This window comes from Bombina bombina, chromosome 4 (assembly GCF_027579735.1).
Source record: "Bombina bombina isolate aBomBom1 chromosome 4, aBomBom1.pri, whole genome shotgun sequence".
NCBI classification, from domain to species: domain Eukaryota; kingdom Metazoa; phylum Chordata; class Amphibia; order Anura; family Bombinatoridae; genus Bombina; species Bombina bombina.
In genome coordinates this window covers 1,129,684,973-1,130,261,688 of record NC_069502.1, presented here as the reverse complement: position 1 = coordinate 1,130,261,688, position 576,716 = coordinate 1,129,684,973, and the positions used below count along the sequence as shown (strand labels likewise).

At 36.9% G+C, this 576,716-nt stretch overlaps 1 protein-coding gene across 3 annotated transcripts; it reads left to right on the top strand.

The window, feature by feature from the left end:
- Positions 1 to 103,305: 103,305 nt before the first annotated feature.
- Positions 103,306 to 367,001, top strand: ESRRG (estrogen related receptor gamma). 3 transcript variants are annotated; one of them, XM_053712499.1, is made up of 8 exons: positions 103,306 to 103,526; positions 128,066 to 128,195; positions 178,620 to 179,035; positions 197,526 to 197,642; positions 284,468 to 284,578; positions 298,920 to 299,081; positions 358,033 to 358,302; positions 363,235 to 367,001. In XM_053712499.1, exons 2-8 carry the CDS (start codon positions 128,152 to 128,154, stop codon positions 363,477 to 363,479), a joined length of 1,365 nt encoding a protein of 454 aa, XP_053568474.1. In that variant the 5' UTR covers positions 103,306 to 103,526; positions 128,066 to 128,151; the 3' UTR covers positions 363,480 to 367,001. The 3 variants fall into 3 exon arrangements, with proteins under 3 accessions (XP_053568474.1, XP_053568472.1, XP_053568473.1); XM_053712497.1 differs by lacking the exon at positions 128,066 to 128,195 and adding an exon at positions 108,432 to 108,509; XM_053712498.1 differs by lacking the exon at positions 128,066 to 128,195.
- Positions 367,002 to 576,716: the final 209,715 nt, after the last annotated feature.

Sequence of the window (576,716 nt, the reverse complement as noted above, 5' to 3'; positions counted from 1 at the left end):
GTTTGGTCCGGAAATCACTAGGAATCAATGTTAGGATATTCTTAAATTTTGTAAGTTGGTTTTCTCTCTGAAATTTTATGGCATTGAATTCCTGTATTGGTAACAGGGACAATTGTAATGTTTCCTGTACCATTAAAACACTCTACAGTTTATAAGACTAAGTTTTGAGTGGACTAATAGGTTAAGGTGGGCACTATTCCTGAAAGTAACAGGATAACACTTTGAAAATAAGGAGAAGGAGGGTGCATGGGGGGAAATCTAAAAATGCTGGACTAAAACAATATGTATCTACAAAGGAAGTATCTTACTAATAAAAAAGGAAATATTTGTTAGATAAGACGTACAAAAATAAGAGGGAGGATAATAATAATAAATGGCCATATCTTTGTTACACTGGTAGGAAATTAGGCTAAGGGCTTGGGCAGGACCAATAGGGTTATTATTTCTACGTGCCCCTAGTGGCCGGACAAGTTTTCACAGTATATAGAGTAAATACCTAATTTTTGTGTCAGGACCATGGGGGGGAAACTGTACCTATTGGTCATTGGTTGCCCGCTCTATATAAGCTTAATCCAGATGACATGGATACCAGGTAAGGAAGTGAAGAAGTCAGATCAGAAAAAAATGCTAGATATTGAATAAAGGTAGTATGCAATTCTGAGATGGGAAATGGCCATGGAATAGTAGTAGAAGAAGCCTTTACTGAGACTGAGCCAATGTGTCCCAGGTGTGGGTTTGTTAGTGAAATGTTTCCTAACTCTATCCCCCACTGTGGGGGCCTTCTTGGCTACACATTTAATTTGTTGTTTGGTTATGTATTGTAGTTTGATGTCACTCTGGAGAATAGGAAGATATTTAAGTACTATTTTGCAGATTTCATCAAATTGTCTACTATATTGGGTGGAAAAAACAATTTCATCAATAAATGCATTTTTCTTTGTTGTATTGGTGGTATTTCTACCAGTGTAGCTTGAAAACAGAGTCTGCCTCTCTATTTTACTCACTTGCTTAGCTGTTTGTATGAGTAACTTCTTATTGTAGCCCCTTTCTAGGAGTCTCTGAGTGATGGCATCTGCTTGTATTCTGTACTGTTGAATAGTGGAACAGTTTATACGTGCCCTAATGTATTGGCCTTTAGGGATGCCTCTGATGGTATGTCTAATATGGCAAGAATCAGCTCTAAGTATGGTATTGCGTGCTAGGGTCTTCCTGTGAATTGTGGAAATAATGTTTGATCCTTCATCTATATAAAGATGTAAATCTAAGTAAGCTATGGAATTGGATGATAACGTATGTGTGAACTTTAGATTAAACAGGTTGTCATTGAGAAGGTCCATTAAGGTGTGTGCCTCTATCTGGTTATCAGAATTCCAAATGACTATAAGGTCATCGATGTAGCGGCCATACACAACTAGATTGTCCCTGAGGGGGAAGTCATCAGCATAAATGCTGTTAAGTTCCAGCCAGCCCATGTATAAATTGGCATATGCGGGGGCAAATTTTGCCCCCATGGCTGTGCCACAATTCTGCAAATAGAATTCCCCCCCAGAGACAAAGTAGTTGTGTGAGAGAAGGAATTTAGCAGTGGAAACTACAAATTGAATGTATTCGTCGGAAAATGAAGTATACCTCCTGATCATGTGACCCAGAGCCTCCAATCCTTTCTGGTGGGGTATGCTAGAGTAAAGGGCCGTTACATCTATGGTGACCCACTGAAAAGTTGGTTGCCATTTGATGTCATTAAGCTGGTAGAGGAGATGGGCACTGTCTCTAATGTAACCTGGCAATGTGGTGACTATGGGTTGTAAGACAGAGTCGAGCCAGGCCCCCAGTCTCTCACATAGGGACCCCATGCTAGCCACAATGGGTCTCCCTGGAGGTCTAGTCAGGGTTTTGTGTATCTTGGGCACGACCCTGAAGGTTGGAGTAAGAGGATTCTCTACAAATAAGTATTCCATGGTTTCCTTGGTAATGAAGCCATTCTCCAGGGCCGTGTCCAAGAACGAGAGTAATTCTTGGCTGAACCTAGAAGTGGGGTCATATCCTAAACGTGTGTAGGTAGAAGTGTCCCCAAGGTGCACATTGATTTCTTCCATATAATCAGGGGTGTTGAGGATCACTACTGCCCCACCCTTATCAGCCTGTGTTATTACAATGTCAAAAGTCAGTCCAAGTAAAGGGGTTTGGAAAGAAATTTGCAGGCTGTACCAATGTTAATTGTAAAATTAAATATTTATTGAAAATTTAGTTAAAAGTTTCAGTTATAGAAGGCACACTTTTGTTATGCATACAACCTCAGCACACAGGTGCTGCATCCGACGCGTTTCCTGCTTTACAACAAGCACTTCATCAGGGATACACAGCTGCTTTCCCTGTGAATATTTAAACCTCTCACATTTAACCCTTAACAATGCTGTTAGAAGTTTCAATGACCTTTACAAACTGCATTGATAATATGGTGTAATACACATGTATACTTTAAAAACATATATAATAGGCAACAAAGTTACAAATATTCTACACATATTAACATAGGATTTCTGACGTATCTCAAAGTTTTTTATTTCTTATTTTTATTATTTATTTCCTAATTTTTGGAGCGATTACTAACATAATAAATCTGTTGGATCTAAAAAATAATTTCTGATCCTGAATGTTTATTTTAACTCACTGTTGTAATTATGTTAGTCATTTCCGTTAAAGCATTAACATTATTACAATGTCAGGGTTGGTCTCTAGTTCAGCCAGTGCATTTTTTTCTTCATGGGTAATATTGTGTTTGACTGTTGAATGAGTATCTTTTATGGTCTCATTGAGTGATAAAATATCTCTGAATACTGTGTCTTGATACAGTTCAATGCTGGGGCTTCTAGCCTGAATAGGGTAAAAGAATGAACGGTCTTTGTGTGAGAACTTATGTGTGAGTGATGAAGGGCTGGAGGTGTTGTTTTGTAGTGATAGTACATTGGTCTCTAAATAGTAGACCTGAGTGGATGCTATCTGAAGGTGTTAAGGAAGGTTCTGGGGGGGGATCCTCCATATTAGTGTCTGAGAAGTGTTTCCTTAGTGTAAGTTTGCGGACTAATCTATTGATGTCTATGACAGTAGAAAAGACATCAAAATTCGTGCTGGGTGCAAAAGTGAGTCCTTTATTAAGTATGGAGATCTGTGCAGATGTGAGTTGAGTGTAAGACAGATTAATCACATTAATTATTTCTTTTTGTTTTTTGAGGCTGTCCTGCTGGGGTACCGGTGTGCCTGGCTTGAGGCTTTAGGAGTACTAGTTTGACTAGGTGATTTAACAAGAGTGGCCAGAGTTGTTCTAGTAGGGACACCAGTTCCTGCATTAGCTGAGGTGGAGGGTTCACTAGGCTCAGCAGTGGGAGTGCTGGGTGATTGTGGGAGAGATGTTTCTGAGTCAGTGGTTTCTATGCTAGAAAAAGTGACTTTTTTCCCATTTGTGTGACCCCTGCGTTTTTTATATATATATATAAAATATAAAATGTTTTTTATTTAAATAAATGTCTAAAAAGTCTATGGGGAAAGGGAGTTAGCACGGCAGCGCTATCCTACCTCAAGATGTTAGCGCACGTGCAAACTTTTCACTTTTTGCAATATGAGCGCAAGAAAAGGAGCTCTATTGATTTAACTTGAGCAGCGTTAACACTCAGTATTGCTAATATTTTTAAGCTCCACTTATATTCTAGGCCTGAGCCCTTCTAGATTATTATTAGTGGATATGGATTTAATGGCCGAGATTACAAGTTGTGTGGTAAATCCGTTGTGTACACAACATTGCGCCACCATTACAAGTGTCAATCAAACTTTATTTTGCGTACGTTATGGTGTGGTAACCTGCATACCACAGATAAACCAAGTTCCGACTTGGCGTGCTTGTGTACGTAATCCCCCATATAGATCTATGGAGAAATTTTTTTGGAAAAAAAACTGTGATTGCGTAATCGCTAACGCATTTTCGCATTCCCATTGAAGTCTTTGGAGAAAATAAAGATATAAAAAAAACTAACACCCTAACATAAACCCTTTGTCTAATAACCCCTAAACCACCACCCCCCCCCCACATCGCCAAAACTAAATAAAGATGTTAACCCTTAAACCTCCATTCCCTCACATCGCCGCCAGGATTAAGAACTGGATGAAGATGGATCGTTGCACTTCATCAATGGCGAGTACCAATTTTGGGGTTAGTGTTAGTTTTTTTTTATTTTTGGGGTGGGTTTTTATTTTAGATTAGGGCTTTTTTTATTTTTAATGACCAGAAAAAGAGCTGAATTCCCTTTTAAGGGCAATGTTCATACAAATGCCATTTTCGGGGAAATGGGTAGATTAGGGTTTTTTAACTTAGGTTTTTTTATTTTGGGTGGTTGAAAATGTTAGGGGGTAATTTCTTTATTTTATTTCTTCAAAAGAGCTGTTAACGTTAGGGCAATGCCCTACAAAAGGCCCTTTTTTTAGTTTATTTATAAACTTACTTGATGCATCAATACATATGCAATAACATTTGATCAATCGGAACTTAGAAGCTATTTATGACAGGAAGGCCTGTTTGGTTAAGGAAAATAAACTGGGACATACAACCTCTCAAATAAAACAGAATAGCACAAAGAGAAGTTAACCCCTTGCACCTAAAATCATGACATTTTCATGACAAGGAGTTAATAGGTTTATTTATTAGTTATGATGCAGGCAGATGGTGGTTTAGGGGTTAATAGTTTAGTTTATGGGTGTTAGTGTACTTTGTAACATATTTTTTATGTGTTTTGTGAAACTTTTTTTTTCTCGCAAAACACATAACTACAGATCTTTGAATGCGGAATGGATAATTGCGGTATAGGCCATAACGATTGCGGTAAAGCCATACCGCGCAACTTTTAATATCAAGGAGCTGACCATTCCGCACGCAAAGACCATTTTCCAAGCGGTAAAGCCATTCTGCACAATTTGTAATCCAGGCCATTGTGTGTAACTGATCCCATTGTTTGTCCTATGTTCATAATAGCATCTGATTGAAGTGCATTATATGACATTTAAACAAAGAATGTCACCTTTTCCAGCAGCCAATATTTTTTGGATGTAAACAAAACAATCCTTGGATAGGCCCAAGTGTAAAAATCTATGACAGTTTATTTGCAGGGAAATCCCAGGTTTTGTATAGCTGTTTAAACTTGTCTGCCCAGTGTGGCATTTTGCCAGTATGTTTCCCTCTGCAGACTCTATGGGACACATTCTGTAAACAATTGTTTGAGGTTTAAGTGATGCAACAAAACAATCATATACCACAAAAGTACAAAAAAATTTTTAAATTGTAAAATAAAAATATCTACTACAACAACATTCAAATGCAAACATGGGATGTTATAATTTGTAAGAGCGTGTCAATTTGCATTAGTGACCCTAGTTTACTTTGGGCCAGATTATGAGTGAAGCACAAATTAATGCCTCTGCCCGAACGTTAATTGCGCTAGAAGTAAGCTTTTTGTGCATGTCAGGTTGCGCTTATATTACGTTTTGAAAGTAAACTGTTTTCACTCTGGCGCTAACCCAACAGGCGCAAAAAGCTGAAGTTAGCATATCACGTGCGCGTTCTCATATTCCCCCATAGAAGTTATGTTTTTACACGTTTTCATCTTCTGAACTGCAAAGGACACCAATGCACTTCTTTATATGTCTATATATGTATACATACAGTATGTATTTATCTGTTTATATGTGTATAGATGTCTGTAAATATATATATAAATACATACATGCACATGTATGTATTTATATCCTATATAATAAATGGCCAAGTATGTTTGTCAGATGCAGTTATGCGCAGTAGAGACTGCACATGACAAACATACCTGGCCGTTTGGATCCTGACACTCAGCACAGAGCAAGGCTGAAGCGGAGTGTCAGGGGGTGTGGCCGACGGTAACAATGTGGTGGGGGCATGGCCGGGCGTGGTGAAGGGTGTGACCGGACGCGCCGAGGGACGTGGTCGGGGCTGTGATGGGCGTGGCTGTGCGTGGTGAGGGGCGTGGCCAGGGCAGGTGTCTCCACAATGGGGAGTAGCCGGATGGGGTGCCGCGATTGGGGCATGGCCAGAGAGTCAAAAGGGTTTGAAAGACAGAGCCAGAGAGGGGGGGAGAGCAAAAGAAAGGGGGAGAAGGGCCAAAGAGGGGGGGAGACAGGCCAAAGAGGGGGGGAGAAGGGCCAAAGAGAGGGGAGAGAGAGCCAAAGAGGGGGGAGAGAGCCAAATAGAGGGGGGATAGACAAAGAGGGGGGGAGAGGGCCAAAGAGGGGGGGGAGAAGGGCCAAAGAGGGGGGGAGAGGGCCAAAGAGGGGTGAGAGAGAGCCAAAGAGGGGGGAGAGAGCCAAATAGAGGGGGGAGAGAGCCAAAGCGGGGAGAGAGAGAGCCAAAGAGGGGGGAGAGAGCAAAAGAGGAAAGAGAGCCAAAGAGGAGAGAGAGCAAAATAGGGGAGAGATCCAAAGAGGGGGAAAGAGAGCAAAAAAGGGGGGAGAGAGAGAAAAAGAAAGGGGGAGAGAGAACAAAAGAGGGGGCAGAGAGAGCAAAATAAAGGGAGGAGAGAGCCAAAGAGGGGAGAGAGAGCAAAATAGAGGAGGGAGAGAGCCAAAGAGGGGAGAGAGAGAGCCAAAGAGGGGGAAGAGAGAGCGCAAAAGAGGAAAGAGAGCCAAAGAGGAGAGAGAGCAAAAGAGGGGAGAGAGCCAAAGAGGGGGGAGAGAGAGAGCAAAAGAGGAAAGAGAGCCAAAGAGGAGAGAGAGCAAAAGAGGGGAGAGAGCCAAAGAGGGGGGAAAGAGAGAAAAAGAAAGGGGGAAGAGAGCCAAAGAAGGGAGAGAGAGAGCAAAAGAGGGGGGAGAGAGCCAAAGAAGGGGGAGAGAGCCAAAGAGGGGGGAGAGAGCGCAAAGGAGACCGTCGAGAGAAAGCAAAAGAGAGGGGGAGAGAGAGCAAAAGAGAGGGGGGAGAGAGCAAGGGGTGGGACCGCTGTACTGCAAAAAATGGCCCATGTACACAGGCTTTAGTACTAGTATATATATATATATATATATATATATATATATATAAATATATATATAAATACATATACATCTTTAGACATGTATGTGTATGTAAGTCTATGTTAAAGCCCTTTTCCTGTCTGAGATCTATCTTTTATAACTTTTGTCTGCAATATTTTTTCTTAATAATTTTTATTAGTGTTATTATGAGTGTAACTATATTTTGTAATGTATTTTTGATGTGTTTTGTGCAACTTTTATGTTTCTCTAACTAAAGCTAGGACGTCACAGTAATCATTTTAGCGTACATCACGGTTGCACTCAAGCGATAGCGTTTACTTTCAACTCGTAATACCAGCAGTAAGCCTGATGAGCACAAAACCCTTGCGATAAACCCCTTATTACTCGGGAGCAAATGTTTGTGTTTTACTCCTTATCTCGCCCTATGTTTTTACATATTCTTCTATGCAAAGAATATTGGAATGTGAAATATTCATATTTCATGTAAAGTTCTTGAATAAACACGATTGAGTTAGTGGCTGTTTGGTTTAAACTTTTTACTTTCCACTTGAAATACAAGCGCAAACTGATGCTCGCAAAAAGCATCCATCTAATGTAATTTACTCTCGAGTGGGAGCACTAAATTGTGCTCCACTCATAATCGAGCCCTAAGTTGGTAAGTGAAAAATGTTAAACCCACTTTGTGACTTTTTTCAGAAGCCATAATTAAACTTGTGTACTGTCACCACAACAGCAGATACAGATTGATAATAGCTGGATTGAGATTCAATGTAAAAACTTTACTTTAAATTAGCTAATAACTGCTATCATTAATATCTAGTTTTTTTTCTTTGTTTTTTTAATTGCATAGAAGTCTCTATTGGAAGCAAAACAAGGTTTTTCCTATTTTAGCAGATGCAATCACATCAGTTATGGTTCAGTTATCATTGGGAAGTACTTTCTTTTTTGAGAGTATGTGCCAAGACTTCCAATAATCTTCAAAAACGATCAACTAATAAAGAAGTGTTGGGCATTGTGAAAGTAGCCCAAGGATAGCACTACATGCCAAATGCCAAGAAGATATGCGCCACACTGGGCAAGTATGCCAAGGTTTACCACCCATAATTCAGTTTCCAGTATACTCAGCTATGACTGATTGTTTTCCTTGATCCATGAGAATCCCCCTGTTTCTGTAGTAATAATAAATAAACATGATGCCGCAAGAGTCAGATGTCACTCTCATGTATTGCTGGCTTTGTTAACAAATGAGAAATACTATACACATAAGGATTAATAGTTATATTTGTCTAGGGGGGATTTTTGACTTATGTAAAACAAGATCATTTTCTCCAGTTAGTGGTAAGGATCATTGGCAATTTGGAAACAAAACATTTGTTATGTTGTGTTGTGTTGTAAGCACCTTGTAGCATACTTGGGTAACTTGACTTCTCAGTATGGAACATTTAGTATTGTGCCCAGTTAAAAGGACATGAAACCCAAAGTTTTTCTTTCATTATTCAGATAGAGCATGTCATTTTAAACAACTTTCCAATTTACTTCTGTTAACACATTTTCTTCATTCTATTGGTATCTTTTTTTTAAAAAAAACAGCAGGGATATAAGCTCAGGACCACTACATGGCAGCAGTTTTGCAATAATATTATCCATTTGCAAGAGGAGTAGATGTCAGCGTGTTTTTCCTGCCATGTAGTGCTCCATACATCTACCTAGGTATCTCTTCAACAAAGAACACCATGAGAACAAAGTAGATATGATAATAGAAGGAAATTGGAAACTTTTTAAAATTGTATGCTCTGTCTGAATAAAAAAAAAAAAAGTTTTTGGGTTTCATAAAAGTGAATAATTTGCAGAGATTTTATATACTTAGCATACCATATAAATAATCTTTCTGAATTTATTTTTGTATTTATTTGTTTTTTATTTCACCTTAAACTCAAAAAATAATTACCCATAAAATATTTAGTTATGCATAATAAAAAAAAAATTTAAAAAAAAATTAAAACACACTTATCGTTATTTATTTTGCCTTCTTTCCCTGTAATATAACTCTGAAAATAGCAGTGTTTCCACTCCCAACAGAAAGACTGGAATGCATTTTGTGGAATGCAGAATGCTGACACTCATACATGCTGCACAATGATTGCTTAATATGTGCAAGATCTTGTTTATATTTCTTCCTGATTGGCCAGAGTAAAAGTAAGATCAACAATATTTAAGGGGAGTTTCTAGGGGAATGTCCTGGGACTCCAAAACTATGGATATATTCCTAAAAAAATATACGCCTAGATTACGAGTTTTGCGTTAACAGGGGTTCAGTGCTAACAAGCAGTTTATGCTCACCGCTCACTGACAGACAGCGCTGGTATAACGGGTTTTTAGAAACCCGGCGTTAACCGCAAAAAAGTGAGAGAAGAGCAAAATTTTGCTCCACATCTCACCTCAATACCACCGCTGCTCACGTTAGCGGTGAGCTGGTAAAACGTGCTCGATTTCCCCATAGGAATTAATGGGGGAGAGCCGGCTGAAAAAAAAAAAATAACACCTGCAAAAAAGCAGCGTAAAGCTCCTAACGCAGCCCCATTGATTCCTATGGGGAAAATAAATTTATGTCTACACCTAACACCCTAACATGAACCTGAGTCTAAATACTCCTAATCTTACACTTATTAACCCCTAATCTGCTGCCCCCGACTTCGCCGACACCTACATTATATTATTAACCCCTAATCTGCCGCTCCGGACACCGCCGCCACCTACATTATACTTATGAACCCCTAATCTGCCGCCCCCAATGTCGCTGCAACCTAACTACATTTATTAACCCCTAATCTGCTGCCCACAACATCGCCACCACTATAATAAAGTTATTAACCCCTAAACCTAAGTCTAACCCTAACCCCCCTAACTTAAATATAATTTAAATAAATCTAAATAAAATTACTACAATTAACTAAATAATTCCTATTTAAAACTAAATACTTACCTATAAAATAAACCCTAAGCTAGCTACAATATAACTAATAGTTACATTGTAGCTATCTTAGGGTTTATTTTTATTTTACAGGCAAGTTTGTATTTTTTTAACTAGGTACAATAGTTATTAAATAGTTATTAACTATTTAATAAATACCTAGTTAAAATAAAGACAAATTTACCTGTAAAATAAAACCTAACCTAAGTTACAATTACACCTAACACTACACTATAATTAAATTAATTAACTAAATTAAATACAATTAAATAAAATTATCTAAAGTACGAAAAAAAAAACCCACTAAATTACAGAAAATAATAAAATAATTAAAAGATTTTAAAACTAATTACACCTACTCTAATCCCCCTAACAAAATAAAAAGCCCCCCAAAATAAAAAAAACCCTACCCTACACTAAATTACAAATAGCCCTTAAATGGGCCTTTTGCGGGGCATTGCCCCAAAGTAATCAGCTCTTTTACCTGTAAAAAAAAAAGTACAAATACCCCCCCAACATTAAAAGCCACCACCCACACAACCAACCCTACTCTAAAACCCACCCAATCCCCCCTTAAAAAAAACCTAACACTAACCCCTTGAAGATCACCTTACCGGGAGACGTCTTCAGTCCACCCAACCAGGCAGAAGTGGTCCTCCAGACGGGCAGAAGTCTTCATACAGACGGCATCTTCTATATTCATCCATTCGGTGCGGAGCGGGTCCATCTTCAAGACATCAGACGCAGAGCATCCTCTTCATCTGGAGTCTTCTTACTAAATGATGGTACCTTTAAGTGACGTCATCCAAGATGGTGTCCCTTCAATTCCGATTGGCTGATAGAATTCTATCAGCCAATCGGAATTAAGGTAGAAAAAATCCTATTGGCTGATGCAATCAGCCAATAGGATTGAGCTTGCATTCTATTGGCTGATTGGAACAGCCAATAGAATGCCAGCTCAATCCTATTGGCTGATTGGATCAGCCAATAGGATTGAACTTAAATCCTATTGGCTGATTGCATCAGCCAATAGGATTTTTCTACCTTAATTCCGATTGGCTGATAGAATTCTATCAGCCAATCGGAATTGAAGGGACGCCATCTTGGATGACGTCACTTAAAGGTACCGTCATTTAGTAAGAAGACTCCAGATGAAGAGGATGCTCCGCGTCGTATGTCTTGAAGATGGACCCGCTCCGTGCCGGATGGATGAAGATAGAAGATTCCGTCTGGATGAAGACTTCTGCCCATCTGGAGGAACACTTCTGCCCGGTTGGATGAAGACTTCTGCCTGTCTGGAGGACCACTTCTGCCTGGTTTGGTGAAGACGTCTCCCGGTAAGGTGATCTTCAAGGGGTTAGTGTTAGTTTTTTAAGGGGGATTGGGTGGGTTTTAGAGTAGGGTTGGTTGTGTGGGTGGTGGCTTTTAATGTTGGGGGGTATTTGTACTTTTTTTTTTACAGGTAAAAGAGCTGATTACTTTGGGGCAATGCCCCGCAAAAGGCCCTTTTAAAGGGCTATTTGTAATTTAGTGTAGGGTAGGGCTATTTTAATTTTAGGGGGCTTTTCGATTTTGTTAGGGGGATTAGAGTAGGTGTAATTAGTTTAAATATCTTGTAATTATTTTATTATTTTCTGTAATTTAGTGGGGGGGGGTTTCGTACTTTAGATAATTTTATTTAATTGTAATTAATTGAATTTAATTTAGTTAATTAATTTAATTGTAGTGTAGTGGTTTTAGTGTAACTTAGTGTAACTTAGGTTAGGTTTTATTTTACAGGTAAATTTGTCTTTATTTTAACTAGGTAGTTATTAAATAGTTAATAACTATTTAATAACTATTGTACCTTGTTAAAATAAATACAAAGTTGCCTGTAAAATAAAAATAAACCCTAAGCTAGATACAATGTAACTATTAGTTATATTGTAGCTAGTTTAGGGTTTATTTTACAGGTAAGTATTTAGTTTTAAATAGGAATAATTTAGTTAATTGTAGTAATTTTATTTAGATTTATTGTAATTGTATTTAAGTTAGGGGGGTTAGGGTTAGATTTAGGATTAGGGGTTAATACATTTAATATAGTGGCGGCGACGTTGGGGGAGGCAGATTTGGGGGTTAATAAATGTAGGTAGGTGTCGGCGATGTTAGGGCCGGCAGATTAGGGGTTAATAATATTTAACTAGTGTTTGCGATGCGGGAGTGCAGTGGTTTAGGGGTTAATATATTTATTATAGTAGCGGCGATGTCCAGTTCGGCAGATTAGGGGTTAAAATGTTTATTTTAGTGTTTGCGATGTGTGGGGGCCTTGGTTTAGGGGTTAATAGGTAGTTTATGGGTGTTAGTGTACTTTTTAGCACTTTAGTTAAGATTTTTATGCTACGGCGTTGTAGTGTAAAACTCTTAACTACTGACTTTTAAATGCGGTACCAGTCTTGACAGGAGAGGGTCTACCGCTTACTTTGGTCAGACTCGTAATACCGGTGCTATGCAAGTCCCATTGAAAATATAGGATACGCAATTGACGTAAGTGGATTTGCGGTATTTCCGAGTCTGGCCAAAAAAGTGAGCGGTACACCTGTACCTTCAAGACTCGTAATACCAGCGGGCGTTAAAAAGCAGCGTTGGGACCGCCAAAGCTGCTTTTTAACCCTAACGCACAACTCGTAATCTAGCCGATAGTTTTTTATTGGTTTTAAAATATTTTGTTTCCTTGGTAATGCAGTGAATCATTTCTGTTGCATGAATAAAAAATTTAATTGAATATCCCTTTAAAATCAGCACTTTGTGTACATTCTCAGTGCTGATGTCAGAGCCAAGGCATTCTCTGATTGGTGTATCTGCACTCGCTTTAATGTCAGTCAAGACCACGTATGCTCAGATACTAGCACTGGAGGTAAAAAATGTCAAAGAGCCACTAACCAACCACCAGGGAAATAAAAGAGCAGTCTATAAAATAGTTTTCACCTTTTAACTAAATAGGACATGTAAATTATTATGGGAGAATTATGTATGTGCAATTAAGCACTGCATTGAAAGTGAACTGCATAAAAAATAATTACATAATTTGTTGGATGTTTAAAATCATTGCTAGCCTAGGGAAACACCCTTTTAAATTAATGGTGATTATCTTGCACCATTTGATTGTGGCTGTTTAGGATCAGTGATAAATGAGCATGCACACTGCTCTAAGCAATCACTGTGTACTATGTTGTTGGGTCAGGTGAACTGCAGCATACTTAGTTGCACAGTATAAACTTCAGTCTCTGGTGGAAGTGGAACAAGAAGATTTTTCAGTTATTTTACAGCAAGAGCATGACAATAATGAAAGTATAGTTTGTTGTGATGTACAAAGTTCTCACATTAATTTGTTATCAATGATCCGTTTTAGAGTGTATTAAATTGTGTACAAATAGCTCTAGTTGTAGGTGTGAGTAAAGGTTTTATGGCTGTATAACTTACCTACATAACATTATTTGACCTAGATTGTATTGTATTTGGTAACATTTCTCTTTGATGAGGGGTTTTACTAACAGGTGCTTAAAGTGCATTTATATCAATACAATGATGTCTAATCTATGTGCTATTCAGTTGTCCACTGTTATTCAGTAATAATGAACCTTCAGTTTCAATTAAGCCTCTTAATTCATGTTACTATCCATTATCTACTGACATTGTCATCTTACTTTGGGTTAGTTAAAGGATATAAACACCATAGCTTCAATCTTTACTACAATTATGCATCCTGATGTGCTACTGAGTTGCTAAATTGCTGTCCTACCACTTTATTTATGACATCTGAAGTCTTTTCCATTGCAATATGTTGTTTGTATAGCTCTGTTAATTCTAGCTTCCACTTTTACCGTCTATCAGTAATTCTCTAGTAACATAAACACAAAGGCATCTATCTTTTTCATTCAATATTCTAAGTGATATCTGAGATCTGATCTATACAATGGCATTTGTACCAACATTTTCCACATCTAAAACTTCTTATACACATTTTCTGCTAAATTGCTACATTGCTTTCCTACTGTTAAACTGCTAAAATAATAGCTCTCAAGTATTTTCCCTCCTCATTTGCTGTTAGTATAGGCCTTTTAATTCTGCTGTTGCCCAATAACCTACATTATTTCAAGGTTTATAGAGGGACCAGTTACAATAAACATATTTTTCACATTTGAAATCTCAGTTGAAATGCCCCTGCAAATGTGTAGTGATACACTCCATGTAGGAAGTAATATTGTAAAATATTCTATGCCAATTTAAAACCTGATGTATATTTGATCTCCAAAATCCTCCGTTAACATTTGTTATGATTTTTGTAGATAAAATATTTTGTACTCGTTTAATCTGGATTAGAATGTGCCTCATTTACGGATGGGTGAATGTTTGTACAACATTCTAACATTCTTTTATTGTAATAGTATTTCTAATGTCATTTTCTATTAAAACATTTCTAATTATTTGATTTGAATTATGCAATATTCGAATAAAAAAAATTTGAAATGATATATTTGTAATAGTGTTTCTAATGCTCTCTTTAAATGTTAGATTTAAATTATGCAATATTCGAAAAAGAAAAATTTGAATCCATATATTTTTATCTATTATGCATCAATTTACTTAATTTCCTACCACATAAACTATAGAAATTCTGAATAGTATTTGTTAAATTGAATGTTACATTCAAAATTTTGAATGTGGATTTTCGATCTAATTATGAACATTCAAAAACTAAACAAACAATTAAAAAAACGGAAATACAATTTGATTACCGAATTTTAATGGATATTCCTTCTTGTCAACATTCAATTGTACAAAATTAATGTCCACAGGACTATTCATTCTACCAAACAAATTGCCCTTTCAGCACATTTGCCAATCCCTAGTCCCATTGCCACAAGGTACTTGCTATGAATGTCTCCCTGTGCTTTTAGGATTACCCAGCACATTTGCTATATCCTTTGACTCCCGTATTTTGGAGGTTTCCATAGCTTCTGTAATAAGCAATACCAGTTGAATTTGGGCATAATTTACAGGCAGGATACACTCTGTGCAAACATAAAGGCAGCTAATTATAATAAGTTATTACTAGTATGTCTCTGTGTAAAATTTGATTCAGTTACTACAGTATAATTAAACTTGTGTGATAATGTACACAGGATCTGCAAACCCTTCGCTCTTTATGATATGTTTAGTGCAGCTCCATTCAACTCTAAAATGAAGACATATTCATTCCGAGGGGATTAGTTTTCCTTTTACAAAATGAAATAGAAAAAGTTAGCAAGACTATCCACTGAAAGATATTAAATAGAAACTTGTGCGGTTTAGCAAATGTCATTTTTATGACAAATAGAACTCTCTAGATGAAGTCTTTTGTTAATTAACCCCTGGAGCACTTGAAGAAAGTTTTTTTTCTTGACAAGATATTCAATTTGGCATATGACTATGACCCTTATCACTATATTTATCCTCCTTTCCGCATGAGATGAACTGCAGGCTTCAAATTTAGGTAACACGTAAATCTTACCTGGCATGTGTACATATTTAACCATGTAGCTACCAGCAGGAAGCTGCAATGTATTGTGTGTGCAGTCTTCTGACAGCAAAGGGGCTAAAAGGGCTGTCTAAGAGTACAAAAGCCCTTTTTAAGTGGGCTAGGGGGTATATGGGTATTTTTTTTGCATTTCAGTATGGTGATTAGGTTATAGGTATTATGCACTATTAGCGCTATTTTAACGTGCGCCCGTAAAGGGACAAATTTGCCCCTTTACAGACACACATTAAATAACCAGCCATTACAAGCGGCTGGTTAATACTCCAAAGAGCTTGTGGTTTCACTTTGAGCTTAGACCTCTGGTTAATTAAAATAATGTGCCCCAATTGCCCCGCAAATAAAGTGGACAGTACTTTAATATGAATACAAAAAAACAAAAAACTGCACAAAGCAGTTATAAGTGGTTAAAGTGAGGGGATGTGGGGTATTTGAAAAAAAAAAACGGCACTAAAAGTGCCTTTACATTGAGGTGAATGGGGACTGTGTTTTTACTGTACATATACATGTATATGCTTATATACATATATATTAATGTGTTAATATGTGTATATGCACATTTAAACACATAAATATATATGTATATATTCATATACATATATATTTTTATTTTGCTGCCCAACGCTGTGCGATCGCCCCCTGGCCTGCGCTAGGTGCTTTGCCGTGTCTCACGGCATGAGAACAAGGCTCCCATTGGAGCCTATGGAAGCACGCCCTTGTGAGTGTGGGGGTTACTTGTATTATAGAGGGGGGTTTTATAATTGGTTTTTAATTGTAAAAAGAGCTAAAATTACTTTAGGGCAATGCCCTACAAAAGTCCCATTAAAGGGCTATTGTAATTTATTTTAGTGTTAGGGTTTAGGGTTTTTTTGGCTTTGGGTGGGGTTTTTTAGTTTGTGGGGCATGTAGATTAGTGTTAGGTATAATGGTTGGTTTTTTTGTTTGGATATTGTAGTTTATTATTTTTTGTAACTTAGTTTAGAGGGGGGTTAGGGGTTAGGTAGAGTAGGGTAAGATTGTCTTTGGGGTTGTGACGGTTTAGGTTTAATTTAAATTTTTTTGCAACTTAGGGGTTTAGTTAAGAGGGGGTTAGGTGTTAGGTCAGTTGGCGTTTGAGGTATGTGACACTATAGGGGTTAATAGTTTATTACTTGCGGTGGGTATGTGGCGGTATAGGGGTTAATAGTTTATAGTACTTGCAGTGGGTATGTGGCGGTATAGGGGTTAATAGTTTAGTACTTGTGGTGGGTCAGTGCCGATATAGGAGTTAATAGTTTAGTACTTGAGGTGGGTATGTGGCAGTATAGGGGTTAATAGTTTAGTACTTGAGGGGGGTATGTGGCTGTATTGGACTTAATAGTTTAGTACTTATGGTGGGTATGTGGCAGTATAGGGGTTAATAGTTTAGTACTTGTGGTGGGTATGTGGCGATATAGGGATTAATATTTCAGCGGATCCTGTGGAATATTTTGCCGCCTTGTAGCATTTTGGATCATCGGGCCTATGAGAGGTAATATGCCACTATGCTATGTATAACATTATTTTGTTCTACTCATATTCCACTACAACCATAATGCTTTTGACAGTTCAGAGCTCCATGTGGCTACAAAGGTTTGTAGGGTTTCTCCATGTGTGATAGAGGTATTTACTGGTATAGAAGCCAAAAAAAAAGAGAGACTATGAGAAAGTAGTTATCTTGCTTATATCAATATAGACAGGGATTTCCGCACTTCATCTCATATATTAAAGACACCACATTGTTATGCTCACATATATATTTATTTATAGCTAGCAACATCAGATGTGTGGACCACTACACATATGTCACCCCACAAATGAACATCAGCTTTACAAAATTATCAATAGAAAGCATTATTTTCAATGAATACACAATAATATAAAAGCATGGCCAGCTTGCTAAAAAACACATGTAAAGAGACAGAAGGCATATATTTAGCCCCTCCAACACCTCTGCCAGAGGGTGGCCCCACGGAAAGGTAGGAATCTGCCACCTTAGTAACTCATATGAGGATCTATGCAGGGCTATTAGGAAGTGTATAAAAGAGCCACACATTGTATACATTCAATCATATATACAAGAACATTATATGGCCAATAGGGATGAACAACACCTAAACCAGAATATTGTGTATTCATTAAAAAACAAAATTTATGCTTACCTGATAAATTTCTTTCTCTTGTGGTGTATCCAGTCCAAGAGTTCATCCATTACTTGTGGGATATTCTCCTTCCCAACAGGAAGTTGCAAGAGGACACCAACAGCAGAGCTGTCTATATAGCTCCTCCCCTAACTGCCACTCCCAGTCATTCGACCGAAGACAAGCAAGAAAAAAGGAGAAACTATAGGGTGCAGTGGTGACTGTAGTTTAAAAATAAAAAAACACCTGCCTTAAAGTGACAGGGCGGGCCGTGGACTGGATACACCACAAGAGAAAGAAATTTATCAGGTAAGCATAAATTTTGTTTTCTCTTGTAAGGTGTATCCAGTCCACGGGTTCATCCATTACTTGTGGGATACCAATACCAAAGCTTTAGGACATGGATGAAGGGAGGGACAAGGCAGGAACTTAAACAGAAGGCACCACTACCTGCAAGACCTTTCTCCCAAAAATAGCCTCCGAGGAAGCAAAAGTATCAAATTTGTAGAATTTAGAAAAAGTATGAAGCGAAGACCAAGTCGCCGCCTTAAAAATCTGTTCGACAGAGGCCTCATTTTTAAAAGCCCATGTGGAAGCTACCGCTCTAGTGGAATGAGCTGTAATTCTTTCAGGAGGCTGCTGGCCAGCAGTCTCATAAGCTAAACGGATTATGCTTCTCAGCCAAAAGGAAAGAGAAGATGCCGAAGCCTTTAGGCCTCTCCTCTGTTCAGAGTAGACAAAAAACAATGCAGATGTTTGACGAAAATCCTTAGTAGCTTGTAAATAAAACTTTAAAGCACGAACCACTTCAAGATTGTGTAATAGACGTTCCTTCTTTGAAGAAGGATTAGGACACAGTGACGGAATCAACAATCTCCTGATTGATATTCTTATTAGATACCACCTTAGGAAGAAACCCAGGTTTGGTACGCAAAACTACCTTATCTGCATGGAAGATCAAATAAGGGGAATCACACTGTAAGGCAGATAACTCTGAAACTCTTCGAGCCGAAGAGATAGCTACCAAAAACAGAACTTTCCAAGATAAAAGCTTGATATCTATGGAATGCAGAGGTTCAAACGGAACCCCTTGAAGAACTTTAAGAATTAAATTTAAACTCCATGGCGGAGCAACAGGTTTAAACACAGGCTTAATTCTAACTAAAGCCTGACAAAACGCCTGAACGTCTGGAACATCTGCCAGACGCTTGTGCAGAAGAATAGACAGAGCACAAATCTGTCCCTTTAAGGAACTAGCTGACAATCCCTTCTCCAATCCTTTTTGGAGAAAGGATAATATCCTAGGAATCCTGACTTTACTCCATGAGAAACCCTTGGATTCACACCAATGAAGATATTTACACCATATCTTATGATAGATTTTCCTGGTGACAGGCTTTCGAGCCTGAATTAAGGCTTCAATGACTGACTAGGAGAAACCACGTTTTGATAAAATCAAGCGTTCAATCTCCAAGCAGTCAGCCGCAGAGAAATTAGATTTAGATGTTTGAATGGACCTTGGAGTAGAAGGTCCTGCCTCAGCGGCAGAGTCCATGGTGGAAGGGATGACATGTCCACCAGATCTGCATACCAAGTCCTGCGTGGCCACGCAGGTGCTATCAAAATCACTGAAGCTCTCTCCTGCTTGATCTTGGCAATCAGACGAGGGAGGAGAGAAAATGGTGGGAACACATAAGCCAGGCTGAAGGACCAGGGCACTGCTAGAGCATCTATCAGCGCTGCCTGGGGATCCCTTGACCTGGACCCGTAACAAGGAAGCTTGGCATTCTGACGAGACGCCATCAGATCTAGTTCTGTTTTGCGCCATAGCTGAATCAGCTGGGCAAATACCCCGGATGAAAAGTCTGCCGACTTAGAAAATCCGCCTCCCAGTTCTCTACTCCTGGGATATGGATAGCTGAGAGATGGCAAGAGTGAATCTCTGCCCATAGAATTATCTTTGAAACCTCCAACATTGCCAGGGGGCTTCTTGTTCCCCCCTGATGGTTGTTATAGGCTACAGTCATGATATTGTCCGACTGAAATCTGATGAACCTGACTGCAGCTAGTTGAGGCCAAGCCTGAAGAGCATTGAATATCGCTCTCAGTTCCAGAATGTTTATCGGAAGGAGGGCTTCCTCCTGAGTCCACAAAGCCTGAGCCTTCAGGGAGTTCCAGACTGCGCCCCAGCCCAGAAGGCTGGCATCTGTCGTCACTATAGTCCACTCTGGCCTGCAGAAACTCATTCCCCTGGACAGATGGACCCGAGATACCCACCAGAGAAGAGAATCCCTGGTCTCTTGATCCAGATTTAGCAGAGGGGACAAATCTGTGTAGTCTCCATTCCACTGATTGAGCATGCAAAGTTGCAGTGGTCTGAGATGTAGGCGGGCAAACGGAACTATGTCCATTGCCGCTATCATTAGGCCGATTACTTCCATACACTGAGCCACTGACGGCCTAGAAGTGGAATGAAGAGCACGGCAGGAAGTTAGAAGCTTTGATAACCGGACCTCTGTCAGAAAAATATTCATTGCTACTGAATCTATCAGTGTTCCTAGGAAGGAATCTCTTGTGAGAGGCTAGAGAGAACTCTTTTCTTCGTTCACCTTCCACCCGTGAGACCTCAGAAAGGCCAGAACAATGTCCGTATGGGACTTGGCGATATGAAAAGTCGACGCCTGTATCAGAATGTCGTCTAGGTAAGGAGCCACCGCTATGCCCCGTGGCCTTAGAACCGCCAGTAGGGACCCTAGAACCTTCGTAAAGATTCTTGGTGTCGTGGCTAACCCGAAGGGAAGAGCCACCAACTGGTAATGCCTGTCTAAGAAGGCGAACCTGAGGAACTGATGATGATTTCTGTGAATCGGAATGTGGAGATAAGCATCCTTTAAGTCCACAGTAGTCATATATTGACCCTCCTGGATCATAGGGAGGATGGTCCGGATAGTCTCCATCTTGAAGGATGGGACCCTGAGAAATTTGTTTAGGATCTTGAGATCCAAGATTGGTCTGAAAGTTCCCTCTTTTTTGGGAACTATAAACAGATTTGAATAGAAGCCCTGCCCCTGTTCCTCCCTTGGAACTGGGTGGGCCATAACCAGTAGGTCTTGAACACAACGTAAGAATGCCTCTCTCTTTATCTGGTTTACAGATAATTGTGAGAGATTAAATCTCCCCTTTGGAGATGAAGCTTTGAAGTCCAGAAGATATCCCTGGGAAACAATCTCTAATGCCCATGGATCCTGGACGTCTCTTGCCCAAGCCTGGGCGAAGAGAGAAAGTCTGCCCCCTACTAGATCCGGTCCCGGATCGGGGGCTACTCCTTCATGCTGTCTTAGAGGCGGCAGCAGGTTTTTTGGCCTGCTTCCCCTTGTTCCAAGCCTGGTTCGGTCTCCAGACTGGTTTGGACTGGGCGAAATTTCCCTCTTGTTTTGCATTAGAGGAAGCTGAAGCTGCGCCACTTTTGAAGTTTTGAAATGAACGAAAATTATTCTGTTTGGTCCTTAATTTATTGGACCTATCCTGAGGAAGGGCGTGACCTTTTCCTCCAGTAATATCAGAAATTATCTCCTTCAGGCCCGGCCCAAAAAGGGTCTGTCCTTTGAAGGGGATGTTAAGAAGCTTAGACTTTGAAGTAACGTCTACTGACCAGGACTTAAGCCAGAATGGCAAAACCTGAATTCTTAGCCGTTAGTTTGGTTAGATGAAAAACGGCGTCTGAAATAAAGGAATTAGCTAACTTGAGAGCTTTAATCCTGTCTAAAATATCATCTAACGGGGTCTCCACCTGTAGAGCCTCCTCAAGAGACTCGAACTAAAAAGCCGCTGCAGCAGTAACTGGGGCAATGCATGCAAGAGGCTGGAGAATAAAACCTTGATGGATAAAAATTTTCTTAAGGAGACCCTTCAATTTTTTATCCATAGGATCTAAGAAAGCACAACTGTCCTCGACGGGGATAGTTGTATGCTTAGCTAGGGTAGAAACAGCACCCTCCATCTTAGGGACTGTCTGCCACGAGTCCCGTATAGCGACATCTATGGGAAACATCTTTTTAAAAGCAGGAGGGGGAGAGAACGGAACACCTGGTCTATCCCATTCCTTAGTAATAATTTCTGAAAGCCTCTTAGGGACTGGAAAGACATCAGTGTAAACAGGCACTGTAAAGTATTTGTCCATTTTACACAATTTCTCTGGAACTACAATGGGGTCACAGTCATCCAGAGTCGCTAAAACCTCCCTGAGCAATAAGCGGAGGTGTTCAAGCTTAAATTTAAAGGCTGTCATTTCAGAATCGGACTGAAGTAACGTCTTCCCTGAATCTGAAATCTCACCCTCAGATAGCAACTCCCTTGCCACGGCTTCGGAGCATTGTGAGGGTAAATCGGACATAGCTACTAAAGCGTCAGAGAGCTCTGTATTTGTTCTAGCCCCAGAGCTGTCTCGCTTTCCCTTTAACCCTGGCAGTTTGGACAATACCTCTGTGAGGGTATTAGTCATAACTGCCGCCATGTCTTGTAAGGTAAACGCATTGGACGCGCTAGATGTACTTGGTGTCACTTGAGCGGGAGTTATAGGTTCTGACACGTGGGGAGAGGTAGATGGCATAACCTCCCTTTTGTCAGTCTGAGAAACCTCTGGTGATAAATCTTTAAATGCCATAATATGGTCTTTATAATTTATAGAAATGTCAGTACATTTGGTACACATTCTAAGAGGGGGTTCCACAATGGCTTCTAAACATATTGAACAAGGAGTTTCCTCTATGTCAGACATGTTTAACAGACTAGTAATGAGACCAGCAACCTTGGAAAACACTTTAATAAATGTAAAACAGCAATTAAACAAAAAAGGTACTGTGCCTTTAAGAGAAAAAAACTATCACATAAACTGCAAAACAGTGTTAAAAAGTAGTAAACTCTTCGAAATGTTTACAGTGTGTATAAGGGACTAAAGCAGCATTGCACCCACTTGCAAATGGATGATTAACCCTTTAGGCCCCAAACCGGATTTGAAAAACGTTAAAAAACGTTAATAAACAGTTAAACACCTTGCCACAGCTCTGCTGTGGCTCCTACCTGCCTTCAAATACGATTTAGGGAAGAAATAAGCCCTCTATAGTGGTCCTCAGATGCTAGAGGACTCCTTTAGGGAAGCTGGATGTCTCAGTCTGAATAAGAACTGCGCATCTAGAGCGCGAAAATAGGCCCCTCCTACCATGCACTCGATGTCAGAGGGCCTTAAGAAAATACTCCTAGGAGTATCTGACTAGCCATGTGGAAACTAGGCCCCAAAAAACGATTTATCACCCTCAGAGAAAAAACGTTCTTTCTATATAACATGTAAACTTTTTGTCACTAAGAAATATGAGTATTAACATGAATATTACCCTTTTTTGTAAGCATGATCCCAGTCGTTGTTAAATCACTGCATCAGGCTTACCTCAATTATACAAGGCTCTGTCAGCATTTTCTAGATCTTATCATCTCTCTAGAAATAAATATACTGAACATACCTCAAGGCAGGTAATCTGCAAACCGTTCCCCCATCTGAAGTCTTTCCCATACTCTTCAGTTATGTGTGAGAACAGCAATGGACCTTAGTTACAAACCGCTAAGATCATCAACCTCCAGGCAGATTCTTCTTCTAATTTCTGCCTGCGAGTAAAACAGTACGACGCCGGTACCGTTTAAAAATAATAAACTCTTGATTGAAGGTAAAAACTACACTTGTCGAGAGTTGCAAGAGAATGACTGGGAGTGGCAGTTAGGGGAGGAGCTATATAGACAGCTCTGCTGTTGGTGTCCTCTTGCAACTTCCTGTTGGGAAGGAGAATATCCCACAAGTAATGGATGAACCCGTGGACTGGATACACCTTACAAGAGAAATAATGCTTTCTATTGATACTCTTGCATAACTGATGTTCATTTGTGGGGGTGGCATATGTGTAGTGGTCCACACATCTGATGTTGCTAGCTATAATTAAATATATATGCAAACATAACAATGTGATGTCTTTACTATATGAGAAGAAGTGCTGAAATCCCTGTCTATATTGAGATAAGCAATATCACTACTTTCTCATAGTCTCTCTTTTTCTGTTTTGCTTATATTTGTACTTTAAGGGTCTGCACATCTATTTAAGTATATATTACAAATTATTTACTTCTTTCTCCAAATACCCTCTGTAAATATATACTGGTATATACTGGTATATATATATTTATACTGTGTATAAATTTGTCTTAACATTTTGATTGATGTTTATCTAAGTTACAGTAATCAACAAACACAATCTGTTTTAACTATTAAAACACAAATTATTGTGTTGTTCTTGTACATATTGAATATATAATTTAAATATTCACAGTATGGGTTGGAAAAGGTATGTGAAACCATAGGCTAATGTTAATTATATTTAGAAATTGGCAAATCTGGTGTCCAATTAATGAAATGAGATTGGAGGTGTGGGTTAGAGCTACTTTAACTTATTACAAGGACTCTTTTTTATTAACGTTTATTTCAAGGCATACAAAAACAATATAGAGCAGTAGAACATTTCTATTGGATGATTAGAATTTAAACTAAAATACTTTCTTGCTATTTGGCTGATTAAAATCAGCCAATTAGGATTGACTGATTAAAAAGCAGCCAATAGGGATGAAGCGGTACCCCTATATAAAGAGGCTCCACGCTTCCAGAAATTCAGTGTGCGGAGGCAACCGCATTAAGACGAAGACTCTGGGAAGAGAGCTGAAGATTAGAAGAAAGAAGATGCGTAATGGAGGTGGCGGAAGAGGCCGCTGATGTCCCCCTCCGCAAAGATGGGTCCCCGGTGCCTGGAGCCTGGATGATGAGGGCCCCAGTGTGGAAGAAGATGCTGATTGTAAGGCTTTAGGTTTTTTATTTTATTTTGGGTGTATTTTTTATGGGGCATGTCGATTAGTGTAAGGTATAATGATGTTTTTGTTATTTGAATGCTGTCTTTTTTATTTTCTGTTACTTAATTATTATTTTTTTGTAACTTAGATTTTTTTTAAAATAACTTAGGGGGTTTATTTTAGAGGAGGTGTTAGGTGGTAGGTAGAGTAGGGTTAGTTTGCATTTGGGGTTGTGGTGATTTAGCGTTAATAGTGTAATGTATTTGGTGTGGGTATGTGGCGGTATAGGGGTTAATAACATAGATACTTGTGGTGGGTATATGGCAGTCTAGGGATTAATAGGACAGATACTTGCTGTTGGTTTCTGGCAGTTTAGGGGTTAATAGAATAGATACTTGTGGTAGATTAGGGGTTAATAGGAAAGATACTTGTGGTGAGTATGTGGCGGTTTCAATATTTATTAGTGTAGTGTTAGTTTTCGATCATGGGGTACTTCGGTTTAGGGATATTAGGATTATTAGTTAGGCACCACAGTTCTATTCCAAGGAATCCTTTACTATACATCGCCAATATGGGCATCGATGCTGGGTGTTGCCTATAGCCAGCATCGCCGACCAATGGCATGTATAGTTATAGCGCATCTTCACATCTGATGAATTAAACTACATCTAAAAAATTACTAACATTCTGGATCTGTTTTTATAAAGGGGAGAGTTTACCATAACTTTAAAAATTACAGACTTTTATAGGACCCTCTAAGGTGATTGTATTTCTTGTTTTTTCACATTGCTAAAAGTTCTCGTTTGTGTGAAATATTACAAATTTACCACAAATGTGTATGGCAGGAATACCCACTGGCCATTGATTAGAAAAGATAGGAAGTCAGCCTCAATTCATTTAAAACATGTTAGAGACAAGACCTCTCAGCAGTCTAAATAATCTCCATTAATCTATTGTATTTTACTGTACCCTTATGAATGTATTGTACCTTTGTATAGTGCTGTGTATACTGTTGGAGCTTTATAAGTAGCTAATAATAATAACAATAATACAAATCTAGCCCATGTGGTTGAATTACTATAAGGCAGACAAAATGTAAATAACAATACAATGATTATTTCAGTTTTCATAGAAAGAGTGATCTATAAAAAAAATTATCTGTTACAAACATCCGTAGTGAAGATTACAGTTCGCCTGTAGGTCCAAATTCTAGATGTTGTCTAACGTTATAGGAGGAACTAATGGTCTTACTGCATCCTTGCACATAATATAAATTATAGAAGAGATCACATTTATTTTTTTATGACTGGCTGCTTGAACTGTCCAAACGAAATTGACCAACAATCCCTCTCTGTTTCACAAATAGAATTTTTTTTTGTAAACCGATTCAGTTTTTTTGCTTGTTTGTATTTCATTATAGAGAAACAAGTTGGGTCACAAAATTGGTACGGCTTTCGAATGGGGAATTTAGACACAGCTAAAGCTATAGCAAGTGAAAAATGTATATACTGCACAGGTCATCTCTATTAGCTGCACAATAATAGTAAGTCAGTGATGCAAAGGTTAGTGTTTCTGCAGGGAAAGGCTAACACAGGAAAGGTCAGCAGTCAGACCTCAAGAAGCAGATGTGGGGACAGACAGGCTTAATAAATAAATCTTCAGGGAAAATGGTTTACTAGGGAATTGCTCCAGACCAGTTTTACAGTAAGGATGTGATTGAGGGTCATTTAATGATAGGAACTTTAACCCTTTGGCTGCCTGAAATTTGCTGTGCGTAACTATGTGTTGCAGCCATCTTTTGTAGATAATGAGTTAAAGGCATATTGTAGTTATATATTTCTTCTGTCTAAAAGTCTGTGCTCAAAACCTGTAGTGTTTTGTTTTCTTAAATGCTGAATAAATCTACTTTTTCTTCTAAGGATTTTGGACTTTACTAATACAGCTGTGGATGTTGTCCTCATAGCCTGTCAAACTAATTCAGCAGTAAATGTTGTACAAAAAGATACATTTCCTGCTATTTTCTATTTAAACCTCAACAGCAATACATATATTTTTTAGCATTTGAAATAATGCTATTTTATACACATTAGGCCAGATTACAATTTCAATGGATACCGCAACCACAACCGCGCTAATTTGCGCTGGTATTACAAGTTGAAAGTTAATACTGCACTAGAATATTTATCGCTACTTCAAACCTGAAGTAAACTATAAGGGTTAAAAAATTCACAAAACACATAAAAACACATTAAAATAAAGTATTATACACATAAAAAACAATTTTTTAAAAAAAAAATAATATATCATATTAATTTTAATAATAAAGGTATATGTTATATGGTAAAGTGGGTTTAAAGGGACACTGAACCCAAATGTTTTCTTTTGTGATCCAGATAGAGAATGCAATTTTAAGCAACCTTCTAATTTACTCCTATTATCAATTTTTATTCATTTTCTTGCTGTCTTTATTTGAAAAAGAAGGCTTCTAAGCTGTTTTTTTGTTCAGAACTCTGGACAGCACTTTTTTATTGGTGGATGAATTTATCCAACAATCAGCAAGAACAACCCAGGTTGTTCACCAAAAACGGGCCGGCATCTAAATTTACATTCTTGCATTTCAAATAAAGATACCAAGAGAATGAAGAACATTTGATAATAGGAGTAAATTAAAAAGTTGCTTAGAATTTCATGCTCTATCTGAATCACGAAAGAAAAAATTTGGGTTCAGTGTCCCTTTAATTTCCCTTTAAAGGGACAGTATACACCAATTCTCATTTAACTGCATGTAATAGACACTAATAAAATGCACAGATAATGATATAAAATTCCAGTATAAAACCTTTTAAAAATTTACCTAGAAGCTCCCAACTTAGCACTGTTGATAAGGTTAGGCTGGGACACCCACTGAAGCCCCCCTCTCCCCTGCATATGAAAAGACCCATTATAAAAACAGAAGCAATCTGAAGTCTGAATACATCAGTATACATCTAAAACTCTGGGGCTTGGTTAGGAGTCTGACAATCAGCACAATGTTATTTAAAATCAGCAAAGTTCTACTTTTTTATAAAAATACTACCAGGTGGGCAATATACATGGATCATCTACAAAACATTTATACAAATAAAAGCTAATGTACAATGTTCCTTTAAAGGGACACTGAACCCAAATTTTTTCTTTCATGATTCAGATAGAGCATGCAATTTTAAGCCACTTTCTAATTTATTCCTATTATCAATTTTTCTTCATTCTCTTGCTATCTTTATTTTAAAAAGAAGACATCTAAGTTTTTTTTTATTCAGAACTCTGGACAGCACTTTTTTATTGGTGGATGAGTTTATCCACCAATCAGCAAGAACAACCCAGGTTGATCACCAAAAATGGGCCGGCATCTAAACCTACTTTCTTGCATTTCAAATAAAGATACCAAGAGAATGAAGACAATTTGATAATAGGAGTAAATTAGAAAGTTGCTTAAAATGTCATCTATCTGAATCACGAAAGAAAAATTTGGGTACAGTGTCCCTTTAATTGCAATCATAAACAATCATTCTGATACTAGCTGTGTACAAGTTTCATATTCTAAAAATGTAATTTCAGCTATATATATTTTCAATGTTGCAAAACAGATAACTGGTTCAAGCCATTTGCAGCATTTTGAAAACCTAGGTTACAGATTTTACTTTTTGGCTTGTCTAGGGAGCATTATTTTTTAAACAAAAGCTAGAAATGTCTAATATGCCTTTAATCTTAATATCACAAAAAGATTCCTGAATTTACATCTCATATAAATAAGATTGCTAAAGAAATGTGAGAAAAGGAATTGCATGAAGTCAACAGAATTGTGAAACCAATACATCTTATCAATTTGAATTTTCATACGTTTTCATTATGTTAATTTATAGTTCAGATTAGACTAAATTAAGTATTGACATATGGGTAATGATGAAACATGGTTATTTTATCATGTTACTTAATCATTCTGCTACTCTGTCTATATAAGTTAATGCTTCCAAAAATAGCTTTTAAGAAAAACACTTTCACTGTTAAAATAATTAATTCAAGCTTTTTTTTTTTTTTTTGCTATAATTTCGAAGATAAAAGTTTAAGGGCAGAAAGACTCTAGTTATCATTTTCCTAAATAATTTTCCTCTGCTTTGCCACCATTCTGTCTGCAGTTGTAATTAGTAATTTTCATACTTGATACAATCATAAGTTTTCTAATTATAAATACACTATAACATTTGTGGCATGTCAGCCCCGACTCTTCACTATCTAAATACAAATAGTGATTCATTTATTGGTAATTCTATAAACCCTCATAGTTTAGCGGTGTTGTGTTAATGAGATTCTTTATAAACAAGATTCTATCTCCTTATATAACTTTAGAGAGCTATTCTAACGGAGTGATATTATTATTTGTACTTTTTTTAAATTAAAGGGACATTAAACAATTTAAGATTGTAATATAAAATGTGTATTTGTGTTTAGTAAAAAAATTGCAATATACATTTTTATTATTTATTTTTCCCCTTTATCTTTAATCTAACTAAATTTGGGGGGTTTCTAATTTCACTGTTTCTATAAAGTAATTAGTGTGGCCATGATGAAACCTGGGTTTCTCTTTATATCTTTGTCTTGTTTAGGACAATTAAGGACAGATATAAAACATGCAATAAAGCATTTAAACACTGAACTGTTTGTTCTTTTCTCCCCCACAATTTTATTAGAGAATTAGACAAAAGAATACTGACCATCTGCTACATAAAGATATTCTTCTGGATTGGAGGAAAGTTAACAGAATTATTCAATTGGACTATAGTTTCAGCAAATAATAAGAAACTTCATTTCCCAGAGGGAGATTTATACAATGTTTTGGAAATTTGGCGAATGAAACAAATTATAAACATTAGTAGTTGTTTGGTGCACCCTTTTCAAAATGTTATTGTAAGGAGCTTACCTGAGTGACTGCTTTGGTCTCGAGGTCCATCTTCAGCAGTGGCTGCTGCCTCTCCCTAGGCACTCATGGCCACGTTCTGCTCAGATTTAAAGGGACCACAACCTATCTACAGAAACTAACACCTAGACCGCCATGTACTAAAAGGCGAGCGGGTAAGTTTCTCAACTCAGGAAGTTGTCCACTCACCTTCGCCACATTCCGGCAGCAGACAAACAGGATCTGCTGCCCTTATGTATCATTAAACACTGAAGTGATCTTGTAAAGCCTGCCCCTTCTCTTGCGTGACCACTCGTGGGAGAGAAGGGACTGTCAGTGAGTGAGTGCTCAGTGATTTCTCCTTGCTATTTCAGAGGTGGCATAGAGTGTACATTCTGGGAAGCAGACTTAGTACATGGAACCTCTAATGACTACAGGTGTGAGAGTTCCTATATAAAGCAAGTCAGGCCATCAATCTGAGCTGAGTTATTGTGAATTGCAACCCATTCCTGTGCTCTATGTATGCATACCTTGTTCTCGTGCCCTGTGTATGCATACCTTGTTTTTGTGCCCGTTGTTTGTATACCTTGTTCTTGTGCCCAGTGTGTGCATACCTTGTTCTTGTGCCCTGTCTATGTTTCCTTGTTCCTGTGCCTGCTATACCAGTTTTATTTTTTGTAATGCTAGTATTTTGTTATTTTCTGCAGCTTAGGGGGTGTGAGGACAGGGTTCTTGGGAGGTTAGCTGTTTATAGGTTAAGGGTTGTTTGCAGTGGGCTTGTGGCTGTGTTGGAGTTAAGAAGAGTAGGGCTTAATAGGTTAGGGGGTGCTTGCAGTTGCCTTGTGGCATTGTAGGGGTTAAGTAGAGTAGGGGTGTTTGCTGTGGGCTTGTGGCGGTGTATAAATTAATAAGTTAGGGGGTGTTTGTAGTGGACTTGTGGCAGTGTAGGGGTTAAGTAAAGTAGGGGTGTTTTCGGTGGGCTTGTGGTGGTGTAGGGGTTAAGTAGAGTAAGGGTGATTGTGATGGGCCTGTGGTGGTGTAGGGGTTAAGTAGAGTGGGGTGTTTGCAGTGGGCTTCTGGCAGTGTAGGGGTTAAGTAGAACAAGGGTGTTTGCAGTGGGCTTGTGGCAGTGTAGGGGTTAAGTAGAGTAGGGGTGTTTGCCGTGGGCTTGTGGCAGCATAGGGGTTAAGTAGAGCAGGGGTGTTTGCAGTAAGCTTGTGGAAGTGTAGGAATTAAGTAGAGTAGAGGGTGGTTGTGGTAGGCCTGTGGTGGTGTAGGGGTTAAGTAGAGTAGGGGTGTTTGCAGTGGGCTTGTGGCAGTGTAGGGGTTAAGTAGGGGTGTACATTGTGTGTTACCTTGTTCTTGTGCCTGCTGAGTCTCCTGTGCTTGCTATACCAGTTTTATTTTTTGTAATGTTAGTATTTTATTATTTTCTGCAGCTTAGGGGGTGTTAGGATAAGGTTCTTGGGGGGGTCAGCTGTTTATAGGTTAAGGGTTGTTTGCAGTGGGGTTGTGGCTGTGTAGGGGTTAAGTAGAGTAAGGGTTAATAGGTTAGGGGGTGTTTGCAGTTGCCTTGTGGCGGTGTAGGGGTTAAGCAGAGTAGGGGTGTTTGCGGGGGCTTGTGGGGGTGTATAAATTAATAGGTTAGGGGGGTGTTTGTGGTGGGCTTGTGGTGGTGTAAGGGTTAAGTGCAGTAGGGGTGTTTTCGGTGGGCTTATGGTGGTGTAGGGGTTATGTAGAGTAAGGGTGATTGTGGTGGGCCTGTGGTGGTGAAGGGGTTAAGCAGAGTAGGGGTGTTTGCAGTGGGCTTGTGGCAGTGTAGGGGTTAAGTAGAGCAGGGGTGTTTGCCATGGGCTTGTGGCAGTGTAGGGATTAAGTAGAGTAGGCAGTGATTGTGGTGGGCCTGTGGTGGTGTAGGGGTTAGGTAGAGTAGGGGTGTTTGCAGTGGGCTTGTAGCAGTGTAGGGGTTAAGTAGAGTAGAGGGTGATTGTGGTGGACCTGTGGTGGTGTAGCGGTTAAGTAGAGTAAGGGTGTTTGCAGTAGGCTTGTGGCAGTGTAGGGATTAAGTAGAGTAGAGGGTAATTGTGGTGGGCCTGTGGTGCTGTAGCGGTTAAGTAGAGTAGGGGTGTTTGCAGTAGTCTTGTGGCAGTGTAGAGATTAAGTAGAGTAGAGGGTGATTGTGGTGGGCCTGTGGTGGTGAAGCGGTTAAGTAGAGTAGGGGTGTTTGCAGTGGTCTTGTGGCAGTGTAAGGGTTAAGTAGAGTAGGGGTGTTTGCAGTGGGCTTGTGGCAGTGTAGGGATTAAGTAGAGTAGAGGGGGATTGTGGTGGGCCTGTGGCAGTGTAGGGATTAAGTAGAGTAGAGGGTAATTGTGGTGGGCCTGTGGTGCTGTAGCGGTTAAGTAGAGTAGGGGTGTTTGCAGTAGTCTTGTGGCAGTGTAGAGATTAAGTAGAGTAGAGGGTGATTGTGGTGGGCCTGTGGTGGTGAAGCAGTTAAGTAGAGTAGGGGTGTTTGCAGTGGTCTTGTGGCAGTGTAAGGGTTAAGTAGAGTAGGGGTGTTTGCAGTGGGCTTGTGGCAGTGTAGGGGTTAGGTAGAGTAGGGGTGTCTGCATTGGGTTGTGGCAGTGTAGGGGTTAAGTAGAGTAGGGGTGTTTGCAGTGGGATTGTGGCAGTGTAGGGGTTAAGTAGAGCAGGGGTGTTTGCAGTGGGCTTGTGGCAGTGTAGGGATTAAGTAGAGTAGAGGGGGATTGTGGTGGGCCTGTGGTGGTGTAGGGGTTAGGTAGAGTAGTAGTGTTTGCAGTGGGCTTGTGGCAATGTAGGGGTTAAGTAGAGCAGGGGTGTTTGCAGTGGGCTTGTGGCAGTGTAGGCATTAAGTAGAGTAGAAGGTGATTGTGGTGGGCCTGTGGTGGCATAGGGGTTAAGTAGAGTAGGGGTGTTTGCAGTGGTTTTGTGGCAGTGTAGGGGTTAAGTAGAGCAGGGGTGTTTGCAGTAGGCTTGTGGCAGTGTAGGGATTAAAGAGAGTAGGTGGTAATTGTGATGGGCCTGTGGTGGTGCAGGGGTTAGGTAGAGTAGGGGTGTTTGCAGTGGACTTGTGGCAGTTTAGGGATTAAGTAGAGTAGAGGGTGATTGTGGTGGGCTGTGGTGGTGTAGGGGTTAAGTAGAGTAGGGGTGTTTGCAGTGGTCTTGTGGCAGTGTAGCGGTTAAAGGAGTAGGTGTAATTGTGATGAGCCTGTGGTGGTGTAGGGGTTAGATAGAGTAGGGGTGTTTGCAGTGGGTTGTGGCAGTGTAGGGGTTAAGTAGAGTAGGGGTGTTTGCAGTGGGCTTGTGGCAGTATAGGGGTTAAGTAGAGCAGTGGTGTTTGCAGTGGGCTTGTGTAGGGATTAAGTAGAGTAGAGGGTGATTGTGGTGGGCCTGTGGTGGCATAGGGGTTAAGTAGAGTAGGGGTGTTTGCAGTGGTCTTGTGGCAGTGTAGGGGTTAAATGAGTAGGTGGTAATTGTGATGGGCCTGTGGTGGTGTAGGGGTTAGGTAGAGTAGGGGTGTTTGCAGTGGGTTGTAGCAGTGTAGGGGTTAAGTAGAGCAGGGGTGTTTGCAGTGGGCTTGTGGCAGTGTAGGGATTAAGTAGAGTAGAGGGGGATTGTGGTGGGTCTGTGGTTGTGTAGGGGTTAGGTAGAGTAGTAGTGTTTGCAGTGGGCTTGTGGCAATGTAGGGGTTAAGTAGAGCAGGGGTGTTTGCAGTGGGCTTGTGGCAGTGTAGGGATTAAGTAGAGTAGAAGGTGATTGTGGTGGGCCTGTGGTGGCATAGGGGTTAAGTAGAGTAGGGGTGTTTGCAGTGGTTTTGTGGCAGTGTAGGGGTTAAGTAGAGCAGGGGTGTTTGCAGTAGGCTTGTGGCAGTTTAGGGATTAAAGAGAGTAGGTGGTAATTGTGATGGGCCTGTGGTGGTGCAGGGGTTAGGTAGAGTAGGGGTGTTTGCAGTGGACTTGTGGCAGTGTAGGGATTAAGTAGAGTAGAGGGTGATTGTGGTGGGCTGTGGTGGTGTAGGGGTTAAGTAGAGTAGGGGTGTTTGCAGTGGTCTTGTGGCAGTGTAGCGGTTAAAGGAGTAGGTGTAATTGTGATGAGCCTGTGGTGGTGTAGGGGTTAGATAGAGTAGGGGTGTTTGCAGTGGGTTGTGGCAGTGTAGGGGTTAAGTAGAGTAGGGGTGTTTGCAGTGGGCTTGTGGCAGTATAGGGGTTAAGTAGAGCAGTGGTGTTTGCAGTGGGCTTGTGTAGGGATTAAGTAGAGTAGAGGGTGATTGTGGTGGGCCTGTGGTGGCATAGGGGTTAAGTAGAGTAGGGGTGTTTGCAGTGGTCTTGTGGCAGTGTAGGGGTTAAATGAGTAGGTGGTAATTGTGATGGGCCTGTGGTGGTGTAGGGGTTAGGTAGAGTAGGGGTGTTTGCAGTGGGTTGTAGCAGTGTAGGGGTTAAGTAGAGCAGGGGTGTTTGCAGTGGGCTTGTGGCAGTGTAGGGATTAAGTAGAGTAGAGGGGGATTGTGGTGGGTCTGTGGTGGTGTAGGGGTTAGGTAGAGTAGTAGTGTTTGCAGTGGGCTTGTGGCAATGTAGGGGTTAAGTAGAGCAGGGGTGTTTGCAGTGGGCTTGTGGCAGTGTAGGGATTAAGTAGAGTAGAAGGTGATTGTGGTGGGCCTGTGGTGGCATAGGGGTTAAGTAGAGTAGGGGTGTTTGCAGTGGTTTTGTGGCAGTGTAGGGGTTAAGTAGAGCAGGGGTGTTTGCAGTAGGCTTGTGGCAGTGTAGGGATTAAAGAGAGTAGGTGGTAATTGTGATGGGCCTGTGGTGGTGCAGGGGTTAGGTAGAGTAGGGGTGTTTGCAGTGGACTTGTGGCAGTGTAGGGATTAAGTAGAGTAGAGGGTGATTGTGGTGGTGTAGGGGTTAAGTAGAGTAGGGGTGTTTGCAGTGGTCTTGTGGCAGTGTAGCGGTTAAAGGAGTAGGTGTAATTGTGATGAGCCTGTGGTGGTGTAGGGGTTAGGTAGAGTAGGGGTGTTTGCAGTGGGTTGTGGCAGTGTAGGGGTTAAGTAGAGTAGGGGTGTTTGCAGTGGGCTTGTGGCAGTATAGGGGTTAAGTAGAGCAGTGGTGTTTGCAGTGGGCTTGTGTAGGGATTAAGTAGAGTAGAGGGTGATTGTGGTGGGCCTGTGGTGGCATAGGGGTTAAGTAGAGTAGGGGTGTTTGCAGTGGTCTTGTGGCAGTGTAGGGGTTAAATGAGTAGGTGGTAATTGTGATGGGCCTGTGGTGGTGTAGGGGTTAGGTAGAGTAGGGGTGTTTGCAGTGGGTTGTAGCAGTGTAGGGGTTAAGTAGAGTAGGGGTGTTTGCAGTGGGCTTGTGGCAGTGTAGGGATTAAGTAGAGTAGAGGGTGATTGTGGTGGGCTGTGGTGGTGTAGGAGTTAAGTAGAGAAGGGGTGTTTGCAGTAGGCTTGTTGCAGTGTATAGGTTAATAGAGCAGTGGTGTTTGCAGTGGGCTTGTGGCAGTGTAGGGATTAAGTAGAGGGGGGGATTGTGGGTGACTTCTAGTGGTGTAGTGGATAAGTAGAGTTTGTGTCTTTGTGGTGGTCTTGTAGCGGTGTAGGGGTAAATAGGTATATTTATTAGACTCTGTGCTATATTTCAAAGGGATCCTTCACTATACATCATCAATGTCGGTGGCGATGCTGGTTCGAATATTTCGCCAGCATCGCCACCTATTGGGATGTATAGTAAACTGCCTCTCGGTGATGCTGCCTTTAAACAATTATGTCGGCAGCTTGCAGCAGATCCCTTTGGAATATAATGCCGCATTAGGGCCTTAGTAAACTAAATACATAACACTTTGAACTGTGCATAGTGCTTGTGTGATTTCTCTGGCATTTACACAGTAGATAATGATGTGTTTTAACTTGCAAATACTATATTAAATGATCATTAATAAATAATGATAATGTGATAAACTTTACAGTCTCAGTAAATGACTTTTAAAGAACTATTTTTTACTTATTAGATGCAGATTACAAATTAAAGATATATTATTATTATTATTATTATTATTATTATTATTTTTGTTGTTGCATCTAAATGATTGTTTTTCTGAAAAACAGATATGCCAGTACATTTTGTTTTTATGATTAAGGCATGTCCTACTGCCCACCATAAGAGATTGGAAATTGGTCCTTTTTAGCCTGTAAAGTTATTTTCATTAGCCAGTTGTGCATAAACATGATCTTCCTGTTCCAAAAGCAAAATAAACAGACTGAACTTAAAGGGACATTGTACTGCAAAATTGTCATCCCTTTAATGCAGGGGTTTTCAAACCTGTCCTCAGGCCTCCCTAACAGGCCTGATTTTCAGGATATCTGAACTGGAGCACAGGTGACAATCAGCTGATTAGCAAACATGGCTACTAACCTGCTCTTACTCAAAGTAATCCGGAAAATCTGCCCTGTTCGGGAATCCTGAGGGCAGGTTTGAAAACCCCTCTGAAACAGCTGTTTGTTCCATTGAAACTTCCACCTATACAGAAGTTTTCTAAACAAGAGGTAGCAACAGAAATTAACCTTCCAGTTGGGTGTGGGAGAGATAAGCAGAACCCAGCCCATTTGAAAGGTGTTATTGCAACTGATTTGAATGAAAATAACTCTTATCAGCTGCTCGCCTGAGTACATTGTCCTTTTATCTTTTTATTGTAAAGAAAAAATTTATTTTTATACGCATGAAAGTTTTTTTTAGTTAAAGTAATTCAGCGACAGTATTTTCATTTAACTTATAGTGACATTTTATTTAATCAAATACAATTTTTCCATTACTTTGTAATCCGTAAAACTAAGTAAACTACTGTTGTTGTTTTTTTTTTGGAATATGACTTTGTACGTAACTTTTATTGTAACCCCGTTTTTCATTGTTTACTCCTACCCTTTGCATATTCTTTTCTGTTGTGTAATGGTTTATTAAACAGGCCGACCCACTTTATATGTAATTCATGCACTGTGAAGCAAGAGTACATATTTAATGTTTACTATTAAGTCATTGGGACGCAACAATGAGCAGTGAGCCTTGTGGCACATCAACTGATTGGCTGATACACAGAAATATAGACAGGGCAAAAAAAATCTAACACAATGAGGGGGCAGGCGTTATATTTCCTGTAAATACACTGTCAAAAAAAGGGTATGGTTGGGGTCAGTTAGTGAACACTTAGGGTACAACTGCTGTGGTTGTACCCTCAATGGATCATAATTACACCTTAAGGAGCTAATATGTACCATTTAGGGGTAAATAAGGTACAAATATGTTTCCAACTGTCAAAGGATCCATGTCTGTACCATTAAATCCCACCAAAAAGGTACAATCACTTGATGAGGGGGATGGGTGGTTCAAGGCTACCAAATCCTGTAACTTCATATAATTTATGCACCTCAATTATTCAATGAACACATAACTGACAGTCACCAAAAATGAATTCAACATACATGTTGTACAGCAAAATAATTAATGTTCAATGGTTGTTAGTAATATGCAAGAAGTGGGCAAGGCAACAAAAAATACTTATGCAAGGCTTAACGTATGATCGGCAGGTCAGCAAACTTAAAATTTTAATATTATGTTAAGATGAATTGCTACCATTTTTAATTTCAAATTTATCTGAAAGCCGATGTGGCTTACGTCACACACACACCCCACCTATAGGACGAATGCGAATGGCCACCAACCAATTCCGTATTCGGCTTTCTGATTGGCCCCCTATAGGGGTGTGTGAGTGAGGTCAGCATTTGATAGGATATTAAATACTATAAGTAGAGCAAGTTGTGAGATAGGCAGTATCAGCCTGATGAAACGACCCATAGGTCGAGAAACGCGTTGCTGTATGCCAATTGTTTTTAACTAACTCAATAAATACGAGTTTTTTATTATCCATATCACTCCTTGCTCTTCATTATCCTGATCCACTATCCTGATTGGTTTGCTGACCTGCCGATCATACGTTAAGCCTTGCATAGGTTACTCCTTGAACAGCTGTGACGTTCGATGCTGGTTCTCCTTGGCCGCTGATTGGCTGAACGGACCCCGTGACCTGACGTCTCCACGCACTGCTGTGCACGTCTGTCGGGCGACTTGTAGTCCCGTCTCCCTCTACTAGGCATCTTTATATGCCGCTCTCCTTGTGAGTATACCCCATTACGGGCTGTCCCATTGTATACCTGATTTGGTTGTTCCGATACTGTCCCATGAGGCACCTCTCTCTTTCTCTTTGATTTACAGGTACCCATCCTCATTTTACAAGAGTGCTGCCCGCTTCTTCGGAAGACCTTGGGAACATCCTCATACTGAACATCCTTATGAACTTTGCGCACCTCCCATAGAGACTTGGTTTACTCTATTTCTCAACAAAAAATACTTAACAACCCATATTTTCAATGATACTGTGTTGCTGGTTCTAAATAGCACACAAGCACTTAACATTTTAATGCATTTAAACATAAAGGAAATATATTAACGTAAATTAAAAAGAAAAAAATTGTTTTACATTCAATAAAATAAACAAGAGCTGTTTAGGAACCTGTTTTTAAAAAATAAAATAAAATTGTAACCGTTCCCCAGTCACATAATGGACATTTTGTAACACGCCATAGCGCCATCTATTGGTTGAAAGTTCCTTGACATGTGTAACACAGCTCCATCTTCAAAATTTGAACTGGGGAAATAGACTAATTTGCATATATTTTGCATAGAGTGACAATTCAAATGTATGGTTACTGGGGAAATAGACTAATTTGCATATATTTTGCATAGAGTGACAATTCAATGTATGGTTGTAACTTTTATCGTTTATCCCTCCCCTGAATCCCCCTTCCTTTCGTTACAGTTATATTTATTACTATGTTGTTTTCTATATGTTTTCTATATAATTATGTTTTACGTGGCATGTCACCCTAAGTTAAATGAGCTGTTGTTAGAGTCTAGTACAGAGTGTAATTAAACATTTAAAGTAACTCCTTTTGGAACTGGTAGTTTAGCCTGGTTCTTTCAGGAATTCCATTAGTAGTTTCACTATCTAAACTTAAACTTATTTAACTTTATTGTGGATATTGTAATATTGTCTGATCAAAAACACAGTTGTTAAATGCATATTTGATTACAATAAAATATGATGGAACAGCATTTTTAATATTCTGTGTTGAGTACAAATTTGTCATCATGAGGTACAAAGGGCTTGTCACTGGGGCAGTACACTGAAAGGGCCAAATTCGCACCATTTTTAAGGGTACATTATTATACCATAGCATTGAGGTCTAATCTAGTCATCAAAGGTAAATATTTGCATTTGAAAGGTACAATCTGCAAGAGTACCAATATGTACCCGTGTTAAAGGGTACAGTGGGTGTACCTTTGAGGGTACTGCCCCAGTGACAAGCTGTTGTACACCTAAAGGTACAATTTTTGCACATTTTTCTAAAAGTGTAGAAAGGAGCAATATAATTAAATTATTTATGACGATCATTAAAAAAATGCATTAATAAGCATATTAATGCTCAATCTATGTGTAAATAATGTACAAGATTGCTGACTTTACCATCACTTTAAATAAAATATACAAATTTTTAAAGTATGCTTACAAATACAGAATAAATATAGTTGAAAATGTTTTTGTTTTTGTATCAGCAGTTTTCAATAATATTTATTTTAAAGGAGATAAATGGACCTAAATTAAAGGAAAAGTACTGATATCTAATACAGTAACATTAAATCCCTAAATATGTTGCCTTCCAGTCCTGTAATACACCAGTACTCAATGTGGTATGTATGTTTTTTTTGTCTCCTGTGAGGTAAATAAAACAACTTCCTGTGTCATGCTGCAGAGTTTATTGATTAATCTGTCTAAAATATCACACATTCAAAAAAAAAGATCTATACAATAACAAGAGAAGGTGTCTTATAATGTCAGAAGCGATAAGTAACAAACTTTGATAAATGTATCCCCTGGGGGGTCCGTGTAACCCAAATGGACTGTGATTAATCATAGCTCATATTTTTGCCTGATTCACAGAAAGGGATACATATTTGTGACTGCTAGCCTAAATATGATATAATTGTATGGCAAAAAATAGTGCCAATTGTATGAGCAATATGAGTCTTTGTAGTAGCTTTATAGTTAAGCATAAAAATGTACTATCTATAAAATTATCTTTATTGCATTTGGTTACTTACTGAAAGTGGTAAATATCGTTCTATGTAATTTAGATGACAGATAGATAGATAGATAGATAGATAGATAGATAGATAGATAGATAGATAGATAGATAGATAGATAGATAGATAGATAGATAGATGGATAAAAATATAGATAACCCCTTTATTACCCATTCCCTAGTTTTGCATAACCAACACAGTTATATTAATATACTTTTTACCTCTGGGATTATGTTTTATCTAGGCCTCTGCAGACTGCCCCCTTATTTCAGTTCTTTTGACAGACTTGCATTTTAGCCAATCAGAGCTGACTCATAAATAACTCCACAGGAGTGATCACAGTGTTATCTATATGGCAGAATGCACTGAGATAAGGTTTAGCTTTCAATAAAGAATACCAATAGAAGAAAGCAAATTTGGAAAGTTGTTTAAAATTGCATGCCCTATCTGAATCATGAAAGTTTAATTTTGACTAGACTGCCCACTTTAAGTGCCCAATGTATGCATGGTCTCTCTCTCCGCTGCGACAAAGGGCAGCTGGGAGTGTGCTCCTATTGAGTAACAAAGGATCAGCAGATACAGTTTCTGATTGGCTGTATTATCTGCAGCTTGCAGTAGCTGCACTAACTATACAAAGCAACTGTAATGTAAACTTAAGGGACAATAAACACATTTATATTTCAATATAAAATATTTAATTGAGCACAATCAAACAACTTTGGAAAATACTTTCATTATTTATTTTGCCTCTTTTTCCTATAATTAAAGTCTGACAATTGTGGGTTTTCCAGGTCTAAAAAAATCAAACTGCATATTGCAAGTTTCATAAACCAAACCCTGCCACTGCCTGTCTCTAATTGTCATCAGTGAAGATTATCATATAACAAACTGCAAAACTAAGCATTTTTTGCTAACATAATGATACAGGGGTGGAAAACTATCACTATGGTTTACTAGTCAGGCGTTAAAAGCTACTAGCTCAGAGGGAAAAAGTTAGTAGTCCGCTCAATGTTTAAGATAAGAAAAAGTCAATTTTCTAAGTGGTCTGCTGCAATTTCTATGTCGTCCGGGACCACTGGACCACTGGAAATTTCAAGTCCTGTATATATACATATATACTGTATATATACTGTATATATATTTATATATATATTTATTTATATACTGTATATATATATATATACATATATATATATATATACACATATATATATATATATATATATATATTTGCAGCAAACAAGGAGTTAATGCATTCAAACAATGTTAACAGTTACCAAATATGTCAATTTATTGCTTGATTGCAGAAATAAATATTTTAAATACTTGGGGGTAGATTTATTAATATTCGAGCGGACATGATTGGCGGTAGCAAATCATGTCCGCTCGACCTCGTGTGAAATGCTTGTGCAATGCCACCCCCTGCTCACTGGCGGCCTATCGGCCGCTAGCTGGGGCTGTCAATCATCCCGATCGGATGTCCGCTGCTTCTTAGCTGCTCCGAAGCAACATCCACTGCCTAATAAATGGAGCCTATGGTGTTTATTGACCCTTTAAAGAGATAGGAAACACCAACATTTTAGCATTGCACTACTGGCAGCTAGATGAATATATCTAATCGGCCAATCACAAGAGACAAATATGTGCAGGGACCAATCAGCAACTCGCTCCCACTTATGTGGGATATGTGCGTATTCTTTTTCAACATAGAATAACAAAAAAACGAAGCACATTTGAAAATAGAAGTGAATTTAAAAGTGTCTTAGAATAACATACTCTATCTGAATCATGCAAGTTTAAGGTAGACTTTCCTATCCCTTTATTGTAAGTTTTATAATATATTTTTTTGCCTACTCTTAAACTAACAATGTATCAAAGATGCTAAATAATACATGAAAATATTATGAGACTGTTATTGTGTGAAAGTTGATAAGATGGGCTGAAAGGGATGGGCACGCTGAGGTCTTTCTAGAACTGGCACATACCTTGGAGAGTTGGCTAGCTGCCCAAGTCTCTCATTGGTGATGAAGGTTGAAAAGATCAGAAGCTCCAAAGACCTCTAGAAATAGAAACAGGAATTGAGTAATCTCCTATACAATTGTAAAACACACCACAGATGTACTTTACTTGAAAAATCCACAGTAGTTAAATGATCTCCAGAAACCTTGTATTAATTATATGTACTGTTAATGTACTATTATATTATTCTATTGAGCTTCTTGTTTTTTAATGCAAAATCATATATCGAATATATTGATAAATGGACTAGTATGTGGCTGGTAAGGGGTAAACCACAAATATGATTTACCAAGTAAGGGCTAAATAACAGTGCACGATAAATAACCAGCCATTACTAGTGGCTGGTTATTTAATTTTTTTCTATTCAATTTTTCTTTATTGGGACACAACTCGGCCATTTATACAGTAGGTACGCAGCAAAAACAGAGCAAAAAAAAGCATAATACACAGGTGCAATATACAGTTTTTGTCTATATAGCTACCGACTTTACCTAAAAGGCAGAACATTCCAGAAAGAATCTTAATATGGAAACCCAAAACTGACTTATATCAAACAAAAATCTTCAGCTATCACATTATATTGTATACCCAATTTCTTTTATATAGTAAAAAGAGAGAAATAGTAATCTAAACATAAAATATGAGTATATTGACCCCCAATAACCTTCAAGATTGGATAAGAAAAGGAAAACGAAAAGCCAAAAAAGAAAAGGGGGAAAAAAGGGGGGGGGGAAAGGGACAAGTGGCTGGTTATTGCTACCGCAAGCTCGCAGTACCAATTAGCGCTAAGAAATTTAACCAGAGATTAGATATCTGGTTAATTCTCTAAAAGTGCCCCAAATGCCCTGAAAATATAGGGCATTATAGTTTTTTATTAAAAAAAAATGTACAAATATTTTAATAAAAAAACAACTGCACTGAGCAGTTTTGGGGCTTTAAAGTTGGTGGGAGTGGGGTGTTAAAAAAAAAACGGCATTGAAAAGTGCCTTTACATTGCAGTCTATTGTGACTGTGTTTCCTGTAAATATATATTTATATGCTTATATACATATATATTTATGTGTTAATATGTGTATATCCACATATACATATATATTTATGTGTTAATATGTGTATATCCACATATACATATATATTTATGTGTTAATATGTGTATATCCACATATACATATATAATTATGTGTTAATATGTGTATATCCACATATACATATATATTTAAAAATGCTGCAATTGTTGCGCGACTTACTCCCTTTGCTGCGCTTAGGTTCTGTGCCGACTCTGACGGCATCAGAACGAGGCTCCCATTGGAGCCTATGGAAGCATGCTCTTGTGAGCGTAATGCTTCTTAGCAATGCGAACGCGAAGTAGCGTTCTTATTGCGCTTTACTTGTAATACCAGCGCACATTAGCGTACACTGGTATTACAAAGTGGAGCACTAATATCGCTTGCGCCCTAACAAAATTTAATGTCCACTTGTAATCTAACCTTAAATGACTCAAACATTAATATTAATGCATATGGCTTTATAGGTACCAAAATAGAAGCGACGACAACAACAAAAAATCTAAAATAATATTATTTTTTATTATTATTTTTTTTTAAAAAAAGGTTTTATTGAAGAAAACATATACAATACAGAATGCCCAATATTAGTTAAATATATATAGGTATACAATCGTCTAGTAAAATCAACAAATCTAGTAAGTTGGTAAGTAGAGAGAAAACCAATATAGAGTTCTTCAGTACTCCAGAGGTGTAGAGATTTAGGTTGTCTTAAATAACTAACAATTGTCCAGGTACTGTATCCAGTTGAGATAGTTCATTAAGAGTAAAGGGATATACGCAACACTCTAAGGGTTCTCTCCACAATAAAACCCAAAATATATACCACAGGCTGATCTACTTATATAAAGAATAAAGTTCTTCATATATGGGCGTTGGCATTATGTTGTATAAAAAACAAATAGATTCCAACTATAAACCATTCCAATCAAAGGAGGAATAAGAAGGGTGGGAGAGGGGTGTAGCTATGCTGAGAGGGATGTTTTAGTCTCCACGTGTCTAGTAAAGCTAGGCGTTGGATGAGGGACATTGTGTCTGTCAGTGTTTTCGAGGGGATACTGCTGCGGCCAGTTAAACAGTCCAGAGTTGGGTCAAACGCCAAATTGAAGTCTCCTGCTAAAATTAGGGGGCCTTTCTGATGCGACAGTATATGTCGTTTTAGTGTATGTAAGAATTTGGTTTGCTTGGTATTGGGTACATAAACGTTGGTCAATGTGAGTGGTCGGTTGTGAGGGAGGCCTGTCACTATAATCCATCTACCCCCGGGGTCTGTTATAATCTTGTGTAATTGGAAAGGTACATTTCTGTGAAGTTAAATCCCGACACCCCCCACCTTCCTAACATTATGGGCAAAGTAACCAACTGGGTAATCTCTGTTAGAGAACAAGGGTGGGGAGTCCCTGGGGAAGTGAGTCTCCTGTACAAAAACGATATCCGCCTTTGATTTCTTAAACCATGCTAAGGCCACAGAGCGTTTGGTCGGTGAGTTCAACCCTTTAGCATTCTGTGTGACTATAGAAATTAGTTGGGAAGCCATAGGTTACTAGTGGTGTCATATCCTATAGTGCTGTTCTGGGTTAGCAGCCAATAAGTTCCAACACAATGACAAATTGGAATACAAGAGTTATGACTTAACTGAGAGTCCAGACCCCTGTGGTAAAAATTGTCCCAATCGGACCAGAAGAGGGGGGGAAGAGAAGAGTTAGATAGAAGGGGACAGAGGATAAAGACAACTCTGGAATGGCAAAATACATTTGTTAATATTTCAACTTCAAACAAAACATAAACAATAAAACATAAAACGTTAAGTAGAACGTAACTCATGGACTACTCCGCAGAGTAAGACAAAAAAAAAGGGGGGGAAAAGTGACTGCTACGACATTTTGGTAGCAGGTCGGCTATCTGGCATAACTATTTGATGGAAATGCGCATTGAAAAGTGTCGCCCCATTAAAACTAGCAGGTTTGAAAAAAAAATTGTGCTATATCATAGCTAGAGTGTTTAGGGTACTTTAATAATTATTTCTAAATCTAACGTTCTAACTGTAGAAACTAGGGTGGCTAACATACAAAGGGAATGGCCATTAAGACTGCTTATGAATCTAACATTTCAGGTAACATGGTAACGTAGTAAGTATCATGGTAGTCAAGTTCCTTGGAAACTACTACAGTCCCCTAGTACTAAATACAAGAGGAGAGGAGACAAACACCATCATGCAAGATGGCCCAAGGAATTATTTCATGTAATCCGGTCGTGACTCAAGGATGTGCTTTTGGTTGAAGCCTTGCTTTGTTTGTGATGGGTAACCTGACTCCATTCTTGGCGCTGTGTTCTTGGTTCCTGGGGTGGACGAGAGGTATCTTGGTTGGAGGGTAACACTGGAGGCTGGATACCCAACTGAGAACAGAATGTGTCTAAGTCCTCCAATGATTTGTAGGTTGCAGTAACATTGTCCTTTATAACCTTAAGACAAAAGGGGAAGCCCCAGCGGTGTGGTATTTTGAGCTCTCTTAGGTGTAATGTGAGAGGTCTAGCCTCTCTCCTCTTGGATAAAGTCATTTGACTAAGGTCTGCATAAAATTGTAAGGCATGACCCTGGAATGTTATAGGTGCCTGTTTCCTAGCGGCCGAGAGTATACTTTCTTTTTCTTTGAAACTTATGAACTTCAGGATAATGTCCCGTGGTGGCGCTGAGTCTTTGGGCAGAGGCCGTAGAGCTCGATGATATCTATCTAGTTGGTATTCGATAGGATTACCAACATGTTTTTCACTATTCATTAGCTTGTTAAATAATTTTTGGAGGAAAGGTAACAATTCAGCAGATTTGATAGATTCAGGAACTCCTCGAATTCTGATATTTTGGCGTCTGCCTCTATTATCCAGGTCCTCAACCTGATCGTGCAGTTGCTGGATAATGTTAGAGTTATAAGTAGTGTGGTGGATTTGTTGATCTAGAAGCCTGTCTGTGCTCTCTAGGCCTTCCTCCAGATGTGCTATTCTGTTACCTATCTCACTGATTTCCTTTTTTACCTCAGTGAGGCTTGATTTAATCATAGAGCTCACCTGTGATATAAAGTTAGAAAAATCCTCCTTTGATGGGAGAGCTAGGATATCTGCTTTAGTGAGAGTAGTGTCCTCCTATGTCAGTGCACCAGCCACGGGCTGTGCAGAGGGTGTTTTAGTTGGTGAGAGTGGCGCGCTTGTTGTAGGATTCTCCATAGTTTTGAAGAAAGAGTGGACTTTAGGTATAGCTGCAGTTGTTCCTTTACTAGATCTTTCAGTCCTGACCCCCTTCCTTGAAGCCATGTAAGAGCAGTGTGTGGTTGCAAGTGACAATATTATCCAGGTAATAAATTGGAAAACTGGCCACTACACTGTCTGGATACCAGGGTAGCTAATCCGTGGTTTATAGCAACTTCAGGGTAGTAAGCTTTATAGGAGAGACCGCTGCACTATTTTTCAGCTCTGTTAGGTAGCCACGTGGGAAGATGGTTGTGATGGCGCCTGCACATAAGTTAGAACTTGCCAAGATAATAAAGATCCCCTCTCTGTGGTCTCATGATAGACGTGATCGCTGGATGTGAGTGTGGATGCCTGTTCCCTGTAGTTACCCACTCATGTTTTAATTATTAAGGCTACCTTATATGAACCATGTCCCTGTTTAAAAGCCCTTATGGTGGGGCTGTGTAATGCTGCATAATTGTAGGTACTCACTTTGTCTAATTGCGCCACTACGATCGTTGATCCGGACAGCTCCTACCCCAACAGAGAGGCTCCTGTAAGTATATGCAATCAAAGGTCGAAGATCAGCTATACAACAGCTGAGAACACTGCACAAAAGATGAAGGTAGGAGCGTCTCCGGTCTCAGTCAATAGGCCTCGTGGTCAGCCGTGCTGCTCGGTAACAGCGAGTCTCTATCACATCCGGAAGCAGCCTGCTCTATCAGTGAGGTGATCTATGAGAGCCGTATAGGGTCTGCTGACAATTTTCACCCTCCCATCCACATTTCCTAATCGCTAGGTCACTTAAATAGCCGACCTCACTCCGGAGCTCAGCCTGCGTCCATCTTTGGAGCTTGCTAGCTCCGCCCCCCTCTAAAATAATATTTTATAGCATTGTAAATTTTATTGGCTTAAAGGGACACTGAACCCAAATTTTTTCTTTTGTGATTCAGATAGAGCATGCAATTTTAATCAACTTTCTAATTGACTCCTATTATCAAATTATCTTCATTCTCTTGGTATCTTTATTTGAAATGCAAGAATGTAAGTTTAGATGCCAGCCCATTTTTGGTGAACAAACTGGGTTGTTCTTGCTGATTGACGGGTAAATTCACCTACCAATAAACAAGTGATTTCCATGGTTCTGAACCCAAAAAATAGCTTAGATGCCTTCTTTTTCAAATAAAGAAAGCAAGAGAACAAAGAAAAATTGATAATAGGTGTAAATTATAAAGTTTCTTAAAATTTGCATGCTCTATCTGAATCACGAAAGAAAAAATTTGGGTACATTGTCCCTTTAAATTTTTTTCAAATATACTGGTGTATTTTACTTTGTGAAATTGTTAATGCAAATAATCGCTTTTAACCTAATCTATGAACAAATTGATTATGAACTGATTTGCTTATTTTCATTTATAATCAAGGTCTTTTTTTTTGCGTTAGCTTTTTTTGCAATCAATGTACTGTACGTATTATACATAGAATTGCATAGTAAATGTCACTCAAACAAATAAAGTAAAATAAGTGATTTTAAAAAAAAAATACAAATACAAATGCACACCATGTTGTTCCCACAGAAATATACTATTGCAAATAATTTCAAAGCATGTTAAAAAAAATTGTACCCATTTTACTTTGCTTTTCACCCTTACCTTGTATGTCTACACACCCTCCATCTGCTGCCTCTTCAAATTGACCTCCTTAGGGCTGGGCGTATTCATAAATTCTAGGGATGGGCAATATCCATCCATATGAAACAACAAAATTTGACCAAATTAGTTAATTTAATTCAATTTAGAATGTTTTTTGAAAATTTAGACTTTTATGAGAATAAACATCCAGAGGATAATTACACTGTTTGAAATTGGTTTTGTTTTTCGTTTTTTTTTTTCATTAATAAAATGTAATATGCCAAACAACCAAAGTGATACTCAATTTATTGAAACATTTAAAGGTTTCAATAAATGCCAAGGGTTTTGTTTACCATAAAAATATAATTTTTTTAGGGATCTGTCCATTCCTAAAAATTATGTATAGAAAGAAAGAATACAGTAAAGGGAAATGGTAAGCAAATGTGGGTTTTGTAATCTGAGAAACAGATCTGCTATGGATTGCAGTTAAAATAAGCCTTTTATTAAATTACAAAGGTGTCTTCAGGTGCAGCTTCAGGTTTTATCTGCACCTGAAGACACCTATGTGATGATTTTAATAAAAGGCTTATTTTAACTGCAATCTCGTGAGTATAACCAGTTTGTGCGCCTACCACATTGTCTGAAATCTGCTACACTATTGTGAGCTCTTTTATTTTGGAGGTGAAAGCAACAAGGTTGACTCAGAGGACGTGAGCAGCTTGGTTCCCTGGAGGTGACACAGCGCCGCCACTTTCAACACTTTTTTGATAAATGGAACTCTGTCTGTATCTCCTGGACTGAGGTTCACCTATAGAAATTCAGCTCTGTCTACTCTGGTGTATCGCCAGGACTGAGGTTCACCTATAGAGGTGCAGCTCCTTCTTCTCTGGTGCATCTCCAGGACTGAGGTTAACCTATAGAGATGTATGTCTACTCTGTATCTCCAGGACTAGGTTTCACCTATAGAGGTGCAGCTCTGTCTTCTCTGGTGCATCTCCAGGACTGAGGTTCACCTATAGAGATGTCTGTCTACTCTGTATCTCCAGGACTAGGTTTCACCTATAGAGGTGCAGCTTTGTCTTCTCTGGTGTATCTCCAGGACTGGGGTTCACCAATAGAGATGCAGCTCTGTCTACTCTGTATCTTTAGGACTGAGGTTCACCTACAGAAATGCAGCTCTGTCTACTCTATCTACTCTAGTGTATCTCCAGGACTGAGGTTCACCTGTATAGGTGCAGCTCTTTCTACGTTGGTATATCTCCAGGACTGAGGTTTATCCAAAGAGATGTAAATCTGTCTACTCTGTATCTCCAGGACTGAGTTTCACCTATAGAGCTGCAGCTCTGTATTCTCTGGTGTATCTCTAGGGCTAAGGTTCACCTGTAGAGAGTTAACCTATATAGATGTGGCTCTGTCTACTCTGTATCTCCAGGACTGAGGTTCACATATAGAGATGCAGCTCTGTCTACTCTGATGTATGTCCAAGACTGAGGTTCACCTATAGAGGTGCAGCTCTGTATTCTCTGGTGTATCTCTAGGGCTAAGGTTCACCTGTAGAGAGTTAACCTATATAGATGCAACTCTGTCTACTCTGTATCTCCAGGACGACTGAGGTTCACATATAGAGATGCAGCTCTGTCTACTCTGATGTATGTCCAAGACTGAGGTTCACCTATAGAGGTGCAGCTCTGTCTACACTGGTGTATCTACAGGACTGAGGTTTACCTATAGAGATGAAACTCTGTCTACTCTGTATCTCCAGGAATGAGGTTCACCTATAGAGATGCAACTCTGTATCTCCAGGACTGAGGTTCACCTATAGAGATGTGTTCTGTCTACTCTGGTGTATCTATTTCTACACTGGTGTATCTCCAAGACTGAGGTTTACTATAGAGATGCAGATTTGTCTACTGGCGTATCTCCAGAACTGGTAAAAGTAAATTCTACTATTTTTATCTGTGGCAATCCTGGAAAGGAACACTGTATGCACTGTAGTCAGCTGTTTTCTTTGTTTCTTCTAAAAGAATGCATTAAAGTTTTTTTTTACTTTTCGATAAATTTATGTTTGTGGCCTGAATAATCCAGATGTGTGTCCCTCTCCACCGATGAGCAAAGGCAGTTATTCGTATCAACCATTGAGAATTAGTAGGAAGAGCATAACCTATTCTTCAGTATTCAGTTAAATTCATAGTTAAATAGCTTATATTATATTTGGTTTTATGGGGGGTTTTTGCTTGTTTTTTTTATTTCAAAAAATCTCAATCATTGGGTTATACTTAAAGAAAAATTGCACAAAAAAGAATATGAAATTATTTGTTACTGCCCCCGCAGACCTAAACACCTCAATAGACAGACCTTCCCCCTTTTAACCCCTTCCAACCCAGTAAGGGCTGTAGCAGATTCAAATATCTTTAAATTCCTAATTTTTCTAGATATATTTCATCTTCTGTAATGTGCAGCTGGACTGTAACAGGCCATATCAGTATTGTATCCTTTATTTTGCCTTTTTGTTATGTGCATGTTTAAATAGCACTTCTCAAACCTTGTAATACTTAATCTGTAAAACAAGACTTCTGACTTGTAAAGAGAGATGCAGTGGGTTTGCATCTCATGCATCTAAATATACTGATCAGGATTGAATAATTGAATGGGACTAAATGCTGGATCAATAGAGAGGAGAATGATAGTGGGTTAGGGACTGAGACAAATAATGGAAAACTCAAGCTACAAAAAAAATCACATTAGGGTAATACTGTCTCATTTAATCATCTGTGCTAATGCAATAAAAAGCTCTATTACAGAACATGAACTTCTGTTGATAATGTTAGCTACAGCAAATGCAGTCAGGACACTTCATTTAACAACATGGGACTAATACATTTTTTTGTTAAATAGAAAGAAATCAGTTACTGATGACAGCTCAAAAGACTACTGCAAGCATTTGATTAGTGAGTACGGATGTCAAAAGTTGTGATGCTATAAGTTCATTCTATTTGAATATCTACTAAACATTCTGAGAGTCAATATTTGAATGCAGTTTTTGTCATTTGTAATGTTTTCTTTTTATTAAATTAAATGATGTGTTTAAATAGTAAATTTAACATTTTGTCTAGAGAAATATTCAATGGTAATAACTAATGTTATCTACTGTAAATATCCATTCCTATAAAAGAGTAACTGTATTTAAAAATGTGTCAAAATGGGTCTAGGTCAATACCATAGGTTGTCTACTTTAAATTATAGATATATAGTTTTCATAGGTAAATAGAGAAAACAAACAAACAAAGGCTCTATTTCTGTTTAAATGGAATGATAGCAAAAATGCTAAAAATTCTTCAGGCAAGTTTCTTTCTGAAATACCCAGTAACAAAGGGGCTAGCAAAGCAGTTAACTATTTTGTGTTGTTTTTGAAAGGTAACCAATCTGAGCTTGAGGGGCAAAAAAAACAACAATATCAGTCAACATTCAGAAACCATGTTCTGCAACAACAGCAAGATTATAATTAACCCATTATTTTTCTTTGAATTAAAAATTGTCTTTAACCACTTAACAACCTCGACGTACCCTGCTGGTCTCGCCGGCATTGAACCCCCCATAGAAAGACTAGCGATGTACAGGGTACATCACTGGTCATTAAGGTGTTAATGTTTAGTTTTACAAACTCAAAACATAAATTTTCACAATAATAATCTAAATAATTTGGATTGCTCTTTTCCTTTGTGTTTTGAAACTTAGCTTGATTGTACAACGTTTTCATCATGTAGAATTACTAAGTTGGTTATACAATTTTTTTTGTCAACTTTAGGTTTCTACCTGAAATTATTTACACACAACTACTGCAGTCATAAGAAAAATGTTTGTTAAAGCTTCTCTGGGGTGCCTTTTGTTTGGAAACAGCAGATATGCATGGCTTTGCAATTGTTTTTTGGCATTTAGTAGGCTGTTAAATGCAGCTGTGCATGATCACACTTGAAATTCCTGACAGTGAAGGGGTTAATCAGTTAGCATGTAAGGTTAATTTTTGCTGTAGTGTAGAGATTACCCTCACACCCCAAGAACCCTCCCAAGCAGCTCTCTTCCCTCCCCCCCTACTTGTCACCACCATCTTAGGTACTTGCAGACAGTCTACCAATATGCAGTTTAGTTGTTGTTGTTTTTTAATATATTTAGCTAGTCTGCTAGTAACAAATACAAAAATATTTTTGTTTAATTTAAATATTTTTTAATTAATTAATTTAATAAATAATAAACCTATTAACCCCTAAACCTAAGTCTAACCCTAAACCTAACACCCCCTAACTTAAATACAGGTATACCTCACTTTACAGCGCTTCACTTTACAGCGCTTCGCTAATACAGCACTTTGTGGAGCTGAAGTTCAACCTCCAAGGATTTTGAAACAGTGATGCAATCATTGTGAGATTGCGAGAAAAGTGACTGGCACCATTTTGTTATGCGCAGTTCACTCTGTTTACATCATTACAGTGCAATCTGTGTCTCAGTGTTATAGCCTGGCACATTTTACTACATTAATTGTCACTATTTTACAGGTACAGTATTTATTGAATACTGTGCTGTGCTAGTGTTAAACTAAACATAGCACTATTGCTCCCCTAATATATGTTAGTTCAAACATGTTTTCAAATTTTTAAACACACTGGCAAGTGAAAAGAAAGCTAAAACCCCCTTGTTTCACTTTAAGGCGGTTTTCACTTTACAGCGGGACTCCGGTCCCTAACCCGCTGTATGAGCGGGGTATACCTGTATAATTAAAAGAAGTCTAAATAAAATTACTATAATTAACTAAATAATTCCTATTTAAAACTAAATACTTACCTGTAAAATAAACCCTAAGCTAGCTACAATATGACTAATAGTTACATTGTATCTAGCTTAGGGTTTATTTTTATTTTACAAGCAAGTTTGTATTTATTTTAACTAAGTAGAATAGTTAGTAAATAGTTATTAACTATTTAATAACTACTTAGCTAAAATAAATACAAATTTACCTGTAAAATAAAACCTAACCTAAGTTACAATTACACCTAACTCTACACTATAATTAAATTAATTCCCTAAATTAAATACAATTAAATACATTTAAATAAAATTATCTAAAGTACAAAAAAACCCCACTAAATTACAGAAAATAATAAACAAATTACAATATTTTTAAACTAATTACACCTAATCTAATCCCCCTAACAAAATAAAAAAGCCTCCCAAAATAAAAAAGCCCTACCCTACACTAATTACAAATAGCCCTTAAAAGGGCCTTTTGCCGGGCATTGCCCCAAAATAATCAGCTCTCGTACCTGTAAAAAAAATTACAAATCCCCCCCAACATTAAAACCCACCACCCACGAAACGAACCCTACTCTAAAACCCACCCAATACCCCCTTAAAAAAAACCTAACACTAACCCCTTGAAGATCACATTACCGGGAGAAATCTTCACCCAACCGGGCCGAAGTCGTCAACGAAGCCGGGAGAAGTCTTCATCCAAGCTGGACGAAGTGGTCCTCCAGACGGGCAGAAGTCTTCATCCAGACGGCATCTTCTATCTTCATCCATCCGGCGCGGAGCGGGTCCATCTTCAAGACATCCGACGTGGAGCATCCTCTTCAATCGACGGCTAACACAGAATGAAGATACCTTTAAGTGACGTCATCCAAGATGGCGTCCCTTCAATTCTGATTGGCTGATAGAATTCTATCAGCCAATCGGAATTAAGGTATAAAAATCCTATTGGCTGATGCAATCAGCCAATAGGATTGAAGTTCAATTGAAGTTCAATCCTATTGGCTGATCCAATCAGTCAATAGGATTGAGCTCACATTCTATTGGCTGGTTGGTGTTAGGTGTAATTGTAACTTAGGTTAGGTTTTATTTTACAGGTAACTTTGTATTTATTTTAGCTAGATAGTTATTAAATAGTTAATAACTATTTAGTAACTATTCTACCTAGTTAAAATAAATACAAACTTGCCTGTAAAATAAAAATAAACCCTAAGCTAGATACAATGTAACTATTAGTTATATTGTAGCTAGCTAAGGGTTTATTTTACAGGTAAGTATTTAGTTTTAAATAGGAATTATTTAGTTAATGATAGTAATTTTATTTAGATTTATTTAAATTATATTTAAGTTAGGGGGTGTTAGGGTTAGGGTTAGACTTAGATTTAGGGGTTAATAACTTTAATATAGTGGCGGCGACGTTGGGGGCGGCAGATTAGGGGTTAATAAATGTAGGTAGGTGGCGTTGATGTTAGGGATGGCAGATTAGGGGTTAATAATATTTAACTAATGTTTGCGAGGCGGGAGTGCGGCGGTTTAGGGTTTAATATATTTATTATAGTGGCAGCGATGTCCGGTTCGGCAGATTAGGGGTTAAAAATGTATTTTAGTGTTTGCGATGTGGGGGGGGCCTCGGTTTAGGGGTTAATAGGTAGTTTATGGGTGTTAGTGTACTTTTTAGCACTTTAGTTAAGAGTTTTATGCTACGGTGTTGTAGTGTAAAACTCTTAACTACTGATTTTAAAATGCGGTACCAGTCTTGACAGGAGAGGGTGTACCGTTCACTTTTTGGCAGACTCATAATACCGGCGCTATGCAAGTCCCATTGAAAAAATAGGATACGCAATTGACGTAAGTGGATTTGCGGTATTTCCAAGTCTGGCCAAAAAAGTGAGCGGTACACCTGTACCTTCAAGACTCGTAATACCAGTGGGCGTTAAAAAGCAGAGTTGGGACCAGCCAACGCTGCTTTTTAAGCCTAAAGCAAGACTCGCAATCTAGCCGTAAATTATCCAAAATAAAAACAATTACACCTAATCTATCAGCCCTATAAAAATAAAAAAGCCACCCCAAAATAAAGGATGAGAGCTACTAAAATCCTATTGGCTGTTTAAATCAGCCAATAGAATTTCATTAGCTCTCATCCTATTGGCTGATTTGAACAGCCAAAAGGATTTCAGTAGCTCTCATCCTATTGGCTGATTTGAATTTCAAAAATCAAATCAGCCGATAGGAATGCAAGGGATGCCATTTTGAAATTTCTCCCTTGCATTGATGATTCAGTATACGGCGGCGACCATATGTCGGGATGAAGATAGAAGATGCAGCCTGGATGAAGATAGAAGACGCCGCCTGGATGAAGACTTCGCCGCCTGAATGTCCGGACTTCAGAAACTGTAAGTGGATTGTCGGGGGTTAGTGTTAGGTTTTTTTAAACTTTTGTGGGGTGTTTTTTTTTAGAGTAGGGTTTGGGCTTTTCTTAAAAGAGCTGAATGTCCTTTTCAGGTCAATGGGTAGCTTAGGTTTTTGTTAGAGTTAGTTTTTTTTGGGGGGGTGTTGGTTGAGTGGGTTTTACTGTTGGGGGTCTTTGTATTTTTTTTCAGGTAAAAGAGCTGATTTCTTTAGGGCAATGCCCTACAAAAGGCCCTTTTAAGGGCTATTGGTAGTTTATTGTAGGCTATGGCTTTTTTATTTTGGGGGGCTTTTTTATTTTTATAGGGCTATTAGATTAGGTGTAATTGTTTTTATTTTGGATAATTTTGTTTGTTATTTTTTGTAATTTAGTGTTTGTTATTATTTGTAATTTAGTATTTTTTATTTTTTGTAATTGTAGATTTAATTTTTTTAGTAGTGCTAGGTTTTTTAATGTCATTTAATTTATTTAAAGGGACAGTTTACTCAAAAATTTTCCCTTTAATTTGTTCCTTTTTTTTTTTTTTTTTTTTTTTTTAAAAAGGTTTATTAGTTTTATACATCAGTTACAAATCTTTAACAATCAATCTTTCCAGTTTTGACAAAATCATAGTATAACATTTTCATACTGTTTACTTCATGTTTTAACTACTATATAATGCAGTATATGTTTACCCAATCCTGGTCTCAAACATAGAAAATTAAATCTTTTAGGGAGGATACCTGTCCATGAAGCATAATAAACTTAAAGATATAAAGAGGTATTCCTTTTTCCCCCTTTCTATTATCATAAAGAAAGAAAGCATAAGAAGAGAAAAAAAAAAGACTAACAGACCTTTGTCCTTTCCCCTTTTCAACCACAGAAACAACACAAAGAAAAACAAAAAGAATCTTTCTGTCTATATTAGTACCTTTTCCCCCCCTGTGATCTGTATATACAATATTCAATTTAAAGTTATAACATCTTAAATCCCATAGAAATATTTACGTCTTATAAAACAACAAAAAAAAAAAAAAAAAAAAAAAATTTTTTTTTTTTCTCTCTCTCCTCTCTTCCCCCTCCCTCTGATATCTAGGCCTGATCGGGCATTTCAAAAAGCCATTCTCCTCTCAATCTGCAATTTTCCATATAGATTGTATTTTTGAAGTTTCCAATTATTTTCTTTTGCTCCTCGATCTCTCTAGATTTAATCCACTTCTCCCATTTGCTAAAGAAACGTGTTATGTTGTTGTCAATGTGGTATATAGTATCTTGTAATTCTATGAGAAATTGATGATGAATACTTTCCCCAAGATTCCCAAAGGAAGGTGGTTTGGCCTGTTTCCATCCTTTTAATATAAGATTTCTAGCTAATAAAATTATCATCGTTATAAATTTCCGGTTTTGTAGGTGTTCTTTTTTGTAGTGAAAAAAAAAGATCTGATCTGGTTGTAAGAGTATTTGAGTTTGATAAATTTTGCTCAGCCAGAAATCTATCTTTCCCCAAAAACCTTGTATTTTGGGACATAGCCAAAAGCTATGGATTAGGTTTGTCTTTGGTTGTCTGCATTTAATGCAGAGCACTCCTTCCCCTGTGCCACCCCATTTAGCAATCTTCTCGGGTGTGATATATACCATCCACATTAACTTTACGTGCTGTTCACGCATAGGGATAGCTAATGATGCTTCCTCCACTCTTTCCACGCTTTTTAATATTACTTGCGTAGTGAGATTCGGAAAGTAAGCTTCCCTCCATTTTACAGTTCCACTTTCAATATGTTGTTTGTAGTTTATATTATTTAATAGGTTATATAGCGGGGATATTGAATATTTACCGCTTTTGATGAGATTAATTACCGGAACTAGTGGTGCAAGATCCCAGTTATTCCCTTGTATTTGTATTAATTTAAGGCAATAATGCCTAATTTGTAAAAATGAAAAGTAATGTTTCTCAGAGAGGAAATATTTATTTTTAATTGTTTCGAAGTCTTCAACTTGAATTATTCCCTGATTATTTTTTGTTAGTTGAATAATGTTGGATAATCCCTTTTCTTGCCAGTCTGAAAATATTTTAGATGAATGGCCTTGTTTAAATTCTGAGTTTCCTTTGATAGTTAAGTATCGTGTTGCATAGGGGTGTATACCTAGATATTTACATGTTCTGTGCCAGGCTACAATTGTATCTCTAAGGAAATCTATTTTTTTAACATATGGTGGAAGGTTCTTAACCTCAAGATGGAGAATATTTTTTAAATAAAGAGGTTTTATCAAGCCACCCTCTATCTCTGGCAAAGTAAAATGGTTACTCTCTAGGAGCCAATCAAGGGCAATCTTGGTCACTGCCACCAGATTATATATTATTAAGTTAGGAAGACCCAGGCCCAAATATTCTTTTTTAAGTGTTAATTTTTGATAACTCAATCTAGGTCTGTTATTCATCCATAAGTATTCCTTAATTGCCTGACTAGAGGTTTTAATCTCCTGTTTCTTAATTAAGAAAGGAATATTCTGGAAAAGATACAATAACCTAGGGAGTGCAATCATCTTAAGTAAATTTATCTTACCAGAGAGAGAAAGTGGCAATGAAGTCCACCTTTTGAGAGTTTCGCAGAATTGTCTAATGCCATTACCAATGTTTAAAGCGTACCATTCTGAAGGGTCTCTGGATATTTTGACCCCCAGGTATGTCATATATTTAGTTACCTCTTTGAATATTTTAGTTTCTGAATCTTGTTTTTTTTGAAGCCATAATACTTCAGATTTAGACTGGTTAATATGATATCCTGAAAAAGAGCCGTAGTTTTTTATAATCTGGCACATTTTATTAAAATTTATCTTTGAATTTCTGGAAAATACCAGTAGGTCATCTGCATAGACCGCTAACTGTATTCTCTTGCCTCCTACCTCAATACCCTGTATATTATTTCTCAAAGCCATCAGTAAAGGTTCCAATGCAATATTAAAAATTAGGGGCGACAAAGGGCATCCCTGTCTTGTCCCTCTTAGGAGGGGGAAGTAGGGTGTTTTGTTACCATTGATAATTATCGCTGCCCTAGACTCAGTATAAAGTTTCTTAATTAGATTAAGACTATTTCCTGAATATCCAAAGTTTATAAGAGAGGCAACAAGGTGGTCCCATGTAACAGAATCAAAAGCTTTACTTGCATCCAGTGATACTATTGAACTATCATCTTTGTTAACTTTTTTGTTATATTTATCATTATACCACTGGTCTGAGATTGTTAAGAAAACTTTCCTTAGATTAACATTTGAGGACCTTCCTTTCATAAAGCCTGTTTGATCCGGATGAATTATTGTATCTAGTGAAACCTGAATCCTTTTAGCTAGAATGCTGGTCAGAATTTTATAATCAATGTTGAGTAATGAGATGGGCCTGTAAGAATCAATTAGTTGTGGATCTTTTCCAGGCTTAGGTATAACTATTATTATGGATTCATTAAAATCAGCTGATGGCTCCAACTGTCCATTCCAGAGCCCATTCAGCAGAGCATTTAATGTGGGGGTTATTTCCTCTATGAGGATCTTATAAAATTCGGATGGAAGGCCATCCGGCCCTGCCGCTTTATTATTTGCCATCATTTTAATTGTTTGTCTTATTTCATTTTCTGTAATGGGTTCATTAATTTTAGTTAAACAATTATTTTCTAGTTTTGGGACTGTCAAGGATTCCCAAAATGAGTCCTTGATATTATAATCAATGTGCTGTGCTGAATAAAGCTCCATGAAATAGTCAAGAAAGGCCTTTTGTATATCTTCTGTTTGAGTCCAGATCTGATCTTTATTTTTAATTTTTTTTATAAAGCTTTTGGATTTGTGATTTTTGTCAATTCTTGCTAGAAAGCTACCCACCTTGTTGCCATACCTATAAAACTGTGCGCAAGATTTTATATTTTCTCTAATCTCGTTTTGCATGAGGTAGGTGTCTCTGTCTTTTTTAGCCTGAATATATTGTTGCCAGCTATTTAGAGTTTTTGTCTGGATATATCTGGAATATTTATTGATCACGCAGTTGGTTATCTGCTTTTTATATGCGTGTGTTTTTTTATTTTGCTTTATTTGGTATGCCAAAATTTCGCCTCTTAATACGGCTTTTGCAGCGTTCCAGTATATATGAGTTTTGTCAAAAGAGCTGCTATTGAACTGTTTATATTCAGCCCATTTAGATCTTAAGAAGTTTATAAACTTACTATTTTTTGCTAGATATTTGGGAAAGAAGAACTGATTAGATTTCGGCATCTTTTGTTTGGGGTCTAATACAATTGAAATGGGGGCGTGGTCTGATATAGTTATTATATCAATAAGTGTCTCCTGAATACAATCTGTTAGCTTTTCTGAGATGAGAAAATAGTCTATTCTGGATAAAGTTTTTTTTGATTTCGAGAGGCATGTATATTCTCTCTCATCAGGGTGTCTAGATCTGTATATATCAATTAGTTTTAGATCTTGCTGAAACCTTTTTATAAGAAGAGACTCTCTTTTTCTTCTGGCTATTGTGGATTTATCTAGCGTTTTTTGTCTTATTGCTTGCTCACCGTTATCTCTACTTCTATCAACTGCATTATTGGGAGCAATATTGAAGTCTCCACCAATAATTATGGTATGCGTGGAGTACATTAACAACTTATCTCGCAGGCTTTGCCAGAAGTCAATATCCTCCTCATTTGGACCATATACGTTGCAAATTACAATCTTCCTATGTGCAATTTCAGCTTCTAGTATAATGTACCTTCCTTCCACGTCTCTCACTAGTTTGTCAATTTTATATTCTATTGTTTTACTAAACAGAATGGCCACTCCTTTTTTCCTTTGATGCCCTGTAGTATATATCACCTCTTTCACCCAGCCCCCTTTTAGTTTAATAGCCTCTTCCCCTTTTAGGTGTGTTTCCTGCAAAAGCAATATCTGAGCACCCAGCTTTTTCGCGTATCTCAAAATAGCTTTGCGTTTCATGGGTGATGTTATTCCCCCTATATTCCACGAAACTACTTTAAGACTCATTTTCACTAATCTATGGATTTAACTATTATTGAGAAGTCGTTTCTGACTGTAAAGTATTAACAGGATAGGGTGGTCATAGTAGCACATAGGGAAGAGTTGAAGAGTGGAGTGAGGGAGAGAGAAGAGAGGGAGAGAGAGAAAAAAAAAAAAAAAAAAAAAAAAAAAAAAAAAACCCAAAAAAAAGACCAAAAAACATTTATAAATTACCAAGACTTTATTAGTTCCCCTTACTTCGCTGGGGGTCTTCCTTTTCCCTTCCAGTTTTCCCTTGAAGGGGGGTTTTCCCCCATAACTAAATTTTATTCTATACATTTTTCTAAAATCAAAGTTAGTATACATTATATTCCTTTATGTGTTAACCTTAAAAGCTAAAACCAATATCAAGAGATTCAGAGAGAACAGGGGCACTGTTCATGTTACAGGGCCTTGTTGTCTTTCTAAGCTATCTTTATGCTCTTTAAGAAACTCGCTTACTTCCTCTGCATCTGTGAATATCCTGTTCCCTGCGGTGGTACTAATGCTAAGTCTGGCAGGGTACAAAAGCCTAACTCTCCACCCGTCTTGTATTAGTTTGGTACATATTGGCGCAAGAGAGCGTCGTTTGTTAGATGTCTCGTAAGAGAAGTCATTAAATAACAAAAGTTTTCTGCCTCTATAGATAATTTCTCCATTTACTTTCCTATAAGCATTCATAATTTTAATTTTTCCCTGAAAATTCAGCAATTTCATGATAACCGGTCTGCCTGCTTTGTTTCTTCCCTCCTCTTGTCTCTCTGAGCCTATTCTATGTATTCTCTCAATTATTATATTTTGAGTTTCGTCTCCAATATTTAATAGAGCCATTAGTTCTACCTCCACAAATCTCTTAAGATCTTTCTCCTGTATGTCCTCTGTTAGGCCAATAAGACGTAAATTATTTCTTCTGGCCCTATTTTCTAAGTCCTCAAGTTTATTTTTCATATTTTCAATCTGGGTGGACATAGTGCGTAGTGTTTGGTCCCTCTGTAGGGCCCCATCCTCAATATCAGATATTCTCTGTTCTGCATACGTGAGTCTGGTTGCAAATTGTTTTACTTCAAGTGTTAGTGAGGTGATATTATTTTGAATTAAGTCAAACTTGGGTGTAAATAATGCGTCAAGCTGCTTAATTAATTCTTCATTGTTGGAACTTTGTGGTAAATTTATTTCCCCCATTCCCCCCTGTGATTCTTGTGAAATTCTATTCCCTTTTTTTTCTTGATTTTTACTTCGGGAAGACATGCCTGGTGAAGTGATTTTGCTTTTGTTTAAGTATTTTTCCATAAATATATGTGACCTCCCCCTTTGCCCCTCAATTAGGTGATAACCCCTTGTGTTTAAAAAGTGGGACTATATATTGATAAATAGTGCCAGACTGTGTAAGTGATATTGAGGAGTTTTTAGGCCTACCTCTGTTAGTTAGAGGGTGCAGAATTTTTTTCCAAGTTAAATTAAATTGTAGACTGCCCCTTTAAGTAGATATAGACGTGCTTATTCGTGTTTGCTATTTTCTTTTCTAACTTGAGCTATCTGAGCTAGGTATATAATATTCAGATTTTATTTGTAGCTAGCAAGTATATTGATCTTCTCTAGGCTGCTTTGTACCTTATATTGTTTTATAAAATTACAACACACCAAAATAGCCTAAATATCTAAATATGAGACATGTATGGTATCACTTAAAAAGGAGACATTTGTGAATTTCTAATCCTTATAAAGTGTTAAGCAAGGCTAGCACCGGCTAGTTTGAGACCTGAGATGATTTTTTTTTTCTTTTTCTCCCTTCTCCTTCCCTTCCCTCTTCTCTTTTCCTTTTTTTTTTTCTCTTTTTCTTTCCTTCTTAGGGAATAAAGCTAGCTCACTTATCAATTATCACCTTTGCCTTAAATCTTATAATATTTTGCAAAGTACAACATACCAAGATATCCTAGATGTCTAACAAACATGTGGTATCACTTAATATTGCAAACATATACAGTTCTATCATAATTTTTAGCCCTGTACCGACATTATCAATCAGAAAGAGAGAGCACCAGATAACATGAATGATACAACTCTTTTAACCCTGGGTTACCCCCGGGGCATATTCAGTAAAAGTTTCTATAGCCGGTATCCTTCTGCAAGGAGGCTAATTGTTCCACTGCTGATATTATTATAGCAGATGCTGCTTGAGAGTTTTTATAAGTCCCACATCTTTTTGTAGTGAGTAAACAGTGGGAAGAGAAAGAAAGCAGTTCTCTGGGCTTTCTTTTTCCTTCTTCACTTCCTTTTCCCCTTCCTTCTCTCTCCTCCCCTTCTCTCACTTCTGCTCTCTTTCTTTCCAACAGCAGGCCCAGTTAGTAGACTATGCTTTTTTTCTTTTTTCTTTTCTTTCTTTGAAAAAAGTCTCCTTTTCTCTTTCCTCTCTCTTTCCCCTTTTAGACAAATTGCTTGCTTTACTTTCCTTTGTAAGTGCTCTCTTTACCCTGTTTTCCTACAGGGGAGACATTAAATGTTCATAATCTGGTACTCTTCATTCAGGACTTTTGCTCTTCAGGGGGTTACACTGCACTAGGAGGGTTGAGGGGGGGGGATGAATAACCTATGTCAGGCCCTACTCTCGCAGGAGCTCCAATATGTTCACAATCTGGCTCTACACCTGACACCCCCCCCCCTCTACCAATTGTATGCAGATATTGTTTCAGCAAAGTTATTAAAGAAAAGGACAAATCCAAACTTATCTTATTCTGTAGCGATGATTCTGGTATCTGTGGTTTCACCGCTCAGCAGGACTTTCTCTCCTGCTGATCTTCCAAGTATATGGACTTACTGGCAGGTCGAGGTGGTGTTGTGCTCAGGATCCCTTTAGCCTGTGTCCTGAGCTGGCCGACAAGGAACACTTGTCTCCTTTCCTCCTGGGGCAAGAAGTTGATATATGTGACACCTTTCCCACTGCTATATCCGCTCACCAACTGCTCCTTGGGTCCTGGCGGGCAGCGTGTGTCACTAGGGGCTCTTTAGGCAGCCACTGTAGATGGGCCTAGTAGGCCGGTGATAGTAGGCTCTGCAGGGCTGTCGGCCTCCTTAATGGCAGCTACGGGTCCTGGGCTGGGTGGTTACGGCCCGCCTATAGGCACTCGATGCCGCGGCTTCTTTCTTAGGCCTCTGGAAGCAGGCAGCGTACTACACACGCGTCTGCTTGCTTAGCCCCTCCTACCGGAAGTCTCCCAAATTTGTTCCTAATGATCCACTTTAACTGCTGGAGTGTATTAAATTGTTTACAAGTAGCTCCTTTACCCTTATATTGGCATTTGAAATTGTTAATTTAGCATGTGGTATCCCCACCTATTCTGAAAGTTTGTGGCCGCGCGTACCGGCTATAGATAAGCTTTGTAAACACAGCCAGCAGAAGAAATTACACTCCCAGTGTGATAAAGCAGAGATAAGGTAATAAAATGTTGATTTTCCATTGTTCTCTCAAAGTATTGGTGATTATTTTAAGGACAGATAAAAGATAAAGAAGCAGGTATATGTGCACAATGTGATACAGTAATGAGATCGGATTATACCTACAAACTCAACCTATTTTATTAGGCTGTGGCTTCAAAACACAAAATCAGAGCTTTAATATACAGAAATAAACCTTAAAAAGCTAATTTTCATAAATTTTTTACTCTGCAGTTGGTAAAAAAAGCAATTGTAAACACATTAAGGGAAAAACTATTTTACTGTATACTGTCCCTTTAATTAATATTTATTTTAATTGTAGTCTAATAGTAATGTTAGTTTAATTTATAGTTTAAAGTTAGGTTTTTTTAATTTCACAGGTAAGTTTTTATTTATTTTAAGATAGGGATCTTGTAATTTTAATATAAAGTTAGGGGGTTGTTAGGTTTAGAGGTTAATAGTTTAATTTAGTTTTTTTGTGATGTGGGGGGCTGGCGGTTTGGGGGATAATAGGTTTATTTTGCTGCAGTGATGTTGGAGGCCAGAGGTTTAGGGGTCACTTTATTTAGTGACAGCGATGTTGGGGAGCGGCAGAATAGGTGTTAATATCTTTATTATAGTGTGGGCGATGTTGGGGTGCAGGGGAATAGGGGTTAATAAATGTATTAAGTTGTGGCGATGTCGGGAGTGGCAGATTAGGGGTTAATAAGTTTAATTTAGTATTTGCGATGCGGGAGGGCCTCGGTTTAGGGGTTAATAGGTAGTTTATGGGTGTTAGTGTACTTTGTTATGAGTTTTGTGTAACAGTTTTGTTGCGTAAAACTCATAACTACTGGTCCCAGATTGCGGAACGGATCGTGTCGGTATAGGCTGTAACGCAAGCATTTTAGCCTCACCGCACAACTTGTAATGGCAGCGCTATGGAAATCCCACACAAAAACGTAATTTTTTTGAGTGCGAGACTGACGTTGCGTTACAGGCTAAAATGCTTGCGGTACAGCTATACCAACAAGACTCGTAAATGCTGCGGTCCGGTTTTAACCCTAAAAAAAGGCAATTTTTTCAGCGTTAAAACACGAACGCAAAACTTGTAATCTAGGTGAATGTTATTTATATTTTCACTCCTCCTGTATCATGTGACAGCCATCAGCCAATCACAAATACATAAACGTATATTCTGTGAATTCTTGCACATGCTCAGTAGGAGCTGGTGACTCAAAAAGTGTAAATATAAAAAAACTGTGCACATTTTGTTAATGAAAGTAAATTGGAAAGTTGTTTAAAATGCATGTTCTAGCTGAATCATAAAAGATTAATTTTTACTTGAGTGTCTCTTTAACGGGACAGTAAAGTCAAAATTAAACTTTCATTACTCAGATATGGCATGAAGTTTAAGAGACTTTACACATTTACTTCTATTTCTAAATTGTGTACAGTCTTTTTATATGCACACTTTATGAAGCACCAGCTACTCAGATGGTGTTATTATGAGTGTAAGTGTACTTTGTAATGTATTTTTGATGTGTTTTGTGAAACTTTTTTGTTTTGCGAAACAGTTAAAGAGATCTGAGGTTGCACTAACCCTGACGCACGTTAACTTTGTTGCACTCAAGCAATCATCTTGAAATACCAGCGAAAATCTCAATGCGTGCAAACAGCCACGATAAACCCTGATTCACTTGTGCACAACAGTTAGCACACCACTAATAATCTAGTCTTTTATGGGGAATTCAATTATAAATTTAATGTTCCAGCCAAAATTGTAATGGACATTGGTGCATTTCAGATTTTAATAGAAGCATTTTTGCAATATACATTTAATATAAAAAATGCTTCTATTAAAAGCTATAGCTGTTTCAAAAGTGTATTTAAGTATGCTTTGTGAACCAGCATTTTAAACACACCACTTGCTTAGAGAGCCTAAGGTGTTTCTACCATCTGGTAATGACTCAGTTTGTTAATTGCTAATGTGATTCAAGCCCCACTGGTGATATGAGCAGCTGCATTATTTAAAATGCTGGTGCACTGAGCGTATATAGCTATGCTTTACATGCACTTGCGATAACTTTTACTAGAAGCATTTTTGCCAATACATATATATTATACAGATGTTTCTATTCAAAGATGTAAATTATTTACGTGCATTTAAATTTTAAGTGGAATGCACTAAGATAAGAGGCGGCCTTCAAGGGCTTAGAAATAAGTATATGAGTCTGCCTAAGTTTAACTTTTAACAAAGAATAACAAGCGAACCAAGCAAATTTGATGACAAAAGTAATTTGGAAGGTTGTTTAAAATTGCATGCCCTATCTGAATCATAAAAGTTTAATTTTAACTAGCCTGTCCCTTTAAGTAAGTGACTAAGGATGGTAAAAACAACTCAGTAGAAGCACACTATGCGCCCAATAAAAGAAAATGCTATAAATGCAGAAAATGTGTATAAGATTTGTCAGCAACATGCAGAAGCTGTCCTTTACTCCTCTAGATGACTCTAGGGTCACATACATTTTAAAATCTCTATACTGTTTTTTGCTAGTTTTACAAAAGCATCACATTTTAAAAAATAATTGATGTCCTAGTGCTTTATTTTAGGTGAACAGGTATTTTTGGAAATTTTCTGACAAAAGACCACAGTTTTCTAAGAAAAGTTAAATTCACTTAAAGGGACATTATTCACTAGATTTTTCTTTACATAAATGTTTTGTAGATGATCCATTTATATAGCCTATACAGCTTTTTGTTTTTTTAAAAAAATGTGGTGTTGCTTTTTTTTTTAAATAACATTGCCCTGATTTTCTGACTCCTATCCAAGCCCCAAAGTTTTAGGAGAATACTGATGTATACCTACTCCAGCTTGTTTCTGTTTGTGTAAAGTGTCTTGAACCAGCTATCTGTTTTGCAGCATTGCAAGTTATAGAATTTGCTTTTTGGCTTCTCTGGAGGGGGGCACAATTTTTACACAAAAATTGTACAACTATGTGATAGCTTAATTTACATATAATGATTGTATTCATTTACTAATGTAATACAATTATAAGAATATATATATATATATATAGCTGAAATTACATTTTTAGAATATGAAACTTGTACACGGCTAGCATTCCATCAGAATGATTGTTTATGATTGCAATTAAAGGGACATTGTACACTAGCTTTTATTTGTATAAATGTTTTGTAGATGATCCATTTAAAAAAAGTACAAAAATATAAAGTACAATTATATACTTACAACTATACAAGTATCCAAGTAAATTTTCACAACTAAATATCTTCACAGTATTAAACAATAACGCTATACAAACTCACAGATTTTACTATCTGAGAAACTATCGGCCACAGCTTAGCATTCAAGCATTGCTTGTTTCTCCACTGGTATGCTATTACCCTTTATATGACTATATAATACACACGGTATTACTATTGCTGATATTGGCACACAATGTATATGTGCCACAACTAGTCGTGTTAATTTGAATTACTTCCACCACAATGGTATAGCACTGGTATATGTTAATCGCTTTTAATTAAAGCACACGGATACATTTTACATTAAACTACCAGCATTGCAAAATTGCCTACCGCATACCAGCAGCTAATAACCATTTACCTAGTCACCTATATTTTAGGCTGACTATTACTATATCACTGCAATCCAGGGGCGATTTAGCACAATATAGCACTAGTCACTAGTGGAGCTATCACTGGGCACAGGTGTAATAATAATTAAAGGGACACTCAAGTCAAAATTAAACTTCATGATTCAGAGACAGCATGCAATTTTAAACAACTTTCCAATTTACTTCCATTAACAAAATGTGCACAGTCTTTTTATATTTACACTTTTTGAGTCCATAACTCCTACTGAGCATGTGCAAGATTTCACAGCATATACGTATACGCATTTGTGATTGGCTGATGGCTGTCACATGATACAGGGGGAGTGGAAATACACATAACTTTGCAATTTATTTAACACAAATCTACTACTCATTTGAAGTTCAGACTAAGTGCTATTCCATTGTCTTCTTATCATGCATTTGTTGATTATGCAAATCTACAGTGTTGACTGGTCCTTTAAATAGTATAAGCTATATAAGCTAGATATGTCATATAACTCAGCCATCACGATCATCTAGCAGTTTTTTATTATATACCTGACCCACATTTATACCATTACGCTGCTAAGGTTCTAGTGCCACATATTACCAATTATCTCTAATTCTACCTTATTTGATTATCTTTGAATAATTAGCCACAACGCTTACTACTAATACCCCTAGAACACTACAGAGGACACCTTATCATTCTGACCTATAATCAGCATATCGCTGAATGAGTAGCATTTCTGAGATCTATATATTTAAATATTAGGCTATTTCTACCCCAGTCATAATTTTAAAGTCAAACCCTGTTTTAATTTGATCTTAATAAAAGTTATATTTTAATCCACACTGTAGTACCTGATCCCAGAGTTGGGAGATAGTTCCCTTTTGGGTTATATCTGTAATAAACTGATTCTTTTTGGAGTCTGGAGTGAGTGATATTAGTGTATACTAGGGAGGAATTTGTTCTTCTTTTCTATTGCTCTCTATTGTTTATATACACCGCACCATCCCATGAATCCACTGTAATTATATTGTGGAATTCATTCTACTGGCAGCAGGCCCCATATATATGCAGTAGTTTTTAAATGGTTTTATACTGGATTTTTAGATCAGTATCTGTGCATCTTATTCTTTATAGTAGTGTCTATTACATGCAGTTATATGAAAATTGGTGTATACTGTCCTTTTAAAGGAACATGATACTAACATATTTGCAATTGAAATTGATGCAGCAAAGCTGTAGAAAGTTAACTAGAAAATATCACCTGAACATCTCTAGGTAAAAAAGAAAGATATTTTACCTTGAAATTTCCTCAATAGCCACATCCCATTGTAAAGAAACTTTAAAGGGACAGTTTACTCAAAAATTTTCTCCCCTTTAATTTGTTCCCAATGATCCACTTTACCTGCTGGAGTGTATTAAATTATTTACAAGTAGCTCCTTTACCCTTATATTGGCATTTGAAATTGTTGATTTAGCATGTGGTATCCCCACCTATTCTGAAAGTTTGTGGCCGCGCGTACCAGCTATAGATAAGCTTTGTAAACACAGCCAGCAGAAGAAATGACACTCCCAGTCGGATATAGCAGAGATAAGGTAATACAATGTTGATTTTTCATTGTTCTCTCAAAGTACTGGTGATTGTTTTAAGGACAGATATAAGATAAAGTAGCAGGTATATGTGCACAATGTGATACAGTAATGAGATCTGATTATACCTACAAGCTCAACCCATTTTATTAGGTTGTGGCTTCAAAACACAAAATCAGAGCTTTTTCACACATTTTTTACTCTGCAGTTGGTAAAAAAGCAATTGTAAACACATTAAGGGAAAAACTATTTTACAGTATACTGTCCCTTTAAGCAGCTGATCAGGATTTGAACTGTTAATGAGTTTGTACACAATCACTTTGTAGTATGTAGCTGTGTCTGGCAATTTACAGCATTTCACAGCAGGCTTAGATTATATAACCATTTGCCTTTTAGCTTCCTTAGGGAATGTGTACTAAGCAATTACGTATATTTCAATCTTGTTTTATTTTTATTAGTTAAATTAATGCATTTATTAGAAATTTGATTTTGAGTTTAATTTCTCTTAAAATGGACATAATACCCAAAGATTGTTTTTGAGCTATTTAAAAGACCATTTTTAAAAATACATTACAGAGCTTCTTTAAAAAAATAATCTGTCATCTATTTATCCTTTTAACATATTTAACGGCTGCTCTTTTATACACATTATAGAAAGTATTTGAGTAATATGTCTCTTTAATGTAACCTTGGAATAATAATAATACTATTAAAGGGACAGTAAACACCAGATTTTTTGCTGTTTAAAAAGATAGATAATCCCTTTATTACCCATTCCCCAATTTTGCATAACCAACACAGTTATAATAATATACTTTTTACCTCTGTGATTACCTTGTATCTATGACTCTGCAAACTGCCCCCTTATTTCAGTTCTTTTGACAGACTTGCATTTTTAGCCAATCAGTGCTGGCTCCTAGGAGCTTCACGTGCCTGAGCTCAATGTTATCTATATGAAACACATGAACTAACGCCCTCTAGTGGTGAAAAACTGTAAAAATGCTTTCAAATTAGAGGCAGTCTTCAAGGTCTAAGAAATGAGCACATAAACCTCCTAGAATTATCTTTCAACTAACAATACCAAAAAGCAAAATTGGTAATAAAAGTAAATTGGAAAGTTGTTTTAAATTACATGCCCTATTTAAATCATGAATTTTTTTTTTACTTTACTGTCCCTTTAATAATAGTTTTTCTCTTGCCTCTCAGATTTATATATGAGAAATCTTACCTGCACATTTTCTATGACAAGGCATGCTTTAATCACTAGAAAAGAGTTTTGCCTACAAATTAGTGGTTGTTTCTAACAAATGTAGATTCTATCTTTCAAACGGTACTTCACAGCACCAGCATTCCTAGAAGAATTGATTACAAGTGTGTCCATCCAGTCAGGAAATTGAGAACTGAGGATATGTGACATGTTAGAAGTGTAGTCATCATTTTCATAGTTATTTCACTTTTTTTGTAGGTCTTAAAGGGGAATTGTGATCAAACATTTTCTATAATGTAGAAGAAAAATAATAAACAAACTTTTTGTTTACTTAATAGCCATTGAGTAATAGATACATACGTATCAGTTGTACAAACATGCACTTCCTATCACTTTCATCTTAAATTTATATTTTTCAATCTTTAGCTTGTTTGAAGAATGCACTTTCATTAATATTATAGCAACATTGTAAATAACTATGTCCCTTTATGTAATTATATTTATTTTATTCCAAAAAATATTTTTCTTCTAGAGGTTAAAATGACATTTACACTATTTGTATAACTAGGTTAGGAATATAACAGCATCCTGTATATATTTCTTGAACAGATTAGCAATACAGGATCCTGTTTAGTATGCAGTAATGCTGTTTTCACGTCTCTGGTTGCTATTCCGTCTATGTCGTAATAGATTAAGTTGGTGTGTGATGATATGTCACCCCCGTCACTCGTCCACCACTGATACTGCTAGCGGCAACAGCAAACCTGCTTCTGTGGCACATGTGAAGGAATTCAGTGCTCTGGGGGTTAAATTACCAAGTCATCCCTATGGATCACTTTGTATCAGGACACTAATAGTGACAGTAATATAAATGTGGATCCAAAAGCCAAATGATAGAATGCAAGGTTACAATAAGAGGCCTTATGCGCTTCTAATCTTACACATGTCAGCAGCATATACTTTACATATATAAAAGATAACACACGTTCTATAAACATACACACATGCACTTTACATTACAATAGCGGCAGACATTCAAGCATCTGTTACACCATGATATCCTAGGGCAATGTAACATGCAATTCCTCTTTACTCATAGTGAATATTATGGAGTTTTCACAAGGGAAATAGTTGTATTCCATCTTTTTTTTTCTTTTGTCTATTTTTAGATCCTTTTGACAGGTGAGCGATATCACACAATAATAGTAAAAATTGTCCTTGTTGTTTGTCCATTTAAGATTTTAATCAAACATTCCTACGGACAACTAAAGGGATGTTAAAACAGGCTGCATGAATTGCATAAATATAACTTTTTTAAAAGTCCATATTTGACTGCCAGAAAAATTTGCAACACATTTGATAGCAATGGATTGAAGACATGATCACTCTGTTAGCTAAAGGTTTCACTGACTAAGGGCTAGATTTATCAAGCTGAGACGGACAGGGGCACATATACGCGCCCCTGTCCCCCACAGCTCTCCTCTGGCGGGGCGAATTTCCCAGGAGGAATTTACCATTGCAGAGGAGTGCTATTTTGCGATTGCGGGCAATCCCGCCCCCTGCCCGCGCACAGCCAATCACGCGCGGGCAGGAGCTGTCAATCTCCCCGGTCGGACTAGACCGCAGAGATTGAGTTTTGCCACCTCTAAGGTTAGGTAAAGCAGTGGTCTGATGACCGCTGCTTGTTAAATACGGCGAGCAGCTTCTCTTGTGAGAACCTGCAGCCGTAGGGGCTCAAAGGCTGGTGAAAGCCTTTGATAAATTGACCCCTAAATGGAGCATTGTTCTCTGTGCAGAGAATGGGCAGGGGGTATTCTGTGCATTATCACATGGGATGCTTAAAATCCCAATGGAACGAGGTGACGGCTACATGCCCAGTATAGAATAAAGTCATCACTGCATAAATGGAGATGACATTCCTGATCTTAACATATCTTTTAGTATAATGAAAAGTTTATATATATAAAACAGGAAGTATGCAACAAAAATGAGTACAACAACCACTTACACTGTAATTGCATTACTTCTAAGTTGACAAGTAGAGTATTGTGTCGTATATTTAATAAAAAAACAAATAGTTTAGGAAGACTATATTAAAAATATAGTCCCCGAAGTAGAAAATGTTCTTACTGTGGGGCCTGTATTTTTAATATAATAAATTTAAACTGTTAGTTTTTAATTTTACATAAGAGCAAATATCATACTATTCAGCTTAGAAGTAATGGTGATACAATTTTGAATCATTTGACATTTAAGTAATATTGCACAGGGGTGTACTCACTTCTGTCATAAATTATATGTTTATATACACTAATGTTTTAAAAGTTTGGGGTCACTTAGAAATATCCTTGTTTTCAAAAGAAAAGCATTTTGTTCCATTAAAATAATATCAAATTGATCAGAAATACAGTGTAGACATGGTTAATATTGTAAATGACTACTGTAGCAGGAAACGGATGATTATCAGAAACCATCTGTCCTGTGTTTCAATGGCACGTTGTATTTGCTAATCCAAGTTTGATTATTAGAAAACCCTTTTGCAATTATGTTAGCACAGCTGAAAACTGTTGTGCTGATTAAAGACGCAATAAAACTAGCCTTCATTAGACTAGTTGAGTATCTGGAGCACCAGCAATTTTGGGTTCGATTACAGGCTCATGATGACCAGAAACAAAGAACTTTCTTCTGAAACTCATCAGTATATTCTTGTTCTGAGAAAAGAAAGCTATTCCATGCGAGAAATTGCAAAGAAACTGAAGATCTTGTACAACGTTTTTTACTACACATTTCACAGAACAGTGCAAAATGGCTCTAACCAAAATCAAAAGAGGAGTGGGAGGCCCCCCGGTGTACAACTGAGCGAGAGAACAAATACATTACAGTGTCTAGTTTGAGAAATAGATTCCTCACATGTCCTCAACTGGCAGCTTCATTAAATAGAACCCACAAAACACCAGTCTCAAAGTCAACAGTGAAGAGGGGACTCCGGGAAGCTGGCCTTCTAGGCAGAGTTGTAAACAAAAAGCTATATCTAAGATTGGCCAATAAAAATAAGAGATTACAGTTGGGCAAAAGAACACTGGATAGAGGAAGATTGGAAAAGAAGGGAAAAATCTACGATTGAGGTGTTCAGATAACAAAGAACATTTGTTAGACGCAAACCAAATGAAAAGATGGGGGTGCTTTGGTGGTGGGTAAAAGAGACCTTGATGAAGGAAGGCTATCACTCCATTTTGCCACCCCATGCCAATATTTTAAAAGTAAATAAATAAATAAACATAAACAAAATAAATCAAACAACAAAACAATCAATGGTACTATTGCTAGTGACTGTGGCACGCCTTGGTTTTAGTTCCATATCGGGACAGTTCTTTCACCTCTGGGACATAGGATGCATTATATTGTGTTCCTTTTGTATTGAAAAATGATGTACATACATAATTAGACACAACTGTTTGCTATAAAAATAGCCTTAAAAACATATGCAGCTGATCAGGGTTTGTAGGAACATGCATTGGTTACTGAGGTTTTATTTCCTTTATAACTTAGTCCCTTCAGTTGGTCTGCTGGCTATATTATTATCTGTTAGTGGCACAAGTGCATGCCAGGGGTTAACACATAGGCCCCAATGATCAACTTGCCAGCATGAAGCAAAATCTTTGGGTTTTTTCAGCATTAAATTGTAATGTTGGTGTTTGTCCCTCACATCCTTGCACAACCCTACTCTTATATTATTATTATATTAAATAAGCAGCTTGCAAGCTAAAATTTGCCTTTCTAAAGTTCCTTGAGGGACATGTAGGGGCCCATTTATCAAGCTCCGAACGGAGCTCGTGGGCCCGTGTTTCTGGTGAGTCTTCAGACTCGCCAGAAACAGCAGTTATGAAGCAGCGGTCTTAAGACCGCTGCTCCATAACCCTGTCCGCCTGCTCTGATGAGGCGGACAGGAATCGCTGGAAATCAACCCGATCGAGTACAATCGGGTTGATTGACACTTCCCTGCTGGCGGCTGATTGGCTGCGAGTCAGCAGGGGGGCGGTGTTGCACCAGAAGCTCTTGTGAGCTGCTGGTGCAATGTTAAATGCGGAGAGCGTATTGCTCTCCGCATTCAGCAATTATATAGAAAAGCATTAAAACTATCAAAAAAGGATTAATATGTCATATTGTTTTAAAAAAAACTTACCTTATCTAATCTGCTGAGGCCAAACAGCGGCAGATACAGTATGAATTAGTGAGAAATGTGGGTTGTGGGAAATAGAAACCCACAGAAAAGACTGCACCTCATATACTAAACAATTTGGGGAGATTGTCGTTGTGGTGCCGTTGTAATTTTGTGTACATATATTACAGTATAAATTAGCTACTACTCTGATCAGAAAGTCGCTGTGTAGAAGAATGTAGCAGGGTTAGGCTTCTAAAGTCTGTAGTAAGCACTTTCAATTCTTCTGGGAATTAGAAAGATCCCCATAAGATAGAAGGAGAGAAAAAAAGGCAAACTAAATGAAGAAAGTATATTGTGATTTTAGTTGGAAAACTAGTCTCATCTTTAGCCACAAATTATATTAAATTACTAAACAAAATATCAAATTATTTTATTGGGCAATATTTTTAAAAATCAAAAATTATAATATATAGATATAATATATATATATGGGTTAATGCCCTGTTTGTTTGCTGCTTGATGCTGATAAAGGCTTTTTTCCATTTGAATCCTGTGTTGCCTACTTTATTGGTATACCCTATATACTTAGGCCAGGTGTCGGTCTATTACAACTGTGAATATTCATTTTGTCAGCAGTGCACCCGGTGGTTGCTATAGATGGTGAGTACCACTTCCACACTGTTTTATATATATATAATATTTTTTTTTACCTTTATTTTGACAATTTGCTTTTTCAAGTTGCATCCTCGTCTAAATTAAAAATGCAATACTACAGTATAGGCTATAAAAAAACCTATGTAAACAACAGGAAGCAGCTGAAATCAATCTCTTAGCAATGGGTGGAAGGGAGAGAGACCAGCCCATTTGAAAGGGTATTCCTACAGCAGATTTGAATGTAATACATTTTATTTCAGTAGCCAGCCTAAGTTCACTGTCCCGTTCATGACACAACCTAGTATTGTATTTGCAACAGGAATAGTCTTTCGGTGGCAAAGTCCAGTGTACAGAACTGTTATAAAAGAGTTTCCTTGTATAACTGGGCAATAACCCTCTGGCTGTATCAGATTAAGATGAATTCTTCCCAGGTTCCAGGGTATCCTTTTTTTACCAGGTGCATATACCTTCCAAAATGTTTGGGGCTGGGAACTCAAAAAACCCATGAATGTCTCACAAAATGTGGAAGAGTTCAGAGCTCTGTGCTGACACCTAAATAGGCACAGTAGTGATCTGTAGTGGAAAGCTTTAATGTTGTTGCTTGCACAGTTTGTATTATCTACTGTGTTTCTTAATTACAAGCTTCAGAGGTTTATAACAAACAGCAGCTTTATTTACTGCAAACAGAGGCTTGACAATCATGTAGCAGGTGAACCAAATGCCTCCCTTGGAGTAACTGTGGCAAACTGATATAGCACTGGGAAAAGGTTTACTGCAAAAAAAAGTTCCTTTTCAATAAAAAAAATAAAAGCCAGGCTTATCTTGTTACATATCGCTCCTCATCTTCTGCACCTCTCTGCCAATCTCTTCACTGGCTTTCTCTAACCTCCAGAATAAAACGCAAAATCCTGACACTGACATTCAAGGCCCTCAATAACACTACTCCCCTATATCTCAGATCTCGTCTCCAGATATTCTCCCTCCCGCCCCCTTCACTCTGCTAATGACCTCCTTATCTCCTCCTCTCTTGTTACCTCTTCACATTCCCGTCTATAGGACTTCTCCAGAATGACACCTGTTTTATGGAACGCTCTGCCTCGCTCCCCAAGACTCTCCACTAGTTTTTAAAGTTTCAAAAGCTCCTTAAAGACTCTATTATTCCAGGATGCATACAATATACACTAACAGTTTGTTACCTCAGTTCTTTTACTCTTGTTGTCATCCCCTTGAACCCCCTTAGCATCTAAAAATACAAGTCCAGCTGTTCAGTAGATCACCTTCATGAGAGCTGATTTACAACAGTGCAACTCTTGGCAGGGCCCTCTATCGATTTGTCTCCCATAATTGTCATCTTGCATATTAGACCCATGTCTTTAGCAATGTCGCTCTACAAATAACTGATAATAATAATAATAATACTTGAGATATTTTATCACAACCTAAAGGAAAAATGGTGTCTTCTGAATGTAACAAAAATTGAATATCATGACAATCTTAAAGGGCATGTTAGTCTTTATTTACAATGGAAAAACTGCTTTAAGCCTTTATTTACACTAGATTGGCAACATGTGCCTAGTGCCAGTCTCTGACTGGTCAGGATAGTTTAATGATGGGTACGCTTTCTGTTTTTAATTCATAGTACTAAAAAAACTGCAGTGCAATAGCATGGTGGGAACATTAAAGCTATTTTGTTTCTTTTAATTTGGAGCATCTAAAAAGCCATAATTTGAATATGTATTTTTTGTGCTTTGTGTTATTGTGCTCTGATATAGCTGTGTAAATTGCCCCTATCATCCGGTGAGCGATCTGTTCTTACAGGATGGGTTGTGCATAAACCCAACATAACCTAAATGCTTACCCATGTTCTATCAGGGTGCAGAACCATGTAGAATAGATATTTGGAAATATCTTATGAAGTGAAACAAAAATGTGAAATTTTTATATAAATTATGCAGTTTATTAGAGTGACATTACAGGAAGCAATAGTTCCCTTCCTCAAACCCAACTCAGCTGTAACAAACTGTAGATATAAATAGAGCACTCACCTCCTTGTCTATGGTTCACCTGATGTCTTCAGCTAGCTCCCAGTAGTACATTACAGCTATGGAGCTGACTTTAACTATGTGTTTAATCCCTTTGCAGGGGTTAAATACATAGTTAGATGCAAGCAATAGTACAATAAAAATGTTTTAACATTAGAGTATTTTCTTTTTGCACTTTTATGTCCCTTAAAGGGACACTGTACCCAAAAATTTTCTTTTGTGATTCAGATTGAGCATGAAATTTTAAGCAACTTTCTAATTTACTCCTATTATCAAATTTACTTCATTCTCTTGGTATCTTTATTTGAAATGCAAGAATGTAAGTTTAGATGCCGGCCCATTTTTGGTGAACAACCTGGGTTATCCTTGCTGATTGGTGGATAAATCCATGCACCAATAAAAAAGTGCTGTCCAGAGTACTGAAACCAAAAAAAAGCTTAGATGCCTTCTTTTTCAAATAATGATAGCAAGAGAACGAAGAAAAATTGATAATAGGAGTAAATTAGAAAGTTGCTTAAAATTGCATGCTCTTTCTGAATTACAAAAGAAAAAATTTGGGTACAGTGTCCCTTTAATGAAATCCCAGTGCACTGTCTGAGGGCAATAGGTGAGACTACATAGGGTGATCTCTCTAACAGCACTGCAAGCACTAAGTCAGGTTGCACTGGAAGGGGCAGACTGGGCTGAAAATAATAATTATTAATATGTATCTTATGTAGCACAGAGCTGACTGAACAGTTTGGATGGGTTGCAGTCTGCGGGCCTCACTCTCTCTCAGTACTAGGACATTAAGAGGATAGCCCAATACACTGGACATCCTTCCAGATTCTAGACCAACCCTACATTACAATAGAGCAGCATATAGTGGGGGCTCCATCCATAATAATCACTGTGCACAGTATGCAGCAGTAGTCTATGCTTAAATGCATTTGCTCGATAAATTAATCAAATTTAGGGTCTAATAGTTAAATATGGTCTACGTGGGATGATTTTTGCCACTGCCTCGAGAAGCTGTATCTAAGCATCAAAGTAAACTCCTGTGAGCTGGTGATAAAAGACCTTTGGTGATTATTACAGGCTTTGCTGGTCTTTAGGACCAATCACCAGACACAAATCTGACAACACTTACACCCCAAGTTTCCTCGCTCAATTTGCCTGAAATTTCAATTTCCAAAAATAATTAAATTGATACAGTGATAGCCTTTACTAGAAGCATGTTTGCCAATAGAAATATATTGCTTAAAAAACAAACAAAAAAAACGTAAATGCATTTATGCACACTTCAAATTTGTCTCCCTAAGAAATGGTTTTGCTTCAATAATAAACGAAATATCTGCTGCATCTTAAGTAGTTACGAGTATGCCACATTTATTTTCCTGCTGTATGTTTTGTAACACTTTTATAGTAAATACTGTATGTGTATTAAGATGAGAAAGGGATCACCTCTTTGGGGCATTCAAATATTTGAATCACACTACAGAATATTCTTTATCCTGCAGAAAACTAAATTTATGAAGTCTAGAGCGCCTTCAGGGTGTGATTCTTAATTCTGTTATCTTGACCTTTAAAGTCGTCAATCTCCAGCCCCTTAAATTACCCACTTATAATCCCCACTTATCCTACTTAAATAAGACACATAACACATAACCATTGGTATAAAATTGGCCGCAGCCATTTTATTAAATAACAATAATCGTTAAAATATTAATAAATATTAAAACATTAAACATTAAAACATACTGAAAATTCCCCACAGCGGTGCTAGTTCCCAAACTAATAAGCAACATGGCCGTCATTCAAAAACTGGACTCAACTAGAAACTCGTTGAGTCCGTAACCAAGCACACCTCCACTTTAATAGGGAACCCCTTGTCCCTATAATAAACCAGTTGCCCGCTCACCCCATGGAGAGGCAACTTATTCACAACCCCCAATTCCCTTGGCCATATTCCTTATATTTTCTGTCTGAGAACTAGCACCCCCGCCTTGCTGCGACGAACCTAAAGAAAAGGAAAACACAAAACATAGGGAGGGTGAGAGGGATCTTCCACCAAAACAATTTCCTGTTAGGTTGTTGCCTGACTGTTCCCGCTCATTCTTTAAATAAGCACCAGCTCGCGCCAGCCCCTTCCTCTATTCCCACAAACCAATCCAAAGACGGGCCTATTCCTCCAAAGGTCAAGGCCCCTTCACGTTACTCCGCACTCCCAGGGGCTTCTTGACCTTTAAAGTCGTTAATCTCCGGCCCCTTAAATTACCCACTTATAATCCTCACTTATCCTACTTAAATAAGACACATAACACATAACCATTGGTATAAAATTGGCCGCAGCCATTTTATTAAATAACAATAATCTTTAAAATATTAATAAATATAACCTTTCAACCGAGCATACATAATGTTCTTAAATAACACAAACATTAAAACATACTGAAAATTCCCCACAGCGGTGCTAGTTCCCAAACTAATAAGCAACATGGCCGTCATTCAAAAACTGGACTCAACTAAATACTTGTTGAGTCCATAACCAAGCACACCTCCACTTTAATAGGGAACCCCTTGTCCCTATAATAAACCAGTTGCCCGCTCACCCCATGGAGAGGCAACTTATTCACAACCCCCAATTCACTTGGCCATATTCCTTATATTTTCTGTCTGCGAACTAAGCAGCCCAAGCAGCCCAGTCCCGCCAAACCCAAAGTTTTTCCCAAGGATTCCTTGAGATCAAACAAAAATAGCTGCAGGCCAAATTGATTGAAATGTACCCCATCCATTAAATAGAATTCTTCAGACCCCTCAACCTCAAAATCTGGATGGAAAGCCACCCCACCCCCAAGCCTCCTAACAAAAGAACTAATTATCTTATTAATCTTTTTGCGGCTCCTCTCAAGCCTCTCATAATCCCAGGCCGACCTCCAAACCAAACGTGGTGTAATTTGTGACCAGATAATTTTCAATTTAGGATGAAGATTGCTAATTCTACCCAAATCCCTCTTAATTCTTTTAACCAACTCCTTCTGAGAAATAAGACCCAAATCATTTCCCCCCAAATGCAAAATCAAAACCTCAGGGTGAGGAAAAATATTACAATAATCTATGAACAATGGAAACAAATGCTCCCAACACATACCCAGAATCCCAAACCATTTTACTTCCCATTGCCCAACTGGACACCCAAGCTGCAGGCCGCCCATTCTTTTACTGGCCTCAGCATTGGCCCAATAAATAAAGGAGTGCCCCATTACCCACTCTATCCTCACACCTGAAAATAAAAGAAAAAACACTCAGAATGTCAATTGATAGGACTACTCACCCTCAACCCTCCTTAAACTCTCAATTCAGGCCTCACATAAGACTTGTAACGATTGGATCCCCATCTCCCAATCCGCTTTACTACATCCTCCCTCAACCCTAATATAAAAGCCTCCGTTGCAGCCCCTATATGAAAGGAATGAGACCCAAACTCTGATGGAGTAAGACCTAACATCCCAACTGACCCTTTTAATATAGCCCGGAAATGATATTGGGACAAAAAGGACCCATCTGAATGGATTAGCAACGGGCCTCCTTGTAAAGGCTGTATAACCCCGTAATGTGACAATATCTGACAAGGACAAACTAATGACCCACTAAGGAATAACACGATATTCTTCCCTTTCCCATAAATATCAGTTTTACTGCCCCTCAATAAAATTTCAACCCTTTGCTCCCCCCATAGCACATCCTCCCTCTGCAAACCCCCAGGAACCCTTCTACTTGGGCTCACTAACTCAGATATTCGAAAGGCCCCGATAAAGGCTAAAACGAAGGCCGTGCGAAATAAGGTTACGTCAAATGTTGAGGAACAAATATTAGGCAGCACTCCCCAATTTTTTTCAAGTAATGCAAATGTAATGGGCCTCCTCTTATCTACATTCTTAATCTTCTTTTTTAAGCCCTTAAGAACCTAACGAACCCAGAAAACTTTCGTCACATCACACATACCTAACAATCTAAATCTAAAGGCTAAAGCAGCCAATCTTTTATCCATACTGTATGCTGACAAACCCAAAAAAAAACCCAATGCCACAACCATTCCAGCAAACAGCCGGTAACATAATCAATTCCCTCCCTAAGTTCAGCCTGTTTCAACCAATTTTCCCATTCCCTCCAAACTGTTACATAAGCAGACAAAGTACCTGGGGCCAAAGAACTCTTTACCAACTCAGCAAGTCCTCCTCCCCAAGCCTCCACAACTGATCTGGGCAACTCCTTCCCACTGCATCCGCCTGAGGTGCCAGCTCCCGAAAGCGGCTCCACTGTGAACGAGATAAAGCATCTGCTATCAGATTACACTTCCCAGGAATGTGTTTGTCCCTAACCAAAACAGTAATACGCAGACATTTTAAAACTAGAACCCTCAGTAAACGCAAAGCCGTCGGGGATGAAGTCGACAACGTGTTAACGGCAGCGACCACACCCATATTATACGTGTGGAATAATATAGATTTGTTCCCCAACTCCCCCTCCCATAGAATCAAGGCTACTAATATAGGGAACAACTCTAAAAATACCAGATTCCGAATTAAATCCAGACCAGCCCAGGCCCCAATGTCCCTGAAAATATGCTCCGAAACCAATACCCCCAGCCGCATCAGTCACCAGATCTAAATCGATGTTGGATACACGAGCTTCCATGAACATAGAAGCTCCATTAAAATCCTTCAGGAACCCCAACCATACACGCAAATTATCAATTGATGTCAATTGATAGGACTACTCACCCCCAACTCACCCCCAACCCTCCTTAAACTCTCAATTCAGGCCTCACATAAGACTTGTAACGATTGGATCCCCATCTCCCAATCCGCTTTACTACATCCTCCCTCAACCCTAATATAAAAGCCTCCGTTGCAGCCCCTATATGAAAGGAATGAGACCCAAACTCTGATGGAGTAAGACCTAACATCCCAACTGACCCTTTTAATATAGCCCGGAACTGATATTGGGACAAAAAGGACCCATCTGAATGGATTAGCAACGGGCCTCCTTGTAAAGGCTGTATAACCCCGTAATGTGACAATATCTGACAAGGACAAACTAATGACCCACTAAGGAATAACACGATATTCTTCCCTTTCCCATAAATATCAGTTTTACTGCCCCTCAATAAAATTTCAACCCTTTGCTCCCCCCATAGCACATCCTCCCTCTGCAAACCCCCAGGAACCCTTCTACTTGGGCTCACTAACTCAGATATTCGAAAGGCCCCGATAAAGGCTAAAACGAAGGCCGTGCGAAATAAGGTTACGTCAAATGTTGAGGAACAAATATTAGGCAGCACTCCCCAATTTTTTTCAAGTAATGCAAATGTAATGGGCCTCCTCTTATCTACATTCTTAATCTTCTTTTTTAAGCCCTTAAGAACCTAACGAACGCAGAAAACTTTCGTCACATCACACATACCTAACAATCTAAATCTAAAGGCTAAAGCAGCCAATCTTTTATCCATACTGTATGCTGACAAACCCAAAAAAAAAACAATGCCACAACCATTCCAGCAAACAGCCGGTAACATAATCAATTCCCTCCCTAAGTTCAGCCTGTTTCAACCAATTTTCCCATTCCCTCCAAACTGTTACATAAGCAGACAAAGTACCTGGGGCCAAAGAACTCTTTACCAACTCAGCAAGTCCTCCTCCCCAAGCCTCCACAACTGATCTGGGCAACTCCTTCCCACTGCATCCGCCTGAGGTGCCAGCTCCCGAAAGCGGCTCCACTGTGAACGAGATAAAGCATCTGCTATCAGATTACACTTCCCAGGAATGTGTTTGTCCCTAACCAAAACATTAATACGCATTTTAAAACTAGAACCCTCAGTAAACGCAAAGCCGTCGGGGATGAAGTCGACAACGTGTTAACGGCAGCGACCACACTCATATTATCCATGTGGAATAATATAGATTTGTTCCCCAACTCCCCCTCCCATAGAATCAAGGCTACTAATATAGGGAACAACTCTAAAAATAACTCTAAAAATACCAGATTCCGAATTAAATCCAGACCAGCCCAGGCCCCAATGTCCCTGAAAATATGCTCCGAAACCAATACCCCCAGCCGCATCAGTCACCAGATCTAAATCGATGTTGGATACACGAGCTTCCATAAACATAGAAGCTCCATTAAAATCCTTCAGGAACCCCAACCATACACGCAAATTATCTTTGTGCCCTTTCGTCACCCTCACAAAGTGATGGGGCTTAAGGACACCAGCTGTGGCCAAATACATTCTCCTGGAAAATACTCTTCCAATGGAAATGATTCTACAGGCAAAATTCAATTTCTCCAAAAGTGATTGCATCTCACGCAAAGTCACCTTGCATACTCCAAGAAACCGCTGAATCATTTCCACTAAATCCACAATCTTTTCCCTTGGCAACCTACATTCCATCTTGGCCGAGTTAATCGTAATCCCCAAAAATTTGCGGGCCGTGACTGGACCCTCAGATTTTTCCATTGCAATGGGAACCCCAAAATCAGACGCCACCAAATAAAAACAGTCCCTCAACTTTAAACAAACATCCGATTCAGCCGGCCCCACGAAAAGAAAGTCATCAAGATAATGTACTATAGACAAAAATCCAGACCTGACCTTCACTACCCACTCCAGAAAAGAGCTGAAACATTCAAACAAAGAGCAGGAGATGGAACACCCCATAGGGAGGCAAAGATCCACATAATAGGCTCCATCAAAACAACAACCCAACAAATAATGAGAAGAAGGATGGACTGGCAGCAATCGAAAAGCTGCTTCGATATCAACCTTTGCCAACCAGGCTAAATGACCCGCCTCCTTAACCATCTTGACAGCCAGGTCAAAAGATGTATAGGACACTGATGCTAAATTATCCGGAATGCCATCATTCACGGACCCCCCTTTTGGGAAAGACAGGTGATGTATCAGTCTGAACTTCCCCGGGTCCATCTTAGGCACCACACCCAAAGGAGAAATGCGCAAATGAGAAATTGTTGGGGCTCCAAAAGGACCAGCCATGCACCCCAACGAAACCTCCTTTTCTAGCTTACCCCGCACAACTTGAGGCCACTCCCTAGCTGACTTCAGGTTACCTCTATAATGGACTACACCCCCCGTGGATGGGATTTTAAAACCGTATTCGAACCTGTGCCACAACAACAACGCCTTTTCATTACAACCCTTCTGCTTAGCATAATGGGCGAGCCACCGCTCCATCCCGCTTACCCTCACCGGCGTTGTTCCCTTTGTCAGGCAATTCCGTAACTCCCCCCATTTTGTTCTTCCTGAAACACTTGGAGTACGAATGTGCTCCCCCACACCCCGAAGACTCATGTCTGAATTTACAAGTTGATCCCCATTTGCACACTTTCTCATTGAAAGCGAAGCAGAAACCCTTTTTTGACTGCTGCCGACGACCCACTCTGAAGCGACCCGCCGGCTCCCCCACGAAAAAGCTGCGATGATCGGAGCGGTGTCATGATCTTGAGCCATAGACCCATGTCCCGATCATCCCATTTCATCTCAGGCTTAACCGACAGTCATTGACGAAACTGCTCGTCATAAGCCCACCAAGCCATACCCCCATAAGTCCGTTGAGTATCCGCGACCTCATCTAAATAGCAAAATAACGCCGCTCCCTGTTCCGGAAACTTGGCAGCCAAAACACTGGCATAAATAACAAACGCTTGAAACCAATTGGTAAACGTTTTTGGTATATTCCTATACCGCTTTTTTCTCTCTTCCTCCTCCTTCTTGGACGCCTCCTTTTTTGAATCCTCAGGGATTTCAAAGGACTGGTCAAGCGGTAAGAGTGAAAATAATTCAATAAATTCCTATTTCCAGATCTTTTCCCTCAATTCCACCGTCAGGTGCATGCCTAAAGGACCAATAGAACACAGACAAGACCTGGACAAGGCCGTATCAGCAATCTTAAGTTCCAGTCCTCCCGACCCCTTACCCTCAATGTTAGCAGCCTTTGAATGAGGCACCTCGGCTGCCTGAGCCTGAATTGTCACCCCTTTACCTTGTCCAACCTCAACTGGCCCCCCCACTGTCACATTTGTCATCGAAATCCCAGGAGGAACCCAAGAACTGGCGACCCCTCCTGCTCCCTGAGCACTAGACCCTTCTATCTTAGCTAACAAATCCCTTAAACCCGCTACAACAGTAACTGCTATAGAATCCAAATCCCCCCCAACTTTCTCGACCCCAACATTCAAAACCCTTGTACCAGCCCATTCCGTACCTGCTCTAGGTTCCTGTGTAGCTGGGGACTGATCCTTTTGAGATGCAGCCGTAACCCTCTCCTTAATCTGGAACCCGGTAGACCTAGGTTCCGTATCAGCTGTCTCCTGTTGAATTCCCTCAGCCCGCAAAACAGAAACATGTGACAAACCCCCCAATGGCGCCCATAACCCCACACCCCTCTGAGCCGTAGAAATACCCAAAACACTATCAGCCACTACCCCTCTCCCCCTCTTAGGAGCTGTAGCCCCAGACCCTGCTACACTTGCATCCCCATATCTCCTGCACTGTCTACCCCTACTGTGCATTCTCCCACCTCCCAGCCTATTTGGCCGTTGTACAGATCCAACAGAACTTTTTAATACAGTACAGTGACCCCTTCCTACCTCCCCCCTATGGCCAGTATCAAAACCCCTGGCCATACTCACCGCTGTCCTTTCTTCCCTCAAATCAGCACGTCACAACATAGGAACACCGTCCTCCATACCCAGCATGATATTATCCGTCCAAGAATCTTGTAGGCCATAAGCTTCCCCGCTCAGACCGTCTTCTCCTACCACAAGCAAACCAGAAGTCATTTCTGGCCGTGACCCAATTATATTCCCTTCTGAAATATAAACATTATTAGAAACAAGCATATGTTCCCCCACAACATAATTCCCACCCCTCAAATCTCTTACCTCACCCCTCGAAACTGAATCACCCAATGACCTGACTGAGATCCTGGACCGGCAAGGAGGACCACCCATCTGAGGAGGAGGTATAATATCTTCCTCAGACGAATCCAAATATAAGGTTAAATCCTCCACACCAATATCAGTCTCCCCTTCAGGTTGATCCCCGGTTCTTTCCTCCCCCATCAATCTTTTATCAACAACATGTAATTGATGACCCCCCAAACTACTACTAGGCCTCACATCCTGGGCCGTCTTTTCCACAGTGTGCACTTGCGCTTCTACAAACTGTGTCATCCCCCAAGGGCCATGATCCCCTACTTCGCTTTCACCCCCAACTCTCGGTCTTTCAACTGGCCCCACAATCCTGTCACTTACCCCCTGCATATTTCTAACCATTATTTTTTCCGGCCTCAATGGACCGTCATCTTTATTAGCCTGCTTTGTATGCTTATTTGGCCCTTTAAGGCCGTAAACGGCCTCCTTACCTTGAACCATCATAACACCGGCCTGTCCAGGGTGGGGCTCCTGATCCGGTTCGATGACGTCACTACCGTCGGATATACAAGGCTGCCTAGTCCCCTCTGCAACTTGACGGCTCACAGAACTGGGACCTGCCTTCTTCTTCATCGCCGACTTGGCACCCGGACTTGGGCTCACTCTCCTGCGACCCCTGGAACTGCTCGCAACATCCGGATCCAACCTCACTGGCGGCCTGGAACGTCTTGCCGACCTGGGCATCGACGCCGCCTTCACCTCCACTTCACCGGCATCCGGGACCAGCAAAGAACGGAGACTCTCCTCCAACCAGGTAGGACCTCTTTTTTCAGCAGCCTCTTTAAGCTGCCCTAGCAGGGTATCCAACTGCGCCATCCTGAATAAGCGGGAAAAACCACGCACAACGACCAACAGAGCTGCTACCAAAACAATTTCCTGTCAGGTTGTTGCCTGACTGTTCCCGCTCATTCTTTAAATAAGCCCCAGCTCGCGCCAGCCCCTCCCTCTATTCCCACAAACCAATCCAAAGACGGGCCTATTCCTCCAGAGGTCAAAGCCCCTTCACGTTACTCCGCACTCCCAGGGGCTTCTAACTGGCTCTATCATGCTGCAAATCTATTTGGCCTTTCACTGGATTTAATTTAGGGAGTTGTAATCTTGATTTGTTTTCATGATTAACCATTTGTACCAGAAGAACTACAGCATCCAGAATCCCTCTTATTCCACTACAGTAAAGGAGATGAGCCAATAAAATGCCAAGCAGAAGCTAGACACTGCACTAATGTGGTATTTGTAGGTTAACTGTTTATAGCAAAGCAGACACAGTGTTAACATTCTTCTCTTCTGCAGTTAATAATTATTGTGTTTGCATCACACTTTTAATGAAATGTCTGATTAAAAATAGGAATGTTAAAAAGAACAAAAGCAGACACTTTCTTTTAAATTTGCCTTTTTGCGGGAAAAGGTTTACATACAACACCCAGTGCAATCTCAAAAGCCTAAATAGCAGGTCCTCTGTGTCTGCATCTGTTGACCCTCCATTCTCCTCCCAGCACTGCAAGCAAGTGGTACAGCTGCACCTTACACTTATCTCTATCTCCCCCGGCCCAGCAGACATATGGTGCAGCTGCACCTGCCGCACTCTCTTTTCCAAATGTTTGATTAGGACTGTGCTAGATAATCCATCTCTACTCTGCACCACCAGGACTCTGCAAACCACCTGATGATCTCTCGTTCACATCACTGCAGGCACTGGGGACGAATGACCTAATGGGATAGGAAGGTCAAAATTAAACTTTCATAAATCAGATAGATCCTGTAATATTAAGACACTTTTGAATCCACTTCAGTTATCTAATTCCCTTTTTCTCTTGGTGTCCTTTTTTGAAAAGCATATGTACATATAGCGGATGTTAACTACATGTTTAACACATCTGCAAGGGTTAAATACATAGTTATATACAGGCAATAGTACTTTAATAAGCATTACAGCATTTTCTTTTTGCCTTTTTGTTCTGGTTGATCTCTCTCACCAGCACTGCAGTCCATCATTTTTAGGTCTGGTTCAATAAAGACTTGCTTGCTACTACATTGGTGGTGCTACTATCATTTGGATTGGATGGTTTTCAGGAGTGGTGCTGCCCTACAACTGTGTTTTTCAATCGTGGTTCTCAAGTACCCCCAACAGGCCAGGTTTTCATTATAGCTGAACCAGTGCACAGGTGAAGTAATCAGCTGATCAGAAAAAACATGGTTAATAACTTGCTCTCTCCCATCACCTGAATATGTCACCTGTGCACTGGTTCAGCTTTAATGAAAATCTGGCTTGTTGGGGGTACTTGAGGACCGAGGTTCAGAAACAATGCCCTACCCCATTAGCCTGCACACCATTAACCCCTTCCTGACCTTATGACGTTCTATGCCATCCTAACCGCACTGTGCTTTAAAGCCCTTAGGACAGCATAGAAGGTCATCACCGTTTGGCTTTACTGAAGCCAAAGGGGCTTTCTGAATGGGATCTTGGGCTGGAGGGCTTGCCTAGCATCATAGGCACTGCCCCCAACACGATCCCATCATTGAAATCACGCGTTCGTATGAACGATCGCGTGATTTCATTTTCTATTTAATTCTGTTATCTAATTTGCTTCCTTCTCTTGGAAAACATTTGTTGAAAATGATACCTAGGTAGGCTCAAAAGTAGCAATGCACTACTGGGAGCTAGTTGCTGATAATTGGCTGCCCAAATATGACTGTTGTAATTGGCTAACCCAATGTGTTCAACTAGCTCCCAGTAGTGCATTGATGCTCCTTCAACAAAGGATACCAAGATAATTAAGCAAATTTGATAATAGAGGTATGCTGGAAAGTTGTTTAAAATTGTATGCTCTGTCTAAATAATAAAATAAAAATGAAGGGTTTAATGCCCTTTTAAGCGTCCAGGATTTTATATACAGTATGTATATTGTTTTATTGGATAACCATTTGAAATACCATCTGTCCCGTTTATCTGTCCTGTTAAATACAATAGTCTCACTATTGGAATTTGTGTCTCCAATTAGGCATTCTTGCACCTAAAACATTAATTTTAATTCACATACCATTTATTTTTGCACTGGCAGAAATATCTAAAATGCTTTGGGCCAGATTACAAGTGGAGTGCTAATTAACGCTCCCGCTCAAGCGTTAACTGCGCTAGAAGTAAGCTTTTTGCACCTTTTTTTTGGTTGGGCTCGTATAATGAGTTGAAAGTAAACTGTTTTTCGCTCGCGCTGTAACCCGACAAGCACTTAGAGTATTGCGTGTAAGTTTATATATTCCCCCATAGAAGTCAATAGCGGAAAAAAAAGAGGCAGAAAAACACCCCTCTCTCGCGCAAACCAGATCGCATATTCTCATGTGTACTAACCTGACATGAAAATATGAATAGTTCACATTCCAATGTTCGTCACATAGAAGAATAAGTTCTATTTATTCATAAATATTTATACATATATCTGATGGTATTTTGGCACAGTATATATCTATACCTATATGTATACATGATTATATATTGGTATAGATATAAACAAATATATATAGGATATTTATTTAAAAATACTTAGAACATATTCTGCTATGCACAAAACATTGGAATGTGAAATATTTACAGTAGATAAATAGTTAAAAACTTTATTAAAAATTAATATTGCAGCCCATTTTTGGTTCAAAACCCTGTATAGTACTTGCTGATTGGTGGCTACATTTAGTCACCAATCAGCAAACTGTACCCAGGTGCTGAACCTAAAATGAGTCAGCTCCTAAGCTTTCAATCCTGCTTTTCAAATAAAGATACCAAGAGAACAAAGAACAATTGATAGTAGGAGTAAATTAGAAAGTTGGTTAAAATTGCATGCTCTATCTGAATCATGAAAGAAAGAAATTTGTGTTTAGTATCCCTTTAACTTTTAATTTTGGACAGGAGCTTCAGTGCCATGGGTGATCTGTGATTTAAAGTGGGCTTCAGGTCCACAATCTGATTTCAGTTCTGATGTGGGAATATAACGTATAGGGGATACAGGGTCATGTGTGTGACTTGAGGTTCACTATGGGTATAAAGTTGATGGGAGTTGCAGGAAGTGAGATCTGATTTAAAACCACATATAGTTATTTGGTTCACAGGAACTGCAAGTTCATAAGGTCTGAACTGATGTTCAATACTAACAGTCCTATCCACCAAGAAGAATCATAGATCTAAAAGTATTTAAAAAAACCTCTTTGATGTTTAGTCTTTATTGTAATCACCAGCCTACAGAACACCTTAAAGGGACATTTTACACATTTCTTTCTATCAAATATATGAAAGAGCATTACATTTTTAAAATATTCATTTTATTTTTTCATGAAAAAAAATTGCATTAAAGTTTTTTCTTTTAATTTAAACTGAACAGGAAGTTAACTGGATACCTAGGTATATATTGCTCATTGGCTCACAGAAACAACTCATACAGAAGAAAAGTTGGTTTCCTCAGTTCCAAAACGCCTGTTTTTCAAGGGGGGAAGCACTTTAATACATTTTTAATTTTTTTATACAAAAATGTATTATGTTCTTTTTTTTCTGTATACAAAAGGTCCACTACCCTTAAAAGTATTCCACATTAAAAGAAAAGTTTACATTCAAAAAACAAGTGCCACATCTAACTAATGTCTGAGGTATAACGTTATTTTACACAAAAAGTGTCACAAATAAATGTATTAATGTGTCTGAAGTACAATGTTAACACAAAAATGCCCAACTGACTTTATTAATATGCCTGATGTACATTATTATTAACACTTTCAGCATAAATATTAAAAAAGCAAATGTTGATGGTTTTCTAATGTAACGTATGTAGTTTTCTGCCCACGTAAAATATTCTAAGACTGTCAGTTATTTCTGATGGGAATACTCCACAAGCACAGTAAATTCTCCCTTCGGTGGAACACAGAGTTATGATTTAATTTCTACTGACATTCTACCAGTCAGATTATTAGCTATACAAAATGAAAGTGAAATAATCCCACAGTAATTAAACAGGGCAAGAAATTCCCCTAGTTAACTTATCTTTCAGTGAAAAGACACAATGCTTTTCCTTATAAAACATGTGGTAAGGAAAGGCTCAATATGTCAGAATAAAACAGATGCAATTGACTGTCACCCAAAGTTGTATCAGTGTATTATTTCTTGAAGGTTAATTTAACCTCTTTGTTTGTAGACAATACATAAAATAGGAGGAGGAGAGCACCCAATATTCAGCATAAAATAAAATATAGGGAGCACTAATAATGGCTTAATGTCAAAGACCTTTAAATGATTAATTTACCTATAGATGTACATTAAAGGAACATGAAACCCAATATTTGACTTTCATTATTCAGACAAAGCATACAATTTTAAACAACATTCCAATTTACGTCTATTATAAATTTTGCTTCATTCTCTTGGTTTTCTTTATTGAAGGAGCAGCAATACACTATTAGGAGCTAGATGAACACATCAGTAAGCCAATTATAAGAGTTACACATTTGCAGCCATCAATCAGTTGCTAGCTCTAGCTACTGAGCCTATCTTTGTATGCTTTTCAACAATAAAGGATAGCCAGATAATTAAGCAAATTATATAATAGAAGTACATTGGAAGGTTATTTGAAATTGTATACTCTATCTGAATCATGATAGAAAATGTTTGGGTTTCATGTCCCTTTAATATATATAATGGTTGTGAAACATCACTATGGTGACTATCACTATAGGGACCAGCATTTTTTTAGAATCAGGCCCTAACAATCTATAGAACATTTTTAAAGGCTTCAGGCATGGTGTTATAATCTAAAGGTGCCGATATACATTTTTCTCAACAACGATTTCATATTTCTCTTCATATTTCTCTTCAATATAGGCTTTGTTTATCATCACTTTAAGGAAGCTAGGATTGGAAGGCAAGCTATTTACTGTTTTTTAGTTTCTTTAATTTATAATGATTCACAGTAATGATTCAGGGTTCTGAGTTCTGGCATCCAGCAGCGTTGTTTGTGCATGTGCAGTCAGTAATTGTTTACTAACACAAGTGGTAGAGAAGGATTTGAAAGGAGCTCAATAAACAAGAAGGAACTCCAGAATATTTTAGTAACATTATAGGAAAACTCATCCACCTAAGTTGCCGATCTCTATCAGCTGCTCCTCTATGCCAGTCTCTACACTGGCTCCCCATACACTCCAGAACACAATTTAAAGTATTAACCCTAAATTACAAAGCACTCAACAGCCTCACTCCTAACTGTATTTCCACACTCATCTCCAAATATTCCCTGTCTTGTCCTCTTTGATCAACCTGTGACCAATGTCTCTCCACTCCTATTATCTCTACGTCCCACTCCTGCCTCCAAGACTTCTCACGTGCTGCTCTTGTCCTCTGGAACTCTCTACCCTGCTCCATAAGACTATCTCCAACCTTGTTTAGCTTCAGACGCACCTTAAAAACACCCCTTTTTAGTGAGGCTTACCATATCTATGTTTTTTTCATCCTAAACAAAATAATTCTTGAACTGCCTTGACTTCCTGCTGCAACTACATTCCATGTGACAAGCTACCCCAAACCTTATGTCTCTTGTGCGCGGGTTTATCGCGCCTGTTTTTGAGCATCGGATGTAGCATGCGTATTACAAGTTAAAACTAAACACTATCGCTAAAGCGCAATTTAATTTAATGCACATTGGGTTAGATATTCCTATATATATATCTGTTTATATCTATACCTATATATAATCAGATATATGTAGAAATATGTATTTATGAATAAATAGATCATATTCTTTGATGCTAAGAACATTGGAATGTGAAATATTCATATTTTCATGTCGGGTTAGAGAACTTGAGAATATGTGATCAGGTTTGCATGCGAGTAGGGTGTTTTTCCACTTTTTTTGTTCCATTGACTTCTATGGGGGAATACGGTAAAGCATATTGTAATTTTGGCTTTTTGCGTGCATCGGGTTAGCCCATGAGAGTGAGAACTGTTTACTTTCAACTTGTAATACGCATTTAAAAAGCTTACTTCTAGCACAGTTTGCGCAGGAGTGAAGAAAGACACTAAATAGCACTCCACTCATAATCTAGCCCTCAATGGGCACACCTCCAAACTGATTTTACTGACCACTTGGCTCAAATTTAAGCCAAAATTAAGATACTGTAAAATTAGCTAATATTGCATTTCTCAACATGTGTTTGTTTATTTAGAACTTATAAATGTATATTACATTATGGAATACATGTGTATTTTTATATATCATTTATAAATAGCAGAAAATGTCATAATATTGCAAAGTATTACACTGCCCCTATATAGCTATTTCATAATGTCACCTGGCTGGCACATTTGTTGTGGAGAACACTGACCTACATATTTAACAATTCTCTCTCTCTTTTCATATGCATGACAGAAGATTTTTTAATTGAATGTACTTTTAAATGGATGTGAAACATATTTCTTTTTATTTACATATGCATCTAAAATAATATATGTATTTGTCCTGCTAACAATATCACTTCTGATTTGACTTATTTATGTATTTAATGTCTATTTTATTGGTTATGTATTATTTATGACTCTTATCTTATGTGCACCGTCTACTTGCAAGGAGATAATACCTCTTACATTTTGATTCTGGAGCTGTTTAATGGACCCTGTTAATGCTTGTCCCTTTATATAGTGCCATAGCTGAGGGGGTTGCATAGTCCTTACTACCATTAGTGTAGGACGTTAGGTTGCTTCTTTACCTACAGCTTTATTCTGGACCTGTATTTATTTGCGTGTAAACTTGATAAAACCCTCAGCAGTGGTCAACACATTGATATTGCATGTTATAAACAATCCAAGGTTAAACTACAAGTGGAGCGCTATTTAGTGCTCCCGTTTGGGTGTTAACTTCGCTTAACTGAGTCTTTTTTACGTGCGTTCGGCTGTGCTCGCATTACAAGTTGAAAGTAAAAAAACGGACATGTAAAAAGTGAACTTTGAATATAGCCACTGCGTTAACATATTCTCCCATAGAGGTCAACGGATCGCACAAACTATGAAACAAAACCTAATACCCGCTAACCCAATCGCATTTAGTGCAGTAAACCCGACATGAATTATGAATATTTCACATTCCAATGTTCTTTACATAGAAGAATATGTTCTATTTATCCTTAAAGGGACACTGAACCCAATTTTTTTTCTTTTGTGATTCAGATAGAGCATGCAATTTTAAGCAACTTTCTAATTTACTCCTATTATCAATTTTTCTTCGTTCTCTTGCTATCTTTATTTGAAATAAAAGCCATCTAAGCGTTTTTGGGTTAAGAACTCTGGACAGCAATTTTTGATTGGTGGATGGATTTTTTCCACCAATCAGCAAGGACAACCCAGGTTGTTCACCAAAATGGGCCGGCATCTAAACTTAGATTCTTGCATTTCAAATAAAGATACCAAGAGAATAAAGAAAATTTGATAATAGGAGTAAATTAGAAAGTTGTTTAAAAATTCATGCTCTATCTGAACATTTTGGGTTCAGTGTCCCTTTAAACAAATATATAGGTAAATAAATAGGTAATTTTGAGACTGCAGAATTCATTAAAAGTTGCATTTTCAGTTGAATTTAGGGAAACAACTTGAAGCATTTGTTGTGTTGAGCTATTTCAATTGCTTTTGTTTGATTTGTTCATTGCAAATGTTGACAATAAACCTGATTTGCAATGGGGGCTGAATAATTCTAATTACAACTGTATGTATATATTTATCAATATATATATACAGGTAGCCCTCAGTTTACGCCGGGGTTAGGTTCCAGAAGGAATGGTTTTAAATCGAAACCGTTGTAAATTGAAACCCAGTTTATAATGTAAGTCAATGGGAAGTGAGGGGGTTAGGTTCCAGGCCCCTCTCAAAATTGTCATAAGTAACACCTAATACATTATTTTAAAAGCTTTAGAATGAAGACGTTAAATTCTAGACAGCATTATAAACTTAATAAAATAATCACACAACACAGAATATATAATTAAACTAAGTTAAATGAACAAAAACATTTGCTAAACAACATTATAAACCTAATAAAATAATCACACAACACAGACTTCACTTGCATTTTTCTGCAAACAGTTCTTTCTATGCATTCCAATCTGGACTGATTTATAGACAGGAAGATCTTGTTCCTTTCAAATCTGCTCGATAGCTCAGGTCTGGTTAAACTGATTAATTTCAGCTTGCTTGGCTTTGCTGCAACACAAGCGGACAGCTCCACCTACTGGATATTTTAATACATGCACTGCTTCTCAATGCTTTTCAATAGCAGTCACATGACTGGAAAAAAAGGTTGTTATTCTGAAACGGTGTAAATTGAACCGTTGTAAAACGAGGGCCACCTGTATATACATGCACATGTACATATTTAGACATGTGTATGTATGTATCTCTATGTTAAAGCCATTGCATGCTTTTATTCTAACAGCTAAGACCTCATATATTTGAGCTCTTGTAACTTTTTAATGCATTTAAAAAAAAATAATAATAATTTTTATCAGACAGTGTTACTATGTGTATAGCTGTGCTGTTTTTTATGTGTTTTGGGACACTTTTTTGTCTTGCGTAACAGTTAACCTGAGCTCTGACTTTGCGCTAAACCGATGCGAGTTAAATTCGATTTTGCTAACGTGAACACATTTACTTTCAACTCGTAATACACGCGTTATTTCCATTGCGTGCAAAAAGATGAGAAATACCTCATATTGCTACAGTAAGCGCTGCATGCCATTCGTATTCTAGCCCCCAGTGGAGTGGAGTCAGGCAGTTTGTGAGTCATGTCACTTTAGGGGTGGAGTGGGTGGGAAGTAGGCACTGAGAGGGCAATAGGGGAGGATGGGGGCATGGCTAGAAGATTCTTGGCAAATTTCGAGTAAATCCGGGATTGCTGCGGAGGTGAGGAAGCCCATTGGGCAGAGTTCCCAAACTGTGACAATCCATCAAATTATTGGATGGTTGGGAGGAAATATAATATTATATAATATAATGGAATGCTGCTTGCTTTCTTTTTCATAGTTACACTAATGTTCTTCTTATGCGACCTGGTAATGAGAATAGTATAAAATGTTTTAGGAACAGAAATAAAATATTAAATGTTCCAGGATTTTCCAACCCCTATAGAAATGTGTGGAATAAGGTAAAAGGCATTGGGGCATATTAATCAAGCTCCATATGGAGTTTGATGCCCCGTGTTTCTGGCGAGCCTTCAGACCTGCCGGGAACACAAGTTATGAAGCAGCGATCTAAAGACCGCTGCTCCATAACCTGTCCGCCTGCTCGATCGGATTGATTGACACCCCCTGCTAGCGACCGATTGGCCGCGAATCTGCAGGGGGGGGGGCATTGCACCAACAGTTCACAATAACTGCTGGTGCAATGATAAATGCCGTCAGCATATGCTGTCGGCATTTATCGATGTGCAGCAGACATGATCCGCAATATCAGATCATGTCTGATAATTCGGCCCCATTGCGTGTAGAATAGATATGTGCATTTTCGCACATCATTCCTTAGCAAATCAGAGGAGGCTCTTTTCAGAGCAGCAGTTATTCTTGTAAAAGTACAACACACTGAGATCTGGATTTGCAAAAGAATAATTGCAGCTCTGAAAAGAGCCAAATGCCACTTGCGACCTCCTTCTCCTTGATTCGTTACAGAACAATGCGCACAAATGCACATTTCCAGTGTAGAAGGTATTTAAATTATATTTTTCTTTAATAACGGTTGTGTATCATTTCATTTAGATAGACAGTAAAGTCAGAATAAAATGTTTATGCTTCAAATAGAGGGGCCGAATTATCATTGTGCGAGCGGACATGATCCAATATTGCGAATCATGTCCGCTGCACATCGATAAATCATATGCTGTCGGCATTTATCATTGCACCAGCAGTTCTTGTGAACTGCTGGTGCAATGCCACCCCCTGCAGATTTGCGGCCAATCAGCTGCTAGCAGAAGTTGTGTCAATCAACTAGATCGTATTCGATCGGGTTGATTTCTGGTGATGTCTGCCCGCCGCCTCAGAGCAGGCGGACAGGTTATGGAGCAGCGGGCTTTAGACCGTTGCTTTATAACTTGTGTTCCCGGCGAGTCTGAAGGCTCGCCAGAAACACGGGGCATCAAGCTCCATAAGGAGCTTGATTAATATGCCCCAATGCCTTTTACCTTATTCCAAACATTTCTAAAGGGGTTGGAAAATCCTGGAACATTTAATATTTTATTTCTGTTCCTAAAACATTTTATACTATTCTCATTACCAGATCGCATAAGAAGAACATTGCGGAGCGTGATAAATATGCCCCAGAGTGTGCAATTTTCAACCATTTTCGTCTGGTATCTAATTTACTTCTTTCTCTTGATATCCTTTGTTGAAAATCATACCTTGGTAGGTTCAAGAGCAACACATATATTCCTCTTGCCACTAGGTCATCTGATGTATTCAGCAAGCTCCCAGTAGTGCATTGCTTCTCATTCAAAGGATGTCAAGAGAATGAAGTAAATTTGATAACATAAGTAAATTGGAGAGTAGTTAAAATTGCAAGCTCTGAAAGAAAACATTTGGGTTTTATGTCCCTTTAAAAAATAAAAAACATATTTGTTAAATAGCGATGGAAGGCAGAAAATAAACACTACAACAGCTTATTGTCTATTAAATGGCTAATCATGTCTAATCATGCATAAGATCCTTCTCATATGATAGACTGGGGTTGAGTGAGAGAGGTGTATGTTTAATTTCCACACTTAATGGGACATTAAATGGACAGTGTACTGTAAAATTGGTTCCCCCTTAATGTGTTCACAATGACTTGTTATATTAGCTGCTGGGTGTGTGGTAAATTGTCCCTTTCTGTATATTTTTGTATATGAAATAGCTGTCTGCTTATTGAAACAACCTAATCAAACAGGCTGAACTTGCAGGGACAGCAGACCTCATTATCTTATAGCTTATCTTTCTATATTTACACAAAAAACATATTTCTCTACACAGTGAGACTAATGAATAGGGCCTGATATTCAAAAGCTCATTGCTCAGGTGAAATTATCTACGACATCTCGTCAATATGGAGAGATCCCTAAATAAATGTTAGAAACACAAATTTTAATGTGAAAGATATTTATCTCACTATACAGGGTTTTGTATGTGAAGGAGAGACACCAACATTACAGTATAAGGTCTAAAACAATACCAAAGATTTTGCTTGATTTCTCTCCATGCTGGCGAAGTTTTGAATTTCAGGTCCATAGAGAGAACAATGAAAAATGAACTATGTATTATTACTCTGTCCCACTCAGACTGGAAGTGTAATTTCTTCTGAACCTTCTTGTATACATAGTTTTTCTATAACCAGTACTTAAAGGGACACTAAACCCATTTTTTTTTTTCTTTAATGATTCAGATAGAGCATGCAATTTTAAGCAACTTTCTAATTTACTCCTATTATCATTTTTTCTTTTTTCTCTTGGTATCTTTATTTAAAAAGCAGCAATATAAAGCTTAAGAGTCGGCCCAGTTTTGGGTAAGAACATGGGTTATGTTTGCTTATTGGTTTGCTAAATGTAGCCACCAATAAGCAAGAGCTATCTAGGGTGCTGAACCTAAATTGGGCTGGCTCCTAAGCTTTAAATTCCTGCTTTTTAAATAAAGATAGCAAGAGAGTGAAGAAAAATTGATAATAGGAGTAAATTAGAAAGTTGCTTAAAATTGCATGCTCTATCTAAATCATGAAATTTGGGTTTAGTGTCCTATATTCTGTATAGGTGGGGATACAACTTGCAAAGGCAGCTGTTTGAAATATTATATCATGCGTCTGAAAAAAGTACCAACTAAATAAATTAAACATGTTTTTGCATGAAAATATTAATTTGAAATCTGTTTATATTGATTGTGAAAATAACCGGAGATGCATATTTGTGCAGAGGTCATACCTATGGATAGTTCACATGGTGATAGGGATAACTCCTACAATGCCAAAAGTAGACAGGAATATCCAGTTGTATATGGTTGTTTTTTGTTTTTACAAATTATTATACTCTCTAAAACACAAACATCTGCTTTTATATTCTGCAAGGAAAAATACTGATAGCTCTTTAATAAGTAAATAATAAAAGTAGATTCGTTTAGTGCCGTTTCCTGTTAATATTTTGCTTTTTCTAAGCCCTGAAGGGGCATATACATGACAGCTGAGACACAGTTTAGTTGCATTGTCTATTTTTTGGCAAAACATCAAGCGCTAGCTCTGTACATGATACACATGACCAGTTAACAATATGTATGACATGTACAGTATACATGATATTAGTGTAAGATTTGTAAATTTAACAGAATAATATAAATGCTTTAAAATTTCAGTTTTATTAATCGATGTCTAGTTTCCCATAAAGTATATATATAAATATAAATATATATATATATATATATATATATATATACATATCCTTTGTTTCTAAAATATACAAACATTACCAGAGGATTTAAATAGATGTACTACATGAAATAACTAAATTCTGCACATTAAAAACATTTTTCAATGTTCTCAAATTTTTCTCAAGAGGCATGAAGACTATATAATACCGTGGTGAATTAATGCGTGTTTTGTACTGGGTAGCTATATTGCTTTGTTTATAAAAGGATACACAGGTAAATGGCATATAATCCACATCATGTTCAGTTCTCTGAAGAGGTATGCAGAATGTTTTATAATACATTGGAAGTGGATAGTAAACTCACCAGAAATCCACATCTGATGAAAGGAAGGAAAATGACTTACCTGTCAGACACACCTGCAACAACTACTAGACAAATAAAGAATTTAGTAATAGATCATTTTATTTTACAGACAGAATGACAACCTCAACTTAATTTTATTTTTCAAGTATTAAGTTCAATCTTTATGTATTTAAACAATTATTATTTTTCCCTAAAAGAGGTTGGAGAATTGATCAGGATTACTTAGAATGTAATTTGGCAATTTAAATATATAGAAATGCACAAATTCTTATTGCAGTCTAAAGAGGCTAAAAAGCAATTAATAACTATTAGCGATGCTTGTGTATTTTACAATTACACTTCTCAGACTGATGTGCTGTGTAAATTGCCATTGAACTGTAACAATTATACATCAGTAGAATGATTTATCAATGTATAATAGTATAAACCAATATATTTATTACACTCTTTATCTTTATATTATTTCCTTCTATTGTTAAGGATTGCATAGATAAACAAAGTGCAGAATGCATTTCCTTTACAAAGCAATGCTGTGCCTTTTAAGTAATAATTAACTGCAGGATATGGAGGTATTCTATCTTGTAGTGGTTGGAATACGGTCTACTAGTTGTCCTTTCTAACAAAAATAAGTTTTTATATAATCTACTAATGTGTTTTTATGATGTTTAATGAATCCTATGAATATGTGCAGGGAATTTACACCATATTTGCACCATTGTCACCATTTTTGCACTATTACATTGCCTTAAAGAGGTATTAAACATTTTTTTACGCTTCCTAGCTTATAGAATTTGCATTTGGCCTCTTTAGGTATAAAGCAAAATGTTAACACAAATCCAAGAAGTATTTAATGTCTCTTTAAACCCAATCCCACTTTTACATATAAACTACCATTGTGTCCTGCAAAGTTCTCAGTATTTTGCAACACCTACTGATGTTTGATGCTAAATTCCTTGTCATGCCAATAGTTTCATGTATATACTACTAAAGCTAAAGCTGAGAGTAATGCACTATTAATTTAAATAACATAGCAATAGTGCATTTACCAACTGTGAGAAGACAGCTTACATCCACTCTCACTGTTACATATGTAATTTGATGCATGTTGTGCGCGTAATATGAAGGCCATATTTGTGTTTTAAATCCAGGGCAGTTCCAGGTTCTCTATAGGGGGACTCTTCAGCTTCCATACATAGCGGAGTCTATCTATGAACCAGTGGTGGATAAGCCAAGCATTTGGCTGATGAAAGAGTGGGTTGGTGGGAAGGTTGTGATGGTTAATAAGAGTAACAGCAGGGGAGGAGAGAAACACAGCTTTCCTCCTAGATTTGAAAACATAAAAGAAATCAGCACTGGAAGATGTTCTGATACAATCATACCGCAGCCCTAAGAAAATTAGTGTCTATAATCCTACAAAGCCAGAATACTGTGCAATTTGTCTTTACACATATCTGTATTATATTTATAAGGAACCCATCCTAACATTCTTAAATTGAAATGCATTCTAAATGGTTTATGCTCTTGCACATACCTAATGTGATATGCGATAATGACCATTCTGCAATATGCTACCAATAGCGACTATAGAAAAATGCTTATAATAATGTTATTGAATTACATAAAGAACTAAATAATTAGAGACATCAGCCTTACACAGATAAAAATGATCATCCAATAGCAGAGCACAAGTCTCTTTTAAATGCTGATGGGGAACGCTTGCTTTATATTTTTATAGCATTTTAAATTCTGGTCTCAATCAAAATGTGCTCAAAAAGGCATTTGAAAGTTGTAAAACGATTAAATAACTCCCCTGTTAAGGTTTGAGACTAATCTTTTTTTGTTGTATAGTGTCTGCAGAATATTCTCATTTTTACTTCGCGTCCCATAGCTCTTTTGATTCACTGCTCACAGCCAAATTTACATCTTAATTGCAGGGTTCACATTTAACAATATAGACAGTGTAATGCTACTGGTAATTAAGATTTTAGTACCTGCTTTTATACAGTACACAATGACATAGTTCTGCTGTGTTCCGGTACTTTGTTAAATGTTTTGGGAAATGTTAAAAAAAGTGAACCCATGGATTGTCATATTGGAATAGAGTTGTAGAATTTACTATCTACTTTCTATGGAGCTGAAATATCTATTTTTTTGTTTATGAATTAACCCCTTGCCTTCTATAACAAGTCATAGCAGTGTCTAATAGCCCTGTATTGTAGCTAAGAGGTTTACACAATATGCTGCAGCCCTCTCTAGCACAAAAGGAGTTAACAGCTGTACACAAGGGAATTTAAATATGATGCAGTGTTTCTACTCTGTTAACTATCAGCACATTTCTGCAGGTGCTTTGTTTAAGTACAAAGATTGTGCAGAATTTAATTGTGTTTTGTGTAATCACAAAGCTAACCGGAACCGTAAACAGAAGATCTTTTTATTTTTAGTTTGAGATCTAGTTAAACTTTTGAGATATAAGGGAACTGGTGTAAATGTATACCTTTTTGTTAATGTATTTAACCAAAACTTTGCAGGCAGTTGCGCTCAATATACGTTGAGATATCTACAGAAAAGAGGGGTTATTTGTTCATGTATTTTTTATTTGCACGGTGTATATTGCACGTGAATTTTAATAAGCATGCAAGATCATATTGATGTTAGAATATTATAATTTAGTAAATTATATAAATTTCAGACACTGTTAAAAGACAGCTGTAGAAGTTTTTATTTTTGGTCACGCAGACCTATTGGAAATGCGTTCCGCTTTATCTTGTTAAAAAGGAAAACAGTTTGAATTTAGGCTTCCATAATCTGTTCACTGTCAAAAAAAGAGAATGTAATTGATCAATGTGACTGACTCAACTCCATTGTTTTAACATAATCTGAACCCATGTGCTGTGTGTTAAATTTGGTTTAAAGTCGCCTCCTCTCTGCAAAAGAAATGTGGGTTGACAAGTGCGTGAAGGCGTGTGTTTATGTGGAAAAACATGAATTGATGCATGTGTGTGTTTTATAAAAATGAACTCCTCTGTGACTCAATAGATTTTTAAAACAATTATTGGTCACTCTAGTATTAAAATGATATTCCCACTTCCCCATCACATTTCTAAGGGATGATAAACTCTTAATCTGAAAACATATTTCTTTGTTTATAAAGGGTTAAAATTATACGCATTGAATATTTCTATTATTATTATTATTTCTGCAATTTAAATGACCAGGCATATTATATTCCATTTGAATTAATCTAAAAATAGTCCCACACACTTTAACCCCTTGTGTGCCTTAGAGCTCTGTAATCCCCTGCAGAGCCATTTACTTGCAGCTCTGTTTATGGAAGACAAGAGGTTAATGTAGAATTTTATGGAAGGAAAAAATATTGATGAGCCTTTCAACAACATACCCTATTTCAGAAATAAATAGCAATTTTTGATAATAGCTGCATAAATAAATATATATATATATATATATATATATATATATATATATATATATATATACTGTATATATATATATATATATATATATATATATATATATACTGTATATATATATATATCTCACAAAAGAGCAATACAAAAAATGACAAACTTAATTTCTCTGTTATCCTGTGCAAATTAAATGAGGCTGCTTGAATTATATATATATATATATTTTATATATTTGACTCTGGTGAGTTGTGTTTAATGTTATAACAAACGTTTAATGACCAAACAGAGAAGCCTTTTTATTTCCCCTTTGTACAGTAGCCCTAAGGAAACATTTGTAGCACAGGAGAAAACTCCCTCTATATCTCAGTTTTCAGTCTGATCCTATCATCCCCCCCCCCCTCCCCTCCCACCCTCAGTACCTGCCTGGCTGTCACAATATGAGGAGCCTCTGCCCTCCCCTGTTCTCATTGGCTACCCTCCCACCAATCCAGTGTCCAAGTGGGCCGGAGGGACTGCATATGTAAAGCCCTACTTCATATTAATAACCTCCAATCGGGGCTTTAAGTCCTTGATTAGAAGTGTGTGAGAGCTTTTGGTCCCAACTGGCTGTGCCTATAGTCTTGTCACCAGGAGAACATTTGTGTTAATTGCACCGTTGCTCTGTCAAGGAAACTTTGATTTATAGCTGGGCGCACAAATAATGGTTGCCGAGCGCACATGGATTCGGTAGAACTTTGCCTTCCTGAATCTTTTTCCCTGCACTACGAAGAAGAGTAGGTACCTTTTTATTTTCCCTTCTATGTACAGAGATGCAGGTAGCAGAGCTGAGTGGATTTCCGTGCGTGACTGATTGTCTTGTCTCTTTTGTGTGACGGTGGGTGTGTGTGTGAGCGTGGGGGGGTCTGCTGCTAATTCGGCGAGTGTTGGATTGTTCTGTTACCTTCCACTATGAACCGTGTGACAATCAAGGGAACAGCTGGGTGACAGTCACTTCTTATTCAGGTGCTAAGAATAGGGCAGAAAAGCTTAGTTTATGTAATAAACTGTGCACAGTAACATTTATTTTTTCCTAGAAAAGAAAAAGAAAATCCTAGACTAGATTATAACCTGCAGCTAGAGCTCTGCTAGTTTGTCACACTCTTTAGGATAAGTGATATCCTCTGTGCTGTAGGATAATGACAAGCGATCATAAGGCATTATTATAGGGCTGTGTGGCCACTGTATTTGGTAAGCATTAACCAGCTATAATGTGTGCATTTGTCAATGAGTAACTGGGGCTAGTTAGAAAATGTGCAGCAAATACTTGTAATGTGCTATAAAAATAAAATAATAAAAAAATAACAGTAGTTGGTACTGAATACAATCATACAGTAAATTAAATCCTTATAATAAAATCATAAGATATTTGTAAACATAGGTTAGCTTATTTAGTTGTCCATGTTGTTATTTGTTTTTGAGACAGGTATTTAAGTATCTCATAAACTTAATTTTGCTTATGGTCAGGATTTTAGTGTAGTTTATGCAGGGAGCTGTCATTGATTATCTGTGTGCTTGAGATGGGTAATATGCTCAGCACCAACAATGCTAAGCAGGGAGCTATAACTGTGCACAAGGCATTTCAAGTACTTAGGAGCACCAGTGTCTTTGCTTATAAACTATCCTGCTTACAGCAATGATATTTAAAGAAACTTAGAAGAAAAATTACAGCTGTGCATATATATATATATATATATATATATATATATATATAGTTAGTTAGTTATAGTTATATATGTTTAGGAAAGCATTTTAATGATAATGAATGCGCAGCATAGGAAAAAAAAGTATTTTAGAATTTAAAAAGTATACAACTTGAAAGAATTAGAAAAAAAAGTCGTCATACAATGATTCAACATGTACACATTTTTTTAATATATCACTTCTTGGCAAGTTTTGATGGCAATATGATCAAATATTTTTAAAACATATAACCGCTGCCTTGTCATTGCTAAAGAAGCTTTTTTAAATTTACCTGCTTATGCCTCATTAAAATGATTAGATACATAAGCTTCTTAGAGAATTGCATTTAAATGATCTAGGTGGATATATATATATATATATATATATATATATTGGTCAGATGTGCAGTGTATGTTTTGTAATTAGGTTCTTTAATAAATCTCATTGATGTGTATTTACCTTCTCAGAAGATATGTGGTTTAGTTGACAAGTAGAAATATTAAATGATAAATAAGTGATCTGTCTATGTATGTCAATTATTTAACCACAGCGTATATGTACTGTATGCTCGTTATTACTCTTGAGTGCGGTCGGTGGCTTTCCAACAACCTCACAGTTTAAAAAAAAGAAAAAAAAAAGTAGTTTAAAAAGTAGAACGGTAAATATTTTACTAACGCAAAATAAAAATGGATTAATTAATTTTGTAGATATTGAAGGGGGGGGGGGGTATTTTCGGAGCAACCAGCCAACTGTTTTGACTGGGAATGGGTGTGCTTTGATTTTTACAGCTGAGAGTGTTAAAGAATGTAATCATTTCAGTCCAGCTACATGCATATGCCATTCTGTTTAAATAATTGTTAATAAACAAGCAGATGCATTAAATATATTTGGCCATTTTGACATATGTGTCAATCTAATCTTCAGAAATGAAACAGTGGGGTCTTCACATAAACCTCCTTTCTACCTCTGATTAAAATGTAACATTGACTAAAGGATTACAGAGCTGACTTAATTTTACTGACTGTTTTACCAGTTGTCACAGCTGTTGGAAGGCGTAAAGGCAAATAAACCAGTCCAAAAAAGGCAAAACAACTAGATGGTTGTTTGTAGAAATAGTTTATTAAAATTAACCATCATATTTATCTCTCAAATATGGCAATACATTTATTTTACGTATGATTTCTGATTCCAAATGCATATCTTAGAAATAACATTAAATAAGAAGGCAGAAAAAAATAGAGTATATGAAAACAAACAAACAAAAAATTTTACTGCCCCTTTGCTGACGAAGTGGACTATAACGCTTTACTGCATAAAGTGTTGCACCCCTCTTTGGCTGGCAGAGGGTTAAAAAACCCCAGACCAAAATGAATAGGCAGGAAAAAAAATAAGACATGTAAAGAGAAGAATAGATGTTTAAATTGTAGTAAGTTTTATGTAGATAAAGAAGCCTACTGCTTGTCAAGTCCAAGATAAGATGGCATTAGTGCTTCAATAAATGACCACACATCTTAAGTGATTGCTTTTAAATGATCGGGTTTCCAACTGGGATTTCGCTATTCTCTATTTCCCACTCTGGTTTCCTTCCCCCCATCTTCATTCTTGCCCTAAAGTTTTATCCCTTGAGAGTGATGTCAATAACGCATCAAAGATGCTCGAGAAACTGTAGGTTTTAAAAAATCGTAGGTATAAAGTTAGTTGCAAGTAGATTTAAAGTGAAAAAGAAACTTTATTGGTACTGAATCAAGGCTTTTGAAGTTTTGTCATACGACAGAACCTTAATTGAAAATCTATTGTCAATGTATTTGTTTGTTTATTTATTTAGTTTATTTTTTAATGCCACCATGGACATTTGTAGCATTGTAAACCTCACAACTGAATTTAGGAAAGGAATATACTAGATATTTGGTTTTATTTTCAATACATGCCCATGTAAATTGGTTTGAAATTATGGTCAAAATATTGCATCTTTTCTATGCATTTAAATTTCAGTCTGACAGCACAGTCTGTTTCGGGGGAGTTGGCCCATTTTATAGAGTTGAATGCTCTTTTTAATGTGTTTATGGCAGCACTCTTTTATTTACTGAGCCTAGTGCGTTACAGCTGTAATTAACCCATGTTATTAAGCAAAGCCCTAGTGAATATCCATTAATTTCGTAGAATGATTGGCCTTCCTGCACTTCATTCCGAATTTCAAGGTGTATTATGTGTTTTTCAGGAGTTATTGTAGCTGATTCCCCCTTTTAATAAGCTTATTTAGATTGTGCGTAAACAGAGTGCTCGTTGTCTTTAACACATAACCCATATCCGGTTTATATAGGGACATGAAAAGTCCATATAATATATTTTTGAAAAGAATTAAAATGATCAAGAATTAAAAAAAAAAAAAAAATCTAAATACTCTTTATGTATTATTTATGTAATGTTAACGAGATTTATTTTACATCTCACGATGTTTACATCTAATTTATAACTATATATTTAAAGTATTTTAGGAAGTTGTACAGCTGTGAATAATAGAAACATAATTACGTGCTTCTGCAATCAGCTTGATGCATGCTGAGATCTCCCTTCATATAACCTGACAACTTTTCACATGCCATTAGTTTTAATCACACATTTATTGTTAGGGAACATTCCATTTTCAAAAAAAATCTGGAAAACAAAATTTGTATGTCACGTTAGGTTAAAGTGAAATAGAATTAATCATAAAAAAAGTTGAAAGTTCTATTGTAAAACATAAATTATGTTTTGAAAATTCCAATCACTTAAAAAAAAACATGAAATCTTTTTTGCAAATCTTGTTAAATAAAGTTTTTTTTTTTTTTTTTCCAAAGCATTAGTCTTTTCAGTCACAATACTATATATAGTATACTTTTGGAACTCAAGACCCTAAAAGCCATTGTTTTGAGACTTTATTTGGAAAATGATCTACCAAACTCAACCTTACATAGAAACTGCTATACTTGAAGAGAAAACAATGTATATTTTGGAATGTAAGTGATCACAATACTATATCTCTTGAGAATGGGGGTTTGTATTCCCCAAGCCTGTTTCTACCCCCCCCCCCTTTTTACATGCCATAGCCTTATATGAAATTGTCATTGTCCTAAAGCACATGAGAGAGAAATGAATTGCAGTTCTCAACATGCTCTGACATTGAAATATTTAGCCTCTCTGCCTCCAATCATACTTTATGTGTATGTTTGATAGTGCAGGAATGACACCCATAGTCTGAACCTGACATCTTCTTCTGGTATTCTGTTTAACTTGATCACTTGTGTTATATGTCTGATACCCAAATAAAAAGAAATTCATCTCTTTAGATAGCTAGATAAATAGATAGATAGATAGATAGATAGATAGAAAGAAAGATAGTATATACACTCTCTCTCTCACACACACACACACACTGAGGTGCAGATGTCTTATGAATTAGAAATCCAAAGGTCCCCTTTTTATTTTTTTATTTAAACATTTTAAATAGTATGAGGCAGGACTTAATGGTTTTCAAAATCCTTTATCTTTATTTATATGTTATACATACACACATTGTTGAGAGGTATGTGTGTTTTTTTGTCATCGTGTTCACCTAGCCACCTATTTTATCTGTGCGTGCTGTGTGTATGTGTCTGTATACATAGGGCTATTTAGAAATAGTTTTTTTTTACATGTGGTCTATTTCATTACATAGATAAAGGTATACGTATTTTATAACAGTGTTACATTTCTAGGTATATTTATTTGGTTTGATTTAGTATTTATTTAGAGGATTATTATAAAATATTTATTTGTATATATTTACACTGTTTATTAATATACAATTTTTTAAATGTCAAACATTATATATGTATATATAAATATAACAATATATAATGAATGATAATTTTAAAATGTTTTTTTTTTTTTTTAAGGCATTTCCCCCAGACAACTGATAAATTCTTTTATCTTTATCTTAGGGAAATGGTTTATATACACAGACAAGGTGTAAATGTGAGGACGAGCTCTTATTCAGAAAATAAAACCTTACCTTCATGGTAGGACTGTGTCATTTTACTTTTTTTTTTGTATTTTGTGTATTACATTTATCATGTGTACCTATGTTGTTGTTTATGAATATGGCATTACAAATATTATTAGCAAATTAATTTAACATTAAAAAAATAGTATATTGCCCCCCACATGACTGCAAGTATAGTAATTTGCATTAGTTAGACTAATTTTTTATTTGTTGCCTGCTTAAATTTCTCTACATATTGAAATTTCTAAACAGCTGGAATATTAAATGAGACATCATTTTCTGGCATTTAAAAATGCAAGCAACTAATTTGGCTAACACTTTTAAAGATTTGTCTAGTATTTTATCAAAGCAAATTACTATTTTCCACCCATTACTGAGGTGCGCTGTAATTTAATCATCACACTTCTCTTCTGCTTTAATTATTTCTTGTGGAGAATTTCCTTACATGTAGTGGGTAAATATTTAAGTAATCCCTTTGTTGGTATATACAGTGGAAGTCTTGTGAAACATACACTACAATGTTCAGATCACCAGTATGTGGTACCAGTTAATATTCTAAAATAATAAGGAATTATATATTGTTTAGCAAAGTGGTCCCTATATTAAAGTGCTGTGGCTGTAGTGTTTATTTTACAGTACATAATCTCATTTTAATACAGAATGTCAAGTAGGGAAAAGTAACTTGCGACTACAAATATTTCCAAGATAATGTTATAGCATCGGTTAAGAAAATGCACTCGTAATGTTAAATAACTGCCTTCTTTGTGTACCTATATCAATGTTTACATGTATTGCAGAATTGATATTTAACTAATCTCAGACATGTAATTTCTGTCATTGTTACATTCTTGTTTATATATATATATATATATATATATATATATATATCGCTGTTCTATATGTAAACTTTAGTAATGTTGAATCCCATCCATAGAAATAAACATCATAAATTTGGCGTAGATTACAAGGCAAATGAAGGATACCAATCTCATATACCGCATTAAGTTAGTACAAAGGAATATATATCAAATTGAATTGTTAAGTATTATAATAAGTATTATATGGAATTGTATGGTATACTATAACAAGCCTGAATTTGTTTTTGAACTTACCTACAATGCGTAAAAAAACCCCATATTGAGTACAATAGTAAGTTATTATAATTACTAATGATTTAAATATTTGATTACCTAAATAAACAATTATTTTGATAATCAGTAATTGTGCATTATTGTTAGAATTACTTAAGGATATGCGTCATATTTCTAGATACTGTAAAAAGAGATCTAAGTTTCACATTTGTTTTTAATTGGTTAATTTATTGGGCGTATCATGAGATGTTTACTCTAAGCAGGGATTAAATTATATGTTTGATACGTTGTAACAAATATACAACATTGTAACCAGGGTGTCTAAAAATGGATGACTGAAACGTTGTCTAAATCTTACATTTGCAATTTTTCTTTTAATTTTTAAGGGATGTTAGCCCAGTATTTACGTTTGTAGTAAATCTCAGGCTACTATTAGATGGGTATATATGTATACCTTTATTTATACAAAGATTGCATGTATCCAAACAAAAATTTTTTTCATAAATTAAATTGGACTTTTCTGACTATATGTTAGGAAACAGTATTGTGCCTTAATATTCCATAACTTTAGAAATGGTACACGTTGAACATGTCTAAATTGTAACATCTTTACAATGAATTCCAAATGAAGGAAAAGCTTGTGCAAAAAATAATTATGATATAATACTCATAAAACTGTGGCTCTACAAAGCATATGCTTTTTAGATATAGGTATATACCATTACTATGTTTTTGACTATTACTACACAATAGAGTTTACATTTTCTGTGGTTGACTTATGCTATACAGTAATACATGCAAGAAATCACATGCGTTTTTCTTGTACCTGATCATGTGCATTCGACAGTGCAGATCCACTTACATACATAGCGCCAAATAAAAGGTGCCCATTTAATTAAAACAAGAGAATAATTTTCGTACTAAATAGGCCAGTCATATTTTCCCTTGTCACTTCTTCAAAAGAGTGTGCCCATCTGTTAGCAACACTTGCTCTTCCAATGTAATGAAGTGTGAAAATATAAACTAGACAGCGCCCTTTTTCATATTGTCAATTGAGAAAAGTTTTAAAACATCCAACCAGATATCAAGCAGCTGTCTGGAAAAGTGTAACCAGCAACCCCAATCTCCCATGAACCATTGATGAGATATAATGAAAGAGCTTGTTTAAAAACTTAACAGATACTGTATCAAAAGCGCAGACACGAGCAAGGGGAACTAAATTTATATAATCAAATGTTGTTTAACCGTTTGTGGAATGGAAGGATCATTCAAAACATCAACAAATTTTGAGCAAGATGGCAGAAGGTGTTAGAATATTACAAATTATATGACAGTAACGCTGTTTAAAGAGGCTTTGACCACAGTCCCCAAGTTTTTTTTACAATTAAAATAATACAGTTGAATGTAAGAACATTCCTATACACTAAAAGTTTTTTTTTTTTTATCATTCCTTTAAATTTTTATTATTATTTTAAAAATGACTTTGAAAAATGAATTATGATTAAATCTTTGTTAATTTGTACTTTAAGATTTTTCTCTCTGGTCTTCAATCACCCTTTTTCAGCAATTTGAGGCCTATACTACAATGTCAAGGTCAATGTGTGTGAACAAAAACACATCCAAGAATATATTTTTTTTTACAGTTAAGTTTTCTGAAGTACTAATGAAGAATTTGTTAATAGCACTTGTGTTTAAAAAATAAATAAATGAAATAAATGCAACATAATGTAATTATTTTAAAAGTGTCAAATTTTGGAACCAAATTATGGTTTATATTATTTCTAAAAATGGTGACATCAATAAAGTGGTTCAGAAAATTGAATATTAATTTGTAGCATACCAAATGATTTAAGAAAAAAGTGTTCATTTTAAATAATACTTTGATAATATGTCAAATAATACGGTAATATTAAATTACATTACAAATGATATATTTTTTTATATAAGTTTATTTGTAAACTTTACTTCTAGATTTTCATTCTCCTACACTTTCCCATGTCTTATGATGCTATTTTGCTTATGCTTTTCTTTCATAAAAATATATAGTCTAATGTAAAATAAAAATGTAATTGATTAAAAAGAGATTTCATAAAATGATGACTGGGAACCTACTACATAACTTTGTATGTGTAGCTTTTATATATATATATATATATATATATATATATATATATATATATATATTTATATATACTAACTCCCCTGTTTACAGTGTTTTTTAAAACAACAATCTAAACTGCACTCGTGCCACAATGCACCATGAATATTAACAACTGATCCCATGAGCAATCAGGGGGGTTAAGTGGGAATCCCTGATAACCGAATAAAGACTGCAGAGTGGCACATTATTATTCTGCTATCAGAAAAGGATCAAGCGCAAGTGATGCTGGGTCATATTAGAGAGCCAATCACAGAATTACATTAGTGGGAAAGACACCTGTCCAATATATATGTTTACTGCGTCACAGAATTGTGCAGGGCTAGGGATCTAAAATGCTTCACATTACTGATGTACCAGTGATATTGACTTCAAATGTGCTCTTGAATTTCCCCTATGTCTAAAACTAGATGTGTATTAGGTTATAAGTTTGTATGATATTAAATAATACAGCTCTGAGAAGGTACAATGTAAAAATGTATTATGCCACACATGAATATTGTTAGCAGTGGCATAAAATGCATTGTATTGTAAAATAAATTAGAAAAATTCACTACATTAACTTTGCTGTCAGAAGGTCAGAGGAGAGCAACCGTGCATTTCAGGCTGAAAATTCAATAACCCCTTCATTGCCAGAGCTCCGTGCAATGCATAACATTTACTGTAAAACCAATTCATTAGTCTCACATTGAAAACATTTGTCTTGGGGTCATGCATAGGGCACGTGACTGCCAATTCTCATTCACTGAGCTATTGCACTACCTGAGTGAGATTTCTTGTTTATTTATCTAAGAGATCAGGCCCATTAATAATATGGTTTGTATACGCCCTACCTTTCCTTATTTTTTTAAAGATATTTATATTGCTTGTGCTTTTGATGTACATATTAAATCTTTTAACTTGTAAATAAAATATCGAAGTCCAAAGCACAGACAAAGACTTTATCTGAAACGTCTATAGTATATGCCTCAGCTTTCATCAAGAAATTGACAAGTTTTGTGTGAACATTTCTTTACCGCTTTATAGAGAGACCCAAGCGATTGCAATCCGCTACAACTTACTTAACTTTCAAACATGGCTCAAGTAAATTCCGAATGAGAAAAACGAATTCCCCTCCACACGTAAAAAAAACACTTCAAATACTCATTAGTATTAAATGTAAAAACATAGAAAAGTTGCATAAAATAAATTATAATGAAATCATAAATAAATTGTAATAAAAAAGGAAATATTTTTTAAAAAAAATCCTGTAGGTTTAGAAATATCGATAATTTTAATCCTTTATATTTTTCTTTATATTTTACATTTATAGTTAAATAAATGATGGACATAGGTAGTGAAAAATATAAAAAAAACCTTGCTAAATGGCAAATAAGATAAGGGAATATTTTCTATTATTTTGCCTAAAGGAAACGGGGACTGCATAATTTCATTAATTATAGATCTTAATTTAATGTGACGTATTACACTTATTACATTATTTAGAAAATACACTTGCACACATGCAATACTAATAATAATTCTAATAATACATAGTAAAAAGATAGGGTTAATATCAAGCAAATAACATACGTTTTGTTAAGGGAAAATGCTTCGATAAACATGAAAAAGTTCATTTGTAGGTGACATTGAGAACAATCTAATAAAGATTGGGTTCAATTATTATTACAGATTTTCCTAAAGACTAAAAGTTCTGCCCGTTCTGGATTTAATATGTATTGTCTGATGTTCTCCTTTTGGCAGAAGAGTTAAAACCGTCTTTCATTGAAAAGTAGATTCGTACATAGATTTATCCGTATAGTAATTCAGGCACGTTACAGATAATGTCAACTAACAAGTCACCGCTGTGCTATATGCAGAAGTCGAATACATCAGTGTTATTTTGCAGTTTTGTTCTGGGGAGCGTAGCTGTGAATAAAATGTGAAAACGTGTCACTTTCTGAAATCTTTCTGGCAATAACAAGCGATCATCATATGGCTGTTGCAAAACTCTGTTGCAAGGCTCTTAAAAAATGCAATACTTTGGATGCCAAAATCATTGGGCAGAAAGGTGTTTTGCTGTAAAGGTCATTTAATTAATTAATTAATTTATTTATTATTTCATTCAACCCTTCATCATAACAACTGACACATATTTATATGGCCTTGACAAACCTGAAAAAGGTACTATGTTTTTTTTTTGTGTGTTTATTTTTAGAATATTCCTTAATAAATTATTTTGTTATATACAGTATTTTATTTGTAACTGTATGAGGCAAATTAGCACAAACCAGGTATTTTATGAGGTACATATGTAGAGTCTATCAGTGCTAAAAAGTAGATTATATAAATATTTCAGAACAAAACATGATTGTGTGACCAAATGGAATGCCAGGAAATTAATATTTTTTTCTTATATAGTCTACTCAGAGTTAAATAAAGTAAAATTGCTAAATTCTCACTTGTCTGGGACATGTATATCAATTAAGTACCGGAAATGAGAAAAAGTTGCAGAAATCATGATCCATCTCTAAGTGCTTTCAGTTTATTCCAAATACACCTTTAGTGGCGACTATAGGAAACTAGCACACGACTAACATTATTATCTGATGGCGCTCCCGATATGCTGTGCGTATGATTGTGTGTAAATACAGTTAGTTAGTCGTGTTTATCTGATAGTCTAGCACACAGAGAGGAGGCAAACAAATTGTATTCAGTAACTGTGCTGTTTATACACCTGATAAGATTGAAAAGCTTTCAAAATGCTGATATGCTTTGAATAAGAAATGGATAATCACTTTTACTGGCACCACCTTATCGGGCATGCAGTAAAATGCCAGCACTTTTATATTAGGAAAATAAACTGTTTTAACCACAGTACCCTTTGGTTTGCGTAGTGAAGTTCCTTTGTGATGCCCAGCAAGGATTGGTGGAATATATTATGTTCCCAAAATTACAGGTTTAGTTCAATGGCAAATAAGGATTAAAGTATTATTTTCCCAGTGTGTGTGTTGGGGGGAGGGGGGGTTCTATTATATTTTCTTTGCCTTTGGGAAAGTTGGTATTTGTTACTGATTCTAAATATTGTCATCATGAACACAAAAACAAACACTGCTCCATATTTAGTGTGATAGAGGAAAATTCTCTATGACTTTATACTTTTAGCTAAAAATTCTCAACATGAAACAGAAGATGACAGATAAGTGATATAGCCCTAGTTTGATATCTAAAAAAATCAGTGCTCTGTATTAAATAAGTGCTGAAAACTTAAAAAAATGTTTTGTACCACTTCTAAAATGATTATTTTGTGATTAAATAGTTTTTATTAAATTTTCAAAGCGTCAATTAACATAAAATGGTCAGAAATATGCAATACCTACAAGACAATTGCAGACATATTATAATATCTTTGTCAGTGTACACGCTCCCCGCTTCCAGTATCCAACGGGAGAGAGCTATTCACATATACTAAAAGGAATATCTTAAAGCACCAGTTTATGATGACTTTGAAATAAGACGTTTTCAGACTGTCATTTTTCTTTTTCTTTTAAACTTTCTTGTGTTTAGCACCCACGGAAAAATTAAAGAAAAAATGCATTGGCTTCCTGATAGATTTATGCAGTGCATTGTTGCCTTCTTTTAGAGCCAAACAGTTAATGTTAAATAAGGTCCTTAAGCTTAAATATACTACTGCTTTGTAATACTGGGCTTATATTGTAACTAGAATAAAGACGTTTGGCAGTTCCTTCCATCTCCAATGTGGTCTTCAGATTATCAGCATTTTCTACGCTTTCATATCTTTATTTATATTCTTCTCTCAATTGTCTAATTTCTCTTACTCCGTTCCTCTCTGACGCTTTCTCATTTTTCTTCATTTTATGCTTTGGAAGTGGTTGTTGCATTCTGATTTGATAAATGATAGCGCAAAAAGTGTTTTGATTGATTTTGGATTACTATTGATTGTTCTTGATTAGATCACTGACACCCTGGAATCAATACAATTCGATAAGACACTGGGCCTCTTTCCTACCCCTCTCAGCTGACCAAGGGGAATACAAGAAAACTGAATGCTCGTGGATGATAAATTGACCAAATGTCTATCTTTAGAAAACGTTTTCTAAGACTGCAGACCTCTTAGACTTTCTAAGACTAGCAGTCTCTGTGGAGTGTATGCTGTAACAATAGAAAACTGCACAGTCCTTTTTTAATTAATAATATAAATTTCTTCCAGAAAGTTGTGCACTTTAGGGCCTTGGAATCTTTCACCCGCAGTTAAAATGAACTTTAGCAACAAGTTTTCTTTGAACAGACCATTTTAAACCAATAAATCAGTATTTTTTATTGTAAGAATTTAAAGGGACAGTCTACACCAAAATTGTTATCGTTTAAAAAGATAGATAATGCCTTTATTACCCATTCCCCAGTTTTGCATAACCAACATTGTTATATTAATACACCTTTTACCTCTGTGATTACCTTGTATCTAAGCCCTTTCTGACAGCCCCCCTGATCACATGACTTTTTATTTATTATCTATTGACTTGCATTTTATGCAATAAGTGTAGTGTCTGCCACAACCCACGTCATTAGCATGATGTTATCTATATGTCTCACATGAACTAGCACTCCCCTGTTGTGAAACGCTAATAAAAATGCATGTGTTAAGAGGCTGTCTTTAGTGGCTTAGAAACAGGCAGAAACTTAGAGGTTTAAATGTTATAAAGTGTATTAATATAACAATGTTGGTTGTGCAAAGCTGGGGAATGGGTAGTAAAGGCATTATCTATCTTTTTAAACAATAACTCTGGTGTAGACTGTCCCTTTAAATTATGTGGTATTAAACGTTCTCCTTTTGGGAAATCACAATGGCTTCCTAGGAGGATACATTTTCGATAGACGGATGGATGGATGAATAGATAGATAGAGTAAATGGAGTGGGGGGGGGGGAGTACTTGTGTTTGTTTATATATATATATAAATTTTTTTTTAGACAGAGAGAAAGACATATAACATTGGAGTACATATTATGACCGTACCTTTGCACAACAGCATGCAAACTACTAGATTTTTAAAATATATACTTAATGGTACATGTGTAATGGTAAAACATTTTTGCTAAAAATACAAAACTAAACAAATCTAGTACAGGAGGAAGAGGGCCCTGCTCCGGAGAGCTCACAGTCTATAGGTTTAGGGTGCAGAGACATAAGGTTGGATTTAATTAATAACAAATCAGTAAGCCTTTCAATTATCCCAACATGTAAATGACTGCAGTAATGAAATATGATAGAAAAATACTATGCTATACAGTTAGAATCTAGAGCATTGCTAAGTGATGATCTTGCACAGTTTTATCTTTATTGAAATGACATATGTGTTGGTGTGTGTTTATGTGTGAGTGTTTGTTATTATGTGTGTGTCAGGCATCTGTGTAATGTGTGTGCCTACATGTGTGTTTATGTGTGTGGGGTGTGTACATGTGTAGTGTGTGTGTGTGTTGGGTATATATTTGTGTTTGTTTATGTGTGTTTTGTGTGTGTGCTTGTATATATGTGCTGGCGTGTGTATGCATGTGTGTGTGTTTATGTGTATGGGTTATGTATTTGTGTGTGGTGTGTTTGTGCGCTTGCATATATGTGTTGGTGTGTGTGTTTATGTGTGTGAGGTGTGTCCGCTTGCATATATGTGTTTGTGTGTCTGTGTTTATGTGTGTGTTTATGTTTGTGCTTGCATATATGTGTTGGTGTGTGTGTTTATGTGTGTGTTTATGTTTGTGCTTGCATATATGTGTTTGTGTGTGTGAGGTGTGTCCGCTTGCATATGTGTTTGTGTGTGTGTTTATGTTTGGTCTTGCATATATGTGTTTGTGTGTCTGTGTTTATGTGTGTGTTTATGTTTGTGCTTGCATATATGTGTTGGTGTGTGTGTTTATGTGTGTGTTTATGTTTGTGCTTGCATATATGTGTTTGTGTGTGTGAGGTGTGTCCGCTTGCATATGTGTTTGTGTGTGTGTGTTTATGTGTGTGTTTATGTTTGGTCTTGCATATATGTGTTTGTGTGTCTGTGTTCATGTGTGTGTTTATGTTTGTGCTTGCATATATGTGTTGGTGTGTGTGTTTATGTGTGTGGAGTTTGTGTGCGTGCTTGTGTGTGCATGTATATATTAGTGTGCATGTGTGGTGTGTGTGTGTGTGTGTGTGTATAAAAGAGTGAAAGGAGTACAACTGAACGCATTTTTGACTATGCATTACATTTTCACTAACCTTGCAGCATGAATAATTAAATGGATGATTGACTTGCAAAGATAAATAAACAATAAGGTAGCAGATTACAGTTCAGCGTCATCAAGCATTGGCCACCGCCGTATTGCAAATGAAAACTGAGATTCAGATTTTACAAACTTTTTAACTTTGTTGTCGTATGAGATTTGAGCGTGCCGCTGAGTTCTCCCTTTGCAGTTCTGTTCAAGCTATTCGTGACCAAGTCCACAACTCGTTATTACGTCTCTTAATGTTTTACTCAGATCTGCTTTGGAATGCGATTAATCAACCTTTATTGGTGCGACCTGGGCAAATTCTACGTGGCAGTGAATATTTTTAATTAGGTCTCCTGATTGCACCTTATGATTTTAAAACATTTCCATATGTATATATTTTAGTCAGTACTTGCTTGTCAGATTGATTATTTTTCCATTCTTTATTTTTAATTAAATGAATAAATGATTTTTGTCTATTTTAACTAATTCACTGCCACTTATTTGTAACTTACATTTAATGTTACAACATGAACATTTTATTGGAAAGGAATGAAATAAATTGCACATGCCGTGAAAATGTTCAATAGTATACTAGTGCTGTGCAGTTCCTTTTGCCTTTCTTAACTATGAGATCAGCCCAATGCAAATAACCTAAACTCATGCAAACTCATGCCTGAAAGCAAACTCACTAGTTAGCAGCTAAGTATGATCTGCGATTGGCACCTGGGTGTGTGTAAGAGGTGCTGATCTCTGAGTTAAAAAAGTCTGACCGGAACCTTTTAAAACACACTTTGTATTGTAAAAATACCCTTCGGTAGTGTTCTGGTCCGTAGATTCTGACCATAGTTTTGATCTCTCTTTATGGTACACAAATGTGTATTTCTATACGTTCTAGAAATTAGTTTGTTTAACCATAACAAATAAGCAAGCCGGCACACACTCATACAGGAATGAACACATACAGTAGCACACATATGCGCACCTACACTCATACAGGCAAGCTCAGACAGTTGTGCACATATGTGTACATACACACACTCATACAGGCAAGAACACTGATAGTGATGCACAGTGCTGGGCGGACAAGGTTCACTTCTGCGAACATGTCCACCTGGGTTTGCAGCCAGCGGGCAACAATACGCTGATCGCATTTAACATTGCTCAAGAGACTGCTTGTGCAATGCCGCCCCCTGTTCACGCTAGGCCAATGGCCCGCAAGCAGGGGCTGTCAAGCACCCTGAGCGAACGTGTCCGGAGGATTTTAATCCACCAGCTAAAAGCTGGCATACAGGTTTACTGTTGCTTCTTAATTATCGGCTGCAGGCTCACCTGCACCGAAGGCACTCCAAAACTGCATACGCAGCTTGATAAATGAATCCCATACTCTTTCTTACACTCACACACACAAACAAAAATACATACTTACACATAATGATGCACACACATATACATAGAAACAGAAACACTATCTTTCTTTCTTACACACATACATACACACACATACAAAGAGTAAAAGACCCACACTTGTTATTACACATACACAGTCACACACACACACATATATATATATATATACACACACAGAGGCAGAGACAAGCACATTCTCTCTTGCACACACATACAATGATATACACATGCATACATTACACACACACACACACACACACACACAAACACACTCACATACAATGATATACACATACAAACACCCGCATACAATGATATACACATGCATACATTACACACATATACAATGATATACACATGCATACATTACACACATACAATGATATACACATGCATACATTACACACACATACAAACACCCGCATACAATGATATACACATGCATACATTACACACATACAATGATATACACATGCATACATTACACACACATACAAGCACACACATACAATGATATACACATGCATAAATTACACACATACAGTGATATACACATGCATACATTACACACACATACAATGATATACACATGCATACATTACACACATACAGTGATATACACATGCATACATTACACACACATACAAGCACACACATACAATGATATACACATGCATAAATTACACACATATACAATGATATACACATGCATACATTACACACATACAATGATATACACATGCATACATTACACACACATACAATGATATACACATGCATACATTACACACACATACAAACACACACATACAATGATATACACGTGCATACATTACACACACTTACAATGATATACACATGCATACATTACACACACATACAATGATATACACATGCATACATTACACACACATACAGTGATATACACATGCATACATTACACACACATACAAACACACACATACAATGATATGCACATGCATACATTACACACACATACAATGATATACACATGCATACATTACACACATATACAGTGATATACACATGCATACATTACACACACATACAATGATATACACATGCATACATTACACACACATACAATGATATACACATGCATACATTACACACACATACAATGATATACACATGCATACATTACACACACATACAATGATATACACATGCATACATTACACACATAGAATGATATTCACATGCATACATTACACACACATACAATAATATACACATGCATACATTACACACATACAAGCACACACATACAATGATATACACATGCATACATTACACACACATACTAGCACACACATACAATGATATACATATGCATACATTGCACACACATAAAAACACACACATACAATGATATACACATGCATACTTTACATACATTACACACATACAATGATATACACATGCATACATTACACACACATACAAACACACACATACAATGATATACACATGCATACATTACACATATACAAGCACACACATACAATTATATACACATGCATACATTACACACACATACAATGATATACACATGCATACATCACACACATACAATGATATACACATGCATACATTACACACATACAAGCACACACATGCAATGATATACACATGCATACATTACACACACACATACAAACACGCACATACAATGATATACACATGCATACATTACACACACACACACACACATACAAACACACACATACAATGATATACACATGCATACATTACACACACATACAATGATATACACATGCATACATTACACACACATACAAACACGCACATACAATGATATACACATGCATACATTACACACACAAACAAACACACACATACAATGATATACACATGCATACATTACACACACATACAAACACACACATACAATGATATACACATGCATACATTACACACACACACACACATACAAACACACACATACAATGATATACACATGCATACATTACACACACATATAATGATATACACATTCATACATTACACACACATACAAACACGCATACAGTGATATACACATGCATACATTACACACATACATACAAACACACACACATACAATGATATACACATGCATATATTACACACACATACAGTGATATACACATGCATACATTACACACACACACACACACACAAAAACATACAAACACACACATACAATGATATACACATGCATACATTACACACACATACAATGATATACACATGCATACATTACACACACACACACACACACACACAAACATACAAACACACACATACAATGATATACACATGCATACATTACACATACACACATACAGACACACACATACAATGATATACACATGCATACTTTACATACACACACACATACAATGATATACACATGCATACATTACACACACATACAAACACACACATACAATGATATACACATGCATACATTACACACACATACAAACACACACATGCAATGATATACACACACACACACACAAAACATTCAAACACACACATACAATGATATACACATGCATACATTACACACACATACAAACACACACATACAATGATATACACATGCATACATTACACACACATACAAACACACACATGCAATGATATACACACACACACACACACACAAAACATTCAAACACACACATACAATGATATACACATGCATACATTACACACACATACAAACACACACATACAATGATATACACATGCATACATTACACACACATACAAACACACACATACAATGATATACACATGCATACATTACACACACATACAAACACACACATACAATGATATACACATGCATACATTACACACACATACAAACACACACATACAATGATATACACATGCATACATTACACACACATAAAATGATATACACATGCATACATTACACATATACAAACACACACATACAATGATATACACATGCATACATTACACACACATACAATGATATACACATGCATACATTAAACACACATACAAACACACACATACAATGATATACACATGCATACATTACACACACATACAATGATATACACATGCATACATTACACACACATACAAACACACACATACAATGATGTACACATGCATACATTACACACATACAAGCACACACATACAATGATATACACATGCATACATTACACACATACAAGCACACACATACAATGATATACACATGCATACATTACACACACACACAATGATATACACATGCATACATTACACACACATACAATGATATACACATGCATACATTACACACACATACAATGATATACACATGCATACATTACACACACATACAAACACACACATACAATGATATACACATGCATACATTACACACACATACAGTGATGCACACGCGCATACATTACACACACATACAGTGATGCACACGCGCATACATTACACACACATACAGTGATGCACACGCACATACATTACACACACATACAGTGATGCACACGCGCATACATTACACACACATACAGTGATGCACACGAGCATACATTACACACACATACAGTAATGCACACGCGCATACATGTATACATAGAGGCAGAGATACACAGACACGCACATAAATACGTCTTTTCTTTAACTTAAAAAAATGTTTTTAATCTTTGCCCTGGCAGCCACACACCATTTCTTCTTATAGGCACAGATCATTTGAAACCACACACTAAAGCTGACTCTTATATAGATGCCTCAACCAATGTAAGATCACTTAGCATTACCATAAGTTATTAAAGGGACAGTACACTGTAAAATTGTTTTTCCATAAATGTATTTTAAATGACTTGTTATACCAACTGCAGAGTATAAAATATTTGCGAAATTGCATTTTCGGGTTTATTTGTGTATCTGAAGTAGCTGGTTTTGTGCTTTGAAACCACAGCCTATTACAATGGGTTGAGCTTCAGGTAATATCAGATCTCATTATGTTATCACTTTTATGTACACAGACTTGCTTCCTTATCTTATATTTGTCTGGAACACCATAGCTCAATACATAGAGAGAACAATGGAAAATTATCATTTTATTACTTAACTATCATGGCCCCCACTGAGGGTGTAATCTCTTCTGCTGGCTGTGTTTACTTAGGCTTGTCAATAGCGTATACGCCAGTATCAAAACTTTCAGTATAGGTTGGGAAACCACAAGCTAAATCAGCTATTTCAAATGCTGAAATAGGAGTAAAGGAGCTACTTGCAACCAATTTAATACACTCTAGCAGGTAAAAAGGATCATTGGGAATAATTTAAAGGGGAGAAAGTTTTTGGGTGAACTGTCCCTTTAAACTAGATCTGCTTGCTTTTGTTTACACTCTTGAGCTAATTTATATGTTCAGTTAGATAATGTCACAAGCTTGTGATAGCAAAGTTGTTGCCTATAAGGGTATGTCCCAAGCATCTGTCTGTATGTAATGTGCAACTATTACATTGTAGCACATTTCCCATAGGGCACAGGCTTAGGCACTTTATTGTGCTCCTGTACCCAGACATCTGTATGTTGTTCAGAGGTGATTACTCAGCATACATCTATATTTCTTTCACAAGCAGTAGGTGGATGTGAGCTCACGTGGAACTGAATTCTGAAATCTATTTTGAAAGAAAAGAGTGCTGCTAGTGAAAAAGTGGCAGGGTGAATGCCCCCTTGACAAGATTTATGGACCCATTCTCTCCAATAACACCCACTCTGTGTCAAAACCATTTAACGGCCTTGATTGCTTTCTCCCTCACATCTACAGCTGAACCCCAGACCTCTGGCTCCAATACCATCATTTAAGAAGTATTTATACATTATTGCAATTATATAAATGCATGTCTTTTTATCTCTATCTATTTATTAGTCTATCTATCTATCTATCTATCTATCTATCTATCTATCAGTCTATCTGCCTCTATCTATCTATCTATCTATCTATCTGTCTGTCTGTCTGTCTATCTGCCTGTCTCTATCTATCTATCTATCTATCTATCTATCTATCTATCTATTTATCAGTCTGTCTATCTTATCTATCTATCTATCTATCTATCTATCTATATCTATCTTATGTATCTGTATCTTATCTATCTATCTATCTTGTCTGTCTGTCTATCTATCTATCTTTCTATCTATCAGTCTATCTGCCTGTCTCTATCTATATCTGTCTGTATCTTATCTGTCTGTCTATCTTATCTATCTGTCTGTCTGTCTGTGTCTGTATGCATCACATATATATATATATATATATATATATATATGTGTGTGTGTGTGTTTGTGTCTGTGCACAAAAGAGAATGCATGTATGTGCATGAATGTGTACCACTGTCTATGTGCTTGCCTGTATGAGTGTCTGTCTGTCTTTCTGTGTATCTCTATGTCTCTCTATCTATCTATCTATCTATATATATATATATATATATCTCTAACTATCGATATCTATCATCTCTCTATATCTATCTATCGTTTATCTGTTCATCTATCTAAAACACAATTTAGTACTGCTCCCGGCACCTCCCATGTGCTGGGCAGAATTCTCAGAACAATATGCTGGGTGCATTTACCATAGTATTGAAGCGCGCTTAGAGGGGAAAGAAAAGTAAGCACCCAATGGAAATTTCCATTACTCCCCAACTAGTAAGACACGAGGCAAATTTCTATATTTAATATTGAGTGGACTAGTATTTTTTATTTTTCCTAACTGGCATCTTTTTCCCCTGACTAGTAAAATATAGTGATATTTTCTAGCCCCATGTATATTGTTTTTCTTTAGATTTGTTTTTAAAGCTGCACTCAGATCATACGGACATGGCAGCCATGGGCTATTACTGACAAACTAGTATACATTGTGACTTTTGCTAAAACATAAAACTGTGTTAATTCAAAGTCAATATAATGTGATTCAAATAATTTGGTGGACAACAGCTGTTATTTAGGTCACTTTTTGTGCACATCTTTCCCATCACGTCACCTCATATCCAGCAATAGTAAACGTGCCAGTGTTTTTCTATTGCTGTTTTAAGGTTTCCACTTCAATACCTTCATGATCTATAAAAGAAAAGGTCTTGTGTATGGTGTAAATATTTGAGCCATGGTTCTCACTGGCCTAGATATAGGGTGGGTGCTGTGTGTTGTACATCCCAAAGGAGCTGCTGGGCTTTCTGATTCACTCCATTGCAGCTCAAACCGCAACCCATCAGTGGGCAGCTAGCTGACAGCAGGTGTGAACAACATTAAACAGGATTAGGAGAATGCCAGAGTGTATACTAAAAACACAAGCCACACCCCCTCGTGCCCCTTCTTCAAAGGACAGGGAGTCAGAAGTCACTGCTGCTTTACATTCCTTGTTTACTAAATAGGGCTCAATTCTCTGTGCAAATGGATAGGTACAGCTGCAACCAACATACTTAACCCTTCCACTGCTGCTTGCAAATATCAGACTCAGAGATCAAAGTAAACAAACTGATGCGGTTAAATCAAACCAATTATTTAATTTGTACTGAAGCAAGCCCTTGTTGCCAGGGGGCAACAACATATTACATTTTCTGGCAACCAAGGGGTTAAACATTTTTTGTTTGCCATATATTTACTGATAACATACAAGCATTGATGAAAAGCCTTTGCAGATAACATCTATGGGTTGATTTAAAACTATAGACTGATGAATTTATTAGCATGTTTACAGTATGGAGAAATAAACAAATAATAGATAACAGTACTATAAATAGATCATGATGCCAGCAGTAGCCTTAAGATGATTAACAAAGCTACATAATTTTAAATTCTAATTGGCAAAATATACATTAGGTAAATGGTTAAAAGTTTTTTCTTCCTTTATGTATTGTGTAAAGGAGTTATTCTGCTTACTGTTCTGATAGGATCATTTTGGGTTATGTAATTCAAGAACCGAAACACACTATCTAGTAATAGCCATAGTTATAGAAAGAATGCAGAGTACAGGGGCCAAATCATATGCAAATGTGTGGGCAATTATATATTGTGTTATTACTACAAATATATATATATATATATATATATATACATATTATATTATATTATAGTTTATATACATAGCTAAAGTACTCCTTGCACATATCCCCTAAAGAGGACACAGATGATAAGCCAATCAGAAAAAGCATAGTCATGTGTCTGCCAATTACATCTGCGTTAAAAACACATTTTGAGCAAGGCCATTCGAGCAATAATGACATGCAAATTAGGACATTTTTTTTTCAGTATAAAATCCCTTTAAAGATTATGCATGTCTTCTATGTCCATTTAAAAATGACATTCAAATATATGAAAATATTTGGCATTTGATAATAGTTTGTTATAGTCATGTTATTTCAGTAATACAGTTGCAAAATAAATACTTTGCAGTATGTTATTGAATTAAATCTGTATACTAAAATGTAAGATTTTAAGATTTTTTTTTCTACTTTTCTATGTGATTTTAAAAAGCACTGAGGGAGATATTTTTAACGAGACAAATGCCCCGATCGGTTGCAGGCTCTCTCATTTGAGCTTGCAACTGATATTTATGAAGCAGCGGTTTAAACCGCTGTTTCAAAAACCCTCTCCGCCAAACTAGAGCTGACGGATGAAAATCCTCTGGATTCATTCAACTGGGGTGATTGACAAGCCCTACTCTCGTGCAATTGGTTGCATGAGGGTAGGGGACAGTATTCCACGAGTAGTTCCTTGTGCATTGATAAATATGGGGAAAATATTCGCCCCACAATTTCCTATAAGGTGCGGACAGGATCACAACATGGGAATCCTGTCCACTCGCAAATTGATAAATCTTGCCCTGAGCATTGCTTTAAATCTAACAAAGGAAAACTCCCTAAAGCTTGGTTTTAAATAATATATGGGTGCATGACCGCATACTGCAAAAAAATCTGCAAAAAAATCTATTATTTTTAGAAGAATTTTACTACATTCTACGCTTCAGAAATTAAATTAAAATAAATGTGTCTGATTATACTTTTTATTTCACCTTTAAAAGAGTTTTGTACTTTGTTGTAAACTATAAAATGACAACTGTGGGCAATTAGTGTTCATTTAGAAGTTTCAGACTTTTTTGTGAAGTTTATAAAAATGATCTAAGTTCCAAACTAAATGAAAATACAGTGTGAAACACCAATTGTTGATTGCTGTTGTGCGAAATCAGGATTTACTTTTGTAAAACATTTTTTTTGTATTATGCCCATTATTTTGTATATGTTTGAAAAAAATATTAGAAAGAAAATCAGAACTTTTCCTATATTTAATTACGGCTGTGGGGACAGGGGTATTGCTTAGCAGTCTTCTATAGTCATAGTTCAGAGATCTATTGGTCACAGCCTATCGATGTTCATTAATAAAACATTGTTATTTAAAGGATATAACAACTGTTTGTATGAGTCCTGAAATTTGTATATATGTGATGATGTGGTTTGTTATTATTCATGTATGTATGCTGCCTTAACCCCTTTCCTGCTGGACCACAAAGCATCTTAATTTAGCGCTAACACCTCCAGCAGAAAAGTGGCTAAGGGATGTATAATGGCAAAGATAAACATATTAAGCACAGAATGAATCTTCTCTTTCTTAGTTTTCAGAATTTAAAGATCAATTATTGAAGGAGAATATAGGATAATAAATAAGACCATTTCGTTGGATTCCTAATTTTAAAACAAGATGAGTTCCAGAGATTTGCCCAATTTATCTCAACAGTGGATAAAGTAAGATTTTTTTTATACTTATTTATGCAACTTATGCAACAGAGCATACATACATAGATAATAATTTACATATGTTTTCTCATTTTGTATAGAAAATAAACACATAATCATTAAAGGGATACTAAATCCAATTGTTTTCTTTCAGGGGTCAGATAGAGCATGTCATTTTAAGCAACTTTATAATTTGCTATCTTTATGTAAAAAGCAGGAATGTAAAGCTTAGGAGCCAGCCCATTTTAGGTTCAACACCCTGGATAGCGCTTGATTATTGGTGGCTACATTTAGCCACCAATATGCAAGCGTAGCCGAGGTTCTGATTCTGAACCGAAAATGGGCTGGCTCCTAAGCTTTACATTCCTGCTTTTTAAAAAAAAGATAGCAAGAGAATGAAGAAAATTGATAATAGGAGTAATTTAGAAAGTTGCTTAAAATTGCAGCCTCTATCTGAATCCTGAAAGAAAAAAAATTGGGTTTAGTCTCCCTTTAACCTTCCATCTTAAATATTTGCACTTTTTAAAAATGTTTTTGTTGGTATAAATTGCAATGTTTAGATTTAAAACATTTCTGTGGAGGTAAAAATATGTTTTTAGTACTTGTTTCAGAAGTCATTTACATAAGCACTGCTACGCAGAACCAAGGAAAGGAAAAGTAATGAATGCCTATGACATGCATACAGTTATTTTCTGTTTTATTTAAATCTACACTTTAATAGGATTATGGACAAATTAGATGAACCTTTAGGTCAGTAACAGGCATAAGAACATGCGTCTTATACAATTCATAAATAGAGGTGTTTCCTTTTTTACGGTAATTTCATTCATACCAATACTGTAACTTTTAATTGGAAAATGATATATACATTTTTAGTTTTTTTTTATATAATCTGCATATTTTTATGATTTTTCTGTATGTTCCTTTATTATACTGTACATATATTAACAATATTTACAGTTTTACATGGAATATTTCTTAAAGAGATATTATACTAAATTTTCATGCTTGCAGTTTTTTTAAGGAATTTATTTGAAAAATGTAATCCTGATTTTTTGTGTGTGATTTGAACAATTTTGCCTTTAAAGGGACACTGAACCCAAAAAATTTATTTTGGAATTCAGATAGAACATGAAATTTTAAGCAACTTTCTAATTTACTATATTATCTTTATTCTCTTTATATCTTTATTTGAAATGCAAGATTTGGTGAACAACCTGGTTTGTACTTGCTGATTGGTGGATAAATTAATCCACCAATAAAAAAACATGCTCTCCAGTGTTCTGAACCCAAAAAAAGCTTAGATGCCTTCTTTGTCAAATAAAGATAGCAAGAGAACGAAGAAAAATTGATAATAGGAGTCAATTAGAAAGTTGCTTAAAATTGCATGCTCTATCTGAATCACAAAAGAAAAAATTTGGGTTCAGTGTCCCTTTAATGGAAAACATTTATTTAAAAATGCAAAATGCAAGGCAGCTGTTGGACTGTTGGATTGTATAAGATGCTTCAATTTCAAAACAGCCCTGAAGTATGCATATGTGTCTGTTTAAAGGGCATATACTCCTGCTTTTTTAACAAAAGATACCAAGAGAATGAAGATTTTTTTAATAATAGAAGTAAATTAGAAAGTTGTTTAAAATTGCATGCTCTTTATAATTTACTTTATTTTTTTATGTTAACTTAATTATAAAAAATATTTTATTTGAATAGCATTTTCTCTATGAAAATGAATATAGCAAAAGGAATATAATAGGATCTGTGCATTTGAAAATCATATCATAAGATTGTTGTAGTTATTATTTTGTTTTAACGATAGAATACCTGATTGATGTCCTATATTAGATGTCTGCCAGACCTTAGCATCAGCTACAGAGACATTTCACTAGCCACTTTATGGCTGCTTTTACTTATTACTCATAGACTTATGTTTTGTAAATGTAATATCCCAGCCGGATACAGAGGAGACTAGTCACATGACTGCCTAAATGGATTCTGTGGTCTGGGGCCTGTGAAATTGTCGACCTCTTTGAGATTTTATATTAGTACAAAGAACAACCTTCTACACTGCATATCTTCACACATACTGTATCCAAATGGTAATGACTCATAAGGGAAAACGGTTTTACCTTAGCGCTTAACTTCATGACCATTATCATCAGACAGCCATTGCGGCAAACATGCATATATTGTTACCAAACACTTAATAGATCATTGTATAGGTCGTCTGCATACGCTTTGACAAAAAAAGTATTTTTCACTGGAACAGAGGACTCTGGGTAAGGTTATGCAAATTAGGTTCCGAGACAGCTTTTGAACATATCAGGGATAAAGAGTAGACCTATCCTGTCTTCAAATGCCACAAACACTACCACAGAATGTGTAAAAATTATTGCAGAATGTGCATCCCTGGTACCTACAGCTGTATGCAGTTTGCTTTCCTACGCACAGGTGTGCTGCAAAGACCACAGAGCAGGGCTACATGAAACAATTTTAAATTTTAATATAAGGAATTCTAAACATTAATTATTTGATCAATGTAGTAGCTCCCCTAATTGACGTCAGATAAATGGCTTTTAAAAGGGTTCATTCAGGGTCTGAAAAATATTGAAAACTTTGTTAACAAAATAACCATTTAAATGATTCTAAAACATGTATTTGGTATGCAGATCTTTTTAACTGAAGTATTTAATTGCTGACAAATGTTTTATATATATATATATATATATATATATATATATATATACATACACACATATATATTTTCTTCATAAATGGAAAGAGTCCACAGCTGCATTAATTACTTTTGGGAAATAAGAACCTGGCCACCAGGAGGAGGCAAAGACACCCCAGCCAAAGGTTTAAATACTCCTCCCACTCCCCTCATCCCCCAGTCATTCTTTACCTTTCGTCCCAGGAGGTTGGCAGAGTAGTGTCAGAAGTTTGTTTTGTCTCTTATGGAGGGTAGTACTCTTAGACATGGGACGAAGTTTTAACTAATCCTATCAGTCTCTCAGTGAGGGCCTGGATGAAAGTTAGAGTCCGGAGATGCAGGGAGAGTCTGTCTGCAAAACCATCCCGACTCATATTAACAGCTCCACAAGCAATCGGCGTTGTCAGACTTCGCTTCACTGTCTGCTTTCTTCTCTCAAGTCCATGGCGGAGGCGCTGCTACTATTCGTCACACTTGAAGGGCTGTGTTCCTGTTCCACGGCGTAGATTCCGGTAAGATCGTTTCATTTTACTTCATCAGAATGTACTTATGTGTTTCCTGTAAAGTGCTATTTTATGGGACTTATTAATTATATATAAAGTGGCTCAGTGAGACTCCTTTGGTATCTTGGAATTGAGGGTTAATATCTCCCGAGGGGGATTATTGAACAGGGGGTTGTTTAATCATGTTTGTTATGTGATTCAATCTGCTTATGTGTAGTGTTAACTGGGCTCTTGGCTAGAACATAAAGGCCTTTGGAAGCGATGCGACCTTATGGTTGGATGCGCTTTTTTTGGACAGTACGGTTCACCTTGTGACTGGACGTATTTCCGTTCTGGTATTCCATTTCCGCATTCCTGACAGTGTGGCGACTGAAAAATTTGGGTCTGCTAGTGTCTGGTTCTAGGAGGTGGTGAGTGCCCCAGCCATTGTGGGTATCAGGTGCCGTTAGATTTTTCTGTAGTCCATATTATATATTCTCTATCTAGCTATGGAGGATTCTGATGCTAAGACTGCTCAAGTTTCAGATTCAGACTCTTCGTCTTGTGAAGAATGTGAAGTGGCCCTGTTGACACAGGTCAATCAGTTATGTTCGATGTGCCGTATTCTTTCCTCTGAGAGGCAAGTTCCCTACCGCTCCCTACTACTGCACATGCGGGTAACCCAGATTGTTTATCGCTCCTTGCAGGGCGGCTTGTTCCCCCTGGAGGTTGCAGCTCATTTTCGCTTTCACATATTTTTGGCGATTATGCGTCTGCAAAGCCCGGACGTTTATTTGCGTTTGTGCTTGTGCCCGATTGTACCGGGTCTCGCGGCCTTGGGTGGGCCTATACAGTTCCCTGTTGGTGTAGCTGTCCCTGAGTGTTGTGCCTTTCGTTACAGAAAAGCGCACCTTCGCGTTTACAGACACGTTTTTTAGTTATTAGAGGATCCTATCCTTAATGGATACGGGAATCCGCAGTATTGTACTTTGAATGGCTCACCTCATTAGACATGAGGGGATGATGAAATCTGATTGTCGGTTTTGTGAGATCCTTCACAATTTTTGGTTGGAAGATCAGGGTTTCGTTTGGCTGGTCCTGTGGGTATGCCTGTTTCTTCTTGGGCTTTTACCTACTGATTGCCTTATATTTTCGTTCATCCGGTTAGGATGACTTTTATTTTTGATTATATGTTTCCTTTGGGAACTTTCTCTGAGATCGATTCTCACTGTTTACTTCTGCGGCAGTTTGTTAAGGACATGTTAGTCCAATGTTTTGTCTGTTATTCCCTTCCCCTCTGAGGGAGGATTTAGGCAGCTTGGCAGTTATGGCCCTGTCTGCAGGCTGGTCCTGCTTGGGTTCAGCTCTTCTGTCTCGTGGCTTGTTCAGCCACGTGGCGCCTGTTCTGTCTGTCTGGTCCGGTTGAGGCGCCGAGTGCTCACGTTACGATTTGTGTTTGTTGTTTTATTTTACAAGTTTCAGCTACGCATTCTAATGAGGACTCGTGGGTCCGTGGGGCTGGAAGGATTGTTTCAGTCCTTATGTAGCCCTCAAGCTGGTTGACTGGGTCAGCGGCGTTCCACTGCGTCACTCCTTTTGGTTCCAATTCTCTTGGGACCTAGAGTATTATTCTTCACTGGGGAGGATTGGGCTTTAGCGCCTCCTTACAGCTGGTTTAGGGCGGTTTGGCCTTTCCGAGGCTCTAGGAATTGTCCTTTTGGACTGGTTCCTTCCGTGGTTCTCTTATCAGTGAGACCCTTGGACTTGTCCGTTTCTCCATGTGGGTTAGGTCTCCTTATGGGGCCCTGGAATTTCCTTCGGGAGATGGTTGCTCTCTTCTTGAGACTCTTTGGATTTGTCCGTTCCTTCATGTGGGTAGGGTCTCCTTTGGGGACCTGGTTTTCCCTTCGGAAGAGTTTCCTTTGGGCTCTGCTTAGGGTTTTTTCCAGATCTGGGGATGTTTCGCATCCTTGTTTCAGCTCCTCTGTCTTGTATGGTGGTGGTGTGGAGACTAGCCTTGCTCGAGTGACATTGTCCTGGAGGTGTTCCTTTGCCTGGACATCTTGTGGCAGTTCGAACGCCTATGGGCTCTAGTGTCTTGGTTCGAGATGCCTTAGCTCCTTTGGAGAGTTGGACTTTGGCATGGGGTGGTCTCTTCCTTGGATCGGGACTTGCAAGGTGTTCTCGTTCCCCGGGTTCTTCTGGATATTGCAATGATATCACCCTGTGGGTCTGTTTTATTTTTTTTAATCAGACGGGGGTTTGAGTTTCTGGGATATTGTTTGTTTTAAACAAGTTGTGGCTCGGACCCGTCATCGCCCTGGTTCTTCCGGTTGCTGAGGTTTTTGCTCAGCATTTCCCTAGTGGATCCCGTTGCGGGTTGTTACCGGTCTTTTCAGGACCTAGGGCGGGTTTCGGGGTTCTCCTGTTCCAGGGATCTTGGGCTATGACCTTTGGTCTGGCTAGCGGATCTCGTCACGTTTGGCCAGTTTTCCTGGGTGCCGCTGCTCATTGGGCTTGCCTACGCATAATGAACGGTTTCCCTTGGGTGGTTTGCTGATGTAACCTGATGGCTTTGCGGTTCTGCAGTCGAAGGGTTTACAGGGTACCCTCTGCAGCTATTGCACCCTGTCTGTGTGCTAAGTCTAAGAGGATTCCTTCCAAGTTCCTTTGTGTTGGAGATGCTCTCCTGTTAAGCCTGTAGCCTTGTGTTCCGTGGGCAGGTGCTCTGTCTTTAATGGCCCCTTTTTTCTTAACGGGGGACTTGTTCTCCTACGGAGGTGGCCTTGTTTTAGGACTTCTCCTAGATTCAGGGGATGGAACAGAGGGCTTAACCTATTTTGGAGAGAGGCATGCTCTCTGGGTAGTTCTGTTCTATCTGGAGTCTTGCTGGCTCCGCGTCGAGATGGGCCTTTTGCTATATTCTTCTGGATCTTCGGCCTTGTCGACTGTCTTTAAGAAGTTTCAGGTGGGTCTCCGAGCTCTGTTGGAATGGCCGAAGCCATTTTTGTGAGCGGGTGTTGGGGCTTTTCGGTTCCCCTGTTTTCAGACCTGCTGACTCTTTGGCTGGCCTGGCTGGGTATAGGTTCTGAGATTTGTTGTTTCATTCGGGGTGTTGTGGGCCTCATTGAGGTTCTGTGACTCTCCCCTTTTTTAGACCTATGTGTCGGTCTGGTGGCTTGGATTGCCTAGAGGGTGCCCTCTGTCTTGGAGTTTTTGCAATCTGATCTCTTGTTAGCTGCATTTTACTTCTTAGTAAGTATTCTCTCTCTGTGTCATCCTGTTGACGGTTATGTGTTTTTGACTCTGGTGTTTTCCTCGTCTGGGTCTGTTACACATATTTTTGTTGAATACTTCAGTATTCTGAGTGCTGACGACTTGAGGAATACGTCTTCAGTTATCGTTTTTGGTGCTTCACACAATGTTGAGAGTAGAACTCGCTGTTCAGATGCCCGGTCCTAGACCTTGTATTTCTGTTGGTCTGGGCGTTGCCTACCCTTGTTTGTCAAGGACCCATTGGGTCTTTGTGAGCTGGTCTCGTTCTGGGGGTTTTTCCTTTATGGAATTTTGTGGTGTCCTTTTGGGTTCCTTTGTTTTTTTCTTGCCCGGTCCTTTTGGGAGTTTTTGGCTGATGTTCCCTTCGTTAGTAAGGGGTGTGTGGCTGGGGGCCGACGACTGGGCAACGGTGTCTCCTGGAGGCCTGTTGGCTCAGTTGAGTCTGATTTTGCGATCTCTAGCTAGAGTTCGGGACTATCTGCGGGTCAGTGTCCTTGGGGCCTTTTCCTTTCTAGGTTCTCAGCTTCGGACGAAGCGGGGTATTGTTGGGTAGTGGTTTCAGGCCTGGTGCCCTCAGAATGGGCCGCCTCTTGTACCCTCCCGTCTTAACATTCCGTGTCCTCTGTAGCTTGGGTATTGTTTTCCCAAAAGTAATGAATGCAGCTGTGGACTCTTTCCATTTATGAAGAAAAACATAAATTATGCTTACTTGATAATTTTATTTTCTTCAGATGAAAAGAGTCCACAGCTCCCCACCCGTATTGTTTATGTGGGGGGTCTATATTTCTTCTTCTGGCACCTTTTTCACCCTGATATTTCTTCTACTGTTCCTCTTTCCTCGGCAGAATGACTTGGGGATGAGGGGAGTGGGAGGATTATTTAAGCCTTTGGCTGGGGTGTCTTTGCCTCCTCCTGGTGGCCAGGTTCTTATTTCCCAAAAGTAATGAATGCAGCTGTGGACTCTTTCCATCTAAAGAAAAGAAAATTATCAGGTAAGCATAATTTATGTTATTTATATTTATGAGGCCCTTTAAACATGCACATTGACAATGTTTTAAGTAAATACAAAGCTTACTAAAATATCTTATTAAGCTTAGATGGTAGTGAACACTTATGGTGATAAATTCTGCTATATATTTAATGTCTGTATAAGTGTTCTGACAAGATGCAATTAGGATTGTCTTACAGTTTGTGGCAAAATAATATAGATTTAATAAAAGACAGGAGACAAATACTGCAAAACATGAAGCCTCCTGTCTTGTAATAAAATTACCGTTGAGCTCCTAACCAGCTACGGATTTGTAGTAATGTAATAATCTGTACACCAAACAACAGCTGGAAACTGTTCCCTGTTCTTACAGCGATCAAGTTAGGCCCCTTAAATTACTGTATGGGGTGAACAAAGTATTTTTGAAGCAAATCCACTCATTTCAAGTATGAAGAGGCTAAATATGTTGAGCCATTTGGCTGCCAAAAGGAGTAGAATCAGTTATAAGCCTCACTGACATCCTAGACGTAGAATGAGAACAAAATTGGTATTTGAAATGAACATATGTAAGAAATCACTGGCATTCAGAATATGTATGGAAACCAGTGGCCGTTCTGGAGCTTTCAATTTGGGGGGGGGGGGGCTAACAAAGTGGTAAACATAATATATGAAGCTGCTTGCCCAAGAAAGTGCTGCACTTCACAACTCAATGAGGGTGCTACACACGTGTTAGGAGATGCATAGCACCCCATAGAACCGCCACTGGTGGAAACCACTGGCAGCATCTCACATGTGAGTTAGATATTATTATTCTATCAGTGATCACATTGAAAATGCAATTTTGCAAATGCCCTTGTATTGCAAAAATAGGTCTAATGTGGTTCGGAATGCATTGCTATGAATTTCAATAGACATTAAGATAAAATAGGGTAGACTAGAGCTCTTTCTATTAATACTATATTTACTTCTGTCACTAAAGAAAAATAGTACCTGTTAAATTGTATTTATTTTATAATAATGACATTAAAGTGACATCCCATCACAAACCAGAATAGTTTGTTAAGCAAGACCACAATTAACGTGCTGTTAAAAAGGCCAATCAGAAACTTAGAATGCACCAAGATCATCACCTAGTGTACATTTTTGTGCACACAAAAACCATAATAAACACGAATCACGTTTATATCCGAAGTGGTCACACGCCAGTACTTTATTCATTTTTTATTTTTTGTCAATTCCCCTTTAAAAAGCCCATAATCATCTGCCATGGAATGTCCCTTTAGCACTGCCAGAGGTGTTGTAATGTATCCTCACCCTAGCTTTGTATGTTTCTAAAACTGTAAACGGATTGTGTTTATTGTTTATTCTGTCTACTAAACAGTAGGAGCTAATATACTTTGTACTGACAACACTGTGTGGGCTGTGCACAAAGGCTGCAAATGCACCATATTCGTAATGCTCTACTTTATTCACTGCATAATTCTCATTTATAGATCTGACCAGTTTTGCAGCTATTGTTTATATATTTCCCAGTCTTAAAAATAAACCAGTGTAAAGGGACAATATCAGACTATGAGACAGAACAAGTTTTCAAGAATGCTAAAAATGAAATATGCATAGATATAGCTTCTTTACTTGCAAAGAAAGTACTGCAAATATTTTGTTTTCTTTACATCTTTAAATAAATATTTTATGAGACGATAAACATATGTCAGATTCTTCCAGTACTGAAGGGGTTATATAATCCATAGAGCCTTTTGGTTGCTATTTGTGGGACACATGCTGGTTTCTGCTACACTGACAGGGTGTACCTGGAGTACAAGTAAGGCCACGCTGCGGCAGCTAGCTCAGACAGGGCGCTTTGCCATCTGTCCCACCTGCTGAATTTGTGTGTCCATCTGGTAACTGCAATAGCTCATTGCAGACTTCAACAGAAGAACACTGGATGTGAAGAAAAAAAAATCAGCCAGATTGAATTATTTAGGTTGCTGGTGTAAATATAGTGGCACTAGGAGGCAGGAGCAAAGAATGAGTAAAGGAGATGGAAAAAGAGGCCCTGAATGTGTACACATGCTATTTGTGTCCCTTGTGGGCCCTGCCCCCTCCCTTGTTTGGCATTTGTTTTGCCCATAGCTGAACATATGACACTTTTCCTTAATTCATTTTTTTTTTTTACATTTAACACTTTTGACTCATTTGCAAAAAATATATATATAAAAAAATCAATTGGCACCATTTGTAATTATTTTAGTCATGGTTAACTTAAAGGGACAAACATTGTTGAAAAAAAAAATTGCTTTTTTTTAACAACATATTTTTCAAATAAAACTGCTGTGTTTACACCCAGCCATAATGAATTGTTGCTCCTGAGAAGGCTACGGCCAGTGAGCTAATCTTGTGCAATATACTTATGTATCCACTAATCAAGTGTTATTTAAAGGGATACTAACCCCAATTTTTTTTTCTTACATGATTCAGATAGAATATGCAATTTTAAGCAACTTTCTAATTTACTCCTACTATCAATTTTTCTTTGTTCTCTTGCTATCTTTATTTTAGAAGCAGGAATTTAAAACTTAGGAGCCAACCCACTTTAGTGCTTGCTTATTAGTGGCTACATTTAGCAAACCAATAAGCAAGCATAGCCCAGGTTCTAAACCAAACATGGGCTGGTTTTTAAGCTTTACATTCCTGTTTTTTTAAATAAAGATAGCAAGAGAACAAAGAAAAAATTATAATATGAGTAAATTAGAAAGTTGCTTAAAATTGCATGCTCTATCTGAATCATGAAAGAAAAAATGTGGGTTTAGTGTCCCTTTAAAAGGGACACTGTAGTCAAAAATCATTTGTTCATAGTTCAATAGTATACTGTGCATTGAAATAAACACATTTTGCAATGATAATCAAGTTTTAAATATATACCGTTTATAATATATTAGCCTATGAATTTTTTTTTTTTCCAAACCCACTTACGTTCTATCCGTTACCGATTTTCAATCCTGGATGACAACTCCAGTTGGAAGATGGCGACTCTTCCGACGCAATGCACATGCGCGATCTACCGCAACGTCATCGAATATGTCACCGTCAAGAAGACATGCTCTATGTCGGCTTCTGTGCTGCAATATGCGCATGCAAGAGTACTCCAATCCAATTGCGCATGCATAGATTGACGGAATTGAATATTAATGAGATGCAAATACTCGCCATCCGATTGGCAAGTGTTTTTAGCGCTGCGGAATCTGTTGGCGCTCTACAAATACCTGATAATAATAATAATAATTTTATACCGTGGACGGCCCATATTTGAGGGCTGGATGAGGTGATGTCATGGGGATAAAATAAAAATTTATTTTAAGAATAAATGAAGCTTCGTTTAAACACAGAATAAGGTACATTTGATTTGTGTTATAATTGTAATGTGAAAAGTATGGTCCGTTTGGCTTAAAAAAACAAAAGTTAGTAATCCTTTAAGGGCCACAAAAATTATTGTATCGCCAATTTGCATATCTTGGCAAAAATCCCCACTTGCTTTTCCCTAAAGTACTCTGTATAATGTTTTAATTTCATGCTTTTATCTCCACTGTAGCTTAAATGAATATTATTTGATTAAATAATATAGATATTAACAAGAAACAAGTGGAAATGTATGAATAATACATAATGCAGGGCTGTACTGGGGTTGCTAGTATCTTTAGTTACTAACTCATCCCTAGAAAATGCAGTTCTGTTGCAGACATCCCAACCTGCAAGAACTCATTTCAGGGAGGTGGCTTCACCCGCTACTGCGCCACCCCCCCCCCCTCCCAGTTATATATTGGACACCTTGAAACCCTAAATAAGATAGGGACTTATCATTAAAGTAGCTTCCCACTAAAAGCACATAAAAAAGTAGTTTTATTGCACAACCACTTACAACAAACCTATTTTCCAGTGACCGTACGCTTGTTGAATGCTTAAAGGGCCACTAAACCCAAAATCTTTCTTTCATGATTCAGATAGAGAATAGAAATTTAAACAACATTACAATTTACTTCCATTATTTATTTTGCTTCATTTTTTAAATATCCTTAGTTGAAGAAAAAGCAATGCACATGGTGAGCCAATCACACGATGCTTCTATGTGCAGCAACCAATCAGCAGCTAGTGAGCATATCTAGATATGCTTTTCATCAAAGAATATCAAGAGAATAAAACAAATTAGATAATATAAGTAAATTAGAAAGATGTTTAAAATTGCATTCTCTTTCTAAATCATAAAAGAAAAAATGTGGGTGGCATGTCCCTTTAAATATTTTAGAATACAAAGTTTATTATATGCAGCAAATAAGGTAGTATTTGTGTTTTATTTTATTAGACTAAATGGGGGCTTTTTGGTTACTGATGCATGCTTTGAGGGTTCTATAACGTCCCAGCAACTAAAGGCATTCCTTAACCCCTTAGTGACCAGAGCACTTTTCCATTTTCTGTCCGTTTGGGACCAAGGCTATTTTTACATTTCTGCGGTGTTTGTGTTTAGCTGAAATTTTCCTCTTCCTCATTTACTGTACCCACACATATTATATACCGTTTTTCTCGCCATTAAATGGACTTTCTAAAAATACCATTATTTTCATCATATCTTATCATTTACTATAAAAAAAATTATAAAATATGAGGAAAAATGGAAAAAAACACACTTTTTCTAACTTTGAACCCCAAAATCTGTTACATATCTACAACCACCAAAAAACACCCATGCTAAATAGTTTCTAAATTTTGTCCTGAGTTTAGAAATACCAAATGTTAACATGTTCTTTGCTTTTTTTGTAACTTATAGGGCCATAAATACAAGTAGCACTTTGCTATTTTCAAACCATTTTTTTTCAAAATTAGCGCTAGTTACATTGGGACACTGATATCTTTCAGGAATCCCTGAATATCCCTTGACATGTATATATATTTTTTTAGAAGACATCCCAAAGAATTGATCTAGGCCCATTTTGGTATATTTCATGCCACCATTTCACCGCCAAATGCGATCAAATACAAAAAATCGTTCACTTTTTCACAATTTTTTTCACAAACTTTCAGTTTCTCACTGAAATTATTTACAAACTGCTTGTGCAATTATGGCATAAATGGTTGTAAATTCTTCTCTGGGATCCCCTTTGTTCAGAAATATTAGACATATATGGCTTTGGCATTGCTTTTTGGTAATTAGAAGGCCGCTAAATGCCACTGCGCACCACACGTGTATTATGCCCAGCAGTGAAGGGGTTAATTAGGGAGCATGTAGGGAGCTTCTAGGGTTAATTTTAGCTTTAGTGTAGTGTAGTAGACAACCCCAAGTATTGATCTAAGCCCATTTTGGTATATTTCATGCCACCATTTTACCGCCAAATGCGATCAAATTAAAAAAAACGTTAAATTTTTCACAATTTTAGGTTTCTCACTGAAATAATTTACAAACAGCTTGTGCAATTATGGCACAAATGGTTGTAAATGCTTCTCTGTGATCCCCTTTGTTCAGAAATAGCAGACATATATGACTTTGGCGTTGCTTTTTGGTAATTAGAATGCTGCTAAATGGCGCTGCGCATCACACGTGTATTATGGCTAGCAGTGAAGGGGTTAATTAGGTAGCTTGTAGGGAGCTTGCAGGGTTAATTTTAGCTTTAGTGTAAAGATCAGCCTCCCACCTGAAACATCAGACCCCCTGATCCCTCCCAAACATCTCTCTTCCCTCCCCTACCCCACAAATGTCCCCGCCATCTTAAGTACTGGCAGAAAGTCTGCCAGTACTAAAATAAAAGGAAAATTTGGGCTTTTTTGTGCATTTTTTTTGCATATTTACATATGCTTCTGTGTAGGATCCCCCTTAGCCCCCAACCTCACTGATCCCCCACCAAACAGCTCTCTAACCCTCCCCCTCTGACTTAATGTGCGCCATCTTGGGTACTGGCAGCTGTCTGCCAGTACCCATTTTAGTGAATAATATGCTTTTTTTTATTAAAAAATGTCCCTTTTCTGTAGTGTAGCTCCCCCCCCCCCCCAATACCAACCCCCCACCCCTTCCAGATCCCTTAGATGCTTTGGAAAAAATAAGTATTTAATTTTATTTGACAATTTACTTTCAAATTTTTTTCTGTAGTGTAGCGGTTCCCACCCGCTCCCGCCCCGTGCACGCAACCGCCCGCCACCCCCCGTGCGCGCCCCCGAAGGCCCCGCCCACGATCCCGCCCCCTCCACCTTCCAGATCTCACCGATGGCCGCCCACCCGCCTCCCAAGTCGGCTCCCACCCACCAACGATACCGGCCATCGATGTCCGGTGCAGAGAGGGCCACAGAGTGGCTCTCTCTGCATCGGATGGCCAAGGGGGGTTATTGCAGGATGCCTCCATATCGAGGCATCACTGCAATAACCGGAAAGCAGCTGGAAGCGAGCAGGATCGCTTCCAGCTGCTTTCCAGACCAAGGACGTACGCCACACGTCCTCGGTCATTAACTGCATTTTTTTTGAGGACGTGTGGCGTACGTCCTTGGTCGTTAAGGGGTTAAAGAAACACTTTTCCGGATTTGGGCCACATTGGATTATGGTACTTTGAGTTTCAGGGAGATTGCACTCCATTTGCTGGCATCAGGGAGCCGCTATTACAATCAGGGAGACTCCCTGAACTTCAGGGAGAGTTGGGATGTCTACTGTTGACTTGTTTGTTAACCCCTCAAAGAGTGCCTATTGGCAGCAAAATAGAAATAATTAACAATTTACCTAGTTACTGCATTTCCACCTCAGAAAAGCCATAGTTTAGAGTTAAACTTTGCATATTTCTGCTTACAAGCTGAGACTCTCAGGCTTACATATTTTTCAGTAAACTTCAGTCTTCTAAAAACCACAAAAACCACAGAGGCTCAGAGCATGAAAAGCAGATAATTCATTTTAACAGAAGAAAAGAATTTATGGGTTAGTTGTGTTAAAATTATGTTAGATTCTTTTTTCAACTTAATTTATAGTATGTAATTGCATTTATTAATATTTATAATATTTAGATTTATTACATACACGTACAGTATATTATATATATATATATACAGTATATATATATATATATATACAGTATATACAGTATATATAATATATCTATAAACAAACTTTAACATGTACAGTGCACAGGAACAAAAAAACAGATACTTAAAAAGCATATATAGCCTTAAAGGGACACTCAGGTTAAATTAAATTTTCATGATTCAGATACAGCATATCATTTTAAACAACTTTCCAATTTACTGCCATTAAAAAAAATGTGCACAGTCTTTTATATTTACAATTTTTGAGTCACCAGATCCTACTGAGCATGTGCAAGAATTCACAGACTATACGTATATGCATTTGTGATTGGCTGATTACTATCACATGGTACAGGGGGAGTGGAAATATACATAACTTTGAAATTTGTTATAAAAAAATCTACTACTCATTTGAAGTTCAGACTAAGTGCTATTGCATTGTCTTGTTATCTTGCATTTATTGATTATGCAAATCTAATGTGTTGACTGGTCCTTTAAAGGGACAGAAAAGTCAAAATAAAACTTGATACACAATTCAGATGCAGTATGCAATTTTAAATAACTTTCCAGTTTTCTTCTATTATCGAATCTGCTTTACTCTCTTGTTATCCTTTGTTCAAAAGCATACCTAGATAGGCCCAGGAGCTGCAATGTACAACTGGGAGCTAGCCGCTGATTGATGGCTGCACATATATGCCTCTTGTCACTGACTCACACGATGTGTTAAGCTAGCTCCCAGTGGTGCATTGATGCCTTTTCAACAAAGGATGCCAAGAAAACAAAGCAAAATTGATAATAGAATTAAAATGGAAAGTTGTTTAAAATTGTTCACTATATCTGAAACATGGTCTTTACCCTCATTCCCTTTAATGGTATTAAGTAACTTTAGAGCAGTGTTTCCCAAACCCATTCCTCAGGACCCTTACTAAGGCCAGATATTCATTATATCTTATCTAGAGCACAGGTGAAATAATCAGCTGATCAGTAACCATGGTTACTAACCTGCGCTCACCCATCAGCTGATTATTTCACCTGTGCTCTAGTTAAGATGTAATGATATATACATAGGGTTGCCACCTCAGCCATGTTTTCCTGGACACTTATGAGTTACACATGCTGCAGGGTGTGCAGGGAGGAACATGTATTGTGTTTCTGGACAGCACTATTCATATTCCTCCCTGCACACCCTGCAGCATGTGTACCTTATAAATGTTCTGTATTTTAAGGGACGGGTGGCAACCCTATATATACAGTATATATATATATATATATATACTAAACTAGCTTGGGACTGTGACCAATGAGATAGCTGATTAAAATAAGATCCTGCACTTATTTAAGCAACCATATTGCTAGGTCCAACAAACATTTACATACTTAAAGGGACACTAAACCCAAAAATTCTCTTTCATGATTCAGGTAGAGAATACAATTTTAAATAACTTGACTTCTATTATCTAATTTGCTTGATTCTTTAGATATCCTTTGTTGAAGAAATAACAATGTACATGTGTGAGCCAATAACACGAGGCATCTATGTTCATCTACCAATCAGCAGCTACTAAGCATATCTAAATATGCTTTTTAGCAAAGAATATCAAGAGAATAAAGCAAATTAGATAATAGAAGTAAATTAGAAAGTTGTTTAAAATTGCATGCGCTTTCTAAATCATAAAAGAAAAAAATGTAGGTTTCATGTCCCTTTAAAGGGATAGTCTAGTCAAAATTAAACTTTCATGATTCAGATAGAGCATTCAATTTTAAGCAACTTTTTCATTTACTCTTATTATCAATTTCTGTTCCTTCTCTTTGTATCTTTATTTGAAAAAGCAAGAATGTAAGCTTAGGAGCAGGCCCATTTTTGGTTCAGCACCTGGGTAGCGCTTGCTGATTGGTGGCTAAATGTAGCCGCTCCTAAGCTTACATTCCTGCCTTTTAAAATAAAGATACCAAGAGAACTAAGAAAAATTGATAATAGGAGTAAATTAGAAAGTTGCTTAAAATCGCATGCTCTGTCAGATTCATGAAAGTTTAATTTTGACTAGACTTTTTAAGTATATAGTGTGCATTTTTTCCTTTCTTGGGCAGGAATAGCACAGTATGCAGAGATAAATCTACAGAAAAAAATATAATGTAACATACATTTACTTTGTATTTTTATTATGCGTAATTTAAACATTTGATGGAGATTATAAAATAAACATAAGACCTAGATGAGCTAATTAAGATGTAAAGGATTGAGTAGCTAGAGAGAGTTTATTGCAGTCCTTGGTGGCAAGCAAGGGGTTAAGCTTCACTACAATAACTGTGAATACTAAAGTGTGTCTGACATGCTGTAATTAAAGAGAAAGCCAAAACAGTAATTCTGTCATTTTTCTTGCTTCATTGAATCTGTAGTTGCACTGGGCATTCTATTTACCATATTATTGGAATAAAAAAATAAAAAGATTGTGTTTGAAAACATTAATATCTCTATTTAAAAGAAACTGAAGTAGTCTTTTGCACTGACAAATAAATCAGCAGTTCACTTGCATGATTCTATTTTGTTTAGGTAGGTGGTTTTGATGGGTTTGTCAGGCTGGTTTTAGATCCACAGAAAAAAAAAGAGACAGCTTGAAAATACTGCTGTTTGACTGTAAGATCTTTGCACATTTCAGCTGCTGCCTTCAAAAGGGGATTTGCAGGGAGAGGATTTTTTTCTAAGGTTAGACCATGTCAAACCTATTAAGTTGAATTCACATGCAAAATCCTTCTTTCTAGATTTCTTTTTCTTCCAAAGCCAATAGGAGGATAGCTACGATTAAAACCATATTAGTTGGTATTTATATAAAATACTGAATATAAATGTGGCCTATTTAAAGGGACATGAAACACCTTTTTTTCTTTCCTAATTCAGATAGAGAATATTTCTTTCATGGAATTGGCAAGAGTCCATGAGCTAGTGACGTATGGGATATACAATCCTACCTGGAGGGGAAAAGTTTCCCAAACCTCAAAATGCATATAAATACACCCCTCACCACACCCACAATTCAGTTTTACAAACTTTGCCTCCTATGGAGGTGGTGAAGTAAGTTTGTGCTAGATTTCTACGTTGATATGCGCTTCGCAGCATGCTGAAGCCCGGTTCCTCTCAGAGCACAGCGAATGTCAGAGGGACGTGAAGGGAGTATCTCTTATTGAATACGATGATTTCCCTAACGGGGGTATATTTCATAGGTTCTCTGTTATCGGTATTTGTAGACAATTTCCCAATTTACTTCTATTATCAATTTTGCTTCACTCTTTTGATATCCTTTCTTGAAAGAGCAGCAATGCACTATTTGGAACACATCCGTAAGCCAATCACAAGAGGCAAATATGTGCAGCCACCAATTACCAGCTAGCTCCCAGTCCTAAGCCTATCAAGGTATGCTTTTCAACTAAGGATATCAAAAGAACAAAGCAAGTTAGGTGAAAGATCTAAATTGGAAATTTGTTTCCAATTGTATGCTCTATATGAATCATAAAAGAAAAAATTGGGTTTCATGTTCCTTTAATAAATACTAGAAATAATTGACTGGTTTTTTTTAAAATCACATGCAACAAAATATAACGTATACAAAATAATTGCATTCAAAATCTTTTATTTCTTGATAATAGCAAAAGTAAAATGGATTTAAATTGAAATAGAAATGTGTGTTTTTGAACTGCATACTGCTGTATTTATGCTCATTGGCTGATAGGAGCATGTTTTACATCTGTGTTGGCTGTTAAGGACAAGCCTTCACGAGAAGAGACGCAACATTTAACTGCTTAACATACTGTGTATATATATATATATATATATATATATATATATATATAGGCACAATAAAAAGGCTGTCCTCAGAAATTTCATCAAAATGTACAAAGCTATACACACACACAATAAGTATGTATTTTAATCAGAGATTACATCTGCATATCATAGTTTAATGTATAAAAACAATATAAATAATAATAAAGAAATCTCTATAAGGAATCACTTGTCAAAAAATGAACCTATTGAATAAGTAGATGGCAAACCACTAAACACTAAAACACTAAATATATTTCATGTGCCATCCACTAAATATGGGTGCCACCATTTTGGAACTTGGATTTCACTGATGAGATCTGAAAGGGAGTTGCTACTCGTGTGAAAGCACTTTAGAACTGGAATGCAGTCAGATCTAGATTTCAAAATGGTGGCACTCATGACTAGAGGGAGGCAGGAAATAACTTAAATACTATGCTTGGAAAATGTATTTAGTGTTTTATGTCCCTTTAACTAAGATACATATTGGGCATTGTATGCAGTTATTAAAATCTCACAGTCTCCACTAGGATTGCAACTTTTCTAAAATAAATACTGGCCATGCTTATCAGCATACATAAATACACAACCTAACTCATGAACTAAAGCTACTAGGACTGGGTTTAAATGATCACTTGTTTCACCTTGATAGGGTCTTTATTTCTATATTATTTTTTATTTTCTACATTGACTTGATCCTTAGAAATACCAACCATTTCTGTAAAATAGGGGCTGGTTGGCAACCCTAATCTCTACTCTAGTCAGAGAGCAGAAAACGTCTCAGCTCTCCTGCATTTTGCAGGACAATAATAAGTTGAAACTTATTTTTTGCAGTATTGTCCTCTTCACTTCATATTCCACCTTGCAAATATTGTTGCAGAATGTCTCCTCCTTTGTAACCCAGGTTATGCAAACTCTTATAGCACAACCCAGCTTATGGTCCTAAATCAACTCCTGCGCTGATCATGCAATCACTTTGTAGAATGCTGTACACTCAGGGTTCTCAAGATTCTGTATCCTGTAGAACGCAACCCACCTTCTTTGTGGGTGATATTAAAAATCATAATGAGTAAAAAAAAGTGGGTGAAATCAATGCAGAAAGTTTTTTTTCCCTCTTACATGTATTTAACCATTTTACGAGGAATTCCATTTTTAGTTTAATGTCCCTTAAAGTTTAAACTCCTTTAATTGTAAATTGTTAGTAGGTGAGGATCTGCACTAAATATTATATTTAATGGTTCTGGGTTAGATATCTTACACATTTATTTTTTTCTCCCATTTTCCGGCCCCTTGTGTAATGTGACAGACATCAGCCAATTACAGTCTAGTATTACAGTCTAGTATACGTATACCCTGTGAACTTGTGCACATGCTCAATAGGATCTTGTTCCTCAGAAAGTGTGAATAGTGTGAATATAAAAAGACTGCAAAATTTGATAATGGAAGTAAATTAGAATGTGTTTTAAAACTGCATGTTCTCTCTGAATCATTAAAGTTTATTTTGACTTGAGTGTCCCTTTAAGGAAAAAACTTCCCTAATAACTCAAGTGCTGGGCACCTTGTTTCCTTTTTATGCCAACACTCCTGATGTTTACCTAATTTCTGGCCTAATCCCCTAACTGAGAATTGACTGTAAACTGTGACCTTGTTATTTCTTCAGGCTAATAAAATCAAGTGTCCGGTATAACACTGAGAGACACGAAGCTCATCACCTCTCTGTGTCCTGACAATCTGCAAACACAAGGAGCACACCCTTCTGGCCATCTTGTCAGAAACATTTAATCACACAAATATGTTTTGTCACAAAATACTTGTAAAATGAAAGTGAGTTTTAAGTGTTGGATATTCATTTCTTTGTTACCTTTTAGTTGTGTGAATCATATAAATAGATAAGAAACAGCAAAGCACTGAAGAAAATTAAAGGAATAAGGAAGCCTTAAATTCTATCTATCATCTATCTATCTATCTATCTATCTATCTATGTCTATCTATATATTTTATCTGTCTGTCTATCAATCTATATCTATCTATCTATCTGTCTGTCTATCTATATATCTTATGTCTGTCTATCAATCTATATCTGGCTGTCTATATATCTTATGTCTGTCTATCAATCCATATATGTCTGTCTGTCCTATATATATAATTATCTATCTATCTATAACTTGTCTGTCTATCAATCTATACATGTACGTCTGTCTGTCTGTCCTATCTATCATTTATATATCTATTTTATCTGTCTGTCTATCAATCTTTATATCTATCTATTATCCCTCTATCAATATCTATCTATCTATCTATCTATCTATCAATCTATATCTGTCTATCTATTTATCTATCTATATCTTATCTGTCTAAAAATCTATATCTGTCTGTCTATCTATCTGTTTGTCTATATCTGTCTATCTATCTATCTATCTATCTATCTCTCTACATATATTCTTTGCATATTCTTCCAAACACAAAAAAGTTAATCCAGTTTAGACACCGGTTGATCAAGAATTATGTTCTGAAGCTAAAAAAAAAATGTTGAGCGTAAATAAGTGATGGAAAGGGAGATTGCACAAAAGTGAAGACAATTAGAGAGACAAGAGGGCAAGGAAGTGAGAGCAAGACAGAACATTAGCGTATAATACAAGGCGAAATAAGTCACGTAAGTCAGAGAAAGAGAGAAAAAGAAGGTATCAGAGAAATGATAAAATATCTTTATATTGTTCTGTACTGTACAGTAAAATATTTCCACCATCATGTAAGCTCCAGTTTCAGCAGAAACAGACCTAAGACCACAGTAAATAGAACTGTCCTTCCCCATTCTACTCCATAGAGACACTGGATCAATAGAGGGTGAATTTAGCCTAAGCTGTGGTGCAGCACAGCTGCTGTAATTCCCCATTGCAAGCTTCAAAGTAAAGCCAAGTATTTCTGAGATGTTGGCCTCATTCTCATTTGGTTTGTAATAACTTATAACATGGTATTCTGAAATGTGATAATAGAAGTAAACTTTTTTTAAATAACATGCTCTGTCTGAATCACAAAATACATTTTTTGGGGTTTCATATCCCTTTAAGCTAATAACAATAATTCAGCTAGCTGATAATGTGCATATACTTTTTACCTCTGTAATTACCTTGTATCTAAGCCTCTGCTGACTGCCTCCTTATCTCAGATCTTTTGACAGACTTGCATTTCAGGCAATGTGTGCTCTTAAATAACTCCACGGGCATGAGCACACTGTTATCTATATGGCACGCATGAACTAACACCCTCTAGCTATGAAACACTGTCAAATGAATTCAGATAAGAGGCGACCTTCAAGGGCTTAGAAATTAGCATATAAGCCTACCTAGATTTAGCTTTCAACTAAGAATACCAAAAGAACAAAAAAATTGATGCTAAAAGTAAATTGGAAAGTTGTTTAAAATTACATTCCCTATCTGAATCATGAAAGTTTTAAATTTGGACTTTACTGTCCCTTTAAAGTTCCCTATTGTGTATTGGTATAGGAACCTCCCCTGTGGAGGTCCACAACATAGTAATCCTTCTGTTATTTGCTTGTCATATTAAATGGCTGTAAAATGGACAATAAAATGTACTTTTTGCCATTGGAATAAATTATAAATCATATATCAACACAGAATCATAGAGAGACATGTGTTTGTAAGGTGTGGGACTATATGTATTTAATATAAACACTATGCATCTCCATTCATTATTAATATAATGTAACTCAAAGTAATGCATACCCATATATTCAACTCTCCAATTTAATGTTTCTTATTTATTCTGCCCTATTCTATGTACACACAGAATATGAATTGTCCACATAAATAGATTATCAACCATCTCATATATGTACAGTCCTAGACATTGTCGCCCCTGGATAAAAATAGATATTGTAACAAATTCATTTACCAGTATTTACTTGCTGCATTTTTAAGTCTGTAACTGATTTTGAGAATTCTCTAAGCAAATGAGTATTTTCATATTTTAGCTAACTTTCTTTTAAATGTCATTATATTGCAACCCAAAGCTGTTAAAATATGATTATTTTTTTGTTGCTAAATATTATGCCATGCAAATACCTCAATCTCTTTTAGCACACACAAAAATAAGTTGGGATTTTATACAAACACGTTCAATTGTTTTATAAACTATACTTAAATTTATACATCACACTTTTTAATTTTCAATTGCAGATTAGGTCAGTACCATTTCTATAGTGTTATATGTTTCAGAATAATCTGAATGCGTTTGTAGGAAGACATTTTTGGAACAGTATTTGATGAGTGCTGTTCAGAGAGCACACAATCTAATTGTACTGTTTTTCTTCCACTCGGGTCATCGCACATCGATTGGAGTATGAAGCTCCCAGGATCACAGTGTTCTTGGTGTGTAGCAACCTAGCACCCATTAACCAACAATAACTGGGTCACTTTCAATTCTGGCACCTGCTTTCAGCCTGGAAATTAGATTGGTGATCACTCTATGAACACATTCAAGTTATAGTTAAAGCCCACACCACTAACTAATATAACTGTAATTGCAGGCAATTTTCTTCAAAGTAATTTAATTAAGGGGCTCCCTATTCTCTAATAAATTTTTCAAATGTAACAAGCACTTCGGCCATCTGGTTTAGGTGAATTTTATAAAGATATATTTTTTTAAAGAACGTCCTTTTATAACATAGACTTCATATTATATATAATCTGTTATTTTAAAATCAATTTAATGTCATCTTTGGATGAGATTTCTTTAGCAGTGATCCCTGCATTATTTTGAGATTATGAGGATCTAGGACTTAGTGGGTTAATACAATGTTCCTGGGTTTTCTATATGCTTTGCTGTAGCATTACAGTTTCTTGGAAAAAAATGCTTCTATGATGAGTAAACCCATTTTTTTTCTTTTAAAAAATGTGGAGGCTCTTTCCTGTCCACCTATAAATCAGTGGGATGTTGTCTGTAAACGCAGTGGGAGTTGTCTGTATAAGCCTATGTGGAGGAATACTGCAGTATGTCAAAAATACAAGTTCCTAGTGTGTGTTTGTGTGAAGTTATTTCCTAAAGTGGAGCAACGTCTGTATAAATAACTATATTATTAGAAGGAATTGTTTTTTATTATATTCCATAAAAATAGCACCTTAGAAAATGAAAAAAATATAGATAATCAAATGTTATAGCATATTTTTACTATTTTGACTATTGACTAGTTCTGTAATATCTTTGTTACAAAGAGACCTTGTTGTGAAGATGCAGGGATAAGCAATATGTCACTTGTATTGTAACAAGTTAAATAACATTAGCTAAGGGACAGTGCTTTTTATTCATACACTTCTACATTTACCCAACAGAATGAGGACACTCATCATACTTCCTGTTCTCTGCTTTTAACTTTAGGAATTATGAAAGGACAATTCTAATTTGACCTGTCCTCTGTGACAGTCAGAGCGAAGATTGTGGTCATTTGGATTAAAAATATATCCATAAGGAGCCACCGCAGCTAGTGGATAATACATCCTCTCTAAATATATGAATCCTATCCTCTACGTGTTTGGAAGCGAAGAAATGTCAGCTTTTAGATAAATAATTTTGCTGTTACTGATATACTGCATAGTGTTGCAGTATTTTCCCCCTTCAAAAGCATTCTCAGCCTTATAACCTGAAACATAAATTGTACGTGCTCCTATTAAATACAACCTGTACAATAACGTTTTTCCGGAGTCTACACACTTCACCAATCTCTTGCTTCATTATATGTTTGGTACTGGCAAGATACAGTTCGATAATATGTTACAATGAAAGGTAAATTGTTGGCATGAAATTAATAGAATTGTGAGTGTTTGTGTATGCACGTGTGAGTTTGAGTGCATGCATGTAGACTAGGAGTTTTAAAACCCATCCTCACAGGCCAGATTAGCAGGATTACGTTGGGTGAGAGCAGGTTAGTAACTAATCAGCTGATTATTTCACCTGTGCTCCAGCTCAGGTATACTGAAAATCTTGCCTGTTATTAAGTCCTGAGGACAGGTTTGAAACCCCCTGATGTAGACTAATTAGAAACTGTAGCAGACTATTAAGTTTCCTGTCTTGAAGTGGACTTGAAACTTTTTTCCTGACTTGTAAACTACAGTGATGTTGTTCCATATTGTTAATATTTATTTTGCATATTTCCTAATAGTTTTATTCCAACTGTACCTGCATTAAGATTCATATTTATTAGAGTTCATATGACCTAAATATAACTTAAACATAAAGACAGGTCAAAACTGAAATGTGCGTGAGTACATATTAGTTTTAAATAGAAGCATTTCCTCAATATACTTCCATTAGCAAAAATTCTTCTAGTAAACATTATTACTGTTTCTTAAGCAGCATATGCACATATGATATAATGGCCTGTGCATCAGTATTCAAACACTACACCAGGTCAGCAGTGGATTATATTTCGAAACCGGGCAAAATATTGTGATACTCAGTATATAGATTTCTGATAAATATACATATATATGGAATAATAAAAAACACAATTAGGAGCCAAAAATAAAATTGTATGTTGTCTCGTCTTAAAGGGACACTGAACCCAATTTTTTTTATTTTGTGATTCAGATAGAGCATGCAATTTTAAGCAACTTTCCAATTTACTCCTATTATCACATTTTCTTCATTCTCTTGGTATCTTTATTTGAAAATCAAGAATGTAAGTTTAGATGCCGGCCCATTTTTGGTGAACAACCTGGGTTGTTCTTGCCGATTGGTGGATAAATTCAATGCGTAGATGCCTTCTTTTTCAAATAAAGATAGCAAGAGAACGAAGAAAAATTGATAATAGGAGTAAATTAGAAAGTTGCTTAAAATTGCATGCTCTATCTGAATCACAAAAGAAAAAATGTGTGTTCAATGTCCCTTTAAAATTAATTTATTTAAAGGGATATTAAACACCTTGTAATGACACTATTTGTATGCAGTCTTGCAATAAATTAACATATAAGTGAGTCTGATTTTTTAAATGTTATAAAACCTTGTTTGTTTTACAGTTAGTTATCTTAGCATCTCTACTATGACCAATTAGGCAACTTTGTAAAGCCTGCAATGTGCACTTCCAATTCTCAGAAGTGAAAAACAACCATTTTCACACTTACATTACAGGGAAAGGGGACAGAATAAATAAAAAAATAATTTTGCACAGTTATTTTACTATGAATTTAAACATTATATATTGCAGTCTTAAAGTGTTTACTGCCCCTTTAAGCTGGGCAAATGTAATTTTCCACCACCTTAGAGATGCTTAAAGGGACAGTCAAGGCCAAAAAAAACTTTTATTTTTCAAATAGGGCATGTAATTTTAAACAACTTTCAAATTTACTTTTATCAACAATTTTGCTTTGTTCTCTTGGTATTCTAGTTGAGAGCAAACCTAGGAAGGCTCATATGATAATTTCTAAACCCTTGAAGGCCGCCTCTAATCACATGCTTTTGTATTTGCTTTTCACAACAGGGGAGAGTAGTTCAGGTAAACCATATAGATAGCATTGTGATCACGCCCGTGGGTTGTGGCAGACACTGCACTAATTGGCTAAACTGCAAGTCAATAGATAATAACTAAAAGTCATGTGATTAGGGGCGGTCAGAAGATGCTTAGATAAAAGATAGTCACATAAATAAAAAGTGTATTAATATAACAGTGTTGGTTATGCAAAACTTGGAAATGGGTTATAAAGGGATTATCTATCTTTTTAAACAACAAAAATTCTGGTGTTGACTGTCCCTTTAAGTAGATTTTGTAGAATTTTGAACATGTACATGATTCACAGTGATTTCTTGATTTTTCCAGGATCTCTTTTTATATCAGTTCTTAATTGGCTGTATCAAAAGCCATAAGAGTTATGTCACTGGACTACAAAACAATTCAAATTTTGCTCACATATTCACAGGTTTAAATTATTAAAATGTTTTATTTCAAAAGCAGATATTGTGCTATGCAGTGAATAATTGATTATACCTATAAATATTATTTTAAAGTTCTAGTAAATCTTAGCATTTTTGAAACGCTAGCCTGAATCTATGGAATAAATTAAATGGACCTTAATTCATGATTTTGGAGTCAATATGCACTAAAAGGTAACCGTATTTTGTTAATTATTCTATTAAAATATACCCTTTGGTCACCCACCGCAATTTTTTTTTTTTTCATGAGGTGACGTTTCCACCTCTTATCCAATAGCTGTGCTAGCCATACGGCATTCGACACTAAGATTTACTTTCACTTATCTCCATTTTAGGTGTAAGTTCATAGTCCGTACTTTGTCATCGATCCGCAGAATGCACTTGAAAATAAGTTAACAAATAATTTCATTAACAATAAAATCTGCTATAATTTCACAGTGGTGACTCCTAATCTAGGTATTAATTAGCTTTCTATAGACACTGTTTATACATTACACAACATTCTATTATGTATAATTTGTTTAAAATGTTTTTGATAAAAAGAAAAGAAACGTGTAAGGAAAATCATGATTGGAATGTATTGATGACTTTGGTTTGTTTACTGAAACTGAGTCACTGTTGTGACAACATTAAATGTCATAATATTATGAAAATAAGCTTTAATTTGTAATATTTCCTGTCTCTAATATCTAATATTCTACAAACAGCGTCACCATATTTTGGATTCTAAGTAAGAATTGCAATATATTTTTTTATTCTGTAAACTATTTTACAGTTTAATATGTTCAGTGCAGCCTTGTTTCATTCAGAGAAACAGAAAGATGAAGCTGCGTTTTACTTTGTTGCAGTGATAATAAAGTTTTGTTTTTTTGCAAATCATGCGCACATTGAACTGGGCTTTGCTGGTTATGCCGAGGTGTCAACAAAATTCTTTGAACAATGACGTTGAAGTTTTGCAAAAGACATTCTCTGCAGATACATGTGATGAATTAGCAGTTATCACAAGAATTACATTTCAGTCAGTTCACAGAAAAAGTTATAAATGATCACTCTTGTATGCAGAGTTAGAAACTGTTGTCAGTGCATTTAATTTCTGTTTGTCTACAGTAGCTTAAATGGATCTTAAAGTAATTGTTATATGTGCATTGTATATATCTGGAATTAAAGGGATACAATTTTAAGCAACTTTCTAATGTACTCCGATTATCAATTTTCTTCATTCTATTGCTATCTTTTTTTAAAAAGCAGGGATGTAAAGCTTAAGAGCCGGACCGTTTTGGGGTAAAAACCTGGGTTACGCTTGCTGATTGGTTTGCTAAATGTAGCCACCAATAAACAAGCGCTATCCAGGGTGCTGAACCTAAAATGGGCCAGCTCCTAAGCTTTACATTCCTGGTTTTTAAATAAAGATAGCAAGAAAATGAAGAAAAATTGATAATAGGAGTAAATTAGAAAGTTGCTTAAAATGACATGCTCTATCTGAATCATGAAAGAAATATCCCTTTAAGCAATACATTGCAAAAATTTTGCAAAAAAAATCAATGTTTTATAAACATTTAAAGGGAAAGTAAAGTAAACATGAAACTCATGATTCGGATAGCGCATGCAATTTTAAATAACTTTTCAATTCTGTTTTCTTATGTACTTTGTTCTCTTGCTATAGTTTGTTGAAAAGCACACCTAGGTAGGCTCAGGAGCAGTAATGTGCTACTAGGAACTAGGTGCTGATTGGTGGCTTCTGCCATTGGTTCACCTGATGTGTTCAGCTAGCTCCCAGTAGTAAACAGCTGCTTCTTCAACAAGAATGCATAGCAAATTTGATAATAGAAGTAAATTGGAAATTTGATTAACATTGTATGTTTTTAATCAATATAAGGAAAAAAATGGGGTTTATGTCCCTTTAAACATTTACTTTGTTACATTGTTTTCCTATAATAGAGTAGCTATAACCCTTAAAAAGTAAGTGCAGTTATTGTTATTGTTTGTGTTGTGGCCAGTTTGGGACAGATATAAACAAGCTCCACAAGCAGTCACTGTGTGGTATGTTGCAGGGTTACCTTTATGAATATTACAGAATAAACTCTAGCTTATCTGGGAAAGAGAATTCAATTTTCAGAGGTAAATCACATGAAAAGCAAAATGAGTAATCAAAGTACATTGCAAAGTTTGTTTACTTTGCAGGATTAACCATTTTATGGATGATAGATTTTAGAGTTTTATGAAGTTTATTTACACTTACAAAATAAATACATTTTAATAAATTAATTTACAGCTGTTTTTATTTGTATGATAGTTTAATCCAAGCATGCTGTGTACATTGGAAAACAATCAGTTGTTAATAAATAAAAACATTGTTAAAACTGTATTTAAGATATATATTTATTCATGACCAGATTTAAAACATTTCATAGTAAGCTAAAAATAAGATTCAATTTTGAATTTCTAAAGGAGAAAAAACAAATGAGATAAAAAAATATCCAGGTATTGAAGTTATCTCTCAAACAAATCCTTTTTTTATCAGTTATTATTTATAAAGCCAGAATTGTTACAGACATTTCCAGATATTTTTTTAAAATCTTTTTTATTTTATTTTTTTACCGAAAACCAACAGTAAGCATGTATATTTTTTTATACGAAGAAGCACATTTCTAAAGGTAGTAAGAGAATTAGTATTACAGAACTAAACCAGATTAGGGCAATTGTGAATTAGATTTGGTAACAGATGGTGCATTGGAAATTAAAGGTACTTTGCGAATGGAAACGACAGCGGCTTGTCTTCCCTCTCTCTCTGTCTTTCTTTCATAGTCTTGATAGACAGGTATAAATCACAACAATCCCGTCTTGACAGCCAATTTCAAGAATTTGATCTGGTTAAAGACGTAGCTTTCCTGCTCTGTTCGCTGCAGCAAGCTACCATTTTCCCCCCACTTGCGCAGTACCTTGTCATCTTTAGAAATGCAATCACCTGACTTTCCTTAATGGCATTTACTCTAATTACAATTTTTTTGCTCTTTAGTATAATTACTTTTCTACACAGGCATATGTTTTTAGACAATCTCCTGCATATTTGTCCCTTTTTTCACTATCACATTTACTGTAATTTTAGTGAACTGTTTAAGTGTTTTGCTCACATAACTAAATTAGATTGCAATTTCACTTAGCTTTTAACACGTAATGTGCAAGGGCAGAAAAGGAATAGTCACATATGTAGGTAGATTCACGTAGACTTAATTCACTCTGGATTTTTGTTTATGTGAGATATTGCTATGCTTGTACAGTCCTATACTTAGGATTTCTTAATACTGAAAATTTTTAATTGTTTTATTTTGTGTAATATTATCTCAATTATCCATTTTATTATTATTAGATAGAATGATGATCCAAAATAACAAAAAAATAGCCTAAGATTTTCTTTCTTTCTATCTATCTATCTATCTATCATCTATCTATCTATCTATCTATCTATCTATCTATCTATATCTAAAGATGTATGTATGTATATATATATATATATATATATATATATATATATGTCTATTAGTCGTTTAAACATTGAAAAATAATTGTAAAGTTTTGAAGTTAATTTCATAAATGTGAGCTGTCATGTTGTAAACTAGGTTTTCTTCCCTTCTGAGGTCAATTAGGGACAGTTATAAATGGATCACTGTACAACACCAATGGCAGAGTGGAATACAGCAGTATTAAAGGGACAGTCAAGTTAAAATTAAGCTTTTATGATAGGGCATGCAATTTTAAACAACTTTCCAATTTACTTTGTTCTGTTGGTATTCTTTGTTGAAAGCTAAACCTAGGTAGGCCCAAACTGCTTTTAAGCCTTGAAGGCCGCCTCTTTTCTCAGTGCATTATGACTGAGATAAGGGGGAAGTCTGCAGAGGTTTAGATACAACTAAGTAATCACAGAGGTAATAAATGGATTATCTATCTTTTTAAACAATAAACTTTTTGAAGTAGACTGTCCCTTTAAGTCTGATGTCTGCATGTTCATTTTTAACAGCAGTTAGAAAAACAAGTTTTAGAATTAAATGATAGGAAGGTAACAAAATTATATAATAGAAGTTTAGTATAAACTTGTTTACTGTATTTAATTAAACATTTTATTTTACAATCTCTAAGGGCAAGATTACAAGTCGCACGGTATGAATTTTCCGTGCATGATATGGTCTTTTCACAATCAATTTCCATTGCGCAGATATTACAAGTATTGAAAAATCGCAACTGTGATTTTATGCAACAATCCTTTCCGCGCTCGAAGAGCTGTAGTTTACAGTTTTCCGCAACATAAAAGTTTAACGAAACACTTCAAAAATACATTACAAAGTACAGTTACTAACACTGTCTATTAAAAATTATTTTAAAAAATATATTGCACACAAAAGTTATAAGGGCTCAAAGATAGGAGATCTCGGGTGTTAGAAAAAAAAGCAGACAAAGGGATTTTACATTGACATACATACACATACATAGAGAAACGTGGATTTCTATGTATAGAGATGGAGATAATGAAAATATTTCACATTACAATTTTATGCACATTAAACAATATCTCAGGGATTTTCAAAGAGATATTCACATATAGATCTCAAGATATCTACACATATATTTAAAGGGACAGTCTACCATAGAATTGTTATTGTTTTAAAAGATAGATAATCCTTTTATTACCCATTCCCCAGTTTTGCATAACCAACACAGTTATATTAATATACTTTTTACCTCTGTGATTACCTTGTATCTAGGAACCTTCTTCCAGCCCCCTGATCACATGACTGACTGTTTATTATCTATTGTCTTAAATTTAGCATTGTTTTGTGCTAAATCTTTAAAAAAAAAACCCTGTGCCTGAACACAGTGTTATCTATATAGCCCACGTGTACTTTCTGTCTCTTTGTGTTGAAAAGAGATTTAAAAAGCATGTGATTAGAGGCAGCCCTCAAAGGCTTAGAAATTAGCATATGAGCATACCTATATTTAGTTTAAACTAAGAATACCAAGAGAAAAAAGCAAATTTGATGATAAAAGTAAATTGGAAAGTTGATTAAAATTAAAAGTCCTATCTGAATAATGAAAGTTTAATTTATACTAGACTGTCCCTTTAATCATATACATATCTCGCTATAAATAGATTTATCTGTCAAAAAAGCATCACATATATAGAGAAATATATATTTATGAATAAATAGAACATATTCCGTTAAGAAAACATTCTCGCAATATGAAATATTCACATTTTCATGTACACTTTTCGAGAAGAATACGTCATGGGCTTTGCGCAACAGATTAGTTTTTTTTTCCTATTTGTCTTCTCCATTGACTTCTATGGGGGGAATACGTGAATGCGCACACGATTTGGCTTTTTGGATTACACAGGTCATTTGAGCGCAAAATAAGTTAGTTTGCAATTTTTAATACCTGCACAATCCCAAATGTGAAAAAAACATAACACGCACTGTGTTTTCGCAATTTCAAAAAACAGATTTGCCGCGCAACTTGTAATCTTGCCCATTAGTGTTTAATGTCACTTTAATATTATGATGGTAAAGGGGTCTATAGCCAACTTGTATAAAATGAAAGAAATATCCTGCTTTTTAACTAGATTTCTGTCAGTTTGCCTTAAATCATTGTATTGTACAGGGCAGGCAGATATAAACCTTGCGTTTCCATAGACTGCAAGGATTTGAGGATATTCCTAATACAACACAGATGGGTAATCAGTGGTTTAGTTCATTTGACTGATCTGTTTGTGCAAAAGTGGGAATATTCTTAATCTTTGGCCTGAAACCGAGTCTTCGCTTCTTCTTAGATTAGTTTACTTTGATACCTTGTGACATATCAGCTACAGAGGTTTAATAGGGAACTCTCTTGTGTACAACAACACCACAAAGTTCTCCTTAAAGACAATTTCTAAGTGAGGTCATGTTCTCTAACTGTTATTTAGTTTACACTGTGCAGATGTGTTTAATATAATAAGTCCAAATTTGCTCACCACTAGAAGAGAATACAAATTTAACCAGATGTGCCAAAAGACTTCGACGTCCAAAGCAATCCATTTTACACATCCCAATGTTTTACCTATCAAATGGGAGATATGTTGAAGAAGAAAGTTGACCCATCTAGCCATTAGGCTATTTCATAATGAATACAGTTATAGGGGATGATGAGATTTGAAGGCATTCTACTTATTTTGATAAAGTCTACTCTAAAGGAATTTAGTGCACAAGTGAAAAAATCCAATAGCGCACAACTAAAAAGGTTATGTAAATTTAATTGCAACATCTTTAGATTCTATTTAATATTTAAATACTCCAATTATTGTATATGACAAGGTATTTGACTGCAAAGGGCTATTTGTTATATATATACATACACATATAAATGCCTAAATATGATATATATTTATTTATATATATATATATATATGTAATACATGTATATTTACTGTATATGTGTATATATGTATATACATACATATATACACATATAAACCCATGTATACACATAAATATATGTGTATATATACACATTGGAGCCCTTTCCAGTCAAATACCTGAAAACAATAACAAATTATTTTTAATCAATAAAAATATTTAATAATGTGTTTTAGTGTGTAGGTACTGTAAATATTTTACATTGCAATGTTCTTCATATAGGGCAAAATTTTCTATGCATTTTTAAATATATATTAGATATATTTATAACTGTATATATATATGTATGTATGTATAATATATATATATATATATATATATATATATATATATATATATAAAGAACATAGGAATGTAAAATATTCATACCTACCTTCGGTTGGTCTAATGTGGTGTTGTGATAGCGAGCGAGCGATAGTTGTTAGATATTTTACAGTGTGCGCGCTGCTTTGAGGTTTATGGGGAGCAGATATTAAAATGAAAGCGGTCACAACATCCAAAGTCCTGAAGTTAGCGTGTAGGCTTTCGCTCGCGTGCAATAATTTTACTTTTAACTTGTAATACCCACGGTGTTTGCGCATGAGCTAGACCTCTAAATAGAGTGCCACTTGTAATCTTGCCATATATTGGAAAATCCAGTGATTTTATTATCCTTTTTAAATACCATTAATTCTGGTAAAATATAGGCTGGGAAGAAACCATGAGTCCTTTTCCGAGAATCATTTTAATGAAGGAGTTAGTATTGGAGTGTCAGGATACATCTGACAACATAGTAAGTCTTTGTTCTGTGAAAATAACAAAGCAGATACTTTTGTAACTCAGTGCGGATAAAAGGTTAAGAATGACAACTTACTACAGTGAATTCAAATACAATTAGGCAGTCACTTTGTATGTCAACTGGGTTCTTTCTAACATATGCTGAGACTCTGTGGCAAAATAGGAGGAGAGAAGGCTGTCTACAGAAAGAACAGATCTTTCCAAGAGGCAACACACAGTTGGTGGAAATGAAGCTTCCTACTGGCAATCAAATCAAATGTAGTAACAACTCTGCAGCGCCCTGCTGTTAGCTGACAGCACGCTGCAGCACACTGGGACAAACATTCACTTAAACACTGATTGCAGGGAAACGTCATTTTCCAACTTACACAGCAGTTATAGAAAAGACAGGGAGATAAAACAGGAAGAGCTTTTTCTACATGACAACTTTGTTTTTAGTAAAGGAGGAGGGGCAGTCAGCATTCTAATGCTTTTTGCTTTGTTACTTTGTATCCCTTGGCTACCAGGAGAGGTGCAACACATTGCAGAGCAGTATTTTGTAGTCATTACTAGGGGCTATGGGGTGACATCAGTAGTTAGCAACTTGTGGCCATATGATGCTCGTGAAGGTTTTCCTAAAAAAGCACACCCATGTTCTCTGTAGCAGGAAAATCTTCCTTTCTAATCTCCATAAAATACTTCTTTTTTTTTAGCCTAGAAATAACCAGCACTACTTCTCTACGTGCACACACCACACTACACATGCACACACACACACTACACATGCACCTACAGACATGCACGCCCCCCATATACACACATATAAGCACGTGTACATACACACATAAACATACACATGCATGCACACACATTCACAAATGTATATAAACCTACACAAACGCACACATGCGTGTGTACACACATTTCCATGCACAAACACACTACACATGCACTTACATGAACACACATATACCCACATATAAGCACAGTACACATGTATGTGTACACACATATAAACATACACATTAATGCACACACATACACACATGTATAGAAACCTACACATTCACATACACATACACACACACTGCACATGCACTTACATGAACGCACATATACACACATATAAGCACACATGCATGTGTACACACAAATAAACATACACATTCATGTACACACATGTATAGAAACCTACACAGACGCACACATGCATGTGTACACACATTCACATGCACACACAAACACTACACATGCACCCACAGGCACGCACATATACACACATGCATGCACACCCATACACACATTTATAGAAACCTACAGAGATGCACACATGCATGTGTACACACATACACATGCAGTCACATGCACACAGACACAGAAATGCAGCCCTCAGAGAAGAACAAATGTACATGCACACATGCCTTAGAATTTGCATACACATGCACACACACACAAGTGCATACACACATGCACACACAGACATATGCACATACACAAAACACAACCCTCACAGATCACATACTTTTTCAGTGTTATAACTTTTAAATAATATTTTAGTTATATCATACTCCAGCCCAAAAACAAAGTAAAATTAATTATTTAAAGTAATAACGTGGACTGGATACACCTAACAAGAGAAAATATGACTTTTGTCATTAAAAAACATTCTAGAACAACTGTTTTGTTTTCTGGTTTACGTTGCACATCATAAAAAATGTACTTCAGTAAATCTTTTTCTTAACTTAAAAAATTGTTTGATTTTCTAAAATATGCTATCTGGCAACAAGCACAGTTTCTTTTCTCAGACACAGAGCATTTGGCACCAGCTGAGCTCATCCTGAAGCCAGAATAAAATCACTTAAAATAATATACCAGAGATTATCTCACAATAGAGCTCCTGCTAGAATCCATAGCATAGATAACAGCTCCGGAGTGCATCTGCGATGTGTCTCACTTGCTTTCTAAATTAACAAAATTGTTATTTCAATACAGTAAGGATCTTATAGGTTAATGGGCATTGTTACACCAAAAGTTTATCAATAAAACTACATTAAATGTACAGACACTATGAGGCCTATGTATCATAGGTCTTGCGGACCTGATTCGACAGTGCGGATCAGGTCCGCAAGACCTCGCTGAATGCGGAGAGCAATACGCTCTCCATATTCAGCATTGCACCAGCAGCTCACAAGAGCCCCCTGCAGACTCGCGGCCAATCGGCCGCCAGCAGGGAGGTGTCAATCAACCCGATCGTACTCGATCGGGTTGAATTCCGGCGATTCCTGTCCTCATCAGAGCAGGCGGCGTAAGCAAAGTTTTTTTTCTTTTCTAAATCAGACCTTCAAGGAAGGAAATGGAAATAAATAGGCAAAGTAAAACATGACAGATAATTGTTTGAAGGAACAATGTACTCAGTCACACAGCTGATAAGATATTGTTGTATTCAAAGCAGCTGCCTGCAAGAACACCCTATCAAATGGACTGGGCTTAACCTCCAATCCCTACTGGAAGGTTGATTTCTGCTGCTGCCTTTTGTTTGCATATCTGTGTACAATTAACACGCCGTCTAATTAAATTATTAGTATTAGGAACACATTAAGGGCCTGATATTCAAAACCTTGCCGGCATGGAGATAAGTCACATACAATCTTTGGTCATTTTTTTAGACCTTCTATTGTAATGTTCTCACATAAAGAACACTAAGGGGCCGATTTATCAAGGTCCGTATGGAGCTTGATGCCCCTTGTTTCCGGTGAGCCTTCAGACTCGCTGGAAACAGAAGTTATGAAGCTAAAGACCGCTGCTCCATAACCTGTCTGCCTGCTCTGAGGTGGCCGACAGAAATCCGCCCAATCGAATACGATTTGGTTGATTGACACCCCCGGCTAGCAGCTGATTGTCCTTGAATCTGCAGGGGGCAGCATTGCACCAGCAGTTCACAAGAACTGTTGGTGCAATGCCGCCCCCTGCAGATTCATCATTTATCGATGTGCAGCGGACATGATACGCTACATTGTATCATGTCCGCTCGCACTATGATAAATCTACCCCTATATAACAACATAAGCATTTCTCAAGATAACATTTGTGTTTCTAAAAATCTTTTAATGGCCTCACCGTACCGAAGAGACTTTTTAGAATATCTCGTCTGAGCAGTGAGGTTTTGAATATCAGGCCCTAAGTGAGATAAAACGTTAAAAGTACAATGTCCCTTTTAGTCAGTTTTTATGTCATTTTACCATTTTTAAAGCAACATGCATCTCATGTGTGTAACAAAGAACTCTCTCATGCTACACATATTGCTTCAAATATTTCTTTTCTATATTTTTTTGCTCTCCTCCCTGTAAAATATACATACATAGATACACATGCAGACATTAATCATATTGCCTATATTCTAAGAGCGAAATAAATACAATCGTAGTAAGCACAGACTGAATACCCTGCTGAAGGAGGCTATTTAAAATATGTCACTGAGCTATTGATTAAACAGTAGCAGTTTGTTTTCTACACGTGTGTGTGTTTTCTGTAAGAACATCTCTTCTCGGTAATCAGAATGATAGCTGTCACCCTGAGATGTCACCATCGGTTACAAAGTACTATCATAAGAATTGATTTGGTTTTGGCACCAAAGGATAGTCCTGCACTTTTGTGCCAAACCTGGACATGCAAGAAATGATTAAAATGATCTTTTCATGTACGTTATCTTCACACGCAATGCAGATATTTTATTAAGAAAGCTGTGTGTTTGTGTGTGTGGGGGTAGATTACTTTTTTTTCTCTATGACTTCAGTATTTAAAGAGAGAAGTATGCAAAATACATTATCTATATTTACACAGAGTTTTTATTCATTTAATGACTGTATTGATTTGCTGTTTTTAATTCAGATACCAGCTTTCAGTATGACAGACTATAAACCATAAATAAAGAATACTCATGTGTAGCCGCAGAGGGTATTGAATAATTTGAATAGGATAAACTGCTGTGTATAGTCACCTGGGCCTTGAACTGTTTCATTCATACAGGATCCATTTGCAGATTCTACTGCAAAGCCAGATAGGATGACACACAGCAAATGGGCCCAATTTTGCACTTTTATAAATAGGCGTTGGCATATGTCTGCTAAATGGCATTCAAATGGTTGCAATGTTACTAAAGAAAGAAATATTAAACATCTTGCTATTTTGAATGTAACATTCACTTCAATAGAACCAAATTCAAAACATAAAAATGTAACTTTAATTCAGTGTAAGTCAACTTGCAACAATGTTAAGTTTAGATTTTCACTTTTATAACATACAAATACCTTGTTATAATTATAAATTAAAATGTATGTTCATGGTACAGTATAGTATAGTACAGTACATTATAGTATAGTGTGCTTTTTTGTGCAAAATATTACCATTTTAATAAAACTAGGAAACAGCAGTATTTGCCATGCTAGGTAGTTCACTAAGTAAATATATAGGGGCCGATTTATCAAGGGCCAAATGGCCCCTGAAACAGCAGTTATGAAGCAGTGGTCTTAAGACAGCCTGCTCCTTTAAGGGACAGTCAACACCAGAATTTTTGTTGTTTAAAAAGAAAGATAATCCCTTTATTACCGATTCCCCAGTTTTGCATAACCAACACAGTTATATTAATATACTTTTTACCTCTGTGATTATCTTGTATCTAAGCCTCTGCAGACTGCCCTCTTATTTCAGTTCTTTTGACAGACTTGCTTTTTAGCCAATCAGTGCTCACTCCAGGGTAACTTTACGTGCATGAGCTCAATGTTATCCATATGAAACACATTAACTAATGCCCTCTAGTGGTCAAAATGCATTCAGATTAGAGGCAGCCTTCAAGGTCTAAGAAATTAGCATATGAACCTCCTAGAATTAGATTTCAACTAAGAATAACAAGAAAACAAAGCAAAATTGGTGATAAAAGTAAATTGGAAAGTTGTTTAAAATTACATTCCCTATTTAAAGGGACACTGAACCCAGATGTTTTCTTTCGTGATTCAGATAGAGCATGCAATTTTAAGCAACTTTCTAATTTATTCCTATTATCACTTTTTCTTCGTTCTCTTGCTATCTTTATTTAAAAAACAAGGCATCTACGCTTCTTTTTTGGTTCAGACTCTGGATAGCACATTTTTATTGGTGGATGAATTTATCCACCAATCAGCAAGAACAGCCCAGGTTGTTCACCAAAAATGGGCCGACATCTAAACTTACATTCTTGCATTTCATATAAAGATACCAAGAGAATGAAGAAAATGTGATAATAGGAGTATATTAGAAAGTTGCTTAAAATGTCATGCTCTATCTGAATCATGAAAGAAAAAATTTGGGTTCAGTGTCCCTTTAAATCATGAAAGTTTTTTTTTTTACTTGACTGTCTCTTTAATTGGCCCGCTGCCTCTGAGATTGCAGACATCAATCCGCCCGATCCTTTACGATCTGGTTGATTGACACCGCCTGCTAGCAGTCGATTGGCCGCGGATCTGCTGGGTGCGGCATTGCACAAGCAGTTCACTAGATGCAGATTTGCAATGGATTAGAATGGCCTTCATTTTGAAAGCAGTTTATTACACTGAAAAAGACCCATTTTAAGAGTTCTTCAGACTGGAATGGAGCCATGCGTTTGTATCCTACTCAATCAGGGTATATTTTAGTACAAAAAATATATTTATTTTTTACTGCTTTGCTTGAAATTTCTGAACATATCCATTAGGTTAACCAGGCAATCAATGAGAGATGTCTTATTAAAAAAAATGCTTGAAAAAATCCCTTTCTGCACCTTTTTTCCACTAAGCCAGTGCACCTTAATGTAGTGATGATACGTTAGACGCTGCAGTTGTCAAAGCATTGTATTACTGTGATGCCATAATGACATGCTGTCTCTGTAAAGTAGTCATGTTTTCTGAAATCACATGTTGCACTGTTGATTTCTGACATGACACTTCATTCATTCTCTTTTGCTTTTCTTACTCATTCTTTTACAAAAGCATCTGGTGCCCATTTTTCTACTAAGTGATTTGTGTTTTTGCCACTTTGCCAAAGTGCAATTAATTGAAGCAGAAAGCCTGCTCATTGGAAAGCAGCAGCTGATGGTGAAATGATAAGTCAGCTCTGGAATGTGAAGTACGGACCCTTACAAATCAGTCATTAACCCCTTGTAAGCCATGTAGGGCTCTGTTATACCTGTCTCTTTTCTCCCAAATGCACACTGCAATCTCTGCCTGCATGGGAAAGTCAGGGCTTCATAAGACCACACTATTGGTTTCAGCACTCATTAACACCACACCTTTAATATACATTTAGCTTGGCACTCGTAACCTAGCCCTTTACTAACTAAAGGCTAGGTTACGAATGGGGCGCTAAATGTAGCAAACAAGTGATTTAGTTTTTTTCTTGGCTTTTTGCACGCAACGAAAATAGCGCACGTATTACGAGTTGAAAGTAAAAGCATGTGCTTAATCGCAATCAAGATTTACGCTCGTCAGGTGAGCGCGACTTGAGAGCTCTCGTAAAGGGTAGGGGAAGAAAAAATATAACATGAATACATGTAAAAGTACAGTTACATTCATGTAAACACTGTCTGATACAAATTATTTACATTTTTTTTAAAAAGTTATAAGGGCTCAAAGATAGATGGTATAAGGTGTTTAAAAAAAGGGCTTCAAAAGACATGTCTAAATATGTGTATTACGCATGTTTTACTTTATATTTATTGTACATATTTTACATCCCAATGTTCTTCACTTACAGGATAATGCACTTTATATTGTAATTGCATATATATATATATATATATATATATATATATATATATATATATATATATATATATATATATACCTATACCTGTATATCTATTACTATAGATATATAGGTTGAAATGTATTTTATATGAACAGTATCAGATATATTTCTAGAAATATATATTTAACAATAAAAAGTACATTTTTACTATGTGAAGAACATAGGAATGTAAAATATTCGTAATGCGCATTGGGGTTCACAGTTTAGAACTAACGGGGTTTGGTTAGTGTACATGAAGAATTGCTATCTTCAATGTGCGTTATTGAAATATTACTATATATATATATATATATATATATGTTAATAAAAATTATTAAAAGGTTATTAAACATATTGTAAAAAATATAGATATATTCTATGGATTGTAAGAATATTTTACAGTATGTTTAATAATATTTATTATTTTTCAATATTTTATATGTAACATTTCAATAACCTGCATTGAAGTTAGCAATTCTTTATGTGCACTAACTCTAGCACGTTAGTTCTAAATTGCAAACCCTGATGCGTTACACATATTTTTTATTTCTCATTTTTCATTTATATATAAGTAAATACAGTGTTTATAATGTGATTTAGTGATTTCATTAACATTTTAGATATTTTATTGTGAACCACATTACCTGCCAAATTTAGATTTCTGAGACAATTTTAAGATGAGTTACAACTAACTAATTTATTAAATGTCTATATTTTATATTTTAGACGGGACTCAGTTATAGTGATATTATTTTGCTATTAGAATCAGTTTTCTCATTAGGCAATGTGGAAAATTTCCTAGATGATCTCAAAAGGACCCATTTCTACACTATGTAGCATTTTGCAGGCTCAGTTCTATAGACTTTCCTGCCCAGTACAGAAAACCAGAGTTCAACCACCCTGCATTTTGTGTGATTCTAATGGTTTATTGAGTTCTGTTGGTCTGGTGTCAAAACAATTAAAACTCTCCCTTTAGATTGCCATGGCATATCAACAAACAATTCTGTACTGCTAAACCATTCCTATAGGCTGCCCACCATCTTTGTCAGCCACACTCATTGACCAAGGTAACTTCCATCATGTGTCCCACGCTACCTCAAGTATTGACTGACTCCACTCCCAACCTAAAACTCCTCGATTTAGATTTACAAATGTTGGGGAGTACAGAAACTATGGGCTGTTGTTACACATATACTGTATATGTTTGGGGACTGGAAACTGTGTCTGTACTTGGTAACATCATAGGTAACTAATCTGAAATGCTGGAACTATAAATCTTGTCCTGTCTGCTATACATATATAATTTGCTTATTATTATCCATCGTTTTAAATAAACTACCACTATGATTAAACACAAGAGAAAAAAATATACTTTGCCTCTTTGAGATTCTTTACTAAACTCACAGTTTCAACAGTTAAGTAGACTTTGAATTTCTGCATTAGCAGCACAAAGCTGAATTGACCTTTTTTTTTTTAAACACAGATAAAGTCATCATCTTGAGAATGGCTTCTTTCTTACAAAAAAAAAATTCCTTTTGAAATAAAGCTACATTTTTTGTATTCTTGCTTGAGTTAATGTGAATTTTAGTGCCTCCAATTTTAGATTGAAATAGGGGCCAGGATAAAATCCACTGTCTGACAGTTGAATTTATAGATAATTGTGAATATTTCTGTCCTTGAATAATAAAACTGCTGAGTTTTTTAGCGGAGAGGAATGTGAATTAGACTCTGATGGTCGCTGAGTATAATGGAATTATGTGTAAAGTCTTTAGTGTAATGAAATCGGTAGTAATTAGCGGGCCGTACCTCTCACCAAGTCTTCAAATAGTACATAGCAAAACAATGGCTATCCTGCAGCTGATGTTCAGACAGCTTCATCTGGAAGGCAGAATTAACAAAATCAGGGCAAAATGATAGTTCATACTGTGGATATCAATAGAGTTAAGGATTTTAATCTACATAGCTTTGTACAAATGTTCTGCCATCTGACAGATGGTTAAAGCACCGTAGGATATGATCGTTAAAGTAAACATTGGCTATTAGTTGGGGAAGCCTGCAGTAGTTGTACAGTGTATGGAAAATATACATGGTGACATTTTATATTGTTCTGTACCATTTTCTTTTAAAATCATTGTATCTTTTTTTTCTGTTGTCAATTTGTCTATTTACATTAGAACAGTTGCTGTATATCAGAAACAAAATAGCAACATCAATATGTATGTCTACCTTCCACTGTCTTGTCTTCACCATTTTATTTCACCAGTTTAACTTGCACAAAAAAATTATATATATTTGTATGTATGCCAGCCTATCACTGTATACACTAGTGGTTGTATGTATGCCAGCCTATCACTGTATACACCAGTGGTTGTATGTATGCCAGCCTATCACTGTATACACTAGTGGTTGTATGTATGCCAGCCTATCACTGTATACACTAGTGGTTGTATGTATGCCAGCCTATCACTGTATACACCAGTGGTTGTGTGTATGCCAGCCTATCACTGTATACACCAGTGGTTGTATGTATGCCAGCCTATCACTGTATACACCAGTGGTTGTATGTATGCCAGCCTATCACTGTATACACTAGTGGTTGTATGTATGCCAGCCTATCACTGTATACACCAGTGGTTGTATGTATGCCAGCCTATCACTGTATACACTAGTGGTTGTATGTATGCCAGCCTATCACTGTATACACTAGTGGTTGTATGTATGCCAGCCTATCACTGTATACACCAGTGGTTGTGTGTATGCCAGCCTATCACTGTATACACCAGTGGTTGTATGTATGCCAGCCTATCACTGTATACACCAGTGGTTGTATGTATGCCAGCCTATCACTGTATACACCAGTGGTTGTATGTATGCCAGCCTATCACTGTATACACACCAGTGGTTGTATGTATGCCAGCCTATCACTGTATACACTAGTGGTTGTATGTATGCCAGCATATCACTGTATACACCAGTGGTTGTGTGTATGCCAGCCTATCACTGTATACACCAGTGGTTGTATGTATGCCAGCCTATCACTGTATACACACCAGTGGTTGTATGTATGCCAGCCTATCACTGTATACACTAGTGGTTGTATGTATGCCAGCCTATCACTGTATACACCAGTGGTTGTATGTATGCCGCCTATCACTGTATACACCAGTGGTTGTGTGTATGCCAGCCTATCACTGTATACACACCAGTGGTTGTATGTATGCCAGCCTATCACTGTATACACACCAGTGGTTGTATGTATGCCAGCCTATCACTATATACACTAGTGGTTGTATGTATGCCAGCCTATCACTGTATACACTAGTGGTTGTATGTATGCCAGCCTATCACTGTATACACTAGTGGTTGTATGTATGCCAGCCTATCACTGTATACACCAGTGGTTGTATGTATGCCAGCCTATCACTGTATACACCAGTGGTTGTATGTATGCCAGCCTATCACTGTATACACCAGTGATTGTATGTATGCCAGCCTATCACTGTATACACTAGTGGTTGTATTTATGCCAGCCTATCACTGTATACACCAGTGGTTGTATGTATGCCAGCCTATCACTGTATACACCAGTGGTTGTATGTATGCCTGCCTATCACTGTACACACCAGTGGTTGTATGTATGCCAGCCTATCACTGAATACACCAGTGGTTGTATGTATGCCAGCCTATCACTGTATGCCAGCCTATCACTGTATACACCAGTGGTTGTATGTATGCCAGCCTATCACTGTATACACCAGTGGTTGTATGTATGCCAGCCTATCACTGTATACACTAGTGGTTGTATGTATGCCAGCCTATCACTGTATACTCTAGTTGTATGTATGCCAGCCTATCACTGTATACTCTAGTTGTATGTATGCCAGCCTATCACTGTATACTCCAGTTGTTGTATGTATGCCAGCCTATCACTGTATACTCCAGTTGTATGTATGCCAGCCTATCACTGTATACACCAGTGGTTGTATGTATGCCAGCCTATCACTGTATACACCAGTGGTTGTATGTATGCCAGCCTATCACTGTATACACCAGTGATTGTATGTATGCCAGCCTATCACTGTATACACTAGTGGTTGTATGTATGCCAGCCTATCACTGTATACACCAGTGGTTGTATGTATGCCAGCCTATCACTGTATACACCAGTGGTTGTATGTATGCCTGCCTATCACTGTACACACCAGTGGTTGTATGTATGCCAGCCTATCACTGTATACACCAGTGGTTGTATGTATGCCAGCCTATCAATGTATACACTAGTGGTTGTATGTATGCCAGTCTATCACTGTATACACCAGTGGTTGTATGTATGCCAGCCTATCACTGAATATACCAGTGGTTGTATGTATGCCAGTATATCACTGTATACACCAGTGGTTGTATGTATGCCAGACTATCACTGTATACACCAGTGGTTGTATGTATGTCAGCCTATCACTGTATACACCAGTGGTTGTATGTATGCCAGACTATCACTGTATACACCAGTGGTCGTATGTATGCCAGCCTATCACTGTATACACCAGTGGTTGTATGTATGCCAGCCTATCACTGTATACACACCAGTGGTTGTATGTATGTCAGCCTATCACTGTATACACCAGTTGTTGTATGTATGCCAACCTATCACTGTATACACCAGTGATTGTATGTATGCCAGCCTATCACTGAATACACCAGTGGTTGTATGTATGCCAGCCTATCACTGTATACACCAGTGGTTGTATGTATGCCAGCCTATCACTGTATACACCAGTGGTTGTATGTATGCCAGCCTATCACTGTATACACTAGTGGTTGTATGTATGCCAGCCTATCACTGTATACACACCAGTGGTTGTATGTATGCCAGCCTATCACTGTATACTCTAGTTGTATGTATGCCAGCCTATCACTGTATACTCCAGTTGTTGTATGTATGCCAGCCTATCACTGTATACTCCAGTTGTTGTATGTATGCCAGCCTATCACTGTATACTCCAGTTGTTGTATGTATGCCAACCTATCACTGAATACACCAGTGGTTGTATGTATGCCAACCTATCACTGAATACACCAGTGGTTGTATGTATGCTAGCCTATCACTGTATACACCAGTGGTTGTATGTATACCAGCCTGTCACTGTATACACCAGTGGTTGTATGTACCCTACTCTTAAGACTAGGTGTAGTTAAAATGCAATTTAGAAGTACTTTGGTTAGATTCTTTACAATGTAGGGTTAGAAGAACATCGGAATGTAAAATATTCACAACTACCTTCGGATTTAGCGCTGTAGGTCTAACATGGTATCGAGTTAGCACGTGATAAGTGTTAGTTTTTGTTGTTGTTCTGAGAGGCTCCATTATAGTCTATGGGGAGAAGAAATAATCACAATGGCAATATCCGAAGTCCTGAAGTTAGTGCAAATCGAATTTCGCTCGCGCTCAGTTTACTCTCAACTTGTAATATGCACACTAACCTGTCCACATTAAAAGTTAACTTTGAGCAGTGTTTACCGTGAGCAAAAATTTTTTTAATTTGCGCTCCACTTGCAATAGGGCCCTTTATTTAGAACATCCATAAAGCGTATGTTCTAAATAAAGCTGTTTTTTATTCACATATAAGCTGAGTTCAAACATGTTCTCACCAAGGTTGGATTTTACTGGAGTAACTGTAGAGTGAGGGTGTAGTGAGTCACTGCAGATAATAAACAATAATTACAGAAATAAAGGCAAATAACATGAAAACGTGTCTATGTGTGTAGGACGATCATTTGTAATAAACCACCATTTAAAGGGATATGATGAAACCCACAAGTTTTCATGATTCAGACAGAGCATGCAGATTTAAACAACTTTCTAATTTACGTTTGTTATCAAATTGTCCTTGTGCTCTGGATATCTTTTGTTGAAAAGCAGGGCCATAAGCTCAGCCGCATGCACTTGCCTGAAGCACTATATAGCAGCAATTTTGCAAGAATTTTATCAATTTGCAAGAGCACTAATGGCGCCGCTTCCCTGCCCTACTTAGGTATCTCTTCATCAAAGCAAATTTAATGATAGAAGTAAATTGGTAACTTTTTAAAATTGAATGCTAAGTCTGAATCACAAAAGAAAATTTGGCTTCATATCCCTTAGGGACATAAAAGTGTAAAAAGAAAATAATCTGTTAGAGTGCTTTAATATTGCACTGTTGTCTGCATATATCTATATGTTTAACTCTTGCAAAGCAATTAAACACATAGTTAAAAACAGTTACAGAGCAGCAATGCATTACCGGGACCTAGCTGAATAAATCTGGTAAGCCAATGACAAGAGATATAAGTGCAGAGCCACCAATCACCAGCTAACTCCCAATAATGCATTGCTGCTCCTGAACCTCCCTAGTTATGCATTTCAACAAAGAATACCAAGAAATATGGCCTCCCATCTATTATGGTCCTTTAAGTCATATAAAAGCAGGGACAAAGGGACAAATAGATGACGTTTTAGTACATACAAGGATTCTCTAATTGGATGTAAAAGCCACTTTTACTGTTGCTAGGACTAAAGGAGAGAATTTATCAGCCTTGAGAAAGAATCAACTCTGTCTGGCACAAGATGGGATGCGACGAATGAGAGAATGTTTTAATCATAGCTGCATAAAATTCTGTATTAGAGAGGGAGAGAGAATGAGAGTAGAAAAAAAGAACACATTTTAGTACCCTAATAACTCCTAACTATGGCCTAAGATCATAATGTATGTGAGAGCAGTCCAGTAATTATAAGGTAATAAGTGGTTTTGTAAGTGCCCTAAATTAAAAAGAATTCACAGAGCTGCAGTAAGTCAGCACAGAGACGCTTTCCTTCAAATGTTGGCTTGAGCCCTGAGTGCTAGGAGATACGAGTTTGTGTTAATTACACTGCTCGTTAATGGTCATGAGCACAGACAGCTAGCTTGTAAAGTCAAGTATTTACTTCTTAAGCAGTCCTAAGGGTTCCTATTTGCAGGACACTGCCAAATTGATCTCACTTGGAGCGTCAACTTTGGGCAGGGGTTTTACCTTCCAATTGCTCGTTGTGTAGGGTTGTTTACTATAACGACCAATTCCCCCCTCATTCTTTGTGTTTAATTAACCCTAGCTAGGGTGGTAAACACACAGGCAAAGTGGTACACTCTATGTGATCTCTCGCCACGGCTGATGTGGATACATACATATGCTTTCATTGAACCCATGTGCTTATCCCCTGCCAATGGGGCAACTTGTCACCAAATAAACAGTATAATAAATGCTCTCGTTGTTTAATCTTAAGGTTTTGTTTAATTCTTATATCTTGGCTAATGTATTGATACATTATAGACCAAGCAGCAGTAAAAGTAGCTCATCCTGATTGCTGACTGGCTAATAAGGACAAATCCCAAAGCTATATTTGTAGATAGTATCTATTTAAAAAAAAAAAATTAATCTGTTTACTCCTGAAATAGCAAATCATTTTGCGCATATTTTAAAGTCTAACAGTTGTTTCAAAACCTCACCAATCTTGAAATACTTTTCTATAAGTGAAATATGAAGTCAATAAGTTATTTTGCAATTTTTCTTTGGCTACTGTTCAGCTTTTTCTCACATTTTGGAAATTTCTATTATGTACAGGACCAATAATTAGTGGTGTTTTTTGTGTGAGTGGTAGGATTTTAAAAATAAATAAACAAAAATAAAAGTAGAAATATATAATGGAAGATTAGATACCCTCACTATGTCTGTAACCCTTCATATTTAGCCACCATTGTCCCCCCCCCCCCCCTTAACAAAAAACAAACAAATTTGGCATCACCCTTGTTCACATGTTCAACAAACGTCTTCAGATCCTGGCAAAAATACTTTAGTAATTCTATTAGAGTTCTTCACCTTTCTTTGAAATATATTGAAATAAATTCCTGTATGAATCTTGTTTATTTCACGTTGACTGTAATACTAAATTTGATTTACTATTTCCTTGTCCTTTTTGCAGAAATCTATATGGACCCATAAGTTTTCATCTAAAGATTAAAAAATCATTCAGACAAGACTGTATCTCATTCCGTTTATGTTCTTTTACTGAGCTAGTTCTTGACTTACTTAAAGGGACACTGTACCCAAAAATTTTCTTTTGTGATTCAGATAGAGCATGAATTTTTAAGCAACTTTCTAATTTACTCCTATTTTCAAATTTTCTTTATTCTCTTGGTATCTTTATTTGAAATGCAAGAATCTAAGTTTAGATGCTGGCCCATTTTGGTGAACAACCTGGGTTGTCCTTGCTGATTGGTGGAAAAAATCCATCCACCAATCAAAAAGTGCTGTCCAGAGTTCTTAACCCAAAAAAGCTTAGATGGCTTTTATTTCAAATAAAGATAGCAAGAGAACGAAGAAAAATTGATAATAGGAGTAAATTAGAAAGTTGCTTAAAATTGCATGCTCTATCTGAATCATGAAAGAAAAAAATTGGGTTCAGTGTCCCTTTAAAGGGACAGCCAACCTAAAAAAAAATCCTAAATAAATGTAAAAGGTTATTGAAGCTAAATACATCAAACAGTATCCCAAGGTGGAACGTTAAGAAATGTGTAAGTAAATCAAGTAACTATTTCATCCTCGGCCGTTTAGAGATGGCCGTCTGAGCCCTCCTACCCCTACGTCATCCTGATGTATTCAGTCTCCCTAAATTAAATCTAGTTGAATTTGCGCGGTCCCACAAAAAGCTCTCCTTGAGCATAATCGGCGCATTGCGCATATGCAAATCGTGGGACTGCACAAATTCGACTAGATTCAATTTTGGGAGACTGAATACATCAGGATGACGTAGGGGTAGGAGGGCTCAGGCGGCCATCTCTAAACGGCCGAGGATGAAATAGTTTGTTGATTTACTTACAAATTTCTTAACTTTCCAGTTTGGGATACTGCTTGATGTATTTAGCTTTAATAACCATTTACATATATTTAGGACATTTTTTTAGGTTGACTGTCCCTTTAATACTAATATTAATATATATACTTAATTAATAATATAAAATTGTGTTTTATTTTTCACGTCCTCTCAAAGTGCTAGAGATTTTAAAGCAATGTTGCTTATTTTTAATGGCAGAACTAAAAAAAATTCTGTTTAGGTATAAAGACCTAATATGCCCATTAGCTATTGCAAGTGTAAATGGCAAATTAACAGGTTGTGTACTGATTAAAAGTAATGAATAGAAGAGTATTTCACTATAGCTATAGAAAAATGTTGAGCGACTAAACATGTTTAAATAGGATCTACCCTGTTTAAAACTACATCTTGTTTTCCATGCTGGTGAAGTCACAATCCACTAATACACAGGCTAATTTTGCTTAAAGGGACATAATACTCATATGCTAAATCACTTGAAACTGATGCAGTATAACTGTTAAAAGCTGACAGGAAAATATCACCTGAGAATCTCTATGTAAAAAAGGAAGATATTTTACCTCACAATCTCCTCAGCTCAGCAGAGTAAGTTCTGTGTAAAAAGTTATACTCAGCTGCTCCCAGCTGCAGGTAAAAAAAAATAAAAAAACGAAGAAATGAACAGCAGCCAATCAGCATCAGCAGTGCTGAGGTCATGAACTCTTACTGTGATCTCATGAGATTTGACTTAACTCTCATGAGATTTCATAGTAAGCTTCCTTTACCTGATTGGTGAAATAATATGAGAGTTCACGAGGCTCATCCTTTCAGCTGTCCCAGGACAGACATACTAAAATGCTGCTTAGAAATCCTTTACAATGGGATATGGCTACTGAGGAACTTTTGAGGTAAAATATCTTACTTTTTTACATAGAGATGCTCAGGTGATATTTTCTAGTCAGCTTTTTACAGCTATACTGCATCACTTTCAAGTGTTTAAACATTTGGGTATTATGGCCCTTTAATAGTCCTAAGGAATGACTTGGTCATTTCCTGATAGTTTCTAATTAATTTATATAGCTTTAACTAAATATTTTTTCATGTAAAACATCTTTTTAACAGTGCGATAAAATATTTTTGGTGTAATGTCTTTTTAACATAGCTAAATGTATGAAGCTTTATGATATAATGCTTGATGTGCAAGAAATAGTGACACATGTAATTGTAAAGGCCAGACATCTTTATTTTGAATAAACTTTTTTCTGTTTTTTTCTCCTGTTTCCTCATTTTCATGTAGGCTTCTCTGCAGAATGTCAAGCAAGGACCGACATATTGATTCCAGCTGCTCGTCATATATCAAGACGGAACCCTCAAGCCCCGCTTCCTTGACGGACAGTATCAACCACCACAGCCCTGGTGGCTCTTCTGACGCTAGTGGGAGCTACAGTTCCACCATGAACGGTCACCAGAATGGACTGGACTCTCCACCACTGTACCCTTCAGCTACGGGTCTTGGTGGCAATGGGCCTGTCAGGAAAAGATATGATGACTGTTCCAGCACAATCGCTGAAGATTCACAAACAAAGTGTGAATACATGCTAAATGCAATGCCCAAAAGACTGTGCTTGGTGTGTGGCGACATAGCATCAGGGTACCATTACGGTGTAGCGTCATGTGAGGCCTGTAAGGCTTTTTTCAAAAGGACAATTCAAGGTTGGTGTTTGTTTATATGTTTAGAAACTTAAATTTTATAGCTATGGAAGTATTTAATTTTTCTTGTGAAAGGCACCGTGGCTTCAAAGTATCCATTTCATTATTATTTTTATTTCACAACTCCTCACTGAAAAGAAGCACAATAATGCATCGCTGCCGTTTGTTATTACTGAAACATATAATACTATAATATTTCGACTCACATGTAAGTACAACTACAGCGTAGGTGAGTACAAGGTAGTTTTTGTAACTTTGATCAATTACAGGTCCATATTATTTTCCTATTAACATAAGATTAAAGTCTTGTAAAAAGCTGAACAAATTATTCTACAATTTATATGATCAAATAAAATTCAAAAGATTATTTTATAACTGTATGCAACATTTAAACTAAGTAGAATTAGGCACTATAACATGGTCTGATTACAGTATTTACAAAACGATATGGTCATTTTAATAAATGGGAATAACATAATTTGCACCTCACATGACCAGATTTACCATGGCTTGCGGGTTACATTTACTTTCTCATTTCTTGGCCACAGCACAATCTATAGCAAACATGTACACTTCTAAATGGAAGTTAATGCAGTTATTGTGATAACATTTTATATGTTATCTGGGGTAAAATGTGGTGTAAACTGTGTGTCGTGTTGTCTAGTGACAGCGAAGGCTGTGGTTGCCCTTACAAAGATTTCATGTCAACAGGAATTTTTTTATAGACCATAACTAACGAGCTCAAGATTAGAGCACAGAGGAAAGTTTGTAACCCTGGAGAAAAGCGCTATATAATTGACAAGAAGAAGAATCTGGTTAAAATAGTAGTTTTATAATCCCAGGAGCATGGTCAATCTCTGGTCCTTGAGGGCAACAACCAGACCAGAATCTAAAGCTATCTTATAGCTGCCATTAGAGTAGGTCCTTCAACATCTAATTTAATTTTTGTATTGTTGACCCTAGCTTATTCTGCTTTTACCCCCACAAAAAGGTTTAACACATATGTAAATTCCTGCCCAGGAGTCACAAGCATTGCTGTTTCTGAGCAGAATACAGATGGCCAGTTGTCAGACATTCGAGAGCGGTATCTTTCAATCACAGTCTGTGCTCAGAAGTGTCACTTTTCTATGTTTAAAAGGACATTAAACACTAAATAAATGCTGGATAGAATGACACATTCAAAGAAAAGATTAGTCTGAGAATAACACGTAGATGTATTTTTAAAGTTTCATTAGCTGTTTAAATATTGAAAAAATAAGTGTAAAGTTTTATTGTCTATAAAACAACGGGAACTGCCAAATTGTAACTTAGGTTACCTTCTCTGCTGTGGCCAATTAGAGGTAGTTATAAATAGGTCACTAGAGTGTGCAGCCAATGGCTGTGGGGAATATAACAGTGTTCTACACTTCCATTTCTAGTTGGAACTGAAAATATCACAATTTCAGAATAGAATTACAGGGAAAGGGGACAAACTAAATAATGAAAGTATATTGCAGAGTTTATATATATATATATATATATATATATATATATATATATATATATACGATTTATCATTTTATATTACCATCTCAAAGTGTTTAATGTCCCTTTAACCCCTTTGAGCAGGTTAAACACATAATAAGCTAGGGCCAATAGTGAAAGAATTGCATGATCTAACTATTTAGACCATGTATTTTGTTTTAGTTTCACTCCCTCCAGATAGACTGGAGCATCCAATTTGTACAGTGAAGCTTTCTAACACTGCAACAACATACACAGTGATTGGTTCGATCAGAGCTCAATCTCATATTCATCTTTCCCTGATTGGACCCCAGAAACACGTTTCCTCAAGAGGTGCATCTCTGAACTGCTCTAGATTTGCAAAACCTTGTTAACAACATACACTAACAAAATAATAGTGGCAAATTATTTTAAAACATTTATTTTGAAAATGCTTATTATATATATGGTACAAATCTAATGTCCCTTTATTGATTTGTGTAGGAAAATAATTTAATATTGAATATATATATATATATTCCCATTTATTTTATTTAGTTGTTGAACATACATTATCAGTCTCTAGCTCATATACAGTACATATTCTATTCTTTTCTGCATTCAGTATTAGGATCATGCTTATTTACCTATGCTTGATACATGAGATAAACACATTTTTTTGCAACGCTGAGAGTACTGAATAGGCGTCTACATACAGTGTCTTTGACATTTCCATGCAAACTGCTAATTGCACTGTTCTCATTAACAGAACAATAGCAAAACATATTTCACAAAGGATGGAAAATATACAAAGTGACAGTTTTACTAATGCTGATTATTGAATAACTAAATATTTAGGAAGGAAGAACAAAGCAACTTGCACATAAAATATGCCCTTTAAACTGTTAAATTAGGTTGTCTATTTATTAATATCAATCTTCTACAGTAAGCTATGAAGCATAATATATTTGTGATTTAAAGGGATATTAAACTGTAAATAAATTCTTGATATATTGATATATTAGCCTGAGAATAGTATATAGATGTATTTTTTTTATTAGATTAGTTAAAATATTGAAGATACAAGTGCAAATGTTTAGTTTTTATAAAGTAATTGACGCTACCATGTTAGAACCTATATTTCCCCTTATCTATCTCTTGTGCTGAGGCCACTTACAGACAGAAATAAAAGGGAACAGACAAACAAGGCTGTGTGGGAGTTTTTTACTGCACGTAATTAAACATTTTCTATTACAACTTCTGATGGTTTAATGTCCCTTTAAATGGACTAAAAGGGCATTTTACGCAAATCTTCCTTTTAGTTTCACTTAAAGTCATAATTAGACATTCGTGATTTAGACAGAACATACAATTGTAAACAACTTCTCCAATTTACTCCTATTACTCCTATTATTTCCTTCTCTTGTTAAACTTTGCATTTATATAGGAAAGCTCAGGAGCAGCAAATAACCTACGGCTAGATTTAGAGTTTTGTCGGTAACGACCGCGTAGCTAACGCTGGCTTTTTTCTGGCCGCACCTTTAAAATAACTCTGGTATTGAGAGTCCACAGAATGGCTGCGTTAGGCTCCAAAAAAGGAGCGTATTGCATATTTAACGCAACTTCAACTCTCGATACCAGAGTTGCTTACGGACGCGGCCAGCCTCAAAAACGTGCTTGTGCACGATTCCCCCATAGGAAACAATGGGGCTGTTTGAGCTGAAAAAAAACCTAACACCTGCAAAAAAGCCGCGTTCAGCTCCTAACGCAGCCCCATTGTTTGCTATGGGGAAACACTTCCTACGTCTGCACCTAACACCCTAACATGTACCCCGAGTCTAAACACCCCTAACCTTACACTTATTAACCCCTATTCTGCCGCCCCCGCTATCGCTGACCCCTGTATATTATTTTTAACCCCTAATCTGCCGCTCCGTAAACCGCTGCTACTTACATTATCCCTATGTACCCCTAATCTGCTGCCCCTAACACCGCCGACCCCTATATTATATTTATTAACCCTAATCTGCCCCCCACGACGTCGCCTCCACCTGCCTACACTTATTAACCCCTAATCTGCCGACCGGACCTGAGCGCTACTATAATAAAGTTATTAACCCCTAATCCGCCTCACTAACCCTATAATAAATAGTATTAACCCCTAATCTGCCCTCCCTAACATCGCCGACACCTAACTTCAATTATTAACCCCTAATCTGCCGACTGGAGCTCACCGCTATTCTAATAAATGTATTAACCCCTAAAGCTAAGTCTAACCCTAACACTAACACCCCCCTAAGTTAAATATAATTTTAATCTAACAAAATTAATTAACTCTTATTAAATAAATTATTCCTATTTAAAGCTAAATACTTACCTGTAAAATAAATCCTAATATAGCTACAATATAAATTATAATTATATTATAGCTATTTTAGGATTAATATTTATTTTACAGGTAACTTTGTAATTATTTTAACCAGGTACAATAGCTATTAAATAGTTAAGAACTATTTAATAGCTAAAATAGTTAAAATAATTAAAAATTTACCTGTAAAATAAATCCTAACCTAAGTTACAATTAAACCTAACACTACACTATCAATAAATTAATTAAATAAAATACCTATAATTATCTACAATTAAACCTAACACTACACTATCAATAAATAAATTAAATACAATTCCTACAAATAAATACAATGAAATAAACTAACTAAAGTACAAAAAATAAAAAAGAACTAAGTTACAAAAAATAAAAAAATATTTACAAACATTAGAAATATATTACAACAATTTTAAACTAATTACACCTACTCTAAGCCCCCTAATAAAATAACAAAGCCCCCAAAAATAAAAAAATGCCCTACCCTATTCTAAATTACAAAAGTTCAAAGCTCTTTTACCTTACCAGCCCTGAACAGGACCCTTTGCGGGGCATGCCCCAAGAAGTTCAGCTCTTTTGCCTGTAAAAAAAAAACATACAATACCCCCCCCCCCAACATTACAACCCACCACCCACATACCCCTAATTAACCCAAACCCCCCTTAAATAAACCTAACACTAAGCCCCTGAAGATCTTCCTACCTTATATTCACCATACCAGGTTCACCGATCGATCCAGAAGAGCTCCTCCGATGTCCTGATCCAAGCCCAAGCGGGGGGCTGAAGAGGTCCATGATCCGGCTGAAGTCATCATCCAAGCGGGAGCTGAAGAGGTCCATGATCCGGCTGAAGTCTTCATCCAAGTGGGAGCTGAAGAGGTCCATGATCCGGATGAAGTCTTCTATCAACGGCATCTTTAATCTTCTTTCTTCGGGAGCCATCATCTTCCATCCAACGCGGAACATCCTCTTCTCCCGGCGCCTACTAGCCGAATGACGGCTCCTTTAAATGACGTCATCCAAGATGGCGTCCCTCGAATTCCGATTGGCTGATAGGATTCTATCAGCCAATCGGAATTAAGGTAGGAATAGTCTGATTGGCTGATGGAATTCAATCAGCCAATTAGATTGAGCTCGCATTCTATTAGCTGTTCCGATCAGCCAATAGAATGCGAGCTCAATCTGATTGGCTGATCGGATCAGCCAATCGGATTGAACTTGATTCTGATTGGCTGATTCCATCAGCCAATCAGAATATTCCTACCTTAATTCCGATTGGCTGATAGAATCCTATCAGCCAATCGGAGTTCGAGGGACGCCATCTTGGATGACGTCATTTAAAGGAACCGTCATTCGGCTAGTAGGCGTCGGGAGAAGAGGATGTTCCTCGTCGGATGGAAGATGATGGCTCCCGAAGAAAGAAGATTGAAGATGCCGTTGATAGAAGACTTCATCCGGATCATGGACCTCTTCAGCTCCCGCTTGGATGAAGACTTCAGCCGGATCATGGACCTCTTCAGCCCCACGCTTGGGCTTGGATCAGGACATCGGAGGAGCTCTTCTGGATCGATCAGTGAACCTGGTATGGTGAAGATAAGGTAGGAAGATCTTCAGGGGCTTAGTGTTAGGTTTATTTAAGGGGGGTTTGGGTTAGATTAGGGGTATGTGGGTGGTGGGTTGTAATGTTGGGGGGGGGTATTGTATGTTTTTTTTACAGGCAAAAGAGCTGAACTTTAGTAATTTAGAATAGGGTAGGGCATTTTTTTATTTTGGGGGGCTTTGTTATTTTATTAGGGGGCTTAGAGTAGGTGTAATTAGTTTAAAATTGTTGTAATATTTTTCTTATGTTTGTAAATATTTTTTTATTTTTTGTAACTTAGTTCTTTTTTATTTTTTGTACTTTAGTTAGTTTATTTCATTGTAGTTATTTGTAGGTATTGTATTTAATTAATTTATTGATAGTGTAGTGTTAGGTTTAATTGTAGGTAATTGTAGGTATTTTATTTAATTAATTTATTGATAGTGTAGTGTTAGGTTAAATTGTAACTTAGGTTAGGATTTATTTTACAGATAATTTTGTAATTATTTTAACTAGGTAGCTATTAAATAGTTCTTAACTATTTAATAGCTATTGTACCTGGTTAAAATAAATACAAAGTTACCTGTAAAATAAATATAAATCCTAAAATAGCTATAATATAATTATAATTTATATTGTAGCTATATTAGGATTTATTTTACAGGTAAGTATTTAGCTTTAAATAGGAATAATTTATTTAATAAGAGTTAATTTATTTAGTTAGATTTAAATTATATTTAACTTAGGGGGGTGTTAGTGTTAGGGTTAGACTTAGCTTTAGGGGTTAATACATTTATTAGAATAGCGGTGAGCTCCGGTCGGCAGATTAGGGGTTAATGTTTGAAGTTAGGTGTCTGCGATGTTAGGGAGGGCAGATTAGGGGTTAATACTATTTATTATAGGGTTAGTGAGGCGGATTAGGGGTTAATAACTTTATTATAATAACGGTGCGGTCCGGTCGGCAGATTAGGGGTTAATAAGTGTAGGCAGGTGGAGGCGACGTTGAGGGCGGCAGATTAGGGGTTAATAAATATAATATAGGGGTCGGCGGTGTTAAGGGCAGCAGATTAGGGGTACATAGCTATAATGTAGGTGGCGGCTCTTTGCGGTCGGCAGATTAGGGGTTAATTATTGTAGGTAGCTGGCTGCGACGTTGTGGGGGGCAGGTTAGGGGTTAATAAATATAATATAGGGGTCGGCGATGTTAGGGCAGCAGATTAGGGGTACATAAGGATAACGTAGTTGGCGGTCGGCAGATTAGGGGTTAAAAAAAATAATTTGAGTGTCGGCGATGTGGGGGGGCCTTGGTTTAGGGGTACATAGGTAGTTTATGGGTGTTAGTGTACTTTGGAGCACAGTAGTTAAGAGCTTTATGAACCGGCGTTAGCCCAGAAAGCTCTTAACTACTGACTTTTTTCTGCGGCTGGAGTTTTGTCGTTAGATTTCTAACGCTCACTTCAGACACGACTCTAAATACCGGAGTTAGAAAGATCCCATTGAAAAAGATAGGATACGCAATTGACGTAAGGGGATCTGCGGTATGGAAAAGTCGCGGCTGAAAAGTGAGCGTTAGACCCTTTTTTGACTGACTCCAAATACCGACGGTAGCCTAAAACCAGCGTTAGGAGCCTCTAACGCTGGTTTTCACGGCTACCGCCAAACTCCAAATTTAGGCCCTAGGTTCTAGCTGCTGATTGGTGGCTGCACAGATATACCGATTGTCATTGGCTCACCCATGTGGTTAGTTAGAAACCAGTAGTGCATTTCCCCATCTTCAACAAATGATACCAAAAGAATGAAGCAGATTTGTTAATAGAAGTAAACTGGAAATTTGTTTAAAATTGTACGTTCTACCTAAATCATGAAAGAAAGATTTGGTTTTCATGTCCCTTTCATTTCACACACAAAAAAGATGAACCTATGCTTAAAGGGACACTGTACCCAAATATTTTCTTTTGTAATTCAGAAAGAGCATGCAATTTTAAGCAACTTTTTAATTTACTCCTATTATCAATTTTTTTTCGTTCTCTTGCTATCATTATTTGAAAAAGAAGGCATCTAAGCTTTTTTTTAGTTTCAGTACTCTGGACAGCACTTTTTTATTGGTGGATGAATTTATCCACCAATCAGCAAGGACAACCCAGGTTGTTCACTAAAAATCGGCCGGCATCTAAACTTACATTCTTGCATTTCAAATAAAGATACCAAGAGAAAGAAGAAAATTTGATAATAGGAGTAAATTAGAAAGTTGCTTAAAATGTCATGCTCAATCTGAATCAAGAAAGAAAATTTTTGGGTACAGTGTCCCTTTAATAAACAGGCTTTTTATGAGACTTTTGGAGGCTTGTCCTTCTCTGTCCATAGAAAATGTGGGAGTTGCCCCCACCAGGCCGAGTGCATTAATACTACAGTTTCACTTGTTCAGGTAAAAAAAAAAGATGAATTTATTTGATTGCTATTCTTTTATCTGCATGCTAGTGAAATAGCTCACTAACAGCCAGCAGAAGTGGCTACATAAAAAAGCATTATGTTTTTACAAATCCAACAAAAGCACATGCAGACACATATAAAGCTTGTCTGCTGTTATGTTTGGTGAGACATTATTTGACGTATTTTTATTCTGAAATGTCATAATAATGTACTTTATTCAATCCGATAACTGCCAGCTGTAAAAGCCCATTAAGCTACTGAGAGGGACGTACAAATGATCAGCTGGAGTTTTGCAGAGAGTCTGCTTTTCTATCAGCCAGCAAGCTGCAAGATTCTATTAAAGAGTAAGTGAGGAAATTATATTGCCTGCAAACTAATTGTGTAAAAGATTTGGTTGAAATCAGTTAACAGACGCCAGTTTTTTTTCCCTTCACTGCCAGCAAGTGATGTTATGAAATATGTTATCATTCTTGTAAGCCCAGTTGCTTTTATTCACTTTCAAATATATGTAGATTTCAAAATACCTTAAAGGGACATGAAAACCCAAATAGATAGAACATACAATTTAAAAAAACAACTTTCTAGTTTAGTTCTATTATGAATTTGTTTTCACTCTCTTGGTATCTTTTGTTGAAAAAAGCTTAGCAGGGTGTTTGTCTGGAGCACTGTATGGCAGTAGTTTTGCAAGAATGTTATCCATTTTCAAGAGTACTAGATGGCAGTACTCAGGCCAGGACTGGCTATACAATGGCAAATTTATGGGAGCCTTGCTGCTATATATCACCCTCTCTTAATATAGGTTACAATAGGAAATATATGTTAGTCTGCCTATTTTGTAAAGCAGAAAGTACATTTTCTGTCTGGCTGTTAAAGCGCCATAAAACAGGTTGAGATATGTGCATATCCTAAAAGGGCTAATTAAAAAAAACTATTTTGCATAAAAAAATGTTTAAAAATTGTTGGCAAGTATTTTAAAATAATTTTAAAAATAAGCAAAATTACTTACATAGCTATGCTGTCTGGAGTAGTCTGATCCACCCCCCCCCCTTATCAGTGTTTAGCATCAGAAACACAGGCATTGTATTTCAACTGACTTCACAAATGCTTATTTATTTCTAGGCATGCTCCAGCAGGTAATGAATGTTAAAGGGACAGTACACTGTAAAATAGTTTTTATATGAATGTATTTTCAATGACTTGCTATACCAGCTGCAGAGTATAAAATATATGAGAAATTGCATTTTCAGGCTTATTTGTGTATATGAAGTAGCTGGTTCTGTGCTTTTAAACCACAGCCTATTACAATGGGTTGAGCTTCAGGTAATATCAGATCTCATTATGTTATCACTTTTATGTACACAGACTTGCTTCCTTATCTTATATTTGTCTATAAAACTAAAGCTCAATACTTAGAGAGAACAATGGAAAATTATCATTTTAGTACTTCACTATCATGCCCCCCACTGAGAGTGTAATCTCTTCTGCTGGCTGTGTCCACTTAGGCTATTCAATAGAATATACTCCATTATAGAAACGCTCAGTATAGGTTGGGATACCACAGGCTAAATCAGCTATTTCAAATGCCAAAATAGGGGGAAAGGAGCTACTTGTAAATGATTTAAAACACTCCAGCAGGTAAAATGAATCATTGGGGACAATTTAAAGGGGAGACATTTTTGGGTGAACTGTCCCAGTCTGCATTCTACCAAAGCAAAGGTGAATATAGATACAGCCATATAAGAAAATGTGTGGCGGAGTTAGAGTTGTACAATTCAGAAACTTAAAAGACAGGGTTAATGGTGAGGCCATGCAGTATGCATTTGCAGGTAAAGTAATTAAAGTACATCCTATACTATAAAAGGCCAAGTGTGTTTGTCCGAAGCTGTCATGCGCAGTAAAGACAGCACGCGGACAAACACACTGGCCTAAGTCCCTACCTGTTCTGCCGACTGCGCCGAGCAAAAGTGGGCGTGGCCGAGCGTGAAGGGGGCGGGCCTAACGCGAAGGCCCGTGAAGGGGGCGGAGCCTAGCGTGAAGGCCCGTGAAGAGAGCTCAAACAGCTCAAGAGAGGGTGGAGGGATGTGGGGAGAGGGGGGGAGATGTGGAGTGAGGGGGGGAGATGTGGAGTGAGGGGGGAGATGTGGAGAGATGTGGGGAGATGTGGGAGATGTGGAGTGAGGGGGGAGATGTGGAGTGAGGGGGGAGATGTGGAGAGAGGGGAGAGATGTGGGAGATGTGGAGTGAGGGGGGAGATGTGGAGTGAGGGGGGAGATGTGGAGAGAGGGGAGAGATGTGGGGAGATGTGGAGAGAGGGGGGAGATGTGGAGAGAGGGGGGAGATGTGGAGAGAGGGGGGAGATGTGGGGAGAGGGGGGAGATGTGGAGTGAGGGAGGGGGAGATGTGGAGAGAGGGGGGAGATGTGGAGAGAGGGGGGAGATGTGGAGAAAGGGGAGAGATGTGGGGAGATGTGGAGAGAGGGGGGAGATGTGGAGAGAGGGGGGAGATGGGGAGAGATGTGGGGAGAGGGGGGAGATGTGGGGAGAGGGGGGGAGATGTGGGGAGAGAGAGAGGGGGGAGAGAGAGGGGGAGAAAGAGGGGGGAGTTAAAGGGGGAGAGAGAGAGGGGAAAGAGAGAGGGGGGAGAGGGAGAGAGAGAGACAGAGAGAGAGGGGGGAGAGGGAGAGAGAGAGAGGAGAGAGAGAATGAGAGAGAGAGGGGGAGAGGGAGAGAGAGAGAAGGGGGGAGGGGAGAGAGAGAGGGGAGAGAGATATAGAGAGGGGGGAGAGAGAGAGAGGGGAGAGAGAGGGGGGAGAGATAGAGGGGCAAGAGAGAGAGAGGAGAGACAGAGGGGGGAGAGAGAGAGAGAGAAAGAGAGAGGGGGGGAGAAAGAGAGAGAAGAGAGAGAGAGGGGGGAGAGAGAGAGAGGGGGGAGAGAGAGAGAGGGGGGGAGAGAGAGAGAGAGAGGGGAGAGAGAGAGAGGGGGGAGAGAGAGAGAGAGAGAGAGGGGGGAGAGAGAGGGGGAGAGAGAAAGAGAGGGGGAGAGAGAGAGAGAGAGGGGGGAGAGAGGGGAGAGGGGGGGGGGAGAGGGGGGGGAGAGAGGGGAGGGAGAGAGGGGGAGAGAGAGAGAGGTGAGAGAGAGAGGGGAGAGAGAGAGAGGGGGGAGAGAGAGGGGGGGAGAGAGAGAGAGGGGAGAGAGAGAGAGGGGGGGGGGAGGGGGGAGAGAGAGATATAGAGGGGAGAGAGATAGAGGGGAGAGAGAGAGACAGAGAGAGGGGAGAGAGAAAGAGAGAGGCGAGAGAGAGAGGGGGGGGGGGAGAGAGAGATAGAGGGGAGATAGAGAGAGGGGAGAGAGAGAGAGGGGTGAGATAGAGAGAGGGGAGAGAGAGAGAGGGGAGAGAGAGAGAGAGGGGAGAGAGAGAGAGAAAGGGGGGAGAGAGAGAGAGAGAGGGGGGGAGAGAGAGAGGGGAGAGAGAGAGAGAGAGGGGGAGATGGAGAGAGGGGTAGAGAGCACAAAAGAGAGGGGGGAGAGAGAGAAAGCAAAAGAGAGTGGGAGGGAGAGAACGCCAGGGGTGGGACCACTGTACTGCAAAAAATGGCCCGTGTGAACGGGCTTTAGGACTAGTATTATTATATTGTGTCTCTATCCCAATGTACTTTAAGCAGAAGTTAAGAGATCTGGTGTATTATGGCTACCTAGCTGACAGAGGTCTAACTGATGTGGTCTGCTCCACCTTTAAATGCCCAGTCCAGTCCTTTCATATAGTTCTCAAGACACCTAACTATGTATTTAGTTTAACTTAGTCAAGAAGAATTGACTGAGAACGTTTTTACACCTTTTTTTAATATAGATAGAATGTAGCTATATAATCATGAATAAAAATATAACTTTTATTGGTTTGCAATAAAAAGAGACTATGTAACCAATAGCCTTCCAATACACTCATTCAATTTTGCATTCAAATACACGATTTAAAAACACTTTGTCTCTGCTCATTCCAAAATAATATAAAGTAAATGTGGTAATGGATTATATTCTGTTAGTCAATTTTAGTGTTCTAAGTTAAAATGTTGAACCGAAACACTCCTAAATTGACGTCTAAATCCTTCAATCCAGGACCTGCATTTAACTAATTCTGGCTAATATTACCATAACCACTAGTTGTAATCTCAATAATTAAAGAGCTGGAGACAAGCTGATTAAAATATGGAGATAGACTCCATAAGCAGGCTCCCCTGACGCGCGTTTTACAATCACTTCTTCAGAATTATATTTTATTTCATGTTTATATAGATACATTCTATCTATATTCAAAAGGTGTAAAAACGTTCTCAGTCAACTCTTCTTGACTTAGTTAAACTATGTATTATCCAAGCAAAATTACACCCCTCCACATGTTGTGCAGGTTATATTGTAGCTGTTGAATATTTGCCCTCCCTTTTCTTTTCTAATTTACCTACCTAGGTATCACTTCAACAAAGACTAACAAGGTAACAAAGCAAATTTGATACCAGAAGTACACTGGAAACTTTTTTTTTTAAATTGTATGCCTTGTCTGAATCACAAAAGGAAATGTTATGTTTTATATCCCTTTAAGCATACTGAAGGCATATGCCCAGTTAAAGGGGCAATATTAGAGCTTGTAGTATAAACATAGCATTAAAAACACTCCTAAATTGACGTCTAAGCTCCTTCAATCCGGTAGCTGCATTTAACTAATTCTGGCTAATATTACCATAACTACTAGTTGTAACCTCAAGAATTAAAGAGCCTGAGACAAGCTGATTAAAATATGGAGATAGACTCCATAAGCAGGCTCCCCTGACGCGCGTTTCGCAAGCACTTCTTCAGAATTATATTTTATTTCATGTTTTTATAGATACATTCTATCTATATTCAAAAGGTATAAAAACTTTCTCAGTCAACTCTTCTTGACTTAGTGAAACTATGTATTATCCAAGTAAAATTACACCCCTCCACATGTTGTGCAGGTTATATTGTAGCTATTGAATATTTGCCCTCCCTTTTCTTTTCTAATTTACCTACCTAGGTATCACTTCAACAAAGACTAACAAGGTAACAAAGCAAATTTGATACCAGAAGTACACTGGAAACTGTTTTTTTTTAAAATGGTATGCCTTGTCTGAATCACAAAAGGAAATGTTATGTTTTATATCCCTTTAAGCATACTGAAGGCATATGCCCAGTTAAAGGGGCAATAGTAGAGCTTGTATTATAAAATGCATATTTTTTTTAAATCCTGAAAGAAAATATTTGGATTTCATGTCCCTTTAACCCATTTATGCCGGTACAATATTGTTAACATCGGGACAATGTGATCCTGTGATTTCAAGGCTGGGATTGGATCATGGGAATGTTGTTGATTATTGTTATGATTATTTAACCATTTTGGCAAAATAATACGTACATTGTTTTTTGTTCACTGTCGGATCAGGTCCGCAAGACCTTTGATACATAGGCCCCCATATCTGTTCTACCCCTGGTGCTGACAGCTGTTTATTAAATGTTTATACCTAAAGTATATTTTACCTACAACATGAGATTATTGAAATATAAGGTAGAGGATTGGTATCTTATTCCACAAGAGGTAAGGCTATGCACAGCAAATGGCATATGCTGCTTATAAATTGAAATGACCTGTTTTTTCCTAGATACATGATTACATAATTAATCCTGTTCTATTTAACCCTAGACATACCTGGATCATGTAAAAAGCTTCGAACAGTCTCACTGAAGTAGATGATTAACCTCTCTAGCTCCTGCCCCACTGTAGTATCTGAAAGGGTTTCAACGTTAATTTAAAAAAACAGGTTGATATATTGCATTGGAATGAATTATCCATCCTTGCTACACAATAGCTCTTTATTTCATGATGAAATTGTTAATAAAGCCCTCATGCCGTGGAAAGAAATCACTCATGCTTTGATTATTAATTCATATATTCATCAACAATTTCCCCCACTGCCGTTCTTAAAAACAATTGCAAAGGAGACCCAATTTTTATTTATTTATTTTTATCCGAGAGAGCGAAAAAGAAAAAGAGGGACTAACGCCGAACAAGTATGGCACAACAAAAAGACATTCATCTTTCACTTGAGCGGCTCTTGATTTTTGCACTCTTAATATGACTACATTAGCATTCAGACTTAGAATACATACATGCCTTTGCATAGTCAAGTGTTTCTCAATGACAGTGCAAATGACCTTTCTTACCTCGATGACATAGACAAGCCCCACTGGGCACACAAACATAAGCGAAATAGACAAACGTCTTCTTTCTTAGACAAAACATGCACATAACAATTCTACACAACATAACATACAATGATCTACATGGTGTTAGAATGCTTTGTCTAGTGTGTGTGTATATATATATATATATATAAATATACACATCATATTGTGTCTTCTCTGGGGCAGGAAGGTATCTAAATGTGTGTAATTTTACACTTATATCTTACATAAACTACGCCAATTCAGAAGATGACAAATTTATATAGCATTAGTTAAAGGGACAGTCTAGGCCAAAATAAACTTTCATGATTCAGATAGAGCATGTAATTTTAACAATTTTCCAATTTACTTTTATCACCAATTTTGCTTTGTTCTCTTGGTATTCTTAGTTGAAAGCTTAACCTAGGAGGTTCATATGCTAATTTCTTAGACCTTGAAGCCCACCTCTTTTCAGATTGCATTTTAACAGTTTTTCACCACTAGAGGGTGTTAGTTCACGTATTTCATATAGATAACACTGTGTTTATGCACGTGAAGTTATCTGGGAGCAGGCACTGATTGGCTAGACTGCAAGTCTGTCAAAAGAACTAAAAAAAGGGGCAGTTTGCAGAGCCTTAGATACAAGATAATCACAGAGGTTAAAAGTATATTAATATAACTGTGTTGGTTATGCGAAACTGGGGAATGGGTAATAAAGGGATTATCTATCTTTTAAAACAATAAAAATTCTGGTGTAGACTGTCCCTTTTATAATAATAAGCTTTTAAACTAGCGGTTTACAGGCTTCCGTTATTAAACATGCGCCTCAAGAAGGCTCCAAGAGCTCATGGTGCCATTATTAGTTTAGTGTAGATGATAGAGCTGTTCACACACAATGGGCTCAATTTATCAAGCCTTCTCCTCCCCTGCGACTGCAAGTTCTCACAACAGAAACTGCAGTCAGGATTTATCAAGCAGCCGTCATCAGACGCTGCTTTCCTATTCTCTTCTCCACCTCTCAGGTGGAGAATTTCAATCTCCCTGGTCTCGTCTGACCGGGGAGATGAACAGATCCTGCCCGTGTGTGATTGGATGTGCGCGGGCAGGGGGTGGGATTGCATGCAAGAGCGCAAAATATCGCCAGAGGCAAACTGGAGCGGACAGGGGCACATATGTACACCCTTGCTTGATAAATCTAGCCCAGTTGAGTAAACTTTTAAGATGCCAGATCCAAAACATAGATATTCCAAATAGCATATTCAGAATGTTACTGCCTCTATTTCAGTGACTTGGCATGTGGCTAAGGCTAGGATTCGGGCTTTTGTTAAGATTAGGATAAAGGTTAGGGTGCGAATTGGGGCTAAATTAATGTCTAAGGCTGAGGCTGGGGTTATGTTTAGTGTTGGTTTTAGGTTTTTGGTTGGTGTTTTGTTGAGCTAAAGAAACATTCTTTCACTTTGTATTTTATTTTTAAACACATTCTTTTAGTATGTGTTTAACCCACACACAAAAGCATTAAATACACTTAGTGATATTCATGTCCCACTCCAGATGAGGATGCAGGCAAACATATGATTCCTCCAGTCACTGTCCATATCCTCATCTGGTGCAGAAAGGTTTTTCTTGCATCTCTGAGTGTGTTAAACACATATTAAAACTAAATTATTTGTTATATAGGAAAATGGCACATTTTTTTTATTTTTTACACTAAAATTTATTTTTTAAAGTAAAAAACCGCTAAGGTTTCAGAGAGAGGGCAGAGATGCAATGCTGTGCTAGCTTTTCTGACAGCAAGGCTTTAAGAGAAGTGTTCACAGTTATGTTCACTCTTGCTGTAGGTTTCAGAAAGTTGAGATGCAAATAACTTAAAGGGACATTAAACACTAAATACATGCTAGATAGAATGATGAATTCAAAGAAAAGATTAGTCCATGACTAACATGTAGATGTATTTTTTAAAGTTTCATTAGTTTTTTAAAAAGTGACAAAATAAGTGTAAAGTTTTAGTGTCTATAAAACACTGGGAGCTGCCATGTTGTAACTTGTGTTACCTTCTCAGCTGTGGCCAATTAGCGACAGTTATACATAGGTCATTAGAGTGTGCAGCCAATGGCTGTGTGGAATATAACAGTGTTCTGCACTTCCATTTCTAACAGGAACTGAAAAGTTCACAATTTCAGAATGGAATTACAGGCAAAGAGGACAAAATAAATAATGAAAGTATATTGCAGACTTCTTTTTATATATGTGATTTACCATTTTATATTACTATCTCAAAGTGTGTAATGTCCCTTTAAGCTATATCTCAATATATATGTGGAATTTGTTCTATTATTGAAAGTGCTATAACACCTTAATAGAATGTTGTTGTTCTGATACATTTGCAAAGGGAGGGTACTTATCTACAATATTTTGGGATCTTGTAGCTCCCTGATACATGCTAGTTCATGGAAGCTTTATCCACAGTATGATACTGTTGACAGACTTCTTTATCATTAGCTACTTAACACATTTTTCAACAAATACACTTCTCAAGTATTTTTTTTTTCTGTTGAATTAGCACTTGCCAACCATTTGACTCTTTATGCAGTCCTGCAATTCGCTAATGTGATATTTAATGAGGACACATCAGTCCAGAGAAAGCTAGTCAATATAAATCAGTGTATACAAAGTGTGATTAACTCTGAAATATTTCATCAATGCTTTGGTCCCAGGCAGACTCTATGCTAATTGCTTGGATGTGCACATGTTACAGAGGGCCTCTGATGGACCCTGAGTGCAGCAAACAAGAAGTAAGATTGCAATTATGCTCTGACTGTCTCTCATGACAATTTATGCATTTTGCACATTGACCTCCCACCTCCCAAGAGGGCAATAAACAGAATGCATTTTCATTAAGATACTAATGCACTTAATCACAAGGGGGAAGGGTTACAGAGTAAGGATAGCCCTATATGCAAGATGAGACAGCAGAATAGACTTTCATTTCCAATTGTAAATGGGCTGCGCTATTACTTAACCACCCTCATCCTCCAAACACAAGGCATGCAGGTTAATAAATCATGTCCACGGTTTTATTAAGTTTTTTTTTACTTGAAATACATTAACTAAGGTATGTTTAGAAGGCAGCATGTAAATGAGCCACTGAGTGGACCAAGACGTCTGGACAAACAGCTTGACCCCCACCCCCAGCAAGCTTTCTCAATACATTATACAAGGAGAGCACCATCCTCTCCAGTTGTCCCATGCAGATACAGAAAGATACTCTAGCTGTTCAGGCAGTGACTGTCAAACTGAGCTATAACAGAAAGTGTTAGCGTAAATTACAGTAGGTTTCCTTAAGGGAGCAAGTATTAACTGTTGAGAATCACATACAAACATCCAATGCAATGACTTGTCAATCTAAGGGGCTAAAAGCTGATTTTTGAATTACGGTTGGTTTGACATTCTAATGCACAAGTGACATGTTTTGCATTACTGATCCTAGCTAAGTAAGCTTTAAACCAAGCAAAGGGGTTAAACACATAAGTAAAGCCATCCTAAGGTGCCTGGGCAAGGAAACAACAGTCATTGGCGAATAGGCTGCTCCTGATTGGTTCGCTAGTTGTTTCATGCGCTGGAGCTACAATCAGAACTTGTAGTTCCTGTGCTAGAATGTCCCTTCAATTGAATGTGAATTAAAATAATATATTTGCACTATATATGTGATTATCATATACTGAGCTCATGTTGAGGTGTCATACATTAGAGTAAATCTTGTTTGCATATTGCCCCAAGATAGGTCCAAAATCAGTGAACCTCTAACTAATGGCTACATAACTGGTAAAGTGCTATGCTAATCTCTGGCACATTACGTATGTTAAACTGCAATATGGTAAAGAGCATTTCAGCAGATCATTTATTATAGCACTTTGTTTACTGTTCATTTATCCAATATTTTGTGTAATTATTTACTTTTCAAATGCAATAAAGCAAATGGAACTCTAATAATCATATATAATTACACATTACGGAATTTTTAATTTACAAGGTGTTGCAGCAGCATATTGTACATACAGATTGATGTGTATAATATATATATATATATTATATATAATCAAGTTTTTGTAATTATAATATTGCTGATTTTTTTTATATTCATGTTTCATGCCAAGAACTTTAGGTTGATCTCGCTGGCGGATTAATTGAATTTATGCTACAGTTAAATGTATCAATGATCTTAGCGTTTTACCAAGTCAATATATTGTACAGCATTTCCTGTTGGGCAGATGAGTTCAGTTCAATACAGTATTGACAGACAGCTCTCTTTTTTTTCACACTAAATGTGTAATTTAAGATTTCTGTTTTGGTGTTGCCTTAAACTGGATTTTTTTTTATATACCACAGGCAATATAGAATACAGCTGTCCTGCAACGAATGAATGTGAAATTACAAAACGCAGACGCAAGTCCTGCCAGGCCTGTCGCTTCATGAAGTGTTTAAAAGTCGGCATGCTGAAAGAAGGTACTGTAATCTATATCTGTCCTCAATAAACGTATCTCTAAACATCAGAACGTAGGGGAAAAAAACACTACATACGTCTGTGTTGTATATAAAGAATTGCTATTGTTTGGGAATCCAATGATCATACTTGAATAGCCAGTACACACTTGAGTGTAGTAAAGCAACTTTGCAACATAGTTTAATATAAATAGATTTTTCCCACTTTTCTTGTAATTCTGAAAATGAAGAGTTTTCCAATTCTGACAACTGCTGGAGCAGATGGCAAGGTTCATAAGCCTAACCCTTCCATGTATCTGTACCTAATTAGCTCAAGCAGAGCTTATCAGATAAGGAACTGCAAAACAATTCATATTTTGTTAATATAATGATAGTCTTGTCTATCCCCGTAGTCAGAATAGGCTTCTCAAAATATATATTTTTTTAAATTCACCCACAATGCAAGGTGTTTACTGACCCACTAAATGGACATCTTAATATCTCCATAGTGGTCTGTAATGGGTTAAATTCTTATGAACTAATTCCAAAATGTGGCAAATGTGACTACAAGCAAACTGCAGGTCAGATTCATATGGTTTTTCTATGTGGGTTAGATCCAATTTTATATATATATATATATAAAACAAACTCTCTTTAATTGTGTTATTATCACAGTCAGTCTGTTAAGTCATTATAAAGAATCTGGACGAAGCAGACATATGGTTGAGAATAAAAATTCAATAGGGTATTTCAATTTTATGCTGCTTTGGTGCATTTTCTACAATTTCTTTGTTGATTTTCCTTCCGTGCTAGTCTCAACTGTATAAATGTTTTACAACAATTTGTATTTGCTATAAAATACTAAAGGGTTGTTTTTATTAACTGGGCCCAAGTTTCATTGCTTGTTGTCCCCTTAAAGGGACATGAAACCGATTTTTTTCTTTCTTTCATTATTCAGATAGAACATGCCATTTTAAATATCTTTCTAATTTTCTATTATCTAATTTGTTTCGTTATCTTGGTATCCTTTGTTGAAAATCATATCTAGATAGGCTCAGGAGATGCTGATTGTGGCTGCACATATATGTTAGTGTTTCGACCATGTGCATTGCTGTTTCTTCTACAAAATATACTGTGAGAAGCAAGCAACATAGAGAATAGAAATCAATTGGAAAGATGTTTAAATTTGTATTCTCTAAATCATGAAAGAAGAATATGGTTTTTCGATTCCTTTTAAAAGTATATCCTTCATACAGACTTATGAGTACAATGGAAGACTTTAAGAAAAAAATATAAAAAAATCTGAAAATAGAGGAATTAGGTTGAAACTGTAAAAGATCTGGGAATAATGAATGTATATATTCAGTGAGCTGTTGGGAAAAAAAAGCCTTGCAAAAGATGTAGAGATAGATGTCACATGAGACAAAGTAAGTGAAGGGATTCGAATGGAAATATGTGATGTGCTCTAATTCCATTGGGTGAGCAACCATTCCTGTATAATTAGAAATGCGTCAACTTTCATCTAAGCAAATTTAACTTAACAAATTGTTAATTACCTGTTCTTGTTACATTGAATAGAGAGGACAGAGGTTAATGCATAATCAACTGTGATTTTCACTGTTTTATACCGTTGTGAAAAGAGTCATGTAGTACAAAAAATAAATACATTCGGAAATGTATTTTAGTTAAAGAAACTTAAACTCAAAGAAGTATAAATAAATAAAAAAAGAACTAACAACCTAATTGAAAAGAAATGTATAAGAAGAGAACAGTGGATATTGTATAATTTGTCACGTTGCCATAATAATAATAAAAAAACAAAATCTGTATAAGATTTGAAACATGAAGATGACATTTTTGCCAAAAACACAAGTCTTTAAACTTTCTATAAATAGAACTAATATCTCAAGTGTCGTATCTTAATATACTGTATATACAAATTCTTAACATCCATTTTGACACAATATTTAGTCCCTATTTTAGTCAATTCAGACGGGCACAGAATGCAATGTTGATCAATTAATATAATCTGAACGTATTCAACCTTGATAGGTCATTGTACTCAAAATGTTTATATTGTGCATATGAAAGGTATTGATGTAGAGGGACCAGTCTCTACTATTGTGACATGAAAATTGAGTTCATTTGGGACATGAACATGAGTTTTTTTTACACACACACACACAAAAAAAATACAATTTAAAATTCTCCCTTTTAAATGAAACAAGGAAAAAGGGTGTGTTGCATGTTAGCATAAAATACCATATACAACAAGAAGCTGAAGAATGTCTGAGCTAAGTTGATCACATGGGGGGTGTCAATAATTAGCAAATTTAAAGTTGTATTCCCTGAGAACTGTTTTTATAAGGGGTGTAACTAGGATAGGGGCCCCATATTTCAAATTGTACCTATTTTTAACATGTTATTGTGTCCCATTTAAGATAGACTGACAACTCAAATTCCATCCTAAAAAAGATCTTTTTTTAGAAGCCACCAATTATGTTTTAGTTCCTTTAGATCTAAGACAAGCGGGTGCATGAAAGATCATCAACATGGAAGAGGTTGCCCAGTATAAAACAATTAGTAACAGTTTATCTTAGAAAAGCAGGAGTTGATACAAAGTCAAAATTTAATCTTGTTTAAATTAATATAAACTGATAAACTTAGCTGGGATGAACCTTTTTATAAAGCCAAAAGGCAACAGATTGATGACAAAATTAAGCATATTAAATTCTTACAAATATAATTATATTAGATTATAACAACCTAAAAGTATCCTCATTCTCTGCATCTGCTTTGTAGGTAATACAGTGGGCATTACCACTGACAAATGCTGCCAAACTCACAAAATGATTAGAGAAAAATGCTTTAGCTTGGATATGAAGTGAATAACACCCAGCTGGTATTGTGCAAAATATATCCTCTGTGCTCATTCATTTGCCAAATACTTTTGAACTTATTATTAACTCATGGAAATATTGCAGTGAAAGTGCAGACGATATAGATCAATATAGTTATGTGAGCCATTGTTCACTATTCAGCTACCAAAAATAATTTTATAGCTTGGGTCCTTGGGACATATGCTTTGCTAAGAGAAATGGAAAATGTAAATATCACTTTTGAAAGGGTATATGAATTATAATGTTTTTGGAAGTAAATAAATAAAATATATATTACACTACATTTATGTTTACAATTGTATTTTTGTATTTGCCATTGATATTACTTTCTCCAACATAGGTGTGTCCGGTCCACGGCGTCATCCTTACTTGTGGGATATTCTCCTCCCCAACAGGAAATGGCAAAGAGCCCAGCAAAGCTGGTCACATGATCCCTCCTAGGCTCCGCCTACCCCAGTCATTCTCTTTGCCGTTGTACAGGCAACATCTCCACGGAGATGGCTTAGAGTTTTTTAGTGTTTAACTGTAGTTTTTATTATTCAATCAAGAGTTTGTTATTTTGAAATAGTGCTGGTATGTACTATTTACTCAGAAACAGAAAAGAGATGAAGATTTCTGTTTGTATGAGGAAAATGATTTTAGCAACCGTCACTAAAATCCATGGCTGTTCCACACAGGACTGTTGAGAGCAATTAACTTCAGTTGGGGGAACAGTGTGCAGTCTCTTGCTGCTTGAGGTATGACACATTCTAACAAGACGATGTAATGCTGGAAGCTGTCATTTTCCCTATGGGATCCGGTAAGCCATGTTTATTGCGATCGTAAATAAGGGCTTCACAAGGGCTTATTAAAACTGTAGACTTTTTTTGGGCTAAATCGATTCATTATTAACACATATTTAGCCTTGAGGAATCATTTTATCTGGGTATTTTGATATAATAATATCGGCAGGCACTGGTTTAGACACCTTATTCTTTAGGGGCTTCCCCAAAGCATAAGCAGAGCCTCATTTTCGCGCCGGTGTTGCGCACTTGTTTTTGAGAGGCATGGCATGCAGTCGCATGTGAGAGGAGCTCTGATACTTAGAAAAGACTTTCTGAAGGCGTCATTTGGTATCGTATTCCCCTTTGGGCTTGGTTGGGTCTCAGCAAAGCAGATACCAGGGACTGTAAAGGGGTTAAAGTTCAAAACGGCTCCGGTTCCGTTATTTTAAGGGTTAAAGCTTCCAAATTTGGTGTGCAATACTTTTAAGGCTTTAAGACACTGTGGTGAAAATTTGGTGAATTTTGAACAATTCCTTCATGTTTTTTCGCAATTGCAGTAATAAAGTGTGTTCAGTTTAAAATTTAAAGTGACAGTAACGGTTTTATTTTAAAACGTTTTTTGTACTTTGTTATCAAGTTTATGCCTGTTTAACATGTCTGAACTACCAGATAGACTGTGTTCTGAATGTGGGGAAGCCAGAATTCCTATTCATTTAAATAAATGTGATTTATGTGATAATGACAATGATGCCCAAGATGATTCCTCAAGTGAGGGGAGTAAGCATGGTACTGCATCATTCCCTCCTTCGTCTACACGAGTCTTGCCCACTCAGGAGGCCCCTAGTACATCTAGCGCGCCAATACTCCTTACTATGCAACAATTAACGGCTGTAATGGATAATTCTGTCAAAAACATTTTAGCCAAAATGAACACTTATCAGCGTAAGCGCGGCTGCTCTGTTTTAGATACTGAAGAGCATGACGACGCTGATAATAATATTTCTGAAGGGCCCCTAACCCAGTCTGATGGGGCCAGGGAGGTTTTGTCTGAGGGAGAAATTACTGATTCAGGGAACATTTCTCAACAGGCTGAACCTGATGTGATTGCATTTAAATTTAAGTTGGAACATCTCCGCATTCTGCTTAAGGAGGTATTATCCACTCTGGATGATTGTGACAAGTTGGTCATCCCAGAGAAACTTTGTAAAATGGACAAGTTCCTAGAGGTGCCGGGGCTCCCAGAAGCTTTTCCTATACCCAAGCGGGTGGCGGACATTGTTAATAAAGAATGGGAAAGGCCCGGTATTCCTTTCGTCCCTCCCCCCATATTTAAAAAATTGTTTCCTATGGTCGACCCCAGAAAGGACTTATGGCAGACAGTCCCCAAGGTCGAGGGAGCGGTTTCCACTTTAAACAAACGCACCACTATACCCATAGAGGATAGTTGTGCTTTCAAAGATCCTATGGATAAAAAATTAGAAGGTTTGCTTAAAAAAATGTTTGTTCAGCAAGGTTACCTTCTACAACCAATTTCATGCATTGTCCCTGTCGCTACAGCCGCATGTTTCTGGTTCGATGATCTGATAAGAGCGGTCGATAGTGATTCTCCTCCTTTGGAGGAGATTATGGACAGAATCAATGCTATCAAATTGGCTAATTCTTTCACCCTAGACGCCACTTTGCAATTGGCTAGGTTAGCGGCTAAGAATTCTGGGTTTGCTATTGTGGCGCGCAGAGCGCTTTGGTTGAAATCTTGGTCGGCTGATGCGTCTTCCAAGAACAAGCTACTTAACATTCCTTTCAAGGGGAAAACGCTGTTTGGCCCTGACTTGAAAGAGATTATCTCTGATATCACTGGGGGTAAGGGCCACGCCCTTCCTCAGGATCGGCCTTTCAAGGCAAAAAATAAACCTAATTTTCGTCCCTTTCGTAGAAACGGACCAGCCCAAGGTGCTACGTCCTCTAAGCAAGAGGGTAATACTTCTCAAGCCAAGCCAGCTTGGAGACCAATGCAAGGCTGGAACAAGGGAAAGCAGGCCAAGACACCTGCCACTGCTACCAAGACAGCATGAAATGTTGGCCCCCGATCCGGGACCGGATCTGGTGGGGGGCAGACTCTCTCTCTTCGCTCAGGCTTGGGCAAGAGATGTTCTGGATCCTTGGGCGCTAGAAATAGTCTCCCAAGGTTATCTTCTGGAATTCAAGGGACTTCCCCCAAGGGGGAGGTTCCACAGGTCTCAGTTGTCTTCAGACCACATAAAAAGACAGGCATTCTTACATTGTGTAGAAGACCTGTTAAAAATGGGAGTGATTCATCCTGTTCCATTAAGAGAACAAGGGATGGGGTTCTACTCCAATCTGTTCATAGTTCCCAAAAAAGAGGGAACGTTCAGACCAATCTTAGATCTCAAGATCTTAAACAAGTTTCTCAAGGTTCCATCGTTCAAGATGGAAACCATTCGAACTATTCTTCCTTCCATCCAGGAAGGTCAATTCATGACCACGGTGGATTTAAAGGATGCGTATCTACATATTCCTATCCACAAGGAACATCATCGGTTCCTAAGGTTCGCATTCCTGGACAAACATTACCAGTTCGTGGCGCTTCCTTTCGGATTAGCCACTGCTCCAAGGATTTTCACAAAGGTACTAGGGTCCCTTCTAGCTGTGCTAAGACCAAGGGGCATTGCTGTAGTACCTTACTTGGACGACATTCTGATTCAAGCGTCGTCCCTTCCTCAAGCAAAGGCTCACACGGACATTGTCCTGGCCTTTCTCAGATCTCACGGATGGAAAGTGAACGTGGAAAAGAGTTCTCTATCCCCGTCAACAAGGGTTCCCTTCTTGGGAACAATAATAGACTCCTTAGAAATGAGGATTTTTCTGACAGAGGCCAGAAAAACAAAGCTTCTAGACTCTTGTCGGATACTTCATTCCGTTCCTCTTCCTTCCATAGCTCAGTGCATGGAAGTGATCGGGTTGATGGTAGCGGCAATGGACATAGTTCCTTTTGCGCGCATTCATCTAAGACCATTACAACTGTGCATGCTCAGTCAGTGGAATGGGGACTATACAGACTTGTCTCCGAAGATACAAGTAAATCAGAGGACCAGAGACTCACTCCGTTGGTGGCTGTCCCTGGACAACCTGTCACAAGGGATGACATTCCGCAGACCAGAGTGGGTCATTGTCACGACCGACGCCAGTCTGATGGGCTGGGGCGCGGTCTGGGGATCCCTGAAAGCTCAGGGTCTTTGGTCTCGGGAAGAATCTCTTCTACCGATAAATATTCTGGAACTGAGAGCGATATTCAATGCTCTCAAGGCTTGGCCTCAGCTAGCGAGGGCCAAGTTCATACGGTTTCAATCAGACAACATGACAACTGTTGCGTACATCAACCATCAGGGGGGAACAAGGAGTTCCCTAGCGATGGAAGAAGTGACCAAAATCATTCTATGGGCGGAGTCTCACTCCTGCCACCTGTCTGCTATCCACATCCCAGGAGTGGAAAATTGGGAAGCGGATTTTCTGAGTCGTCAGACATTGCATCCGGGGGAGTGGGAACTCCATCCGGAAATCTTTGCCCAAGTCACTCAGCTGTGGGGCATTCCAGACATGGATCTGATGGCCTCTCGTCAGAACTTCAAAGTTCCTTGCTACGGGTCCAGATCCAGGGATCCCAAGGCGGCTCTAGTGGATGCACTAGTAGCACCTTGGACCTTCAAACTAGCTTATGTGTTCCCGCCGTTTCCTCTCATCCCCAGGCTGGTAGCCAGGATCAATCAGGAGAGGGCGTCGGTGATCTTGATAGCTCCTGCGTGGCCACGCAGGACTTGGTATGCAGATCTGGTGAATATGTCATCGGCTCCACCTTGGAAGCTACCTTTGAGACGAGACCTTCTTGTTCAGGGTCCGTTCGAACATCCGAATCTGGTTTCACTCCAGCTGACTGCTTGGAGATTGAACGCTTGATTTTATCGAAGCGAGGGTTCTCAGATTCTGTTATTGATACTCTTGTTCAGGCCAGAAAGCCTGTAACTAGAAAGATTTACCACAAAATTTGGAAAAAATATATCTGTTGGTGTGAATCTAAAGGATTCTCTTGGGACAAGGTTAAGATTCCTAGGATTCTATCCTTCCTTCAAGAAGGATTGGAAAAAGGATTATCTGCAAGTTCCCTGAAGGGACAGATTTCTGCCTTGTCGGTGTTACTTCACAAAAAACTGGCTGCTGTGCCAGATGTTCAAGCCTTTGTTCAGGCTCTGGTTAGAATTAAGCCTGTTTACAAACCTTTGACTCCTCCTTGGAGTCTCAATTTAGTTCTTTCAGTTCTTCAGGGGGTTCCGTTTGAACCCTTGCATTCCGTTGATATTAAGTTATTATCTTGGAAAGTTTTGTTTTTAGTTGCAATTTCTTCTGCTAGAAGAGTTTCAGAATTATCTGCTCTGCAGTGTTCTCCTCCTTATCTGGTGTTCCATGCAGATAAGGTGGTTTTACGTACTAAACCTGGTTTTCTTCCAAAGGTTGTTTCTAACAAAAACATTAACCAGGAGATTATCGTACCTTCTCTGTGTCCGAAACCAGTTTCAAAGAAGGAACGTTTGTTGCACAATTTGGATGTTGTTCGCGCTCTAAAATTCTATTTAGATGCTACAAAGGATTTTAGACAAACATCTTCCTTGTTTGTTGTTTATTCTGGTAAAAGGAGAGGTCAAAAAGCAACTTCTACCTCTCTCTCTTTTTGGATTAAGAGCATCATCAGATTGGCTTACGAGACTGCCGGACGGCAGCCTCCCGAAAGAATCACAGCTCATTCCACTAGGGCTGTGGCTTCCACATGGGCCTTCAAGAACGAGGCTTCTGTTGATCAGATATGTAGGGCAGCGACTTGGTCTTCACTGCACACTTTTACCAAATTTTACAAGTTTGATACTTTTGCTTCTTCTGAGGCTATTTTTGGGAGAAAGGTTTTGCAAGCCGTGGTGCCTTCCATTTAGGTGACCTGATTTGCTCCCTCCCTTCATCCGTGTCCTAAAGCTTTGGTATTGGTTCCCACAAGTAAGGATGACGCCGTGGACCGGACACACCTATGTTGGAGAAAACAGAATTTATGTTTACCTGATAAATTACTTTCTCCAACGGTGTGTCCGGTCCACGGCCCGCCCTGGTTTTTTTAATCAGGTCTGATAATTTATTTTCTTTAACTACAGTCACCACGGTACCATATGGTTTCTCCTATGCAAATATTCCTCCTTAACGTCGGTCGAATGACTGGGGTAGGCGGAGCCTAGGAGGGATCATGTGACCAGCTTTGCTGGGCTCTTTGCCATTTCCTGTTGGGGAGGAGAATATCCCACAAGTAAGGATGACGCCGTGGACCGGACACACCGTTGGAGAAAGTAATTTATCAGGTAAACATAAATTCTGTTTTTACAGTAGCAGAAACATGGCACAATACTATGATCATCATTATTACCACCTGTATTATTAGCTCTATCACAAGCACCCAGAAGCAGAACTTTTTTTCACTTTCTGCGATAAGATTTTTTTAGTGAATTTTTTCTGCAGGTCATTTTTAAATTAAATAAAATTGTAAATTTGTCAGTTACACTAAAGCACCAGATGAATTGCAATTAGTTGGCTAACAAGAATAAAGCAATATTTAAAGTTTTATAATCTAGTGCAGTAGTTGAAAATTGCATTGCAAATTAGCTGCAGACAAAAAAAGTAATTGAAAAATGTCTCTTGAATTAATTTGTTTCCTTTTCTCTTAGTCTGACATAGAACTGTAGTAACAAAAAAGGTGCATTGCTCATACGAACATCTTACAGTCAGAGAAAAACTTTGCAGATTGTGAAAAGCTAGGGAATGAGCTTGCAAAAATCTGAGAGCCAAACAATCAATACACTGCTGCTTTGCAGCACTACTGCATATTTGACTGTTGTCTTCAAATAGCACTTTGCTCTGGATGCACTGTTAAGGAAAACTTAAACAATGCAGCCAGAGAACAGCTTTGTTTAAAAAAAACAGCCTAATGTGGAGCAGCGCTGTAAAGTTCCAAGTGCTGTTCTTTCTGCAGACATGCTGCATTTTCTGCGATGACATCTCAGATCACTCTGTGTTCTGCCTTGGGGCACAAGCACCACAGTGATTACCACAAATACAACAACAAAATACCTTTAATAACACCGCAATTAGCATCATCTTGGTTGGTTGAACAGTTGGTTATGTAGGCAACAGCATTACCTGCCATTCCTACTGTATTCAAACCTCAGGTTCAAATACAGACAGGGCCGGCTTAGCCTTTCACACCACCATGCTAAAGGGATATGAAACCCAAGACTTTTCTGTCATGGGTCAGATAGAGTATGCAATTTTAATCAACTTTTCAATTTACTTCTATTATCTAATTTGCTTTGTTCTGTTGGTCTCCTTTGTTAAAAATAATACCTAGGTTGGCTGAGAGACAGCAAAACATTACTGGGACCTAGCAGCTAATTGGTGGCAGCACATATATATGTATCTTGTTATTCACTCACCGGATGTGGTCAGCTAGCTCCCAGTAGTGCATTACTGAACCTTCAATGAAGGATACCAAGAGAATAAAGCAAATTTGCTAACAGAAGTCAATTTTAAAGTTGTTTTAAATTTAATGCTCTATCTGAATCATGAAAGAAAATATTTGGGTTTCATATCCCTTAAAGGGACACTGAACCCAAATTTTTTCTTTCGTGATTCAGATAGAGCATGCAATTTTAAGCAATTTTCTAATTTACTCCTATTATCATTTTTTCTTCGTTCTCTTGCTATCTTTATTTGAAAAAGAAGACATCTTAGCTATTTTTTTGTTCAGAACCATGGAAAGCACTTGTTTATTGGTGGATGAATGTATCCACCAATCAGCAAGATCAACCCAAGTTGTTTACCAAAAATGGGCTGGCATCTAAACTTACATTCTTGCATTTCAAATAAAGATAACAAGAGAATGAAGACAATTTGATAATAGGAGTAAATTAGAAAGTTGCTTAAAATTGCATGCTCTATCTGAATCCCAAAAGAAAAAATTTGGGTTCAGTGTCCCTTTAATGTACCATTAAGTTTGGTTATTTAGCAGCTGCTGGTTTTGGGCTAACAGTTTAGTTGTGCTATGCACATGGCATCCCCTTGTGTGAAGAGAAAAGCATTATCAAAATAATACTATTGTTTTTATTATTATCAACACCAATGTACTCCACAACAACTTGTACTGTCAAACATATTGGCACCATTATCATCACCTCATGAGTATCATCACCTCATGAATATCATCACCTCATGAGTATCATCACCCCATGAGTATCATCACCCCATGAGTATCATCAGCTAATGAATATCATCATCCCATGAGTATCATCACCCCATGAGTATCATCACCCCATGAGTATCATCACCCCATGAGTATCTATCATCACCTCATGAATATAATTACCTCATGAATATCATGACCTCATGAATATCATTACCTCATGAATATCATCACCTCATGAGAACCATCACCTCATGAGTAACCTCACCTCATGAATATCCTCACTTCATGAATATCCTCACTTCATGAATATCATCACCTCATGAGTATCATCACCTCATGAATATCATTACCTCATGAGTATTATCACCTCAAGAATATCATTACCTCATAAGTATCATCACCTCATGAATATCATTACCTCATGAGTATTATCACCTCATGAATATCATTACCTCATGAGTATTATCACCTCATGAATATCATTACCTCATGAGTATCATCACCTCATGAATATCATCAGCTAATGAATATCAAAACCTAATGAGTATCGTCACCTCATGAATATCATTACCTCATGAGTATCATCACCTCATGCATATTATCAGCTAATGAATATCATCACCTCATGAATATCATCACCTCATGAGTACCATCACCTCATGAATATCATCAGCTAATGAATATCATCACCTCATGAGAATCATCACCTCATGAATTTCATCACCTCATGAGTACCATCAGCTAATGAATATCATCACCTCATGAATATCATCACCTCATGAGTACCATCAGCTAATGAATATCATCACCTCATGAGTACCATCATCTCATTAGTATCATCACCTCATTCATTATTGCTGCTATGATCATCATAACTACTAGGGCCAGCATCATCACTACAATCACCAACACCATCAATAGTATGTCCATTTGCACCGTCATCATACACAATATCTGCACTAGCATCACCTACATCCAAACAACCATCATCAAAACCAGAACCAGCACTATAAATAACCAGAAAACCATCAATGCCACAATAATCATAACCACTACCACCATCATAATCTCTATCTTTACTAGTGCATCAACCAATCAAGACTAGAACTTCCATTATCAATATGACAGTTATTGCCAATCATATCAGGGCGCACACAACCAATAACAAATTTATACTCCAAAACCATCATTGACCGTAACACTATCACTAATACTGGTGTCATCACTGCCTTTTTTCCTCACCACGTTTGCTGTTATTATCCCTTGTAGACAATACCATTTTACATTGTTATACATATTGAAATATGTGATAATAAAAGTGGATGATAATTAAGAATCTTAGTTGATAACCCAAAAGTAGCTTCAATATTTTCCTGAGAATCCATAAACATTAATTATCACTCCATGATGAATATGAAAATTTGTTGAGAGCTTTTCACAGTCAACCTCCAACATTGACATCAGGTGACTATTTTGCAAATTGTTAGTAGAATCTGTTCATATGTTATTAAAATTGTAACCTGCATTCAGTTGGGAGGCTCAGATTTTGAAACATACTTTTGTTCACAGTAATGAATACCAATCCCATATCGTTTTTCAGAAATCATGATGCTTTAATTATATTCAAATGTAAACCTGTTCAATTTCATTACCAGTTTATAATAAAATTTGACAATTCGACCTCCATGTTGGTCACAGCATTCTCCATATGATCATGGCACAGCAGGTCTCCAAATTGACACTTCAAATCTGTTTAGTAGACGTAATAGTGGTTCTCAATGTGTGATAAACTAATATTTGGGTAGTCTGGTTTTTAACTACAAGACCAATAGCTTGATGCTATAAAATGTGACTTAGGCTGAGGAAAATCCTCTGTCGTATTAAACTTAAAGGGACAGTTTACTCAAAAAATTTCTACCCTTTAATTTGTTCCCAATGATCCACTTTACCTGCTGGAGTGTATTAAATTGTTTACAAGTAGCTTCTTTACCCTTATATTGGCATTTGAAATTGTTAATTTAGCATGTGGTATCCCCACCTATTCTGAAAGTTTGTGACCGCGCGTACCAGCTATAGATAAGCTTTGTAAACACAGCCAGCAGAAGAAATGACACTTCCAGTGTGATAAAGTAGAGATAAGGTAATAAAATGTTGATTTTCCATTGTTCTCTCAAAGTATTGGTGATTGTTTTAAGGACAGATATAAGATAAAGAAGCATGTATATGTACACAATGTGATAAAGTAATGAGATCTGATTATACCTACAAGCTCAACCCATTTTATTAGGTTGTGGCTTCAAAACACAAAATCAGAGCTTTATTATACACAAATAAGCCTTAAAAAGCTAATTTTCATACATTTTTTACTCTGCAGTTGGTAAAAAAGCAATTGTTAACACATTAAGGGAAAAACTATTTTACAGTATACTGTCCCTTTAAAGTAAAATTACAAAATATATTACATTTTAGGTAGACTGCTGTGAATAGTGTTTAGATTATATTATATTACTATCTTTTGTAATTGTTTTTGAGTTCAGAAGAGTTTTTACACATAGAGCTTAACAACTTGTAGTATATTTTCCTTTTTTCCATAAAAAGGGACATCTTGAGATTATATAAAATGTTTAGCCATGCGTAATGAGACACATTTGTATTATTTATTTAGTTTTTGGTGTAATTTAGCTCTGAAAATGGAAGATTTTCTTATTCTCAGAACTTGAAATGCAAACTGCTGACTTCTCAAGGCAAACCCTGCTACATATATTTTCCTAATTGGATTTAACTGAAAACAAGTGTAAACCTTTTCATGTTTACTAAATTTATGAAAATGACTAACCTTATTGTCTGATGACTAAAGCCCAAGTTGGATCTTCCAAGGTATTTGGTGGTTGGAGTTTGGCTACTGTAAAACAAGTAAAAAGGATGCTATTTTGTTTTAAAAGTGTTAAGACATGACTCCTATGTCATTCTATAGAAACACATAAGAGACGTGTCTTGTAATTTCAAGGTATTTACTGTCCCTTTAATTATGTATTTTGAATTGCTAACAGCAATAAAGTGGCACAAGGATTTCCCAAAAGATCATTCAGCAGACATCTCTTACCAGAATTTCTCTCACAGAACCTGCTTTGTACAAGAGTTCTATACGTGACAAACCCTATTATTTAGCAAGTGTCATATTGTTTCACCTTTCTGTGTTTTTGCTACCATAACATGTTTATATTTCCTAGAGACACACACATACAACTAAGGGCTCAGCCATATCTATCTTGTTCCATCTTCTAGCTGAAGCTTTTGTAATTCCCCTGAATATTGCACATATATGACTGTACCTGCATGCACAACTAATAATGGTTTAGCATGTGTTGCAAACAGTAGTATTGTGGGCTCAGCAAACATTGCTTTCTATAAAAATAGTCCCCTATTCCATCATTTGATATCAGGGTTGCCAATGAAAAAAAATAAAAATAAATTATAATTTGATTCCGTTTGGTACAACACAATTCTTCATACAAATCATCTTCATTCACACAGTCTAGCTTAAAGGGATAGGAAAGTTAAAATTAAACATGCACGATTTAGATAGAGCATTAAATTTTAAGACTCTTTTAAATTCACTTATGTTTTCAAATATGCTTTGTTCGTTTAGTATCCCTTGTTGAAAAATAATATGCACATATCCCACACTAGTGGAAACTAGCTGCTGATTGGTGCCTGCACACATTTGTCTCTTGTGATTGGTTAACTAGCTGTGTCCATCTAGCTGTCAGTAGTGCAATGCTTTTCCTTCAGCAAAGGATAACAAGATAAGGAAGCAAATTTGATAATAGAAGTAAATTGGAAAGTTGGTTAAATCATCCAAATCATGAAAGACAATTTTGGGGTTCCCTGCCCCTTTAATATATTCAAACACTTTCTACAAATCTGTGAATTCTATTTGTGTGGAGGAAAACACATTAAGCTGTCAGATACATCAAAATGATCAATTAAATAAGAGTACATGAGTACAATATTACGTTATGTTTGAAGAGAAAATTTTACATATAAAAAAATGAGGGAGAAAAAATGTTGTAAGATCAGATAAATAAAGGGAGACTGTAAACTGGGCATATAAGGAAGGGTTTGCAACCCTAGTTGATATATTTCTCAATCAGAAATATTAATGCTGTATGCCCACTTCTATGTCATTAAAACGAAAAACAGATTGTGTATTTATTAATTTGTTTTCTCACAAACAACTTACTTTACCTACAATTAATCCTTAACCATTTACTTACAGCCATAACTCATTTTGTTTACTGTTTAAAGAACCCTTTGGGCCGTATCTAGTGTAAATGCTGTTACTGTAACTTTTCTGTATTGCCCTCACTATATGGGCACTGGGTACTAAGGTTCCCCCTCCATAGTCATTGATTAAGTTATACTGACTAGTTAAATGCTGTTGAGAGCTAAAACATTTCAGAATTCATTAGCTGTTGATGCTCGTCTGGAACAATGAAGTGAAGGTGAAGTGTACAGAAACCTTAAGAGGATTACGTGTACAACTCAGATAATGAAAATGATTTACTGTGCAAATACCCTGCTGTTGAAAAACAGTAACCCATACATGTGTTAGAGAACTGCAAGGGATTTATTTATAACCTTATCAATATTTTAATAGCCAACTCGAAGTTTCAGCATAATACAGACTTGTTTTGGCTAAAATAAGCCAGGAAAAAAAATAATTAATTAATTTAAAATAAATAAACACATTAAATAAATATATATATATTGTTTGTGTTTTTATGTTTAACTTGATGACATCATTTGTGAAACATCTTCCCCAAAATAAAAAGCTGCTTAGCGACAGCTGAAATCTATTACAAAAGTTCCTAAACATGCAATATAATCTCAAAAGTTGTTTTGTTTTTCTTGGTTTTATCAGATCTTTTATAATTTTGGTTGGTCAGGCAGGCTACTTAAAGAAGCTTAGCAACAGTAATTTAATAGATTTATTAATGTGAAACATTTCAGGCATGCTGCTTAAGTTCCAGATCAGTAGAATATAAAAAGTAGTATTAATCATAACTTTGTATGAATTGCCAGTATTTTTGTATGCATGTTTATAACTACATATATATACATTCATAGTTAGAGACACACATAGATATAGAGTAGCCACGTCAGCCATGTTTTCCTGGACAGTTATTATGATCTACACATGCTGCAGGAAGGATGTGGGTGTGAAGGGAGGAACGTGCAGTATGCCTCTGGGCAGCGCATAAATAGTGCTGCTGGACAGTAGAGATGTGCAGAGAAGACAATTTCATTTCTGTCTAAATTTCCGTTCCGAGTATTCGAGGAAATTTGTTTCCATGAATATTTGTTGCCTGCACTATTGGTTTTTCATTTGGTTTAAAACAAAATGAAAATTGAATTTTCATTAAACATTTACATTCGTTTTCGTTAAACAAATGTAAATGTTTCAAAGCTACAGGTGAAAAGTTTACCTGTAGTTACATACTTACCCAAACGCGCTCTGCAGAGCGCACTAACCCAATCCTCTTCTTGCCAGAGGCCTAGCCACGCTATCAGGAAGCTTAGCCGTAAAGTCAATGCAGGTCCTAAGTGTTTAGCGAGCTAAGCCTCCTGTTAGGGACCTGGCAAGAAGAGGATTGGGTTAGCTCGCTCTCCAGAGCGCGTTAAGGTTAGTATTAATCCTTTAAAACTAATTTAAAGGAAACAAATAAATACTGTTGGTATTTTTTTTTCATTTTCTTTACATTTTACTGGTGCATTCATTCAGATATTCGTTTTCTTTTAGGAAAATGAAAAGCCAATTTTCAGTACGAATGTGCATTCATCTGAAAACAAATGCACATCTTTATTAGACAATACTATTCATGTTCCTTTCTGCAAACCCTGTAGCATGTGTAACTCATAACTGTTCAGGAGAATACTTTTTATATATATATATATATATATATATATATATATTTATGTTTGAATGAATAAAATACATATATTTAGTATTTTATAAGATTAAACATACCAATCTAATTTACATTAGTTGCTAACCATTATTTTCTCAATTTGGTCAAATACGTTTATGTATTGCAATTCATACTGGGTTAATCTAGTTCCAAAACCAGTTTGACTATTTTACCAGAGCGTGTGGCATTTATCGATAAGACACTTTGGCTTAATATGCTTTTATAGTTTAAAGAGAAAAAAAGGAGAGCAAAAGAAAATCTTAATGGTATTCAAGGAAAATAATTCTACCTAAGACGGCAGATAATAGGGGCTGCACTGACCTCAGATATATTTCTTGCGCTCTTTATTGTAATCATACTGTTAAGAAGCTCCTTCATTAATGCAAGATATTAAACAAAGCACTCAAATTGTAATATCGAGAGATAACACATTGCATTTCTAACTTATGTCTGTTCTTAACGCTAAGCCTTTTATGTGTTTTTAATGTGTTTTAAAGAGGCTGTACAAATTAAGATTTGATATGCTGCCAAGTAAGGAAAAACATAAATATGTAAGAACGTGTTTACTTGACTATGTGATGACTTTATTCAGGATGCTCTTATTAATTCTATCCCAGGGACGTTCGTTACCGTAAAGGGATGTTAAATACAAAAAATATTTCCATAATTCCTATGCAGGGTCATTGTTTGAATATTTGATCATTTTTATTTTGCAGGGAAAAAAACGTTAAGTAAAAGGTGTTTAAATTGATACTAAACTAACATGCAGGGGCCGATTTATCAAGTAGTCAATAGCCCCCAATGCATCTGTTTCCACGCGAGCCTTCAGGCTTGCTGGAAACAGGAGTTATGAAGCAGACCGCTGCTCCTTAACTCGTCCATCTGCTCTGAGGCGGCGGACAACAATCCGCCCGATCGTAGATGATCGGGTTGACACCCCCTGCTAGTGGCCAATTGGCCGCAAATCTGCAGGGGGTGGCATTGCACAAGCAGTTCACCAGAACTGCTTGTGCAATGATAAATGGCAACAGCGTATGCTGTCGGCATTTATCGATGTGCGCCGGACATGATCCGCTACAGTGGATCATGTCCGCTCACACTTTAATAAATCGGCCCCAAAGTGTTTGTTTGTTAACAACTTATTCCTAGTGATGGGTTACTCATTGGTTGATAAATGCAGCTCCCACATTTCTATAGGTAGCAGAGAATCACTGCCCAAACATAAAAAACAAAACATATTACTTCCAGAAGTGACTTATTAATCACTTATTAAAAGGATCTGCAATTAGATTTTAAGAGCTGAACTTCTAAACTTAAAATACAGAGTTACAATTAGTAAATATTTGTAGATATAAAAAAATATATTTTTACAGAATAAAACCATGCACTATTTTCAGTCTTAAAAATATCAAACATTGTAAAAATGATAAAAATGTAGAAAACAAATTGGAAATATGCTGACAAAGAGAATCAAAAGACATTTCAAGAAAAATAGTTCTAGAATTTAAAGGGACATAAAACCCATTTTTTTCTGTCATGATTCAGATAGAGCATGCAATTTAAACAACTTTCCAATTTACTTCTATTATCTAATTTGCTTCATTCTCTTGATATCATTTGTTGAAAAGCATATCTGAATAGGCTCAAAAGCTGCTGATAGGTGGCTGCACATATGCATTGTGTTATTGCCTCACCCATGTGCATTGCTATTTCATCAACAAATGATACCAAAATAATGAAACAAATGAGATAATAGAAGTCAATTGGGATGTTTTTTAAAATTGTCTTCTCTATCTGAATCATGAAATATAAAATCATATATTGGCATATACTTTGAAACCAGGGCTCGACAAACCTGTGAGCATGGGAGCCACTGGCACCTAGAATTATACACATGGCTCCTATTTTCGGGGGTTTTCTTCATATATCTGTATACAGATACCACTGCCTGGCTGCTAAAAGTATATCTGACTCCTAAATATTCTTACTGGCTCCTAAATTTTAAACATATTTGTCAACCCCTGCATTAAAACAGCAGGAATCAACTGCCTTGTTCAGGAAAGATTAAGTTTTATAGTAACACAGTTTTATAATATGTTTTTTTGTTAGAGGAGGTATGTAGGGATTAATATACATATGGACAGCACTAAGAGAGCCTCAGTAAGGGACTATAATATCTTATTGTGCCATTCTTCTTTTTCATGTTCATCTGTGGTGAAAACTCATTTTTCCTGGGGATTATAAGATGCCGTTTCTGTGGATACATAACCCTGCTTACACTGTAATTCCATTAAAAGTTAATCATATTTTATGATGAAAAAAATAATTTGAACCTAGTTGAAGGCTTTTCTCTGAGCATCTTCATTTGTCACCCTTCTTTTGGTTCCGATATACGATGCCAGCATTTGTCTAATTTACAGGAAAGTTATTACCCTGTCTTTTAATGTACTGCACGAGGTAAAGGGCTGCTTTGGGTATAAATGCATGAATATTTGCTTATTCACTGATGCTCCAGTGACAGTAGCGTAATTGATAAGAGGAGGTGGCAAACAGGCCTGAAAGATGTAGGCCCGAGTTTGGTATGGCATTTTTTTTCCCATGAGCTCACAGACAAATAGCCATCCTTTGTTCCAGCTCTCTGACACCCAAAAGCACATATATCAATGTGGCACTACCATTTGTTGTTAACTGCTTCAATTTAATATGAATATGCCTTGTGAAACATTAAAAAAAAAAAAGGGTCATTTTCAAAAACCTTATCTCTTTTTAAAATTATTAACATTATTTTTTTTATATTATTATTTGTTTAATTTCTCATTTTACCTCACAATGTTCCTCAATTCTTTGCAGATGAAAAATTATTTTGAAAGTAATTAACAGCAACATAAAATTGTTTTCCTCTGTAAGGATGAAAAAAAAAAACCACTTGGTAATTTGTAAGTCTCTTAGTTCATACGAAATGAAATATGCAATTGCATATTAAACTTTTTAGAACCTTTTAACATTGGAATAAGCTACTTGTGAGATTTCCTTTTTATATGTGCATTTATACACAGCCTGCCAGGATACAGGGCCATAACTCACAAGAGGCGCAGATTCAATGACTTCTGAAGCCACACCTCCTGTCTCATGACTGATGATCTGCCTGCATATAATTTATATTCCTCTGCTCACTGCTCATGTATTATAAATGCCATATGGTGTAAACTTTAACTCTTTACTCAGTTAATTAAAAAAAAAGAAGCTTAAAACAACCCAACAACAACATGTAAAAAAAGTGTATTGCCAATAATTTAAATAAAAACTGTTACTGTTAAACGTTACCAAAAATTTAAGACTGTTGCTATATCCCCCATCTTAAATAAATAAAAGGGAGAAATGAAACAGATGAACATATATTATTTGCATCAACAAAACACTGCAACTACTAGTTAGATTTGAGAGTCAATTAAAGTATGGCCTAGATCCTGGTTTCTCAACAGCCGGCCCGTGGCCCAGTACCGGGCCGTGATAGCCCTGCTGGTGGGCCCTGACCTGTCATGCCCCCACTGCACACTCTTACCCCACTGCACACCAAGGGCAGACTGAGACCAATCAAGGCCCCAGGAAAACTGTCTCACACTGACCCAAATGTATTCAAATTCATGCAAATGAACATGGTAGCCTCTCTGCCCTAATCCCAACAGGCCCATCAACCTCCAGATCCAGGACCCCCAACATTAAGGGCCAAAGAAAGGGCCCCCAAACTACCGGGCCCTGGACATGTCCAGCTAAAATTTACCGGGCCTTGAGGTCACTTTAGTTGAGAACCACTGGCCTAGATTTACTAGTACCGATTGGTGAAACAAAAAAAAATCTCCCTCTGTGAAGCAGGCCATGCTTACAAGTAAACAAAAAACAAACAAACTTGAAGGCAGTTGTGGGAACACAAAAAAACAAACAAAAAACGTTGTACCTCACAATGCGTAACTAAGAGAACTATCAACTTTTGCTTTGGTGAGTGGAGTTATATCAGCAATGTACCTAACAAAAAAATGTTATGGCTTCCAGAATGTAGCAGCAATGATCTGCCATGAAATGCCCAAATCTAAAACAGTAACAAAACATTTTAAAGTAATGATAAACTTTACATGTTTTAGGTCAGGTTCGGAATCTAAGCAATATTTTATATAGACTTTAATTAATCACTTCTAATAAAGATGTGCTGTAACCTACTTTTTAATCTAGCCATGCTATTCTAATACCCACTTCAAAACTCCTCATTTTTGTGAGCTAAGGGTTTGAGTTGTTATCCAATCGGCGCTTTAGCTACAAAACAATTGCCGCACGGCTAGAGCGTCAATTAGAGAACAGCCTAAACCGTTAGCTCTCAAAAAATATGAGCTTTGAAGTGGGCAGCGCGGGGTATTAGAATGATAGATTAAAAGGTAATTTACTGTGCAACTTTATTAGAAGTGATCAGTTAAAGTCTCTGTAAAATATTGCTTAGATATCGGACCTTATTTTAAAACATGTAACTTCTACAATCATTTTTGATGTTCTCCAAGTGTATAAAACTCACACTGCGCTCAGTATTTTATTTAAACAGGAATAACATTCTGTAGTAGAATAATTAATATTTATAATTAATACAGCCAGTGCTTGTTAGCATAAGAATCACACTATCTATTGTTATTATGCAATGGTATAAAATGTATTACTGTTATCCTTTGTATATATAAATGTACTGCAACACATACGCTTTACATTAACAGATAAACATCATCACACAGGAAAGTTATTTGACTAAGAAATAAATAATATATCTTTGTTTTTTCTTAGAAGAAGAGATAAGGATATATTTTTTCGCCCCCCTTAGAAATAGGATGCATGTAATGAAAGATATTTGCATTGGCTGCTAAATTTTGCTGGATCTCAGTTGCAACTAAGGGGTTAAATTATGCCATAATGCATTGGAAAACTACAATATGATATATTGAAAGATTTCATTTTTCTAGCAAATCGGTAGCATTGACATTATATCTAGTAGTCAGGATGCTGCGTCCAAATTGAAAATGCTTTGCCAATGTTATGAAGCATTTGTCACTTTTCAGATCCTCAAATGCCAGACACTGATTTGATTCGCTGTGTGTCAAACTTTTGACGCATGGAAAGAACTGTCTTATAGAAACTCCATATTGATGCGTTGCGAGGCTATTACTTTCATTGAGGTCAGCATGATCAATACAAGTTCTAGGGGACATATGTACATCATTCCCCAGAAAGCTGAAAAATGATAATCATGTAAAGGCTGAATTAATTCAATTTGAAATCTGTTTCTTTGCATAACAAATCTGTCATGTAATCAAAGAATTGGATGGCACTAGATAATGTTTCGATTTGGCAGGAAGACTTAATAATAAAAATGAGAGGTTTAGGTTATAAACAAAGTGTTTCTGGCATCTGAAATCTATGTTTTATTGATATGCAGAATATGCACAGTATCAATTTAAATATCTTTCTATTGAAGAAAAGTGACATTAATTTTAATGAATGTTAAGGCTGCAAAACCAATTCTTTTTAACTACAAGGTTATTTTAGAAATTGCATTATTTAAAGACATTTTATTTTTTTCATGTACTATTTATTTAAAGACATTTTTTTTATTTTTTTCATGTACTATACAGGTCAACTGTAGTGACAGCATTGTCTAATTACACTATCAGATAGTGTAGCACAGTATTTGGAGTCTCTTCACCAGATCACATTATGGATAAATAAGCATTTTCTAATTATGAGGTTTGTGCCAATCCATAGGTCGAGAATGTTTTTTTTTGGTAGGTTCTGTGCCTTTCTAACCTGTTGGAAAGCAATAAAGAAACACAGTTTCACATGTTGTTTTCGGTGGCTTAAAGGGACATGAAAGCCAAAATTAACCTTTCATGATTTAGTTAGGGCAATTCATTTTTTTTACAGATGTTTAAATAAATGTACTTCTGTTATCAAATTGACTTTGTTGTTTCAGTATCCTTTGTTGAAAATCTCTTAAAATGTTGTGCTCTATCTAAACCATAAAAGTGTTATTTTGACTTTGACTTTAATTTCTCTTTAAAGGGACAGTATACACTCATTTTCATATAACTGCATGTAATAGACACTACTATAAAGAATAAGATGCACAGATACTGATATAAAAATCCAGTATAAAACTGTTTAAAAACTTACTTAGAAGCTGTCAGTATGGCTCTGTTGAAAAGGTAGCTGGAAAGCCCACTGCATGTGGCAAATAAGACACTCCCCCCTCCCCTTCTTTTGCTTATGAAAAGACCTTTTACACAAACAGGAGCAAGCTGGAGAAGGTAGCTGACAGTATTCACATAAAACTTTGGGGCTTGGTTAGGAGTCTGAAAATCGGAGCAATGTTATTTAAAAATAAGCAAAACTATACATTTATTTAAAAAAAAAAAACGTTATGGGCTATATAAATAGATCATCTACAAAACATCTATGCAAAGAAAAAATGAGTGTATAATGTCCCTTTAAGGATATATTTTTTTTTGTCACTAGACATACCCATAAAAATATATGTATGATCTAAAACCATGATTATTTAGCTACTACTTCCCTTTGGCTGCTTAAGAGCAATGAATCTACAGATCACCAATCCATTGAGCAGTGGCATTATGGGTAAGCAGTATGAGCCTGAACCATTGCTCTATGTTTTATGCCCACTGTGCAGCATCTTAGTAAGAAAGTGCTCTATTTTTTTCAATATTGACATTCCAGGTAGTTTATGCTCACAATTTTGTTGATTTCACTTTGCTTGTTCGCTCTATTGCTTGCAACTGTGTGTTAATGCAAACACTGAGCATATCTGAATAAATAGAGAAAGGAAAATAAACATATACTGTATATATATATATATATATATATATACACAGGTGGCCCTCGGTTTACAACGGTTCAATTTGCGCCGTTTCAGAATAACAACCTTTTTTTCAGTCATGTGACTGCTATTGAAAAGCATTGAGAAGCAGTGCATTGGTAAAAATAGCCAGTAGGTGGAGCTGTCCGCTTGTGTTGCAGCAAAGATATGCAAGCCAAGCAAACTAAAATTAATCAATATAAATAGACCTGAGCTATTGAGCAGCTTTCATAGGAACAAGATCTTCCTGTCTATAAATCAGTCCAGATTGGAATGCATAAAAAAAGAATTGTTTGCAGAAAAATGCAAGTAAAGTCTGTGTTGTGTGATTATTTTATTAGGTTTATAATGCTGTTTAGCAAATGTTTTTATTAACTTAGTTTAATTATATATTCTGTGTTGTGTTATTATGTCATTAGGTTTATAACGCTGTTTAGCATTTAAAGTCTTCATTTCAAAGCTTTAAAAATAAAGTATTAGGTGTTACTTAATGACAATTTTGAGAGGGGCCTGGAACCTAACTCCCTCACTTCCCATTGACTTACATTATAAACTGGTTTCAATTTACAACGGTTTCGATTTACAACCACTCCTTCTGGAACCTAACCCCGGCGTAAACTGAGGGCTACCTGTGTATATATATATATATATATATATATATATATATATATATACACACACATACATTTATATTCAAAAGAAAGTATTATGCTTGGATATTCTATCCGTTACTGTTGTTAAAAGCTCTGGCAAGCAAGGGGTTACATATTTCTTTAAGTGTGAGAGTGGTATTAATAGATATTTAGTTTAAGGCTGAGAATTAAGTTTCTGCAATGTTGCTGTTTAGTGATAAAATAAAGTTCTCAGAAGAAAATGATTGTAGGTTATTCAATATGCTTGAAAAGTGCATAGGTAAGATAGAAGTGCTTTAGAATGGAATCACAGCTCTGCAGATTTGCCTATTTAACTGTTATCATATCTGTCTGTAATCAGATATAAGGAAGCGCAGAAGCTAAAGTATCGTCTTGTGCAGGGATATTATGAGTGGTGTCACGGGGCAGCCTATGGAATCCTTAAATTGTTCATGGAGAGACAATCTGTAGCAGATACTTTTTCATTTCAGGTTTAAAAAGTTGTTATAGCAAGGATGGAAAAATACCAGGAATTTGCTCTCCTGTCACTAGCTCCGAAATATTTATTATGGTATATTCAGAAAAAGGACTGTCCAACTGGCGGCCCACCAGGATCTGTTTTTAGTCCTCCTAGTTTTAAGTTGGGTTTGAAATAGAGATTTTCATATTTAACCGAATACATTGGAGATTCATTTGTTAATCCTAGTGTCCACTAATTTGCATATTCACTGACATCATAACTATATTATACAGTTGAGTTGTCCAGTTTAAAAGGACACACTTTTTTCTTTTCTGATTAAAGGGTCAGTCTAGTCAAAATGAAACTTTTATGGTTCAAATAGGGCATGCAATTTTAAACAACTTTCCAATTTACGTTCATCATCAAATTTGCTTTGTTCTGTCTTGGTATTCTTTATTGAAAGCTAAACCTATGTAGGGTCGTATGCTAATTTCTAAACCCTTAAAGTCCACTTCTTTCTCAGTGCATTTGGACAGTTTTTAACGTATAGAAAGAGCATGTACATGTGTTCCCTATAGATAACATTGTGCTCACTCCTGTGGATTTACCTAGGAGTCAGAACTGATTGGCTACAGTGCAAGTCTGTCAAAAGAACTGAAATAGAGGGTCAGTCTGCAGAGGCTTAGATACAAGAAAATCACAGATAAAAAGTATATTAATATAACCGTGTTGGTTATGCAAAACTGGGGAAGGGATAATAAAGGGATTATCTATCTTTTTAAACAATAGCAATTAGACAGTAGATCGTCCCTTTAAGAAAGATTGTTCAATTAATACAAACAAAAACTTATTTATTTTGTTATCTTGGTATCCTTTGTTGAAAAGTAAGCTAAAAAATGGATTTCATGTCCCTTTAATGCCTTGGGGACACAATGCATTTGTTTTATTTTTATTTGTATTTTTTGTTGAAGAAGCAGGAGTGCACTACTGGGAGCTAGCTGAATGCATTGGGTGGGCCAATAACATAAGGCATATATGTGCAGCCACCAATCAGCATCTCCTGAGCCTACCGAGGTTTCCTTTTTCAACAAAGGATACCAAGAGAACAAAACAAATCACACATTAGAAGCAAATTGGAAAGTTGTTTATTATTATATTCTCTATCTCACTGGTTTTCAAACCTGTCCTCAGGCCTCCCCAACAGGACAGGTTTTCGAGATTTCCTTGGATGAGAGCTGGTAAATGAACTATGTTTACTAATCAGCTGATTATTTCACCTGTGCTCCAGTTCTGAAATCCACAAATTGTGGCCTGTTAGGGAGGCATATAATTGATAACTATTGGAGGTATTTATCTGATTAATAGTAAAGTCACTCAGCGTTCACATTAAAGGGACACTGAACCCAAATTTTTTCTTTCGTGATTCAGATAGAGCATGAAATTTTAAGCAACTTTCTAATTTACTCATATTATCAAATTTTCTTCATTCTCTTGGTATCTTTATTTGAAAAGCAAGCATGTAAGTTTAGATGCCGGCCCATTTTTGGTGAACAACCTGGGTTGTTCTTGCTGATTGGTGGATACATTTACCCACTAATAAACAAGTGCTGTCCATGGTTCTCAACCGAAAATTGGCTGGCTCCTTAGCTTAGATGCCTCCTTTTTCAAATAAAGATATCAAGAGAACGAAGTAAAATTGATAATAGGAATAAATTAGAAAGTTGCTTAAATATGCATGCTCTATCTGAATCACGAAAGAAAAAAATTGGGTTCAGTGTCCCTTTAAGTAAAAACAAAAAAAGAGAAACAAAAATAAATAAAGTTAATGTAAGAATATATCCACAACCAAATTCTCTCTTGACTCCTGTAGTCCATTGCTGGTCACTGAGCCAATCAGTAAAGAATATGTGCACAGTAACCAGGTATTTTCAGCTCAAAATTGGCTGTGCATTGCCATTCCAGAACTAACTTTTACTATGTGTTTAACGCTTTTGCAGGAGTTAAACACATAAATACAGACATGCAATACTGCAAGTGCTTGTATTATTTAGAATGAGGGAAAGGGGTGGAGAGCATAGAAATGGTAGATTTTTTTTCTCCTTGTGTGAGTTTTTTTTAGGATGTTATATTGAGTCAAGAGATATATCATGCCATATATCATGCATTGACAGGATTAAGTGGCCATTTTAGTCAAAAGATTACATGCTCTAATTTTAGGGTTAAACACATAGATGTGTAAGGTCGCTAGTCTTAGGAATTAGATGTCATTTTTCTGACTATAGTGGCCCTTTAAATCTGCTTTAACATTTAACTCATTTTACATTGGACCAATGTGATGATCAAAACATTTTTATTTTTTTTAGTCACTGTATGAGAACTTGAAGAATTGATGTTCGCTTTGCAGTGTATTGAATAAAAAGTAATTTATAGCAAATGCTTTTGTTCTTTCAGGGGTTTAAGATACTCTCTAGCGGTGCCAGCATTTGGCAACGTGAGTTTAGTAGTTGCACCTGAACTAGCTGGAGTCTGCCAGCCTTTGCAAGCCTACTGAGAGCATCTGTCTTGCCACCACCGTGCTCACGCTGTGTTATCTGCAGGCTCTCCCTTTCTTCTGACTACGAGCATAAATCATCCACCTGTCAGGCGCTCTGGCTGCCTGGATTATGCAACGCCTGCCTTCATTTGGTGTGTGCAAACGATTGCTGCAAATGGTCTGCATTCATTTTAATGCCATTATAGCATTTCGCAGCCTTAATGAGGAATCAAGGTGATGACAATGAAACTGTTCACACACCTGGCTTTGATCTGAAACCATATGTAGTATACAAGAGGATTTATTTTGGGGCGTACTAACAGCCATTAGAGACACTGTCAGACTTATCCCTCATTAAAAGTCTTATATACTGATTTTATGATGGGTTTGAATTGTACTAACTTTATAATTATAATGTATTTAATCGTCTCTAAATAGTAGTACTTTAAACATATGTTTGTCTTTAAAAGACATTTTTATAAAGGTATAGTATATATTAACAATTTAGCACTACATCACAAAAGAACTGCATAAAAAAATGTTTTCTAATCTAAGCAGCAATATTGTGTGCAAAATTCATAGGGCTTAGTTATTCCAGAGTAGTCCAGGAATATACCCCAAAAAGCTAGACGGAGTACGAAGTTCAAAGTTATGTAGCATCCTGAATCCACTCATTTATCTAGTACGGATGTTGCTTTAACCATGTGTTAATCTATACTTACTTACTGTAAGAGTTAACCATACTATAATAAGTCATGCAGTTACCCTTAGTAATAAATAAATCCCAGTATATTGTGAAAGAGAAGTCAGATTTTGAAGCCTTTGGTTAGACATCACAATCCTGAATAGCCTTAGTGAGGCAAGTAATATTACATGCCGAATCACTGGAAATGCACATGGTCTGGCAATAGACTGCTCATTATTATGTGTGATTAAACAGTTTCTATTTGACTGGGGAAGGTGATTTGTAGTTATTTAGATGAAATACATTCCAGAGTTAATAACCAGAAAATTAGCGTTTACAGTAGTCAATATCAGTCTTAGCAGTAGTAGACTTTGTACCTAAGCAGAGTATTTCTTGTGAGGTTTAGATACTGATAGAATCATATGTGAATGTGATATTGAGCTTGGATATATGTGTTGTTCTGTTGGTGAATGAAACATTATTATTAACTCTTTATAATAGGTATATTTTATACAGAATAATCTCTTTTTTCATTTTCTTACCTTACAAGGCTTTTTAACTAGCACTAACCACAGAAGCAATGAAACCACTATTTATTAATAATCATCTTTCATATTTAGAGTCCAGTTAACGCTGACCTTCATTAATAGGGTTTAAAGGAACATTTAACTAAAACAAGTGGTATCAATTGATCACTCATACAGTGCTATTGGTAGACAGGGACAATCCTATAAAGCATAACAATAAAATGTGTTTTTGTTCAACAGGAATATTCATTTTTCAAAAGCAATAAATAAAGAGAAAAAAATAGAACCTAGGTTACGCTTGCTTATTGCTGGCTAAATGTAGCCACCAATAAGCAAGTGCTATCCAGGGCACTGAACCTAAAATGGGCCGGATCCTAAGCTTTACAGTTCTGCTTTTTAAATAAAGATAGCATGAGAATTAAGAAACATTGATAATAGGATTAAATTAGAAAGTTGCTTAAAATTGCATTATCTGAACCATGAAAGAAAAAAAATGATGTTCATATACCTGTAAATGAAATTTCTTGACACTTTTACTTTTCCCCCCCAGAAAAATAAAAATCCCAAATGTGCTGTATTTGGTTTGATATAAAACTGTCTGTGCCTAGACAACAATTATAAGATAGTAACATTGATTGACTTTATCTAAAAGCCTCCTCATAAATGGATTCCTAGCAGATACATAGAGTTTAATATGCAAACCACTGTGAATGCTGATGATACGACTTGGTAGAATCAGATGCACTATTTATCCAGGTATAATTGAGCTGTGGGAATGATTATATTGTTTTATTATGTTAGTGTTTATTTTTTTTGCTGCTAGATTTAGTATTTCAGACAGGTAACTGAAACACTAGAATAAACAATAGCTGATGAATTCATTGCTGTCTTCCAGCTAAAATGAAATGAGCTGGATGATCCGAACTGTCTTTGCCTGCTGAAAAGAGCTTCTGACAAGTCTGCTCTGCTAGGCACGTCATACTCACAGAATATGCTGTCATCGGGCTATTTGAATACAGTGACAAGCTTATTATCATGTTTAAGACTACTGACAATGGCTTACACTCACAATGGCATGTATTGCCATTCAGCTGTACATGAAATGTATTTTGTTGCCACGTGGACAACAGTAGTATAGACTGACAGAAATTACTTTTTTCTGGACGTATGGGCTGAGTATTGCAGACATCTCTTCCGGTTAAGCTGACTATTTTTACACCTTTAAGAGGACAATACTTTGTAGTATATATAAATGCTAACCCCATAGGCTGCAATTCATTTTGTAGAAATGGGTGTCATCCTTTTGGGGTAACTGATTTTTGCTGTTAAAGGGGCAGTATAAAACATTTTTGTAACTTTTTTGTTTTTTTGAAAAGAGGGCAGTGAAATTGGACATTGTTGTCAACCTTTGTGTCTAAATGTATTTATTTTTTTAAACTCATGTTCCTGGCGTATAAATAAATTAGCATTTTCTTGTCCTACCTGAAGAGGCTTGCCCCTCTCCACCAATAGACATAAGGCAGCTGTCATTGTCAGTTAATGAGCCTTAGTGGGATGTACATAACCAGTACTGCAGTATTAGTTTCAATTTAAACTTAAACAGCTTTTACTTGCCCTGTTTTAGACAGTTTTTCATAAGTATGATAGAAACCATTTAAAGGGACAGTCTAGGCCAAAATAAACTTTCATGATTCAGATAGAGCATGCAATTTTAAACAATTTTCCAATTTACTTTTATCACCAACTTTGCTTTGTTCTCTTGCTATTCTTAGTTGAAAGCTTAACCTAGGAGGCTCATATGCTAATTTCTTAGACCTTGAAGCCCACCTCTTTCCGATTGCATTTTAACAGTTTTTCACCACTAGAGGGTGTTAGTTCACGTATTTCATATAGATAACACTGTGCTCGTGCACGAGAAGTTATCTGGGAGCAGGCACTGATTGGCTAGACTGCAAGTCTGTCAAAAGAACTGAAAAAAGGGGCAGTTTGCAGAGGCTTAGATACAAGATAATCACAGAGGTTAAAAGTATATTATTATAACTGTGTTGGTTATGCAAAACTGGGAAATGGGTAATAAAGGAATTATCTATCTTTTAAAACAATAAAAAATCTATAAAGGTAAAAAGAGGAAAATGTAAATGTATGTCCTTTTTTTCGCTTTCTTTTGCCTTCTAAAATGGATAGTTTTGTTCTAACCCCCCCCCCCCCCACCACCACCAATAGAGTTGTAGGAGTTTTCCCTGTTAGCCAATCCCAACAACCAGTGTTGCACAACACACATACTTACTGTTAGATTGAAAACCCAAACAGACAGCTTTAACATAACCTTTTTTTCATGCAGAACATATATTAAAAAAGCACACTTTCATATACGTGATAGATTTTAATATCCCTTTAATCTATGAACAAGAGTTTGTGTTTTATAAAATTGTTTAGACATTGTAATGAAAGCAGTAATCTGTTTTACATATAGCACTTGGGAGTACACATTAATAATATATCTATTGGCCACCAAGGGATGTTTCAGAACAAACATCCTGGCATGGAAATAACACAGACACTATTGTCTCGGAGCTTTCATACCTCACTGTCCCTTGGCTCGTGTAATGCCAACATAGGCTATCTTCCCAGCAATGCACCTCATATAAACTGCTGTATCCTCCTTACTTGTGGCTTGCAGGAAAGAACTCTTCACCACAACTACTTTGTTAAATTTCAATATTCATTATTGTTATTTCGTCCTTAGTAAAATCACTTTTACTTTTTAAAAAGGGATATTGGTTTTGTTTTACTATTACAGATGATCTTTGGGTACAGATGGTCTTTGGGTATGAATATTACAATTATTATAATCAGTAGCGTATGCATTACTTACATTATATTACATTTAAAGGGACAATAAAAACCGTGTAATAACAAGACATTTCTTTTGTGTAGAATAACATATCAGCCAAATCTTACCATTTTTAAAACAAATTGTTTTTAATAACCAAACTCTACTTACCTTTTCCTTATTTGGTAAAGCTAAATAGGGACGTATATGTAGCAGGATTAGCCTTAAGAGGTCAGCAGGGTGCTTTTCAAGTTCTGAGTATTAGAAATTGCTAATTTTTCTAGAGCTAAAATAAATATTGAAAATATATTGCAAAGTGTTTAGTATGCATAAATAAACATTTTATAAAAACCTCCAGGTGTTTACTGTCTCTATAAAGGGACATTAAAGTTGTCTTTATATGCGCATAATTGCATTGTTACGTAGTTCAGGACAGTACCATTCAAAAATCATCCTGAGTATGTTTTTTTTGCTGTGACCAATTAGGGAGAGATATAAATGATCCCCTGGGCTAATCAACCTGTCATTGGGCAGCATAGTACAGTGTGAGTGCTCAGGATCCTGTAGGATGCATTCCAGCCATTTTTGGGAATGTTTACAGTTAAATTACAAATAAGTGGACAAAAGAAATATAAAAAATAAACTGCAAAGTTTTTTTTTACTACACATACATAAATATTTGAAGGGGAATTACATTTTGATTTCAATGTTCCTTTAAAATCAGGCTCTTGATAAAGCAGTTTGTTCTATGGGAAATTCAGCAAATATATTTTAATAAACGTATCTATCATAAAAAAAATAGAAACTATATATATATAAACAGTTTATGTTAACCAATATCACCTACATAGCTTCAATTATGTGACTAACACTTGCTCTCATTGTTGAGCATTAGTAATTTAAGAATTGCTTGTACTTATTTAATAAAACAAAAACATAACGAAAAGCTTCTTTCCTGAGGATGTGCATTGACCAATTTTTGGGCTTCAATACACCGATAGACTGGATATAGATGATGTCATGTCTTTGCTCCGGTCCTCTCCCAAGAGGTTAGACAAATGCTTCCTGCTAACTCCCCACTAGATTTTGTTTCATCAGGAACCGCAGGCAGTAATGTCTGTTTTAGGAACTCTTTAGGAGATCAATAGGTAAAATGCTAAAGAAACTTTAAATGACTCTATAAATGTGAATAATAGAGAATATTGCTTATGCTGATGTGTCGGTGGGATTATTTTACAAATGTCAAAGGCTTACTAAGTACTTCCAAGAGCCTTTCACAAAAGTGCAATGACTTCATAATAACATTTCAGCCTTATCTTAAGTATTAATTTATTGTTGTGTTCATAGCTAGGTTTAACAGCTGTATTTACCTCTAATAAGAATATTATTAAAGAAAAAATTAAATGTAGCAAAACCCTCGCACCGAGATAGTCTCTCGAGTAACATTTATAGTTTGCTTAGAAGATGGATTTTAGACAAAATAGATTTTAAAACAAAAATATGTAATCTGAACACGAAAACCATTACACAGTTGCAATTTCCTGACCACTAATACATAACTAATGTGTAATTTGATTACTTTTTCTGTAGCATGATAGCAGATTTTTTTTAAGATAGGTCACAGTTCACCAACAATGATAAACAGAAAGCTGTATGTGAAAAGCAAAAGCATTATGTATTCTTGTTATATAGAAACGTTATTTTACAGTCTCACTCATTATCTACTTTATACAAAATTAACATAAGTTTATATGTAACGATCTGAGATCCTTTTTCTATAGTCTGGGGGATAAATCCTACGTTAGGCTACAAAAAGATCATAATCCACTCAAACTGAAGGAAATGGTTAACTTTTATAGTGCATATAGCATTTGACGGAAGATGAGGTACAATTAACCATTATGTTTTAATTTGCTGTTATCTGTATAGGTAGTGAACACCCATAGGTTCAGGGACCCATGTAGAACATGTGTATAAATGTAAAGTAAGGTTTTAAATGGTGCCAGAGACCGCATATATGTCCAGTTTGGAAATATTGGTTATATAACAATGTTCGTACAGCAAATAGTCTATTTAAAGGACCAGTAATTACAGTAAATTTGCGTAATCAATAAATGCATGATAAAAAGACAATGCAATAGTGCTTAGTCGGAACTTCAAATGAGTAGTAGATTTTTTTTTATTTTTTTTTTTATAATTTTTATTTTTGTTGAGAGAAACAAAGACAAACAACTGTTTTGCTCACAGAACAGAACATTAACAAAACACAAGTTATTCTGTAAATTACAACATGAAGGGTACAATTCTAGGTGAGCAACTCTGACACTTCCCTCAAATTTTCTTGTTTTTTTTCCCCCAGTCCTCAGTTAAACAGTAGAGGCCTCTTCAGGGCCATAATGAAACCATCTAAGTTGGGGGTTCGAACTGGAGATAGGTCCCTTATGGACCCATCTCCAACAATTACCCTCCTATGGCACACGGACCTCGGGTGGGTCCCAGAACAAATAATAAAACCCCGTAGGGTGCGGGAGGGCACATGTCTATCTAATTCAACATTCACAGTGGAAGGCTCAGTAACAAGTTACTGAACAGGGCAGAGACTACTCAACTCTGCCAAATTAACAGAGCTTGGCAAAGGGAAAGCAATCATAAATCAATATCATTATAGGTGGGTAGCTGCGCAAATCGTTTGTATACTATGCGAAGGTCTGAACACATACTAGTACTAAACATGTTAGGATTCGTGAGTCTGTAGGTATGCTCTAGGCGACCTAGGGCTGCTCTTGTCAAACAAAAATGGATAAATAAATAAAATAAAATAAATACATACTAAATCTAACTATAGCGGGCATCAGGGCATCCATGTTACTCTTCTTACCAATCTAAATGGGTCTGAACATCATTATATGGATATGGCAAACCTGCAGAACATTATATATAGGTATATATCGTTTAAACAATCGAACTAGTTAACATATAAGCATAAATATTTAGATTCTGCTGTAGCATGCACACCAGTATTCAAAGGCATGTTGTCTAACAAACAATAATTGAAACCCCACTAGTTAACCCTTCTATACAAGAAAGCTTTAGGGTATGGTAATAGGTAGATTATAGTAGATGAACAGGATACTTGAAACATAGGCAATTTCTTCAAGATAAATACAATCATGTAATAGATTATCAGACATAGAGTCTTCATTAATCTGGCGGCAAGATGAGGGGCACAGCACTGCGTCCAACCACACGGAAGTGAAAAATTAGTAAGAGAGCCTCAGTAGTAAGGCTACTGCGCAGTAAGCAGTGTAGTCAGGACCCCACTACCGTGCACCACACATCCTGAAATAAACTCTCAGACTCATCCTACTCCTACTTTTGCTAAGCCTATTGCATACAAGTCATCCAAATAAACCCCTGTGGATGGGGTTCTCATGCAGTTTTGTGCACTTAACAGTTCAGCGTGAATTGAATGATACGGTATGTCCAGTATCCTTTTAGTCCCAGACATTCCTGGTCCCTTAAGTCTGCTTTGTCTTTTAAGCAACAGAGACCTCTTGTGCATAAGTCTCTTTGTGGACCTCCGGTGGTTCAGCTGCTGTAATGGTCGCTTTGTAGTTACGGTACTAGAGGGCTTCCGCGCTAGGGCGCTCACTTCAGTGTGCGCTCGGCTGCTACTTAGCTCACTTTGAATAGGCCGCCTGTTCGCCGCAATCATTCTGTGAGGTAAGACTTCAGCTGTGGCATGGGAGGTTGCGCCTTCAGTATCGCAGTGCTTATCTTGTAGTGGTTCTGTGTATCGCTGACCTTTAAGTATTAACTCGATGCGTTGCTCTAGCCTGTTGTAGTGAGACCGCAGTAGCTCCGCCAGAGCGTCCCACGTCAGGCTATAGGTCCGGGCCATAGTTAACCGATAGGCTTAGAAGGCGGTTCACGGCAGAGTGATAGCCAAGTATGCTCTCTGGGCTTCCCTTTTCGCTCTGTGCACGGCCCCTTAACCCAGGTAGCCGGGGGGGAGACGTCAGGCTCATGCGAGTAGGCCGCAGCCTTTTGAGTCTTAAGTTAGAAGGACTTTTAATGTGGCTAAAGATGTGCTCCTGTTACTCGCCTTAAGCTCATGCTTCTTATAGGAGAGATCACTGCTGTAACTAAAGTCCATAGACAGTAAAATCAGCCCATCAAAAAAAGATTCTTAAGGAGCTGCAAATTGTGCGTCCTTCCATGATAGTTGCTTGGCCACGCCCCCCCCAGATTTTTTTCTCACAAATTTCAAAGTTATGTCTTTTTTCCACTACCACTGCATCATGTGACAGTCATTAGCCAATCACAAATGCATATATGTATATTCTGTAAATTCTTTCACATGCTCAGTAGGAAATAGTGACTCAAAAAGTGTAAATATAAACAGACTGCACATTTTGTTAACGGAAGTGAATTGGAAACTTGTCTAAAATTGCATATTCTATCTTAATCATGACAGTTAATTTTGACTTGAGTGTCCCTTTTATTGCCATGCATGTTTTAAAGGGACATAAAATGAGTGGGGAGTTTGGGTATTGAAAAAACATTTGCAGCATATTGTATTCAGTAAGTTTTTAGCTAGTATGTTACTTTATTGCAAGACTAGAGAAAAGTATTGTAATTACAATGGTGTGCATTTCCCTTTAACTGAAAGGCAAAGTAGGCAACCCTAATGTACAATGTTACTACCCCATAAGCGTTGGTAAATGGTGTGCAGTATTTAGGATTTAGTAATCTTCCTCTCATTACTTTGGTACTGTTTATGCATAGGGTACCACTCACATGCAGACTTACTGTTATTGCACATGTTGCATACAGAGCATGTGTCTATAGGTTACATGCACTCAACTTTTGAGATTGGACTGATGCAACTTAAAGGGACAGTCTAGTATAAATTAAACTTTCATTATTCAGATAGGACTTTTAATTTTAATCAACTTTCCAATTTACTTTTATCATCAAATTTGCTTTTTTCTCTTGGTATTCTTAGTTTAAACTAAACATAGGTAGGCTCATATGCTAATTTCTAAGCCTTTGAGGGCTGCCTCTTATCACACACTTTTTAAATCTCTTTTCAACACAAAGAGACAGAAAGTACACATGGGCCATATAGATAACACTGTCTTTAGGCACAGGGGGTTATTTAAGATTTAGCACAACACAATGCTAAATTTAAGACAATAGATAATAAACAGTCACAGTCATGTGATCAGGGGGCTGGAAGAAGGTTCCTAGATACAAGGTAATCACAGAGGTAAAAAGTATATTAATATAACTGTGTTGTTTGTGCAAAACTGGGAAATGGGTAATAAAGGGATTATCTATCTTTTAAAACAATAATAATTCTATGGTACACTGTCCCTTTAAATGTGCAATCATGCATATTGTCTGCCTGCTGACTTACTGAGCAGGCACAGTCTCTGAATGTGAGTGCACACAGCATATGGATGTATGCTACTGTAAAAGCTGTCACTGAAACATGTTTGCTAATGCAAGTGCATTTCTATATTGACTAGAATGTGCCTAGCATGAATTCAAACATTTGTGTATTAGTGTAACAGGTTGTAATTGGTAAAAGTAAACCCTTCGGCCCCCTTTGACAATGAGTAAGACTGTAAGACAAACACTAAGTGTTGCTAAAAACACATTTACACTAAGATCACTTGGCTCTTTCAAGTCTATTTTAGGCCATACATGAGAGTTACTTATACAGAGAGATAACATTAATCTTTCAATGGAAACAAGTGTTGAATGTGCTTAAGACTAGAAGCTTAGCATACCAGCAATGAAAATTCTGCTCCTCAGCATGACTTAGATGTGATCTTCTCTGTTAAATATAACATGGGTATATTTCATCTCAACGGGATACAAGAAAAGTGTCTTCCAATTGTATTACTTAAAGTCCATTTTTTTATTTGTGACATTTAAAATAGGCTATTTTAAAAGGCAATATTATTATTTTAAAAACAAACAGGTTTTCGTGTCCTGCACAAAATACCTTTTTTGTCTGGTGAACTCTTCACCAATAAAGTTGTGTGAATTGTCCTTATGAACCAATTAACAACAAATCCCTGTATGCAAACATACATTTTTTTTTTTTTCATAAATTTCTTGTAACAGAGATACATCTTAGATAATTTGGTTTATGTTATTGCCATGCCATAGTTAAAGGGACATTAAAATAGAGAATAACATTTTTAAAAAGTTTACAATTTACTTCTATTATCAATGTTTTTTCATTCTCATGTTATTCTTTGTTGAAGAGATACCTAGACAGGTAGCGTGCACATGCCTGAAGCACTACACAACAGGAAATAGTGCTGCCATCTAGTGCCCCTGCTAATGTATAACATTGTTGCAAAACTGCTGCTATATAGTGCTGCAGATACGTGCACACTCTTGAGCTTACATTTCTGCTTTTCCACAAAGGATAATAAGAAAACTAAGAAAATTTAATAATAGAAGTAAATTAGAAAGTTGTTTAAAATGTTATGTTCTATCTAAATCACGAAAGAAAAAAAATGGGTTTTATGTCCCTTTAAAGCTGAATTTTCTGTAAGGCAAATGATGAACCTACTTATAAGGGTATATTTCTGCATGGGTGTGTTATATAACATTTTGCACTATAATTTAATGTTCTGTATTGTGTATTTACTTGGCTACTCAGATTGGCTAGTTAAAAACTGTGCTATAGAATACGATGGGGCCTATTTATTAATGTGCGAGCGGACATGATACAATATTGCGGATCATGTCCTCCGCACATCGATAAATGCTGACAGCTTATGCTGTCGGCATTTATCATTGCATCAGCAGTTCTGGTGAACTGCTGGTGCAATGCCGCCCCCTGCAGATTTGCGACCAATCGGCCGCCAGCAATTAATCAGATCGTATTGGATCGGGTTGATTTTCGCCAATGTCTGTCCACCGTCTCAGAGCAGGCGGACAGATTATGGAACAGCGGTCTTTAGACCGCTGCTTCATAACTTGTGTTTCTGGCGAGCCTGAAGGATCGCCATAAACAAAAAGCTTGATAAATATGCCCCATAGACTCTTCTTAAAATAAAGTTATATTTTTGGGGGCTAGAGATAATAAGTATACACATGCCTAGGGGCGCCATCTGGCATTTTACTATTAAAGTATCAGCTTGATGGCATCTTTGAAACCACATTATGAGAATTTAATAATTTTTTTGTGTGGCTGCTATATCTTTGAAAAACATAATCCATTAAATGGGCTGAGCTTGTAGGGAGAACAGGTCTAATCATTTTATCACTTTATATAAAAAAGGTTTCCTTATCTTATTGCAAATTATTATATTAGTGCCTATCTCTCCCACCACCCCCACTGGGAATGTAATTTATTATGCTTTTTTACATAGCTTTTCTGTACCCATTACTGCAGTATGGAACATTTTCAGTATAGTTGGCAGTATCCACAGACAAAAACAGGGCTTCCAAATGATAAAAAAAATGTAAAGGAGATATTTGTAAATAAAATGACTAGGCACTTTCCCTTTAAAGTAAGTAGCTAAATATAGATATTCTGGGATATCAATATTAATGTTCATTATACCATGTAATTTTGCATCTTGTATACTATTTCTTTAATGTGTTATGTATATTTGGCAAATTTTCATGAGTGGCAGCCAGATACTTTCCAATTGTTTGTATATATATATATATATATATATATATATATTAGGCATAATTAATGCAAAACACGCATTCTGTTTTGTCACTGAGTGTTCCGTCCCTCCTATTCTACTGCACGACTAGACCAGTGTTACAAAAACGTGAACAATACAGCTTAATTTATTAGCCATCTAATTTGTGCGTGTGTATGCGGTTATTGTCACTTATTATTTCATTTTACAGTACTTTTACAGACTGCGTACAAATTAATGAATGTCATTTTAATGCAGTGGAAAGGGGACAATTTAATTATACATTGTCTATGAGCTTTTTATGGTTTTGTGGACGTATTTATTTATAAAAGGTGTAAACCCTTATATGATGTGCCAAAAGAGATTGAATAATGTAAGTAAATAAATGCTTTAGTTTTATATTGTTAGCTAGGTCTAAAACAGATAACATTTCTTGCTTATGGGCACACAGACACTAGGAATAATCTCCTGTCCCCTCTAGCACTGCAGGTAATAAAAGATGGTATCTGAAACATAGTGTATTAAATATTAGCCACAGGGTAAAGTGGGTTGTTTTTTTTATTTTATTTTTTAAAGAGTGCTATATGACACTGTGTTCCAAAAAAATAATCTCAATGGTCAATAAAGTTACAAATAAGAGTCTTTTTTTACAGTGATGTTAAGCTACAGGGCAGTATCTATATGGTACATTGCTCTGAAATGTTTGCAGCCCTGACTGGCGATTACATTGTTAAAAGCAGGATTAGTGGATGCATAAGAGTGCAAGAGCAGCATTTTTTTCCTTCTGTGACTTTTTATAAATGGCATGCAATAAGGTGATGACAAGCTAGCGAGCTTGAACAGGCTAAAATGTTCTTTGTGATAGGAATGAGTTAGACCAGTGCTGTGTATGGCCAGGCCACTGACCTAATATGGGATGAAGATTTTGTTTAAAAAAATAAATATATATAAGTTGAGAGTTAGATAGAGGAAAAAAACTTCAAACATGACAGCACCCTTTACGTTATAGAAACTCAGTGGAATTAGGAAAACCAACCAGAGTTAATTATAGTAAAAGGGGGCAAAATAAATAATGAATGTATATTGCAAAATGTTCTAACTACACAGAATTAGACATTTTATATTACAATTCCATATGGTTTAATATCCCTTTAAGACATGTGTCTCTTTGTACATACATTTTCATCTATATTAACCCCCTTTCGTTCTCACATTAAAGGGGCATGAAACACAACATTTTTCTTTTGTGATTCAGAAAGATCATATAATTATAAACAACTTTCCAATTTACTTTTATTATTGCTTTATTCTCTTGGTATCCTTTGTTGACGGAGCAGTAATGCGCTACTGAGAGCTGACAGCCAATGACACGAGGCATATATGTGAAGCCACCAACCAGCAGCTTCTGAGCCTACCTAGGTATACTTTTAAACAAAAGATACAAAGTGAAGAAAACAAATTAGATAACAGAAAGTAATTAGAAAGCTATATTAAATTGCATGCTCTATCTGAATCATGGAAGGAAAAAATTGGGTTTCATGGTTTTTTTTTTAAACTATTTTCTTTTTTCTCTCTTTTTCCACTTTTTTTTTTGTTCTCTGTTATAATTTTTTAACAATTAGAGGACAGATTACTTATGTTTCAGATCTCAAGCTATGAAAAAGGAGACAGTGAAAATATTTTGCTTTTAACTTATTCATACCATTTTTTTTGTGTGTGTCTAATTAGCTGGACCTTGAGCCAAAAGCTGTGCAGTAGCTGTGTGTTAAGCAGCGCTTTGCTAACTGTCCTGTCAGTGCAGGCCTATCCCTCGTATTCAAATGCACTGAATAATAATAATAAAAAAGGTGTCACAAAGGGTCACAAACGTTGGATTGTGACAGATTGTAGCCTTGCTTTACAAGAGCAGTAACATCTCATTTGTCAATGTTTGATCTGTAAGTGCAGCAATGGAGCGGTCGGCGTTCCATCTCTTCTCTACTTTAATTAGTTATAGGGCAGCAGCAGAAACTACACCCACTACACAGGCAAAGAATGGGAAAATATAGGAAATTACTATATCATCTGGGTGTGTAAAAATCCCTTTACAGAACATATAGCAATAACGTGCGATCAATGAATTCAATACAACATACTCTCTATACAGTAGTCTGAACACAATTCCAATAGGCTTTCAAAGGTGGGAGATTTAGGTCCTAAAAATCTATTTGCCCTGGGCTTTATGTGCGCTGCACTTCTGTTTAATTTAATCGTGTGTCAGCTTGGGTAAAAGTCATAAATCGCGGTAATTGATGTATATGTTCTTGTCAGATTAGATGTGAAATTGTAAGGTTAGGATCCACATGTCGCTGCACATGAGAAAACGTAGGCCTCTTACGGGTGTGCGTCCGGAATCTGTACTTGTCTGATGGTATTAATGTAACTTGTAACGTCATTTCTTTAGATTCTGCTTCTTTCTCTATTTCTTATGTCCTCTCTGTATTTCTCTCTCAATCTGATACTGTATTCCATCTGCTCCTCCTTACAGCACTTTATACACCAGTCCCTTCCTCTCTCCGTCTTTCTGTCACTGACATCCCTTAAAGGAACATGAAATGTAAATGTTTTCTTTCATGATTCAGATAGAGCATGGGGTTTTAAACAACTTTCCAATTTACTCCTATTGTCTAATTTTTTGTTCTCTTATTATCCTTTGTTGAAAAGGATACCTAGGTAGGCTCGGGAGCTGCAGATTGGTGGCTGCACGTATATGTTATTAGCTCACCCAATGCATTAAACAGCTACCCACGTTTCATATTCCCTTAAAGGACCAGTCAACACTGTAGATTTGCATAATCAACAAATGCAAATAAGACAATGCAATAGCACTTAGTCTGAACTTCAAATGAGTAGTAGATTTTTTTTCTGACAATTTTAAAAGTTATGTCTTTTTCCACTCCCCCTGTACCATGTGACACCCTTCAGCCAATCACAAATGCATACAGGTATCATGTGACAGCAATCATCCATTCACAAATGCATACACACTTATTCTTGCACATGTTTAGTAGACTGTGCACATTTTGTTAATGGAAGTAAATTAGAAAGTTGTTTAAAATTGCATGCTCTATCTGAATAATGAAAGTTTAATTTTGATCGAGTGTCCCTTTAAGATGTTTAGTGAAACTCAAAACTTTTCTTTCATTATTCAATCATACCATGTCATTTTAAACAACTTTCCAGTCTATTTCTATTATCTAATTTGCTTAGTTCTGTTGCTATTCTTTGTGGAAATTAATAACTAGGTAGGCTTTGTACTAGCAAAGCACTACTGGGAGCTAGCTGCTTGTTGGTGGCTGCACATATATGCCTATTGCCACTGGCTTACTTGATGTGTTCAGCTAACTTCCAGAAGTGCATTGCTGCTCCTTCAATAAAGGATAATAAGAGGACAAAGCAAAATTGATAACGAGTAAATTGGAAAGTTGTTAAAAACCGTATGCTATGCTCTTATGAAAGAAAATATTTGGTGTTCATCTTCCTTTAAATATCTAGTATTCACTTTTGATAGAATAATAATGTTGTTGTTTTTTAAACTATGAGTTTAATTCCCTCTAAGGGAATAAACATGTAGTAAAAACATTGCATTTGGTGTTAGTGAATTGCTGCTCCAGAAATGTATGTGAGCCAAAGAGCAGAAGCATACATGTGTATCCTCCAATCACAGACCGGATGCTAACCTGGAGTGACACATTGCAAGTGTTAAGTGCGTAATGTAAGAAGGGACTATTTAAAAAATTAAAATACTCTTAATAACTATTTCTATTTATTATTATTATCGGTTATTTGTAGAGCACCAACAGATTCCGCAGATTCTGATTATAATGTCTTTTTAATATGGTGGAACTTTCAGAGCTTAAACGCATTGGATACTCAAGCGTTCAAAGTCATGTTTGGAAGCCAAGGGGTTATAATTTGTGGGAATAACAGTGCATATCCCGTTTTTAGTTCAGCACCAGGGTAGCGCTTGCTGATTGGTGTCTAAATGTAGTACCAATTAGCAAGCACTACCCAGGTGCTGAACCAAAAAATGGGCCGGCTCCCAAGCTTACATTCTTGCTTTTTTAAATAAAGATAGTGATACCAAGAGAACGAAGAGAAATTGATATTAGGAGTAAATTAGAAAGTTGCTTAAAACTGCATGCTATGAGGCCAATTTAACAAAGGTCTTGCGGACCTGATCCGACAGTGCGGATCAGGTCCGCAAGACCTCGCTGAATGCGGAGAGCAATGCGCTCTCCGTATTCAGCATTGCACCAGCAGCTCACAAGAGCTGCTGGTGCAACGCCGCTCCCTGCAGACTCGCGGACGCCAGCAGGGAGGTGTCAATCAACCCGATCGTACTCGATCGGGTTGAATTGCGGCGATTCCTGTCCGCCTCCTCAGAGCAGGCGGACAGGGTTATAGAGCAGCGGTCTATAAGACTGAAGACTCGCCGGATACACGGAGCTTCAAGCTCCATACGGAGCTTGATAGATAGGCCTTTCTGTCTGTATCATGGAAGTTAATTTTGACTAGACTATCCCTTTAACAGGGGTAAACTCTCATGTAGGTGTCCCATAAATTGTAAGTAACTTTTTTATGTATTAAAAGCACTTGCTACTCTTTGTCAAGTTGGCAACATCTTGCCCGCCTGCATACCAAGAAGTCTCCCTGTTTGATTTGTATTACTTTGGCTGACCCTTTCCAATAACAAACCTCAAACTGCATGTCCAGCTGTTTCTTCCTCCCTTCAACGATACAGCTGTAAATTCTGCCAGATGGCTTTGAATTCCTGTTTAAATAAAGTTGTATTGTAACCGAGGCATCAAAGAAGGGTCTGAAGAGGGACCTTCTGAAAAGAGTGAGGGAAGAAGCGAGAGAGAGAGAGAGAGAGAGAGAGAGAGAGGGGAGAGAGAGAGAGAGAAAGAGAAAGAGAGAGAGAGAGAGAGAGAGAGGGGAGAGAGAGAGAGAGAAAGAGAAAGAGAGAGAGAGAGAGAGAAAGGAAGAGAGTAAAGAAGTAATATTATGGATATCCTAAAATATACTAATTTTGGATAATAAATGTGCCAAAATGTTTTCGACAGTTTAAGAAATTGAAGTGTCCAATTAACAGTCCCTAAAAATAATGCAGAAATAATCCAGAGTTGTTTGTTATGACTCTTCCTCACAAAATTAACAAGGTGTCCACAGCTAATATTAAGATAATGTTTTCTATGTTGAATATTAAAAACATTGTCCATAAATCTTGAGTACGTCTCCTTGACAAAACATAGCATTAAGAAGAAGAAAGCTATTGTAGAAGAAATAAAAAAATAAATAAACACTGAATCTACAGACAAAAAACCCCCAAGATTGTCCCCATAAATTTCATTACCATGTGATTAAAAATGTATACAGCCATTCAGTATTTGTAAAAAAAAAGTGCATTCAAATTGTGTTTCATATTTGTAACCAGATGAGTGACAGAGTCAAATTCTTTATCATTTCACATTTATTATGTTTACAGACATCCCAACCTGCAAAAACGAATTTCAGGGAGGTGGCTTCACCCGCTACTGCACCGCCAGTCCGCCACCCCCCTCCGAGTCCCAGTTATATATTGGACACCTGGAAATGCTAAATAAGATAGGGAATTATCATTAAAGTAGCTTCCCACTGAAGTCACATTAAAAAAAAGTAGCTTTATTGCACAACCACATACAACAAACCTATTTTCCAGTGACCGTACGCTTGTTGAACGCTTAAATATTTTAGAATACGAAGTTTAATTACGTGCAGTAAATAAGGTAGTATCTGTGTTTTATTTTATTAAAATCAGGGGGTGCTCTTTGGTTACTGATGCATGCTTTGAGGGTTCTATAACTTCCCAGCAACTAAAGGCATTCCTTAAAGAAATACTTTTCCGGATTTGGGCCACATTGGATCATGGTACTTGGAGTTTCAGGGAGATTGCATTCCATTTGCTGGCATCAGGGAGGCACTATTACAATCAGGGAGACTCCCTGAACTTCAGGGAGAGTTGGGATGTCTGTGTTTACTGTTAATTCATAGTTAATATTAAGGTTCAGATTAAAACTGAGTAAGGCATTTTACACAATAAATTCAATTCAAAATGCTGTTTTCAGACGCAATAGCTGAGGTTTGCCAATTAAATATAAAACCAACGGATTGTTTTCTGTCATCAAAATGCATGCTTGCTTGCCAAGGAAGTGTTAACTGAACGGCATTGTTCCTGTAGATTGGCACCAAGAGAAATAATGAATATTGTATACTGCTATTACGCTAAAAGCGCAACATGCTGCACAAAGCGTAAAAGCACAGAAACACAATAGGGAATCTGCTGGCGTATTATGCAACTGCGATATTCTCAGGTGGTAAAATCCATCATATCATTCTAACCCACGAGCACATACCATGCTGTGACTTTGTAATGTTGATACCAGACTATGTTATCTTGAAGGCCTTAAGAATTGGTTCCATTAAAAAAAAGATCATAAAAGTAAATATCAAAATGGCATGTTTTTTCCCCCAGTATCAGCCAGACAATGGTTTTATTTCTGATCTGATTTGCAGACCTTCCAGTAGGCTGTGGAAATAACAGGTTATATGAGTGAAAACTAGGAAAATTCTCTTAACAGCCTGACTGCTCTCAGCATGAACATTCAATGATAAAAATAAGAAAAAGCTTCATAAGCTTCATCAGAAAACTGTAATTTTAAATTTTCTTGGTCCCCAGAGAGCTGCTTGTATATGCATAGTATTATGTGTAGGTGTGTGTGCATCATGTGTATGTGTGCATGTGCTTGCATATGTGTGCATGTCTTTGTGTGTGTGTGTGCGTGCGTGCGTGTGCATGTATACATGTACATGTGTACGTGCATGCATGTGTATGCTTGTGTGTGAGGGCATATGTGTACATGTGTATGCTTGTGTGCATCCGTGCGTGGGCATGTGTGTGTGCATGCATGTGTATGCTTGTGTGCATCCGTACGTGGGCATGTGTGTGTGCATGCATGTGTATGCTTGTGTGTGGATGCATACGTGTGCATGTCTTTGTGTGTGCGTGCATACGTGTGCATGTGTATGCTTGTGTGCATCTGTGCATGGGCATGTGTGTGTGTGTGCATGCATGTGTATGCTTGTGTGTGCGTGCATACGTGTACATGTGTATGCTTGTGTGCATCTGTGCATGGGCGTGTGTGTGTGTGCATGCATGTGTATGCTTGTGTGTGCGTGCATACGTGTACATGTGTATGCTTGTGTGCATCCGTACGTGGGCATGTGTATGCACGTGTGTGTACTTTATGGAGAAGAGAGAGAAGAAAAAATGAAGAAAAAAAAAAAAGTCAAAGAGAGAGAGAGAATTCCATAGCAAACGGAATGGTCATTTATAGTTTAAATTCTCACTTAAAGGGATAGGAATTTAAACTTGCAAGAATCAGGTAGAGCATGATATAAAATCACTTCTATTTTCAAATGTGCTTTGTTTTCCATTGTTGAAAAAGAATATGCACATATCCTACACTGGTGGGAGCTAGCTGGTGATTGGTGCCTGGATATATTTGTCTCTTGTGATTGGCTAACTAGATGTGTTCAGCTAGCTGCCAGTAGTGCAATGCAGCAAAGGATAACAAGAGAATGAAGCAGATTTGATTAAAGGGAAACTGAACTCAATTTTTTTTCTTTCATGATTCAGATAGAGCATGCAATTTTAAGCAACTTTAATTTACTCCTATTATCACTTTTTCTTCATTCTCTTGCTATCTTTATTTGAAAAGCAAGAATGTAAGTTTAGAAGCCGGCCCATTTTTTGTTCATAACCTGGGTTGTCCTTGCTGATTGGACAGCACCAATAAACAAGTGCTGTCCATGGTACTGAACCAAAAATTGTCTGGCTCCTTAGCTTAGATGCCTTCTTTTTCAAATAAAGAAAGCAAGAGAACGAAGAAAAATTGATAATAGGAGTAAATTAGAAAGTTGCTTAAAATTGCATGCTCTGTCTGAGTCATGAAAGAAAAAATTGGGGTTTAGCGTCCCTTTAAAAAAAAAAAAAAAAAAAAAAAAAAGTTAATCTGATTTATTTTTAAAATTGTATGTTCTATCCAAATCATTAATTAAATATTTGGGATTCCCTGTCCCTTTAAAGGACCACTAAATAGAGTAGAAGTGAATAATTGACAAACAAGTACACCATAAAAAGATAATACAATAGCACTTACATTGATTTTTTCAGCACTATACAAATAAATGATAATAATAATAAATCTTCCAAGATACTCTGCCACAAAAAAAATCACTGATGAAACTTGAGTATGAGTGTCAAGCCTTCTAGGGGTATAATGGTCCTCTTTTTAAAGGGACAGTATACTGTAAAATTGTTTTCCCATTACTATGACTTGTTATACCAGCTGCAGAGTGTAAAATTTGAATGGCTCATTTAAGTATATTTTTGTATGTGAAATAGATGCCACTACTAATTGAAACACAACCCAATGAAATGGGATGAGCTTGCAGGTAGAACAGATCTCATTAGCTTCTTTCTATATTTACCCCCCCCCCCCCCCTTATATCTCTATGCACAGTGAGACCAATACTTAGGGCCTGATTAACTAAATTTTTCTGCTCTGGCGAGATGATCAAATACTTCTCGTCAGTTTCGCAAGGTCTCTGAGGCGGCGGACAGCTATCAGCCCGATCGGATACGATTGGGTTGATTGACACCCCCTGCTAGCGATTGGCCGCCAATGTGCAGGGGGCGGCATTGCACAAGCATTTCACGAGAAATGCTTTTGCAATGATAAATGTGGACAGTGTATGCTGTCGGCATTTATCGATGTGCGCTCGCACTATGACAATTCGGCCCCTATCTCTCTATGCGGATTTCTGGATGTGAAAGAGAGTCAACTACATTGCAAAATAATGCTCAAAAAAGCCCCCAAAGTATTGGCAATATTTCTCTCCATGTGTTTATGATCATCAGGCTCTTAGAGAGAACAATGGAAAATTAACATTTTAGTATCTATCTGTCCAAACCCCATTGGTAAAGTGATTATACATGTAGTTAATAGAATTTAGTTTGTAATAAACTATTAATGCAACACTTTACAAGTGTAACTGTTCTGAATTTCAAAATGTATTACATTGCTCTTTTCTGTGGGAGTTGTCTCTATCAGCCAGAAAACAGTAGATACCTAGGTATAGGTATAATTTGGGTACATACATGAACTTCATAATTTTACTTGAAACTTGTTACTTTTCGTGTAAAAAATATTGTATAATATATTTCTACTCTTTCATATACAATACAAAATTCTAGTACAGTTTCCTTGAAATAAAAAAAAAATAGTTAACAAAAGAATCATTTCAGTTACCATCTTCTGTTTCACACAACAGTCAATGCAGCTGTATTTAAAATATCTGCCAATAAACAGTTCCCAAAAGAGCCATAGATTTATCTGCCGGTGCATTAATCTCTTAGTTACATTCCTTCCTGTCCTGAGAGCGGATACTTGCAGTGCAGACCAGCACTTGAACAGTGAAATCTATGACACACTGACCCTTTCTGGCTAGTGTTTTCATTAGTGGAAATACTACACATCTGACAGCGAAAATCATGCCTGAAATGACCTACTCACACTTCGTTTTTTTTCCCTCTCTTACTTACCAGGGACATTAAGACGCTCATTTAAATTTCAGATCAGCCACATACACCATTGCTTCTAAATAAGTGTCTGATTTGTCCCTCTCATGTTGCATTAATATTTATATTGTTGTAGCTTTGGCACTTACGCTTTCCTTCCTGAGTATCTGATAATTGGTTTGAGAGATTCCATTGGGGCTAGTCTTCCTTGGACAAGAGGAAGAATCACAGAAAAACAGCATCACTTGAAGAGTAGAAGTAACGCCTTGGCTGCTGGAAAGGACTGGGACACAATATGTAGTAATGTCTTGAAAGAAGACCTTGCTTACAGTCCAGGAAATACAGGCCGAAAATTAAAGGGGTATTAATCTTAAAGATAACTCCACCATAAGATATGTATTCATATTTTTTTGCCTGCTTGTTGTGCAATTTACCTCTATTTTTTCAACCCCCAGAGATGCTTGTGTATATTTTTGACTCTGTAAAATGCTGCACATTTAGGACTAGATTACGAGTGGAGTGCAATATTTGCGCTCCACTCAGTAATATCAGCATACATAAATGTGTGCTGGTATTAAAAGTGCGGCACAGTTGCATTTTCATTTCCTGGAAGCCATGAGAGAACGCTTCCATAGGCTTCAATGGGAGCCTCGTTTTCATGTAGATAGACAGGCAAACCACCTAGCATTCATTAGCTTGTCCCCTGTTCTACGTGACAGTTATCACTTGCACATGTATAGTAGATATAGTGCCTCAGAAAGTGTGCACATAAAAAGACTGCACAAATCAATTATGAAAATAAATTGGAGCGTTTTTATTTTAAATTGCACTCTTTGGGGGATATTTATCAAAGGCATGTCGGACCTGATCCGACAGTGCGGATCAGGTCTGACATACCTCGCTGAATGCAGAGAGCAATACGCTCTCCGTATTCAGCATTGCACCAGCATCTCTTGTGAGGGGTGTCAATCAACCCAATCGTTCTCGATCGGGTTGCATTCCGGCGATCTCCGTCCGCCTGCTCAGAGCGGTTTTTAGCCCGTTGCTTCATAACTGCTGTTTCTGGCGAGTCTGAAGACTCGACAGAAACACGGGCCCTCAAGCTCCGTTCCGAGCTTGATAAATGGGCCTCACTATCTGAATCATGAAAGATTATTTTGACTTTCATTGCCCTTTATGTATAGTATAGTACTGCTTATAAAACATTACGCATTTGCTGATGTATACTAGCATGTATTTATAAAATGTCCCTTTAATAGAAGATGTAATATTTGTCCAATTTGAAACTTAATCCAGACAATCCACAGATATATAAAAAAAATGAAATACAACTTGGAGCAAGTTAGCTAAACACATTACTGTGGTGGGTAAATGCAGTTAGTCTATTGTACATGTTTAATTTCCTATTAGTCCGTGACACTTAATAGTCCAGTCTGAGATGGAGCTTCTGAAAATTCAGTTAAATATGGTGCATTGTCTAAACATATCACAGCTCCAATCAGTCACCCGGGCTGCTGATAAGAAGTCTCTTGCATTATTGAATCTACAAAAGGTAGACTCTGCAGGCAGAAAGATAACAGCTCGTTATTCCACTTTAAGTATGAAAAAATACACTTGCTCGTCTTTGCTGCGTCTGCAGTGACATTCATTACCAGTCTCTGATTTGTTTTATATGACTGACTTGATGGCTTTTCCTTTCACATCTTTTCCTTAAGAAAATATGGAATAAAACACTGTTGTTAAAAGAGATTGGATTGATCTTAAACAGAAATTTAATTGGTTGAATCTACTATAAAAATGTGTACACAAGTCAATATAGATCTCTTTTTTTCGGGGGGAGGGGTTGATAACAAAATAGAAGCCTCTTTATTACCTTCGGATATTTTTTATCCTACTACAGCTGCTTGCATTACAAAGTATATACGTAAAGAAGTATTTTATATACTGTCTAGTGATGTGTATTATACTTCCTATGTAAATAGGAAAAAATAATTGTAAACAGTACACGCTGATTTTCTGTCTCTTTTTTAGTGTTCCAGTTTTCTAAATGCATATTATTGATAACCAGGTATCTAGGAGTAGACTGGATATATAAGTATGTGTATATATGTATATGTGTGTGTGTGTGTGTGTGTGTATATATATATATATATATATATTATATATATACAAGGGAAAATAGGTCCGGACAGCAGCTCAAAACAAGTAATCCACTTTATTATAAAACTATATAGCGTATCATAAAAACGGCAATATTAAAATGCAAGAAAATGCAAAGATATGCTGTATAAAGAGCGTAGCCAGGGCTGTTAGGAGCACTGGAAAGGGCTTGTCTGACGCGTTTCAGCTCCTATGGAGCCTTACTCATAGACTGCATGATATATATATATATATATATGAACCACAGAGCGAGCACTCGCTGGTCTTTTCCAAAATAGTGTGACATCAATTAACATGATATTTCGGGGTAACTTGCCCCTTCCTCAGACAACACACAACTGAAACAAGTGACCCTTTATACACACATCACAACACCCACTCCCATGACCCTTTCCCTCTGCCCTCTGGAGGAACAAGTGCAGTCCACTCTATCCCCTCTCTATCTATTTATCTATCTATCATCTATCTATCTATCTATCCACTCTCTCTCTATCTATCTATCTATCTATCTATCATCTCTCTATCCCCTCTCTATCTATCTATCTATCTATCTATCTATCATCATCTTTATTTCTATCTATCATCTATCTATATATCTATCTATCATATATCTGTCTATCAATCTATAATATATCTATCTGTCTGTCTATCATCTATCTATCTTTCTATTTGTCTACATAGTGCTGCAGAACCTGTTGGTGCTCTACAAATAACTGATAATAATAATACATATCTTTCCCTTACGTATGTCCCAGTACAATATGAGAGAATGCTTAAGAAACAATAAATTAAATTAATAAGATAACTGTAACAAGAGTAACGATAACAGTTGCAAAATAGAAGAGAAAATGTCACCAAAAAATTGTTCTTGTGTTCAATAAATTTATAAATATATATATATATATCAATATTAGTCCCTAATACACTACTGGGAGCAAGCTGAACACATCTGGTGAGCCAATGACAAAAAACATGTGTGGTGTGTATCTACCTGTCACCAGCTATCTCCCAGTAGTGTATTCCTGTTTCTGAACCCACCTAGGTATGCTTTTTCAACAAAAGAAACCAGTAGAACAAAGTAAATTTGATAATGTAAGTAAAGTGAAAAATCTTTTAAAGGTGCTAAACTATCTAAACTATAAAAGTTTAATTTGAATTTCATGACCCTTATAATTTACTAGTTTTTTGCCTCAAGTAATGGTCTTCTGTGACACATGCATTGGAGTCTGAAAACTAAGCAAAGTCTTCTAAGCTATCACCAGCATAATGATTGGTTATCGTGCTTTCTCTTCTTTTTCGTGTGTGCAGCTAGAAATGCTGACATGCATTCCGATACCTGTCAGAGGAACGTTGTATCATTATTAATACAGTTATTGGTATTACTCAAATGTCTGAAAGTGGCAAAAATGTAAAAAGAGAGACAAAGGCATCAGACAGAAAAAGTGTGATAATATAAAGCTTGTTTAAAAAGGAGGTAATCGATCATTAATATAATAAAATGCTCTCATTTATTATTTTATGTCCCTTTAAAGGAACAGTCAACACCAACATTGTTATTGCTTCTACCTGTTTCTAAGCCACTAAAGACAACCTCTTATCACATGCTCTTTATTAGCTTTTCACAACAGGAGACTGCTAGTTCATGTGGACCATATATATATAACATTGTGCTCATGCCTATGGATTGTGCAGGACACAGCACTATTTGGCTAAAATGTAAGTCAATAGATAATAAATACAACTTCATGTGATAAGGGGGTTGTCAGAAGAGTATTAGATACAAGGTAATCACAGAGGTAAAAAGTATATTAATATAACCATGGAAAATAAAGGGATTATCTATCTTTTTAACCAATAACAATTTTGGAATTCACTGTTCCTTTAAGATTAAGAGAAAACTTTCTAAGTTTTAGTATAATAATATTTGAATAATATGAAAACACCTAAAAGATATTTCATAGTTGTTCTTGAACTGTATTCTTCCAATCACTGTTTAACCCTTCAGAGCTGAAAAAACAACTTCATTTGCATGTTACTGTAGTTGTATTACTGTATACGAATTGCACTAGTTGTTAGGGTGCGTTCATTATGCGATTCAGCAGGCTCAGTCTCTTGTACTCATTAGCAATGACTGTTATAACATAGGTAACTTACTGTTACAAAGTTCAACATTAGCTGCATTTGGCATTTGGGTTTCATATCAAGGAGAATATTACTATGGAAAAAAAATGCTCTTGAATTTCGTTAGGTGATGTCATACATATGTATTTGGTATCTGGTTATCACAAAGGTTATGTCTGATTAGTTGAGCAGAAGTCCCCTCTGGAATAGCACAAGTGTGCTTGTCAGTCACTCCTTTTGTAGTTGTTCAAATTCTTTTACAGTTTAGGTTTTGTTAACAGTAGCAGTTAATATATGCTTTCCTAATCCCTTGCCAACAGCCGTGCACCTCCAGCCTTACCAGTTTAATTAACACTGAAATTCTCATATTATTTTGCAGCGCTGATTACAGGCAGAGTCTAAGTGGAAGCCAGTTTAGGATCCCCGGAGAATTCCATTTTCACAATGCAGCGCATTCTTTTTTTTTTTCCCCCCTGTACTCCAGATAAGCTGCGAGCCTCAGCTAGATTTCATTACTATCGCACACATTTCATGGTCATCTTTTAAGATTTGAAAGGATCATTTGTTAACTGGGAAATGGTCATTTTTTTTCATAAGCTTTTGAAATATAATTTTCAATTTTTAATTTGATTCATTTAGATGAAATCATTAATCAGGGTTGAAACTGAGTTAATTTTCTGGAAAATAAATGAGGTTGTTAGAGTGAACATTATTAAGTGAGTTCTTTGTAAGAAAAAAAAAAGGATAATAGCTGAAAATATAGAACTATAGCAGTTAGATTCTTTGGGAAAAAATGATGGTTTTAATAAACTGTAGTCATTTATTTTAAAGAGGAAATAGAACTGGACACATTTAGAATTAATGATTCTTAAATCAGTAGACTAAACAATTTATTAAGAAAGATGGTTGACATTAAAAATAAAGTCAGCTAGTTTTTTTTTATATATATATATAATATAATCTTTAAATTTGACAGAGCTATATCAGATTATGTATGTTTGTACAACCAGTTTTGTAATAAAAAGTTTTTTTCTACACTGCTTATCAAAAGGAGTCTTCCAAAACATTTGATGACCGAGGGGTCAGTTCTAATCTTTCCCTCAAAAATGCGAATATCAGAAAAAATGGGAACAGAGTTAAAAACAGGCGAGCATGATAACTGCCACAATACTCAACCTCCATTTTTAATCAATGGTACCCTGAACTACCAATAATGGATGCTGATCAATAAACCCTGGAAAAGGTACAACAAATAATACAACTACACATATCTAACATTGTGTATTTGCACTCTTTTTACTTCTAAGGAACATTAAACACTAAATACATTGTATGAACATAGTGCATTATTACCCACCTAACTGTACTCATGAGTGCCACCATGTTGAAATCTAGCTTTCACTACATTAAATTGCTGACCTGTTTGCACATGTGCAGTAGCTATCAGAAACATTGACATCATGATCAACATGCATTGTGGTCCCTATCAGTAAATGCTTCTTTTTATAGTTTTTAATATAATTTACAGGTATACCTTAGCATTGTTATCTATATTGATTTATTTCACAACTGCTGATATGTTGTATCATATATTGATGATGTATTCAGTATAATTTATTATTTGGTGCAAATCCTTCATCTTTAAAAAAGGCCGTCACTGTTGTTGGCATGGGCTGCGCCATCTCTTTTTTATGGTCTGAGCATGCACAGATCGTTGGCCCATAGGTGTTGATCTGTGGAGTTTGAGCATTAATTATGTTTCTTTGGCTGTTGAACTTGATGTGTCCATTTTGTGCTAGATATTTAGTCAATAACTTGTGGTTGGATAGGTTATGGTCGCTGATGTTGTCCATGCATGGTATGGGTGAGTTTGCCACTATCTGCTCTGATTCGATGCACTCTTTTTCCGATATGGAAATTGTGTTATCCGCACTGTGATTGCTCTGAAGTAGAAAAAAAGAGTATCAGGAGCTGTAAAGCAGCCAATAAACACATTCGGAAAAATTTAAATTGACCCTTAAAGGGCCATAATACCCAAATGTTTAAACACTTGTAAGTGATGCAGTATAGCTGTAAAAGCTGACTAGAAAATATCACCCGAACATCTCTATGTAAAAAAGAAAGATATTTTACCTCAAAAGTTTCTCATCCCATTGTAAATGACTTGTAAGCAGCAAATCAGTATGTCTGTCCCGGGACAGCCGAAGGGTTGAGCCTTGTGCACTCTCATGTTATTTCACTATTCAGTTTAAGGAAGTTTACTATGAAATCTCATGAGAGTTAAGTCAAATCTCATGAGATCACAGTAAAAGAGTTCATGACCTCAGCACTGCTGATGCTGATTGGCTGCAGTTCATTTCTTCATTATTATTTTTTTTTACCTGCAGCTGGGCAGCAGCTGAGTATAACTTTTTACACAGAACTTACTCTGCTGAGCTAAGGAAATTGTGAGGTAAAATATCTTCCTTTTTTACATAGAGATGCTCAGGTGATATTTTCCTGTCAGCTTTTTACAGTTATACTGCATTACTTTCAAGTGATTTAGCATATGAGTATTACGTCCCTTTAAGTTAAAGATAACTTTTTCTTACTAAATGGTACTCCTAGTACCTGTGGGTTTTTTTTTTATGTAATGTCTTTTTGGAAAGTCTCTTAGCAATTCCACATTTGATAAGATATTTTGTTTCAAGTTATCTGGTTTAATTAAATATTTATAGACCTTCCGCACTTTGTGTGTGGCTAACAGTCAGTCAATAAGTGAACTATTATTAGTTTATAATTTCCAAAAGACATAGCTAAAATAATGGGAATCTAATATCATAACCATTATATGAAAGCTTTGCAATAAGTCTGGTTAGAAGAATTAATGCTGCGGTTTTATTACTGCAGCTGTAAATATAGATTAGCTTGCGAGATATAGTCTTAAAGAGCTAAAAAAAATTAAAGCAATTGGAAAAATTTAACTTGTGAAACTGGGCTTAACATATAAAGATTTATACAAATAAACATAATTGCATGCATTGAATATTGGCGAAAAATGTATTTGATCTATCAATTAGGTTTCCACCTTCCACAAAAATACTGGAAGACCCAGTAGTGATTGGGAGAAAAAAGTGGGTGGGGTCATAATGACTCCTCAAATCAGAAACCATAGCTCTTCAGTTCTTGTCAGCTGCTTAGATCAGACCACATTTTTTACAGTTCCTCTCAGCTAAATTCACATCACACCTGATATCAGATAAATAAACCTTAAAGGACCATTAAATCGTTCTAAAAGCAAATATTTTGTAATTAGAAAAGTTTTTTTGTTGTTGTTGAAGCTTTTTATGTAACCATTGTTAGTTTCTTATTCATATTACTATAACATTCCAATCATTGTCTCAAAAGAAGAATAAAACCTCCAAAAGCCTCTGACTTTATGAATGAAGTCTAGAATTTCCATTGTTTTTGGCAATTAGGGGGTTAAATAGATTTTTATATATATATACTGGTTTGCATTCCTTACTTAAAGGGACATGAAACCCACATTTTTTCTTTCATTTTTCAGAAAGAGAATACAATTTTTAAAAAGTTTCCAATTTTCTTCTATTATCAAATTTGCTTCGTTCTCATGCTATTCTTTGTTGAAGAGATATCTAGATCGGTAGCACGCACTTTTCTGAAGATCTACATGACAGGAAATAGTGCTGCCATCTAGTGCTTTTGTTAATGTATAGCATTGTTGCAAAACTGTTGCCATATTGTGCTGCAGACACGTGCACACTCATGAACTTGCCTCCTGCTTTTCAACAAAGGATAGCAAGAAAACAAAGAACATATGATAGTAGAAGTAAATTGTAAAGTTGTTTAAAAAAATGTATGTTCTATCTGAATCATGAAATCATTTTTGAGGGGTTTTTATGTCCCTTTAACTTGAGGTAATGATTACTGTTTGTACATTCTCTAAATTGCAGTATATATAAAAGCACAATGATAATTTATAAAGAATCCGTTTTAATGTAGGAACGTTACAGAAACTTGATTGTGGTTCCTCTCTAAATATTTGGCGCACAGATCTGTGGATAGGAACATATTAGACTTTCATTTCAGGATTCCTGTGGAAATGACCTGTTAGCTTAAAAATAGATTTTGCCAGCTGCCTGACCCTGTGTCTGTTGGTTTAGCTACATTTTACATAGTGCTAATGATTGTCTTGGCTTTTCGCTTTTGTTTTGTATAAACGAGAGACCCAAATGAAGCACAAATAGACTCAGTGACTCAGAGTGCGCTGTTGCAGACAGTTGGGGCTATGTTCAGATTTTTTTTATATCCAAGTACTTATTTAGGTCCAAGACCCAGTACCGCTCCCTCTGAATCATATAAAGTGAGCCGAAGCCCCTTTTGTTTTCTCAAGCTGAAAATAAAGTGGTTGCATGAGCTCGTTTACAGAGAGCGAAGTTGGCAGCCTTATCAGGTTTGGAGAAAGGATCTGTGAAGATGAAAAGCTATCGCCGTGACAGAAGTCTTTATTAAGTTAACAGAATTTGTTGTACACAGGATAAAGTGACAGCATGAGTATTTAGTGAAAACTAGAAGAGTCATCATGTTTCACATTGTTCTTGCCCAGCATTGCTTGCTTATACCAGACAATTTATAGAGGGACAGTAGAGACTAACAGAGACATTTAGAAAAGATAAACATATGTGTCATAATTAGCACATGGACATACATCCCATCATTTGCTGTGAAAGCATTAGAAGGTAGGGTAGCTCAGGGATGTGGTTGAGCATGTATGCGGCATATTTACAGCAGTCTAGGAGCTGAGCAGCTTGGGAAAATTAGCATGTTCTATGGTTAGGGCTGAGTGGTTGGGGACAGTTACAATGTTCTAGGGTTGGGGCTGATAGTTTGTGGCCAGTTAGCATGGTCTAGCATTGGGATGAGTGTTTGGGGGCAGTTGGCATATTCTTGCCTTAGGATGAATGTTTGCGGGCAGTTAGCATGTTCTAGCATTGGGCTGAGTGGGGGCAGTTAGCATGTTCTAGGTTGGGGATGAGTGTTTAGGGGCAGTTAGCACGTACTAGGGTTGGCGCTGAGTGTTTGGGGGCAGTTAGCATGTTCTAATATTGGGGTTGAGGTGTTGGAGGCAGTTAACATTTTCTAGGCTTGGGGATGAGTGGTTGGGGCAGTTAGTATTTCTTCTGTTATGTGTGATCAGTCCACGGGTCATCATTACTTCTGGGACATAACTCCTCCCCAACAGGAAATGCAAGAGGATTCACCCAGCAGAGCTGCATATAGCTCCTCCCCTCTACGTCAGTCCCAGTCATTCTCTTGCACCCAACGACTAGATAGGATGTGTGAGAGGACTATGGTGATTATACTTAGTTTTTATGACTTCAATCAAAAGTTTGTTATTTTACAATAGCACCGGAGCGTGTTATTACTTCTCTGGCAGAGTTTGAGGAAGAATCTGCCAGAGTTTTTTACTATGATTTTAACCGGAGTAGTTAAGATCATATTGCTGTTCTCGGCCATCTGAGGGAGGTAAAGGCTTCAGATCAGGGGACAGCGGGCAGATGAATCTGCATTGAGGTATGTAGCAGTTTTTATTTTCTGAATGGAATTGATGAGAAAATCCTGCCATACCGTTAAAATGACATGTATGTATACACTTCAGTATTCTGGGGATGGTATTTCACCGGAACTACTCTGCTAAAGGTCACTAATACTTTTAATAACTATTTATCATGTTAAACGTTTTTGCTGGAATGTAGAATCGTTTACATTGCTGAGGTACTGTGTGAATAGATATTTGGGCATTATTTTCCACTTGGCAGTTTTTTGCTTGTAATTGTGACAGTTTCGTTTCTCTTCACTGCTGTGTGGGAGAGGGAGGGGCCGTTTTTGGCGCTCTTTACTACGCATCAAAAAATTCCAGTCAGTCACTTTTATTTTTCCTGCATGATCCGGTTCATCTCTGACAGATCTCAGGGGTCTTCAAACTTCTTTGAAGGGAGGTAACTTCTCTCAGCAGAGCTGTGAGAATTCTTATAGTGACTGTGCATAAAAACGTTGCTTTGTACTTTTTATGACAAATTTAATTATTGTTATTTTACTAATGGGAACAAACCTTTGCTAAGAGTTGTGTTGTTTTAAAGTTTGATGCTATAACTGCTTTTCAGTTCATTATTTCAACTGTTATTTAATCGTTTAGTACCTCTTTGAGGCACAGTATTTTTTTTTTTTTTTGCTAAAAAAGATTATAACCAAGTTGTAAGTTTTTTGCTAGTGTGTTAAACATGTCTGACTCAGAGGAAGATATCTGTGTCATTTGTTCCAATGCCAAGGTGGAGCCCAATAGAAATTTATGTACTAACTGTATTGATGCTACTTTAAATAAAAGTCAATCTGTACAATGTGAACAAATTTCACCAAACAGCGAGGGGAGAGTTATGCCGACTAACTCGCCTCACGCGGCAGTACCTGCATCTCCCGCCCGGGAGGTGCGTGATATTATGGCGCCTAGTACATCTGGGCGGCCATTACAGATAACATTACAAGATATGGCTACTGTTATGACTGAAGTTTTGTCTAAATTACCAGAACTAAGAGGCAAGCGTGATCACTCTGGGGTGAGAACAGAGTGCGCTGACAATGCTAGGGCCATGTCTGATACTGCGTCACAGCTCGCAGAGCATGAGGACGGAGAGCTTCATTCTGTGGGTGACGGTTCTGATCCAAACAAATTGGACTCAGATATTTCAAATTTTAAATTTAAATTGGAGAACCAGATAAAGAAAGAAGCGTTTCTACGCTGCGTACAAGATCTGTTATTAATGGGAGTGATCCATCCGGTTCCGCGGTCGGAACAAGGACAAGGGTTCTACTCAAATCTGTTTGTGGTTCCCAAAAAAGAGGGAACTTTCAGGCCAATCTTAGATTTAAAGATTCTAAACAAATTCCTAAGAGTTCCATCGTTCAAAATGGAAACTATTCGGACAATCTTACCCATGATCCAAGAGGGTCAGTACATGACCACAGTGGATTTAAAGGATGCTTACCTTCACATACCGATCCACAAAGATCATCACCGGTACCTAAGGTTTGCCTTCTTAGACAGGCACTACCAGTTTGTAGCTCTTCCATTCGGACTGGCTACGGCTCCAAGAATCTTCACAAAGGTTCTGGGTGCCCTTCTAGCGGTACTAAGACCGCGAGGGATTTCGGTAGCTCCGTACCTAGACGACATTCTAATACAAGCTTCAAGCTTTCAAACTGCCAAGTCTCATACAGAGTTAGTTCTGGCATTTCTAAGGTCGCATGGATGGAAAGTGAACGAAAAGAAGAGTTCTCTTTTTCCTCTCACAAGAGTTCCATTCTTGGGGACTCTTATAGATTCTGTAGAAATGAAGATTTACCTGACAGAAGACAGGTTAACAAAGCTTCAAAATGCATGCCGCGTCCTTCATTCCATTCAACACCCGTCAGTAGCTCAATGCATGGAGGTGATCGGCTTAATGGTAGCGGCAATGGACATAGTACCTTTTGCACGCCTACACCTCAGACCGCTGCAATTATGCATGCTAAGTCAGTGGAATGGGGATTACTCAGATTTGTCCCCTACTCTGAATCTGAATCAAGAGACCAGAAATTCTCTTCTATGGTGGCTTTATCGGCCACACCTGTCCAGGGGGATGCCATTCAGCAGGCCAGACTGGACAATTGTAACAACAGACGCCAGCCTACTAGGTTGGGGCGCTGTCTGGAATTCTCTGAAGGCTCAGGGACTATGGAATCAGGAGGAGAGTCTCCTTCCAATAAACATTCTGGAATTGAGAGCAGTTCTCAATGCCCTTCTGGCTTGGCCCCAGTTAACAACTCGGGGGTTCATCAGGTTTCAGTCGGACAACATCACGACTGTAGCTTACATCAACCATCAGGGAGGGACAAGAAGCTCCCTAGCAATGATGGAAGTATCAAAGATAATTCGCTGGGCAGAGTCTCACTCTTGCCACCTGTCAGCAATCCACATCCCGGGAGTGGAGAACTGGGAGGCGGATTTCTTGAGTCGCCAGACTTTTCATCCGGGGGAGTGGGAACTTCATCCGGAGGTCTTTGCCCAAATACTTCGACGTTGGGGCAAACCAGAGATAGATCTCATGGCGTCTCGCCAGAACGCCAAACTTCCTCGCTACGGGTCCAGATCCAGGGATCCGGGAGCAGTTCTGATAGATGCTTTGACAGCACCTTGGAACTTCAGGATGGCTTATGTGTTTCCACCTTTCCCGCTGCTTCCTCGATTGATTGCCAAAATCAAACAGGAGAGAGCATCAGTAATTCTAATAGCACCTGCATGGCCACGCAGGACTTGGTATGCAGATCTGGTGGACATGTCATCCTGTCCGCCTTGGTCTCTACCTCTAAGACAGGACCTTCTGATACAGGGTCCATTCAAACATCAAAATCTAACTTCTCTGAAGCTGACTGCTTGGAAATTGAACGCTTGATTTTATCAAAACGTGGTTTTTCTGAGTCGGTTATTGATACCCTGATTCAGGCTAGGAAGCCTGTTACCAGAAGGATTTACCATAAAATATGGCGGAAATACCTATACTGGTGCGAATCCAAAGGTTACTCCTGGAGTAAGGTTAGGATCGCTAGGATATTGTCTTTTCTACAAGAAGGTTTAGAAAAGGGTTTATCAGCTAGTTCATTAAAGGGACAGATTTCAGCTCTGTCCATCTTGTTACACAGACGTCTGTCAGAAAATCCAGACGTCCAGTCCTTTTGTCAGGCTTTAGCTAGGATCAAGCCCGTATTTAAAGCTGTTGCTCCACCATGGAGTTTAAACTTAGTTCTTAACGTTTTACAGGGTGTTCCGTTTGAACCCCTTCATTCCATTGATATAAAAATGTTATCTTGGAAAGTTCTGTTTTTAATGGCTATTTCCTCGGCTCGAAGAGTCTCTGAGTTATCAGCCTTACATTGTGATTCCCCTTATCTGATTTTTCACTCAGACAAGGTAGTTCTGCGTACTAAACCTGGGTTCTTACCTAAGGTAGTCACTAACAGGAACATCAATCAAGAGATTGTTGTACCATCCTTGTGTCCAAATCCTTCTTCAAAGAAGGAACGTCTTCTACACAATCTGGATGTAGTTCGTGCCCTCAAGTTCTACTTGCAGGCAACTAAAGATTTTCGCCAAACTTCTTCCTTGTTTGTCGTTTACTCTGGACAGAGGAGAGGTCAAAAAGCTTCTGCTACCTCTCTCTCTTTTTGGCTTCGTAGCATAATACGTTTAGCCTATGAGACTGCTGGACAGCAGCCTCCTGAAAGAATTACAGCTCACTCCACTAGAGCTGTGGCTTCCACTTGGGCCTTTAAGAATGAGGCCTCTGTTGAACAGATTTGCAAGGCTGCAACTTGGTCTTCGCTTCATACTTTTTCCAAATTTTACAAATTTGACACTTTTGCTTCTTCGGAGGCTATTTTTGGGAGAAAGGTTCTTCAGGCAGTGGTTCCTTCTATATAATGAGCCTGCCTATCCCTCCCGTCATCCGTGTACTTTTGCTTTGGTATTGGTATCCCAGAAGTAATGATGACCCGTGGACTGATCACACATAACAGAAGAAAACATAATTTATGCTTACCTGATAAATTCCTTTCTTCTGTTGTGTGATCAGTCCACGGCCCGCCCTGTTTTAAGGCAGGTAAATATCTTTTAAATTATACTCCAGTCACCACTTCACCCTTGGTTACTCCTTTCTCGTTGATTCTTGGTCGAATGACTGGGACTGACGTAGAGGGGAGGAGCTATATGCAGCTCTGCTGGGTGAATCCTCTTGCATTTCCTGTTGGGGAGGAGTTATGTCCCAGAAGTAATGATGACCCGTGGACTGATCACACAACAGAAGAAAGGAATTTATCAGGTAAGCATAAATTATGTTTTTCTAGCATTGGGGCTGAGGTGTTGGGGGAACTAAGCATATTCTAGGGTTGGGGATGAGTGTTTGGAGTCAAATAGCAGGGGACAATTAGCATGTTCTAGGGTTGGGGCAGGTAGCATATTCTAGGGTTGGAGCTCAGCATGTTCTAGGGTTGGGACTGAGTGGTTGGGGGCCATTATCATGTTCTAGGGTTGGGCTGAGTGGTTGGGACAGTTAGCATGTTCTAGAGTTGGACTGAGTGGTTGGGGGCAGTTAGCATGTTCTAGGGTTGGGCTGAGTGGTTGGAGGAAGTTAGCATTTTCTAGGGTTGGGCTGAGTGGTTGGGGGCACTTAGCATGTTCTAGGTTTGGGGCTGAGTGGTTGGGGCAGTTAGCATGTTCTAGGGTTGGGGCTGAGTGGTTGGGGCAGTTAGCATGTTCTAGGGTTGGACTGAGTGGTTGGGGGCAGTTAGCATGTTCTAGGGTTGGGGCTGAGTGATTGGGGCAGTCAGCATGTTGTAGGGTTGTGCTGGGTGGTTGAGGCCAGTTAGCATATTCTAGGGTTGTGCTGAGTGGTTGAGAGCAGTTAGCATATTCTAGGGTTGTGCTGAGTGGTTGGGGCAGTTGGCATTTTCTAGGGTTGGGCTGATTGGTTGGGGGCAGTTAGCATGTTCTAGGGTTGGGCTGAGTGGTTGGGGACAGTTAGCATGTTCTAGGGTTGGGCTGAGTGGTTGAGGGCAGTTAGCATGTTCTATGGTTGGGCTGAGTGGTTGGGGACAGTTAGCATGTTCTAGGGTTGGGCTGAGTGGTTGGGACAGTTAGCATGTTCTAGGGTTGGGCTGAGTGATTGGGGCAGTTAGCATGTTCTAGGGTTGGGCTGAGTGGTTGAGGGCATTTAGCATGTTCTAGGGTTGGACTGGGTGGTTGGGGGCAGTTAGCATGTTCTAGGGTTGGTCTGAGTTGTTGGGGCAGTTAGCATGTTCTAGGGTTGGGCTGAGTAGTTGGGGGCACTTAGCATGTTCTAGGGTTGGGCTGAGTGGTTGAGGGCAGTTAGCATGTTCTAGGGTTGGGCTGAGTGGTTGAGGGCAGTTAGCATGTTCTAGGGTTGGGCTGAGTGGTTGGGGACAGTTAGTATTTTCTAGGGTTGGACTGAGTGGTTGAGGGCAGTTAGCATATTCTAGGGTTGTGCTAAGTGGTTGAGGGCAGTTAGCATATTCTAGGGTTGGGCTGAGTGGTTGGGGCAGTTAGCATGTTCTAGGGTTGGGCCTAGTGGTTGGGGGCAGTTAGCATGTTCTAGGGTTGGGCTGAGTGGTTGAGGGTAGTTAGCATGTTCTAGGGTTGGGCTGAGGGTTTGGGGACAGTTAGCATGTTCTAGAGTTTGGCTGAGTGGATGGGACAGTTAGCATGTTCTAGGGTTGGGCTGAGTAATTGGGGCAGTCAGCATGTTCTAGGGTTGGGCTGAGTGGTTGGGGGCAGTTAGCATGTTCTAGGGTTGGAATGAGTGGTTGGAGCAGTTAGCATGTTCTAGGGTTGGGCTGAGTGGTGGGGGGCAGTTAGCATGTTCTAGGGTTTGGCAGAATGGTTGGGGCAGTTAGCATGTTCTAGGGTTGTGGCTTAATGGTTAAGTCAGATTCAGGCTAGCTAGGGTTTATGGTAAATGGTTGGATGCAGAGTTGGGGCAAGCTAGGGTAGGATTTGGGTGGGTGAGATGCTCCATGTTTTTTTATATAGAGGGAGAAGGGACAACAGGGAAAAGACCCCAGTTCAAAGTAATCCTACAAAACACAGAATGATTTGGAGTTTTTATTTGCTAATCAATAAATGCACAAGACATTACAGATAATGCACGTCAGGAGTGGACATAATATCACACACAAATGATAACCCAGCCAACTCATAGGAGTTGATTCTATTATGTTTAAATAGATTCTGAACACAAATATTTCTACAAACTCCTCTTTAAAGTGTAGTGAATTTATAGTTAAATTCTGTGATCTTTTTTAAGCAGAAATATTTTTCACCCATACCTTTTTTCATAAGAAATAATAAACAGAAAGTTTAAGAGATCGGATTAGTTTATTTTTAACAACAGATATGTTTTCAGGCACATATTTCCATATAAATGCGATTATTCCAATAAGAGATAATTGCATATTTTGTTGTATTTATCACTTGCGTGAGCAAAATGTAATTTTTTATGATTAGTAACAGCAGCAGTCAAATAACAGTTGATATTTAGGGTCCATTGGATAATGAAATAAATACTTGTTTTAACACAGCTGTTTACAGTATTGATCTTGTCAGCAATACAGCAAGGTGCTCAGGTTTGTCTCTGCAGGGGGTTACTGAGACCTACAAGTGTCATATATTAACCAGGTAGATATCTAGTGGGTATTATTGCAGCTTAATGAATGTGTGCTACTGAGAGATTCTAAAAAAAACTAAACTAAAATTAAACAGAATTTTTCAATAAAAGGGTTAATACTGGAGATAAAGCAGAGTTAATTCCTTGAGGGTTGCAACCATTGGTGTTGCTATGGGGGTTGTGGTTTCCTTTACCTTTGTTTTGGCATTTGAAATATCTGTGTTTTGCCTGTTGTATCCCTATCTATACTGAAAATTTCAATTAAGGATAGTCTATAGAAATCTGTGTAAACATAGCCAGCAAACAAAATGACACTCACTGTGATGGGTAGGAGAGATAAATAATAAAATGTTAATGTTCAATTGTTTTTTCTAAGCACAGGGCTTTTGTATAGAGACAAAGATAAGATAAGGAAACATTTGTGTGTCAAAGAACAAAAGCAGCTATTTCATATACAAAAATAAAGCAACAGGATACATGTTTCATACATTTTATACTCATTCTAAGTCCAATTAATAAATTGGGTCTATAAAATAACTCCACTTTTCAACTCTACATTTTTATCTCAATTATATCCTACTTTTCAATGGTATAAACAAAAACTGTAAAACTGTAACTGCAGCTTTAATATTCTTGCAATCTACTACAATAAGCCTATTATGTTAATCACCCTAATCACGGTATAATGCGCCTTGAGGTGGATCACGCCATATGAGGTACAATAAAAATAAATTCATAACAGTAATAATCAGACACTTTTTGTGAGATCCTGCTTCTGCTAAATTTAGCGCACAGTATATTTCACACACAAAAAAATCTTAGTGTGATAAAGATAATGCGCTGATGGGATTGCACTGGGCTGGGAAATAAACATTAAGCAGACATTAAAGTTGCTTTAGTTACAATAAGCAATAATGAAATAGGTTAAAAATGTAGTTGCAGCTCATGTAAACCAGACATCACACAAATATCTAATAAGGAATAGATTAGAATCTACTTGAACACAAACTAAAATTAAGGGGCTTTTATGTTTGTTGTATAGCCAAACATTACATTACTCACACTGCATATTACATTACTAGTTGACTTCATTTAACTCTCTATAGAGTGCTTACATGAAATCCTAATCATTTCATTTTGATTCACCTGGAATAGTAAATCTGACAACGTTATTCAGATTTTAAAGGGATGTAACTATGAATATTCTTTAATCCCATTATACTTGATAAAGTAATCCATTCAGATAAATCAATTCATTAAAAAAAAATCCAGTCTTTTTATGTGCATGCTTTATGAGGCACCAGTTCCTATTGAGCATGAGTTTAGATTAGATACATATTTGAGTCAGTGATTGGCTGAGAGCTGTCACATAATACAGCGGACAGGAAAGTGAGAGGAGATTTTTAAAATTGTCAAACATCTACTGCTCATTTAAAAGTGTTATTGTACTGTCTTTTTGTTATGCATTTTGTTGATTATGCAGTTCTACAGTAGTTAATGGCCCTGGGAGAATAATATGCAACATACTTAAAACTGTTGACCCCAAATTTAACCTTGAACGTATGCAAGTTTTATACCCGTGTAAGACTGGTACAAAAGGCATGTAAAGGTGCTGATGTCAGGGATAAAATAGGGAAACAGGAATGTTTTAATACAAATATATTGATGTGTAAACTTTGATGAAATAGTGCCCGGTTTTTAAAAATACTATTAAAAACAGGGGCACTTTCATTCATCAAAGTTTACATTGCAGCGGTTTATATTGCAGCGGATCACCGATCCCCCGCCTGCAGGTCCTCTGTACTTCGTCAGCAATGACGAAACCGGCTTCCTCCAATCACGGTTTCCCCCCCAGGAGCGTCCCTCTGGTGAGGCCACGCCGTGATTAGAGGAAGTCGGTTTCGTCATTGCTGTGCAAGTACAGCAGGAAGAAGCAGACGGGGGATATGCGAGTCGGCGTTTCAGGAGAAGAATGTAAGTATTTGTAAAATCCGCTGCAATGCAAACTTTGATGAATGAAAGTGCCCCTGTTTTTAATAGTATTTTTAAAAAAGGGCACTATTTCATCAAAGTTTACATTTACTTTAAGTATTTTCAATCAGTATGCTGGGGATGTTTGTAGTGTAAGTTAGCCCTGGCACATAAATAAAGCTGTGTTTCTTATGTGATGCTATCTAGCCGCACTCTGAACCACCTAACCACACCCTGAACTGCATAGCTGCATCCTGAACCAATTTGCCATACCCTGAACTTTCAAGCCAAACCTTAACTACCTAGCCACACCCTGAACTCTCTAGCCAAACTTTAACTACCTAGCCACACCTTGAACCCTCTAACCAAACCCTGAACTACCTAGCAGCACCCTGAGCAACATAACCACACCCTGAACTGTCTAGCCATACCTCAACCACCTAGCCACACGCTGAACTCTCTAGCCAAACCTTGAACTACCTATGAGCAATATAACCACACCCTGAACTGTCTAGCCATACCTCAACCACCTAGCCACACCCTGAACTGTCTAGGCATACTTCAACCACCTAGCCACACCTTGAACCATCTAGCTGCATCCTGAACTGTATAGCTACACCCTGAATCACTTAGCCACATACCATGAACTGTCTAGCCATGCACTTATACCTCTAACCCTGATCATATTTAATACACAACTTAGCCTCCAACCTGTCCCAACTCTTCAGATGGAACACCCTAGACCCAGGTTTCTGACCACTTCATTAAGCTCTGCAGGATATTTTTTTGCCCCCCCCCCCCCATAAAAATTTATTTTATGTAACTGCCAATGACTGAGTGGTCAAGTCAGCACCAGCTCAAAAATGCAGGGAGTTTGGGAGTTCTGTCCTGTTGTATATGCACCGTGCACACCCATGAACAAAATATTCTAAAACATTCCGAGGTTAAATAGCTAGTTCTATTTACAGCATAGTGTCCCTTTAAAGCTTTCAGTTATTAGTCTTAAAAAAAAAAAGCATTTCCCACCAATCATTCACAAATAAATAAATAAGACTCAAATATCCAATACCAAGGTTTCAACAGAACAATAGACCCTCCTCTCCATTTAATTGAAACAGTAAAAGCTGTGTCTTATAAATGCACACATGAGTCAGAGAGAATAGTAATTGATTTGGTTCATTTAATTTTTAATGCAATTAACAATAAAGCAGCCCATCACACACTAAAAGCAAAGAAATAACAATGAAAATGTAGACAATGCGTACAATACCAGTTACATAAATTAGAATGGCATGCTAAATGTTACTCACATTAAACACATTGTTTAAAATGAACTTATTACACCACAAACAAAGGACCGTTGTGATGATCTATTTCTTATAATGTGAATGCACACATTGCTTTAAAAAGAAACTCATTTAGTAGAACCGCCTTAGAACGCACTGTTTAATAAATGATGGTCGCCATTAATTGCACTGATCAATCCAGTAAAGGGGGGAATCATATGGAAATTCCAGCAATGCTCATTCTAATTATTTCTTTTTAGTTTTAAGCTTCTATTAAACAAATTAAGCTTTTTATTTCTTATCCATTAATGGCAATAGAAGTAAAACAGACAATAATCATATATCTTGATCTATCTATCTGTATTTCTATCATCTATATATCTCTATCTATCTTTATGTCTATCATCTATCTATCTATCTGTCTCTAAGTTACAGCTTTGAGGAGGGTCCATTGTATGACCATTGAGCACCCAAAACCAGTCACCTGCAAGTTGCCCAGTATTATTGTGGAAGACAGATGGCAACCCTACCTAGGGCCCAATGGTCTAAAGGTCTCTGCTGTGGCAAAATTATCTAAGTCTTGTTAGTACTTGAGGTCCCTCAAAGAATTTTAGAAAAGCAAATTGTAGGTGTGGGCCTGATTACAAGTGGTGTGCCAACTGATTTTTTTCCTTGGACGCTAAGTGCGCTCAAAGTAAACTTTTAAGGTGGGCAGGATAGAGTGTGTATTACAAGTTAAAAGTAAAATATTTGCATGCGAGCAAAACTTGATACGCAGTAACATCAGGATTTTGGATATCGCAGCCACGTTAACTTCTCCCCACTGACTTTAATGGAGTGCTTGTTAAAAAAAAACTAACACTTATCACTTGTGTGGTTTTTAACCCTTACACTTTTCGCTAGGTCTTCAGGCACACTAATCCGTTGAGCTCAAATTTTGTTTGCACTTGAGCGCACCGTTTGCGATATTGCTTATCATGAGCTAAGCTAACTTTAGCCTGCCATCTAGGTGGGTTCTGGTTATGAAGGAGAGAAATTTACATTAACATGCATATACTGTATATCATATATATATATTTCCTTCTTTCATATGTAGAAATATGTATTTATGAATACACAGAATATATTCTGCTATGTGAAGAACATTGGAATGTGAAATAGTCATATTTTCATGTTGGGTTAGTGCACTTGAGAATATGTGATCAGGTTTCCTCACGAGTAGGGTGTTAGGTTTTTCCCCCCACTTTTTTGCTACATTGGTTTCTATGGGGGAAAAGGTTATCACGTCAGATATTCTAAGTTCAGCTTTTTACATGAGTCGGGTTAGCGCAAGGACGGTACCTTTTTACTTTCAAATTGTAATACGAGCGCAACCTGACACGTGCCAAAAGCTTACTTCTAGCACAGGAGTGTTAAATAGCGCTCCACTTGTAATCTGGCCCATAATGAAGTAAATTGGAAAGTTGCTTTAAATGACTTGCTTTGTCTGAATCCTGAAAGTTTCATTTCTATTTAATATCTGGTCAGTGGGAGAATTAGAGGACATATGTAGAGAAACTTTAGCATTATTATGGAACACAGCAACTGGAGACAGCATTGCAATATAAAATTAGTGGCAGATAATACAAAATCCATAAAAACATCACCGTTTTCATCAATAAATGGACAAGCTTTTACCCCTCTTTTTCAAAAATTCAGTTTTACCTTAAAAGGGGCATTATTTATTAAATTAAAGCTCTGAAGCCCTTTTTTCTACTTTGATCTTTATTATGTTGGAAAAAATATTTACAATCAAAATGCAGACAGCGTCTTCCACTTTTATTTAAGGCTCAGCGCATCCTGTGCTTGTCTCAAACACATATACTGACATGTCAGATATTTCACTAGATAAATTATGCCTTACTGTTCTTCATGAGGATTCAAAGTCTTCACCCAATGTTAAGTGCAACACTTATCCCTTAGAATCCAAATAAATTCAGTTCAGAGTTAAAATTGCTAATGGCTTGGCAACCTTCCAGGCGGTGTGTTCAAGCAAAAGCGCTTTCTTCCTTAGGCGAGACGCTGAGCTTAACAGAGATTCTCCAATACAGCAGTGTACAATTACTTGCAGGAAGCATTGCATTGTGTAGAATCATTGCTTATGTGTCAGGATTGTGGTTAATTTCTATCATTTTTGTGCAAAGAAATGAGTATGACACATCAGTGGGGATGGGCGAATGCTATTTTTTTTTTTTTTTTTTTACTTTGGGGTTGTAAATCAGATGTCCATCTTAAAGGGACATTACTTTTTTTTGTTTTATGATTCAGATAGAGCATTGTTTCTCAACCTCGGTCGTCAAGTACCCCCAGCAGGCCAGGTTTTCATTATAGCTGAACTAGTGCACAGCTGATGTGTGAGAGCAAGTTAGTAACCATGGTATTACTGATCAGTACTGATTCAACTATAATGAAAACCTGGCCTATTGGGTGTAGAACATCCAATTTTAAACAACTTTCATATAACCTTCTATTATCAAATTTACTTCATTCACTTGGTATCCTTTGTTAAAGGAGCACGACTGCACTAATGGGAGATAGCTAAATACATTGGGTGGGCTAATGACAAGAAACATATATGTGCAGCCACCAATAAGCAGCTAGCTCCCAGTAGTGCATTGCAGCTCGTACGCCTATGTGTGTTTTTTAATAAAGGATACCAATAGAACAAAGCAAATTAGATAAAAGGCGTAAAATGCAAAGTTGTTTAAAATTGCATGCTCTATCTCATCATCATGAAAGTTTAAAGGGACAGTGAAATAAAAAATAAACTAAATGGATTGGATAGAGAATGACATTTTAAACAACTTTCCAATGTACATATATAATCAATTTAGCTAAGTTCTCTTGGTATCCTTTGTTAAAGAGTAACCCTAGGTGAGCTCATGAGCATGCACGTGCCTTTAGACATCTGTCAGCAGTGTTTGCAACATTGTTTATAGCAGTGTTATACATAGTTACAAAGACTGCTATAGACACAAGCACACACCTAAGCTCCTATCCGCCTTCCTGGGTTTAATCTTTAACAAAGGATACCAAGAGAACAAAGAAAATGTAATAATAGAAGTAAATTGGAATGTTGTTAAAACGGCATGTTGTATCGGAATCATAAAAGTTTAATTTTGACTCTACTGTCCCTTTAATTTTGACTTTACTGTCCCTTTAACATTTGCTAAGGAACCAAGGTTACATTGAGAACCACCTGTTGAATATTAATATAGTTCATTATTCTATAGTTACACTTGATACAGGCTTAGAAAACATTTGTTTGCACACAAAAAAAAAAGTTAAATGTTCATAAACCATACAACACGAGTTTAGAGTAAAATAGCGAGCAAACTAGTACTGCAAAAATGTGTTTTTAACAAATGTGCCAAAAATTCATCTAAACTAGTTCCACTATGACATCTTTCATTTGGTTTCTTATTTGCATTCAATTATATTGCTCCCAAACATCTTTTAAATACTGCTGCCATCTAGTGCTCAAGACTTGTGCATTCTACTAAGCATATCTAAGTATGCTGTTTAACCAAGGCTAAGAGAGCAAAGTCAATTTCATAATCAAAGTAAATTACTATTTTTTTTTTTAAATTGCACACTATCCAAATCATGAATTTGTTGTAAACATGTTTAGACTTGGCTGGTATATTATTCTATAGCAAGAAAACAAAAATGGTGGTGGTGTATATTGTCCTTTTGAGAATATATTGCATAGCAGAGAACAGTAGTACAGTTTATATTTACACATTGTTAACTTTTCGGCTTCCAAAAAGGGCTGTTAAGAGGTTTCATCAAACCAATCAGAAATAATCATTCTAAAAATTACAGAACATTCTTTGTACTTTTTAGGTTATTTTAATAACACAGTTATCTGTTAAAATAAAATATAAATCATATACAATAAAAAGGAACATAGTTTATTCAGTAAGAATCCTGTATTTATGCATGGACAGTTGTAACAATTAAAGACTTACAAGTAATCTGGTATTTTTTTCAATTTTAATAATACATATTTATCTCAAATAATTTTAATGTAATCCTACTTCTGTTTTTTTTTTTCAGTTTAATTATCAGAATTCTGTCTCATGTCCATCATAGAACCACATATCTATTTCTGGAAAAATTACATTTGAGGAATATACCTCCTATATAAGACCAAAATATATATATAAATTAGGGGTTAACAAAATTAGTTTTATAACTAACACTTAACGTTAGATTATTATTATATCTCCGCGTTATTATTCTTCATAAAGGATGTCATTTGTGATGTAATGATAAAGCAGACGAGGGCTGAGTTATAGGCCTTAATTATGGTTCACTGGAGCAGTTAATTACAGGTCTATGTGTGTTAGTGCCTAATATTATAGACTGTTCTTTTACAGGGAGAAATAACGGCATGTAAATCACTTAGCCTTGGTTGGTCATCCCAGTTTTATCCCGTATGAGCAAGCATCCCTTGAATTAACCCCCTAGGTGTCAGAGCGGGCTGTGATGTATTGTTATTGAAAACATCAATGCACTCTTTTGTAATCACGTGATTAGTATTAAGAGTATTATACCATAATTACACGGCTGCTAAAATAACACTGAAGGCAGTGCCATAGAAGATTTAGTGTTAGGTATACGTTACAGGGTCTTTACGAATTTATTTCCGAATGCTCAATTTATTTATTTGTTTGGCTGAAAAATTAAAGCTGTTTAAAGTTAAATTGAAGCTAATACTGGGGTGTTGGATTTGTATTTCTTACAAACTCTTACTGCCTATGCTTTAGTGGTGGAGAGTGGCATACCTCTGCAAATATGACAAGAAAATAATTTCTCTATTGGGTAGAGCCATGACGGAGAGGTGGAGCCCCAGTTGTGCTGTGAGTTCAGGGAAGGTTGTGGTATGGGTGGGGTTGGGCAGAATCAGGGTGTGCCAATCCATTATTAGGGCTTGGCAAGCCCCATAAAACCAGCACAGGGGAGGTGCGGGGTGCAGACCTCTCAACCCTTGACAACCCCGTAAGATCCCAATAATAAGTCAAGAAACTGAAATACATTTTTAAGAGCTCTCTTTTAGATGAAACAAAGAGAAAACTTGACTACATTGTGCTTTTAAGGGTTTATGGGTAGGGGTAGAGCTAGAAATAGTTTTAAGGATTAACCTTTTCCTGAAGTGAAATCACGTGTTCCATGTCCTGAAGCCCAGCGCAGTTAGGACGGCATGGAATGTCCTAACGGCGGGAAAGGGTTAAGGATAGCTGATTGTTTTGGCATATTTGGTGTAATAGACAATGCTTGCCACATTTGTTATAAATGTTAAATGTTTGCTAAATATTTTTTTATGTGTAAAATGAATATAAGCTTTCCCTTTATCAAATGAAGACATCAATGAAAGACTTCAGTTTTGATTGACGTCTGTCCTATGAAAACATTTAAAGGGCAGAGTGATTATTAGAAGAAACAAAACAATTCCATCACTAGAAGCCGCCACTCATAGTCCTCTCATAGAAACTGGAACTGGAAAGGGTAAAAAGGGACTACAACTTCCACACTGGAGCGGAGTACTGGATATGTCGGCAAAACTAACCGCTAGTCATAGAAAAGTAAAAAAAAAAATATATCAGCTCATTGCATAGCTGTCTGATGTCACTTTGCCCCCTTTGTCATTTCAGAATCACTTTAATGCCACACACCATTATCACTACGCTCTTTTTTATGTGCCTCAGTATAAAGATGCTAATTAATTCAAAAGCTTTAAAGTTCTGCTAGACAGAAGCCTACATCCCAAATCTTGATACAATCTGGATTGTTCTTAAAATACATGTTCCCCTTTTCCAGAAAAAAAAGTGCTTGATTCATAAAGGAATATACCACCATAAAATCATTCAGCTTCATTGCTGCTGTGCATATTTCACAAGGGAGTTAGAGTATACATTGAACACTGAATTGGAAAACAACTGTAGTTGAATTACATTACATTGTAGTGATATATGACCAGCTAGGCAGAGGATCCTTCCCCACAGGTTAGTAAAGTTGTAAACAGAGAATATTCACAGAAGACAGTCAGTCAAAGCTCACAATGCAGAAAAGGTCAATGCAGTGCATATAGGAAACAGCTATTATTTACAGGAAATACAGTATATTGCCGGAAATTTCATTTCGTACCACCAATGTAAGAGCAGATTGGAGAAAATACTCATCCAAAACTATTTGTATTTAAAAGAGATTTCTTCAGTTCACACGGGGTCTCCTAAAGCGATCAGTACATTATTTTAGTTTGAAATAAAAAAATAACACAAAGAACAGGGAATGCATTTGCTGCGGTTCCAATTTGAGTCAGTATTTGCGGTTCATAAAACTTACAGAATATGTTTGTTATAACGAAGATGTTTGTTTGTTTTTTGTTACACAAGCAATAATATCAGAAATCCTATGTATACAGCGCTAAAATAATTACGTGTGATATAAAGGCCAACTCATAAACAATGCTTCCCCGCAGAAGAAAAGAAACACAAATAGAAGTCTGTGATTGTCTCCTGGAAAAGCTCCCGGACATATTTCATAATAAAGAGATACTTTCCCCCACGGTATTGTCCCAGATCTGATTAAAATACAATTTGATGGCATTTCATGGCACGTATTGATAGAGAAACAATCACACAATTTGAGAAGGTAATTATGATGCAGAATATTACATTGACCTGAAATAGGCTCAAAACATATTATGCTTTTCTAACAATGTGTGCGTAATGTTTTTAGCAGCGGCGTACGTGATACATTTTTCTTTTTTACGCTGATGGAGCTACATTGGCTATGTGGGCCGTGTACACAGGGCTTAGATAACCTGATTTAAGCAGCACTATCGGTAATACGATATCACTAATAAACCTTCCATTCATCATAAAAGTATTAGCTGGGGAGCAGATGCGGGAGGTGTAAGATAGATAGAATGTCATTTCAGTTGCACTGTGATGGTATTACTAAAGGATTGGAGAGAGACACATGGGGGTTTCCTAGTAAAACTGGCTCTCTATGATCTGAAAATGAATTGTTGGATGTATTTGGTTACTAGAAAGCTGGTTTATATTACATGGTCATCAGTTTTAAAACACGTGATGAGGTTAATTTATATCGGGCTGAGACAAACAATACTTTTGCTGCTGATCTTAGATTTAAATTTCTTTATATAGTAATATTTATACATGAGAGGAAAACGTTGGTGTGATAATAAAATGAACAAATACAGTAAATATTGCAATTCATTGTGATTTACTGATTATATTTGTGTGTCAGAAGAGTGGTCTAAAAGGGGTTGTAGCACCAGACTAGCTAGCGCTCAATTTAGTTAATGGTATGGGCGGTATAGATATTTTGCCCAAGTTGGTTTGCAATACACACACAAGAATTTCACTGTGGAGTATGCATAAAAAATAGGGCTGAGTGCATACATTGATTTATTTACATTTAGGACCAGATTACAAGGGAAGTACAAATTTTTGCACGCAAGTGATATCGGGGTTTCACAATTGTTTGCGTGCAGGTTAAATTGCGCTCGTATTACGAGTTGAGCTAGTATCATTACCGCGTCCTCAGAGCTGTGGTTAACTGTTTCGCTAAACAAAAAAGTTGCGCAAAACACATCAAAAATACGTTACAATGTATGCTTACACTTATTATAACACCATCTTGCGCATATTAGAATATGCAAACGAGTTAGCGCACATTAGAATATATGATTGTGTCTGTGCGAGAGTGGGGTGTTAGATTTTTTCCACTTTGGCTTCTAAGGGGGAAAATCCCTGAACGTGTACGTGATATTCTAACTTCGGATTTTTGCGCTAGTCAGGTTTCCACTAGAGCAAAAACAGTTCACTTTCAACTGATAATAGGAGCGCCACCCGAGAAGCGCATAAATCTTACTTCTAGTGCAATTAACGCTCAGACGGGAGCGTTAATTAGCGCTCCACTTGTAATCTGGCCCCTAATACTCCTTTAAGCTCATAGAACACTACATTACATGTTTCTAGAGCAACACAGGGGTGTCCCAGCCCAGGAGAACAATTCTGACTATATACTTTACCCCATTGCAGATGTTAAACACATTAAATATGTGATTATATATATATATATATATGTTCTGTGTTTGACAAATACATTTTATAAAGGTGCCTCTACAATAGTATATAACGCCTTTTATGCACTGCTGCTTTAAACCTTCATTCACAGTGTGATCTCTCCTGTTGACATATAGAGGCTACACAGAATTACTATTTAGGAACAGGGAACAAGGAGTAGCATGCTTACGAACGATGTCTTACAGTTACATCTAGAAAAAGGGCTGCCATCTCGGAAGAGATTAACTGTATCAGAGAGATGTTCCCTGCTGTCATACTTGGCTTCCCCCAGCATTGTTAGAATGAGTGAGCTCTTTATTAAACCATCTTGTGTTACTCTGTGTTTCAGGCTGCAGTGGAGCCCAGAACTAGTATCAGATTCTGATCTAAACTCGTTTCATTTCACATTTCCATTTTGACCATAAACACTTTTCACATGGGATTTTTTTTAGATATATTTAAACAACCTTATTCCCTTCAAAACTGATTCTAGCCTGTTTCACACATCATCATTTCTCACATACTTCACGTTTTAATAAACACAATCATTTCCTAATTCAATAAGTTAAACAAGTGCCTTAAATTCCACACACACACACATATATACAGTGTATATATATATATATTTACTTTTTATTTTTAAGTATATATATATATTATGCAAAATGATATGACAAAAATAAATATATACTCAAACACAGTCTAAGAGACTTCACACATTTGCACACTTATTCATATAGATACTTATACACACATATACACACACCACACACATACTTACACACGACACACTGCACACACACAAACTCAAACACACTATAACACATTTACTTTTACAAACACTTATTGTACACATAATCATATAGATACATATTCATACATACACACACTCTCACCCACACATAAACAATTAGGTATGTATACTACTTCAATACCTATTAAAACACTCAAACATACTCTAGCTCAAGCAAACACTCATGCATATGAACACATATGACCATTTATTTATTTTTATATATATGCAAAAAATAGAAGGAACTCACTAGGTCTTAATAGAAAGAATACTCCTTTAATTTTGACGTTTCGGGGTCACAGCAGACATACAATGTGAACAGTTTACTCACCCTCCTTAAAACACCTGCGGAACCCCATTGCAGCACTGCTGATGGCGTAATCGGAAGTGGCTGTGATCACGTGACTCACGTTGCATCCTCACTGTTGTCATGGTAACCGGACGTTAGTCAGCAACGCCTGTGACCCAATACATAGAAACAACATTTGATACAGTGTTACAATTTTATAGTGAGGCAGAGAAAATAAATCTGCATTACATTTCATCAGAGAGGGGCATAGTCTCGGCAGCACTAGACGTTATCTCCAAGGGGTATACACTCTTAAGTAAATACCACAGGTACAACATATTACAAGATACTATCTGCATGCTTCAGTACTAGACAGGAAAAGTATATGGATACTGATCAGTGTTGTGCTTACATTGCTCCTCGAATATGGCACGCATAGCATCTCTGGGGCTAAGCATTACGGGTTAATGGTATACTGTACACATAAGAAAAAAGCTATATACATATGTTTGGGAAATTATACTTATAAAGTTAGAAATAAGATTTAAATATTGACAATATTATCCCTAGCTAAACTTCAGTATAATATGTTAATATAGACCTAGGAGACCCAACGGCACACTGGCTTTGTTACCCAAACTCATAAAAAGCAGTGCCAGTCCAGGTGTACATTAAGTACTTGGGGTGTCATGGTCCCCAAGGTATGGATCCATCTGGGTTCTTGCTGCAACAGAAGTTTAGCCCTGTCACCTCCTCGGGGGAGGGGAGGTACATGGTCTATTATAATGTATTTCAAGTCCCTAACACTGCATTTGGTGTGTGCAAAGTGCCTCACCACAGGTTGCTCTGAGGTCCCCTTTTCAATCCCCGACTAATGGCAGAACGATGGTTCGCCATTCTGGTCCTGAGGTCGTCTACAGTCTTGCCGACATAAAAAAGCCCACATATGCAATGTAGTAGATATACAACATACTTTGTCATGCAACCAGGTCTGTTCTGGTCTCGAAGAGAACGTGCTTTTTAAGATCGACCCTAGGAACTGTTTCCTCAAGGAAACATGGCTCCAGAAAAGACTTGGTTGCTACAGATGCCTGGGATGTACTACATGTGGAGGTCTCACAACAGGCAATAGCTTTAGCCACCCATACTCAACTAGAAGGTTCCCCATTAAAGACAGGGTCACTTGCACGACAAAGTATGTTGTATATCTACTACACCACGTATGTGGGCTTTTTTATGTCGGCAAGACTGTAGGGAACCTCAGGACCAGAATGGCGAGTCATCGTTCTGCCATTAGGACGGCGATTGAAAAGGGGACCTCAGAGCAACCTGTTGTGAGGCACTTTGCGCACACCAAACACAGTGTTAGGGACTTAAAATACATTATAAAAGACCATGTACCTCCCTGCACCCGAGGAGGTGACAGGGTTAAACTTCTGTTGCAGCGAGAAGCCAGATGGATCCATACCTTGGGGACCATGACACCCCAAGGACTTAATGTACACCTGGACTCTCACTGCTTTTTATAAGTTTGGGTAACAAAGCCTGTGTGCAGTTGGGTCTCCTAGGTCTATATTAACATATTATACTAAAGTTTAGCTAGGGATAATATTGTCAATATTTAGATCTTATTTCTAACTTTATAAGTATAATTTCCCATACATATGTATATAGCTTTTTTCTTATGTGTACAGTATACCCTTAACCCGTAGTGCTTAGCCCCAGAGATGCTATGCGTGCCATATTAGAGAAGCAATGTAAGCACAACATTGATCAGTATCCATATACTTTTCCTGTCTAGTACTGAAGCATGCTGATAGTATCTTGTAATATGTTGTACCTGTGGTATTTACTTAGATTGTATACCCCTTGGAGATAATGTCTAGTGCTGCCGAGGCTATGCCCCTCTCTGATGAAATGTAATGCCGATTTGTTTTCTCTGCCATACTATAACATTGTAATACTGTATCACATGTTGTTTCTATGTATTGGGTCACAGGCCACTTCCGGTTGTGCCGTCAGCAGCGCCGCAATGGGGATTCCGTAGGTGTTTTAAGGAGGGTGAGTAAACTGTTCACATTGTATGTCTGTTTGAAAACGGGGGTGACCCCAAAACATCACAATTAAAGGAGTATTCTTTCTATTAAAACTCAGTGAGCGCCTTCTATTTTTTGCAAGTTTATCATATCCTGGGAATAGGGCCCTCAATTCCTCCTCTATGTGTTTGTCCTGTCTCTTACAAGTTTTATATCATTGTTTTATTTAAATGAATTGTATCCATGGACAGTGCTGCAGAAAATGTTGGCGCTTCATAAATAAAGTATAATAATAATTATATATATATATATATATATATGTATATATTATTTGTTTACATGGGATAAGGGAGACTGCATGTTCTAAATCTAAAACAGAGGTATTTTAAACTAAAAACAATTGAGAAGCAAAATATTGGTTACATATATTTAACATCTTCACAGCTGCATAAAATGCTGCCTAAATTCCCTCTAGCTCTCTATCTATTTTCCCTATAATCAACATCTTGAAGAGCAATAAAACGCTCGCTACTTGTCAGCATCACTTTATGGATATATGTGTAAAAATAATGAGGTATTGGATATTGTAAGGCTCAGGGCTGTCTTTCTAGACTCATTTATTCCAATCCACTCTTTGTCAGGACCACAGATAGAAGACATTGAATTATAAGGTGTCACTGCTTGAAAATGACAGCAAGTATGTATGAGATACATCTGTCATATGATTGCTTGCTGCTTTGTTGATTACAGCTTCAGTGTTATTAATAATGTCTCTGATCAAAACTTGATGTGAGTACATTATATTACTTTTCATCTTTAGATTTTACCCTTTATATTATGATCAAAAGTATCCCAAAGGGAATTAGTCATATTAAATAAAATTATCAATTATATTAGCCAATGATTCCTTAAAGGTTTCCACTGCAAATAAAGTCATGATTCCATAAATTACAGCAGTACTGACTCTGGATTGGCTGTGAGCATGTTGGTGTGCCAAGCAGGAGATGATGTGGGTCTACATGTATTGGAGATCACTTTTTGTTAGAAGGGGGAACAGCTAAGGCCACTGTGTCTTCTTTACTTGCCAAATGCTAAAAAGGGGCGTTTTGAAATGTAAGCACTTGTCTGTATACACACAAAAGCAGTCCGTAAAGTTTGAAGCTTGTAATGATTTACAGTATGAGAAACGTGCACATCCTGTATAAGAAGATGAGAACAGTTTTTAGATGAAAAACTCGCCAAATATATTCATTAAGCAAACATGCCTAGTATACCCATCAGGCCAAATACAAATGGATTGGTTGACACTTTTCGGGATAGATTAGGACTATGAAAGGTTCATGTTACCTATGCAAATGATGTGATGTTATGTACAAAGGTCTATGGTTTTGGGTATATTTTCACACTTTGTGCGTTTACATCTAGTAGTGAGATACGTAGGTTTTGGACAATGTTTGGTAGGTGTAAAACTATACTTTGTACAGTGTAAACATAATAATAATAATAATTCTCGTTTAGAAATTCCTATTGATTTCAATGGGAGGTGCAAATAGCAAACCTCTAGCGCTATTTAGGAAATGCAAAGCAAGACAAGAATTGTGACAATGTAAACTACTGAGGGACGTTAAGCTTTAAACGGGAAAAATGAACGATTTATGGTGGACAATAATTCATTTTCTGCAACAATGTAAATGCGGCCTTTGTCATAAAAGGTTTAACTCCCCTCAGTCAAATTACTACAATAATAAAAGGCACAGAATGCTATGTAATTATTTTTCTGAAAGAAAATACAAATAAAAGATATTCAATTTACATTATTTCCTGGGGGTAAAATGACATATTATGACACAAAATAATGTCTTAGATTAACTATCAATCCTGTTTTAGCAATTATTTTTATAATACAGAGGTAATAAAAGTCTTTGGGGTTTTTTCCTCCAAAATTGCCAGTAATAATTTTTTGAAATATTTAAATGTTAATTATGGATTACAGTGATATACATATATGCACTAAGTGTTATTATTCATTTATCTTTATTAGAGATTTCAACAAAAACAGGACAAAGGCAAATATAATAACACATATAATAAATATAATAGCGTAAAGTCAACTTGGTATAGAATTGCCTGCAGAGAAGTATAGTTTCATTGCTAGATTACAATATATAGCAGAAATATTTCCTATGTTGGGGGCTCCGTCCATAAAGCGGAATCCGTTACCCTGAATTCCACTTCTCAGTTATAGGGAGCAAAAACAAGGATGGTCATGGGTTAGAATGGTGAGGCTCACCCGATGGAAGGATAGATTAGACTAGTATGATGCACTAAGTTTTACAAAGTTAAACATTGAGGCATGCTTTTCTGTAACTGGTGGATGTTATCTTGTTTGATTATTTGGAGCCGTTTTTTAAGAATAAAGTGTCTAATGAACCATGTCGCCTAGGCTGTACAAGTTCTACGGGTTTAGTTTCTCCTGAGCTTGGCATTTTTAGTCCCTCATATGCTTGTAAGTTGGTAACAGTAGACCTCAGACAAGGCACATTATCTGATGTCAATATGCAGCTATAAAAAGATGCCAAGTTTGTTCAACAAATGATTTTGCTTGGCAGGATTAAAAATAGAACCTCAGTGTGCAATTATATGTAGCCTTAAATTAACCAGAGTGTTTTTTTTCCTAGCTCTTAATAACCATGGTGTAGTCTGCTTCCAGTGATGTAGGAAAACACCCAGTAGATCTCTGCAGTAATCTTGACTGGGACCCTAGAAGTTACATAGTGTCACGTTCACATTATGATCTGCTGTAGAAAAAGAAACGCTTCCCTTTTAGATGCCAAATAACACTGTCAAGAACCAAGTACTAAGAGAGGAGCAAACATTAAATAGAAGAGGAATAGACCATAATTCCTAGGCAAATGCCATTCAGGATTTAACACCCATACATAATGATTAATGTGGTACAATGATGAATAAGGGTTAGCATAGTGTAAGGAGTTTAAAGTGATGTTGAAGTCAGTTGTTTTATATATGCATTGTGTATATCAGCCACTAAAGGGATATAAAGGTTGAATGTGAAATGTAGTGCAGTGCAAATATCTTTTATTTAAAAGTCACCCCTGTAAGTGATATCTTTTAAAGAGAACACAATCAGCTACTGTGTACAGAAAGCTGTATATATATATATATATATATATATATATATATTTGCACCGCCAAGAATGATGATGGGGACATGATACATGATTTCACAGGAACTGAGAGTATGCACATGCATTTGGCATGCACATCATTTACTGTCATATCTGTGAAAGGTCACTTCTACTTTAAAATAAAATAACTTTTAAAGAAATAATTTTTTTTACTAACTGAAACTAAAAGCTTCTAATCTAATTTTTACAGAATTTACAATTGTCATTTTCTTAACAAGTGTTTTGTTATTTTTGAGAAGTAAAGGGATATAACCTATGGAAATCCTCTGCAGTGTGTTTTCCTGGGTTTGTTTGCTGCAGCCAATCAGAAGCCTGATATTAATGATCTCTTGTACTGATATATGCAAACATTGCATGTAGCAGGATCAGACAAACTGCAGCTTACTCAATGCATTTCTAATTCACTGTGTACAGTGGGGTGCAGTATATTGCCTGTCTTAAAGGGATATGAAACCCAAAAATGTTCTTGCACAATTCAGAAAGAGCATACAATTTAATAAAAATCAATTTACTTCCATTATCTAGTTTGCTTTGTTCTCTTGGTATTCTATGTTGAGAAGCATTGGCTTACTAATGTGTTCAGCTAGCTCCCAGTAGTGCACAGCTGCTCATTCAATAAAGGATACAAAGAGAATGAAGCAAAATGATTAGAAGTAAATTGGAAAGATGTTTAAAAATGTATGCCCTATCTGAAACACAAAATATATATGTTGGGTTTCAAGCCTCTTTAAGCTAAACCTTCTTAAAGGAATAGTCTAGTAAAAATTAAACTTTCATGATTCAGATAGAGCATGCAATTTTTTGAACTTTCTAATTTACTCTAATTATCAATTTTCCTCTGTTTTCTTGGTATCTTTATTTGAATGTAAGCTTAAGAGCCGGCCCATTTGTGGTTCTGCACCTGGGTAGCGCTTGCTGATTGGGGACTACATTTAGACACCAATCAGAAAGTGCTACCCAGGTGCTGAACCAAAAATGGTCCAGCTGATATGCTTACATTATTGCCTTTTTTAAATAAAGATAGCAAGAGATTGAAGAAAAAATGATAATAGGAGTAAATTAGAAAGTTGTTTAAAGTTGCCTTCTCTATCTGAATCATGAAAATTTAATTTTGACCAGACTATTCCTTTAGCATATAAGGAACAATAACATCTTAAAAATAATAACATTTTTGGTCATGTAATTAGTATTTGCTTTTATTGCTAAATGCCTTTGTAACATATATTCTAGTTGCTTAGAATTGAAGTGAAAAGTGACTTTTATCAGTGAATATTCATCTTTAAATCTTTTACTTTATATTCAAGGAACTGAATTTATGCACAGATCATTGTGGGAAGCTGAGGAAAATAAAATGATTGATCACAATAGATTTATATTATTTAAATTTTGACTGCAGTCCCATTACTATTTGATTAAACACACTGCTTTTCCGTGCTATCCATCTTTTGCATCCATGAAATCAGCCACCAAACAGGCAGATGATGGCACCTGAATTATGCAGACTTCATTTTGTGCTCATTGCTATTAAAATGCTGGGCAGCCTTTCATATTGCTCCTTTTCATCTAGTGATTTGCTGCAAATATCGCCTTTGGAGCTTTTCAGGCAGAGTAACATTTCATGTCTATTTTTACATATATTTTTGTATTCCCAGATTAGTGAATGACCTCTCCAGTGATATCAGCCTGCTAGATTTTAATCAGCAATGCTCTACAGGTCTTTCCACCACTGAACAAAATGCGTAACCCCCCCTCCCCCAAATTTGTGTTATTTATTGCATTTGTCTCAAAATGATAAACATGTAGTCCCTTTAAGGAAAAACGAATGGACGCACGTATGCAATAAATAAATATTTGATTTGCTAATTCATGAAATTAAACCTGTTATTCTTTCTTATGGCGTAAAATACTTCAGTTTAAATTTGCACTGTTTTTGGTGTGTAAGGCTTTAATGATTTAAAGATCAGATTTACAATAGTCAATAACTATTTAGCAATGCACTTGTCAGTTGATTTTAGTTTTAGCCAATAAGTATTTAAGCTTCTGACTCCATTCATTTCTTTCTTTGTGCTGCTGCTGTTTTGTAGCAGTAACACTAGCCACTACTATAACTTTATTTAAGTTTAATCTGCTGATCAGCAGGCGAAACAGAGTTACATTTTCAAAATATTGCAGCCAAGCATCCCACATAGTCAAAATGTCACAGTGACCATACTGAGGAGTGGTAATGTCACCTGCTACTATATATACTGAAGCATATATGTCTCTGGTTGCAAGATGGTTTTAAAAACTATCAACCAGGTTGGGATAAAGGTTAGAGTTTGGGCTTGGGTTAACATTCTGGAAGTAAATAATTTTTCTATTCTATGGGGCCGATTTATTAAAGTGTTGACGGACATGATACAATGTAGCATATCATGTCCGCCGCACATCGATAAATGCAGACAGTATACGCTGTCGTCATTTATTATTGCACAAGCAGTTCTTGTGAACTGCTCGTGCAATGCCGCCCCCTGCAGATTCGCGGCCAATCGGTCTCTAGCAGGGGGTGTCAATTAGCCCGATTGTATAGGATCGGGCAGATTGATGTCCACAGCATCAGAGCAGGCGGACAAGTTATGGAGCAGCAGTCTTTAGCCTGAAGGCTTGCGCACAAACAAGGGCATCAAGCTCCATTCGGCGCTTGAAAATTTGGTACATCTATGATGTACTACATTAGAAAATTAACCATTTATTTGCTCTTCTTAGTAGTGATTTTATTTCAATAAAATAAATTCATTGTAACTCCTGATCAGCTTCTGCAAAATTGGAAACTATTAACTCGCTCCTTTATTGATCTTCCTGAGCCAAATACCAAGTTAAATAGTTACTAACAATTTAAATAAAGGTCTTTAGTGCTAAGTATTTCAATTCATATGTTAAAAAGTATGGTTACTTAAAGTGAAAGTAAATCCTAGCGTTTTACAAATGCTAGGATTGACTTTTGAAACAAATAAAGGGGACTTTCATTCATTCATGAAGTATAAGATACTTCATGTAGAAAGCTCCTTTATTTGATTCAATCGATCTCCGTTTTTAGCTGCTACAGCAGCCCACGGCTAAAAATTTTTTGTTGCTAAGAGGTGACATTTTCACCTCTTAGCCAATGTGGTAAAAAGGAGCTTTCTACATGAAGTATCTAATACTTCATGAATGAATGAAAGTCCCCTTTATTTGTTTCAGAAGTCAATCCTAGCGTTTGTACAACGCTAGGATTTACTTTCCCTTTAATAAAGGACAATTTAGATAAATATTAGCAACTTAAAATATATGCATACAATGGCATTTGAGTTGTCTAAGGATGAATGTTGTACTGTTTTTATTGACTGATGTTTAACTGAAATAAAATGTAATTAATCATCTATAGCAAGACAAAATAAATTGGCAGTTTGCTTGTAGGGTGAAATCTAACACAAACTTTAAACACTTTTGGAATTTGACTCACATTTGATGTTTTTCACTAAAAACTATTGGCTTTAAATGGCTATATACCAATAAAGTGGGGTTTGATACTGTGCCATATTATTGTAATATCTTTGCCTTGAAGTTAAGACATAAATCAGTTTTACCTAATCACATTTACTAGCAATTGTTAATATTTCATTTATTCACTAAGTAGAGCACATTTACTTTACGTAAGTGTTTTTCTTTACAGTTCACATTATTGTCTTTAACCATAATTCTTGTGTTATTTCAGGAGTGCGTCTTGATAGAGTGCGTGGAGGCAGACAGAAGTACAAGCGCAGGATAGACGCGGAGAACAGTCCATATCTGAACCCACAGCTTGTACAACCAGCCAAAAAGCCATGTAAGTTTTTCAGATATAGCTATTTGCTGCCATGTAGTGCTCTAGATGCCCACCTAAGTATCTATTCAAGAAAGTATACCATGGGAACAAAGCAAATTCGATAATAGAAGTAAACTGGAAACTTTTTTTAAAATGGTATGCTCTGTCTGAATCACAAAATAAAGTTTTTGGGTTTCATATCCCTTTAATTATCATTTAGATTCATCAGCTGTGCAAGTGAGGGCCTTGAAAACATATATTGAATTTCTGGATATTAAATTGTGCTCTATTCTTCAGTTGAACAAAAAACAAGAGAGTCCTGTATTTAAATCTAGCACAGAGAGGAAAGATGATTTCTTCTATTATGTGTGATCAGTCCACGGGTCATCATTACTTCTGGGATATAACTCCTCCCCAACAGGAAATGCAAGAGGATTCACCCAGCAGAGCTGCATATAGCTCCTCCCCTCTACGTCACTCCCAGTCATTCTCTTGCACCCAACGACTAGATAGGATGTGTGAGAGGACTATGGTGATTATACTTAGTTTTTATAACTTCAATCAAAAGTTTGTTATTTTTCAATAGCACCGGAGCGTGTTATTGCCTCTCTGGCAGAGTTTGAAGAAGAATCTACCAGAGTTTTTACTATGATTTTAACCGGAGTAGTTAAGATCATATTGCTGTTTCTCGGCCATCTGAGGGAGGTAAAAGCTTCAGATCAGGGGACAGCGGGCAGATGAATCTGCATTGAGGTATGTAGCAGTTTTTATTTTCTGAATGGAATTGATGAGAAAATCCTGCCATACCGTTATAATGACATGCATGTATACTCTACACTTCAGTATTCTGGGGATGGTACTTCACTGGAATTACTCTGTAAAAAGTACATTAAACCTTTTAATAGGTATTTATTATGTTAAACGTTTTTGCTGGAATGTAGAATCGTTTGCATTTTCTGAGGTACTGAGTGAATAAATGTTTGGGCATTATTTTTCCACTTGGCAGTTGCTTGTTTTAATTGTGACAGTTTCGTTTCTCTCTCACTGCTGTGTGTGAGGGGGAGGGGCTGTTTTTGGCGCTCTTTGCTACGCATCAAAAATTTCCAGTCAGTTACTCTTGTATTTCCTGCATGATCCGGTTCATCTCTAACAGAACTCAGGGGTCTTCAAACTTCTTTGAAGGGAGGTAGATTCTCTCAGCAGAGCTGTGAGACTTATATATTGACTGTGATTAAAAACGTTGCTCTGTAATTTTTACGTTTCAAATTTAATTATTGTTACTTTACTAATGGGAACAAACCTTTGCTAAAAGTTGTGTTGTTTTCAAGGATTGATGCTATAACAGTTTTTCAGTTCATTATTTCAACTGTCATTTAATCGTTTAGTGCTTCTTTGAGGCACAGTACGTTTTTGTTAAATAAGATTGTAACCAAGTTGCAAGTTTATTTGCTAGTGTGTTAAACATGTCTGATTCAGAGGAAGATACCTGTGTCATTTGTTCCAATGCCAAGGTGGAGCCCAATAGAAATTTATGTACTAACTGTATTGATGCTACTTTAAATAAAAGCCAATCTGTACAAAGTGAACAAATTTCACCAAACAGCGAGGGGAGAGTTATGCCGACTAACTCGCCTCACGTGTCAGTACCTGCATCTCCCGCCCGGGAGGTGCGTGATATTGTGGGGCCTAGTACATCTGGGCGGCCATTACAGATAACATTACAAGATATGGCTACTGTTATGACTGAAGTTTTGGCTAAATTACCAGAACTAAGAGGCAAGCGTGATCACTCTGGGGTGAGAACAGAGTGCGCTGATAATACTAGAGCCATGTCTGATACTGCGTCACAGCTTGCAGAGCATGAGGACGGAGAGCTTCATTCTGTGGGTGACGGTTCTGATCCAAACAGATTGGATTCAGATATTTCAAATTTTAAATTTAAATTGGAGAACCTCCGTGTATTACTAGGGGAGGTTTTAGCGGCTCTTAATGATTGTAACACTGTTGCAATACCAGAGAAATTGTGTAGGTTGGATAAATACTTTGCGGTACCGGCGAGTACTGACGTTTTTCCTATACCTAAGAGACTAACTGAAATTGTTACTAAGGAGTGGGATAGACCCGGTGTGCCGTTCTCACCCCCTCCAATATTTAGAAAGATGTTTCCAATAGACGCCACCACACGGGACTTATGGCAAACGGTCCCTAAGGTGGAGGGAGCAGTTTCTACTTTAGCTAAGCGTACCACTATCCCGGTGGAGGATAGCTGTGCTTTTTCAGATCCAATGGATAAAAAATTAGAGGGTTACCTTAAGAAAATGTTTGTTCAACAAGGTTTTATATTGCAACCCCTTGCATGCATCGCGCCGATTACGGCTGCGGCAGCATTTTGGATGGAGTCTCTGGAAGAGAACCTTAGTTCAGCTACGCTGGACGACATTACGGACAGGCTTAGAGTCCTTAAGCTAGCTAATTCATTCATTTCGGAGGCCGTAGTACATTTAACCAAACTTACGGCTAAGAACTCAGGATTCGCCATTCAGGCACGTAGGGCGCTGTGGCTAAAATCCTGGTCAGCTGATGTAACTTCTAAGTCCAAATTACTTAATATACCTTTCAAGGGGCAAACTTTATTTGGGCCCGGTTTGAAAGAAATTATCGCTGACATTACAGGAGGTAAGGGCCACGCCCTGCCTCAAGACAAAGCCAAAGCTAAGGCTAGACAGTCTAATTTTCGTCCCTTTCGGAATTTCAAAGCAGGAGCAGCACCAACTTCCACTGCACCAAAACAGGAAGGAGCTGTTGCTCGTTACAGACAAGGCTGGAAACCTAACCAGTCCTGGAACAAGGGCAAGCAGGCCAGGAAACCTGCTGCTGCCCCTAAGACAGCATGAATCGAGGGCCCCCGATCCGGGACCGGATCTAGTGGGGGGCAGACTCTCTCTCTTCGCCCAGGCTTGGGCAAGAGATGTTCAGGATCCCTGGGCGCTAGAGATCATATCTCAGGGATACCTTCTAGACTTCAAATTCTCTCCCCCAAGAGGGAGATTTCATCTGTCAAGGTTGTCAACAAACCAGACAAAGAAAGAAGCGTTTCTACGCTGTGTACAAGATCTGTTATTAATGGGAGTGATCCATCCGGTTCCGCGGTCGGAACAAGGACAAGGGTTTTACTCAAACCTGTTTGTGGTTCCCAAAAAAGAGGGAACTTTCAGGCCAATCTTGGATTTAAAGATCCTAAACAAATTCCTAAGAGTTCCATCGTTCAAAATGGAAACTATTCGGACAATCTTACCCATGATCCAAAAGGGTCAGTACATGACCACAGTGGATTTAAAGGATGCTTACCTTCACATACCGATTCACAAAGATCATTACCGGTATCTAAGGTTTGCCTTCTTAGACAGGCATTACCAGTTTGTAGCTCTTCCATTCGGATTGGCTACGGCTCCAAGAATCTTCACAAAGGTTCTGGGTGCCCTTCTGGCGGTACTAAGACCGCGAGGAATTTCGGTAGCTCCGTACCTAGACGACATTCTGATACAAGCTTCAAGCTTTCAAACTGCCAAGTCTCATACAGAGTTAGTTCTGGCATTTCTAAGGTCGCATGGATGGAAAGTGAACGAAAAGAAGAGTTCTCTCTTTCCTCTCACAAGAGTTCCATTCTTGGGGACTCTTATAGATTCTGTAGAAATGAAGATTTATCTGACAGAAGACAGATTAACAAAGCTTCTAAATGCATGCCGTGTCCTTCATTCCATTCAACTCCCGTCAGTAGCTCAATGCATGGAGGTGATCGGCTTAATGGTAGCAGCAATGGACATAGTACCCTTTGCACGTCTACATCTCAGACCGCTGCAATTGTGCATGCTGAGTCAGTGGAATGGGGATTACTCAGACTTGTCCCCTACTCTGAATCTGGATCAAGAGACCAGAAACTCTCTTCTATGGTGGCTTTCTCGGCCACATCTGTCCAGGGGGATGCCATTCAGCAGGCCGGACTGGACAATTGTAACAACAGACGCCAGCCTACTAGGTTGGGGCGCTGTCTGGAATTCTCTGAAGGCTCAGGGACAATGGAATCAGGAGGAAAGTCTCCTACCAATAAACATTCTGGAATTGAGAGCAGTTCTCAATGCCCTTCTGGCTTGGCCCCAGTTAAAAACTCGGGGGTTCATCAGGTTTCAGTCGGACAACATCACGACTGTAGCTTACATCAACCATCAAGGAGGGACAAGAAGCTCCCTAGCAATGATGGAAGTATCAAAGATAATTCGCTGGGCAGAGTCTCACTCTTGCCACCTGTCAGCAATCCACATCCCGGGAGTGGAGAACTGGGAGGCGGATTTCTTGAGTCGCCAGACTTTTCATCCGGGGGAGTGGGAACTTCATCCGGAGGTCTTTGCCCAAATACTTCGACGTTGGGGCAAACCAGAGATAGATCTCATGGCGTCTCGCCAGAACGCCAAACTTCCTCGCTACGGGTCCAGATCCAGGGATCCGGGAGCGGTTCTGATAGATGCTTTGACAGCACCTTGGAACTTCGGGATGGCTTATGTGTTTCCACCCTTCCCGCTGCTTCCTCGATTGATTGCCAAAATCAAACAGGAGAGAGCATCAGTGATTCTAATAGCGCCTGCATGGCCACGCAGGACTTGGTATGCAGATCTAGTGGACATGTCATCCTGTCCGCCTTGGTCTCTACCTCTAAGACAGGACCTTCTGATACAGGGTCCATTCAAACATCAAAATCTAACTTCTCTGAAGCTGACTGCTTGGAAATTGAACGCTTGATTTTATCAAAACGTGGTTTTTCTGAGTCGGTTATTGATACCCTGATACAGGCTAGGAAGCCTGTTACCAGAAGGATTTACCATAAGATATGGCGTAAATACCTATTCTGGTGCGAATCCAAAGGTTACTCCTGGAGTAAGGTTAGGATTCCTAGGATATTGTCCTTTCTACAAGAAGGTTTAGAAAAGGGTTTATCGGCTAGTTAATTAAAGGGACAGATCTCAGCTCTGTCCATCTTGTTGCACAGGCGTCTGTCAGAAAATCCAGACGTCCAGGCTTTTTGTCAGGCTTTAGCTAGAATCAAGCCTGTGTTTAAAACTGTTGCTCCGCCATGGAGTTTAAACCTTGTTCTTAACGTTCTACAAGGAGTTCCGTTTGAACCCCTTCATTCCATTGATATAAAGTTGTTATCTTGGAAAGTGTTATTTTTAATGGCTATTTCTTCGGCTCGGAGAGTCTCTGAGTTATCAGCTTTACATTGTGATTCTCCTTATTTGATTTTTCATTCAGATAAGGTAGTTCTGCGTACTAAACCTGGGTTCTTACCTAAGGTAGTCACTAACAGGAACATCAATCAAGAGATCGTGGTTCCTTCCCTGTGCCCGAATCCTTCTTCAAAGAAGGAACGTCTTCTACACAATCTGGATGTAGTTCGTGCCCTCAAGTTCTACTTGCAGGCAACTAAGGATTTTCGACAAACGTCTTCCCTGTTTGTCGTGTACTCTGGTCAGAGGAGAGGTCATAAGGCTTCGGCTACCTCTCTCTCCTTCTGGCTTCGTAGCATAATTCGTTTAGCCTATGAGACTGCTGGACAGCAGCCTCCTGAAAGAATTACAGCTCATTCTACTAGAGCTGTGGCTTCCACTTGGGCCTTTAAGAATGAGGCCTCTGTTGAACAGATTTGCAAGGCTGCAACTTGGTCTTCGCTTCATACTTTTTCCAAATTTTACAAATTTGACACTTTTGCTTCTTCGGAGGCTATTTTTGGGAGAAAGGTTCTTCAGGCAGTGGTTCCTTCTGTATAATGAGCCTGCCTATCCCTCCCGTCATCCGTGTACTTTTGCTTTGGTATTGGTATCCCAGAAGTAATGATGACCCGTGGACTGATCACACATAACAGAAGAAAACATAATTTATGCTTACCTGATAAATTCCTTTCTTCTGTTGTGTGATCAGTCCACGGCCCGCCCTGTTTTTTAAGGCAGGTAAATATCTTTTAAATTATACTCCAGTCACCACTTCACCCTTGGTTTCTCCTTTCTCGTTGATTCTTGGTCGAATGACTGGGAGTGACGTAGAGGGGAGGAGCTATATGCAGCTCTGCTGGGTGAATCCTCTTGCATTTCCTGTTGGGGAGGAGTTATATCCCAGAAGTAATGATGACCCGTGGACTGATCACACAACAGAAGAAAGGAATTTATCAGGTAAGCATAAATTATGTTTTTAGACCAGTGTTTTTTAACTCCATTCCTCAAGGCACACCAACAGGACAGATTTTCACCATATATAAACAAGAGCACAGGTGAAATTATCAGCTGATCAGTAACCATGGTTACTAAACTGTGCTCACCAATCAGCTTGTTATTTCACCTGTGCTCTAGTTGATATATCATGAAAATCTAGCCCCTTGGTGTGCCCTGAGCACTGGGGTTGTAAACAACTGATGCAGACCATAACAATTGAAGGTGCTAATAACGTTTGCTGCAAAACTACATATCACACATTGAGGTTGCTTCCCTTGTCTCGGTTAGACCAAAGGGTTTGTAAATAAAAATATCTGCCTTGCAACTGTGCAACTGTTTATACCTTTTAGAATTAGGGCTGCTTGGCACCCCCTAGAAATTTCATTCATAGAAGGGCCCTGTAACTTTCTAATATTCCCGAACCCCTTAAATGTCCTGATATTTCTGTACCTTAGCACAAAATGCAACCAATCTCCCCTATCAAAAAACAACACAGGTTTAGAAGACCTGCATTGGAGATCTTTCTTTTCTGCTCAGTCTGCGTTTTTAAGTCTGTTTATTCAGCATATCTTTTAACAGGTTAAAGGGACATAATACTCATATGCTAAATTACTTGAAACTGATGCAGTATAACTGTAAAAAGCTGACAGGAAAATATCACCTGAGCATCTCTATGTAAAAAAGGAAGATATTTTACCTCACAATTTCCTTAGCTCAGCAGAGTAAGTTCTGTGTAAAAAGTTACACAACTGCTGTCCAGCTGCAGGTAAAAAAAATAATAATGAAGAAATGAGCTGCAGCCAATCAGCATCAGCAGTGCTGAGGTCATGAACTCTTTTACTGTGATCTCATGAGATTTGACTACGCTCATGAGATTTCATAGTAAACTTCCTTAAACTGAATAGTGAAATAACATGAGAGTGCACAAGGCTCAATCCCTTAGCTGTCCCGGGACAGACATACTGATTTGCTGATTAGAAGCCCTTTACAATGGGATGTGGCTACTGAGGAACTTTTGAGGTAAAATATCTTTCTTTTTTACATAGAGATGTTCAGGTGATATTTTCTAGTCAGCTTTTTACAGCTATGCTTCAACACTTTCAAGTGTTTCAACATTTGGGTATCATGGCCCTTTAAGAAAAATAATTATTTTACCATGTAATCATATTAATCTTTTACCCCAAATGTAATTGAAGCTTGATTATGGAAGGGAGAATGCAGACACATACCTTTCTGTGATCTGAACTGGCATGAAATACTGGTTTAACTCATTCATGGCTACAGCGCATTACTGGCCCCTCCAGTAAAATATTGTTTAATGAATATGGACAGTAATAAAGGCTAATTTGGAAGGAATGTCTATTCGACTATGATTTATACAGAGCAAATATCACAGCTGTTATCATTCTGTTCTGAAGTGCATAAAATGATACGTTCTATGATCATTAGCTCATTGGAGCTGCTAGTTTCAGATTTCACAAGAAAGTGGTTTTTGTAGTTTTCGCTAACTAAATGACTTTTGACTACTCAACCTCCCAATGAAAATACATTAGGAGGCTCATTAATTTATAACTATCGAATATGAACACGTTACCTTTCTTTCTACTGAACAACAGTGCATAAAAGCCAGAAGCCGTTGGTAGGGCCATTTCAGGTAGCCATTAGTGCTCTATCAACATATTGTACTGGGCTGTAAATTTGCCACAATTGGCAATGCATTTAATTACAAGCTACGGCCTATATCACTCTAAGGTAGATATTACAGGGGGACATATGGAACTGTTGATTAATCCACATATGATGAATTTTTTCATGCATAGATGAGAACTCCTGAATCATTGTGGTATTATTTCATTATTAGTGTAGCATTGTGATGCATTAAACTAAATGGTGCTGGTTGCTTTTAAATCTGTATATTTGTTTTTATCCACTTTAATTCTAATGTACCTGACTTCTGATCATTTTAAAAACATAGGTGCAATATACAAATGGTAACATTTATAGAAGGCAGTAATATAGTAGATGAATGTGTAGAGGGCCCTGTCTGTGAGCTACCTTGTGAGCTTAAAGGGACACTGAACCCAAATATTTTCTTCCGTGATTCAGATAGAGCATGCAATTTTAAGCAACTTTCTAATTTAATCCTATTATCAATTTTTCTTTGTTCTCTTGCTATCTTTATTTGAAAAAGAAGGCATCTTACCTTTTTTTTGGTTCAGACTCTGAACAGCACTTTTTTGTTGGTGGATCAATCTATCCACCAATCAGCAAGAACAACCCAGGTTGTTCACCAAAAATGGGCTGGCATCTAAACTTACATTCTTGCATTTCAAACAAAGATACCAAGAGAATGAAGAAAATTTGATAATAGGACTAAATTAGAAAGTTGCTTAAAATGTCATGCTCTATCTTAATCATGAAAGAAGAAAATTGGGTTCAGTGTCCCTTTAAAGGAACATAAAACCCAAAAGATGTCTTTCTTGATTCAGAGGGGCATATTTATCAAGCTCAGTACGGAGCTTGATGCCCTGTGTTTCCGGCGAGCCGTGTTTCCAGCACTGCTCCATAACCTGTCCGCCTGCTCTAAGGCCGCGGACAGAAATCGCCAGAAATCAACCCGATCGAATACGATCGGGTTGATTGACACCCACTGCTAGCGGACGATTGGCCACAAATCTGCAGGGGTCGGCATTGCACCAGCAGTTCACAAGAACTGCTGGTGCAATGATAAATGCTGAGAGCGTATGCTGTTGGCATGTATCGATGTGCAGCGGACAGGATCCGATATATCGGATCATGTCTGCTCGCACAATCATAAATATACCCCAAAGTGTAAAATTAAAAAAAAATCCAATTTACTTCTATTATCAAATTTACTTAATTTGCCTGGTATCCTTTGTTGTAAAGCAGGTAGGAAGGTGTAGGAGCGTGCACGTGACTGGAGCAATATATAGAAGCAGTTTTATAACTATGTTATACATTTGCATAGACAGTAGGTGGCAGCAGTGTTTCCTGACATGTACTGCTCCAAAAAGTACAGTTACACTCATAATAACGCTGTATGATACAAATTATAAAAAAAAAAATATTGCATAAAAAAGGACTCAAAAATATGAGGTTCTGAGGTGTTAGAAAAGGACTGCAAAGGGCTTTAGCATAGAGATACATACATATACATGTCTAAAGATGTATATGTACTGTATTTATATATGTATTTACAGACATAAATACACATATAAACACATAACTACATATGTACACATATATAGACTTATTTTGCTATGTGAAGAACATTGGAATGTGAAATAGTCACATTTCATGTCAGGTTAGTGCACTTGAGAAAAAGTGATCAGGTTTGTACGGCTTTTTGGGTGTTGGATTTTTTTCCACTTTTCACACCCCATTGAAAAGTCTATGGGAGAAGACGTTAACATGGTCACGATATTGTAACTTCAGCTTTTTGCATATACGCTTGGGTAGCATGCGAGCGAAAACTTTTTGCATGGTACCTGACACGCAAAAATCCAAATTCGAGCGCAGCTAGCACGCGAGTTGGAGCGATAATTAGCACTACACTCGTAATCTAGCTCTTGGTTGGAACATCCCATTAATATTTTAGACTGGAGACAAAATGATATATTCTTTCTTTAGCTTTAAAAAGATATCTTTTACATTTAGTAAATTAGTACTGAGCCTTTATAAAACATGCTGATGCGCCATTTATAAAAGGTCACCCATAGTGGGTGTTATAGTTACACCACTGTGCACTACATAATCTGTATGATTCTTTATGTCTGTGTAATATGTTAATAAATCTAGACATAAAGTCTATATATTCCATCTTTCAACAAAAAAAAAATAATGATAACTTTCCAATATTTATTTGCCTGGTAAATATCTTCTGGTGCTAAAGGATGTGCAATGTTAGAATAATGTGCACTAAAGCATTACAAAAGGGTCCCAAGGCAATGTGTAGACACATTGTACTGAACACAAAACAACCACATATACTAATAGATATTAGACTAATAGAAAGTAGCACCTCTATATAGTTAATTATAATTGCTCACGGAAAACATGGAAAAGACCAGAGGACCAGCCGGGTGCTGTTTTTGTAATTTATATTTGTGATTCGAGTTCTCATTTACAGTATCACATAAAAAAATCTTAGGTGGTGTTTTATACAATTTTTTTATTTAAAGTTAAACTTAAAAAAAATTATATCATGCAGAAGAGTGGAGCAGCAGCTAAAAAGCCTGGTAAAAATTGAAACTGACAGTACATATTTATGCACAGCTCATTCCTATGGTATTTATGTACAGCTCATTCCTAGGGACAGGTCCCTTACTGACTGATAAGTCTCTAATGTGGACATGGACATGAAAAAAACAACAGTTTTATTCATATCAGGGATGCAAATATATATATATATATATATATATATATATATATGTGTGTGTATATATATATATATATATATGTGTGTATGTATATATATATATATATATATATATATACACACACACACACACACATACAGTATATATATATATATATATATATATATATATATATATATATATATATATATATATATATATATATATTTATACATACAAAACCACCAAGGTTGTGTAAGACAACCTTTACTTTAGTGCAAATTAGTAGAGATGTTAGCAGTTCTTATTTTGGCCAAGAGGGGTCACTAATGAGTTCAGTAGAATTGGATGCAAACACATGTGGCCTGCCACACCAAATCTAACAGATTTTAAACTGTACACAAAAGGACATTTTAGCTTTGTCAAAGGAAAAACAACCAGTTTTACATAAAATTAAGGCTTAAGTGAACATATGGCATAGTTTCCTTTTGCCTTTCCAAAAAACATTATGCTGATTACACCTTCAATTGTCCAATCTGGCGTCCTCTACTCAGCTTGAATAAGCTGTTCCACCATTCTGTAAATACATTTTAGGGCCCCATTAAGCAGATTTGATGCATTATATTGAAAAGTTTCCGATAATACTATAAAATTTAATAAACCTTAATGCTTAATTTCATTAGAGGTTTAATTTTGCTGGATTTCACGATGCAGAGATTACGGGCTTCTCATTTATTTAGTTTGGTCATGTTTGACAGTGTCACTTACAAAACACTATTAAAAGATATGTAGGTTAGCAGCGCTTTAATGCCTCAATTCTGGAATTCGAGATTATTGTGGAGTGGTGTGTTACAATACGCTTTAAGAAGATAACTACACCAATTTCAGTAAGGCTTATTTGTTGAAGATAAACCAACCTCCACTGAAATCATTACTCACTGACTAAACGCTTTTCCGTGCTAATTTAGCTGTACTCGTGTAATTAGCTTGTTTTTGTTTAGCACTAAGCATTCATAAAATGTCATTTTCTAAAGCTGTCAAAACAGAAGGAAAAAAAAATTGTGTTGAGGAGCAATGGCATCGTTCAGCATCGTTGTTTTCAGTTTGGCCTGTGAGATTATTTTCCCAGTGTTCCATGTTTGTCTTTGCACAAAAGGAGAGTAGCAGTAGAAAATTGGGTCTTATTGATTCCAATTAGGGAAACATTAAATAAGATTTCACAAGAAAGAGTGCTTATGGCTATTCAATTTCCTTAACGCCTGGGTTTAGTGAACAAACAGAAGATGCAGCCAATGATTTTACTGCTGAATGTTCTAAAAAAATTTATTTTTTTTCCGTACAAAAATTGGAACAGTGAAACAATGAAGATGTTAGACATTGGCCGCTAAATATTTATCAAAGTATATATATATATATATATACAGGTATATAAATTATATTTTTCCATTTGGAGTTCCTTTTAGATTTATATATTTAGCTTGGTCCCATGAGAATTAGCATCTCATAAAAAATGAGAAGGATGTTTCTGTCCTGAAAAAAAAAAGCTAATTATTATTGTCACTGTGCCACTGTCAACAAATAGAGGTTTGGGATTTTCCCCATCTTGCTAGTTTTATCATTAACTTAAACTGGTTTCATGCAAAAATATTTAAATGTTGCTCTTTCAAATGCATTTTTTTAACTCAGATATCCCTTTAAATCCCTGCATTGTTAATTATTCTGTTATATTGATTTGATTGTAATTAAAATAAATGCTGCCCACTGGGGGCTCTTTAGTGATTTTTACACTAAGGTTATTTAGGATGCAACATAGGGGCAGTACATTTTTCTTGTTAAATCCCTGCTGAGTGGATATTTTCAGATAAATCTGATTACTTTATAACCAAGACTGTCGATTTTGTTCCTCACTATGTTAAATAAAATATTTCTCTTGCAAGAGAGTTTGATTATTTTAAGCTTAACTTAACAATAAATGTACTGAATCATTTTGTGAGCTGCCTAATTATTTCATTCTCTGCATCCATGTCTAGAAAATGAGGATTTATTACAATATGTGTGTTCCACTCCATTATCTGTCTGGACTTTTATCTATGTTAGTGAGTTTGTTACCAAATATATTATCCGTTTATCTATCTATCCATCTATCTAGCTGTCTATTAAAGGGATACAAAGGTCAAAATATTTTTTGCAATATACTTCCTTTGGCAAAAATGCTTCTTATAAAAGTTATTACTGATTTTTTTTAGCAGCATGTAAACATATGTTGTGTGTGCTTGTGCACCAGTATTTATGCTCAGAGAGCTGGTAGTGGTTTGTGTTGTGCCCAAAAAGACTTAAAGGGACAATCTAGTCAAAATTAAACGTTTATGATTCAAATAGGACCTGCAATTTTAAAAAAACTGTCCAATTTACTTTTATCATCAAATTTGCTTTGTTCTGTTGGTGGTATTTTTGAAAAGTTAAACCTAGCTAGGCTCAAACTGATTTCTAAACCGTTGAAAACCGCCTCTTAGCTCAGAGCAGTTTTCACAGTTAGACAGTACTAATTCATGTGTGTTATATAGATAACCTCTTTTTTTTATTTTGAAAGAACACTTTTCTAAGCTTGTTGTTAATATAGTTCTGCAAGACAATGTGTCTTTATTTTTATATTACGTCTTTCTTCTAACAAGCATTACATTGTATTTTACATTTCTATTGCAAAATCTAGAGTTAAAAAATAAATAAATTTAACATTAAAGGGACACTGAACCCAATTTTTTTTCTTTCATGATTCAGATAGAGCATGCAATTTTAAGCAACTTTATAATTTACTTCTATTATCAATTTTTCTTTGTTCTCTTGCTATCTTTATTTGAAAAAGAAGGCATCTATGCTAAGGAGCCAGCAAATGTTTGGTTAAGAACCATAGACAGCACTTGTTTATTGGTGCTGTCCAATCAGCATGGACAACCCAGGTTGTTCACCAAAAAAACACTATTAAAAGATATGTAGGTTAGCAGCACTTTAATGCCTCAATTCTGGAATTCGAGATTATTGTGGAGTGGTGTGTTACAATACATCTAAACTTACATTCTTGCTTTTCAAATAAACATACCAAGAGAATGAAGAAATTTGATAATTAGAAAGTTGCTTAAAATTGCATGCTCTCTCTGAATCACAAAAGAAAAAATTTGGGTTCAGTGTCCCTTTAACTGTTTGTTGATGATTTTAGCAACTCTAAGAAATGAAAAAGGCAGACACTCTCACTTAATGTTCAGTTACCAGGGTGTCCAGCTTGGAAAATTGCATCTCAAATGAACCCAAACAGAAGTTGTGGTAGGGAAGCGGCAATCCCTGGATTTGAAATTTAAAGCAAACAACTTTTTATTTTTTTGTTTTGTGAAACGTCACAGTAGTGTAAAAAATAAAAAGTTGTTTGCTTTAAATTTCAAATCCAGGGATTGCCGCTTCCGTACCACAACCTCCGTTTGGGTTCTTTTGAGATATATATATGTATATATATATTTATATATATATATATATATATATATATATATATATATATATATATATATATATATATATATATATACATTTTTTTTGGCAGGGAGCATATTTCTAGGTTTTGTTGATAGATGGTATTTTGAAGGTTTTCAGATATGATGATGCATACATTATGGCTATGTTTTTGGAAACAGAAAGCTACCTGTATTGATTATGCTATATTGTGGTCTATTTTTTCAGATAACAAGATTGTGTCACATTTGTTAGTGGCTGAACCAGAGAAGATCTATGCTATGCCAGACCCAACTGTTCCTGATAGCGACATCAAAGCTCTCACTACACTCTGTGACCTGGCTGACAGAGAATTGGTAGTTATCATTGGATGGGCCAAACATATTCCAGGTATGAAAGATAACAGGACTTTATTGCGCTGTATGTTTTTGAAATTGTCTTTTTGGTCACAAGGAAAATTAGTCATCAATATATTTCTAAGCATTTACTACATCTACATTTTTGTGCTTTGGTAGGTTTTAAAAACATAAATATCATGTTAAAAATTCTGACTGTGCATCTGTTTAGAGAGGCACATTTAAAGGACCATTAAATGCAGTAGAATTACATAATCACCAAATACATAATACAAAGACAATACAATACCACTCTTAATTTCAAATAAGCAGTAGATTTATTTTCTGACAAATTTCAAAATGTACTTCAGTTTGCCAGCCCCCTGTATCATGTGACAGCCATCAGCCAATCATATACTCATATATGTATACACTGTGAACTCTTGCACATGCTCATTAGTAGTGTACATATAAAAAGTCAGTGGAACAGTTGGATAATGGAAATAAATGGAAAAGTCTTTTAAAGGGACAGTTCACCCAAAAACTTTCTCCCCTTTAAATTATTCCCAATGATCCTTTTTACCTGCTAGAGTGTATTAAATTGGTTGCAAGTAGCTCCTTTACTCATATTTCAGCATTTGAATAGATTACACCCTCAGTGGGGGGCATGATAGTTAAATAATAAAATGATAAGTTTCCATTGTTCTCTCTATGTATTGAGTTGGTGTTCCAGACAAATAAGATAAGGAAGCAAGTCTGTGTACATAAAAGTGATAACATAATGAGATCTGATATTACCTGAAGCTCAACCCATTGTAATAGGCTGTGGTTTCAAAGCACAAAACCAGCTACTTCAGATACACAAATAAACCCGAAAATGCAATTTCTCAAATATTTTATACTCTGCAGTTGGTATAACAAGTCATTTAAAATACATTTATGGAAAAACAATTTTACAGTGTACTTTCCCTTTAATGTTCTATATGAATCATGAAAGTTTGATTTTGTCCTGTGTCCCTATAAGTAAATCCCCTTATGTCCACTTTGGATTAAAGAAAAAAAAAATAATAATAAATATATAAATATATATATATATATATATATATATATATATATATATATATATATATATATATATATATATAAATAAAACATAATAATGAGTTTGATTGGCACAGGGGGCATGGAAAGCAGAATAATTACAACAAATTATTTTGCATGAAAATGGCAATAAAATATAGATAAATGTATAATGTGTATTATTTTTAATATTTTGTGGATTTTAAATAACTTTTTTCATATGTAAGTTGTATCCCCTTTAAAGTGAATGTCAATTTTGATGCTAAAGTGCCCGGTTTTTAAAAATTTGATTAGAAACAGGGGCACTTTAATTAATCAAAATTTACATTTCACTCCTGTTGAGAAAAAAAACTTACCTTTTAATCTTCACAGCAGCTCCAGCTTCCTTCGCCCATCACAAATCCTCTTCCTGGGTCAAAAATGAGGAATCCGGCTTCCTCCAATCATGGCGTTGAATCAGACACTGATTCCCCGGGGGGAAAGCCGTGATTGGAGGATGACCTATCCATCATTTCTGACGTCAGAAATGGCTTGCTACGACCGGAGGAAGCTGGAGCTGCTGTGAAGATTAAAAGGTAAGTTTTTTTTTCTCAACAGGAGTGAAATGTAAATTTTTATGAATTAAAGTGCCCCTGTTTTTAAACGAATTTTTAAAAACCGGGCACTTTAGCATCAAAATTGACATTCCCTTTAACGCATACATTTCTTTTAAAAAAGATTCAGTAATCTGTTTTTAAGTCTTGTAATCTTTTCTCTACATATTTATTTTCTGTATTACACAACTATTTATTAGAGCAGCACATTTCACAAGCAGCATTGAAATATAAAGAATTCACCTATACTACAAATCTTTCACAAGAACGTTTTCACTCCTCTATAGTAATCATGAGGGAGTTGAGGAAATAAAAGCGTTATTGGGATTTGTGAGGAGGAACGTGCTTGGAAGAATTATACAATCATTCTGACCAATCCTATAATAAAATCATCCCTCAATGCAAAAACCGGACATATAATAACTGCATACTGCAAATAAAACAATTCAGTAAATCTGCTGGTTATATTTAGTCAGATATATTTACATGCAAGTTTGGGACCTCTTGCTTATATGTTGTATCAAATGGTTTTATCTGTTCTAATATCGAAAATAAAGGGGCAAAGGAGTGATTTTAGCAACTTTCATGGGCTGAAAACAAGACAATAAAAGCAGCTAAAACTATGGAACCTAAAAGATTTGTGATGTAGGGAGAAGTTTATTTTATCCTTTGTAAATGATGCATACACAAAAAAAAATCTTTAAAGGGACAATGTATTATAAATCCCCCCCCCCCCACTGTTTACAAATAGCTACTTTACCTTTTGTTGTCATGTGACACAGCTGATCTGTTGAAACTTCTATCTAGGATAACAAAAAATCAGTATAGGAGTGCTGACTACAGAAAAGCTATGTAAATGAGAGTCATCAGAACAAATAAACCTCTGGGGGCGATTGAGTCCAGCCCAAGTATATTCCTGAATCAGCTTTAACTAAAATGCACTCTTATCTGCTGCTCCTTGCACTTTCCCTTTAATTTGAGTTTTAAAGGGACATAGACAAAATTAAACTTTCTTGATTCAAATAGAGCTAACATTTAAAAAAAAAAAAAAATCCAATTTACTGTTACCAAATTTACCTCTTTTTCTTGGTATCATTCATAGAGCCTTAGCTCATTTCCAGAAGAGCATGCTGAGGTAGGCTAAGGAGTGTGCATGTGTCTTAATCACTATATGGCGCAATGTTTGGAAGAATGATATATATATATATATATATATATATATATATATAGTATATGTGCACACTCCTCAGTATGCTATTGTATAAAGTAGCTAACTTTTAACAACATTTTCAGCAAAGATAACTTTTGGAATCAGGATAGTTTATTTTTGAGCTTGTCTAGAGAACAGAGGATGGTTATAGACAACCAGGTTAACAGTTTGATTAGAGGTCGGCACTTAGAGGTAGGATTGCGCTTCTTCATGTCCATTAACTCTACATCCTGCTTCAAGATTCTTCTTGGAGAGGGCTACTTTCCTTGAAGCTCTGTTCTTTTGTCATTCTCTTTATATTGTATTTGATTTGGACCTCTCAGGCACCTCTATCGATGTGAGCTGCATTGGTCGTACACTATTTTCTCTGTCGTAGTGCTAATGCAAATTCTCTGATACATTCTACACAAGGAAGGGTTCTTTATTTTTGTTGTTCGGGACACAGTAAGAGGGTAGATTTTAATATTACCTTGAATGAGAGCAATCAGGCAAATATATTACCTGCGATGTAGTTTAGACACTGAAACTTCCCCATATAAAGTAGGGGAAAAAATGTTGGTTTTACTACTTTTTCGTCATGGTATCCAAACATGACAGGGCATACTAAGCATGTCAGTTATGTATCAGGGAACTTGTTTCCTTATACAATTCAACATCTCTAAAACCATTATGGAAAACTAACTATGTTCCAAACAATAGTTGCTATGTGATCAATCATAAAATGACAGCATTAACTTGCAGTGTGTTTACGATATGACATACACTCATGACATCAGGAATTCCTTTATCAGGCAGCACATGTTAACATTATGCTTATTAAGGATAATATTAATGCAGATACAGTATATAGTAGGCAATACAATGTTATTCTGCTTGTGTATTATACTGAGTGAAAGCCATGGACCTTTAGCAACATAGGGGTCTTGTGAATGACAAGGTTAAAAGCTTAAATATGCTTGTATGATTTCTTCATCATATATAGGTGATGTCAGGAGTTAAAGGGACAGTTCACCCAAAAACTTTCTCCCCTTTAAATTATTCCCAATGATCCTTTTTACCTGCTAGAGTGTATTAAATTGGTTGCAAGTAGCTCCTTTACTCATATTTCAGCATTTGAAATAGCTGATTTAGCTTGTGGTTTCCCAACCTATACTGAAAGTTTTGATACTGGCGTATACGCTACTGACAAGCCTAAATAAACACAGCCAGCAGAATAGATTACACCCTCAGTGGGGGGCATGATAGTTAAATAATAAAATGATAAGTTTCCATTGTTCTCTCTATGTATTGAGTTGGAGTTCCAGACAAATATAAGATAAGGAAGCAAGTCTGTGTACATAAAAGTGATAACATAATGAGATCTGATATTACCTGAAGCTCAACCCATTGTAATAGGCTGTGGTTTCAAAGCACAAAACCAGCTACTTCAGATACACAAATAAACCCGAAAATGCAATTTCTCAAATATTTTATACTCTGCAGTTGGTATAACAAGTCATTTAAAATACATTTATGGATAAACAATTTTACAGTGTACTGTCCCTTTAATAACCCTTTTACAGTAGTCCATGGTGGGAAATATACTCCCTCTAGTTGCTCCTTTTTTGGTTGATAGTGTTGAGCTTCTGAATTTTTGTAATTTTGTGGGTGGCGGTTATTTCTCCTGGCATAAGTTTTACATTTGGGTGGATGTGTTGCAATTGGTAATACTTTCTATTTGTTTATTTGGGATTATTGGGTATTACTGCAATACATTTACTTAAGGTTATTGTAATATTTAACTATATACATAAACATGTTATAACTAGTTTTACCATTACTAGTTTCAATTTGTTTTATTGGGCTATGGTTGTTAATAAGACTCAATGTTCAGAGAGTTGATTGATAGACATTGCATTAGAGGAGAACATTTATAGTCCTTAAATATGCTAATTGTGTCTGTCTATCTCTCTGTCTCTGCCTGTCTATCTATCATCTATCTATCTAATCTCTCTATTTATCTATCTATAATGTATCTTATATACGTATCCTGCTGAATATGCTGGGGCTCTGTAAATAATATGATTTACCATTCTACCCTTTATTCATTTAAATAAAATGCTTAAGGAAATATATTAAATTATATGACATCTGCCAATCATTTCACATTACTTCCAAAACACATACAAAAATCATAGCTCAGCTCAGTGTAGAATTTGAAAAATATTCAACATCTTAACCAAATAAAATTCAGATGTTAAGAGTTTGCACAGCAAGTGCTTTCAATAGTATGAGCAATTTGTTTCTGCTACACTTAACTTCTTTCTTTCTCCCTAAACTAGTTTGTCTTTATGCTTTGAATGCTACAGTAATTTCTTTAATCAAATTGATGGAAGTCCCTTTGCCAGCCCCAACTGAAACCAATTTATTGGTCATGATACGCCAGCTATGTTGCTAACAGTCGTAACGAACTGTCAGGCAATATCGCAGTGAAGCTAATTTGAAGTCATTAGGTGTGCAGCGTTCGGGCCGCAATTTGTTACAGTGGTTAGGAGCGCAGCTGACATTTCTGAATGGCTTTGTTCAGGGCTGGAACTAGATGAGCCTAAGCAAATTGTAAACTAATTTAAACATCACTCTGTATTATACCACACCAGCTACTTTGTCTTACACTGTTTTCTAATAAAGGACCCAAATTAAGTGAAAGCTGGTTAAATAGGTGAGCTTGGGTTTTTATCTTTGCAAGCTACCTGCATCAAGGCAACATTTAAATGGAGCAATACAGCTACTAGTCACACACACGGCAGAAGCCCAGAACCTGCTTTCGCTTTGATTAGTACGTGCAGGCTTGATAGAAGAAGACACAAACAACCCAGCTACTGGAAAAAAAGCCCTGAAATCAGCGTCTCAGCTTTGTGTGCACACAAAGATATTAGATTGCTACTGTTGGTCACAATAGTTTTATTTAAAAGCGGACACTGCGGCTTGAGCACGTTACATTAAAAGTAAGAGGATGTATATTTTAAGACACAATGTCCAAAATAATAACTATGTAACTCTTTTGATATCCTTGGCTTTGCAATGTATTCCACTAGCTCTATCAATATAGACACAGGTATATCCTAGTCACTTCACTTTCCTGAAGACAGCTCAGTTCAGGTTTTATTGTAAGGTCAAAAAATAAATTGCAGCATTTTAGTATTTGACTAGCCAGCTTCTGGAAAATGTATTTAGCAGTTTGCAAATACTTAAAATGTACAATACATTGTCATATATTGTGCCTGCTCCCTCCTGTAATTGCAATAGATCAGCCAGTAGGTGGCAACATAGCCTCCCACGGTGTGACCTCCGGCACACTCTTATTGATTATTGGCTGATCTTCCAGTTGCTGCAGGTGGGAGTGGAATCGGGTATTATTAATTTCTTGATTTGATGTATTTAAATAGTCAAAATGTTTATAAATGGAGGTTTGACAAAATTATATCTGCTTTACAGTTCATCTCCCTTTAAAGGGATACAAACCCCACTTTTTTCTTTCATGATTCAGAGAATGGCAGCCGATTTAAAACTACTTCCTAATTTACTTCTATAATCAATTTTTCATTTTCTTGGTATCTTGTTGAAAAGCATGGACGAATGCTTAGGATCCGGCCCATTTCTAGAGCACTATATGGCAGCAGTTTTTCAAAAATGTTATCCATTTGCAAAATCACTATTTCCTGCCGTATAGTGCTCCAGATACCTACCTAGGTATCTCTTCAACACAAAAATATTATGGAAATGAAGTACATTTGATTATAGAAGTAAATTGGAAACTTTTTTTTAAAAGGTATGCTCTGTCTGACTCACAAAAGAAAATATTTGAGTTTCATAGCATTTTAAGAAAAAAGGTCTCTACTAATGTTGTAAAAACAGGATAGGTTTAGATACAATTTTAAGGGAGTGGTTTTCTAAATATCTGTATCGATTAGAAAAAAATTTAAAAATACAAATTTAAAACATATATTAGCGTTTGATCGTGGATTCTTACAGACTTGGATAGTCACAGAAATCAATGAATATTCAAATTTGACATTTAATATAGCAAAATGTGAGATTTGATTACAACTACATAAGTTATATAGAAAAATTGAAGCTGTAGATCAAATATCTAAGGGACCATTTTTTTCTGCCATTTTTATGGGGATAAAGAACCCATTCCTAAAATTCAGGGCATAGTGAGTAAATTTTAACTGCACGTCTGTGCTCAGAGGCATCTAACTCCATAATCTATATTGTGTTTTAGATGTTAAATCCTTCAATGCTCATAAAGTATTGTCTGCTTGGTTTCACATTTGTAAATATGGGTCCTCTTATCTTTAAAATCTCCAATCACAAGCAGAACATTAAATATACTATTACATATACATATTATTTATATATTTTTTTTAAAAAAAAGTTTAATTTGAAGAACTATTTTTGATAACCCTTTCTCTATGCTCACACATGTTTAGTCTTTACCAAAAAGAGTAGATTTCATATCTGATCTACTGAGTACTATCTACCTTAAAGGGACATTCCAGTCAAAATATAATGCACATCGTTGAATTACATCTTTGATTAGAAACATATTTGCAATATAGAGGTATTGGCAAAAATGCTTCTAGTAATAGTTATCGCTGTTTTAGTGTTAGAATTTTTCTCTGCACATGCATGTGAAACATAGCTAGATATTCTCGGTGCACCAGGATTTTAAATAATGCAGTTGCTCAGAGCATTAGTGGGGCTATAATGTCAGCAATTAACAAATTGAGTCTTTTCAAGATGGTACAAGCTCTTTAGGCTCTCTGAGCAAGTGCTGTTTTCAAAATGCTGGTGCACGGTGCATACTTAAATACACTTTTGGAACAGCTCTAACTTTACCTAGAAGCATTTTTGCTAATGCATGTATATTACAAAAATGCTTCTATTCAGCACTGAAATGTATCCAAGTGGATTCCAATTTTGGCTGGAATGTCCCTTTAAGGGCGATCACAACATTCCATTTACCTGCTGCACATAAATATTTTCTCCCATAATGCTGTGCTACCTAATATGTTTGCCTCATAAAACATGTAACAATAGCAATAAATTGGTAAGTTCACTACATAGTAAAAAGAATTTCTGCCATCCCAAAGGTAGCCTTGGTAACGGCTGTTGCTCATTTGACCCCATTTATGTTAAGAGACTAAATAGAAAAAGAGAACAATCCTTTTCTGTGCTTTTCGATAAGGGAAGGTCAGTGATATAATCTGTGCTTTGCACTATTTAGCCACAGATGACAAAAATCAAATTGCAGAGAGGGCTTGACATACTAAAGGGCAAATGTGATGGGCCTGCATCTAAGCATCTAGCCTGCTCGTGAGTGACGGAAATGTGTGGCTCAACCTGGCTGACAAAGAGTTAGCAGATGATTGGCACAGAAGGATAGATACCCACCAATATGTATCAAGTACCAGAAATACTTGTAATATTTTATGTTCCACAGTATTATATAAAAAAGGCTTGAATGTTATTTGGTTAAATCTTAATTTTTATCATTGTATGGGGTATTTTTATATAAATGTACAATTTCTCACTGTCCCACTTTAACAGTACAAAAGACATAAAAGTTGTATTTAAAATGCATAGCAGCACATTCATTTCAAATTCAGTTTTCAATTTTACCATACATATAAGTTAGGAAAGATATTGTTAACACTTGTGATGCCACAGGAAATGTCGCTAGCATGTGGCCCACTGCGATATCAGCAGTAAGTCACGTCACAAAATCTGTAAAAACTTTAAAAAAAGAAGGGCAAAATTATTCTGATCAAATTTAAAATGTATTACTGCACATTTAAAATTCAACTTTTATGTTCAGGCAAGTAAGAAATTTGGCTTTTTAGTTGACACTGAATGGAGTAGCAACTGTTTCACTAACTGTTAAACTATAGTGATATTTTATACTCATCCTTATACCCAGTTATCAATTGTTTTGTTGGCTAGAACTTGGAATTCTATTTTATCTTTGGTTTATAATAAAGAAAGTAAAATGTATATACTGTATGTTATCATTAAATAAAGTATTATGTTTGAATGATATGCTGTATGATATGTTTTCTCACAAATATATCATGTATATGACAAACTATTGAAAGTAAATGGAAAAAGGAACTTTTTCTAAGCCTGTTGTCACCCTGTATAGACCTGTACTATGCAGGCTTCTTCTGCAGATAACTTATTAAAGTATTCAAACCATGTAAAAGAACACATTTTACTATATTACATTTAAAGTATTATATTTTCTTCCTTTTTATTCTTCTTTAGTCTTTTTCAAGATTAGGTTAGTGGATGATAAAATCAGGTGCATCCTATTGAGAAGATTTTATACAGTTGCCTTTTCTTCGGAACAAGAAAAACATAAATGAAAAATAAATGTGGAGAAAAATACATATACAACCATCTTTATCAGTAAATAGAATTAGTCTCCTAGCATTTATAAATCAAATAAATGGAAAGTATTTTGTTGTGAAGCATGGTCTTGCCTTATCTAGCGGATGGAGACGATCACAATAACATTAGGGAAATGCTTGACTTTAGTTAGAAAGGCGTAAGGACACAAAAATAGATGATTGCCCCTAATAGCCCTTTTTAATAATGACAGCACCCCACCACGAGAACGCTTTTATATCCTTTGAAATTGCTCATGCCTCACTTTTCCAGTTACTATCTGCCCAAGTCTTTTTTATTTCTCTTTCAATTTTGTCTGCGCTCGGATAAGCTCATGCTAACACAATATGATTGAGCTGTAAAATTGAATGCTGTCGTCTCTAATCTCTTTTATGTAGATATGGAGGTACTTCCACACTCCGCTTCATTCTCTCGCCATTGTTGGCCTTTTTTTTTTGTTTCTTCTTTTTTTTTTGCGAGAAAGGGCTTCAGTGCACGTTGGAAGCTCAGTCAAAGGTTGAAGCTAGGTTTCACACAGTGTGATAAGGAGATTAGCAGCCTTCTGAACAGGGCTATTGCTGTTATTTGTGTCAGATTAAAATATTTAGATATAACTTCGTTAGCAGAAATGCTGATGGTGCTTAGTTAGTCATTGAGACTGTTTCCTCTTCACTGTTCAGTAATCCACTTTGGTTGACCTATATATATATATATATATATATATATATATATATATATATATATATATGTATATGTGTGTGTGAGTATATATATACATATATATATACAGTATATGTGTGTGTGTATATATATATATATATATATATATATATATATATATATAGCTTACATTCTAATATTTGGAGTGAATTTTTATTCTAAATTTTATTTTGTATACTGGGTAGTGGCTTATTCATAGTGTAAAACATCATATCATTTGTGTGGGTAATTCACAGAAAAGGAGGCAAAACTACTGATAAATTGTTCAGCACAAAGGTATAAAAACAGTCTCATTGTAGAGAATTAAAAGGCTCAGCAGAGGGGGAGTATAACGTATGTCTGAATGACATGAACATGGTAACTTGGTTTTACATAATCACTCAGACTTTAATAAACACATTTAGTATGCCTTAAACTTCCCCTTGAGCTATATGATTGCCTAAATGAGGATTGGGTTGCCAGCTTTCCTGCACAAACATACTGGGCAATCTGTTGGTAACTGGGCCCTAAGGTAGGTAAGGTCACACAATGCCCCCCCCCCCCCCAAGAGCTGTACCTTAGTCTCCACTCTCAAATCTCATGGTGTATATTTTTCACAACTGTGCAATAATTTTACCACTTGACTGCTGGTAACACACGCATGCATTATTTTACCTCTTTCGCTGAAAGTAGCATATGTAAATAGAAGTAATTTGACCCCCTTGACTGCCCCTCACTCCTTTCTGCTCTACATCAGTAATATATTTAGGCAAAGGAGGCATTTTATTACATTTAGCTAATCCTAAGGGACTAAGATTTTACTGAACAGCCTGCTCAATACTAAACACCTGGCAAGTGGGAAATCAATTTCTCACATTCTGACCATAAGTTATCAATTTTAAAAAAATGTCAGTGATCCCCATAGATTGATAGTGGGCTGCTTCCATCCAGCTGTGTCACATGACCAAATATGCTACGCATGCAGGATGCACTTGGCGGCCATTTTTTAATGTGAAAATTTCACAAAATACTGACACTTTCCTTCATCCCAGGTGCCAGCTGCTTTGGGCAGACAGGCATAAGGCAGCAGTCCACATTTGAATTTATGTCTTCTGCTACTTAATTTACTTTTCTTAAAACAGTTACCGCTACAGCCATACCTTCACTTATTCATCATCAAGTCACTCTACAATATGTCTTTTTAGGGACAAGAAAATTGTAAGATATATTCTGAAGTATGACTGTCCTGATAAACTGATAGTACCTTTTGTACTTTAATTTTTTTAAATATAACAATCAAATGTAATGTCTTTTAAAGGGATATTATATTGTAAAATATATATTAACTACTGAAAATTGCTTATTTAGGTTTATTTTTTAAATAGCTGTTTTTGGTCATTGAATTTACCACTCTTTGGAACATGTCTATTGAAATAGGCAGAGTCTGCAGGAAAAGCGGGCTATATCTTATTTCTATAAACGTTTCATTGTGTGTGGTGGTTTCAATGAGCAAAATCATGTATTTCTGGAAGAAACTGGATGAAAAAACCTAAAAGAACATTTTAAAATAAATGTAATACTTAACAGCTGGTAATAAGTTATGGGTAACACATTAAGGAAAACATGTATGATACAGTAGTCCTTTAAAAATACAGAATTCTGCAGAACAATTACCTTTGTTTATTCCTAAATGAAGATATCAAAATTCCCTAGGATCATGACGTTTGCTTGTCCATACTGAATTGCAGTGAGTACTGGTGGCAACCCTATCTATCTAGGGTCACTTGAAAATTAGATGGGTTAAAAAATTGCATCAACCATCTGGGCATTTTTTTGCTACTAAAACGTGTCTTATTTTCTTGTGTCACAAGTTAAAAAAAAAAAAAGTCATATTTTCCATTTAAAGGGACAGTCTACACCAAAAACTTTATTGTTTGAAAAAATAGATAATCCCTTTATTACCCATGCCCCAGTTTTGCGTAACCATCATGGTTATAAAAATATAATTTTTACCTCTACCTTGTATCTAATCCTCTGCAGACTGCCCTCCTTTTTTCAGTGCTATTTACAGACTTGCATTTTACCCAATTAGTGCTGCCTCATGAATAACTCCATATGGCACACGTGATCTAGCAGTGTCTTGGTGTGAAAAGCTATAGAAATGCACTGAGATAAGTGGCGTTCTGTAGTGACATAGAGGCCCATTTATCAAGCTCTGTACGGAGCTTGTGGGCCCGTGTTTCTGGCGAGTCTTCAGACTCGCCAGAAACATAAGTTATGGAGCAGCGGTCTAAAGATAGGAATTGGCACAATTCAGCCCGATCGAGTACGATCGGGTTGATTAACACCTCCCTGCAGGAGGCCGATTGGCCGCGAGTCTGCAGGGGGTGGCGTTGCACCAGCAGCACTTGTGAGCTGCTGGTGCAATGTTAAATGCGAAGAGCGTATTGCTCTCCGCATTCAGCGAGGTCTTGCGGACCTGATCTGACCTTTGATAAATAGGCCTCTTAGAGACATGTTATAAAGTATATTAATACAACAATGTTGGTTGTGCAATGCTGGGGAATGGGTAGTAAGGGCATTATCTATATTTTTTTAAAATAAATTTGCTTGGAGTAGACTGTTCCTTTAACAGAAAACAAATGGCTGAGTGCACTCATTATATAGTCGTATACAGCACAATTCCCTAACCTTTTCACTGCCAGCTCTGACAATAGTCACTGAGGGGTTAATGCCAGTATTACTGTACTAAATGAAATATGATGTTCTTTAGCGCAGAGGATGATTTGATTGAAGCCAGATCACAATTTAAGAATTGCTCTAGAACCATTTTTGTAATGTAAGTGTCTAATTGACATTCAGAAAAATGTGCAAAGTCCCCTTGTCCTAAATGGCGGCAGGAAACATTAAGCTATTTAAGATGTGCGTAACGGGAAGATAAAAGAAGAAAATGTTCTCTAAAATGTTTCCATGCTTGAGAAAATACTAACTAGACTACTGAAATCAGCTTTCCTTGTTTGAGAGGAAAAAAAATGTTTTAAATATTAATTGAAAAAAAAAAAAATACAGGGTAAGTGGGAAGGTTCCCAATTTGGTACAAAAATGCTAAATGACAGGTGAAAACAGTAATATTTTTATTTGAGACAAGCTGTTTTGTCAGGGAATAGTTTTTATGGAGCCAATATAAGAATGTTTTGAATATTTTAGTGCTTGTTTAAATGTTTTATGAAACATTATTATTGTAGCACAGCTCCTTGAAAAGGACAATATTCATGTTTCTTTTTTTTGGGTGGGGGGGATTTTCCTAAAGACTTATTTTAAGATTACTCTGAATAAAGACTGCCTATGCCATGCGCCGGTGTCATTTTAAAACTATTGCATTAAATGAATGAAAGTGACTGATGTCGCTTATTTTAAAGTAATGGCCCTTTTTGGGCAGCTTTATGTGTAGAATATTTTGCATTTTTAAAGGTACTTTGAAGCAATTTGCATCTGAAAAGATTGATGTAAAATCCAGGATTTACACTTGTAGCATTTTATGCACTGGTCAAAGGGACAGAAAATGAACAACAACAAAAACTAATGTTTCAGGCAGAATATAATGTAAAAAAAACAAACAATACATTTGTTAAAACATTGTTCCTTAACACAAAGGCATACCTAGGTAGGCTTTTATGCACACTCATGTCTTTGGCAGCAGTGTTAACAACTAGGTATTTCTCCTTAATCTGCTGCTGTGATGTACTGTCTGAAATGCTGAGCCACGGAGAGGGGGAACCTAGATAAATAACCATCCGCTTAGATCCAAAACTGTGATTTTCCAAATGTTTTCTTTCATGATTCAGATAGAGCAAGCAACTTTATAATTTAATCCTATTATTATTTATAATACATTTAGCCACCAATCAGCAAGCGCTACCCAGAACAATTAATAATAGGAGTAATATAAAAAGTTGCTTAAAATTGAATCATGAAAGAAAAAAATTGGGTTTCATATCCCTTTAATTATTTTCAAGCTATCTGCTGCTGCTATTTTGTCTGCTTGTTTTCTATCCATTCCATATATATCTATATAACATTTATTTTCCTTTTAAATATTGCTTTATACAAATGAGCTGATCTCTTACCCACTAGCTGGCACAACTAATAGGCAAATCCAATTAAAGGTAGAGGAAGGAAAAATGACAACACTCCCTACCATGGTCCATCTATTCAGGTTCTTAGCTCCACCCACAGTTTGCTATATAAAACCTATGAAGCCATCCCCTTCATGCTGAGGGAAGACCAACATCTATCTATCTATCTATCTATCTATCTATCTATCGATCATCTAACTGTCTGTTTGTTAGTCTATCGATCATCTATCTGTTTATATCTATCATCTACTATATATCTATGTCTATCTATCTACTATCTATCTATCTATTATCTATCTATCAATATATCATCTCTCTGTCTATCTATCTATCAATCAATCAGTATATAATTTATCTATCTTTCTATCTATCTATCTATCTATCTATATATCATCTATTTAAAATTATCTGTCTATCTATCTACCACTATGTATAGTATTGTGTGTAGATAGATAGACAGATAATGCTCATTTAGCACTATGTAAATATGGCCCTACATATACCGCAGTATTACTAAAATTGCTCTGCTGACACCACCACTCTGCATTTGTCTATTTTTCTCCCAAAACAAAGGCTCTTTCATATGTTTAATCAAACGGAAATTCTTCAGTGTTGATTATTTCCATCTAGATCTATGCAAATGAGTCATTTCTATTAGTGGAAGTTATATGTAAAACACAATCACCAAGCAAATGCCACTGTTTCTTCATTCCTTTTGTGCTTTATGTGACACTGAGGAGGCAACACAGTTGCTGCAATTCTAATTCCAGATTTCCATCTAAAACACATTAAAAATGTACTTGTATTTTACTAGGTGTATTTTTTATCTTTAAAATGACTTTTTAAGATATATCATGCATAAGAAAATCAGCAGTTGAACCTAAATATAATTATAGTATTTTGCATATTAAATAGGTTAAGTTAAATCTATTTAACTTGCATGTCTGTGCATAATTCATCCCTAGGGATTGACTGCTTATTGACTGATAAGGACAAATCCTGCAGCCTTATTGGTTCACAGTGACATGCCCTTTAATGAGCCAAGGAACATCCACCTAAAAAAATAAAATAAAACTGCAATATGTTTTAAAAAGCCTAATTTTATATGCCACCAGATAAAAAAGATTTAAAGGAACAATCAAATGCAAAAATTGCATGCTCTAATATAATAACAATATAATGGGTGTGGAGTGTGTTTTAGAAAAAGATTAAAATAATGTCTTTATTGATAACCATAAAAATCTCATAAGAAGAGAAAATAGATTAAAGTACAAATCCTTTGCAATGTCTGAAAAGAGGGTTAAATTCCTTATTACCCTCCTGCACAATCGCTAATCAGGCAAATAAAAAGGAATGAAAAAAGTCAAGAAAGTGTTAAAAAGTGACTAGGGGCTTATGCCGTAATATATATGTTAGGGGATACTCGATTACAGTTATAATTATGGTAATATTAAACCAGTCTAGATATTTTGCTTCTCAATGCTGTTGCTTCTAATATCAACTACAAAGAGAAATCCCTTTCAGATATTTTTAATTCTCTCTCTTAAATACTTAGCGAATAGATATATGTATTGTAATGAGTTTCACGGCATCTGTACCTAATACATTATCATACAACTTAAATTCACAGTCTCAGGCAGTTGATTCAACTATATATCAGTTATTATTATGGGCCGATATTTTTCAAGCCCCACTTAAAAGTTATCAATACTGCCTATCAATCATGTATCATATTGTGACTAAACCCCACGGATCTCCCTTGGTTTCAAGGTATCAATATAGTGTTATGTAATTAGGAGGGAGGGATTCAGTGCCGATATGTTTCAAGCACCAATCACCTATCAATTAATACATTAGTAATACATTATGTGCAAACGTTAAGACATTATAGCATGAAACATTTTCTCTATATTGCGATACAGAGTGTTTGTATAGGTGGGTGGAACCTGACATCATAACCGTGATAGGTGATTGGTGTCACACATCTCCAAATTTCCCAAAGACTTTCTGGGACAAGGATGTAAGGGAGCCTTGTACGGTGTCACACATCAGTGTTTTGTGCGTTCAGCTGTGACACGAAGGGCAGGTTAGGGTGTGGCATGGATTTGGGTGGAGTCAAGTGTGTAGTGGGCAGAACTGACACTGTCCCTTTATTCTGACATCCTCTAGCAATCCGGAATGATTACAGCTCCCAAGCAAAACATAGCTGTTCGGTCATTCGAGAGATGCAGTCACACAACCCTGTCAAGTCTTTCATCTAGGATCAGTAATGCAGAGAAAAAAACAAAAATGCTTTAAGCAGACAGAACCTGCTGTGTTTGTATTGGAATACACATTTACTGCCCCTTTAATGATAAACCTACTGTTGTTATTTTTAAAGGGTTCATGTGAACAACCTCTGTGATCTGCTAGATGATACTCTATCACCTTTTGTCATAATGAGACTCCCCAGCATTTAGCAGCTTTTGCGTTCTGTCTGCCCTACACAACCTCCCAATTGACACAGGTCTATCATTGCTTGAGCTCTGACACTCTGGAGATATTGATTAATAGTTGCCTCAAGCTCCTTTTAGCAAATCAAATTTTCACTTTAAGCAAGAAATTCACCTCTGATTTATTCAGCAAAGTGTAATGCACTAAATTGACTTTGACGTTCAGGCGTAAGGGTTGCAAAAACATAGTGAAAGAAAGCTGTAGATATTGTTTAGAAGCCACAAGGAGATATCTGTGTAGAAAAGCATCTGGTAATTTAAAAATAGTGAGTGTAAAACAGCTGTAGAAATTGCCCTTAAAATAATTCTTGTCCAGTATTTACAGTAAATGTCCAGTATTTTTAAAGTACCATGGATGCCAGCTAAAATTAAAGGGCCTCCTAATGCCTCTATGCATTAGAAATATAACCCAAGGGGGTGCAAAACCATTGCTGTGTGTATGTGCTCATGGCACCCAAGGGGTTCAAATCACTATTGTTTATGTGTGTTACTGACAACCAAGGGGATAAAATGACTGCTCAGTTGTAAAATATAAACACAGTGGAATCAAGCGTGGGGAGTTTAAAGGAATCATTACAGTCCTTTTTATAATGCAATTAAGCATTACACTGCAAAAAAAAAAAGAAACAGTTCTCTGCACAAAATAAATTTAAAAAAAAAAAACAAATGTAAAATTTGTTAACTATCGGCTAGATTACGAATTTTGCGTTATGAGCTGTGCGGTGCTAACGTGCATTTTTTTCTCATTGCTCACTTACCTGCAGCGCTGGTATTACGGGTTTTTACAAACCATGCGTTAAAAGGCAAGAAGTGAGCGTAGAGCAAAATTGAGCTCCACACTACACTCCAATACCAGTGCTGCATAAGTCAGTGGTGAGCTGGTTGTTCGTGCTCGTGCACGATTTCCCCACAGACATCAATGGGGAGAGCCGGCTGAGAAAAAGTCTAATACCTGCTAAAAAGCAGCGTAAAGCTCAGTAACGCAGCCCCATTAATTCCTATGGGGAAACTAAAGTTATGTTTACACCTAACACCCTAACATGAACCCGAGTCTAAACACCCCTAATCTTACACTTATTAACCCCTAATCTGCCGCCCCCGACATCGCCGCCACCTACATTATACTTATTAACCCCTAATCTGCCGCTCCGGACATCGCCGCCACCTACATTATACTTATTAAACCCTAATCTGCCGCTCCGGACATCGCCGCCACCTACCTACACTTATTAACCCATAATCTGCCGTCCCCAACGCCGCAGCCACTATTCTAAATGTATTAACCCCTAAACCTAACACTAACCCTAACACCCCCTAACTTAAATATAATTAAAATAAATATCAATAAATCCTACAATTATTACCTAAATAATTCCTATTTAAAACTAAATACTTACCTATAAAATAAACCCTAAGCTAGCTACAATATAATTAATAGTTACATTGTAGCTAGCTTAGGGTTTATTTTTATTTTACAGGCAAGTTTGTATTTACTTTAACTGGGTAGAATAGTTATTAAATAGTTATTAACTATTTAATAACTACCTAGCTAAAATAAATACAAATTTACCTGTAAAATAAAACCTAACCTAAATTACACTAACACCTAACACTACACTACAATTAAATACATTTTCTACATTAAATACAATTAAATAAATTAAATTAAATTAGCTAAATCACAAAAAAAAAAAACTAAATTACAGAAAATAAAAAACAAATTACAAGATATTTAAACTAATTACACCTAATCTAATAGCCCTATCAAAATAAAAAAAGCCCCCCCAAAATAAAAAAACCCTAGCCTAAACTAATCAGCCAATAGGATTGAGCTTGCATTCTATTGGCTGTTCCAATCAGCCAATGGAATGCGAGCTCAATCCTATTGGCTGATTGGATCAGCCAAAAGGATTGAAGTTCAATCCTATTGGCTGATCCGATCAGCCAATAGGATTTTTTCTACCTTAATTCCGATTGGCTGAGCCAATCGGAATCTAAGGGACGCCATCTTGGATGACGTCATTTAAAGGTACCTTCATTCGTTGTTAGTCCGTCGGAAGAAGAGGATGCTCCGCGTCAGATGTCTTGAAGCTGGACCGCTTCGCGCCGGAAGGATGAAGATAGAAGATGCCGTCTGGACGAAGACCACTGCCCATCTGGAGGACCACTTCTGCCCGTCTGGAGGACCACTTCTGCCGGCTTTGTTGAGGACATCTTGCCGCTTGGGTGAAGACTTCTAGGATTTTTTTAAGGGTGTATTCGGTGGGTTTTAATTTTAGGTTAGGGCTTTGGGCAGCAATAGAGCTAAATGCCCTTTTAAGGGCAATGCCCATCCAAATGCCCTTTTTCAGGGCAATGGGGAGCTTAGGTTTTTTTAGTTAGGCTTTTATTTGGGGGGTTGGTTGTGTGGGTGGTGGGTTTTACTGTTGGGGGGGTTGTTTGTATTTTTTTTACAGGTAAAAGAGCTGATTTCTTTGGGGTAATGCCCCGCAAAAAGGTCCTTTTAAGGGCTATTGATAGTTTAGTTTAGGCTAGGGTTTTTTTTATTTTTTGGGGGGGGGTGTAATTAGTTTAAATATCTTGTAATTTGTTTTTTATTTTCTGTAATTTAGTGGGGGGTTTTTGTGATTTAGCTAATTTAATTTATTTAATTGTATTTAATGTAGGGAATTGATTTAATTGTAGTGTAGTGTTAGGTGATATTGTAACATAGGTTAGGTTTTATTTTACAGGTCAATTTGTATTTATTTTAGCTAGGTAGTTATTAAATAGTTAATAACTATTTAATAACTATTCTACCTAGTTAAAATAAATACAAACTTGCCTGTAAAATAAAAATAAACCCTAAGCTAGCTACAATGTAACTATTAGTTATATTGTAGCTAGCTTAGGGTTTATTTTATAGGTAAGTATTTAGTTTTAAATAGGAATAATTTAGTTAATGATAGTAATTTTATTTAGATATATTTAAATTATATTTAAGTTAGGGGGTGTTAGGGTTAGACTTAGGTTTAAAGGGTTAATAAATTTAGAATAGTGGCGATGACTTGGGGACGGCAGATTAGGGGTTAATAAATGTAGGTAGGTGGCAGCGATGTTGGGGGCATCAGATTAGGGGTTAATAAATATAATGTAGGTTGTAGCGATTTTAGGGGCGGCAGATTAGGGGTTAATAAGTATAATGTAGGTGGCGGCGATGTTAGGGGCGGCAGATTAGGGGTTAATAATATTTAACTAGTGTTTGCGAGGCGGGAGTGCGGCGGTTAAGGGGTTAATAGGTTTATTCTAGTGGTGGCGATGTCTGGAGCGGCAGATTAGGGGTTAAAATTTTTATTATAGTGTTTGCGATGCGGGAGGGCCTCGGATTAGGGTTTAACAGGTAGTTTATGGGTGTTAGTGTACTTTTTAGCACTTTAGTTATGAGTTTTATGCTACGGCGTTGTAGCGTAAAACTCATAACTGCTGACTTTAGAATGCGTTAGGGATCTTGGAGGTAGAGGGTGTACCGCTCACTTTTTGGCCTCCCAGGACAAACTCGTAATACCAGTGCTATGGAAGTCCCATAGAAAAAGGGTTTACGAACTTTACGTAAGTCTGTTTGCGGTAAGGCCAAAAAAGTGTGTGGTGCCCCTAAACCTGCAAGACTCGTAATACCAGCAGTAGTGAAAAAGCAGCGTTAGGACCTGTTAACACTGCTTTTTCAGCTTACCGCAAAACTCGTAATCAAGCCGTTCGCTTGCAGTCCAGGGACGTACCCATTGTAAAGTCTTTTGCGTATTATCAATTAGGGGCAGATACACATTAGCTCCTTTAGTAATCAAACAGACAACATGTAGCATGTTCTAGGGTAATTCTTTTGGGGGCAGGGGAAAATCTATAATTTAAAAAATATATTGCAGGGAAAGCAGATAACATAAAAAATACCCTCTACTTTTTTACTAGGCCTAATCATTAATGTTATACAGAATTACGTTTTGAATTTAATATCTAAGGTTTTATGAATATTTTATTTTTTAATTTGTATTACTGGATGACAATATGAGCTTATTAGCAGTGGGCCCCTGAGTAAGAATCAGAGGTAAAGCTCCTTCACTTCCCAAGAATTTTCAACTTATATATATGTATATTCCATATCATGGTGGACGCTCAAAGTACTGACTCATTCCAAGTATTATGTTGCCTATAAAGTGTCATAATTCATATAACGTTAGGTTTAGGAATATGTTAGGCATCAAAAACAACATTGTTGAGGAATAATGGAATTTTGCCGGGTAAGTTTTTAGTTCGTTACAGAGATAGAAAACATGCAGATGAGGGAATGATTAAAAAATAAACACTTTATTGTGGCTATTATTAATAATGGACCAAAGATACTAAGATCTTTATATTATGCCAACTGACGCGTTTCACGCAATAAAATCTGTGCTTTCTCAAACATACTGATACTATACAGTATCTTTAAGAAGGATATTGCGTGAAACGCATTAGGTAGCATAATATAAAGATCTTAGTATATTGGTTGTATTAATAATGCAACCATACGTTTTTATGTTTCAATCATTATTAACTAACAACTTACCTAGTAAGATGCCATTATTCCTCGAATATGTTGTTTTTCATTGAATATTGAGACTTTAACCTCATGAATGGGACCCGTGGAAGGAGGGGTTTATAGGATGGAGCGCTTTGACAATCACCACTAAGAGCAGTGAGTGCACCAACTATAATTAATTGGTCTTATGGACATTACATTTATAGGCATGGACAGATTTTTGGTTTGGCTTAACCTCTTGACTGATAGAGACACTCAGAGAATTGCAGCACCTCTGGTAACCAAGGGGTTAACAAAACTGTGAAATTTGAGATGTTGCAACATTTAATTGTGATATTCGAAAAGGAAGAAACTGAATGTCAAAATGTTCTATTTAGTTAAAATGACTTTGTACTCATTCATTTCATGCTGTGGAATCGATCACAATCCTTTAATAAAATGTATTAATGATTTTCAACAGAAAACTACTATTAAAGTCTATAAAGATTTCTGTAGATAATTCATTTCATACATGTTTTTAAAGGATTATGATTGACCTCTATGTGTTGGAAATTGCTAACAAAATAAATATATTAAATAGTGTAGCCAACAATAAGCAAGCGCTACCCAGGATTCTGAACCAAAAATGAGCTGGCTCCTAAGCTTAGATTCATGCTTTTTCAAATAAAGATAGCAAGAGAACAAAAAAATGATAATAAGAATAAATTACAAAATTGTTTAAAATTGTATGCTCTATCTGAATCATGAACGAAAAAATTGAGTTTAGTACCCCTTTAATTCTACCTGGCTAATAGGGACAGCTAGTGCATCTTTATTAGTGGAGAAATCCAAGCCTCCACAGAGAAACACAAAAACAATATAAATATTTTAGGTGTAAAAAAATAAATAAAAATATAGAACATAATTGTTTTGTAAAAGCTTTAAGCATCGATGTATATTTTATCTAAACAGTGTCCAGCAGGTGTATTACTGTATACTGTATATAGATTGTGTTACAAAAACATTTATCTATAGAATTACAGGTTTTCTTTTATCTGACACTAACCAGCTTACAGCTGTTTATAGCAGTCACATGGTCTATTGTCTCAGCTTGCTCAACTTCAATAAAAGTAGTGGATAAGTTTGTGTAAGGAAATAAATCGATTCTCCCAGGGGCTGAAAATCCAGAATTTAATGTGAAACACATGTACAGAGACATGCTCATTTGCAGAACATCTCTGGCGCACGGCGTAGGTAATAAGGCAAGAAACAGGCAGCTAAAATGTTTGTTGACAGAGTGGGCCCAGCAGCTTAAGAGAACCAGGTGGTTGCTTGTATGGGAGGTGAAGGGTAAAATTTGCATTAATAGTATCTGTCTGCACTATCAGTGCCTCATCTCTCTTCTGTTTTTCCACCAGCCATAGAGGCAGCACAGCACAAGTCATCCTGGACTTGCTATGAAACAAACCAGTCTGTGGCACAAAGGGGGAATAACCTAACAGATAAATGTTCTGCTGCTCTGCATTTTTATTTTTAAGTGACTGGATCTGCTTAGGGAGATTTTGTTAAGTTCCCTATGCAAGAGGTAAACACTGAAAGATACAGATTTAAAAAACAAACAAAATGTAATAGGAAGCTCAAGAGGTTTTGGGATTAAAAAGGAGGCAAGTGAGAATAAGAAGATATATAAAGTGGTTGCTGTAGATGAGCATTTCTGCTTGTTTTTTTCTAGGCTAGTGATATGCCTGCAAGGTTTGCATTCATAGAGCCAAACTATAATGCCTTATTATGAGAGGAGAGCGTTGCCAACCTTACCCCTGTTTGATTGTCGCTGGTACTGCTACCACATCCATATTTTTACACTCAGACCACTGAACGCTGCCCATATACACTCATACCCTACCTATGCATGCACAGCATTGCTCTAAGCATCCAGATCTGCCCATGAGACCTCATAACTCCACCCCCAGGCTAACTAGACGTTGCTCCTGTACATAGCCAAGCTATGAAAGTACTATGAGGCCATTATGAAATGGTCTTGCATTATTATTGTGGGATCGGGTTTGGGCACAAACAGTGTAAAAGTTTCTACTGGTATAAAACGTACAAGTAGGGTTAATAACTCATTATTTATTTTTGTGCAGTTTGGATTGATTCTTTGGGGCCCATTTATCAAGCTCCGAACGGAGCTTGTGGGCCCGTGTTTCTGGCAAGTCTTCAGACTCGCCAGAAACAGCAGTTATGAAGCAGCGGTCTAAAGACTGCTGCTCCATAACCCTGTCCGCCTTCTCTGAGCAGGCGGACAGGAATCGCCGGAAATCAACCCGATCGAGTACAATCGGGTTGATTGACACCCCCCTGCTGGTGGCCCATTGGCCGCGAGTCTGCAGGGGGCGGCGTTGCACCAGCAGCTCTTGTGAGCTGCTGGTGCAATGCTGAATACGGAGAGCGTATTGCTCTCCGCATTCAGTGATGTCTTGCAGACCTGATCCGCACTGACGGATCAGGTCCGCAAGGCATTTGATAAATAGGCCCACTGGAGAGGTATTTGGCCAAGTCAGAGGTGCAGGTTCCAAGATTTACAGAAAAAAAGAAATTAGTTTTAAGCAGGGCCGGATTGGCCTACCAGGATACCAGGAGATTTCCCGGTGGGCTGCAGTAGTTGGGGCTGGGAAACTACAATTTAAAGGGGAGATTAATGGCTGCAATTGGGTTGTAGGGTGCTTATATAACAACAATTTGGCATTTTTATTTAATTCAAAGTAATATAATTTAATTCTGAAAAAAATATTGGGGAAGGAGTATCCCAGTAATCATCTTTAAGAAAAATGGGGCCTGTGAATTCTACCGACTCAATGGAAAATAGGGCTGGTCTTCATATTTTTCCAGGGGTGCTTTTTATTCCCAGTCCGCCCCTTGTTTTAAGCTATGACTCTGGTTAAATGGAGCTTTAAATTGAGTATAATTTTACTTGTTTATTCAACTACCTCAAACAACACCAAACAGTGTGATAACGCACTGGCAGTTGTGATACAATAGTTGTAAGTAAAATATATTAGAAGCAGCTAAACTAGAATATTGTTTTTTGAAAATATTTGTTCTTTATATGTGTTAAATGTAGAAAAATCTTGGAAATATTTTTTGTCTTTATGATAGGCTTCATACCTGCTAAAGCTACAATAGAAAAAAGAATTAATTACCTGAATAAAAACGGCCCTTTGGCTAGTCAGCACGTTTCTAGTAGGATCACAAATTGACCCTGGACATATAAAGTGTGAGCCGGAGAAAGGAAGAGCATTGGGGTCATAATGGCAATTCACATAGGAGAGTCAGCATTTCTTAAAAGTCAGGTTTCCAAGTTACTTTAGCATTTCCTAGTTAACTATTAGACATCTGCTCTAAAAATCTCTATCAATAAATAGCCATGGAATTGAAACGGTAATACCTGAACATGACATAGTAGCTATTATTTTCATTGCATGTATTTACAAAACTATTCAAAGATATTGTAACACTCAGATGCAGAGGCATTTCTAGCCTTAGCAAATGTAATTCTGTCCTAAGAAAAGTAAAACAAAAATATTGAAGTAAAATAATCTGCATTCGCAGATTCTTAAATGATGGAACTCATAGTAGGACTTTTTTTCCAGTAATTGTAGTTATAAGCAAATGGCAAAAGTTGAATAAACTGACATTGTTCTTGAACTTTGTCTATCGGGCAAATTAAGGAGCAGTAAATAAACATGTTAAACTATTTTGCATTAAGAAAGTTAGGTTAAAGCTATTTAATTTAATATATAAACTAAAAGGAATATGCACAACTGATACACGAGTATGAATTGCTCACTGGCTGATAAGAATATACTGTCTAGCTCTATTGGTCGTTAGAAGCAAGCCTTCACAAGCATTATAAAAGTATTTATTGCAAGCACATTGGCGTCCTTTTTTAAAATTACAGACTTTATATATATATATATATATATATATATATATATATATATATATATATATATATATATATATACTGTGTATATATATATATATATATATATATATATATATATATATATATATTCAAATATTTTCTTTTAGATGCAAGCTGTGAAGTGTTAATTCTCAAGCACAGCAATAGAGGCATATATACATTGGGCATTGTGAGAATTGAAGGAACAGGTTAGTATCTGTAACAGCAAAAAATAAAAAAGCCTATAATCTTCATGCGCATCCATAGTAGTCTTGTTATCCTCTTATCTAGGCTCTTTGCATCCCTTTGTTTATTGAAGAAGACATGAAGACTGTGTACAGGCTGCTTAGTCAGGGATATCATCCTTGTTGGCAAGGGAGTGATTGCCAGTTGAAAAACAAGGCATTATTGCTCATTTTTTCCCTCTTATTAGTTTGATTACATTTGCAAATCAAATCAATCCATCAGACATGATCAGGCCTCGTCCGCATTTCAAGGAATAGTAATCTCCGTCTAATAAGATGCAAATGTGTCACATCGGTAAGTAACCAATAAATCACAGTCTTGTCTTTGGCAATCATTAAATATCAGAACCAACAGTCAATTTTTAGTATTTTCAATTTGCGATATGCCGCCGGAATATAAAGATAGATGGACGTAATTACACAAACCAAACACTATTTCAGTTCATTCCAGACAGCAAATTTAGTGGAAGGTATAACTTGCTTGTCATCACAGTACATTATTTCTGCCGGTTCATACAAAGTTCACAGACGAGCCTCAAATGGACATTGCATTTTTTGTTTTGTTTTAAACTTCCCCTAAATACGTCCCCATTGCGACCCAAACTTTAATCAATGACTTAATTGGGACTTATATTTCTAGTATATGCCTTCTTGGCAGGGATGAAAAAGAACAGCATTTCAGACAGAGACCTCTGCTGTCACAGACACTACAATTGATAAAAGTTTTCATGTGCACTAGTATTTCTCCAACATAGGTGTGTCCGGTCCACGGCGTCATCCTTACTTGTGGGATATTCTCTTCCCCAACAGGAAATGGCAAAGAGCCCAGCAAAGCTGGTCACATGATCCCTCCTAGGCTCCGCCTACCCCAGTCATTCTCTTTGCCGTTGTACAGGCAACATCTCCACGGAGATGGCTTAGAGTTTTTTAGTGTTTAACTGTAGTTTTTATTATTCAATCAAGAGTTTGTTATTTTAAAATAGTGCTGGTATGTACTATTTACTCAGAAACAGAAAAGAGATGAAGATTTCTGTTTGTATGAGGAAAATGATTTTAGCACCGTAACTAAAATCCATGGCTGTTCCACACAGGACTGTTGAGAGCAATTAACTTCAGTTGGGGGAACAGTGTGCAGTCTCTTACTGCTTGAGGTATGACACATTCTAACAAGACGATGTAATGCTGGAAGCTGTCATTTTCCCTATGGGATTCGGTAAGCCATGTTTATTAAGATAGTAAATAAGGGCTTCACAAGGGCTTATTAAGACTGTAGACTTTTTCTGGGCTAAATCGATTCATTATTAACACATATTTAGCCTTGAGGAATCATTTATTCTGGGTATTTTGATATGATTATATCGGCAGGCACTGTTTTTGACACCTTATTCTTTAGGGGCTTTCCCTAATCATAGTCAGAGCCTCATTTTCGCGCCGGTATGGCGCACTTGTTTTTGAGGACAGCATGGCATGCAGCTGCATGTGTGTGGAGCTCTGATACATAGAAAGGTCTTTCTGAAGGCATCATTTGGTATCGTATTCCCCTTTGGGCTTGGTTGGGTCTCAGCAAAGCAGATTCCAGGGACTGTAAAGGGGTTAAATATAAAAACGGCTCCGGTTCCGTTATTTTAAGGGTTAAAGCTTCCAAATTTGGTGTGCAATACTTTTAAGGCTTTAAGACACTGTGGTGAAATTTTGGTGAATTTTGAACAATTCCTTCATACTTTTTCGCAATTGCAGTAATAAAGTGTGTTTAGTTTAAAATTTAAAGTGACAGTAACGGTTTTATTTTAAAACGTTTTTTGTGCTTTGTTATCAAGTTTATGCCTGTTTAACATGTCTGAACTACCAGATAGATTGTGTTCTGACTGTGGGGAAACCAAGGTTCCTTCTCATTTAACTATATGTATTTTATGTCATAAAAAAATTTAGTAAAAATGATGCCCAAGATGATTCCTCAAGTGAGGGGAGTAAGCATGGTACTGCATCATCCCCTCCTTCGTCTACACCAGTCTTGCCCATACAGGAGGCCCCTAGTACATCTAGTGCGCCAATACTCCTTACTATGCAACATTTAACGGCTGTAATGGATAATTCTATCAAAAACATTTTAGCCAATATGCCCACTTATCAGTGAAAGCGCGACTGCTCTGTTTTAGAAAATTCTGTAGAGCATGAGAACGCTGATGATATGGTTTCTGAAGGGCCCCTACACCAGTCTGAGGGGGCCAGGGAGGTTTTGTCTGAGGGAGAAATTTCAGATTCAGGAAACATTTCTCAACAAGCTGAACCTGATGTGATTACTTTTAAATTTAAGTTGGAACATCTCCGCGCTCTGCTTAAGGAGGTGTTATCCAATTTGGATGATTGTGATTATCTGGTCATTCCAGAACCACTATGTAAAATGGAAAAGTTCTTAGAGGCCCCGGGGCCCCCCGAAGCTTTTCCTATATCCAAGCGGGTGGCGTACATTGTTAGTACAGAATGGGACAGGCCCGGTATACCTTTAGTACCTCCCCCCATATTTATAAAATTGTTTTCCTATAGTCGACACCAGAAAGGACTGATGGCAGACAGTCCCCAAGGTCGAGGGGGCGGTTTCTACTCTACACAAGCGCGCCACTATACCCATAGAAGATAGTTGTGCTTTCCAAGATCCTATGGATAAAAAATTAGAAGGTCTGCTAAAGATGTTTGTTCAGCAAGGTTCCCTTCTACAACCAATTGCATGCATTGTCCCTGTCACTGCAGCCGCGTGTTTCTAGTTTGATGAGCTAGGAAAGGCGATTATTAGTAATTCTTCTTCTTATGAGGAGATTATGGACAGAATTCGTGCTCTTAAATTGGCTAATTCTTTCACCCTAGACGCCACCTTGCAATTGGCTAGGTTAGCGGCGAAAAAATTCTGGGTTTGCTATTGTGGCGCAGAGCGCTTTGGTTAAAATCTTGGGCAGCGGATGCGTCTTCCAAGAACAAGTTGCTTGACATTCCTTTCAAGGGGAAAACACTCTTTGGCCCTGACTTGAAAGAGATTATCTCTGATATCACTGGGGGCAAGGGCCACGCCCTTCCTCAGGATAGGTCTTTTCAAGACCAAAAATAAACCTAAGTTTCGTCCCTTTCGCAGAAACGGATCAGCCCCAAGGGCTACGTCCTCTAAGCAGGAAGGTAATACTTCTCAAGCCAATCCAGCCTGGAGACCTATGCAAGGCTGGAACAAAGGAAAGCAGGCCAGGAAACCTGCCACTGCTACCAAGACAGCATGAAATGCGGGCCCCCGATCCGGGACCGGATCTGGTGGGGGGCAGACTCTCTCTCTTCGCTCAGGCTGGGGCAAGAGATGTTCTGGACCCTTGGGCGCTAGAAATAGTCTCCCAAGGTTATTCTCTGGAGTTCAAGGGGCTTCCTCCAAGGGGGAGGTTCCACAGGTCTCAGTTGTCTTCAGACCACATAAGAAGACAGGCATTCTTACATTGGGTAGAAGACCTGCTAAAAATGGGAGTGATTCATCCTGTTCCATTAGGAGAACAAGGGATGGGGTTCTACTCCAATCTGTTCATAGTTCCCAAAAAAGAGGGAACGTTCAGACCAATCTTAGATCTCAAGATCTTGAACAAGTTTCTCAAGGTTCCATCGTTCAAGATGGAAACCATTCGAACACTTCTTCCTTCCATCCAGGAAGGTCAATTCATGACCAAGGTGGATTTCAAGGATGCGTATCTACATATTCCTATCCACAAGGAACATCATCGGTTCCTAAGGTTTGAATTCCTGGACAAGCATTTCCAGTTCGTGGCGTTTTCTTTCGGATTAGCCACTGCTCCTAGGATTTTCTCATAGGTACTAGGGTCCCTTCTGGCGGTGCTAAGACCAAGGGGCATTGCTGTAGTACCTTACTTGGACGACATTCTGATTCGAGCGTCGTCCCTTCCTCAAGTAAAGGCTCACACGGACATTGTCCTGGCCTTTCTCAGATCTCACGGATGGAAAGTGAACGTGGAAAAGAGTTCTCTATCTCCGTCAACGAGGGTTCCCTTCTTGGGAACTATAATAGACTCCTTAGAAATGAGGATTTTTCTGACAGAAGCCAGAAAAACAAAACTTCTAGACTCTTGTCGGATACTTCATTCCGTTCCTCTTCCTTCCATAGCGCAGTGCATGGAAGTGATAGGTTTGATGGTAGCGGCAATGGACATAGTTCCTTTTGTGCGCATTCATCTAAGACCATTACAACTGTTCCTGCTCAGTCAGTGGAATGGGGACTATTCAGACTTGTCTCCGAAGATACAAGTAAATCAGAGGACCAGAGACTCATTCCGTTGGTGGCTGTCCCTGGACAACCTGTCACAAGGGATGACCTTCCGCAGACCAGAGTGGGTCATTGTCACGACCGACGCCAGTCTGATGGGCTGGGGCGCGGTCTGGGGATCCCTGAAAGCTCAGGGTCTTTGGTCTCGGGTAGAATCTCTTCTACCGATAAATATTCTGGAACTGAGAGCGATATTCAATGCTCTCAAAGCTTGGCCTCAGCTAGCGAGGGCCAAGTTCATACATCAACCATCAGGGGGGAACAAGGAGTTCCCTAGCGATGGAAGAAGTGACCAAAATCATTCTATGGGCGGAGTCTCACTCCTGCCACCTGTCTGCTATCCACATCCCAGGAGTGGAAAATTGGGAAGCGGATTTTCTGAGTCGTCAGACATTGCATCCGGGGGAGTGGGAACTCCATCCGGAAATCTTTGCCCAAGTCACTCAACCGTGGGGCATTCCAGACATGGATCTGATGGCCTCTCGTCAGAACTTCAGAGTTCCTTACTACGGGTACAGATCCAGGGATCCCAAGGCGGCTCTAGTGGATGCACTAGTAGCACCTTGGACCTTCAAACTAGCTTATGTGTTCCCGCCGTTTCCTCTCATCCCCAGGCTGGTAGCCAGGATCAATCAGGAGAGGGCGTCGGTGATTTTGATAGCTCCTGCGTGGCCACGCAGGACTTGGTATGCAGATCTGGTGAATATGTCATCGGCTCCACCATGGAAGCTACCTTTGAGACGAGACCTTCTTGTTCTAGGTCCGTTCGACCCACTCCAGCTGACTGCTTGGAGATTGAACGCTTGATCTTATCAAAGCGAGGGTTCTCAGATTCTGTTATTAATACTCTTGTTCAGGCCTGAAAGCCTGTAACCAGAAAATTACCACATAATTTGGTATATCTGTTGGTGTGAATCTGCAGGATTCCCTTGGGACAAGGTTAAGATTCCTAAGAGTCTATCCTTCCTTCGAGAAGGATTGGAAAAAGGATTATCTGCAAGTTCCTTGATGGGACAGATTTCTGCCTTGTCTGTGTTACTTCACAAAAAGCTGGCAGCTGTGCCAGATGTTCTAGCCTTTGTTCAGGCTCTGGTTAGAATCAAGCCTGTTTACAAAATTTTGACTCCTCCTTGGAGTCTCAACCTAGTTCTTTCAGTTCTTCAGGGGGTTCCGTTTGAACCCTTACATTCCGTTGATATTAAGTTATTATCTTGGAAAGTTTTGTTTTTGGTTGCAATTTCTTCTGCTAGAAGAGTTTCAGAATTATCTGCTCTGCAGTGTTCTTCTCCTTATCTGGTGTTCCATGCAGATAAGGTGGTTTTGCGTACTAAACCTGGTTTTCTTCCAAAAGTTGTTTCTAACAAAGACATTAACCAGGAGATAGTTGTGCCTTCTTTGTGTCCTAATCCAGTTTCAAAGAAGGAACGTTTGTTGCACAACTTGGATGTAGTTCGTGCTCTCAAATTTTACTTAGCAGCTACTAAGGTTTTCAGACAAACTTTGTCTTTGTTTGTTGTTTATTCTGGTAAACGGAGAGGTCAAAAAGCAACTTCTACCTCTCTCTCCTTCTGGATTAAAAGCATTATCCGATTGGCTTATGAGACTGCCGGACGGCAGCCTCCTGAAAGAATCACAGCTCACTCCACTAGGGCTGTGGCTTCCACATGGGCCTTCAAGAACGAGGCTTCTGTTGATCAGATATGTAAGGCAGCGACTTGGTCTTCACTGCACACTTTTTCTAAATTTTACAAATTTGATACTTTTGCTTCTTCTGAGGCTATTTTTGGGAGAAAGGTTTTGCAAGCCGTGGTGCCTTCCATTTAGGTGACCTGATTTGCTCCCTCCCTTCATCCGTGTCCTAAAGCTTTGGTATTGGTTCCCACAAGTAAGGATGACGCCGTGGACCGGACACACCTATGTTGGAGAAAACAGAATTTATGTTTACCTGATAAATTACTTTCTCCAACGGTGTGTCCGGTCCACGGCCCGCCCTGGTTTTTTTAATCAGGTCTGATAATTTATTTTCTTTAACTACAGTCACCACGGTAACATATGGTTTCTCCTATGCAAATATTCCTCCTTAACGTCGGTCGAATGACTGGGGTAGGCGGAGCCTAGGAGGGATCATGTGACCAGCTTTGCTGGGCTCTTTGCCATTTCCTGTTGGGGAAGAGAATATCCCACAAGTAAGGATGACGCCGTGGACCGGACACACCGTTGGAGAAAGTAATTTATCAGGTAAACATAAATTCTGTTTTTTCACACCATTACATTTTTTTCACTAATCTCATATAATTGATGCAATGTTGTCCATGGAGTAATGGAGTATGCCAGACCATGCATTTGATTGTGGTTGATGAATTTCCAACTCTTGACTATAACAAAGCCATACGTAAGATCTCTCTGAGGGAATTAGGCACTAGTATAGTGCCTAGTGAAACAGGTGGAATATGCTTTACCCCATTTTGGTATTGTCCCAAATTTGTTAATGTTTTTTTTACCTATACAAACCCTTCATCCTTTTATTGTTGTTAATATGTAAGGTTAGAACTATAGAATAGTATCAATACACTGGGGTCCAGCCACAATCATTTTGTATTAATGGTAGATTGATGTCAGGGCATTACTAAATATACATGAGTCACCTTGGTGTCACCGGAGGGTACATCCCAACACATTATACTCTACATACTAAATACACAGGCCAGGTTATACATTCTTCTTCACTGCCCTGCTATATTAAAGATTAAATACATACAAGGTTATCACATGGAGGAAGACAGCTATAAATGACAATCTAATAGGTTTCATATAAGGAAAAGACAGATGTTATACCCATTTCTATATTATTGTCAGATCTGAAAATCTGTTGTAAGTTAGTGGCAAAGAATGTTTTGTTACTGGCTGGAAATGGGGTTATTGATGGTGAATGTAGGGTGAGTAGCACAGAATAAGGTTAGTGATTCTGATTGGTAGGTTGTGCCAGGTTATTGGGTTAGTTATGACAACTTTTAGATTAGTTTTAGTGAAGAGGTTTTAGCGATGGTTGATATTAGTGTCAGGGAATTTGTTAGTGACAGTAAACATTTGCTTTGTAGCTAAGAATTGAGTTAGTGGTGATAAACCTTATGACATTATTAAAGGGACAGTCAAATGAAATTAAACTTTCATGATTCAGATAGAGCACACAATTTTAAACAACTTTCCAGTTCACTTCCATTATCTAAATGTGTACTATCTTTTTATAAGCACACTTTCTGAGGCACCAGCTCCTACTGAGCATGTGCAAGATTCACAGGATATACGTACATCCATTTTGTTATTGGCTGATGGCTGTCACATGATGCATTAGGAAGGAAAATGTAACTAACTGACATTTGTCAGAAATGTTTTACTTTGCATTGTCCTTTTTATTATACATTTATTGATTATGCAGTTCTACTGTGTTTAGTGGTCCTTTAAGGTATGGGGGTTAGTAATGGTGAATTTTAGGTAAATAACAAACGGAATGGGTTTAATCGCTGTATATGCTAGAAGAACAGTGAATGTGGTTAGTAGGTTAGTGACAGTGAATTAGGTTAGTGAGGATGAATGTTAGGTTTGAAATAGGGTTAACAACGGTAAATAATATATTAGATTACCATCAGGGATTGGGGCCTAACTATCAAGCTCCGAATGGAGCTTGAGGCCCTGTGTGGCTCGCCAGAAACAGCCGTTATGAAGCAGCGGTCTAAAGACCGCTGCTCCATAACCCTGTCCGCCTGCTCTGATGAGGCGGACAGAAATGGCCACAATTCAACCCGATCGAGTACGATCGGGTTGATTGACACCTCCCTGCTGGCGGCCCATTGGCCGCGAGTCTGCAGGGGGCGGCTGCTGGTGCAATGCTGAATACGGAGAGCGTATTGCTCTCCGCATTCAGCGATGTCTGTCGGGCCTGATCCGCACTGTCGGATCAGGTCCGACAGACATTTGATAATTCGCCCTCATTGGGTTTAGTGATGGCAAATATTAGATTATTACTTGAGAATGAGTTAGTGATGGTGAGTGTTAGGTTAGTGAAAGGGAATAGGGCTAAAGGTATAGTAAAGTCAAAATAAAACTTTCATGATTCAGATAGATCATTTAATTGTAAACAACTTTTGCTTTGCTGAAACCTAGTAGGCTCATATGCTAATTTCTAAGAGGCTGAGATACAAGGTAATCACAGAGGTAAAAAGTATATTAATATAACTGAGATAAGGAGCAGTCTGCAGAGGCTTAGATACAAGGTAATCACAGAGGTAAAAAGTATATTAATATACCTGTATTGTTTATGCAAAAAAGCTTTGTTACACAATGTTGCAAAACACTGCTGCCATAGAGTACTAAAGACACGTGCACACTCCTGAGCCTACCTTGTTTTACTCTTCAATTAAAGATATGAAGAGGACAAAGCAAATTTGATAACAATGCACTACTGGTTTCTAGCTAAACCAATGAGCTTACCTAGATGAACCTTTCAACAAATGACAACAAGAGAAGGAAGCAAATTAAATAATAGAAGTAAATTGGAAAGTTGTTTAAAATTGCATGTGCTATCTGAATCACAAAAGTTTAATTTTGACTTTACTGTCCCTTTGAAGGGACAGTAAAGTAATAATAAGACATTCATGATTTAGATAGAACATACAATTTTAAACAACTTTCCCATTTACTTCTATTATTTAATTTGCTTCCTTCTCTTGTTCTCATTTGTTGAAAGTTTCATCTAGGTAAGCTCATTGGTTTAGCTAGAAACCAGTAGTGCATTGCTGCTCCTTCAACAAATGATACCAATAGAAGGAAACAAATTTGATAATAGAAGTAAACTGGAAAGTTGTTTAAAATTGTATGTTCTACCTATTTCAGGAAAGAATAATTTTAGGTTTCATGTCCCTTTAATGTAACTACATATTTGCCTGTGCTTGTGTGTCACTGCTAGTCCATAGAGCTGTAAGAGTATTGGATACTTCAGTATCATGTGTGCACAAACATGCTTTGCCTGCTATTTCAATATAAATGTAAACAGATTCATCACTTTTTTATAAAAATATAAATGTTTAGTTGCTGCCCTTTCATTTGTTTGACATTAATACTTATAGGCTTGTTATATATTCTCTAGAAAAGGAAAAGCACCAGATGAATGAGGCTTCTGTCTGCAAGAAAATCCTATAGATAGCAATAACGCTTTCTGTGAATTATGCAGGCACTTGAAGTGCACCTTGATGCAACTCTATAAAGTCTTTTGTTTTGCCTGTGATCGAAATAAGATTGAACTGTAGTTTTTAATTTAACAGATTAAGAACTACAATTAAATCATCAATGAATAGAAGATCTTAATCAGAAACTCTTTTTTTCCCCCCTTGTCTTCTCTCTCCAAAGTTGATAACAAGCGTTCAGTTTGAACAATTATAGCGAAAGTGGCACAGACTATTGTATAGGGTAACAATTACTTCTGCATCTGTAAATCTGTTCTAGTTGCGAGCTGTGGTGTTAATAGATACCCGCCAATGATCCAGTGGGAAAAGCTTTGCTTAATTAATTAAACTTGGAAGAATACCCAGACAGTAAACCATATCTTTCTTATTAGCAGTTGCTTCTACAAAGGAGAATCCCTGCATCTAACACATTATTTAACAGAAAACCCTTGGGTAGCAGGCAGACCTTTTAAAAAGAAAAATGTGTTGAACTTGTTGATGGGGGAAAAAGCATCCTTTGTGCAGGGAAGAATTATTTTACAGAATTAAGTAAAACACAATGTAACCCATACTGTGTGGTATTGCTAATTTAGTGATTCAGAAAAAGTACCTGGTTAAATGTATGCAGTTGTCTCACAGTATTCTAAATATATTGGTTCTTGTATATGCAAACTGTACAGTACAGTAATATAATGTCTAGATATGTCCTTTCTTTCTTTTTTTCGTCTAGATATGTCCATTACATCTAGATATTTACATGACATGTTTTTTCTACTATATCTGGTGTTATATATACTATCACATTATAACATTTTTAAAATAGGCTAGAATTCCTGTACACATATAAACCAACTAGAATACCTGTACAAACTTTAACCAGTTAGATTACTTTTACAAACACAAACCGTCTAGAATACCTGTACACATATAAACCAGCTAGAATACCTGTACACACATTAACCAGCTAGAATACCTGTACACACATTAACCAGCTAGAATACCTGTACAAACACAAACCGTCTAGAATACCTGTACACATATAAACCAGCTAGAATACCTGTACACACCTTAGCCAGCTAGAATACCTGTACACATATAAACCAGCTAGAATACCTGTACACACATTAACCAGCTAGAATACATGTACACACATTAACCAGCTAGAATACCTGTACACATATAAACCAACTAGAATACCTGTACAACATATAAACCAGCTAGAATACCTGTACACACATTAACCAACTAGAATACCTGTACACACATTAACCAGCTAGAATACCTGTACAACATATCAACCAGCTAGAATACCTGTACACACATAAACCAGCTAGAATACCTGTACACATATAAACCAGCTAGAATACCTGTACACACATTAACCAACTAGAATACCTGTACACATATAAACCAGCTATAATACCTATACATACATAAACCAGCTAGAATACATGTACACACATTAACCAGCTAGAATACCTGTACACATATAAACCAGCTAGAATACCTATACATACATAAACCAGCTAGAATACCTATACATACATAAACCAGCTAGAATACCTGTACACATATAAACCAGCTAGAATACCTGTACACACATTAACCAGCTAGAATACCTGTACACACATTAACCAGCTAGAATACCAATACAACATATAAACCAGCTAGAATACCTGTACATACATTAACCAGCTGGAATACCTGTACAACATATACACCAGCTATAATACCTATACAGACATAATCCAGCTAGAATACCTGTACACATATAAACCAGCTAGAATACCTGTACACACATTAACCAGCTAGAATACCTGTACACATATAAACCAGCTAGAATACCTGTACACACATTAACCAGCTACAATACCTGTACACATATAAACCAGCTAGAATACCTGTACACACATAACCAGCTAGAATACCTGTACACATATAAACCAGCTAGAATACCTGTACACACATTAACCAGCTAGAATACATGTACAACATATAAACCAGCTAGAATACCTGTACACACATTAACCAGCTAGAATACCTGTACACATATAAATCAGCTAGAATACCTGTACACACATTAACCAGCTAGAATACCTGTAAACATATAAACCAGCTTCAATACCTGTACACATATAAACCAGCTTGAATACCTGTACACATATAAACCAGCTGGAATACCTGTACACATATAAACCAGCTAGAATACCTGTACACATATAAACCAGATAGAATACATGTACACATATAAATCAGCAAGAATACCTGTACACATATAAACCAGCTAGAATACATGTACATATATAAACCTGTTAGAATACCTGTACAAACATTAATCATCTAGCATATCTGTACATACTTTAACCAGTTGGAATACCTGCACATTCATAAATAGGCTAGTATACCTGTACACACATAAACCAACTAGAATACCACTACACATATAAAACAGATATTATACCTGTACAAACATCATTTAGAATATTTGTACACACTTTAACCCGTTAGAATACCTGTACACACATAAACCAGCTAAGATACCTACACATAACAAAACAGGCTAGTTACATGTACACACATAAACCAACTAGAATACCTGTACAAACATAAACCAGCTAGTATACCTGTACACACATAAACCAGCTAGAATACCTGTACAACATATACTGGTAAGAAACCAGTTAGAATACCTGTACATACATAAACAGGGTTGAATACCTGTACACACATAAACCAGCTAGAATACCTGTACAACATATACTGGTTTTAAACCAGTTAGAATATCTGTACATACATACACAGGTTAGAATACCTGTACATAGATAAACAGGCTAGAATACATGTGCATGCATACACAGTTTAGAATACCTTTGCTTACATACACAGGCTAGAATACCTGTACATACATACACACACAGGCTAGAATACCTGCTCATACATACACAGGCCAGAATACCTGTACATACATACACAGGTTAGAATACCTGTAAATACATACACAGGCATGAATACCTGTACTTACATACACAGGCTAGAATAACTGTACTTACATACACAGGTTAGAATACCTGTACATACATTCAAAGGTTAAAATACCTGTACATGCATGCACAGGTTAGAATACCTGTACTTACATACACAGGTTAAAATATCTGTACTTACACAGGTTAGAATACCTGTACTCACACAGGTTAGAATTTCTGTACATACATACACAGGCTAGAATAACTGTATATACATACACAGGTTAGAATACCTTTACTTACATACACAGGTTAGAATACCTGTACATACATACACAGGTTAGAATACCTGTACATACATACACAGGTTAGAATACCTGTACAGACATACACAGGTTAGAATACCCTTACTTACATAAACAGGTTAGAATACCTGTACATACATACACAGGCTAGAATATCTGTACATACATACACAGGTTAGAATACCTGTACATACATGCACAGGCTAAAATACCTGTACATACATTTGCAAAGGCTAAAATAATATCTGGTAATGCAATATAGACTATAATGCTTGTGTATATTAAAACATTGTAGATTATATGTACACATAAACAACAAGCTATAATCACTCACACACACAGGTAAACAGACGGTAATTATAGAACACTTATAAACAGGTTAAAAATGGTTTTGCATTATAATGCTTGTGTATATTAAAACATTGTAGATTATATGTACACATAAACAACAAGCTATAATCACACACACACATGTAAACAGACGGTAATCATAGAACACTTATAAACAGGTTAAAAATGATTTTGCATTATAATGCTTGTGTATATTAAAACATTGTAGATTATATGTACACATAAACAACAAGCTATAATCACACACACACAGGTAAACAGACGGTAATCATAGAACACTTATAAACAGGTTAAAAATGGTTTTGCATTTAAAACAACGTAGAACATGAGTACACTTCCTAAACAGGCTAATATAAATGTACACATATTAACACCTTAAAACTCCTCTATCCAGCATCTATCTGTCTGTCTGCCTCCCTATCTATTTATCTATCTATCTATCTATCTATCTTGTCAATATATACCAAAACGTATTAAAAAGTATTACTAAATCACTGGCAAATTAATGCAGTTTGTCCTAGATTTGTGATTACTTTACACTCATTTTGCAATGCCTAAAAGGCACATAAAATCAGACACTGTAATCAAGTTTCCCATATCCAAATGGATGCATTCCATCTAATAATGAAGAGTTGACAGGAACTATGTTCAGTCCTAACTAAAAAGCCAGATGACATAGTTTTTCTAGACCATAAATGCAACTGCTGTTTATCGACCTGCAAATGGTTACAAGATACTTGGTTAGTCAAACTAAACAGTGTAGGCCTGAGGATATAACTGAAGAGGCCCTTGGGAGAAAACAGAAAATCTAGTACAAAAAAAGAAAATCTAAAAACTGATAATGTCATTTAACTGGTGTGGCAGAAAATAGATTTTTGGAAAACATCAAATAAATTATCTAATTGTTTAAATATCCTGTGGGCAAATAGTATATATATATATATATATATATATATATATATATATATATATATATATATATATATATATATATATTTTCCATTGGCAATATGGCAGAATATTTCCTAAAATCCTAAAATAAGATCTGAAACAGTATTGTTCAGAAGTTTGTTTTCCACTGCTGGTAGTCCAGTGTAAAATATGTGTGTGTGTGTTTATTTATATATATATATATATATATATATATATATATATATATATATATATATATATATATATATACTATTTGTGATGTAATTTATTCATAACTCTGCCATACAATGAATAGAAGAACTTCCGCAGGTAAAAGTAGCACATTTGCCATGATTCATTTAATACTAGTATATAAATAGTAAGAACCTATTTTTTTCCTCTTGAATACAGAGACACATGAAGAAGTAATACATTTACACACATCTGATCCTTTTATTCAAGGCACTGTAGGTTGAAGAATAATGCTGTGTCTTCTATCTCTCAGTCACAAGACAAAATCATCTATCTTAGTTCGTTAGATTTTTTGATGTTGAGCAATGCTTGAGACCTTCAACAAGGTATCGGCCTCTATACAAAATCAAACACATAGGAAATAAGACGTGAGTGAGCCTGCTCCTCAATAGCCTCATCTTTTCCTCTCTGTCATCCTCGGGCAACGTGCTTGCATTTGTGTTCAGATTTATAGTTTATCTTTATCTATTGCTTCATTTCTAGGTAGCTAATATAGCTGCCTTGCCTGGATATTGTTTGGTCCTGATAGATCTGCCTGTAGTTCATCAAAGGGGGAGCTGAAAGTCTAAAAGCCATTGGGTCCAGCTGATGATGAAATACGAGCCATCAGCCTTGGTAATGGCTGTAAAATTTCATAATTACACGGCCTTTATTACATTGCATAATGATCCTGAAGCAGTATGGAACAATTAATTAAGATTTTCAAGCGTAGCTCTTTCAGAAATTAAAAGGTGCTAGTGAGTGAGAAATAGGGAAAAATCTCTTTCTAAAGCATTAGCAATGGCTTAGAAGTGCATTGCACATTCTTTCTTTAGAGTATTACACGGTTATAGTTCGATAATGTGTTTGTGTCTATATAGTAAGTACTGACAGAGGAATTTCATCTTACTACAGCTAAAGGGCAATAAATTCATTTATGATCCTGACACATCGACAGACATTTCAAAGGAAGAGTTATTACTTCTTTTCCGTCTTTCTGAATATATGATGTCAAGTGTTTTATAGTGCCAATTTTTATGAATGCGTTTGATAACATCTATATTTTTGGCTGCTATATATTCTTTTTAAACTCCATTTCTTTTTGCTACATGAAATTTAATTTTCGTCTAGAATTGCCAAATAAGCATAAACCCAAATCAAATTATAATTAGGCACCAGAGCTTTTGTAATGAAAAGGGAATGGCAATGACTTGAGAATCTGTTTATATACATTTGATAAGCTGCTATAAATCACTGCAAATCAACAGATGAATCCTGAAACCTTTGGTAAAGATTTACAGTGACTGTAACATAGTTAAAAGACACAAAATGCAAAATTAAACTGTAATTGTTCCAATAGAGAACGCAGTTTCATGGTCTTTCAATGTACTTTATCCTTTTGGAATGCTTTGAAAAGCATATCTAGGTAGGCTCAGGAGCAGTAATGCACTACTAACTGTTGAATAGTGGCTACACATGTATGCCTCTTGCCATTGGCACACTGGATATGTTCAGTTTCCTTAACCCCAGTAGTGCATTGCAGCACTGGAGCTGACTCTATGGGGTAGATTTATAAATGGTCGAGCGGACATGATTGGCTGTAGCAAATCTTGTTAGCTTGACCTCGCTAAATGCTGACAGCATGCTCTGTTGGCTAGCAGGAGGTGTCAATCATACAGATCGGATCGGGAGAATTTCGGTTCACCGCCTAAAAGGTGGTGGAGAAGTTAAGGAGAAGCGGTCTTACAACTGCTGCTTCTTAACTTCCGTTTCAGACGAGCCTGAAACAATAGGCATAGAACTTGTAATGGCTGGTTATTTATCGCGTGCCCGTAAATGGGAGAATTTTCACGTTTACGGGGGTGCGATAAATTAGCGCTCTACTTGTAATCTAGCCCTTTATTGTGTATTCAATTTTGAATTTTAAATTCCTCTATGTTAAAACAGTGTGTGCTGTAAAGTGGTGTTTTCACCAGCAGTTCAAACTTTTTCTTTTAGCCTGAAAAAAAAAAAAAGAAATAAAAAAAGAATATTTGTGCCAATATGGGATTAGTTTGTAAAGTCAATTTCCTTTTCTGGGGAAATGTATTCCCCTAATAGGAGTTTTCTGATCCACTGTCATTTGTGTTCACACACTGAGTGCCACTTTCTTTAAAACACTTGTCACTCTATAATGGAAACAAAATAGTCATTGCAGTCAGAGCTGCAATGTCATTCAGCTACCCCTTGCTGCGTCTGCAATAGTGAAAATGACAGAGCTCCTCTCTGTAGGGGTAATTAAAATGTAAATATTGATATTTTATTATTTGAAATTACTTTCCAGTGCGGCATTTAATATCTCTCCATCTGTGCCGCTCTGTTTAGTGGTCACTTTAGTACAGCTAAGGGATGGAAGATAGCGACTTGATCCCCGTTATGTCAAAATGCTTGTTGCTGCTTAATTTTGATATCTAATTAAGTGGAAAAGTACAGTCCACGCTGTAATCCATGGAATCTTAACCAGCTGCTTGGGTATATTTAGAATTAATCTCCACTATGGAATCATCCTAATGTATGCAATTAAGAGTCTGCCAATGGCTAATTAGGTGTATTATAATCAGCCAGCTTTTTCTTTCTTTCTCTCTTTTCTTTCCTTTTTGTGTCATTGAAAGACATAGGTCTTACTCCTGTGGTGGCATTGATGTGACACAATCTTAAAGGGGTAATAAATTAATGTAATATATACCTAGTATAGCAGCAATCAATGTGATAGTCTAGACAAAAACCCAAACTTTCATGATTCAGATAGAGCATGCAGTTTAAGCAACTTTCTAATTTACTCCTATTATCAAATTTTCTTCATTCTCTTGGTATCTTTATTTGAAAAAGCAAGAATGTAAGCTTAGGAACCAGCCCATTTTTGGTTCAGCATCTGGGTAGCGCTTTCTGATTGGTGCTTAAAATTGCATGCTGTGTCTGAATCATGAAAGTTTAATTTTAACTAGACTATCCCTTTAAGTACTCCACACTGCAATAATTCTGCATATAAAACAAATGATTTAACCCTTTAAATGATTTGACCCTTTAATGTGCTGGACTCCCCTCCCAACTTGGGTGATTTCTCCTGCTGCCTTTTGTTTATGTAGGTTTAGCCAATACTGCAGTATAGGCGACAATTTCACTAGTTAAAACAGCTATTTCAAATGATTAAAGAAAGTGATGTAGCTGATTTAATACTCTTCAACAGGTAAAATGAATCATTGAGAGCACATTAAAGAGGAGAAAAAAATATATAGTACAATGTTCCTTTAAAAGCATTTAATAGTCTTCATTTGAAGAGTTTTACAGTTCAATGAAATACCCTTTTAAGTATGTTTATGCTGTATTCTTTGCTGTGTCCAGTCAGAGACCATCAGGCCCATTTATCAAAGGGCTTGCGGACCTGATCCGACACTGCGGATCAGGTCCGCAAGACCTCGCTAAATGCGGAGAGCAATACGCTCTCCGCATTTAACATTGCACCAGCAGCTCACAAGAGCTGCTGGTGCAACGCCGCCCCCTGCTGACTCGCGGCCAATCGGCCGCCAGCAGGGAGCTGTCAATCAACCCGATCGTATTCGATCGGGTTGATGTCTGGCGATTCCTGTCCGCCTGTTCAGAGCAGGCGGACAGGGTTATGGAGCAGCGGTCTTTAGACCGCTGCTTCATAAGTTGTGTTTCTGGCGAGTCTGAAGACTCGCCAGAAACACGGCCCTTCAAGCTCCATACGGAGCTTGATAAATGGGCCTGTAGATGTGAATGGGCTCCTGTGTTGAACTAAGATAGTAATATCTGGAATAGATTCACTAATAGCCTTCTCCATAATAAAATAAAATCCCATTCCCAATAAAATATTTAAAGGGACAGTTTACACTTTGTCTTACCTTAGATTAAGCTGCAAAAAGCCTCTTGCGCCCCTTTCTATATCATGCAGCAGGAACGGTAAAAAAGCTATTTCAGAATGAATATTGTTTCTGAACACTTTGAAATGGCTACCAAGCTCCACCCACTGATTACAACACAATCTGGGCTGCAGATGGTGTCCAATCACAAAAGCCTCACTAGTTGGATTCAACAGACTGTCAATGCTATTCAGCAGAGTGCCTAGATGCAGCCCAGATCATGATGTCATAAGTGGGAGGAGCTTGGCAGCCATTTCAAAGTGGCCAGAAACATTATTTATTTTAAAATAACTTTATTACCGTTCCAGCTGCATGATATAGAAAGGGTTCAGGAGGATATTTGCCGATTAATCTAAAGTAAGACTTTAATATGACTAAGGTGTAGACTGTACCTTTAATTATGCAATATTACATTTTTTATATATTATTAGAGTTATTTTGTAGGCTTTTCCTATAATTTAACATTAAAAAAATTCATTTTTTCCACTCCCACCAGAAAGACTGGAGTACATTTTGTGGAATACAGAAGCCTTATACTGGTACATGCTGCACAGTGATTTGCTTTTTTGTTCAGGAGCTTGTTTTATATTAATCCCTAATTTCCCATAGCAAAGTACATAAATAATATTCAACTTTTCAAGTTTTGTGTTATAAATCTGCAAAACAATGAAGTCTAATAAAATGGAAGTATACAGTAAATACTTTTAAAATAATCATTTTGCATGCAGATAGTTTGCAATGCAGTAAATAATTTCTGATTCATAACAAATATTAATTTCCCTTTAATTTGTATATAGCGTATCTCATCTGATGCAATAAATCACAAACATTGTCACCAAGACATACTTTCGGTCTTTATTCATGTATTTACTTTTACATTTTTGCCAATATTTTATGTAATTCACATTTTATTGGTACAAATCTCAGTGTTGATTTTGGTCTATTAGGGAAAACCTGCGGAGACTATATCTAAGCAAATGTTGACAGATGATTGTAACAGGGGAATTTTTACATTTTGCCAGATGGACAGATAGGGTGAAAGAATTGCTACTTTTTTTTGAAGAGGAAATGACTATTTTTGCCCTTAGGGTACAAATGCCAGGCCATTATGACTTGGCAGTGCTAACTCCAAAGAGCTATCACAGTTAACCCAGTAGTGGGTATATTCAGAAACATTGGCTCATATGGAGATTACAAGTCTTCCAACACAAATCAGGATTTGCCTGAGGGAATTACACAGCAGAGTTGAAAAGTTTCATTTTAAATGGGGTAGAGGGACACTCGTCTGAATGTGACAAAATATTTGCAATCATTTTCTAGCTAAGAAACAAGAACAGAGCACATTTTTTTTTTTTTTTTTTCTTATAATTTGTAGATAATGATTTTGCAAAGTACCAATCATCTACTGCAAAATAAATTCCTCAAGAATTAATTTATAAAAATCATTAGATATTGCTGCACATCATGTTTTTAAGGGACATGAAACCCAATTTTTTTCTTTCATGATTCAGGTAGAGATACAATTTTAAACAACATTCCAGTTTACTTTTATTATCTAATTAGCTTCATTCTTTAGATATCGGTTGTTGAAAAAAATAGCAATACATATGGGTGAGCCAATCATCTATGTGCAGCCACCAATCAGCAGCTACTGAGCTTATTTAGATATGCTTTTCAACAAAGGATTGCCAGTATTTAGCAGGGTTATAATACAATTTATTTATTATTATTATTTAAAACAAACCCCCAATAAAAATGTATATACGAAAGAATTGAAATGAATAATTATTCCTAAATTCTTGAGATTAGTTAATATTTATAAACACATTGAATTATATTTATAGGAACCAGATTATGAATCAAATGATACACACTTAAGCTGTTAAAATATTCTATACAAAGATCATAAAAATATACCTTTACAATTTACCTTATTCACAATGAATCGCATTAAAATATCACAATAAAATACCAGAATATGGACCGCTAACTTTAACAGTGCCTAGTTAAACAATATAACAAGATACTTTAACGGCCAATTTCTATGCCAATTTATCTGAGCTGAAATAAATCTTATTTAGCTACAATAAGGCAAATTCTAAAATATATATATAGTTGCAAATATAAATTACTTAGCACTAAATATAACTAGTTAAACTACACAGGACTATGAACATGAGCTTAAAATACAAATTGTGCCCTTTTAAAATTACTTACTGCAATCTAGTTGTAGTTACCAAACACCTTTGATTTAAATATTATATATATATATATTTATCAATCGCATATACTTTACCCAAATAACCAAATCAATGTTTCAGTTTCCAGAATTTCTTGTGGGTCATCTACGGACTGTTTACTCACAATGCGCAAAGGTACAGGCCTCAAAATTGTTAATCTTCCTTTGTTCAAGAAAGTGTCCCCAAAATGGCAGAGAATATACTTGACCAAAAGTCTGTATTTTTCTCTCCAAAAGTTAATGCTCCTTTTAGGTCTGTCTGTATCCTTTGTCTCCTGTGTGTATGGGTCTTTATCCCCCCCAAAAATAAAGAATCCCTCCTCCTTTTCTTTTTAGTCATTCCCACAATGATCTGAACATCTCATAGGTTATTTTGGGAAAAGCCTCCCTGAATAGCCAAATGCCTTTTGGCTGTAATACCATTTTTTAACTATAGGAGGCAGCAGATAACCAGAAATGCAGTTTCACCATCAATACTGCTAACAGCAAACTATGGCCCAGATTACGAGTTTTGCGTTAGAGGCTATGCGGTGCTAACAAGCAGTTTTCTCTCACCGCTCACTTACATGCAGCGCTGGTATTACGAGTTTTTAAAAAAGGCGATAAAAGACAAGAAGTGAGCGTTGAGGAAAATTTTGCTCATTACCGCACTCCAATACCAGAGCTGCTTAAGTCAGCGGTGAGCTGGTGTAACGTGTTCGTGCACGATTTCCCCATAGGAATCAACGGGGAGAGCCGGCTGAAAAAAAGTCTATAGTACTATAGTAATTCGCCATCTTGAGAAGAAAGTTCATACCAAGACCACAGATAACAACTCCAAGAGGCAACAAGCATACCTACATAGGAAGTTTTGGGAGACTACTACAGAAGGATCTACACTTCCTTCTACTCCAAGAGGCAGACGAAAACAAAGGATATACTAACCAGGCTCCACTCATCACCTGATATACCCTCCAGTGCGGCAAACTTACCTCATCAGATTGGGGTAATTTTTGGTAAGGGTATCTTATTTATCTCTACAACACTTGGATCCACATTACCACATTATATCTAAAGACTTACAATATAATTTCCTCACCAGAGACTCATGCTTCTTATAATACCAATTTAGTAAGAACTGTAAGCGCTGTTTACCCTTTGCACTATATTTTCTTATAGTTAACTAGAATTTCTCTAGTTAAGTATTTGTCCCTACTTACATTTTCTTTTTACATCCGACTAGCGCATTCATAGGAGTAACGCTTGTTTCTACTCAGGTATCCTTAGTGGCTACATTCTACTTATACCACTATATATATATATATATATATATATATATATATATATATGCTTTTAATATGATCTGTGTATTTTAAATTATTATGAAGACTAGGCACAATTCCTTTAACTGAGATTTAGTTTCCCATGTCATGCAGAGACCTTAAAATGCCAGCTTGTCTAGGAGCTGCGTATGTAGCTCCGCAGGGGATAATTTAACATGCAGATACTATGAGCCACATCTTTTGAGAATGTTTGTATATTCCCCTATTCTTACAGACGGACCGTCTGTTCCTTACATGGGACCTGTGAGTTTTATTACTCATCTTGGGCAGGAAACCATTTATGGGCATATATATCTGAGGGTTCCATATATTAACATTTACTTTGAAGTGGCCCATGTGTATCCTCCCTGTGGAGCTGTGAGCTTCAAAGGCCAAATGCCCATTATCTATCTTCACTAATTGAACAATTGTATCTTTTGTTTTCCAACTATTTCTTCCATTTTTCTTTGTCCTGGTTCTTTTCTTGTGCTCTTTATAGTAGCACACAATCACGTGCTATGAGCTAGATTTATTAAATGTTGAGTGGACATGATTTGCTACGCTGTCCACATTTATCATTGCACGAGCATTTCTAGTGAATCGGCCGCTAACAGTGGCCGTCAGTCATCCTGATCATATCGGATTGGGATTGTTTCAATCCGCCAACTTTTGGTTAAGGAGCAGCGCATGAAACGATGGGCCTCCGAAGCAGTAGATGCTACTATTACTTTACTTTTAGAAACTTTTGTGGTTCCACTGTGCTGCTGTCCCTTGCTACATGGGGCCCGATTATCTAAAAATTTCTTCTCTGGTGAGACGTTCTAAAAACAGTTTGTCAGTATTGCTTCCTCCAATCACAGCCGGGCATCACAAGATGAATGCTCTGGGGTGCAAGCCATGATTGGAGGAAGCTGGTTTTGTCATTTCTGACGTCAGTATAGAGGAACTGAGGCTGGGATCAGCGATCCGTCTTTGCAGAAGTAAAAGGTAAGTATTTCTACAAATCTAGTGCAATATAAATTTTCATCAATGAAAGTGCCCCTGTTTTTAAAAGTATTTTTATTAAAAACCGGGCAATCATTGCTAAAAAATGACATTCACTTTAAAATTAAAATATTTAAAGTTACGTAATTAAATAAGTAAATAGGCCAACCAATCTGCAATGGCAAGCAAAGTTCTTACTAATGTAATCCTCACAAAATTAATAAATAAATAAAGTTAAATAATTAATATGTTTATAAAATTGGATTACCTTGTCAGGCAACATTTAGAGTAGTGATTTGACTTCACACAAAAAACATTAAGGGGCCGAATTATCATAGTGCGATCGGACATGATCCACTGTAGCGGATCATGTCTGCCGCACATCGATAAATGTCGACTGCATACGCTGTCGGCATTTATCATTGCACAAGCATTTCTCGTGAAATGCTTGTGCAATACTGCCTCCTGTACATTCACGGCCAATCTGTCTTAATAAATTGGTCCCTAATATTACTTGATAAATTGGCCCCAAATATTACTTCTCTACAATTTTTTTCATTTATTTTTTATGACACGTTTTGAATTTTCACTTTTGGTTGGTTTTGAATTTATTTGCGCTTCGCTTTTTTGGCTACAAAGTCTATGCACATTTATTTATACAGGACTAAGCACGAGTGAACGGCAGTGGTCACTGGGTAAAATAATGAAAACATTGGTCCGTCTGAAAAATTCAGGGCTGTTAGTACATTAGAGGCGCATTGGTGATTCCAAAAATGATTTGGGGTGCTCCACTAGAATCATGATTAGAAAATCCCAATTATCTTATTGCCTCATATACTAAAAGAAGCTTCATGACTTAAAATGTTATGTAAATGATAATCATTTGTAAGTGAATCCTTGTTGTTTGCAGTCAATAAGCACCTTTTTAAATGGTTTATTTGATTGGGTATGGAGCAGAAATCATTAGAATGCATTTGTGCAATAAGTGGCATTTACAATTATCCCAGTACATGTGCTCTGTTTCATTAACACTTTCGCAAATAGCTCAACGAAAAGGTCACAACTCATAAGAGACAAGTAGCATCTTTGCTATTTGTAAATGCCCAATTTACAGCTTTTATATTGTTGCAGAACACACTTAGTATTGCTGAATGAATTGTGTGCTTCAACTACTCCTGACAAGTGAATATTTGTTTAGTGGGAATCTATTGTCTTTAATGGATTGAGATGAACGTGTACCATGAACGCATTTTTATTGCTGCGCCATGTCCGTACGCTTGTGAAATGGGAGTTTGACTAAAAGCAACTTAAGACAGTAAGAAAACACAATGTTTAGTGCATTAAATCAATATCTGTATAAATCATTTGTATTAACAAGCAGTTGTATTTAATATATTAATGATTACAGTGTACTTAACACCTTTGTATGTTTGTGACTAGTCTCCCAATTAGAAATTGAAAGAATGTAGGCAGACACAAGCACGCACACACATAAACATGCAAGCATACACACACAAACACACATATATTAATTCACATTATAAAATTATTTAAAACTCAATTTGTCATCAAAATTTGCATAACTTTACAGTGCAATGACACACCCCTAGAAAAAAGTTTTGAGCGTTGTTTTACCTATTTCCTTTGCTGTGGCCATTTAGAGACTGATCAAGTAGTTACTGTGCAGTATGCAACAAAGCAACATTCTGAAATCTGCAGGATGCTCTTCATTCTGTCTCTGGACAGTGATAAAGTTGTGATATTAGTGGTAAATTACAGAAAAAGTGGGTAAATGAATAATGGATAAATAATGGTATCTAAAACAGGGTACATTTAATGCTGTTTGTATATATGTATGTTTTTGTATATGGTTTTCCTCTGCTGAATTTATTTTTTTATCTTATGATTATGGGATGTGTCACTGTCTGCCTGTAAAGCTGTAGGAATTTTCCTCATTAGCCACTGAACCTTTATCACATGGACCAGCTGTGCAAAAAATGCACTTTCCCAAATAAACAGCTTTAACTTATCATTTTAAAAAATATTTCTTAACATGTTTTAAAAATGTTTTTTTTAATATATATATATATGATCAAAGTTTGTTGAGTTTCATATACCTTTAAAATTAATAATCCTTACTTCCATCTGGGGCAGGACTGGTAATAAAAAGCAGCCTTGGGAAAAAATTTAAGACCGGACATATTTTCAAAGTAGTCAGTAGAATGCTCACATCTCATTTTTTTCAAGAGTATTACTAGGATACTCCTTTCCCTCCAATTTTGTAGAATTAAATTTCAGTGAGAAAATAATTATTTATAGTATGATCTGGAGAAGACACCCAAAACAGTGTGTTACTCTCACAGTGTGACTTGACTAGACACTAGAAACCAAGGGAGGGCTACTAAATGGTACATGGTCTAGGAAATAAAACTTACCTAATGTGTAAAACTTTGTACCTAAAGCTCAGAAGAGAAAAACTGCATCGCCAAGTCAGTGGCACCACCCTCTTAAACCGTAGCTTGCCAGCCCCTGCTGCTGCGTCCCACCAGCAAATATCTTGGTGTCCTGGTAGACCAATCCAGCCTTGCTTCCATACAGTCTTTCAGTAATCGGCAACAGTTTAAAGGGACAGTAAACACCTTGTAATTATAAGATATTTCTGTTGTGCTGCTATAGAGTAAAATATCAACTAAGTGAAAATATATTTAAAGCAAATAAACTTCTTGTCTGATGCATTTGTTTTTAATTGCTAAACTCTACCCATCATTTGCCTAATTTCGAGGAGCGATTCCAATCTTTAGTCAGATAACGAGGCTAGCCATTAGTTATATTGCTATTATTAAGTGCATTGTTTTACAAAAGCCAGTTATAAATAGGTCACTAGAAGATTTAGCCAATGACTGTGTGGGAAAAAACTGTGTTAAGTATAGAGTCTGCACTTCCTTTTTTAACAGGAAGTGGAAAACCTTAACATGTACAGAATAAATACTGTAAAAAAGGGAGAAAATCAATATTGAAAATATGCTGTAAAGTTGTTTTACTACATATAATTACACATTTTATATTAAAATCTCAGTGTTTATGTTCCTTTAAGCATGATACTGATAGGTATGCAGTGTTGACACAACAGTGCAGTGAATCATTAGCGTTTAATTATTATTCTGCAATGGTGTGTGCTGTTTGAGGAACGTCTAACATGTCCGCTTTTAGGCATACAAACAGCAGTCAAAGCATCAAAACAGACCCATCAATGCCCTACTTTGCTGATTGCACCAGGCATTTTGGTCTGCTAAACATGCTGAAAGCCAGCTGTAGCATAAGAGAGCAGATAGGAAATGCCTAAAAGGGGTTAAATTTCATATGCCTTCATTGCAGCCTATTTCTGTCAACACTCAGTTGTGAAAACAAACATTTATGCCTTGTGAAGTGAAAGTGTATTTTTGAAGGCTAGCCGTCAGATATTTTTTGCCCTTCACACTTTCCTATGCTTAGCCTTTTTTGTTAAGTTGACTGCAAAGTGCATCAGTTCGCTTGATAAGAAAAAAAAATAATATATAGAGAGAAGCAAAACTATTTGACAACAGCCTTTGGCACAATTGTCAAGCACATGGAATCCTAGTGCAAAATGGCAGGATAACTGGTTTACCACATGCTTTTTCCAACCCCTTCAGTGCCAGAGAATCCAGCAATTCTGTTAACCCCTCTTAGCCTTACTTTTTTATTTATTTATTTTTATAAAATTATAATGTGACATGCATTTTTTTTTGTAACTGCAACTGAATATACTGTAACCCTTGGTGCAGGAAATAGCTATAATTCATTTTCAGCTCTCATGGGCAGGCAACGGATTAAAAAAAAAAGTTAATACAAAAAAAAGAAGAAAGTAACTCTTAGCAGCATACTTAGCAACATTTGCTGTTATGGCACAGTCCTCTCAAATTATGTTTAGAAATAAATTATAGAACAATAAATTATGTGAACAGTAAATTCAGCCTAAGTTGTATAAAACTATTTGAGTGCACATGTTTTATAGTTGTTCAGTGTGCATTTTAAGACCATTTTTACTGACTAAATTGCATTATATTTTAGTCATATTTTAGTCTTTTCAACGTCATATAGTTTTAGTTGAAAAATAAATTAGTTTTAGTCAATGAAAAAGTTTAGTGAACAAAAAAACTGCCTCAAATGTAACTGAATGTTTTGTAAATAATCACAGTATTATTATTATTTAATGGACACTGAAGTTAATTAAACGTTCATAATTCAGGTACATGCACAATTTAAAAAATAAAGAAACTTTCCAAGTTAGTTCCATTGTCAAATTGTTCATTGCCTTTTTATATGCACACTTTCTGAGGCACCAACTCCTACTGGACAAGAGTTCACAGTCTATATTTATATAAGTCTGTGATTTGCTGATGGGTATCACATGGTACAGGGAGCAGGGAAATTGAAGAAATTTGGCAGAAAAAAATGCACTGTTAATTTTAAATTCCGTGTTATGCATTTGCTAATTATGCAGTTCCACTTTTTTAATGGTCCTTTAAATATAGGATTTATGGACTACTCTTTGTCACTCCTCACAGCTAATTGTCCATTTGTCAGTTTGTAGAATTGTTATGTTGTCTATAACAAGCAAGCACTTTTCATCATAGTTTTAGTTATCAACATCAGTTTTATATTTTATTTTTTTGTCTTATTTTCAAGACAGAAATAAAGATGTTGACTAATATTTTTAGGGCTTCATCTTTGTGAGTTTTCTGTTTCTTGGAAGTTGTCTGTAACACTGGATAGATGTCAAAGTGTACTTATTTTTGGGAGGCGTGTTAGACTGTTACGGGAGATTTGATATTTTTTTTATTTTTCTTAGGCACCGGCAGTTTCTAAAGTGTTGTAAGTCACTAGCAACTCCATAAATTTGTATTGACGCTCATTTCTGGACATTGCTAGTTTATCCAACTTACGGCACTTTATGAACTGCCGGCGCCCTGTATGTAATAGCCTAATGTGTGAGGTAAAATTACGGGCGCGTTGGTTTCAGCGCTTGCGCCGAAGCCTGCACCGTATATGTAATCTCGCCCAAGAAAGGCTGCTTCAAATGTAACGTAGAATTGTTCAAATGACAATTTATATAATTAATACTAACAATTAGAAATGAATGTGCAAGCTAAATACTTATGTCTTTCCTCCAGGACATTTATACTATAACAAAGTGTTTCGTGTGAAACTGTAAAACTCATGTGGACAGTTTTAAGCTATCATGTGATTAAAATATCTTCACTATGCTCTAAGGACTCTATTCACAAATAGATGAATTACAGGTGAATTATAGGTGATTTGAAATCTTTCATTAACTATACATAGGGTGACCATATTGCCGCTTTAAAAAGGGACACGTATGAAAAATACATATGTCAGGGTTCTTATACAAAACATTTATTTAAACAGTCCTGAAATCAACCCTGACATGTATTTTTCATATGTGTCCCTTTTTAAAGTGGCATTAACTATGCAATATGCAGGGCTAACTCAGATCTTCTTGCAGGAGATACTCACTGGGTTTGGTCCTTTATAATGCAAAGTTAATGGCGGGAATCGAAAAAGTTTACTTGTCATTCGCCTCTTAATGAATAGACGCCTAAGAGACTCATTACATAGCATAGCTTAACTTCATAGGCAAAGCTTTAAAAATTGAAGTCTTGCAGTAGCCAAGGAAATATACATTATTATTTTTTTATTTTTAAAACTGTGATTAGTAGTAACATACTAAAAAAAAATGGTCTAGTGATAAATATGTGTATTAATTACCTACAGAATCCATATCACACATAGCTGCTGTGAATATTAAGCATTTTTAGACAAGCAAATGATATAAAGCTATTAAGGTAATTTTGCGTTTGTGTATGTAAAATACCTATTTAGGCCTAGATTACGAGTGGAGCGCAATATTGCACTTTCGTGAGCGCAATATTTGTGCTCCACTCAGTAATACCAGCACACGTACATGTGTGCTGGTATTACAAGTCAGGCACAATGCGAATGGTCACGTTCTCATTGCCTGGAAGCCTTGCATGAGAGTGCCCTTCCTTAGGCTTCAATGGGAGCCTTGTTCTCATGCCGCAGGATACGGCAAACCACCTAGCACAGGGGGAAATTTGCAAAGGGTGGGGCAGCAATAAATAAATAAATATGTATATGAATATATACAGGTAGCCCTCAGTTTACGCCGGGGTTAGGTTCCAGAAGGAATGGTTGTAAATCGAAACCGTTGTAAATTGAAACCCAGTTTATAATGTAAGTCAATGGGAAGTGAGGGAGATAGGTTCCAGGCCCCTCTCAAAATTGTCATAAGTAACACCTAATACATGATTTTAAAAGCTTTGAAATTAAGACTTTAAATGCTAAACAGCATTATAAATGTAATAAAATAATCACACAACACAGAATATATAATTAAACTAAGTTAAATGAACAAAAACATTTGCTAAACAGCATTATAAACCTATTAAAATAATCACACAACACAGACTTCACTTGCATTTCTCTGCAAACCGTTCTTTCTATGCATTCCAATCTGGACTGAGTTAGACAGGAAGGTCTTGTTCCTTTGAAATCTGCTCTAAAGCTCAGATCTGGTTAAACGGATTAATTTCAGCTTGCTTGGCTTTACTGCAACACAAGTGGACAGCTCCACCTACTGGCTATTTTAATAAATGCACTGCTTCTCAATGCTTTTCAATAGCAGTCACATGACTGGAAAAAAAGGTTGTTATTCTGAAACGGTGTAAACTGAACCGTTGTAAAATGAGGGCCACCTGTACATATATATTTATATGTTTATATGTGTATATAAACATAACACATATAGCATATACATATATATTTATGTGTTTATATGTGTATATAAACATAATAACACATATAGCATATACATATATATTTAAAGTGAAAACACAGTCCCCCATTGACATCAATGTAAAGGCACTTTAACCCTTTATAACTGATTTGTGCAGTTTTTTTTTTGTTTGTTTTTTAAATGAAATGCTCATCTTTATTTTTTAATGTTAACTACTGTACTCTTTATTTTGGGGGGCAATTGGGGCACATTTTTTCACTAACCAGAGGTCTGACCTCTGTTTAATTTTGCTAAGCATAGAGTGAAACCGCAAGCTTGTGGGAACATTAACCAGCCACTTGTAATGGCTGGTTATTTAACATGTGCCAGTAATTGGGCAAATTTGCCCCTTTACGGAGGCACGTTAAGATAGCCCTCTACTTGTAATCTAGCCCTTAGACTAAAAATAAAGAACTTTTTTATATGTGTCAAACTTTTTTTTATCTTTAAAGTTTTTTATTTTTATTTTGCAAATGTGATATTGCTGTGCTTACTAAAAGTACTTTTTTTTAAAAAAACTTTTTTCACGCACAAAATATTTTAAACCTGATTCATTGGTACTTTTTCATAAAGCGTATTTTTTTTTCTTATTAAGTTTAACGTCTCTTTAAGGAAGTGAAGTATAATTATGGCACCGTATAGTTCTACGATTATCTATTTCAACAAATCAAAATGTATTGGCCATTGCTTAATTAAAACCCACTGAGGTGCCTGAAACATTGTAAGGTCTGAGAAAAATTGTGAATTTGTAAATCACCGGGACAAAGGGGACCACAGACCAACTTTAAAGTTTCCATGCACGTAAATGTCAATATAGTGTCTGCTCCATCATCAGCACTAAATTCACATTGATGCCTCTTTTCTTCTCCGTATTGATCCCTCCATGAGAACGTAGATTTGTATCTGTTAATTAATGCGTCCTGAAACAGCATTTGTATTAATCAGGCAGATAAGAAAAATTGGATGCCTGCACCCTCGTGACAACCATAAAAGTGCTGGCCTGATAAAATCGTGAATGGACCTCAATAAAAAAGTTCCTCCTTCCACTCAATAAAGTAATCATCCCACTTTTAATTATGCGGTAGAAAGATGTGTGGAGATTGGAGAACGTGTAAATCTAATTATTTACTAACAGCAGTGTCTGGAAGGGAGAATGGAATCTGTCACATAAAGGTGCTGCAGGCAATATTCTCTGTCCATCTGCTACTGCAGAACAAAAAAAAAACCTTTGGTTCTTTTGGGAAGTAGTGCATCAATATCTAATTGAAACCACACATTTTCTTTCAACATATCCTAAAATTATTATTTGTTGGTGGAAAAAATACAGTGGCGATGATATGATTTGTGACACAGCCTCCTGTGTAGTTTTTTGAACTTGCGGCCTGCAAATACATACAAGTTAAAGCAGTGAGATATTCTAGAGGGAAAAAAAATATGAAATCTAATTTGATTTTATAGAACCAATGCCACTGAGCATATATTTTTATTACAGCTTATGCTGTAACACAATTCACTGCTAAACAATCTTGAGTTTACAATTTGTTACAGAGAAGCACATTTACCGTAATGCATTCGTATTTCCTTATGAAATTACATTAAAATATTGATATTGATATCATTTTTATGTAAAGTAAGTGCCGTATGAAATACATTTGAAACAGAACTCTAAGGTAAATGTATTGTGACTTAGTCTAGTAGTGTGGAAATTAATTTTACTGTTAACGCTTATTGAATTATAATTTTTTACAAATATTGTTTTAGTAATGTTCTCTTCAGCCTTGAATATAAAAAGGATTTGCAAATATAGGAATTAATTCTCTTTATTTTAATGTTATGACTTACATTTTATGTTTTTGGTGGAGATTTGTAGTATTTTTTTTAAATATAAAACCTTCAATATCTACAGATTGGTTTTCTTTTTGAAAACAGCTTAATGCTAAAGTTTAAGTCCGTCTTCAAACAAACAAAAAATTACATAAATATGTGGTTGATTAAAGGGTGGTTGATCAAAGGATTTAAGTGGTAGTTTAATTAAATGATTAAATGGTGGTTGATTCATAGGAGAAAATTCTATTAAAGGTGGTAAAGTACAAACATAGTACATAAGCCTATCCTACAAACTAATTAAGTTTTTATCTGCCATCAAAATATATGCTTCAGTGTGCAACAAAGAAAAAATTTGGGGTGACTATACCCTTCTACAAGAATTCTTTTAAAAACAATGTAAGGAATGTGGCAGACACGTCTATAAAATATTTGAACATATCTTAATACACCCTTAAGAAAAGCTTGACTAATCCTTTTTGATGATTTTATTAAGTGCCTAGCTTTGAGGTTGCCAACTGGCAATCTTATGTACTTTGCCAACAAATGTTTTCTACTGAATATAGTTCGGCAGTTTCTAATATGATTGGCATAGTGCTGTAATATATGAAATATCTATTAACAACCCTGCCAAATGTACCATCAGAAAAGCTAGATTTGTTTCTGCATGTTACTATCTCTATACTTCGACAAAGAGTATTTGAAGGATTTTTAAGAGAAATGCTGAATAAATGTTGGCTTATAATTGTTCATTCTGTCTATATGTTTTTATATTTTCCATAGAGTAGCATGTTTCAGTTGACTACACTGGGCCTAGGTGCACATTTATCACATTTTCTTGTGTCACCATCAACCATGTAATGAACATGTTTCAATTGAAACCAAGGCTTCATTTAAAATAGCTAACTGTTTTCCCTACCTGATATCATATTTGAAAGTAAAGTTTGCTCTGTAATTGATATATCTAAAACTTACAATGTTATATTTAGTTTTATGATCTAATTTGGAATTGCTGGCCAAATATTATAGCAAAGATTCTGCCATCTAAATAATTTCATAGGTAGCTTTATCACAGTGATGACAAGTAATCATTACCCCTTTGGATGTCAGAAAGTGTTGAAAAGCAAGGCCAAGGGGTTAACCCTCACTCTAACCAAAATAATGCCTATACACCGTCCATCAAAAACCCAACTGTGAAATCTCTCAGTGTTATGTCACCGGAAATGGGACACCCTTATTATGTATTGCTTTTCTTAAAGGGACATGAAACCCAATTTTTTTCTCTCATGATTCAGATAGAAAATACAATTTTAAACAATTTTCTAATTTACTTCTATTATCTAATTTGTTTCATTCTCTTGGTATAATTTGTTGAAGAAGCAGCAATGCACTAATGGTTTCTAACTGAACTCATGGGTGAGCCAATCACAATTGATATATATATTTAGCCACCAATCAACAGCTAAAACCTAGATTCTCTGCTGCTCCTGAGCTTGCCTAGATAAACCTTTCAGCAAAGGATAACAAGAGAAGGAAGCAAATTAAATAATAGAAGTAAATTGGAAAGTTGTTTAAAATTGTATTCTCTCTCTGAATCATGAAAGAAACATTTTGGGTTTCATGTCCCTTTAATAACTGTATTAATGGTGCATTTTTTATCAATACATTAGTTTGGTAAACCATAAAGCAAAAAGACAGAATCTAGTCCCATGTATTACCCCCATACCAAAAATAGTACCATAATTAAGAAAATGCTGAGGACAATCAACATCTTAGATATTTAAACTTTGAGAGTCAAGATATAGCAGAATGGGTAGTTTCAGGATCTTCTCAGATAACAAAAGGAATAAGGTATGAAAACAGGTGTTTTAAAATTATAACTAAAGACAATGAAATGTAGTCAGGAGCCACAAATAGTTATAACTCAACATGTAGGAATATCTTTAATTGCTATGTGTTTATCAGTTATTGTTTGTATTCCTTATGATAATTACATTAAAAAAATAATTATTAAAATGTTAAAAAGCAAAGCTGTGCAAATAAGTTGTATATGTTCATTATATACAAGTTGATTTAAGTTTTTGAATTGTTTCCACTCCTTGAAATTGTTAAATTCAGAATGGAGAATATGCTCAATATATACTCAAATTTTCTCTTCTGTTCTCTTCTCACTCCAGGATTTTCCACTTTGTCCTTGGCTGACCAGATGAGCCTCCTACAGAGTGCATGGATGGAGATCCTAATCCTTGGTATAGTGTATCGATCACTGTCTTTCGAAGATGAGCTAGTCTATGCAGAAGACTATATCATGGATGAAGACCAATCAAAGTTGGCAGGGTTGCTTGAGTTAAACAATGCCATTTTGCAACTGGTGAAAAAGTATAAGAGTATGAAGCTTGAAAAGGAAGAGTTTGTAACCTTGAAAGCTATAGCGCTTGCTAATTCAGGTTGGTAAAATGTTATTTTTCTACCCTTCTCTATGCAGAGTTAACTATGCACATAGTTCTTTTGAAAGCGATAAAGTATCCTTCATAAGTTCTTAACAGAAAAAGGGTTTTTGCTGTATTAGTCCTACAAAGAATGTTCCTTTAGTAGATTGTGTTACCTTTTAATGGACCAACACAATCAAGGGGTTTTTATTCCATTAGCTTTCAAGACTTCATAGGTCTCTTCTTCTGATGTTGATCCTACATCTGAAGAAGAGACCAGTGAGGTCTTTAAAGGTTATGGAATAAAAAAAAAGGTATCATACGTACTTACAAACTGGATATCAGTTTTTAAAGTCTGACAGCTAAAACAAATGTCTTACTAATATTCTTTACCAGTTCTACCAGTGCTATATTTGAAGGCTTCATTATACATGAATTATAATAAATGTATTGTTTAAAATGTGCAGTTTTACACCTATATGTTAAAGTGACGGTAAACTTTATCGATTATACAAACAATATTTGTTATCACAAAGTAAATGATGGGCACTTTCATTCATGAAATGGATTATAAACGCTAAATTCTTTAAATAATTAACCTTTCATGATTTTAGAAATTGCTCCGTTCCTCCGCCCGTAATGCATACTCTATTTCTGTGTTCAGTGATGATTTAGGCTGTAGCCAATTGTATCGCGCCCCCTTTGGCATCCAGCAAGTTAATAATAACGCCCCTGGTTTTGTTTTGCGTATGAGTAATTATTAAAACTTGCTGGAAGCCAAAGGGGCCGCCATATGATTGGCTACAGCTTGAATCTTCATTGAACACAAAAATAGAGTATGCGTTACGAGTGGAGGAACGGCGCAGTTTCTAAAAACATGAAACGGTATTATTTAAAGAATTTAGCATTTATAATGCATTTCATGAATGAAAGTGCCCATCATTTACTTTGTGATTACAAATATTGTTCATAGAATTGATAAAGTTCACCATCACTTTAAGTGCTATAAGTCTGAGGAATAGTGAGGGGGTTTGAAGAAGAGTTGATATGGGTGGAGTGAGTGAAAAGGGGTTTACACCATTTCTTTAGCTTCACTGGTCCCATTACTGTCTCCTCAGCATCCCATATCAACAGATATCTAACCAATAAAAGGCTGGATTTAATACCTATTTTTATAAATGCCTATTTTTCTTCCGATATATAATAACATCACAGAACTTTTGATACTTGTTTTTATGTTATCATAATTTAAATATAAGATTCATCAGACTTTGTATCACCTGAAACACTCATTTTAGTAGTGAGCTATTAAAAAATAGCAGATCTTATTTCTATTAGTCTTGATGCAAACGTTACTGTGTTTGTGATAAATGATGACTTGACTAGCTCCTAAAAAGATCCTGTTCTACTGAAAACACTGCACTAATCTCATGCTCTGTCTTGTTTTACATAGACATACACAAGGCCGTCAGCATGTTGCGTCTCAATTAAAGAGACACTGGGGCTATTTATCATGCTCGGTATGGAGCTTGATGCCGCATGTTTCTGGTGAGCCTTCAGGCTCGCCAGAAACACAAGTTATGAAGCAGCGGTCTAAAGAACCATAACCTGTCCGCCTGCTCTGAGGCGGCGGACAGACATTGCCGAAAATCAACCCGATCCAATACGATCGAGTTGATTGACACGGCCGCGAATCTGCAGGGGTGGCATTGCACCAGCAATTCACAAGAACTGCTGGTGCAATGATAAATGCCGACAGCGTATGCTGTTGGCATTTATCGATGTGCCAGGGGCATGTTCCACAATATCGGATTATGTTTCCTCGCATCATGATAAATAGGCCCCACTGCATCCTTTATGGTCTGTTTTGCACCTAAGAGGCCATTTTACAGCATTTAAAAAAATGTTTTTTGTAAAATGGTTGTTTCTGTATTAAGAAGCAAATACTGTCATTCAATAGAGTTGAAAAGGCTGTTTATTCTGCTTATCAGCCTGCCAACCTCTATCCCATAGACCAGTATTGCACAAATATGCTCTTTAGTTTAAAAAACAAAATAAACAGCCTCGACTTAATTTCTTTTCATGCAGCACATTTATATAGCGCTCTTTCTCGTGTGTGATAGATATTTTTAGCATTTTATAAAAATTTGATATTTTAATATAAAATGTTTAGTTATGCAAAAAGAAACAACTTTGCAATATACTTTTACTATTTATTTTTCCTTCTTTTCATGTAATTTAGCTCAGAAAGTTGTAGATTTTCTAATTCTCATCGCTAATCCTGCTACATATCGTCCACTAGTTGGATTAAACAGATAACAATTGTACATTACACTAACAATTGTACATTATACTAACATTATAACAGTGGTTAGCCTTGTTGTCAGTAGACTCAATCATGGATTGACTCCCCAAATAAAGTAAATTATGACTGGAGTTGACTATTAAAAACAATTTTAGCAAACAAGATGTTAATATGTTGCAAAAATGTTTAAAATGGACTTTAATTGCAATTTGTTTACTGTCTCTTTAATGTCTTTTTATGTTAGGTGAATAGATATCATCATGTAGGAGAGTATAACTTATACAAGTTCATAAGATTTATATTCTAAACTGATATTATAAAATGTATTGAGACGTTGTATTGCAAAATACATATCATTGAATTTAAATTCACACAACAAATGACCACCTAATTAAAAGCACAGTTAAAAGAGGAAGGCTAATCAGTAGTCGAATGTCTAAATAGAATCTAGTTGTTGAATAATTAGGGAAATCTATCATTTGGTCCACGTTGTCTATTTGATCTACAGCAACGCTCAGATGGTTATTTCAAGCATGATTAGAAAGGGTTAAGAAGCGTTTAGTCTGTACATAAAAGTGCTGAGGCAATGAGCACTATCAGATAAGTAAAAATCGTTTGGTCTTTGTTGTTTTTCCTTTTGTGTCACCTTAATGCTTTGCTGCTTCTTAAGCCCTCTTCTAGTTTTGCATATAGCTCACAATAGATTGCTGTTTAATAACATGCTGATCATTAGATACCTGTGTGTCAATAACATGCACTGATGCTATGTACCAGTGACAGCCGCACTCTGCCCCTCTATCTGCTTTTGTTTTGACCCTATCTTTGAACTTTATCTTGGTAGCTGGCCAGTAGTTTTCCCTTTAATTACAAGAAGGAAACTGTCAATAAAATCTGTTAAATGGGATGCAATGAGTGGCTTGAATGGGCAGACAGCTATTTGTTCAAATTCTGGAGCATTCAAGGTATTGACAGTTTGTTTTCTGGGGCCATATGTGGCGATCAATCTCAGGCTGAGCTCAGCCGCGCTGAAAAATGAAAAACCAGATTGCCTTTGCTTACTTGCGGATGACGACTTGTGATTTGGCGCGGCTGTAGTGAGATGAGACCTTCTGCCCAAATTGCACCCCTGAGAGTGTAGGGATGCGTGACTGTTTTTAGAAATAATTTTTTTTTTTTTCAAATTGATTTTGTAATTAACAATTCATCTGCAATATTTTTGCTTAGGTCTTATGCCTTATTTTTTCATTGCCAAACCATTTTTTATTCTATTATGTGTAAAATATATTTGTGCTTTTTTGCTTTCAAATAGCATATTGATCTTTTTTTTCTTTTCTTATAGTAAATAAATAATTGACTTACAATAGAAAACATTTTTTGAATAACAATGCTAATTGCTCAGCCATCTTTAAATTGGGTTTGTAGAGAGAACGATGCATCTTCAGTTAAATAGCTTCCTTTTTAATATACTGTAGATTAAAAGTTTACCTTAGGTTGATTATTTTAAAATTTTCCGTTTCCATGCCTCCCTGGTATGGAAATAGAACATAGATATGACGTATGAAGCTATGCTTGCGATGTGCAGTGACATCATAGCTATATCCTTGAAAAACTAGCAAAAAAAAGGAAATTTTTAAACAAAATATAAAAGATTTTTTTTTTTTTACAATATATAAAAATGGTCTAAATGTTAATTTCTAAAGCAAATAGGTTTAAAAAAAATCCAAATCATTATTACTTGTCATGATATTTATATATTCCCAGCAGTGATTTAACAAATCCAGTAATCTAAATTATGCAGTAAATATTTACTATCTAATTTTTGTATGTACTGAAATCCCTAACTCGGAAAAATAATGTACATAATAAAGATATACATCATTTTTAGTTGTGGTGTTTTTAGGTTGTGTAGGTGCAATCTAATATGCTGTTCATTTTTGTCTTCATCTCTTCAACTTTGGTTCTGTTAAAGGACCAGTCAACGCAGTAGATTTGCATAATCAACAAATGCAAGATAACAAAACAATGCAATAGCACTTAGTCTGAACTTCAAATGAGTAGCAGATTTTTTTTCTGACAATTTTAAAAGTTATGTCTTTTTCCACTCCCCCTGGACCATGTGACAGCCATCAGCCAATCACAAATGCATACACTTACCATGTGACAGCCATCAGCCATTCACAAATGCATACACTTACCATGTGACAGCCATCAGCCATTCACAAATGCATACACACTTATTCTTGCACATGCTCAGTAGGAGCTGGTAACTCAAAAAAGTTTAAATATAAAAAGACTGTGCACATTTAGTTAATGGAAGTAAATTTAAAAGTTGTTTAAAATAGCTGCTTTATCTGAATAATGAAAGTTTAATTTTGATTGAGTGTCCCTTTAAGTATCTTTCTTTAATTTTAGTCCAATCCTTTCTACAAATAATAAAATTTGTTTACTAAAATGTAGAAACCAAGCAAGTGCAATTGAATAAAGTTTTTTACTTTAAAATGTTGCCCCAAGCCATTTTATAAGACTGCTCTTATTTGATCTATTTAAAATACATGTAAATATCTTTGTATTGTATTTGTAATACATGTTGTGCGTAAAGTTTAATATTTATACAACAGCTAAGCAATACACACTTTATTTTGCAGACTCAATGCACATAGAAGATGTAGAGGCCGTACAAAAACTTCAAGACGTCTTACATGAGGCTCTTCAGGATTATGAGGCGGGCCAGCATATTGAAGACCCTCGCCGGGCTGGCAAACTACTGATGACACTGCCACTTCTAAGGCAAACATCTACCAAGGCAGTGCAGCATTTCTACAACATAAAACTGGAAGGAAAAGTCCCTATGCACAAACTTTTTTTGGAAATGCTTGAGGCAAAGGTCTGACTAAAAGCATCTTGGGTATTCCCAGTGCACACACTGACAGAATAAGAGAAAACAAACATAATTATCACAGCAAATAAACTTAAAACTAAATTAAAAGCAATTGACTGCAAATATATTTAGCAGCAGGACCGAAGCAGCGTTCAACTTGTGTCTCTAACGGATGCAATGTTTCCCCTCATTATTTTGCTGCTGAACTTAATAAAAATAAAAGTCTTTAAATTAAAAGAGACGGAAGCCAGCCCTGCCAAAGGACAAATAATTATATTATGGACACTACTGAATATAATATGGACCATAATGTCCCTAATGACAAAGGAATCACGGATTTGACATATCTTGTGTAAAGTACAAAAATGACTGAATTGCAGTATTAGGATTTCATGGAAGCAGTCTCTTACTAGACACTTAAGCAATCTTTTGCCTGCTTCAGCTCATTTCATTTTCCATACAGATCACAGCATTCGATTCCTTATTTTTTCAAGTCTTCCAGATATTTCTTGGTTAGGTACTATATAACTTTTTCAGGGAATAGTTTAAGCTTTATTCATTCATGCAATACTGATGACAAAATACTGCATTTTAGTGCTGGCTAAAAAAATAATAATAATAATGAACAATTATGAAGGACGTATATCCATAAGGAAGGTTTTTTAAATTTGTTTTCTTGTTATAAATGGAGATTATTTTCTACTGGCTTTACCACTTTCATCCACTTGTTTATGTGGGGATTTATCTTATTCAAGCAATAGTTAAAGGGAAGGTGCATATAACCACGGATGCAATTAATGTTGTGTGCCAGTGTGGTCCAGATTATTCAGTTTCTTATATATATAAAACCCAATACAACTGTATGATCAGAGATATTAGATTACACCTGCAGTGCATATATATTTTAATGTGCTTAAAGCATCCAATGAAAAGGACGGTTGCAAATGGCTTCTGTTTTTATTCAGAAGAACTTAGAATTTTCAAAATGAACCAAATAAAAACAAAATGGAACTTTGAAAAAAAAAAATGGTTTGCAGGCAATAAGGACAAAACATCCACGATGAACATTTCTAATGTACATTTTTGTTTAGCCCAAGAAAAAAAAAATTAGAAATGATTTTAATTTTGATTTCTACTGCAAATTTTCTACACATGGCTAAAGCATTCTTTGGGATTTTCAGCCTGCAATATTGGGTTCAAGACTGTTCCGAGGTGTAATCTAATGTATAGAGACAATACTCCCCTCATTCCTGCAAAGATACAGTCGCTAAGTAACCAATTTACAGTTACCTACATCAATGCTATGCCAATATACCAGTGTTAATAGTTGCTCTCTGTATCATGTGAACACCCTTATTATATGTACACAAATGTAATTAAAATTGTAATCCTAACATACAAAAAAAAAATAATGAAATGTAGTTCAACTTTTTCAATGTTTCATGTTTGCTATGCTTAATCCAAAATTTTCTGTTGCAATCCGAGATTTTTGTCTTGTTCTTGTGGTGTTCAATTTTTGTGAAGTGTGCTTTTAGACACAGGATTTAAAGACCAATTCTGGATGTATAATTCCTCAGGAATCTACAGTAATTGAATCTGCTCCTTCCTGTGTTAAAAAAGGATCTTCCAGCTAGTAGATCAAACCCAAATAAGTTTTTTTACCCATTGAAAAAAAGTCATAAAGATGTAAAATGATAAGAATATTTTTTTTCCCAATAACTCAGAATACCAGAGGAAAAAAAAAAAAAATCTACTTAGACATAAACTTGATTTTGAAATGCTGTAAATATAGCTTCTACCGAAACATCTCAGATGTTACTAACTTGATCTGTGTTGTTGCAAAAACTTTTTTGGTGCATATAATTTCCCCAAACTATTGCTTCTCTTTTGTGCTTTAAACAGAATACAGTGGTCTGATAACACATCAGTCCTGTCATATAAATACTGTGTATCTATCATTAGCTATATAAGGAATATATTGTAGATTGTGGTTTCTCAGTAGAGAAGTGACTTAGTGTGGTTCTAGAAAAAAAAAATCATCAGCAGTTCATTCATAGGTTTAATACCTTGACATCTATAGCGTTGGGTATTCAAAGATTGGCACATCCTTTTTCAAATGACAAAATTTACAACTCCTGGGTAAAATGGTGCTGATTGAATGATATTAATTATTTATGTATGTGTGTAAAAACTTTATTTTCCAAAGGCTTGTGCAAGGTTTAAAGAGACACTAAACCCAATTTTTTTTTCTTTCATGATTCAGATAGAGCATGCAATTTTAAGCAACTTTCTAATTTACTCCTATTATTAAATTTTCTTCGCTCAATTGCTATCTTTATTTAAAAAGCAGGAATAAGATGCATAGGAGTCGGCCGTTTTTGGTTGAGAACCTGAGGTATGCTTGCTTATTGGTGGCTAAATGTAAGCCACCAATAAGCAAGCGCTATCCATGGTGCTGAACCTAAAATGGTCTGGCTGCTAAGATTTACATTCCTGTTTTTTTTTAAATAAAGATAGCAAGAGAACGAAGAAAAATTGATAATAGGAGTAAATTAGAAAGTTGCTTAAAATGTCATGCTGTATCTGCATCATGTAATAAAAAATGTGGGTTTAGTATCCCTTTAAGTTGCTTCATTGAAAATATATATGCATAAATTATATACAACTGTATACAAATTGTTTTCACTGTATTAAATGTCTGTACTTGGGCTATAGATGTACAACTCAACTTAGACAACAATACATTAATCGAACAAATAGGTGATTTTAGAAATCAACAGTATCTTCTCATTTTGAAGGTAACTGTACAATAGACAAGTGTACAATTTGTGTTAAACCTTGCTGAATGGTAGGTATTTTAGGTTTGATTCAACACTATGTAGAATAGGTTATAGGAAATCTAACTTAAGTATGATTTTAGCAATACATTTTTATTTATAGTTTTTCTTAATTTTTAAATTATTTGTTATTTAAAGCAATATGATTGTGTGTCTCGAGAGAGTCACCAGATGTCTCAAATCAGATAAAAAAAAGAAGCTGTATTTATTCCACTATTTTGCATTTAAATTATATCAAGAGATAAAAAAAAAATTAAATTGCTATTTTTATTATAGAAGACAAAATGGGTGTTGGTGGTTGTATTTAAATTATTTAAACCTCTCAGTTTACCTGCCTAGGAAACATCGAATGGCAGTCTTATGTGCAAAAATCATCAAATAAACAAAATGTTAAATTATTATGCTAAACCAGGAGTTGAAACCTAGCCAGAAGTAATAAAAAACCATGTCTATAGTTGTAGATGTGTTTCACATCTGTAAAGCAACCAACTGTATATTTTTGTGATGTGTATCATACCATGTGCTCCAAAAGCTGTCCATTTGTGTAAATGTATTTATTTATATTGTATATATTGTTAAATGCGAAAAGGAGAAATGATTCTGTAACTTTGATTGGTACAGATGTGTAAGTCAAATTATTATGCCTTTCAGGATGATGATAGAGCAATATTAAACAAGCTTCCACTTTTTGATTGCTTTTTTTGTGTTGTGCTTCGTTATTGTAAAAAACATATGAAACATATTTGTCATCGAGGTATTTGCACAGTGTATTCTCTCAACACCTCCATTTTACCTCCCTGAGTGTAAGGGACATGGCCTGAGCTGGGGTGGGGCAGAGTTTGGACAGTATCAGGATATAAGGAGTGGAAGAAGGATCAACAGATATAACTTCCAAATAGGGACATAAGAATACCCAAGCATGGGAGACTTCATGATCCAATAAGAGGCATATGTAAACTGTCCAGTGACAGCCACCGACAGATATAGCCAATCATAGGTTCTGGCTCTTCTGTACATTGCAGAGGTCATCATATGTCATATGTTTGCATTCTGAGTTTTGTTACAAGTTTAATGTATTTCTGATTTATGAGCAAATAGTATCTTAACAAAACTCTGGAAAGGAAATAATCAGCAGTACATTACACTTTTTAAAAGCACAGCTTTAGGTCTGCACAAACACAGTCTGCAATTTCTATAATACAGCTTGTGCAATATAGAGAAGAGATGGAGGCTGTGATTAATTGTTCATCTGTGCCTCTGATTGGATGATGCAGATTAGGATAACTGAATAAACTGCAGGATGACAAGGGAGTTTAGTATGCACACAAACATGTAGTGGCATAATTACCCTTGCTTGCTGAAATGTCTTTGTTACCAGTAATTATTATTACAAAAGTTAGACATTTTTAGGTTTAAAAAGACCTAAATCCTGCAATTTTTATATTATTTGCCTACACAAAAATATTTTAAAATGCACAGATTTGTCTTCTAGATAAAATATCTAATATGTTAAAGCAAGTACAGACCTCAGAACCCTCAGGACTTCCATCATACAGGTTTGGGTGGGTGGTTTAAATAGCGTCAATTACAGACGTCATATTCTTTATTGAGGAATAGAGATCCTTTATGCAAGAAAAGTGTTGTACATTGTGTGTGTGTATATATATATATATATATATATATATATATATATATATATATATATATATATATATATATATATATATATGTGTGTGTGTGTGTAGGTACTATATATATATATATATAAAAATGTATTTATAATATTTATATATTGAATGATATATATATATATATATATATATATATATATATATATATATATACACAAAACACGGAAGGGGACTGCACTCTCAGACTGGACTGGGTACACATTCAATGACCCTGCAACCTGCTCAGCACTGGGTGCTCAATAGCACTCTCAGAAAGCTGTGCTGTCCCCAGAGTCCCAGGCAGTTAACCAGTCTGGGTGCAACGCCCATAGGGAAAATTACAAAATAAATTAATACAACACACAGAGAAAGTCCAGCACTCCCTTGCAAGCTCTCAGCTAAGATTACAAGCAAAACTGGAAGAGTTACTTACTGCATCTGGCCAAATGGGACAAGCCCGGTACCATGTCAAGGTCTCTCCCAAAACATGGGTCCCTAATACAGCCAAACAATGCAAGCTCTCAATCAAATAAACTGGGAACAAGGCAAGGGTTCACAGGCTTATATAATCACCCTAGACATATACAAAACATGTAAGGGGACTGCACTCTCAGACTGGACTGGGTCAAGGGTTCTGTTCGAGAGATAGAGGGTGAGTAGGGATTGTGCACACAGAGGGAACAGGAAGAATAACAGCTTACACTGAGGCAGTCTGGCAGTCAGGGCAACCCCAATGCCTCCCCCTGCAGCAGCAGAGCGCAAACGATTTGCTTCCCTCATTACCCCCGCAGACACTTTGCATCACTCTCCCTCCTGGCCCCAGGACCCTACTCACCCTGAGACCATTGGGCCCCAGAGTACAATAACCCCTGTCAACCGTGGACAGCGGCCCTGAGCAGAGGTGGGGAAGCTTATTTTACATTAAAAGGGATATGAAACCCAACATCTTATTTACTTCTGTTATTACATTTTCTTCCTTCTCTTGATATATTTTGTTGAAAAGCAGGGACGTAAGCCCAGCAGTATGAACATTTCTGGAGCACTATATGGCAGCAGATTTGCAAGAATGTTATCCATATGCAAAAGCACTAGAGGACAGCACTATTTCCTGTCATGTAGTGCCCCAGACACCTATTTAGATATCTCTTCAACAAAGAATAAGATGGAAACAAAGCAAATTTTAAAAATAGACGTCAATTGGAAACTTTTTAGAATGTAATGTTCTCTCTGAATCCCAAAAGAAAAGTTTTGAATTTCATATTAAGTACACATTTCAAAGTGTTTTTGCATTTGCAGTGTAGTTTTATTATGATTTCTACCGCCACCTCAGAGCCAATTATCTTCTTAGGTGTGGCCAGTTAAAGACAAATATAAATAAGCTGCTACACTGATCAAGCAAACACTGTATAGAATGACATAGGGTCAGGATTCTGGATCTTGCAGGATCTAATTAAACTTCCATGTGGGGCAGTCCCTTTAAGTTTTCTGAATATTATCTTTAATAAAGCACATAGTGGCATATTTATAAATGTGCGAGCGGACATGATTCGAAGTAGCGTATCATGTTCGCCGCACTCGATAAATGCCGTTCATTGCACCAGCACTTCTTGTGAACTGCTGGTGCAATGCCGCCCCCTGCAGATTGGCAGCCGATCGGCCTCTAACGGGGGGTGTCAATCAACCTGATCGTATTCGATCGGGTTGATTTATGTCCGCCGCCTCAAAGCAGGCGGACAAATTATGGAGTCTAAAATAAATAAATGGAAACAAGTTTGCTAAGCAAGAGTGAAACAAAGCACACTATACATTCATTAAATAACCCTTTTGTGTCGGGTCTAAATTGTCTACATCAGAAAAACATTCCGAGGTAAACAAATTGAAATCAGGCGATCGTGCAAAAGATCATCAGATTTCCATGATCGGGTCAGGGGGGTGTCCCTTTGATGCTAGCCACGCCCCTCTATGCCGCGATCCCAATCTGTAAGCGCCGTTGGCTTCAGTACAGCCAAACGGCTAGGACGTTCCATGCCGTCCTAACGGCGCTAAAGCCCAGCGCAGTTATGACGGCATGGAACGTCCTAACGGTGGGAAAAGGATAAAAACCAAGCAGATACTACCAGGCAAACTTCCACAAGAAATCATAACATCTCTTGCAAGCCTAGTATTGATGAACTGATTATGTCATTTTAATGCACTGTAACCCTTAGGTTACATTCAGAATGAATAACACACTTAGATTAGATTATTTTTAATTAAAGGGGTAGTGTACTGTTAAATGTGTTATACCAGCTGCAGAGTATAAAATACATGGTACATTGTTCATTTGGGTTTATTTTTGCAAATTAAATAGGTAATTTTGCTCCTTGAAACCACAACCCATTAAAATGGGCTGAACTTTCAGGGGGTATCAGACATCCTTATCACTCAAACACTTCTTTATCTTATCTCTTTCGATATATAGTACGTTCAGAGAACAATTGAAATTTACATTTTAGTACTTCTGCTGGCTTTGTTTACATGCTTTTTCTATAACCATTAAAGGGATATGAAACCCAATTTTTTTTCTTTCATGATTCAAATCCATTTTACCTGCTGCAGTGTATTAAATTGTTTACAAATATATAATTTACCTTTGTTTTGCATTTGAAATAGCTGCTTTTGCCTGTGTTATCTCCATCCATACTGACAACTTTAATACTTAGGGGCCTATCTATCAAGCTCCGACAGAGCTTGATGGCCCGTGTTTCTGGCGAGTCTTCAGACTCGCCAGAAACACAAGTTATGGAGCAGCGGTCACAAAGACCGCTGCCCCATAACCCTGTCTGCCTGCTCTGAGCAGGCAGACAGGAATCGCCGGAATTCAAACTGATAGAGTACGATCGGGTTGATTGACACCCCCTGCTGGCGGCCCATTGGCCGCGAGTCTGCAGGGGGCGGCGTTGCACCAGCAGCTCACAAGAGCTGCTGGAGCAATGCTGAATACGGAGAGCGTATTGCTCTCCGCATTCAGCGATGTCTTGCGGACCTGATCCGCACTGTCGGATCAGGTCCGCAAGTCATTTGTTAAATAGGCCTCTTAATGGAATAGTCAAGTCAAAATTGAACTTTCATGATTCAGATAGAGCATGCAATTTTAAAAAACTTTCTAACTTTACTCCTTTTATCAATTTTTCTTCATTATCTTGGTATCTTTATTTGAAAAAGCAGGAATGTAAGCTTAAAGGGACACTAAAACCAAAAATTTTCTTTCATGATTCAAGTAGAGAATACAATTTTAAACAACATTCCAATTTACTTCTATTATCTAGTTTGCTTCATTATTTAGCTATCCTTTGTTGAAAAAATAGCAATGCACATGGGTGAGCCAATCATACGAGGCATCTATGTACAGCAACCAATCAGCAGCTACTGAGCATATCTAGATATGCTTTTCAGCACAGTATATCAAGAGAATAAAGCAAATTAGATAATAGAAGTAAATTAGAAAGTTGTTTAAAATTGCACGCTCTTTCTAAATCATAAAAGAAAACATTTGGGTTTCATGTGCCTTTAAGAGCTGGCCTATTTTTGGTTCTGCACCCTGGGTAGCACTTGCTGATTGGTGTCTAAATGTAGCCACCAATCAGCAAGTGTTATCTGAACCAAAAATGGGCCAGCTTCTAAGCTTACATTCTTGCTTTTTCAAATAAAGATACCATGAGAACAAAAATGGTAAAAGGAGTAAATTAGAAAGTTGTCTAAAATTGCATGCTCTATCTGAATCATGAAAGTTTAATTTTGACTAGACTATCCCTTTAACTATTAAAATTGTCAAGTTGGAAAGGGATAAAACAGGCAAAAGCAGCTATTTCAATGCAAAACAAAGGTAAATGATCTATTTGTAAACAATTTAATGCACTGCAGCAGGTAAAATGGATCATTGGGAACTAATTAAAGGGCAACAAATGTTAACATACACTATTACTATAAATATACATTTTTGTGAAATATGGATAAAAACGTAAACCTAGTAAATTAATTAGGGTCCAAGTATAAGAACCTATCTTTGTTCTGATGTGTGCCAAGAAGGGATAGGCACATTTTCAAGGATATTAGTTAAACATTTCAAATGCTAGAGACATAAATTCACTGTAAACATATGTTAAAAGTTTGGTGAACATTTAATATTTGCATGTTAACTTTCCCTTTATCAAATTCAAAATTCAAATGGTGGCTCACACATATTTATCTCGACTGTCCCTTTAATATTTGAATGTTAACATTTGGTATTCAAATTTCAACATTTGTTTTAGTGAAACATTTGATTTATGTCAAGGAGAACATTTGTTCTATAATTTGAATGCCAAAAACAGGTATTCTTCCATCCTTACTAGCAAAGCAAATCACAATACAATTTATAAGATATTGGATATATTCTATTGGTTTGGTCCCATGAAATATGGTGGGGGTGACAGAACTATAAGGCCAATGATTGAAAGTGCTGCAAGGCAGCGATATATGTTGAGAATTTCTGGGAAATATTCAAGAGTGCTGACATTACTCTTTAAAGGCAGCATCACAGAGGTGCGTTTAACTATACATCGCAATGGTTGGCGATGCTGGCAAAATATTCCAAGCAGAATTGGCATCGGCATTGCTGATGTGAACTAAAGGATTCCTTTTAAATATATAGCACCAAGCCTAATAAATATAACTATGTGCCCCTAATCCAACATAACCCCCCACCGCAAATTAACCCTACAATACTTAACCCCTATACTGCCAATAGCCCACCGCAATAAACTTCCTAAACCAGTTGTTCCCAAACTATGCGCCGTGGCACCGCAAAATACATCCATTCACCCATTTTTTTAATTGCTCATAAATGATGCGCCACTGACGAGACCGTATAGTTTCGAAAATGGACCCGAATGAACTCACCCAGATGCAATGTGTAGGTTTGTAAACAAGTTATAGTTACTGTTATCACGTAAATATATGACTGGATTGTGAGTACATAGTTTAATAATTATCTTCTTAAAAAATTGACAAGTTTTTTATTTAATAAGCATACTAGGACTGAAAATGAAGCGGATGTACCACAAACTAGTGGCAGGTGTGTGAACAAACGTAAATATCGTAAATATGATTACAGTTATATGGATTTTGGCTTTACATCAACAAATGTCAATGGTGAAGAGAGACCGCAGTGTGTAGTGTGTTTGAAGATTTTGGCCCCAGAGTGCATGATTCCAAGTAAGCTAAAATGCCATTTAAAAAACAATCTTTCATACATGGTTGGTAAATCTCACAACTTCTTTACCAGAAAGGTAAAATAATTAAAACAACAACAAAGTACTTTTTCTCAGAATTTGTCAATACCAAGCAATGCTCTGCTAGCCTCAAACAAGGTTGCATATGGAGTTGTTAAAGGGACATTAAACACTAAATACATGCTAGATATAATGATGCATTCAAAGAAAAGATTAGTCCATGACTAACATGTAGATGTATTTCTTAAAGTTTCATTAGTTGTTTAAAAAGTGACAAAATAAGTGTAAAGTTTTAGTGTCTATAAAACACTGGGAGCTGCCATGTTGTAACTTGTGTTACCTTCTCTGCTGTGGCCAATTAGGGACAGTTATAAATAGGTCACTAGAGTGTGCAGCCAATGGTTGTGCTGGATTTAACAGTGTTCTGCACTTCCACTTCTAACAGGAACTGAAAAGCTCACAATTTCATAATGGAATTACAGGCAAAGAGGACAAAATAAATAATGAAAGTATATTGCAGAGTTGTTTTATATATACAATTTATCGTTTTATATTACCATCTCAAAGTGTTTAATGTCCCTTTAAGTGTAAAAAGCCCCATACCATTGCAAAGTAACTAATTCAACTGGCTGCTATAGATTTGGTGAACAATATGATCGGCGAATCTGCGGGGAAACTGCTTTAAAATGTGCCTTTGTCTAACAATACTATTAGTCGCAGAATTCAGCACATGGCAGAGGATCTCAATGATCTGAAAGGAAAGGAATTTGACTTGCAGCTGGATGAGGCCATAGACAATAACAAGGATGCACATTTTATTTGCTTTGTACGGTTTGTAGATGGCAATGACACTGTGCAGGACCTTCTCTTTTGTAAAAGTATCAATGCAAGTACAAAGGTTTAAGACTTGTTTGAGGTCCAGGAAACATTTATGGTTGAAAATATTTTGGAATGGACAAAGTGCATTGGTGTCTGTACTGATGGTGGTCGTTCAATGTCCGGCCGTTATAGAGGATTGCAGGCGCTTATCAGAAACAAAGCTCTGGATGCACTGTGGATCCATTGCTTCATTCATAGAGAAGCATTCGCATCAAAGTATTTGAGTTCTCCATTGAATCTGCTTTTAGAATGTGTGGTGAATGTGGTAAACTTTATAAAAACTGGGCCAATGAAAGCAAGGTTTTACAAAACATTGTGTGAGGATATGGGAGCCGAATACACGTCTTTGTTGTACTACTGCCACTCATGGTGGCTCTCGCGTGGCAATATATTGTTCTATGCTTCAATTACGGCAAGAAATCTACATTTTTCTTGAAGAAGAAAAACACGATTATGCCAAACACTTTTGTGGAAACAGATTTTTTAGTGAAACTAGCATACTTCTGTGATATTTTTGAAAAGTTAAATGCGTTGAATCTCTCCCTGCAGGGAGGCAACATGCACATTTTGAAATTGACCGAGGAGATTTTAGCTTTCAGAAATAAAATTACAACTATGGAGAATAAAAATTAATGAAGACAGTGACAAAGATTCTTTCCCTTTGTTGCAACAGTTTGTGGTCTCCAATGAAGGTTTATTTCTCTAGCAATATAAAATCTTTTTTTGAAGATCACCTATCACAGCGAAGCTGGGTTTTCGGCGGTCGCTGTGATAAAAAGAAAATACTGTGCGAAAATCAACGTGGAACAGGAAATATGGGTGGCTGTATTCAGTTTGATTCTGAGATTTCACAAGATGTGTAATGAACAGGCTCATCCGTCTCACTAATTATTCCTATCAATAAATTGTTTGTGATCTTTGTGATGTTTGTTGTTGAATCTTTTCAAATAAAAGATTATTGCTGGTTCCTTATGATTTTATTAATTTAAGTGTAAAAGTGTGATAATTTGCGTTTAATACTAATTGCACCAAGCCAACTACAGCACACTGCAACTGTCAGGTATGTAATATAGAACTATGGTTTGACTTGGGGTGCCTTGGAAAAATCTTGAAAGATTAAGTGTGCGGTGAACTGAAAAAGTTTAGGAACCACTGTCCTAACCTATTAACTCTTAAAATGCCAATAGCCCACCGCATGTGCGCGGGGGGTGATATAGTGTAGGTGTAGTTATAGTTAGGTCGCACAGGCATTATTTGAAATGTTCCTACACAGAAACCGTGTTTGGTTTCAGTGAGTGCACTGTTTGCGCTGTGTAGGAACATTTCTAATACGTCCCCCCACCTGCTGAAATTGCTGACAAGTGACAATGTCAGCAATGTTTTGATGAGGTAGCACTCCCTATTATATACAATGGGAGACACATCCCCACTTGCCTGCACTTCGCGGGGTCCACCCACTTTTTTACAATGTATCGACAGATTGTGAGACCAACAAGGCTAGAAAGGCAATTTTTTGTTCGTCTTTCCATGCCTAATCGGGGCCAAAATCAATGGACCCCAGTGCAAAATTTGAGACTGAATCCTTTTTCCATTTGCTTAAGAGGACAATAAATACCTCTTGCTTTTGTGTAATGCTGTGCTTTCCCCACACTTCTTAGAGGCCAAAAAGCATTAAGTTGAACCCCTTTCTGCCTGTACTTATTTGTTACATTGGAACAAAGTTCGATGCAAACAAATAGGTAAAAAATTAAAATTACGCGATCATACATGCGATCGCGTGATTTCAATGATGGGATCGGGTTTGGGAGGAGTGCCTATGATGCTAGGCACATCCTCCAGTCCTCAATGCCAGTTAGGAACGACTAGGATGTTCCATGCCATCCTAACGACTCTAAAGCCCAGTGCGGTTAGGACAGCATGGAACGTCCTAACGGCGTTAAGGGTTTAATGTCCCTTAAATAAAAACATAACTATATGAGCAGAGAGTATTGAACAGAGAGCAGTTTTGGTTCCATGTAAAAAGTGTGTTAAATATATGAAACATAAAGGGATAATGTGCTATGTGACTTTAATATATGTTACATGTGTCCAGCATCTAGGATGTGTTGTGTGTAAGTGTATATTTGATTGGGTGTGTGTGTATAACTGGGTATATTTATATGTTTGTGTATGTGTATATATGATTGTACATGCGTATATGTGTGTGTATGCATATATAAATGCTTGTGTACATGTGTAAATGCTTGTGTACATGTGTATGGCTATGCTTGTCTACATGTCTGTGCATATGCTTGTGTACATGTGTATGGCTATGCTTGTCTACATGTCTGTGCATATGCTTGTGTACATGTGTATGGATATGCTTGTCTACATGTCTGTGCATATGCTTGTGTACATGTGTATGGATATATATGTATGCATGCTTGTCTACATGTCTGTGCATATGCTTGTGTGTATATGTATATATGTGTGTATGCTTGTGTTCATGTGTGTTTTGGGTTTGTGTATGTCTGGCTGTATGCTTGTGTACATGTGTGTGTGGGTATATATAAATATGTGTGTGAATGCTTGTGTACATGTGTATGTCTGTGTATATGTCTGTGTACATGTATATATCTGTGTGGTGTTTGTGGGTATATATGAATGTGTGTGTATGCTTGTGTACGTCTGTGTACATGTATATATGTGTGTATGTTTGTGTATATGCTTGTGTTCATGTGTGTTTTGGGTTTGTGTATGTCTGGCTGTATGCTTGTGTACATGTGTGTGTGGGTATATATAAATATGTGTGTGAATGCTTGTGTACATGTGTATGTCTGTGTACATGTATATATCTGTGTGGTGTTTGTGGGTATATATGAATATGTGTGTGTATGCTTGTGTACGTCTGTGTACATGTATATATGTGTGTATGTTTGTGTAGTGTTTGTTTTGGGGTTGTATATATGTGTGTTTTTGTATATATGTATGGGGCACTTGTAAAGTGCAGCTAATCACCCGTAAGGGTTTCAAGGCGCTGCTCATTTTATCGACCTCAGAAGGATGAAAGGCTGAGTGGAACTCACCAGTGATCGATCCTGAAACCCTTGGGTTGCTACAGAGCTCAGCCACAGTGCCTTAGCATGCTGAGCTATCTGTCCGTCTGTATGCTTGTGTACATGTGCATATGTGTGTGTGGTGTTTGCGTACATGTGTATATGTGTGTGGGTATATATGAATATATGTGTGTATGCATGTGTACCTGTGTATATGTGTTTTGGGTTTGTGTTTATCTGTGTGTATGCCTGTGTACATGTGTATATGTGTGTGGGTATATATGAATATATGTGTGTATGCATGTGTACATGTGTATATGTGTGTGGGTATATATGAATATATGTGTGTATGCATGTGTATATGTGTGTGGGTATATATGAATATATGTGTGTATGCATGTGTACATGTGTATATGTGTGTGTTTATGCTTGTGTACATGTGTAAATGTGTGTGTGTATGCTTGTGTATATGTGTGTTTTGGGTTTGTGTGTATATGTGTGTGTTGTGTTTGTGTACATGTGTATATGTGTGTGTGTATGCTTGTGTACATGTGTATATGTGTGTGTGGTGTTTGTGTACATGTGTATATGTGTGTGTATGCTTATGTACATGTGTATATGTGTGTGTGGTGTTTGCATACATGTGTATATGTGTGTGGGTATATATGAATATATGTGTGTATGCATGTGTACATGTGTATATGTGTGTGGGTATATATGTATATATGTGTGTATGCATGTGTACATGTGTATATGTGTGTGTATGCTTGTGTACATGTGTATGTGTGTGTGTGTGTATGCTTGTGTATATGTGTGTTTTGGGTTTGTGTGTATATGTGTGTGTTGTGTTTTTGTACATGTGTATATGTGTGTGTTGTGTTTGTGTACATGTGTATATGTGTGTGTGTATGCTTGTGTACATGTCTATATGTGTGTGGGTATATATGAATATATGTGTGAATGCATGTGTACATGTGTATATGTGTGTGGGTATATATGAATATATGTGTGTATGCATGTGTACATGTGTATATGTGTGTGTGTATGCTTGTGTACATGTGTAAATGTGTGTGTGTATACTTGTGTATATGTGTGTTTTGGGTTTGTGTGTATATGTGTGTGTTGTGTTTGTGTACATGTGTATATGTGTGTGTGTATGCTTGTGTATATGTGTATATGTGTGTGGTGTTTGTGTACATGTGTATATGTGTGTGTGGTGTTTGCGTACATGTGTATATGTGTGTGGGTATATATGAATATATGTGTGTATGCATGTGTACATGTGTATATGTGTGTGGGTATATATGAATATATGTGTGTATGCATGCGTACATGTGTATATGTGTGTGGGTATATATGAATATATGTGTGTATGCATGTGTACATGTGTATATGTGTGTTTTGGGTTTGTGTTTGTCTGTGTGTGTATGACTGTGTACATGTGTATATGTGTGTTGTGTTTGTGTACATGTTTATATATGTGTGTGGGTATATATTTATATGTGTGTGTATGCTTGTGTACATGTGTTTATGTATGTGTTGTGTTTGTGTACATGTGTATATGTGTGTTGTGTTTGTGTACATGTTTATATATGTGTGTGGGTATATATTTATATGTGTGTGTGTATGCTTGTGTACATGTGTTTATGTATGTGTTGTGTTTGTGTACATGTGTATATGTGTGTTGTGTTTGTGTACATGTTTATATATGTGTGTGGGTATATATTTATATGTGTGTGTGTATGCTTGTGTACATGTGTTTATGTATGTGTTGTGTTTGTGTACATGTGTATATGTGTGTGTGTATGCTTGTGTACATGTGTATATGTGTGTGTGTATGCTTGTGTACATGTGTATATGTGTGTGGGTATATATATGTATGTGAATGATTGTGTAAATGTCTATATGTTGTGTATGCCTGTGTGTATGCATATATGTATATATTTGTGTATGGTTGTGTAAATGTGTATATGTGTGTGTATGCATGTACACATGTGTATATATGTGTGTATGGTTGTGTACATGTGTATATGCGTGTTTTGTGTTTGTGCATGCCTATGTGTGTATGCTTAAATGTATATATATGTGTATGGTTGTGTACATGTGTATATGTGTGTGTATGCATGTGCACATGTGTATATGTGTGTGTATGCTTGTGTGCATGTGTATATGTGTGTGTTTTGTTTGTGCATGCCTATGTGTGTATGCTTATATGTGTATATATGTATATATGTGTGTATGGTTGTGTACATGTGTATATGTGTGTGTATGCTTGTGTACATGTGTATATGCGTGTTTTGTGCTTGTGTATGCCTATGTGTGTATGCTTATATGTGTATATTCCTACAGAGCATCACTTTCTGTTTTCTATTTTATGTTGTAAGCGAGTATAATATCTGCACACAAGTGTTAGATTTACAGGGACAGTTCTGCCCTGCCCTAACACCCAGCTGTGCCCTCGGCTTTTATCTCACTTCAGACTTCTTGAATCACTTTAAGGCACAGACAGCTAGTGACATATTAGACACAATTTCCCTCTGGTAAAATATCTTGACTTTTGGCTACCAACATAAGAAAAGGTGCAAGCACAACTAAACTTGCCACTGTGATTGAAAACTGCTGAGTATTTTACATTGTAAGGACTGCTTTGAAAAATAAGCCATAGTATGCATTAATTACATATTTTATTATACATATTTATTTTCAAATGTGAGTCTTCATGAAAATGTCTTTTTTATTTAACAATATTTGTTCTTTTATGTTGATTAACTTTTCTTGAATTATATGCAGATGCTACAGCCTTGTTTTCAAACAATTTAATAACAATAACATTTAAAGGGACATAATACTCATATGCTAAATCACTTGAAAGTGACGCAGCATAACTGTAAAAAGATGACAGCACTTACGCTAGTCCATTCTCAAGAAAATAATGTTTTAAGAGAAATTGAGAAAACTACACACATGGGGGCATATTTATCAAGCTCCGAATGGTCACAAAGACCACTGCTCTATAACCTGTCCGCCTGCTCTGAGCAGGCGGACAGACATCGCCGGAAATCAACCCGATCGAGTACGATCAGGTTGATTGACACCCCCTGCTGACGGCCCATTGGCCGCAAGTATGCAGGGGGCGGCGTTGCACCAGCAGCTCTTGTGAGCTGCTGGTGCAATGCTGAATACGGCGAGCGTATTGCTCACCATATTCAGCGAGGTCTGTCGGACCTGATCTGCACTGTCGGATCAGGTCTGACAGACCTTGATAAATAGAGGCCATTGAATGAAACACATGGGAGTAGATCAATACACAACATACCCAAAACATTGAACACAGCACTAAGAGAATTAAAAGACAATTCTGATTACAGCATCTGACAAGAGCGGTAACATTGTGGTCATGGATAGAGTTTAATATTTGAATGAGGCATATAGACAATTAAAAGTTGTGGAAATCTATACTAAATTGAATGGTACCCCATGTTACTTTTTTAAAAAAGATTGAAGCCATTAATTGATTATGCCAGAGAATAGAATCTTATCACTGAAAATATGAAGGAATTTTTAATTCCATTAAATCCTTTGACCCCCATTTTTCATTTTTTGCCTAAAACTCACAAGGATCTGAAATCACCTCCAGGCCAGCCAATAGTGGATGGTATTGGGTCTTTGAATGAGCCCTTGTCAGATTTCCTTGATGCATTTTTACAACCCCTTGTACAAGATTTACGTTGCTACATTAGTGACTCATCAGATTTACTGCAGCAACTATCTAACGTTGATTGGCGTTTGGGTAACATGTTTATAGTGGTGGATGTGGCATCACTGTACACCTGTATACCGCATGAACTTTACAGACTATGCAGAGTACAGAATTGGAATATTTGCTTAAACATAATTACTTTATGTTTGAGAGGGGTACTATCTCCAGAGACAGGGAACAGCAATGGGGACCAAGTTTGCCCCCTCCTATGCCAACCTGTATATGGGTTGGTGGGAGCTTTTCCATGTCTTTGGGGATGGGAAGCCCTTCAGGAAGCATATTGTATATTATGGCCGCTTCATTGATGACCTCATCTTTGTATGGGATGGTGATGAGAATACTGCGTCTGATTTCAAGGGTTACATCAATAATAATCATTTGAATTTAAAGTTTGTAGGAAATACTATTCTGAGTTACCGATCCTGTCATCCAGGACATGCAAACAGGGGTATTCCTAAAGGGCAATATGTTCTAAAGTAGAGTCTTACCATAAGCAGGCAGATGCTTTGATAGAAAGATTGGAAAACAGACAGTATGACACAAAGTTGCTAGATAAAAGTAAAAAGGAGGTGGATACGATACCTAGGGAGAGGTTGTTGCAACCTAACTCAGGGAGAAGGAAAATAAGAGGGAATGATAAGTTAAATTTCATAACTCAATATAGTTTGGAATATAACAAAATATGTACAATTGTGAAAGAAATTTTACCTATTTTATATAGTGATCAAACTTTGAAAGCTATTGTTAAAAAGGTTTGCAACTTTATCCCCAAGAAGAATAAAACAATAGGTAATTTACTTTCCCATTCCATGTTACCTTTAGAGAATAGAAGGATGTGGCTCACTCAAAGAAAAAGTACTTTAAAATGTACTTCCAAGAGATGCAGTGTTTGTGAATATATCAAATTGGAGGATACTTTTGTGTCGAATACTACACAAAAAAGCTATGACATGAAATATAATGCTAATTGGGGTACTACACATGTAGATTACTTATTGACATGCCAAACATGTTTCATCCAGTATATAGGTACAAAAATATGAGAGACAGGATACAGGAACATATTAGGGACCTACAAAATCCAGAGGCTAAAACCCCAGTTGTGAGACACTTCAAAATTACACATCAGACAGATGTCCCTAACATTTTGGTACAAGTAATTTACTGACTATGTAGCCTTCCAAACTAGGGGGGAAGATACGGAACAGATTTTGAATAGAAAAGAGGTCCAATGGATTTTTCTATTTACAAACTAGAAACCCAGGAGGTTTAAATAGGGGCCTCCATTACATATGCAGCATCGTCCGAAAAAGGCGGCGACGCCGGTTTTTGCGCTGTTTTGGTATTACATATACACCTAATCTAAGCCCCCTAATAAAGTAAACCCCCCCCCCAAAATAATAAAATTCCCTACCCTATACTAAATTACAAATGGCCCTTAAAAGGGCTTTTTGCGGGGCATTGCCCCAAAGTAATCAGCTCTTTTACCTGTAAAAAAAGAAATACAACCCCCCCAACATTAAAACCCACCACCCAAACACCCAACCTTACTCTAAAACCCACCCAATCCCCCCTTTAAAAAACCTAACACTAACCCCTTGAAGATCACCCTACCTTGAGTCGTCTTCACCCAGCCGGGCAGAAGTCTTCATCCGATCCAGGCACAAGTGGTCCTCCAGCCGGGCAGAAGTCTTCATCCGATCCGGGCAGAAGAGGTCCTCCAGCCAGGCAGAAGTCTTCATCCAAGCGGCATCTTCTATCTTCTTCCATCCGACGAGGAGCGGCTGCATCTTGAAGACATCCGTCGCGGAGCATCCATCCAGACCGACGACTACCCGACAAATGAAGGTTCCTTTAAATGATGTCATCCAAGATGGCTTCCCTTCAATTCCGATTGGCTGATAGGATTCTATAGGATTGAGCTTGCATTCTATTGGCTGATTGGATCAGCCACAGCCAATCGAATTGAACTTCAATCCGATTGGTTGATTGCATCAGCCAATAGGATTTTTCCTACCTTAATTCCGATTGGCTGATAGAATCCTATCAGCCAATCGGAATTCAAGGGACGCCATCTTGGATGACGTAATTTAAAGGAGCCTTCATTCGTCGGGTAGTCGTCGGTCTGGATGGATGCTCCGCGTTGGATGTCTTCAAGATGCAGCCGCTCCTGGTCGGATGGAAAAAGATAGAAGATGCCGCTTGGATGAAGACTTCTGCCTGGCTGGAGGACCTCTTCTGCCCGGATCGGATGAAGACTTCTGCCCGGCTGGAGGACCACTTGTGCCTGGATCGGGTGAAGACTTCTGCCCGGCTGGGTGAAGACGGCTCAAGGTAGGGTGATCTTCAAGGGGTTAGTGTTAGCTTTTTTTAAGGGGGGATTGGGTGGGTTTTAGAGTAAGGTTGGGTGTGTGGGTGGTGGGTTTTAATGTTGGGGGAGGGTTGTATTTCTTTTTTTAAAGGTAAAAGAGCTGATTACTTTGGGGCAATGCCCCGCAAAAGCCCTTTTAAGGGCTATTTGTAATTTAGTATAGAGTAGGGAATTTTATTATTTTGGGGGGCTTTTTTATTTTATTAGGGGGCTTAGATTAGGTGTAATTAGTTTAAACTTCTTGTAATTTTTTTTATTTTCTGTAATTTAGTGGGGGGGGGTTTTGTACTATAGTTTATTTTATTTAATTGTATTTAATTTTAGGTAATTGTAGTTAATTAATTTAATTTAATTAACTTCTGCCCGGCTGGGTGAAGACGGCTCAAGGTAGGGTGATCTTCAAGGGGTTAGTGTTAGCTTTTTTTAAGGGGGGATTGGGTGGGTTTTAGAGTAAGGTTGGGTGTGTGGGTGGTGGGTTTTAATGTTGGGGGAGGGTTGTATTTCTTTTTTTAAAGGTAAAAGAGCTGATTACTTTGGGGCAATGCCCCGCAAAAAGCCCTTTTAAGGGCTATTTGTAATTTAGTATAGGGTAGGGAATTTTATTATTTTGGGGGGCTTTTTTATTTTATTAGGGGGCTTAGATTAGGTGTAATTAGTTTAAACTTCTTGTAATTTTTTTTATTTTCTGTAATTTAGTGGGGGGGTTTACTATAGTTTATTTTATTTAATTGTATTTAATTTTAGGTAATTGTAGTTAATTAATTTAATTAATTTAATGATAGTGTAGTGTTAGGTGTAATTGTAACTTAGGTTAGGATTTATTTTACAGGTAAATTTGAAGTTATTTTAACTAGGTAGCTATTAAATAGTTATTAACTATTTAATAGCTATTGTACCTAATTAAAATAAATACAAAGTTGCCTGTAAAATAAAAATAAATCCTAAAATAGCTACAATGTAACTATTAATTGTATTGTAGCTATCTTAGGGTTTATTTTATAGGTAAGTATTTAGTTTTAAATAGGAATAATTTAGTTAATAATAGTAAATTTATTTAGATTTATTTAAATAATAGTTAAGTTAAGGGGGTGTTAGGGTTAGGGTTAGACTTAGGTTTAGGGGTTAATAACTTTATTATAGTGGCGGCGACGTTGGCGGCGGCAGATTAGGGGTTAATACTTGAATAGGTTAATTGCCTTGTGGGCTATGGCGGTTTAGGGGTTAATAATTTAGTTATTACTTGTGGTGTGGGTTTGATGGCGGATATAGGGGTTAATAGTTTAATTAGGCTTATTGCATTGTGGGGGGTTGTCGGTCTAGGAGTTAATAAATTTATTAGTAGTAGTGAGAGGGGGGGATTGCGGATATAGGGGTTTTTCGTGTCAGGCTTATTTTTGGGAGGCAGGTTAGACTGTTACGGGAGATTTGATATTTCCTTTACCTTTCTTAGGCGCTGGCAGTATCTAAAGTCACTAGCGACTCCAGAAATTTGTATTTACGCTTATTTCTGGACATCGCTAGTTTATCAGACTTACAGCACTTTATGAACTGCCGGCGGGGTATATGTAATACCCCGATGTGCGAGGTGAAATTATGGGCGGCGCAGGTTCCCGCGTTTGCGCCGAAACCTGCGCCGTATATGTGATCGCGCCCATAGAAAGTAACTTGAATTTGTTTATAAAATAATATATAGCTATAACATTTCTTGTTTATTGAATATCATTTTATTTATGTATTTATATTATACTGTATTAACATATGTTGTATATATTGCAGACATCCAGAATGTATAATAGTGTGATAGGTTGTTCTATTAACCACATATAGAGGAAATCCTGTTGTATTAGCTCTCACCTAGATTACAAGTTTGTGCGTTCGTCTTTTAACGCTGAAAATATGGCATTTTCAGCGTAAAAACAGCACCGCCGCCATTAGAAGTCTTTTCGGTATAGGTGTACCGCAATCTTTTTAGCCTGTACCGCACTCATAAAAATTACGTTTTTCAATGGGATTCCCATAGCGCCGCTATTACGAGTTTTGCAGTGAGGCTAAAAAGCGAGTGTTACAGCCTAAAATAACAAGATCTGTACCGCCATCTAAAGTCAGTAATTATGAGCTTTACATTACAATGCTGTAGCATAAAACTCATAACTAAAGTGTTACAAAGTACACTAAACACCCATAAACTACCTATTAACCCCTAAACCGAGGCCCTCCCGCATCACAAATACTATAATAAATTTATTAACCCCTAATCTGCCGCTCCCGATATCGCTGCCACTTAAAAAAATTATTAACCCCTATTCCGCTGCTCTCCAACATTGTCACCACTATAATAAACGTATTAACCCCTAAACCACCGCCCTTCCGCATTGCAAACACTATTTAAATATTATTAACCCCTAATCTGCTGTCCGCTCACATCGCCCCAACTATACTAAAGTTATTAAGCCCTACACTGCTCCCACTATAATAAACCTATTAACCCCTAAACCGCAAGCCCCCCAAAATGAAATATAGTAAATTAATCTATTAACCCCTAAACCAAAAGCCCCCACACTTCGCAATAAACTAATTTAAGATAGTAACCCCTAAACCTAACGCCCCCTAACTTTATATTAAAATTACAATTTCCCTAGCTTAAAGGGGCCATGATACCCAAATGTTGAAGCACTTGAAAGCATAGCTCTAAAAAGCTGACTAGAAAATATCACCTGAACATCTCTATGTAAAAAAAGAAAGATATTTTACCTCAAAAGTTCCTCAGTAGCCACATCCCATTCTAAAGGACTTCTAAGCAGCAAATCAGTATGTCTGTCCCGGGACAGCTAAGGGATTGAGCCTTGTGCACTCTCATGTTATTTCCCTATTCAGTTTAAAAAAAGTTTACTATGAAATCTCATGAGAGTAAAGTCAAATCTCATGAGTTCACAGTAAAATAGTTCATGACCTCAGCACTGTTGATGCGGATTGGCTGCAGTTCATTTCTTCATTTTATTTTTTAACCTGCAGCTGGGCAGCAGCTGAATTATAACTTTTTACACAGAACTTACTCTGCTGAGCTGAGGAAATTGTGAGGTAAAATATCTTGTTTTTTTACATAGAGATGCTCAGGTGATATTTTCCGGTCAGCTTTTTACAGTTATACTGCATCAGTTTCAAGTGATTTATCATATTAGTATTATGTCCCTTTAAATTAAATTAAAATTTACCTGTCAAATAAAAAAAAAAAGTTTAAACTAATATAATTATTAAGCTAAAATTAAACTAACTACCAATTAAATAAAACTAAACTACACATTAAAAAAATCCTAACAAAGTATCTAATTACAAAAATTAAAATAATACTAACTTACAAAAAATAACAAACACTAACTTACGGAAATTAACAAACGAAATTATTAAAAATTAAAAAGAATTACACCTAATCTAATAGCCCTATCAAAATAAAAAAGCCCACCCAAAATAAAAAAAAACCTTAGCCTACAATAAACTACCAATGGCCCTTAAAAGGGCCTTTTGTGGGGCATTGCCCCAAAGATATCTGTTAAAAAAACACAAAGACCCCCCAGCAGTAAAACCCACCACCCAACCAACCCCTCAAAATAAAAAAAAACTATTTCTAAAAAAAACCTAAGCTTCCCATTGCCCTGAAAAGGGCATTTGTATGGGCATTGCCCTTAAAAGGGCATTTAGCTCTTTTACAAGCCCAAACCCTAATCTAAAAAAAAAACCTACCCAAAAAAACCTTAAAAAAGCCTAACACTAGCCCCCGATGATCCACTTACAGTTTTTTTTTTTTCAAAAGAGCTTTATTGAGAAAAAGAAACTTACAGAAAACAATAAGTTCACTTGCAATGACCCACTTACAGTTTTTTAAGTCTCGCTTCAACGATCTTCATCCCGGCAAAGTCTTCATCCAGGCGGCCTCTTCAATCTTCATCCTTGCAGCGACGTCCTGATCCAAGCGGCAAGAAGTCTTCATCCAGGCGGCCTCTTCAATCTTCATCTAGACGGCATCTTCTATCTTGATCCCGGAAGGGGCGGAGCGGGTCCATCCTGAAGACATCCGACATGGAGCATTCTCTTCATACGGTCGCTGCCGTACACTGAATCTTCAATGCAAGGGACGCGATTCAAGATGGTGTCCATTGCATTCCTGTTAGCTGAAATTTTTTAAATCAGCCAATAGGAATTAGGGCTGCTAAAATCCTATTGGCTATTCAAATCAGCAAATAGGATTTAAGCAGCTCTCATTCTATTGGCTTATTCGAATTAGCCAATAGAATGAGAGCTGCTTAAATCCTATTGGCTGATTTGAATAGCCAATAGGATTTAAGCAGCTCTCATTCTATTGGCTAATTCGAATTAGCCAATAGAATGAGAGCTGCTTAAAGCCTATTGGCTGATTTGAATTGCCAATAGGATTTTAGCAGCCATAATTCCTATTGGCTGATTTAAAATTTTTCAGCCAATAGGAATGCAAGGGACGCCATCTTGAATCACGTCCCTTGCATTGATTCAGTGTACGGCAACGACCGTATGAAGATGAAGAGGATGCTCTGCACTGAATGTCTTTAGGATGGACCCGCTCCGCGCCTCGAAGATGCCGCCTGGATGAAGATTAAAGGGACCGTCTGGATGAAGAAAACTTCTCACCACTTGGATCAGGACGTCGCTGCCGGGTTGAAGATTGAAGAGGCCTTCTGGATGAAGACTTTGCCGGGATCAAGATCGTTCAAGCGGGACTTCAAAAACTGTAAGTGGATCGTCGGGGGTTAGTGTTAGGCTTTTTTTTAAGGGTTTTTTGGGTGTTTTCTTTTAGATTAGGGTTTGGACTTTTAAGGGCAATGCCCATACAAATGCCCTTTTCAGGGCAATGGGTAGCTTATTTTTTTCAGATAGTTTTTTTTATTTTGTGGGCTTGGGGGTGGGGGTTTGTAATGTCAGTGGGTAAGTGTATTTTTTTCAATAAAAGAGCTGATATCTTTGGGGCAATGCCCTACAAAAGGCCCTTTTAAGGGCCATTGGTAGTTTTTTCTAGATTAGCGCCTAGATTTAGAGTTCTGCGTTAGCCTTCAAAAGCAGCGTTAAGGGGTCCTAATGCTGCTTTTGGCCGCCCGCTGGTATTTAGAGTCAGCCAGGAAAGGATCTAACGCTCACTTTCAAGCCGCAACTTTTCCATACCGCAGATCCCCTTAAGCCAATTGCGTATCCTATATTTTCAATGGAATCTTCCTAACACCGGTATTTAGAGTCTTGGCTGAAGTGAGCGGTAGACCCTCTACCGACAAGAGTCCAGCCACAGAAAAAAGTCAGTAGTTAAGAGCTTTATAGGCTAACGCCGGTTTATAAAGCTCTTAACTACTGTGCTATAAAGAACACTAACACCCATAAACTACCTATGTACCCCTAAACCAAGGTCCCCCCACATCGCCGCCACTATAATAAATATTTTTAACCCCTAATCTGCAGACCGCACATCGCCGCCACCTACATTATCCCTATGAACCCCTAATCTGCTGCCCTTAACATCGCCAACACCTACATAATATTTATTAACCCCTAATTTGCCCCCCAACGTCGCCGACACCTAACTACACTTATTAACCCCTAATCTGCCGACCGGACCTCGCCGCTACTCTAATAAAGTTATTAACCCCTAAACCGCCACACTCCCGCCTCGCAAACCCTATAATAAATAGTATTAACCCCTAATCTGCCGACCAGACCTCGCCGCTACTCTAATAAATGTATTGACCCCTAAAGCTAAGTCTAACCCTAACCCTAACACCCCCTAAGTTAAATATTATTTTAATCTACCAAAATAAATTAAATCTTATTAATTAAAGTATTCCTATTTAAAACTAAATACTTACCTGTAAAATAAACCCTAATATAGCTACAATATAACGAATAATTATATTGTAGCTATTTTAGGATTTATATTTATTTTACAGCCAACTTTGTATTTATTTTAACTAGGTACAATAGCTATTAAATAGTTATTTACTATTTAATAGCTACCTAGTTAAAATAATTACAAAATTACCTGTAAAATAAATCCTAACCTAAGTTACAATTAAATCTAACACTACACTATCAATAAATTAATTAAATAAATTACCTACAATTAAATAAACTAAACTAAATTACAAAAACAAACACTAAATTACAAAAAATAAAAAAAGATTACAAGAATATTAGGCTAATTACACCTACTCTAAGCCCCCTAATAAAATAAAAAGCCCCCCAAAATAATAAAGGTCCCTACCCTATTCTAAATTAAAATGTAACCAGCTCTTTTACCAGCCCTTAAAAGGGCTTTTTGCGGGGCATGCCCCAAAGTAATCAGCTCTTTTGCCTGTAAAAAAAATACAACCCCCCCAACATTAAAACCCACCACCCACATACCCCTACTCTAACCCAACCCCCCCTTAAATAAACCTAACACTACCCCCCTGAAGATCTCACTACCTTGAGTCGTCTTCACCCAGCCGGGCCGAAGTCTTCATCCGATGGGGCAGAAGAGGACATCCAGACCGGCAGAAGTCTTCATCCTATCCGGGCAGAAGAGGACATCCGGACCGGCAGACATCTTCATCCAAGCGGCATCTTCTATCTTCATCCATCCGACGAGGAGCGGCTCCATCTTCAAGACCTCCGGCGCGGAACATCCTTCTTCACCGACGACTAGACGACGAATGACGGTTCCTTTAAATGACGTCATGCAAGATGGCATCCCTCAAATTCCGATTGGCTGATAGGATTCTATCAGCCAATCGGAATTAAGGTAGGAAAAATCTGATTGGCTGCTTGAATCAGCCAATCAGATTGAGCTTGCATTCTATTGGCTGATAAGAACAGCCAATAGAATGCGAGCTCAATCTGATTGGCTGATTGGATCAGCCAATCGGATTAAACTTGAATCTGATTGGCTGATTCAATCAGCCAATCAGATTTTTCCTACCTTAATTCCGATTGGCTGATAGAATCCTATCAGCCAATCGGAATTCGAGGGATTCGAGTTGCCTGTAAAATAAATATAAATCCTAAAATAGCTACAATATAATTATTCATTATATTGTAGCTATATTAGGTTTTATTTTACAGGTAAGTATTTAGTTTTAAATAGGAATACTTTAGTTAATAATATTTAATTTATTTCGTTAGATTAAAATTATATTTAATTTAGGGGGGTGTTAGGGTTAGGGTTAGACTTAGCTTTAGGGGTTAATACATTTATTATAGCATCGGCGAGGTCCGGTCGGCAGATTAGGGGTTTATAAGTGTAGTTAGGTAGCGGCGACGTTTGGGGGGGGCAGATTAGGGTTAATAAATTTAATGTAGGTGTCGGCAATGTTGGGGACAGCAGATTTGGGGTACATAGGTATAATGTAGGTTGCGGCGGTGTCCGGAGTGGCAGATTAGGGGTTAATTGTGTAATGCAGGTGTCAGCGGGAGCGTCAGATTAGGGGTTAATAAGTGTAAGGTTAGGGGTGTTTAGACTCGGGGTTCATGTTAGGGTGTTAGGTGTAGACTTAGAAACTGTTTCCCCATAGGAAACAATGGGGCTGCGTTAGGAGCTGAACGCTGCTTTTTTGCAGGTGTTAGGTTTTTTTTCAGCCCAAACTGCCCCATTGTTTCCTATGGGGGAATCGTGCACGAGCACGTTTTACCAGCTTACCGCTACCGTAAGCAACGATGGTATTGAGGGTTGAAGTGGCGGTAAATTAGGCTCAACGCTCACTTTTTGGAGCCTAATGCAGCCATTCAGACAACTCTAAATACCAGCGTTGTCTTAAGGGTGCGTTGGGAAAAAAGCTGTGTTAGCTACGCGGGTCTTTACCGACAAAACTCTAAATCTAGGCGTAGGGTTTTTTTTTAAGTGTTTTTTTATGGGTATTAGAATAGGAATATGTTTTTTTATTTTTGATAATTTGTTATTTTGTGTAATGTATATTTTTAGGGGGTGTTTTTTTTTTTAGCAAAAGAGCTGTTTATCTCAAGGCAATGCCCTACAAAATACCCTTTAAAAGGCCCCTACAAAAGGCCCTTTTAAGGGGCCCCCAAAAGGCCATTTTAAGGGCCCTTGGTAGTTTGGGGGGTGGGGGTTTGTATAGTGTTAGGGGGTGTTTGTATTTTTTTTGGAGCAAAAGAGCTGTTATCTCAGGGCAATACCATACAAAAGGCCATTTTAAGGGCCCCCAAATCCCTTTTAAGGGCCCCCCAAAAGGCCCTTTTAAGGGCCCTTGGTAGTTTGGGGGGTTGGGGTTTGTATAGTGTTAGGGGGTGTTTGTATTTTTTTGGAGCAAAAGAGCTGTTTATCTCAGGGCAATGTCCTACAAAAGGCCCTTTTAAGTGCCCCCCAAAATGCCCTTTTAAGGGCCCTTGGTAGTTTATTCTAGATTAGACTTTTTATTTTGGGGTGTTGTTTTTTTTAAAGGGTATTAGAATAGGAATAATCTTTATTTTTTTGGGTAATTTTGAGGTTTTCTTTGTAATGTTAGTTTTTTTAAATTTTTTGTAATGGTAGGTTTTTTTATTTTTTGTGATTTTAGTGTTTTTTTTATTTTTTTGTGATTTTAGTGTTTTTTTTTATTTTTTGTAATGTTAGGTTTTAGTGTAAGGCAGGTTAGGTTTTATTTCACAGGTAAGTTTGTATTTATTTTAGCTAGGTAGTTAGTAAATAGTTAATAACTATTTACTAACTAGTCTACCTAGTTAAAATAAATAGAAACTTACCTGTGAAATAAAAATAAAACCTAAGCTAGCTACAATATAACTATTAGTTATATTGTAGCTAGCTTAGGTTTTATTTCACAGGTAAGTATTTAGTTTTAAATAGGTATTATTTAGTTAATAATTGTAAATTTAATTTTCATCTATTTTAATTATGTTAAAGTGAGGGGGTGTTAGGGTTAAGTTTCGGGGTAGGTGTTAAAAGTTTAATTTAGGTTGTTGCGATGTGGGGGGCTGGATGTTTAGGGGTTAATAGGTTTATTTAGTTAATAATTGTAATTTTAATTTAGCTATATTTTAATTATGTTAAAGTTAGGGGGTGTTAGGGTTATGTTAGGGTTAAGGGTTAATAGTTTAATTTAGGTTGTTGCTATGTGGGGGGCTGGCGGTTTAGGGGTTAATAGGTTTATTTAGTGTTAGTGATGCGGGAGGCCAGAGGTTTAGGGACTAATAACTTTATTTAGTTGCGGTGATGTTGGGGAGCGGCGGAATAGGGGTTAATAACTTTAATATAGCTGCGGCGATATTGGAGTGCGGCGGAATAGGGGTTAATAACTTTAGTATAGTGGTGGCAATATCGGGAGTGGCAGATTAGCGGTCAATAGTTTTATTTATGTTGCGGCTATATCGGGAGCGGCAGATTAGGGGTTAATAACATTATGTAGGTGGCGGCGATGTCAGGGACAGCAGATTAGGGGTGTTTAGACTCGGGGTTTATTTCAGGTTGTTAAGTTTAAACTGTATTTTCTTTTTCCCCATAAACATCAATGGGGCTGCGTTACGGAGCTTTTGTTTCCCCGATCGCAGGTGTTAGTTGTTTTTTTTTTGCTGGCTCTCCCCATTTATGTCTATGGGGAAAGCGTGCACGAGCACGTCAAAATACTGCTTGTATTTGGGTGCGGTATGGAGCTCAAAATCTCCATATCGCACGCGCAAGCTGGGTTTTTCAAAACTTGTAATGGCAGCGCTATAGGGAGTGAAATCATATTTTCAGTGTAGCTGTCAGTTTCTACAGGCATAGGGGCCTATTTATGAAAGGCCTCTCGGACATAATCCAACATTGCGTATCATGTCCGACAGGCTCTCCGCATTCAGCATTGCACCAGCAGCTCTTGTGAACTGCTGGTACAATGCCGCCCCCTGCAGATTTGCAGCCAATCGGCCTCTAGCAGGGCAGTGTCAATCAACCCGATCGTATTTAATCGGGTTGAATTGCGGTAATGTCTGTCCGCCACCTCAGAGCAGGTGGACAGGTTATGCAGCAGTGGTCTTATAGACCGCTGCTTCATAACTGGTGTTTCTGGCGAGTCTGAAGGCTCACCAGAAACACGGGACTTCAAGCTCCATACGGAGCTTGATAGATATGCCCCTAAGGGATAGATTACGAGTCATGCGTTAACAGTTACGTGCAAGTGAAAGGGGGTTTATCTCAGGTGTTTGCACACGTCTGGTATTCCGCTCGTATTGCAAATTGAAAGTAAATGTGATCGCTTGAGCACAATCGCAATTTACGCTAGAAGGATTACGGCATCCTCAGAGCTCTGGTTAACTGTTTTGCAAAATAAAAAAGTGTCACACATCAAACACATCAAAAATTAATTACTGAGTATACTTATAACACCATCTAATATTTTTTTAAAAAAAATATTGCATGAAAAAGTTGTGTGTGCATATGTACTTATGTAACTATTTATATGTGTATATATGTATTTACAGACTTATATACACATAAATGCATATGTATACAGATATAGGCATATACATTAGTGCATTGGAGTCCTTTGCAGCTAAGTAGATGAAAACATGTAAAAATCATAATTATGCAATACTCATAATTAAAGTGTTACAGTGTATATTTACTGTAAATATTTCACATTCCAATGTTCTGCACGTAGCAGAATATGGTCTAAATACAGTATTTATAAATAGATATTCCTATAAAGATCTGTATATATCCATACCTATATATAATCATGTATATAAATATACTGTATATATAGGTATAAATATATTTGTGCAAAAAATCTTCAGATATATATATAAATATGTATTTATGAATAAATAGAACATATTCTTGTATGTGAAGAATATTGGAATGTGAAATAGTAGGGTGTTTTTTCTTCTTACTTTTGCTTGACTTGGGGGAAAAGGTTATCACAGGCCCGATATTGTAAGTCGATTTTTTACGCTCATCATTTAGCGCACAAGGGAAAACAGTTTACTTTCAACTTGTAATACGAGCGCAACCCAACACATGCAAAAAACTTACTAGTGCAGTTAATGCTCGAGCATTTAATAGTGCTCCACTTGTAATCTGACCCTAAATCAGGCATTTCAAATAACAAAATAAAAGTTAAAGCAGCTGTTTGCAAACAATTAAGTACACTTCATCAGATAAAATGGGCCATTGGGAACACAATAAAGGGGAGATATTTTTATAGTACAATGTCCCTTTGATCTTTATAACCCATCAATTAAGTTAAAAGCAAGTTGGTCTTCCTTGGAATTTTTTATCGCATTAAGTGTGCCTTGGTCCAGAAACGTATGGAAATACAGGTTTTTATATTGATCTTAAAGGGACATGAAACCCATTTTTTTTTCTTTCATGGTTTAGAAAGGACGTGCAATTTTATGCAACATTATTATTATTATCATTTATTTGTATAGCGCCGCCAAATTCCGTAGCGCTGGGTACAGTGATAGGGATATACAATGACAAGGATTTGTGATAAAATACAAAACATAACAAAATTAAATAAATCTAGTACAGGAGGAAGAGGAGAGCTCACAGTCTACAGGTTTAGGGTGCAGAGACATAAGGTTGTGGTAGCTTGTTACATCAGTTGTAGTTGCAGAAGTGAGTCAGGCAGTTCATATATTAGTTTGGTTAGTATGAGAGATGGAGGAGAGATGTAGGAGAGATGGAAAGCCTCTCTGAATAGGTGAGTTTTCAAGGAGTGTTTGAAGTTATACAAGGCTGGATCAAGTCTTATGGAGCGGGGTAGAGAGTTCCAGAGGACAGGAGCAACACGTGCAAAGTCTTGGAGACGGAAGTGGGACGTAGAGATAACAGTGACGTAAGTCAGAGGTTGATTGAAGAGGACGGGATGGGGAATATTTCCAGATGAGAGAGGAAATATAGTTGGGAGTTAGACTGTTGAGTGCTTTGTAAGTTAGGGTTAATACTTTACATTGTATTCTGGAGTGTATGGGGAGCCAGTGTAGAGAATGGCAGAGCGGAGCAGTTGATGTAGATCGGCGACTTAGGTGGATGAGTCTAGCAGAAGCATCCATAATAGATTGGAGGGATGAGAGGCGGTGTTTTGGAAGGCCATTTAGAAGTAGATTGCAATAATCAATGCGTGACAAAATGAGGGAATGAATTAGTATTTTTGTAGTTTTTTGAGTAAGGAAGGGACGAATTCTGGAAATGTTGCATAGGTGTGAACGGCAGGATTTGGTAAGTGCTTGTATATGTGGTAAGTGCTTGAATGTGAGTTCTGAGTCAAGTGTGACCCCAAGACAGTGGACCTGGGGTGAGGTGTTGAGAATAGAGTCTCCAACTGTCAGAGAAATGTCAGGTGTTGGATGTCTCGAAGAGGGGGGAATAAGAAGCAGCTCAGTTTTGGACAGATTGAGTTGGAGGTAGTGTGAAGACATCCAAGAGGAAATTGCAGAGAGGCAGTTGGAAATCTGGTTGACTAAAGAGGGAGAGATGTCAGGAGAGGAAAGATAGATTTGGGTATCATCAGCATATAAGTGGTACTGGAATCCAAAGGAGGCTATAAGTTTTCCAAGGGAGGATGTATAGAGAGAGAGAAAAGCAAGGGACCCAAGACAGAGCCTTTTGGTACTCCAACTGAGAGAGGCATAGGATCACAAGATATGTTGTTAAAGGAAACTGAAAATGAGCGGTCTGAGAGATATGAGACAAACCATGAGAGGGCTGTGTCTCGGATGCCAAATTAATGTAGTATTTTTAGGAGGAGAAGAATTAGTAAGGAGTAGTGGCCTTTTGCTTTAGCTGATAACAGGCCATTTGTTACTTTAGTAAGAGCAGTTTCTGTTGAGTGTTTAGGGCTGGAAACCAGATTGTAGTAGATCAAGTAAGGAGTTAGTCGTGATAAATTGAGTCAGCCGATTATAGACCAGTCGTTCCAATAATTTTGAAGCAAAGGGAAGTAAGGAAACAGGTTGATAGTTAGAAGGGGTGGAGGGATCGAGCAAGGGCTTTTTTAGGATTGGTATGATTGACGCATGCTTGAATGTATCAGGAAATGTGCCAGCGGTGAGAGATTGGTTAAAGAGATGAGTTAGGGTAGGGGTTAGTGAAGCAAAGAGAGAGGGAAGAAGTAGTGAAGAAATAGGGCCAAGTGGGCAGGTTGTGAGATGAGCCAAGGATAGGAGTACAGAAACGTCTTCCTTTGTTACAGGAGGGAAGTAGCATAGAGTTTTGTTAATAGAAGGGGTGGGTAGGATTGCTGGGTTTGAGGGGTGTGAGGTGCAGATATCTTTTCTAATGGTGTCAATTTTATTTTTAAAGTGATCAGCAATAATCTGAGCAGTGAGGTTGGTAGTGTGGGGGGGGTTGCAGGCAGACGCAGAAGGGAGTTAAAGGTTGAGAACAGCTTTCTGGGGTTGGATACGTGAGATAATACAAAGGAGGAGAAATAGACTTGTTTTGCTAGGTTGAGCGCAGAGTTGTAGAATTTAAGGATGAATTTATAATGCCGGAAATCAGCACAAGTGCTTGATTTCCTCCACTGCCGTTCAGCAGCTCTTGAACATCGCTGAAGATATCTGGTCTGTTTGGTGTGCCACGGTTGCTGTTGAGTGATTGATGTATGTCGAAGAGTGAAGGGTGCAGTTTTGTTAAGTGTTGATTTTAGTGCCGAATTATACTGTAAAGCCATGAGGTTTGGGCAAGAGAGGGATGAAATGTTGGAAAACAGAGGATTCAGTTGAGTGGAAAAGCCTGTGAGATCCAAGTCATTTAAATTCCTGCAAGGTAGCAGTTTTTTGGGGACTTGCAAAGGTGTAGTAGCTAGAGTAAGAGAGAAAGTTAGTAGATGGTGGTCAGAGAGAGGAAAGGGGAGGTTAGTAAAGTTAGAAACGCCACAGAGATTAGTAAAGACTAGATCTATGGAGTTGCCTTCACAGTGGGTTGGAGATGTTGTCCACTGGAACAAGCCAAACAAGGTGGTAAGGGATAGAGGCAGCAGGCATGCTAGGATTATCAATGGGTATGTTGAAGTCCCCTAAGATGAGAGAAGGGACATTACAAGAAAGAAAATGTGGAAGCCAGGCTTCAAAGTGGTCCAGAAATAGTGATGCTGGGCCAGGGCGCAGATAGATAACTGCAACACGAAGAGCTACAGGGGAGAAGAGGCGGATAGCATGAACTTCAAAAGATGAGAAGGAAAGAAAGGGGGTGAAGGAATGCAGTGAAAGGTACTGTGTGGAGACAGGAGAATTCCTACTCCCCCTTCTTGTTTGTTTACTGGTCTGGGAGTGTGACTGAAGTGCAGGCCGCCATAGGACAGAGAGGCTACAGCAGTTGTGTTAGAGTAGGAAAGCAAAGTTTCCGTAAGGGCTAACAGGTTAAGTTAACGTAAAAATAAATAGGTTGTGAACAGGGATAGGCACAGACCAGGGCTATGGCGGACATTTTCCAAAGTACAGACCTTAGTGAAGGACACCAAGGTACAATTCAAATTAGAAACATAAAAAACACTCACTTTACCGAGAAGGCTGTGGATGCATGGTGGAATGGCCATCCAGCAGATGTGGTAGAGACAGTGAAGGAGTTTAAATATGTATGGCTATGCTAGATATAAGATAAGGTCAGGAACTAATTAAAGTATTCAGAAAATTGGGCAGACTAGATGGGCCGAATGGTTCCTATCTGCTGACACATTCTATGTTTCTATAAGTTACATTACAGACACCAATTAACTAGTCAGGGCAGTTTATTTATAATCCCTCCCTCACGTTGGCACGGCCCCAATCCTGCGAAATGTGGTGCCGCTTGCGTCAAATAGAACAGTCAGGACTAGCATTCATCTGTTCTACCCCTCCCTCCCCACAGCAAACTGTGTGGCGGACACTGCAAGGGCCAGTCACGGACACCAGTGTCCGTGTACGGACACCTTGCCTATCCCTGGTTGTGAATAGTTGTAAGCTTATTGCAACATTCTAATTTACTTCTATTATCTAATTTGCTTAATTCTCTTGATATCCTTTGCTGAAAAAAAAATATCTAGATATACTCAGTAGCTGCTAATTGGTGGCTGCACATAGATGCCTCTTGTGATTGGCTCATCCATGTGCAATGATAATTCTTCAAAAAAGGATATCTAAAGAATGAAGCTCATTAGATAATAGAAGTAAATTGGAATGTGGTTTAAAATTTTATTCTCTACCTGAATCACAAACGAAAATGTTTGGGTTTAGAGCCCCTTTAATGATTGTATGTAATAAAAAAAATACATACTTTACTGTAATTGTGCCATAACTACACTCAGAAGCCACACAGCTTTAGTCCATTTATTTTTGTTAAGCTGGAAGTAGCTTATTGTGGAGTTTTTTTTAGGTAAATATGGTTCCACTTGCTTTTTTTCTTTTTAATTCCTACAGATGTCTACATACATTTTTTTGTATTTGTTGCTATTTAATAGCAATTGTTGTTTAAGTGCTCTTTTTAATATACTAGTAAGGCTTTAGCCCTTTGGTTATTCTAATTTAATATTCCTTATCTAAGCAAATTAATATGTTTATATCTTGAATTTTGAGATTAAAACTAAATAACAGTGAGACATGGATCATGATTCATAAAGGTTGCACTTTTCACTTTGGGGGTAGGGGAGCATTTTGAAATTTTGACCTGGTAGCCAGATCCTCTAGAAACGGCCCTGAATAGAAGTAAACTTAAAGGGACAGTCAAGTCCAAAAAAAACTTTCATGTTTTAAATAGGGCATGCAATTTTAAACAACTTCCCAATTTACTTTTATCACCAATTTTGCTTTGTTCTCTTGGTATTCTTAGTTGAAAGCTAAAACTAGGAGGTTCATATGCTAATTTATTAGACCTTGATGATTGCCTCTAATCTGAATACATTTTGACCACTAGAGGGCATTAGTTCACATGTTTCATATAGATAACATTGAGCTCATGCACGTAAAGTGACCTAGGAGTGAGCACTGATTGGCTAAACTGCATGTCTGTCAAAACAACTGAAATAAGGGGGCAGTCAGCAGAAGCTTAGATACAAGATAATTACAGAGGTAAAATGTGTATTATTATAATTGTGTTGGTTATGCAAAACTGGGGAATGGGTAATAAAGGGATTATCTTTCTTTTTATGTGTAGTGTGATAGGAGCGCCTAAAGGTGGATTCCTGCTGCTAAAAAAGTTCTTCCCTCAAAGAGAACTAAATGGTGGATAAGAAGAAAAAATTGGGTTTATTTAGCAGCGCTAAAAAAAGCTAGGAAATGATGATACCAATCTAATTTATGTTTTATACAATCTAGTTTATTTAAAAATTCTTATAACACATAAAAACAACAGCAAATGCTTTTCCTAATTAATAAAGGAACGTCTCCCTTATACAACACTTATAAAAACAGACTAGAACCATATAATCCTAGAATTCCAGGTATAAAGGAATTAATTCTATAGATAACATATGGCAAGCAACAAATTTCTAAGATAAATGGTGAATTGAATATTTAAAAGGCACAAATGTATCAATCCTAACAGCTTTACAGTTCTTCAGTAACAAATACAGTTATAAAGTTACACAGTTACTTTCCTTGGACATATAATTGGCTCAGGTGTGCTGGATAGTTAAAAAGGCAAAAAACAGCCGTTATTCTGATTTAGGTGCCAAAGCCAATCAAAACACATTCATACCTTTAAAAAGCCAGAAGCTAGCAGGATAAGCATTCTTTTGTGCCTTTTAAATATTCAATTCACCATTTATCTTAGAAATTTGTTGCTTGCCATATGTTATCTATAGAATTAATTCCTTTATACCTGGAATTCTAGGATTATATGGTTCTAGTCTGTTTTTATAAGTGTTGTATAAGGGAGACGTCCCTTTATTAATTAGGACAGTGTTTTTCAACCAGTGTGCCGTGGCACATTAGTGTGCCGTGAGAGATACTCAGGTGTGCCACGGCAGACTGACAACAGTGTGACATATTTTTTAAACTTTGCTTGTTTTTTACTCCCAGTGCAGGGTTAGTTTGTAGGAGGCATTGCATAACAGCACAATACATACAGTATGTATATATATATATATATATATATATGCTGTATTAGGCTACAATGTGTGATTTTTTTTAAATTTTGGGATGGTGGTGTGCCACAGGATTTTTTAATGTAAAAAAGTGTGCCACGGCAAAAAAAAGGTTAAAAATCACTGAATTAGGAAAAGCATTTGCTGTTGTTTTTATGTGTTATAAGAATTTTTAAATAAACTAGATTGTATAAAACATAAATCAGATTGGTATCATCATTTCCTAGCTTTTTTTAGCGCTGCTAAATAAACCCCATTTTTTCTTCTTATCTTTCTTTTTAAACAACAAATATTCTGGTGTTGACTGTCCCTTTGAAAGCTGTTTAAAATTGTTAGATCTATGCGAAACATGAAAGAAAATGTGGGAGTTTTACGACCCTTTAATGAAAATAGGTCAGGTCATCTTTTCTGTAGCGTTGTCTAACAATTTGACTATTTCTTTCCATTAATAAAAAACCCAAACACATAAATTATAATAAGAATAATAACATTACTTTAATTATTATTTTTATTACTGAATCAATTTATTGCAAATTGACTTAATTTTCAAATTTTAGGCAATTTCTTTATTTAGTTAAAAGTTATAAGTATTTGAAAATTACATTAAAAAACACATAACAAACAACATTGTACTATTCCAAAAAAATGTAAAACTTTATCAAACTATTAAATGTTAAGCAGATATCTCCACCTGTGTGAAGGGCATTTTAGGATTCCATATCAGCTGCAATGGTTAAAAAAAAATCAAGCAATGCTGAAAACACAGATCTAACTGCTAAGCTTTCTGGTTGAAAAGGTTGCAGCACTCGAGTAAGGGTCAGTTTATGCTTCGAGGGAATTCTTATGGGTCCTTAAAAAAAAGTGCTAATGTATTTTTATGCTTTTTTTGTTGTGTTCATAGACAATTTGATTCCCTGTTTTCCAACATACTTCTCACCTTCAGTACTGGAAATTCTCAATAGAATTATTGTGATAACTCATAGGATACAATGCTAAATGGTGTTTAGGGAGAAGGATTTGCCATTTCTAAAGCACTGCAGTGATTTCTATTTTTTTTTTATCAAATAACATAATTTTATTGATATTTTACATTATTAAGCAAAACATATTTTTCTCCAAATATTAATGCATGTTGCTCTGTTTTATAGTCTTTATCTTGTGATAACAAAAACATTAAAGTACAAAACGGCTATACATACAAGAAACACAATAAATGATGTAATTATCAGAACAATAAATGATGCCGCGGCTACTAACTGAAATAAAAACTTAGTGTATGTAATTATTTAATTCTATCAAATAGGCTTTCTTAGTATTTAAAGGGACAGTCTCCTTGAAAATGTTATTGTTTAAGATAGATAATCCCAACACTTATATTAATACACTTTTTACTTTTGTGATTATGTTGTGTCTAAGCTCAGCACATTTCATTTTCATACGTAAAATTAAACTCATAAAGGTCAAAGGTCATAAATGCAATTTATAGTGTTTAAAGGACCAGTAAATACAGTAGATTTGCCTAATCGACAACTACATGATAAAAAGACAATGCAATAGCACTTAGGGGCCTATCTATCAAGCTCTGTATGGAACTTGAGGGCCCGTGTTTCTGGCGAGCCTTCAGGCTCACCAGAAACACAAGTTATTGAGCAGCGGTCTAAAGACCGCTGCTCCATAACCTGTCCGCCTGCTCTGAGAAGGCAGAGATTGCTGCAATTTAACCTGATCAAATAGAGTTGATTGACAAATCTGCAGGGGGCGGCGTTGCACCAGCAGTTCACAAGAGCTGCTGGTGCAATGCTGAATGCGGAGAGCATATTGCAATGTCGGATCATGTCTGACAGGCCTTTCATAAATAGGCCCCTTAGTTTGAACTTTAAAATGACTAGATTTTTTTCTGAAATATTTCAGTTATGTCTATTTCCACTCCCCCCTATATCATGTGACAGCCATCAGCCAATCACAAATGCATATACGTATATTTTGTGAATTCTTGCACATGCTCAGTAGGAACCAGTGACTCAAAAAGTATAAATATAAAAAGACTGTGCACATTTTGTTAATGAAAGTAAATTGGAAAATTGTTTAAAATTGCGTGAGTAGTTTTGACTTCAGTGTCCCTTTAAGTCCACCTTACCCCTGATAAAATTAACTTCTTACATGGAGAAGTGGTTAAATTTAAAAGCATATAAAATATACATAAATAAAACCTCCCATTGTTGGCAGAGAAAGTTAGATATTGTATTTGTAGTAAATGAAAACCCTCTAATTATATTAATAATGTTCAAATTATGAAATTATATATTTGCAATGCAAGTTCCACTGAGAAATGGATAACTATCTAAACCCATTATTAATGTTATCAACCAGTCATGTCCTATCTATAAGTTTAAATCAATGACTCACACAGCTCTCGAAGAGCGTTTACAAAAATAACTCTTACAAAGTTATATCATATCAAATTTATCCAAATTATAGACGTCAAAAGTCGTCAGAAGTCCTTAGTCAGGTGGTTTTCTTAAAGGCATAGTAAAGTCTAAATTAAAGTTTTATGATTCAGATAGGGCATGTCATTTTTAGCAACCTTCAAATTTACTTTTATCATCAAGTTTGCTTTGTTCTCTTGGTATTCTTAGTTGAAAGCTAAACCTAGGTAGGCTCATATGCTAATTTATAAGCCCTTGAAGGCATTTGACAGTTTTCACTGCTAGAGGGCGTTAGTTCATGCGTTTCATAGAAATAACATTGTGCTCATGCACATGGAGTTATTTAGGAGTCAACACTAATTGCCTGAAATGCAAGTCTGCCAAAAGAACTAAAACAAGGAAGCAGTCCGAAGAAGCTTAGAAACAAGCTAATTACAGAGGTAAAAAGTATATTTCTATAACAGTGTTGGTTATGCAAAACTGGGGAATGGTAAATGAAGGGATTATTTATCTTTTTAAACAATAACATTTTTGGTGTTTACTATCCCTTTAAACAAGTTGGCTATTGAAAAGTTTTTCAGAATCTTTTCAGTTCTTATTGAGTAGTCCCAATGCAAACCATTCTTGGGATGTCAGAGTAGGGGGATACGTTATTGGACTCTGTTTCTTTACAAATGTTTAGACTTATTTGTGTCCAGGTTAAGGTATTACAGTTTAGCCATACATATATTTCTGCTTGACATTTGGGACACAGATAATGTTTTGAGGATTTTAAAGAAAGCAAACAAATCTGCAATATTTTCCAAAACATATTTAAACATAAGAAATAGGTAATGTCTTTGCTTATACGCAATCCATACAATTTTTAGGCAGTTTCAGTAAATAAATCACTAGGGATTATTTAATTGAAGTGGAGAAAGGTGGGGAATTGATTTTGCTGTATTGCTTAACCGAAAGGTCTGCCTTATGTATAAATTCATAGGATGAACATGCCAATATATAAACGACTGACAGAATGATCACGCAAAATTAAAACGCTGCCTAATTTTCTTTTATGCCTGTATAAATAAGTTGTTATACTTTAATAGCTTTTAGTTAAATGGAAAAATAGTTGAAATTCTGTATATAATTCTGTATATAATAATATATATCACATGTAAATGATCCTTAAAATTGGTGTTAAATTTTTAATATCATACTGGATTGGTACAAATTATCTGCCACATGAAATGCCTAGTAGTACCCCCTTCAGATGCTTAGATCCCAGAAGAGCTGTTAGGGAAATGTAACAATAACTCGTTTACTGGATAATGACGTGAACAAAGCTGTCTGATACTTTAGCAACGCTCCGTGGAACCACAAATTCCATATTTAAAAGGAATCAATAGTATAGTAAAAATAAAAAAAAATATTAATCTAATAATGCAGTGTGATAGAACCTGATTGGATCATCAGGGAGATGGCTAATAGCCTTGTTCATAGCACATTAAGGCCTGGACTCCAAGTGGAGCATAAAAATGGTAGCGCTATGGTGAGCCAACATCGCTAAAGTGCGCCCCATAGTGCTTTCATTATTTACTTCCATATCACAAATTCAGAGTAAAATTTTAGCGCTCGAGTCAAGGCTAGGCCGCGCTAACATCTGGAGGTTGGATAGTGTGGCTGCGCTAAATCCCTCACATAATAGATTTCAATGGGGAGTGCTGAAAAACTCAGTTCTGGCTATCGTTATGCACCCATATACAGTCTTCCCTCTCTTATGCACTCTCCTACTCTTAAAGGGACATGAAACCCCAGATTTAGATAGCGCATACAATTTAAAAAAAATAAATTCCAATTTGTTTTTATAATCTAATTTGCTTTACTCGCTATCCTTTGTTGAAGAAACAGCAATGCACATGGGTGAGCCAATAACATGAGGCATATATGTGCAACCACCAATCAACAGCTCCTGAGCCTATTTAGGTATGCTTTTTAACAAAGGATACCAAGAGAACAAAACAAAATGTATGCTTTTTTAAAATCTCTTTCTATCCCTTTAACACCCCCTTGCTTTCTCCCATATTTACACAAACTTCCAAGCACTATCCCATACTTACACACACAAGTGCTTTTCCCACCCTTGTATTATACCAAGGTCTCTGTTGCTCTTAAACACACCGACCATTGCAAATGTACACAGTTCGTACATCATTGTTCACGCACATGCAACAACTTTTCCGACTCCAGGCTTTCATCTACTTTTACACCCATCCACCAGTCAACCTCTTTACTACTCTTACATACATAATTTTATGTTAATATTACCCACAAAAATATGAATATCTATATAAAACCAGAACTATAATATTGAGAGGAAATGGGACTTTTATATAAAATAAAATTGATTCAGCGAACGGATTGAAATTATTACAAATATATTCTATAATACATATTTTTGTTATTTATTGCATCGTCTACCATAAATCTGTCTGTCCTCCTGTGTAGAAAAATTTAACTCCCATGGCACTGAAGAGGTTAAAGCAAACAAAATTGTGTATATTTAAATACTACACTGCTATGCATAAATTACAAAACAGGAATTCCAAATTGAATGAAACTCACGTTTCCTTCAGTGCAGTAGCATATTAAAATGAAATTAGAGTTTTATTTGCTTAGAGACCACATATTTTGTATAATATATATAACAGTGTAGTAAGAAATTCAAATTTATAAAAACATATCTTTAGTTTGTTTTGTTTTTGTAATTAAAACAAATAATTTTTTTAGCACAACAATAAAACAGTGATATTTTCTAAAATACAATTTTTTTTAAATAAAACAAAGAAAAAATATTTTTTTACATCCTATGGGTTCATTATGGTCTCCTAACTACAAAAATGTATAAAGCGCCAACGTATTATGCAACATTATAACCTTAAGTAAGTATACATGGAGTACAATAATCAGACAATATTTACAAAAATTGCAAGGGTAGAGGGCTCTGTCCTTGAGTAACTGTATACCATCTTTACATAAAATGTTCAACAGGACAGTTGGACTTCTGAGCTTACATTCTAAAGGAAATGTCTACAATAATTTGTGTGAGAGTTCTGTTCAGTACGAGTAAGCTCTATAATTACTGTACAGTTCTATTAAGCCTATTCATGATCTTGTGCACTAATTCTCTACACATTAATGAATACACTCTATTGAACAGAATAACATAGGGGACTTTCAACTGTCTGTAAAGAAGATCTCAACCCGTAGTAAGAATAGCACACAATGATGCTCATTAAACAAATGTGTCTATACTTATAAATAAATTATTTTATTACAATTTTTTTTTACCCCTTGATTAAAAGAAATACAAAATTGTTAAACAAAATTGTGCACTGTTCCTTTTTACTGCAAGCGTTGCTGTATTTTCAATAAAGTCTTAGAATTTTAAGATATAACGGTGATTTAATGCAAAAAAAATATTTGAAAATGTCATATGCTGAAAATGTGGTTGGAATTAATCTTGGGGCAAAATTGCACAGAAAATAAATTTTATTTCACCATAATATCTACCCAGTGTATATTCTTGCTCTCCATGAAGTTGAAAATCTGAAGTAATGTACCCAACATAAGTTCAATGTTCCATGTCCATAACAGTTGGTCCATAGGCTCGTTATAATAGTAATGACCTGCCGAACATGATTTCCTATGGCAACAATACAATTGCTACAGCTCACCTGCTGGGAAAATATTTCATTATTTTCACATTCCTTCCTTAGAGATTTGTTTTGCTTGTTTCTTTTAAATTAAATTCAGAAGCATATTATTGTGACTCTGGAGTATATTTCAGATATGAATCTGGAATCGAATGTTAAGATAGCACACTGCTTTTTCAGTTTTAAGAAAAATCTATAGTCAGTCACATTTTAAGTGCTTAGGGACTAGACTATCCCACAAAAAACATAAGTTTGCAAATGAAGAGAAAAATCTATAAAGTACCTTGGTGAAACATTAAAGGGACGTTGTACTGAAATGTTTGTATCATGCATATGAATGAGCAGCAATTGAACAAAGTAGCTTTTTCCATGAAAAAAAGGTTAAAGGGACATAATACTCATATTCTTAATCACTTGAAACTGATGCAGTATAACTGTAAAAAGCTGACAGGAAAATATCACCTGAGCATCTCTATGTAAAAAAGGAAGATATTTTACCTCACAATCTCCTCAGCTCAGCAGAGTAAGTTCTGTGTAAAAAGTTATACTTCACCTGCTCCCAGCTGCAGGTAAAAATAAAAAAAAATGAAGAAATGAACAGCAGCCAATCAGCATCAGCAGTGCTGAGGTCATGAACTCTTACTGTGATCTCATGAGATTTCACTTAACTCTCATGAGATTTCATAGTAAGCTTCCTTTACCTGATTGGTGAAATCCCAGGACAGACACACTAAAATGCTGCTTAGAAATCCTTTACAATGGGAGGTGGCTACTGAGAAACTTTTGAGGTAAAATATCTTTCTTTTTTACATAGAGATGTTTAGGTGATATTTTCTAGTCAGCTTTTTACAGCTATGCTGCATCACTTTCAAGTGTTTAAACATTTGGGTATTATGGCCCTTTAAGTAAAAACAGTTTAAATTTTATTTGAAACTAGTAAGACACAACCTCACAAGCCTGACAAGAATGTCTTAGGTTCTTTATCACTGGAATAGTCATTAAAAATTGACCATAATAACTTATACTAAGTTTATAATTTGTTTTGTCTAAACAAGGTTAAGGTATTTTTTACTACTAAAGCTTAATTAAATGGTGAAAATATGTAATAAAGTGAAATATTACACAATCACTATAATATTGTGAAGAATAAGGTACACTGAAATGTATGATGTTCTGCCAGTAATTGGTTGTTTGATCATGACATAATTCTGGTGAATCCTTGGTTGACTGGGTTAAGTAGTGTTTTGTTGTGATTCAATTTCCTTATTTCCTTATTTCCCTTCCTTTAGAAATGAGATATTAGTCTATAGCTACTCATATAATATTTGCCATAGGGTCAATAGACCTTGGAAAAGATGGCTTAAATACGGGTATAGAAAAATTCTGATTGATCAGCTATTTGTCTATAATCTCTTTTTAAAATCGGCAAGTCTGAAGTTTGTCAACACTTATCACTAATGCCGGATGATCAAACACTCACTGTCATTGAGAGAAATCCCACAAAATCTTTTGGGGCTTTTACTGAGAATTGTATTTCTATAAAAGTGTGTCTCCTATACATCCAGTTCCCAGCACAGCTAGATAAACAAACAGCCCACAAGCTAAAAATTACATTTTTTAAAATTATCTGAGAGACCTTAGAGTCAACCTTACAATAATGATGAGAATTCTTTGATAATCTCGCCAGAGCAGAGAGCTTTAAATCATCAGGCTCTAAGAGTGATAAGGCCTTAAAATAAGCATACTTGTATCTTTAAAAATATTTATACTTTTACTAACAAAGGTATATGTTGAAAAAAAGTTTTTATTGTATCTCAGGATCATTGAATATTATCTATCTGTACTGTGTTTAAAACCAATAAAAAGATTATCAACTAAAAATTTTGGGTTTTATGTTCCTATTTTATGTATCTGAATGTTCTATTTCAGAAACACTGACAAAATGAGCAAAATAAAAACTTTAATGGGCCCACATGATGATTAAAAACACTATAAAGGAAAGATGGCTGAATAGAGCACAGGTCCTGATGTACAGTACTTCAAAATATCACTTCTGGTTTTAGATAAAAACCACCTTAACTCTCAGCGCCTATGATCAAAACCTCACCCGCATGGAGAGAAATCCCACAAAATCTTTGGGGGCTTTTTTGAGCATTATATTTTAATAAATCACTGCACTACTTACTACTATGCTGCTCTAAATTTTTCGTACAAAAGTCACAAGCCGAAACGCGCTCACAAATGTAGTTGATGAAACCAACAGAAGGAAGGGGATTTCTCCAAAACCCTAATGTGCAATAGTTTAAAAAGAACAGATACAATCAGATGTCTGTGGCGCTACCAAAGCGTAACAACAACTACTATATGACTGACCTCTACTATATGGCTATATAAAGGATAGTAGATAGAAATATAGAATAATATTATATTATTTAATGTTATAACACACAATTAAAATTCATAGATGTATACACAAAAAATAACAAATAAATCAGAGCAAAAAAGTAACTAAAAACAATTAAGAGCAATGTATACAAAAAACAATATAACATACATCAAGAATCAGCTACTATGAGTTATCAAACTCAGGCACAGTGTAGCAAACACGCTCTGGAGATGATGCGTCCAAAATAACCAAGATCATAGAATACAGTGTTTCAACACATCTTCCACGGCAAGAGATATTTACTAAAAGTAAAAGACAAGAAAACACTTGTCACCGGCGGAAAATAGTTCAGAAACAAGGTGTCCAAATTTACTTACACCGGGAGGTGTTTAAAGTTGTTTCGTCTATCTGGATGAAGTGTGAAGTGAGCGTTTCTCACTCAGGTGCTGCTCAAAGCTATTTCCAACGGATTACCGCAATCAGCGGTTTCGGCTGTTTCACTAGGCCTCTGGAGTCTGGATCTTGACTACGGATCCTTAGAGGTGTCAAGAATAACGAGCAATGCTTTTGGCTTTTTGCAGCCTTTGCCAAGCTCTGACTTGCCATTGTAAATTAGCACCTTATATAGGGGTAATCTAATAGCGATTTCAAGCGACAGATTATAAATCACAATATGACATATTTTTTCTTTTTATGTTTAAATCGTTTTTATTGGTATATAAAATAAGAAAGAGACATATCCATGGTTCATCTTATTACAATAAGCATATCTGGCCTATTAACAAAAGGTGTATAGACATAAACAGAATGTGCGAGGTAGATCTAGAAGCTCTTGATCTCTGCTAATGTCATATGATGTTGAGAAGATACCATTCGGAACAAGAGCCTGAGGACCAGGCCCTGCTCCTATCCCTGTCCATATCATCACTCTTAGGAAGCCAGATTTTGTCTCATTGAGGAGAAAAACAGAACAGCCTGCATTTTAAACCATGTAACGATACTAGTGTATCAGAAGGTAAGAAGAGATAAGAAAAGAAGAAAAAAAAAAAAAAAGAAAAGAAGAGAAATCATAGGAAGTATATAAAGTGCCTAGCCGTTGTCGGCATGTAAGCTGTGTGGACTACTCCTTGATTGGTTAGGCAAAAAAGAATAAAGTAAAGTAGGATGCCGAGCCCCCCCCCCAGTATTGAGGCAATTTGAATCTATTTTTGAAAATAACCTTATAATGTTTATGTGGCAGGGTTCCCGTTAAGTGTCCAATAGAACCCAGACTCTCTCAAATTGTGTTTGTGAATCCAGGATTTTAGAGGCAGATTCATACATTCGGTAAGTTAGTGCTAATTTGTTTTTAACTTCCTCCCATGGGGGAGCTTTAATTTTCCAGTACTTGGCTATGCTCATTCTTGTTACTGTGCAAGTGATCTTGATGAATGTGTTTATATGTTTATTAAATCGGTGTAACGGTACGTGTAAGAGGGCCTGTGCAGGTGTCAGTTGAATCTGTTCCTCCAGCACTGATCCCAGAAGGGAGGACAACTGAGCCCATATCGGTTGTATAATGATGCAGTCCCACCACATATGTTGGTACTAGCCTATTTCCCCGCATCCCCTGTAGCAGAGTCTGTTGTTAGTGGGGGACATATGTTGGGTTTTAACTGGAGTTAGGTACCATCTGAACAAGGTTTTAATTGTGTTTTCCCTGAGGTCTGCACTCAAGAGGCCTGAGCACGCTGAATGAAAGACTCCATCCCACCATTTTTTATCTTTGGTCATGTGTAAATCCTCCTCCCATTTAAGAATTATGTTGGGTTTAGTTTTATTATTTAACGATTGAATTTCCAAGTATATTTTGGATATCGCCTGTTTAGGTCTATGTGTAGTGCTCAGCAGGTTTTTTAGAACTGTGGGTAGGCTAGGGCGGGGTTCCCTAATGTATTGTTCGATGGTCGAGTTAACTTGGAGATAATGGAACCACTGTAACTTAATTGGGTCTATTTGTATCTGTATTTGGGTGAAAGTCTTGGGTGTCTTCCCTTCCTTCCAATTCGCCACTCTGTACAAACCCTTGTTAGCCCATTTGTCTGTTAAAGTCTGAATATCTCTAGGGAGGAGATACCTGATTGGGCACAGTAGTGAATGGTGAGGTAGTAATTTCTGTTGTTTAGCCAGTAGAGTCCATAAATGAGTGGTATTGTCTAGAATGTGGGATCGAGTGTTGTTGGATGAACCCTCTGTAGTGTACTTGCTCCACATAATGTCATCTGTATGGGTGGACCCCCTTATGTCAGCTTCTAATGTTGTCCATAGGACTCCCTTCCATCCTCCTCCCATTAGTGTAGTTTGAGCTAGTCTTGCTGCTCTATAATATTCTAACAAGTTAGGGGCTCCCACTCCTCCCAGGGTCCTGTGTTGTGTGATAAGTATAGAAGAGATTCTGGCCATTTTTTCCCCCCTAATGAATGCGACTAGTTCTGACTGTAGTGATTTTAGCTCAACTGTCGAGACTTCTATCGGGAGCGTCCGGAATAAATATAATAGACGGGGTAAGATAGTCATTTTTACCGCCGAAAGCCTACCCATCCATGAAAAAGTGTGTGTTTTCCACTTGTGTATGTTTTTCCTGATCTCTCTATACATGGGTTCGTAATTGTATTTGTGTAGCTGGTTAGTTTGAGTGGTCAGGTGTATCCCTAAGTATTTGAGGGAATGTGTCGCCCATTTTAAGTCAAAGTCGGTTTCTATGAGTTTCCTAGTGTGTTGTGGGAGGCCTAATGACAATGCTTTGCATTTGTCAAGGTTGATTTTGTACCCCGAGATTTGGGAAAATTGGTTCAAGAGCTTATACAGATTAGGCAATGAAATAAGGGGTTTAGTTAGGGTCAGGAGGATGTCATCCGCAAAAAGCGTTAATTTGTATTCATGGTCTATAATCATGACTCCTGAAATATCTTGGGATTGTCTAATTTTGGCAGCTAGAGGTTCTATACAGAGTGCAAAGACAAGGGGGATAGCGGGCACCCCTGTCTCGTTCCGTTTAGTATAGGAAAGCATTTGGATTTGTAGCCTGAGACAGAAACCTGAGCCGAGGGGGTTGAGTATATCATATTTAATGCTTTGATAAAAGCCCCTCCGAATCCCATCCGGGCTAGAACCGCCCTCATGTAATCCCAGTCTATTCTGTCGAATGCCCTCTCCTCGTCCAATGACAGGAGCAGAGAAGGCATCCGTACTTTCCCCACATAATCTATAATGCTCACCATCCTGCGCACATTATCCGGCGCTTCTCTATTTTTGACAAATCCTACCTGGTCCAAGTGGATCAGACCAGGGAGGATATGCTTCAGCCGATTGGCCAGAATTTTTGTTAGGATTTTTAGATCTTGATTGATGAGTGAGATGGGGCGGTAACTGGAACAAAGTTTATGGTTCTTACCAGGTTTAGGAATTACTACGAATCTAGCTTGTAAAAGGTCACTTGGGATATTGTGGCCTTCTAATATGTAGTTACAAAAGTCGGTTAGGTGGGGTACTAGTATATCTTTAAAAGTTTTGTAGTATTCGCTGGCAAACCCATCGGGCCCTGCTGCTTTCCCTGCCTTAAGCTCCTTTATAACCCCCACCACTTCTGCTCTCGTTATTGGTGCATTTAGACTATCACTTTCCTCCTCTGATAGAGAATTTAATTCTGCTTCTTCTAAGAATAATGTGGTTTGTGATGTGATCTGTTGTGTGTGTGTCACTTTGTTACCATCGTAGAGTTTTCCATAGAAGTCTGCAAAGGCATCTACAATGTGTTGGGGATGGGATACTGACGTTCCACTGGGGAGCAAGATTGAACTAATGTTAGATGCCCTACATCGCTCTCTTAATTTGTAAGCCAGGAATTTATCCGGTTTGTTTGCATAAATATAATATTGGGTGTTGAGTTTCTGAATTGCTCTTATTGATTGGTTATTTAAAAGATTGGCTAAATAGGACCTTTTAATTTCCAATGTAGAGAGTATGTCTTTTCTATGTGTTAGTCTGTGGCGGGTCTCCAGAGTTTGTATTTCTGTGTGTAATTGTGATAATAGTGATTTATATTGGTTATTTCGTATTGTTTTCTCCCTTATGAGCAGACCCCGGATATATGTCTTATGTGCCGCCCAGGTGGAAATAGGATTTAATGTAGAACCTCTGTTAATGTCCCAGAATTCAGTGAATGCGTGGGTGAGCTTTTCTTTAAATATTGGATCTTTGAATTGTGAGGGGTCACAGGTCCAAGTTCTGGCTCTATGTGTGTCTATTAGCCCTTTTAACTGAATTGTGAGGATAGAGTGATCAGACCAGACACAAGGATGGATTGTCGATGTCTGGAGTAGAGGCTGGAGAATTTGGCTGGTGAAAATATAATCAATTCTCGTGTAACTTTTGTGGGCTGATGAATAGAAGGTAGTATCTGTTGTGTGTCCGTACAGAGTAACCCATGAGTCAAGAAGTGCATGTGGGGTTAAGTGTTCATGAATAGCGTTGACTATTCTGTTGTGTCTGAGTTGTTTAGGTGTGAGTTTAGTGATGCCCTCTATGTGTTTGGACATGTTGATATTAAAATCTTCTGCTAATATAATCTTATGTTGAGACCAATTGGTAAGTAAAGTGGAAATGTTCTGAAAAAAAGTGTGCTGGTTTTCATTGGGGGCGTATATATTGCATAAAATGATATGTGAATCAAGCAGACGGCCAGTAACAATAAGATATCTCCCCTCCTTATCCGCTATAGTGGATTCGTGTTCGAAAGGAAGGCCCGAGTGAATCAAAATTGATACCCCTCTTCTTTTGGAGTCTGTGGTGGCATGGTAATGTTGTGTAAAATGTTTAGCCCAATATTTAGGGATTATATTCTTTGTAAAGTGTGTTTCCTGGAGGAAAATGACATTAGCTCCTATATGTTGGTACTGTGACATTGCTGTGCGACGTTTAATATTAGTATTTAATCCTCTCACGTTATGAGAGATAAGGTGAATCTGAGGGGTCATATCAGTGTTAAGATGGAGAATCTTAGGAATAGCAAAATAGCTCTAGAGCTGTGTGATACATACTGACTGGGGTTATTCGGCTTGTCCATTGGTTGCCTGAGTGTGTAGGTTGCTAAGTCAGGGAGGAAGGTGGTCCCGGCATCCTTGAAAGAAGTAAGAAATAGAGTAAGAAACAATAAACAATAAGAGAAAACATGTACATAATGGTACAACTTCAATCCACCTTGTGGGTGAACATACAGTAAATACAATAACATTACCGTATCAGGGTTAGGGCTGCTATTATTACAATAAAAGTAAACAATTTAAAAAGTCAGCAACAGTTAAACTTAAAATATTTGGTGAACAGATATGATATTATGTGAAAACTATCATGTGAACAGCTAGACTTTCCAGTGAAGGAAGAGAGGGGAGGGTGGACAATGCCAGCCCAGCTCTGCATGAGGGCATGAGGAGGGTTGTCTCTTTAGTAGGCCCTGTGATTGTAGAATGCTAGTTCTTTGTAAGGACCTGTTAGGGCAAGTAGTAAGGGACTTCGAGTCCTGTAGGGTTTGTTGAGTGACAGCAAAAGGGATCAATTTCTCTTGTAAGGATTCATTTCTTGGTTCCTTTGCGATTCACTTTTGTCCATCTATTTTGTCTGATAAGGGTAGACTGAGATTGTGGTGGGTCCTCAGAAGGTATGAGTGGGGTATCGATACCCAAAAGTTTGCATGTTGGACCTATTTCTTCCTGTTCTCGAACTGTATAGGTCTTGTTGTCTTTGAGGATATATAGGGCGAAGGGGAATCCCCATTTGTATTTAATTTGGAGTTTCCTTAAGAGAGTAGTTAGAGGTCGAAGAGAGCTTCTTTGTTGAAGTGTCCGAATGCTAAGGTCTTAGAAAAACTGAATAACAGTTCCTTGAAACTTGTAGGTCGGCTTGGTTCTAGAGGCCTGGAGGATTTTCTCCTTGTCTTGGAAGAAAGAGAGTTTAACAATGACATCCCTTGGGGGTGCATCTCCTTTAGGTTTCGCTTTAAGCGCTCTGTGCGCTCTTTCTATCTCATATTCAGAATCCTCCAGATCACTTGTGATGCCACGAAAGAGTTGTTGTAAGTATGTGTGGAGGTCTGAGTTAGCAATGGTTTCTGGGACACCCTTCAATCTTATATTATTTCTGCGTGATCTGTTTTCAAGATCGTCGACCTTGTCCTGTAGGTCTGCAATGGCTTGTTGTTGGATTTGAATGGTTTGAGAAGCCTCCGCTATTTCATCGGTAACTGTATCCTTGTGTTCTTCCAATATGTCGAGTCTGCCTCCCAGGTCGGCCATATCTGATCGAATATCAGAGAGGCTCGCGGTGACTGCATTGTGCATGTTGTCGATCTTTTCCCAGAGTCTATCAAAGTTACTGGTAATATGTTTTGAGACCAGGTCTCTTAGATCGGCTTTTGTAACGGGGGTCATGTCCTCCCCAGAAGTATGGGGTGTTGTGTCTGATTCTGAATCCCCTCCCGCTTCCATTGCTACCAGTTCTGTATTCTTATTGAGTTTGGAGGGTTTAAAAAAGGTGTTCACAGTGGCAGACTTGTTAGATTTCTCTCCCTTAGTTGGCCTTCTGGATCACATGCTAGGAGAGCAGATAATCATCAGGGAGTTAGAACTTTGGCTCAGCTTGGTCAGGAAAATATATATGGTTACAGTTTGTTGTATAGTCCTTTAGTGTGGGGAAACTATTGGCATCTATAGTGTAAAAGCTGGGGGAGAGGGGGTTGTATTGTAAGATGATTTGTAGTCCCAAGGAAGACAGGGTGACCCCTCCCTGAATCAAGAGGTCTCTATGTAGGCTGTATTAGGGAGAGAAGGTAGTACACATAGATTATGTTGATATGTCCTTGAGGCTGTGTAAAAGAGGCATCAACCAGTTGCTAGATCTTGTGAGAGAAAAAGGCTTCTATCTCCCTTTTTGTTGCTGGGTGTGGGTACACCTAAGTGGATAGTTTCCCCTTCTTATTTTATTGTGTTCTCTTTTCTCTAGGGCTCGCTCTGTTATAGATTTCTTCCCCCTCTCACACACACCCCATCAATAAAACTGCATGCTTTAATCTCTTTTCCCCTTCTCCTTATAACATATAATGTGGTTCAAAGTGCTGCTGCTAATTCTCTGCACCAATATATTTAGAGTACATCTTTTAAAGTTCATTCATGGCATTATCTTGCCTAACTATGGCTGTTATATCCCCTAGGGGTTCTCATTCCCTGCTGCAGATTTACCACCCTGTAAAGCTCCGGCCCGTTACTTTTGTCCGCTTCCGCGGCCTACCTGCGTGTCATTGTGTGACCGGGAAAGAGCAGAGGAAGGAGTCTCGCGTGTGTTGCTGTTACCAGGAGGTAGTCTGTGTCTCTGGGCTTCAGTCCGGTGTTGCGGTATATTAGGCAGTCCCGGTATGACTGCTATGGGTATATAGCGCTTCTCCCGGTAGTCAGGGCCTTAGAACTTTTGGCGCGAATCCTCTAGTCTGGGTAAGGAGGTGATTCAAATAGCCGCAGCTGGAGGCAAAAGGCAGGGAAAAAAAAAGACTCTTTTGCTAGCGTAGTTTCAGCCTTCACATAGCTGCCTTGAGGGGTAAGTTTTGTCTCAGCAAGGTGCTTTTGTTGCCAACTTTAGCTAGATGCAGCGTGGAGCTCAGAGATTACACGTCCATCTCTAAGCTCAGTCAGGCTCCCATATTTTTTCTTTTTAAAGGTAAATTTCATCTTTGTGATGGAGATAATTAGTACTAGCCGTATATAATTTGTTTAGAGCAATAGCTCACAATCTTTCTAAAAAAATCCCAGCAATGTGAGTATATGAGCATTAACATCAATTTATGAAAAACAATCTCAGGCTATATTTATAGTTCACAATCATCCTAAAAAGAACCTTAACAGTAATTTTTTCATAGATAATCCTAACATATAAAAAGAGAAAAAAGGAAAAAGAAGATAGCAATTCTCACTATGTTTCACGATTATTATCTTTAAAACTAATGTTTCTTTTACTCAAATTGTGTATAGGGGATCACTCGATTTGCATATAGGGGACTTCAAAAACATATATCCACTATGCTTCACTATTTTACTTTTAAACTAGGAAGTTTTTTTGTTGTACTCAAATTGCATATAGGGCATCCCAAACAACTGGAAAAAGTTTTATTTATTGCACTCAATTAGCGTATTGTGTACCTCAAAAACATATGTCCATATAATAAAATATATAGAAATAATGTTCAAATAAAAAGATTTTTTAAAATAAATCACTTACAAAATTCTCTAGATTTTATTCGTAAATTATCCTAAAAAGATCTTAAAAAAACTTTAAAAAATATTTGTTTAAAAAATTCTTAAAAATTCTAAAAAAAATCCATAAAAAATTATTTCTAAATGATTAGTTAGAAAGATGGAATATATAGAATTATAAAATTAATTATATTAGACCGGCCTAACTCGTAGAAAGGAAGCAACCTATCTCAAATTCCTAATTTAATCCCTTAGGTGTTAGGGTGAAATTTACCATTAAAAAGAAAAAAAAAAATTGTCATATTAAGTCATATTATGATTTATAATCTGGTGCTTGAAATCGCTATCAGATTACCCCTATATAGGGTGCAAAATTACAATGGCAAGTCAGAGCTTGACAAAGGCTGAAAAAAGCCGAAACGTTTTGCTCGTTATTCTTGACCACTCTAAGGATCCGTAGTCAAGGTTCGGACTAGTGAAACAGCCGATTGCGGTAATCCGTTGGAAATATCTTTGAGCAGCACCTGAGTGAGAAACGCTCACTTCACGCTTCAACCAGATAGACAAAACAAATTTTAACACCTCCCAGTGTAAGTAAATTTGGACACCTTGTTTCTGAACTATTTTCCGCTGCAAGTGTTTTCTTGTCTTTTACTTTTAGGAAATATCTCTTGCCGTGCAAGATGTGTTGAGATACTGTATTCTGTGATCTTGGTTATTTTGGACGCATCATCTCCAAAGCCTAAGGGGCCTATTTATCAAAGCGTCAACCTAAAATACGCTGGAATTGTTGCGAGATTGATCCGCCGTAATTTTCAAAGCATCAACATCGGCAAATGTTGAAATTTGTGATGTAACATACGATCCCGCTATCTCAATTCGACGCATATCAATGCGAGTTGAAAACCCGTGTAATTTGAGCGGAATTGTGTTCATTCGCCCTCCTATTTGACACTCTCACGAAGTTATCAAAAATTCTACATTTCCGCTTGCGTCTTTTCCGACTCAGCGTACCTAGTTTTCAATCCGCCACCGTTCAGGTCGCGGATGCCATAGACGTCAATGGGAGTCTGAAAACACAGAACGCTTATGTTCGATGCTGCAAGAGAATAAAGTATATTACATAAAAAAAGTAAATTAGAAACTTTATTAAATTTGTATACCCTTTATAAATCAAACAATAATATTGCTACACCTTTGGTGCACTAGTAGATATAGGGATAAAAATGAAAGATACATTACAACTTATGGATTATGAAAATAGGAGAAAAAGACAGAATACCGGACTGGTAGCCAAATGTCAAGATGAGTTTATTCAGCAGATAGTGAATAGCAGCAGCTTCATTTTATCTGACATGTTTCGCGCATGCTCTCATGCGCTTCCTCAGAGATAATTGTTAGAGTGCCACAGGTGAGACTAAGTAAGGTGAGAAACTCAATTGGTTAATTCTCATTGGTCCATACTTAAGTGGAGTGTTGAGTAAACATTAACCCCTGGCACCACTGTTCCCTCTAAGACCAGTTTTTTGTGCGGCCCAGCAGTGAAACAGTTAATCAAGTAACCACACCCAGCAATTAGCAAACATTGCACAATGCAGACTGTAAGGTATAGTTCTCTTATTAACTGTTTCACTGCTGGGCTGCACACAAAACTGGCCTTAGAGGGAACACTGCCTGGCACTGCAGCAAAAATTACAGAGATGATATATTGGCATTAGATTCCACTAGTTTTTACAAATGTATATAAAAGAATTTCATGTGTAAACATATTCTCCATAACAACATATAGGAAAATGCAAATATATATACAGGGAGTGCAGAATTATTAGGCAAGTTGTATTTTTGAGGATTAATTTTATTATTGAACAACAACCATGTTCTCAATGAACCCAAAAAACTCATTAATATCAAAGCTGAATAGTGAAAACAAAAACAAATCAGTGACCAATATAGCCACCTTTCTTTGCAAGGACACTCAAAAGCCTGCCATCCATGGATTCTGTCAGTGTTTTGATCTGTTCACCATCAACATTGCGTGCAGCAGCAACCACAGCCTCCCAGACACTGTTCAGAGAGGTGTACTGTTTTCCCTCCTTGTAAATCTCACATTTGATGATGGACCACAGGTTCTCAATGGGGTTCAGATCAGGTGAACAAGGAGGCCATGCCATTAGATTTTCTTCTTTTATACCCTTTCTTGCCAGCCACGCTGTGGAGTACTTGGACGCGTGTGATGGAGCATTGTCCTGCATGAAAATCATGTTTGTTTTGAAGGATGCAGACTTCTTCCTGTACCACTGCTTGAAGAAGGTGTCTTCCAGAAACTGGCAGTAGGACTGGGAGTTGAGCTTGACTCCATCCTCAACCGAAAAGGCCCCACAAGCTCATCTTTGATGATACCAGCCCAAACCAGTACTCCACCTCCACCTTGCTGGCGTCTGAGTCGGACTGGAGCTCTCTGCCCTTTACCAATCCAGCCACGGGCCCATCCATCTGGCCCATCAAGACTCACTCTCATTTCATCAGTCCATAAAACCTTAGAAAAATCAGTCTTGAGATATTTCTTGGCCCAGTCTTGACGTTTCAGCTTGTGTGTCTTGTTCAGTGGTGGTCGTCTTTCAGCCTTTCTTACCTTGGCCATGTCTCTGAGTATTGCACACCTTGTGCTTTTGGGCACTCCAGTGATGTTGCAGCTCTGAAATATGGCCAAACTGGTGGCAAGTGGCATCTTGGCAGCTGCACGCTTGACTTTTCTCAGTTCATGGGCAGTTATTTTGTGCCTTGGTTTTTCCACACGCTTCTTGTGACCCTGTTAACTATTTTGAATGAAACGCTTGATTGTTCGATGATCACGCTTCAGAAGTTTTGCAATTTTAAGAGTGCTGCATCCCTCTGCAAGATATCTCACTATTTTTTACTTTTCTGAGCCTGTCAAGTCCTTCTTTTGACCCATTTTGCCAAAGGAAAGGAAGTTGCCTAATAATTATGCACACCTGATATAGGGTGTTGATGTCATTAGACCACACCCCTTCTCATTACAGAGATGCACATCACCTAATATGCTTAATTGGTAGTAGGCTTTCGAGCCTATACAGCTTGGAGTAAGACAACATGCATAAAGAGGATGATGTGGTCAAAATACTCATTTGCCTAATAATTCTGCACTCCCTGTATATATATATATATATATATATATATATATATATATATATATATATATATATATATATATATATATATATATATATATATATATATATGCAAAGGAATGCAAAAAGGAATGCAAAAAAGAAAAGAAATACAAAGAGTGCAAAAAGGATGCATACTGGTTGCTTTCTATACAAAAACAGTATACAATATACAATAGTTAGACAAAAGAAGAAAGAGTAGTGTATTGTAGATATAACATAAACAGGTTCAGTCAAGTTATTCCAAAGTATGACATGCACACAACCTACTAGATGATGATAGTGTGTCCTGGTTTGTTATATGCTTTTCTACAATCAACCTGTTAAAAAGATATAGTTGTAATTAAAAACACATTAGGGATACCAACACTGGATACCTGTAGGTCCTTATATTGTATATTAATCCAATATATAAGTCTGTATTCAGACATATGTATAATGAAAATACAGGAAACAGTGTAGGATCCTATAAATCTTGCTTTTACATATGCATCCATATGTGTTCCCGCGGGTGCACACCAGTTCACACTAGCGTGCATCCACAGGGGCACACATACATGCAGGAGTCAGGAAGTCACCCTAGAGCTAATTTAAGATATTATTGTTCAAAAAATGCCTGGTGGTTCTTAATCTTGTTAAAGTGGTATAGTACTATACAATTCATTAATTAGATATTTAGTTGGTATGTATATATGTTGCAGTCCACAAGAAAAAAACTTTTCTAACCAAGTGTATGTGTATGTACTAGACGGCAGTGAACCACTATTTGTAAGATGGACCAATTGGGTTTGGAATCTATTACTAAATTATATGTTTGATAGTCTGAATCTATTTTTACTCATAATTGTAACTGAAAGATGTATTCATTCTATAAATAAGTTAACATTGTATCTCCTATTGATACCTAAAGGTGTTCTCGTTTCCAATGTGTAAATCCAGAATACTTCCCTTTTGAGTAGGGTTTTTAGTCTGTCTCCTCCCTGAGGGTCCTTAATTATATGTTCTATTCCCTGAAATGAGAAATTCCTGATATTCTCTGGATGTGTATGAGAATGTTTTGCTACCGGAGTTCTAGGTATGTCCTCTTCTATGGATGTGAGGTGTTCCCTTATTCTGTCCTTAAGGGGATGGGTAGTTATACCCACATATTGGAAAATACATTGTTTACAAATCACCAGGTAGATTACAAATGTGGATACACAGTTAATTCTGCTCTTAATAAAATAATCCTTTCCTGTTTGGGTTGATGTAAATTTCTTGCTTACATTAGTGTAATCACAGCTTTTACATCTAGCATATCCACATCTATAGGAGCCCGTAGAGGGTGTCAACCAGTTGGTCTGTGTTAGTTCCTTTTTGTGGAATTTTTTTTATGATATCTCCTATATTGGTAGCTTTCTTTGCTGTGTACTTTACTATGTTGTCTAGCCTATATTTGAGTGTCATATCGCCATTTAGTACTGGGAGATATTTTTTAATGATTCCGCATATTTTGTAAAATTGTTTGCTATATTTCGTGGTAAAGTAAATAGGGTCTTTATCCTGTGAAGTCAATCTGTCTACTGTTGTATGGGACGCTGGCCCAGAATAATTGTGCAAATTGTTACTTCTAGTCAGAGTGGTCTGTTTTGTCCCTTTTGTTGAGAGGTATATTTCAATTCATCTTTGCTACTTGTGTCATGGTTTTGTTGAGAAGTGTTCTATTATACCCCCTCTCTATGAGTTTGTCTATGAGTTTCTGAGCTTCTTGTTTATATAATTTAGATGTTGTGCAATTTCTGCGAAGACGAAGAAATTGCCCCTTAGGTATGCCTTTTCTCATGTGTGGCGCATGACAGGAGTCAGCTCTCAAGATGGTATTCCTAGTTAAGGGTTTGCTGTAATTGGAAATAATGATGGTGCAATTGTCATCATGTTGTAAATATAAATCCAAATATTCAATACTTTGATGATTTGCCTGATAGGTAAAAATTAAGTTTAGTTCATTGTAATTTAAGTATTTAATGAATTCTGGTATGGTTGAATCATGACCATCTCTGTATATAAGAATTAGATCGTCTATGTATCTACCATATGTGATGATATTGGACTTTAGGTGGCATTCTCCTCCAAAGATGTGGCAGGCCTCAAAGTATCCCATATATAAGTTAGCATATGAGGGGGATTATGCTACAACTTTGTTTCTCATTACAAAGCAAGGGGGCAATATTATTTCTACATATTTGGTGCAAAGTTTTGACTCAAACTTGTTGCACTAATAGATAAATCTATTTGCAACATGTTTAAGCCATGTAATACAAGTCCCACTCTCCACTTTGTGCCATATTTGACTCAACACTTTTCACACCAATTATGACGCAAGCTCCTAAATAATCCACACACTAGTGCATTTTTCCATCACTTTTGATTGGAATATGCATAATCATATGATTTATGACATCTGCCAATCTGATTCAAAAACACATTATAAACTATCACTAATGAATCAAACTCCCCACTTGATCACTTATCAGAACTTGTAAGTGCCATTTGTTACTTTGAAAGTGTGTATATGTGAAATTAGTATTAAAGATAAATATTAATGCTGACATTAGGACACACAGTGTAATATTGTAGACAAGGATTTTAAAATTCGAATTGATGTTTGATTCAATATATTCTTAAACTGATAGCTCAAAGGGATAGCCCACCTAACTTTAAACTGTCATGATTCAGATACAGCAGAAATTAAAATCTCCTCTTTACTGGCATGCTATTTTTAGTGTATTTCTTCTTTCTCTTGAATTTCTTTTTCAGTAAGAAATGTCATCTTATATGCCAGCCAATTTTATAACACCTGTGTAGGGGTGGATTTTAAAAATAGATTGCGATCAGGAGGGGTTAGACAGGTGCAGAGAGAAAACTGGCCCAGCTCTTAAAGGGACAGGAAACCCCAAACTATTCTTTCATTATTTGGATAGAACATACAACTTTTACATTTACTTCTATTCTCAAATTTGCTTCACTCATTTGTTATCCTTTGCTGAAGGAACAGGATTGCACTACTGGCAGCTAGCTGAATACATCTATTTAGCCAATCACAAGAGACAAATGCAGGCACCAATTAGCAGCTAGCTCCCACTAATGCAATTTAAATTTTTACTTTCCTATGCCTGTCAAATATGAATTGATTGCAAATAAATACATATGATACTCTGATTACATGTTATATTCGCAATTATACATTTACAATATATACATATAGTTGTATAAATAAACACAGAGATATGACAGAAAACATTGTTTAGAACAAAAAAAAGGAACTTAGGGACATGTAAACATGTTTGCAAAAGATTTCTAACATAACACACACAGATATATAATATATATATATATATATATATATATATATATATATATATATATATATATATATATATATATATATATATATACATATACACACATACATACGTACATACATACATACCCTTAGCTGTAAGTATCCTTAGCTGTATGTATCCTTAGTTGTAAGTATCCTTAGCTGTAAGTATCCTTAGATGTAAGTATCCTTAGATGTATGTATCCTTAGATGTAAGTATCCTTAGCTGTATGTATCCTTAGCTGTATGTATCCTTAGCTGTATGTATCCTAAGCTGTATGTATCCTTAGCTGTATGTATCCTTAGCTGTATGTATCCTTAGCTGTATGTATCCTTAGCTGTAAGTATCCTTAGCTGTAAGTATCCTTAGCTGTAAGTATCCTTAGCTGTAAGTATCCTTAGCTGAATGTAACATTAGCAGTATGTATCCATAGCTGTAAGTATCCTTAGCTGTATGTATCCTTAGCTGTAAGTATCCTTAGCTGTAAGTATCCTTAGCTGTAAGTATCCTTAGCTGTATGTATCCTTAGCTGTAAGTATCCTTAGCTGTAAGTATCCTTAGCTGTAAGTATCCTTAGCTGTAAGTATCCTTAGCTGTATTTATTTTTAGCTGTAAGTATCCTTAGCTGTAAGTATCCTTAGCTGTAAGTATCCTTAGCTGTAAGTATCCTTAGCTGTAAGTATCCTTAGCTGTAAGTATCCTTAGCTGGATGTATCCTTAGCTGGATGTATCCTTAGCTGGATGTATCCTTAGCTGGATGTATCCTTAGCTGGATGTATCCTTAGCTGGATGTATCCTTAGCTGTAAGTATCCTTAGCTGTAAGTATCATTAGCTGTATGTATCATTAGCTGTATGTATGCTTAACTGTATGTATCCTTAGCTCTATGTATCCTTAGCTCTATGTATCCTTAGCTCTATGTATCCTTAGCTCTATGTATCCTTAGCTCTATGTATCCTTAGCTCTATGTATCCTTAGCTCTATGTATCCTTAGCTCTATGTATCCTTAGCTCTATGTATCCTTAGCTCTATGTATCCTTAGCTCTATGTATCCTTAGCTCTATGTATCCTTAGCTCTATGTATCCTTAGCTCTATGTATCCTTAGCTCTATGTATCCTTAGCTCTATGTATCCTTAGCTGTAAGTATCCTTAGCTGGATGTATCCTTAGCTGGATGTATCCTTAGCTGGATGTATCCTTAGCTGGATGTATCCTTAGCTGGATGTATCCTTAGCTGTAAGTATCCTTAGCTGTATGTATCCTTAGCTGTATGAATCCTTAGCTGTATGTATCCTTATTATTATTGTTGGTTATTTGTAGAGCGCCAACAGATTCCGCAGCGCTATAAACAAAGGGGGAGTACAACAAAACAATTATAGTGTAGAGGACCCTGCCAATAGTTGCACTGTTGTAGTCAGCTCTTAAGAAGGTGATCTACAAACAGCTGGACTATTAGGCTTACATGCTAAGAGGGTTCAGGGGATTGCAGTGGAGGAGAGGAACTGGTATTAGGAAAGGTTAGCGTAGGTTGTATGCGTCCCTGAACAGTACAGGGAGTGCAGAATTATTAGGCAAGTTGTATTTTTGAGGATTAATTTTATTATTGAACAACAACCATGTTCTCAATGAACCCAAAAAACTCATTAATATCAAAGCTGAATATTTTTGGAAGTAGTTTTTAGTTTGTTTTTAGTTTTAGCTATTTTAGGGGGATATCGGTGTGTGTAGGTGACTATTACTGTGCATAATTATTAGGCAACTTAACAAAAAACAAATATATACCCATTTCAATTATTTATTTTTACCAGTGAAACCAATATAACATCTCAACATTCACAAATATACATTTATGACATTCAAAAACAAAACAAAAACAAATCAGTGACCAATATAGCCAGCTTTCTTTGCAAGGACACTCAAAAGCCTGCCATCCATAGATTCTGTCAGTATTTTGATCTGTTCACCATCAACATTGCGTGCAGCAGCAACCACAGCCTCCCAGACACTGTTCAGAGAGGTGTACTGTTTTCCCTCCTTGTAAATCTCACATTTGATGATGGACTACAGGTTCTCAATGGGGTTCAGATCAGGTGAACAAGGAGGCCATGTCATTAGATTTTCTTCTTTTATACCCTTTCTTGCCAGCCACGCTGTGGAGTACTTGGACGCGTGTGATGGAGCATTGTCCTGCATGAAAATCATGTTTTTCTTGAAGGATGCAGACTTCTTCCTGTACCACTGCTTGAAGAAGGTGTCTTCCAGAAACTGGCAGTAGGACTGGGAGTTGAGCTTGACTCCATCCTCAACCCGAAAAGGCCCCACAAGCTCATCTTTGATGATACCAGCCCAAACCAGTACTCCACCTCCACCTTGCTGGCGTCTGAGTCGGACTGGAGCTCTCTGCTCTTTACCAATCCAGCCACGGGCCCATCCATCTGGCCCATCAACACTCACTCTCATTTTATCAGTCCATAAAACCTTAGAAAAATCAGTCTTGAGATATTTCTTGGCCCAGTCTTGACGTTTCAGCTTGTGTGTCTTGTTCAGTGGTGGTCGTCTTTCAGCCTTTCTTACCTTGGCCATGTCTCTGAGTATTGCACACCTTGTGCTTTTGGGCACTCCAGTGATGTTGCAGCTCTGAAATATGGCCAAACTGGTGGCAAGTGGCATCTTGGCAGCTGCACGCTTGACTTTTCTCAGTTCATGGGCAGTCATTTTGCGCCTTGGTTTTTCCACACGCTTCTCATGACCCTGTTGACTATTTTGAATGAAACGCTTGATTGTTCGATGACCACGCTTCAGAAGCTTTGCAATTTTAAGAGTGCTGCATCCCTCTGCAAGATATCTCACTATTTTTTACTTTTCTGAGCCTGTCAAGTCCTTCTTTTGACCCATTTTGCCAAAGGAAAGGAAGTTGCCTAATAATTATGCACACCTGATATAGGGTGTTGATGTCATTAGACCACACCCCTTCTCATTACAGAGATGCACATCACCTAATATGCTTAATTGGTAGTAGGCTTTCGAGCCTATACAGCTTGGAGTAAGACAACATGCATAAAGAGGATGATGTGGTCAAAATACTCATTTGCCTAATAATTCTGCACTCCCTGTAGAGTCTTTAGGGAGCACTTGAAGCTTTTAAAACTAGAAGAGAGTCTTGTGGAGCGAGGCAGAGAGTTCCATAAGATGGGAGCCAGTCTGGAGAAGTCCTGTAAACGGGAGTGTGATGAGGTGACAAGAGAGGAGGAGAGTAGGAGGTCATGAGCAGAGTGAAGGGGACGGGAGGGAGAGTATCTGGAGACAAGGTCTGAGATGTAGGGGGGAGCAGTGCAGTTGAGGGCTTTGTATGTCAGAGTGAGAGTTTTGTGTTTGATCCTAGAGGCAAGAGGAAGCCAGTGAAGGGATTGGCAGAGAGGCGCAGCAGATGAAGAGCGACGTGTAAGGAAGATGAGTCTGGCAGAGGCATTCATTATGGATTGTAAAGGAGCTAGGCGGCAGGTGGGGAGACCAGAGAGGACAGAGTTGCAGTAATCAAGGCGGGAAAGAATGAGAGAGTGGATTAAAATCTTAGTTGTGTCTTGTGTAAGGAAGTGTCTAATTTTAGAGATGTTTTTAAGGTGGAAGCGGCAGGCTTTAGCCAATGACTGAATGTGAGGAGTGAAGGAAAGATCTGAGTCGAATGTGACCCCGAGACATCGGGCGTGCGGGGTAGGGGTAATGATGGAGTTGTCAACAGTTATAGAGATATTGGGGTGGAGATTTTGGAAGAAGGGGGGGAAATGAGGAGCTCAGATTTGGAGAGATTTAGCTTGAGGTAGTGAGAGGACATCCAGGAAGAGATGTGAGAAAGACATTTAGTGACACGGGTTAGCAAGGAAGGAGATAGTTCTGGTGCAGAGAAGTAGATTTGGGTGTCATCGGCATACAAATGATATTGGAAACCTTGGGACTTAATTAGGGAACCTAGTGATAATGTATAGATTGAGAAGAGAAGGGGACCGAGGACAGAGCCTTGCGGTACTCTGACAGAAAGTGGTGACGGGGCGGACGAGGCCCCATAGAAGGCTACACTGAAGGTACGGTTTGACAGATAGGAAGAGAGCCACGAAAGGGCTGTGTCACAGATGCTGAAGGATTGGAGGGTTTGGAGCAGAAGAGGGTGGTCGACAGTGTCAAAGGCTGCGGACAGATCAAGGAGGATAAGCAGAGAGAAGTGGCCTTTTGATTTAGCTGTAAGTAGGTCGTTGGTGACCTTAACAATAGCTGTCTCTGTGGAGTGATAGGGACGAAATCCAGATTGCAGCGGGTCAAGAAGGGAGTTTAACGTAAGGAAATGGGATAGGCGTGCATATACTAGTTTTTCGAGAAGCTTAGAAGCAAGACGGAGGAGGGAAATTGGGCGGTATTTGGATGGGGAGGTAGGATCAAGGGAAAGTTTTTGGAGGATAGGTGTGACCAGCGCATGTTTCACTGATGAGGGAAATTTACCAGTGCTGAGGGAGAGGTTGAAAGTGTGTGTTAGTATAGGGGTAAGGGTAGCAGAGAGAGAGGGGAGCAGCTGTGAGGGGATAGGGTCAAGGGGACAGGTAGTGAGGTGAGAGCGTAGTATAAGTGCTGAAACTTCGTCCTCAGTAACAGGGGAGAATGAACTAAGTTTCAGATTATGAGGGTTGTGGGTGAGTGGGAGTATTTGAGGGGGGGAGAGAATGGAATTGTGTTGAGAGCTGATTTCATGTCTAATGGAGTCAATTTTGTTAATGAAGTGACTGGCAAAGTCGTGGGCTGACATAGAAGTTGTATTAGGAAGTGGGGGAGGGCGGAGGAGATTATTGAAAGTGGAGAACAGACGTTTTGGGTTTGAAGAAAAGATTAGAGATAAGAGTAGAGAAGTAGTGTTGCTTATGGAGATTAAGGGCAGAGTAGTAGGAGTTCAAGATGAATTTGTAATGAAGAAAATCAGCTGAACTCCGTGATTTTCTCCAATGCCATTCAGCAGTACGGGAACATCTGCGTAGGTATCCTTAGCTTTAATTATCCTTAGCTGTATGTATCCTTAGCTTTAAGTATCCTTAGCTGTATGTATCCTTAGCTGTATGTATCCTTAGCTGTATGTATCCTTAGCTTTAAGTATCCTTAGCTGTATGTATCCTTAGCTGTATGTATCCTTAGCTGTAAGTATCCTTAGCTGTAAGTATCCTTAGCTGTAAGTATCCTTAGCTGTATGTATCCTTAGCTGTAAGTATCCTTAGCTGTAAGTATCCTTAGCTGTATGTATCCTTAGCTGTATGTATCCTTAGCTGTATGTATCCTTAGTTGGATGTATCCTTAGCTGTATGTATCCTTAGCTGTATGTATCCTTAGCTGTATGTATCCTTAGCTGTATGTATCCTTAGCTGTATGTATCCTTAGCTGTATGTATCCTTAGCTGTATGTATCCTTAGCTGTAAGTATCCTTAGCTGTAAGTATCCTTAGCTGTAAGTATCCTTAGCTGTAAGTATCCTTAGCTGTATGTATCCTTTGCTTTAAGCATCCTTAGCTGTATGTTTCCTTAGCTGTATGTATCCTTAGCTGTAAGTATCCTTAGCTGTATGTATCCTTAGCTGTAAGTATCCTTAGCTGTATGTATCCTTAGCTGCATGTATCCTTAGCTGTATGTATCCTTAGCTGTATGTATCCTTAGCTGTAAGTATCCTTAGCTGTAAGTATCCTTAGCTGTAAGTATCCTTAGCTGTAAGTATCCTTAGCTGTATGTATCCTTAGCTGTATGTATCCTTAGCTGTATGTATCCTTAGCTGTAAGTATCCTTAGCTGTAAGTATCCTTAGCTGTATGTATCCTTAGCTGTATGTATCCTTAGCTGTAAGTATCCTTAGCTGTATGTATCCTTAGCTGTATGTATCCTTAGCTGTATGTATCCTTAGCTGTATGTATCCTTAGCTGTAAGTATCCTTAGCTGTAAGTATCCTTAGCTGTATGTATCCTTAGCTGTATGTATCCTTAGCTGTATCTATCCTTAGCTGTATGTATCCTTAGCTAGAAGTATCCTTAGCTGTATTTATTCTTAGCTGTTGTAATGATCAGCAATTCGATTGCTGTTTCTTTAGTCTGATTATGAGTATTCTCTGGTAAATAGTTTGTATGTATCATGTGATTAAGTCTGTGTGCTAGTGAGGAGACAGAGTCTTAATCACCTGGATTAATGTAGCCCGGAATATTCACCTCAAAATTATAAGTAGTAAGATCAGGTGAATTATATCTGGGTCCAGAGATAAGTTTGTACTATGTAAACTTTTAGATAATAAGTATCAGTTTATATAGGTTTGTGACAGATAAATGAGGTCCCCTTTAAGGTAATACTGTGCCTTTAAATAATACACCTTGTGGTAAAGATAAGTTCACAGTGTTAAGTTTACTGTTTCAGCTTGCTGGCCCTTTAAATAATACACCTTGTGGTAAAGATTTGTAAACAGTGTTAAGAATACTGTATCAGCTTGCTGCGCTGTTAAACATTACACCATACGGTAAAGATAAGTTCACAGTCTTAACGGCAATGCTAACACTTGTATACGGAACCTGGCTCTAGCAGCTGTGTGCGTGCAGCTTCTCTGATCCTCTCTGCAGATTGCGGCCTGTGTCTGTTAAGCTGGAAGTTGTTAGAGCGGCGTGCATGCTGCAGTTGCAACAGGTGGCTTCTGCTTTAGATGAGAAGTAGCTTCAGTTGAAGGAGACAGAGCTAATCACAGAACAAGTGATACTCTGTTTTAGACAAGTAACAAGAAAGGCTGGAGAGTGAGTGGGTATCAACCTTCAATAAACCAGCAAAGGTGTATGGGAAATGGAAAGCTTTTAAAGGAAAAGAGAGCCAGATAATTGATTCTTAAGGTGGTATGTGAGATGTAGTAACATAAGTTAAGGTGGAACTGAGGAGTTCATGACAGCTGTATGTATCTCTAGCTGTATCTATCCATAGCTGTATGTATCCTTAGCTGTAAGTATCCTTAGCTGTATGTATCCTTAGCTGTAAGTATCCTTAGCTGTATGTATCCTTAGCTGTAAGTATCCTTAGCTGTATGTATCCTTAGCTGTAAGTATCCTTAGCTGTATGTATCCTTAGCTGTAAGTATCCTTAGCTGTATGTATCCTTAGCTGTATGTATCCTTATCTGTAAGTATCCTTAGCTGTAAGTATCCTTAGCTGTAAGTATCCTTAGCTGTATGTATCCTTAGCTGTAAGTATCCTTAGCTGTAAGTATCCTTAGCTGTATGTATCCTTAGCTGTATGTATCCTTAGCTGTAAGTATACTTAGCTGTTTGTACTCTTAGCTGTATGTATCCTTAGCTGTATGTATCCTTATGTATCCTTAGCTGTATGTATCCTTAGCTGTATGTATCCTTAGCTGTATGTATCCTTAGCTGTATGTATCCTTAGCTGTAAGTATCCTTAGCTGTAAGTATACTTAGCTGTAAGTATCCTTAGCTGTAAGTATCCTTAGCTGTATGTATTCTTAGCTGTATGTATCCTTAGCTGTATGTATCCTTAGCTGTATGTATCCTTAGCTGTAAGTATCCTTAGCTGTATGTATCCTTAGCTGTATGTATCCTTAGCTGTATGTATCCTTAGCTGTATGTATCCTTAGCTGTAAGTATCCTTAGCTGTATGTATCCTTAGCTGTATGTATCCTTAGCTGTATGTATCCTTAGCTGTAAGTATACTTAGCTGTATGTATCCTTAGCTTTATGTATTCTTAGCTGTATGTATCCTTAGCTGTAAGTATCCTTAGCTGTATGTATCCTTAGCTGTAAGTATCCTTATCTGTAAGTATCCTTAGCTGTAAGTATCCTTAGCTGTATGTATCCTTAGCGGTAAGTATCCTTAGCTGTAAAAATCCTTAGCCGTAAGTTTCCTTAGCCGTATGTATCCTTTGCTGTATTTATCATTAGCTGTTTGTATCCTTAGCTGTATGTATCCTTAGCTGTAAGTATCCTTTGCTGTAAGTATCCTTAGCTGTATGTATCCTTAGCTGTATGTATCCTTAGCTGTAAGTATCCTTAGCTGTAAGTATCCTTAGCTGTCTGTATCCTTAGCTGTATGTATCCTTAGCTGTAAGTATCCTTATCTGTAAGTATCCTTAGCTGTAAGTATCCTTAGCTGTATGTATCCTTAGCGGTAAGTATCCTTAGCTGTATGTATCCTTAGCTGTAAGTATCCTTAGCTGTATGTATCCTTAGCTGTAAGTATACTTAGCTGTATGTACTCTTAGCTGTATGTATCATTAGCTGTATGTATCCTTAGCTGTATGTATCCTTAGCTGTATGTATCCTTAGCTTTATGTATCCTTAGCTTTATGTATTCTTAGCTGTAAGTATCCTTAGCTTTATGTATTCTTAGCTGTATGTATCCTTAGCTTTATGTATTCTTAGCTGTATGTATCCTTAGCTTTATGTATTCTTAGCTGTATGTATCCTTAGCTTTATGTATTCTTAGCTGTATGTATCCTTAGCTTTATGTATTCTTAGCTGTATGTATCCTTAGCTGTATGTATCCTTAGCTGTATGTATCCTTAGCTGTAAGTATCCTTAGCTGTAAGTATCCTTAGCTGTATGTACCCTTAGCTGTATGTATCCTTAGCGGTAAGTATCCTTAGCTGTAAAAATCCTTAGCCGTAAGTTTCCTTAGCCGTATGTATCCTTTGCTGTATTTATCATTAGCTGTTTGTATCCTTAGCTGTAAGTATCCTTTGCTGTAAGTATCCTTAGCTGTATGTATCCTTAGCTGTAAGTATCCTTTGCTGTAAGTATCCTTAGCTGTATGTATCCTTAGCTGTATGTATCCTTAGCTGTAAGTATCCTTAGCTGTATGTATCCTTAGCTGTATGTATCCTTAGCTGTAAGTATCCTTAGCTGTATGTATCCTTAGCTGTAAGTATCCTTAGCTGTAAGTATCCTTAGCTGTATGTATCCTTAGCTGTAAGCATCTTTAGCTTTATGTATAATTTTAACTAAATTAAACTGAAATTCTTTTGACTATTCAAATCAGCTAATAGAATTTCAGTAGCTCTCATCCTATTGGCTGACTAGAATTTCAAAAGTCAAATCAGCCAATAGGAATGCAAGGGACGCCATTTTGAAATGGCTCCCTTGCATTGAAGATTCAGTGTATGGAGGTGCCCGTATGAAGAAGACGTTCTGCGCTGGATGTCTTGAAGTATGGACCCGCTCTGCGCTGCCAGGATGAAGCTATAAGACGCCGCCGGGATAAAGATAGAAGATGCTGCCTGGATGAAGATAGAAGACACCTCCTGGATGTATGAAGACCTCACCGCTTGGTTTATCTAGGTAAGATCAGGAGCAGCAAAGAACCTAGGTTCTAGCTGCTGATTGGTTGCTGCTTATATATACCGATTGTCATTGGCTCACCCATGTGTTCAGTTAGAAACCAGTAATGCATTGCTGCTCCTTCAACAAATGATAACAAAAGAATAAAGGAAATTAGATAATAGAAGTAAATTAGAAAATTATTTACAATTGAATTCTGTATCTGAATCATGAAAGAAAATGTTTGGGTTTCATGACCCTTTAAACAACTTTGAATCATCTGCAAAAATAGATATGTTGCTATTAAATCCTTGATCCAAGTTAGAAAAAAAATATTAAAAAGAACAGGGTCCAGTACTGATGCCTGGGGGACTCCACTGATTACTTTAGTCCATTTCGAGTATGAACCATTTACTATTAGTTGCTCCCTGTCTTTTATCCAGTTATTTATCCATGAGCTAACATTTTCAGCTTTTCCCTGTTGCTTAATTTTGTACATTAATATCTCATTTGGCACTGTATCAAATGTCTTAGCAAAAGCCATGTATTTCAGATCAACCTTTTCACCTTAAAGGGATACTAAACCTATTTATTTTTTTTCTTTAATGATTCAGATAGAGCATGACATTTTTTTTTTTTTTTTTTTTTTTATACCAACAATGTAACAAATTTGACAATATAATGATCCAAGCAAAAAAATGCAAACAAACAATAACAAATAAAAATACAAGACACCAATATTGCAATGTTTGTGTCTCTTCAACCTTATTTATACATAGATGCTTCATAAGAATGGACATATTCACCTTGCACCTTTTATCGGTTGTATTTACTTCGATTTTGTGAAACATTGTTGGAATTTTTTTTTAACTTTATAACAAAACCACAAAAAAAAGAAAAAAAGAAAGAGGGAGAAAAAAAAAAAAAAGAAGAAAAAAAAAAAGGAAATAATAATGATTTTGCATACACTCTCTCCTCCCCCCCCCCAACCGCGCCAGACCCCCACTACCAAATGCCCAATAGAACTATTTCAGAGTCTTGGAATGGAGTTATCATATACTCTATTTCCGCCGAGGAGAAACTTTTGATGAATTTTGACCATTTGCTAAAGAAGGCTACAATTTTGTGCTCTGAATTCAGATCTGTGGCAAGTTGTTCTACCCGATATTGCTTTTTAAGGTAATTCTTTACTTCGTTCGTTATGGGTGTGAATCTGGTTTTCCATTTTTTAAAAATTAAATTCCTTGCGGCCAAAATAACTAAGTTCAATATTTTAGCGTCTCTGAAATCTTCCTTATTTCTTGACAAGAGAATTATGGTTAACGGAGTAAATTTAAACGGTTCAATTTTCACCATTTTTAATAACCAATACTCTAGTCTCTACCAAAATTGTTTAATTTTTGGACAGAGCCACATCATATGCAATAAGTCTGCGGCCAAAAGACTACATTTTGGACACTTATTGAAATCATTATTGTTCCATCTGTAGGCCTTATCTGGTGTGTAATATATCTGGTATAGAAGCTTTGTGTGGGACTCTCTCCAAGTTTCAGCAATAGTGGTGTCACGAAGTAGCGTAAGGGATCTCATAATATGAGATTCCTTGTCTATATTCATAGACAGTTGGTCTGACCATTTTTGGGCTAGTTTCTCTACATTACAGCTGCCTTCCTGAGAGTTAAGATAGGTATACCATGGAGAGATAGAGCAGTGACCTGCCTTAATCAAGGCTGGCCATGACTCCAGTTTCCCCCAGGTCCATTTCCAGCTAAATTGGGCATGCAGTTGGCTAGTATAGTGCCTAGCTTGCAGGTAGGCAAAAAAGTCTTGATTGTCAAGATTGAATTCCATTTTCAGTTCTTGAAAGGATTTAATAATTCCTGACTCTAAGTGATATAGCTGTGAAGCAAGTTTAAGTCCTTGTTCCTGCCATCTTTTCAGATGTGGAGCTTGAGAGCCCTCTTGAAATTCTGGGTTACCTATAAGAGTTTGGTATCTGGGAATGTTAGTGTTTATTCCCACCAATGCTCCGATCTTTTTCCAAGCCTGTATTATTACGTACAGTGTTTTAAAACTTTTCACCTGCTTAGGTATTAAGTGAGCCGATGTATGTAATAGAGATACTGGCTTCAGAGGATAGATTATGCTATTCTCTAATCCATTATCCGTGAAGTAATCGGCTTCTGCTACCCAATCTGCCGCAATTCGGCCTAAGAAAACTAAGTTGTAGAGATATAAGTTTGGGAGGGCTAGCCCAGCGAATTGCTTTGCCAAGTATAATCTCTGCAGGGAGATTCTGGGTTTCCTTGACTGCCATATAAATTTTCGGAGCGCCTGGTTGAGTTTCTTGATATCTTGTACTTTTACAAATAGCGGGAGATTTTGAAGAGTATATAATATCTTTGGTAAAATTACCATTTTATATAGAGCAATACGCCCCGAAAGAGAGAGAGGCAGATTCTGCCAGTCTCTCATTAGTGTAATAGCGCGTGCAATCGTTGGGGTAATGTTTAGGGAGTACCACTCTTGAGGATTGGCTGAGACTGTAATCCCCAAGTATCTAAATGATTCTAGAACTGTCTTGAGTGGGTTATTTAATTGTGAGGCGTCGGTCTTTCTTAGCCAGAGTAGTTCTGTTTTTTGTTTATTCATTCTGTACCCAGCAAAATGGCCAAATTGTTCAATTATATTGAGCAATTTTGGAATATTCCTAGAAGTATTGGATACATATACTAGCAGATCATCCGCGTATAGAGCCACTTTCAGCTCCTGGTTATAGATTTTGATGCCTTCGATGTGTTTTCTAATTTTTATGGCTAAAGGTTCTATCGCCAGATCGAACAAGAGCGGGGAAAGCGGGCAGCCCTGTCTCGTACCCTGCTCTAAGCGAATGCTTTTTGACTCTTGCCCGTGCATGACTAGTTTTGATGATGCCTGAGTACATAGATTGTTTACCAAGTTCAAGAATTTGTCTTGAAAACCATATTGTTTCAGTGTATTGAAAATATGATCATGGCTAACTCGATAGAATGCCTTCTCGGCATCAATTGCTATTATCGCTGCGTCCAAGGGGCTCTGACCTAGCTTCCTTTCACTGTTCTTGAAATAATCGATGGATAAGAGAAGTTGTCTGATTTTAGATGAGGAACTCCTTTTTAAAAGAAATCCTACTTGATCGCTATGAATGACCTCAGCTAAACCTTTTTGCATTCTTTTGGCCATAATTGAAGCAAATATTTTATAGTCCGTGTTCAACAATGCGATAGGTCTGTAGGATTCTCTGCATTGTGGGTCTTTACCTGCTTTAGGTATGAGAATGGTATGTGATGCTAGAAAACTGGAGGGTATTTGATTGTTTTGTTGAAACAGATAATTAAAAAGATTAGTTAATTGGGGAATAATTGCTTTGTCCAGACTTTTATAAAATTCGTTTGGTAAAGCGTCAGGACCTGGGGCTTTCTCTCCTTTCAAAGCTTGAATTGCCTGAGTTACTTCCAGTTCTGTTATTGGGGCGTTCAGTGTCAGATTAAATTCAGGAGATATTTTTGTAATATCAATATCTTCCCAAAAACTCTCCCTTATGTTTATGTTTACTGGATTGGCCGCATAAATTGAGTTATAATATTGGAAAAAAGATTCGGTTATTTCCTCTGGTGAGGTAAGCAATTTGCCGTTAATTTGTATTGCTTCGATTGTTTTTGAGGTTCTCGAATTCTTTACTAGTTTCGCCATTAATTTACCTGATTTATTACCAAATTTGTAAAGATTGGATTGGTATCTTAGATCCGCTTGTGTTGAGTTGAGAATTAGAAAAGTATCTCGATCCTCTTTGGCTTTGATGTATCTCTTCCAGTTCTCGTCTGAGGAAAGATTCAAATACCTATTATAAGCGTTGGTTACGGTAGCTATTACTTGTGTCTCTCTCAAGCGGGTTTCCCTTTTGATATTCGCTGTGTATGCAATTATATCTCCCCTCAATACCGCTTTTGCTGCTTCCCACAGAGTGACTGGGCTAGAGACCGAATCTTTGTTATTTTTTAAGATAATCTTCCCATTTCTCCTTAAGCCACTCTCTGAACTTTGCATTTTTATTAAGATATTTGGGAAAATAAAAGCCTTGTCTTCTGAAACCAGCTTTCAGATCTGGAATGTTCAGCGTAATTGGCGCATGGTCAGAAATCAGAATTTCTGCAATTTGTGCTTTGACCCCCCTGTGATATAGACTATCGTTAATTAACATAAGGTCAATCCTAGATAAGGATTTAGTTGTTTTAGAGTAACATGTGTAATTTCTACTGTCAGGGTTTTGCACCCTCCAGATGTCTCTGACTGCTAAATTGCGCGTAATTGATTTAAATAGTTTGCTTTCTAGCTTATCTTTCTTATTTATCTTCTGTGTCACTCCACTTTTCAGTCTATCTAGAGGGGCTCGCGGGGACATATTGAAGTCCCCTGCTATAATTACATGACCTTCCACTATTTGCAAGATTTTTGATTGGAGAGAATCCCAAAACCCATATTCGATTATATTGGGCGCATACAGATTACATATGGTGTATATTGAGTTTGAAATTTTTAATTTTAATATTATAAATCTGCTGAGTGGGTCAATCATTGTGTCTAATTTTTCATAGCTTAGTTTCTTCCCTATAAGAATGGCGACTCCTTTTTTCCTATTAACTGAAGGAGCAAAAATGCACTCGGCCACCCAGGAAGATTTCAGTTTTAACGATTCCTCTGTGTTCAGATGTGTTTCCTGGAGTAGCGCTATGCGAGTGTTTATTTTCTGTAGGTGTGCCAATATTGTTTTTCGTTTAATGGGTGATACAATCCCACCTATATTCCATGAGGTGATTTTAATATCTTTATTCATAAAATTATTTTTACATCTCTAGAAGGCGATGGCTATGTGTAGATTAATCTTAGGGAGTGGGGGGCGCACGCAAGGGAGGAGGGAGGGGGAGAGAGGAGAGCAAAACGTATAAAGGAGAAAAACACGAAAGAGCGAGAGAAAAAAAAAAAAAGAAAAAAAAAAAAAAAGAAGAAGACGGTAAGAGTAAAAAATATCCCTAACGAAAACATAATAACATGCAATCATTAATTCTTGCTATTTGTCCAACTTGTATGGGTTTATCCATTGGCCCATATTCAGTTATTTTTTTCTCAGCTTCAGCTGCCGAGTCAAAAAAGAATATTTGACCTTCGAGTGTAAGTTTAAGTCTGGCTGGGAATATGACAGTGGCCTGCCAGCCCAGCTTTAACATTCTGCCACAGACCGGAGAGAGCTCCTTCCTCTTTAAGAGCATGACATTTTAAGCAACTTTCTAATTTACTTCTATTATCAAATTTTCTTTGTTCTTTTGCTATCTTTATTTGAAAAGCAGGTATGTAAAGCTTAGGAGCCGGCCCATTTTTTGTTCAGCACCTGGGTACTGCTTGCTGATTGGTTGCTAAATGTTGCCACCAATAAGCAAGCGCTATCCAGGTGCTGAACCTAAAATTGTCTGTCTCCTAAAGATTTCTAGTCTGGTGAGATTCTATAAGATGCCCTGTCAGTATTATGAGGCTGATCAGTGATTATTTTAAAGGCAATTTGTACCTTGGAAACTGTGTATCTCATTATGGGGAATGCACTTATATGCTTTAGCCAAGATCTATCAAGCGATAATCAGAATGCTGTTTCTCAACCCTATTCTCCACCTGTTATATGGCGGATATCAATCTTCCTGGACTTTTCTGACTGGGGAGATTGACAGATGCATCCATAGAAAGAGATGATAAAGTATTGCCATTCTCTTGAAAATAGGTGAATTACTAAGTAGCTTTAAGAATTTGCCCCGTTAGTATCAACTTATTTACTGTTTTGTTTGTGTGCTGTTTTATGCTTTTGTTGGTATATTTCACTATCAACGGTGACTGAAGAGGGTCTTGATGTCACCTGAGCCAGAATGAGTGAGCTCTCATCTTTGTTAAACTGTTTTTTTTTCCTTCTGACTTTAAATGTGGTAAGGTCTTATACTAACTAATATCCAGTGTTATATAGTTGAATACAGTCAAACATTTACTATGCTTACTGACCTGTTACTTTGATCTGTGGATTTACCAAGATGTAGATTTCTTGGCATGTTCCAGTGTGCAGTACAGTTAATGTATAGCTTGGTTTCCTATCCAAATGACGTCATAACCTTCTCAAAATGCAGCAGTGACAAGGTCTGTCTCTAATGACAGCCACAATTAGACAATGTCATGTGAACTTCCATGGACACAACTGTGTCAAAGACCCTGAACTGAACAGTTAAAGTGAAGTTCAAGTCCGCCGCTCTAGATTACAGTATAATAATTATCAAATGAAAAAAGTATGTTCATTCATCAAAACTTATAAAAATTTGCCTTTCGTTTCATTTTTTCATTTACCCTCCGTATTGCTGCAATTGTTCGCCCAACATTGTCCGTCTTTTGATTGACAGATTTTCAACTTTTCTCATCCAATTCCTTCACTTCCCCCATGGCGTCCTGCCCCTTTTTACCTGCGTCATAATTCACAATCGCGTATGCGTGTAACTGCGTTTGTCCTCCTAGTCGTCATGCTAGTGCATGATATGCGCCTGCGTATTAGCCTGTCTCTCTGAATTAGTTACATTGTCTCAGTCAATACCGATCGCAAGCAAACAATGCAGGAAAAATTAGACTGTCATTTATATTGTGAAAATCAGGTAACTATCGTTTGACCATATGCCCATTAAAGCAACGGACTGAAAATGTGTATGAATGCACGACTGACGATATAATACGCATGCGCAGATCGAAGCCGGTGTTGTGCACGAGCACTGAAGTGACGCGGTCAGCTTCATCTTAGGATCGCTACGTCATTAGAGTAAAATAAGGAAGTAGACCAGGGAAGGAGTAACAGTAAGAAAACTTGCTATAATATATATATAAATTACGCTAAATTCACATAATTTTTTTTTAAAAAAGTTAGCGATTTTTATATTTAGAGGTTAATGTTTACATGGGTGATGAGCATGAAGTTAAAATTGAACTTCACTTTAAGAACCCAGTTTTGTGATCCAGTATAACCATATATCAGACTTGCAAGTAAGTACCTTGCCCATGATCTGTGATATTACTCTATGAGAAGGTGAAAAAACATAATTTATGTAAGAACTTACCTGATAAATTCATTTCTTTCATATTAGCAAGAGTCCATGAGCTAGTGACGTATGGGATATACATTCCTACCAGGAGGGGCAAAGTTTCCCAAACCTCAAAATGCCTATAAATACACCCCTCACCACACCCACAAATCAGTTTAACGAATAGCCAAGAAGTGGGGTGATAAGAAAAAAGTGCGAAAGCATATAAAATAAGGAATTGGAATAATTGTGCTTTATACAAAAAAATCATAACCACCTCAAAAAAGGGTGGGCCTCATGGACTCTTGCTAATATGAAAGAAATGAATTTATCAGGTAAGTTCTTACATAAATTATGTTTTCTTTCATGTAATTAGCAAGAGTCCATGAGCTAGTGACGTATGGGATAATGAATACCCAAGATGTGGATCTTCCACGCAAGAGTCACTAGAGAGGGAGGGATAAAATAAAGACAGCCAATTCCGCTGAAAAATAATCCACACCCCAAAATAAAGTTTAAATCTTATAATGAAAAAAACTGAAATTATAAGCAGAAGAATCATACTGAAACAGCTGCCTGAAGTACTTTTCTACTGCTTCAGAAGAAGAAAACATCAAAATGGTAGAATTTAGTAAAAGTATGCAAAGAAGACCAAGTTGCTGCTTTGCAAATCTGATCAACCGAAGCTTCATTCCTAAATGCCCAGGAAGTAGAGACTGACCTAGTCGAATGAGCTGTAATCCTTTGAGGCGGAGTTCTACCCGACTCAACATAAGCATGATGAATCAAGGATTTTAACCAAGATGCCAAAGAAATGGCAGAAGCCTTTTGACCTTTCCTAGAACCAGAAAAGATAACAAATAGACTAGAAGTCTTTCAGAAATCTTTAGTAGCTTCAACATAATATTTAAAAGCTCTAACTACATCCAAAGAATGCAACGATCTTTCCTTAGAGTTCTTAGGATTAGGACACAACGAAGGAACCACAATTTCTCTACTAATGTTGTTAGAATTCACAACCTTAGGTAAAAATTTAAATGAAGTTCGCAAAACCGCCTTATCCTGATGAAAAATCAGAAAAGGAGACTCACAAGAAAGAGCAGATAATTCAGAAACTCTTCTAGCAGAAGAGATGGCCAAAAGAAACAAAACTTTCCAAGAAAGTAATTTAATATCCAGCGAATGCATAGGTTCAAACGGAGGAGCTTGAAGAGCCCCCAGAACCAAATTCAAACTCCAAGGAGGAAAAATTGACTTAATGACAGGTTTTATACGAACCAAAGCCTGTACAAAACATTGAATATCAGGAAGATTAGCAATCTTTCTGTGAAAAAGAACAGAAAGAGCAGAGATTTGTCCTTTCAAGGAACTTGCAGACAAACCTTTATCCAAACCATCCTGAAGAAACTGTAAAATTCTAGGAATTCTATAAGAATGCCAAGAAAAATGATGAGAAGAACACCAAGAAATGTAAGTCTTCCAGACTCGATAATATATCTTCCTAGACACAGATTTACGAGCCTGTAGCATAGTATTAATGACGGAGTCAGAGAAACCTCTATGACTGAGAATCAAGCGTTCAATCTCCATACCTTCAAATTTAAGGATTTGAGATCCTGATGGAAAAAAGGACCTTGCGATAGAAGGTCTGGTCTTAACGGAAGAGTCCACGGTTGGCAAGTAGCCATCCGAACAAGATCCGCATACCAAAACCTGTGAGGCCATGCTGGAGCCACCAGCAGAACAAACGAACGCTCCTTTAGAATCTTGGAAATCACTCTTGGAAGAAGAACTAGAGGCGGAAAGAGATAGGCAGGATGATACTTCCAAGGAAGTGACAATGCATCCACTGCTTCCGCCTGAGGATCCCTGGATCTGGACAGATACCTAGGAAGCTTCTTGTTTAGATGAGAAGCCATCAGATCTATTTCTGGAAGTCCTCACATTTGAACAATCTGAAGAAATACCCATGGGTGAAGAGACCATTCGCCCGGATGTAATGTTTGGCGACTGAGATAATCCGCTTCCCAATTGTCTATACCTGGGATATGAACCGCAGAAATTAGACATTTGCTGGATTCAGGCCCATACAAGTATTCGAGATACTTCTTTCATAGCCAGAGGACTGTGAGTCCCTCCTTGATGATTGACATATGCCACGGTTGTGACATTGTCTGTCTGAAAACAAATGAACGACTCTCTCTTTAGAAGAGGCCACGACTGAAGAGCTCTGAAAATCGCACAGAGTTCCAAAATGTTGATTGGTAATCTCGCCTCCTGAGATTCTCAAACCCCTTGTGCTGTCAGAGACCCCCATACAGCTCCCCAACCTGTCAGACTTGCATCTGTTGAGATCACAGCCCAGGTCGGAAGAACAAAAGAAGCCCCCTGAACTAAACGATGATGGTCGGTCCACCACATTAGAGAGTGTCGTACAATCGGTTTTAAAGATATTAATTGTGATATCTTTGTATAATCCTTGCACCACTGGTTCAGCATACAGAGCTGAAGAGGCCTCATGTGAAAACGAGCAAAGGGGATCACGTCCGATGCAGCAGTCATAAGACCTAGAATTTCCATGCATAAGGCTACCAAAGGGAATGATTGAGACTGAAGGTTTCGACAAGCTGAAACCAATTTTAGACGTCCCTTGTCCGTTAGTGACAGAGTCATGGACACTGAATCTATCTGGAAACCTAAAAAGGTTACCCTTGTCTGAGGAATCAACGAACTCTTTGGTAAATTGTTCCTCCAACCATGTTCTCAAAGAAACGATACAAGTCGATTCGTATGAGATTCTGCTAAATGTGAAGACTGAGCAAGTACCAAGATATCGTCCAAATAAGGAAATACCACAATACCCTGTTCTCTGATTACAGATAGAAGGGCACCGAGAACCTTTGTAAAAATCCTTGGAGCTGTTGCTAGGCCAAACGGCAGAGCCACAAACTGGTAATGCTTGTCTAGAAAAGAGAATCTCAGAAACTGATAGTGATCTGGATGAATCGGAATATGCAGATATGCATCTTGTAAATCTATTGTGGACATATAATGCCCTTGCTGAACAAAAGGCAGAATAGTCCTTATAGTTACCATTTTGAATGTTGGTATCCTTACATAACGATTCAATATTTTTAAATCCAGAACTGGTCTGAAGGAATTCTCCTTCTTTGGTACAATGAAGAGATTTGAGTAAAACCCCAGCCCCTGTTCCAAAACTGGAACTGGCACAATTACTCCAGCCAACTCTAGATCTGAAACACATTTCAGAAATGCTTGAGCCTTCACTGGATTTATTGGGACACGGGGGAAAAAAAAAAATCTTCTTGCAGGGGGCCTTATCTTGAAGCCTATTCTGTACCCTTGTGAAACAATATTCTGAATCCAAAGATTGTGAATCGAATTGATCCAAATTTCTTTGAAAAAACGTAATCTGCCCCCTACCAGCTGGGCTGGAATGAGGGCCGCACCTTCATGTGGACTTGAGGGCTGTCTTTGGCTTCCTAAAAGGCTTGGATTTATTCCAGACTGGAGATGGTTTCCAAACTGATACTGCTCCTGTAGGGGAAGGATCAGGTTTTTGTTCCTTATTGTGACGAAAGGAACGAAAACGATTAGCAGACCTAAATTTACCTTTAGATTTTTTATCCTGTGGTAAAAAAGTTCCTTTCCCCCCAGTAACAGTTGAAATAATAGAATCGAACTGTGAACCAAACAATTTATTACCTTGGAAAGAAATGGAAAGCAAAGTTGACTTAGAAGACATATCAGCATTCCAAGTTTTAAGCCATAAAGCTCTTCTAGCTAAAATAGCTAAAGACATATACCTGACATCAACCCTAATGATATCAAAGATGGCATCACAAATAAAGTTATTAGCATGTTGAAGAAGATTAACAATGCTATGAGTATTATGATCTGTTACTTGTTGTGCTAAAGCTTCCAACCAGAAAGTTGAAGCTGCAGCAACATCCGCCAAAGATATAGCAGGTCTAAGAAGATTACCTGAACATAAGTAAGCTTTTCTTAGAAAGGATTCAATTTTCCTATCTAAAGGATCCTTAAAGGAAGTACTATCTGCCGTAGGAATAGTAGTACGTTTAGCAAGAGTGGAGATAGCCCCATCAACCTTAGGGATTTTGTCCCAAAACTCTAATCTGTCAGATGGCACAGGATATAATTGCTTAAACCGTTTAGAAGGAGTAAATGAATTACCCAAATTATTCCATTCCCTAGAAATTACTTCAGAAATAGCATCAGGGATGGGAAAAACCTCTGGAATAACTACAGGAGGTTTAAAAACTGTATTCAAACGTTTAGATTTAGTATCAAGAGGACCAGATTCCTTTACTTCTAATGCAATTAAGACTTCTTTAAGTAAAGAACGAATAAATTCCATTTTAAATAAATATGAAGATTTATCAGTATCAACCTCTGAAACAGAATCGTCTGAACCAGAAAAATCATTATCAGAATCAGAATGATGATGTTCATTTAAAAATTCATCTGAAAAATTAGAAGTTTTAAAAGACTTTTTACGTTTACTAGAAGGAGGAATAACAGACATAGCCTTCTTAATAGATTTAGAAACAAAATCTCTTATGTTAACAGGAACACCCTGAATATTAGATGTTGATGGAACAGCAACAGGTAATGGAACATTACTAAAGGAAATCTTATCTGCATTAACAAGTTCGTCATGACATTCATTACAAACAACAGCCGGAGGAACAGTTACCATAAGTTTACAACAGATACACTTATCTTTGGTAGATCCAGCATCAGGCAGCAATTTTCCAGAAGTATCTTCTTATTCAGGGTCAATCTGAGACATCTTGCAATATGTAATAGAAAAAACAACATATAAAGCAAAATTGATCAAATTCCTTAAATGACAGTTTCAAGAATGGGAAAAAATGCCAATGAACAAGCTTCTAGCAAGCAGAAGCAAATAAACAATGAGACTTAAATAATGTGCCGACAATAATGACGCCCAGATTTTTTAGCGCCAAAAAAGACGCCCACATTATTTGGCGCCTAAATGCTTTAAGCGCCAAAAATGACGCCACATCCGGTGACGCCGACATTTTTGGCGCAAAAACATCAAAAAAATGACAAAGAAAATTTTTTGCTCCAAAAAAGTCCGCGCCAAGAATGACGCAATAAAATGAAGCATTTTCAGCCCCCGCGAGCCTAACAGCCCACATGAAAAAAAGTCAAATTTTAAGGTAAGAAAAATTGATTATTCAAATGCATTATCTCAAATAATGAAACTGACTGTCTGAAATAAGGAACGTTAAACATCCTGAGTCAAGGCAAATAAATGTTTGAATACATATATTTAGAACTTTATATAAAAGTGCCCAACCATAGCTTAGAGTATCACAAAAATAAGACTTACTTACCCAGGAAACTCATCTACATGTAGTAGAAAGCCAAACCAGTACTGAAACGAGAATCAGTAGAGGTAATGGTATATATAAGAGTATATCGTCGATCTGAAAAGGGAGGTAAGAGATGAATCTCTACGACCGATAACAGAGAACCTATGAAATAGAACCCGTAGAAGGAGATCATTGAATTCAAATAGGCAATACTCTCTTCACATCCCTCTGACATTCACTGCACACTGAGAGGAAAACCGGGCTCCAGCCTGCTGCGAAGCGCATATCAACGAAGAATCTAGCACAAACTTACTTCACCACCTCCATGGGAGGCAAAGTTTGTAAAACTGATTTGTGGGTGTGGTGAGGGGTGTATTTATAGGCATTTTGAGGTTTGGGAAACTTTGCCCCTCCTGGTAGGAATGTATATCCTATACGTCACTAGCTCATGGACTCTTGCTAATTACATGAAAGAAATAGCAGCTTTATTCTAAGATCTTTAGTGTGCTAAATGTTTACTGGAGCATTTTAGGAAAAAAACCCAATATTAAATAAAAAAATAAAAAATAAAACAAAATATAGAGTAACTAGGATAAAGAAAGTAATACTTTTTATGTCAATATAGAAGGACAAACAACCTACTTCTCTACCGATCTTTCTCTATGTGTACTTCAAGCATCAGGTCTACTCTTCCCACAAAACATTATGGCTTCCATTTATCAAGCTGCAAAAGCAGCTTTGAAGCACCAGTGTTTCAGGATTGGATTAGGATGATTGACAGCCCCCTACTTGTGCTCAATAAGCTGTGCGCGTTAATAGTTTACATAGGTAGTTTCCAATGTAGGGGGCTGGTGGTTTAGGGGTTAACAGTGTAGAAGTTTAGTTTGCGATGTGGAGTGTGGCGGTTTAGGGGTAAATAGTGTACATAGGTAGTTTGTGATGTGGGGTGTTGCGATTTAGGGGTTAAAATTGTACATAGGTAGTCTGTGATGCAGGGTTTGGCATTTTAGGGGTTAATAGTGTAAAGAGGTAGTTTTCAAGTAGGGGTTTAGAGGTTCATAGTGAAGTTTAGTGCAACTGTTTCATCCGGACAGACTCCGGACCTTTCAGGTGGCGTAAAAAGTTTGAAAGGTATATGCGATTGCGTTGGTGCATTTACTTTCAACTTGTAATATGAGTGCATATTACCACTCTACGCTACCCATAAAATATATGAGGAGTGTAAATTTCTGCGCAAATAACCCTGCAAATTCATGATTTCATTTACACTACTCGCACTATCGATAGTACCTCATTCATAATATGGCACATTTGATTAAAAAAAGTAAACTGGAAAGTTGTTTAAATATAGATATGGTCTATCTGATATATTAAAGGGACAGTTTTGCCTAACTAACACGGTTATATTAATATACTTTTGACCTCTGTGATTTCCTTGTATCTAAGCCTCTGCAGAATGTCCCCTTATTTCAGTTCTTTTGACAGACTTGTATTTTAGCCAGTTAATGCTGACTCCTAGGTAACGGCACGGGAGTGAGCACAATGTTACCTGTTACCTATATCATACATGAACTAGAACTGTCTAGCTGTGAAAAACTGTCAAAATGCACTAGAGATAAAAGACGGTCTTCAACTGCTTAGAATTTAGCATATGAGCCTTCCTAGGTTTAGCTTTCAACAAAGAATACCAAGAGAACAAAGAAAATGTGATCATAAAAGTATTTCTTTAAACAAGAAAGATGTTTTAAATTGCATGCCCTATCTGAATCATGAAAGTTTTGACTTGACTGTCCCTTTAAATCAAATTTACGGTTTCATGTCACTTCAACATGAAGATAAATATCAGACCACAGATTACCATCAACCGCTAAGTTGGTTAGTTGTTGTATAAAGTTATGAAAGGACTGTGAATGCTTTTGAAATATATTTGCAGCATTATCCTTCTTTCATCCAGTTCTTCAGTAAGACATATTAGAAATGTAGCAGCTCGCCCAGAAATGCCTTCAGAGAATGGCTGTGAAGAAAACTGAGTCAATAAAACACATTTAAAAAGAAGCTCTTTGGGGAGTTAAAAAACCATGTAGCCCTTTTTGTCTGAGTGCCACTTATGCCTTTAATTCTGAAGTGGCACAGGAGAAATAAACTGTGATTTATTTGTTATAGAAATGGGCTTTATGCTATAAAGAATGCATCAACAAAGATATCATTTACAAATAAAGTATCTATAATATAGCTTAAGTCCCAATAGTTAGTATGAAATATTTTATTCACACAAAACAATAACATAAAATCAGTGTGCACTTTTAACACTCACATTTAATAAATCCATGAAAAAATGAAACGAAAACAATTATACAAATACTGTCTTGGTTAAGGCCCAAAGCGACAGAAATTCATTGACAATTACCATTGTAGCTATAATATTTTACAGACATGGACACAGACAAAATATAGTTTTGGACAAATTGTTCTTAACAAAAATTTTTTTTTAAAAATTCTTGTAATTCAAGTTTAGTTCATGGGGTGGTTCAGATCATTTCAATTTTGCGAACATTATTCGTTCAACAAAGGAAATTCTTTAATCCCTTATTTTCTATGGGGAATGTCTTTATTCACCATAGGGCAGGAGAGGATCTGATGAAAAGCATCTTAAACTTAAATAAAGTAAAAGTAGTGCTACTGCTACAAGCCAGTAGCTACCTACTAAACAAAAGATTGTTTTTTTAATGGGGTCAGGATTTTCAAGAACGAAAGTGAAGCTTACATACTTATTTGCTGACCCAGGAATTGATCAACTAACAAGGACATTGATATTGAATAGTGTAAAGCAATACATTTAAAGCTTTTCCCACCTGCCGTTTTTTTGGCTAAAGCTCAATTAATGATTTTTTTGCATTTGTCCAAATCTGAATGCAAATATTAAATTTATATCAGATGAATAGATTATTAGAAGCTCTAAGCATTAGTGTTTTATACAGACCATACTAGATAGTGGGCTACATTAGAACTGGTGCATCATTTAGCGTTTTTGCTCACGTGCAAATACCGCCAGAAGTAAACTTTTAATGCACATATTACATCGTCACCACTATAATAAAGCTATTAACCCCTATTCCGCCGCCCCCGACATCGCCACCCCTAAATTAAGCTATTCACCCCTAAACCTTTGGCCTCCCACATCACCGCCACTAAATAAACCTATTAACCCCTAAACCGCCAGCCCACCACATCGCAAAAAACTAAATTAAACTGAAATTCTATTGACTATTCAAATCAGCTAATAGAATTTCAGTAGCTCTCATCCTATTGGCTGATTTGAATTTCAAAAATCAAATCAGCCAATAGGTATGCAAGGGACGCCATTTTGAAAAGGCTCCCTTGCATTGAAGATTCATTGTACGGAGGTGACCATATGAAGAGGACGTTCCACGTCGGATTTCTTGAAGTATGGACCCGCTCTGCGCTGGATGAAGATATAAGATGCCGCCGGGATAAAGATAGAAGATGCTGCCTGGATGAAGATAGAAGACGCCTCCTGGATGTATGAAGACCTCGCCGCCTGGATGAAGACTTCTCGCTGCCTGGATGTCCAGACTTTTTTTTAAATTAGGGTTTGGGCTTTCTTAAAAGAGCTAAATGCCCTTTTCAGGTCAATGCAAAAGAGCTAAATGCCCTTTTAAAGGCAATGCCCATACAAATGCCCTTTTCAGGGCAATGGGTATCTTAGTTTTTTTTTTACAGGGAATAGAGCTGATTTCTTTAGGGCAATGCCCTACAAAAGGCCCTTTTAAGGCTAGGGTTTTTTTTTATTTTGGGGGGCTTTTTTTATTTTTTATAGGACTATTAGATTAGGTGTAATTGTTTTTATTTTGGATAATTTCATTTGTTATTTTTCGTAATTTAGTGTTTGTTATTTCTTGCAATTTAGTGTTTGTTATTTTTTTGTAATTTAGTATTTTTTATTTTTTGTAGTTTTAGAATTATTTTTTTTAGTAGTGTTAGTTTTTTTTTAATGTGTAATTTAGTTTATTTAATTGATTGTTATTTTAATTTTAGTATAATAGTTGTTAGGTTAATTGTTAGTTTAAACTTAGTTTTTTTTAATTTCACAGGTAAGTTTTTGTTTATTTTAAGATAGGGATATTGTAATTTTAATTTAAAGTTAGGGGGTTGTTAGGTTTACGGGTTAATAGTTTAAATTTTTTTGCGATGGGGGCTGGCGGTTTAGGGGTTAATAGGTTTATTTGGTGGCGGCGATGTGGGAGGCCAGAGTTTTAGGGGTTAATAACTTTATTTAGTGGCGGCGGTGTCGGGGAGCGGCGGAATAGGGGTTAATAGCTTTATTATAGTGTCGGCGATGTTGGGGTGCAGGGGAATAGGGCGGCAATATCCGGAGTGGCAGATTAGGGGTTAATAACTTTATTCAGGTGTCGGCGATGTTGGGGGCAGCAGATTAGGGGTGTTTAGACTTGGGGTTTATGTTAGGGTGTTAGGTTTAAACGTAACATTTTTTCCCCATAGACATCAATGGGGTTGCATTACGGCCATCGCCATTCCGTGCTTTAGGTGTTAGTTTTTTTCTTACACCTTCTTCCTATTGATGTCTATGGGGAAAGCGTGCACGAGCATGTATTCTCCGCCCTTGGATTTTGTGCGGTATGGAGCTCATCACCACCATATCGCATGCACAAGGCGGCTTTTCAAAAACATGTAACGGCATATGGAGGATGAAATAACGCAACTTTTGTTACGTTCGTTTTGCACCCTCTATAGCGCAAAACTTGTAATCTAGGTGACCATGATTTTTTTGCATTTGTCCAATTCTGAATGCACATATTTAATCTATATCTGATGAATAGATTATTAGAAGCACTAAGCATTATTGTTATGTATGGACTATACTAGACAGTGAGCTACATTAGAACTGGCAAATTATTTAGCGATTTTGCTCACGTGCAAATACCGCCAGAAGGAAACTTTTTTTTTTTTTAAAGTAATTTTTTTATTGAAGTTAAAGCATATAACATCACAACAAGGACTCGCCCTAAGGCCAGAGTTACAACAGAGAAAGTAATACATTGTCTATGTAAAGGCATTATTAAGAAAGCAATATGCGCATAAAGCAATAGAAAATACATTTCAAATCTGATTATGAAGATAGACAATATCTTAGGCGAGATGAAACAGAACTTCATTTTATATTATGTCAGCGTATGAACTCCACATTCTAATAATATTTAATCTAAGATCAAAATAGCAGCCTGTAGAGGGTTAGAATAGGTATCAGCCACTCTTGGGCCGAGATATATAGGGGGGAGGGGGATATTCAGCGGGTAAGCACCGCTATACGCATAGGGAAAGGTGGTGGGGGGACGGAGCCGTATATTAATGGAAATAGCATATGGTACTTGGTGTGGACACGTAATTGCCCAATCATAGAGATCATGGGCCTGGTAGCTGGGTTACCAAAAAAAAAACTAAATGTGATATGCCTTGGATAGTTAGTCTTCTTGGGAGTGTATAGTGGGGCAAAGTAACATTCAAACACAAAATGGAGTAACTAGATAAGGGCTAAAGGCCACTCTGCTAGTGCATTCAGGGGGACCCAAATATTACTAGTATAAACTACAAAGGAATGTATACATGTCACGATAATAGCAATTTACCTAGGTGTTCAGGACTGATCTAAAGAGTAACAAAACAGGCAAAATACGATCTTATCTAAACATTGCGTAACAAACTTGCCCACTAGCTAAAGTGGAGTATGATAGAAAATATACATTTCCATACAAAAGATAGTAAACTGTTTAGGAACAATGAGATACATTTGAACATATAATAAACACATAACATAAGTAGTACACATCATCTCCTGACGTCCGAACTAACAATGTGTGAATAATCATCATTCAATATTAGGAACCCTGTACAGGTTTGTAAATTATAAACTAATATAAGGGTAAGAATAGCCAAATGGGATGAGGGGGGGGGGGTTGGGAGGGCGGAGCTATATGAGTTAACATTTATATGTATCTATACACGGGCATCATATAAGATAAAGTAGACAAAGTAGGGCCTCTGGGAATGTTAAAATAGCGTCGGTGAAGGCTATACACTAATTTGCAACTTGGGAAATCTAGGGACCTATAAGAAAATACGACAACAGGGAGTTGGATTAGTGACTGGTAGGGTCATATATTAGCATAGTTGTAATAGCCACTTCTATAATAGTTTGTGGTGTGCGTCTTTTGCCCCACAAAATAAGTTCCAATTAACTGATTGCTATATTCAACATTACACATCCTAAAGAAAATGACATACTAGTGGGTTATTTTATAATCTCCATCACTAAGCTTGAGCTATAGGGGCCAAGCATTTAATCTCATATTTTCCCACTCTTATTGATTAAGTAAAACATAAAAAAAAGAACAAGCATCAACAAAATATGTTTAGCCAAGATGTCAAGCTAAATATTTAGCCTTTCGTAAACCTATGTTCAGTGCTAGTATCTATTTTCTGTCACAATGAGCATAAAGCAGAGGTGATGAACCTATTATCTCATGGGTGCAGTGTTGTCCCAAAATGCAACCGTTCATATACAGTTTAAAGCAAAAATGTATTATATGGCTTGTGACAAGTAAATGCAGAGACAGTAGAGGTAAGGGCGTAGTACAGGTCTCAGTAGTTACTAGTACTCAGGATAATTACAAGGATAGCCATACAAACTGTAACTATTTTCTAAACAACAGATCCTATAGTAGATCAAGCTTTTGTTGAAAGCACTCTGGCTAGAAATGGGATAATTTAACTTAATAAAAATAAAGTGTATGGATTAAGTAACAGGTATAGCAAGCCAAGCCCCATTAATAGACCAGAGCATGCTCATAAAGGTATCCCAAGCCTAGTATCATGTAAAATAGGTCTAGACTATTATGACACGGTCCAAGTGCTGGGTTGGCCCGTGTCAGTAGGGAAGAGAAATTGTTCACATATATCACTATTATGCTAACACACGTGTACAATCTATCCCATGTTTATAAAAATCTAATGGGTCTGCATATCAACAACATAATCTCCCCAGATACTATCAGTTAATACAAAAGCAGGCAATCATTACAGCTATATATATTGTTGAGTAAATATAAGGTATAAGTCCCAGTAAAACATCTATCTTATCAGAACTGTTAACGGTGGTACAGTGCTTAATCCCTTCAAAGACTAGGAATTTGTGTAATAACCTCAAAGTTCGAGTGTAGACACGCCGGATTTGTTGCGTGCAAGATGCCTGAATCCTTCAAGGTGTATACACATGTCCCAACTCCTAGCCTATACCTACGGGCAGAGAGATCCTTCTTAGAGAGAGCTGCAGAGCTAGTAGTGGATAGTCCCAGTCTGTTTTATGAAATTGATCAGGGCCGGTCCGGGCATAGAGAGAGTACCCGCTCCCCAATACCTGATTTCTTGAGCAGCTGAGAAGAATGCCGGGCCGACACTGGAGCCGCTCCAAAAGCCTTGCCTGACCAGGAGAGGAATGAGAGAGGTAGCATGGTCTCCAAGTGGAAAGGTCTGAGCGCTTGGGGTGAGGATTAGGTCGTAATGCATCTAGACCCTTTCGTAAGTGAGGATCAGGGTGTTGAGCAGACTGATTAAACACGTCCTCCTTGTATGTAGTTAAGTTCCCTGCAGATATGGGTCTGTGCGGTTTCCTTCCTACTGCAGTAGTGCTCGTTACCGTGAGCGGTATAAGCGGCCTGTGCGATTGCTTCAATAAGTGCACACAGGGTTCTGCTGCACTGCTTGGTGTGGCAAGAGTGTTAGGGCTCAGGCATAGTTGCAGATCTCGGCGAGTTGGTATGAGAGGTATCGGGTGTTGCGTAGCCTTGAACTGAGAGAGTCCTACCAATCCCGGTAGGACAGCTTCTCTATGATGTGTTGCACCTGTGTTTGATTTCACCGGTTTACCCTTATTAAATCCAAATAAGTTGCAGGTCAGGTCCCCTCCGGGCTGTTCCTTTTGCAGACGTACAGGGTAAGGTTGAGGAAGCAGTGAATCTTCTGTCTGGTCCGCCATGCAAATATCATAATTGGATAGGCGCGAAACGCCATCTTGGCTGCGCAGCTCTGTGATAGTGGACCGCAAGCTGTCAAAATGCCCATCAGCTCTGTCTAGCAAGCCTGAGATCAGGAAAAAAGGTGCTTAGGAGAGTTCTCCATCTTACAGGCCAAATATGTTTAGGATATAAATTCCTAGAATTCCATATATTTAAGGTTTTATCGATCAGGCTCTGGGAGCACTGCTATGGAACGACTTTCTCCTTTGGCAGTTGGCTCCGCCCCCCCCCCAGAAGGAAGGAAACTTTTAATGCACGTATTACATAGACAATTTTCTTTTTAAAAAAAATAAATAAAATATATATATATATATATATATATGATTAATTACTAAAAAATATATCTATATATCTATACCTATATAGAGGTATATATATATATATATATATATATATATATATATATATATATATATATATATATATATAGGTAGGAAGAAGCAGGGTGGCGCAGAAAACTCAAACTAGAAAACACAGTAAATAAAATACAATATACAGAAAAATTATTATAGCAATATATGGTGAAATAATACAAATGTCAGTCAGTTTAGTGAACCTCAATCACATGAGGTAAGAATGTAGCACTTTCATAATAGAGTAAGGCACTTCCTGTAGAAAAGATAGAACGATCAACTGGGTCTCCCAGAGTGTAGACTTCTGTATCTTGGAATATAGATAGTAGAATCCTCCAAATGTCCTCATTATATTTGGGCTACAATCGATGTAACAGCCCTGTACACAAATATCCCACATAAGTTGGGGATTGAAGCAGTAGGATACTGGCTAGATACTTCCACCAATTTGGCATTAAATAAACAAATATTTTTGAAAGAAGCAATCGAATTTATTTTGGAAAAAAACTATTTCCTATTTGAAAATGACTACTATGTACAGGTTGGCGGAACAGCTATGGGCACTAAATTTGCCCCTAGCTACGCCAACCTGTACATGGGATTTTGGGAGGAAAAATATGTATGGCATAATAACCCCTTCTATGATAATGTTGTAATCTGGCTAAGATTCATTGATGATATAGTCTTGATATGGAAGGGAGGGGAAGATTCTCTGACCCAATTCTTTAAATATCTCAATGTTAATGACATGAATCTTAAGTTCACTGAAAAACATAGCAAAGAGGAAATAGAATTTTTGGACCTTACCTTATTTCATCAAAATAGTACCATAAAAACTAGACTATTTACAAAGGAAACAGATAGTAATGGGTACATTCATGCTTCTAGTGGCCACCATATGTCCTGGATAAAGAATATCCCAGTGGGACAAATGGAAAGAATAAGAAGAAACTGTACCAACTATGATGATTACACAATAGAAGCAGACAAATTGACTAAAAAATTCCTGGAAAAAGGATATAAAAAGAAATGGATTGAAAAGGCTTATAATAGGGTAGAAGAGAAATTCAGGCCTAAAGACACATCTGGTCCTTTAATACCAGATAAAGAGAAAGAATCTGGTGATAACAAAACTTGTTTTATATCTACCTACAATGAAGGATCAGAAGGTATTAAACAGATCTTAAAAAAGCATTGGTACATCCTTCAGAAGGATGATCTATTGAGGGACAAAATAGGGATTAGAACGACCTGTATCTTTAGGAGGAATAGAAACCTAAAAACCATCATAGCCCCAAGTCTATTGAAAGATACAAAAAGAAAGGAGAATTGGCTAAATAAGGAATCTATAGGATTCTATAGATGCAATAGATTGAACTGTGTATCATGTGAGAGGATGTATCATGGAAAAAAACCTACGAAGAGTATTAACTCTACTTCAAATGGCAAAGAATGCAGGATTAAGAGCCTGGTCAACTGTAAAACTACATATGTAGTATACTTATTACAATGTAGTTGTAATCTCCAGTACATAGGGAGAACTACTAGACCATACAAAAAACGGCTCTATGAGCATGTGACTAATATCAAAGAAGGTCTAAAATCCCATAATCTGTCTGAACATTATAGACAGATACACCATGAGAATCCTGAGTGCCTAAGAGGTACGATCTTAGAACATGTCAATACTGGAATTAGGGGTGGTAATAGGGAAACTCTCCTTAGACAGAGAGAGACGTATTGGATCCATGCATTCAACACCAGGGTCCCAGCTGGACTAAATGTGGATATAGATATTGCCGCTTTTCTATAGACCCACTATAACTTCTCCTTAACTGTTGATATTGATATTTATATTATATTTTATTTCATACTTTGATCCCACTTTGACCATTTCAGGTTTATTCAGTATTTATCTATATTTTATAGTATCTTTTTAGAAATATTAAGTATTACTTTTTTGCCTCCTCTCTATTTCTTTTCTATTTATTTATCTCTAGTTCTTCCTTATCTTTATAAGGGATAATAATATTTATATGCCCTATAATAGTGGGTGTATTCTAGGCTGGCATATGATATGTTGATATATATCTATTAATAGACATCTATTTTTTATTTTATAGTTTTAAACAGAGATTTCTGTTTTTCCTATATGATGTCTTTAATTGATATATATCCTTTTATTTTAATATATGCTGTTTTATGATGCTTCTTCCCCCTTTTAAAATGAAACATTTTAATGGAGTCTTTTATGTATTTTATATGATTTTATTTCGATGAAAAGTTTTTAGGTGTAAAATAATCTCTGTATGATATATTTATTAATTTATCATATTTATTTTGCCATGTATTAGAATTATGTATTGTGATTTTTTGACTGTAGCATGTGTATATATTATATATCCCAAATATGCCACTGTTTCCATCTAGATTTTATTTCAGTAATAAATCCTGTCATATTATAGCTTGCCCCGTTTGGTATTGACTCACATAGCGGGCATAACCGCTGTCTCTATTCTTATGGGATTTATGTTGTCTGTATCCATGACAACAGTCTATCCCGAGCCAGAGGTCCTGGTATATGCGCATGTCCGGAAGTACGCCTTGCGTGTCACGGACCCAGGAAATGCCGGCGTGTGTGTCAAACCTCTTGCGGTGGATTTTCAAAATGAATGTAGCTACTTTTGGGGTACTATTTATAGGTGAGTCTTGTAATAGTCCGCATCTCTGATGAAGAAGGGAATCTAATTTATTCGACTCTTCGAAACGCGTAAGACATTTAAGGAAGGTACATGACCTGTTGTATGAACTGTTTGATACTTCTGTGACTGTGGAGCCTGCATTTGCTTTTGAACTAATATTCCCACTGCGGATGCTCATTGGATTCTTGGGCTACAGTTCTATTATGTCTATGTGCTCTCTACATACCTCATTAGTTGAGGTTTTTTATGTGAGTGTAACTTATTGTGTGTCATTTATGTCCTATTAAAGCAGTTTTACACTATGTTTGCTTTTCTGGTTCTCCTTATATGACACCTACACTGGAATTGGAAGTTACTACTTACTAAAGAGAGCACGAGGACATTTGGAGGATTCTACTATCTATATTCCAAGATACAGAAGTCTACACTCTGGGAGACCCAGTTGATCGTTCTATCTTTTCTACAGGAAGTGCCTTACTCTATTATGAAAGTGCTACATTCTTACCTCATGTGATTGAGGTTCACTAAACTGACTGACATTTGTATTATTTCACCATATATTGCTATAATAATTTTTCTGTATATTGTATTTTATTTACTGTGTTTTCTAGTTTGAGTTTTCTGCGCCACCCTGCTTCTTCCTACTTTTATTCTTTTTTGAGGAGTGATAGGTCTCCTCAGCCATTTGGGGTTTGGCAGCTGGATATATCTTGCTGGAATTTTATATGAGGTGCTGGGTATAGAGTATATACTTTGTGGCATAGCTTTTATTTGACAGTGAGCGCCTAGGAGTGATCCAGTGGATTCTTTCTACTGGTTCATTTATCTTCTGTCTTTATATATATATATATATATATATATATATATATATATATATATATATATATATAAAACTAGATAAAGACAAAAAAGCAATTCCTATCCAGCACTAACTAATACCTCAAAATCTATGGATGAAACTTCCTAGGTCTAATAAACCTCAACATACCACAATCCATGTATAATACAATGAATTCACTGCTAGCAAGGGGGAGCATATAATAATCATTTATTGGAGCGACCACAAGGCATAAAATATCATATCACAAATATTGCAACTTCTCATCAAAGTGCACTATGGATCCCCAAATTAATACATACCAAAATTGTTTTTTTTTCCCAATAATATTGCAAAAAAACACAAAACAAAGAGTTCCTGTTAGATTCCACAGAAAGATTTCCGCTAATGTCAGCACTATAATGACGAAGTTCAATTCAATAAGAGAATATGCAATTACCCACATATGGGTACAAGGTGGTGGATGGATTGAGTATGGGTCATGGAATGTGTACCTGGTCCGGTTTTAGAGTGCAGTCCCCTTTCCGTGTCTTGTATGTTGCTGGGTGATTACATATACCTGTGCACCCCTCCCTTGTTCCCAGTTTGTCTGGCTTTGAGAGCCTGCATTGTGTGGCTGTGTTAGGGACTCAGGTGTTGGAAAGGACCTTGACGTGGTGCCTGAGCTTGTCCCATTTGGCCAGATGCGGTGACTAACCTTTCCATTTTAAATCTTAGCTGTGAGCTAGCTGGTGAGTGCTGGGTTTCATTTATGTGTTGTATTTGTTTTGTAATCCCCCATGGTTCTTGCACCCGCTCCTGTCTGGGGTTAACTGCCTATGACTCTGGTGACGGCACAGCTTTTTGTGAGTGCTATTTAGCACCCAGGGCTGGCATGTTGCTGGGTCATGAGATGTGTACCTGGTCCGGTTTTGGAGTGCAGTCCCCGTGTTTTGGATGGACTGAGTATGTCAGGGTAAGTGAAACAAAAACAGCTTCTACCCTTTACTTGAGCAATTGCATAGATTCCTGTGCACTGGTAGTCTTGGCTGTATTAAGAATAGCGATCCCACACTTAGACACTCGTGAACAACCGCCGTAGCGGTAAGTACTTGCGATTTCTTGAAGGAGTCCCACTATCGCGGATCAACACCTCCTGGATACAGCTAAACAAAGCAAAAAATTTGGAAAGAAATAATTTACTCACAAATAGTAAAAAAAATCAGAAAAAGATGGGAGAGGAAAGAAATCAAAAGAAGTAGAAATTTAAATATGATAACTACATATAATGAGGCAGCACCAGAAATTAAAAAAATAAATAAAAAATATTGGCCTATATTGCAGCAGGACAAATTCCTAAAAAATTGTATTGGAAATGCACTTAAATTATTTTCAGAAAAAATAGGAATTTTAAACAAATTTTAGCCCCAAGCCAACTTAAACAAAAAACAAGTGTCCAGAACTGGTTAACTAATACAAGTAAAGAGTTTTTTAAATGCAACAATTAATAGGTTGACCAATTGCAAGACCACCTTTGTGGTCTACCTATTGGAGTGTTCTTGTAAATTACAGTACATTGGGCGTACTAAACAAACCTATAAGAGACACCTCTTAGAATACATCAAAAACATCAAGACAGGGTTCAAAGGCCATAGTCTTTCTTTACATTCTAAAAAAATCCATCAACAAGATCCAAAATTCTTAAAATGAACCATTCTAGAACATGTCTCTGTACCGCAACAGGGAGGAGATAGATTTCAGAGACTACGACAAAGAGAAACCTTTATTATTTGGGCACAATGACTCCTACAGGTTTAAATGAAGACATGGATCTAGCAGCTTTTCTATAAATAAGAATATAGATCCAAGTCAGGGATTAGACGACCATATTAATTTACAGAATATTGTAACCCTAAATCTACTTTTATATCTTGATACACTTTGATTTGTCTAGATCTGCTTTATAGAAAAATATAATATATACTAACAAAATAACCATAAAAACTGCAAGAAATTTAACTCTAAAAACTTTTTAGGAATTTCACAAGTATTCTAATATTAGATATATAATTGGTTATTTATTTATTCTAGAGATTATATGTTATGACCAAGAAATCGTAGATTTACTAATAGGTCCGAATTGTTTCAGTGAGGTCCCAACATCCATAAAAGGAAGAGGTGACACTTGAATTAAAAAATTAAAAAACTAAAAAGTAAATAGTAAAAAACCTAAAGAAAATTTTATTAAAAGAGGAAAAAAAAAACAATAAGAGAAAGAAATGGCCAAATGTCCAATCTAACAAGAAAAGATTTGGGATATATTATCACAATACGAAATATTTGCACATATTTTTCATGTACTTTATATCATTATCATTTTTTATTATCATTGGTATTTTCCCATATAGTCGGGGTAAAGGGGATAAAAGAAAGGGGAAAAAAAAGGAAAAAAACTTCTCCTACTCCCTTCTGGGTATTGAGGGGACGGTCAACATAGGTACAAATTTACATAAAGATCGTTAGTTTATGAAATAGATCTACTTTATCTAGATGTCTAATCGATCAAATGTTCACCCAAATAGAGTTGATAATAAATTAGAAACAACAGGTTAAGACTTGGGTTAGATCGCTCACACAGGTCTATAACAGAACGGGGTTCCCATAGTAACCTTTAAACAAAATTAATGATTGGTCAAACGGTTCCCATGTGAAATGTACTAGCTAGCTTCACTATGGTAACTCATGATGCAATAACCACTATAGGCTGTCGGTATTATGTGACGCAGTGACGTCACGTGTAGAGAAGGAAAAACACGCCCACTCAGCCACCCTTTAAATCCGAAGCCGGTCGGTCACTTTGTACACATACTTTACCTCTGACGAAGAAGTACTTAAACACTTCGAAACACGTAAGGATTATTGAAGTGGGTGTACAGACCTTTTATTACAAAACCAGCAACCTTTAGTGGCTATATATATATTTTTTTTACTTTTTAATTATGTTCTATTAAATTTCAGATCTAAAATCCTTTGGGCAATATTGTATTGTTATATATATTAAAAGCATTGCAATTACAAACAGACCCTTAGGAGACTTTTTATTTATGTGCCTGTTTGTGCGTTTGTCCACGCACCAATAGTTTTTACTTGGGCAACTTTTAATGGATTTGAACACTGTATATAATACGGTGTGATTTTTAAAGCTCTTATAAAGAGAGAACATTGTGGGATTTCACTAACACCAAGACCACAGTGATTAGAGGCGAACATAACAGTTTAATGTAGAAAAAGGAAAAATAACCAATGGCACTACAAGTACGTGAATAGGAAAAAGCTCAAAATAACTCAAAATCTAACCTTAAATCTAATCGTAGTTGGTTAGAAGATCTGAGTAAACGGTGCTATGTACTATTTGGGAATTTTACTGGTTGGAAGTGGTTTGTGACAAACCACTGAAAGAGTACATCTACAGCACTCAAGAGCTGAATTTGTAATTCATTCGTTATTACTACTAGTAAAGACTACGTAAATACTAGGTATTGAGATCTCAAAAACTGACAAAGTCAAAAAATGATAGATTAAAACTTAACTTTTAATATTTACACACTACTAAAAAAATAAAAATAAATGATCCTTTTTTCATTAACTGTATGTAATACTCTATTGCAAACAGCATAAAATTGAAAATCATACAATATGCTGTGTGTGAAATTTATATTCAATGGTGGTTTATTAAACAAAGAAAGATAAACTAGATAACGCTATCAAAAATAATAAAGTCCCACGCGATCAATTGAGACTTTTAGTCACTTCTGTCAAAACTAGTGATGTTGCGAATAGTTCGCCGGCGAATAATTCCCGGCGAACATAGCATGTTCGCCGCGGCGGGCGAACATATGCAATGTTCGATCCGCCCCCTAGTCGTCATCATTGAGTAAACTTTGACCCTCTACCTCACAGTCAGAAGACACATTACAGCCAATCAGCAGCAGACCCTCCCTCCCAGACCCTCCCACCTCCTGGACAGCATCCATTTTAGATTCATTTGGAAGCTGCATTCTTAGTGAGAGGAGGGACAGTGTAGCTGCTGCTGATTTAATAGGGAAATCGATAGCTAGGCTAGTGTATTCAGTGTCCACTACAGTCCTGAAGGACTCATCTGATCTCTGCAGTAAGGACAGCACCCCAAAAAGCTCTTTTTAGGGCAAGAACATCAGTCTGCTTTTTTTTTTTTCCTGTGTAATCTAATTGCAGTTGCCTGCCTGCCAGCGTGTGTGTCAGGCTCACAGCGTATACTGTGCCCACTTGCCCAGTGCCACCACTCATATCTGGTGTAACAGTAGTGTACATTTAAAAAAAACAACACTTTTTTGACTGTGAAATAATAGCAGACAGCTGCCAGTACCCAAGATGGCTGCCAATAAGGAAGATGGGGAGGGTTAGAGAGCTGTTTTGGGGGGATCAGGGAGGTTGGGGGCTAAGGGTGGATGCTACACCACAGCATATATAAATATGCTATAAAAAAAATTAAAAAAAAAATTAAAAACCTTTTATTTTAGTACTGGCAGACTTTCTGATGGTGGGGACAATTGTGGGGTGGGGGAGGGAAGGGAGCTGTTTGGGAGGGATCAGGGGGTCGGATGTGTCAGGTGGGAGGCTGATCTCTACACTAAAGCTAAAATTAACCCTGCAAGCTCCCTACAAACTACCTAATTTACCCCTTCACTGCTAGCCATAATACACGTGTGATGCGCAGCAGCATTTAGCGGCCTTCTAATTACCAGAAAGCAACGCCAAAGTCATATATGTCTGCTATTTCTGAACAAAGGGGATCCCAGAGAAGCATTTACAACCATTTGTGCCATAATTGCACAAGCTGTTTGTAAATAGTTTCAGTGAGAAACCTAAAATTGCAAACAATTTAGTTTTTTTTAAATTCGATCGCATTTGGCGGTAAAACGGTGGCATGAAATATACCAAAATGGGCCTAGATCAATACTTTGGGTTGTCTACTACACTACACTTAAGCTAAAATTAACTCTACAAGCTGCCTACATGCTCCCTAATTAACCCCTTCACTGCTGGGCATAAAACACGTGTGGTGCGCAGTGGCATTTAGCAGCCTTCTAATTACCAAAAAGCAACGCCAAAGCCATATAAGTCTGCTATAATGGCATGTCTGGCACACAGTGTTGGGGCAAGGGTCCATCTGACCACTGATACCTGGTCTGCAAAGCATGGTCAGGGCAGGTATATCATCTACACTGCGCACTGTGAAGCGGGCGTAACCCTTACACTACCTGATCGATACAACATCATACCTGATGTTTTAAAGCATGTTATTCCAAACAATTTAGGAATGTTAGGTGATTTATGCCCTTTATGGATTAAAACCAGACTCTTCATCAACTATGTAATTTTCCATGGGAGTTTTGCCATGGATCCCCCTCCGGCATACCACAGTCCAGGTGTTAGTCCCCTTGAAACAACTTTTCCATCACTATTGTGGCCAGAAAGAGTCCCTGTGGGTTTTAAAATTTGCCTGCCTATTGAAGTCTATGGCGGTTCGTCGGTTCGCGAACGTTTGCGGAACTTCGCGTTCGACCGTTTGCGAACCCAAATTTTTAGGTTCGTGACATCACTAGTCAAAACTAATTAAATTTGCTACAACTCAAATCCTCTTGAATACATTCAAGAGATAAATAACAAATATTACAACTTAACCTTCAAATACCAGTGAAATCTAAATTCACTTTATCCAGTTATTCAAACTGTATAAGCACATTGTATACCGAATAATATAATATGTTATTTATTTAAGCGGTGACTAACCAACACCAATATTCATATACTTCAATCACATTAATTCACAACCCACTAACAACAGAATTAATCAAACATAATATTCATTCTACCTCATCTAACACCAATACTCCGTCACATTGTGAACCTATTAGCTACTGCATATTTGCAACTTACTAGCTCCCCACTTACATATTGTATATTCTACAATCAATCAACTTATTGGAACCTTGCCAGATTATTGCCTGTGTTTTTAAATTTCTATTTTTCCCGTATATTTTTCTAGTAGTGTGTAAATATTAAAAGTTAAGTTTTAATCTATCATTTGTTGACTTTGTCAATTTTTGAGATCTCAATACCTACTATTTACGTAGTCTTTACTAGTAGTAATAACAAATTAATTACAAATTCAGCTCTTGAGTGCTGTACTCTTTCAGTGGTTTGTCACAAACCACTTCCAACCAGTAAAATAACAGTTTAATGTACCTGTATGGGAACTAATTACTACTATACATATGCCTGAATGCTTACCTCATTAAGGATTGAGGGCATTAAATGTAAGAAGTTTCTACTAGGACGTTTCTTTCCATCCATCGGTTCAGAATATTCTACAGATCTTCATCTGCCTTGGAAAACAGTTGAGCAGAAATTTCTGGGACTGGAGGAGCAGTACATCACTGGTTGTCAAGTGTTAACATTACCTCATATGATTGGGGTAATCTCTGGTAAGAAGAAAACCATTTACCATTCACAGTGTTTTTGTTCTTCATGGGACTATAAATACTTCTCTTTATTGGACTATTAATATGTATATGTAATAATACTCTATCTGTTATCTGAGCTATATTGATTATCTCTTGTCTACTATAAGTATATATACATATACCGATCTCCCAAAAGTGAGTACACCCCTCACATTTTTGTAAATATTTTATTATGTCTTTTCATGTGACAACACTGAAGAAATGACACTTTGCTACAATGTAAAATAGTGCGTGTACAGTCTGTAAAACAGTGTAAATTTGCTGTCCCCTCAAAATAACTCAACACACAGCCATTAATGTCTAAACCATTGGCAGTGAGTACACCCCTAAGTGGAAATGTCTAAGTTGGGCCCAAAGTGTTAATATTTTGTGTGGACACCATTATTTTCCAGCACTGCCTTGGGCATGGAGTTCACCAGAGCTTCACAGGCTGCCACTGGAGTCCTCTTCCATTCCTCCATGACGACATCACAGAGCTGGTGGATGTTAGAGACCTTGCGCTCCCCCACTTTCCGTTTGAGGATGCCCCACAGATGCTCAATAGGGCCAGACATCACCTTTACCCTCAGCTTCTTTAGCAAGGCCCAGTATCCAAAGGGAGGGTATCATGCTCTGCTTCATTATGTCACAGTACGTGTTGGCATTCATGATTCCCTCAATGAACTGTAGCACCCTGTGCCGGCAACACTCATGCAGGCTCAGACCATGACACTCCCACCACCATGCTTGACTGTAGACAAGACATACTTGTCTTTGTACTCCTCACCTGGTTGCGCCACACACGCTTGAAACCATCTGAACTAAATAAGTTTATCTTGGTCTCATCGGACCACAGGACATGGTTCCAATAATCCATGTCCTTAGTCTGCTTGTCTTCAGCAAACTGCAGGATTTCTTGTGCATCATCCTTAGAAGAGGCTTTCTTCTGGGATGACAGCCATGCAGACCAATTTGATGCAGTGTGCGGTGTATGGTCTGAGCACTGACAGGCTGACCCCCCACGCCTTCAACCTCTGCAGCAATGCTGGCAGCACTCATACATCTATTTCCCAAAGACAACCTCTGGATATGACGCTGAGCACGTGCACGCAACTTCTTTGGTCGACCATGGCGAGGCCTGTTCTGAGTGGAACCTGTCCTGTGAAACCGCTGTATGGTCTTGCCCACCATGCTGCAGCTCAGTTTCAGGGTCTTGGCATTCTTCTTATAGCCTAGGCTATCTTTATGAAGAGCAACAATTCTTTATTTCAGATCCTCCGAGAGTTCTTTGCCATGAGGTGCCATGTTGAACTTCCAGTGACCAGTATGAGATAGTATGAGAACGATAACACCAAATTTAACACACCTGCTCCCCATTCACACCTGAGACATTGTAACACTAACGAGTCACATGACACCTGGGAGGGAAAATGGCTAATTGGGCCCAATTTGGACATTTCCACTTAGGGGTGTACTCATTTTTGTTGCCAACAGTTAAAACATTAATGGCTGTGTGCTGAGTTATTTTGAGGGGACAGCAAAATTACGCTGTTATACAGGCTGTACACTCACTACTTTACATTGTAGCAAAGTGTCATTTCTTCAGTGTTGTCACATGAAAAGATAAAATAAAATATTTACAAAAATGTGAGGGGTGTGCTCCCTTTTGTGAGATACTGTGTGTGTGTGTATATATATATATATATACTGTGTATATATATATATATATATATATATATATATATATATATATATATATATACATATAAACATAAATACACATGTATGCACATATATACATATGTACTGTAAATATACATAGATACACATAATTAGACATTATAGCCCTTTCCATTCAAATACCTTGTCATATACCATATACTTTTTAACCTTTATAAAAAATGTTTTTAATATTTATATGAATATTTTTATTAGATATGAGTGTAACACTTTATTTTAATGTATTCATGTTGCACTCGGTGCAACTTTCTATTTGACCCTAACTCTTTGCACAAGAACTTCTGTTGCGCTAACATGATGAGCGCAGATTGAGTTTTCACTCGTACAAGTCATGTTTACTTTCAACTTGTAATATGTGCGCATTAGCGTGGGCATGATATTTCAATGTTGCATGCCCAAACGTTAAAGTGCTACTTGTAATCTAGCCCAGTGTGTTTTACAGGTTTTACAGGTTGTTTGATTTGTCTTGTGGATTTCTTCACTGACTGTATTTTATATATAAATACATAAAATGATCATAACAGTGCTCCTTTTCGTAAAAAAATATGTTAAATCAAAGTGCCTTTAGTGAGATTAGGGATCTTAGATTATACAACATCTATACAGTTCTATTGTCACATGATTTATGCAGAAAATGTAATGTACTAAGCATGGACAAGAAACTGACTGCAGCTAGTGCAGGTGTCTCCTAGCAACCACTTCTAAAGAAAAGCTACTTTGCTTCCTTCCTGAAGAGACCACAGCCCACTTGTGGGATTGTGATAGGCAGTAATGGACCCTGCACAAATGAAATTAAAAAAAAGGTAAAATCCTATAAAAATTATGAATTATACATGTTACAATTAAGTATAACCCACTGTTATTACAGCAATGAAACAGGTTGTTTTAAATCTTTGTGATAAAAGATTTTAGCAATAATATTACTACATGTTAATTATTTTTATTTAATTTTTCTTATTTATTCAAAGTAAAGTAAAGTGTCTACCGATTTTGTTTTATTTTTTATATGACAATGGTTTCATACTGAATATTGAGACATAAAGAGTTTATTCTGCTGTCTTACATCAAATTTATTTTTGATTCAGTTTTAGATCTATGGTTAGATGATGTGTGTAATGCAAGTCTATTCAAGTATTCTCTTATTGTTGAAAAGTGTTTGTGTCCTGAGATATTTGTTTTATAATGAAAACAAGTTAGTGGGGCGGAGCCTATAGCTGTTGTGGAAGGACATGTTTGTGAGGAGCTTCTGATTCTAACTGGGCTTTTAGGGGTTATTTCTTTTTCAAATTTCTTGATACAACAAGGTCTTTGGCTGAAGTGCCCTGAGGAACCCCAGGAGAGTTTGTGGGTATATATTGTGACGGTGGGCTTTCCTATGTTCTTCAGCTAAACAGCATGGGAGCTGCCAGGTGAGGCAGGGAGGCCTGTATTGTAAGTCTGCTCACTCGTGCTATTTGGACTGCCACACACTCTCCCCCTCCCCCAGGATTTAGAAGATTCTCGGTTACTGGCACTGAAAAGTTCTGCATTCATTAGTAATATTTCTACATAATTATAAATTCTTGTTTGCTGGCTAATACGTTTTTTTTTTTCAAAAATGGCACCTACCCACTATAATCTGCTGTCTACATGCAATATCTCAGATCCTAGATGAGCATTTAAGAAAATTTGAATGGCAAGTGCTGCAAGCGCTGGAGAATGACAATAAGGATATAGTGATCCAACCGGAGAGCAAAGTGGAGCAACAGGTTGATAAGTGTGAACAACAATCAGAATTTACACTGGAACAATACACTCAAGTCTTTACAACAGCCTTAATGGATTTTCCTGAGATTAGAGGGGATATTCGCCTTGAGCCAAGGACTTTTTATGTTGAAGATGCCCCTGTGGTTGTTTTGATTGCTCTGATGGGGATCCCTTCATTTGACTATAACAGGAGACCAATGCCCTAGTGACAGAAAGGCTGAATCTCGATGGCAGTTACACTCACCGTGTGGCATATTTAGGATCTCCAGAATTGCAGGAGAAAAAGGTGCAAGCTTTTTTCGGTGACCAGATCTGTTGGAAGGTGCTTAGAAATATGTGAGGCACACATTTGGTGGAGTATGTAGTGACAGGGGGGCTCATGTGGGATTTATACAATTGCTTTATGCCCATGGACACTTAGACCAGGCATTGGTTAAAACGCTTATTGATTTTGAAGACTGCACCCTAGTCCTGTGGATTTACTATTTGTGAGAGTACGCTTCTGTGGATATATATATATATATATATATATATAAACATCAAAGAAAGAAGAGGCACTCACAGGACTTACCCTTATATAGCACATTTATTACATTTACTCTAGACTCTGATCCATCATATTCGTACATACTTTACTTTATTGTTATCTTTTTTCATAGATGGCCTTATTTACATACATCACATACTCTCCATATCTATATTTACATTGCTATATCCCCACTATTGTGTATTCATATTGACACACGCATAAGTTATATTTCCTGCAGTTTTCCAACTTTCTATAACATAATCCATTTTGGGTACTATATTGCACTCCTACACGTAACCTCTAATTTATGGTTGCTGTGACAACCAACATGTACCTCGTTGGCCACGTGCAAGTCGCTCCGCTAATGACATCACTATCATCAGCGTCTCAAAGACCATACAGTATTTAAGAGCGGAACAGTATATTGATTACGGTAAGCACTAAAATATCCTGTTTTATCTGTTCAACTTTTCGGCCTAAATATCATGTCTTTGGTATTTAGAAACTGGGCGTATGAGATTAACATTGTGCATACTCGTAGCATATTCTTTACTTTATTTTTGCTTTTATAGATATGGGGGTACTCTATATGTCCACCAATGTACTGGGAATCCTATCTGATTGCATTGCCGTTAATATGCTGTGTAGATTTCTTACACCATTTGGCTATCATAATGCTTTATAACTAGTACACATAGGTGCCTTATGACAGACACTAGATTGAAATAATAATTCTATTTTTGTAATGTTATACTGCAATATATTGATTCATGTGCTAGCGTGTCCATTGTTGTACTATTACATGCTAACTATTAGAGTGTGTACATTTCATAAAAGCTGTAAGGATACTACGTTTTAGAGATTTGAGTCCTCATTGTTATATAATTTACATATAGTCATGTACTACATTATATGTACTTGACAGTGTTGAATGTATTAATATGAGTTATGTTTGGTCAAGAAATACCATTTTTAACTGTTTGTACTATTAGCTATCTGCATATCTATTAATTGTATACAGTTTGCGTAACTGAACTTTAGTAACAATTTCTACATAAATATTCTAGACATATATGCAGTTACTAATTTACGTACAGGGAGTGCAGAATTATTAGGCAAGTTGTATTTTTGAGGATTAATTTTATTATTGAACAACAACCATGTTCTCAATGAACCCAAAAAACTCATTAATATCAAAGCTGAATAATTTTGGAAGTAGTTTGTTAGTTTGTTTTTAGTTATAGCTATTTTAGGGGGATATCTGTGTGTGCAGGTGACTATTACTGTGCATAATTATTAGGCAACTTAACAAAAAACAAATATATACCCATTTCAATTATTTATTTTTACCAGTGAAACCAATATAACATCTCAACATTCACAAATATACATTTCTGACATTCAAAAACAAAACAAAAAAAAATCAGTGACCAATATAGCCACCTTTCTTTGCAAGGACACTCAAAAGCCTGCCATCCATGGATTCTGTCAGTGTTTTGATCTGTTCACCATCAACATTGCGTGCAGCAGCAACCACAGCCTCCCAGACACTGTTCAGAGAGGTGTACTGTTTTCCCTCCTTGTAAATCTCACATTTGATGATGGACCACAGGTTCTCAATGGGGTTCAGATCAGGTGAACAAGGAGGCCATGTCATTAGATTTTCTTCTTTTATACCCTTTCTTGCCAGCCACGCTGTGGAGTACTTGGACGCGTGTGATGGAGCATTGTCCTGCATGAAAATCATGTTTTTCTTGAAGGATGCAGACTTCTTCCTGTACCACTGCTTGAAGAAGGTGTCTTCCAGAAACTGGCAGTAGGACTGGGAGTTGAGCTTGACTCCATCCTCAACCCGAAAAGGCCCCACAAGCTCATCTTTGATGATACCAGCCCAAACCAGTACTCCACCTCCACCTTGCTGGTGTCTGAGTCGGACTGGAGCTCTCTGCCCTTTACCAATCCAGCCACGGGCCCATCCATCTGGCCCATCAAGACTCACTCTCATTTTATCAGTCCATAAAACCTTAGAAAAATCAGTCTTGAGATATTTCTTGGCCCAGTCTTGACGTTTCAGCTTGTGTGTCTGGTTCAGTCGTGGCCGTCTTTCAGCCTTTCTTACCTTGGCCATGTCTCTAAGTATTGCACACCTTGTGCTTTTGGGCACTCCAGTGATGTTGCAGCTCTGAAATATGGCCAAACTGGTGGCAAGTGGCATCTTGGCAGCTGCACGCTTGACTTTTCTCAGTTCATGGGCAGTTATTTTGCGCCTTGGTTTTTCCACACGCTTCTTGCGACCCTGTTGACTATTTTGAATGAAACGCTTGATTGTTCGATTATCACGCTTCAGAAGCTTTGCAATTTTAAGAGTGCTGCATCCCTCTGCAAGATAGCTCACTATTTTTGACTTTTCTGAGCCTGTCAAGTCCTTCTTTTGACCCATTTTGCCAAAGGAAAGGAAGTTGCCTAATAATTATGCACACCTGATATAGGGTGTTGATGTCATTAGACCACACCCCTTCTCATTACAGAGATGCACATCACCTAATATGCTTAATTGGTAGTAGGCTTTTGAGCCTATACAGCTTGGAGTAAGACAACATGCATAAAGAGTATGATGTGGTCAAAATACTCATTTGCCTAATAATTCTGCACTCCCTGTATGTATTATCACTTTATCTTATTCTATGTGGTTGTAACCCTATAGATGTGATGCTTTACAATTAGGGGTATTAACTATCACCTAGATTGCGATTAGTTTTGCGTTAGAAGCTGTGCGGTGCTAACGAGCAGTTTATGCTCACCGCTCACTTACAGACAGCGCTGGTTTTACGGGTTTTTAGAAACCCGGCGTTAACCGCAAAAAAGTGAGCGAAGAGCAAAATTTTGCTCCACATCTCACCTCAATACCAGCGCTGCTTACGTTAGCAGTGAGCTGGCTAAACGTGCTCGTGTACGATTTCCCCATAGGAATCAATGGGGGAGAGCCGGCTGAAAAAAAAACCTAACACCTGCAAAAAAGCAGCGTTTAGCTCCTAAGGCAGCCCCATTGATTCCAATGGGGAAATAAAAGTTATGTCTACACCTAACACCCTAACATGAACCCCGAGTCTAAACACCCCTAATCTTCATCCAAGCCGGGCGAAGTGGTCCTCCAGACGGGTAGAAGTCTTCATCCAGACAGCATCTTCTATCTTCATTCATCCGGTGCGGAGCGGGTCCATCTTCAAGACATCCGATGCGGAGCATCCTCTTCTTTCCACGGCTAAACACAGAATGAAGGTTCCTTTAAATGATGTCATCCAAGATGGCATCCCTTCAATTCCGATTGGCTGATAGAATTCTATCAGCCAATCGGAATGGAAGGGACGCCATCTTGGATGACGTCATTTAAAGGAACCTTCATTCTGTGGTTAGCCGTTGTCTGAAGAGGATGCTTCAAGCGTCGGATGTCTTGAAGATAGACCCGCTCCACGCCGGATGGATGAAGATAGAAGATGCCGTCTGGATGAAGACTTCTGCCCATCTGGAGGACCACTTCGCCCGGCTTGGATGAAGACTTCTCCCGGCTTCGTTGAGGACTTCGGCCCGGTAGGGTGAAGACGTCTCCCGGTAAGGTGATCTTCAGGCAGTTAGTGTTAGTTTCTTTTAAGGGGGTATTGGGTGGGTTTTAGAGTAGGGTTGGTTGTGTGGGTGGTGGGTTTTAATGTTGGGGGGGAATTGTAATTTTTTTTCTGGTAAAAGAGCTGATTACTTTGGGGTAATGCCCCGCAAAAGGCCCTTTTAAGGGCTATTTGTAATTTAGTGTAGGGTAGGGCTTTTTTTTATTTTGGGGGGGCTTTTTTATTTTGTTAGGGGATTAGATTAGGTGTAATTAGTTTAAAAATCTTGTAATTTCTTTATTATTTTCTGCAATTTAGTGTTTGTTTTTTTTGTACTTTAGATAATTTTATTTAATTGTAATTAATTGTATTTAATTTAGGTAATTAATTTAATTGTAGTGTAGTGTTAGGTGTTATTGTAACTTAGGTTAGGTTTTATTTTACAGGTAAATTTGTTTGTTTTTTAACTTGGTAGTTATTAAATAGTTAATAACTATTTAATAACTGTTGTACCTAGTTAAAATAAATACAAAGTTGCCTGTAAAATAAAAATAAACCCTAAGCTAGCTACAATGTAACTATAAGTTATATTGTAGCTAGCTTAGGGTTTATTTTATAGATAAGTATTTAGTTTTAAATAGGAATAATTTAGTTAATTGTAGTAATTTTATTTAGATTTATTTAAATTATATTTAAGTTAGGTGGGGTTAGGGTTAGACTTAGGTTTAGGGATTAAGAACTTTATTATAGTGGCGGCGACGTTCAGGGCGGCAGATCAGGGGTTAATAAATGTAGGTAGGTGTCGTCGATGTTAGGGAGGCAGATTAGGGGTTAATAATATTTAAATAGTGTTTGTGATGCTGGAGTGCGGCGGTTTAGGGGTTAATATATTTATTATAGTGGTGGCGATGTCCGGTTCAGCAGATTAGGGGTTAAACTTTTTATTTTAGTGTTTGCGATTTGGGGGGGGGGGCCTCGGTTTATGGGTTAATATGTAGTTTATGGGTGTTAGTTTACTTTTTAGCACTTTAGTTAAGAGTTTTATGCTACGGCGTTGTAGTGTAAAACTCTTAACTACTGACTTTAAAATGCGGCACCAGGCTTGACAGGAGAGGGTCTACCGCTCACTTTTGGTCAGACTCATAATACCGGCGCTATGCAAGTTCCATTGAAAATATAGGATACGCAATTGACGTAAGTGGATTTGCGGTATTTCCGAGTCTGGGCAAAAAAGTGAGCGGTACACCTGTACTGCTTTTTAAGCCTAACGCAAGACTCGTAATCTAGCCGTATGATTTTAATTTATGTACCTTTTCTATTAGATCCAGTCTTGATAAAGGTCCCTGTGAGGACAGAAACATTGACTGAATCTTTGTTGATGAATTACAAATAAAAATTAATGTTCATTAAGTTCTGTGAGTGCCTCTTCTTTCTTTGAAGTTTCTACCTATCTACCATAGAGAGCACCCAGGTAATTCACTAGTACAGTGAATGCTTGGAACCCAGAACTACTATATATATATATATATGCATCTGAAAAAAAGAGACATCTTACCCCTTTTCAAGAATTTGAGGTAATGGAATACTGTTAAAGTATTTGTGGGATCAAGTGTAAACAACAATATCTTATGTCATTTAGACAATATTTACGTGTTATTATAAAGCTTATACATTCAAACTGAAGGTAATTTTATATCATTTTTAATACTTTTGTATAAATAGTACCATCAGAAAGATAGCACAATAATGTAATCAGAACAGTAATATTTGTTAATTTAAATAAATATAGACTATCATTTGCATTTTAGAGCACAAAAACCAAACCAAAGACTCAGGCAACAGAGATTGTGGGGGATATTTATCAACGGTCTGTCGGACCTCATCCAACAGTGCGAATCAGGTCCGAGAGACCTCGCTGAATGCGGAGAGCAATACGCTCTTCGTATTCAGCATTGCACCAGCAGCTCTTGTGAGCTGCTGGTGCAATGCCACCCCCTGCAGATTCGCGGCCAATCAGCCTCTAGCAGGGGGTGTCAATCAACCCGATCGTACTCGATCGGGTTGAATTCCAGCGATCTCTGTCCGCCTGCTCAGAGCAGGCGGACAGCGTTATGGAGCAGCGGTCTTTAGACCGCTGCTTCATAAGTGCTGTTTCTGGCGAGTCTGAAGACTCGCCAGAAACACGGGCCCTCAAGCTCCATCCGGAGCTTGTTAAATGGGCCCTTCATGACTTTACTTACAGGCAGGGGAAATAGTATAATTTTTGAAAACAAATTAATTTAAGACTCAGGATTTCAGATTAAATTTGGATATTGGAATTCCGGATTTGGGATTTATACTTGTGTATATATATATATATATATATATATATATATATATATATATATATATATATATATAAAACCAACAACGCCGGTAGCTAAACATTTTAGATTGCATGGCATGGGACCAAAATATTTTTCATTTATTGGCATTGATATAATAAAAAAACATTCTAGGGGGGGTGATAGGGAAAAAAGCCTAAGGAAAAAAGAAATCTTTTGGATTGTCAAGTTGCATACCAGGGCACCAGAGGGCATCAACAAAAGGATGGATGTTGATTTATTTGTTGAATAGCCCTCTGTCTCCCTGGTATTCTTACAGCTTGCCCTTATTTCTGATCCTTTCATTATGGTTTAACACTTATGTGTTTCCAAACTTTGAACCTTGTCTCAATAATGCAGATTATATATTAACGTAGTGATTCCTCATTTGTTTTGGTTTTTCCTGTTTTATATATTTTTTACACTCATGTGAAATTCATTTTATGTCGATATTTTATTATTTCATATTATTCTTTTTTTTTCTCTTGTGTATATATATTATTAATTTTTTTATATATATATATATATATATATATATATATATATATTTTTTTTTTTTTTTTTTTCTTTAGCATAATCATTTTTCCTTTCTGTATTAGGACTGGACATTTATATACATATTTCTTAATCACATACTATGGACCAATGAATTGTTGTTCATCTATTTTGCCCTTTTAGTACTGATCACTTGTTTTTTTAACTTTTATAAGTATTTTTTTATTTTTCTTATCATTTTGTGCTTAGAGTTTTTTATTATAATTATGTATGCTTAAGGATATACTGATTACCATATTTATATCATATATATGGAGTTCTATTATGTTTTTGTTTGCACTTTAATATTTATAAAATAGGATGAGTGACCTATCTGCAACAAACCATCTAGCTATTTCATTTTACAGGTTTAGCCATTGTTTTGGCTAATTGGGGCCTTGATTGGATGTCTTGTTGCATTTAAGCTCACCCACACCTTGAACACATCACCTCTGATGTGCACATGCGCGAAATGCGTCAGGTGTTAAGGCTTTGTCCTCCTCTTTGCTTAATAAATTTATTTTGAACCAGCTTTGGGCGATCTTCCGGCCTCCTTTTGTCCTCTTTTGGGGATCTTCTATTACTATATATATATATATATATATATATATATATATATATATATATATATATATATATATATATGATAATTCTTCATTTAAACAAGTTGTAAAAACCATTTTTTTTCCTACATTTTTTCTGTGTTGGACATATAGCTATCTAACACTAGAAAACAACTTGTCGATATAATACACTTTTACAACATGCATCAAGTCAATTCTCAACAGGAAGGCTGATAAGTGCTTTCTTTCAAAAGCTTAGTAAAGGCCTCTATAACAACCCATTGTAATTACGTGATGTAAAGAAACAGTACAATTTTTAAAACAATTACAATAACAGTAAATCTTGTTCTAGCCTTGGGAAGAAGTGCAGCCATGCTTGTAATGTACTGGACAAATACAGACATTCTTGTAGACTGTGTGTTCTGTGAGTTTAAACAAAAGTGTTGATTCATGTTAAAAAATAGACACATGGTAGAACAATGCAATTCCATAGTCGATAAATGCTCAAAGTGACAAATAAATATTTAAGTAAACCTTGAAAAGCACTCAAGCAATTTTATATAAAGTACACGATGCAAAGTAATTTTTAGTATAAAATAGAGATTCACCATAATCTGTATATAAATGCCACAAATAGCAAAATGAAAATAAAAAAAATATATAACAGGAATAAATTGTATAATAGTCAATTAAATAGATAGATAGCAAAAGAAAGACATACAGACAGACAGATAAATAGATAGACAAGTAGATCGACAGATAGCGATAGAAATATATATAGATATGCAGAAAGAATAGACAGACAGAATAGACAGACAGATACATAGATAGATAGATGATAGTGAAAGAGACAGACAGACAGAAAGAATAGACAGACAGACTGATCAATCAATCAATAAAACAGATAGACATTCAAGCCAAGGGATTTTCTTCATAAGCGGGGAGAGGCCAAAGCTGCATTCATTACTTTTTGGAAATACAGAACCTGGCCACCAAGAGGCAAAGACACCCCAGCCAAAGGCCCAAACACCTCCCCCACTTCCCTCATCCCCCAGTCATTCTTTGCCTTTCCATTACAGGAGGTTGGCAGAGAAGTGTCAGAAGATTCGGAGTAGTCTCTTATAGAGGGTAGTACTCTTCGAGATGGGACTGGAGTTTTAAGTAGTCCTGTCAGCCTCTCAGTGAGAGCTTGGGTGAAAGTTAGAGTCCAGAGATGCAGGGAGAGTCTTTCTGCAAAACCATCCCGACATATTAACAGCTCCATAAGCAATCAGATTTGATGAGTTTCGCTGCCTGCTTTCTTCACTCAAGTCCATGTCAGAAGCGATGCTACTATCTGTCACACTTGAAGGGCAGTGTTACTGTTCCACGGCATAGATTCGGGTAAGATCGTTTCATTTTTTATTCATGTATGATAACGCAAGAAGACAGGGTCACAGTGTGACACCTTTTATCTGTATAGAATCAAGGGATAATATCTCCTGAGGGGGATTATTGAACAGTGGGGAATAATCTTATACAGGGAGTGCAGAATTATTAGGCAAATGAGTATTTTGACCACATCATCCTCTTTATGCATGTTGTCTTACTCCAAGCTGTATAGGCTCGAAAGCCTACTACCAATTAAGCATATTAGGTGATGTGCATCTCTGTAATGAGAAGGCGTGTGGTCTAATGACATCAACACCCTATATCAGGTGTGCATAATTATTAGGCAACTTCCTTTCCTTTGGCAAAATGGGTCAAAAGAAGGACTTGACAGGCTCAGAAAAGTCAAAAATAGTGAGATATCTTGCAGAGGGATGCAGCACTCTTAAAATTGCAAAGCTTCTGAAGCGTGATCATCGAACAATCAAGCGTTTCATTCAAAATAGTCAACAGGGTCGCAAGAAGCGTGTGGAAAAACCAAGGCGCAAAATAACTGCCCATGAACTGAGAAAAGTCAAGCGTGCAGCTGCCAAGATGCCACTTGCCACCAGTTTGGCCATATTTCAGAGCTGCAACATCACTGTAGTGCCCAAAAGCACAAGGTGTGCAATACTCAGAGACATGGCCAAGGTAAGAAAGGCTGGAAGACGACCACCACTGAACAACACACAAGCTGAAACGTCAAGACTGGGCCAAGAAATATCTCAAGACTGATTTTTCTAAGGTTTTATGGACTGATGAAATGAGAGTGAGTCTTGATGGGCCAGATGGATGGGCCCGTGGCTGGATTGGTAAAGGGCAGAGAGTTCCAGTCCGACTCAGACGCCAGCAAGGTGGAGGTGGAGTACTGGTTTGGGCTGGTATCATCAAAGATGAGCTTGTGGGGCCTTTTCGGGTTGAGGATGGAGTCAAGCTCAACTCCCAGTCCTACTGCCAGTTTCTGGAAGACACCTTCTTCAAGCAGTGGTACAGGAAGAAGTCTGCATCCTTCAAGAAAAACATGATTTTCATGCAGGACAATGCTCCATCACACGCGTCCAAGTACTCCACAGCGTGGCTGGCAAGAAAGAGTATAAAAGAAGAAAATCTAATGACATGACCTCCTTGTTCACCTGATCTGAACCCCATTGAGAACCTGTGGTCCATCATCAAATGTGAGATTTACAAGGAGGGAAAACAGTACACCTCTCTGAACAGTGTCTGGGAGGCTGTGGTTGCTGCTGCACGCAATGTTGATGGTGAACAGATCAAAACACTGACAGAATCCATGGATGGCAGGCTTTTGAGTGTCCTTGCAAAGAAAGGTGGCTATATTGGCCACTGATTTTTTTTTGTTTTGTTTTTGAATGTCAGAAATGTATATTTGTGAATGTTGAGATGTTATATTGGTTTCACTGGTAAAAATAAATAATTGAAATGGGTATATATTTGTTTTTTGTTAAGTTGCCTAATAATTATGCACAGTAATAGTCACCTGCACACACAGATATCCCCCTAAAATAGCTATAACTAAAAACAAACTAACAAACTACTTCCAAAATTATTCAGCTTTGATATTAATGAGTTTTTTGGGTTCATTGAGAACATGGTTGTTGTTCAATAATAAAATGAATCCTCAAAAATACAACTTGCCTAATAATTCTGCACTCCCTGTATGTTTATTTGATTTTATGCTGCTTTTATGTGTGAGATGTCATGGGCTCATAGACTGTTATAGAATATACAGGTTTCACTTTCACTTTGAGGGCTATGCAGCTTACAAGCTTGGCGTGCTTTTTCTCATAGCAGGGACGGCCTTGCATTGTGCACCATATGATTCTTTCCCTCTTTCTGACCGGGTGTCTATCAGAGAGGAGTCCTAAATCTCTGTACTGTCTGGGTCATGGGAGGTGGTGAGTGCATAGCCATTGGGATATAAAGGTGCAGTTCTTTTGAATAAAATAAAAAGTTTTATTTCTATAGTTCTCCGGTTATTGCACTAGCGATGGAGAATTCTGTTACTTAGAGGGCACTACCTCTATTCCTATAGAGTAATTCCTGTTTATATTTTGAGGAGGCCTTAGTACCGCGCCCTCAATTATGTTCCATGTGCCTTGATAATGTGATAATATCAAACATGTTTGATACCACTGAGCCGTCCACCTCTGAGGAGTTGTCGTCCAGTGAGGTGCATACCCCACATTCTTATCTCTCTACACATGCAGTTTCCCGTAACATTGCTGATCCTCCATCTGGAGGGGGGCATTTTTTCACCAGACGTTACTGCGCAGTTCAGACGGTAGTGTCTGTGGCCTTTATCTCGCCCTGCTAATGCTTTACCTCGCCCTGCTAAGCGCAAGCGAAAGGTTACATATTGCACTCCTTCCCAGAGTACATCTGATAATTTATTGGATTAAACTGATAGGGTTATCTGAGGATGAAGTTCTTTTTGAGACTTCAGAGTATGAACATTCTAGGTCGGAGTCTGCTTCCTCTAAACCTCCGGCTGCGGAGGAACCAGAATTTAGTTTTAGGAATTTGCACTTTCTTCTAAAGGAAGTTTTTGGCAAATTCAGTGGTTCCAGAGGCCAAATTGTCTGATGAACCTTTGATTCCTAAATTGAATAGAGTTTGAGGACAGGGTGGTACCTTATCCTTCCCTGCTCCTGTTAGATGGCGAACATTATTGAGAATGAATGGGACAGGATTGGATTCCTTTTTCCCCCGTCTCCCTTTAACAAAATTTTCCCGGTCCTGGACTCTCAATAGAGTTGTGAGGTTCCGTCCCTAAAAGGGATAGCACTATCTTCACCCTTGCTAAACGTACTACTATCCTGCTTGAGGATAGCTCTTCGCTTAAAGAGCCCATGGATAAAAGATGCAAACTCTGTTAAGAAAGATGTTTCAACATATGGGATATTTGTTTCAACCGGCAGAGGCTGTTGCCGCAGTTGCTGGAGCAGCTACCTACAGGTATAACTCCTTATGGTATTTGATTGAGGGGGAGGGTCCCCTCGATATTATTCAGGAAAGAAATAAGGCCTTGAGGGTTGCTAATTATTTTATCTGTAATGCTAATAAGCAGATTGTTCGACTGAATGCTATGGCTTCAGCTTTTTCTGTTCAGGCCTATCGGGCTCTGGCTGAAGTCATAGTCTACGGGATCTCTCCTCCTAGGAGTTATTGTCCCAGTGCCTATTGCAGTGAGTGGTTTAGGTTACTATTCAAGCCTTTTTGTGGTCCCAAAGAAGGAGGGAACTTTCCGGCAGATTCTGGACCTAAAGTGCTTAAACAAGTTTTTATGTGTCCCTTCGTCCAAGATTGAGACAATAAGGTCCATCCTTCCCCTCAGAGAAGGGCAGTTCATGACCACAATAGATCTGAAAGATGCTCCCTTCATGTACCAATCCTCAAGGACCACTTCCAGTTCCTAAGGTTAGCGTTCCTGGACCAGCACTTCCAGTCTATTGCACTTCCATTTGGTCTAGCTACGGCTCCAAGACATTTTTCAAAAAGTGTACCATTTGGAATCTCTCCTCTGTCTTCTTTGATCCCATGGATGGAAGATAAATCTAGAGAGAGTTCTCTTGTATCAAGTACCAGGTTAGAATTTTTGGGTACTATAATAGACTTCATAGACATGAGACAGAGACAGAGACGTTGCAAGCTAGCTTCAACATGTCTTGCCCCCCAGATCTCCTTAAGGCCATCTGTGGCTCGGTGTATGGAGGTGATTGGTCTCATGGTGTCCAGCATGGACATCATTTCCTTTGCCAAGTTTCACCTCAGACTGTTGCAACTGCACATGCTGAAGCAGTGGAATGTCGATCATTCGGATCTGTCTCAACAGATTTCTCTGGACAACCGATCAAGAGGATTGGTCTCTTGGTGTTTTTGTCCGGATCACTTGTCCCAAGTGACGTCCGTCTCAAGACCATCCTGGGTGATTGTGATTACGGTTGTGAGTCTGTCAGGATAGGGAGCTGTTTGGGGTGCAAGGAAGGCACAGGGCCTATGGACTCAGGAGGAAAAGCTCCTTCCTGATCACATTTTGGATCTTCTGGCAATATACAATGCTCTGAAGGCTTGGCCTCTGCTGGGTTCATGCCAGTTTATCAGATTCCAATCAGACAATATATCCTTGTGGCTTACATCAACCATCAGGGGGGAACGAGAAGTTCCCTAGTTATGTGGGAAGTATCTCGGAGTCTGGAGTGGGCAGAGACCCACATTTGTTCGCTGTCAGCAATCCACATTCCAGGTGTGGACAACTGGGAAGCAGATTTCCTCAGCAGACAATCCTTTCATCCGGGGGAATGGTCTTTCCATCCCGAGTGTTTGCATATATTTGAAAGAGGTGGATCTTATGATGTCTCATTACCAAGCTACCCAGATATGGGTCGAGGTACAGGAATCCACAGGCTGAGCTAACAGATGCATTAGCTGCGCCTTGGAAGTTCAATCTAATTTTTTTTCTGGCCATTACCACTACTTCCTATTGTAGTGGCTCGAATCAAGCAGGCTTCAGTGATACTGATTGCTCCATCTTTTTCGCATAGTATATGGTTTGCAGACTAGTGGGGATGCCATTATCTCCTCCGTGTAAGTTACCTTGTCGCAGGGATCTGCTGACCAAGGTCTCTTTGTTCATCTATGTCTAGATTCTCTGAGGCTGACTGCGTGGAGATTGAACGCTTAGTCCTAGCCAAGAGAGGGTTTTCTAAGAGTGTAATTTTACCCTCATTCAAGCTCGTAGCTGGTTGCTCGTCGCATCTATCATATGGTGTGGAGGACCTACTTATTCTGTTCTCCAGGATGAACTGGAAAAGGGTTTTTCTGCAAGTCCCCTGAGGGGACAGATTTCTGCCCTGTCTGTGTTACTGCACAAGAGGTTCGCTGAGCTTCCTGATGTGCAGTCGTTTGTTAAGGCTCTGCTAGGATCAGATCTGTGTTTAGATCTATTGCTCCTCCTTGGGGTTTGAATCTTGTTCTTTAAGTTTTGCACGGGCTCCGTTGGAGCCTATTCATGAAGTAAACATTAAATTATTGTCTTGGAAGGTTCCTTTTCTATGGCTATTGCTTCTGCGCACAGAGTATCTGTGATTTCTGCCTTGCAATGCGTCCCTCCTTATCTTGCTTTCCATGCTGATAAGGCTGTTCTACGAACCAAGTTAGGTTTCCTTCCTAAGATTGGGTCAATTCGCAACATCAATCAAGAGATTGTGGTTCCTTTCTTATGTCCTACTCCTTCTTCGTTGAGGGAGCATTTTCAACGTAATTCTGGATGTGGTTTGTGCCTTGAAGTCCTATCTTCAGGCTGCAAAGGAATTTAGACAAACTTCTTTCTCTGTTTGTTCCCTTTTCCGGGAAGCGCGGGGGTCAGAGGGCCTCTTCGACTTCCTTATCTTTTTGGCTGAGTAGTGTCCTCCGTTTAGCATTGAGACAGCGGGACATAAACCTCCTCTGAGGATTACGGCTCATTCTACGGGAGCAGTGGTTTCCTCTTTGACCTTCAAGACTGATGCCTCTATGGATCAGATTTGTAAGGCGGCTACCTGGTCCTCCTTACATACTTTTTTCAGACTTTACAAGTTTGATGCTTTTTTGCTTCTGCTGAAGCAGCCTTCGGGAGAAAGGTTTTGCAGGCTGTGGAGCCCTCAGATTAGGGTCCGCCTCTCTTTTTTCCCTACCGTTTTGCATTCAGTGTCCTTTATAGCTTGGGTTTTGTTTCCCAAAAGTAATGAATGCAGCTGTGGCCTCTCACCCGTTTAAGATGAAAAACTTAAATTATGCTTGCCAGATAATTTTCTTTTCTTTTGACGGGGAGAGGCCACAGCTCCCCGCCTGTTTTAATTCTATGGGGCGGCCTTATATTTTTATTTGTTCTTCTGGCACCTTTTTCACCCTGATATTTCTCCTACTGTTCCTTGTTCCCTCAACGGAATGGCTGGGGGATGAGGGAAGTGGGGGAGGTGTTTGGGCCTTTGGCTGGGGTGTCTTTGCCTCCTCCTGGTGGTGGCCAGGTTCTGTATATCCCAAAAGTAATGAATGCATCTGTGGCCTCTCCCCGTTAGAAGAAAAGAAAATTATCTGGTAAGAATAATTTAAGTTTTCCAATATTGTTCATATAAGGGCTACAATTGTAAAAAGTTTTCTATTGCATTGAGTGTAATGCTAGGAGAAACAAACTTCATTAATTACCAGTGATTTAATAATACATATGTATAAGTTATTGAATGAATTAATGAATGAGTAACTTGTATAGCGCTACACCGCAAACAAAATCACCTCAAGGCGCTTTTCAGCCAGAAGCAGCCTGAGCCTTCAGAAAAAGTGGGTCTTGAGCTTCTTCCTTAAGGCTAGATGTTTTTCTTCTGAGTGGATGTCCACGGGTAGCGCATTCCGTAGCCGGGGTCCTTGGACTGTGAATCTTCATTTACATTTTGATTTGTAGCGGGTCTTGGGTATGTGGAGGAGGTTCTGGTTGGTATCTATTTAAAAGACAGACAGTAAAGTGGTCAAATAGATAGATGATAGATGGATAGATAGATAGACAAACAAGGGCCACAATGGAAGGTCACTGAGAAAATAAAAATATTAAAAGAGGAAAAACTGATTTCAGAATACGAAAGCAAAAAGGGAGGGAGAAAGAGACAAAGCTAAAAGATAGGGGGAGATGGAGCGGATAAAAAATTGATGGGGTAGGAAAAGCTGCAATGGGTGAGGTGTGAAAAGGAGTAAAAAGGGTAGACAATAAAAGATTGAAGAAATTAGCGATATATAGAGGAAATAGGTAGACATAGAAAGACAAGTGGGGGTATGGTAGAGTATTGGGGTAAAAGCTAAGAATGGTCACCCAAATTAACTATAGTTTTGATTTTTGGGTTAGGTAAAATAATATAGTCGCCCAGAACATTTAATCAAAGAATTCCAATTGAGGAAATAACTTACTCTTACATATACTTCTGTTAGAGAAGGCCTGGAGTGAGATAGGTCCATAGAGAAGAAGTAGGTCTATGAGGTCTATTGTCATCTTACCAATTGTCTTGTTGGACAGGTCAACGTCATCCAATAAACCATTTTTGGATTCCAGATTATCACAATCTTTATGTAAAGCTTATTTCAGAATATATGCAGATAGTTTTGCTTTAATATTCGTCTTACAAAAAAAAAAAAACACTTTCATCATCCTGAAGATCCTGCAGTGTCTGGAAAATATTTACATTAGACAGCATTAAAAGCCTTATCTGACATCCAATGCCATATGAGTCAGAAAATTCAAGTTCTCCTTAAGGGACTGTGGATATAGAAATTGACATGCATAAGTCTCCTTGATACCTTAAAGAGACATGAAACCTAAAATTTTCTTTCATGATTCAGATAAAGCATACAATTTTAAACAACTTTACAATTTATTGTCAAACCTGTATCATTCTCTTGGTATCATTTCTTGAAGGAGAAGCAATACTGGGAACTAGCTGAACACATCTAATGACCTAATGACAAGAGGCATATGTGCATTGCTGCTCCTTATCTTACTTAGACATGCTTTTCAATGAATGATGTCAAGAGAATGAAGAAAAGTTAAACTGATTGAGAAACACTAACTTAGACATATTAGCAACCTATAAATTGATAAGTGAGAAGAAGAATTCCAAGCATCCATCCAGTAGAGGAGGATGAATATAGTCACATGGGTAAACACCATTCCAACAAGTGCCTTCATTTCAGACCATCATAATCCCTGTGTGAAAACTGCTCTTGTGATTCATCTGCTTCATTTTCTAAATCATTCCAAGAAAATCTGGTGTTTGAAAAAAATGATACAGCAGAAAATTGTAGTTAAATGCTTAAAGGGACAGTCAACACCAGAATATTTGTTGTTTAAAAAGATAGATAATGCGGTTATTACCCATTCCCCAGTTTGGCATAACCAACAGAGTTATATTAATACACTTTTTACCTCCGTGAAAAACTGTCACTTTTTACCTCCGTGAAAAACTGTCAAAATGCATTCAGATTAGAGGCGGCCTTCAAGGTGCAAGAAATTAGCATATAAACCTCCTAGGTTTAGCTTTCAACTAAGAATACCAAGAGAACAAAGCAAAATTGATGATAAAAGTACATTGGAAAGTTGTTTAAAATTACATGCCCTATTTGAATCATGAAAGTTTTTTTTGGACTTGACTGTCCCTTTAAAAATGAATTAAAACAAACAGGATATTACAGGCTTTTCACATGGATTTTCACAAAAATTTCATAGAAGTAAAATATAGGTTATCAAAGTAAAACACATCAGGTAATTAATTCAATAATGATGATGACTTCCTGTGCTTAGTGTGTTTGAATGAATCTTTTTCAAATAACCACTGATATCTATTCATGTCAAGTGTGCAATTAATACTTACACATCATTGTGAGTCATTTTATAATTATAACTTTTAAATGTCCTAAATCTTCAATGAAATTATGAATGAATATTGAGATTGACCATATTTAATTTTACTACAAATATAGAGCTACGTTACAAGTGAAAGGCAACCAATAGCGCAGGGTGTGTTATCCTTAGCGCAACCTAGCACCAACAGTACTCAGTAGAGCACCATCTGGTAAATGTTAAAAACATGTTTTCCAGGGAATCTTAACATTTTCTAGAGTGCCCTATATTTTTATAACTTATATTTCAAGTGGTGAGTTATTTGTTGCCCACAGGCTGAACACAAAATAGCTCTGGAACATTTAGAGCTTTTGGAGCTTTTGTAATGAGTCAATGCTTGAAAATATGCACAACAAAACACATGTAAAAATATACAAATAAAGAATTTAACTCATTTATATTCATATTATGGGGCCAATTTAGGAAAGTGCGAGCGGACATGATATGATGTAGTGCGGAAACAGGGGATAATTCGGCCCCTAAATGTAAAATCAAAGGGATTTAAAGGGATTTGGTATATTATCAAGTGCTTGAAGTAAGGGTTGAGTTGTAATGGGAGCTTTTAGAGTCAGTAGCGGACCTACTCAACAGAGGGCTCTGGTGCAAAAAAATGTTAGGCCCTCAAAATGTTAAAGATAGATAAATAGATAGATATATAGATAGATAGATAATAGGTAGCTACACCAGCAACCTGCACTGATAAAAGGATTACCTGTATTAGGATTGTAAACATTCTGCACATGTCTATCTATAGACTAGGCTAAACATTGGTGTTTATTAAGAAATGAGCTGAGCATTTGACTGAACACAAACTATCACACATTTCTTGCAAACTAGAAGCCAAGTGTTTCCTTGTCCCAATGTCACTCAGCTAGCAAGCTAGATGACGAGGGCTGAAACATAGGTGATACTGTTGGGTCTAAACACTTTGAGCCAGATTATGAGTAAAGCACAAATTTGCACTTATGCAAGCGCAATCTTTGCACTCCACTCGAAATACTAGTGCACGCAAATGTGCGCTGGTATTATAAGTGAGACGCAATGCAAACGCGATCTTTCGTATGCCTTGCACGGAAGATTTGCACTCATGGGAGCGCACTTCCATAGGCTCCAATGGGAACCTAGCGCAGTGAAGGTGGTAAGTTGTGCAGCGATGGGCAGCAAAGTGTAAATATATATGTATTTGAATATATACATTTATATTTATGTGTTTATATGTGTATATTCACATATTAACACATAAATATATATATATGTATATAAGCATATACATATATATTTATAGGAATGACACATTCCCCATAGACCGCAATGTAAAGTCACTTTTTAGTGCCATTTTTTTTCTGACACCCCACATCCCCTCAATTTAACCCCTTATAGCTGCTTTGTGAAGTTATTATTCAAACAATTAAAGATGCTTATTTTTTTATTTTAATAAAGGCACAGAGATCTGATTGTGCGGAAAAGATTTCTGTAGTCTTGCAATTAACATACCAACTAAGGGCTAGATTACAAGTGACGTACTATTTAGCACTTTCATTTGAGTTCCAGCATTGCTGGAATTAAGTTTTTATACATGGGCGGGTTAAAGTGTGTATTACAAATTGAAAGTTAATTGTTTGTGTGTGAGCGAAACCCGATCATAACCATGTTAACTTCTCCCCATAGGTTTTTATAGAAAGCGTCTGTTTTTTTGAAAGACCAACAGTATCAAACCCAAAGGTAATTATGAATATTTTACATTCCAATGTTCTTCACATAGAAGAAAATGTTCTTTTTATTTTTAAATACAGTGTATATATATATATATATATATATACATTAGTTTATATGTGTTTATATGTGTATATATGTATGTATTTACATATACACATAAATACAAATGTATATACATACAGGTGGCCCTCGTTTTACAACGGATCAATTTACACAGTTTCAGAATAACAACCTTTTTTTTCCAGTCATGTGACTGCTATTGAAAAGCATTGAGAAGCAGTGCATTTATTAAAATAGCCAGTAGGTGGAGCTGTCCGCTTGTGTTGCAGCAAAGCCAAGCAAGCTGAAATTAGTCAGTTTAACCAAACCTGAGCTATCGCAGAAAAATGCAAGTGAAGTCTGTGTTGTGGGATTATTTTATTAGGTTTAAAATGCTGTTTAGCAAATGTTTTTGTTAATTTAACTTAGTTTAATTATATATTCTGTGTTGTGTGATTATTTTATTAGGCTTATAATGCTTTTTAGCATTTAAAGTCTTTATTTCAAAGCTTTACAAATAATGTATTAGGTGTTACTTATGACAATCTTGAGAGGGGCCTGGAACCTATCTCCCTCCCTTCCCATTGACTTACATTATAAACTGAGTTTCAATTTACAACGGTTTCGATTTACAACCATTCCTTCTGGAACCTAACCTTGACGTAAAATGAGGGCTACCTGTATATGTAAACATATACACGATACACATTTTTAGACATGTAAATATATATATATATATATATATATATATATATACATATATTAACCCCTTAACGACCAACGACGTATTAGGTACGTCCTGCAAAAAAATGCAGTTAACGACCAAGGACGTACCCCATACGTTGTTGGTCTTTGAAAGCGGTGGAAATGATCATGATCTCTTCCAGCCGCTTTCATGTTATTGCAGTGATGCCTCGATATTGAGGAATCCTGCAATAACAGTTTCTGGCAGTTCGATGCAGAGAGAGCCACTCTGTGGCCCTCTCTGCATCGGCCATTGATGGCTGTGATCGTTGGTGGGTGGGAGCTCTTCCAGGGAGGCAGGTGGGCGGCCATCAGTGAAGGAGGGGGGTGGGATAGTGTGCAGGTGCGCGTGCGTGCACGGGGGTGGGTGCGTGCGCGCACGCGGGTGGGAACCCTGTACTCTACACTTTGGAACAGCTGCAAGGTGGGAGAGAGGGCTGATAATTTAAAATTGAGGGACCTGGGAGAGGGTGGGGGGTTGGATGGTGAGGGGTGGCAGCTAAACTACAAAAAATATAAAATATTTCTAAATAAAATATTTAAAAAAACAGAAAAAAAAATCACATTTTATTTCAAACTGGGTACTGGCAGGCAGCTGCCAGTACCCAAGATGGCGCAAAATAATGTAGAGGGGGGGGGGGGTTAGGGATCTGTTTGGGGGGATCAGGGAGGTTGGGGGCTAAGGGAGGATCCTACACAGCAGACTTATGTGATAAAAAAAAACAAAAAACTTTTATTTTATTACTGGCAGACTTTCTGCCAGTAATTAAGGTGGCGGGGACAATTGTCGGGTGAGGGAGGGAAGAGAGCTGTTTGGGAGGGATCAGGGGGTGTGATGTGTCAGGTGGGAGGCTGATCTCTACACTAAAGCTAAAATTAACCCTGCAAGCTCCCTACAAGCTACCTAATTAACCCCTTTACTGCCAGACATAATACATGTGTGATGCGCAGCGGCATTTAGCGGCCTTCTAATTACCAAAAAGCAACACCAAAGCCATATATGTCTGCTATTTCTGAACAAGGGGGATCCCAGAGAAGCATTTACAACCATGTGTGCCATAATTGCACAAGCTGTTTGTAAATAATTTCAGTGAGAAACCTAAAATTGTGAAAAATGTAACTTTTCATTTGATCGCAATTGGCGGTGAAATGATGGCATGAAATATACCAAGATGGGCCTAGATCAATACTTGGGGTTGTCTACTACACTACACTAAAGCTAAAATTAACCCTACAAGCTCCCTACATGCTCCCTAATTAACCCCTTCACTGCTGGGCATAATACACGTGTGGTGCGCAGTGGCATTTAGCAGCCTTCTAATTACCAAAAAGCAACGCCAAAGACATATATGTCTGCTATTTCTGAACAAAGGGGATCCCAGAGAAGCATTTACAACAATTAATGCCATAATTGCACAAGTTGTTTGTAAATAATTTCAGTGAGAAACCTAAAGTGTGTGAAAAAATACGTTTTTTTTTATTTGATTGCATTTGGCGGTGAAATGCTGGCATGAAATATACCAAAATGGGCCTAGATCAATACTTTGGGATTTCTTCTAAAACAAAATATATACATCTCATGTCATATTCAGGGATTCCTGAAAGATATCAGTGTCCCAATATAACTAGCACTCATTTTGAAAAAATTGTGGTTTGGAAATAGCAAAGTGCTACTTGTATTTATTGCCCTATAACTTGCAAAAAAAGCAAAGAACAAAATATATACATGTCATGTCATATTCAGGGATTCCTGAAAGATATCAGTGTCCCAATATAACTAGCACTCATTTTGAAAAAAATGTGGTTTGGAAATAGCAAAGTGCTACTTGTATTTATTGCCCTATAACTTGCAAAAAAAGCAAAGAACATGTAAACATTGGGTATTTCTAAACTCAGGACAAAATTTAGAAACTATTTAGCATGGTGTATTTTCGTGGTTGTAGATGTGTAACAGATTTTGGGGGTCAAAGTTAGAAAAAGTGTGTTTTTTCCATGTTTTTCCTCATATTTTGCAAGTTTTTATAGTAAATTTTAAGATATGATGAAAATAATGGTATCTTTAGAAAGTCCATTTAATGGTGAGAAAAACAGTATATAAAATGTGTGGGTACAGTAAATGAGTAAGAGAAAAATTACAGCTAAACACAAACACCGCAAAAATGTAAAAATAGCCTTGGTCCCAAACGGATAGAAAATGGAAAAGTGCTGTGGTCACTAAGGGGTTAATATTTAAATCAATAGAAAGTTAATATATGAGTGTAACACTTTATTTTATTGCATCTTGATATGTTTGGTGCACATTTTTTTAACCCTTACACTTACGCAAGGTCTTTACTCAAGCTAACCCAATGAGCTTGAGCGCACCTATTTACTTTCAACTTATAATACATGACCTTATTGCGACCCACGCTATAACTTTAGCACACCACTTGTAATCTAGCCTACAATGTTAAACAGGAATTTTGATAAATCACAATAGATTCAATTATAGGAACTGTATGATCTATTTTTATTGAAAAGGGAACAGTTCATCAACTGCATCACTAAGTGCTAGCGCTGCAGAATCTGTTGGCGCTCTACAAATAACCAATAATAATAATAATAAGTGTCCTGCCATATGCCTTCCCTTGTTATCAGATTTCTTAATTTAAAGCTGCTTTCCTGTGAAAATCCTGCCTTTCTTTTCCCCTGTTATAATTGCCCCAATAACTAATAAAAATCTGCTTTGTGGTATGTGCTTGGCATGGATGTTTGACTGGGTATCAGGCACGAGGTCTTTGTTGGAGTTATGTATTTGCCAATTGTTGCATCTGAATCTTCTGCGCTTTATATAAAAATAGTAGAATAATGACATAGGGCCAAATTAACGCACCCGCATGAGCATTAATTACACTAGAAGTAAGATTTTTGTGCTTGTCGGGTTGTGCTCGTAATATGAGTTAAACTGTTTTTGTTAACGGCAAAGCGCTCTTATGCTCTTATATATAGGTTTATATAGGTATACATATGTATTTATGTGTTTATATGTGTATATATGTCTGTAAATACATACATACACATACATATGTGTATATAATTACATATATACACATACTGTATATAGTCATACATATGAATATACTGTACATATCCATCTTTAGAGATGTATTTGTATGTGTCTCAATGTTAAAGGGACATTCCAGTCAAAATATAATTGCACATAGATTTATTGCATTTTTGAATAGAAACAAATTTTCAGTATACATGTATTGGCAAAAAATGCTTCTAGTAAGAGTTATCACTGTTTTAGTGTTAACATTTTTCTCTGCATGTGCATGTGAAACATAGCTAGATGTTTTAATTGCACCCACATTTGAAATAATGCAGCTGCTTAGATAATCAGTGGGACTTGTATCATGTCAGCAATTAACACATTGAGTCATTACCAGATGGGTCAAGCACCTTAGGCTCTCCGAACAAGTGTTGTAGAGGGTTAAAATAAGATAACAGTTCTGAAAAGAGCTACAGACACAGCAGGAAAAGCAACCGCATGATTAATAGTAACCATCTACTGTAGTTGTAGCCAGCAGTTTAATGTTCCTTTAGACATATATACAAAATAAAAATATTATTGATTTAAGAGATATATTATAAATAATGATATATTTGTGAAAATGAAAAACCAAAAAAGTACAAATGTGTTCTGGATATCATAAAAGCAGCATCTTTATTATGTCTGTTAAAAACCACAAGTACAGAGTAAAAGCGAGTATACAGCCTGACTGGTTTCAGTCCGCAACCGTACCCATAGACCCTACAGACTAGTGTCTAACAATTTAAAGAACTACGAAACACAGTAGAATTGAACAACTGACAAATACACAATACAAAGATAATCCAATAGCACTTACTTTAAAGGGACACTGAACCCAAATGTTTAATTTTGTCATTCAGATAGAGCATGCAATTTTAAGCAACTTTATAATTTACTCCTATTATCAATTTTTCTTCATTCTCTTTCTATCTTTATTTGAAAAAGAAGGCATCTAAACTATTTTTTGGTTTAGACTCTGGACAGCACTTGTTTATTGGTCGGTTAAAATAATCCACCAATCAGCAAGAACAACCCAGGTTGTTCACCAAAAATGGGCCGGCATCTAAACTTACATTCTTGCTTTTCAAATAAAGATACCAAGAGAATGAAGACAATTTGATAATAGGAGTAAATTAGAAAGTTGCTTAAAATTGCATGCTCTATCTGAATCACAAAATAAAAATGTTGGGTTCAGTTTCCCTTTAAATTTGAAATGAGCAATATTTTCTGGCACATTTCAAAATTAATACAATTTTCCCTTCCCCTGTACCATGTGACAGCCATCAGCCAATCAGAAAATGCATATAGATACAGTATATACTGTTCTCAGTAGGCGATAGAGGCCTCAGAAAGTGTGCATATAAAAAGAATGTGATAATGTGATAAAGGAAGTTTTTTTTTTTTTTTATAAATGCGTGCTTTATCGGAATGATAGTGGCCCCTGCCAAAAAGAGACAGACAATTAAATAGTTCAAGACTTATACAAATAACATAAAACAGCAGAGTAATATTTTACACTAATATATAAGATAAAAGAGATACATTTAGTGAATTTGGAATATTGCTTTGTATACGTGGCTTTTAAATAAGTGCCCTGGTATAGCACAAATATGCAGAATATGGGAGCCACGCAGAATTTTCTCTGCCCTACCAGCTTAAAACTTTACCACTGGCACAGTTTTTCGCTGAATAACCTCCAACAAGAAGATGAATTTGTGCAATTTAATGCTTGTGAAAATAAAAATGGAGATTGGTTACCCCAAGTTGTCAGTTTTTACTTACAATGTATCTATTATTGCTAGCAATATGCACTTAAACTTGGTTATCTCAAGATTGTTATCTATCTATATGCTTGAATTAGCTACATTCAAGACAATACACATGCAACTCTTCAATGTAATTTTCAAGGTAATTGGAACCATCTGTTCCAATATTCTGCTATGCATCTGGTTTAGTGAAATAAACTTGATATCCAGCAGTGGTACTGAGATTTTGTTACAATATTACCAGAATTGGTAAGAGTTTCCACTGTGCCCCCCGCCCATCACAAATTTGTGTTACAAGATGCTGATACTGCAGGGCACATTGAATTTAAATGCAATTTACTATACCAAGTATATGTTAATTAGGTGATTGCAACTTCTATATCATATTGCATTTTTAGGATGGAAATACATGTTTATATTCATACTTTTTATTCCTGTTTTATTAACAAACACTTCATTTTTTTCTGTTAGTGCCTCACTTTAAATGGAGAATAGATTCATGTTGATTAGTTTAATGATAAAACTACAAAATTCGTAAAAAAGTTAAAGTTTAAATCTATAACACGTCTTCAGATACTCATCTGATAAGGCCTTTATTCTGCTATTTGTTTCATCTCCCATCATACCCTCTCTCCGCACTTGCAAGAATTCTCCTTCCCACAATACAGGGTTTACAGTCTTTAGAAAATGAAAGGATTTGCATTAACAAATATGCAGCTAGATTACGAGTTTTGCGTTATGAGTCAAATAGCATAGTTATGGCCATAACGCTTCTTTTCCCCTAACGCTGCCATTACAAGTCTTGTCGGTATAGGTGTCCCGCAAACATTTTACCCAGTCACGCAACGTCAGTACCGCACTTTTTTCAATGGGACTCCCATAGCACCGGTATTACGAGTGTGCCTGGGAGACCAAAAAGTGAGCAGTACACCCTATACTGACAAGATCCATGCCGCCATACCGCGATCTAAAGTCAGTAGTTATGAGTTTTACGTTACAAATTTGTAACATAAAACTCAGAACTAAAGTGTTAAAAAGTTCACTAACACCTATAAACTACCTATTAACCCCTAAACGGAGGCCCTCCCGCATCATAAACACTATAATAAATATATTAACCCCTAATCTGCCGCTCCAGACATTGCCGCCACTATTAAAATGTATTAACCCCTATTCTGCCACTCCCGGACATCGTCGCCCCTATAATAAACCTATTAACCACTAAACTGCCGCCCTACCGCATCACAAACACCATTTAAATATTATTAACCCCTTTATAAATAAATAATAATAATAATAACCCCTAATCTGCCGTCCGTCCATACAGCCGCTATAATAAACCTATTAACCCCTAAACCGTAAGCCCCCACAACAAAATATACTTAAATAAACTATTAACCCTTAAACTGAAAGCCCCCCACAATGAAATATACTAAAATAAGCTATTAACCCCTAAACCTAACGACCCCCTAACTTTATATTAAAATTACAATTTCCCTATCTTAAATTAAATTAAAACTTACCTGAAAAATTAAATAAATTAATTTTAAACAAACAAGTAAACTAAAATAATTATTAAACTACAATTAAACTAACTACCAATTAAATTAAACTAAACTACACATTAAAAAATCCTAACCCTACTCTAAAAATCACAAAAAGTATCTAATTACAAAAAAATAAAATAACTAAATTACAAAAAACAAACACTAAATTTCGAAAAACAAGAAACACATTATCAAATATAAAAAAGAATTACACCTAATCTAATAGCCCTATCAAAATAAAAAAGTCCCCCAAAATAAAAACCCTAGCCTACAATAAACTAAAAAAGGGCCTTTTGTGGGGCATTGCCCCAAAGAAATCAGCTCTTTTACCTGTAAAAAAAATACAAACACCCCCCATCAGTAAAACCCACCACCCCAACAACCTAACCCCCCCCAAATAAAATAACTATCTAAAAAAACTAAGCTCCCCATTGCCCTGAAAAGGGCATTTGTATGGGCATTGCCCTTAAAGGGGCATTTAGCTATTTTACATGCCCAGACCCTAAACTAAAAATAAAACCCACCCAAAAAACCCTTAAATAAACCTAACACTAACCACCTATGATCCACTTACAGTTCTTGAAGTCCCGCTTGAAGGAAACATCTAGCCGGCAAAGTCCTCATCCAGGCCGCAAGAAGTCTCCATCCAGACGACATCTTCAATAATTATGTATTTTAGTTTTTTAATTTTTCGTAATTTTAGTGTTTATTTTTTTTGTACTTTTAGGTTTTAGTGTAAGGCAGGCTAGGTTTTATTTCACAGGTAAGTAATTTATTTTAGCTAGGTAGTTAGTAAATAGTTAATAAATATTTACTAACTAGTCTACCTAGTTAAAATAAATACAAACTTACCTGTGAAATAAAAATAAAACCTAAGCTAGATACAATATAACTATTAGTTATAATTTTGCTAGCTTAGGTTTTATTTCACAGGTAAGTATTTAGTTTTAAATAGGTATTATTTAGTTAATAATTAACTTTAGTTTAGCTGTATTTTAATTATGTTAAAGTTAGGGGGGGTTAGGGTTAGGTTTAGGGGTTAATATAGTTTAATTTAGCTTGTTGCGATGTGGGGGTTGGCGGTTTAGGGGTTGATAGGTTTATTTAGTTAATAATTGTAAATTTAATTTAGCTATATTTTTATTATGTTAAAGTTAGCGGGTGTTAGGGTTAGGCTTAGGGTTACGTTAGGGTTAGGGTTACGTTAGGGTTATGTTTAGGGGTTAATAACTTTAGTATAGTGACGGCGACATCGGGATCAGCAGATTATGGGTTAATAGCTTTATGTAGGTGACTGCGATGTTAGGAACAGCAGATTAGGGGTTAATAACTATATGTAGGTGGCGGCGATATCGGGGGCAGCAGATTAGTCGTATTTAGACTCAGGGTTTATGTTAAGGTGTTAGGTTTAAACATTATTTTCTTTTTCCTCATAGACATCAATGGGGCTGCGTTACAGAGCTTTTGTTTCCGCGATCGCAGGTGTTAGGCTTTTTTTCTGCTGGCTCTCCCCATGTATGTCTATGGGGAAATTGTGCACGAGCACGTCAAAGCAGCGCTTGATTACGGTGTGGTATAGAGCTCAACGCAACCATATCGCCTGCACAAGCCTGTTTTTTAAAACTTGTAATAGCAGCGCTATAGGGAGGTAAAATAACGCCGCTTTTGTGGGGCCGTTAAAATCCCTATAGCGCTCAAAACTCGTAATCTAGCTAACGGTCACAGAGTTTCCAAGATGGTCAATACAGTGCTTTCTACAGAAAAAAGCTATAATTGCACAAGAAGGGTGTGCACGTGCATACTCTCAGGCATGGACTAACCAAATTCACAGAGAAGCATCTGCTCGGTCAGCTCAGACTCTATTGATTACAAACGACCAGAAAGTGGGCTATTGAAATTAGCACAGTAAGGTTTAGTTATGCCCCTGGACATCAGTTCCAGCCTTTAATCCCCCATTGGTTGCTAGTTTAGATCCTGTCTTTGGCCACATGTTTATTCTTTGATTTTTCAATACAGCCTACACATTTTGCCTGTTTTCTGATTATTTCTATTCTTTTGCTTGCATGACCTATTTCATATTTACTGTTATAGGTTTATGAATTGTTTTGCTTTATTTAATACTAGTCGATAAGCCTGCTCAGAGGGTAGTCTAATTATTTTTTAAACTACAGATGTAGAAAGAACCTATTTTGTAACTCTTCTTTTATATAAATATTTAAGCTACAGGTGTAGCAATGCTATAATTTTAATGGACTACTATCTTAAATATATTATTAACCCCTAAACCGCAAAACCTCCACATCGCATTAAACCTAATTACCCTATTAACCCCTAAACCGCAAAACCCCCACATCACAATAAACCTAATTTCTCTATTAACCCCTAAACCGCAAACCCCCCGCATCGCAATACACCAAATTACTCTATTAACCCCTAAACTGCAATACCCCCACATCTCAATAATCCTAATTACCCTATTAACCCCTAAACCACAAAACCCCCAAATCGCAATAAACCTTATTACCCTTTTAACCCCTAAACCGCAAACCCCCCACATTGCAATGCACCTAATTACCCTATTTACCCCAAAACCGCAAACTCCCCACATTGCAATAAACCTAATTACCCTATTAACCCCTAAACCGCAAAACCCCTACATCGCAATAAACCTATTTACTCTATTAATCCCTAAACCGCAAAACCCCTACATCACAAAAAACCTATTTAACTTATTAACCCTTTAAACTGCCAAAACTCACAATGCAAATAACTATTTAAATAACTAAGTACACTAACCTAACACCCTCTAACCTAACACCCCCTGTGACGAACCAAGGTTATCCAACCCTGCGCCAGTCACTTATTTGGCACAGAAAGGGTTTTCAGCCCCCCTCTCTGCCACCAATAGGTCACAATCTAGCCACACCAGGCAAGCTTGTGATTCAGTTTAGTGGGTGCAAGAGTTAACCACACTCCCTTAATCTGTACTAGACGTAAGAGAAATGCCCAAAACTCCCTTTTAATGCCACCCACAATAAACTATCAATCCTATAGCTCTAATACTGCCACCACATAAAATTTATTAAAGGGAAAATCCTAAGGAAAAACCCAGACTTTACACATTAACTCTAGAAATACAATTTAGCAGAAAATAACCTAAATTATACAGTTCTAATATTCCAGTCTCTTTCAGTAACGTGGTTCAATTATTAGACAAAGGCCAAACTTAATAAAGGAATTATTTATTATGCCAAAAATATTATGCACAATGCATTATTAATAAAAAGTTGTTACAAATAAAATTACACACGCAAACAGTATTTTAAAATAAAAGGAGAAAAACAGAATTGAATACTTTCCTAGTCTTCAAGATATGCGCCAGGGGCTGGCATGAAAAAGACGGCTCCTTACTTCTGTACAGCAGCTTCCCTTGTAAGAATGACAATCTTATTGTTAAAAAAATAAGATTCTTAAACCCTACTTTTCAGAGATCAGGTTGCTTAGCCACACCCTCCTGGGCGGGCTAAGAAACCCCCCTGTCTTTATGACCTCCAATAGACTAATTTCTTTCCTGAAATTATACAATCCAGTATAATTTCTGCTAGGTAAGAAATTTCTATATTTACATATCTAGAACCTTTTAGTTTTATTGGGAGAATCGGTTTGATATCAAATATGCCATAGGTTGTCATATTTACCTTCCTTTAAGGGTATAGCAGTTTTAACACACATATATACATAACCCATGTCCCTTTATTGACCTCCTCAGGAGATGTGCTGGGGGGGCCCTGTTCTACATCATGCCCTGCTGCTGACAGCTTAGGCCATAAAAGTCTGTCCTGTTTACACTGCCAAGCATTTATGATGCTCCTGGCACGTCAAAGAAGACACAAACACAATTCTTCTTGAAAAACAAATAACTGTTTTGAGTCCAAGCTACACAAAGTTAACTCCTTAGCAGCTGAATCCTTAGATATTCGTGACACCCCCTAACCTAACACCCCCTAACCTAACAACCCCTAACCTAACAACCCTTAACCTAACACCCCATTAAATAAACCCAAATGACCTAAACTAATACATTCTAAAGTTACAAAAAATAAAAAAAAATAAGTTTACAAAAAATAAAAAAAGGCTAACATTACAGAAAATAAAAAAAATCTAATTACGAAATTTAACAAAATTAAACCTAATCCCTCTGAAAATAAAAAAGACTCCCCCAAAATAAAAACACCCCCTACTCTAAGAATAAACTACCAGTAGCCCTTAAAAGGGCTTTTTGCAGGGCACTGCCCCAAGATAATTGGCCATTTTACAAAAAATATACAAAGTCCCACCTAACATTAAACCCCCCCACCCCCCAAAATAAAAGAACCTAACACAAAAAAATCTAAACTACCCATTGCCCTGAAAAGAGCATTTGTTTTTGCATTGCCCTTAAAAGGGCATTTAGCTCTTTTATTGCCTATCCCTAATCAAAATATAACAAACCCCCCCAAAAAACCTTAAAAAATACTAAATCTAACCCCCAGGTTCCTGAAGTCCAGCAGAGAAAGTCCTGTTTCAGGCGGTGAAGTCTTCTTCCAAGCGCAATCTCTTCTTCTTCCAGGAACATCCTGCGTGGAGCGGTGCTAAAGACTGAAGACTGCGGAGCTGAAGACTGGCGACCCTGGAACTGCAGACCGGCGACCGCGGAGCCATGGAGCACGGAGGATCATCTTCGTAGGATCTCCGACCTACACTGAATAGTGAATTCAAGGTACGCGATTAAAGATGGCGTCCCTTGAATTCCTATTGGCTGATTTGATTCTTCCAATTCAAATCATCCAATAGGATGAGAGCTACTCAAATCCTATTTGCTGTTCAAATCAGCCAATAGGATGAGAGCAAGTGAAATTTTATTGGCTATTCAAATCAGCCAATAGAATTTCACTTGCTCTAATCCTATTGGCTGTTTATATCAGTAGGTCTAATCCTATTGGCTGATTTGAATTTGAAGAATCAAATCAGCCAGTTCACGGGACGCCATCTTTAATCACGTACCTTGAATTCACTATTCAGTGTAGGTCGGAGATCCTACGAAGATGATCCTCCGCGCTCCATGGCTCCGCGGTCGCCGGTCTGCAGTTCCATGGCTCTGCGGTCATCAGTCTTCAGTCTTCAGCTCCGCTCCATGCAGGATGTTTCTGGAAGAAGAAGAGGTCGCGCTTGAAAGAAGACTTCACTGCGTGGAGCAGGACCTTCTCCACCGGACTTCAGGAACGGTGGGTAGCAACCTGGGGATTAGACTTAGGTTTTTTTAAGGTTTTTTGGGGGGGTTTTGTTTTATTTAGATTAAGGATGGGCAGTAAAAGAGCTAAATGCCCTTTTTCAGGGCAATGGGTAGTTTAGTTTTTTAGTGTTAGGTTCTTTTATTTTGGGGGGTGGGGGGTTTACTGTTAGGTGGGACTTTGTGTATTTTGGTAAGAGAGCTGATTATCTTGGGGCAATGCCCTGCAAAAAGCCCTTCTAAGGGCTACTGGTAGTTTATTCTTAGAGTAGGGGGCATTTTTATTTTGGGGGGCTTTTTTATTCTCATAGGGATTAGGTTTAATTTTGTTAGAATGTATTAGTTTAGGTAATTTTGGTTAATTTAAGGGGGTGTTAGGTTAGGGGGTGTTAGGTTAGGGTACTTAGTTATTTAAATAGTTATTTGCGTTGTGGGTTTTGGCGGTGTAAAGGGTTAATAAGTTAATTAGGTTTATTGCGATATGGGAGTTTTGCGATTTAGGGGTTAAGAGGGTAAATAGGTTTATTGCGATGTAGGGGTTTTGCGGTTTAGGGGTAAATAGGATAATTATGTGTATTCCGATGTGGGTGGTTGACGGTTAAGTGATTACGGGGTTAATTACTATTATTTAGCAATGTGGGGGTTTGCGGTGTATGGGTTAATACTTCATGTAGGAGGTTTTTTTTTGTTATATTACGTGCGGGCAGTGTTTTTTTTGTTTTTAATACTTGATGCGGGTGGTTAGTTTTTTTTTGTTTTAATACTTGATGTGGGCGGTTAGTTGTTGCTTTTGTAATGCTCCGTTTGCCTTCGCTGCATCCACCGGGATGCAACTTACACTGCATCCCAGTGGATTCCGAAAAAGGCAGGGTGGTGAAAGAATCCACCTTCGCTGCATCCAGGTGAATTCTTTTGTCCTCGCGCTGCCAACATTCCATTGCGGATGCGTGGACAACTTCCGACGGCGACGGACATTACAAATGCAAATATAGTATAGATAGACCTTTTTAACTGATTTTTGCTTCCTACTAGCTCCCGACTGAGATGAGTTCCCACTGCATTTCTGTGATCTCATGAGTTTTTGCCATAATCTCACAATGATTTTGTGAGGATTTTATCATAAACTACCTTAAACCAAGAAGGGAAATAATGGGAACATCTCTGTGATATTTCTATCATTTTTACATATATGCACCACCACTTTGAAATCATGCAGCATAAGGGTAACATGCCCCTTTAAGTAGAAATGCAAATTTAGCTTGTAATACTTTACCTTTTTAATTAGCTGTTCAATAAAATTACTAATAATTGACAATACTTGCGTTAAAATTAGCACACAATTTAAGAGACTATGCAATTTAAATTGTATTATTAAAAATGCTTAGTATCCTTTGTTAAAAAGCATACCTAGGTAGACTCAGAAGCAGCAGTGCATTGCTGGGAACTAGCTGGTGCTTGGTGGCTGCACACATATGGCTCTTGGCATTGGCTCACCAGAAAGGTTCAGTTAGCTCCCAGTAGTGCATTGTTGGTCTGGAGCTGACTTTAACTATGTGTTTAACCAATTTTACTTAGTTATATACAAGCAATAATGAAATAATAAATACCATAACAAATTAGAGCATTTTCCTTTTTGTACATGTATGTCCCTTTAATCTACATGAATGACTATTTTGGAAATGCATTGAATTCAACATCGAGGTTTCAGTTTGTTTTACTTATTTGCCCTTAGTTGCAATGAATAATTCTATTGTTTTTTTCTATATTAATTTGTCTTCACTGTTTGTGTAAAAAAATAAGTAACAGGAATTGTTGAATTCTTTAAAGCAATCTAACTGATCGTTATGCAAAACATTAACATTCAACTCTAGTATCTTACAAGATGTCTTTTATTAATTTAGTAGACTTTGAATCTTTGTACAAGGTGCTTAAGTATCAGATGGGAATTAGAAGATGAAAATATAGAGAAAAAAATAATGGCCTACATTCTGTGTTTTTGAGACATTTTCAATCTGTTTAAAGATTGAGATTTAAAGGGACGAATTGGGAATCAATATTACCATAAAATATGCAAACCAAACACTGGTAATTGTGACAAGCACATGAAAGGGGAACACATTTTCTTAATTTTCTGAAGCAAACAAGTCAATTTAATCTGGACAGATTTTTTTTTTTTCTCTTGCTCTGGTTTATAGAGCAGCAATCTTTCTACATCATACTCATCTACTAATCCCCTTAAGATCATTAAAAGTACTAAATTAAAAACCATTTAGCTATCCAAATTCTTTATATTTTCCTGTTTTGATAAATACATTTAATAAAGGAAATATTTGTAAAACTGTATAAAACTTTAAAATGTATTATTATTATTTTAGGGTGTGCAGAATCACAGTTGACACATATTAAATAATTTTATAGTGCATATATACTTATTTTAATAAATATTTATATAATTTAAAAATTCATATATACTTATTTCTTTAAATATTTTAATAATGTTAAAATGCATATATACTTATTTTTTCCTAAATTTTGATAATTTAAAAATGCATATATACTTGCTTCAATAAATATTTAAATAATTAAAAAATTGATATATACTAATTTCTTTAAATATTGGATTAATTTAACTATGCATACATATTTCTTTTAGTTTGCAGTTCAATGTGAACTAGAACAATTAATTGAGTAATTTTAATTGTTTCTCTGTCATACTTTATCTCACAAAGAGGATGAAGCAGTTTTTAGAATATTTAGTACTCTTTGCAATTAAAAATGAGTTTCAGTGTTTTTAATCTTTGCTTTGTCAACTCTCCTATGTTCTTTTATTTTCAGAAACCCAAACTTTTCGATTGATACTTTTTTAACCAAAATCCAGGTCTGGGTTTCTTATTAGGCATAATAGTTAAAGGGACCCTCAAGTCAAAATTAACCTTTCATGATTCAGATAGAGCATGCAATTTTAAATAACTTTGCAATTTACTTCCATTAACAAAATGTGCACAGCTTTTTTATATTTAAACATTTTGAGTCACCAGCATATCGCTCTCTGTATTCAGCTAGGTCTGTTGGACCTGATCCGCACTGTCGGATCAGGTCCGACAGACCTTTAACCTCTTAAGGACATTTGACGGAATTTTTCCGTCATAAAACAATTGAGCGAACTGAAAGCTGTGTCCTTAAAGGGTTAATAAATAGGCCTCTCAATGTAAACAGTAAAACTCATATTTAAGGCTCTAAGGGATCTATGAAAGCAAAGTTTAAATTGTAAAGATGTCAAAATTCAAATGGTTGCTTGTATTTCTGAGTCTAAAAGTCTTTGAGTGTATAAGTTTACTCACAATTAGTATTGCAATTAGTTGTGCATATTATGCCAGTAGTTTGCAATTAAGTCTTGTTGAATGTAGGATGTTTGTTTAAAAATGTACATTGTACTTTTTAAACTGAAGGAAAAAGAAATGTTTGCAAAACTAGAAACAAATGTAAAACAAACTACTCAGAAAACAATGTAATGTGATTTGTATTTGCTTTAACAAATTTGTTGCTGTTAGAACAGGGTACACCGTTTAGCATCCACTCTCCCCTGCTAGAATCTTCATTCTATTGAGCTTCATTTCTTTCTATGAAGGCAAAGTTGCAGCTTTCAGGGAATTCCTGGTTCGGCCCTTTTTGTTAGATAATTACATGATGTCTGCCCTTTTGAAGGTCAACGTGATACTTCTCGCCATCCGTTATCTTTTGTGCCACCTCTTGTATAGAATAACGTATAATATTTTAGTACAAGAAGATGGTTAAATATTTTAACCAAGGCATCTGCTCTTGATTTGCAAACACTTGTAAATTGTGCTAACAAAATGACTGATAAATTATTTAAAAATAAATTATTTTGTGTACATATCTTTTGCAGTTTAGTGATTACTTGCTGATAAATGGTAATGCTATGCAAATTTATATATAATACACCTTTTATTTCCCTTTAGCCAAATTACTTAAAAAGTCTTCAGACATTAGAGAATGGAACCATTTAAATAGTAGTGCTCCAGGTGCAAAATATACACTATTCCCTGAAAGTCTGACCTTTTGTCCCATCTGTCTCTCTCCTCTATCACATTTATTCTCACACTGTCTCATCTCTCTACTGCTTTCTCTCCATCACCCATTCACATTCTCTCCTTCTCTCTCATCCATATCAATCTGTTTTGTCTCGTTATCATTATTGCCTCTGTTCTTTTTCTTCTTCTTATGTGTTTTCCTCTTACTTCCCTTTCCCCTTAACTCCCTTTCTCTTCTGTTCTCTTTCCTTTCTCTCCCCCTCCCTATCTTTCCTTCTCCCTTCTCTCTTTACTCTCTCCTTTTCTTTCCCCTCTCTTTCTCGGTCCTCTCCTTCTCTCTATATCCCCTTCTTTCTTTCTTTCTTTCTTTCTTTCTTTCTTTCTTTCTTTCTTTCTTTCTTTCTTTCTTTCTTTCTTTCTTTCTTTCTTTCTTTCTTTCTTTCTTTCTTTCTTTCTTTCTTTCTTTCTTTCTTTCTTCATCTCTTGTCCCTTTCTCTCTAATTACTATCTCATCATCTTACTCTCCCTCCCTCAGTCTCCTCTCTCCTATCTCTCCCATCTGTCCATCCTCTAACCTATCTTTTCTTCTTCTCTCCCATCTGTTTCCCCCGCTTCTTTCTACCTTTTTAATTTCTTTTCTCCAGTATCTCTTCAAACTTTCATTTTTCTTTCTCTCTCTGTTTTGTCTTTGTTACCATCTCTCTTCTCTTCCCTTTTCTCCTCTCTCTCTCCCCCTCTCTTCCTCTCACTATCCTTCCCTTTAATTAATTTCCCTTCTGCTCTCTTTAGCCCACTCCTTCTTTGTATCTTTTTATTATGCTTTCTCCCTGTGAAGGGAAGTAAGAGAGTGATGACACTACTTCTTTTCTCTCTTACTTTCCTTTCCCTATCTTTCTCTACCTCTCCTTTTCTATCTCGCTCTACCGCTCCCTCCATATCTCTCGCCTCTCACTAATTTCCCTCCTCTCCCATCTATCCCTCTTTCCCTCCTCTCAACTATCTTTTTCTCATCTCTCCCGCCTCCCCTCAAATGAGACCCCATAGGTTGTAGTCTCCCGCAGTCAAAATTACAAAACTAATTAGAGTATTGAATTTTTGCATTAGAATATCCCTTTAACACTGCACTATTTTACAACAGTAATTTGATATGATACAATATGCTAAAGTAACCCCAGATGTATGTTTTGTGTACTGTACACTTTAAGTCTCTGAATTTTTAGCTAATAACCCCCTGCTAAAACACAAAAGCATCATATACCTGGAATGCAGAAATAATAAAAACAAACAAACAAACTGTAACTGCATTTATAAGAAAGTGAAGCTTGAAACCCCCCTCTTTCTTGAAAAGAATGGAGGGGGGATTACTGAAACAGAGGAGGAGCAGCCAGGGCCGGACTCCATTTCACAGTGGGAAAATAATTATCCATAGTTTGATCTGGAGAAGATACTTAAAACGGTGTGTCACTCTGTCTCACAGTGTAACTTTACTAGACAATAGATACCATTTAACAAACAGAGGCTACTAAAATTGTACCACTTCCTTAAGTTATAGCTGGTCAGTCTCAGCTGCTGTGGCCCACTGGGAAATCTCCTGGTATTCCGGTAGGCCAATCCGGCCTTGGGAGCAGCTCTTTGGTTTCCTAGAAAGGGGTGATTAAAATGGTGGTTATATTGGTGTGGCAGTGGAATTAAAGGTCTTTTTCAATGGAAATATCGAGAGAAGTTTTCTCTCCCTGTCTTCGTTCCTTTCTTTGTTAATTTTTGTTGGTGGGATTGAGTGAGTGATTGTGATTTGTTGCAGTGGTCCTGTTTTTCTCTCTCCTTCTTGCGCAACCAAGTTGTCAATTTCAAATATGGTATTGCAGTATTAGAGTATAGAGGCTGGTGTGAATTGGGGTCAAAGCAGTAGTCGATGACTGCCTCGGTCACGTGGACAAATCTTTAACTCTGATTCATATTGTTGTGCTTAATAAATTTGCTTTAATGAATCTGAACACCATTTGTCAAGGACCACCATACACAGTAGAATTGCATAATTAATAAATACATAATCAAATGAGTTGTAGATTGTTTTCTGAGAAATGTCAAAGTTAGTTACATTTTCTTTCCTAGTGCATCATGTGACAGCCATCAGCCATTGACAAAATGCAAATACATATATCCTGTGAATTTTTCACATGCTCAGTAGGAACTGGTGCCTCAGAAAGTGTGCATATAAAATAGTGTGCACATTTAGATAATGGAAGTGAATTGGAAAGTTGTTTAAAATGGTGTGCTCTATCTGAATCATGAAAGTTTAATTTTGACTTGACTGTCCCTTTAAGTATATAACAATAACACTTTCCTAAATGCAATATTTGCTATGTATGTAAGCACAGTACATTCCTATACAGATTCAAATTTTAGTGCTTTATACAATTTTCCATTTCATAACTGCAAACTACAGTAATCTGACTGATATTTCAATAATACGTTCTACTAAAAATAACCATGTAAAACAATTGTTTAAGCAACATATAACTTCTCAGGAATAAGTCCACAGATAGAAATAACCATATTTACATAGCTGTGTTACTACGGAAACTAGAACGGCAATTAATTTTCTCTGTTTTCTCTAGCACTGGCAAAAATGATCACTATTTACAATTGCTTCAAGCTGGCATATTTGAAATATAGCTTAGAAAATACAGAAGCCCGCTGCCCCTAAATTATTTACAAATGCCGGCTAATACAAAAGGATTTTGTGCAGTTAGGATATCTGCAAATTATTTATGAATGATTGTGATATGCAACAATTCTCAAGCCAGAGCTTTTAATTGGAAGTTGAAGCCATGAACTCTGCTTTCAGTCATGTATAACAATTATATTGTCCTTTAGTTCTCTCTTCTCTGGTCAAATAGTAACATTATCCACAAAAACCATGTTACATTTGAACAAGTCATTTTTAATGAAATCTAGATTAGCATGCCTGTAATCTATATTAATGAAAAGACAAGTGTGACATTGGCTTTAACAAAAATTAAAATATGTAACAAAATGATTGCAAGTTACATTTTATACTGAAATTATGTGAATTCATATGTTTTTCTTGACTCTTACGAATAAATCATACATATGATGCTTAAAATAAAAGATATTCCTCTAGAGGGCGCTATTGGGGTTATATTCTTGATTATGTCTTATACAGAATACAGAACAAACTTTAATAACAATAAAAACTATAGAGATAGTTTGGGGTAAAATCATACTGAGTCTTTTATATGTCTAATTATAAAAACAAACAACAACAAAAAATAACATTCATTTGAAAGTAAAGACGCATCAATGAACCTGTTTTGTGTACAGGGAAGATGTCTTACTCTAAATGTGAAGGAGAAATTATTATGCTGTTTATAGATTTTATAAGTCTATGGCATAAATACGTGTTATACAGGTAATAAAAAATGTTATACAAATACAGGAATTGTTAGCACCATTAACGGCCATTATAGTGATAAAATGAAATGCTCTAGTTTGTTAGAACATTTCATTTTATCACTAGCGACAACCTGTACTGAAAGTGACACGAAAATGTGAGTGTGAATTAGAAACAAACATTTATAGAAAGTGAATGCTACACAAAACATCTAGATGTTGGGGTCCTCATTACTCTTTTCCTGAAGATTAGCTGTACAGGATATCATGTACTTAATACATATACATACTGTATGTAAATGTGTGCCCTGCTCACTGCAGACAGACTATACAATTATTATTATTATCAGTTATTTTTAGAGCGCCAATGGATTCGCAGAGCTATAAACATTGGGGTAATATGCAAGGTGACAATTATGGGAGACAAAGGAATAGAGGGTCCTGCCAAGAATCAGTTCTCAGGACAGTGATCAACAAAGCAGCTGAGCTAGTAGGCTTACATGCTAAGGGGTTTCAAGGGGATGACAAAAGGAGGAGAGGAACTAAGATAAGAAATGTTAGTGTATATTGCATGCATCAATGAACAGTAGAGTCTTTAAGGAGCACTTGAAAAATGTAAAACTAGGGGAGAGTCTTGTGGAGCAAGGTAGAAAGTTTCAGAAGATAGGGGCCAATCTGGAGAAGTCTTAGTAGACGAGAATGTGAGGAGGTAACAAGAGAGGAGGAGAGAAGGAGTAAATCGAAGGGGACAAGTAGGATAAATTTAGCTTAAGGTAGTGAGAAGACATCCAGGATGAAATATTAGAAAGACATTTAGTCACACGAGTTAGTAAAGAAGGGGAATAACGATGAATAGAGTTTAATTAATCTAGACCATGTATATAAATACACCTCTACATTGTTACCTGTGGCCATTTCAGAGTATCTTGTACATGTGCAACATAATGGATTTATCTTTATTTAATAGAAAATGTGTTGGAATAATTTACCAAAAAAGACTGTTTGGAACATTAAGATATTAAAATTAGCATATATCATTCTGGTTGCAAAACTTCTTCATAGACTGATGATGGTTCAACTGTATATAAATACATATAGACATTGATAATGTAATAAAACCTTTAACACCATGAAGAGTGAACAACAATAATCAAGTACACACACATATCTCATAAACTAGTTACCAGGTATCAACATATCAAATACAAAGTTGAGCTTAATTAGTATTGCATAGGCATAATATAAATAGATACATAAATACCCTAGTACATATTAATGCAGAGTAACATTCATAATCAGCCCATATTTAGTTAATTGAATGAATACACCCTTGAGCTCATAGTGTTCAACCTCAAACTCATAGATACATATTATTCATCATACCCAGAGATTAATGATATAATTTTATGCATTGAAGCCATTAGGTACAAGGGTGCACATTTTGTTTATCCAATAGACCTCTTGCCTGGCTAAAATAGGTAATTTGTCTCCACCCCTAGGAGGGCATCTTATGGTCTCTATTGCATTCCATTCAAAATTGCACACATTCCCATTATGTACTTCAATAAAATGTCTGGCCAATTCTGAACAGAGAATACTTTTCATGATGTACCCCAGGTGTTCTCCTTGTATGAACATCACAGGTAGTCGTACCCAGCTACTGTAATTTAGGATGAGTACAACCAATGAGGTAAATCACAAACGTCGTTGAACAATTTATACAATCTCTAGTGTTAAAAGATTGATTAGTTACATAGGATGTAACATGAGTGCCCACCTTGATGACCTCACATGCTTTACAATTCTTTTCACATTTATGTGTTCCATCATGTCTAAGCCAAGAACTCTGACTCAAAGGGTTTCGCAGTTGGCTCGGTGAAACCATATTTCCCAGTCAAATTTTTCTTATATATGAACCGACACCCATCCTTAACTGTATCTTTAAGCAGATCATCTCCATATAAGATTGGCAAATATTTCTTAATGATGTTACATATTTGAGAGTATTGCATCAAATATTTTGTCACAAAGGTGGGTCTCTTCTCCTCTCCCCTCCTGTTCATACGGGATAGATTGCTACTTTGCTAGACTTTAGAAGGCTACTTCTTTCTCTCTTAATTGCATCCTCAAGAGCATGTCTTATAACATTCTCATTATAGACACAATTACGTAGCCTATCTTGTAAAGATACAGATTCAGAGAGAAAGGTATCTTCCCTCAAACTAATCCTTTTAGTCCTAAGAAATTGTCCTTTTGCTATTCCTCTAAACACATGTTTTGGATGTGAGCTTAGTGAGTGCAATGAGTTACCCACAATAGGTTTACGATACATGCGAGTATCAATTCTCCTAGACTCAAAGTCCATAGTAACCTCAATATCCAAAAAAAATATTTTATATTTTTGCCACTCATAAGTAAACTGTATTTCAGGGATACATGAGTTAAGATATTCCACAAATGATTCTGTCTCTTGTTTAGTTAATGTGCTTATAAAAATAAGATCATCAATTAATCTTTTGTAATGTAGGATTTTATTTGAGAAAGGATTATTATGTCCAAATAGGTATTTATATTCAAGAAAGCCCATAAATAAATTAGCATATGAGGGGGCAAATTTTGCCCACATAGCTGTACCCCTTAACTGGGCATAGTAAATTCCCTCAAATAAAAAATAATTGTGCTCCAAAAGAAATTTAGTAGCTACAATTATACATTCCTTGGTCTCATCCTGATAATCAGTCATCAGATTCAGAAAGAATTTAATAGCTTCAAGTCCCAATAAATGAGGTATAGCGGTATAAAGGGTAACAAAATCCACTGTGAGCCAGCTCATGCCCTCCATCACTTGCAAAGGTTCCACAAGGTTCAGCATATGAGTAGTATCCCTTAAAAAGCTTGCAAAACCAAAGGCTGCAGAATACTATCAATCCATTTTGATAGGTGTTCAAATAAAGAACCTATTCCAGCAACTATAGGTCGTCCTTTTATGTAATCTAAACCCTTGTGTACCTTTGGCAAGTGGTGGAAGATCGGTACTTCTGGATTTTCAATGTATAGAAAGTCAAAGGTATCTTTATATTTACCCAGCACTAGCACTTTATATATTTGGAGAACTGTTTCTATTTGTCTACACTGTAAACAAGTGCAATTTTCTTTTTAAACGCATATATTCCTTTAAATTGAAGAAAAGTAGGACACGCTGGAACTAGGAAGTAACCAAAACACTGGGTTTATTCGGTTAGTTTAAAGGTGTACATATACAGGTCACAGTCAGGGAAAGCCTATATATATATATATGTATATGTACACTTTTAGACTAACCCAATAAACCCAGTGTTTTGGTTACTTACTTGTTCCAGCGTGTCCTAATTTTCTTCCATTTATTTGTTACATTAGCGGTTGGGAATACCGCCATTGGTCTCGCTTAACACTAGCTGAATCTCTTTCTTACCAGAAGCCTCCTCCCCCCGCCTCTTTCATCCATTGCCTAGCCTTGTCATCTGTGACATAACAGGAAGTTCTACAGAGGTTGCGTCTCACACGATACACACCAACAGCTCTCAAGCACGCCAAGGAGGACACACACACTGTACCCGTTCAGAGGGGTCTCATCGCCCATCTGGGAGGAAGTCCGGAGTGAGTCCAGGCAGCCCACTTGATGTTGTGGTAGGGAAAGAGCTGCTGTGATCGGTGGTCTCATACGACACTGATTTGAACTTTCACTTGAGTGGTGATTAAGGCAGAAGTGGGGACCTTGGATATAGGGGGGAGTAAGTCCTAGAGACTTTACAGACTGACTGTGTTCCCAAAATCACTAATCGATTGGGACTTCTAATAACCGCAGTATCAATCTCTTGCTTATACATTGATGAGATTGTGGGTTATAGAGACTGAGCACTCCTGTCTTTGTTTATGTGATTATACATTCCTTTAAGCAAGTCAAATTTAGCTAATAGCTTCTTAAAAATATATACATTATTAATTCCCAAGAACAATCACAAAATTTAATTGCTTATTCCTTTTTTGTTTTTAAATTTTTTTTATTCAAAGGACAAAGCAAAATATTATTGTACAAAAGTATATATTCCCTTTAAAAGAACCACGAGTAGGTAAATGAGACACTTCACACGCATTAGACCAACTGCGCTAACCCAAAGGAATTGATAAATTTTTTACATTTTAATGTTCTTCACATAGAAGAAAAATGTATTTTTCTTTTTTTAAAAAAAATAATATATATATATATATATATATATATATATATATATGTTAAAAAAACAATATATAAATTTGCTTAAATCACAATAAAAAAACAATCAAACAGCAAAAACAAATGTGATGGCGCACAAAAAAGGATAAATGTCCCAGGGTAGGTAATCACAATGGTAATTTCACAGCAGGTGAACCTCAAAGGGAAAAGAGAAAGACATATAGTGACGTTCTGTGGTTATTAAATGTTTTAGAAGAGCCAGAAACGGTACTCACATTGTCTAGAGCTTCTAGATCAAGCTCTAGATATAAGTGCACAGGAAACTCCTAGTAGGAGACAAGGCAAAGAACGATATCCCAGCTTCACAAGGAATGAATCGGAAGTGGTAAAAAAGTGCTAACATTTTATTAAAAACAAGTCGCAAGGCATACATATGATACTGTCCCAATTAGAGACCATGGCAATCAAAAGACTGTATATCACAATGTCTGATGAATGCTGTTAGAGGTTCGGTATGGAACAAGGCTCCACCCCTTTTGTGACATCACTATGCGCCGACGTTTCGCCAATCACAGTTTGGCTTTTTCGAGTATCCTCTTTCAACTTGTAATATGAGAGCAAGTTAGCGCGGGCGCAATATTTCTGTATTGCGGCCATGCGAACGTTAGCGCACCACTTGTAATCTAGCTCAAAATGAGGTGTTACAATGGGTCTATAATACCAGCGACAGCAAAGACTCTGTATTGTTATGTGATTGGATTGATCGTCAAATACAGAGGAAATTTTTTCAGTATTTTTAACTCGTTCTTATTTGTAGGATATTTTTTATTTTGTAATTTCCAGTATGAGAATTGAATTATGAGAACATTAAAAGATTCAGATTTTGTGGTCCTAATATGACTGGGTGAATTACTTTTTTTTTAGTTTATTGTGCTTTTTAATAGGCTGGGTACTGAGAGTCCCACTACACAGCAGGACTACCAATACTGTTTAAAGATTTATTAAACTAAAGGCAATAAAACACAACGTTTTGGACAGTCCCTAATCATGTGTTATTAAAGGGATACTCAGGTTTTATTAAATTTTCATGATTCAGATACAGCATGTAATTTTTTTTAATTTTTTTTTATATTTTATTTTTATTGAAATTCACAGGTATTAAAAAATCGCATTCACATTACAGTGTTACATGTCATAAATGATCAGTTGTCGTACACCAAGATATCAGATAAAAGAGATAAATTTTCCATAAGTACCTAGTGAATCCATTTATACATTTCTTTAAAACTTAACTTTTTAGAAAACGTGACATCCTAGGCTAAACATTTGTCCTAGGATGAAGAGCTTTTTAGTTTGAAAATAGAAAACAAGAATAAACAAGAATAAACACTAACAACAAAACAAACTTTGCTATGCATCGTGTCAGGTCACAAGTCCAGTATAAAAGAATAATAAAGAAAAGAAAAGCATGTTGCATCCCAGGTTATCATACATCCTCAATTCAATCCAAATACCCCCCCCCCCTTATGGTCCCTCTACCAGATGTTCCACTCTCCCCTTATGGCTGCCTCCAACATGTATATCGTATTTTTAAACGGATAGAGCACTCGCCTCTGGGTAAGGAGATCTAGCGACTCCAAAAAGAGTCTCCATTTTACAATGAAATGGGCAACTCTAGTGTCAACATCATACAAGGTGTCACATTGTTCATACATCAAAGATTTCAGTAACGTTTGCTTTAAGAAACTAACAGAGGGAGGAGTAACATGTATCAAGAAAAAAATGTGGCAAAGTCCCAGTAGTAGATAAATAAAAACAGAATTTTATTAGAAGTCGACATTTTATTGAGGTTCATAACCAGTCAGTCCATTCTTTTAGCTGGAATGTAATAGAAGCAATTAAAATTCCACCTAGTGGAGGAGATAGGTCGCAAACATTGGGTAGACAGGAAGTCTATTGGATCTTTAGACTAAAAACCCAAATTCCAAATGGTTTTAATTCAGAATTCGATTTGGTTAACTTTTGGGAATAGCTATTTAAATTATAGGATAAAAAGCTTTATGAAGTGTGTACATTCATCTAGATCTATAAAAGTTACTGGTGTATATAAATTTAGTTTGAATAAGAAAGTTCACTATAAGCATCCAGTTTGTATACCTACATATCTGCATATGCTATATGGTTTCCTGTGTCACTGATTACTGCCCATGTTTTGTTTGGCCTAAAACCTCTAGTATTTACTAAAGTGCATTTACTTTAAAAAGAATATTAATAAGTTAAATTAAGATACAATACAATGTTCATCTGATTAACTATGTGTATAACACATTAAGGTTTATTACTTTATTATATATCATCATGAAATGTAAACGTTGTTGATTATATGAGAGTTAAATATATTTATGTATACCTATATGTAACATATTCACTGACATATATGCGGAGTTAATCGATTAGATAAAGAGAGATTGTATCTTAGATATTGTGAGCAGTTCACCATAGATAGCAGTTTTCCATATTGCTAGATAGGGTTAAGAATTCAGCTGATTTGGGTCAACATGTAATTCGACACCTATTTAAGCCTCTGTAAAACATACATCAGACATGGTTTATGATTACGGCAAGAGCTAGCCGAAACGCGTTAGACCTTTCTATGCTTTTACAACAACAATTTTTGTTTTAACCCAATTCTAATAAAATTCTGTTTTTATTTATCTACTACTGGGACTTTGCCACATTTTTTTCTTGATACCTTTTTTGGGAGCAGAGGAACTCTCTTCATTAAGTCCCAGACCACATCGGCACATAGAGGAGCATTGGCCTATTCAGAGGCATTGATTGGATACAGACCGGTGAGAATGTGGAAGAATTGCTGACGTCACGTCCGATCGGTAAGTCCCGCACACGCTTGCAGCTGAACCGGAGTTGGAGAGAGAGTGATGGTCGCGCTCTATAGCGTGGCTACCCTTTCATCTATACAGAGGTGAGCCTAGCCGAGAGAAGTAGAAGACTTCCGCCTTCACGGAAAGGTAAAGAAGGGCTAAGGTAAATGCGGGTGTGCGGGTGAAGTATTTGACGAGACCGCCGTGTCAAGTGTTTGTTATATATTGCTAAACTGCACTAATCTCACCTGTGCTCTATTATATGTATCCTGGTATATACCATTCCGACGCTTAAAAAGTATTTCATCCACTTGGTAGCATTATACAAACTTTGCTATAATTTAGGAGTAACATGTAACCATTTACGAAAGATGCACTTTCTCGCCAAGAGTATGACATTAATCAAAAGTTTCTTATCTCATCTTGGAACTGTTAACTGCTCTAAGAATATCACTTGTCTGTGGGTAAGCGTGATAGGAGCGCGCATAATCCTGGAGAGCCAGAAGGACACCTGGTTCCAATATCTACAAATTTTTGGGCAGTACCACAAGTAGTGTAAAAAGTTAGGGTTAGGGTAAGAACATTTTCCACATACATTTGAGAAGTCTGCCCTCCACTTACTCAGTCTACTAGGTGTGAGGTAGTCCTGATAGATAACCCGTATTTGAGACTCCCTAAGGTCGGCTGCCAGGGTCGCAGACCAGGTAAGAGTGAGGCTGTCTAGTATAGTCTTTTCAGAGGAGATCGTCGGTATCTTTTTACGCCAGGTGTCTAAAAGATGGGGCAACATAGAGGCGGCTTTTGAGTCTATGAGTGCATTATAAATTGAGGATATAGTGTAGTTATGAGCTCGAAACTGTGCTATGGTGCGCGCCAGTGGAGGGGTGACCCAGAATGTCGCGCAGTGCTGTAAGATGTGATTTATATAATGTCTGGCCTGGAAGTAGGCAAATCTGTTGGTATAGGGGATTAGGAATCTTCTGCATAACTCGTCAAAGGGCAAAACTGTCTTAGTTGAGTGATCTAACATTTTATCCAGATTGTCAACACCCAGAGCCTTCCAAGTCTGGAAGACCGGGGTCCCACCCAAGGGCTTTGGTCAGAGATCTCTAAACATCGGGTGGGTAACTATATTCGCAGGGAGGTCTGATAGAGTGGCATGCGGGAGGAAAGCAGGGGATATTTGAGGCAAGGAAGCCTCTTCTAAGTGGGTACTAGAGAAGTGCTGGGTGTTTAGTGTCCAATCTAGCGCCAGTTTTGCCAGGGAGGCCCAGTTATAGTATACTAGGTTCGGCAACCCCAGTCCCCCTCGTGAGTAGGGGAGATAGAGTTTATGTGCCCCAATACGCGGTTTACCACCTTTCCACAGGAAGGTTCTGATTGTAGCATTTAAGAAGGCCACATCTCTCCGTGTAAGTAATAATGGGAGCATTTGCATGGGATACAGAAGTTTGGGAAGGGTCATCATTTTGACAATGTGGACCCTACCCATGAGAGATAGCGGCAAATTTTGCCATGCCGCCAGCTCTGTTTTAATTTGGTGGATCAGAGGGGATATATTGTGAGAATACCAATTCTGTGGATTGGCCGAAATATGTATGCCTAAGTAAGTTAAATAGTCCTCTACCGGTCGGAAGGGGTATAGCTCAGGGAAGTGGTCAGATCTCCGGTGCAACCATAAGATTTCAGACTTGGAGACATTTATTTTATACCCTGAGAACCGTCCAAACAGCTCAATGGCATCCAGAATGGTTGGGATGTGTATCTGAGGGTTGGAAATTAAAAGTAACATGTCGTCTGCGTAAAGGGCAATTTGAAGCTTATGAGAAGCAAGTTGTATTCCTGGGAAGATAGCTCTCAGGCGCACTGCCAGGGGCTCTAGTGCCAAATTAAACAACAGTGGGGAAAGAGGGCAGCCCTGTCGTGTTCCTCTATGTAGTGGGATTGGGGGAGAGTAAAGATTGTTTATCAACAGGTATGCTACCGGGTGGGAGTATATGTTAGTAAGGAAGGTCGTGAAATGCCCTGATATACCAAAAGCCTTCATGGAGTGGAAGAGATGCGACCACTCCACGCGATCGAAGGCCTTCTCTGCGTCAAGCGACAGCAGGAAGGCCTCCGGAAGGGATGAAAGGGTTCCCCGTTGCTTAGCCTGCCAATGATATGATATTGCATGAAGGACTTTACGAATGTTTGTGACAGAGGAGCGAGTGGGGGTAAAGCCTGTTTGATCTGGATGTAGGACATGGGGGAGTATGTGTTTTAACCGGTTCGCTAAGAGCTTGGTGAGTAGCTTGTAATCGACATTTAAAAGAGATATGGGTCTGTATGATGCTGGGAGTGTGGGGTCTTTACCCGCTTTATGGATGACTGTGATATTAGCTGCAGAGAAGCTGGTAGGAGGGATGCTGTGTCCAGTAAAGAAGTGGTCAAATAAGGTGGTGAGAATCGGGGCAGTTTGGTCGGAGAGCATCCTATAAAATTCGATGGGAAGCCCATCCGGGCCTGGTGTCTTTCCCAGAGCAAGAGATTTAATAGTCTGGGTGACCTCTTCAGGAGAGATCGGGGCATTGAGATTATCCAACTGTTCCTCTGTGATTGTAGGTAGAGTGAGATTATTCCAAAACTGTTGATGTGCATTATCCTGAGGTGGCTGTGATTGATATAGGTTAGTTTAGTAATTTGTGAATTCAGTCACTATAGTAGACTTATCATTAGTTAACTGGCCCTGGCTTTTAATGGCTCGGACTCCTCTGTTAGCTTGTTTAATTTTAACCAAGGAGACTAGAAATTTCCCGGCTCTATTACCATGACGCAAAAATAGGCCCTGGTTTCTGTTTTCTCTGTGTATGGTGTTTTGCAGCATGAAAGCATCTCTCTCCCTTTTAGCTGTGAAGTAAGCGGTTCTATTGTGTGAAGTGGGGGATTGACAATACTGGGCATATGTGTTGGTCAACTGAGTATTATAATGTTCTTCCCTGCCATTCTGGAGACGTTTCTGCTTAGAGAGGTAAGCAATTATGTCGCCCCTAAGGACCGCTTTAGCTGTTTCCCAGAAGAGAGTCGGGGAGGATAGATGAGGTCGGTTGTTGTTTATATAGTCGTCCCATTGTCTCTTTAGAAACATTATAAAATCAGGAGATCTTATAAGCTGGGTTGGAAACCTAAACACCCTCTTGTTGGTAGGTTGAGGAGAGTGAGTAACGGTCAAAGAAATTGGGGCATGGTTTGAAATTTGAAAGTTCCAGGGAGCTAGAGGTTAGGAAAAGGTCAATGCGAGAGAGTGAGTTGTGTGCTCGCGATGCGCAAGTATAGTCCCTGCCCGCAGGGTTCCGTCTCCTCCAGATGTCCTGTAGTCCCAGAGAGTCATACAGGGCCTTAAAGACTTTGGTCAGGAAAGTTATCATGGGTCTACGGTCCCCGGACTGTAGGGGACCAGAAGGGTCTCTGAATCTGTCGAGAGCGGGATTGGGTGTCAGATTAAAATCCCCTGCCATAATGATTTTAGTGTCTAGGTATTGGGCTAGATAGTTAGTGGATCTCCAAAACACAGGCGCTCTATGGTTAGGGCCATATACATTGCAGAGGGTATACCAATCCTCTTGCCATTTCAACCTGACAATGACAAATCTCCCCTCAGGGTCCAACACTATCGACCCTAATTGATAGTCTAGACCTTTGCGTATGAGGATCGCCACTCCTCTACTGGAGCTATTATAAGGGGCATAAAGGACCTCTGAGATCCATTTGGCTTTAAGTTTTTCATGCTCAGAGGCAGTTAGGTGCGTCTCTTGTAGAAACATAATATGGGCCTGCGTTTTTTTAAGATACGCCAAGACAGTCTTTCTCTTAATGGGCGAGTTAATCCCCCCCACATTCCAGGAGCATATTTTTATCGTCATTTAAAGACAAAGGGGAGAGTGAGAAAATGTAAGCGCAGTGTGTGTCTCCGCCTGCGATCTGTGATTGGCTAAAATAGCAGAGTAGTATACGCTTGGCCTATTGAGTTTCACCACCTGAGGGGGCGTGGGGGGACAAAGGTAGCAATCTTTCACAGCAGTATGGAAACAAAGGCATAAACCACAACGCATCAAAGAGTAAAACATCCCACATCTCACATATACATAAAAATTTCTATCTATTGCAATAATCCCTGTAGGTTGAGTGACACAATTTATGCTCAGAATACTGACAGTCTCGAACACCACCTCATCATAGCTAGCTAGCTGGACACTTTCCTGAAAAGTAAGGCACATACGGCTAGATTTGGAGTTTTGTCGGTAACGACCCAAAAAACTAACGCCCGCGTTTTACTGGCCACACCATAAAAATAACTCTGGTATCGAGAGTCCACATAAAGGCTGCGTTAGGCTCCAAAAAAGGAGCGTAGAGCATTTTTAACGCAGCTTCAACTCTCGATACCAGAGTTGCTTACGGACGCGGCCAGCCTCAAAAACGTGCTCGTGCACGATTCTCCCATAGGAAACAATGGGGCTGTTTGAGCTGAAAAAAAACCTAACACCTGCAAAAAAGCCGCGTTCAGCTCCTAACGCAGCCCCATTGTTTGCTATGCAGTAACCCTTCCGACGTCTGCACTTAACACTCTAACATGTACCCCGAGTCTAAACACCCCTAACCTTACACTTATTAACCCCTATTCTGCCGCCCCCGCTATCGCTGACCCCTGCATATTATTATTAACCCCTAATCTGCCGCTCCGTAAACCGCCGCTACTTACATTATCCCTATGTACCCCTAATCTGCTGCCCTAACATCGCCGACCCCTATATTATATTTATTAACCCCTAATCTGCCCCCCACAACGTCGCCTCCACCTGCCTACACTTATTAACCCCTAATCTACCGACCGGTCCGCACCGCTATTATAATAAAGTTATTAACCCCTAATCCGCCTCACTAACCCTATTATTTCAAATAAAGATACTAAGAGAATGAAGAAAATTTGATAATAGGAGTAAATTAGAAAGTTGCTTAAAATGTCATGCTCAATCTGAATCACAAAAGAATTTTTTTGGGTACAGTGTCCCTTTAAGCGAATCTGTAGGAAAAGTCAGGGCAACAACATATACAAATGGCGTGATTTTATATTTCATTTTTAATATACGACTGTAAGTTTCACTTGCACATGATTGTCACTAATATTAATGGTGTTATTAAAATCGTGTTTGTAGATGTTGCTGTCTTTAAGTGACTGTAGAAGTACGTCATGTGAGAAGATATGTATGGCATTCATGTGGTTACTGTTTTGTGATGACAATAGGTTATTATCATACATATTTTCCTTGCAGAACAAACAAAGGGGTTATATGAAAAAAGCTTGACTGTAACCTTAAAGGGACATGAAACCCAATTTTTTATAGCATGCAATTTAAAAAAGAAAAAATTCAAATTAACTTCTATAATCTAATTTGCTTCATTCCCTTCATATCCTTTGTTGAAAAGCATATCCAAATAGGCTCAGTAGCTGCTGATTGGTGACAGCATAGATGCCTTGTGTGATTGACTCATGTGCATTGTTATTTCTCCATCAAAGGATACCTAAATAATTAGGCAAGTTATATAATAGAATAAAGTGGAATGTTGTTTAAAATTGTACTCTCTATCTGAATAATGAAAGAATGATTTGGGGTTTTATTTCGGTCATATTTAGGTATGAATGAGCTATTATATGTGTCAGTTTTGAGAGGACTCCTAGGGACCTACTATCTAAACCTCACCAGGTCAGATTTAGTTTTTTTTTATTCTGCCCCTCACAAGAAACAGAAGGAGGCGGCTTATAGGGTGAGTAACAACAAAATGTGTAAAAAGAAAAAAGAATGTTTTTATGAACTCTATAGTCAGAAAAGGAAGAGGTTATCTGCATATAAATAAGGGTCTTCTTTGGGTATAGTTTTATATGTTGTGTACATAGAGGATCCCAAGAGCTTCTACTCAAATAAATACTCATTTATTTACACCAGGTGATCACTATTGCCACCTGACAATTACATTTATATAGAGGCTTATTTTAATGGGGGGCTTATGGGCCTTATACCAAGGCCTATTATAAGTGTAAATGTATTTAAATGTGTGTGTTTTTATTTTATTTTTTAAATTATGCTTTAACTTTACATGCTCAAGAAACACACATACTTAACCCTTTATCTAGTTCTGTTAAGTACCTCACTGCAGTATGGCACTTCCGGGTCTCCATCAATGCTTCTCTTACAGTAACACTGTCATGCCAGATATGAGAGCAGCCTCACTTGGGGCTTTTTACTGATTGGCTTAATGATGAAATCTGACTCCTGAACAGACAAACAGTGGGCGGGCACTCCATACAGCAACTTCTAAGTTGTTGCGCTATCAAGGGAGGCTGAGATCGTTGCTGCCTCTCTCCTTGTATTAAAGCAAAGAAGTGGGGAACAGCAACCAAAATAATTAGGCACAGGTCTTTCCATGTATTTGTAGCTATGGCCAGAAAATGTGGTTATTTTTATTTTGCTTTACTTTAACATTATTCTCTTTTTACGCCTCCCCTGATTGTATGTCTCTGCACGTCCCTGTATATCTTAATGTATAGTTAAGGTATTGGAGTTTACTACCTCCTTTGGTAATGAGTTCCACAATTTTATTGCTCTTACAATGAAAACAACATTTCTATTGCAGGAGATTAAATCTAATTTCCATCAACCTTAAATTCTGACCTCTTGTCACAAACAATTTTCTTGGAATAAACAGAGCTTCTGCCATCCCTGTATATGGGCCTCGAATATTTTTATATAAAGTAATTATGTTGCCTCTCAAGCGCCTTTATTATAAAGAAAACACAGACCTAGTTTGGCTATCCTCTCCTCATAGCTTAAATTCTCCATTCCCCTCATTAGATTTGTGGTCCTTCTTTAAACTTCTTCTAGGTCTGCAATGTCTTTTTTAGATTGGTCCCCAGAACTGCACTCCATACTCAAGGTGATGTCTTACCAGGGATTTATATAGTGACAGAATTATGCTTTCTTCCCTTGCATCAATGCCTCTACATGCAAGTATCTTATTAGCCTTAGAAGCCACTGCCCTGCATTGTGTACTAATCTTTAGCTTGTTATCTATTACTACACCCAAATCCCTTTCCTCCTCTGTTTGGCTAAGTTAAGTCCCATTTAAATAATAAATTGCTTATTTTTATTTCCAAAATGTAGAACCTTGCATTTTTCCGTATAAAATCTAATTTTCCATTTAACTGCCCATACTTAAAATGTTTGCAGATCCTGTTGTAATCCAAGTTCATCCTGCTCTTACCTTACACAACTTTGTATCATCTGCAAAAATAGAGATATTGCTATTTTATCCTTGCTCCAAGTCATTAATTAAAATATTAAAATGAACAGGGCCTGTTCACTAACTGATCTATAGCTTCCTGTATCAGCCCTGCTTCCTTTTTTAAAGAGTGGCACCATGTCAGGTTTTCACCAGTCCTGGGGTACTATGCCTGAGGATAATGGCTTTTAAAAAATTAAGACTAGAGTTTAGTCTATAACAGTGCTAAATTCTTGTAAAACCCTTGGGTGTATTCCATCCGTTAGCAGCAAGGATACCAAGAACCACGTAGTTTATACTCAGACTGTATTCCATCTGGGCCTGGAGTTTAATTTACCTTAATATTATCCATTTTATTCCTGATATCCTCTAGAGATAACCCAGTTACTTGTATGGGCTTTCATGTTCTAGTTTGTTTCAAAATATCCTCCATTGGTTCCTCTCATGTGTATACAGAATAAAATAATTGGTTTAGGACCTTAACCTTCTCCCTGGCACTGTTAATTTAAGCTACCCTCCGCACATTTTATTGTACCTATATTGTCCTTCTTAGATTTTTTAAAATAATGTAGTATACCAGCGCTTTCCCCTCACCCACTGCCAGATAAAATGGACCCTTTTCTCCAAAACGACCATGAGAAAAAAAAAAAAAAGGTTATTATACTGGTGCAAAGGGAATTGCTGGAGAGGATATATAGAATGAAAAATTTAACAGATTTCAGGACAGCACTCATATAATGCTAATGATAATTAATTAACACATATCTAAAACATATCTAGAAAGAATAGGGTGATGTGCATATCTTATAAAACCAATATGGGTAATAAAACAACACAATGTTCACAGAAAATATTCACAGAAAATAATCTCTAAGCATTTACATAGATATATGCAGATCTTAACGATCGTTATTTATCTAATGTTCACATGTGAGAATCAAAAACTCCTGCAATAGAGTATTGGGAAGAAGATTCAAAAGGGCAGTATGGTATACGTATTCTCACAATGTCTATGTTGAGTCACTAGTAGTAGCGTCTTGCAGCTGTGTATAGTCGGACCATTAGATGTCATGTGATCCGAGGCTTCCTTGTCACTCTTTTTTTAAATGGGGATTCCCTTTACTTAAACTATGTCTGTTCTTACATATGTAGTGGTTCGGTCTCCAAATTCATAAGCAGTGTTCTGTAAAAGCTCCAATCAGTGTTCCACGCACATCAATTCCTTGCCTCCACAGATTTTGGAATTAGAACGTAATCCTTGCTCCAACAACAGAAAATTTCTACTATGTAGATCTGCAGTGAGCAAATGTTTAAAAGCTTCTCTAACCAATATGTTTAACCCCACAGACTTTTTCAAGGTCTGGAGAAGTGTGTTGTAAGATGTTTAGATATACCCCCCATTTCAAGCTGATTGGTTGAAAAATGGTTAAGTTCTTAAAGGGATATCCATATTTTAGCATAACATACATTTACTATTTTCATGTTGCCTGATAACATTAGTTAACTTAAACAGTTGTAAATAAATCAGAGCAAAAAAAGTTAAAGGTACATAAAACCCACACACTTTCTTTCATGATTCAAATAGAGCATACACTTTTTTTTTCCAATTTATTTCTATTATCTAATTTGCATTGTTCATTTAGTATCCTTTGTTGAAAAATACCTGATCGCATTTTCTCAAGTGCGCTAACCCGACATGTCAATATGAATATTTCACATTCCAATGTTCTTTGCATAGCAGAATATTTTCGATTTATTCATAAATACATATTTCTATTCTGCTTTTTTGTTTAAATATTTATATATACAGTACATATACTATATATATATATATATATATATATATATATATATATACACACCCTGTTCCAAATTATTACGCCAATGGTATCTTTCTCATTTACCTAAATAATTGATGTAAACAACAGTCAGCATAATTCTCATGTTATCAATTATTAAGAGTACAATTCAAATTTTATTGAACAAACCTCCTAATGATAACAGTATTTTTTTTTCAAATTAAAAAACTTACAATGCACTGTTCCAAATTATTACGCACAGTTTCAAAACACTTTATAGGTTGTAAAGAACTGAAAGTTGTCATTTGTTGTGTTTGCAGCATATTTACTGAAATCAAAAGCTATTTCAATCAAACTTTGAACAACATTTTAACTTTTTAAACATTTTAAAAGGTCACATTACATTTTAACATAGGACCCCTTATTTGATAGCAGCTTCACAAGTCTTGCATCCATTGAACTTGTGAATTTTTGGACAGTTTCTGCTTGAATTTGTTTGTAAGATGTCAGAAAAAACCTTCCAGAGCTGCTGTTTGGATGTAAACTGCCTCCCACACCTCATAGATCGTTTGCTTGAGGATGCTCCAAAGGTTCTCAATAGGATTGAGGTCAGGGGATGATGGAGGCCACACTATGACTTTCTCTCCATTTATCCCCATAGCAGCCATTGATGCAGAGGTATCCTTTGCAGCATGAGATGGTGCATTGTCATGCATGAAGATGATTTTATTACGGAAAGCATAGTTCTTCCTTCTGTACCAGGGAAGGAAGTGGTCAGTCAGGAACTCCACATACTTTGCAGAGGTCATCTTTACACCTTTGGGGACCCTAAAGGGGCCGACCAGCTCTCTTCCCATGATTCCGGCCCAAAACATGACTCTACCACCGCCTTGCTGACGTGCAGCCTTGTTGGAACAGGGTGGCCGTCCACCAACCATCCACTACTCCATCCATCTGGACCATCCAGGGGTGCATGGCACTCATCAGTGAACAGGACTGTTTGAAAATTAGTCTTCATGTAATTTTCTGCCCAATGCAGCCGTTTCTGCTTGTGAGCATTGGTTAGTGGTGGCCGAATGGAAGGTTTATGCACAGTTGCAAGACTCTGGAGGACTCTACACCTTGATGTCCGTGGGACTCCAGAGGCATTAGCAGCTTCAAATATCTGTTTGCTGCTATGTAATGGTATTTTAGCAGCTGCTCTATTGATCCGATGCATGGATCTGGCAGAAATCTTCCTCAATGTACCTTTATCTGCACGAACCCGAATGTGCTCTGAATCAGCCACAAATCTCTTAATAGTGCGATGATCACGCTTAAGTTTTCGTGAAATATCTAATGTTTTCATACCTCATCCAAGGCATTGAACTATTTCACTCTTTTCGGGAGCAGAGAGATCCTTTTTCTTCCCCATATCACTTGAAAATGGTGCTCTGCTTAATAATGTGGAACACCCTCCTTTAGTAGTTTTTCCATTAATTGGGCTCACCTGGCAATCTAATTATCACAGGTGTCCGAGATTGTTTTCAGTGATCAAAAGAGCCCTGAGACACAATGCCATCCATGAGTTAAACTGAAAAAAAAATATTTAATCTTTGTGACACTGAAATAGAATTTGCATAATAATTTGGAACAGGGTGTATATATATATATATATATATATATATATATATATATATATACATACACATACATACATACACACACACACACACATATATATATATATATATATATATATATATATATATAAAATATATATGATTATATATAGATATAGATATATACAGATATAAATAGGAATATCTATTTACAAATACTCAGAACATATTCCTCTGGGTGAAGAACATTGGAATGTCAAAAATATACACTAAATACACAGTATAGCACTTTATAAAATATGAATGTTGCATAAACATGTTTTTACATGTTTTCTGCAACTTAAAGAGATATGAAACCCAACATTTTTCTTTCATTATTCAGATAGAGCATGTGATTTTAAACAACTTTCTAATTTACTTCTATTATCATTTTTCTACGTTCTCTTGGTATCTTTTGTTGAAGAGCTGGAATTTAACCTCAGGAGCTGGCCCATTTCTGAAGCACTATATGGCAGCAGAGCTCTGAGGTTGTGATAATCAATTTAACGTAAATTGCGATTTTGCACATGCGTTTGTATTTACTTTCAACTTGTGCTCCTTTTGATGGATGCAAACAGCCACGACAAACCCAATATCGCTTGCGTGTAACTGTTAGCACGCCACTCATAATCTAGCCCTACGTTAGTCAAGATCTCCCAGACTCCCTGCTCCTGCAGAGACTCAGATCGTTCCTGTGAAGCCACAGCGTCAAAGGCGACTGTCCAGTCTGCACCATCTTCACTGAAGATGGGTAAGGAAGGGTTTACACAGTAAAATGTTAATTTGTTTTAACAACATTTAGACTTGGCTAAAATATTATTCTATAGCAATACAACAGAAATGTATTTTAATTACTCGGTGTTTACTGTCCTTTTAAGTCCAATCTCATGTGGTATTGATGAATACAATGATTCAACTTCTAAACGTAACGGGACAGTCTACACCTTGGTCATCTTAAAGTTTTACCTTAGATTAAGCTGAAAAAATCCTCCTGCACCTTTTTTCAATATCATGCAACAGTAAGAGTAAAAATGTTATTTTAAAATGAATATTGTTTCTGGCCACTTTGAAATGGCTGGCAAGCTCCGCCCACTGATTACATCACATCATGGCAGCCATTTCAAAATGGCCAGAAACACTATTCATTTTAAAAAAAATTTTTACTGTTACTGCTGCATGAAATAGTAGGGGGACACTTGCAGCTTAATCTAAGGTAAGACTTTAAGATGACTAAGGTGTAGACTGTCCTTTTAAAGGGATATTCTGGATAAAATTTAAATGCACAGAGATGAATTACATCTTTGAATAACAACATTTCTTGTAATATACATGTATTGGCAAACATGTTTTTAGTAAAAATTATCTCTGTTTTGGTGTTAAAATTTTTCTCTGCACGTGCGGCTGGGCATATAGATGTTCTCAGTACGGATGTGCATTTGATTCATCATGAATGCATATTCGTAACAAAAAAATTAATATTTGTTTTCGTAAATAGAAACAAATATCCGAATAAATAAACCAGCTAAAATGAAAGAAAATGAAAATAAAAATGTGTCACTATAAATTAGTTCTCTTTAAATGACCTTTTAGGGGTACAATACTTACCCTAAAAGGCTATGGAGAGCGCTATAAACTGATTCTCTTCTTGTCCCTGCTAACAGGAAGCTTAGTGCCCTCTGCTTCCAAGACCTGCACTAACTTTACGTAAACTTTTCACCTGTAGATTTGAAACATTTAAATTAATTTTAAAGAAAACAAATGTAAATGTTTATCTAAAATTCAGTATTCATTTAGTTTTAAACCAACAGAATAATGCAGCCAATGAATATTCAGGGAAAATAATTTCTCTGAATATTCCAAATGAAAATTTTGTCCAAAAAAAAATATTCTTGGCGGCACGAGTCTAATTCTCAGCGTACCAGCATTTTAAATACTACAGCTGCTCAGAGAACCAGTGGGGCTTGTATCATGTCAGAAATTAACAAGATGGTACAAACACCTTAGGCTCTCTGAGCAAGTGATATGTTTAAAATGCTGGTGCACAGTGCATATTTAAATACTCTTTTGAAACAGCTATAGCTTTTGATAGAAGCATTTTTGCTAATACTTGTACAGTATATTACAAAAATGCTTCTATTCACAACTGAAATTCATCCATGTGGATTTCAACCTTGGCTGGAATGTCCCTTTAATAAAAGTGTATTTGGATTAACTTTACCTCAATCAGTTCTTCTCAAAACATAACATGTATCCTGGATACTAAGCAGTAAATAAACACTAGATATAATGATGCTTTCAAAGCAAACACTGGCCTGAGAATAATATGCAGATGAAATATAAAGATTAGAGGGACACTGAACCCAAATGTTTTCTTTCGGGATTTAGATAGATCATGCAATTTTAAGCAACTTTCTAATTTATTCCTATTATCAGTTTTTCTTCGTTCTCTTGCTATCTTTATTTGAAAAAGAAGGTATCTAAGCTAAGGAGCCAGCCAATTATTGGTTCAGACTCTGGACAGCACTTGTTTATTGGTGGGTGAATTTAGCCATTAATCAGCAAGAACAACCCAGGTTGTTCACCAAAAATGGGCCGACATCTAAACTTACATTCTTGCTTTTCAAATAAAGATGCTAAGAGAATGAAGCAAATGTGATAATAGGAGTAAATTAGAAAGTTGCTTAAAATTGCATGCTCTATCTGAATCGCGAAATAAATAATTTGGGTTCAGTATCCCTTTAAGTGTACATAAATCAATGGTGCCACCATTTTGTAACCTAGGCTTCCTTCTCTTCTGAGGCCAATTCAGATCAGTTATAAGTGGGTCACAAAAGTGTGCAACCAATGACTATGTGGAATATGTCAGAAGTCTTTATCAGGAATTGTAAAGCCCCCAATTCTCAGGGTTATAATACTGTAAAAGGGGACAAAATAAATATAGCATATTGCAATTTCTATTTTATAACACATAAACATTTTATAGCACAGTTTCAAGGTGGCTAGAGTCTCTTGAATATCAGTATATTGTCTGTCTACTAAAACAGCATAGAGAACAACCTTGTCACTTGACATGGTTTACTAAATTGTGTTCTTTCCCCTTTCATATTTAGGATTATACAACTCAATCACATTTATCAATCACACAGGAGTGCAGAAAATATCTTAAAGGGACACATAAGTCAAAATAAACTTTTATGATTCAGATAGAGAGCAGCATTTTTAAGACACTTTCCAATATATTTCCATGATCACATTTTGCACAATCTTTTTATATACACACTTTCTGGGGGCCAAGATCCTACTGAGCATAAGAACAAGGGCCGGACTATGGGAGAAAAAAAACAATTTGTCAGAAACAAAATCTACTCCTTTTTTGAAATTCAGAGTAGGAGTTAAATCATTGTCTTTTTATTATGCACTTGTTAATTATACAGTGGTCGTTTTAGTGACTGGCTCATAGGATCAACTAACACTCTGGGGTCGATTTAACAAGGGCCGAATGGCCCCGTTCCCCTTGCTTCCATGCAAGCCTTTAGGGATGGCTGTGATTGGCTGTGAATCTGCAGGGGGTGGCATTGCACAAGCAGTTCACTAGAACTGCTTGTGCAATTTTGAATCTGGACAGATTATGCTGTCCGCATTCAGCGATGTGTGTCAGACATGATAAGCTGCAGCGTATCATGTCGGACAGACATTAGTAAATCCGCCCCTCTATGTGTTACTAATTATTGTTTTTGGGCTCCACATATAGCAGCTCCAACAAAAATAACCAAAACCTTCAAAGAGATTTGGAGCTCATATAGTGTAGGTTTATGGCTTTGTTAAGTAACCTTATTATTATTTGTCTAGGGAAATTAAAAGGCACAAACTTACTTTCATACCATAGTTTAAGTTTTCACTTAAAGGGCCACTAAACCCAAAATCTTTTTTCATGATACAGATAGAGAATACACTCTCAGGACTTCTTCAAAAAACCAATTTAATTTTTTGAAGAAGTCCTGAGAGTGCATTCTCTTGTTCCTTATTTGATGCTGTATCATTGCACCCAGGCGAGTTGTCTATCGGTGGGCTGAACTGGAAATTGTTTACTATATATATATATATATATATATATATATATATATATATATATATATATATATATATATATATATATATATAAAAATTTTTATTTAAATACTTTATATATATTTTTGCTAATGTGTAATCTTATTTCCTTTCTATGCTTTATTTTTCAATAAGGTCGCTGATTCATATTGTGATTGAGATATTTGTCTCCATCACTGTTTTTAATTTGCTACATTGTTATGTTTTTTGTAAAGCAACACTGTTTCCCCTCTTGATGGTCTAAGTGACTTTAATAGTGTTCAGCTGGTGAACCTTTAGATGATTGGATGAAATGCCAATAAGAGGGCAAACTTGTGGGTGCTCACACTATCCTATGACTAAGTGCCGATAGGCACAAAACGCGTAAGGATGTCTTGTTTTCTGTCCCCCCAACCCTTGGAATGTGTCGTTTTAACTATACAAATAAAATATTGGATTTTAACATTTCCCTTGAGTGCTGCTTACCGTGGTTTGTTGGATCTTTGTTGCGGTGTGCTCATCCGCTGGCATGCATCACGTCACAGTATCCAGTACTGCCCCAAACATTCGCAACACACGCAGTCTGTCTGTGGAAGGAGAGTGGCGGCGTCAGACCTCGAGCAGCACAAGGAATTGCAAAAATAAATTTTAATGATTCAGAAACAGCATGTAATTTTAAACAACTTTCCTATTTACTTCTATTAAAAAAAATGTGCACAGTATTTTATATTTACACTTTTTGAGTCACCAGTTCCTACTGAGCATGTGCAAAAATTCACAGACTATACGTATATGCATTTGTGATTGGCTGATTGCAATTACATGGTACAGGGGGAGTGGAAATATACATAACTGAAATTTGTTATAAAAAAATCTACTACTTATTTGAAATTCAGAGTTAATGCTATTGTATTGTCTTGTTATCTTGCATTTGTTGATTATGCAAATCTACTGTGTTTACTGGTCCAGTCTAGTCAAAATTAAACTTTCATGATTCAGATAGGACATACAATTTTAAACAACTTTCAAATTTACTTTTTATCATCAAATTTGTTTTGTTCTCTTGATGTTTTTAGTTGAAAGCTAAACCTAGGTAGGCTCATATGCTAATTTCTAAGCCCTTGAAGGCTGCCTCTTATCTGAATGCATTTGACAGTTTCACAGTTAGAGGGCATTAGTTCATGTATGCCATATAGATAACATTGAGCTCACGTGGAGTTACCTAGGTGTCAGCACAGACTGGCTAAAATGTAAGTCTGCTAAAAGACTTGAAATAAGGGGGCATTCTGCAGAGGCTTAGATACAAAGTAATCAGACAGGTAAAATGTGTATTAATATAGCATGGTTGGTTATTCAAAACTGGGTGATGGGTAACAAAGGGGTTATCTATCTTTTTAAACAATAACAATTCTGTAGTAAACTGTCCCTTTAAACTAAATATTACTTCAAAATATAGAACATAAGGAACAGTGGACATTTTATTAGTACACCCGTGCATCTGCTTTTAAATGCAAATATCTCATCAGCCAATCATGTGGCAGAAGCTCAATGCATAAACTTGCAGACATTGTCAAGAGGTTCATTTGTTCAAATGGAATGATTATTGGTGTCAGGGTGGTTTGAATATCTCATAAACTGCTAATCTCCTTAGTTTTTTTAGCAACAGTCTAAAGAAAATGGTGCCCAAAAAAAAAAAACCCACAAAAAAAAAAAAACATGCAGTGAGCGAGAATTCTGTTGAAATTCATTGTAATGTTTAACATCAAAGGTGAACAACCAAACAGGTGCAAGCTGACATTAACTGAAAAAACTACATAAAGAATACATGTGTATATATTTATGTATGTGTAACCAGTTTGGTAAACACTTCACTATTTGTGCTGTACCAGTGAGTACAGATTCTATGTTTATATATTGGACATCACAATTTTGAACCCTCGCAGACGCATACGTTTGGCATTGGCATATAATTCTAAAGACTTACATATATTGTTTGTAGAACTACCTGCTGTCCGGTCTGGCTGCCTTGTTCCGGTCCTGCTGTTGCCTAGTGATGTTCTAGTAACTGAAAGATACACTTTGCAAGTAAGGCTTGTAAGTATAAACGATGTGATTGGGTTCTAGAGGAAAGGTTTTAAAGTGTGGCAGTTTTGAGTCCTTCATTCATACTTGAGTAGTGGTGAATGCTTATTCCTCTGGATATATCCCTGTGTGACTTTGGCAATAAAGAACTCATATGGTAGTTTGGGGTCTTGATCGCAATAAAACACTACTTCTGCTGCATGCTAATACTGGGTGATACTTTTTAGCTGGAAGTCAAATAAGCTGTCATTATGTAACTTTCTGGGTAAAAGTTTCGCAGGATGTGTTTTTCTTAAATGAATATTTAATAGCAATTAAACATTGTTTAAATACAACAGCCTTCCTGTTTATATACTTCCTTTATAACAACAGTATATACATCTTCTAATAACCACCTCAGCCCCAGGACAATGTGCTTGGTTCAGCTAACTCTAGTAGTCTCCACTCTCGCCAGACCTCATATCAGTAGAGCATGTTTGAGATGTGGGGCAGTAAAAGATTTGCAGCATATATGTGAAGTTTGTAAAGATCTCCCATTATAGAATGCACAGAACTCATAAATGCACCATTGTTCAACGTCAAGAACTAGACATGTGCGGTTCGTTTCGGATTAATTCGGAAATTCGGTAAATTCGGTAAATTCGGAGATTCGGATCGATTCGGATTTCCGAATTAAAATACTTCCGAATCTACCGAATGAATCCGAAATAGCTGCCGTATCTCCGAATAAATCCGAATTAGCTCGTTAAAATTCGGCATTTCCCCATAGGAAACAATGGGAGTTTCGGCTGAAAAAAAACTAACACCGCAGCCCCATTGTTTCCTATGGGGAAACACTAAGTCTGCACCTAACACCCTAACATGTACCCCGAGTCTCTAAACACCCCTAATCTAACACTTATTAACCCCTAATCTGCCGCCCCCGCTATCGCTGACACCTGCATTATTTTATTAACCCCTAATCTGCCGACCGAATATCGCTGCCACCTACATTATAACTATTAACCCCTAATCTGCTGTCCCTAACACCGCCGACCCCTACATTATAGTTATTAACCCCTAATCTGCCCCCCCCAAAGTCGCCGCAATCTAACTACAAGTATTAACCCCTAATCTGCCGACCCGATATCGCCGCCACCTACATTATAACTATTAACCCCTAATCTGCTGTCCCTAACACCGCCGACCCCTACATTATAGTTATTAACCCCTAATCTGCCTCCCCCAACGTCGCCGCAATCTAACTACAAGTATTAACCCCTAATCTGCCGACCGAATATCGCCGCCGCCTACATTATAGCTATTAACCCCTAATCTGCTGTCCCTAACACCGCCGACCCCTACATTATAGTTATTAACCCCTAATCTGCCTCCCCCAACGTCGCCGCAATCTAACTACAAGTATTAACCCCTAATCTGCCGACCCGATATCGCCGCCACCTACATTATAACTATTAACCCCTAATCTGCTGTCCCTAACACCGCCGACCCCTACATTATAGTTATTAACCCCTAATCTGCCTCCCCCAACGTCGCCGCAATCTAACTACAAGTATTAACCCCTAATCTGCCGACCGAATATCGCCGCCGCCTACATTATAGCTATTAACCCCTAATCTGCTGTCCCTAACACCGCCGACCCCTACATTATAGTTATTAACCCCTAATCTGCCTCCCCCAACGTCGCCGCAATCTAACTACAAGTATTAACCCCTAATCTGCCGACCCGATATCGCCGCCTACATTATAGCTATTAACCCCTAATCTGGTGTCCCTAACACCGCCAACCCCTACATTATAGTTATTAACCCCTAATCTGCCCCCCCCCAACGTCACCACAATCTAACTACAAGTATTAACCCCTAATCTGCCAACCGCAAATCGCCGCAACTATAATAAATGTATTAACCCCTAAACCGCCGCACTCCCGCCTCGCAAACACTATAATACATTTTATTAACCCCTAATCTGCCCTCCCTAACATCGCCGCCACCTACCTACAATTATTAACCCCTAATCTCCCGCCCCCAACGTCGCCGCTACTATAATAAGGTTATTAACCCCTAAACCTAAGTCTAACCCTAACACTAACACCCCCTAACTTAAATATAATTTAAATAAAACGAAATAAATTTACTATAGTTAAATAAATGAATCCTATTTAAAACTAAAGACTTACCTGTAAAATAAACCCTAAGATAGCTGCAATATAACTAATAGTTACATTGTAGCTATTTTAGGATTTATTTTTATTTTACAGGCAACTTTGTATTTATTTTAACTAGGTACAATAGTTATTAAATAGTTAATAACTATTTAATAACTACCTAGCTAAAATAAATACAAATTTACCTGTAAAATAAATCCTAACCTAAGTTACAATTACACCTAACACTACACTATCATTTAATTAATTAAATAAATGACTCATATTTAAAACTAAATACTTACCTGTAAAATAAACCCTAATATAGCTGCAATATAACTAATAGTTACTTTGTAGCTATTTTAGCATTTATATTTATTTTACAGGCAACTTTGTATTTATTTTAACTAGGTACAATAGCTATTAAATAGTTATTGACTAATTAATAGCTACCTAGTTAAAATAATTACAAAATTACCTGTAAAATAAATCCTAACCTAAGTTACAATAAAACCTAACACTACACTATCATTAAATAAATTAACTACAAGTACCTACAATTATCTACAATTAAATAAACTAAAGTACAAAACCCCCCCACTAAATTACAAAAAATAAAAAACCACTAAATTACAAAAAATAAAAAAATATTACAAGAATTTTAAACTAATTACACCTAATCTAAGCCCCCTAATAAAATAACAAAGCCCCCCAAAATAAAAAAAAATGCCCTACCCTATACTAAATTACAAAAGTTAACAGCTCTATTACCTTACCAGCCCTGAAAAGGGCCCTTTGCGGGGCATGCCCCAAAGAAAACAGCTCTTTTGCCCGTAAAAAAAAAACACAATCCCCCCCCCCACATTACCACCCACCACCCACATACCCCTACTCTAACCCAAACCCCCCTTAAATAAACCTAACACTACCCCCCTGAAGATCTCCCTACCTTGAGTCGTGTTCACCCAGCCGGGCCGAAGTCTTCATCCGATGGGGCAGAAGAGGACATCCAGACCGGCAGAAGTCTTCATCCAAGCGGGGCAAGAAGAGGTCTTCCATCCATCATACAAGTACCAAAATACAAACAAACACTAAATTACCAAAAATAATAAAATATTACAATAATTTTAAACTAATTACACCTAATCTAAGCCCCCTACTAGCTATTAATATAGCTTCAATATAACTAATAGTTACATTGTAGCTATTTTAGGATTTATATGTATTTTACAGGCAACTTTTATTTATTTTAACTAGGTACAATAGTTATTAAATAGTTAATAACTATTTAATAACTACCTAGCTAAAATAAATACAAATTTACCTGTAAAATAAATCATAACCTAAGTTACAATTACACCTAACACTACACTATCATTAAATTAACTAAATAAATGAATCCTATATAAAACTAAAGACTTACCTGTAAAATAAACCCTAATATAGCTGCAATATAACTAATAGTTACAATGTAGCTATTTTAGCATTTATATTTATTGCACAGGCAACTTTGTATTCATTTTAACTAGGTTCAATAGCTATTAAATAGATATTGACTATTTAATAGCTACCTAGTTAAAATAATTACAAAATTACCTGTAAAATAAATCCTAACCTAAGTTACAATTAAACCTAACACTACACTATCATTAAATAAATTAACTACAAGTACCTACAATTAAATACAATTAAAAAAACTAAACTAAAGTACAAACCCCCCCCCCACTAAATTACAAAAAATAAAAAAATATTACAAGAATTTTAAACTAATTACACCTAATCTAAGCTCCCTAATAAAATAACAAAGCCCCCCAAAATAAAAAAAATGCCCTAACCTATACTAAATTACAAAAGTTAACAGCTCTATTACCTTACCAGCCCTGAACAGGGCCCTTTGCGGGGCATGCCCCAAAGAAAACAGCTCTTTTGCCTGTAAAAAAAAAACACAATCCCCCCCCCACATTACAACCCACCACCCACATACCCCTACTCTAACCCAAACCCCCCTTAAATAAACCTAACACTACCCCCCTGAAGATCTCCCTACCTTGAGTCGTGTTCACCCAGCCGGGCCGAAGTCTTCATCCGATGGGGCAGAAGAGGACATCCAGACCGGCAGAAGTCTTCATCCAAGCGGGGCAAGAAGAGGTCTTCCATCCATCATACAAGTACCAAAATACAAACAAACACTAAATTACCAAAAATAATAAAATATTACAATAATTTTAAACTAATTACACCTAATCTAAGCCCCCTACTAGCTATTAATATAGCTACAATATAACTAATAGTTACATTGTAGCTATTTTAGGATTTATATTTATTTTACAGGCAACTTTGTATTTATTTTAACTAGGTACAATAGCTATTAAATAGTTAATAACTATTTAATAACTACCTAGCTAAAATAAATACAAATTTACCTGTAAAATAAACCCTAACCTAAGTTACAATTACACCTAACACTACACTGTCATTAAATTAACTAAATAAATAAATTCTATATAAAACTAAATACTTACCTGTAAAATAAACCCTAATATAGCTACAATATAACTAATAGTTACATTGTAGCTATTTTAGCATTTATATTTATTTTACAGGCAACTTTGTATTTATTTTAACTAGGTACAATAGCTATTAAATAGATATTTACTGTTTAATAGCTACCTAGTTAAAATAATTACAAAATTACCTGTAAAATAAATCCTAACCTAAGTTACTATTAAACCTAACACTACACTATCATTAAATAAATTAACTACAAGTACCTACAATTAAATACAATGAAATAAACTAAACTAAAGTACAAAAAAAACAAACACTAAATTACAAAAAATAAAAAAAATTACAAGAATTTTAAACTAATTACACCTAATCTAAGCCCCCTAATAAAATAACAAAGCCCCCCAAAATAAAAAAATGCCCTACCCTATACTAAATTACAAAAGTAATCAGCTCTATTACCTTACCAGCCCTTAAAAGGGCCTTTTGCGGGGGCATGCCCCAAAGAAAACAGCTCTTTTGCCTGTAAAAAAACACACAATACCCCCCCCCCCCCCCACATTACAACCCACCACCCACATACCCCTACTCTAACCCAAACCCCCCTTAAATAAACCTAACACTACCCCTAATCTGCTGTCCCTAACACCGCCGACCCCTACATTATAGTTATTAACCCCTAATCTGCCTCCCCCAACGTCGCCGCAATCTAACTACAAGTATTAACCCCTAATCTGCCGACCCGATATCGCCGCCGCCTACATTATAGCTATTAACCCCTAATCTGGTGTCCCTAACACCGCCGACCCCTACATTATAGTTATTAACCCCTAATCTGCCCCCCCCCAACGTCACCACAATCTAACTACAAGTATTAACCCCTAATCTGCCGACCGCAAATCGCCGCAACTATAATAAATGTATTAACCCCTAAACCGCCGCACTCCCGCCTCGCAAACACTATAATACATTTTATTAACCCCTAATCTGCCCTCCCTAACATCGCCGCCACCTACCTACAATTATTAACCCCTAATCTCCCGCCCCCAACGTCGCCACTACTATAATAAGGTTATTAACCCCTAAACCTAAGTCTAACCCTAACACTAACACCCCCTAACTTAAATCAGCCAATCAGATTGACCTCACATTCTATTGGCTGTTCCGATCAGCCAATAGAATGCGAGCTCAATCTGATTGGCTGATTGGATCAGCCAATCGGATTGAACTTGAATCTGATTGGCTGATTGAATCAGCCAATCAGATTTTTCCTACCTTAATTCCGATTGGCTGATAGAATCCTATCAGCCAATCGGAATTCAAGGGACGCCATCTTGGATGACGTTACTTAAAGGTACAGTCACCTAGTCGTCGGATCAAGAAAGAAGAGGATGCTCTGCGTGCGATGTCTTCAGGATGCTGCCGCTCCGCTCCGGATGGATGAACAGAGAAGATGCCGCCTGGATCAAGACTTCTGATGGATGGAAGACCTCTTCTTGCCCCGCTTGGATGAAGACTTCTGCCGGTCTGGATGTCCTCTTCTGCCCGATCGGATGAAGACTTCGGCCCGCTGGGTGAAGACACGGTAGAGAGATCTTCAGGGGGGTAGTCTTAGGTTTATTTAAGGGGGGTTTGGGTTAGAGTAGGGGTATGTGGGTGGTGGGTTGTAATGTGGGGGGGGTATTGTGTTTTTTTTTACAGGCAAAAGAGCTGTTTTCTTTGGGGCATGCCCCGCAAAAGGCCCTGTTCAGGGCTGGTAAGGTAATAGAGCTGATTACTTTTGTAATTTAGTATAGGGTAGGGCATTTTTTTATTTTGGGGGGCTTTGTTATTTTATTAGGGGGCTTAGATTAGGTGTAATTAGTTTAAAATTCTTGTAATTTTTTTTATTTTTTGTAATTTAGTGTTTGTTTTTTTTGTACTTTAGTTTAGTTTATTTCATTGTATTTAATTGTAGGTACTTGTAGTTAATTTATTTAATGATAGTGTAGTGTTAGGTTTAATAGTAACTTAGGTTAGGATTTATTTTACAGGTAATTTTGTAATTATTTTAACTAGGTAGCTATTAAACAGTAAATATCTATTTAATAGCTATTGTACCTAGTTAAAATAAATACAAAGTTGCCTGTAAAATAAATATAAATGCTAAAATAGCTACAATGTAACTATTAGTTATATTGTAGCTATATTAGGGTTTATTTTACAGGTAAGTATTTAGTTTTATATAGGATTAATTTATTTAGTTAATTTAATGACAGTGTAGTGTTAGGTGTAATTGTAACTTAGGTTAGGGTTTATTTTACAGGTAAATTTGTATTTATTTTAGCTAGGTAGTTATTAAATAGTTATTAACTATTTAATAGCTATTGTACCTAGTTAAAATAAATACAAAGTTGCCTGTAAAATAAATATAAATCCTAAAATAGCTACAATGTAACTATTAGTTATATTGCAGCTATATTAATAGCTAGTAGGGGGCTTAGATTAGGTGTAATTAGTTTAAAATTATTGTAATATTTTATTATTCTTGCTAATTTAGTGTTTGTTTGTTTTTTTGTACTTTTCTGATGGATGGAAGACCTCTTCTTACCCCGCTTGGATGAAGACTTCTGCCGGTCTGGATGTCCTCTTCTGCCCCATCGGATGAAGACTTCGGCCCGGCTGGGTGAACACGACTCAAGGTAGGGAGATCTTCAGGGGGGTAGTGTTAGGTTTATTTAAGGGGGGTTTGGGTTAGAGTAGGGGTATGTGGGTGATGGGTTGTAATGTGGGGGGGAGGATTGTGTTTTTTTTTACAGGCAAAAGAGCTGTTTTCTTTGGGGCATGCCCCGCAAAAGGCCCTGTTCAGGGCTGGTAAGGTAATAGAGCTGTTAACTTTTGTAATTTAGTATAGGGTAGGGCATTTTTTTTTATTTTGGGGGGCTTTGTTATTTTATTAGGGGGCTTAGATTAGGTGTAATTAGTTTAAAATTCTTGTAATATTTTTTTATTTTTTGTAATTTAGTGGGGGGGTTTTTGTACTTTAGTTTAGTTTTTTTAATTGTATTTAATTGTAGGTACTTGTAGTTAATTTATTTAATGATAGTGTAGTGTTAGGGTTAATTGTAACTTAGGTTAGGATTTATTTTACAGGTAATTTTGTAATTATTTTAACTAGGTAGCTATTAAATAGTCAATATCTATTTAATAGCTATTGAACCTAGTTAAAATAAATACAAAGTTGCCTGTACAATAAATATAAATGCTAAAATAGCTACAATGTAACTATTAGTTATATTGCAGCTATATTAGGGTTTATTTTACAGGTAAGTCTTTAGTTTTATATAGGATTCATTTATTTAGTTAATTTAATGATAGTGTAGTGTTAGGTGTAATTGTAACTTAGGTTATGATTTATTTTACAGGTAAATTTGTATTTATTTTAGCTAGGTAGTTATTAAATAGTTATTAACTATTTAATAGCTATTGTACCTAGTTAAAATAAATACAAAGTTGCCTCTAAAATAAATATAAATCCTAAAATAGCTACAATGTAACTATTAGTTATATTGAAGCTATATTAATAGCTAGTCGGGGGCTTAGATTAGGTGTAATTAGTTTAAAATTATTGTAATATTTTATTATTTTTGGTAATTTAGTGTTTGTTTGTATTTTGGTACTTGTATGATGGATGGAAGACCTCTTCTTGCCCCGCTTGGATGAAGACTTCTGCCGGTCTGGATGTCCTCTTCTGCCCCATCGGATGAAGACTTCGGCCCGGCTGGGTGAACATGACTCAAGGTAGGGAGATCTTCAGGGGGGTAGTGTTAGGTTTATTTAAGGGGGGTTTGGGTTAGAGTAGGGGTATGTGGGTGGTGGGTTGTAATGTGGGGGGGGGGGGATTGTGTTTTTTTTTTACAGGCAAAAGAGCTGTTTTCTTTGGGGCATGCCCCGCAAAGGGCCCTGTTCAGGGCTGGTAAGGTAATAGAGCTGTTAACTTTTGTAATTTAGTATAGGGTAGGGCATTTTTTTTATTTTGGGGGGCTTTGTTATTTTATTAGGGGGCTTAGATTAGGTGTAATTAGTTTAAAATTCTTGTAATATTTTTTTATTTTTTGTAATTTAGTGTTTGTTTTTTTTGTAATTTAGTGGGGGGTTTTTGTACTTTAGTTTATTTAATTGTAGATAATTGTAGGTACTTGTAGTTAATTTATTTAATGACAGTGTAGTGTTAGGTTTAATTGTAACTTAGGTTAGGATTTATTTTACAGGTAATTTTGTAATTATTTTAACTAGGTAGCTATCAATTAGTCAATAACTATTTAATAGCTTTTGTACCTAGTTAAAATAAATACAAAGTTGCCTGTAAAATAAATATAAATGCTAAAATAGCTACAATGTAACTATTAGTTATATTGCAGCTATCTTAGGGTTTATTTTACAGGTAAGTATTTTGTTTTATATAGGATTCATTTATTTAGTTAATTTAATGATAGTGTAGTGTTAGGTGTAATTGTAACTTAGGTTAGGATTTATTTTACAGGTAAATTTGTATTTATTTTAGCTAGGTAGTTATTAAATAGTTATTAACTATTTAATAACTATTGTACCTAGTTAAAATAAATACAAAGTTGCCTGTAAAATAAAAATAAATCCTAAAATAGCTACAATGTAACTATTAGTTATATTGTAGCTATATTAGGGTTTATTTTACAGGTAAGTCTTTAGTTTTAAATAGGATTCATTTATTTAACTATAGTAAACTTATTTCGTTTTATTTAAATTATATTTAAGTTAGGGGGTGTTAGTGTTAGGGTTAGACTTAGGTTTAGGGGTTAATAACCTTATTATAGTAGCGGCGACGTTGGGGGCAAGAGATTAGGGGTTAATAATTGTAGGTAGGTGGCGGCGATGTTAGGGAGGGCAGATTAGGGGTTAATAAAATGTATTATAGTGTTTGCGAGGCGGGAGTGCGGCGGTTTAGGGGTTAATACATTTATTATAGTGGCGGCGATTTGCGGTCGGCAGATTAGGGGTTAATACTTGTAGTTAGATTGTGGCGACGTTGGGGGGAGGCAGATTAGGGGTTAATAACTATAATGTAGGGGTCGGCGGTGTTAGGGACAGCAGATTAGGGGTTAATAGCTATAATGTAGGCGGCGGCGATATCGGGTCGGCAGATTAGGGGTTAATACTTGTAGTTAGATTGCGGCGACGTTGGGGGGGGCAGATTAGGGGTTAATAACTATAATGTAGGGGTCGGCGGTGTTAGGGACAGCAGATTAGGGGTTAATAGCTATAATGTAGGCGGCGGCGATATCGGGTCGGCAGATTAGGGGTTAATACTTGTAGTTAGATTGCGGCGACGTTGGGGGGGCAGATTAGGGGTTAATAACTATAATGTAGGGGTCGGCGGTGTTAGGGACAGCAGATTAGGGGTTAATAGCTATAATGTAGGTGGCGGCGATATCGGGTCGGCAGATTAGGGGTTAATACTTGTAGTTAGATTGCGGCGACGTTGGGGGGGGCAGATTAGGGGTTAATAACTATAATGTAGGGGTCGGCGGTGTTAGGGACAGCAGATTAGGGGTTAATAGCTATAATGTAGGCGGCGGCGATATCGGGTCGGCAGATTAGGGGTTAATACTTGTAGTTAGATTGCGGCGACGTTGGGGGGGGCAGATTAGGGGTTAATAACTATAATGTAGGGGTCGGCGGTGTTAGGGACAGCAGATTAGGGGTTAATAGCTATAATGTAGGCGGCGGCGATATCGGGTCGGCAGATTAGGGGTTAATACTTGTAGTTAGATTGCGGCGACGTTGGGGGGGCAGATTAGGGGTTAATAACTATAATGTAGGGGTCGGCGGTGTTAGGGACAGCAGATTAGGGGTTAATAGCTATAATGTAGGCGGCGGCGATATCGGGTCGGCAGATTAGGGGTTAATACTTGTAGTTAGATTGCGGCGACGTTGGGGGAGGCAGATTAGGGGTTAATAACTATAATGTAGGGGTCGGCGGTGTTAGGGACAGCAGATTAGGGGTTAATAGTTATAATGTAGATGGCGGCGATATCGGGTCGGCAGATTAGGGGTTAATACTTGTAGTTAGATTGCGGCAACGTTGGGGGGGGCAGATTAGGGGTTAATAACTATAATGTAGGGGTCGGCGGTGTTAGGGACAGCAGATTAGGGGTTAATAGCTATAATGTAGGTTGCGGCGATATCCGATCGGCAGATTAGGGGTTAAACAATGTTATTATAGGGTTTGCGATGTGGGGGGGCCTCGGTTTAGTGGTTCATAGGTAGTTTATGGGTGTTAGTGACTTAGTGTACTAAATGGGTGTTAGTGTACTAAAAACATACCGAATTTCGGAACGGAATAGAACCGAATTCAGCCGAATCCGAATAAATCCGAAACGAATTTATTCGGATCCGAATAAATCCGAAACGAATTTATTCAAATTTTGCCGAATCCGATTCGATCCGAAACGAAATTCAAAAAGTCCGAATCGATCCGAACCGAAAACGAACTGAATTTTTTAGCCGTGCACATGTCTATCAAGAAATTTTTATTAACTGAAGACCACACACCCATTTCACAGTAATATCTCATGCTTGCCCCTAGTGTTAGAAGATATGAACTGCAACAAATATAAACAGCAACTGGAAGAAACCTATATGATATATTCATTACATCTCCCTTCTTAAAAAAAAATAATAATATATATATTAGATATAAAGAAATATACATTAAAAAACAAAAACAACAACAAAGCACACAGTTATGTAGTGTCATAATCTTCCCAATACTTTGGCTTGATTCTCTGTCCATATCTTGAGAATCTACTGGGTGGCTCAACTTGTGCTGTTTCTGTCGTGCTAGGAAGAATCACATTGGAGCTGTGATCAGAGAGTTGTGCAGTTGGTGTTGTACTCAGTACTCCTGTATGTCCACATGTGAAGCATCAGTTGAGCTTAGAGTCTCATTTATATCACTATGTGACATCCTTGGTGATACATAAAGCTCTGCATGTGGAATATTTGTAACTCCTATATTTGTACTTCTGTTATGACGCAGATATTTTCTGTTGTGCTGGTGATATTTGCCATTCTCGGTGTGGATAATGTATGAGCGTGGTGCACTTGTTACTTTGGTTACCACTGCAGGTTTCCACCTTTCTTCTAAATTTTGCACTCTTACCCTATCGCCAAGCTCCCAAGGTTTTAGAAATTTAGACCCACAACCATAGTACTATTGCTCCCTGTTTTTTAATGATTCCACTTGCTGTTTGACCATTGCAGGATTCTGGACTTTGGTGGCAAGTTGTGTAGGTGTTGAAGGCAAAACCGATTTCAAACATCTACTTATTAATAATTATGAAGGTGATGCAATTCCATCTATTGGGGTGTTACAGTAGTTTAGAATACACAGGTATGGGTCTGCTGCTTTTGTGCTGCTTTCTCCAAAATGTTCTTTGCAATTTGTACGTATTTTTCAGCTAAGCTATTTGACTGTGGGTAATGTGGGCTAGACAATGTGTGTTTGAAACCCCATTCTTTTGCAAAATTTGCAAATTCCGTTGAGGATTACTGAGGACCATTATCTGATATTAACTCATCGCATATGCCATGTCTTGCCAACATAGACTTAATGACACTTAGTGTCTCTTATTTGAACTATTTCAAAGTAACAACTGTTGTAGTCTACCATTATAATAGAGTTGTTATGATTCCATGTAAATAGGTCTGATGCAATTCTTTGCCAAGGTCTCTTTGGCTGTACTCTTGTTACCATTGGCTCCTTTTGGTTTGCTCAATTATTGACAAATTTCTTCAATCTCTGAATTCATTCCAGGCCAATAGAAGAGATCCCTAGCATGTCTTTTACACAAGGCTATTCCAACCTGCCCTAAATGTAGTTTTATTATTTTTTATTTCCTGAGCTCTGGGGGTACCACAATTCTCTCCCCTCTAAAAGCAAGCCCATCAATTATTGACAGTTATTTTTTTACATTCCATTAAGGTTTTAAGTCAATATTCACTTTGGCTTTTGAGTTTGGACATCCTTGCCTTATTATTGTGATCAAGTTGGCCATAGTTGCATCTCTTTCTTTTGCTAGCTGTATTTATTTAAGTTTCTCATCAGTAGCAGGTAATTGCACCTGTTCTTCCAAGTCCCTTTCCTCTCTTTCGTCTTGTACAGGATTAAATGTCCTTGAAACCATATCAGCTACTGGAATTCTTTTGCCAGGTGCATATACTACATGCATATCGTATTTTTGTATTGTTAGGACAGGCCTGCCTTCCTGCATTAGCACTGCTCCTAAACCTGAACTGAGAGTCATCAACCTGTATTGTTATATCCTTCTTAGGGTCAAAATATTGTAATCCAGTTTCCGATGAACGCACAATAAGACCTTTGACATCTTCAAAAAAATTATTTATTGAGTCATTCCAGCTCTATAGTGAATACTTTTGGAGTAGTTCTCTTAGTGGAGCTGTAGCTTCTGCTAGTACAGGAACAAACCTTGACAGATAATTAAACATATCCAGAATGGTTTCTAATTCCTTCTTAGAGGTATGAGGATTCTGTCAGGGTGCCAGGAATCATACTGAGATGAGAAGTGCAAAAATAATGACACCTTTATTAATAACAAAAAATAATAAAAAGTCCACAAGTCAAATAACAAGCCAGGAGTCAAAACCAGAGCTCGTAGTCAGACGAGCCGAGTCAGAAGCCAAAGTGAATAGTCAGATGAGCCGGAATTAGGAACAAGGAAAACAGCAGTGTCAGGAACAAGCCAGGGATAGGGAACCAGGAAGGACGTCAGGCAGCCAGGTAATACACAGGAACTCTCACAAACAGGTCTGAGACAATGCAAAGGCAAAGCATACTGAACAGAGGCCCTTTAAATAATAAGTGATGACATCACAATTCTGAGACTGCATCCTGTCTCACATGGATGATGCACACCAGTCTGGCCATAAAAGGAAGTGCAGGAAGTGAGCAGCATCCCCCACAATGCACCATAGTCAGGAAGAGAGGTGAGTAAAATGGCTGCCAGCAGCACATGGCAAACACAACAGGGAAAAAACCCTGATAGATTCAGATGTTGTATTTTTGCTATTTTCTCTGGGTCTGCTTTTAGCTTATCTTGTGACAGAGTATTACCAAAATATTTAATTTGGGTAACACCGATTTGCATTTTACCTGGGTTTAACTTTATGTTTCTCTCTCGACACCGTTCAAATAGTGCACACAGATTTTGATCATGATCCATATACCAGAAGATCTTCTATGATTACATCTACACCATGAAGGCCTTCAATGGTTTCATGTGCTTTTTTCTGAAATATTTCTTGTGCTGAGGCAATACCAAAGGGAACTCTAGTAAAGCATCATCTTCCAAATGGTGAATTAAAAGTGGTAAGCTTGCTGCTCTGTTCATCTAATTTGAGCTGCCAATATCCTGACTGAGCATCTAATACGCTGAAGAATTTTGCGTGTGCTAACATGTGTGTGATATCATCTAGAGTTGGTAAACTGTAATGCTCTTGCATGATTTCTCTGTTTAAATCCCTTGGATCAATGCATATTCTTAAAGCACCTGAGTTTTTCTCTTCTACTGCAACCATTGAACTCACCCACTCAGTGGGCTCATCTACTTTTTCCAGCACTCCTAAATTCACCATGCAATCCAGTTCCTCTTTGAGTTAGTCTTTTATGGCAATTGGAATTCTTCTTGGTGAATGAATTACTGGATGTGCATCTGTTTTTTTTCATTTTTTTTTATTGAGACATAATTGTAAAATACATATAAGACTATTGTGGAACATTTTAATTACAGTGCTTTTCAAGTCCAACATATTTATAATCAAATAAAACATATTTATAATCAAATAATAATACAGTATTTCTTAGACTGTAGTTTAAATAATGTTTAACTCATTTCCGTAACACTTTCTTTAAACTGTGGTTGTCTCATTTTTACATAGTTCTTTTCATATACATAAAAATAAGTGATCGTATTTATAAAAAAGAAACATATCCAGTTCCTAACATTAACAGGATTCTTCGTTTATCTAGACAAACTATATACTATCATTTATGATACCTAAAACTTAAACATAAACCTCCCAGGGGTCACAGAGGAAGAAGAAAAAAAATAAAAAATCTAACCTTTACTAATTAGAATTGCTAGTGGCTCTAGTGCAATGTTGAAAATCAATGGAGATAATGGGCAGCCTTGTCTAGTTCCTCTTAATAACTTAAATTAAGGGGTTTTGTTATTATTAATCTTCAAATATGCAGAGGATTCCATGTACAATAACTTAATAACTTTTTGTATGCTACCATAATATCAAAATCTATCCAGGGACATTAACAGGTGATCCCATGTAATGGAATCAAAAGCTTTACCAGCATCAAGAGAAATAATGGAAAGATCATGGCTTGGCTTTTCCTGTCTAAATTTCTGATAACACCAAGTGTTAGATATAGTTATATAAATCTTTCTAAGGATCACACTTAGTGACCTACCCTTCATAAATCCAGTCTGGTCTGGTCCTATGACAATCCCCAGGGTGGGTTGAATTCTTTTTGCTATTAATTTGGTTAGAATTTTATCATCTATATTTAAAGGGACACTCAATCAAAATTAAACTTTCATTATTCAGATAGAGCATACAATTTGAAACAACTTTCCAATATACTTCCATTAACAAAATGTGCACAGTCTTTTTATATTTAAACTTTTTGAGTCACCAGTTCCTACTGAGCACGTGCAAGAATAAGTATGTATGCATTTGTGAATGGCCGATGGCTGTCACATGGTACGTGTATGCATTTGTTATTGGCTGATGGCTGTCACATGGTACAGGGGGAGTGGAAAAAGACATAACTTTTAAAATTGTCATAACAAAAATCTACTACTCATTTGAAGTTCAGACTAAATGCTATTGCATTGTCTTGTTATCTTGCATTTAGTTGATTATGCAAATCTACAGTGTTGACTGGTCCTTTAAGAGTTATATTGGTCTATATGAATCCATAGATTCCGGGTCCTTCTCAGCTTTCAAAATAAGACTAATAGCAGATTTGTTAAAATCAGGTGTGGGTGCCATCTGGCTGGACCAGAATCTATTAAACATTGTAGTCAGTATTCCTGCAATGTATTTTACAAGAATTTTGTAAAAACTCGGCTGGTAAGCCATCAGGGCCAGCTGCTTTATTATTTGCTAATTCTTTAATGATCCTACTAATTTCAGTTTAAAACATGTGTGCATTATTTTTTTCTAGGTCTGCTGTGCTAATTTTTGGATAATTAATAGCACTCCAAAATTGGTTTCTTTTTTCAAAATCGATATTAGGAGTGGAATATAAATTCTTAAAATAATCTCTAAAAGCCTCTCTAATCTTCTCAGTTTCAATCAATATTTTCCGATGATGCTTTATTTTAGAGATAAAGGAAGGGCTTTTAGATTTTTATTAATTTATGCCAACAGTCTACCCGATTTACTACCTAATCTTTAGTATTTAGAAGCATTTTTAATCTCTTTGTTTTTTAGCGCAAATATATTTCTTCCAGTTTTGCCTGCCCTTATCCCTAATATATCTGGTGTATGCATTCATTAACTGGTTTGATATTTGTAACTTTCTTTGATTTAATTTTTTTTAAACTTAAACTGTCAGTAAACTTTAAAAAGTCCTGTGAGCAAGCTGCACTTAGTCTTATGGCGTGGTCGAGCCGGGCTGTGACTATACAGCTGGCCCGATGCGCTGAGTAAATATAACAGACCCGCTCAGCAGAGAGCAGAGAGCGGGTCTGTGAAACAGCACTTTTTTTAAAAAATTAATAGGGAATATTAGGTTTTAGAAATGTTTGGCTAATATAATGTTATATAATTCTGCACTATGTGCAGAATTATATAACATTATTTTTAAGGTTTACTGTCCCTTTAAACATAAAAGCCATAATCTCTCCACGTAATACCGCTTTCCCTGCTTGCCAAAAAATATAAACTTTTTCCAAATATTCTTAATTATGTTGTTTATACATTTCCCATTTACTTTGAATACAATTAATAAATTCTGGATTATTAAGTAGAAATTTGGGAAAGGAGAAAAAGTTCCCACCTCTGTTATGCCTTAATGTTTCCAATTATATGGATATTTGAGCATGATCTGATATGGTAATTGGATCTATCCTAGCGTCTTTAATCATATTAGCTAATTTTTTTAAAATTAAAAACATATCAATTCTTGACAGCACACTGAGGGGCATATTTATCAAGCTCTGTATGAAGCTTGAAGCCCTGTGGGCTCACCAGAAACACAAGTTATAAAGCAGCGTTCTAATACAATTGACACCACCTGCTGGCGGACGATTCTCTGCGAGCTGGTGCTATAATAAATGCTAACAGCGTATGCTGTCGGCATTTAACGTTGTGCGGCGGACATGATCCGTAATATTGGATCATGTCCGCTTGCACATTAATAAATAGGCCCCTGTAAGTTTTGGAGAGACATGCAAAATTTCTCTAGTCTGGGTACAAGTTTCTCCAAATATCTTGTAATTTCTTCTACATTGGATAGATTTATCATTATTTGCTTTTGGCCCCTTCCCCCCCCCCTTCATGAATATTAACCGTGATCTCTATCTGTCTTCTATCCAATATCCCATTAGGTGTTAGATTAAAATCCCCGCCCAATATAATATGCTAATCTGAAAATGGTAACAAGGCATCTCTCACCGAGTACCAAAACTTAGGGTATAGATCATTTGGACTGTAGACATTGCAAAGAATATATTGTTGTTTACCAATTTCTACATCAATATTATATATCTTTAGTTCTTGTCTATTATACATTTCTTTATATTATACTGTAAGGCTTTGCTAAACAAAATTGCAAGACCCTTTTTCCGCCTCTCACATGGAATAAATCATCTCATTCACCAAGCTAGTTTTAAGTTTCAGAGCTTCCTGAGTTTTTAAATAAGTCTCTTGCAAAAACAGAATTTGGGCACCCAAACTTTTAGCATACTTTCTTTTAATGGGTGAGGTAAAGCCACCTATATTCCATGAAACAATTTTTAAAACCATCTAATCAAAACAAAATAAGATAAAAAGAACACCTTAAATCCATCTGTTACCCCTAAAAAGACAATTAAAAACAAAAACATCAATAACTGAATATTAACCATATTCATTCTTTTTGAAAGAATAAAATAATAAAGAACAATTTGTACAGTATCCCATACATTCATAGCCATCCTATTTAATACATTTTCTACTTATATTACAATTGTTTGGAACCTAGCTATTCCCTAGCCTCAGATTCTTTTAGAAAGGTTTAATCCCCTTCTTGTGACTGTACATATATTTTAGCAGGGTACACCAATCTAGCTTTTAGCCCTATTTGAATCATTTGTGTACATATGGGAGCCATTAACTTGCGTTTATTTGAGGTTTCAGCAGAGAAGTCGTTAAATAGTAAGATTTTTTTGCCACTGAAATCCAAGGCACAATTTTAACTCTATACGCTCTCATAATTTGAATTTTATCCTGAAAATTCAGAAATTTTAAAATAGGTCTGCTAGAGTATATTCCTTCGCTTAACCTCCTTCTTACCCCCACTCTGTATATCCTTTCAATTATGGGAAGACAACTGATGTCATTTAACCCTAGTAAAATAAGCAAGTCTTTCTCAACAACATTTTGTAAGTCCTTGTCTAGAATATCTTCTGGTAGCCCTATAATTCTCATATTGTTACGTCTGGCCCTGTTTTCCAACTCTTCTAACTTAGCTTTGATACTGATAATATCTACTTGTTTTATAAAAGTTTGAGTGATTTCCTCTCTAGATGTTTCCCTGTCTTCCAGATAAGAAACTCTTTGTTCAACTTGTGTTAACCTATTTGCATATTGTTTTACCTAATTCGATAGTGTGGTGATACTATCTTGAATGAGATCAGGTTTGGGTGAGAATAAAGCATTCATTTTTGTCAGTAAGTCAGATTAGTGTGATTTGCAGGTGTATTTTCCTCAGGTGCATCCTCAATTATATCTAGCAGGGATTTATTCCTTTTATCCCGTGTTTGGTTTTTAGTAGCCATCTTGGGTGATTTATTCTTGTTTTTATTAACATATTTATACATTCAATATTTGTAGAAGAGGAAAGAAAAAAAAAAAAAAAGAAAAAGGTGCTACCAGTGCAATATTAACAGTGTAAAACAAAAGTACACCTATATATTTATCTAAAATTGAGCTAGGTTCTTCAAGCTGGCAGACAATAATTCAGCACAATTTTACCAAGGACCACACAAACAATGCAGCAAAGAAGAGAAGGAAGTGAAAACAAAAGGGTTGTCAGGCACTTTTTCAACTATGTCCAATGGACTCCATCAAGGAAATCACGTTTCAAATCATACTGGACCCAACAAAACACCAGGCCTTAAGTATAGCTTATTTCAGGAAAATAGTATGATAAATGTTCCCAGTCAAGGTCTCAATTATTAGCTGAGAAAAGAGTTTTGCTTTTTAGGAGCATATAAAATAATGGGGGATATCAGAATCTTGACGTCTTGGATTCTAGTATATATATATATAAATCTGCAAGTTCTTTCCAAAAGATTAAACACATGATGAATTTTACTCCTTTTTAGACCTTATCCAGAGTAATTATTCTCCTCTCCAAGGATATGTACATATGACAGAAATTGTTTATCTTTTCGCCACAGCTGTTTTTATCATTGTTACCAGGGAGATCCCCTTAATTACACTCCAACAGAGCCGGGGCATCCTGTTGCAGAACATTAGGGGTATTTACACGTTTACTTTTTTGGGCCCTTCTTCACAGGAGCTTCTCTAATGTTACAAGAAGTTTACACCCAAATTGCGTGTGTGTGTCCCTCTGGAAAAAGGCAGAGAGCAATCAGGCAGTTAGTAAAGTACTTATCTGTAAAAGAGTTGTAGGCAGGAAAGTCTCTCCCAGTTTCTTTTTGACAATACGGTAGGTCCAATCTCAGCTAGGCTGGGAAAGAGCAGCAGAATCGATGTCCCTCTCGCCGCTCTAACAATACTCCACCCTCTCCTATTCCCAGGAGGGGAGCGTATTGTAGCAAGGTAGGTTGTCTCCAGACTGGAATTAGTGAGCCACCCACACTGGCGTGTAACGGATGGCGGCCTTAGCTGGTGATCTCTCCTAGCAGGAGCTTCGGCTTCCACGTCTCACCACTGAGTGCTCAGCCCGTGCTTATGAGTGCTGGAACTCCGGCGGGTTCTTTTCCCACAAACCGCCAATGAGAGTAGCGCAATGGCGAGGCAAACCTCTGTCAAAAGTGCGACTCAGAACTTACCACTTGTGCACTTGCCACACCTACAGGATGTAAATATCTGCATCTGGTTTTAATTTAATGCTGAATTCACCAGGCAAACAACCTAGCCCTTGAAACACATCTGAAAATAGTTCCTCAACTTGTTGCTTCATTGTTTACAGGGACTTAACCCTAGAACAGGCTTTGCTAGGGTATCTATAACATCAAATTCCAAATGAAGTCTTTTGTTTTGTAACATGCATTGATATGAGCACTTTCCCAGTACATGTAGCCGGTGTCCTCCATAACCATCAAGTTTTGACAGACCAGACTTTTCAAGCTCACAAATGTTTGCCAGTTTGTCATAATATATGCTAGCAGGAATGCAATTTACTTGTGCACCTGTATCAATCTTGAATTGAATTGGTATGTTTTTTGTGCTCATAATCGTATCTTTAATTCATAAGAATCAAAATCTATTGGAATTGTGGTTACAAAAATTGTAATTGTATGTAAAGAGGGACCCTCCTCATTCACTCACTCCTCCTCCAATAAATTTTGGTTCTTATGAATTAAAGATACTTGTTCTTCAGTGCTGGGATTATTTGTTTTATTATGTTGTAGAGGGTGGTTAGACTACATCTTATCCCGGCAGTGGTATAAAGGTATTAACAATTAGAGGTTGTGTTGTCACCTATTCAGTATTAAATACTTCATCTTGTTCTACATTTGTTGTATCCACCAAAGCTAGACATACTCTACTTTGATCAATGTCACTATCAGTTTCATTTTAATTTTAGAATTACAGTATGCCTCAAACTTCTCAAATAAAAATTTGGGTTCCTTTTTACCTTCAGCAGATATAGCTCCATTGGCACTTCATGGTCTTCATATATATCTGCCTTTCTCTCCAATGCAAATGAGAAACTGTGCAACCTTCTGCTCCTGTGTCCACTTGTTAGCATCAGGGCCAGCAAATAATAATTCCATGAGCTTTCTCCATCTTGTCCAGTGCTCAGATACATTACCTTTATTAAAGTCTATAGGAGGCACTTGCTGTCTGCTTGCAGCCATGTCAAACTGAAATAAATCTGTTTACTCCTGACACCATTTAAAGATCTCCTGTTATAGAATGCACAGAACTCATAAATGCACCATTGTTCAACTTCAAGAACTTTTTATTTAAGGAGACAACACACCCATTTCACTGTAATACCTCATGCTTGCCCCTAGTGTTAGAATACATGAACTTCAACAAATATAAACAGCAACAACTGAAAGAAACCATTATGATATATTCATTACAAAGCTGACAAATCTGCACCAATGCAGAAATGTATACCTAATAAAGTAGCCACTCCATTGACAGTGGTTTTAATAAAGGCCAAATCAAGCAGACATTGGGGCCTAGTTATCAAGCCGTCAACCTCAAATATGCTGGAATTCCGCAGCGTATTTGTGGCGAGGCTGATTAGCCTTAGTTATCAAAGGCTTCAGACCGGCAAAAGTAGAATTTTGTGACGTAAACTTCGATCCGCCGGACTCCGTCCGACACAGATCGATTCTTACGTCACTCCAGATGTTCCGCACACAAGTGTGGCACAATCTGACTACTTTTGCTAGTTATCAAAAAACTAGCAGGTACGCTCGGCACTTTTACGGCCCAGCGTACCTGGTTTTCAAACCGCCAGCCTGGAGGCGGCGGATCCCATAGGAATCAATGGGAGTCTGACCATAGCGAAAGTACAAGTTCGCTGCTGACAGACATCCCATTGATTTCTATGGGAGCTGTCTACACCTAACACCCTAATACGTACCCTGAGTCTAAACACCACTAATCTGACCCCCTACACCGCCGCAACTAAATAAATGTATTACCCCCTAAACCGCCGCTCCCGGAGCCCACCGCAAGCTACTCTATCCCTACTAACCCCTAAACCGCCGCTCCCGGAGCCCACCGCAACTATAATAAATGTCTTAACCCCTAAACCGCCGCTCCCGGAGCCCACCGCCACCTACATTATACCTATTAACCCCTATCCTGCCCCCCACTACACCGCCGCCACTGTAATAAAATTATTAACCCCTAAACCTAAGTCTAACACTAACCCTAACACCCCCCTAACTTAAATATTAATTAAATACATCTAAATCATATTTATATTATTAACTAAGTTAATCCTATTTAAAACTAAATACTTACCTATAAAATAAACCCTAATATAGCTACAATATAAATAATAATTATATTGTAGCTATCTTAGGATATATTTTTATTTTACAGGTACCTTTCAATTTATTTTAACTAGGTACTATAGCTATTAAATAGTTATTAACTATTTAATAGCTTACCTAGCTAAAATAAAGAGAAATTTACCTGTAAAATAAAAACTAACCTAAGTTACAATTACACCTAACACTACACTATACTTTAATAAATTATTCCTATTTAAAACTAAATACTTACCTGTAAAATAAACCCTAAGATAGCTACAATGTAATTCATAATTACATTGTAGCTATTTTAGGATTTATATTTATTTTACAGGTAACTTTCTATTTATTTTAGCTAGTTAGAATAGTTATTAAATAGTTATTAACTATTTAATAACTACCTAGCTAAAAGAAATACAAAATTACCTGTAAAATAAATCCTAACCTAAGTTACAATTAAACCTAAAACTACACTATCATTAAATTAATTAATTAAACTACCTACAAATAACTACAATTAAATACAATTACATAAACTAACTAAAGTACAAAAAATAAAAAAAAGCTAAGTTATAAAAAAAAAAAAAGTTACAAACATTTAAAAACATATTACAACAATTTTAAGCTACTTACACCTAATCTAAGCCCCCCTAATAAAATAACAAACCCCCCCAAAATAAAAAAATGCCCTACCCTATTTTACATTAAAAAAGTTCAAAGCTCTTTTACCTTACCAGCCCTTAAAAGGGCCTTTTGTGGGGCATGCCCCAAAGTTCAGCTCTTTTGCCTGTAAAAGAAAAATACAACCCCCCCAACATTAAAACCCACCACCCACATACCCCTAATCTAACCCAAACCCCCCTTAAAATAACCTAACACTAATCCCCTGAAGATCATCCTACCTTTAGTTGTCTTCACTCAGCCGAGCCACCGATGGAACTGAAGAGGACATCCGGACCGGCAGAAGTTATCCTCCAAGGGGCGCTGAAGAAATCTTCCATCCGATGAAGTGATCCTCCAAGCGGCGCTGAAGAAATCTTCCATCCGGGCGAGGTCATCTTCCAAGAGGCGCTGAAGAAGTCTTCTATCCGGGCGAGGTCATCGTCGAAGCCGGGTCTTGAATCTTCATCCCGCCGACGCAGAACATCCTCCTTTCCCGACGAACTACCGACGAATGAAGGCTCCTTTAAGGGACGTCATCCAAGATGGCGTCCCTTCAATTCCGATTGGCTGATAGGATTCTTTCAGCCAATCGGAATTAAGGTAGGAAAAATCTGATTGGCTGATGGAATCAGCCAATCAGATTCAAGTTCAATCCGATTGGCTGATCCAATCAGCCAATCAGATTGAGCTCGCATTCTATTGGCTGATCGGAACAGCCAATTTTTTTTTTTTTTTGTAACTTAGCTTTTTTTATTTTTTGTACTTTAGTTAGTTTATGTAATTGTATTTAATTGTAGTTATTTGTAGGTAGTTTAATTAATTAATTTAATGACAGTGTAGTGTTAGGTTTAATTGTAACTTAGGTTAGGATTTATTTTACAGGTAATTTTGTATTTCTTTTAACTAGGTAGTTATTAAATAGTTAATAACTATTTAATAACTATTCTAACTAGCTAAAATAAATACAAAGTTACCTGTAAAATAAATATAAATCCTAAAATAGCTACAATGTAATTATGAATTACATTGTAGCTATCTTAGGGTTTATTTTACAGGTAAGTATTTAGTTTTAAATAGGAATAATTTATTAAAGTATAGTGTAGTGTTAGGTGTAATTGTAACTTAGGTTAGGATTTATTTTACAGGTAAATTTCTCTTCATTTTAGCTAGGTAGCTATTAAATAGTTAATAACTATTTAATAGCTATTGTACCTAGTTAAAATAAATTGAAAGGTACCTGTAAAATAAAAATAAATCCTAAGATAGCTACAATATAATTATTATTTATATTGTAGCTATATTAGGGTTTATTTTATAGGTAAGTATTTAGTTTTAAATAGGATTAACTTAGCTAATAATAGAAATATTATTTAGATTTATTTAATTAATATTTAAGTTAGGGGGGTGTTAGGGTTAGTGTTAGACTTAGGTTTAGGGGTTAATAATTTTATTACAGTGGCGACGGTGTAGTGGGGGGCAGGATAGGGGTTAATAAATTTATTATAGGTGCCGACGGTGTAGGGGGGGCAGGATAGGGGTTAATAAATTTAATATAGGTTGCGGAGGGTTCAGGGAGCGGCGGTTTACGGGGTAAACAATTTTTTTATTTGCGGCGAGGTGCGGGATCAGCAGGATAGGGGTTAATAACTTTATTACAGAGGGCGGCGGTATAGGGGGGGCAGGATAGGGGTTACTAGGTATAATGTAGGTGGCAGCGGTTTCCGGGAGCGGCGGTTTAGGGGTTAATACATTTTTAATAGTTGCGGCAGGGTCTAGGAGCGGCGGTTTAGGGGTTAGTAACTTTATTTAGTTGCGGGGGGCTCCGGGGGCGCCGGTATAGGGGTTAGAGCAGTGTAGTTTAGTGTGAGTGCTTAGTGACAGGCTAGCAAGAAAGCTGTCAAACAGCCGAAGAGCAGCGAGATCGGATGAGTGATAACTCTCACAGTCCGCTGCTCATCGCCCCGCGGCTTTTTGACAGCTTTTTTTGATAACTTAGGCGTATTTTTTCAGGTCCGCGGCGGCGAAGGTAGGCGAGCTTAGGCGGGCGTATTGGGCCGGCGAAGGCAGAAAAGTTGACGGCTTGATAACTACCCGCCAAGATTTCCTCCTGAAATGTAAGCCTAATTAATTGTTGGGATAGCCTTAATCATACCCCAGGCAAGCAACGAGTTGACCATTGGATTACAATACATGTCTAAACACCTTAATTACTGGTCACAGAGATTTATTGCATTCCCTTATATCACCTCTTGTTCTAGTTTTGCTCTTTGTGAAAAAAAATGCTTTAGCCTCATTTTTTTAAAGTACCAGTAAACACAGTAGATTTGCATAATCAACAAATGCAAGATAACAAGACAATGCAATAGCATTTACTCTAAATCTTAAATGAATAGTAGATTTTTTCTAACAAATTTCAAAGTTATGTATATTTCCACTCCCCCTGTACCATGTGATAGCAATCAGCCAATCACAAATGCATATACGTATAGTCTGTGAATTCTTGCACATGCTCAGTAGAAGCTGGTGACTCAAAAAGTGTAAATATAAAAGAATGTGCACATTTTTTTAATGGAAGTAAATGGGAAAGTTCTTTAAAATTACATGCTGTATCTGAATCATGAAAATTTGACCTGAGTGTCCCTTTAACTTCTAGTAAGAATAATGTATCCAGGCGCCAACAATGGAGGCTAAGGTTAAAATTTCAATGTTTATTCTAAACAATTCTAAACAATTCTTCTATATAATAAATGATGATGTGATTGTAATGTTAAAAAATGATTAAAATGTATTAAAACACTTTAAACAAAAGATACAGGTTAAAATCTAGTTACAAACGCAAGGATCCTTGCTAAAATTTGTTTAAAAACAATAATCTATAATCTTACACTTTATACGGGGTATTTCTATAAACAAATTACAACAATTTCCAACAATAATATTTGTGAATGAGAGCTTGCGCTCCACACTGTGGATATGGACTTTGTCCAAGTTATAATAGGTGTGCTTAAAAGACAAAAAATAATAAGCAATAATAAGCAAAAAATATCAGTCTTGTGAAAAATAAAACGTCAATCCTGTGAACAAATTAAACGTCAATCCTGTGAAAAAGAAAATCCTGTGAAGGAATAATTGTGAAACTTTCATGCTTATAAATAATTGATTTCTTCTGTTCAAAGGTGAGGTTGTGTCTTTTTTGTCTGAATTTATGTTCGTAAAATAAAGACTTCTTATTGTTTGTCTTAATCTAAAAGATTTCTTCTCTGTCAGATTATTCATATTGACGGTAATATGTTAGTTATTTGTATTTGTAATAGTTGTTTTGTGGAGATGTGCTATACCTCCTATTATTGATAATTTGGAAGGTGGCAGCGATATGTCACTTTTTTACATATCTAATTAATAACATTGTTTCTTTGGGTTAAAAATGTATAGGGGCGTATTGCATATCCTTTAGTGAAAGTTGGGGAGATTAGTCTGCTAGTTGTCCTTGATATTTGACTATGAATTGGAGGTTGGGCTATTCCTTAGTTTAAACATTGTTTTTATTTCAGGGTTGGACTATTTAGTGACGGTGACTTTGAATATGGAGAAAAAAAGGTTTTTTTTATATCTTCAAGTGATGCTGACATGGCCGTATCGCTGTCATCATCCTGGGTTGTCTGTCCTACCTTTGCTGTTGGAACACAGACTATGTAGGGACTCTTCAATTCCCTTTTCCTTACTATCTATAGAGGACTATAGAATTTCGAAGGAGCGGCTCGAGTACCGTTAACTCCAATTTGTCCTTAGATACATAAATTGTATAGCTGTTAATAGAGGTAATATTGAATTTTTTACGGGCGGCTGGAATACCCTTAACTGTAGTGTGTCCTTGGATCCACAAGTTGTGTAACTGTCATACATTGTAAAAACTATAATAAATGTGTGGGGAAGAGTGTTAAGAGCTGTTAAAAATAGGGAAGGGGATTATATATCTATTGGTAGAGACTATCGGCTGGCCTCTAAATATTTTATGTGGAGGCATCTTACTGATATGGACGTGACTTGTTTTATATTGATATGAAGGTAAATCGTTTTTTAACCCAATAAGGACTTATACCTAGAGGGGAGAGAATCATGATCTTCATTGGGCTCAAATTAGAGAGAATTCAATGGATATACGGTCCAGTCTGGTCTCAATTAGATTAGATGGGACAAATCTTCTTTATTATTCAATCCTTTTGGATGGAGACAATCTAGATTGAAAATCCACTTTGATTCTGCGGATAATAGTTTTCTTGTATAGTTTCCACCTCTCCAATCTTTTCCGATTTTTTGGATGCCCATGTAGGTCAATTCTTTGGTGTTCCCTTTATGTTTGGTTGAAAAATGTCTATACAGGGCTGTGTCCATGTTTAACTTTTCTATCAGTAATAAGTGTTCGCGAATCCGGTCTTTTAGGACTCTTGACGTCTGGCCTACATATTGGAGGCCGCATGAACACTGTAGCATGTATATCACTCCGCTGTCTTGACATCTAATTAGCTCTTTCACTTTGTATTCTTCTTTAGTTGTGAAGCTGCAAAATGTGGTTGATTTCTTGCCGCATTTACACGCTTTACACAGTGGACATGGGAAGAATCCTTTCACTTCTTTACCAAATGTGTCCGTTATACCTTGCTTCTTTTTCTTCTCTATACCTGGGGCCAGTCGGCTCTTCAGGTTCTTAATCTTTTGGTATACGAATTTTGGTTTCGCTGGTAGTTTATCACCTATTAGGTCATCCTCTTTCAGGAGTGACCAATGCTTCTGGAATATTTTTTCTATGATGTCCTTGTTTTCGCTGTATTCCGTGATCATGGCCACATTTATACTGTCATCTTCCACCGGAGATATTTTTCTTTTATATTTCAAAAGATCCTTCCTCTCTGTTTTGTCAATTTCCTTGATTTTTTGATCCAGCATGCTCTCATCATATCCCCTTTCTATAAATTTACTTTTAATGGTTTTGGCCTGTTCTTCCCATTTTTCTTCTGTAGAACAGTTTTTCTTGATCCTTAACAATTGACCCTTAGGGATGTTGTTTTTCCAGCTCTTGTGGTGGCAGCTCATACTGTGTATGTAGTTGTTGCTGTCAACATTTTTAAAATGTGTAGATGTTTCAATTTTTCCCTCTTTTATTTCAATTTTAAGGTCCAAAAAATGAGTTCAGTGGTGCTCCAGGTGTGAGTGAACCTTAGATTGTCTGTGCTGTTATTCATAACTTTAATGGTGTAGTCCAAATCTTCCTGGGTACCTCTCCAAATGATAATGATGTCATCTATGTAGCGACGGTATAGGACCAGGTCCGCGTCCGCAGGGCATGCCTCCCAGAAGATGTTTTCCCACTTGCCCATGTACAGATTCGCATAACTGGGCGCGAACCTGGTCCCCATAGCCGTGCCACAGATTTGTTGGTAGTATTTTCCTGTATAGCCCTGTATAGACATTTTTCAACCAAACATAAAGGGAACACCAAAGAATTGACCTACATGGGCATCCAAAAAATCGGAAAAGATTGGAGAGGTGGAAACTATACAAGAAAACTATTATCCGCAGAATCAAAGTGGATTTTCAATCTAGATTGTCTCCATCCAAAAGGATTGAATAATAAAGAAGATTTGTCCCATCTAATCTAATTGAGACCAGACTGGACCGTATATCCATTGAATTCTCTCTAATTTGAGCCCAATGAAGATCATGATTCTCTCCCCTCTAGGTATAAGTCCTTATTGGGTTAAAAAACGATTTACCTTCATATCAATATAAAACAAGTCACGTCCATATCAGTAAGATGCCTCCACATAAAATATTTAGAGGCCAGCCGATAGTCTCTACCAATAGATATATAATCCCCTTCCCTATTTTTAACAGCTCTTAACACTCTTCCCCACACATTTATTATAGTTTTTACAATGTATGACAGTTACACAACTTGTGGATCCAAGGACACACTACAGTTAAGGGTATTCCAGCCGCCCGTAAAAAATTCAATATTCCCTCTATTAACAGCTATACAATTTATGTATCTAAGGACAAATTGGAGTTAACGGTACTCCAGCCGCCCCTTCGAAATTCTATAGTCCTCTATAGATAGTAAGGAAAAGGGAATTGAAGAGTCCCTACATAGTCTGTGTTCCAACAGCAAAGGTAGGACAGACAACCCAGGATGATGACAGCGATACGGCCATGTCAGCATCACTTGAAGATATAAAACCCCCCTTTTTTTCTCCATATTCAAAGTCACCGTCACTAAATAGTCCAACCCTGAAATAAAAACAATGTTTAAACTAAGGAATAGCCCAACCTCCAATTCATAGTCAAATATCAAGGACAACTAGCAGACTAATCTCCCCAACTTTCACTAAAGGATATGCAATACGCCCCTATACATTTTTAACCCAAAGAAACAATGTAATTAATTAGATATGTAAAAAAGTGACATATCGCTGCCACCTTCAAAATTATCGATAATAGGAGGTATAGCACATCTCCACAAAACAACTATTACAAATACAAATAACTAACATATTACCGTCAATATGAATAATCTGACAGAGAAGAAATCTTTTAGATTAAGACAAACAATAAGAAGTCTTTATTTTACGAACATAAATTCAGACAAAAAAGACACAACCTCACCTTTGAACAGAAGAAATCAATTATTTATAAGCATGAAAGTATTCATAAGCATAGTACTAATTTTCGCTATGTACATGATAGTACATAATAGTTTATATATTTCTCTATACAACTCTCTAAAATTTTAATTTCTGCCAGATATCACTATCTATCAAGAGTCATGTAAAATAAAGATCTGATCATCAAACTAAATTAGACATAACAGCTATATTCCCTCTATTTACACATACTAACCCCTCGTCAATAAAGTCTATCACCAGCGCTAACTAGCGATGACGTCACAACCAATGGGGACCTCCGAAAACCGGAACCAAAATTAATCAACTTAAAAAGGATGAAAATAAATAACCACTAAACTAAGTTGGCCAAATTATAAGCAACCAGATACAAATCATTCTAGGCTTATAGTAGTAATAAATTGATCACCTATTCCCCACCGGAAGTGACGTAATCGTGAATACGGAGGCCAAGGATATATCTAACAAACTCCAAGATTTTACCCCTTAAGATTTAACCCCTTATGATATTTTATACTATCACACACCAAAAGGTATCTAAGAAAACAGAATTATAGCAATTATATATATTTATTTAGAAAATTATTGCAACGTTAAACCGGAAGTCATTGACAAATGACACTTCCGGTTATAAATTGAATCCCCTATATAAGGCCCAAATTAATAGCTTACCATCAGTCTTGATAAAGGCCTAGGCAAGGCCGAAACGCGTAGACCTGGTAAGCTCTATTCCACTAGGAGGGTACATTTGAAGAATTTTCTACACATTGTTATTGTTTTTTCTCCACAGGTTTTTTATCGTTTGGCAGCATTTGTTTGTTACTCTTAGTGTATTGTCTCCATTTTTGCTTGGGGCTCAGTCCCCAAAGAACACTATTTTTTGCTTAGAGCTCAGTCTCTCAAGAGCATTTTTTCTTGTTTTTATTTCTCTATTTTTGTTTGCAACACATATCACGTTATTTTGGATATCTTTCACACAAGAATTGATTGTTATCTACACAGGAGTGGAGTTTTTTCTTCAACAGGATTTTTTTCTTCAACAGGATTGACTCTCATTTCACAATTATTCCTTCACAGGATTTTCTTTTTCACAGGATTGACGTTTAATTTGTTCACAGGATTGACGTTTTATTTTTCACAAGACTGATATTTTTTGCTTATTATTGCTTATTATTTTTTGTCTTTTAAGCACACCTATTATCACTTGGACAAAGTCCATATCCACAGTGTGGAGCGCAAGCTCTCATTCACAAACATTATTGTTGGAAATTGTTGTAATTTGTTTATAGAAATACCCCGTATAAAGTGTAAGATTATAGATTATTGTTTTTAAACAAATTTTAGCGAGGATCCTTGCGTTTGTAACTAGATTTTAACCTGTATCTTTTGTTTAAAGTGTTTTAATACATTTTAATCATTTTTTAACATTACAATCACATCATCATTTATTATATAGAAGAATTGTTTAGAATAAACATTGAAATTTTAACCTTAGCCTCCATTGTTCGCGCCTGGATACATTATTCTTACTAGATTCACCCTAGGTGGCAGCTAGGTACCACCACTCCGGGCATATAAGGTTTAGTCGGCGCTGAGATATACATATACATGTCCCTTTAACTTCTCTAATATGATTGAATATTTATTATATCCTCTCTCCCTTCTATCCATCTTTTGAACCTTGTTTTGTTACTCCTGTATAAAGTGGTCATTTTTTATAGTTGCACTTGCATACAGCATACTAGAGGACAGGGCAGAGGTTCTTTAAAATATAGTAGGTTGGTCCTATCAAAAGTGTTTTCCAGTTGGCAATAACAAACATCTTTCTCATTATAAGCAGATAGTAGAGTATATATATTTTTAAATTTGTTAGTAAATAATTACCCCATATTGCTGCAGTTAATTCAAATTAATTTGCATTAAATAATCACACTATTTTGTTTCTGCATTTCGTTTGATCACTTTCTGATTAAGCATTGTTTGATAGATCATCATTATCTGAATTTTTAAGGCTTTCTGTTAACAGTCATAAAGATGTATATTTACTAAAAAAAATTATTTTTTGCAAACCATGGGGTCAATCAAAATTCTTTAGAAAAGCTTATCAAATTATTTATCCCAAAACTACTTTAATTTTAACTTTAATGTTAAACTTTGTAGATTTTTTTTTTCTTTCTAAAGGATTGTACAATCTCCTAATAAATTCCCTTGAAGTGTTTTTTTTCTCTCCTTGAGCTCTATATTAATTTTCTAAATGCTAGTATTTATTTGATTTATAGGCCTGTTTTAGTTAAAATAAGATAAATACATTTTACATTTTAATTAAATGTAATTTTCTTTAAGGTATATGAAAACTATCATTAGTTTGTGGCAATGTAAGAATAAGATGCTCAAGAGAAATTAGTTGATTGAAGTCTAAGTAAAATGGAAGTATTTTATGCAGAATATCTCAAAGTAATAATACTTAAGTCAATGTAATTATTCTTTTAGGCTAAATATTAACTATTGAGTTGAGGCAATTAACGATAATCAAAAATATGTAATTCAAAGACTTTTTCTGAGATGAAAATATAATGATTGCTATTTTTAATGGTGGTTTGATGACTGTCATCTTGGAGAGTGATTTTTTTTTTCTAGAAAATATACATTTTTAAATATGTAGAAAATCCTTATATGAGCGGCATAAGTAGATCAAAATACATTGCTTTATTATTGGAAATTAATTTGGTATACACTGTAACACACACAGAAGACTAAATATGAGACCTTTCCTGTCAACCCAAGTGCTCCAATCTCGATGGCCAATCACCCTCTGACTTACATGAATTGTATTATCTTTTAAATTTACTTTTTTTTCCCTTTGCTTTTGGTTCTCTGATATGTTTAATTAGTGTAGTATATTGCTCCTCAAACACTTCTGTTGGTTTGCTGATCATTTCATATTGTATCTACCCAAGCTGAATTTTCCACTATAAATAAATGTATGCCCATAATTATTATTTAGCTGTTTTCTTACTGACCACCTGATCAATTAACCTCTGCAAAAAAATGTTTTACTGAGGGCATGTCCGGGCCAAGGCTGAAGATGGCTGCTTTTCTGGGAGCTCTACAATTGTGATTTACATTCCGCCTTGTATCTCAAATTGCGAAAACCATCCAGCAAGATATTTGACTTCATGTGATAGAAGAAGATTTGCTAGATTGGAAGATATAAGTATCTTTATTCTGCTGAACTCTCCATGCCGGACTGTTGAGGCTTTCCAGTGAGGGAAAGCCTCCAGCACCAACCCCCCCCCCCCCGGGAAACCTGGGTTTGAGTGAATAACAACACGCTTCACTCCTTACAATTAAGATCTATATAGTTTTGAATCTACAGAACTGTTGTTTTTCAACTTAAATCTGTATAGTCTGGAACTTATATAACTATCATGGAGGATATCCACATGGCCATGCTAACCCTCTTTGCAGGTTATGATCGGAAACTGATGAGCAGAATGGATCGGCTTATAGCAATCATCAGTCCCAAAGGTACAGAGAGGTCAGATTCTGAGTTGCGTGCAGAAGATTGGGAAGTAGACCTTGGCACATAACTAAATAGTATGCAGACGAGTATACTGGACATTACCTATTACCAGCCATAGACGCTGGCCTTTCAGATGCTAGCCCAGATACTCCCCGCCTGCTGTTGTTCTAGAGGATGCGGCCGGTCCTCAGGAGTTAGGGGCAGGCTGTCTGGACGCTAAAGAGGAGATAGTCATGAAGGATACTATAGATGATATCGCTAGGAGCATGGCTGGCCCTCAGATCTGCTGCATGGGACTGGAGAACCAGCTGGAGCAGCTTGTTCTGCTGCATTGCTCTGAAGAGCCTATCGTTATAGGAGAGCCTCCAAAGAAAGGAGTAATCATGGAGAAAGTTATACTGCATACACTGGGACACCTCGACTTCAATGTCTGGATGGTCTTGGAGCCCTGCACTAACTGTGGTCCTTGGTGGACAGTCTCTCATAGCAAGGCTCCTTTTGTGGCATTCCATATATTACAAAACACCCTCGATTTGTGTGGAGTGGGGTAAACATTGATTTTACAACTGCACTACTAACTAAGGATATTTTACTTTCCCTAATTTTGCTGATATCAAATGCCTAAAATAAATGCATTTTATGTTTTCTTTTTTCTCTCCCTATGTAATAGACCTGATTTGGATTTATTCTGTTTGTGAATTGCTTTTTCGAGATACTTTCACTATATGTTACATAGGCAGATTACAAGAGAAAGACCTGCCCCTTGGGGAGCAATTCTCACTATTATGCAGCACAATTATAGGTTGGAGGTACCCTCAGTCTATTATACTGCAGTGTTCTATTCAGCTGTAATACTTAAAGGGACATTAAACCCTATTTCTTTCTTTCATGATTCAGATAGAGAATACCATTTTAAACAACTTTCTATTTGACTTCTGTTATCTAATTTGCTTCATTTTCTTGATATTCCTTCCGGAAAAGCATATCTAGATAGGTTTAGTAGCTTCTGATTGGTTGCTGCACGTATTTGCCTCATGTGATTGGCTCACCCATGTGCACTGCTATTTCTTTAACAAAGGATATTTAAAGAATGAAGCAAATTAGATCAAATAAGTAAATTGAAATGTTGTTTAAAATTGTATCCTCTGTCTGAATCATGAATGAAAATATTTGGGTTTAATGTCCCTTTAACTGTGAGATCCCCTAGCCACTTTAGCCTGATAGCTTGTTTTAGCATTGCTAAATCCACTACCTCTCTGATTGATGATTCTAGGACCATATACAAATTTTGGGAGTGTGCATTGAATGCCAACATGTAGCTATAAATCATATGATATTCTTAGGTAATATGAATGTCTCCTTTGACTGCTTTTATATTAATGCCTCATGCGACATGTTTGCTATCTAATGTCCTATTGTATGAGGGAGACATTGCATAGAAGACCCATGTGCAAGCCTACAAAAATCTACTTTTTACATTGGAATTTGCCCTTCCTAGCTATAAGGTTTATGGAGGCTCACTTTTATGAGTGGTTATTTTCACTCTTTACCTGGAATATTTAATTAAACTAGGCTGTATTTGCCCGATGTGAGATTTTGAGTTTAGAATATCAGCGTGGTATATCCTCTTTATAAAGTGTCAGTCACCTGTGGCATCCATATGTTTATTGTATGACCAGTGTCTCAGTACAGCAACGCCTACTTATATAGCAGTCTTTTAACAGTATATGTGATCTTCTTTACAGAATGTTATTAGTAACATCCAACCATTTCATTGGGTCCAAGAGTGGTCCTGTTAACATTTTCCGTAATCTTTACCCCTTATTTATATCTCATGTCTGTGCTCCAAGAGTGGCCACTAATTTTTGGTTGGGGTATGCTTTGTTTCTATTTTTTCATATGCCCTGGGAAGCTCTTAAATTTGGAAAAAACCACTGAGGTTTTAGGTTTGTTTAACCTATCTAGTTCTACATATTATCATATTGATGCCACTTTTTGTGACCACAGTCTGTGTGTTTTTATATGTTTTGGCACTGTATACACGTTTGTTTGTTTTTTTAGTTATTGTTGTTGCACATAACTAAGACTATTGCAGAACTTGTTGCTTCTACAACTGAATCAGAATACATATATATTGTCATTGTGCAGGTAATGTAACTTGTATCCCTGCCAATTCATGACTTATACTGTATGTACTTCTCATGTTAATAAAAAAAAATAATAAAAAAAAATAATAATAAACAAACACTAGCTTATGGACTCTTGCCAATTACATGAAAGAAAACATAATTTATGTAAGAACTTACCTGATAAATTCCTTTCTTTCATATTGACAAGAGTCCATGAGCTAATGACGTATGGGATATACATTCCTACCAGGAGGGGGCAAAGTTTCCCAAACCTCAAATGCCTATAAATACACCTCCCACCCCACCCACAACACAGTTTAACAAATAGCCAAGAAGTGAGGTGATAACACATAGGAGTAAAAAAGCATATAAAAAGAGGAACTGGAAATATAATTGTGCTTTTATAAAAAAAAACATAACCACCATAAAAAGCATGGGCCTCATGGACTCTTGCCAATATGAAAGAAATTAATTTATCAGGTAAGTTCTTACATAAATTATGTTTTCTTTCATGTAATTGGCAAGAGTCCATAAGCTAGTGACGTATGGGATAGAAATACCCAAGATGTGGAGGTCCACAGAAGAGTCACTAGAAAGGAAGGTATAAAATAAAAACAGCTATTTCCATTGAGAGATTAAATCCACACAATAATTAAGTTTTTCTCAAAAAACTTAAATCAAAAGCAGTAGAATCAAACTGAAACAGCTGCCTGAATAACTTTTTTTTTTTTTTTTTTTTTTTTTACCAAAGACTGCTTCAGATAAAGCAAAATACATTAAAATGGTAAAAACAACAAAAGTATGCAAAGAAGAACAAAATACTGCTTTGCAAATTTGATCATCTTAAGCTTCACTCTGAAAAAAAAACAAGAAAATGCGACTGAGTTTAGCAGAATGAGCTGTAAATCTCTGAGGCCGAACCTACCCAGCCTCCAAATAAGCCTTGAAAAACAAAAGCTTTAACGAGGATGCCAAAGAAATGGCAGAGGCTTCTAACCTTTTCTGAAACCAGAAAACAACAAATAGACTAAAAGTCTTCTGAAATCCTAATAACCTTGATAAAGAATTACAAAGTTCTTACCACATCCAAATGATGTAAAGAACTCTCAAAAAAATCTTTAGGATTAAAAAACAAGAAAGGAACAACAATTTCTCTACTAATGTTGTTCAAATGCACAACCTTAGGAAAAAAATAAGTCCACAAAACAACTTATTTAGATGGAAAAAAAATCAGATAAGGAGACACAGAAGAGAGAGCTGAGTGATAAATAAGAAACTCTTCTAGCAGAAGAGATAGCCAAAAGAAACAATACTTTCCAGGAAAGTAGATGATCTTTAAAGAAAATATAGGCTCAAAAGAAGAAGCCTGCAAAATCCTTGAACCAAATAAAGACTCCAAAAAAGAGAATTAATAAATGAACAGGATTGATACAAACCAAAAAGCCTGAACAAAACAGTGAATATCAGGAAGTTGAAACAATCTTTCTAGGAAATAAAACAGAAAGATCAGATTTTTGTCCCTTCAAAAAGATTTGCAGACAAACTTATCCAAACCAACCTGAAGAAAATGAAAAATCCTAGGAATTCTAAAAGAATGCCAAGAGAAATTATGAGAAGAACACTATAAAATATAGGTTTTCCAAACCTGATAATACATGTTCCTTGAAACAGACTTATCAGCCTGCAACATAGTGATAAACCTCTATGACTAAACACTAACCAATTTCCATACCCCCAAATTAGTAATTTGAGATCCCGATGAAAACATAGTCCCTAAAACAAGAGGGCTGGCCAAAGAGAAAGCAGCCAAGGATGGCAACTGGACATCCGAACAAGATGCACATACCAAACCTGTGAGGCCATGCTGATGCTATCAGAAACACATGGCACTGTTCCAATATGATCTTGGAAATCACCTTTGGAAGAAAAAAAAAATAGAGGTGGAAGATGTTGTCAGGTTGCAAAACCAAGATACTGCTAATGCATCCACCATCTCCATCTGAGGATCCCTAGACCTGAAAAGGTACCTGGGAAATTGAGAAAACACATCTGTATAAAGACACCATTTTCCCGGATGTAAAGACTGATGGCTGAGATAATCCACAGGAGAAAATAGACAGGAGATGAATTCCATCTAAGAACGTATTCAAGATACTTCTTAATTGCTAAGGAACTATGAGTCCCTATTGTTGATTGACATATGCCACAGTTGTGATATTGTCTGTCTGAAAGGAAAAAAAATGAAAAAGTTCTCTCCTAAATAATGAGGCCAAGCCTTAAGGAGCTCTGAAAAATAGCAGTTTTAAATTATTGATTGCAAACCTCCCCTCTTGAAGTTTCCAAATCCCTTGTACTGTCAAAAAGACCCTCAGACAGTTCCCCAACCTGTAAGACTTGCATCCGTTAAGAATACAGTCCAGGAAGGATGAACAAAAGTAGGCCCCCTGGATAAAATGATGATAGATGTCACGCTCGCTCCCCTCCGCTCCTCTTCTTCCGGTTCTTCCGGCTGCTCTGTCCTGTGCGCTACGTTGCTTAGCAACCCTGCGCACATTCTGAGCCGTCCCCCTCTGCTGACGTCAGGCGGGCTTCTTATTCCGGCGGCCTGATCTCCTGGTGCCTGTTTGTTATTTCTTCTGTGGCTTCTGTGAGTATTCAAATTCTCCTTGTTACTGAACCTTAACCTGAACTGCCTAATTACATGTTGCCAAACTCTGCTTCACTGACTACGGTATTGCTAAATCCTGAACTGCCTAATTACAAGTTGCCAAACTCTGCTTCACTGACTACGGTATTGTTTAACCCTGAACTGCCTGATTACAAGTTACCAAACTCTGCTTCACTGACTACGGTATTGTTTAACCCTGAACTGCCTGATTACAAGTTGCCAAACTCTGCTTCACTGACTACGCTATTGTTTAACCCTGGACTGCCTGATTACAAGTTGCCAAACTCTGCTTCGCTGACTACAGTATTGTTTAACCCTGAACTGCCTGCTTATAAGTTGCCAAACTCTGCTTCACTGACTACGCTATTGTTTAACCCTGAACTGCCTGATTACAAGTTGCCAAACTCTGCTGAACTGACTTCACCTATTCCTGATCCCACACTGCCTACTATCAAGTTTCCTAGTAGTCCCATCCTGAACCTCAAGAACCTCCTTTCCCTCTGTGTGAGTACCTTGTTTTATAGAGGTTGTCGTGGGGTCACATCCTGGGTTATACTCAGTGTGCTAGTGTGTTATTTGAGTTCACTCTAGCATTTGGGTCTGATTCCGGACCTTACCTAACCTGACAATAGACTAATCACCAAAACAGAGAGAGAAGAGTGTTAGGATTAGAAAATATCAACTGTGATTTCTAAAAACAAACCCTGTATAATTGATTCAGTATGCAAAGCAAAAAGAGATCTCAGAGAAAAACGAGCAAAGGGAATCACGCCTGATGCTGCAGTTATGAGACCTAAAACTTTCATGCACATAGCCACTGAAAGAAATATTTTAGACTGTAATTTAGACAGGCTAATGCCAATTACAATTTACTTTTGTCCAATAAAGACAAAGACATCAACACAGAATCCATCTAGAAACCCAAAAAGAAGTGACCCTTGTCTGAGGAATCATGAAACTCTTAGGTAAATTAAATCCTCTAACCATGTTTTGAAGAAACAAAACTTAGTTGATTCATGAGGGATTCCACAAAAAGAAAAGTCCATATATTTGAATACTGCTCTTTCATATGTATGTATTGGTTACTTGTAAAAGCATGTCTAATCACCTGTAAGGGACTCAAGAGGCTGCTCATTTAATCAACCTCGGAAAGATGAAAGGCTGAATGGACCTCGCTGGGAATCGAACCTGCAACCCTCAGGTTGTTACAGAACTCAGCCACAATGCATTAGCATGCTGAGCTATCTGTCTGGCTTTAATACAAGTAAAGTTTGAAAAGATTCATAAAGCTGTCACTAAACAAAATGGAATAGCGACAAATTGGTAAAGCTTAAAAATAAAATAAAAAAAACGTCTGAATGAACTAAAATATGAGGATAAACATCCTGAAAAATGGAATGGACATGAAATGACCTTAACAAAAAGGCATAATAGTCCTTATAATCACCACCTTAAAAGTTGAAACTCTAACAAAACAATATAAAAGTCTTCAGATCCAAGAATGGACTGAATAAACCTTTCTTCTTAGGGACAAAGAATAGAATTGAATAGAAACCCAAATCCTGTTCCTACAAAAAGAACTGGCATAATTACTCCTGAAAAAAATTCACAGAGTTTAATGAGAAAGAAAGATTCTTCCCATAGGAGGTCTCATTCTAAAAATCTATTCTAACCCTAAGAATAATATAGAATTTGGACTGAGTTAATCCAAAAACAATTTAATCTGTCCACCACCAGAAGGACTGGTTTGAGAACCGTACCTTCTTGCAGTATAATAACTAGTAATTATATAGCGTTTTTCTCCCAGGAGGATACAAAAAACGCTGCTTCAGTGCTTACACTCAGAGTTAACCAAATTAGCAGCTGATAAAAAACAGTAGTTATTATTACCCAATTAAATGGTACACAATAAATTGACCTCAAAGGCCAAAGGGCTGTATTAACCCTACCAGGAAATGAATCTATGACCCTTGGATCTAGAACAAGCGTTTATAGTCAGGACATTCACCAACTAATCTACATCACCGTACTAAAAGTAGGGCAGAAAAAAACTCTAAACCTCCAGAAATAGTGGAGATGATAGAAATCAAACAAATTATTAACCTAACAAGAGAGAGATAATAAAATATATTTAAATTCATAATAATAGATATAGTAAACATAATTAAATGAGTACATCTAAAGTAAATAAACAGAATTATATACTTGAGAATCTGAAACTGTTTATGCTAACTGTTCAACAAAAGTTGAGAGAACAGTAATGTCAGCCACAGATAAAGCTGAGCTAAAAATATAAACAGTACATGAATATGCTCTACTAAGGTTATATTCAAATTCTAAAGAATCCTGAAAACAAGCACCAGTTTCCATAGAAATAGTAGTACAGTCCCAGAGGGAATCAGAATAACCATTCTCTAGAATATAATACAGATAGTATATTGAATAGGAAAAAACCTCAAAAGCAAAAAATGTTAAAATCCAGATTTGAAAATGATTATTAACATACAGCTAGATTACGAGTTTGATGTTATGAGTGAAAAAGCATTGTTATGCTTCATAACGCTGCTGTTTCCCTAACACCGCTATTACAAGTCTTGCAGGTATAGGTGTACCGCACACCTTTTTGGCCGTCACACAACGTCAGTACCGCACTTTTAAAAAAGTCCTTTTTCAATGGGACTTTCATAGCGCCGGTATTACAAGTTTGCCTGGGAGGCCAAAAAGTGAGCGGTACACACTATAACCACAAGATCCATACCGCAATCTAAAGTCAGTAGTTATGAGTTTTACGTTACAAAGCTGTAGCATAAAACTCATAACTAAAGTGTTAAAAAGTACACTAACACCCATAAACTACCTATTAACCCCTAATCCGCCACCCTCCCACATCGCAAACACTAAAAATGTTTTATTAACCCCTAATCTGCTGCCCGGACATCGCCGCAACTTAAAAAATGTATTAACCTATTAACCCCTAAACCGCTGCCCTCCCGCATTGCAAACATTATTTAAATATTTGTAACCCCTAATCTACCGTCCGCCCACACTGCCCCTATAAAAAAACCTATTAACCCCTAAACCGCCGCCCTCCCGCATCACTACATAAATATATTAACCCCTAAACCTAACCCTAACGTAACCCTAAGTCTAACCCTAACGTAACCCTAACTCTAACAACCCCTAACTTAAATATAATTAAAATAAATCTAAATAAAACTTACAATTATTACCTAAATAATTCCTATTCGAAACTAAATACATACTTACCTGTAAAATAAAACCTAAGCTAGCTACAAAATAACTAATAGTTACATTGTAGCTAGCTTAGGTTTTATTTTTATTTAACAGGTAAGTTTGTATTTATTTTAACTAGGTAGACTAGTTAACTACCTAGTTAAAATAAATACAAAGTTACCTGTAAAATAAAACCTAACCTGCCTTACACTAAAAACTAATATTACAATAAAATAAAGGATTGCGCTCCCATTCTATTTGCTGATTGGAATAGCCAATAGGATTAAGCTCGCATTCTATTGGCTGATTGTATCAGCCAATAGGATGAAAGCTCAATCCTATTGGCTAATTACAACAGCCAATAGGATTTTTTCACCTTTAATTCCTATTGACTGATAGAATTCTATCAGCCAATCGGAATGTTAAGGGACACCATCTTGGATAAAACTTCATTCTACAGCGACCATCGGAAGAAGAGGATGCTCTGTGCTGGATGTCTTGAAGATGGACCTGCTCCGCGCTGGATGGATGAAGATAGAAGATGCCGTCTGGATGAAGACTTCTGCCCGCTTGGATGAAGACTTCTTCCGGCTTCGATGGGGACTTCTGCCGCCTGGATAAGGATGGATGTCCGGTCTTCAAAAACTGTAAGTGGATCATCGGGGGTTAGTGATAGGTTTTTTTAAGGGTTTATTGGGTCAGTTTTATTTTTAGAGTAGGGTTTTGGGCAATGTAAAAGAGCTAAATGCCCTTTTAAGGGCAATGCCCATACAAATGCCCTTTTCAGGGCAATGGTTAGCTTAGGTTTATTTAGATAGGTTTTTATTTGGGGGATTTGGTTGTGTGAGTGGTGGGTTTTACTGTTGGGGGGTTGTTTGTATTTTTTTTTACAGGTAAAAGAGCTGATTTCTTTGGGGCAATGCCCCGCAAAAGGCCCTTTTAAGGGCTATTGGCAATTTAGTCTAGGCTAGGGTTTTTTTTATTTTGGGGGGGCTTTTTTATTTTTATAGGGCTATTAGATTAGGAGTAATTTGTTTTTATTTTGTGTAATTTAGTGTTTAGTTTTTTTGTAATTTAGATAATTGTATTTGATTAATTTAATTTTTTTATTTTATTGTAATGTTAGTTTTTAGTGTAAGGCAGGTTAGGTTTTATTTTAAAGGGTTAGGGTTTCGTTAGGGTTATGTTTAAGTGTTAATAACTCTAGTATAGTGGCGTCGACATTAGGGGCAGCAGATTAGGGGTTAATATGTGTATTTAGGGGGGCTGCGATGTTCAGGCCAGCAGATTAGGGGTTAATAACTGTAATGTAGGTGGCGGCGATATCGGGGGCGGCAGATTAGGAGTTAATCACTGTAATGTAGGTGGTAGCGATGTTAGGGGCAGCAGATTAGGGGTTAATAAGTGTATTTAGGGACGGCAATGTTCGGGCCAGCAGATTAGGGGTTAATAACTGTAATGTAGGTAGCAGCGATGTTAGGGGCAGCAGATTATGGGTTAATAATTTATGTAGGTGACAGCGATACCGGGGGCGGCAGATTAGGGGTTAATAACTGTAATGTAGGTGGCGGCGATGTTAGGGGCAGCAGATTAGTGGTGTTTAGACATGGTTTTTATGTTAGGGTGTTAGGTTTAAACATATCTTTTTCTAACCCCATAGATATCAATGGGGCTGCGTTATGGAGCTTTTGTTTGCGCGATCGCAGGTATAAGGATTTTTATTTAGCCGACTCTCCCCATTGATGTCTATGGGGAAATCGTGCATAAGCACGTCAAAACACAACTTGTATTTGGGTTAGGTATGGAGCTCAATGCAACCATACAGCCCGTACAAGCTGGGTTTTACAAAACCTGTATTAGCAGCGCTATAGGGAGGTGAAATACAGCCGCTTTTGTGGCAGTCGTTAATTTCCCTATAGTGCTCAAAACTCGTAATCTAGCTGATAGTTAATAGGAGGACTAGACTCCTAAAAGCTATAAATAGAAAAATTTCCTTAACAAAGGACAAAAAATATTCAAATGAAAAATAAGGAGAATTTTTAACAAACTGTCTGATACAGGATACTTTGAGCCAAAGAAACCTTCATCAGTAGAATAAACTTGAGTATGCGGTTGGTCAGAACAAAATTAATTAAATCTCAACAATTTTGAAAAGACTTCGTAAGTTTACTTAAAGGCATAATAGCAGTCATAAATCTTTATGATATAAGCAACAACGTGTAATGTTTGCAGATGAAATTAAGTACATGAACTGAATATGTAAAAAACAGTAAATGTTATTGTACATGTAGAAACATTGCTAGTATAAAACATAATAAATAAATGCAACATAATAGAACTGAAGAAATAACAACAGCTTAATAATGAAAAGAACACACTTAGCTTTGTAGAATTGTGTTCCAGGGCATCATAGTTTCTGCAGTAACATCAGAGTCAGGATCAGAATGAGACATCTCGCAAAATGTAACAGAAAAAATAAAATAACATTAGGCAAAACTTTCAATTTCCAGAATGTAACAGTTTCAGTAGAGAAAAACAAAAGCAGGCATAATAGCTTTCAAAGAGCATGAAAACAACAAGCAATAGAGGGACAGGGGTAAAATAACTAAAACTTGGAGACCAAGAATGACGCATTACGCAAAAAGAAGTTAACATTTTTTGGCGCAAAACTAACACCAGGAAATTACACAATTTGCGTCATAACAATCTCAATTTCGTGCCAAAACAACTAGCGTCAACAAAGACGCAGGAAATGACAAAATTTGCGTCATCAAAGGCGCAACTTCGCGGCAAAAGAATTTGCGCCAAGAATGACACAATAAAAAACAGCATTTTGCACCCTCGCGAGCCTAGGTTTGCCCGTGAAAAAATGAAAGTCAAATTATAAAAAGACTGAACCCCAGGTAAGAAAAAAGTTTAAATAAACTTCCCAAACATGATTCCTATACTGAAACAGTTTAGACTGCAAAAGGGAAATACACATAGAACTGACTAATGGGAAATATAAGTAAAATACATATATTTAAAACTTTATATTAATACATAAAGTGCCAAACCATAGCTGAGAGTGTCTTAAATAAAGATACATACTTACCGAAAGACAGTCATCCACATATAGCAGATAGCCAAACCAGTACTGAAAACTATCAGCAGTGGTAATGGTATATAAGAGTATATCGTCGATCTGAAAAGGGAGGTAGGAAATTAATCCCTACGACCGATAACAGAGAACCCTTGAAAAGATTTCCCGTGAGAGAAACCATAAAATCAATAGGCGATACTCTCTTTACATCCCTCTGACAAACACTGTACTCTGAGAGGAATTGGGCTTCATAATGCTTAGAAACGCTTATCATAGAAGAAATCATAAAAATCAAGCAGAAACTTACTTCACCACCTCCATAGGAGGCAAAGTAAAACTGAGTTGTGGGTGTGGTGGGAGGTGTATGTATAGGCATTTGGGGTTTGGGAAACATTGCCCCCTCTTGGTAGGAATGTATATCCCATACATCACTAGTTCATGGACTCTTGCCAATTACATGAAAGAAAATGTTTAACTATGTTCAGTCTTGAACAATTTGAAGGTACGGTAGCATCAAAAATAAACTTTAATAGATTGGATAGATCATGGAATTTTAAACAACTTTCCAATTTACTGCTATTATCGATTTTGCTTAGTTGTCTCTCTATCCTTTGTTAAAGATTAATCCTAGGGAGCGTGCAAGTGTCTTTAGCCATCTGGCAGCAGTGTTTGCAACAATGTTTATAGCAATGTAAAACATAGCGGAAAACACTGCTGTCATAGACTGCAAAAGTCACATGGATGCTAATGAGCTCCTATAAGCCTACCTAGCTTTAACCAAGGATAACACAAGAACAAAGCAAATTTGATAATAGAAGTAAATTGTAAAGTTGTTTAAAATTACATGCTGTATCTGCATCATGAAAGTTTAGTTTTTACATTGATGTCCCCTTAACAGAATGCTTTAAATACAATTTTTCTATATGAAATAATTTATGGGCATCCTAAAGGTGGTACTATTGTGTGAGATTCATCCTTTTTATACTGCATGCAGTGTGTAATCTTCTTTGTCTATTCTGGGGTGCCTGCTGTGTTTCTACTGTTTCCTCTTCCTTGTATGAATTAAAATGACCCTTTAAAGAAAATATTTTCTTTAAGGAGGAACCACACAGGAGCTTTCATAGCAAAGAAACAGAAATCTAGGACTGTAAATGTTCCAGAGTATTTCTGATCCACTGCATGATCTGCAATCCTGCTTTGACCCCAGGCTTGTTTCTGGACTCTGCTTGTCTTCTGCATGCTTTACATCTTGGACTTTCTGACATTTTCTGTCCACAAATAAAATGTTTAAAAAACAATCAATTTGTTTAGTGAACTGTGCATTGTTTGGTAATCTGGGAGACACCTTTTGAAAAGTCTTTAAGAAGGTTTTATGTTTTCTCTCTGCTTTGACTGGTTAGATACAAATGATCACCTGCATCAGTTAAGCAATCACTATGTAAAATGTTCCAGGGACAGAATTCTAGATCCTACAGAATGCTCTAAAGCCTTTCTGGATACAGAGGGAAAAATACACTCTTCATATGTAAATTGCTGGAAAATATGACAAAATACATAAAAAAAAATGTTTTTCCAATGTCTAATTATTTTTTTGAGGAATTTTTTGTTATACCATTTAGGCCCAAAAATAAAAAATAACTCTCTTTTTTTTTTTTTTAAAGTAATTTTATAAAATTTTCAAAGTTACATAATTCAACTATTACAATGTAGTAAATATAATTTTGCAAAAAAAGACACAGATTAATACAAAAATTAATTCAGTAACGTAATATCATATGAGTATCGGGAACCCATTTGTAAAGCAAAAGCAGTATAAGTGGTATCGGGTTTCAGAGTTGAAACAAACCCAGAATAATTTTATAGCATGGGAGGTATATCTCTGAGAAATCATATACCCATGTCACTTTGACAATGTTTTAAGATTCATCAGGTACAAGCTATGCTCTAATAGGAGTAGTATTTTTAAATGATGAAATGTAGATAATATTTAATAATTATGAAATAAAAGCCCAGATGTCAAA

Bases quoted from the DNA above. Each gene is read 5' to 3' on its own strand.
- ESRRG (XM_053712497.1), top strand. From the start codon at position 103,471: ATGGATTCGGTAGAACTTTGCCTTCCTGAATCTTTTTCCCTGCACTAC. The intron at 103,527-108,431 runs GTAGGTACCTTT...TCTTTATCTTAG, and splicing joins TCCCTGCACTACGAAGAAGA to GGAAATGGTTTATATACACA. The intron at 179,036-197,525 runs GTTGGTGTTTGT...TATATACCACAG, and splicing joins TTTCAAAAGGACAATTCAAG to GCAATATAGAATACAGCTGT.